At 39.1% G+C, this 576,716-nt stretch overlaps 3 protein-coding genes and 2 non-coding genes across 15 annotated transcripts; 1 reads left to right on the top strand and 4 right to left on the bottom strand.

Moving 5' to 3' along the window:
• Positions 1-360: 360 nt before the first annotated feature.
• On the bottom strand, positions 361-83,269 carry PGAP1 (post-GPI attachment to proteins inositol deacylase 1). Of its 2 annotated transcripts, XM_030326203.1 has the most exons (27): positions 83,035-83,269; positions 76,684-76,837; positions 75,097-75,272; positions 54,701-54,872; positions 51,051-51,208; positions 48,074-48,126; positions 47,208-47,274; positions 43,567-43,672; positions 42,833-42,888; positions 41,124-41,207; positions 37,190-37,236; positions 36,750-36,801; positions 32,091-32,168; positions 27,867-27,942; positions 24,967-25,040; positions 24,817-24,868; positions 24,265-24,331; positions 23,525-23,633; positions 21,544-21,582; positions 15,770-15,863; positions 13,866-13,956; positions 12,886-13,083; positions 11,678-11,813; positions 10,397-10,447; positions 9,734-9,921; positions 7,726-7,830; positions 361-6,468 (listed from the first exon to the last, which is right to left on the bottom strand). In XM_030326203.1, the coding sequence occupies exons 1-27, from the start codon at positions 83,179-83,181 to the stop codon at positions 6,330-6,332; spliced, it is 2,769 nt and encodes a 922-aa protein (XP_030182063.1). In that variant the 5' UTR covers positions 83,182-83,269; the 3' UTR covers positions 361-6,329. The 2 variants fall into 2 exon arrangements, with proteins under 2 accessions (XP_030182063.1, XP_030182064.1); XM_030326204.1 differs by lacking the exon at positions 32,091-32,168.
• A 16,772-nt stretch (positions 83,270-100,041) lies between these two features.
• Positions 100,042-100,202, bottom strand: LOC115522687. Its single transcript, XR_003971569.1, has one exon. It is a non-coding gene; the product is annotated as a U1 spliceosomal RNA (small nuclear RNA).
• Positions 100,203-133,478: 33,276 nt separating this feature from the next.
• On the bottom strand, positions 133,479-458,781 carry ANKRD44 (ankyrin repeat domain 44). Of its 4 annotated transcripts, none has more exons than XM_030326794.1 (28): positions 458,570-458,780; positions 340,556-340,639; positions 297,596-297,674; positions 285,758-285,828; positions 271,771-271,971; positions 271,361-271,448; positions 268,815-268,957; positions 267,532-267,744; positions 258,940-259,018; positions 250,999-251,113; positions 241,513-241,595; positions 240,308-240,371; positions 238,237-238,305; positions 236,456-236,596; positions 234,716-234,796; positions 230,548-230,659; positions 174,897-174,968; positions 164,454-164,655; positions 159,606-159,693; positions 158,454-158,571; positions 156,585-156,801; positions 152,924-153,011; positions 145,612-145,695; positions 143,968-144,113; positions 143,432-143,514; positions 141,227-141,309; positions 140,143-140,234; positions 133,479-137,821 (listed from the first exon to the last, which is right to left on the bottom strand). In XM_030326794.1, the coding sequence occupies exons 1-28, from the start codon at positions 458,594-458,596 to the stop codon at positions 137,574-137,576; spliced, it is 3,171 nt and encodes a 1,056-aa protein (XP_030182654.1). In that variant the 5' UTR covers positions 458,597-458,780; the 3' UTR covers positions 133,479-137,573. The 4 variants fall into 4 exon arrangements, with proteins under 4 accessions (XP_030182654.1, XP_030182653.1, XP_030182655.1 ...); XM_030326793.1 differs by having other exon boundaries at positions 234,716-234,799; XM_030326795.1 differs by lacking the exon at positions 133,479-137,821 and adding an exon at positions 138,053-139,345 and having other exon boundaries at positions 234,716-234,799; positions 458,570-458,781.
• On the top strand, positions 426,957-427,029 carry TRNAK-CUU. The gene has a single exon. It is a non-coding gene; the product is annotated as a tRNA-Lys (tRNA).
• Positions 458,782-521,716: 62,935 nt separating the features above from the next.
• SF3B1 (splicing factor 3b subunit 1) lies at positions 521,717-564,356 on the bottom strand. 7 transcript variants are annotated; one of them, XM_030327284.1, is made up of 26 exons: positions 564,351-564,356; positions 562,605-562,659; positions 549,959-550,125; positions 548,179-548,283; positions 547,672-547,786; positions 545,751-545,830; positions 544,242-544,412; positions 540,398-540,635; positions 538,241-538,453; positions 537,879-538,000; positions 536,048-536,245; positions 535,847-535,948; positions 535,116-535,295; positions 534,061-534,147; positions 533,667-533,937; positions 532,992-533,137; positions 532,732-532,878; positions 532,468-532,593; positions 531,528-531,749; positions 530,848-531,030; positions 530,646-530,757; positions 529,046-529,166; positions 528,624-528,755; positions 527,233-527,505; positions 524,375-524,591; positions 521,717-524,084 (listed from the first exon to the last, which is right to left on the bottom strand). In XM_030327284.1, the coding sequence occupies exons 2-26, from the start codon at positions 562,630-562,632 to the stop codon at positions 523,926-523,928; spliced, it is 3,915 nt and encodes a 1,304-aa protein (XP_030183144.1). In that variant the 5' UTR covers positions 562,633-562,659; positions 564,351-564,356; the 3' UTR covers positions 521,717-523,925. The 7 variants fall into 7 exon arrangements, 6 of the variants coding, with proteins under 6 accessions (XP_030183144.1, XP_032450349.1, XP_030183145.1 ...); XM_032594458.1 differs by lacking the exon at positions 564,351-564,356 and adding an exon at positions 546,138-546,193; XM_030327285.2 differs by lacking the exon at positions 564,351-564,356 and having other exon boundaries at positions 546,138-547,786; positions 562,605-562,661.
• Positions 564,357-576,716: the final 12,360 nt, after the last annotated feature.

Here is a 576,716-nt window from a genome sequence, read left to right on the forward strand (position 1 = left end):
ACTTTAACAATTTTACTTAACCAACTTCAAAGAAAAAAATTTGGTGCCAGGTTGAGAAGATGACCCATAATAAAATATAGTTATAAAACTGCAGGGCATTCTTTCATCATTTTAAGGCACAGTCTGTTTTACCCCAACCAACTAAAAGTTCAAGGTCACAGTGATAATACGCATCCAGTTTTGGTCTATTTTCTCGTGGGTACGTTGCTACATTTATGTAACCATTTATGTAAGCAAGTTAGTCACGTAAGTTTAAGAAACTGCAATACAACTACTTCAAAATAATACATTTAAAGTCATTTATATATTTTTAAAAATATAAATACACAATACAATTTCATAAATTATATACGCTAAAAATTGAAAGTTTGTTTCCCCCTCTATAGTGGAGGAAGAGTTTATTTCTACCAATATTCCAACAAACACATATTTAATTCTGTAGACAGCATAGTTATATTAAAATACAGGTATTTCCTACTTAGGATAAAATTATTTAACACAGAGGAAAAATTCATTCCAAAAAACAATGTTAACTGAAATTTTAGGTCTTGTACATCATCTTTTTACTAATATCCAGTCACTACCAGATAATTGGATAAACCGTCACCACAGTCAAACATTTTAATATTTGGTTTTCTCTTGCCTCTTTACTTCCAAGGCTACTTTTGCAAACTGCATCAGCATTACTGGGCAGAGAAACAATAAATGATTAAATCAATTACATGATTCAATGGGAAAAACTATAATATGAAGGAATGAAATTCCTTTTGAGAATTTCCAGAGGGAAGAAATTAAAGAATTCGAATCAGATAAAAATGTTTTTGAGTCTATCATTTTTCTACTTTTCTCTCATGAATATAACACCCATCAATGTTAACACTTCAGCATTAACACCATTGATTGTTTATATTTTCTGTTAAAATACGTGTTTTGAAATGTTTATCTCATTGGATTAAGTTAGGATCTAGTAGATAATTTTCCCCTTTGAAACATGTGATTTAAAAAGGGAATGGAAATACACAGAAGACAAAACAAATTTCACAGTAAGCACTGTTACATAAATAAGAGACACCTGTACCAAAAAAATGATCTGTACAACAAAACTTGAAGTTTTACAACACAGAATGAATCTGTGATAAATAAAGCAAGATTACTTCAAATGCTTACTTCAATTAATTAATAAAAGATCATTATTGGGTAAACTAACTTTTAAACCCACTAAAACCAGAGAACATTATCCCAGAAATCAGACAAAATAGAATATACTATGGTACATTACATGTTTTCAAAGAAACATTAGAGTATGGAATATAAATTTTGAAGATTTACATATTTAATATAAGTCCTAGATGTAAAATACTGAGAATAATATTTCTGCTTTAATCCCAATATGTTAAGAAAAATTCATTGGCACAAATATCTGGAGGTATTTTACAGTTTCATTTAGCCTTTGGTGGCAAAGCATGTTTTGCTAACCATACGAATATAGTTATATTTTTCAATGTAGTGTTTTACGCTCAAAAAAATTCAAATGTGTTTTTTTCCTGTAAAAGGGATGCAAAAAGTCCAATATGAAACAAGTACAACATGAAATACAAAATATGCCTACAATTTAGGCTTTTGAATAGTTAATAGTTCTATGCTTTGTCTATAAATCTTTTACTAGTGCTAGTAATATTACCACTATACAAATACTAAAAGCAAAAATAACATTAAAAAATAGCACACGAACTTTACAAAAATGGCTAATTTTTAGACTTCCTAAATTAAGATTAAATTCAAATATGCAAACAAATTTACACTAACTGTTTTTTACGAGTGTTCAAAGTTACAAGGTACAGAATCATTACAGAATAATTCTGACTCATACATTTCAAGTTCTATACAAAATCGTCAGAAATTGGCTACTTGGCATTTCAAACCATAGTCATTTTTGACAGCATAACATGCCAAAACAAACACTTTTAGAAAGTCCTGTATTTGACTCAGAATCTTCAACTACAGACAATGTAATCAAGATGTACGTTAGAATATCGTCTAACTTTTGAAAGACATTATTGATTCAGGTGTACTGTTACATTTATACTATTAATATAACAAGTTAGTCTATTCTCACTATTTCCAAACTTCATTCTGTTCGAAAACTGTTATTAATATACAAAATCCAGTCTTCTATATTCATAATATAACTTATCACAAAAATGTGAATTCTTGAGCATTTACAGTACACATATTCAGATTTGGATTACTGGCCTGACTTTTCTTTCCTATCATCATTATTAAACGTAAAGGACACAAATAGCCTCCCAGACTTCCTATTTCCTCAGGCTGTTGAAACTTACTGTGAAAAAATGAATGAGTAATATGTAAAAAAAAGAAGTCCATTACAGACTTGGTAATGTTGTCCCCTCTGTTCAACAAGAGTGAGATGAAATTTCAGCTCCCAATCATCTGTTTTATAAAAGTACCCTCTACATTTACGTTGGGAGGCAAGGAAGCTTTCTGTCAGGGTCTAATTTAGTAATATAAAGATATCCTTTTTTTTTTTAAAGATTTTATTTTTAAGTAATCTCCACACCCAATGTGGGGCTCAAACTCACAACCCTGAGATCAAGAGTTGCACGCTCCACTATCTGAGACCGCGAGGCGCCCTGCATAACACAAAGATACTTTTATTACTTCCTGGAAGTGTGTCATGCTCTCCGAATTGACTTCCCCCTGAAAAACTGCACAAGGTATCTAGTTTCCTATGATAGTAACACTGAAAAAAAAATGATGAAAAATAATCAACAGATGCCTCATCATAAAAAGTTGCAACACACTAAAAATTTTTTTCCCAACTGATTTTAATACTAGGTTACTAAAATTGCAAATGCAGCAATGTAAAGGTTTGCACTAAACCTCCTAATAAGCAAGCTGTTACACTCAGACCTAATGCCCAAGATGAAAATACAGGTCAAATTAATTATCCTGGGATTCAGGAATCAATTCCTCCCATTTTCCCTACAGCTGTCTAGAACTAAACTGAAAATCAGTTTTATCTCCTTTTATTTCCCCTGGCCACTAGTGTAAGAGGTGCTAATGAGCAGTGAGGTGATATAAATATACTGTGTTATGAATGACAAGTCTGAAGCATTAAGAAAAGTGTAAAACTAGAGAATGAACAAATTAGATAATCTGCCTTTATTAAGTATGAGTGTGTGTGTGTGTGTGTGTGTGTGTGTGTGTGTGGTGGAAACGTGTACCATCTGTACAACTGATAGGAAAATCAACAACAAACAAATTTACTGGGCCTACTATATAGCTCTTTATTTTTCTTTACTGTATAATCATGTAGATTGTAGTGTAGTTCAATCAAGAAAAGGTATTCCATTATATACATGTGAATTTATCTGACCGAAATATGAAAAAAAAAAATTAACGACTAATCAATACATGATCTATATATACTGAAGAGACTCAAAATCAATGTGAACGAGGCACACATGGTTTTTTAGGACCACTGTTCTAAATATTTTCATTCTGGTGACAACCAAGAAGAGTTAGCAGAACCTGTTTAATTTCTGGCAAAAGATCCAGAAAAAAGAGGTTAATGTTTTCTATTGTATTATCAGTTCCAAGTTATAACAGTAACTCCAACTGAGGCTTTAGAAACACTGAAATTACTCAGTATTTTTACTATTCGGTCTATATGTTTGATGCAGTTATCAATGATAGGGTCCAAGAGTAATTTTTGTAAGCACAAAACTTACTCAAAACTCAAATTCTAAATAAAAATGTTATAGTACTAGAGCTCAGAAGTTTGCCGAATTGGACACACTGTAACTGCCAATAAACAACTTCATTTTTAGTAACAGTGCTAATAAAGCTGTGCTGTTTTACTAGCTAATAAAATTAGCTGCAAGCATGATAGGAGCAATGTATAATTGAGAGGCAAAAGGACCTTCATTTTCTCAAGTGACAGAAACATCAATTTCCCTAATCTTCAGACAGAGCCTACCTTCTCATCTCTGGTAGTTACTTGGGTTTAAAGTGCATCAGGATTTGATAAAGACTCTGTCAAAATGTGTGTGTGTGTGTGTGCGTGCGCGCGCGCGCGCGCATGCGTGTATCTGTATATATATGTACCCATAATGGCTGAAGACCCAACCTGTTGTTTATAAAATGTTTAATTAGAATCCTTTTTATAGCCCTAAAATGAAATATTCTGTTAGAATAAATAAGACTTTAGGACTTGATAACTACACTTACATGGAAATTGTCTAGTGAGATACAATATGCCTAGTCTGCTGCTTTAAAAAGCTAATCTCCTACTCACAAATGAGAAATTTAAGCTTGTTATATTTTAGTCATGAACGGTCCTGACTGAACAAGACTTTATATCATGTAAACACCATGATTATGGCTGTCAATAGAAGATCCAAATTAATGAATTTTCTAAAGTTCTTTCTGTATATAAATATGTTTAAATTCAGAAATAGTTAAATGACACAATTAACCTATAACTTGAAATACATCAGTGAAAAAAACAAAGATACAATGTACATAAACTTATGGGTATATGAATAGATAAACATAGGCACATGTGTCCTTATTTAAATATACATGTGGTATGCCATGGGACATCTTTCCTTTCAGGTACTGAACAAACAAGCATTTTGCATTTTATCCCTTTGCTACCTCTCTCAAATCAACAAGAACCTGAAATATTTGCCATGTCTTACTATGAGATTATCACTTCCCTTTAATGATCTTCGTAAGTGAAAATATAAATACTGAACAACAGGCATGAGGCTGGGAGAAACAACGGAATCAAACAAATTTATAAACCCTCACAGACGACACTGAAACCCTCAAATGATGCCAAAACAGCAAGGACCTGAGGAATAACTGAGACGAGAAGTGAGGTAACCCTCCACAGGCAGTAACAGCTGAGAGACTGTAATGGAATCCAGATGCAACAGCCGATAAAAAGAATCTGGTACTCTAGGACATTCCTGGGTACTAACAAAGACACAAGTTCGCAGGTACTACTGGGAGTTAAGGGCTTTACTTAAAAAGGTTTTGGGTATGTAGAGCATATACATCTAAAGGAAAGGCTCCATGAGCCAAGTACACCTCAGCCTGAGTTTATTCTATCTTAAGGCAAAATACTTAGCTCTATTACCTACTCTTTTGTAGTTAAAAGTGAGCTGAAGTCTGAAATGAAAGAAATATTACTTTCTTTTCTGTGAAACAGTAATCATCTTGGCAAATTAAGATTCCGTTGTTAAAACTAGTGGCTAAAACCTCCAATCTATTTAAGTATATTGTTTATACATTACGCTATTAATGGAGTAGTGGTTATTCCGTTAATAGTATAATTTTATTTATCAAATGTGGTACAGCACTTAATCGTGCTTTTTCTCTACAGTAGACAAAACTTGTGCAAACCTGGAGTTTTTTCTGACCACTGGAATTTAGTTATGTTAACAATCCACCATGATCTGAGGCACTTTTGGCAACCATGGGGTCAATGAATTAAATAAAATGGCATATGCTGGACAACTGTACTGCTCCAATGCTAGTAAGTAAATATTTGGGAGAATTCTCTTTAAATTTAACAACAGATTTCTTTAATAGTCTCCTGATGTTTACCAAGAGTACAAAATAAGATCTGCATTTGAAAAGCAGCAAGAAAATTTCATTGAATTTTGAGTTTAAATTATGTTAATTAATCTTGCATTGGTTACCAAGAAAACATGTCTCCTTAAAATTAAAAGTTGTATTTTCATAGATGTAAGAAAACAAAAGATAGGCCTTGATCACTGTGGCTGCCAAAAACTGACCAAAGACTTTTTGTGGTTATTTCATTTTTGGGAAACCAAACAGTTATGAATTTCATCAATCTTTTAAGACTGATTTCTCAATATGCATACTGTAGCAAATACAAAGCAATCTACTTTTCAGAAGAAAGTTTGATGAAATGAGCAGAATGCTTGAGTTGAGATTACAAGCAATGCTACATTTACTCAGTGTTTAGAAGATCCCCAGTATGGCCAATCAAGCAGAATAGCTGTTATGCAGAGAAGTCCTCAAAAACAGTGGCCACCATATCCTTTTACTAATTTTTCAAAAATGACTAGTACTTAGATGCCATACCACAAAACTAAACCATGCTTCAACTATTTTCCTCAAGCATTATAAAACTAATTTCCTATTTTCAATATTGTAAAAATAGACCTGTCTTCTCCAAAGGATCTTGTCATCCACATTCATGGATGTGTGCATTCCCTCTTAACACTGACTCTAATGATATAAATTATTTTTATCATTCCTTAAATCCAGTCTTACATAAAGTTACATAACGCATGGAGTAAAAGAGGAATGAAAACAAAGCATGGAACCCTGTATAAGTGTGCTGACCCAAAAGCAATTACACCAACAGCCAGAGGAAGGGGAAATTGTGAAGTAGTCTTCAACAATTTACTGTAAAGAGACAGAGAAATATATATTATGCAAACAACATTGTAGGCAAAACCAGAATATGCTGATATTTTATACAGTTCTGAGAAAGTATTCTAAATGGTGTTAGATGGAGTAATTTTTCATATAATGAATTTAACCATACGTAATTTTTAAAAAGATCAATACAAGCTATATTTTAGCCAGAGAAAAATACTAGCCGAACTTTTATTCACCAATTCTACCTCAAAAAATTTACCCTTGCAAAAATAATATTTACTAAGACATACCTATAGAAATGTTTATTTTAACCCTACTTGTAATAGCAAACAAAACAAAAAGCCTCAACCAAATAAAAAGGGAATGATCCTTAATTACTAACAGGAACAGTATCAAAATGACACCAAATCTTATTAAAAGAAAAATACAGAAAAGACTATTACTTTTTTATTCTGAAAACAAAAAACTGGGATAGGAGGGGTTAAAGAAATTTGTCTAAGGACATAGGGCTATTAAATGGCAGGGCAAGATTTAAACCCCAGGTCTGCCTTATTCTACAATGTCTACAAACATCTGCCAGAATCAACTGAAAACAGGCTCGTAGAGCAAACAACCAGGCAATGAAAACTCAAATTTTATTATGGAGAACTTTAAACATATGTATTAGTGAACTACTAATAGTATAATGAACCTCATGTACCCATCATCCAACTTCAAAAAGTATCAAGTGATGGCCAATCTTACTTCACCTATAATCCTATCCACTTCACTCCTTCTGTACTTTTTAAAAGTTTGTTTGTTTGTTTGTTTATTTATTTATTTATTTTAAGAGAGAGAGTGAGCATAGGAGGAGTAAAGAGAGAAGGAACAAGGGAGAATCCCAAGCAGTCTCCATGACGTCAGTGCGGAGCCTGACGTGGGGCTTGAACCGGTGAGATCCTGATTGTGCCAAAATCAAGACTAAGTCACTCAACTGACTGAGCCACCCAGGTGGCCCTCCTTCTGTACTTTTTGGAAACAAATCTTATTAGACATCATATATTTTAAGGGCTAAATTAAAAAAAAAATCATTATATCCTAACAAACCCGATAATTAAGAAAACAAATAAGTACTTGCATATAAACTACATCTGCATACAAACCATAATTACTCTACAGTTATAGCTTTAACTTTAGGAACAGTCAAAATAATTAGAAATAAAGAACATGTTTCAGGCATCAAAGAAAGAGTGATAAAGACTAAGAAGAGATGTAAGAAAAAGAAAGATTGAACTACTATACCTGGATTTTATTGAAACGGTGTGAGTATTTCCAAGAATTGCCATAGTTGGAATAAGGATAAATGCCAAAGGTTTACACGGATCAGGACTAAGTTTAAAGTAATACCTACATCAAAGACAAAAAACAAAAACAAATCAACAAAGTATACTCAATCATTTTAAATTATCAGAATCAAACAAATTAATTAAATTTCAGAATACTGCATTGATATGAGAGCTCTAAACAGCTCATGAAATTTTTGATAAATAATTTTTGCTATAAATCATCTTTATACCTAAGGCTTTATATTGAGAATTATGTTCAGAAACTACTAAGGGAAATGAAAATATCCAATATGGGAGCACTTCCTTTTATTTTATTTTTATAAAGTTTATTTATTTTGAGAGTGTGTACACGTGAGGGGGAGGGGCAGAGAGAGAGAGAGAGAGAGAGAGAGACAGACAGACAGACAGAGTCCGTCCCAAGCAGGCTCTACACTGGCAGCATGGAGCCCAATACAGGGCTTGATCCCATGAGCAATGAGATCATGACCTGAGCTGAAATCAACAGACTGAGCCACCCACGCACCTCAGCACTTTTCTAATAATAGGTATGGGGCACCTGGGTGATTCAGTAGGTTGGGCGTTGACTCGGTTTCAGTCAGATCATGATCTCGCAGTTCCTAAGTTTGAGCCCCACTCTGGGCTCTGCACTGACAGTGTGAAGCCTGCTTGGGATCTCTCTCTCCCTCTCTCTCTGCCCCTCCCCTGCTCACTCACTCCATCTCTCTCAAAATAAATGAACTTAAAAAAATTTAATAATAGGTACATGTATGTCTGAAAGGTCATACAGAAATAATGTTTTTATAAAACAAGTTATTCAAAATATATTAAGGCTGCTCTAGTTTATAAAAAAGATGAAAAAAATGAAGATTTATATAAATTGTCTCTTATTTTCTTTTAAATCTAAATTCTCATCTCTGGCATTTACTGACAGTGAGACATCTACAGCCTTTTAGAATCATAAATTTATGCTCCTCAAATAATTTTCTCCCCAAACCTTTGAACAAAAAACTCTGGATCGTGACTAAAATTAGGGACAAAGGAAGAATATTAACATCTGGTAACCTGTTGATTTATCAAACTTTGACTTTTCAAAAAATATACTTTCAGGGGCGCCTGGGTGGCGCAGTCGGTTAAGCGTCCGACATCAGCCAGGTCACGATCTCGCGGTCCGTGAGTTCGAGCCCCGCGTCAGGCTCTGGGCTGATGGCTCGGAGCCTGGAGCCTGTTTCCGATTCTGTGTCTCCCTCTCTCTCTGCCTCTCCCCTGTTCATGCTCTGTCTCTCTCTGTCCCCAAAATAAATAAAAAACGTTGAAAAAAAAATTAAAAAAAAATATACTTTCAGTATTTAGATAATTTGAAATTTTTATATTGTTTCTAAAAACTATATTGAGGAGTTCAATTATTGGATGATGTGGCCTATTCAAAAACAAATTATAACTAAATATTTTAGAAACAATCTTAGAGGGCATCTCAGACTCTGATTTAACCTAGAATAGTTACCATGTGGCAAGGCAAACGATGGTCATTTATTTTAATGTTTGGTGCTCATTAGAAAAGTACACTTTTTTTTCATTATTTCCAATATTTTTAAATGTAAGCATTTTCTTCTTCCCCAATTTAAGGAAACATAAAACTGATCATGAATTGAAAAATACTTAAAGCACTAGCATTATGAATACCTTGGGTCAGCAAAACAAAGCACATTTTCACATATGTCTAGACTCACAGAAGGTTAAAGGTAAAATAAATAAAACACAATTCCCTCTTTTGGGCAGATTTTGAGGAAGTTTATATTCTCACAGTAAGGGAAAAAAATGTGATTGTATTGAAAATAAATTTCAGGTGATATATAGCTTCCTGTTCTTGAGGATGTTTGATGGATCGTTAGGAATCTGGCAAGTCTCTACTTACAGACATTTATTGTTTTAGCCACATAAATTATAATTATATAAATAAAACGCACCTGAGATTCTTTAACCAGTAAATTAAAGATGGCATGCTGAGTAATACAATCCATGTTAATAAGTTAATCACAGTATTGTGCATACGAAGACTATCTTCAGCATCATTGGCAGATAAATGAAGATAGTGTACTGTAGAGTCTTTATGGTGATTTGATTTTTTTTCATTTCTTCTAGAGTGTTTGAGATTCTACAAAGCAATAAAGTAAAAATACTAAGGTATTGCATAAAATTTAAGTTTATTATTTTACTTAGAATCACTCCATTATTTAACAGCTAAATAAACACATCTATTACCAAACTGATATAAAATACTTTGCTCAAAGTATAAATTACCTTGCTCAAAAGTAATCTAAAGTGGTTATCATTATAAAACTTTTGTTCCTTTGACTTGCTATTTCCACTGCTGAGAATGTATCTTCTAAGTAATTACTTAAAATTTAAAAGATAATTTGTAACAATAAAAATGACATTTACTGACAAAGATCAATTTTAAATTAGACAATCTAATTTCTAGGTTCACTTATCTTAAAATTATTTAAATTCATGACATCTTTTTTTAAACACTGTAAAATCCTAACTTAAAAAAAAACACAAAACAATTTTTTTATTCCCTCATGTTCTTTTATATTAAAGTGATGTAGAGCTTTGAAAATAAAACTTACCACAGTCTGGCTATTTTTAAAAGTTGCTAGGCTGGCTTGCAGATGAACAATCTAAGAAAAAGAAAAAACTGTTTAATTTCACTTTTATTTTGAAACAAAAAACAATCATTTTTATTACAATTGAGAAGTATTATAATCTGAAATTTAAAGAAATCTAGAAAACTAAAAACACACTTAAACATTTACAAACAGTCTTTCAGAAAAGGTAAATAATAACTATACATACTTGCTATCATGGATTAAAAAAGAGAAAAAAAAATAAGAACAAACTTTCAGAGTATGATAGGGCCAGGATATATTGTTATACCTCCTATATTCTGTGAGACTATATTTGAATAATGCTAGAAGCTTCATGTCCTGTGAGTAAAATATTTGATTATCTTCATTATAGCATAAGGAATTTAACATGTTTCACACATTCCACATCACTGAAAATCTGAACTTGGTGAAATGTTTGTAAGAACCTGAGAAAATCTTTTAATTTGCTATGTTTGCTTAAGCTAAGTATTTGAGAAAATTTTGCTTACTGGATCAATTATTTGAAACATCCAATTTGAAAAGCTAAAAATATCATATTTATAAATCAAAGTAGTAAACAGATTTTTCTGATAGACAAAATTCCTTTGGAAAACTGAAAATAATGTGTATGTATTAGTGTTAAAAACAGACATAAGTCAACTTTGTTTAAAAAAAGAAAAAAAAACATGATCCATTCTGTTATCAACCGTCTCTACATAAGCCTCATGTGGAGAGTATGCAGTTGTATAACCTAGATTTTCCTGCAAAGCTGTCAGCCTTCTTGGAAGTGTTTTTTGGTTTCCCAGTAAAATTATCAGACTATTTTATCCTTGCCTTCTGATTCTCCAGCAACATCTGTTAACATTCTACATTATCTCAGTACATTTGATAGCTTGATCCCACTGACATAATTTTTTGTTTACTACCCATGTTTAAAGAGGTGTGAATAAAAACAGCTCTAGTAAAATATTTTTTAAAAAGCTAACATTACTTGTAAGAGCAAGAAGCAATGTGAAACAGGTTATATCTTCTTCCCCCTTTTTTTAAATACACTAACCAAACTCAGATTAATAATTTCAGCTTTACAGTGAACTACGTATTTTAAATAATTAAGATGTTTAAAAAAGCCTTTTACACTTAAGCCTGTTAGAGAATAGAAGGTTACTACAGCTGTAATTAAAATTTTTGTTAACAACAGCAAAGGAAATTTTATGCCTGCCTGACCCAAAGCCCAGCCATTCTGACTTCAGTGATGTGACATACCTTAAACACATAATAAAGATAAGTAAGAAGTATGGCAAACGCTCCACAAGTTGTCCAACTAACTATGATCAAAACAATGGTCAAAAAGGGCAAGTCTAGTGATATCATCTTGATATCTTTAGGAAGTTCAGGGGGCCTGGAAAAAATAAGAATAAAGCTTTTACAAGTATATTAACAGTTACTTACATGGTCACATATAAGAAGAAAACAATTCAGTACTCTGCCAGGCTCTCCTGCTTATTAATATGCAAATACCATAAGGTAAGCAGTAAAATGTTTTTTCATAAAGGCAAGGGATGACACATATTTGATTGTAAATTCTGTAATACACTGTGATAGCTCCTCTTTCACGTAGATACACTATGGCTGATACTAAGAAAAAAACGTTGCTACAAATAATCATTAATAATAGGCTCTGTGCCATGTATTTCTGATCTTGATTAAGAGGAAAAACAGTTTTCTATTTCTTAAAGTCTTGAGATCACTCAGACAACGTGATGCTAGTAGTGTCTGAAGCATTTCAGAAGGGTGAAGGAAGAAGGCAGACCATAATCCCCTCTGTGACAGTAAATCATATAATATGTCTGGTGAGGAGCAGTGGCAATGGAAACTAGGTCAGTGGTTTATCAGAAAAGCCTACCAGTAACTTCAAACTTTGTCTATGGGCCTGTAATAAAACTCTAGGCAATGTTTTTGGAATTTTTATGCATTTCACCTAATCTGATCTTAAGTATCTTGACTGGAATCTATTGCCCCCAGGTTTGACTGAAAGTTAGCATATAAAAGCATTGCCAGAGAAACACTTCTTCTTGGAAAGATTTACAGCCATAAACATTAAAACTACTTCTGTAATCTGTCAGTATTTTTTTTTAAGTAATGTCAACCCACAATATGTGGCTCTAACTCGTGACCCCAAGCTGAAGAGTTACACACTCTACCAATTGAGCCAGCACAACATCCCTCTGTCAAACTTTTTTGATTAACTCCTGGCATTAAGGTCTAACTCAAATATAGCATTTATCTTGCGATAATATATTTTTAACAAAAGTTTTATTTAGATATAGCTTTGAACATTAATCCATGTTTTTCTAGTCATACATCTTTCCTTAGAAATTACAGTTTAGTGAAAGCAAATTAATATTGAGGATCCTTATCAAAATATAATTTTTTCCTTAAGAGCAATGAGAAAACTTTTGGTCATTCTTTACCTTTTCAAAGCTAGCCACAATGAAGAAAGGAGTCTCACAGATGTAGAAGAAAGTAGACCACCCCAGTAGGCAGTACATGTTCCAAACAGAAAGAGAATCAAGGATACAAGGGGGAAACACATACTCTGACTAGTTAAAACGATGGCATCTAATTCTGGCAACAATAACACATCCCATAATTCCTTAAACCATTTATATCTGTGGATAAAAGAAAACATACAATAAAAGCAAAAAAAAAAAAAAATCAACAACTTTCAAATATTTAATGTCTGAGGTGTTTGACCATTTACTACAGTCCCCAAAGTTCAATGATACTCAACTCATAATTATACTGAAAAACACATTTCAATTCCTTGTAGAGAAAAAGTCATTTATCTTCCAAGTAAGTCTACTGATCTTCAAGGATCTGAATCCTGAGTCTCAATATAACTCCACTGCTCTCTACTGATCATTGTAATGAAGTAACAAGTGATCTTTTTTTTAGGTTAGAAAACCAACAATTGTTGACAGAAGAAAAGAGATCTAAGTATATTGGTTCTTAACCAAAAAACCCACAAAATGTGAATAAATTAAAAAAGGAATGTTACGTGTGGTAGAGAGATCCAAAATATACTTGTATGGGAAGAGAAAGTGATCTGAGACATGATTTCATCAATACTCTATAATGGTTTGTGTTCATGAATCTGGGATACTCAGAGATCATGGACCATGTACATCCATTTGCAAATGTTAAAAGTCTGGTACATTTACAGACTAAGTTTCTACAATTGATATATATATATATATACATAAAATTTTAAAACCTTTGAATTGGTTATAGTATTAAAGTAAATGTTGATATACCAATTAGGCCTCTGCCTAAGAGAAAAACCTCATTTAATAAAACATATTTTTATGAAAATTTATATTATGTTATGGGGCCAAACATGTTTTTTATATATAAAACAATTAAAATCATTTTCACAGATAATAAAACTTACCCCAACAGAAACTTAATCATAAGTACAAAAGGATCAACTTTATATGGCTTGGCTTGTTTATCCAACATAGTAGCATATTCTAAGCAATGACCTGGTGATTAAAAAAAAAATTATACGTAGTAAAGAATTCATAGTGATTAAGTATAGACTTATCATACACTGACTGCATTACCTGTAAGAGCAATATATTTCTTGTTACAAAGCAAGGGTCATTACTATCAAAGACACTATCTTCAAAAGATTAAAAATCACTGTAATTCAACAGATCTCATACAAGAGGACACAATCACTTGTGAAACAGCTTCAGGAAGCCAAAGCTGGGGTTTCACCATTTGTATTTTCACAAAGCTCCAAAGGTGATTTAAAAAAAACAACAACTCTATAGAGATGTGATTCTTATACTACACAATTCATTCAAAATATATGCAATTCAGTGGTTTTAAGCATTCACAGATATGCCTTCCTCACCACAATCAGTCTTAGAATATTTTCATTACTCCCAAAACAAACTTTGTTCCCTTAACTGTCACTTCCAATGTCTCCTTATTCCCAGGCAACAACTAATATCTTTTCTGTCTTTATAGACTGGCCTATTCTGAACATTTCATATAAATGAAACCATGTAATATGTGGTCCTTTATGATGGGATTTCACTTGGCATGTTTCCAAGATTCATCCATGTTGTAGCACCTATCAGCACATTTTATTTATCCATTTATCAGCTGATAGATATTTGGGTTGTTTCCACTTTTTGGATATTATTAACAGTGCTCCTGTGAACATGTATGTACAAGTTTAGTATGGGTGTATGTTTACATTTTTCATGTAACTAGGAGTACAGTTCCTGAGTCATACTGTAACCGCCAGACTACTCTCCAAAACACCTATACCATTTTATATTCCCAACAACAGTGCATGAAGGTTAAAATGAATACTAAAAGTAGACTTGAAATTGTAAGTTATTGAAAGGGAATGAGTAGCTGGAGAAGGATTTGGCAAGATGGAAATGGTAAAGGTTATTTCTGGACAGCTTTTATGTATTTTGGTCCTACTCTCTTCCTATCTCTTACTATCCAAGCCCAACAAGTGTGTGAGGGCCTTACAAAGTAGGCTCCTGGGAAACTATTCTAATTGCAACAGACTAGAGAAGGATTTGTGCAATGTAGTGTCTATTCTGTATTTGCCTCTCCAGATCCATTCCATCGCCACCCTTTACTTTGCTCTGAATTCTGGGAGGCTGACTTCGGTTCAGTGAATGATAGGCACTGGAAGATAAGAGGAAATAAGGTTAGTGTATTTACTTCCCCATCTTTCTCCCTGCTGACAGTGGCTGGAGCTGCAGTAATGCTGCCCTCTCATATAGCTCTCTCTAGGCTTGCTCCCTCTCTTGCCCTAGTCCTGAGGAGTATCAGATGGATCTGTTGCTAATCTGGCATTTTATCATTTCTTGTTGGTTTCCCCTAACCCATCACATACCTTTCAAATAGTCCCTTTATTAAGATTAACTCTCAATTATTCCATTCAGTGTGCCAGAACCTGATACAGCTGAAAACAGCCCAAATAATATGCTGAATGCCTACTATGTGCTTGACACTATGTTAGGCACCAGGAATGGAATGAAGAACAAAATCCCCATCAGTGAGACTCCACCTGTTAAGACATCCTCAGAAGAGAGGGAAAAACTTCAGACCCAAAAGTATCTTTTCCTTACTGGAAAAGCCCAGTAAGGAATCTTCTTGGGTATTTCCTAAAACTAGAGGATCTCAAACCCTTGTAAACTTAAGAGATAGGTCATAAATTTTCAAGAAATTGAGGTATTCCTTAACCACATGACAGATAAAGAAGTAGAAATGAAGCACTAAAGAAGAAAGGGAGAGAGAGAGGAGGAATAGAAACATTCTTACCTGTTGAGAAAAGAGAGTACAACTGTCCTCCATAAGCAAGAAGGATACTAGATGTAACATAAGCAGGAAGAGCTCCACCATGAAATCTAACTACCTAGAAAACAGGCAAATCAAAAGGCAACTTTTGAATATTTGTGTTAATGAAATAAATGTACTTCCACATGAAATAAAAATGTCTTTCTTCGTTTTATCTTTCCTGACATTGCCACAGCGGTATACTTCCAGTAATGGATACCAAAACTCTAAGTAAAATAAATGTGAAGAATATACAGCATGCTAGAAACATGTTATCAGATTTTTTCATAAAGGTGTAACAAAAAATATATATAATTAAGCAGCATATGTATGTTACAAAGTTTTCTTACAAGGTACATTTGGTGAGCATGTATTTAATATGTTTCAGGTTTGATACTAAACATTTTATATGCATTATCTCATGTTCTCCTCCTAAAAATCCTTTGAGGTAATTCTTATCCCTGTTTTACAAATGACGAAATTCAGGCACAGGGAGCCCAAGTAACTTGCACAATTAAAAACATAAAAGACAAGCAAATTACTTGTTAACTCAATGTTCTCATCAGTAAAATGGAGGCAACAGCAGTACTTACCTTATAGGTGTTTTCAGGTTTAAAGATGTTCATTTGTGTAAAGCATTTAGAATATTAACTTAAACATGAAAAGCTATCAAAAAATATTAGCTATTATAGGCATACCTCATTTTATTGTTTTGCTTCATTGTACTTTGCAGATAATTGTGTTTGTGTTTTGTTTTTTTTCTTACAAATTGGAGGTTTGTGGCAACTGACACTGAGGAAGTTTACTGGTACCATTTTTGCAACAGAATTTGCTCACTTGGTGTCTGTCACTTTTGATAATTCTCACAATATCTCAAACTTTTTCATTATTATGTTTGTTATAATGATCTATGATGATTAATGACGACTCATGGAAAGCTCAAATAATGGTTAACGTTTTTTAGCAGCAATAAAGATTTAAAAATTAAGGTATGCATGGTTTTTTTAGACATAATACCATTACACACTTAATGGACTGCAGTATAGTGTAAACATAACTTTTATATGTACTTTTATGTCATTTGACTTGCTTTATTATAATATTTGCATTATTGTGGTGGAACTGAACTCACAACTCCAAGTATAACCCTGTTAATATTTCTTAAATAGGGAGCTGTTTAAGGGGGGAAGGGAGGGATGAGCTGTTTTTATGTAAATGGAACTAAAGTAAAAAATTATTCATAGATAAATGACTATGAAAATCTAATTTATTTGGTCTTTCCCAATTTAGAAAGTGTTCCATCTATGTACTGCGCTCAATGTGCTTGGCACTGGGAATATAAGGGTGAGCACTAAGGAGTTTACAATGTAGTGACTTTGCTGTAATCTCATTAACAATTTAACACTTCAGTATCATTAGGTGCTTTAACTTCAAAGTCCTGGAGTTTTAAGGACAGATGAGGCAATGGAATTCCAGGGTATTCATTTACTCACTTAGCCACTGACATTTAAACAAATCCAAGTCTCACCCTCAGAACAGTGACAACACCTTCCCTTCACTCTACTCCCCTTCTCTCTCTAGTTACTGCCTTTTTCTTCCCTCTCGTTGCTAAACTTCTCAAGAGCTTGATGTACTATCTCTCCTCTTTATCTACTCCTAATCTTTTGCTTGCATCTACCAAAATAACACTAATGCTCCATGGACCCTTTTTCTGAGGTATGCCTGTATAAGGCTTTTAGGTCCTTTAGTGTCTTTGGAAATTGTGTGGAATGGGATTTAACTCAGAGACTAAATTCATAACCATTATGTTAGTGCCTCAAGACATTCTATCAGCTAATCTAATTTCTATAAAAATATATAAATACAACAAAAAGAAAGTGTTAAATTCTTTTAATGTTAAAGTTTTATTTTTCAGCATAAAAAAGATTTATTCTTCTCTGTAAGCACCTTTTAATGTTGAAGTTTTAAAAGAAATTTACCTTAAAGCATGTTCTCCAACCACCGTATTAAAAAAAAAATGTATAGACTCTCCTGGCAATCTGATGAAAGCCATGGAAATGCATGTTTACACAAAATGGCATGTAAAATTTCAAGAAGCTCAAGGTCTCCCTGAATCTCCTTCATGGATTTCCAGGTTAAGATTAGAAAGACTCAAAAAGAAAACCCCACTTACTGCCTATACTCATAATTTACAATTATAGCTTTGAGTGGAAGGAGAAGAGTTGAGCAAAGGGGAAAAGGTCATTTTTCTATTACTAAGTGATACTCAATGCCTGCTAATGACATGCTAGGAAATATATAGCATTCTTTAATTATCAATAGCATAGAAGGAAAGTTAAGCAGCATTCAGCCTTAGAGTCAGACTCCTGGGTTTAGACTACAGCTCTGCCTCTCACTAGCGCTGTGTCCTTGGGCAAGTTACTTTACCCCTCTTTTTTTCTGTCTTTATTAGTAAAATGGAGATAAACAGCACTTATCTCACAGGGAGTTTGAGGCTTAAATGTGTTCCTCTGTATAAAGTATTTGGAATAGTAACTGGCACACATAGGTGGATCAGAAAATATTAGCTGTTATTATTAACCTTTAATGTTCTTCACTATCTTTGGAAATCTTCTAAGACTTCTTATATAGTATTCTGAATATAAGTTCTTTGTAGTGACTGTCATTGTTGAGTATTAAGTATTATACTGGGCCACAGATATAGCTCATATAAAATAGAATCCAACAATCTTAAATTGGCTTTCATGGATCATATTTAAATTGTAGACATGGTTCATTTGGTTTAGTATTTGGCACAGTATTTCTTTACATTTCAAATTAGAGGCCCACATTAAAAAATTTTTTAAAAAGGGGCACCGTGGGTGGCTCAGTCGGTTAAGCATCTGACTTCTGCTAGGTCATGATCTCTCTGCTTGTGAGTTCAAGCCCCATGTTGGGCTCTGTGCTGACAGCTCAGAGTTTGAAGTCTCCTTTGGATTCTGTGTCTCCCTCTCTCTCTCTGTTCCTCCCCCACTTGCACTCTGTCTCTCTCTCTCTCAAAAATAAATAAAGATTATGGGGCACCTGGGTGGCTCAGTCAGTTAAGAGTCCGACTTCAGCCCGGGTCATGATCTCACGGTCCGTGAGCTCAAGCCCCGTGTCAGATTCTGTGCTGACAGCTCAGAGCCTGGAGCCTGCTTCAGATTCTATGTCTCCCACTCTCTCTGCCCCTCCCCTGCTCATGCTCTCTTTCAGTCTCAAAAATGAATAAATGCTAAAAAAATAAATAAATAAAGATTAAAAAAATCAAAAAAATTTTTAATCTAAAAATCCAGACTTCCAGCTTCTCTTAAGACCTAAAGATTTGGCAACATTAGACTTCATTCCTACACCAAAATGATTTACTAATTTATATAATTCTGTTGAGAAAGTAACTTCTGGTTTATTTTTTGTCCTCTCTTTCATTAGAGAAGACTAAAGAGTATGTAAATAATTTTCTCTTTCCTTTCTCTGGAAAAAAATTAATTTTATGGAAAACTGTCTAATCAGAAGCTAAAGATTCTCTCAAGCAAGCTTTCTCTTTATTCTTCTTCTCAGTCTTCTTTGAATCAGCAACACTGAAAATATGTATGAATGATATATACAACTTCAATTCATTCTCCTGTTCTCAAGCTAAATTTTTAAACAAACATGAAGAAAGAGCATCTGGTATCTTTCCAGTAATCTGAGAACTTAATTACCAAAAATTCTTTGATATTCTAAAAAAGTATCCACCATTGATTCTGTAACACCTACATATCTTGTTTTTTTAGATAAATTTCCATGCCTAAGCAAGAATACTAGCATATCCTTCTTTGGTGGACAGATAATTATGCTTTGCTATCAAGTATCAAGCTAACTTGACTTTTTTGGTCACTAATCTGAATTATGAGCCACAGGGATGACATGGGTAAGAGAGTATGTTATATCCTCAGCCTATATCACTGTATACACTAACATGCCTTCTGGACATACTAAATATACAACAGCATCAATTCTTCCCCTATATTCCAAGGCATAATTTTTCTTAATAAAGGTCCCTTAACAATCTAGAATATTTCTTAGAACTATCATCCATGATGCTATTTTCCAATTTATACCAACATTTAATCTTCTCTTCCTAATGTAGCACATTTGACACATTAACTTAAAATTTCCAATGATCACAAATTTAAAAATAGTTACAATCTAGCTCTCACCAGGTTGCTGTGAGAATCAGATGAGATAATGCATGTAAAAAAATTTTGAATTTAATTTTGGTTTGTAAATTTTATAAATATAGAATGAGTTAAGTCTTAAAAATTCTGCTCTGGGGGCGCCTGGGTGGCGCAGTCGGTTAAGCGTCCGACTTCAGCCAGGTCACGATCTCGCGGTCCGGGAGTTCGAGCCCCGCGTCAGGCTCTGGGCTGATGGCTCGGAGCCTGGAGCCTGTTTCCGATTCTGTGTCTCCCTCTCTCTCTGCCCCTCCCCCGTTCATGCTCTGTCTCTCTCTGTCCCAAAAATAAATAAACGTTGAAAAAAAAAATTTTTTTTTAAAAAATTCTGCTCTGCCCGAATTACAAAACACAACAGACCAAAAAATAAAGTAAAATTAATAGAAGGCACAAAAAAATTTTAGTCAATTTTAAAACCACTATATAATTTTTCTGACTAATTAATACTATTATTTATGTTATACATAAATATAACAGGTTATACAATTCTGCAAATTATAATGATGCTGAATAATTTAGTAGCTCTGTTACTTGATAAGTTATTTTTGTAACACTATTTGCTTATGAATTATACTCACCAAAAGAATTTAAAATATTTCAACATGTTTTTATTTATTTATTTATTAAAGTTTATTTATTTTGAGAGAGTGAGCACATGTGTGAGTCGGGGAGGAGCACAGAATGAGGGAGAGAATCCCAAGCAGGCTGTGCACTGTCAGTGCAGAGCCTGACATGAAGTTCGCTCTCACAAACCAGGAGATCAAGACTTGAGCTGAAATCAAGAGCTGTGGGGGCGCCTGGGTGGCGCAGTCGGTTAAGCGTCCGACTTCAGCCAGGTCACGATCTCGCGGTCCGAGTTCGAGCCCCGCGTCGGGCTCTGGGCTGATGGCTCAGAGCCTGGAGCCTGTTTCCGATTCTGTGTCTCCCTCTCTCTCTGCCCCTCCCCCATTCATGCTCTGTCTCTCTCTGTCCCAAAAATAAATAAACGTTAAAAAGAGCTGTGCACAACCCGACTGAGCCACCCAGGCACTCCAACATATTTATTTTTAATATAATTTACTTTTTATTTTTTACAAACTAAGCACACACAACATAAAAAGTCATTTGAAAATGTTTGTTTATATGAGAGTCTAAAATTTTATTGGATTATGACTTATAGCACAGTATGAGCAACATAAAATCTTTATAAGACATTCATTTAGCCAAAAATATTAGTTTGTTTGCAAATCAAGAATCAGCTCTTAATTCTTAGGAATGAAACCATCACCTTAAAGCCAGGGGTGGCCAACTATGACTTATCTGTGAAGAATGGTTTTTGGATTTTATTAAAGCAGGAGAAAGAAGGAAACGGAAAAAGATTGGGGGGGGGGGCGGGGAAGAAGCAACTGTAGCAGTAGCAGCAGCAAGAGACCATATTTGGTATGTTAAAATATTTCATTATCTGGCCCTTTTATAGAAAAAGTTTGTAACCTATGCCTTATAGTATCTATTTACAAGGCAATCAATAATCAACCAGGAATCTCTTACCTGTCCAAGAATTTGTGAAAAGGAAGTCTTAACTGTCACCTAGTTTAAAATAATCATAAAAAAAGAGGTTATTTCTCCTAAACTCTTCTAGTTCACATTTTACTAAATTGAACACTTCTGCACATCACTAAACACAATCGTTAATTTTTTTATAATAACCAACCTAAAGGCACTTACAGTCTTAAAAGGATCCTCTGAACCAGAAATTTTAACTTGCAATAAGTAAGTTTATTATAAATAAATATAAATATAAATAATAATAAGTATAGTTTTATTATTCAATATATTTTCCTTCTAATTCTTTGATAATTGGATGAATGCTATGGTACATGTGATAGGTAACCCTTTACTAACTAGAATTTTTGATTAACCAGAATCTTAGTATTGGGTCATATAATCTAAAGGAATTTACTGATTGAGTCCAGAAGCTATACATATGTCTGAACAATTAGGCACAAATTAACCTACTACATAACTGATATTTTAAAAACCTCAAACCTACAACTGTACAGCACTAAGTATAGTTAAGCTAAGCCAATTCTGAGTAAATTTCATAAAAACAAGTTTCACATGATATAAGACCAGGAACAAATGGAGTGTATTTGGTAAAATTTAAGCCAAAACAATGTATTAAAAAGAAATTCATCGGGGCGCCTGGGTGGCGCAGTCGGTTGAGCGTCCGACTTCAGCCAGGTCACGATCTCGCGGTCCGTGAGTTCGAGCCCCGCGTCGGGCTCTGGGCTGATGGCTCAGAGCCTGGAGCCTGTTTCCGATTCTGTGTCTCCCTCTCTCTCTGCCCCTCCCCCGTTCATGCTCTGTCTCTCTCTGTCCCAAAAATAAATAAACATTGAAAAAAAAAAAAATTAAAAAAAAAAAAAAAAGAAATTCATCATTAATTATCTCTAATATATATAAATATACCCTTTTTGATATTAGCAAGTCTGGGAAAAGGAAATATGTATTTCATAAGGAAATTATAAAATGGCTATTTATAATACTGACTTTTTAAAAATGTAAAGTAGTTAAAAAATATTGACATTTTCAGAGTGTGCAGTACATGGAGCCAAATTATTATGCAATTCTCACTATCACTATTAGAACTATGAAGACATGTTAAAAACCATTACAGCCCTACAAAATCCTTCAATGTTAGAAACAATGAAGATACCAAACCAATAATAAATTCCATGAAATCTAAAATAACTCATAATTTAGGTTCAACTGAAACTTGTTGCACGAACAGATTCTATTCATGTAACCTACCAATTCTAGTTTACTCCAAGAAAGTCAATTCTAATGAAGAATCCAAATAAGGTTGATTGAAAGGAATTGCATGGAAAGAAGTTATTTCACATAAACCAGAAACCACCATTAAATGTATATATACTTCAATCCCTTAAACCTGGAATCCTTAGAACCTGGCATATTTGGATACATAGGGACTCTTGTAGTCCATGAATCCATAAGGGTAAATGTTGCTCAAGTCTATTTCCCTTCTCTTATAGCAGAGATCTGTTGGTTGTTAAAACAAACACAATAGGCACTACATTGCACATTAATGACTAACAGATTTAAAAAGCTAATGAAAAGGAAAGAAAATTCTTAAGCTTATCCAATAGAGCTGGAAACCAATACACATCATGTCAATTATTGCAGAAAAGCCGTGTCAGCTGATTTCATGATATTCTTCAATTTACAGAGGATTTTGGACTTTGGGTTTCTAAATTTAGAAGGTTAGTCTACAGTCTCAATTTTTTGCTTATTTTCTACTATTTATTAAGATGTATATTTTTAATAGTCCACCTAGGAAAATACTAGGGTGGTGCTAACAGGCAAAATGCAGAATATTTAAAGCATCATAAATGTCTATTTTGTGTATTTATTGGCTTCCACATTGCCATATATCTGAGACTAATATAAAAATATATTTCCTATTTATTCTATAACTAAATCTTAAAAATTAAGCAAACATACAACTTACTTCATACTGACAGTCTGAAGATGTGTACATTTTTAATAATGCTACCTGGCTCTCGTTTTCTGGTTGAGCAATATGGAGTTTCAGAGAAATTTCTGTGGAAGATGGTACCCTGAAAAGATAATTCAAGTATCATTTCTCAAATACAAAATACTGTTAAATAACCATGGCTAACTCAATCCTTGCACAACACAATGACAGAATGGAGAGGAAGACACATGTCAGACATGTTATTAAAAATGGGACACTTTTCCAATCCTATCACAGTCATTTGCTCATTCAACTAGGAGAGAAGTTGGAGGATGGTTTAGGAAGGGGTTGATGTTCCAAGCAAGTAAGGTTTAAATTTTTTTTTTTTAAGGTTTATTTTTATTTTTGAGACAGAGAGAGACAGAGCATGACCCGGGGAGGGTCAGAGAGAGGGAGACACAGAATCGGAAACAGGTTCCAGGCTCCGAGCTGTCAGCATAGAGCCCGACGCGGGGCTTCCCGCGAGATCGTGACCTGAGCCGAAGTCGGCCGCTCAACCAACTGAGCCACCCAGGCGCCCCTAGTAAGGTTTAAATTCTAGATCATTTAGGTAAGAATACTACATTATCTTATGAGCACAATGCTACATAAAGGATAGTTACATTTTATTAAGAGGCACTTAGTTTCATTAAAATTTCACTATGATTTAAATAAACAGAATATGTATTATTCAAAAACACCAAAGTTTAAGATAAATTCTTTAATATACTTACTGTGCAATAGTTAGTGAATCCTCATAAGACCAAGGAATATGAAGTTTATAGATACTAGTTATTTCTTCTGTGAAAACATAAAGGAAATACATGTTACTAACCTTATGTTACATTAAATGTTACATAAACTACTATAATACCTAACTAACTACAGTTACCCATTTCATAAAAAATAACCAGTAAGAATTATATCACATAAGAAATTATGGAGAATTATTAACTAATAATGTTTAATTAGACTAACAAGAGATATTAAAGCATATGGGAAATACTAAGAAACTGAAAAAAAGCTAAACCTGAATTACTATAGTGAGACAGAAAGATATATAGTATTTTTTAAAAATGTGGATATTTAAACTGATACAGTTGAAGATGCTTAGTGTTAAGAAAGGGTCTGTGTTAAATCTGTTGGAAACAAACAGTTTTTCTACTATCATTTATTTAATTTTAATTCACATAAATACACAAAATAATAAGCACTACAGAAAATTCAAGTAAAGACCTACTGATTCTTCAAATGACAATACTATTCTTCTCAGAAAATACACTTACCTTTTACTCCTGAGCACTTGCTCACTACGTTGATTTTAAAAGCTTGGTATATCTAATAAGCAAAACAAAAACAAAAAAATAAAAGTTTATTTGTTTGCTTAATTACATAGTAAAGTAAAATCAAATCCTTGTTATAATCAGGATAATTACCTGTCCAAAGTTTAGAAGTTCTATATTATAAAACAGGCCACTTGTATTTAATAACACTTTCCTTGAAGAGAGTCCTGTTGAATTGAAAGCATTGTATTACTTAGAACACCAAAGAATTTTTTTAAAAAGTACTGATTGCTTAATAATGCTAGCACATTTTTAATCTTAAAAAAGAGTTTAAAGATTTTCATTTCTGGTATGGAAGAGTGAACTAAAAATCTTATCCTCCTTCAATAAACTCTAGATAACATTTATAATGTATGTATTTTAAAAAGTCAAGTATAAATTTCCAATTTCAAAAAGGTATGCTTTCTTGGTAGATCTCTTAGAAGTTTGTTATCTTTAATGAGATGAGTGATTCAGAGTTTCCTTTTTACCAAAAATAAACAAACAAATAAATAAGGTGGGTGAGGGATAAAAATCTAAAGGAAAAGGAAGTTTCCTCTCTCAAGTAACAGATTCTTTAAACAAATGGAATACTAAAAAAATATATTTTAAGAATGGGTCATGCCAAAAGGGTAAGGAGCCAATCTAAAATGAGCTCTTAATATCCAATACTGGAACAACTTAAAAAAAAAATGTAATGATAGTATTAAATTATAATCCAATGAGCCTGGGTGGCTCAGTCGGTTAAGCAGCCGACTTCAGGTCATGACCTTGTGGTTCACGATTTCTAGTGCCATGTCTGAGGCCTGCTTTGGATTCTGTGTCTCCCTCTCTCTCTCTGCCCCTCCCCCGCTTGTGCTCTTTCTCTCTCTCAAAAATAAATAAAAACATTTAAATATAATAGAATGAATAAAGTAAATATCCATGAGTCATACGGACATAAATAAAAACTGAGTAAGTAAATAAATAGAGAAGGGACAACTTTACTTTCACAAAAATTATAATACAGAATACCAGTAATAATTGCCTTAGACTAGAAGAACCAGGGGTGCCTGATGGCTCAGTCGGTTAAGCATCTGACTTCGGCTCAGGTCATGATCTCGTGGTTCCTGAGTTTGAGCCCCACATGGGACTCTCTGCTGACAATGCGAAGCCTGCTTGGGATTCTCCCTCTCCCTCTCTTTCTGCCCTTCTCTCTCTCAAAATAAATAAACTTAAAAAAAAAAAAAGGATGCTAAAATTAGTGGGTTATTTTGAAGATAAACAGGGTACTTAAATATTCTCAAAGTAGTCCCCCCAAGATATTTATTAAGTACAAAAAGGAAATGAGTAAATTTGCAGTGGAGAAACCTGGCAGACACTACCTTAACCAAGTAATCAAGGTTAACGTTGCTAGTTATGTGTGCAATGATATGATACACTGAGATGTATGCATCGCTTTGGTGATGTGCTTGTTAAAAAAAGCACAATCTTAATCTAATCATAAGAAAGCATCAGACAAATCCAAATATTTGATATTCGATATTCTATAAAACAACTGACAAGTACTCTTCAAAAGGTGTCAAAGTTATGAAAGACAAGGAAAACCTGAGGCACTATCAAGACTAGAAGAGATGATGAGGTGCCTGGGTGGCTCAGTCAGTTGAGCATCTGACTTTGGCTCAGGTCATTATGTCATGATTTGTGAGTTTAAGCCCCACATTGGGCTCTCCGCTTTGGACCCTCTGTCTCCCTCTCTGTCTCTGTACCTCTCCTGTTCACGCTCTCCCCCTTAAAAATAAATAAACATTAAAAAAAACCAACAAAGACTAGGGGTGCCTGGGTGGCTCAGTCAGTTAAGCATCTGACTCTTGGTTTCAGTTCAGGTCATGATCTCATGGTTCATCGTTTAGAGCCCTGTGTCAGGCTCTGTGCGGACAGCTCAGAGCCTGGAGCCTGCTTCAGATCCTGTGTCTCCCTCTCTCTCTCTGCCCCTCTCCCTTTCACACTCTCTTTCTCTCTCTCAAAAATGGATAAACATTAAAAACAAAAAAAGACTAGAGAAGATGAATAGGACATGACAACTGAATGCAGTGTGGGAACCTAGAGAACAGTGGTGGAAAAACTGATGAAAACCAAATAAAGCCTGTAATTGGTCAATACTATTGTACTAATTTCTTAGTTTTGAAAATCGTATTATTTATGTTAAGGTGAATGAAGGATATATAAAAATTTTGTGCTCTTTCTATAACTGTCCTGAGTGTTCAAAATTATTTCAAAATAAAATTAAAAAAAAAATTTAGTTATGTGTATTTTACCACAGTAAAAAAAAAAAAAAAAAAAGAAAAGAAAAGAAAAGAAAAGAAAAAGAAACCATAGAAGAATTAGAGAAATCTTAAAACTTCCATACGGCAGGCAGCTATTTATACCTTACAATAAACATTAAAATTTTTTTTTAATTTACTTTGAGAGAGAAAGAGCATGCGCACAAGGGAGAGGCAGAGAGAGAGAATCCCAAGCAGGTCCACGCTGTCAGGTGCAGAGCCCATCATGGCGCTTGAACCCATGAACCATGAAATAATGACCTGAGCTAAAACCAAGAGTTGGGGGCTTAACCAACTGAGCCACCCAGATGCCCCTAACTTATAAATAAACATTTTATTAAAAAGGCCAATATGTAGTATTTTATTAAAAAGGCCAATATGTAGTATAAATTCATGGAAGAACACACATACATACATACACATACATACACACACACACACACATACACACACACACACACACAATTACCAACAAATGTACATGATTAGGGAGAAAATTAAACTTTCTATTTTCAAAAGATGCCTGCTGGCCCAGTATTAAATAAGAATCAGAACACTGAACCACATCATATATTTATTCTAAGAACTATACTTCAAACACACAACATTTAATGTTACAGTCTCTCCATTACTGCAACTGACTGGCATAAAATAAATCACTCTGTTAAAAATAAAAGCAATTCTTAAGATTTCCAAAATCAAAGTACTTACCAAAGGAAAAAAGATGAGTTACAGGAAGCTGAATGGTTCTCGTCTCTTTTTTAAAGAATTCACAATCCACAACAAACTAAAATATAAAATATTGATTTATTAGAAAAAATAGAATTAAATTTATAGTAAAATATCTTCACTTGATGTTTGAGTAGAAAATAAAAGTCTATAAACTAGCTTTGCGGAAGTTATTACCTATCACATTCTAACTCTGGCTATACTTAGATGGCCAAAAATTACTCAAGGAGGGATACTAAACTAACAAAATCTGATGCACTATCTTAATTTCATAGACAAATTATTGGAGGATCATTTGTGTAACAGCTGATGTATAGCAGTTTTCTTCAGGTTACTTTTAGGTGTTCGTAGAAGAAAGACTTTAAAAGATGGATCAAAGCATTAAGAACCAAGGTTAACTCAAGATTAATTAGAGATTTAAATAAAAATCTCTGAATACTTTCAAAGTCAAAAAGAAATGATTTTGTTACATTTACTTTTGTAAAAATCCCATATTTATTATGTATCTACAACACTTTAATTAGAGAAAAGTCTTACAAAAGACTTGGAGGAAGACATACTACCATTCATCTACCAATCGTTAACGCTATATGTATGATTATTTCAGGTTAAACAGTGATTGGAATAAATGGAAAAAAAGGTTTAGTATGTATAAAGCAAGAAAAAGAAATACTATCTTGGGGCACCTGGGTGGTTCAGTTGGTTAAAAGTGTCTGGCTCTTGATTTCAGCTCTGGTATGTCCCATGGTTCAGTTCATGGGATGGAGCCCCGTGTAGGGCTGTGCACTGACAGCATGGTGCCTGCTTGGGATTCTCTCTCCCTCTCTCTGCCCCTCCCCTGCTTGTACACTCTCTCTGTCTCAAAATAAATAAACTTCTTTTTTTAAGTTTAAAAACTTGAGAGAATCCCAAGTAGGCTCTGTGTGCTATTAGCAAAAAGCCCAATGTGGGGTTCGAGCCCATGAACCATGCATGAGATTATGATCCAAGTCAAAATCAAGAGTCAGACACTCAACCAACTGAGCCAGAGGTGCCCCTAAATATACCAAAAAAGATGCCATCTCAAAAAAAGTAAAATTAAAATGTTACATTGGCATGATTACAAATTTTTGTAATGGCATTTCTTTTGTAAAAACATTTCTACAACAGCATAAAGGAACTTTGCCCTAAGCTGTCTGCAATTAGAATGTTATCATTAAAATAATTTCCAAAAGGAAACCAAATTTCTTTGGTCTATAGGAGCCAAAGAAAAAAATTAATCTGATGCTTAATTGTAGTGAGCAAGTAGTTTGCTGTTGATAGGAAGTAGAAAGCCAGTGAGGTTTATCCTAGGGTTTTCCAATAAGTGCACCTTGGATTGTGCTTGAAGCTCAATAGATTGTTATTTTGTTTGCCTCTTAGGTGGATTTTTTGTTTCTGAAAGTGAAAAGCAGATGTGGGAAAATGCTATTTGACTACAGTGCACACAAGGGAATAAAAGGAAATACTTGTCAAGGGGCTTTGCTTTATTCCCTGCTTCTATACTTACATGGCCAAGAATACCATCAGACACTTTCCTTATAGAAAACCACCGTTACAAGGTTAGGGCAATCATTTACTGAATAGGATTATTCATCTTATTTTTAACAAAGCATTTTTAGTGAGACATTGCCTCAGAGAACCATTTTAACTTTATTATTTTTTTAAGTTTATTTATTTTGAGCGAGAGCGCATACGAGAGAGGGAGGGGCAGAGACAAATGGAGAGGGAGAGAATCCCAAACAGGCTCTGAGCTGACAGTCCAGAGCCTGATGTGGGGCTTGATCTCACTAACTGTGAGATTATGACCTGAGTCAAAATCAAGAATCTGACATTCAACCAACTGAGCCACCCAGGGACTCCAACAGAGAATTTTAAATCACTTTGTATAGGTATTTAAAATAATATAATTTTTATTGTTGCTTTAAAAATTTGGCTATGCCCTTTAAAATGGAATAAACCCATACCCAAGAAAAGAATTCAAGGTTCTCTTTCTAATGAACTTAATTATTTGTTTTCTATCATCAAAAAAATGTAATTCCATATTTGTATATCGAAAATTGTATTATCAGTTGACTGAAAAATAAATTCAAACTATTTAAATATATGTATCCTTCTGATGATGGGTTATAACAGATATAGAGAAATTATGAAAGGCCTAAATTAACATTTTATAAGACTGGGTGTGTAACAGTACAGTCAGCAAGTGGTACTTTCCAAAGAGCATTAAGACATATTAAATATTCATTAGGCTGCTAAGGCTGCCTATTTGTGAAAGGCTCATTCATTTCTTGGAATAACCAGAGACGGCCTTTCCAAGTTTGGGAAAGATGTTTAATTCATTCAAAACCAACTTACCTGACAGAAAACCCCCTAAAGAGAGCTTTTAGAATTGAAGATGTTGAATTATCTCTCACTTGAGCTAAGCAAAACAAAACAATCAATCTATTATAAGGTACTTCTAGATTCAGTCTTTGAGTTAATCTCTGACTACATCCCCTTTTTCCTTTATCTTTAAAATTTTCCTAATGATTTTGGCCTCAAATTTCTACAATTTTCTCATTCAAAAAACATTTTTTGAGCATTTATATGGTAGTGAGTTGGTAAAGGTTGAGGATGCTGAGTAGAATAAAATCTATCTGGTCTTAGTCTCAAAGAATTCACAATATGGTGGTGGGAATAGAGACATAAATTATAATTCAGTGTAATAAATCCCTCAAAGTTAAAGTGTCATGGAAGCAAGAGGTTGCCTAAAGGAGTCATGAAATGGAAAACAGGGGACACTTAAGCTAGATTTTGAAGGATAAATTTGTTGGGTGAAATATGGAAAGGGGAATAGAGGGTCTTTTACCTCCATTTTCTTGCTTCTCCCTCCCCCAACTTCTCTTAAAAATCACCATCTCTACCAAGTGGGAGTATTTCTATTCCCACTTCCATATTTCAAGTCCTCATAACCCCTTATGAAGTATCTTGTCTGTTTCTAATCCATGCACACTATAGATTCATCTTCCAAAACGGCTGATTCCATTTCTGAAAATCTTTCAGCTGTCTACTAACTTGTGAATTCTATAAAGTCCCGAATCTTCCAATCAAAGTCCTCTATAATATGGCCATGGACTACTTTCCCAGACTTTTCTTCCACCACTATTCTACCCATGGTGGCCATCTTTTTAAAATTACTGTTTACTTATTCATTGTTTTCCAAAAATATCCTACACTTTCACACTTGCATACTTGGATCTATTTCTTTGACCCAGCAGTGCTGTTCATTATAACTTTCTGCAATGATGTTACTATTGAGCACCTGGAATGTGGCTAGTACAACCAAGGAAATTAATTTTTTATTTTATTTAGTTTTGTTTTTGAATTAAATAGCCACATGTGCTCATAACACTCATATTGGATAGCACAGGTCTACAATGTTCATTCTACCCATAAAAATCTTAACTATCCTTTAAGGCATTTTACTTTATTATTTAAAAATCTTTTTTTCATTTTTATTTATTTGAGGGGGGGAAGAGAGAGAGAGAGAGAGTGAGCGGACGCAAGCAGGGGAGAGGTGCAGAGGAAGAGAGAGAAAGAAAATCCCAAGCAGGCTCCATATTCAGCCCAGAGCCTAAGGCAGTGCTCAATCCCACCACCTGAGACAAAATCAAGAGTCGGATGGTCAACTGACTGAGACACCCAGGCACCCCAAGGCAATTTTAAATATCACTTCATAATAAAGCGTTTCTTCATTCCATCATTCAGAGATAGCTCCCCTTCTTATACTTATTTATTTACTATATTCTGATTTGTATTATATTTTTGGGTATCTCACTCTTCCCTCGGCTTCCAAATGTTTCTCTCCCCTACCCAACAGTACGTAGCTTTTTGAGAATAAGATTGATTTGTGGGCCTCCTATAATTCCTGGTAGAGTCTTAACATAAAAGGGTACTCAATAATGAATAGATTTTGAAAGAATAATATATAAATTAAGTTCCCACTGTGAACACAGAGACTTAGGTTTATTCTACTTAGTTCATGTTAGAATAGATGATCCTATGATTTAACAGTCTTAGGTGGATCACTGAACTAGCCACTGTTTTAGATAAGCATTATACTAATGAAGTCATCAAAAAATAACTTAAATATTTAGCATGAGTATCCATAAAACATTCTGATAATAACCTTAATCCATTTGTTACCTTACTTCCATGAATAGATGGTACATAAACCACAAGATGAGACAAAGAAGGATAGTCTTGAAGTCTTAATGTGAGAGACTAAAAAAAAAACAAAAAAAAACCCCACAATATAAACAGCTGATTTCTGATGGTACACAGAGCTTTAAGCATGTTAAAAGATAAATTACAAACAGTAATTTCTTATTATTTTGTTATTAAAGAAACTGATTTCAAACTTCACATTTAGGACTTCGTAAAATTCCCATATTTACATTTTCAGGTTAATAATCCTGCTGAAGTCAAATTCCTGATAATTTTGTAAGTACAGACTACCAAAAATATTCCTTGAACTATATCCCTTCTTGTAAAACAAATGACACTTAATACTAAATTTAGTGGTTTTACATAATCATTTCCAGATATGGTATCTTTTATAACTTGTCCATTTGTTTTTTTATAACATACTATGATTTCTACATTTATTTTGGTGGTATATGACAAAGAGCATTCAATGAATGAATAAATGAATACTAAAAATAATGGAAGAGTTGCAACTTAACCTCCAATGATTTTGATCTAGCCCAAGCAGTAAAGACTTGCCATCTAACGATGTATATAAACATCACCTCCTGGAAATTATTCAGCAAATGACATGAAGACACAATATGACTAATAATGTACCTTATCAAATGAACATCTCTATTTTCAAAATTAAGACCAGATCCTTTAGTCCATATTTTGAGGAATGATTAGATAGGAGACTGGTCGATTTAATGAAAAACGAAGCCACCATATACAGGGATTTTTTTTTTTAAGTTTATTTATTTTGAGAGAGACCATGAGCAGGAGAGGAGCAGAGAGAAAAGAAGAGAGAATCCCAAGCAGGCTCCACGCTGTCAGTGCAGAGATCACTGGGGAGCTCAATCCTATGAACCATGAGATCATGAGCAAAAATCAAGAGTTGGACGCTTGATCGACTGAGCCACCCAGGTGCCCCCAAATATAGTTTTTAAATCCAATTTTTTTTTCCTGGAAGTAGGAGTGGGGATGGAAGTAGTTATATGTGATAACAATTTGTATGCATTAAGAAATTTCTGCAGACAGTTAACTTTCTCCAGTGTTTTTCAGAAGCACATATGTGGGCAAGTTGAACAAAGGTGCTGAAGCTACAGAACTGTTAACGAGTGGCCCTCTAACAACCTGAGCAGATTCACCTGTGAGTGTTTTTAAACTCCTAGGCTTCACCTCTACTTGGCAGTCTCAACAAGACTTAATACATTCTACTGTAAATGAAAAGGCCTTAAAGAGGTCTCAAAAATCACAGTGACAGGCAATTGAGACTACCCAGACAAATGGTAGATTAATTATGAAATATTAATTAGAAAGAACCATGGTTACTTTGTGTAGTTATCCAAATAGCTTTTGTTATTTATTTGCAAGAATAATTTTTTCTCAAGAATTATTTTTAGGATCAGAATACTCTGAAAAGGTAACAGTGCCAAAAAATTTCCTTATAAAATTCTCATATAGTTATAATGTTAGTAGGTATGAACAATATAATAATTCATGCAATTGTTATATTGACAAATAAGATTAATATGAAGTTTGGAAATTTTTCAGTGTTTTAAGGGATTTTAAAATGCCCTTAATGCTGGGACAATACACACTGGAAATCAAACACCAAGTTTTGGGGAGCCTGGGCAGCTTAGTCAGTGAAGTGTCCAATTCCTGATCTCAGCTCAGGTCTTGATCTCAGGGTCATGAGTTCAAGTCCCACGTTGGGCTCCAGGTTTTGATGTCAGAAACCCTCTAAGTTCTGCTGCTGTTTGCAGAGCAAGGCTATGATGCTAAAGTATGATTAAGGCAAAATGGTGACAAGATAGTTTTCTCATATAAGGTAGGTATCTTTAGAAAGTTAATTTTTGTGTTTGTTTTCAACAATAAATCCATTTTGGCTTACCAAATTCTTGGCCTGCTGTGTTGTGTTTTGAAGAAACTTCTTCATTGTACCCATGGAAGAAAAATTCCATGGGATTGGCATTTAAAAACTGAATTTACAAGTGCTATGCTGGACTCTTCTATTTATTACAGTTCAGTCAGCAGCAATGCTAAAAGTGGTATGATTCTATGAACCTAACATTGCTTTCATTGAGATGATATAAATAAAATCCACAAAATCTTATTAATCTTTTCCCTTCAACTTGATGACAAAATAATTTTGTGTTCTTTTTACAAATGGCTAACACATATATAATTTTGATTTTCATGAAAATGGAAAAATTTATGTTTAATAATTATAATCCTCTTCAGATGAGAACACCAAAGATTGAAGAATATTATAATCCTTGTTTTCTAAACTTCCTTCTTCCATTTTCCCCCTTCTAAATTTCAGTAGGCTTTTAACATTGTCTGACAACCTCTTTCAGCATTCACTATAAAAAACAGCTGGAATAGCTTGTTCTCCTGCTGTTCAGCCAGCTATTTCTTACATTTAGAAGAAACACATAGGGGTCCAGAACTAGATGAATACATTGTTTAATCTTTGAGATCAAACATATATTATAAGGATATTATTATTTAAGAACTAACTTTTTAAAAATAGGAGCAAAGTAATATCCTATCAGGGTTTTCTTTTTTTTTAAGTTTACTTAGAGAGAGAGCCATGAGTGGGGCAGGTGTGGAGAGAGAGAATCCCAAGCAGGCTCTGCGGTGACAGTGGGCTTGAAGTCATGAACTGTGAAATCATGACCTGAGCCAAAAATCAAGAGTCAGACGCTTAACTGAGTTACCCAGGTGCTCCTCTATCAGATTTTAATCATTTATTTCCTCCGAACTCTAAAATAACAGATTGGTTAGGATATCCAAATTGGAAATTCAAGGAAAGATGTATGAATGATTATGAGTTATGCCCTAATACTTTTGTTTGTTTTGCTCCTGCCTACATTAAAGTAGAATCCGTGAGAGACATTAAAAATGTTCATGTGAATGTAATCACTTTCCTATACTTGTGTCTTAAATACTTGTCTCTTAAATACAAAGCCACATGACTGAATATGCACAAAGTAAGGATGACCAAGATGACAGAAAAAATTGCAACCATTTCAAAGTCAAGTGTGAAGTAACTAGCAATTATTCATTCTGTCATTCCTCTCTGTTAGTAAAGTTGACTATACATAAAAATATAAACATTCATGAACACAAATTAACTAACTAAACTGGAGTGGGAGATGACTGGGACCAACCAGATGGCTTCACTTTCTTTTTTAAAATTTATTTATTATTTTTAAAAATTTATTTATTTATTTTGAGAGAGAGAGAGAGAGAGAGCAGAGGAGGGGCAGAGAGGGAAGGAGAGAAATTCCAAGCAGCCTCCACACCATCAGCCCAGAGCCTGTTGTCAGGCTTGAACTCAAGAACCATGAGACCATGATGTGAGCTGAAATCAAGAATCAGAAGCCTAACCAAATGAGCCACCCAGGTGCCCCAGATGGCTTCACTTTCAAGTTTATGAGGCTAGGATTCATTATGAAAATACATTTAAAAAAATTTTTTTTTGATGTTTATTTTTGACAGAGAGCTCAAGGAGGGGAGGGACAGAGAGAGAGGGAAACACGAATCCAAAGCAGGCTCTAGGTTCTGAGCTGTCAGCACAGGGCCTGACGTGGGGTTGGGACCCAAGAACTGTGAGATCATGACCTGAGCCAAAGTCAGAAGCTTAACAGACTGAGCCACCCAGGAGCCCCTGAAAATACATTTTTAAAGTATAAATTTACTTGAAGACTAAAAATTACCAATCCTGATATAATATTATGGGTTATAATAAATACAATTTGGAAATTACAATGGATATTTTCATCAAATTTTAGAACTGTTTTATTTTCCCAACAATATTAACCTTTTGTAAAAAGACTTGCTGACCTGTCAGAGTTAAGGAAATCACTAACAATTAAATAAATCCCATGGAGTACTAGATAAAGTAGAGTTATCCAAGTGCTTGACCACAAAGTGATGTTGAAGTTGATCTGGAAAATTACTTTGCACCTCTTTAAGATGCTCACTTCCCTACTGTAAGTCCTCTCCAAAACTCAAACTACTTCTCAGCTTCTATTTTAAGATAGACCGTTCCAAACATACTCTCAAATTCAATTTTAAAAATTTATCTAGCTCTTGGTATGATGCTATAATATACAGATTTAATTTTATTAAATTTTTTTAATTATTTATTTTTGAGGGGGAGAGAGAGAGAGAGACAGAGTGCAAGTGGGGGAGGGGCAGACACAGAATCTGAAGCAGGCTCCAGGCTCTGAGCTGTCAGCACAGAGCCAGGCGAGGGGCTAAAACCCACAAACCGTGAGATCATGACCTAAGCCGAAGTCAGATGCTTAACCCAGACGCTTAACCGACTGAGCAACCCAGGCATCCCTAAATTTTATTTAGAAAAGTGTTAACTTACAGTTTTTACCTCTGAAAGTAAAAAAAAAAAAAAAAAAAAAAAATTCATGTTATTCTCCATTAAATATATTACCAGAGAAAATATTTCTAAAATTTATGTTAGCAAATCTCAAGTTTACTTAATACTTAGATGAATTCATAGAAGACCATACTCTAAAATGCCTATAGACGCAAGTCTTTTTAGTATTTTTTTCCACTGGATATTAAAATTCTAAAGCCATAATTTACCTTAATTGTTGGCAGCAGTTCAGCTTTCCATGATAAATCAATCCCTTGCCGGCTTTGAAATGAATATGAAAATATAATTAAAGAACAAATATATTAAAATACTATAATTTATAAATAAGCTTCAGAGGAAAAAGAAACCAGCTACAGACCTATCAGTGAAAGTTCTAATGAAGTTAAGTCCAGTAAATCTAATCCAATATACTCTTATCTACAAAGACTTTAGGGTACAAAAAAAAATGTTTTTCCTAGCAACAAACTATTTCAATGTTTGCAAATATTATTGGTGTTAATTTCCCTTCTTTTTCATTTTAAAATCAATACTACAATTTAGTATAGCAGCAAAATGAGTTTAATAATGTATGAAGCTATTCTAAAACGTGCAGTGTGATTTGTATTATTTATATTGAGAAAAATGAACAATCAAGGTTCAAAAGACTTACCACATAGAAGTGCTGTTTATGCAGCCAAATATCCAACTATTTGTATCCTGTTGATTAATAACACAAAGCACATAAAATATTATAGAAAATAATTATATAAAATAGTCAGCTTTAACATTTTACTGTTATGTTACAGGGTTAGTAGGCACAATGGAAACATAAAATAGCAACTTGTTATTGAGAAACATTTCCAAGCAGTTGTCAAAAGTCATATAATATGGGTCAAGGGTAGGCAAAGACGTCTGATGTCAACATAGATAGGTAAGCAAATAACCTAGAACAGCAGTAAGAGAAAGAGTGACCTCTGAACAGCATATTGCCTAAGTAATTCTAATTTTTGAACCAACACTTCCAGAGTTCAGAAATGTCCATACTTTAATTAGTTACATAGTAAGTAACCTACATTTTAAGTAAAAACAGAAGAATGATCACCTAGAGGTGGACTTTTTTTTTTTTTAATTTTTTTTAATGTTTATTTATTTTTGAGAGAGACAGTGACAGAATGCAAGTGGGATAGGGACAGAGAGAGAGGGACACAGAATCCGAAGCAGGCTCCAGGCTCTGAGCTGTCAGCACAGAGCCCAACACGGGGCTTGAACTCACGAGCTGTGAGATCATGATCTGAGCCGAAATCGGATGCTCAACCGACTGAGCCACCCAGGCGCCCAGAGGTGGACTTTTATAAAAATAGAAAAAAAAAAAAATCCAGAGCCAAGTAATTAAAAATAGCAATTATTCTAAGTATAGCTTGTTAGTTTATTGTTGGGTACTTATTTGATTATCATGCAAAACTTCTATGTAATTGAGAATGTGTTTGGGTTGCAGCAAAACTGCAAGGGCTCAAAACAAAAGCTAGTTATTACTTTATCCGGGTAGCAGGGGAATGCTGCAGAGATGGTAGTGATAGTTTAACAATATTACGTTATTTATCTTCAGTAGTTTAAAAGCAGTAGGACTAAAAGACCAAAGGAAGTAGTAAGAGCAATGTTCCAAGATGTGATGATCCAACTACTGAAATCCTACACCAAGGTGTAAGAGGATAAAAAACACTGCTCAGATAGCTACATAAAATTTGCTTTAGTAAACAGAGAGGACAATGAAAAAGAAATTAATCCCTTCATTCAACCAGTATTTACAAAGTCCATTCTAGAACCATGGAATCATGCTAAGCCTCCAAGGAAAATGATAAATGAGACAGACACCATCTCTGCCCTCATGGGGCTTAAATACAATTTCAAGACATTTTCCAAGAATACAGAAAAGAAAGCTGAAAGGAAACAAAAAACAATGTGGTATTTGTCTGCTCTCCACTGCAGGCAAAATACTTACCGAACTTCTGTATCAGGTGCCTGTGTTTCCCAGAATAACGTAATATTAAAAAGGCAAAAAAAAAAAAAAAATCTGCATAGCTTAGACAAGAAAAGTCCAGCAAGTTCTAAAGATCCAACCCACTTTTGTAATGGGTTTTTGCAGGGAGCCTATCCTAAGATAACCCTTAATATGAAAGTTGCTAATATTCCACACTATTTACACTTCAGTGTATAGTGAATTCTGACTTATTTATTAACAAATTGAAAAAGTATTATTCAAGCCCATCCTAAAACACCATGTTGATATAATCTATAAGGTGTCAAAAGAACAATTTCAGGTCATCTAGTAAGCATCCCTAACTCAACTAATTATAAAAATTATATTAAAAATCTTAGAAAAAGTCACTCAAAAAATGCCAACTAATTCCTAAGGTATACAGAAAATGCTACTTGATCATAAAATTTATAGATCTAAAAAGAAATACATCTACAGTAAAAAACAATGCTCTCAATGGCTGCTAAAACTGTTAGGTAAAAAATTGATTAGGAACTTTATAAAAGATATATCATGCTGATACCACCCTAGTCCACTGATAAGTCTTTAGGTCACTAAAGCGGGACAACCAGATATTATAGATCTTCTAATAAGTACACAGTTCTACTTATAAAATATTCTTGCCACAAAAAATGATAATTAATCAAAAATCAAAGTTCTCACCCAGAGCCTGCTTTGGATCCTCTGTCTCCCTCTCTCTACCATGCTCACGCTCTCTCTCTCAAAAATAAATACACATTGAAAAAAAAATGATACCATAAGAATACAGTCAGCTAGGGGTACCTGGGTGGCTTAGTCGGTTGAGTGTCAGACTCTTGATTTCAGCTCATGATCTCATGGTTCTGGAGACTGAGCCCTTGAGTTGGGGGGGTGGGTAGAGTCTCTCTCTTTCCCTCTCTCTCTGCCCCACCCCCACTTGGCTCTCTCAAAATAAATAAATAAACTTAAAAAAAGAATACAATCAGCTAAACCCAGATTATGGGAATTCTGTAGAACATATAACCCACTTTCTTAAATAAATGGCGGGGGTGGGGGGAGTAAAGAGGGGCTGTTATAAAAGACTTAGGATCCATGAATCAAATGCAACATGTGTACTTTTTAGATTCTGATTCAAATAAACCAATGTAGAATTAATTGAATGAGAGGAAAATTCAACATGGACTGGGTATCACATGATATTAAGGCATTAATAATTAATTTTATTGGATGAAATAATGGTATTATAGTAACATGCACAATTCTTATCTGTTAGAAAAACATATTGAAGTATTTAACGATGAAATGATAAAATGCCTAGAATTTGCTTTAAACATGGTTCAGTCAAAAAAAAACTGAGGAAAGTATAAACAAGAATGGCAGTGTTGTTATAGCTATATGATGATTATGTGAGATTTCATTATCATATTCTACTTTTATATGATTGAAAGAAAACTTCTATAATACAAATTGAAAATATTTTAAAAATTCACTACATGACTTTATCCTAATTAATACCCATGGACCTTAATTACAGAAAAGAAATCCTCCAATAAGTCAAATGGATAATTTGAACTTTGGCAAGGATTTTTCTCAATATAATACTAAAACTATAATTTGGAATTTAGTATTAAGTGAGTTTGGATATTTTAAGACAGCAGTCTAAGGGCTAGATTCTCCTAAGATAAATTGCCCATACAGATTTTAGGCTAAGAGATGCTAGTCTCTGTGAGAGACACAAAACTCTGGTCATCCCACTAAAATTAGTTTTCATTAGCATCTAGCCTGCAATGCTTGCCTATAATCTTTTCTAAAGATTTTACAAAATATCAAATGGCAGTATTTACCAAGAAAGTGACACATGAGATTCTAGTTCTAAAGAATACAAACAATCCAACAAAAGGGAGAAGAGGAAATAAATTATGAAAAATGCATAGACAAAGTGAAGAATCCTGGGAAATGAAAAAAAAAAACTTTTTTCAAAAAAAGAGGGAAAAGAACCCAAATTGGGAAACAAGTTCCCGAAAGTATGCTGATAAATTATTACTTAAATATTCCTAATATAACAAAGGCATGCTATAGCATTTAACATATTTTTTACAATGTCTAACATAGTAGGTACTCATTAAAAAGAAATAAGAAAAATAATCATTTGTTAACTCTTTGTCTAGGTAACACTGTAACAAAGTTATTATTTTAGAAAATGTTTGGTATAAAAAAACCTGCAATTTTAGTGTGGTAGCCAATGGAAAACAGTATTTACTTCATACAGAACAGTTTTGCTTAAATAGATCTGTGAATTTTAAAATTAAAGGAGATTGAACTGAATTCCTTCATCCTAAATACAGTGAAAGTAAGGCAGAAAAACAATGTGAAAGACCTAAACTAGAACCAAGAGTATAATTTCGTAGTAAATTATCAGTCAAAGGAACAATGATTAATATTTTTTAATCAAAACTCCGTTCCAGACAAATATTTTTCAACTTATTAGATTTGATTAATAGCTCATAGCTAGAGGATATCTATTAGATATTAGTCAAATCTTTAAAAACCTAACCTTTTAAGTTTACATAAAATGTGCCAATCATCTTACCAGCATGGTGCTCTGACAATATACATGAGTGTAGATTTTTCTATGATTTGCAAGAGGAAACGTAAAATATATCTTATCAGATTCCTAAAAAACAAAAAAGGGAAAACATAATAAAACTATTAAGAGAGTAGATAAATTCATCATTCAAATATCCAGATAAAGCAATGAGTAATTATTCTAATTTTATCATTCTTGGTATTGTTAAGAACCAACATTCTAGGAGTGGGAAGATGTAAGACAGATATAAGACAGGGGTATCAAGTACCCTGTAGTCCCGAATTTGTCCTGGAAATATTGTTTGGGTTGAGGTTTTGGCCTTATGATCAAGATAAAATACATTTCTTAACTCTGTCTACTGAAAAGGCCTAGAAATGCTAACCCACTAGCCATAAACATCTCTAGTGACCAAATTATGGTTTTTAGACACCAAATAATATTAAGAGCTCCTTAGAGAAAAAGCTGATTCAAAGTATGCACCAGGAAATGTGCAAAATGAGCTCAAATATCTTCTCATACTAGATAGGGAATAAACTATCAAAGACAACTAAAGAAAAGCTTTATCAAAAAGATTCAGAAGCCTAACTTGAAATGCCTTCCACTGGTCAAAGACAGAACGACTTTAATAGTTTAGATGGAAGTGCAAACATGTTTGAAGTATGAGTTCATAATAATACTAGAAGAAAAAGTCCCCCAAACCATTTATGATTACTGATGGAGGAGGCTTGTGAGCCAACTAGCTATTCTGAAAACCAGAAATATAAGACCCAAAGATACAGGCAATTTTAATTTTTTCCTTTTGTGATTATGTTCCACTTCTGATAAATTTAGATGAGAAATTTCCCAATACAGTGCTCTACTTAATAAAGAAAAAGTAATCAAATTAGAGTGCCACCATTTTTGCATCCCCCTAAATGAATTAATGACTCTAGGCATTCTTCATCAATAGCTGCTAACATCACAAAAAAAAGAGTAGCCAAAACAAAAGCTGACTCTGATCAAGCAATTGAATCTGATCCACAAACTAAGTCACCAGAAGAGTAGACAAAGGAATATATAAATGGCATGCAATGGGGAATATAAGGGAATGCATATAAGGGAATGCAATCAGCAAAATCAAGACTGTGAAACTCCAGAGGACGAATGACTTGTTTTTTCAACAAATAAGCTGCAAGGAAAGAATGGGATAGAGGAAGTATGAGAGGTTAAAAGAGGAATAAGAGACATATCAACAAATGACAATATGTGGACACTTGTACTCTCATTTAAACAAACTGAGAAACAAAAAATTTGACAATTATGATAAAAGTGGATAACTGAACACTAACTAGATATTATTAAGGAATTTTCATTAAATTGTTTTAATGTGGGAAAATGATATATAGTTATCTTTTTAAAAGAGTCTTTAGGGGCGCCTGGGTGGCGCAGTCGGTTAAGCGTCCGACTTCAGCCAGGTCACGATCTCGCGGTCCGGGAGTTCGAGCCCCGCGTCGGGCTCTGGGCTGATGGCTCAGAGCCTGGAGCCTGTTTCCGATTCTGTGTCTCCCTCTCTCTCTGCCCCTCCCCCGTTCATGCTCTGTCTCTCTCTGTCCCAAAAATAAATAAACGTTGAAAAAAAAAATTAAAAAAAAAAAGGGTCTTTAACTTTTAAAGATAAATAGTAAAATGTTTTTGAAAAAAAAGTAAAAAAAATCCATTGATGGTATACTTACATTATAAGCCACATAGGTCCATTTGGACACTTTTACTGGAACCCACATAGATGTCCCTAAGGTAAAGGAAATTAATTTTGAAACATTAAACAATTTCTTTTACTGAATGCTCATGAAATATACTTCTTTTTTTGAACTACTTCTCAATTACAGCAGGATTTGAAAAACAGGGTTTCCTGAACAATGGCTATTTTAAAATAAAAAATCCAGTAAGATGTTATCTATATGCTCATTAGCAACTAGCATTCACATCAAGGAAAACATCTTAAATCTATCTGGTGTCTTTAACTCTAAGAAAGTATCAATAAAAAGGAAATAAATTATTTCATTTTCCAAACTGAGTATGACAGGTAATATGTTAACAGCAAAAGATACGCTGTTACACTAAAAGAAGACTGAAAAATGACTGATACTGAAAACCTAAGTAAAGATTAATTATTTTATGGGACTGTCAGGAGAATAGAGACATTTAATTCTATCTTTAAGTTTTTTCTACTTGTCACGTTATTTTCAGGACAAAATTTTTATCAGCCACATCTTATAAATTGTTTTTTCTACTCTTTCCCTTCCTTAACCAAGAACCTCATCAGAAACTATCACAGAAAAATTAATAAGATATAACAGAATTATAATACCTGAAATACCAAAGTTTCAAAGACTTTGCTAATAATAAATTTACCTAAAAATAATAATCAAAACTTAATTTAAAATAAAAACATGTTATTACCACCAACCTGTTAAATCAGAAATTATTGCTGGATTTTCCTCAAAGTGTTTTGCTGGATGTCTTATAAAGTGGTGATTCAAAACTGACAATTTCTTCTTGGGATTTTGAGTTATCTAGAAAGAAGGATACATTCTGCATCTTTTTGTATCCATTGTGATAGTTCAATAAAAATTTGCTTCAAATAATAACAATAAGAACCAAGAGTTATTTACTCTGGGTCAGGCACTGTTCTAAGTACTTAATATGTTAATAACTCATTTAAGCATCGCAAGAGCTCTAGGAGATAATAACCTTTACATTTGCATTTTTACAAAGAAACCAAAAGCAGACAGAAATTAAGGAACTTGCCCAAGGTCACATTCCTATTCAGAGTCTGGGTCAGGATTCAAACCCAGGCAGTCTGGCTCCAGAACCCATGACATTAATCATTACGCAACTGTACCTCTTAAGTAACAGTTAAGAATAAAATATACAAAGGTGTATAGAGTCAGATGAGAACTTAAGAGATCCACCCGACTAGTGATTCCAACACACTGATTCCAAACTCAGGCCAGTGCCAATCCCACAACAAATAATTCACTGGTCATTAGAGAAAATATGAGTTGCCAACTGTACTTCCTTAGAAACTACTTTCCTCTACTTTGTCCTACTTACTTTCATTGTGTCTAAATGTCCTTTCTTTCATGAAATGAAAATGAGAGCAGAAAATAGGATTTTTTTATTGCCTGTTTTAAAATACCATAGCACAATAAATATCTACAACTTTATACCAGTTTCTCCCTTAAAGAAAAAAAAAGTACTGGGTATAAAATCCATTTAGAATCTACCACTATTTAATTCTCTAATTTAAGCACTGAGGCTCTGACAGGTAAGCGATTTTCTCAGTAACATAGTGAGAGGATGAAAAAGAAACGACAGTGAGGACCCATGTCTAATAAATCTTTTCAATCCCTTAGGAAGTCACCTTTTGCTTGAACATTTATTTCTAACTTGCTCTTGTGGAAGCTAGTACAACCCGATTTCAACAATTCTTATGGAGAATGGTCTGCCAAATCTGACTCCTTGTTACTTTGCTATATGAAGTTAGAGGCCAGCCCTTCAAGAAACTGAAGACCAATGAAACATTTCTTTACAGATTAAACAATTTCAAAAAAAAAAAAACAAAAAAAAAAAACCAAACACATCAACTGTTTTTCACAGAATTATTTCAAACCCTCACCACCCTGACTGCCTTCCCTGGATAAACTCAAGTTTGTTAATGTCCTCCTTATGATACAATATATAAAATAGAATATAGTTCTTCAGATATCATATAACTACAGTAGAGGAGACTGAAATTTTATCTTCATTGATGCAAACTCAAGACTTTAATCAACTCAATCTAATATAAAACTAATTCTGACTTTTTTTTTTTTAAGCAGCCACATCTGTTTGCAAACATTAAAAGTAATAGGTCTTTTTGACAAAAATTTTAGTTAAGACAGGACTCTCCCATCCTTACTTACTCTGGGGAATCCATCCATTCATAAGTTTTTAGCTATGTCTTTTATTTTTTTAAATTTTTTTAATGTTTATTTATTTTTGAGAGAGAGAAAGAGAGAGAGAGAGAGAGAGACAGGGCGTGAGTTGGGGAGGGGCAGAGACAGAGGGAGACACAGAATACAAAGCAGGCTCCAGGCTCTGAGCTGTCAGCACAGAGCCCAACATGGGGCTCGAATTCCCAGACTGTGAGATCATGGCTTGAGCTGAATTACGATGCTTAACCGACTGGCCCACTGAAGCGCACCTGAGCTAGGTCTTTTATGATAACCATCAGAAATTATTCTCTAATTCTGATTTCTTCGTACCACATGTTTGGGACTAAAGAAAGGTAGCAATCATATCCTAACTTTTTAATTGTCTAATATTTAGTCCAGTCTATTATATATAGTGAGTTTGTGAAATAGAACTCAGTTTCAAATTTTGATTCTTAGCAATATTAGTTATCAAAAATTTCTCATTTGTCTCTTAAAAATGTGTCTGTAAAATACTTATCTATCCAGAATTATAACATATTACATACTAGTATTAATATGTTCTCATCTCAGGACTTAATGGAAAACAAGATTTATTAAACTTAGTTTTATGCAGTGTCAACTATACTTCAATTAAAAAATAGATCTATGCACAATTTTTAAGGATTAAACCTGTCTATTATTGTTCTTCATGGGCTGAAATGGTTTCTTCCCTAAGACTACCAAATGTCATTCCAAATACAACCTGGTCTTGCAATTTCAAGGGATTCTATTATTATATCTAGTTGCACTCTCTCAAACAAACTCATAGTTTGACCATAGTTAAGACTCACAATTAAAACAAGGTTGAAAACTAAAAAATGTTTACGTTCCATGACCAATTCAGTGTTAATACTATAAAGCTGATTTACTTTAATAAATATACTAACTTGAATATGGTATTTTGTGGCTTAAAATGTAGTAAAACACAACAATCTGGGTCTCCCTTTTTGGGGGAGTCCCTCTTTTATTGCATTCTTCAGGAGAGAGGTAAGCATCTCATCTACTAGTAGTTCTGCAGCTTTCTGAAGGGTTAAGGAAAAAACACAAACACTACCCCCCACTTCCCCCAACAGAGAAAGCAAAAGAGCAAAGTTCTAAACACAATAAGGAAAGCATTACCTAGAGATCTATTGATAAACAGCCACACATACTAGTCTCTCAAAGAATTGGAGCCTTCAAGAGAAAAAATCCAAAAATATCTGAGCTGAATACTTTGTCATAATGAAGAAAACTACCTAATACACAAGGAACTTCTTCTCCAAAAGGAGAAGCCACAACCATAGTTCTCAAAACATGTTTCTATAAAACAGTGAAAGACTCCAAGATGACCTGAGGTTAAAAAAAGAGCTGCTTAAGATGAAAAACAGCAGTATGTTCCCAATTCACAGAAAAATATGTAAGTTCATTCCCTGAATTTTGCTGGAATCCTTGGTGCCCACTACTATATATCTGCTGGCAGACAAGAAAGAGATGAAAGAGCAATACTATAAAGGGCACTAGGACTTCCAGGTGTCCTGCTAATTGAACAACTTGGTAAATCACTGGCCTAGAGAGTTTATAAGTGAAATCTCATTACAGAAAAGATTCAACTTCTAGAAGTACATAATTTAAGTTTTGGCCAGAGTGGGTTATTCAATGAATTCAATGATAGGAATGACTTTTCTTATCAGAAAGGTAAAGATGCTTTTTAAAAAAAATTTAAACAAAAAAAAATTAAAACAAAAATGTCTAGTAAGATAGATCATGAAGTCTACAACATATTACTAAGAAAAAAAAAGATAACCTTGTAGTAAGTATTTTCCTTAAAGTTAAAAGGATATATATCAAATTTTAAATGAGTAAAGGTGAAGAATTAGGGGGAAGATTTAAAGTATCCTTTCACTTCTTCATTTTCACTGCATTCAATTAATTATTCATAGTGATCAAAGTATTATCGGATACAAATAAAGAGATTTCTATTTTGAAACTAATTAGTTATATAACATAAGGCATCTACTTTTATGAAAGTAAAAAAAAAATGTATTAAATCCTTCCCTGCTGTAACAAAAGCTTTTACTTTACTGAAGTAATATTTAATTTTAAAAATACATACTTGTTTAGTATCAGCATCAATAAGATCAAAGAATGCTCGAATTGTAGTCAACTGCAATTGCTTACACCTAAAGAATAAAGTTACAAATGAAACGTTCTTTAAAAGTATACTTTTGATACAAACATGCACAATTCTATTATTTAATGGAATATCTGGGTTTCCTTTACTGCTCTAAACTCTAAAAGTATTTAACAAATCATTATTATCAAGTATATATCTTAAAGTTGAAACATAAAAATAAAGCAAATTAAATCTTCCTGGATGTTTGACAGTGGAACTATCAGGGTCCTTCTGTTTTCCCTAAGTCTCCTTGTCTACCCCAGCTATAGACAATATCTGCCCCATCTTTCTATGCCTAAACTGTTGTGCTTCTTTCAGACACCATAGACTACACAGCCAGAGGAAAGTGAAAAAAGAAACTTTAAGCCAAATCATATAGAGAGAAGATAACTAGGGTCTACATATTTCTTACTCGTAATCTATTTTTATAAAGGATAAATCTAACTCCTACTTGGCTTTCCATGTACTATTCTAGAATAGTCAATGCTACATTAATCAAGTTCCTGAGTTTGGTGACTGGCCAAGAGCTCAGTGGTCTTATCGCAAATACCTTCAATTTTGCTAAACTATGACAAACTCGAAAATTTTGATATTTGAGTCTAGCTTGAGACTGATGCTATTGGTTCTTCAAGAAATGATTTTACAGGCTGCCAAAGGAACCTTGGTCATACTGAGACAAAAACCAAGGTTAGAGTTCTAGGTACTTTAGTCAATCTTTCTCCCATATCATTATTTGTGGATAAATCAATGCACTGATGAGAAAAAAGGAGCACCACAAATCACCAAAATAAGTTATATTAACTTACCACACAATGGAGAGGTGGTCTGTTGAGACCCAGGTCTTAGGCACTGCTGAACTCTAAAAGGACAGGAAAAAAAAATCCAACTTAAGAAAAGCACATTTGTTATTCTCCAAAAGGTTTGAAATTCCCAGAAGCTAATATTTAGAAACATGTAACATTAGTTTCACTACTTTATGATGCATAGACATATTTAAATGATGATTATAAAAGGTGATCCAAAAATATTAAGGTAGTCCCTGCATAAAATCACTGTCATTACTCCTTAGTCAAGCTTAAATTACCCTTTAAAAAATTATTTAAGTATCCACAGATTCCTTACTGAAGTTTAATGTCTAACTCTATTACTCTATTAAGAGGCTGTTTATGATTCTTTAATAAATCACAACTATTTTAGTAGTTTTAGTTCTGACTATTCTTTGATAAAGTCTAAGATGTTACTTTTTAATCAGGTGTGCTTGAGAAATACCCAGACCTGGGGAGATTTTTCAAAATTAACATGCCTGACCACAATTCCAAAACTATTAAATCAGACTCTTACAAGTAGGGCCCAAGGTTACCTATTTTGAAAAAAATCCCTAGATTAGGATATGTATTACTAGTTAGAGACAGAATAGGAAAAGGCTCCTAAAAAATATAACTATTTGAAGAAAACTTCCTGACAATGGCACAGTACCCCCTTCAAGAACTAGACTCCTTTTCATACCAGGTAATGACTTCCTTCCCTGTGAACAGCATCTTACATACAATGGGGAAACATTAAGTAAATCTGATTATTATTTTTCACAGTGTCTCTCTTTGCATTCAAGAAAGGATTGTTTACTGTCAGCCTGGGTCCCTTAATGGGACTCCTTCAAAAACCATCCACCAACTTAAATACATATTTAGGGCAGTTATAGGAGTAAAATGTAAACTTGTATAGTGTTTAAGTGCCAGTTCTGTGTGAGTGTGTATCACAGCATTTCAGCCTACTTTACTAATACAATCGAGGTCTCTAACTTAATTTTTCTAGTTCCAATGGATGTAAATGTCAATTAACTATTCTTGAGATAATCATTAAAAAATTGTTACTTCTTAATAATTGTTTTTTAAAGTAAACATACATGCAGATATATAAAAGACTATAAACTATTTAGGGGCTAAAATACTAAATAAAATTCTGACAATAACCAGCTTTGAGAAAATTCCATTAAGAGATAAAATATTTTCATCAGAGATACAGAATTACAAGCTCCTCAAACAACAAATTATCAAACGCATCAGAAAAGAGGGACACGGACACACACACACACACACACACACACACACACACACCCCTTAAAGAAACCAAAGTTCTTTAAAAGATAAGCTGGAGGAAAGGACACCAATAGAGCATCATGCCCCAACCAAGTCTAGGAAATAAGACATCCAATTATATATATATTTGTGTTTTACTAAAGAGTTGATATTTCATGTTTTGAGGACTTCAAGCAAATATCTGCCCAAAATATTCAACACCAAATAACAAGATTCATACTAATAATGAGGTCTGAGAGATTTTCCAATTTAGTTGCAAAGCTATTATATGGTTATATCACAACTCCTCCAGTAATAAGAAAATGGTGGGTAACTACAAAATGGCTTAATAATTTTTGTTTTATGTGTGGCAAGTATTCAGTAATACTTGTTCAATAAACGAACAGTAACCTAAGGTGGGGCAATAGATGAACTGAGCAAGGGAGTTATGTACGAAGAGAACAACCATGAAACAAAGCGCGATCTCTTAAAAAGCAAAAAGAACTCTATGGATTTTTTTAGAAATTAAGTTATATGGGGCACCTAGGTGGCTCAGTCGATTAGGTGTCTGACTCTTGATTTTAGCTCAGATCATGAATTCAAGGTTCATGAGTTTGAGCCCTGCATTGGGCTCTACACTAACAGCACTGAGGCTACTTGGGATTCTCTCTCCCTCTCTCTGCCCCAGCCCTGAGTGCACTCTCTCACTCTCTCAAAATAAATAAACTTAAAAAAATTATTTAAAAAAAGAAATTAAGTTATATTTGGAAATGATGTGTAGTATACACATGTATACATACTACATACAATATCTACACACTGTGTAGAGTTAAAAAGTTAAGATGATAACTGAAGATTTCAAGGTAAAATATATAAGAAATAATATAAATCCTAAAAGAAAACTTGAACTCACTTTACAGAGGCTATGTATCCCAGTTAAAGACCAAATACTTGATGTCCTAGCAGGGGAGAATAATTAGCAAATTAATCAATCAGGGTTCTGTTATACTATCAAAGCTACTTTTTTAATTTTAAAATTGGTAAACCTTAGAGCGCCTGAGTGGCTCAGTCAGTTATGCATCTGACTTCAGCTCAGGTCATGATCTCACAGTTCATGGGTTCAGGCCCCGCATAAGGCTCTGTGCTGACAGCTGAGAGCCTGGATTCTGTTTCAGATTCTGTGTTTCCCTCTCTCTCTGCCCCTCCCCTACTCACACTCTCTCTCTCTCAAAAATAAACGTTAAAAAAAATAATAAAATTGGTAAACCTTTATTCAAGTTCAACACTCATAAGTATGTGATATGCTTGATATTCGACTTCCATTATAAATAGCATACCACTCAGATGTAACAAGGGGCCCTTGGACTTCAGTCCACAAATTCTTATGGTTAAAACTCATCAATGAGTAGATACTTATTTTGAACAAGAAACAATTATTCTTACGAGTCACCTTCATAAATAAGTAATTTTCACAAGCTTTCTAAGATCCTTTTCACTTTCTGTGGACATAAGCACTATGCCTCTGCCTTCCCAGCATATTCATTCTTTCATATTCTGTCTCTCACACACAAACGTGCACACACACACCCACACACACATAGCACTACACCAACTCAGTAGTCATTTTCAAGCAAGTATATATTTTTCCTTTCATACCCCATTGTATCCATCCTGTTACTATTTCAGTAGAATCTTAAAAAAAGATTACCACAACAGATAAGGCACTGGTATGATGGCTTAATTTTGGAAGAAAAGTCAGTCCTGAACGAACTTGGTAATCCCGGAATCCTCCAGCTACAGAAAGTGTGGTTAAATTTATGTGTCTAGCATTTAGAATCCAATAGTTGTTTACAGTCATATAAAAATCTGGTAGGAAATAAAGACACATATTAAAAATTAGTAGTCATTCCCTGCAACAATAAAGTATCTATGATACTAATACTAAACTGAATTTCTGTTTAAGCCATACTGAATTGCCTACAAACAATGTTATTCACATTTCTCATTTTTGAGTAGTCAGTATCTTTATACATGGTCTATTTTCCCATTAAATCAGAGTACAAATACTAAGAGTTACTTAAGGTCTCAGTAAAGAAAAAAGATATTCAAACTTCATTAGTTTTGTCAAGTCCATACACAAAACAGGTCTCTACATCCCACAAAGATGCTGCTAGACCATAAGCCACACAGTGTAATAAGGAGAAACCCCTAAAATTCTACCAAAGATAAAGTTCACTATGCTAAAAAAATGGTAGATCTTCCTAATCATGGCAGTATGAGAGCTTAGCAGCTCTCTACTGTGGCCAGTTACCACTATACAAAGTACTATTTAAGTGATTAAAATACAATCAGGACAACAACAATCATTTTAGTCTTGAGACTCGATGCTGCTATGGAAAACTCTAAGGGTTAAGAAGGTTCTACTCAGGGTGCTCCTGGGTGGCTCAGTTGGTTGAGTGTGTGACTCTTAATTTTGGCTCAGGTCATGATCTCACGGTTTGTGAGATTGAGGCTCACATTGGGGTCCGTGCTGACAAGGTAGAGCCTGCTTGGGATTCTCTCTCTGTCTCTCTCTCTCTCTCTCTGCCCCTCCCCTACTCCCTACTTGTGTGTCCTCTTTCCCTCTCCTTTCTCTCAAAATAAATAAATAAACTTAAAACAAACAAAAAAAAAACCTCATTTAGTGTAAGTAACAAGTAGCTCAAAGGGAAGAATCTGCAATTTTTCCACTTTATCTATGGAAGATGAAAACAATACAGTGTCAAAGATTTGAGGCCAGGGCAGGGGAGTTCTCCTTTCCTTTCTGATTATCAGAACTTAATGTGTTTTTACCCTGGCATTTGATCCTATTGAGGGCTTCAAACATTTTGGAACAGCAAACTTCTCCCATTAAAGATCTCAGCAATATTTAATTAGAATATGACTAAGCAGACCCATTCCTAACATCTGCAGGTCCTAGGACAAGAGGACCAAGGAACACATGCTATATGTCTAAATATATGTCTAAATATTTAACAGTAAAAATTTCAGCTAACAAACTGTTAAATCAATTATCTCTGCCTATCTTGACAAATATACATCTTCCAAATAACCTGGAAGACCAAGTTCAAATAACAAGTTCTAGGACATCTCAGAGATGGAGACTAGATGATGACAGCACAGGAAGAGCAGATCTCTAATCCATCACTGTACTATCCTCTCTTCCCATCTCAATTTCATCCTGCATTACAAGGATGAAGGATACCCAAGCTCTATTTGTACCTCATGCAGAGCCATCCCTTAGCCACAACTCAAGTTTATATACCTGCCCTCAGAACAGATCCAGGTAAGAGGCCCACACAGGCCATGGAAAAGCCTGGAGGTGGGGTTACCTGGATCATGGTCCAAAAGTAAAGGCACAGCTGCAAATATAGGCCAAGCTGCTTGGCCTATATACTCCTCGCCTTGTGGTGAATGGCAGTGCCAGGGCAGGGACCCCTAAAGTGCAGAGCCCAGTGCACAGCTTCCATTCCCCTATTGAAGGGCAGTATTTCCATCAAGTATAAACAGGGAATGCACTTCTGGAGGTCATATGGGTCTCCTAAAAACCTCCTAAAAAAATCCACCACCCCTAGAACTTTTGTTTTTTCATTCCAATTTTGGCTTAATGAAATATGAAATAAATACAGAATAAATAAGAAAGAGGGTTGCTAATTACTGGAAAGGCACCTAACATTAAGAATTACTTTCAGCCTGGGGCGCCTGGGTGGCGCAGTTGGTTAAGCGTCCGACTTCAGCCAGGTCACGATCTCGCGGTCCGTGAGTTCAAGCCCCGCGTCGGGCTCTGGGCTGATGGCTCAGAGCCTGGAGCCTGTTTCTGATTCTGTGTCTCCCTCTCTCTCTGCCCCTCCCCCATTCATGCTCTGTCTCTCTCTGTCCCAAAAATAAATAAACGTTGAAAAAAAAAAAAAATTTAAGAATTACTTTCAGCCTGAACCTTTCAGAGACAGATCATCAGTAGCCTTCAAAAACAGTAAAATTGGACTCTTTTGAAAGCTCTTTCCTCAAAGAGTTTTTTAAGATGTATTCTGAGTAATTCTAACTTAACATACATGGCTCATCGACATAAAATGTAATAAAAAAGTTCTCAATTGTGATGACAAGTATTATGACTAGTCTATGCCTTTGAATTTTTTTCTAAACCTATAGGTCATTTGTAATTATTAGAATTAATAAAGCAAATTTAAGCAACTTCATCAAAACTAAAAATTTATACTGAAAGATTTCTACAAGCAAAGTTTTAAATGTAATAAGGGAAAAAATTAAACTTCACTGTAGGTACTGTTGCACCAGATATTCCAGCAAATAAATTACCCCTTGGCAATGTTATGTTAAAATGGGTACTTTGGTTTGGAGTCACTAAGGTGTATTTCTCATTTTTATCACAATTAAGATAATGCAAATTTTGATAAGGTAAGAAGTGGCATAAATTTACTGCTCAGAAAAAAGAATTCTTTTTCAAAGACTTTCTTCTGTCATATAACATTTCAATAAACAGTGAAGATAACACATCTTTTAAAAATATTTATTTATTTACCTTGAGAGAGAAAGCATGAGTGGGGGAGAGGTAGAGAAAGGGAGACAGAGAATCCTAAGCAGGCTCCATGCCCAGCACAGAGCTGGACACAGGGCTCAATCTCCTGACTGTGAGATCATGACCTTAGCCGAAATCAAGAGTCAGATTCTCAACCAACTGAGCCACCCAGGCACCCCAATACTAGACTTTTCTTTGAACATGCAGATAGTAATGGTACCTATCTCACAGGACTGCTCTAAGTCTCAAGTGAAATAATAATACATCATGTAAAGTCCTTAATACAACACCCAAAATATAGCAAAGTATAGTAATAAGTATTAGGAATTCTATCGCAAATTCTAAATGTTTAAAAATTTATTTAAAATTTACATGGTGACCTATTTATTTTAAAACAAGGCATTTCTACTGTTTTACTTAAAATATAAGCTTATTTTGAATAGAATACTGTAAGAGTTAACAAAACACAGGAAGTTTAACAAACATACTTTAAGAGACAGAGTCATCTCTAAGAGTAACTAAACTGAAGCCCAAGTGTCTAGGGATTATAAGATACATGTTCTCCACAGTAAGATGCTACTGACAGAGAAAACAAAAATTCCAATTATTAGCCTAAGCTGAAAGTCACAAAGAAAGATGCTCAGAAATGGAGGTGTTAATTTGAAACTGAGCTGCTTCACACATGGATAAATCTACAGCACACTCTAAAGAAAGCAGGAGCAAGGATTTGTTTAATCCTAAACAATAATGAGGAGGTCAGTTAGTGTTTATCTAATAGTACTTACCTGTTATGAAACGATCCAATGGCAACACAGGAGCAACATGAGGTGTAGCTTGTGTAATAAGAAGATTTATCAGATCTTGTTTAAAATTTTTCAATGTAAGCAATGCTCTTGCAACAAGGCCACCCATAGAGTGACCAATTATTGCCACACTTTTTGGAGCAAATTCTTGACCCTATAAAAAAAAAAATCACCAAGGCATAATGAAGGCTTATCATAACAAAAATTCCAAATACTTACCTCTCTATATGAGCAATTTTATAGAAAAAAGAAAATTAAACTACTTACATAAACTTGCATAAGATACAGAAATATATTTTCATTTACTTATAATTGGTATATGCTACCATTTTGTATCCTGCCTAATATTTTTAATGGCTATGCTTTGGTTTTCTGAACCAAAATCAGAACTCTTTGTCTACCATATCATGTCTTACCATATGTTACATTGGATGTAAAAGGTGTAATTATATTTGGTTTATTCCAAAATATTAGATTTTATAGCATAGAAGTCAGATCATTTATTTGAAACTGAAAACATCACAAAAATTCAGAACAATTATGGTTGCCATAACAACATGATACCTCATCATATTGATATATCTTATCAAGTTACTTCTCTATTGTGCACCTGGGTTGAAAAAGAAACCAGCATTCCAAAATATTTATTCACTGACAATTACATATTTTATTTTTAAAATAAGTATTGCTTTTACAAAAATCTTTTGTCTCCATATAGTATCCTTAGTTTCACTGCCAAACTTTTGCTTATCACTCTCCACACTAATCCTTCATCTATGCCTTCTCTCATAACTATGAATAAATTGGGCTTTTTACAGAAAAGAATTAACACAGTAAGCCTGAGACTGTTATCCTTATAATGGACTGCATATAAGTTGGCTCTGGGATACAGTCTGGAACCTTAGATTCCTGGATTTTCCCATAATTTCCTAAATGGAAGAATGGCTCACTATGCTGAAACTGTTTTGCAAATAATACAGTTTATACTGCATACCTGCTGTCCTTCTGGTTGGGATTTTAGTACACGCTAGGCACAGGGTCTCTACATGACCAGCCCCCAGTAAATACTATGGACACTGAACTTCTCATGAGCTTCTCTCACAGACAACACTTCACACATCACAATTCATTGCTGTATGAATTAAATGGATCCAGTGCAACTCCCCTTTAAGGACATTTGGAGGCTTGTACCTGGCTTCCTCTGGACTTCACCCCATGCACCTTTTCTTTATTGATTTTGCTTTGTATTCTTTCATTGTAATAAATCATAACCATGAGTACAAGTACATGCTGAATCCTATGAATCCTTCTGGACAATTATCAAGCCTGGGGATGGTCTTGGTGATTCCCAACGCAGAGCTGATCTTAAAAAAAAGCCAAACTCTCCATTTGTGCTCTGAAACCCATCCCCTTCTGCCTTCTCAAGTACATCACTCCAGCAATTCTACTCACTTTTTTCTTGCATTGTTGTTTCTCACTCTCTACCAGATTATTCTTGCTAGTATAAAAATATATTATTATCCCTTAAAAAATAAAAACTACTCTTTTGACACCAACTTTACCCTTAGTGAGCACATCTTTCTCTACATTTCTATAGTGTAACTCACTAAAATCAACTGCCTATACAGTACTTGCTGTCTCCAATTTCTCAACTTCCATACACTCTTACACCTACTCCAATCACACTTTCACTTCAACACTCCTCCAAAATTATCAAGTCACCAAGGAATCTAATGGCCAATTCTCAATCCTCATCTTATATGAACTATCAACAGGATTTGACATAGATCACTTCTTCCTCTTTGAAATGATTTGTTCGGATTCCTTGACAACGTATTATCCTGGTTCTCCTCTTACCTCACTGGCTTCTTTTTAGTCTCCTGCTGTTTCCTTCTCATCTCCCCCATGTCTTTTTTTTTTTTTAATGTTTACTTTATTTTTGAGAGAGAGACAGAGACAGAGTGTGAGCAGGAAAGGGGCAGAGAGAGGGAGACACAGAATCCAAAGCAGGCTCCAGGCTCCTAGCTGTCAGCACAGAGCCCAGCACAGGACTTGAACTCATGAGCAGATCATTACCTGAGCTAAAGTCAGATGCTTAAACAACCCAGGCACCCCACCCCCCATCTCAATAAGGTAGTGACTCAGGCCTCAGTCCTTAGGTCTCTTCTTTCATATCTTGACTCCATAGTGATCTCATCCAATCTCATGGCTTTAAATACATCCATATACTGGCAAACCTCAAGTTATTATCTCCAGACTGGACCTCTTTCTCTTGAACTCTAAACTTAAAATCCAATCGCATCCTAACTATACTTGGGATATCTAACATGCATCTTAAATCAAACCTGTCTAAAACTAAATTATTAATCTCCTCCAAATATATTCTTCTTACCTTTTCCCCCATCTTAGATAACGGCATTTGAATCCTTCTAGTTGTTCAGCCAAAAACTCTGGGTCATTCTCAACTCTTTTTGTTTCACACTGCCCCTCCATATCTGATCTGCCAGCAAATCTTGTTTCCTTTAAGATTTATACCAATCTATTTCTTATCACCTCCAATGTTACCAACTTGATTTAAGCCACCATTATTCATGCCTGAATTACTGCAATGAGCTCCTAACTGGTCTCTTTACTTCTCTCACATCCCTTCATTTATCCTTGAAACCATCCACAGAATAATATCATTAAAACCTAAATCAGGACATGTCACTCCTTTGCTCAAAAATCTCAGCAATGTCTTTCCCTATCATTTCAAATAAAAGGTAATATTCTTAAAATTGCCTACAAGGCTCTATCATTTGTCTCCCCCTGCCAAATTTTCCTTTATTAACTTATTCTATCTACTCCAGCCATACCAGTCTCCCTGTTTTTCTTCTAATACAGCTCACATGTGCTGGCCTCAAATATTTTACTTGTTTCCTCTATCTGAAATACTTTCCTCCTAAATACCCTCATGCCCTCTAATTTATAATAAACTGTCTGCTTCTCAATAGAGACCTTTGCTGGGGACCCTTATTTGTAATTGTAGTCTTCTACCCTTTGCTCCCTATGTCCCTTTCCTGTTTTATTTTACTTCTTGGCATTTATCACTCTGTAAGATAGTATATATTTTTATTATTTATATTTATTATCTGCCTCTCCTGACTAGAACATAAGGTCCATGAGGGCTTGGATTTCTGTTTTATTCACTGCTATAACTGCATGTAGATTCAGGTGCTGAATAAATGAGGTTTCTTCCATGTGTAATGTCCTCTCACTTTCTCACACTCAAATCCTGTCCATTCAACAAAATTCAGCTGTCTCGAACTCCTACAGCACCTGGTTGTAAAACGAATCTTATGTTCTAAAAGCCTCAATTTAAAAGCGAGTTTATTAGCTCTATTATAAATTTAATATGTAGTCATTAGGGAAAATATGAAAACAAAAATACAGAAGGGAAAAACTACCTAGCATAACACATTAAATATACACTTATTTATTGTGAATGACATTTATGGAGATAAATCTCATTCTGTAAAAACATATTTATCTTACCCAATATATATCAAATACTTAAAAGGTCCTGCACCTAATTTTGCTTGTCTCCTCCTATATTATCCAGTACAGATTTAAGTTTAAAAAACACTTGCTATTGAAGTAACTTTAAAATGCTGGCTAACGCAAAGAACCATGAAGTCTAAATTTCATTCTTAAGATGCATAAGAATATCATACTGCTTGAATTTTACTATAGCTATATAGTTAAGTCTTCAAATTAGGCAGTGCAAGTTCTCCAACATTATTCTTTTTCAAGACGGTTTGGCTTTTTTGGGTACCTTGCATTTCCACATAAGTTTGTAAATTTTTACAAAAACACCTCCTGGTATTTTCATTTGTATTGCATTAACTCTACTGCTTAATTTGGAGAGAATTTATCTCTTAATTTTAAGTCTTCTAATCCTTAAAGTTGGTTCATTTATTTGGATTCCTTTCCCTCAGCAAGTTTTACAGGTTGCAGTGTACAGATACTGTATATCTCTCATTAAATTTATCCATAAGAATTGTATTTTTATATTATTGAAAATGCACTTTAAAATTTCCCCTTCCATTTGTTCAGTGATTTTTGAAGACTGACCATTTGCCCCGAGAAATTGTTAAATTCACTCATGAATTATAATTCTCTGTAAATTCCTTTAAATGTTTCTGTATATTTGTATCATCTTTAAATGTTTCTGTATATTTCTATCATCTTGTGATCACATCTTATTTATCTCATCCAATAAACACCTTTATCACATACAGAAATAGTTCTTAACCTAATAGCTTGTTTCCTCCTGTAATGCATAATACTTAATTTCCTTGGGTTGAGAAAGTTTGCATCTGTTCCTAATGCACTGAATTTTGTGGGTTTTCCTTAAATCATGAATGGGTACTGAATGTAACCAAATGATTTTCTTCATCTATTAAGATGATCCTACGATGAATTACACTGATTGATACTTAAATATTAAACCAACTTTGCATTCTTGGGATAAATCCTATCTAGTCATACTGTACTTTAAAATATTGCTGGATTTGATAGCCTAATTTTTTGTTGAGAATATTACATCTATGTTCATGAGGAATACTCTCTATTTTTTTCCAAACAATATTAATGTCTGATTTTGATAAGGTTTGCATGTTTCTTAAAATGAACTATAAGTATTGTCTCTTCCTCTATTTTCTCAGCTTGTATGAGATGGGATTATTTCTTTCTTAAATGTGTCATGGATTTTACCACTGAAGTCATTTAACTCTAGGGTTTTCTTGGCAGTAAGATTTTTAGCTACAAATGTAAAAAATGTTAAACATATAGGGCTAGTCAGAGATTCTTTCTCTTGTGTCTGTTTTGTAATTTGTTTCAAGAGATTTGAGAATTTCAACCAAGTTGTCAAATTTATTGGTGTAATGTTGTTCATAATAATCCTTTAATAGCTTCTTACTACCTGTAGGCTCTGTAGAGATGTCCCTTCTTTCATTCCCAATATTGTTAATTTGTATTTTTTTTCATCAGTCTAGATAAGGGTTTATCAATTCTTAGATCTCTTAGAAGAATGAGCCATTGGTATAATTTTTCCCCCTTTGTCTATTTTCTGTTTCCTTGATTTCTATTCCTTATTGTTTCCTTCCTTTTACTTTGAGTTTTACTTTGTTCTTTCTATAGTTTAAGTTGAAAGTTGGATCACTGTTTTTAAACCTTGTTCTTTTCTAACATAAGCATTTAAGACTACAGTATGTCTTCTAACCACTACTTTAATTTTATAAATTCTGATGTGTTTTCATTTTAATTAGGTTCAAAACATCTTCAAATTTCACCTGTTTCTTTTTGACCTGAGTTGTCTAGAAGTAATCTCTAAATATTTGCTGATTTTCCAGATATGTTTTTGTTAATTTTAATTTTAATTCTGCTATGTTCAGAAAATATACCCTGTATGATTTGAATCCTTTGAAATTTACGTTGACTTATTTCATGGCCTAGCATATGAAATTTTTTGTAAATGTTCCTTTTGCATTTAAAGAGAACATAGCTAGTGGGGGAGCTAAGATGACAGCATAGTAGGAGGACCTTAAGCTTGTCTCGTCCCTCGAATACAACTAGATAACTATCAAATCATTCTGAATACCCAAGAAATCGACCTGAGGACTGACAGAACACACTGCACAATAGAGGGAGAAATGAGGCCACATCGAGGAAGGAAGAAAGATAGGAAGTACAGAAACATGGTTTGGGGGAGAAAGCAATCGCTGGTGCTACAGAGAGAAGGGAGCCCTGGTCCTGGAGCAAGGCAAGAGAGGGTGGAGCATACAGGGATACACACAAGGAGAACACTGGAGCCATTGGCTGAGAAAACGAGAGGGGCTGATTTTCATGAGTTTTGCAAGTTAGCAGGGCTCAAAGACCAGAGTTTTAAAGGTCTGCAGGCTTGGCTGGGAGAGACCCCTGAATGCACTGCCATAAACCTGGAAAGAAGGCAAACAACCCCAGGGTAGAAGACACGATCTACAGATCACTTAAGGCACAGGGGGAGAAACTATTTGTTCTTCTAGGAGGGCATCTGTGGGAGGGGGCATTCAGAGAGATGCCTCTGGGGACAAAACAGCTGGCAGGTGCCATTTCCTTCCCCTGCCCCTCATATAGGCACAGAGACACCTGCTAAGGGCAGCTAAATCGGACACTGGCTGTTCAGCCTGCTTTGCTCCTAATCCCATATCCCTGTGCTCTGTGCACAACTGCCCTTCTAAGTCAAACCTGTACCTATCCCAGCACAGTGAAACTCTACCTCAAAAGACCAGCACAGGCCCCTGCCACAGCACATCCCTAAAATCTGATGTTTCAAAAGTCAGCAGGCTTGGCTGGGATAGAGCCCAAAGTGCACTGCACTTGTCTAGGCAGGCAAGCAACCCGAGGCAGACAGCATGAAAAACACCTGGGAAAAACAAGGGGAAATTGTTTGTCCTTGAGAGTGCTTCCCTGAAAGCATAGCAAGCGCAGGAGAGGGGTCTCCAGGGACAAAGGAGCTGGCTGGTACCATTTCCCTTTCCCTCCCCCCACTTAGCATAAGCACAGAACCACCTATAGTAAACAGCACAGCACCAACACTGGCTGCCTAACCTGCTTACACCAACACCCGCCCGGTACCAGCAGAGTGGGCCCATTCCCCAAAGATCAGCACAAACCCGACACATATGAGGTCTACCAACCAGAGAGTTCTGCAAGGCTTCAGTACTTGTGGAAGTAGTATCAGGTCTGATTCAATAAACAGATCAGAACACACTTAGTTAAAACTTACCACACTCTGGCCAAAGTCCAAAAACTGCCCACTGCAAGCAAGGAGAGCCTCTGTAGACCACTGGCCTGAAGGATAGAGCAGCCAAAACACAGCAGCAGTATGCAGGCAGCACACACCAGAAACATTCCCGGAAGCACCAGGCCCTGGACACTAAATGACCTCTCCCCCATAAAGCCATTACTCTCACGAGCAGGAAAAACAACAGGCTTTTCCAACACAGAGAAGAAGACCGAGACTTAGACAAAATGCCAAGATGGAGGAAATCATACCAAAGGAAAGAACAAGAAAAGATCGCATGGTCAGAGATCTAATCAAAACAGACATAAGTAGTATGCCTGATGGAGACCTTAAAGTAATGATCATAAGGACATTCACTGACTTGAGAAAAGCATAGAAGACATCAGAGTGACCCTGGCTGCTAAGATAAAAGAATTAAAAAAACAATCAGAAGTGAAAACAGCAATAACTGAAATTCGAAACAGACTGGATAATACTAATCCACAAGAATAGAAGCAGAGGAATGAATAAGTGATATAGAAGACAGAATAACGGAAAATAATGAAGCTGAACAAAAGAGAGAAAGAATTATGGATCACAAGAATAGACTTCGGGAACTCCATTACTCCATTAAATGTAGTAACATTTGTATCATAAGAGTTCCAGAAGGAGAGAGAGACAGAGAGAGAGAGAGACAGAGAGAGAGAGAGAGAGAGAGAGAGAGAGAGAAAGAAGAAGATTTATTTGAGGAAATATAGCTGAAAACTTCCTTAATCTGAGGAAGGAAACACACATCCAAATCCAGGAGGCACAGGGAACTCCCATTAAAATCAGGCAAACATCAAGACAAATTGTAGTTAAATTTGCAAAAATAGTGATAAAGAAAAAGTCCTAAAAGCAGCAAGACAGAAGTCCCTAACTTTACAAGGGAAAACCCATAAAGCTAGCTGCAGACCTCTCCACAGAAACTTGGCAGGCCAGATGGGAGTGGTATAATTTTTTTTTTCAACGTTTTATTTTTATTTTTATTTATTTATTTATTTTTATTTATTTATTTTTTTTAATTTTTGGGACAGAGAGAGACAGAGCATGAACGGGGGAGGGGCAGAGAGAGAGGGAGACACAGAATCGGAAACAGGCTCCAGGCTCTGAGCCATCAGCCCAGAGCCTGACGCGGGGCTCGAACTCACGGACCGCAAGATCGTGACCTGGCTGAAGTCGGACGCTTAACCGACTGCGCCACCCAGGCGCCCCGGGAGTGGTATAATTTATTCAATGTGCTGAATGGGAATAATCTGTAGCCAAGAATACTCTACCCAGCGAGGCTATCATTCACAACAGGAGGAGACAAAGGATTGCCCAAATAAAAACTAAAGGAGTCCATGACCACTAACTCAGCGCTGCAAGAAATTTTAAAAGGGATTCTCTGAGTGGGAAGGAAAGACCAAGAGTGACAAAGAAGGAAGAGAAAATCTCCAGAAGTCACAACAAGTAATAAAATGGCACTAAATACATATCTATCAATAGTTACTCTGAATGTAAGTGGATTGAACACTTCAATCAAAAGATAGAGGGTGTCAGAATGGATAAAAACCTAAGACCCAGCTATATGCTGCCTATAAGAGGCTCATTTTAGACCAAAAGACACCCACAGATTGAAAGTGAGGGGATGTAGAAATATTTATCATGCAAAGCAAGTCAAAAGAAAGACACTGTAGCAATACTTACATCAGACAAGCTAGATTTTATTTTATTGTATTTTTAATTTAAATTTTAGTTAACATACAGTACAATATTGGATTCAGGAGTAGAATTCAGTGATTCATCACTTATATACAACACTCAGTCCTCATCAAAACAAGTGACCTCCTTAGTACCCATCACTCATCTAGCCCATCTCCCACCGACCTCCCTCCACCAACCCAGTTTGTTCTTTATCATTAAGAGTCTCTCGTAGTTTGTTACCCTTTCTTCTCCTTTTCCACCCCCCTACCCATATGTTCATCTGTTTTGTTTCTTAAATTCCACATATGAATGAAATCATATGGAATTTGTCTTTCTCTGACTGACTTATTTCACTCAGCATAATACATTCTAACTCCACCCACGTCACTGCAAATGGCAAGATTTCATTCTTGTTGATGGCTTAGTAATATTCCAGGGTGTGTGTATGTGTGTCTGTGTGTATACACCATATCTTCTTTATCCATTTATCAGTTGATGGACATTTAGGCTCTCTCCATAGTTTGGCCATTGCTGATAATGCTTCTATAAACATTGGGGTGAACGTACCCCTTCAAATCTGTATTTTTGTATCCTTTGGGTAAATACCTAACAGTGCAATTGCTGGATCATATGGTAGTTCTATTTTTACTTGTTTTGAGGAACTTCCATACTGTTCCCCAGAGTGGCTGCACAGTTTCACACAAGGTAGATTTTAAACCAAAGACTGTAATAAGAGATGAAGAAGGATACTATATCATAATAAAGGAGATTATCCAACAAAAAGATCTAATAACTATAAATATTTATGCCTTCAATACTGGAGTACCCAAATACATAAAACAATCAATAACAAACATATAAGAACTCAAGATAATAATACAATAATACTAGGGGACTTTAACACCCCACTTACATCAATGGACAGATCATCTAGGCAGAAAAGCAACAAGGAAACAATGATTTTGAATGACACACTGATATAAAGAACTCCCCAAACTCCACATCCGAAAAACAAATAATCCAATGAAGAAATGGGCAGAAGACATGAATAGACAGTTTTCTAAAGAAGACATCCAGATGGCCAACAGGCACATGAAAAGATGCTCAACATCACTCATCATCCAGGAAATACAAATCAAAGCCACACTGAGATACCACCTCACACTGGTCAGAGTGGCTAAAATGAACAAATCAGGAGACTATAGATGCTGGAGAGGATGTGGAGAGATGGGAACCCTCTTGCACCATTGGTGGGAATGCAAACTGGTGCAGCCACTCTGGAAAACAGTGTGGATGTTCCTCAAAAAATTAAAAATAGATCTGCCCTATGACCCAGCAATAGCACTGCTAAGAATTTACCCAAGGGATAAAGAAGTGCTGATGCATAGGGGCACTTGTACCCCAATGTTTATAGCAGCACTTTCAACAATAGCCAAATTATGGAAAGAGCCTAAATGTCCATCAACTGACGAATGAATAAAGAAGATGTGGTTTATATATACAGTGGAATACTACTTGGCAATGAGAAAGAATGAAATCTGGCCATTTGTAGCAATGTGGATGGAAATGGAGAGTATGATGCTAAGTGAAATAAGTCAGGCAGAAAAAGACAGATATCATATGTTTTCACTCATATGTGGATCCTGAGAAACTTAACAGAAGTCCATGGGGGAGGGGAAGGGGGCAAGCCATAAGAGACTCTTAAATACTGAGAACAAACAGGGTTGATGGGGGGTGGGGGACAGGGGAAAGTGGGTGATGGGCATTGAGGAGGGCATCTGTTGGGATGAGCCCTGGGTGTTGTATGGAAACCAATTTGACAATAAATTATATTTAATATAAAAAAGGGCAAAAAATAAAATATTTACTGAGTCAAAAAAATAAAATAAAATTAGGTTTAGTCAACATAAAAAAAAAATGAATGACACACTGAACCAGATGAACTTAACAGATATATTCAGAATATTTCATCCTAACACAGCAGAATAAACATTCTTTTCAAGTGCACATGGGACACTCTCCAGAATAGATCATATATTAGGTCACTAATCAGGCCTCAACAAGCACAAAAACACAAATCATACCATGCATATTTTCTGACCACAATGCTATGAAACTGGAAGTAAACCACAACAAAAAATTTGGAAAGACCACAAATACATGGAGGTTAAACAACATGCTACTAAAGAATGAATGGGTCAAACAGGAAATCAAAGAAGAAATTTTAAAAATAGATAGAAACAAATGAAAATGAGAACATAACGGTCTGAAACCTTTGTGATGAAGCAAAAGCATCACAAAGAAGAAAGTATATATCAACACAGGCCTACCTCAAGTTGCAAGAAAAATCTCAATTAAACAACCTAACTTTATACCTAAAGGAGGCTGAAAGAGATAAACAAACGAAGGCTAAAGAGAGAAGGGAAATAGTAAAGATGAGAGCAGAAATAAATGACACAGGAACTAAAAAATGGTAGAACAGATTAATGAAACTGGGAGCTGGTTCTGTGGAAAAAATTAATAAAATTGATAAATCTCTAGCAGACTTATCAAAAAGAAAAGAAAAAGGACACCAATAAATAAAATCACGACTGAGAGAGATCACAAACAACACTACAAAAATACAACAATTATAAGAGAATATTATGGAAAAGTATATCCTAACAAATTGGACAACCTAGAAGAAATGGATAAACTCCTAGAAAATATAAATTACCAAAACTGAAAAAGGAATAAAAAACTTGAACAGACCGATAACCAGTAAAGAAAGTGAATCAGTAATCAAAAAACTCCCAACAAACAAAAGTTCAGGAATAGATGGCTTCACAGGCAAATTCTATCAAACATTTAAAGAAGAGGTAATACCTACTTTTCTCAAACAGTTCCAAAAAAAAAAAAAGGAAATGGAAGGAAATCTTCCAAACTCATTCCAAAACCAGAAAGACTCCACTAAAAAAGAGAAAACTACAGGCCAATATCCCTGATGAACATGGATGCAAAAATTCTCAACAAAATACTAGGAAATTGAATCCAACAGTACATTAAAAGAATCATTCACCATGATCAAGTAGGATTTATTCCTGGGCTGCAAGGGTGGTTCAATATTCACAAATCAGTAAATATGAAACACCACATAATAAAATGGGACAAACCATATGATCCTTTCACTAGATTCAGAAAAAGCATTTGACAAAGTACAACATCCATTCATGTAAAACCCTTCAACATAATAAAAGCCATATACAAAAAACCCACAACTAGTATCACCCTCAATGGGGGAAAACTGAGAGCTTTTTCTCTTCAGTCAGAAACAAGACAGGGATGTCCACACTCACCATTGTTATTTAACATAGTACTGGAAGTCCTAGCCTCAGCATTCAGACAACAAAAAGAAATAAAAGGCATCCAAATCAGCAAGAAAGAAGTCAAATTTTCACTATTTGCAGACAACATGATACTTTATGTAGAAAACCCAAAGATTCCAGCAAAAAACTGCTAGAGCTGACACACAAATTCAGTAAAGTTGCAGGATACAAAATCAACATACAGAAATCTGTTGCATTTCTATACATCAATAATGACGCAGCAGAAAGAAAAATCAAGGAATCAGTCCCATTTACAACTGCACCAAAAACCATAAGATAACCAGGAATAAACCTAACTAAAGAAGGATAATGTACTCTGAAAACTATAAAACACTGATGAAAAGAATTGAAGATGAGCAAAAAAACATAAAATATTCCATGCTCATGGATTGGAAGAACAAATATTGTTAAAATGTCTATACTACCCAAAGCAATATACACATTTAATACAATCCCTATCAACATACCCCCAGCATTTTTGACAGCTAGAACAATCCTAAAATTTGTATGGAACCACAAAACACTTGAAGAGCCAAAGCAAACTTGAAAAAGAAAAGAAAAGCTGGGGGCATCATAATTCCAGACTTCAAGCTATATCACAAACTGTAGTCATTAAGACAGTACTGGCACAAAAACAGACACATAGATCAAAGCAACAGAATAGAAAACCCAGAAATGGACCTACAACTATATGGCCAACTAATCTTCAAGAAGGCAGAAAAAGGGGCGCCTGGGTGGCTCAGTTGGTTAAGCGTCTGACTTCAGCTCAGGTCATGATGTCACAGTTCGTGAGTTCGAGCCCCGTGTCGGGTTCTGTGCTGACAGCTCAGAGCCTGGAGCCTGCTTCAGTTTCTGTGTCTCCCTCTCTCTCTGCCCCTCCCCTGCTTGTGCTCTGTCTCTCTCTCTCTCTCTCTCTCTCTCTCTCTCTCTCAAAAATAAATAAACATTAAAAAAAAATTTTTTTTTAAGGCAGAGAAAGTATCTAATGTAAAAAAGGCAGTCTCTTCAACAAATAGTGTTCGGAAAACTGGATAGCAACATGCAAAAGAGTGATACTGGACCCCTTCCTTCCTTCCTTCCTTCCTTCCTTCCTTCCTTCCTCCCTCCCTCCCTCCCTCCTTCCTTCCTTCCTTTCTTTCTTTTTAAATTTTTTCAATGTTTATTTACTTCTGAGAGAGAGAGACAGACAGAATGTGAGCAGGGGAGGTACAGAGAGAGAGGGAGACAGAGAATCTGAAGCAGGCTCCAGGTTCTGAGCTGTCAGCACAGAGCCTGATGCAGGGCTTGAACTCACAGACTCCGAGTCATGACCTGAGCCAAAGTCAAACAACTGAGCCACCCAGGTGCCCCTGGACCACTGTTTTATACCATACACAAAAATAAATTCAACATGGATAAAAGACCTAACATAAGACAGGAAGCCATCAAAATCCTAGAGGAAAACATAGATAGTAACCTCTTGGACATCAGCCATAACAACTTCATACTAGATACATCTCCTGAGGCAAGGGAACAAAAGCAAAAATAAACTAGGTATCACTTCACAGCAGTCAGAATGGCTAAAACTAACAACACAGGAAACAGTAAGTGTTAGCGAGGATGTGGAGAAAGGGGAATCCATTTCCACTGTTGCTGGGAATGCAAACTGGTGCAAGCCACTCTGGAAAACAGTATGGAGGCTCCTCAAAAAGTTAAAAATATGGCCGCAGCAACTTCTTACTCAACACATCTCCAGAGGCAAGGGAAACAAAAGCAAAAATGAACTATTGGGACCTCATCAAAATAAAAAGCTTTTGCACGGCAAAGGAAACAATCAGCAAAACTAAAAGGCAACTGACGGAATGGGAGAAGATATTTGCAAACGACATATCAGATTAAGGGTTAGTATCCAAAATCTATAAAGAACTTATCAAACTCAACACCCAAAAAACAAATAATCCACTGAAGAAGTGGGCAAAAGACATGAATAGACACTTGTCTAAAGAAGACATCCAGATGGCCAACCGACACATGAAAACATGGTCAACATCACTCATCATCAGGGAAATAACAAATCAAAACCACAATGAGATACCACCTTACACCTGTCAGAATGGCTAACATTAACAACTCAGGCAACAACAGATGTTGGCAAGGATGCGGAGAAAGAGGATCTCTTTTGCATTGTTGGTGGGAATGCAAGCTGGTGCGAATGCAAGCTGGTTCAGCCACTCTGGGAAACAGTATGGAGGTTCCTTAAAAAATTAAAAATAGAACTACCCTATGACCCAGCAATTGCACTACTAGGTATTTATCCAAGGGATACAGGTGTGCCGTTTCGAAGGGACACGTGCACCCCAACATTTATAGCAGCACTATCAACAATAGCCAAAGTATGGAAAGAGCCCAAATGTCCATCGATGGATGAATGGATAAAGAAGACGTGGTATATATATATATATATATATATATATATATATATATATACAATGGAGTATTACTCGACAATCAAAAAGAATGAAATCTTGCTATTTGCAACTATGTGGATGGAACTAGAGGGTATTATGCTAAGCAAAATTAGTCAGAGAAAGACAAATATCATATGATTTCCTTCACTCATGTGCAGATTTTAAGACACAGAACAGATGAACACAAGGGAAGGGAAGCAAAAATAATATAAAAACAGGGAGGGGGACAAAACATAAGAGACCCTTAAATAAGGAGAACAGAGGGTTACTGGAGGGGTTGTGGGAGGGGGATGGGCTAAATGAGTAAAAAAGGTGTCAATGAATCTATCCCTGAAATCACTGTTGCACTATATGCTAACTAACTTGGATGTAAATTAAAAAAATAAAATTAAAAAAAAAAATTTTTTTTTTGGCATTTTTTTTTTTTTCAACGTTTATTTATTTTTGGGACAGAGAGAGACAGAGCATGAGCGGGGGAGGGGCAGAGAGAGAGGGAGACACAGAATCGGAAACAGGCTCCAGGCTCCGAGCCATCAGCCCAGAGCCCGACGCGGGGCTCGAACTCACGGACCGCGAGATCGTGACCTGGCTGAAGTCGGACGCTTAACCGACTGCGCCACCCAGGCGCCCCCCAAAAAAAAAAAAAATTTTTAAATAGACATATTATGGTGGATATCCAGGTAGTTGAAGACTGTGTAGTAATCAACTCCAAATTCCACCTCCCTCAAATGATATGAAATAAATTCACAACTACAGTGGACTGTTTAAATGGAAAAAAAAAAAGTTAAAAATAGAACTACCCTACAATATAACAATTGCACTACTAGGTATTTACCCAAAGGATAAAAAATACTGACTCTAAGGGGCACATGCACCCCAATGTTTATAGCAGCATTATAAATAACAAAATTATTGAAAGAGCCCAAATGTCCACTGACTGATAAATGAATAGAGAACATGTGGTGTATATATGTGTGTATGTACACACACGCGCGCGTGCGCGCGCGCACACACACACACCCCACAGTGGAGTATTATTTAGCCATTAAAAAAGAACAAAATCTTTCCATTTTGGGGCACCTGGTGGCTCAGTCGGGCATCCAACTTCAGCTCAGGTCATGATATCGCGGTCCATGGGTTCAAGCTCCATGTCTGGCTCTGTGCTGCTTTGGATTCTGTGTCTCCCTCTCTCTCTGCCTCTCCCCTGCTTGCACTGTCTCTTTCTCTCAAAAATAAATAAATGTTAAAAAAAATTAAAAAAAAAACTTTCCATTTGAAACAACATGGATGGAGCTAGAGAGTTATTATGCTAAGTGAAATAAGTCAGAGAAAGACTAATGCCATATGATTTCACTCATACATGGAATTTAAGAAACAAAACAAATGGGGGTGCTTGTGTGGCTCAATCGGTTAAACATCGGCTTGATTTTTGGCCGTAGTCATGATCTCGCAGTTCTGTGAGACTGAACCTCAAGTCGGACTCTGCACCGTCAGCTTGGGATTCTCTCTCTCCCTTCCACTGCTCACATGAACATGAGCTTTCTTTCTCAAAATAAATAAACATTAAAAAAAAAAAAAGAAAAAACAAATAAACGTAAGGGAGGTGAATAGGTCAAATAGGTGATGGGTACTAAGGAAGGCACTTGCTGTGGATGAGAACTCGTGTTGTATGTAAGTGATGAATTGTCAAATTCTACACTTGAAATTACTATTACACTGTATGTTAACTAACTTGAATTGTTTTTTTAGTTTTTTTTTTTAACGTTTATTTATTTTTGAGACAGAGAGAGACAGAGCATGAACAGGGGAGGGGCAGAGAGAGAGGGAGGCACAGAATCGGAAGCAGGCTCCAGGCTCTGAGCCATCAGCCCAGAGCCCGACGCGGGGCTCGAACTCGCGGACCGCGAGATCGTGACCTGAGCTGAAGTCGGACACTTAACTGACTGAGCCACCCAGGCGCCCCAACTAACTTGAATTTAAATACAAATGCGAGGAAGAAAATTTTAAAAGCAAAAAAACAAATTAAAAAAATAAAGGTAACAAAAGTTTCTACAGTTGTTGGATGTAGTATACTATAAATTTCAACAGGTTAAGCTGGTTAATACTGTTCAAATCTTCCATACCTTACTGATTTTGTCTATTTTACGAATTATGGAGATAAGATTGCTGAAATTACCAAATCTAATCATGGATTTACCTATTTCTTTCTCTGTGTTGTTAGTTTCTGCTTCATGAATTTAGAAACTTTGTTATTAGGTACATACTCACTTGAGATTGTTTTGCCTTCTTGATGAACTCTATCATTGTAAAATGTCCTTTAACTCTAATATCTTTTGTTCTAGAATCTATTTAATTGATATTAAGACAGCCATGCCAGCTTTCCAATGATCTGTGTACGTATATTTTTTCCCGTTCTTTTAAAAGTAATCTAACAGGATCTTTCCATTTAAAGTGGCTTTTACTTTCTAGTAGATAGATTAGCATATAATTGGGTTGGTCTTGCCTTTCTTATACAGTCTGACAATGTCTTCCTTTTAACTGGAGTGATTAATCCATCTGTAATTAATGTAATTATTGATATAGTTGGGTTTAACTCTATCATTTTGTCATTCGTTTCTTGTCTCCTATTTGTCCCAGCTTATTTCTTTCTTCTTTCCTTCTATTTCTTCTCCATTTACTCTTTTTATTCTCCATTTACTCTTTACTCTTTTGCTATATCTCCCTTTTGTTGCTGGTATTCTAGAAATTACAATATGCAACCATATTGGTCTACTCTGAATTAATATTATACCACTTACTTAATGCAAAGGATTAATTCTATACATTCCTCTCCCCATCCTTTTCACCATTATTATATACTTTTCTTCTAAATAAGTTATAAACCTCATACTATGGGGTTTTTTTTTTTTGCTGTAAACAAACTGTTAACCTTTTTATTTTGAACAAATTAAAGAAATGTTGCAAAAATAGCACAAGAGAGTTCTCCTATGCCTCTCATCCAACTTCATTTATTATTAACATTTACATAGCCATAGGACAATTATCAAAACAAAGAAATTAATGTCGGTGGGGTGCCTGGATGGCTCAGTCAGGTAAGCGTCCTACTCTTGGTTTCAGCTCAGGTTTTGATGTCACAATTAATGAGTTCTATCCTCACATCAGGCTCTGCACTGATGGTGTGGAGCCTGCTTGAAATTGTCTCTCTTGTCTCTGACCCTCCCCTGCCATGCATGCTTTCTCTCTCTCTCTCTCTCACAATAAATAAAACTTAAAAAAATTAACATTTTAACTTCAGCTCAACTGTTATTAACTAAACTGTAGACCTAATATAAATTTCATCCATTTTCTCACAAATGTACTTTTTTCTATTTCAGGATTTCATCCAACATCCTACCTCGCATTGTTATTTCTCCTTAGTTTCCTCTAACCTGTGACAGTTCTTCAGTGTTCATTTTTTTATGATCGTGATACTTTTAAACAGTACTGATTATTTTGTAGTATGACTCTCAATTTGGGTTTTCCTGCCATTTTCTCATGATTAACGTGAGGTTGACAATGCCACAGAAATTATGCTGCAACCTTCTCAATGCATCACGTCAAGGAGATTTATATCAATATGTCTTATTACACATGTCAAGGAGGTTTCTATCAATATGTGTTATTACTGGTGATGTTAATCTTGGTTAAGATGGTATCTGCCAGGTTTCTCCACTGTAAAGTTATTCTTCCCCTTTGTTGTTAATGAATATTTCAGAAAAGATTCTTTGAGATCACGTAAATATCCTTTTTCTCCTCAAACTTTCACCCATTAATTAGCATTCATCTTGTCTACAGCAAGTATTACTGTACTGTTCACCTAATGCTAATCTTTTATTTCCCTTTGTCTACTAATGACAAACTGCCAGTTTTTGTAACTCTGAAAATATCTTTATTTTGCCCTCACTTTTGAATGATATTTTTGCTGGGTATGCAATTTTAGGTTGAAGAGTACCCTTCCTAACCTCATCTCCAAGATCTTTAAGATGTTATCCTGTTGTTTTTTGGCTTTCACTATTTCTTATGTAAAAGCACTGGTAATTTTTACTCTGTATGTTTACTCTGTATGTTAGGTAAAGGATCTTTTTCTTTTGGCTGCTTTTAAGATTTTTCTCTTTACTTTAGTTTTCAACAATTTGACTATGATACATATAAGTGTGATTTTGTATTTCTCCTGCTTAACACTCACTGATCTTCTTGGACCTGTGGGTTGAAAATTTTTAATCAAAATTGACCAACTGGGGACCATTAGTTCTTTAAATATTTTTTCCTTTCCAATTTCTTTCTCTTCTAGAGTTCCAATTATATCAATCTTAGATTACTTAGTATTGTCCCACAGGTTCCTGAGGCTCTTTCTTTTTCATTCTTTTGTCCGGTGTTTCATTTTGGGATAGTTTCTATTGTCGTACCTTCAAATTCAATGATCTCTTATTCTGTAGTATTCAATCGGCTTAAAGCCTATGTACTGAAATTTTCATTTCTGGTATGTATTGCTTCAGTTCTATATTTTCCTTTTTGTTCTTCTTTTTTAATAGTTTCCATGTCTTTGCTGAGACTCCTCATCTGTTCTCGTTATACATACTTACCTTACCTTACTTAACCCCTTACCCTTGAGTATTTTTGAGGCTTCTATTTAAGCATTAAGGTGGATCCTAGAATAGCTCTTACTTTAGACCTAGAATATAGAATAGTCTTATGCCTAAATAGCATCCTTTCTGGGATCTCAACAATGCCCAGAGTGTTCAAATAGGTCTTCCTGCTCCAGCTGATCAGAACTCCTATTTCCTAGCACCATGTGACCTCTGGAATCTCAATTCAGGTCATAATTCCTTCAGTAGTTTTTGTTTTTTGTTTTTTGTTTTTTTTTTTGGCCAGGAGTTTCATTGTGGCATACTATGGGAGGCAGTGGCTCCACCTCAGTAGGCAGTAGTATTTTATCCCTGACATTGTTTAGAAGTGTTGGCACAGAATGATTTTTAGACTGTTTTACCACTCTTCCAAATTTCTCTAAAGATATATCTTGCTACTTATTCCTTGAACTTGAGATAGATACATCCCATCACTTCCTCCTCGGTATACCATTGCCCTGTAGCTTCTTGCCCTGTGCATATTCAGCACTGCATTCGAAGTTGAAAAATGCAAATTTCTAGAGCTTCTATTTCTGCCTGACTCTCTTCTTTCTAATACCATGCCCACAGATTTAACCACTCCAGTAGCCCCAAATTCCAATCTCTGCCTTCTTCAGTTCAATTATATAAATGTGCTCTGCTTGATCTTTACCCACTTGTCCCATGGTCTGGGAAATGCTTTCAGGCAGAAAAACAGGGCAATCATGAAGCTCACCTCACATGTTTTCCTTCTTTCAGGGATCAAGGTCCTTGGCCAACACTTAAAAACATGTATTTCAATATTTTGGCTAGCTTTATAGTTGCTTACATACGGAAGTGGTCTACCCTAGTACAAGTTATTCATAACTAGAAGCAGAAATCCATACTAATGATCTTTAGGAAACTCAATGCACTTCTGATTTATAAAGTTAAAAAAAAATTTTTTTTCCCTTAAATTCACAAGAGACATTTCTTATAAATTCAATTTATTTTTTTTCTCTTATTTTTTTTTAAGTTTATTTATTTATTTTGAGAGAGCCAGAGAGCCCAAGCGGGGAAGGGACAGAGAGAGAGAGGGGGACAGAGGATCCAAAGCTGGCTCTATGCTAACAGCAGAGAACCTGATGTGGGGCTCGAACTCAAAGACCGTGAGATCATGACCTGAGCCAAAGTCGGACGCTCAACTGACTGAGCCACCCAGGCGCCCCTTATAAATCCAATTCAAATTTCAAAACCACGGAGTGCAAAATAAGACTCCCACCAAAACAAAAAACAAACCTTTGTGCCATCTGTAACTTCCATATAAACAAATACATGATTTAAAATATGCTGAATGTCTTAAAAAAAAGATGTTAATAGGTGATCACTATTAATTTGCATGCTTATCTCCTACCTTATAGAGTTTGAGAATTGTTTTAATGCATTCATGTACAAACTTGGTCTGTTTCTGAAGACTTCCACCATACAGTGCCACCAGTTCTTCATTGAAATTCACACTAAAGAAGTCAAAGTGGTATTTGAAGTCAATGTCTTCTGCTTTTCTAAGTGCAATAGAGCCAACAGAACGGACTGCAGAGGAAAATACAATGTGCACATTAAACAAAATTTTTAATGTTTTATTTATTTCTGAGAGAGACAGCACGAGTGGGGGAAGGACAGAGAGAGAGGGAGACACAGAATCTGAAGCAGGCTCCAGGCTCTGAGTTGTCAGCACAGAGCCCAACGTGAAGCTTGAACCAATGAACCATGAGATCATGACCTGAGCCAAAGTTGGACACTTAGCTGACTGAGCTACCCAGGTGCCCCCAACAAAATTTTCAAAAGTTGCTTCAAAGTCTCTTAACAAATAACTTTATCCCACACTCCCAAGTATAAACAACCTACTTCAAGGTGACATCCTTCAACAGTATCAATTCAGAAGAACAAACCATTGTTTGTGCCCTGTATGTCTTGTGCCCTAAATGTTTTTTAAATTTAAGTTAAATAGAAAGTAAACAGGTCATTCATTCTTTACCTGCTTCCACTTCAATAGGGACAACAGCTAAAAGGGAGGGGAAGATTTCTTTGAAGAGTAAGAAATGTTAGTCATCTGTATGAGTCATGCTTGAGGATTTTAAGAATGAGAAAATCCCTACAAGAAATAATATGCTCCTCACTTGGTTCAGATACCTATGCTTGATTTGTCTTTTTCTTACACATGACATCCAATCCATCAGTAAATCTTATCATACTCTACTTTCCAAACATATCCCCCAATCAACAATTCTCATCATTTCCACTACTGTCTTCCTAATGTAAGCACCATCATCTCTTGCCTTAACTACTCTAATAGTTTCCTCATTGGTGTATCTGCTTCCATCACTGTTTCAGGTTTTGTTCTGTTAACTCCACAGAATTTGTGAACTGATTGCCTTAACTGGCATTAAAAATTGCAGTGTATGGTTTAGCAAACAAAATACCTATGTGCCATTCCATTTTTTTAACATACGTAATTCACATATTATTCAACTCACTATGTAAAGTGTACAATTCAATCACTTTTAGTATATTCATCGAGTTCTAAAATCATTTCTCTAATCTAATGTTAGACATTTTTAATTACCCCAAAAAGAAAACCCTGTACTCATTAGTAGTCACTTCTCATTCCTCGTCTCCTTCCAATTTCTGGAAACTACTAATTTACTTTCTGTCCCATGGACTTGCTTATTCTGGACATTTCTATAAATGGGATCACATACGTGTTTTTTTATGACTGGCTTCTTTCACTTATGTTTTTAAGATTTATCCACATTGCACCATGTAATTCATGTTATCAGTTAATTCATTCCTTTTTTATTATATAAGCTTTAGGTGTACAGTTTTATAATTCAACATCTGTATATACTACAAAGTGATCATCACCACAAACTTATTTACTATCCATCAACATACAGCTGGCTCCCTTCACTCATTTGACTCACTCCCAAACCCCAAGACTTACCTTGCTTATAACTTCCAGCATTACCAGGAAGAAAGAGAACTGGAATACCCGTCAAAGGGAGAATTTTGTGTTCTTCAGCATAGGATCCTTCTCCATAAAGATATAATTCATATGCAGGATAGCGTTTTGCCAGTTTCTTTGGAAGTTCTATTTTCTACAGCAAAAAGAAAAAAAAAGCAATTTCACTTTAATTAGTTGTATTAATACAATTCAGCCTACTGTGTCCATTTCTGTATTACACACATTTGAAACAGCATAGCATAAAAATACTACTAATGATAAAACTGCACTTAATGTTCCAAACAAATTTTACTTTTAGCCTATTCATACGTAGAATGCAGAATTAGTCTTGAATTATGTGAGTTTTGAACCATGCAGTTTTCAAGAACGCATAAAATGGAACCACCTGAAATTCTAATGAATGCAAATTACTCAAAGTAGCCACTGACTAAAGAAAAACACTGAGGTATGTCAGCAAGTTACATGTTAATATAATTGGAAATGCTCTTAATATAGTATCAGTATCAATTATACTTAGAAATGATAAAGGCTTTCCATTATCAAATCAATTCTTTTTTGCTATTTTAAACTATTTCGTAATGTCTCTTTTTTTCAGGCCCAACTATATATTCCAGCTGTTATACCATTCAAAACAAAGTAAGCTTGTTTTGTAATACAGCTTTCTGACCTCTCAACTTAATATGCTTTGATCTGCAATGTGCTTAACACATTAATCTGAACCTTACAGCCATGTCTTGGTCAAGACATGTACACTTTTCTCACCATAAACATGCCAATGAATTAGCATCTGTTTCAGTTTTCATGGACCAGGTGTATGGTTTGTCAGCAAGCCTTAAACTACTCTGCAATTCATACTTTGTATAACAAATGAGCCAGTAATTCACGCAATTTTTTTTTCCAACAAAACAGAAGTTAGGTCTTAATGTCATCCCCAAAACATAAGCATCTATGAATGTGATGGTAAAGTATAAGCTCTTCTTCTCTTCTTCTGCCCCTTTTTTGAGTATAGAACCATTAAAAATGAAATCAGTTACATTGAATAGATTTTAAGTAGACATCAATAGATTTAATGATCTAGCAGTGCTGTACATGTGCTTGATAAAAATTTTAACTACTGAATGAATTTTAAAGCCTATAAATGGTAATGACACTGAAAAACCTCACTGTTCTAAGAAGCAGAATTCTGATTATTCATGCACATTCAAGATTCTTTTAAAAATATTACCATAAACAATCTGTGTTAATAACACCTGAAAACATCTTTAGAGACTGTGCACTTACTGCTTAAAATATTAGCAATTTTATCTCCTCCAATACCCAAAATGCAGAAATACTAATCCCGCAATTCACTTTATATATATATGGGCTTCAACTCAAATTAGCCCCAATACTGACTATGCACAATGTATAATAAACTAAAATGATGCAATATTTTGATTAAGTATACATTAAGCAAAAAGGAAACATGAGAGAACAAGAAAATGTTAATCTAAACTTCTCCCAATTTAGTACATCTTTTGATATGACAGTACTTGAATATGACAGTACTAATGAATATTAGATCATTCTTTTTATTTTTACTTTCTTTTTTCTTTTTTTTTTTTAATTTTTTTTAACGTTTATTTATTTTTGAGACAGAGAGAGACAGAGCATGAACGGGGGAGGGTCAGAGAGAGAGAGAGAGAGAGAGAGACAGAATCTGAAACAGGCTCCAGACTCTGAGCTGTCAGCACAGAGCCCGACGTGGGGCTCGAACTCACGGACCGCGAGATCATGACCTGAGCTGAAGTCGGATGCTTAACCGACCGAGCCACCCAGGCGCCCCTAGATCATTCTTTTTAGTACATTAAGTTTTGAACTAGCTGAAACTTAACTCAGAAGAATAGGAAACTATCAATATATTGAAAAATATTTAATTCTCTAGAGATAGAAAAACAAGTTCAAGTTGGGAGTGGCAGGAAGAGAAAGAAAGGGTTCTGACCAGATTAAAGACAGAAAATTATAGGTCTATGAAAAGGATGCTGATGAAGAAAAAGATGAGGGTCAAGGGATTTAAAAGAAAACTTTTATAGTAACAAGACCCATATATTTTAAATTATTTTGCATATATTATTTTAAATGAGCACACCTTCCCAAAAACAGACCTTCAATCAAAACAAATTACACTTATACTTAAATAACATGTCCACAATCCTGCCCCTGCTGTCCATCCCTTCTTGACTCTGCCTTAGTACAGGTCCTTCTAATCTCTAAACCCCAAACTCTTTCAAAAGACAAAAATTCTAATAAGTTCCCAAGTACTAGAAAAATACCAATTCAAGAAACAAATGTCTTTTTTTATGACACGTATCTTTTACTTGTAAATCAAAACTGGAAAATTCCAATTTGAGCTCCATAATTAAGAAAAAAAGGAGAAAAAAGAGATTTTGATCACAATGCAGTTTAGAAGATCTTACAAAGAGCTCTTGGCTCTTTGTTCATCCCACCCCTAAAAACTCCAGCTTAATAAAAACACCTAGGGACAACTGAATCTTTTAGACTGGTTGGTCTTTCTCCCTGTCATAACCTCCCTGCTACAATCCAGAGTCCATAGTGGTGTCAAGAAATACCTTGTTAAAACATACAACTTCTGTGTTTCCTGACTGCATTTATAAAGGCTTAAGACAGTGGTCCTCTAATATTTGGCTCTAATTATTCTTACCTTTCTTACAACTTACATATGCCATGTTTTAAAATTTATTTTTAATATGCTTCAAAATTCAAGATTCAATAGAATGTACATTGAAAGGCTCTCTTCCACCACTAGTCCTTTAGCCACCTAGTAGTTTGCACCCAGAAGGCAATCAGTGTTAGCAGTTTATATATATACATACTGCTTATACAATGTGTCCTGGTGCCTTCCCACCTTCACAAATGCTATTCTTTATTCCTGCAATTTTCTTTAAAAAAATTTTTTTAACATTTATTCATTTTTTGAGAGACAGAGTACAAGCAGAGGAAGGACAGAGAGAGAGGGAGACACAGAATACAAGAGCCCAACATGGGGCTCAAACTCACAAACAGTGAGATCATGACCTGAGCCAAAGTTGGATGCTTAACCAACTGAGCTACCCAGGCACCCCTATTCCTGCAATGTGAACTATATATATATACACACACACACACACACACACACACACACACACACACATATATCCTCTAATTCACTACAACTTGGCTACAGCCTTTGACTACTGAAGATGAACTTGGACACTGTCTTCTGTGAAGAACCTCATATGCGCTCTTACAGTGAAACTATAACATTTAGTACATTTTAACTATCCATTACATTCTTGTCTCCCCCACTGTACTATAAAGACATAAAGGCAAAGTCTGATTCATCTCTAATTCCTTCTTACCCATACCTTGTATCTAGAATATACTGGACACAGAGTAGTTATTCAATAAATTATTTGCCAAATGAACATCAGATTAATAACAAAATGCTATCATTTGTATTTTCCAATATCAACATTTTCTTCAGATAGCAACTGCTAGGTCACTTATCTGAAGACGGTTAAATAAATTACTATATGGGAGAAAAACAACACAGATGTTTCTTCTTGAATTCTACAATTTGCCTAAAACTGTTTGCTACCAAATAAAAGCTGTGCCTTGCTATCATAATAAAGCAAGAAGCTTTAAGGGATAATGTGTATTTTGCCTGGTAGGTCTGTGAGATGTCCAGTTAACTCTGAGTAAGTGAATCTACGAAAACCAAAGGTAGAAAATGAATACTCAATTTTAAATTCAAAACTTCATTCTTACAAATAGGTTCAAATTCCTGTCCCACCTTTTATTTTTTAAATGAAGAATAAAATAGAGTGTGTTTCAACTATCATTTTTTCTAAAATTCAGCTAACAAATATGCAAACTAACAGTAAAAAAGAAGAAAAGTGTCAAGAAGCTGAAAAGCCAACGAATATGTCAACTTATATGCAGGTATCAACCTGTGAACAATTAGAAAGCTTACTACGAGATATAACTAGAAGTAAACAATACATATGATGGACGTATTTAGAATACTTTTATTCATTAAAAAACCACTGGTTGTTCATAGAACGATCTCAGTTATCCAGAAATCTCACTATATTCAAGATGACTCAATTCTATAGACAGGCTTTAACTATATTTCTAAAATAACATGACCTGGTGTACACAATGTAAGATACAAGAATCGAATATAATACTGTAGTGAATTAACACAGCCTCTTTTTACATCATAAAAATAAATATCTACTGAAAATGTGAATCAGAAACTCCTGCCACTGTAATTATTACTGTACTGACAAATAATATTAACAGTAACGGAACAGTAAAACCACAAAAAAGTAATTTGAATCAAAATAGCTAAACAGACTACTCAACAACAAAAAAACCCAAACAGCTCTTTTGCATTAGCTAATTTGCTGTCTTGCCAGTTAATTTTATGAGGCAAGAAATGCATCTGTGAGGTCCATATGCTTTGTTCCCAACACTAAGCAATTTCCACTACTGCAGATATTAAAGTAGCTTCAATAATTGTGGGCAATCTCAAAATAAATGGGAATTAGTTCTGTATTGTTACAGATAATTTTGTTTTAATCAAACTCTTCAATGAAGTAGAAAACTAAAGTGACTATTGAGTTTCTCAATTATTACACCATAGAAAAATGAAAGATTATAAGGGCTCTACTTTCGGTTTAAAAAAAACCTTAAAAGCCCACGTATTTAACTATGTATAGACTCTGATAAACATAAACCGGCATATGTGCTTAGAAACTGAGACAACAGTAACACATTAGTATCTTCTCCTTCAATAGCATCTGGTAACAAGTTCTTCCACTCCTTTATAAGCACTGATGCAAAACCAAGATAAGGATCTCAAAGCAAATGAAATCTAAATTAGAATTTTGCCCACGGGAAAAGATGTTCTTCAACAATTTAAACCTTAGGTATTTTTACGATCTAAATAATAGCAGCATTAATCAAATAATATGCTAATCCACAATGCCCTGGGCAGAGGCAATCACGATCTGCATTCTACACCTTTAAAAAAAAAAAAATCTGCTATGGTTTTAAAAATATACGAAGAATGCGTTTTATCAGTAATGTATTATAGTACACATACTTCCTATGATGGGTTACCATTATAACATGTATTCCATAATTAGGAGATGCGTTTAGAAAAAAACAATCATTCGAGAGAAATTTTTTTGGACAGTTGTGTAATTTGTCACCACAGCTGGTCATGAATGAAATTCCAAATTCTCCTAAGCTGAACTGATGAAGCAGTTGTGATAGAAAAATCTCAAAATGGAACGGAAGAGGTGGGGGACGGCGCGCACGCTCTCGAGACAGAAGGGCCGGGTCTCTCCTAAATTGCAAACACAGCGAGAAAACAAAAACAACACTATGAAATAGATTTTGTCTACAACTGCTAAGAGGCGACAAGCATAAACACAGGCTTGCATGCACACCCACGGGCCGGTAACCTACAAAACCGGAGGTTCCGCAAAACTTTACAGGACGGAACCTCAACAGTTTTCCATTTAATTCCTCCCCAGGTTAGCCTTTCACACAGAGGTAAGACCCTGGAGTCTCAAAGGCAGTCTTGGGATCTAGCCAACACAAACTCTGCGGAAGCTCAGTCCCTTTCCAGAAAAGCGAAAGCTGACGTGCAAATCACTGCGCGGGATGGGGAAGAATTAGGTGCATGGAAAGCCAAGGAGGGTCCAGGGGCACCTGTTAAGGCAGGAACGCAGGGAAAATGGGGTTTAGGTTTAGGGAGAGGCGCTGAGTTTGCGTCTCTGGGAATGAGGCGGGGTGGGCCCGGGCAGTCAAAACAACCAGTGCCTGGGATTTGGGACCGGGAAGGGGGCGGGAGACAGGGGAGCAACTATGGGGGGCGGGGAGGATGCTCAAGGAACCGTCTACCTAACACCCCACTTTAAGGGAGGACACAAAGGCGGGGTGCCCGGCTGGCTCGTGGGAGGAGCATAGATTCTTGATGTTGGGGTTATAAGTCCCAGACCCATATCGTGTGTAGAGATCCCCCAAAAGTAAAAATCTTAAAAAAAAAAAAAAAAAAAGAAAGAAAGAAAGAAAGAAAAAAAGAGAGGACACAAAGGGTAGGTGAGGTGAGCAGGGAGGGCGGGTGGTCGGAAGTCTTCTGGGAGGAAAAAAAAAAAACCAAAAACAGACGAGGTTGGCATACGGGTGCCACAGAGGCGCGGGGAGCCAAAGCAGGAGAAACCCAGAGGAGGGGCCCGAGTCTCAGAGCGCCCAGGTGAGGAGAGAGCCGAACCTCACCTGATACTCCGGGTACTCAAACATATAGCTCATACTGCACTTGTTCTCCTCGAAGCCGAAGAAGACGTCCCACAGCCCCAGGGTCGCCATGAAGACCATAAGGGCATAAAACGCCAGGTTCCAGAGATTGACTAAATGAAGAAACATGCTGCCGCCGCCGGCGCGCGGCCCCAAACCCCGACCAAGAGACGCGAAGAACGCCTAGCAGCCAGCGCCTGAGCGAAGCCCGGACAGCGAGCGCCTGCGCGGACGCCCAGCCTGCCCGTACGCCCGCCCCACAGTGCGCCTGCGCGAAGTCGGCCTGCTGCGTCTCCCGCCGGGCTGCTTCTGGTAGAGAGAGGAGGCGGCGTTTGCGGCGCGAGCGCGAATCCAAGGGGAAAAAAGAAGGGATGAAAGCGGGGTGGGCAGGGCGAGAGACCGAAGGGAAAAAAGGGAGGGAACAATGAGAGGGAAAAGGAGGAAGGGGGCGCGAAAGGCTATGAGAGGCTGGCTGAGGGAATGAAGAGGAGGGGGCGGGAACCTAGGAGGCGAGGAGGGGGAAGGGCTGGCGGGGGGAGGGGGGTGGGGGGGCGTGGGTGTGTGGTGAGTTAACCTGGAGAGGGAGAGACGCTTACTGGTAGGGAGCTGACCCCGCGGGGGGAAGGGGACCGTCAGCTGTCACGTCGCAAACCTCTCTAGCCCTGCGCAGTTTGAAAGCCACATTCGCTTTTGAAATGCTTCAGGCCTCCGCAATTTCGGTTCTCCCAGTGATGGTGGGGCACGTTCACAGCTCTCAGGACCAGTTAGCTTGAGAAGGGAACAAATGGTTTTTTCCCGCTCTTTGACCAGAGACCTTGGCCCAGTGGGGAACAGCACTTAAAAGCACCAGCACATAAATAACAGCCAGCAGGTCGACAAGACTCAGTTCTTGGTGTAAGATGAAAGCCTGAATTACAAAAAGCATTGCGAGTCTTTAGGAAACGGTATTAAAATTTCCATGAACACTGAGCTTCCAACAGTTGTCAGCGTGACCAGTTGGACGCTGTCTTGCTTTGCTCCCCAGGATCTTCACCTCTTCGGAATTCGGTTACAAATTAATGTGAAGAGACAATTTCGCTCGAGCTTCCACTCAGACTCTCAAGTGACTTACTTCAAATTTAGAAGAATTTCAGTTTGGTTTTGCACAAAGAAGGGGGTGAAAAGCAGTTCAAAAACCATTCGTACTCATGAATAGTGACTTCATTACGCTGGAATGTTATGCGAAGACACAGTATCACTCTTTAAAGTTGAACGAAGAACAGATGCGTGTGTGTGGCTAATTGCAAATTTTTCCCTAGAATTAATTTTGACACTAAATTTCATTTCACTTCATTTCAGTTTTGTGGGATGGAATTAGGGAGGAGTTAGTGTACAGGATGACAAATCATTTGGAAAACGATTTAAGTTATACATAAAATAGGTAATAAGTACAAAATACAATATAAATAATGAATACAAAATAGGTAATAAAGTGTGGGAGCTCAAGAGCATCACAGAATGTCTGCCCCTTGTTTCTTCTAGCATATCATGAGCAGCACATACAAACCGAGGGTGAATCTACACTCTCTACCCCAGTGCCTCTTAAATTTAATGTGGTATGAATCACTTGGAGATTCTGTTAAGCAGATTCTGCTTCAGTATTTCTGGAGTGGGGCTTAAGATTCTGCATTTCTTTCCTTTTTTTTTTTAATGTTTATTTTTGAAAGCGAGAGTGAGTGGGGGAAGGGGCAGAGACAGGGAGACAGAGGATCCTGTGCTGACAGCACAGAACCCGATGCATGTGGGGCTCAAACTCACTGTGAGATGACGACCTGAGCTGAAGTCAGACACTTAACCAACTGAGCCCCCCCAGGTGCCCCAAGATTCTGCATTTCTAACAAGCTCCTTGGTGATGCCAGTAACGCTGGTCAGTGGACTATAATGCTACATGGAGAAAACCCTGAACTTGAAGATGACATAGCATACTCTTCTGGTGGCCTTCACGGCTTGTGGCAACCTGATGCCTGAGAAAGGAGTCGTCGGATAGAGAGTTAATGGACTTTTTACGTTTGTAATCTTTCTGTTTCAACTCTTTTACTTTCTTTTTTCCTATCCATTATTATCCCCCTCCTGGCCTCACCTCCTTTCATATCTAACCTAACCCCAGTGAGCCTCAATTAACCACCCTCTGCCTGTGCTGTCAACTTCCTGAACTCTGTCTCGCCATCCTAGGCTGCTTACAGACTTCCAGCCATGGGTCATTACAGTCTGTGTCTGAGCTCTTACACTAGTATATCTGAGCACTATAGGAGAAAGTGACACAATCATTTGCATTACTATTCTGAAATACTTTTATGTTTCTGGTCAACTTCCTCTCCTGTTCATCAAACCACCACTTTTTAAGCTCCCTTCACCATCTCTTCTTCCTTCTCTTTTAGAAATTATTACTACACAGTTTTATCTTCGTATTTCTAAAGATCATTTTGATTTTCGGGGCGCCTGGGTGGCTCAGTCGGTTAAGCGTCCGACTTCAGCTCAGGTCATGATCTCGCGGTTCGTGAGTTCAAGCCCTGCGTCAGGCTCTGTGCTGATGGCTCAGAGCCTGGAGCCTGTTTCAGATTCTGTGTCTCCCTCTCTCTGACCCTCCCCCGTTCATGCTCTGTCTCTCTCTGTCTCAAAAATAAATAAACGTTAAAAAAAATTTTAAAAAAAAGATCATTTTGATTTTCAGATAAACATTCATTTTTCACTCTCAAGTTCATCATTTCCATCCAGTTCAGTTAATATATCTAAAATGCTTGGAACAATACCTGGCATGAAGTAAGCATTATTATGGTACTTTGCTGTTCCTCAGAGGACATCAAAAGCAAATCCCTTTAGTTGTGTTTTAGTTCCATCCCCTCCTCCTTTCTCTTTGGGAAATTAGTTCTATCAAGTTAAAGTCTCTGTCAATCACTTGCCGTCTATCTTCCCTCCCCCAAAGCATATTAATATGCTTAAATCTTATTCATTTCAAAAGAGAATAATCCTCCCTGCAATTATCACCTGTAGCTCTTGCCTTCTTATTTCAGTCAAGGTTCCTAAAGGTGTGCCAATACTTATCTCCAATTCCTCACCTCCCATCCGTGCCTCAACACACCATAATTTTTGTCTCCCCCACTATCACTCCAAGGAACCTGTTCTGGCAAAGGTACCCACTGACCAAATTACCAAATCCAAATGACACTTTTCAGTCAAACTTGATCTTTCTGCCACTTCCTTAAAACATTGTCCTCTGTTGTCTTAATACCATTTTCCACTGGGTTTTCTCCTACTCCTTTGGCTTCTCAGTCTTTATCCCATGTGATCTAGTTCACCCAATTCATGGTCTTAAATGTTTATTATTTATCCTATATGCTGAGAAGTTGTCCTATTTCAATGACTATTTTTTTATGTCTGAAATTTCTCTTTTTTTATTCAAATTCATCTGTCCTTGGTCTCTCATAAGATTCTACTCTTACCTTATGGAGTTCATTGGTATTTTAAAAATCTCTTTGGGGCCCTTGTGTGGCTCAGTCGGTTAAGTGCCCCACTCTTGATTTCAGCTCAGGTCATGATCTCACAGTTTGTGGGTTCAAGACCTGCATCGGGCTCTGTACTGATGGTGTGGAGCCTGCTTGGGATTCTGTCTCCTTCTCTCTCTGCCTCTCCCCTGCTTGCTCTCTATCTCTTTCTCTCAAAATAAATAAAAAACAACCATTAAAAATTTCTTTTTAAATCTCTTTAAAAATATTTTAAACACCTTCATTCTAAAGATCATTTATGTGTTATCTAGAATTCCTCATTGTTATCTCTCCCATACCTATCTCTCATGATGCTATCCATGATATCTCTCATGATGTCAGATTTCCTCAACTGCTTTGTAATTTTGGTTTGTAAACTCATCTTCAAGATGAATTACATACGTCAGGGTCCTGCACCTCTCCTAGGTTGTAGAGATTTTCTTTGGCTGGGCCCACTTATATTAATTTCTTGGCTTTTTTTTTTTTTTTTTTTTTTTTTTTTTTTTTTTTAGTTTCTGCATAATGAAAGCAGTATGCATAATTGGGATCACCTCCACAAATTATGTGGTCTGGGATGCTGTTTTTTTATTTTCAATCCTAGTCAATGATCACTATGAGCAAGAGATTCCATACTGTTATGGAATTCTCTCTATGGAACTTAAAGATTTTTATTTCTTTCTATAGCATTCAGTAATGAAGTAAAAAAAAAGTCTAGAAGTTCTGTGTGTTTAGAAAGAACAGATAAAGGATGTATGTGACAAGTTTCTTTTAAGTTAGTTGTTTTTTTTTTATTTATTTTTTATTTTTTTTTTACGTTTATTTTTGAGACAGAGAGAGACAGAGCATGAACAGGGGAGGGGCAGACAGAGAGGGAGACACAGAATCGGAAACAGGCTCCAGGCTCCGAGCCATCAGCCCAGAGCCCGACGCGGGGCTCGAACTCACGGTCTGTGAGATCATGACCTGAGCTGAAGTCGGACGCTCAACCGACCAAGCCACCCAGGCGCCCTAAGTTAGTTTTTTGAGGGGAGGGGCTGGCTGGCTCAGTCAGTTGAGCATCTGACTCTTGATTTCAGCTCAGGTTGTGATCTCACAGTTTGTGCCTTCAAGCCCCACATTGGAGGGGCTTGAGGTTCTGCCCCTCTCTGCCCATCCCCCCTCTCAAAAATTAATAAATAACATTTAAAAAATAAATTAGTTCTTTTGGTAGTATCTAGCACTTCTTGCACAAATTTTAAATCATAAAGGAAAAGTCGCTTCAAGGATGTTATTTCAGGGGCACCTGTGTGGCTCCGTTGGTTGAGCCTCTGACTTTTGATTTTGGCTCAGGTAATGATCCCGCATCATAGGACTGAGCCCTGTGTTGGGGTCTGCTCTGAGCGGGGAGCCTGGTTAAGATTCTCTTTCTCTCTCCCTAATAGGTACCTCTCCCCCTTTGGCCACACTCTCTCTAAAATAATAATAATAATAATAATAATAATAATAATAATAATAAAGAATGTTATTTCATTTGAGCAGTGAGGAGAAAATGCAGATTACAGTGTTTTAAGAAACAAATAAGTATAAGAAAATGGAAGCTGTAAATATAAGCAGTTCTACCCTCCTTTTCATGAATATATGAAAGCAGTTTAAGTAGTAGGTTCACTAAACTTTTTCTAGGCTAAAAGTTCACCAAAATACATTTTTAAGCAGATAAATAGGAGCTAGTAAAGAACGATCTTAAATGAAAAGGAGAAGGAGGAGAAATCTATCTTTTTCAGAAACCTGAGAAGAAAGAAAATATTGAGATGGAGAAGATTAAGATGAGGAAAATTTCACTGGATAAACTTAATGTTTATGTAGGAATAAAATCCATTGGGTGGAAATAAGGGATTGAAGGAAGGGTTAATGCTTAAAGAGAGTGGAAATACTTGGGAATTACCATTTTAAGAAATGAACTTGGCAGTCAGCCAGAGGTGATCAATAGTGAGGACCTAGTCAACAGTATTCCATACTCTTGCTCTGCAATTTTCCTGGTCTTCTCAGCTAACATAGATCTCTTGCTTTCCTGTAGCTCTCTCATCAAGGGAAAACCAAAAATAGATATTATGTAGTGATGAGACATTTAATTGACTATTATGTGCCAAGCTCCATAACAGAGATTAGGAAAAAGAGAAATGAGACCACTGAGTCTGATTTATAAGAGATAAATGAGTCATTGATGTCAAGGAATCTAAGGTAAGTACATAACATAACTGCACTATAGTATGGTAAGTGTTAGAATAGAGATATGAACAAGGGGTATTGGAGCACAAGAGAGGAAGTATTTAACTGGGAAAGGGATCCCAGAGAAAAATGATTTATATACATAATGTAACAGGGGTTCAAAGAGTGCTCCTTGAATTACTGAGTGACTGAGTTGATAGATAGATGCTACTATTGGAAGAATTAAGAAGGTGAACTTCCCACAATTCACAGTAATGAGAGGCTTTTTGATCATTCTGATGTTTACTTCTGACACTTTCTGAAAAGCATACAGCTTCATAGTTCACTCAGAACTTAAATGTGCCTATTAAAGCTACATTTGTTGGTTCTTTCATTTGGATACACGTTCATAAAGTACTTTTATTTCTTATTGTATCTTGTTTTTAAACAATAGAAGAGTTGCTAAGAATTGTGTAAAATTAAAATATTTGCAAAATGAAACCTCAATGAACTTTATTACTAATAGAGCACTAAAGAACACTGGTAATCAAGAAATCTCAGTTTTAGCACTTCTAGTTCTGCCACCCAGGTATCATTTAGGGCGAGTGTCTCCATTTCCTTAGGCCTCAGTTTTTTCGTAGGTAAAATGAAGATATTTGACAAATGATTTCTGAAACTTTATGATATTTTAATTGAATTAAGTCTCTTAAAACTTAAATGAATGCAAGTTTTCATAAAGGAAAAGATTATATTATAATCATTTGACAGTAACCCCTCAACTGAAATATTTAGCAAATTCATTAATATATCAGTTTCTCAGAAAACATTTTAGGTTTAAACTATTTAAGCTCGCTTTAGTTTTTGTTTTATTTCTTGGAAGCAAAAACTGTTTCCTCAACACATAGTAACGACCCACATATTCCCCAGTTTTTGCATACAGGAAGATGGAATCATGCTGTCTTGTGTAGGAATCTAGTTGTTTTCTAAAATTAATTTCACTAAGTCATACAGAGAAAGACAGATACCATATGTTTTCACTCTTATGTGGATCCTGAGAAACTTAACAGAAGACCATGGGGGAGGGGAAGGAAAAAAAAAAGAGGTTAGAGAGGGAGACAGCCAAAGCATAAGAGACTCTTAAAAACTGAGAACAGAGGGTTGATGGGGGGTGGGAGGGAGGGGGGGGGGGGATGGGTATTGAGGAGGGCACCTGTTGGGATGAGCACTGGGTGTTGTATGCAAACCAATTTGACCATAAATTTCATATTTAAAAATAAATAAATTAAATTAAATTAATTTCACTAAACTACACTAGTTTCCATGTACTATGCTCACACTATAGGTTTTTTTTTTTAGATAAAGCCTATTTCCTCTCTCCTTTTCTTAACAAAACAAAACCCAAAAAATATAATAGATTGGCTCTTAGAAACTAAAATTTATTCCACTTAGTTGGTTTAAAGCCCTCTCTCATACTTGTTAATTTTACCTCATAGTACCTTATATGTAATAGGCATTCAATAAATACTTGTTTTTAATTTGTTTGAAAATAAGTCAGAGTCTACAGATTATAGCCATAAAACCTTGCCTTCACTTGGGTGCTTTAAAGCTTAAAAAGAAAAGAAAACATAATGCCAGCAATTCTGTGGCTGTCAGTTCTGTTTCCAAGGAAACTGAGAGTAGATCATCAAAAACAAAATATGGATTTTCAGCCTGATTATCCTTTTTTTCACCACTTCATTCTCCGTTACTGCAAAATGAAAGACAACAGAACCTCAGCCTTGCAATCCATATTTTTAATTACATTTGTGCTGTCTCTCACCATTAAAATCAGGCAAAAAATTTTAACATTTTGGGTTATATTGGTTTTCTTATAGAGAAAATTTAAAAAGTTCATTCAGAAGAATAAAGAAAATGTTTTGAATATAAAGCACTATGTACATTTGCTGAATACTCTAGTATGTTATTGACCTACTAGGTCAAGTGTTTAAATTACTGAATCTCAGATTTAACATTTCTTGGGAATAATATAATAATGGGATATTATAATAAAAAGACTTCTAGAATGAAATGTTTTAGGGGCACCTGGGTGTCTCAGTCGGTTAAGCATCCAACTTTGGCTCCACTCATGATCTCACAGTTGATGAGTTTGAGCCCTGTGTCAGGCTCTGTGCTGACAGCTCAGAGTCTGGATCCTGCTTCAGATCCTGTATTTCCCTCTCTCTCTGCTCCTCCCCCACTCATGCTCTTTCTCTCTGAAAAATAAATAAACATTTTTTTTTAATTTTTAAAAATTTTAGAAGGAAATGTTTTATTTAAAGAAATAAGGAGAGAGGGGACAGGATGAAAAAATAGAAGTCAAGGAGAAAATAATTGGATTTCTTTCTATTCAATAGAGAAAAATGTCATTTTTAATATAGTTGTTTTTTCCTACAGATTGTTGTCTAAAATAAATAAAATCATGATCCTGATAATAACTACAGATAACAAAAGCTTGCTTTAGCATTATTATATTACTTAGTGATACTATGTGTTTTAAAAATTTTTTTTTTTAACGTTTATTTATTTTTGAGACAGAGAGAGACAGAGCGTGAACGGGCGAGGGGCAGAGAGAGAGGGAGACACAGAATCGGAAACAGGCTCCAGGCTCTGAGCCATCAGCCCAGAGCCCGACGCGGGGCTCGAACTCACGGACCGCGAGATCGCGACCTGGCTGAAGTCGGACGCTTAACCGACTGCGCCACCCAGGCGCCCCATACTATGTGTTTTATAAAAGCAGTATTTCTCTCAAATCAACACACTGTATACCATAAACTTACAAAATGTTATGGGTCAATTATATTTCAATAAAGCTGGAAAAAAAACCAGTATTCCTGTATTTTAAAAATGTAGTTAAAGCCAGAGGATCCTCTTCAGGGTGAAGTGTGCAATAGAAATTTGCTTTAATGGAAGTACAGTTTAAGAAGCTTTAGATGGCATATTAATATGTTCAGTTAATGAATACTGAAACTCAGATAACACTAATGGGAAGAATGATCAAGGTAATCATTATTTGGGATCTTCCTTATATCAGTTTTTCTGCTTGTATGTCTATTTTCCTCCAAAGGACTTTAGCTTTTCAAAGGCATGAGCTGTAAGAGGGTCTCGGTCATTTTTAATACCTGGGCTCAGTACAGGACCTTGTAATTAGAGGTATTTGAAAAGTGTTTTTGAATAATGTTTTTTATTTATTTAATACTGGCATACATGTTTTATTATGCTTCACTTTATCTCACTTCACATACACTCTGTTCTTTGCAAATTCAAGGTTTGTGGCAACCCTGCATCACGCATGACTATTACTACCATTTTTCCAAATATTTGCTAACTTCATGTCTCTGTGTCACATTTTGGTAATTCTCGCAGTATTTCAAACTTTTCCATTATTATATTTGTTATAGTGATCTGTGATTAGTGATCTTTGATGTTACTATTGTAATTGTTTTGGGGCACCACAAACCACACCCATATGAGATGGCAAACCTAACTGATAAATGTGCATGTTCTGACTGCTTTACAAATCAGCCATTCCTGTGCATTTCCCCCTCAGGGCTTCCTATTCCCTGAGACACAACAATATTTAAATTAGGCCTGTTAATAACCCTAAAATGGCCTCTAAGTGTTCAACTGAAAGGAAGAGTCACATGTCTTTTGTCTTTCACTTTAGGTCAAAAGTTAGAAATGATTAAGCTTCCTAAAGAAGGCATGTCAAAAGTGAGGTAGGCTAAAAGTTAAACCTCTTGCACTGGTTAACCAAATTGTGAACCCAAAGGAAAAGTTCTTGAAGGAAATGAAAAGTACTACTCCAGTGAACATACAAATGATAAGAAAGAAAAATAGACCTACTGCTGATATAGACAAAGTTTTAGTGGTCTGGGCAGAAGATCAAACCAGCTACAAACTAATCTAGAACAAGGTTTAAGCCAAAGCCTAATCTAGAACAAAACCCTAACTCTCTTCAATGCTATGAAGTCTGAGAGAGGTAAGGAAGCTGAACAAGAAGTTTGAAGCTAGCAGAGTTTACTTCATGAGGTTTTAGGGAAAAAGCCATCTATAGTACATAAAAATGCAAGGTGAAGGAGCAGGAGCTAATATAGAAAGTGTGCAAATTTTCCAGATCTAGCTAAGATAATTGATCAAGGTGGCTACACTAAACAACAGATTTTCCATGTAGACCAAACAGCACGCTATAGAAAGAAGATACCATTTGGGACTTTCGTAGCTATATAGTAGAAGTCAATGCCTGGCTTTAAATCTTTGGAGGACAGGCTAACTCTCTTGTTAGAGGCTAATGCAACTGGTGACTTTAAGTTGAAGTCAAAGCTCATTGAACATTTTGAAAATCTGAGGATCTTTAAGAATTAATCAGATATACTCTGCCTGTGCTCTATAAATGGAACAAAAAGGCCTGGATGACAGTACATCTGTTCACAACATGGCTTACTGAATATTTTAAGCCCACTGTTGAAATCTGCTCAGAAAAAAATACTCCTTTCAAAATATTACTGCTCATTGACAATGCACCTCGTCACCCAAGAGCTCTGGTAGAGACATACAATAAGATTAATGTTGTTTTCATGCCTGCTAACACATCCATTCTGCAGCCCACAGGTCAAGGAAATACATTTCATAAGGCTATAGCTGCCATAGATAGTGTTTTCTCTGATGCAGCTGGACAAAGTAAATTGAAAACCTTCTGGAAAGGATGCACCATTCGAGATGCCATTAAGAATATTTGTGATTCATGGGAACAGGTCAAAATATCATCATTCACAGGAAGTTGGAAGAAGTTGATTCCATCCCTCATGGATGACATTGAGGAGTTCAAGACTTCAGTAGAGGAAGTTACTGCCAATGTGGTAGATATAGCAAGAGAACTAGAATTAGAAGTAGAGTCTGAAGATGTGACTGAGTTGCTGCAATCTCATGATAAAACTTGAGAAGTGGGTAAAATGCTATCAAATAGCATCACATGCTGTAGAGAAGTCGTTCATGAATGGAAAAGTCAATTGATGTGATAAAGTTCATTTCTGTCTTATTTTAAGAAACTGCAACAGCCACCAAACCTGCAACTACCACCCTGATCAGTCAGCAGCCATCAACATCAGGGCAAGGCCTTCCACCAGCAAAAACATTATGACTCGCTGAAAGCTCAGATGATGCTTAGCATTTTTTAGCAATATTTTAAAATTAGGGTATGCATATATTTAGATGTAATGCTATTGCACACTTAATATACCACAGTATGGTGTAAACATAACTTTTATATGCACCAGGAAGCCAAAAAATTCATGTGACTTGCTTAACTGCAATATTTGCTTTATTGTGGTGGTCTGGAACCGTTAAAAAAGAATACAACAATATGTGACACAAATATGTACTTGTCTTGAGAATGGTAAGACATGTAGGAAAAGATAGTGAGTTTTGGCTAAAGAACATGTTCATATATTTAGGCAGAGCATGATGTTTATTGAGATCTATGAAAATATTACCAAAGGATCTAGATATATGTCCTTATCTACATATTGGGAAGATTGAACTAAATGAGGAGTTAGCAAACTTTCTGTAAAGGACCAGATAATAAATATTTCAGCTTTGTGGGGCATACGGTCTCTGTTACAACTACTCAACTCTGCTGTTGTAATGTGAAAGGCACTATAGACAATAGGTAAACAAGGTAAACAATAAAACATTATTTATGAAAATAGACAACAGGCCAGATTCGACCTGTTATCTATTGTTTGCTTACCCCTGGAATAGGAAATCCTTTATTCAATATTCCACATTCAAATTCTGTACCTATGAATGGTAACATTAGCCAACATGGATTCTCTGATTTTCCAAACTCATTAGACATTGGTCAAGAAGTATGATTAATGGTGAGATAGCAGAAAACTTGGGCTTTTAGTGTAATGCAAACTTTAGCTAAATGTGTGTCACTTTAACTAGAATTCTGTCACTGTACATACATATGAAATATTGTGACACCGTCTGATGTAGTATTATGGCTAATTTTATTAACAGATCCATTTTAAATAACTAATATATTTTATTAAGCATATTCAAACATATAGAGATATAGGAAATATCTCTAAGAACTTTAAGGCAAAATAAATTTCATTAATTTTTGTTTGATGTTTGGGGGAATTTTGTTAATTTTTAAGAATCTTTAGTTTCCTCTTAAAGGGCTACAGGACCAAAGTAATAGTTACTCATATGTTAGGACATTTATAGACAGGTACCAGAAGGCCAAGTCTGCACAACATTCCACAGTTGCCTTTATTATCATATGAGTGTCTCATCTACAAAATTATCAATGTATATCTTCCCTAATCCTGGTGCTAGGCCACTAAAGAAAAACACATTAGGTTTAAACTTTTTTAATGCTAAAAATAGGGTTAGCAGAAGGTTTCTATCATAATTGAGGGACAAATGTCTATTTGAGACACAATCTCAGTAAAAGAGGGATGATGGTAGAAGGAAATTGACATATCTAGAAAGAATTGTAGACATCTTATTTCCATTGATTAACTTTTTAATGTTGAATTATTTATGACTTGGTGAAAAGCAGAGTGAGTTTCCAAGGAGTTCCAACTCCAAACTGAACTTTTCTCAACTAATAGTATAATATAAGAAGACCTGTTTCAGTTTTACCTTTATTTTTATGATTTGGGGAATTATTTAATTTCTTTGAGTCTCTGTTTCCTTAACTTCAAAATAGGAAGAATAATTCTACCCTGGCGATTGCTGGGAAGATTACAGATATCTGTGTAAAGTGCCTAGTATGTAATAGGCACTCAAGAAAAAAAAAAGCTATTATTACTATGAGCTTGGCTATTTAGAAAAACTAGTACTTGCCCCCAGTTAAGTTAAAGGGGATTTTCTGGTACCAGAAGGAAAAGAAAAATGAAAGACTAACAGTTTATTGAACGAAAAGACCATCATCTTTCTGTCAGAGGGTAACATGATTTATGACACAAAGTTGACATTCAGAAAAACTGACTTAATGAAAGAAGGTGGGAAGTTCTTAAAGGAGAAATTAGTGCACTCATAGCCAGCAGAACGATGGTGGATTTTTTTTTGTTTGTTTTTGTTTTTTAGGGGCTAGGAATTCCTCCAAGGAAAGCCCATTTCAGTGAAGGCAGAGAGTTTCTGTGGACAGCTGATTTTCAATCCCTGTCACACCTATGGTCTGATGCAGCTGGTTCAGCATGTTCAGTGGCTCTTCCAAAAGCTGTGTGACCCTTTTTTCCCTCTGCTGCTACAGGAGCTACTGCAAACCTACACTTGCTGTCAGGTGTCTCCAGGCCTCTCTTCTGGACAATCACCTGCTGCCAAAGCCCTGCTCCAAAGCCCCTAAGAAATGAAACACATGGGAAGATTTCAGGCTCCTTTACTGGACTGCAGAGGCCAATGCCGAGAGGGGTACACTGAAAAGTCCCCGGCTCTGTCTCAAAACCCTCAGTCCGATGAGTCACATTATAAAGGCTCTAAAGACTCTCCAGTGAGAGTATCCCCATGACAATACTCATTTGTTCTTTGAGAAGAAGTTCTTTGAGAGAAACAGAGCCAGCAGAGTCTGTCAGGAGGTGTTAGCCTGATTTTCAAGCTGTTATTTTTTTTCCAGTGTCTTGTGGGTGGGTCACATGTCATGGGTATATGCTGGTGCCAGGTCCATTTAGTCTAACCCAATAGCTCCCACTCCAGTGCACCTGACTTACTCTGATGCCTAGCGGGACGGAGGATGATGGATCTTCCTTCTTTCTGATAACTGGTGCTGAGATGGGTCTCCTCAAACAATCAGTGAAAAGAATCCAAAATGTAGTTGCTAGATTGAGGTCAGAAACTGAGGAGATGACAAGTTGCCAAAGGTTAGTCAATAAAAGCAGAGTGAGGAGAATAAAAGTAGGAACTAAGACAACAACCAGAGACTCTAAGTCTAGACAGAAGAAAAAGAGAACAAAAGTCCAAGGAACAAAATGAAAATGATTGTTGGCGGGTGCTGGCAGAGAGATAAGAACAAGGAAACTGAAATATGCTTGTAGTTAAATCTGCTATAGAGCATTCCACTTTGTTAGATGCCAGCATATCTCAGAGGCCCTAGATACGCTCCTACAGGCCCACCTGTTACTCTTCCTCCTCCACATATACCTCTCTATCCTAAACATAGGAAGCACTTATGGGTTAATAGTGCTGCTACGTGTAAAAGTGGGTGATGGTCCTCAGATATGTGTACACCCATGTTCATAGCGGCATTATTCACTACAGCCAAAAGGCAGAAACAACCCATGTGTTGAATATCATTTAGACTTCAAAAGGAAGGAAATTCCGACACATGCTATAGTACAGGTAAAACTTAGGGACATTGAGTGAAACAACCCAGCCACAAAAAGATAAATGCTGTATGATTCCATGTATATGAGGTACCTAGAGTAGTCAAATTCACAGAGACAGAAAGTAGAATGGTGGTTGCCTGGGGCTGAGTACTGAGTTTCAGTTTTGCAAGGTAAAGAATTCTGGAGATGGACGGTCATGATGATTGCACAACAATATGAATGTACTGAGTACCACTGAACTCTACACCAAAATAAATGGTTAAAATGGTAAATTTTATGTTACATATTTTACCACAATTTTTTTTCTATTACGTATTTTTACCAAAATTGTAGGGGCACCTGGGTGGCTCAGTCAGTTGGGTGTCCGACTTCAGCTCAGGTCACGGTTTCACGGTTCGTGGGTTCAAGCCCAGCCTTGGGCTCTGTGCTGACAGCTCAGAACCTGGAGCCTGCTTTGGATTCTGTGTCTCCCTCTCTCTCTGCCCCTCCCCCACTCACAGTTTGTCTCTCTTTCTCTCTCAAATAAACATAAAAAAAAAAAAGGAGGTGATTACCTTGGAGGACTGTTCTCTTTCATGGCACAAGTCCTGTCCTTAAAACATTTTCAGCTTAGTGAGAAATCAAATGATTCTTCTCAGGAAAGAGAAAGTACACAAAGATATTTTTTAGGGAATTGCCTACAAATAGAAGTGTTTTCCTTTTGGCACCACCAAGAAGCCAGTACTCTTGTGCCAAAATCACAGTTTCCTGAAGCGTAATTAATAGTCCATCCTGCTATGAGAGAAAAAGGAGGTAGGTTAGGACAGTGTGTCACACAGAGCACAGTATACTCAGGAAAAATCTGGAGAGAAAAATAGACAAAAGGAGGACATGGAGATAACAGGAGGGAAAAGTAGAAAGCAACATAAAACCAGAGGAAAAAGAAGAAAATGTAGCAACAGTTCTCTGCAAAGATCTGCAATCCCCCAGCAGTAAGCATAGCAGTGAGGACTATGAGACTTTTAAGACACAATAATCTGTCAGCTAAAGAGCTCAGTGAAGACATAGTAGAACAATGCAGGACAAGAGAGAAAAACTGAGCATGGATCTCAGTCACCCTTGACCTATGAGCTTAGGCAACCCTCTGTAGGAGAAAGGAAGCCTAACCAACATGTATCCATTCTTCCCAGAACAGTACTCCTTCAGCTTGAGTATGCATCAGAATCTGGAAAGGTTGTTAGTATGTGCCCACACACCAGAGATTCTTCCTCAGCAGATCTCCACTGGAGACTGAACATTTGCATTTCTTTTCTTTTTTTTCTTTAATGCTTTTAATGTTTATTTTTGAGAGAGAGAGTGAGACAGAGACAGAGTGCGAGCCGGGAAGGGTCAGAGATAGAGGGAGACACAGAATCTGAAGCAAGCTCCAGGCTCTGAGCTGTCAGCACAGAGCCCGACACGGGGCTCAAACTCATGGACTGAGAGATCATGACCTGAGCCGAAGTCATTCGCTTAACCGACTGAGCCACCCAGGCGTCCCTGAACATTTGCATTTCTAACAAGTTCACAGGTGATGCCAGATGCTATTGGTTTGGGGACCACACTATGAGAATCAGAGCTCTAGAATTAAAGAGGTATAGGATATTAGTGATTGGTTGCATTTTTTTTTTTAATTGCTTAAAAAGGAAGGTCTAAATCAAGTACTGTGGTAAGGGACTGTATTGAAAATATTTAAATCCAGGTAGACCTGTCTACCATTTGGTCCCTCAGTGCAGTGGTTAACAGCATGAACTCTTGACTCCGACAGACATGACTACACTCTCTAGTAGTATGCCTTTGGGTAAGTTACTTGACCTTTCCATACCCTATTTTCTTCATCTGTAAAACTAGGATAATATAGCACCAACCTAATGGGGTTGTGAGAAGATTAAATGATTGATGCATGTACAATGACTTAGCACAATACCACGACACACACTAAATGTAGCAGCAACATTCATCTCTGCTACTTTTGTACCAGTCCCAATTATCTTTCCACCAATGTTAATAGTCCTTTGAAACCTGAATCTTAGGAACAAAGCCAAGATAATAATCTGCTGAACTGATCCTCTCAATTTACCATGGAAACCACTTCATCCTGTGGCAGGTAATTTACAGGCAAAAGAATAAAAATATATATTGCCTTCACAGAAATGTTTAATCCTGGAATATTCCCTTCTGTGGTTGCTAGAGAGGGAGATAGTTTCAGAGGTTTCCTAGGTAAATTAATTAGTTTGCAACTGTAATGTTATTCAGCATCTTGTATTCATAGGCCTGTGCAAAAAAATGTTGCAAGGGAAACAAAGGGTTTGTGTCCTTAAATTTGTGATGAAAATCTGGAGGTAGCTGCTAGGATGAAATGCAATTTTTTGTTATCTGTAAACTAAAAAAAAATTATTATTTGGGAAGAGAATTTTAATTTCAATAAAACAAATAAAACCAATTTCACTTCTCTTCCATTAGAAGATGTACTTACAGTAGTTGAGGAATGATTGGATTAATCATTTCTCTTAGGGGCGCCTGGGTGGCGCAGTCGGTTAAGCGTCCGACTTCAGCCAGGTCACGATCTCGCGGTCCGTGAGTTCGAGCCCCGCGTCGGGCTCTGGGCTGATGGCTCGGAGCCTGGAGCCTGTTTCCGATTCTGTGTCTCCCTCTCTCTCTGCCCCTCCCCCGTTCATGCTCTGTCTCTCTCTGTCCCAAAAATAAATAAACGTTGAAAAAAAAAAATCATTTCTCTTAAATCTATCACAAAGGAACATTCTGGGCCATAGCTTCAAGACTAGTTTCTATGCTATAACCTCTTAGGGGGATACTGCATCTGCCCCTTAATCCAAGAAGATAAGCTCTTATATGGCACCCCTCAATCTAAGAAGATAAGCTCTTATATGTTTATAGGGGAGAGCGAGAATTCAGACTCCCACTACTGCAAATTATCAGTCGAGTTTCCCACATCTGGGGAAATCACAGGGGTCAGCATATCCGGAGTGCAATGGATAAGCCTCTCTCTGAGAAAACCACCTTCATGATCATGGTATCTTCCCTGCCAGGTAAGTATGGAATTTGTTGTTTTTTAAATGGCTTTTTTTTATTGTGTCTTTTGGATAGTTTCATAGAGCAAGCACCTTTAACTGCTATCTGTAATCCTTTCCTTTTTTCTTGTGAACTGTCCTTTCTTTTGCACATAGCCATATGTGTCAGGGAGGCCAGTCCAGTTCTAGCTCTGTGAAGCAAGGGGCGGGGGCAGTATTTATCCTAGACTGGCATATGACAAGAGCTTATGACAAAATTCTGGCTATGATGAAGTGAGGGGGAAGTCTACTGGGGACATACAGGAAACCCTTCCTCACATACAAGAGGGGTGCCTAGGTGGCTCAGTTGGTTAAGCCTCCAACTCTTGGTTTTGGCTCAGGTCACAATCTTATGGCTATGTGGGTTGGGCCTTGCATGGGGCTCTGCTCCCACAGTGCTGGGCCTGCTTGGGATTCTCTCTCTCCCTCTCTCTTCCCCCATTTCTGTCTCTCTCAAAATAAATAAACTTTAAAAAAAATGGCACACAAGAATGAGGTGAGCTCATTTATGTCTGCATCTTGTTTATGTCTGCATCTGATCTGGGATAAGGGGCAGCCATTTTGTAACTAGGAAGGGAACTATCCTAAAAGATGGCAGGATAGAAGGTGGAAGGGTAAAAATCCTGAGAGCTTGGTGATATCACTGAGCTGCTGAATTCAGTAACCCTAGAGGCACCCTTCCTCTAGGATAGTAAATAAGGTAGTAAAATTTTTTAAATAAGATAGTAAATTTTCCCTATTGTTTTACATATTTTAAGTTAGATTTTCTGTTACTTGCCAACAACATTATCCTAGCAGTCATTTATATGAAACCAGTCCTTGACCTGGTACTCAAAGAGACTGGTGTTCTCAGACCCAGCGGTTGGGCATCTTTGCTCCAGTCAGTGCTACAACTGAAGTCTGTTGAAATGCACCGTAAAGCTTTGAGTGAAGCTCTTCCGGGGGACAACAGTGGACTTCAATGTCAAGAATGTGTCTGTCAAAGATGTTTGTGGCTGCAATGTGGCTGACAGCAAAAATGACCCACCAAAGGAAGCAGCTGGCTTCATGGCTCAGGTGGTTATCCTGGCCAGGCCAAATCAGTGTGAGATATGCACCTGTTGTGGACTGTCACACAGCTCATATTGCATGCAAGTTTGCTGAGCTGAAGGAGAAAATTAATTGTCATTCTGGGAACCAGCTGGAAGATAGCCCCCAAATTCTTGAAATCTGGTGATTCTGCCATCATTGATATGACTCCTGGCAAGCCATGTGTGTTAGAAGCTTTTCTGATAATTCTCTTCTGGGTCATTTTGCTGCTTGTGACATGAGACAAAGGGTTGTTGTGGGTGTCATCCAGAAGGTGGACAAGAAGTCTGCTGAAGCTGGCAAGGTCGTCAAGTCTACCCAGAAGGCTAAATGAATAGTATTTGCCACTCTTAATCAGTGGTGGAAGAATGGTCTCAGAACTGTTTGTCTCCATTGGGCATTTAAGCTTACTGGTAAAAGACTGGTTTGATGATACAATGCACTGTAAAACCTTCAGAAGGAAAGGAGAACATTTTGTGGACCATTTGTTTTTGTGTATGTGTGGCAATTTAAAAAAATCAGTACATTTTAATGGAAACATTTTTTATTTTTATTATTATTTTTAGCTATCTCTACACCCAATGTGAGGCTCAAATGCACAACCCCGAGATCAAGAATGGCACACTCTTCTGACTGAGCCAGCCAGGCACCCCTTTAGTGGAAACAACTTGACTAAAAATCTTTTACAGAATTTTGCAATTCATTAAAACAAAGTTTAATAAGAAAAAAATTCTGTTATTCAGCCTGATCTATTTGAAGCCTGCTCAAAGAGACTATGAATGAACATCAGGAATCTTCTAGTGATAGATAAATTAATTATCTTGATTGTGGTAATGGTGTCATGGGTACTTACATATGCTACAACTTGCCAAATTGTACACTTTATTTTTTAAAAAAAAATTTTTTTTTTCAACGTTTATTTATTTTTGGGACAGAGAGAGACAGAGCATGAACGGGGGAGGGGCAGAGAGAGAGGGAGACACAGAATCGGAAACAGGCTCCAGGCTCTGAGCCATCAGCCCAGAGCCTGACGCGGGGCTCAAACTCACGGACCGCGAGATCGTGACCTGGCTGAAGTCGGACGCCCAACCGACTGCGCCACCCAGGCGCCCCCACTTTATTTTTTAATAAAGTTTATTTATTTATTTTGAGAAAGAGAAAGCACACACACACCTGAGGAGGGGAAGGGCAGAGAGAGAGGGAGAGAGAGAGAAGAGAATACCAGTGCAGAACCTGATGTGGGGCTTGAACCCACAAACAGATCTGCATCACACAAGCGCCCCTTAAATTATGCACTTTACATATGTACAGCATATTGCCTAACAACTATATCTCACAGATAAATTTCTCTGACTACAATGCAATTAAGTTAGAAATTAACAAAAAAGGAAAAATCCATTAAAACACTTTTAAAAATTCATCAAAGAATAAAATGATAGATTTATAAAATTCTTTAGAATTGAACAATGAAAACAGCGTAGAAAAAACTTTGAGATGCAGCTAAAGTGTTACCAAGTTGTAGATGTGTCTTCAGTGCTTACAAAAAAGCCCAAGGACTTGATATTATAATCTAAGTTAGACAAAACAGAATGAAGAAGTGGAAGAAAATGTAAATAAGAATTGAATGAAATTGAAAATAAGTATACGAAAGGAACAATCAGGAAGCAAGAGTTGTTTCCTTAAAATGACTAATTAGACAAACCTCTGGCAAATTTAATCCAGGAGAAAAAGAAGAGAAATAAAAGAACTGAAAAAGGAAACAAGATACTGTAGATACTAAAAACATAAAGGATATTATGATCCACTTTTGGCCAAGACGGAGTAACAGAGACCAGATTTATCATCCTTCCTAAAACAAGCGAAAAAAACACACAAAACGTAAGAAAAGATAGTTTTCAAGAGACCGGACATCAGAGAACAAAGAGCAATGGTTCCCAAGAGACAGAAAACAGGAGAGAGGCAAAAGAGATGACAAACGACAGAAATGAGAGTCCTGTGATAGCCCCAACTTACCATCCTTAGAGTTTCCAGGCTGGGGTTCAGGGAAGGGAAGTCAAGGTGGAGTCCAGCAGATTCCCCAAGGTGCTGAGGAGTGGATTGTTCAAGAATACGGAGCTGAGAGTCCAGGGAGCTCAAAGAAGCTAGGGTTTGCAGGACAGAGTGTCTGCGTTGAGATAGAGCTTCACATGAAGAGAACCTAGGACATCTGCACATGCGTGGGATGAAACCACCTGAGGTCAGAGAAAGGAACACCTGAAGGCATTTAAGGAAAGAATGCCTGGAACTCACAAAGGAGTGGTGTCTACTACCACTAGCCAGTTGGGAAATAATCTCATAAATCACAGGCATTGGGGGGAGTACTCTGAAAGGATTACAAAGGGCAGGAGAAAACTTTTTGGGGATGAGGGATAATGTTCACTATTTTGATTGTGCTAATGGTCTCTGGGATGTTTGCAAATGTTAAAACTTACCAAACTGAAAACAAAAAAAAAGCTTATCAAATCATATACTTTTATATGCACAGTTTATTGTCTATAACTATATCTCAAAAAGGCTGTTAAAAAACTTTAAAAAATAGACTCTAGAACACAAAAGTACAGTACGTATAATAGTGCATAAGACATCCTCAATAGATACTTATTAGTTTTCTCATATAAATAACTTTATCCAATAGAGTTGAAACTTACATGAGGTAGATGAATTCCTAGAGAAATGTAAATTACAAAATTGACTCAAGAAAAAAGGAGGAAAACTGAATTATCTATATCCTTTAAAGAAATTAAAACAATTTAAGAACTACCTCAAAAAAAAAGCACTGTGCCGCCCAAATTTTTATAGGCATATTTTAGCAAATAGTAAAGTGGAATAAATAAAAAAACACAATATAACAAGAGTAGAGACACATGTTCAATACTCACTATATATATAAAGCACATTCAACTCAACAATTGAGAAAAAAATCCAATCTTAGTGAAAGAGTATCATAATTACCTCAACAAGTGATAGATAAAGCAGAAAAAAATCAAGAAGGATAATGCTGACTTAGAATAATTTCAATCCTTAGATAACTATTTCCAGAGAATAGAAATAAAACTTCTTAGCTTATTTTATGATGTTAAAATACCTTGATATGAAATCCAGCACAATCTTAATCTTGAACAATAATCACAAACCTATCACTGTATAAAAAGATATTAGGTTTTTTTTTCAGAAATAAAATATTGATTTAACATCACGTTATATGTATAATAATATATTGTTTAGAGATACGTACATATGCTATAATTAATGCCAAAATATTGAACACATTCCCTGTAAGATCAGGAACAAGGATATCCAGTATCACAACTTTTATTATATTTTTCCATTTTATGAAAAATATATTTACTATCATGACTATTCAATATTGAACCAGAGATCTTAGCCAGTGTGGTAAGATTTAAAAAAAAAAAAAAAAAAAAAAAAAGATATTTGCAACAACATGGTTGGAGCTAGGGAGTATCATGCAAAGCAAAATAAGTCAGTCAGAGAAAGACAGATACCATAGGATTTCACTCACATGTGGAATTTAAGAAATAAAACAAATGAACATAGTGGGGGGATAAAGAGAGGAAAACCAAGAGACTCTTAACTATAGAGAACAAACAGGTGATTACTAGAGAGGAGGTGGGTGGGATGGATTGGCTAAATAGGTGATGGGGATTAAGGAGGGCACTTGTGTGTATATAAGTGTTGATTCACTCAATTCTACACCTGAAACTAGCATTACACCGTATGTTAATAACTGGAATTTAAATAAAAACTTGGGTAGGGGCGCCTGGGTGGCGCAGTCGGTTAAGCGTCCGACTTCAGCCAGGTCACGATCTCGCGGTCCGTGAGTTCGAGCCCCTCGTCAGGCTCTGGGCTGATGGCTCGGAGCCTGGAGCCTGTTTCCGATTCTGTGTCTCCCTCTCTCTCTGCCCCTCCCCCGTTCATGCTCTGTCTCTCTCTGTCCCAAAAATAAATAAAAGCGTTGAAAAAAAAATTAAAAAAAAAAAACTTGGGGGCACCTGGGTGGTTCAGTTAGTTAAGTGTCCAACTTAAGTTTCTGCTCAGGTCACAATCTCGAGGTTCATGGGATGGAGCCCGCATTGGGCTCTGCCCTGACAGTGCAGAGACTGCTTGGGATTCTCTGTCTCCCTTTCTTGCTATCTGCTCCTCCCCTGCTTGTGCACGCATGCTCTCTCAAAATAAATAAATAAACATTTAAGAAATAAATAAAGACTTGGAGGAAAACACACACACACACACACACACACACACACACCTGAAAAAGAAGCAAATGGAAAAAAGAGAGAAATGGCACAAGAGTCAAAAAGGAACAAAACAAAACTCTCATTTGTAGATAATAAAATTTCCTGTATGGAAAAACTTAAAAGATTTTTAGATAAACAATTGGACTTAATTAATTTAATAAGTTTTCTGGATTAAAAAATCAACAAATGAGAGTGAATTGCAATTCTAAATAACAGAAACAAATTAGAAAAAAAATTACTTTTAAAGTACTATTTATAATAGCAACAAGACAAAATGCCTAAATACCCAGGAGTAAGTCTTGACAACAGATGTGCAAGTCCTTTATGGGAAAATTAAGAAATTTTATCAAAAGACCTTAAATAACATCTAAATAAAATGGAATGATATATATGATTCTCATGGATTAAAAAATAAAAAACCTCAATATGAAAAGTGAGCACACAAATAGAATGCAAATATATCTAAAAATACTCAACTTTTTAGTAATCTAGGAAATGTAAAATAAAATCACAATGAAATACCATTAAACCTCTACCACATTGACAAACATATGGCTTACTTATGTCTGCGAGCAATATTGAACTCCAGAATTAGGCTGACACACCCACTTGGGCATGGACCACCACTGGTAGCCTACGTGACAATTAGTTATGCCCTGTGGCTTGGAGATATGGGTGCTTCCTCTGTGGCCAGCTAGCCCTTAAGAGGAAGAAAGGAGGAAGGTGGGGCTCTTATTGCCCATTTCTGCTCCTAAAATCATGCTCAGGTCCTTCCTAGGGTAGAGTATGGGGATAGAGAGGAGTTAGGAGGATTATGTTAATTGACCTCCCTTCAACTAGAAGGAAACTCCAGGAGAGGGAATCAATGTTCCTACTAAAGATAGTTATTTTGTAGTTAAGGCAAAACAAGTTACTCCCACAATGGTATAGTTATTTTTACAGGGATGGGTAGCCAGCATGTAGAGTAATTTTACAGCAATGGTAGCTTACTTGAGGTCTTACTTGAGGTTTATCAGCACCATAACAAACCACCACCAAGTTCAATAGAACAAAGGCACCAGACTTTAAAGAAACAGTGTATATTCACTTGCACTTTAGAGAAATGTTCTAAATATATAATTTGGCAGTTACTTTTAACAATTTTTAAGTTTAAAAAAAATCTTACTGGGGGAATAATTATCACAATACATGTGGTACAAAATTCAGAGGGAATAAAGTATTTAAGGTGAAGTCTTTCCTCTGCCTTGGCAATTATTTTTTAAGAGTTGTTTTTCTAATTATATATCATCAGAAATGTGTTTTGTTTCAATTGCTCTTCCTCTTGATTTGATGAACACAATTTATTTTTGTAGCACAATTAGCAGCAAATTTTTGAGCATAATTTGCTTTTAAGGCTTTTGGAATTCAGACTACATAGTAAATTTCTGTTTCTAGTTTCTTTAAGGAGGCTCACCAGCTTATAATTACACCTCAAAAATACACATGAAATAGTCTAACACCTAATGCATTCAATCACATAGTTTCTATACTAAATTGTATTCCAAGTTCTAACTGAGACTATCAGAAATATATCTAATTATCTGCCATTTTACTTCAAAATCCCAGCAGAAACCATCCCTCTTCTCCTCCAATATCTATACTGGAACTTTCAAGCTAATTCTCAGGGAAGAGGGAAGTAAAACATGTGTCTATGGTGGTAGACAGGGTAGTAATGGAACTTCTGGGAGAGTAACAACATTTACTATGGGAACCCCCTGCCAGTTGGGGATTGAGTAATTGGACCACAGTGTCACTGAGAGCACCCCAAGCACTGGAAGACACAGCACTCATGAATCCCACAAGCTGTAATTTTGCTCTGGAGTATATAGTCAGAAGTGGCAATGACTGATACACATATAAGTATCTTTAACTTGTAGAGACCATAGAAGATATTGACAACCAGTTAATCATATACAAATGGTTTATTTCCTACCTCTTAATTTTAATGGACACAACTCGAAAAGGAAGTATTTTTCATAGTCACTTTTTTTACTTTACTTCAAAGAAGTATGAACATTTCTTTTAGACATTTGCTCTTTGAAATAGTGTTGCTCTTCCGTTATTTCTTCTATCTGCTTATTATTTGTTTACATGAAGCTATTGACTTACTTATATTCATTTTATATGCTACTTCTTTACTAAGTTCTCTTATAATTTCTATTAATTTTTCCATTCATTTTTTTTGTCTACCAGATATATAATCAAGTTATCTATAAAGAGAGGTAGATTTTTTGTCTTCTTTCTAACTCTTGTATTGATTAAATCCTTTCTCTTGTCTAACTGTATCGGCTAATACCTGTTTCCAATGATAAGTAGTAATGGATGTGATGGTCATCTATGTCTTCGTTCTACTTTCAGTAATGTTTTCCCATTAAGTAAGAAGCTGGCTTATGGGCTGAAGTATCCCTCAATTCCTATTTAATTAAATATCTTTAACATGAATGAATGTTAAATTTTATTAAATGCCTTTTTTGGCATTTATGAAGGCAATGAGCTGATTTTTCTCCCTAGCTGTATTAACACGACGAGTCATATTAACTGATGACCTACTATGGAAAAACTCCTATATCCTTGGAAATAGACTTTGTAAACATACATTATTTTTTATATTTTAAATATAATTAAATACATTATTATATTTTACATATGTTGTTGGTTCTCTTTGTGAACATTTAAGATTTTTTTTATCTTTCACAAGTGGGATTAGTTTTCTTTCTTTTCCTGTGCTCTGGATTGGATTAAATAGCATTGGGATGATCTTATCTATATGGTTTGATAGAATTCAAACCATCTTTTTTTTTTTTAATCAGATTCTTCAGCTCTACCCTAGTTCCACAGCATGTGGGACCCAGAAAAAAAAATTTCAAGCCCTCCTCTCCTATACCTACTGCCAGTGATACTCACCCATGGATTTTGCATTTTGGAACCACCATAGGATATGGGGATGCTAAATCTTCTAAGAAAGGAGTATAATATTAATACCAAACCTGACAAAGATCACACACACAAAAAATTATAGACCAATCTGACTTATTCTGTGAATATACTAAAAAAAACACCACGTTGCACACTTTAAATAGATGAATTTTATGTTATGTGAATTATATCTCAATAAAGCTTTTTTGTTTGTTTGTTTTTAAGAAAAAAGATTACTATAGCATGATTCCTAGATATCTGACTTAGGGGACTGAGTGGTTAGTGGTGCCAGATACTAATACTAGGAGTAGAGAAAGACGAGTAGGCTTGGAAGGAAAGCTACTGAAGTCAGCTTCAGACAGGCTGTAAATTGTAAATGAAGCTATAGAAAGGGATAGAGATGGAGACAAGCCCATAAAATTGTAGAATCAAGGACATATTCACTCTCTTGCATATAATCCTGAAATTCTATATGAAAATAAATTGAGTTTCCAAGTTGTTTAAAACTAGCTGAAATTCCCCTTTGCTTTCCATTTTATTGTTAAAAAGATACATGGTTTATCACAAGCCATATTTGATGGAATGTTAATTTGAACTCAGTATAATAGTCATTACCAGATACTAAGAGAATGACAAAGTTTAACTATTTCTAACCTTTACCTGGAAATTAATATTAAAAGAGTCACCTTCTGACATCAGTGAGAGAAAAAAACATCTCTATGAATGGCTTCCCTCTGAAGGCTTATGAAGGTTTGACCTATTTGTAGAAGAATGGTTGTGATTGAATAAGGTGTACATTAATTAAGATGAATGAGTTTAAAATTAAGTCAGTTTAAAATTTCAACTCACAATGAGTCTGGCAAACAATGGAGTATAACTTGTTTCATAGAGATGAAGGTTTTGTTGTTTTTGTTGGCTAAGACTTTAAATTGACTTCTCACAAGGAGGCTGCAAACAGATTCTCTAGCAAATTGGCATCCTGGGGAGAGCCAGGTACTTTGAATGTTTCCAATTAGGAGAAGTTAAAGGTTATATAAGCCCAGCTGCCAAATTGACTGCCTAACCTTAACAGCCAGACAGATTTACCTTTGTTTCCTTCCTTCTCCTTATTTGAAACCTGGTCTGGAAATAAAACTCAAAATGCAAACACAAAGTTCTGTGATAGATCAGGTCTGAGAACTAGAAGGGAGCTTGTTATAGTTTAACAGAGGCTGTGGCTCATCCGAGACTTTATATCTAAGCACTCATAATCACAGGTAGTCCCGCATTTGGCTTTGGTGTGAACTAATCCAGAGAGAGGGCAAAACCACGTAGTATGCTATACTGTGTCCACAGAACTTTTGTCCGTTATGCTTATTTACATTTCTGAAATTTCAGTCTGGAGTTACAGACCCTATTGCCTGTATAAAATCTAATCAGGACCACTGCCATAGATACCGACCAATTTTAGAAATGATGTTATTCCTGGGGGGGAAAAAGCCCATAATCATCTATTTAATAAGAGTTATTTCTGGGGCACTTGGGTGGGTCAGTCGGTTAAGCGTCCCACTGGCTCAGGTCGTGATCACACGGTACGTGGGTTTGAGCCGCGCGTCAGGCTCTGTGCTGACAGCCCAGAGCCTGGAGCCTGCTTCAGATTCTGTGTCTCACTCTCTCCCGCCCCTCCCCCACTCAGGCTCACTCTCTCTCTCCCTCTCTCAAACACAAATAAACATTAAGAAAAAAAAGAGTTATTTCAGCATTTGGGTTCAGAAAATATTCCTAATTCAATTTTCACCTATCTTTACCAGCCTGTTGATCATACTACAGCTATTCATAAATTACAATAGATCCAAATTGTATCCTTTTTAAACAGGAGCTATTTTTTCCAAAAATGATCCTGGTTATTTCTAGGAATCCCCAAACAAGTTTCTTCCCCATATTTATGAACAAATATTTCAGCATTCATCACTATATGGCACTCTCCATTCATTCATTCACTCATTCATTTGGTTAATCTGTACTGAGTGCTTACTGTGTGAGGGGATAGTGCAGAGTCTTAAAGACATCTCCATCCTGGCCCTCTTGGGCATCCAAAGTATTTTTCCTGGAAAGCTCCAGTTATCATTTGTCAACATTCATTGCTGGCAAGCAGCTGGATGAAATTTTTATCGCTGTCTCTGCTGAGGAAGTCCACTGTGTAACACTTGAATCAGAATATACCAAGAATGCTGTCTCTCAGTGTTCCCAAAGCCTCCAATCTTATATGCCAGAACAATGCTGGATTCCATGAGGAGATGGCCCTTCTCAATTCTGTGATACTCTTTGACACCTGGACTCTAAATCAGAGCTGCTTCTTGAAAAAAAATTTCCATAACTCTTGGGGCTCAAAACCAGTCCTAGAGGCTGGAGGTCATGTTTTCATCTTCATGGTCTTCATCATCCCTCTTGCCCACCCCAAACCTAGTTACTGAACTGACGCGCACCCACGCATGTCAAATGACAGCAAATACTTCCTAGGTGTTGGTGGTTGTGTTTATATGAGAAGTGCCTGGATCCCAGCTGAAATGGCTTGTTACATTATGTAGCATAATTCAAATGCTTGGCCAGCAATCTAGCAACCACTTAAAGATTTTGCCCAGAGCTACAGCAAAAAAAGAACATGGCAGTTTAGTGAGCTTAGTCCATTCTTCAGCATGCCCAAAGTGCAGGAGGATATGGCCAGATGCTGGTATGGATTGCTTTAATTATTTGGAGGTAGATATGAATAGTAGGGACCTACTAGTCTAAAGCTGGGTGTCTAGAGCTAGATGTGTCACTAGGTTGAGAGTGGCAACCAATTCTTGTGGAAATTGATAAAAGTTTGGTACTGTTACCGCTAGAAGATCCCAAGCAAAGTGGGAAATGTGGTCAGAAAAAGAATTCAGTCCTGAAATATCGAGAAATCATGTTGTCAGGGAGAATGCATGCATGGCAACCTATAAGGACAACAAAAGCAAAATAAATAAAACCAACCAACCAAAAAACAGACACCAGTCAGAACTGTTACTGAGGGATTTGCTCTGGGAACCTAAGAATAAATCAAATAAAATTCAATCCACACCAAGTCTGACCTGTTTCGTGGGCCAGTATCCACTGTCACCTTGCATGTTTTATGAATGGTCTTATTCACAAGTTTCTAAACTGAAAAAGAATCCAACACAGGGCTATGATGTAGCATGTATAACACCTGACACCAGATATTATTTATTACTTGAGTGTGGATCAGGTTGCTCAGATTTTGAGATTTCTAGTATTTTTCGGTGTTGTTCCTTCCACCATTTAATTACCACAGAGGGAAATATTTAAAATTATTAAAGTTTTCTACAACTCAAGAACAGGTAAATTTTCAGCCTAGGACTTGAAAAAGCAGCAATCAATTATTGTTTTTACTTTGGGGCACCTGGGTGGCTCAGTCAGTTGAGCGTCCAGCTTTGGTCAGGTCATAATCTCATGGTTCGTGGGTTTGAGCCCTGCATCGGGCTCTCTGCTGTCTCTCAAAAATGAATCAATGTTTAAAAAAAACTTCCACGTACCAGAGGTAGGTCATTTCCACTTACCAGAGGTAGGCATTGATAAATTTGCCCTGTATCCTTCTTGTCTTTCCCCATGCACGTACATCTTCTTTCTAGACTATGGAATCATACTACATAAACTGTTTCACAGTTTGTCTTTCATCACTAAATAATTTAAATTGGATATCTCTGCATGTCAGTAAATAAAGGGCTGTATCCATTTTTAAAGGATAAAAATATATCATATTCCACTATTTTGATGTAACATTATTTATCCAATCCCCATTGATGGACATTTGGATTATTTCCAATCTTTGATTATTACAAATAGTGCTACAGTTAACATCCTTATACATTCTATGTACTTATACAAGCTTTTTAGGAGATAAATTCCTAGAAATGGAATTTCTTGGTCAGATGGTATATGCATTTACATTTTTGATAAATATCTCCCAAATTACCTCTAAAATGTTTACATCAATTTACACTCCCACCAATGATGACTAAGAGTGCCTGTTTCCCTGCCTGCTCTCCAAACTGTGTATTCATGCATTGCCTGGTGAAACTAGAGAATGTGTCTCTTGCTTCCAAGATACATGGTGATAAAGGCCTTTCCTTGTGCTCTTATTTTCTTTTCTCTTTACTTTTCATAACTGAGGTTTAGTCCTAAGATAGGAAAAAAAGAATATGCCTATTTGGTTTTCAGGATGTTCCTCAAAGATCCATGAATTCTCCAAGTTGTGAACACCTACCTTATAAGCATTTACATCTTACAGATACATGAACCCTGTGGAGATGGGGGGGTATAGGAAGCCAGGAGGGTGAGAGTCAGTCAGCTCTAGAATGAACAGTAATCCCATTTTATGGTATTTATCTTAATTAGGTATGACCTTTATCATAGGTCAGAGGTGTGGACAAATACACTTATTGATAATTTATAAGAACCAAACTTGGAAACAACCTAAATGTCCACACACAGGAGATACATGATGGTAAGTCCATGAAATGGAATGAGACAGGGCCATTACTGTATTAAATCATAATGTATCATCTTGCATTAAAATCTTAGTTCCAAAAACTATCTGGTAAGGTGGGAAAATATTTATAATAATGTATTAAGTCAAAAAAGGAACATACAAAATAGAGTAACATACAAAATACAGAGTAAACCCACCTTCATAGTGACAATGAATTTTATATATTGTGTATGTTTTTCTATTTGTGCCCACACACACATACATACAGTTGCATTTACATAATACACACAGATATGTGTTTATCTTTTCTATCAGTCAGGGTAAGCTAATTTATGTTTCATTAACAACATGAATATCTCCAGAGCTTACAATAACAAAGTTTATTTCTTCTGATGCTGCCTGTCCATCCCAGGTCACCAAGAAACCCATAAAGATGACAGAGGCTCCATCTTGAGACAAGCTTCTATGATTGCAAAAGCATGAGTGGACTTTTAAAACTTCTGCCCAGAAGTGACTCACATCATTTCTATTCCTGTTTCATTGGCTGAAGGAATATGGCCTCATTGGACTTCAACTAGACAGGGAAGGGCACCAAGTATTTTTGAATAATATTATAGCATACCACATCCATATATCTAAGCATTAAGAGAATGGGGTAGGGATGGGAAAGAAATTCACTTAAACAAATGGTTATCACAGTGTGATGAGAATATAATTTAAAATAGTCTCCATATGCTTTTCAGTATTTCCTAATTTTGTAAACGAACACATATTACTTCTACTTTTTGTTTTCTTTATTTACCTAGGTATACATTACCATATTTTGTAAATAATTGAAACACTATGGAAGTATAGAGTCAGTGAAACTCCACCATCATATCACCTCACTCTAATCCCCAGCCCTTCCAGATGTAATTATTCCCAGAAGTAATCACTGTTTATGGTTTGGTGTATATGCTCCAGACTGTCTTTGTACATGCATTCACAAACATGAATATAAATACACATGATTTGATTTTATGAGAGAAAAAAATTAAAACAGCATGTAAACTGAGCAATACGCATACTATTGTAATAAACCACTTTCTTAAAGAAAATGCATAATTCAACCATACCAGTTCAGGGTCCTTAATAGCTCCATCCCAACTCATGAATTCATCTATAGGCAATCCATGCTCTGCACTTCTCTGTATTTCTTACCTTCTGGTGGTTTTTTCAGTTGCCTCTGTCTTCCACTGCTGACTTCACTTTGGAACTTCTGTGCTTTCCACATTTTACTTCCTTACTTCCTAACCCTGACTAAGGGCACAGTTCTCATTGTGCCTATTTTCTTGTGATCCTACTGCTGCTAACCAGCACTGCCTGCTCACAGCCCAGGCTCCAGCATCACCAGCCCAGCTGCTCCCCTACTGGGAGAAGTATGTGGGGGGATGTGGGTCTTAATTGCTAAGATCATGAATCTCAGCGAGCTATGCTCAAGAAAATGTGGAATAATGACTCTCATGGTGGGGTGTTGGAGTTTGGTGGTTTGGAAAAGCCACCATCATGATTTTAATTTGGAAAATAATATGGAAACCTATTGTTTTTACACTAGAAACTTTAAAACTAAAGCTTGCAGTTGAGAGTACTAGAGTAATGTCAACAATAAGGAACAATAGTCAACAATAGTCAACAACAGGGAAAATTGGGTATATGGTATATAGGAACACTCTGTAACTCTTGGAATTTCCTGTCAATTTAAATTTAAATTAAATTCTGTGAATTTAAAACTATTCTAAAACTAAAAGTTTTTTAAAACAAAAAACTAAAGCTTACAAAATCTTGTTGACTGGTGGAGAGACTCAGAAGTCACAGAGACTCCCAATCAGGGATAGTCTCTGAAATTCTGTAGGAAATCCAGATGTATAACCTCAATGCAAATATTACATAGACTAAAAATTCAGAAATAATCAGAAAAGTAATCTATCCTGAAATACACCCCCAAAGACAGAAATTCCAGTTGTGAACTAGCAAAGGAGTGGAATTTAGATTTAGATGATAGGTTTTATAATTTATTATTTATATCCACTTACTTCCAAAAGATGTATAAAAATTGCCTGTAACAAAACCTCATATCAGCGGAACAGTTAAAATAAAAATATCAGAGAAAGGCAGAACAGCATTTTTCAAAGTGTGTTTTATAGAATGGGAATAGGTATCACGTGAAAAATAAAGTTCATGTTCAAATAAGCTTGAGACATGTTTTAACAAAATGAAACAATAGTTCCTCTTTTCAGAACTTTGCAGAGCCTTTTATGCTAACGAACATGGTGAATGAACAAAAGGAGTAAGGTATATGCAAGGCTCCCTGATTAGAGCATGCTTTCTGCAATGATGAAAATGTTCTATAATCTGCTAGCCACATTTGACTGTTGAGTACTTAAAAGGTAGCTAGTACAGCTGAGGAACTGAATTTTTTATTTTATTTAATGTAAATTTAAGTAAGCACAAGTGTCTACTAGCTACCATATTGGCTAGCACAGTTAGAGCATCCCAAAGTCAACCTTCCAAATAATGCACTCTGGGAAGCATATATAAAGAGCAACCATTTTCAAACTTCTTTTGGTCTCAGGATCTTGACACTCTTTTTTTTTTTTTTTAAGATTTAATTTTAAGTAATCTCTACACTCAACGTGGAGCTCGAATTTACAACCCCGAGATCAAGAATCACAGTCCCCAACCAGGTGCTCCAGGATGTCTTTTAACACTCTTAAAAATCAATGAGGACCCCAAGGAGCTTTTGTTCATGGAAATTAACACTGAAAGATTTAAAAAATATATACGCACTAATTCACTGAAAAATAGCATCAGTTGTTTTCCTTGAAGTGACATTCATCTTCAAGAAAATCACTGCCAAATACCCAAGTCTGAGTAATCACAGTCATCTCATCAGCTGTATATTTGAGTAAAAATGGTTTTCCATGAAAAAGTCGCTGATTCAGCTAGCAGCTCAATGCAACAGTGCTCTGACCATACTTGAACATGCAGCACAAGTGCTCTCAGCCTATTTTCATACCTTTAAGGACTGAAGTTCAATAAAATTGATAACTTTTACTTCATCATTTTTTTTTTAGTGCCAGTATATGTATAGCGACAGCCAGTATAGTTCCAGCACACTGACATTGGTGCTAAGACAATGGCAGTTTTACCTGCTATAAAACTTGTTTTGCACCATTAGTGAAATAGGCAGGTAATCTTAGAATTATTATGAAAAACTTTTTAACTCATGAAGTCCTTCAAAGGGTCACTGGGATGTCAAGGGTCTGCAAACCATGTTTTGAGAAAAGCTGGTATAGAAAAAGAATAAGGTGGGGAAGGATGGGCAGGAGAGGATATAATCCAGGAAACTAGGTCTTTCGTTGAGATTGATGATGATATGGAAATGTTGCAGTTCAGAGCAAACAGTCAAGAAAGGATTCTTGAGATACCTTAGATGCAAAAAAAGTGGTTTTATTAAATGATGGGGACAGGACCCGTGGGCAGAAAGAGTTGCACTGAGGTTGTGATGGGTGACTGATAATGTACTTTAAGTTGGGAGGGGGCTAGGCCTAGTGTAAGTCTCTAGGAATTTGGAAGCAAGGTTTCCAGGACCTTGAGGGGCTAGCTGTTGTTAGGAAAAAGTCATTTATTACTGTTTAGTAAACTTTAATCATGAGACCCTTCAGATGTATATCAGGGGGCCCTATGCTTGGAGGCTGATTGTTAACATATATCTTCGGGGTTAGAAATAAGGGAAGTTTCTAACAGAATTTTTATATGTTAAAAGAGACTTAAAGATTCAGGAGGTCAGGATCATGTTAGGCTAAGATTGCCTTTTGCCCTTAGCAAAGTATTAACATGGAGGCAGTTGAGTTCCTAGAGTTCCTCTGCCTGTCTCAAGGACTTGTCAGTGGGATGTACGTTGTAAGGAAGTTTAATTTAATTTTTTCTTTTGTCTTTGTTCTCCACATCAATGAGAAAATTGGTGAGTGTCCAAACTGTTTATTATGCACGCTTAGGTTAGAGGGACACGGAGACATCCAAATAGAATCCATCTTTGGAAGCAGGTAGTTGTAGCAAATAAAAGGAGGTACCAATCATTATATCCCCACAACTGGATTGTCATTAGCTATTCATTTAAGAATAACTAAATAGTATAAATTAGTCAACATAGGGTTCCTAGAGCTAATTCTTCACAGATGACATAAACTGGACAATGAAACAAGTTAGAACACTATTTCCTTAGTGTTGGTCTGCAAAGCAGGGTACTTTAATTTTGTATAGCCCAGAGCTCATTTCAAAATATGACCAAATTCTTTTCACATTCATTCCCAAGTTTCCACTTCTTTACTTCCTCTTTGTCTTATAACTCAGAACAGGATTTATTTTTCCTTCCCACATTAGTAGACTTCCCTTCCATCAGGAATGTCTCTTTGTCTCCACACCACACATGGTTTCTCCCTTCCCTTTCAATGAGAACTTTGGGGCTTACATTTTGAATTATTTCTCCTACTTTTACATCCACCCTCTCCCCTCTCACTTTTGTCCAACAGGCAGACCATAACATGTGATGGGAAATGGGGGACAGAGGTAATTTATTCAGAGGCTGATTTTGCATGCTTCTGACTCTTCCTTCTTTGCACAGCAAAGTTCTCTTGTTACTTAGTGATTCACAGCATTGTTACTTTCAATTAAAAAAAAAAAAGCTCCCCTTGGAGAGTTATTGATGATAGGAACTTAATTTAACAATAAAAGAAATAATTTGTGTTCTTACAACATTTTTCCTGAAAGAATTCCAAAGAGCTCTGGAAATACTACCTAGTTCTAATTCCCACAGAAAACACCCTTGTTTTCTGTTTTTAGGTGGAAGGGGAGTTTCCAATACCTTGCTCCCAGTATGAAGATAGAGTGTAATTCCCAAGGCGGGAGGGCGAAGAAAACCTCTCCCATCCCCCACCACAGGCCTTGCAGCTTCCAGGGGAGTAAACCCCTTTGCACTGGGTGGCTGGTGTAAGGCACCTTCCGATTCCTAACTGCTCCTTCAGGGCTTCTGTTATGCAGCTGACCCATGGATCTTGAAGTGTTAACAGCCTGGGTTGCTGTTTAAAAAAAGAGAAAGAAAAGACAAAGAAAATGTGCAATTCTGTTAATTTTTTCAAAGTGGGGACTGGAGAGTGTTCAAGAATAAAAAATATTTGCTGAAACAAGATACTAGTGCCTGCTTTAAATCATCAAAAATTAGATCTTTAAAAAACTACGCAAATATGCAATAAACAACATAGGACTCAATTTTATACAATGGCAATAAAAGCTGATCCTACAAACAGAATTATCTATATTAAAAAAATTAATAGATAAAAAGTGTTGAGATTAAGAATCTGGAAAATAATTCTCACAGTCTTATGTTGTTTCCTAGATTAAGTCAACGGCAACTTAAAAGACTTATCCCAAGAGGAAAAGTAACTACGAAAGGATAGAAAAGACCAAATGTGGAAATGGAGCTCATTGACTGAGAACACTGAATTTTCTTCAAGGTTCCTACTGAAATTGTCCCAGGAATTGGCTCCACAGAAGGCCATTGGCTGTGTCATAAACATGCCATAAAGACGCACAAATGAATTGTGTCTTTTCACAACATCAGCTTTATCCAGTCATAAAGCAAAGTTGACCACCATTATAAAGCAGGTTCAGGATTCCAAACTCCATGACATTTCACCATGTGATTAAACTTGGCTTCTTACACAGCACACAGAGCAGACCATAAGACAAACCACATAACAAACAAGATAACACAAGGGTGTGGGAAGTAATGAACCAAAACCAAAATCAGTCTGTGGGCGTGCAGTTGAGATAAGGACTCAGTCTGGTCCAGGTCAGCTCTTGGCACCTACTGCTTATTAAGTGCAAGCAGTGGAGGATCTCAATTCTATTCGGGAATCCATTGGGCAGAGCCTTTGGTCGTGTCTGAAGAGTCTGACAGTTTGCTGCAAAAATCCTCCCCTTTTTAAAGGGATTTCATTGGTCTTGGGCCCCTGCAGACCTCCACTGCTTCTGCTTGTTATCAGTTCTGGGTACCAGCTGATGCTGGTCCTGGTCATATCTCTCACCTTTAACTACTTGTGTCATTGCTTGACACAGGCTCCTGCTTGACATGAGAGACTCCATTTTGCTCCCTACAGGCTGGAAAAGTGGGAAACCAGGGAGATTGTGTCTTACTTCAGAGATAACTTTTACTGCATCATTATTTTTCCCTGCAAGTATGTGACAGTGTAGAGTACTGTGACTACCAGTACAGCACCAGGATATAAACATGATTTATGGTAGGGCACCAGCAGTTTTTGCCACTATAAAGCTTGCCTTGGGTACTCTGGACTGGTCTGTTCAGTGGGAGAGGAGTATGAAAGAGGGGATACACAGGGTGTTGCAGTGTCTTTAAATAGCTGCACCTGCCCCATTCAAAGACACATTCTGAAGAATATCCCTTTCTCAGATCTCTGAACATATTTCCTTCATTTGGCACCTTGAACTGGGACATCATCTTTGGATGTCTCCTGGCCACTGATCTCACAGCTTGTGTTCATCTTAAGCCTTTGGCTTGCCTTTCTCTTGGCATCGCATTAATAACTATTCTCTCATTGCCACACTTGTCTCACTTCGATTTGGCCTTCCATCCAGAGCACAGGCCCCTCTGCTTATGTTCCAGCCTGTGGGCACTCCTCTCAGCTGTTGGCCTGGCCTTGAGGACCTCTAGTGTTTGAGCATAAGCAAAGTGACACCATCTGGAAATGTTCATTAATGCTAATTTGGAAAACTGGGACATTTTGTTGGAAGGAGACAAATACGACATACTCATGCACATTCATACATTCACTTATTAAGTAATTCAGGCACTGTCTTAGGTACTGGAGAAATAGACATGACCTAGAAAAGGAAGCAACAGATACATGCATGACCTAAATAATCCCAGGGCTCAATGTGGCTTATCTCTGTGTGACAGGCACAATATTCCAATATTTATTTATGTTTCTCAAAGAATATTAAAGGAGTCCTGATTCAATTCCCCATATTTAGAGATTTTGATTACCCAGAGGCTCTCATATGCTAATCCTCCCAAGCCCTTTCCATGCCTGTTTTTAAAGCACCAGAAAAGACCCAGAATTAGGCCAACCCAAACTGTTCTTTGGCATGTGGCAGGGAGGAGATGGGGAGTGAGGAGCATTGACACAAGAATATTTCATCATCATACGTATAATCACATCATTACAATGGTAAGTGATATGATCAACCACTGCTACTGGCGTATGCACAGTGCCTCAGAAACAGGAAAAGAAACAATTATTTCTGCCTTTTGTCTTTCAGGTAAAACTTTAGGAGACATTTGAGAAGTGACATTTGACCCAGGTTTGGAAAGTTGAATCCAACAGGCATAAAAGGGGAGGTACGTTCTAGGTAGGAGGACTAACACATATGAAGGCAGCAATATATGCGAAGGGGAGGACTTCAGTCCTTTCCAAAATGCCTATAGAGTAGGGTGGCTGAGCTGTACGAGTGATGGAAAATGAAGGTGAAGAGATGGGCAGGTGGTTCAGGCTAAAGAGCTTGACTTTTAAAAAGGATAGATTTTGGCAGCAATTTTGAAAAAAGGTTGAAGAAGGGCAAGACTGCAGGCAAGGAGCTTATTAGGATGTTATTTCAGTAATCTAAGTGTCCTTTGATGAGGGTCTGAAACAGGAGTACTGGATAAGGAAATGAGGTAATTGGTCCAAAAGACATTTAAAAGGCACAGAAGTATTAAAAAAAAAATTTTTTTTTAATTTTTAGAAGGCACAGAAGGAACAGAACTTCATAACCCATTGTATAATTATAGCAAAGGAGAGGGAAGAGTCAAGGATGTCTGTCTGGTTTTCAGCCTGGGGACGCAGGATGAATTTTGATGCTATTGAATATCATAGCTACAATAGATTGTTCAAGGGTGAGAGGAAATAAATGTGTTTGAGCACCCATGAAACAACAAGCTGGTGGAGATGGCTGTACATGTAGTGCTTGAAAGACTTCTGAGCTATGGAGCATATTGGCCAACTGACATCTCTCTAACACTATCCTGTCATGATGAGTGACAGCCTTAATTCTGAAAGTCTCCAGTAAAGGGACTTTACAATTGGTTCTGTATCCACCACTTCTTTATTAGCTCTACATTTTCCCCAGTCATTCTTCATGACCCTAAATTTGTCATGCAGCAGTTAAAACCCATGTATTTTCTTGCTCAGAAGAGGAAGAGCACATCTTAATCTCTTCTGTCTGGAAGAAATTCTTTCGGTGCAACGACTAATGGCACAGTCAGCCTCCAATCATGTTTATTTCCCAGTGTATGCAAATTCCTAGTTTTCTGCTTCAGATGTTACAGGCAGTTGGCAGTTACTCTGTTGACCAACAGACCTAGTCTAAAAACAAAAAATTGTTAGAACTGAAAGGATATGAGAAATTACTGACTCAAATCTCCATATTTTACAGTTCAAGGTAACCTTAAACTATTTAGGTTGTCTTTAACTCTTACAAAAAGGATGTGTTCCTCAATTCTTAACATATCTGTGGTTTTACTGGAACATCTCCAAGTTTTCTTCATTCCTCTCTAACTTTGAAACTTGGAGCTTGTGCTAATGAACGGTATTAACCTATCATAAAATAGAATGACTAAAATTTACCTCCTAGTTCCTGTTGTGCATTCAAGCATCTTTTCTTTTTAAAAACTTTATTGCAAAAACAATAAACATAAATGTAAACATAAATTCAGAACAGAAGTCGCCCACAATTCTGGCACATAGTTAAATCAATGTTTTAATTTGTCTATATTATATTTCAGTCCTTTTTCATATATATGTTAAATTTTTATCTATTTTTGTGATATAAAACAATTTTATATTCTACATTTTATATTTTCACTTAACATTATGCCATGCACATCTTCCCATTTAATTGCAATTTCACCACTATCTTATACCCTCCTCCTCTAACATTATAGGGTAAGTCCTGCCATCATACAGCAGATAGATGCCAATAAACATATATATGGATTTTTTGTTGATGTTGGGATTATAGCTATAAACATTTCACTGAAACTTGCTTGTTTTAAACCACACTTAGTACTGCTTAACCACACTTACTATTTTTAATAGCTTAATATCATTCCATAGTAGGGATATAGTAGAATGAATTCAAATTGTCTCCCGTTTTTTCTTTCCCACTAACAATAAATGCAACAGACAGGGGTGCCTGGCTGGCTCAGTTGGTAGAGCATGGGACTCTTGATCTCTGGATTGTAAGTTTGAGTCCCACATTGGGTGTAGTGATTACTTAAAAATAAAAGCTTTAAAAAATGCAATAAATATTTTGGCATATATTTCACTGCTTTTCTGAGGGACTAATAGTCAACTTGTAGTTGCTAGAAAAGTATACTGGCCAGCAGTATTGGCTTTAGACTGGTGTCCCATACTAGAAGGCAATGCTCTGGTCCTTCTCCAGTTGTGTTCCTCCCTGTGTGGCAAGGAGTCTGTGGCTGAAAGATGTGCCCGATTGTAATCTTTGACCTTCTATTAGACTATTTTGATATCTAAGATGCTGCAATTCCCTACCCAAAAGTATTAATTCTAATAACAGAGCTACATGGCTCATTTTCCTGTGTCCATCCACTTGAGGGTAACGTGCCACCATTGCAAACACCCATAGGCCTGAGGGGTAACCAAGGGGCTGAAGGTATAAACAGAGCTTGGTTGTGCCAGCAAGGTATCCATATACGTATGTAAGACTCCTCTTGGTGAAGGATCAGGCTGTAGGTAGGAAGAAAATGGAGTGAGTCACGAGCCACAGGTTGAAGGTGGGAGGCTACCTTCCCTATGCTACAGTGGTCTGACTTAGAACTCCAACGAAGGCAACATTTTTACATCTAAACCGGTTCTTCTAGGTTGTCATGAAGGCATATTTGTCAAAGTATGGTGAGAGAACATATTTTATTTAATGATCTTTTTAGCTTGTTTTTTTTTTTTTTCACTTTTAAGTATTTCAACATCTGGTATAAAAGCTTCCACTTATACTGTTTTGCTCAGGACCTGAGAATGTTAGAGGCAGGCCTATTGGTGTCTGTTTTGATTGTTGTCTTGTTCTGATTGGTAGGCATTTGTACCATATTGGCTGTTAAATATTTTAAATATCACCCTTGCTTAGCTGCAAGTTTATTTCTGCAGCATAGATTCCACAGGGTAGGACTGATTGGTAAAAGGATTTGTTTAATTCTAATTTTAATTAGTATTATCATATGCCATATTTTATCATTCACATTTAATGTCTTTAAGATCAGGATGCATCTAATAATCAAAGAGAAGAAAGTATTGTATCATTGTTCAATTGGCAGTATTCTCTTCCTTTGATAAAATAATGGTACATCTTTGCTATAGACTGAATGTTTGTGTCCATTCAAAATTCATATGTTGAAATATAATTTCCATAATGATAGTATTAGGAAGTGGTGCCTTTGGGAGGTTATTAGGTCATGAGGCTGGAGCCTTCATGAATGGGACTTGTGCCCTTGTAAAGAGACCCCAGAGAGTTTTCCTATCCCTCCTATGATGTGAGGGTACAGAAACAGGGAACAGGCTCTTACCAGACACCTCATCTACAGCACCTAGTCTTGGAATTCCCAGTTCCCAAGCAGAGAAATGAATGTTGTTCAAGCCACCCAGTCTATGGGATTTTTGTTATAGCAGCCTAAATTGACTAGACAGTCTTACAATTGCTATCTTAGATTTGATGAAATACAGTATTGTCCTACTGTAGCAGTTCCCATACCCACTATCACTGTAGGAGAGTTCCTGTCTTTTGGCCTGCAGCAGGTGGTATCACTCTTTTTAAAACTTTTTGTCAATCTTTTGAGTAAAAAATAATATAACTCTTGCTTTAACTTGGATTTCCCTACTTACTAGTGATGTTGAGATTTTTAAAAACATACTTATTAAATATTTATCTTTTTGTAAATTAGTTATATACTTTTTCTATTTTTAAATTGTGTTTTCTCTGTTTGTTACCAATATATAGATATTATATTATAGACATTAAACTTTGATCTATCATTCTACTGTAAACAGAAATTATATAGGGGAGAAATGCGATGCAAGGGAATGGTTGGTGAGTCACCCCACAGTGTTGGGGGCCTTGATGTTCAAACCAGTCATTCTTTGACATCTTCCCTCCTGGATTCCCATGGAAAATCGGGAATTCTACATGAACTGTGGGAGGTGTGATCCAGTGACTAATGAAATCAGAGGCCTTGGTTCCCCGACCCCTGCTAAGGTTAGATGGGGAGAAACAGAATCCAACAATGTATAAAACATATTATACACCCTTACTAGATGGGATTTATCCCATGTATCCAAGTTGATTCAATATAAAAAATTAATGTAATACTCACATTAATAAAGGACAAAGGATGAAACCACATGATCAATCATCTCAAAAGCTTCAGTGAAGCATTTGGCAAAATCCAACCCCCTTTAATAATTTAAAAAACTCAACAAACTAGAAATAGAAGGAAACTTCCACAAACTGTTAAGGGGCATCTGTAAAAACCCACAACTAACCTCATATGTAATAGTGAAAGGCAGGATTCTTTCCCCCCAAGATCAAGAACAAAATAATGATGTCCATTCTCACCAGTTCTATTCAACATCATACCTGAGCTTCTCATTAGGGCAATTCAGCAAGAAAAAGTAATAAAAAGTATCCAGATTGAAAATGAGGAAGTGAAACTATCTCCATTTTCAGATGACATGATGTTATATATAGAAAATCCTAAGGAAACCACTAAAAAACTATTAGAAATAATAAACAAGTTTAGCAAGTTTGCAAGATACAAGATAAATTTTTATAAATCAATTGTATTTCTATACATTAGCAATGAAAAATCTGAAAGTGAAATTAAGAAAACCATTCCTTTAACAGTTGCATCAAAAGGAATAAAATACTTAGGAATAAATTGAACAAAAGAAATGTAAAACTTGCACAGTAAAAACTACCAAACACTGTCAAAAGAAAGACCTAAATAAATAGAAAGACATTCCATGTTCATGGACCAGAAAACTTAATATAGTAAATTGGGCAATACTCCTCAAGTTGACTTACGGATTCTAAATGTAAGAGCTATACCTATAAAACCCTTAAAACAAAACATAAGAGTAAATCTTTATAACTTTGAATTAGGCAGTTGTTTTTTTTTACATATGATACTAAAAGTACAATTTTTGTGCCTCAAAGGACACAATCAAGAAAAAAAAATAGAATGGGAGAAAAAATGTGCAAATCCTATATTGATAAGGGACTTGTACCTAGGATATAGAACAAGTTTTTACAACTCAACAATATAAAAGTAAATAACTCTACTTTAAAATGGGCAAAGGATTGAGGGGGGCCTGGGTGGGTCAGCCAGTTAAGCCTTAGACTTTTGATTTTGGTTCAGGTCGTGATCTCACAATTCGTGAGATCAAGCTCTGCATTGGGCTCTGTGCTAACAGTGAAGAGTCTGCTTGGGATTCTTTCTCTCCCTCTCTCTTTCTCTGCCCCTCCCCCACTCGTGCTTGCGAGCTCTCTTTCTCTCAAATAAACTCTAAAAGAGAACATTAAAAAAATAAATAAAATGGGCAAAGGACTGAATACACATTTCTTCAAAGAAGATTTAAGAATAACCAATAAGCACACAAAGCAATGCTCAACATCATTAGTCATGAACCAGAAATGCAAATCAAAACCACAATAAGATATCACTTCACACCCACTAGGGTGGCTGTAATAAAAATAAATGGGAAGTAAGATAAGGGTGTGGAGAAATTGAAACTCATATATTGCTGATGGAATGTTTGGCAGTTCCTCAAAAAATAAATCTAGAGTTACCCAGAAATTTCAGCAATTCCACTTGTACGTATAAACATAAGAAAACTGAAACACAAGTCCATACAAATATCTGTATACAGTGTTCATAGCAGCATTATTCATAACAGCTCAAAAGTAGAAACAACTCAAATGTCATCAACTGATGAATGGATAAACAAAATGTGGTATATCCATACAATCAAGTTGTTATTTGGCTATAAAAAGGAATGAAGTAATGATACATGAAAAAACATGGAAAAACCTTGAACACTTTATGCTGAGAAGCCTGTCACAAAGGACATACATTGAATTATTTCATTTATACGGAATGTCCAAAATAGATAAACTCATGATGATAGGAAGTAGGTAAGTGGTTGCCAGGGAAGGTGAGAAGGAGCGGATGGAGAATGACTGTTGTGTATGGGGTTTCTTGTTCGGGTGATGCAAATTTACCAGAATTAGATAGTGGTGCTTGTTACAGAACTTTTTGAAATCACTAACAATGATTGAATTTTATACCTTAAAAGAGTGAATTTTATGGTATATCAATTATATTTCAATAGATCTGTTATTGAAAACAAAGTGGCTGCTTGTTTTGGACCACAGACCATAGTTTACCAACCCCCTGTTGCATACAAATATTTACTGTCATAGAAGAAATTACCATGCTATGGTAATTAAGATTATGAACTCTAGAGTCACCTGAGTTTGAATCCCAGATCTGCCACTAGTTATTGTGTATTGCTGGGGGGTTATAATAACATCTATCTTCTAGGTAGGGTGAAATGGGTTGATGCATGGAAAGCACTCACAGCAGTGCCTGGCACAGAAGAAGTATTCAGTGGTTATCGGCTATTTTTATTATTCACTCTGATTGAAAAAGTAGCTCGACTAATTCGATAAGATGATTTTTATTTGGTGCTCTGGTCAGAACCAGCAGCTTAATAAGAATGTCCTCTGTTCCCCATCCAAGTCACTAGCAGATCATGAGGCTGGCAGCCGGAAAAATGAGGATGAATCATTAATATACACTAGAAAATATGTTCTTATCTCTAGGAAATATTGTTAGCACCCTGAAGGGCTTTTCTTTTTCTATATCTAAAATATATTGTGGGAAATTAATTAGTTTTCTCAATCTAATTTCTAGTGTCAGCTGTGACATCACAAAGCAAACTCCCAGATGGTACCAACTGAACCCTTTATCAGCTTTGTTAGCACTGATGCCAAAATGAAACTGGCCCAGCAGCCCCATCAAAATTTACATGCTAATGGGTAGACCCTTGTGAATGAAGTTAAGCAGAAAATGAATCATTAGGTAACATTCCTCTAGCAAAATCATCCTAGATTTTAAGTAATAATGAAACAGCAAGGAGTAAACTCAAGACTGAAAAAGAATGTAAAATAGAAACATGGCATGCACTTAGAAATGGAGAAATCATTTCTTTTTTTTTTTTAATTTTTTTTTTTCAACGTTTATTTATTTTTGGGACAGAGAGAGACAGAGCATGAACGGGGGAGGGCCAGAGAGAGAGGGAGACACAGAATCGGAAACAGGCTCCAGGCTCTGAGCCATCAGCCCAGAGCCCGATGCGGGGCTCGAACTCACAGACCGCGAGATCGTGACCTGGCTGAAGTCGGACGCTTAACCGACTGCGCCACCCAGGCGCCCCTGGAGAAATCATTTCTAAAAAAACAAGAAGTTCAAAGGGAAATTATAAACACAAATTAGCTTTCTTTCCTTTTAGTTGAAAATTGAGATTTTCAGGAAAAGTTAACATTTTAAGGCAAATTTAGTTTTCACTTAAAGAGCAAGACAGAATTCCAGTGGTTTTAGTCTTCTGTCTTCTGTGGAAAGCCTACTGCTAAGTATTCAGTTTGTCATTGTTATTGCTAACATGTTTGATCCATACACTCCTTTTGTTCATTCTGTGGCTCTTAACCATCTGTCATGTTTTCTGGAGAGCATCATAAACATACATTTAGGTTAAACCATATGGTCATGAAACCTGTCATCCTATTATAATTAAAGTCTGGTTGGTTCTTTTTCTTGTGTTTGTTTGTTTTTAACAGAAATGCACTTGACCATTCTTCTTTAAAAGCATCATCCTAATCCTGGAACCAAACTTCAGTCTGATAATAAATCAACTCTGAGTCTACAGCAACTTAAAGTAAACAACCTGAATAACAGATGTTTTGAAATGGCCAAATTTTCTCATCAATTTTACTCAAATACTATGTGAAATGGCTTTGGGGCCTTCATTATATTGGCCTCCTCAGTTTTACTTCCGCACCTCCAATGCTTTTTCCTTCAATCATCCTAAACTACCCACTCTTTAGGTTTGTCATCATCAAAACTGTGCCACCTCTGAAAGCCTTACCTCAGGGATCCCATGTTTAGCTCATCACCTCTGATGCTACAACTCAGCAATTCTTCCATCTTGCCAAGACCTTCAGTTCAGTGACTCTACCCCTTGTTCATTCTCCATAACCTCCCTCATGACTTCACTTCCTTCCTTACCCAGTTTAGAATCCATGATCCATATAACCATATCTATTGAAATCACCATAGTTCCATAGCTCCCTTGACTCGCCTCGCAAAGCTCTATCCCTTTTTAAATCCTACTATGTACTTATTCTATGCCTGTACCCAGACATCTGATGAAAAACCCATCAGGATGACTGGTATCATTTAAATTAATGGTCATAAATCTCAAATGTACTAAGCCCTAATCAGCAATCTTCCTTTGCTGCTCCAAAATGTTCCTTCCAAAATTACTTCCCATTGCTTCCCAGACCTTTTTCCTGCTCTCTTCCAGACACTCCCTCAGCATCAATATGATAAAACATGTCCTATCTTAAAAAAACAATACCCTCTGCGGTCTCCAGAGCTTCCTTCAACTACTGCCTTGCTTTTCTTTTTCCCTTCAGCTTCTCTGCTTTCTTTATCTCCTCATCCTATCCTCTGGATTGTTGCCCCCACCACTCTGATGCATCTGCTCTTACAAAGATCACTAATAAATTTTATGTTGCAAAACCCAACGTCACTCTGTCATGTCTTATTTGAGTTTCCAGAAGTGATTGAGACCATAGATACAACTGAAGCTCCTTTTTCCATGACATTCTTTTCCAGGTTTTAGAGATACCTTGTTCTCTTGCATTTCCTCCTTCCTCACTGGCCATTCCTTTTTGATGTTCTCTGCTAGGTCCTCTCCTCTTTCTGACCTCTAAATGTTGGTGTGCCCATGGTTCAGTGTCCTTCTCTCTCCCTATTACTCCCAAGGCAATCTCCCATGGTCATCTATAATTTCACATGACCCAAGCCCCAGCCTCTCTGCCAAACTCTAGACTATTTACTTGACATCAAACCATCAGTAAGGTCAGCCAACTCTACTTTCAAGAATACTCCAAAATTTCCTCATTCTCTCCATTTCCCTTGTTGCCACACCATTCCAAGCCACCATGTTTACTTGTCTATTCTATTGCAGTGGCCACTGAACTGATCACTAGGGTTCCTCTCTTTCTTCCTTACAGCAGCTAGAATGATCTTTTAAAAACAAAATAGGACCACAGCCATTTTTCTCCTTAAATTTCTTCAGTGGATTTTTATCACATTCAGAATAAAATAGAAACTACTTCTTCTGGCTCATAAAATTTAATAAGATCTGGCTCCAGATTGCTGTTGAGCTCATCTCCTACCCTACAAGTCTGTAGCCACACTGGCCCCATTTCTGTTCCTGGAACATACCACATTCACTCCTGCCTTTGGGTGTTGGCACTGACTGTTCTCTTTCCTCTGGTCTTTATAGGGTTGGCAACTTGTCATTAAGATCTGAGCTTAGATGTTTGTAAATCTTAGGAATCCCGACTATAAGAAATATGAGTTATTCAAGTTCTCAAACTTGCTGGGTGCTTTCAACTGAATATAAACATGGGTAAATTTTTTTTACTCCAAGTACCACTTCACTTCACTATTTTTTCCTTGAAAATTATAAAATCCTTCTAGAATTTAAGTTTGCTTCATTAAATCGTCATTTACCTTTGTGGTGGTAGCCACAAAGATTTAAAAAAAAAGTATCCTAGAAATTGTGTCTACCAATGCCTAGAGAACATGAGAGAACATGAGACAATAGTGCTTTGTTGCCAGATCTTGCTATGTGACTGTGGGCCAAGAGCCCCATGGTTGTGAACAGGATTCCCCCACCTGGATGTAGATACGATCATACCCTGCTGAAGACAAGGAATGTATATCTGCATACATGCATTCGTGTATTTAATAACAAAAGAATTGGGGCGCCTGGGTGGCTCAGTCCGTTAAGCGTCCGACTTCGGCTTGGGTCATGATCTCGCGGTCCGTGAGTTCCAGCCCCGCGTCAGGCTCTGTGCTGACTGCTCAGAGCCTGGAGCCTGTTTCGGATTCTGTGTCTCCCTCTCTCTCTGACCCTCCCCTGTTCATGCTCTGTCTCTCTCTGTCTCAAAAGTAAATAAACGTTAAAAAAAAAATTAAAAAAAATAACAAAAGAATTAAGTGTCTCAATTCTGCGCAGTACCTTTCTCCTCTCCACTCACTTGCATGTGCTCTTTTCTGGAAAAACACACAATCAGGGACCATGTTGTCAACATTGCTTCTGAAATTCTTTTTTTTTTACAATTTATTTTAATAGTTTATTTTTGAGAGAGAGAGAGAAAGGGCATGAGAGAGGACAGGGGAGAGGCAGAGAGAGAGGGAGACACAGAATCCGAAGCAGGCTCCAGGCTCTGAGTGGTCAGCACAGAGCTCGACATGGGGCTTGAACTCTTGAGCCATGACATGAGGTCATGACCTGAGCCAAAGTTGGTTGCTTAACTGACTGAGCCACCCAGGCACCCCTGAAATTCTTTTTCTTAAACTTGTAAGTGCTCTTTAACAGGTATACATATTTGAGCCTGTTTATGCAATTCCTGTGAAAAAATAGTTAAAAATATGGCTGGCTTCACAAATAACAAATCGATGAAGAAATGATTCAGCAAAAATGGTGAGGAGGCAGATGAGTTGTGAGGTGGCAGAGCACCAGCACTGAGGACAGGGTGGTTGCACGCTGGGCTTGGTGGGACATTTGGTGGTACCCCTGGCCTAGTAAATGCTAATACAGTAAATGCTAGTAGCAGTTTACTCCCACCCACAGTTACTGTGCCAGTCCCAGAGCTCATGTTTCCAATCACCCCCTTGGAGTGCTTGAAAATTAATGAATGGCACAGCCATTATCTTTGCTGCTTTATATTTTACAGCAAATGTATCTTCAGTATGAAATTTGCCAGAGACAATTCATAAAGCACTTTGACCCACAACATTTTTTATGTTACGTTAATAGCTTTTTAGTTGAATGCCTTTGTGCCTTGCAAGCTAATTCTGGAACACAAGGGGCGGATGTACCAGGATCTAAACCTGCTGAATGGAATTAGAAGGATCCTTTGACAAGCGGTTTGGAGACAAAGTGCACCAGCAACGTTCAACAATACAGCTACTGTAGCAGAAGCCATCGGCTCCTTTCTGCTTGCTTATGACAGCACAGGTGAAATTAGGGGATCCCTATGTTTTTCTTGAATTTAGGAAGTCAAGTAAACAATTTCCTTAGCAAGACTGGGAAGAAGTTATTCTAGGAGGATGCTATGCTCTGGAAGGACATTGTGATAGATCCAGTGAGATATATAGCTTCCCAAATAGTTCCCAGTGATTACTGCCTCTTGGTAGTCAGACCCTTTGGTCCCTTGAACATGGAACAAACTTAGTGATTTGCTTCTTATGAATAAAATATTATGGAAAAAATAACGAAATTTCACTTCAATATTCAGTTTAAAAGCTGTCACTTCTGGGGCACCTGGGTGGCTCAGTCGTTAAGTGTCTGACTGTTGATTTAGGCTCAGGTCATGATCCCACGGGTTCGTGAGTGCCGACAGTGCAGAGCCTGCTTGGGATTCTCTCTCTCTCTCTCTCTCTCTCTCTCTCTCTCCTTCTCTCCCTGTCCCTCCCCATCTTGTTCTCTCTCCCTCTCAAAAAAGAAAAAAATAAATAAAACTTAAAAAAGCCATCACTTCTGTCTTATACTTTCTCTTTCTGGCTTTTTTCAGCTTGCTAGCTCTAGTGAGGTAAGCTACCAGGTTGGGACCTGGCCCTGTTGGGAATGGAAAAATTTGGCATGGAATTGAAGGCAGTGAACAGCCATCAAGAAACAAAAGCCCTCAGTCCAACAACCCATGAGGAATCTACCAACAACCATATGAGTGAGTTAGAAATGAGTCTTTCCCTGGCTAACACCAAGATTACAACCCATGAGGGGCCCTGCGTCAGAAGACCCAACTAAACCGTGCCTGGACTCCTGACTCTCAGACACTGTGAGATAATACACATTTGTTGTTTTAAGTCACTAAGTTTTGGGGTAATTTGTTTCACGGCATTAGGTAACTAATATAGACACTCAGCTCTCAACTACATGAAGTACCTACCTGTGGTATGACTCACGCTTCACAGTCGTCCAGAATGAAAAGCACCAACATTTGTATATTTGAATAAGGAGTGAGACATTGCAAAGTACAAAACCTCCTTAAACATCTCTAAGCAGGAACAACTCCAACAATCACAAAGCATTATTGCCAGGATGGCATAAAAGAAAGAACATCTATAGGCACAGGTTGTACATTCAGATCATCAATTATACAAATTTGAGCAAATTATATAATTTCTCTGGAATTCAGTTTCTTCATGATGGGATTGGGCTAGACCGTAAGAACTGCTAGCACTCTAGAACACTGTGCTTTGAGGAACTCCAGAGGGCCCCACCCCAGAGTCTCTTTCTCTTTAGCTGGAAACGGCGTCCCTGGGAATTTGTTCCTTAATGCTTCTAAGGACTGTCCCTGAAATTATTACTTAATGGGAGGAATTCTGAATGTGAGAAAGAGAGAAAATTCCATTGACACCTCTGAGATAGTGCAGCGAGGTGGGGCCTTATATTGCAATGAAGCAGTTGAAGGGTAATGGTGGCAGCCACAAAGATAAGTGTGGTTGATTTCACAATTTTGAGGACCTAGTAGACTTCCCCCTTTCTGAAATATTTGATTTACACAGTCACATTGCCCCTCTCACCGTGAGTGCCTTAGGAATCTAGAGCAAGCTCCCATTCAGTCAGAGCCACTGTATTAAATCTTATGGTTCCCATATTTGTGCTCTTTTTCTGTCCTAATTTTTCTACTTCCCGTTTATCACGTGTCCTTTGTTGCAGGCCAGCTCAGATCCTTTGCCAAAAAAATTGGAAGCACAAATAAATATAATAAACACGATTATACATATTTAACTTTTCCCCCTCTAACTGAGTTGGTATAAACAGACATAGCAAATCTGGAAATACACTTCTATCTTGATTGTTAATTTTCAAAATTTAAGGACAATTTGGCTTCGGTAGTGACCAAGATTTAAGTTAGCGGAATAATTGGTAAAGTGAGCATAAACTGGAAAAATTAAAGACAAACACAAATTGTAACAATATTTGTACCGTTTTTATTTGTAAAAATAACCATCTGAATGCATTTCCATAGTATATTACAGTTAAGTACTTCATTACATTATTAGCATTCAGTAGTTGAAAAAGTATTAAACTGTGCTTGAAAAGATTCAGATTGGTTCAAAGTCATTCACTGAACTAAAAGTCATTGTCTTCATTTTTACAGTCATGACATTTACCAGAGTCATTCAACTCCAATTTACATAAGAAAACATTACAGACAAAATCCCACTGAAATCATCAAACAGTATTTTATGCGATTACAAATATGTTATGCAAAATATAACACTGGCACCAGATTTGTATCATCGTGCTTTGCAAAGATATATTGCACATGCTAAAGCATAAAATATGTAGACAAAACTACCAAACAAAAGATATTTGCATTGAATTTTTAGATCACTGCATAAGAAACGCATAAAATTACATTTTTACACACACTCAGATTGTCACTATCTTAAAACGCTTTTCCCCTAGAACATTGACCTATGGTTTACAGTTTTGTAAGAAGAAAGCATTTTAGCACTGCAAAATTCAACATAATTCCCATAGAAAACTTCGGCATTTTCATTTCAAAGCAGGTAAAGGGGAAATAGGAAAAAAAGACACTTTATACATTCAAAGAAAGGCTGAAATGAAAACTCACTGGTATTATATTGCTCCGATAACACTCAAACGAAAAAAATACAAAACATTTCACAGAACATTTTCAGAATATACAAATATAAAAAGGCACTCTAACTTCATATTACAAGACAAAAAAGGGGGTGAGTTCTTCAACCAATGCAACAGATAAGCAAACCAAGTTGCTCAACAGTACAAAGAATAACGAGTGCAGCAAATCCATTTGATGTTCTTATTCTAATCTTATAATAAAATAAAAAATCAAGCAGCTGTTTACTGCCTAAAGTACCAAAACATACTATGGTGCCCTTTTAGTAGTGATAAATAGAAATCCCCTGAGCTTTTTACTGTAGAATCATAGCAGATTTTAGGCAATTTGGAGATAGTAATGTATTTACCAAGGATAGGCAGACACGGCGAATAGGTTAAGTGCAATGAAACATGATCCCTGTGGCTGTGGTTAAAATACAGTCCAAAAACAACACATTTAGGTAAAAGCGCTAAACAGCTAAGACTCAGTTAAAAGCATAATTTTTTTTTTCTTAGAAAGCTATGCTGCAAATCTAGTTTTATTTCTACGAGATGTCCTTGAAACACACAGAACTCAGAGTTTTAAAAGTCATTTCCTAAAGAAAAAAATTTGGTCTTGGGGAATGGAGAAACTGAGAGAGTGTGGGAGAGAGATCTGATTCAATGAACAATTCAGAGCGAGCATGATTTCATTTTGTTCCTTTGTCCTCCCTCTATCAGTGAGAGAGGGGAGAAGTCAAAATGCAGCTACATGGAGAGAAATGTCCATGGCCGCCACCGCTTTGCTGCAACCTTCCTTGTATCTCTAGGCTACTCTGCAGGAAAAATGTGAACGCTGCTTCACCCACTAAAAGCAGGCATTTCCTTTCCTGCTTTAAATGCCAATGGAGCAAGATTTCCATTCACTTCTAGAAAAGACACCACAGTATATCGTGCTTTTTTTTTTTTTTTTAGCATTGGATCTCCCTTACTTTCAGTGTTTTGGTAAAGACAAGGTCATTATTGCTCATTAGCAATTTATCTACTTTTTAAAAATTCATCTTCCCTAAACAAACAAAAAGGACAGAGGAAGGAGGGGAGCACAACACCAAGAATTTAAAAAACAATGTTGGTGGTGTCAAAAATCGTCAGTGGAATTAATATCAATTCTAGAAGTCCTTTGAACAAGTTCTCATCTGTGAAGAACCCAACGTGAGTTTTTAATTAAATCCAGAATATTAAAAGAGTAAGAGTAAAGTCTTTTACAGTTAGATGAAAAATATAATACGGTATGTGTATTTGATCCAGATATGCTAGAACACTGTTTTAAAAATATCTCACACACGCTATAAAAGAGAAATTTCCAGGGTGAAAATGGAACTGATTATAAAACGTCAGAGTCCCGCCCAAATGCAACACGTTTCTCTCCGGTTTCTTCCTCAAGCGGAAAATAGCACTTGAGCTGGTGATTTGTATTTCTTCTCTTGGTACATGGACTCACACACTGATATCATTTCCCATTCCGTTTGGGGGACCACGTGAGATTTTCAGCGTGTTCAGAATAGTTCCTGCATCTTTCTTTGGGCCACCTTTGTGCATATGATCCACCACCCACCTGAGTTTTCATCTCGCAGAAGAGCTTTAAGGACGGCAGTGTCTCCTAGGCTCTCAAGGCTGGCTACAGACTGGGGCTGAGCCCTGGATGTCGCACCCCTCTCCAACCGACGCAGAAGAACCTGAGGGTCGGCTGGCAACCTTAGCAGGGGAAATGCTGGGCTTGGCCCAGGACTGCTGGCTAGCCCAGAGAGGGTCCGGAGGGTTTTTCTGCTTTTTTGTTACTCCAAGTCACGCACACAGCAATTAACACAGAGAACAAACAACGGATGTTCCTCGACATTTGTTTCATTTCAAATAAATACAAACACATTTACATCAAAAGTATATGAACATTTTCTCTAGTTTGGCAAAAAAAAAAAAAAAAAGCCTTGGTCAACACATCCTCAGTTACAAATGTTAAGCCATCAACTAGAAATCTGTGTCATAAGAAATATAAAATACAACAAAGACTGTTACACAAAAAGATTACAGTTGAACTCCATAGAAAAGCTACTTCAGTTCTCATTTCCATTTTGAAGGAAAACAATTAAATTCTTCCATTTTAGACTGAAGCATTTTGGTCCTCACGTATAGCTGGTTGATGAACTACAGACATATATATATATATATATATATATATATACACACACACATATACATCTATGTGTGCGTGTGTAGGTGCATAATGTTTAAAGAGTTTCATTCTTCTTTTTGTACAGCTATTCCAGGTGCAGAACGGGGTCCATTTGACCTAGAAGCTTTGGCAGAGGGAGCAGACGCAGTATTCACTATGTTGATTTGATCATCAAGTAACTATCAGTTGGCTTTAATTTCCACATCACCCATTTCTACTTTCTGCTTTCACCTCCTTTGCTTCCTTCTGTAGTCACACTTCCACTCACTTGGCATGACCTTGACTGAGAAGCTCATTTAACGTTTTACTACTGATAAACAAGGTCGATGGTTCTGATGTTTTTTAAAAAGTTAGCATTCTGACTTAAGGATGAATTAACAAATAAATAAAGGGTAGTTTCATATTAAATTTGCATATGTCTCAAAGTTTTGGTGCAATACAACTTTTCACCTGAACTTTTATTACATAGATTTGGATTCAATCAGTCAGGTGAAAACTACTCACAGACTTGTTACAGGGAGTATTCGGTGCCATATTTGTGTTAAATGAAAAAAGCAACTTCAATTTTCAGTGAATTTTTCCATTCATCTGGCAACTTTGACAAAATCCTTGGAAAGAAGTTCTGGATATTTAAGTGCGTATTATAGAGAAGATATATGAATAATTGGACTCCCTCAAAAAGATTATTACAGGCATCATTTCTGAAGATGAACACCTTTACCTTTGGCTTCTAGTAAGGAAGTAAACATCAAAGTGAGAAGAGATTTGAGGCAATTCCTATCCATACCTTCCATCCCCTCCCAGGGGACATGAATGTCATACTGATATGCTTCTTAGAACTCACAACTGGGTGAGTATATGAAAAAAAAATTCTTTATAGAGAACCGCTCCCTCTCAATTGCATTATGCCAAAAGAAAAAGAATTAAATGCATTTCTTACTTCTTACTTAAAATGAGAGGTAGACTTTCACAGAAGTATCTTAGATCTAAGGAAAACATAAAGACAAATAAAAATTGGCGCCCATCTGTGTGAGTGCTTTGTCCTACAGCCTAGCTGCCCTCTCTGGGTTTGATTAATTCCTTCTCTACAGGCTTCTGGAAGCCCAGGCCCATGATAACACTTGAACACAACATAAACCTGGAAGTCAAATTTCTTTCCCTTCTTCCATTATGGGTGATGAGGGAAAAGCTTCTACAGTCCAAAGTCAAAACGTTTCCGAATCAGAATCATTTTCATTGTACCCGTCCTCTGAGCCTACGTTGTTACTGCACAGGCTAACCATACTACCCAGATTGGAGAGGGTCGTCCTGCTCAAATTGTCTTTTTTAAAACAAACGAAGTTGACAGCCGTCATTGTACTGGGAGGAGAAAAAGGCATCATGGTAGCCAAAATGAGGGCCAGGCAGTCAGCCACGTCTTTGTTAGGAGCACAAGCCAGGGCCGGGGTATGACCTGGGCGTAAATGCAGACAAGGCAGTGGTTAGTCCAGGAAATCCAAAGGCGCCGTGAGCATTCCACAGTACATCTCAAACGACCTCACACGTGGAGATGTATGTTGAGTTAGAAATCATGCCAGGCAAAAAGAGGAGTTACTTCCCATGAGTCATGCTAGGGGTGAGGCTAGAGGGAACTGGGAGGGGGAGACACTTCATGAAGGGTTTTGGGGTTTGTTTTTGTTTTTTCAGTTTACATGACAACAAGCACTATGTTATCCGAAGTTAGGCAGAATTCTAGTCTTCATCTAGTGAACAGAAACACAAGGGGGCAGGGATGGGACACAATTCCACACAAAAAAACCAGCAACAGGACAACCACAAAGGTGTTTCCACTTGAGAGCACACGCACACCATGCGCCTCAGGCCTGGGCCAGAGCACTCTCATTCTGAGAACAATGACTTTCCATCGTAGGTAATCGTGTGTCAGGTTAGGAGAGATACTGAAAATCAGATGTCCGTAAAAGTGACTAATGCAGATTTGTTGCTCTGTATATATTTATATAAAGTCTATACCAATTAACTAGTTCTAGGAAAATGGAATCATTTGAGCAGATCAGACACAGGAAAGCACTGGTTGTTTGTGATTTGAAATTTACTATCAATTAGTGAAAATTTAATAGAATTAAAAAAAATACCAATACCACCAATCAAAGTCCCAAATCCCAACTGTGGAAAAATGACTGTCGAGTCATGTCATTCTCTACCATTTAGACTTGATGTGTCCTATCCAGAAGAGAAAACTATCTCAATATGTGTAACAGGTGCACGGGGAGGTAGATAAATTCTTTGATTTAATTACTATCCCTACCCAGCCTTTATTCTACTGACCTGAAAGGGTTAGCCTATCTTCTCTGTTGGCAAAGTTCCTACCACCTCTCCCTCATTCATTCAGAGGAACTGGCTTCATAAAACCCAACCTTTTGTTGTTTTATCAACGCTTGACCTAATTTCTGCTCCTGCCCTGCTTCCCCCAACAGATTATTCCTCTCTCTAGTACGAAAACCAATAAAAATAGACAGGTATGATTTATGATTGTGCTGCTGTACAAAACTGCCCCAAATTGTTCCCAGACCTTTGGGATAGAGCTAAGCTCTGAGAAAGGCCTCAGTTCCACTAACCCAGGCCTCCCATTCCCGAGGTTACTATTGGCAGGACAAGCCTCAAATGCAGCAGGCTTACCCTGGAGAAAGACAAAACTAATTTATTTTGATCTCTTTTGGTCACTTTGGAGAAAAACTGCATGCCAACCCTAAGATACATAATAGGGATAAGAAGGTGAGGGGGAAGGGGGGTGGGACAACCAAGGAGATGGAGAAATAGAGAACTTTCTGTGCCTCCTAGATGAGTCAGGTTGGGGAAAGAGCGGGGGGTACATGCTAGGATAAATGGGGCTGCAAAACAAAAACTAATAGGAATTAGCTAATGTCATATGGCTAATGCTTACTTCTGAGAAATAGGCATGGGCTGCTAGTTCCAATACCTGTAATAAGCAGTTAATTGAGTTACATTAATTATAATACTTTATAAATAATAACGCCACAATTAATGCCACATTAAAAATTACATCGTTCATAAATATCCAGAAGTTCGTCTTTTGTTCCCCGCGGTTTATAGGCCTTGTGCTTAAAATGGTAGTTTAACACAATTCTGGTATTCATTAGCTTTCCAAATTTCTTAGGAAGCAGAGTAGAAAGCTTCTGCTAAGAGTTAAGAGTTAGTTCATTTAGAAAAGGAATGTTACGTAGATCAGGAGAAGCTTTCAAGCCTAGAAATTAATTAAACAATATACTCATGTTCCCCAAATATCCATACTGAGAATATGAGTTTTGATCTGTTCTTTAAAAAAAAAAGAAAAAAAAAAGTTTGATCTCAGAATGAACTGAAATACAAAGACCTGGGTTTTTCTTTGAGCCCCTGAGCATGCACTAATGACATGGATAGTCTCTAACTCTTCAGCGTATGCAGTTAGAAGTTTGAAAGCCTATTTGAAAGCTTTTCAGTGTGTCTAAAACAGTTTAACCACCACGCTGAGGAGTCAGAGACCAGCTGCTGGCATTACATGCAAAATGGAAGGCACTGGTGGGCTACAGGTAGACTACGTATTTTACAAAGACAGACAGGACAAATTATCCTTGTTTGATTTCTCACACACAGAAACTTCCAAGGGTAGAGAATTCTCACTGCCTTTTTAATGAGCTTCTATCTTTCTCATCTTCCTCTAGCTTCACAGCATAGGTAAGGTACCTATGGTGGTGATTGCTTACTTTTTCCACTTACCATTTTCATCTATAGCAAGTACACAGGCCCCTTTGGCCAACAACTCCTCAACTACCACCTTCAAGCCATTTCGTGCAGCCACGTGGAGGGGTCTGAAACAAGACAACACCTAACGTCACCTGTGATGCATATTTGTATGAGAATGTGTCGTTTTGGGTAGCTGAATTGCTAAAAGGAAAAAAAAATACTTAAGAATCTATAAATAGTACACGAATATTTTTATTTTGTAAAATAAAAATATTTGCCAACTAAATCTTTTCCAGGTGCTAATGATCCAACTGTTCTTCCATGTTGGTCCAGATTTCTCTGCAGATACTACAAATACTCTGCATCTTAAACAACCCTAATAACAGTATGTAGGGAGTCAGAAAAAGAACGCAAGCTCTGGCACGTTTTCTAGAAGGTTCTTTACCCCTTGCTTTCTACTCTAGCATTTGAATGACTGTTTCACACTGTCCATCAACATGATTGGTATTAATATCACTCATATATATTTATCTCAAACCTCCTTATTATTACTAGATGCACTAAACAATATTTTGTTGAATTTCGAATACCTTAAAGAATAATGTCAAACCCAGTATACTCATCTCTGCTATATACTTCTTAAGAAACTTAATGGAAAAAAAATCCTAATACTCCTTTGCCCTAAAATGCATAAGGAATTTCCTAAAATGGAAAACAAATCAGCCTTTAGGTCTTCCATGCTGAGGAGTACACTGAATTGTATTAAAATGTAATTAAGCCAAATTGCTTAGAAACCCTTCAAATGTATTCGAGGAACCTGATTTATAAAACTGTCACTTTCCAGTAAGAATACATAATGGTAGTGTATTATATTATATAATTCTCTGAAGGCATATCAAAATAAAGATTCTAACTAAAAATGTCTAGCTTGGTCAGCATTTGTCAGTATGTGACTGTCAACTTCCTGAAGGAGAAGCCAGGACTATGTCTTTCACCACTGTGTTCCTCAGTGCTAGACTGGCACACAGCACACTCTTAATATCTGTTGAATAAACGACTATGAAATGAGTATGAATAAACAACTATGTCCAAATCCAACTGTAGTAGTCACACTTACGTCTGCAGTGCGTTATTTCTTGCATTAATAAGGCTCTCGTCCTGTATCTTGTCAAGTATTAACAAGGCACATTTTTCATGACCCTAATCAAGAAAAAAAAAAATAAGAAACACAAGACAGAAACACAGAAAAGTTCCTGCAAAATTACTTGATTTTGCTTTAAATTGAAAACGAACATTCTTTGCTTAAAAACATTTTATTAAGGCTATTTTCTGAGTAATTCCTTTTTTTTCTAAAAAGCAAATGGTTAAAGGATGCTAGATTCTCAAAGATTCTGGATAAGATCTATTAGGACTTGATTAATGGAACTCTAATCTAAAATATTAATATTTCTAAGGTAACAGCAGAATTAATGTTCAGAGAACTGAAGGAGATGCTAGTTCAGCAAGGTCAGCTGGTAAACATATAAGTCTGTCAACGTTACTTTTGAAACATATGTCAAGTCCCATCTCCTTCCTCAAGCCCTCAATGACACTCAGTGACCTATCTACTCCTGAAATTTCCATCACATCTATTATCAGTATCACTTATCATTATGTTGCGAAGGAACTCTTTCAGGAAAGTTCATTCTTCCTCAACCAGGGGAAGATATCTTTATATCTTATAAGAGATGGTTGATAATTTTAAAAAATTAATTTGTAAGTCAGAGACACTTTCATGACTTCAGGCCTATGCCCTGTTAAGGGGTCATAGTTTCTTAAACGCTTGCTATTCAAAGTGCATCCCACAGACAAGCAACATCAGCTTAACTTGGGAGTTAGAAATGTTGAATCTCAGGCCTCACTTCAGACCTGCATTGTTTTAAACACTTATTTATTTATTTTTTTTTGGGGGGGGAGGGAGAGAGAATGAGCTGGGGAGGGGTAGAGAGAGAGAGAGGGAGCCCAATGCAGGGCTTGATCTCATGAACTGTGACCTGCATTTTAACAAGATCCTCTAGTGATTCATTTGCACAATAAAGGTTGAAGATCATTGTACTTCTATTCATGAAAACATTACACTTTGAAACAAACTTTACGAAACTGAGTTTTTTTGTGGTTTCCATGGGCTTCCCAGAGCATGAAGTGAGAAAATGCAACCACTGAAATGAAAAACCAAGACTTCTGGTACCAATGGGTATAAACAACACCTTTAACTGTCACTATATTCAAATCAACCACCATCACCGGTGTCCATTGGCATCACATTATAATGCCTTATAAGGGAGCCCCTGAAATGTAATTTCAGAAGTGTCCCTGGAGTTTTCATTCTAATGCACTCTGATAGAGTGTAAATAGTTGTGATCTTATTAGAGGCCCATCTGGGCTTAAAAATATTCATAGCCGTAGGCTTAGTAAGTTCACATTTGGAATTTATCTTAAAGGAATGAGTAAGAATTCTTTAAAAAAATATTTCTCTACAATGACAACATCTATAGTAGCACATATTTTAAAACACGCAAACGTCTAACAGTTGGGGATGGGTTGAATAAAGGATGGCACATTTCTAAGGTAGAATACCATGCATCTTCTAAAACACTATAAAAATTTGATATCTAAAAGAAAGATATTCATAAGAGATGATTCAGTAACAAAAGCAGGGTTTAAAATAGTATGATCTCCCTTTTGTAAAATTATATATATATTTATATATCATTTATCTTTTACAGAACCAGGAATCTTGGGCTACATGCGAACATCATACTATTAAAAAAAAAAAAAACAAAAAAACTCAAACACATTCCTTGTGGTGAACTACGTATGCATCAGAAAACAGGACAGAAGGTAGAAATGCACATGAATGCACTAATTTGCCTCCTAGGAGAGTAATTTTTGGCTGTGTTATTACAATGTTTTCAAATGGAACAAGATGAAAACAAGTGGACCTTTTTATACTTTAGAAGCCATGTAACTACAGCCCCAGCCTGTGTTTCAAACCAAAATGATATAGTAATGCAACCATGGAGACAGACACAGTGGCAGCATGAAGATAGACCACACAAGAATGCAAGTGTCACATGCCATGAAAGTCATGTCCTCATCAACCCCTGCGTGGGTCTGCCTTTTGCCTCTTCCCCTTCCATTATGCTTAGAGTTGACAACACCTTGGGGAAATGTACATCTTAATTAAGAGACATGATACACGCTTCTGAGATAGCATTCAAGTGGTATTATTATTCCTATTATTACAACACTAAGTAACAGTGTTTCAAATTCATTTACATACTTTGCTACTAGCCAAATGTAAGGATGTGTTCAAGTCTTTATCCTTTACAGTCAGATCAGCCTGGGCACTGTTCACCAAGATATCTATAGAAAAAGCCAAGAGACAATTACTCAGACTACATGCCAATTATAATCACACATTCAAATCAGTATGGTCACGTAATCATATTTAATCCTTTTAAAGAAAAAAAAGAGGAAAACTTTATTGCCACATTTTTTCCATCCAAATCCAAGGTCTACAGGCATCAAGTTTAATTCTCTGTACACAGTTCTGTTATTTCCAGGTCAAATAAATCTGTTGCTATATTTGGTCTCTAAATGTTGAGATGTTTCACTGCAGAGACGAGTTCACTTTGAAAAGGTCCACCAATAATCAAATAACAGGGGACTGAGGATGATTAGCAAGTAGAGTCAAGTGGCTTAAATAAAATGCTGGCCTTTTTTACATGCATATACCAAGAGAATAACTGATTCTCGGTTTTATGCTACTCTGGTTTTGGTTGGGCGTGGATGTGAAGCCCACCAGTCAGCACATACCCACAGCGCCTGCCTGCCCATTCTCAGCAGCCATCATCAGTGCTGTTTTCCCTGAATTGTCTGCTGCGTTCACTTCGGCACTGTGTCTCAGAAGAAGCTGCAAGCACTCCACGTGATCAGCAAATGCTGCCGCGTGAAGCGGTGTCCTAATGATTTAAAACAAACAGGATGTTAGTTTCCTTTATTTATTTTTGACATTTATTCAGTTTTGAGTGAGAGAGAGAGAGAGAGAGACAGAGAGAGAAAGAGAACGGGCAGGGGAGGGGAGAGAGAGAGGTAGACAGAGAATCCGAAGCAGACTCCAGGCTCCAAGCTGTCAGCACAGAGCCCGATGCGGGGCTTGAACCCACGAACCACGAGATCATGACCTGAGCAAAACTTGGATGCTCAACCGACTGAGCCTCCCAGGTGCCCCAATTTTAGTTTCCTTTAAACTCAACACACTCTTTCTGTATATGCCTAAGAAACATGTGCACAGTGTCATCTTAGGGATTTAAACCTTCTCAGTTTACAGAGATGACAATCAGGCCCTCTCCAAGGTCCATTCAGTCACCTATGTGAATGGCACCCCCTAGATTTGGAGGGTGTAAGTGGTGGCCTTGATAATAAAATGAGCATCTTCACTGACCCTTTGATGTTGAGTTCCAGTGACTTCTTTCTTATCTTTGATAAAGATACTTTCAAAATTAGGCCTTAATTTTATAGATAATTGGCTATTTAAATAATAAAAAAAGCCCACATTATCTACTGCGGACAGTTGATTTCTCTAGGAGTACAATTTGGTATTATTTACCAAAAATAAAAACCACTGACCTTCTAACCAAGTAAATCCATGTTTAAAGCTTTATTTCCTAGATGTACTTGGTCATGTGAACACACACATATACTAGACTGCTCACTGCACCACTCTGTGAAACAGCAAAATACTGGAAACAACTTAAATGTTCTTCACTAGACGGCAGGCTGATTAAATGAGTATAGCGATTCAGTGAAGTAATATGCAGATTCAAAAATAATCTAGTAAATCTACATGTTCTGGTATGAAAAGATTTCCAAGATACCCTAAGAGCAGAGCATTGCAACAGAATTCTCCCATTTGCATAAGAGCATAAGTATATATTTTTTTACATATGTTTGTGGTTATTGTGTAGAAATTACTTGGTAGAATATAAAAATGTGAAAAGATCAATTTAAGGTGATGGAAGAGGCTGGGGCTTCTGGGATAAGAGAGTAATTTCTCCTAATTACATATTCATTATATTTAATTTTTAAAAGCCATGCTTTTATATTAGTTTTTGTGACTTTTATTGTTTGTTCTTTTTTTTTTTTTTTGAGAGAGAGAGCGAGAGAGAGAAAGAGTATGAGTGGGGCAGAGGGGTAGAGGAAGAGAGAGAGACAGAGAGAGAGAATCCCAAGCAGGTTCCACACTCAGCACAGAGTCTGATGTGGGGCTCAATCCCAAGACCCTGGGATCATGACCTAAGCCAAAGTCAAGAATCATATGCTCAACTGACTGAGCCACCAAGGTGCCCCTATATTACTTTTTAAACTAAACAAAAAAATAAATGTTTGGCTACTTTACAACCACAAAGCAGAGACTAAGATTGATCCAGACAAGAGGCATGCCATCTCAGTATCACTTACCTGCCTTTGTCATCTCTGCAATTGACAATGCTGGAATCTATGGCCCCAAGTAGCAATGACGCACAATTCTCATGATCGTTTATTCTAAAATGAAAATAAGTTTTACATTTTAAGGTATCACTCTTTAAAAAATTACATGTTTCCTCCTACTCCATCTTCCTATGCACTATATATTTTAACAGTCTGACACATTAAAAAAATATGATTCAAATATCTGTGGTTTATGATCTGTTCACATGACTGCAGAAGACAATTTAGATCACACGAACAAACTTCATTTAATGCTTCATGAAGCAGGCAGTCTCCATTCTCAAGAGTTTGGAGAACTGCTTGCTTCAGGAAGTGTTAAATAAGATGTATATCACCTAAATTGTCTTCTTTAATCAGTTTAACAGGTGACGAGGGTGGGATTCTAAGCTGACTACTAACAGCCTGCAAGAGGAAAAGACAAGCAAGGCACCTGCCTAACCCTGAGTTCACTCTCCTCTGGTTACCAAGGGCCGGGGGTGAGTCACTTTTGGATGTGAGGTCTGCTCCCTTGTCTGAAACGGTCCAGGCCAAACGCACTTTATCCAAAACTTTTTAAGGGAAAAGTGTTCATTAAAGTTCCCAGAGAGGTTCTATGATTCAGAAAAGGCTCAGGGACAGTTAGGTGACAGCAGCTGTGGGACTAACAGGGACCATGATGTAAGTCTACAGCATAAACCACTGGGAGACTTGGGGAAATAAATTAAAAGTCTGCAAAAATGCAGACTGTTTTGACCAACGGCACATCAAAATCTAAGTAGGCACAAGTTGGACTATTAGAAGCCCTTAGGGCATCCACCATTATAAAGAATGCTTGTGACGAGTAATAGATCTTTTGTTAATGAGAATCTCAGAAATCAAAGCCACAAAATTGATGGGCATAGGTTGGGCACTTTAAAGCTGTTACAGTGCTCACCACATACTTCTGTGATAAGTTGGTCATGGAATAGATTAGATTCATACTAGGTCACCCAACAACTTCAAGAAAATTTCATGCAACAAGGTACACTGTAAAACACCACACAAATCCCAAACTCAATGGTACATCTCTCTCAGGTATTAATTTGGTTCCAAGAGACTCTAGGCTTAGCTAAAGAAATGAGATCCTCAAGTTTCAAAGAATTGAGCACTCTGCCTTCCAGCACAGTTGCTTATTTTATGTCTAAGAACTGTGATCCCAGATGCAACGGATACCTACAAAAATGGCAAACTCCTACTAAGACAACCTAGAATTACAATGGCCATCATGGGGAATGTTCCAATTAGGTAAGATTGTTCCTTTGAGAAGAAGAGTTGAAAGCAAGGGTTCCCAAATCAACAAAGAGAATGGGATGCCTATTTTAATTGGTCTGCAGAAGCTTCCAAAAGGTTTCAAGATTCCAAGGTAGCTTCATTGAAAGATTCATTGCAAAAGGTTAATGAAAAATTAAAGACACAAGAGGTACCTAAAATAAAGACTGTAAGACTGATATGACTCCTACTACTGCCCTCTATCCTCCCTTACCTGAGTACTTACAGTCTACTAATTCACTTCTGAATTGCCTTTCCACTGTAAAGAGGCTACAAGAGTGTAAACAAGTCTTTTCAGAGTTACTGGCCCTATAGCTACAACTGCTCCAAGGCCAGAAACTTAAAACAACACCTCAGTGCACCATCATCAAAACACTGGCTCAGAAATTGGTGTCTCATTTGCAATCCACCAGGACACTGGAGGAAAGATTGTCCTAGAAGGTTTTGTGCAAATCCTCTGATACCAACTCAAATGTCCCCATATATACCCTCAAAGGAGGGCCCCTATTATATGGCCCCCCTCCAGTGTTGATAAGATGCCAAGGAATTCTCCGGTAAACTGCTATAAGTTATTCCTTTTAACAGCCAAGTCGAAATAAAATTAAAATTAATGGAAAAATCTTGCAAAATTCCAGTAGACACATACCAGAGCAATATTCTCTACTTTGAACTCCACTTACTCTGGAGCCTGCAGATGGGATCCTGGGAAAACTGGCAAGAGTGGGCAAAGAATGAGAATTCTTACCAGATTCAGCTTTTCTGGTCTCTGTGGTGCCTGGTCAAGAGGGGAAGGTATAATTTTGTGTTTTCCCTTCCTTTCCAAATTCACTCTTACGAATTTGGTTTTGAGGTAGCCATTGATTATTGATCTTTTTCTCTTCCAGGGACTGCTATTGCCTTCTTGCTTGTCCTAAATCCTTCTTTCTTTTGGCAATCTTTAGGAGGTAGCTGTGGATCTTGGGAGAGTAGTATCTTTTGCACCATCTTTGGGGGCACCTCTTGCATTCCATGGGTTGTTCAGTATTGCCAGGGATATTTACTGTTTGCCCAGGCTGACAAGATATTGGAAATGCCTTTTTCTTTCTTTCTCTTTCTTTCTTTCTTTCTTTCTTTCTTTCTTTCTTTCTTTCTTTCCCTCTTTCTCTTTCTTTCTTTTTTTCCCTTCCTTCCTTCCTTCCTTCCTTCCTTCCTTCCTTCCTTCCTTCCTTCCTTCCTTCCTTCCTTCCTTCCTTCCTTCCTTCCTTCCTTCCTTCTTTTAAAGTTGCTTCATGGTCAGAAGTTGGCCAAATAGGAAGTTGGTATTCAGAGCCTGATAGCAACTTTTTTTTTAGGCCTTCCCACTAAGTTAAATGAAACTATGTACCTGGTGTTGGGAGTGGGGGACCAGGGGCATTCCAAAGACAAACAGCTCTAAATCTAGAACAAAGGAAGCCTTTGATTTCTATCTTAGTTGAAGGAAGATTTTCTCCTTGATATAAAAAAGCAAATTAAAGATAATGTAGTTGGATGAGTGGGTCAGCCCCCTTTTTGGGGGGAATTAAAACCAACCTTCCTTGCCTTACAAATTCGGTTTTTAAAGAACAGAAAAAGCTCACCTATCCTTTTGATCAATCCCCAAATATCCTCTATTCATCTCAAAAGGCTTGTAGGTATTGTAAAATCCTAGATTTAGGAAACAGAAGTCCTTCTTGGAAGAAAGAATTACTGCATTCTTTCCCTGTGCCTTTGAGATGTAAATGTTATAAAGGTCTTCTCTAGGAACTTGTTTGTAAGTCAACTGTTTGAAATGCACATTTCAGGGAAATAATTCTTGTCAGAAAAAAGAAGAAAAAAAGAAAGGCTATTTGGAAACTAGGAAATAAAAAATCCTAAGTGTTGATGAGCACTGGGTGATGTACGGAATCTCTAAATCTCTATATTGTACACCTGAAACTAATATAACGCTGTATATTAACTATACTGGAATTAAAAAAAATGTTTAGGGGTGCCTAGGTGGCTGAGTCAGTTAAGTCTCAGACTCTTGATTTCAGCTCAGTTCATGATCTCACGGTTGGTGAGTTTGAGCCGTACGTGCATTGGGCTCTGCACTGAGAGCACAGAGCCTACTTGGGATTCTCTGTTCCTCTCTCTCTGCCCCTACCCCATTTGTGCTCTTTCTCTCTCAAGATAAATAAATAACTTAAAAAAAATTTTTTTTAAATCTTAAGTTTTCTTCTCAAATATTAGTAAAGAGGTTTAAGCCATCTGAGCAGATAACCTTAACTAATTCCATTTGTCAAAAACAAAATTTAGATCTATGTATTTGTTTTGTTAAAAAATTTTTTTCAAATGTTTATTTATTTTTGAGAGAGAGAGAGAGAGTGTGTGAGTGGAAGAGTAAGTATGATGTTTCATCTCCAATTTTGGAAGAATTTTGTTACTGATTTGTAAATTGGTTTCCTTGTTTCATTTCTTTTTAAAAATACATATGACCTGAGATCATGACCTGAGCCAAAGTTGGATGGTTAACCAACTGAGCCATCCAGGCACCCCACCCACAAATAAAATTCTAAATGAAGTCTTTTTGACCTTGAACGAAGTTGGGTATTTTTCAAAGGTACCTGAAACATCTCAAAAGATTCTTTCTCTTTCCTTATGAAAGGATAAATATTAAACTAATCAGGCTTATTTGGTATGTTAAATTATATAGGAAGCATTGTCAGATAAGAAATGATGTTTTCAGGTTATATGGTGAGCATACATACGTTATCATAAGTGTTCCAGAAATTGTATAAAATTCCTAAAATTCTGATGCATTCTGGTATAATTTTATCTGTCCATAATTCCACTTATCATGTTAAATGTTATGTGTAACAAAAATTAACAAATTTCCTTGTCAATTCCTTGCAATTACTTGTTATCGGATCTTCCACAATAGACCTATTTAAATCCTTTGTCATTTGCAGGCAGTTATTCTTTTACTCTGATGCTTTTGCAAAATGAAATTCCTGGAAAGGACCCTACGAAGTACCTTGATCACTGACACTGCTGCCAAATTACAAGGTGTACAAATCTCATGACTGTAGAAGGCTCATCTGACATCTGGTCCTGGGCCAATGCCAGAGACTTCAAAATCAAATTGACTGTGAAGATTAGTAGCTGACACTGAAGTACACCGTTTCCTCCTAAGATGTTGGATCAAGAACATTTCTCTCCATTCCTCTTTCCCTCTCTGGCCATTTTTTCCCTAATTATTATACCATGAAGGTCTTTATGATTCGTTTGTCCACCTCTCACCTTGAGCTGGCCTAGAAAGAGAATGCCGTCACTCACATATGTCAGGCCACTGCAAAGGAGGGTAATCAAACTCTCAACTTACTGTTGGATTTGCTATAATACTGGTGACTCTGTGGTTCTGTCCATCAAAAACTTTCTCCTGATTTCTAATGTCTAGGTTTCTCTAGAACAAGCTTGCTGGAAAACACTTCTAGGGAAGTGGAAACACGGTTATACAAGATACATTAACAGGCCAACTGGCTTAAAGAAGTATCCCCTCTTTGGGACCATTTCTTGGTTTGATTCTAGTTGGTTTGGTTCATGGGGACCCTGTTTCAGGAATGTCCTGCAAATCTTAGGAATACTTTTTCCTTATTTTTATTTTTAATTTAATTTTTTATTTTTTAAAATTTACATCCAAATTAGTTAGCATATAGTGCAACAATGATTTCAGGAGTAGATTCCTTAGTGCCCCTTACCCATTTAGCCCATCCCCCCCCACAACCCTCCAGTAACCCTCAGTTTGTTCTTCATATTTATGAGTCTCTTATGCTTTGTCCCCCTCCCTGTTTTTATATTATTTTTGTTTCCCTTCCCTTATGTTCATTTGTCTCTTAAAGTCCTCATATGAGTGAAGTCATATGATATTTGTCTTTCTCTGACTGACTAATTTCACTTAGCATAATACCCTCCAGTTTCATCCACGTAGTTGCAAATGGCCAGATTTCATTCTTTTAGATTGCCGAGCAATACTCCGTTGTATATATATACCACATCTTCTTTATCCATTCATCCATCAATGGCCATTTGGGCTCTTTCCATACTTTGGGTATTGTTGATAGTGCTGCTATAAACATGGGGGTGCATGTGTCCCTTCAAAACAGCACACCTGTATCTCTTGGATAAATGCCTAGTAGTGCAATTGCTGGGTCGTAGGGTAGTTCTATTTTTAATTTTTTGAGGAACCTCCATACTGTGTTCCAGAGTGGCTGCACCAGCTTGCATTCCCAAGGAATACTTTTACTATTAATAATTATCTTCCTGGTCTATTGCTCCTGGTATGTTGTTCTCTCAAGGTTTTTAGATGCGTGTGTGCAACTATAAACTAACAAATAGTCTCCCTCCAACTAGAATGCAAGCCTGACATCATCTCCTCCTGTGAAATATATACTGACACCCAAAGAGACAATGGTAACTGAGAATAGCTTTCAACATCACCTTTGCTCAAACCTCTTGGTTGGCCAGAGGTTGATCAAAGGGAGGAGGAAGAACTGTCAAATTGATCTCACATTAACCTTTCCTTGGTAGACGAGGCACCACTGGTCCTGGGAAACAACATCAGCAAAACAAAACTTTACATTTCATGTTCTTATAAATGTTCCATCTTCCCAGAGATAAGACCATCTAGTTAACCAATTAATAATCACCAAGGTATATGGGTGATTGCTCCATTCCTATGATACCTCAGATTTGTAACCCTAGGTAATCAGGTTTTTTTTTAAATGTTTATTTATTTTTGAGGGGGGGGGGCATGAATGGTGGAGGGGCAGAGAGACCGAGAGACAGAGGATCACTGTGCTGATAGCAGTGAGCCCTATGTGGAGCTCAAACCCACAAACTGTGAGATCACAACCTGAGCCAAAGTTGGATGCTCAACTGACTGAGCCACCCAGGTGCCCCACTAATCAGGCATTTTTATTCCTTCTCTTCCTTGTTCCCGATTTTTTATTCTGTAAAAGCTTCCTATTTTCCGCCCCATTTTGCAGTTCTCTGAACTCTTCAAAGTGCAGACAGTCTGCTTCATGAAGTGCAAAATAAAGATTGTTTGTATCACTTCAAATGTCTTCTTTAATCATTTTAACCATTTTAATGGCACACGCTCTGTATTCCCAGCACGTCTTCAGAACCCCTACATCCAGGAAGGTGTTTACTGCATATCACTTATACAAGGCATCATGTTAGGTTTTGGGGGGATACCAAAGTGACAAAGAAATGCTTCCTTCAAATTAAAAATCACCCCTACTCTTTATTCCTTACCCTTTCTTTATGGAGCCATTTTATGCCTCCAATATCTTTCAATCAAATGACCCAGCTGCATGTGAAGCACACAGAAATGCATAGACAAAGCACTCCCAAGTCTTGGGTCTCTAGGCTGACCATCATTTCCCAGGTGAATATGAACCCCTGGGTAAACACAGGCCCCAGGTGACCATGTTCCTCCAGGCTGACTGTGGAAGTTGGACTTACCGTCACCGTATTCTCTAAACATTCATACTATGACATGGCAGAAAAAATTACATTCATCAAAAAAGAATTTACAACCTATGAAGAATGGAGAATTACAATATATAAAAAGTCTTCCTGCTATAAAATGTCTTTCCAATCATCCATAGGTACATTGTTTCTAACCCCAACTTATTTTTAGAGTTTGGTACATCTAAAGAGCTCTTCACCTGGTGTGTAACGTGCCTGTTAGCAGTCACCCATTACCCTTCAGGTAGTTTCCCTCTGGTGATATGTGAGCCCCCTGGAAACCTGGGCACTCTACAAAAAGCTCCTGGAAAATCATTAACACTAGGGACCACACTTTGCTATCAGACCTATTTGCCATTAGCAGCAAAATGGAATATATTGGTCTTATCTCTAGTCTAAAAGCCCATCTCTTCCCTAAAAGGCAATTTCTTTGCATGTAGTTAAAAGGATTAAAGGAACACCATTAACTTCCAGCATTTCTACTTACATTGCACAGTGCAGTGGAGTAAAGGGATTACCGATAAATGTTCGAAAACATTTTTGCTCCAAAAGTACCTCTATACAGTTTTCATTACCTGCAAGGAATCAAAAGAATTTAGGGAGTTTCCCAGAAAGAAATTTTGTTCAACGCAATCTATTTTCTTTTTCATTAAGTATTGAATTCGACTGAATTCTCCTGAATTGGCTGCATGTTCATTCTCCATGGAATAAAATTCACAAAATGCCAAAATGTTATGAACTATGCTCACAGGTGTTCTGAGACATAATGAAACAGTGAAGGCCATATGTTCTGGTGGAGAGAAAGAGATAAAGAAGAGACCTCATTTGCAAGATTCTATATCATCCTCAGCTCTTGCCAGATGCTTGACATAGATATGCCTGTTTGACCATATTTACCATAGCAAATTCTCCTTTCACCCTCACGAATAGGTTCACTTACAATTATGCAACCTAATTCACGAAAGAAGATGTGATTGATAGAATTTAGTATTTGAGATAATGCAGGTGAAAAAGGGCTTTGACTATAAAATACTACACATGTGTTTAATACAGCACCAAGATCAGTTCCCAGCAAATAGTATGTACCCAATAAGTATTTTTTTTAATAAGTAGAGGAATGAATATGAGGAATTATTTTCAGCAAAATGACAAGTAGTTTCTAAATCAACTGAATTTGAGTTGAGTAAGGCCCTAGTTCTGTCAGCTTACTTGTTACCTGACTTAGGCAACTCACTTGGGATTTGTGAGCCTCAGTTTCCCATATATAAAATATCAGACTAGTAATGCCCGTCCTACCTAGGTCACAGGATGATGGAGTTTTCAGCTGATAAAGGACATATATGTGTTTTGTGAGACGAGGTACAATTGTTGAAGGCAAAGTTATTTGGCTTTGGAATATAGATTGTTCTCCTGAACCTCTTCTTGGTTAAATTTAGTGCTAAATTAGAGTTCTTTTATGGTCCACCTCAGAATTATGTAGATGTGTCTAATTTTAAGTGTTAAAATTCAAGCCAAACCTTTCTTGTACTTCTAGAGAGAAAAGGTGAAACAGTTTTTAGGATGAAGAAGCACATGAAGTGATGAATATAAAATCGTCTAACTTTATTCAAGTTATACTGTTTAGCTTTCCAACTATATCCAACCCTCACTCAAACCACCCTAGATACTGTTGAAGTGTTGGGAAGAGGGGCTTCCCTCTATTAGTATGACTCCCCCCAAAGGACTTAGCTTCATGCAGCATCTACATCTACCATTCCTTGAAGACTATGTGAATCCCAATTTCAGATCTGTGTGGGGAGGACTGAGGACCCCTGTACAACTTTCAATATTCTAAGTGCTCAGTGGAGGGGATTCTAGGAAAATGAGAGCTTGAACCTCAGATTTGAAAGGCTGCACTGGCAAGGTGATTGCTCAGGAGAGGGTCTCCCCCTTCCCTCCTTGCACCTGGATGGGCCCAAGAACAGAGGCACCTGCCATTCCCACACTATCCCACTCCAGTCTAAATTATGCGGTCTATAATCAGCACTCTTATGTCTTCCCCCTTCCTGTAGGTTTTCCAGTGCCAGAGAGATCTCACAGCTTGATTCAGATGGGGGTAGGGAGCTCTCATCCATTAGTAGAGAGAAAAAAATCACAATCCACCAATGGCAGGGAGGGAGCAAAATCAAGTCGAACAAGCAGCAAAATGTGGCTCTCACCAAAGTCGGAACACTGAAAAAAGGAGGACTCTAACGAAACCATAATGAAAGGTCTTACGTTGATATATCAGGGCACCCAAAAACCTTTCTGGACCTAATAATCATAGTTTTTGAGTGAAAAATTTAATAGAAGAATTAAAAATGGAAAAATAAAATTATAGGAGTTGAGTAAGAAACACATGGGGAAATATCCACATACACTTAGGGGTGAAAGACCTGCTTAAGCAAGACTGGAAACTTAGATGCAATAAAAGAAAAAAAATTGATAGATTCAACCATTTAAAGTTCAAAATCTCTGCATCAAAAAGATATCATAAACAAGGAACAAAGACAAATGCAACACACATAACAAATGGAGAATTCATATTTCTAACACAAGGTACTTCTGCAAACACTATGAGAAATGATAAACAACTCAGTAGGGAAAAATGAGCAACAGATGAAAAAGGTAATGTCCAGAAGAGGACACTTTCCTCGTCTGGAAAAGGAAATACAAATACATAAATAAATACACTATCAGAGAAACACAAATTGAAAAATATCTGTTTCTTGCCCTTCAAACTGACAAAAATTAAAAAAAAGACATACTATCTTGGGCTGGCAGAGGCTTAAGAAGATAGTAAGTTTTATATACACGTTTGATGGAGTAATAAATCTTTATACTCTTTTTGCCAAGTAATATGGTATAATTTACTAAAATTAAAAAATTTTAGGGCATGTATGCCCTCTTATCAACAATTTCACTTTTGGGGACATCTGAAAGAACTCGAGTTACCATAATATGAACATACACACTGCAGCATTGTTTGTAATAGGAAAAAACCTGAAAACAATTTGAATGTTCGTCAACAAGGATATGGTATGAATAAATAATAGATTCTGGTATACACACTCACACATGCCTGTATCTATCCAGCTATGTGCTACAAAATATACAACTATTAAAAAGATCAATGTATAGTGATACATATTGACTTGTCAGAGTATCTGCAATGGAAAGTTAAGTAAATAGTGACAAAAAAGTTATATAATATTTGCTCTATGATTCTAGTTTTTAAAAATAGGTGCGTATATAATAGGTGCATATTTATTTATTATTCTCAAGGGAAAATTATGAAATATATATACACCAAATTACATCAGAAAGTAAATTTGGAAATGGAGACAATTTTACTTTAGGCACTTCAGTATTTTTGATATGTTATAGTTAGTATGCATTTTCCTTTTTTACTCAAATAAGTGAAATAAAATTTTAAAAATCTCCCAAATAACAAGTGCTACTAAATAATTAGGGGATATAAGACATAAAAAGAAATGCCAAAAAAATAAATCACGCATCTACTAGTGGTCAATTGTGACAGATTATTACATCATATTTTTTTGTTTGCTTTTTTAGCTTTATTATTTTAATTCCTTGTAGGATCTCTGGTTATCTCATGTAAACCAGAAACCCTGATTAAAACTAGTTCTTTCAGTTCATCCAAAGCTCTGAATAGGAGTTACATGTTAGAGGTTAACAAAAAGGAGGAAAGTGGAGGTGCCTGGGTGGTTCAGTTGGTTAAATACCCGACTTTGGCTCAGGGCACAATCTCACAGTTCGTGAGTTCAAGTCCTGCATTGGTCTCTGGGCTGACAGCTTGGAGCCTGGAGCCTGCTTCAGATTCTGTGTCTCCCTCTCTCTCTAACCCTCACCACTTGTGCTCTCTCTCTTTCTCAAAAATAAATAATAAACATTAAGAAAAATTTTTTAATTAAAAAAAAGAGGAAAGTGAATTTTTACTGCATTAGGGCATCATGGTAGTCATGAAGGGGGAAAAGGGTATCTTAGATATAGAAAGATTGGAAACCATGGTTTACAATGTTACACTATGTTCTCACTTCCACTGAGACCACAGTGGTACCGGGCAGGCAGAAAGTCTACTGGAAACAGTCCAACGACAATCAACTCACCATTGTAACAAGCCCAGTGCAGTGGCGTGTAGCCTTGGTTATCTTTGAAAGAACAGTCCTCCTCGGAAAGTGCCATCTGGAGCAGCTCGCTCAGCCATGTGGCATGGCCACGAGCCGCCGCGTAGTGCAGGGGTGTCCTCCCTCTGGAATCTTTACAGAGAATCGACACTTCTTGTTCCAGCAGCATTTGCACACATTCCTCGTGGCCTGTCATAATCTGAGGCATTGCAATTAAAAACACAAAACACATCTCAGAAGGGCAGAGATGCAGGAAGCAAAGCAGGGCTAGGTGAGGCTAGGCTCAGAGTAAGTGGACATACACTTGGGCCTTAAGGCAAGCAGACTCTGCCCTACTGCGGAGGGAAGAGGCAGCACAACCCCAGCAGGATTCCTAACGGAGAAGTCTGTGAACACCAGCGCCTCAGAAACATCTCTTGACTCTCCAAACATAAACTTGAAAGGTAGCGTGATATAGTGGAAAATACCAGCTTCAGATTCAGGAAGGTGCAAGTTAAATCCTGGCTCCCACTTATGACACTTGGACAAATCAATCTGCCTTTCTGTGCCTCACTTTACCCACCTATAAGCAGGAATAGTCATAATGACTCGGAGGTTGTTGTGAGGCCTTGTGAGGTATGCACAGGCTCCCAGCCTGTGACACGGACCACAGGAAGTATTCAAAAAATAAGAACTACGATTATGATATTAACCACTTAGAGTTCTTATTCTTTTCATTTATCATAGTGTTTAGCACCATCCCCAAATAGCAATTTCATAATTTGTTTTTGTTTCATTTAGTTTGACGCGCATTAAAAAAAATTTCAGCAGATATGTATGAAGAATCATCCAAGGATACATATTTCAGCAGGATATGTACTTCAGGTGGGAAATTGTCACAGGATACATATTTTAGGTGGCGAATGGGCCCACATTTGTAAAAAAGAACAATTAGAAATAGCATGGCTACTGAAAACTAGGTAATCACTACAATAAATTATACCTCCTAAGCAAAATGGAGGATTAAAATAATGTGGCAGAAAAATACTTAGTGACATGGAGGGGTGCCTGGATGGCTTAGTCAGTTAAGCGTCTGACTCTTGATTTCAGCTCAAGTCATGATCTCATGGTAAGTGAGTTCAAGCCCCGTGTCTCTCAGCATGAAGCCTGCTTAGGAGTCTGTCTCTCCCTCTCTGTCCCTCTCCCTAAATAAAAACATTTAAACAAAGAAAAAGAAAAAATATTTAGTGACATGGAAAAAAAGTCCTTGATCTACTTAGAGAGAAAAAAAAAGCAGGTTCCAAATAACATCATCAGTATTCTCTCTTTTTAAAATTCAAAACAAATGCACATTACAGCAAAAAAGAATGGGGATATATTTACTAAAAAGTGGTTATCTCCAGGAGGTAGAATTGCTGGTGATTGTGATTTTCTTCCTTAAGCTTTACTTTTTTTTTTTTTTTTTGCAAATTTTGTATGATTTGCATATAATCATAAAACAGAATCAATTCTATCAACAGCAGGTGTTCATGTATCTATTATCATAATCTAACATGAAATCTGAAGAGCAGGATCTAAGAGTACCTGCCATTATTTTACCTTTGCAAAAGATTTTGTAATTTCTTCTCTCTCTTTTTTTTTTTTTTTTGTAATCTCTACACTCGATGTGGGGCTCCAATTCATGACCCTGAGATCAAGAGTCACATGGTTTACTGACTGAGCCAGCCAGGCACCCCTGTAATTTCCTTTTCACTGACCTTTATTAGTTATCTTAGAAAATAATGTTTTTACTAAAAATTCATATGGGGGCAAAAAAGAGGAAACAAGCTCACTACAAAATTGCTTTACTAAAGCTGAGGAAGATGTGCATACCCCTCTGTGTAAAGCTGTGCAGCCCATGATGTCAACAGCATCTACATTTGCTTCCTTTTCAAGCAACAATGAAACAGCATCAATGTGGCCATATGCTACTGCAAGCATCAGTGGGGTTCTAGGGAGAGAAATAAATTAGGCTTTTAAAAAGAAGATTGGGGGAAAAAAAAACCCAAACCACATCATTTCCTGAGGGAAAACACCTCTCTCTTCCTTCTCTTTCTCCCCCTCCCCTCTCCCCTTAACAACTGCTTAATATTTTCTGAGGGTCCCCAGTTTGCCGTAGGTCCATGGAACAAGCTATATGCTCTACCTCTGGTCTCTAAAGGCCATGTGGAATGGTGTCAGTGGAATGATCAATAGAGGGGGACAGGGTTGCTTCTCACAAGGTTCATGTTAATCCCATCATTTTCAAAACCATGTAGCATTCACCAAATACTGAGGAGGGAGTGTGTCTATGGAGGAGACCCTCTTACTTCTAGCATTGCAGTTCTACTTTCACAGTTTCCTATGTTGGACATCTGCTCAAGATTTTATTTGATCAAAACTTTCATTGCCTTAAAGAAAATTCTGACGAATCTAGAGTTAAAAACAAAGTGTTGGGGCCCAGGAAGTGAGGTTCTGGTTTGAACTCTGACACTAATTCATTGGTCTGGAGTGAGTCACTAGCGCTTTGTTTTTGGCTTTGCATTTCCTATCTGTAAGAGAAGATTAGGTGGGGGAATAGGCTAACAGACGGAAAATACTTTGGAAAAACAAACTCAGAAAGGACAAAATTATGAAGGATTTTTTTTAATGATAGCGATAACCTCTTGAGGTCTGTCCTGTTCTCATTATTAATTAAAAAAATGGGAATGCAGCAGCTTCAGACGAGGGTAAAAATGGATACAAAGAAGAAACAAATTAAAGAAAGCCCAGGACACATGGCCCCAAAAGTTGGCTCTTTTTCATCAAGATACACAGCCCCCACCCCATACTTTTCTTGGATATATACTTTAGCACAAAGGCCCTTCATTATTCTTGGGCTTTCAACTATTAATTTCACCCAAATATATACCTCAAACTACAACTCCCTCCTAACTGTTTAAAGAATTAACCAGTTACCTATTGTGATTGAAATGTCAACCCCAGGCCGGATTTAAAAAGACTTACTGTCCTTTGGCATCTTTCACGTCAATTGCTTCTGGGTTGTCTGCAATTTCTAGTAATAGCCGCAAACACAGTGTATGACCATTAATTACTGAAAAGGAAAATAAGGGACATGTTTTTAACAGACCAGCACTACACGTATCCTTCCAAAGTGAAATTTATTTACACTTCAAATCAGTGGTTTTCAACTGCTGCTGACAGATACCCCAGGTTTCCAGCTGGTGCTAGCTGCTGGGCACATCAGGCTCCAATGTTTGTTACTAGTCGATTCAGCTTCCCTTTCTTTCCATTAGGGCACGTTGGTCCTCACCTACCATTTTCCTGGTCCTGCATTGAGAGTGTGTTCCTTAAAAATGATGTCCTTTCTTCCCTCCTTGTATGGGACTGATATCCTCTCCTCAATTTTCAGCTAGCTATCTTTTGTGTTCCTTGAAGAGAGTTACCCAATTCTATATAATCCCATGTCCAGCCTGCCTCTAGCGCTTTTTAAAAAGAAGGAAGAAGGGAGAGGATGGAAAACAGGAGAGTAGAACAGGATGGGAGGGGAGGAGGGCAAAGGGGAGCAGAGGAAGGGAGGAAAGGAGATGCAAACAGGTCCTGCCTGTTTTCTCCTAGACTTCACATTTATAGGTAGACAAGAACAATCATTCAGTTGATTTGTGGTGACTTAAAGCCTCAAACCGGAAAGGTACCCAGCCCTGGGGTCACTGCTCCTTGATTGACTAGAGGCTCCCAGGGGATTCAGGGATGCGCCCTCTGTGGCTGGAAGACAGCTCTGTCCCAGAGTTCCTCAAACTTCTGCCCTAGGTTTATCAGTCTTCCAGGGTCTCTTGCACTGGCTTCCATGGCTGCCACCTACCTGTCCCCTTGGCCCCTCAGTTCCTTCCCTGGCTGAGCTGTGACTGTAGCAACCGCCTTGCCCCTTCTTCTTCTTGCCCAGCCGACCAAAGGTGGGCTGTCCACTGGGCCTTGACCCGCTGGGGCCAAATAACAAGATCTCACCCCTGTGTGCACCGGGCAAGATTCTACTCTGGGGAGTGGTGGTGCCCCCCTGGGGCTGGGAAGTAAGCCTCCTGGAAGGATAATCTACTGGGCTAAGGTACTTTCCTCCAGGTTGTTGAGTGGAACCCACAGCCTTACAAAAGACATGGGTTTCCACTGAGGGAGTATGATGAGAACAAATATGTTTAAAATTCTAAATGTGACATCCTCTCTTCTCTGAACAATGAGAACACTATAAGACACATTGCATTTACCGCATTATGGCTGTGGAGAGAGAAGGGAATAGATGCAGCTATGTTAGGTTGATAAAGGCTCTTCTAAGAGCTGCATTTTACAGTTCTTTTTATTGCATGCCAGTCGTGAGAGAATGCTAACTTAACGACATATTTTTCAGGGACAATGCATATTAGAATTAGCTTCCATTCATTGACACAACACAAATTAACTACAGGAATAATGCCCACATTTTGTAGACCACTGCATTCAGCTCATTCAGCAATGTTCCATTTATGTATCTCAGGAGGAAATTTTGGGGACTGGATGTACAGGCAATCTACTGCTGTTGCTGTTGTTTTGTTTTTTGTTTTAAAAATTACATTAAACCTATTACCATTGGCAAAATAGGCAAGAATTTAATGTATGCTTAAAAGGAAATGATCAGCAGAGAAATGATTGCTACACACTATAGACAATGGGTTCATGAAGGTACAGGTATATTTTGATGGATTCCTCTTTCTATATCAATTTGCTACTCATTAAATACTCATAATCATAATAGTTCCAAAGACATCTGATTTTTGGCCAAACAGAAAAAGACAATAAAATTATCTAAGTTCACATCACTCGCCCAGTATGCTGGAGAACAAACCAATTTCTACAGTGGTGCTTTTATGTTTTTGGAAGGGGGTAGGGTGGTGTACTTTTGAACTTAGCTAATAGCCCTCAGGTAATTATAATTCCCCTTTAGTGTAAAAGTGTTGCCAAACCAGAATTCTTACCGGCTTCCCATACACTATGTTTTCCCCAGTTGCCTTCTAGCAAAAAGATGCTAACATCTCCTTCAGTTGTGCCTGCCAACTCCAGCTTTGTCCCAGACTAGCTCAGCCTCTCCCTGGCTGTGAGTGACAGCCATTTTTCATACTGCTCAAAGGCCACAACTGTCAATGCAACGATCTGTGCCAAAACCTCTAATATCCATCCTGGCTCCCGCCTCTCACAGTACTCCCAGGATTTGAAACAAAAAACAATTGGCCTCTCAAATGAGTTGGAAAAGATTCTGGAAGCACAAGCAAAACCTTCTGCACATCAGACATTTTGTGGAGAATAGAGTCAAATGACGGCCTGTATCTTTTTAATGAATGACCTGAGGGAAATCCAAAAGGATTGAGTGGTCTCGACCACGAGGGGGCTCCATTGGACCACAACCTATATCACAGTGGCAAATGAGTGAAAATGATTATCCTTCACTGTTTACCTGTTAACAAGGACAATTTTCCACAATAAAAATAGGCCTTTTGTAATTGTCAGGAAGTACTGTACATGGTAACTAAAAGCATGATGTTTGCCGTGAATAATAGACAACTAATCTTTAAAAAGGAGAGCTACCATTTGCAACTATGTGGGTGGAACTAGAGGGTATTCTTCTACGTGAAATTAGTCAGAGAAAGACAAATATCATATGACTTCACTCATATGAGGACTTTAAGATACAAAACAGATGAGCATAGGGGAAGGGAAGCAAAAATAATATAAAAACAGGGAGGGGGACAAAACAGAAGAGACTCTTAAATATGGAGAACAAACAGAGAGTTACTGGAGGGGTTGTAGGAGGGAGGATGGGCTAAATGGATAGGGGCATTAAGGAATCTACTCCTGAAATCATTGTTGCACTATATGCTAACTTGGATATAAATTTAAAAATACAAAATTAAACTAAAAAAAAGAGATCTAAATATGAACTTTGTAATAATACCAAGAATGCCTAGAATACCAAACTTTGCAATGACACTTTACAATATTACCAAAAATACCAAAAAGACTAAATGTGATGGGAAATTAGTACTTATAATTTATAACCATACCATCCATTACTGACGTCATGGCTAAAAATTCTTCCAGGCGCAATCATTTCCAGATAATTAGGTAACACCATGATTTTTCAATCTCCATATTGATTTTCTTCAGTGGTTTGGAAATTCAAGGATATATATAGAAACAGTGTCACAAGATCTACCATTTTTCCAAATAACAAGAATTATAAAGTCTTTTGAAAAACTGTCTTTACTCTTATTTTTCAATCCACCCATTATTTCATGGTCTGAGTACGATAGTTATTTCTCTTCATAAGACAATATCGGGGTGCCTGGTGGCTCAGTTGGTTAAGCATCCAACTCTTGATTTCGGCTCAGGTCATGATCTCATGGTTTGTGAAGTCAAGCCCCGCATCAGTCTCTGTGCTGACAGTGCGAAGCCTGCTTGGGATTCTCTCTCTCCCTTTCTCTCTCTCTCTGTCCCCCCACTGCTTGCTCATGTGTGCATGCATGTGGACATATGTAGACTCTCTCTCTCTCAAAATAAATAAATGAATTAAAAAAAAGACAATATCTACTATTCTGATCAAAGGCTGATATCCTTGAATTCCTGACTTCAAAGGAATTTATGTCTTAGCTGAGCTAGAGATTCTTCCACATTACCTTTCTATCTGTGTATGTAGCCAGAAATGTCTTGGCAGAGTTTTATTTTATGTATATTGGAGAAAAATCTCCAATAGAAGGAAAATTACTTACTTTTTTATACATATGCATATACTTTTTAAGAGTCTTTATTTTTACCTGATGTAAAGTCTTTATTTATTTTACCTGATGCATCAAGAATTAGAGCAGAAGCTAAGAAGCATCGTTTAGACTGGCAGACTGATGCTGTCTGATGACACCTTTTATGAAACAGCCCAGAAATATCATTAATTTTATGCTTTAAAATGCTGTGTGATTTTGTCTATGTAACTCATTTGAAGATCACATTACACCTTGCCTCCTGTTCAGAAATTTTTGTGATAGCCATTGGCCAAGGTTCTGAACTCTCTTCTGAGTTAAGAAGGCCAAAAAGAGTGCAGAGGGTTTTTAGGGCAGTATTTACAATATCATACTTTATATGATACTCTAATGCTGGATGCATGCCATCATACATTTGTCCAAATTCATAGAATGTATAACGAGTGGACCCTAATGTAAACTATGGACTTTGGATGATTATGACGGGTCAATGTAGGTTTATCAACTGTAATAAGTGTATGACTCTGGTAAGGGATACTGACAATGGGGAAGGCTATGTGGGGGGAGACAGGAAGTGCATAGACAATCTCTGTAGCTTCCTCTCAATTTTGCTGTGAACCTAAAACTGTTCTCTAAAAGAAGAAGGCCAGAGCCTACCTGGCCATAAAACACTAATCATCTCCAAGTGGGTAGTAGACCAAAAGCGTTTTGGAAGACTGGAGGCATATTTGATGTAGAAAGAAAACTGATACTTTAAAAGTTGGGATGCTGGGGCGCCTGGGTGGCGCAGTCGGTTAAGCGGCCGACTTCAGCCAGGTCACGATCTCGCGGTCCGTGAGTTCGAGCCCCGCGTCGGGCTCTGGGCTGATGGCTCAGAGCCTGGAGCCTGTTTCCGATTCTGTGTCTCCCTCTCTCTCTGCCCCTCCCCCGTTCATGCTCTGTCTCTCTCTGTCCCAAAAATAAATAAACGTTGAAAAAAAAAAAATTAAAAGTTGGGATGCAAGATGCTGCCATCCTTTTACTTGGACTTATAAGTGGGCCGTAAAACTACAGTCACCAGACTCTTGGCAAGACCCACCTGAGGCATGAAGTGGGGTTCTTTTGGTTACATTGTCTTTCACAAAGATGGATGCGCCCTGATTGATAAGTGCTTCCACGCATTCTGTGTGTCCCTTAAAGGCAGCCAGGTCCAGAGCGGTGCGGCCTTTCTCATCCCTGATGTCCAGGTCCACCAGCGACTGCAGAAGGACTTCCAAGGCTTGGTGGTGCCCGTTGTAGGCCTGCAAAGAAGAGACCAACGACACAAATGCTCACTCACTTCCAATCCCATAACAACCCACATGAGGGGCTAAGCCTCCAAGGTCACAGTTGGAGACCCCTCCAAAGAGCACATCTGAAAGATGCTTGGGATAATTATTGAAACAGGCAAACCAGAGAGACTGAAAAATGATAATGCACAAGCCTCACTGGTACATATGAATTTCTTCATGTTCTTTCTTGTTTGTCAAATAATTTGTTCCAAACGTACTAAATGTATTAATGTATTCTTACATTTATATCTATCAATCTAATAATGTAATATAGACAAGCAGCTGAATGAATGAATACATTAATTCTAGCAGTTCAGTCCTAAACATAATGACACAATTAGAATATTTTTTCAGGATACTTTTCTGTTAAACCTGGGGGAAAAAAAATCACTGAAAACAATGCAGACTTGGTAATTCAACAGAAGCATACTGACCTGTTGCAGTCCAACATTTTAACTTCTTTTTTGTTAATGTTTATTTTTGAGAGAGAGAGAGAGAGAGAGAGTGCAAGATGGAGGGAGGGGAAGAAAGAGAGTGAGACACAGAATCTGAAGCAAGCTCCAGGCTCTGAGTTGTCAGCAGAGTCTGATGAGGGGCTCAAACTCCTGAGCTGTGTGATCATGACCTGAGCTGAAGGTGGACGCTTAACCGACTCAGTCACCCAGGCACCCCAGTGACATTTTAATTTCTAAGCAGGGGAACCTTGGCAAGTTTCTGAATTTCACTTAGGGTTTGTTTTCTCATTTATAAAAATGAGAGCAATAAAAGTCACCTCCCATGGAAGATAGAAAGAATAAAATCACACAGGCTTCCCCATCCTATCTTGTACCCAGTCGATGCTTCCTCCTTTCTCCTTTACTTCTCCCATTGATTATAATGAAAACACAGACACAATTATGGAAATGTATTTCATGTACCAGCACCAAGTTCAGACCTATTTATGAGGTCCTATGCCATGTTAGGTTAAGAAGCTTCACATTACTAAAACACAAAATTAAAAGACTGAGGGATAATTTTCATTAAGTCTACAAGGTAAAAAATTGTATATGCACACACAAGGCTGAGGACATTGGAAATAAAAGAGAGAAGAGGGATAAGGACAGGAAGGGGAAAGATGGGGGACAAGGAAGTAAAGAAGGAGATACAGGAATAATCTGCCTCCAGGGGTTTTCAGCAGCCAGAGTCCCCTCTTATGTCAGCAGCACTTTTTGTTTTCCCACTGCAGCAATTGCTCAAGGCACAATGAATTTGAAAAAAGGCTTAGCACATACAAAAGATCAGTATCTCTAATACATAAAAAGCTCTTACAAACATTAACAATTTTTTTTTGCATTTATTTATTTTTGAGAGACGAAGATGAGCAGAGGAGGCGCAGAGATAGAATGAGACAGAATCCGAAGCAGGCTCCAGGCTCTGAGCTGTCAACACAGAGCCTGACGTGGGGCTCGAACCCACAAACTGGGAGATCATGACCTGAGCCGAAGTCACACGCTCAACCAACTGAGCCACCCAGGCGCCCCTCTTACAAACCATTTTAAAACTTAGGAAAATGTACAAAGGGCATGAAAAGACAGCTCCCAGAAAAAGAAATATGAAAGGCCAGTGAACATATGGAGAAAATATATAAATTTTTTTAAGGTATTTTTTTTCAACTACCAGCTTGACAATGATTAAGTTTGGTCATGTCCAGGGGCACCTGGGTGGCTCAGTCGGTTAAGCATCAGACTCTTGATTTTGGCTCAGGTTATAATCTCACAAACCGTGAGATCAAGCCCCATGCTAGCTCTGTGCTGACGGTGCGGCGGCTTGGAATTCGCTCTCTCCCTCTCTCTCTCTGCTCCTCCCTTGCTTTCTCTCTCTCTCTCTCTCAAAATAAATAAACTCGAAAAAAAAAAAAAGGTTGGTTATGTCCAGTATTTGTTAAGACCTGGTGAAAAAAGCAATCTATGCTCTGTTGCTGGGAGTATATATAGTACGACATTTGAGGAGACTTGACAAAATCTATCAAAAACTTTTTTAAAAACTGTAAGCTGCAGATAGCACATATAACATGACCTCATTCATATAAAAAGCAAACATATCCAAATATACACATATCTATGTCTATGTATATTTCTATATTCATAGAAAATCTTAGAAAAATACAAAAGTAACTGTTAATGCTGGCTACCTCTAGAAAAGGGAGGTAAAGCAAGGATTTACCTCATCTTACCTTTTTAAAAGTCACTTGAGTTGTTTTCCTAAGTATATGTTCATAACAACAATACCAAAAACTCAACATAAAAGGACCCACAGAATTTGAGTACTTACTTTTTAAGTTTTAATACTTTTTCTTTATATTACTTTTGTGAATGATTGTGGCTATTATATGTTATGTATTAAACATATCTTACCTATAATATGCAGTATAATAATTCATATGCTAATGAATTTCAAATTTACATCCATTTCTAACTTCTTTTACTTCCAAACTTGTGTTTTAAGTTTATGTATGCATTTTTGTGAGAGAGAGAGAGAGAGAGAGAGAGAGAGAGCGAGCATGAGTAGGAGAAAAGTAGAGAGGAAGAAAGAGAAAATCCCAAGCAGGCTCTGCACGATGGACACAGAGCCCCACGCGGGGTTTGAACTTATGAACCGTGAGATCATGACCTGAGCCTAAATCAAGATCAGAGGCCAAATGAGCCACTCAGGCACCCCTCACTTCTAAACTTATATATTCAACTGCCTATTGATCTTTCCACTTGAATATATGCCTCTCATGCTCCTCTATTGCAGCAAATGGCAACTCTATACTTCTAATTGCTCAGGCCCAAAACTTTGGGGTCATCTTTGTCTTCCCTCTTAAGACCAGGGTTGTAGCCCTATACAGGGGCCCTGGGATTCTGGCACAAGTGTGTGTTGAAGGATAGCCTCTCCCTCCTGATCCCAGCTTTGCCATGCCCGGGAACGGGGATGCGTCTGCTGAGAGGAAGGGACACCTTTTGCTCAACACACAGAGTTCTCCTCAGGTTCTCAGGCACCTGGCAGGAAAACATCTATCTCCAACCCCCTACACCTCTGTTCTAATTCACAAACAGGTGTCATGTGGCAACCCTCAATCAACGATCATCTCTAAAATTATATCCAGAATTAACCCAGTTCTCACCATAGGGCCATTCTCTTTGGCCAGGATTATGGCAAACACTTTCTTTCCATCTTTGCCCCACTGCAATCTATTCTTGAGATGGTATCCAGATGAAATCTCTTAAAACCCAAGTTGGACATATCACTCCTTGATGAAAACTAGTCAATGGCTTCTTTCCTCCTTGATAATAAAATCCAAAACTTTCCATGACCATTCAGGCCCCTTAGGATTAGTCCACCTTCTTCTTCTTTTTTTTTTTTTTTAAGTAACAACCAGTCTTTTTTGTTTTTAAATATTTACTTTTGAGAGAGAGAGCACATGTGCATGTGAATGCACACAGGTGGGGCAGGGGCAGAGACAGAGAGGGAAACATAGAATCCGAAGCAGGCTCCAGGCTCTGAGCTGTCAGCACAGAGCCCAATGTGGGGCTCAAACCCACTAATGGTGAGATCATGAGCTGAAGCTGAAGTCTGACACTTAATCGACTGAGCTACCCAGGCACCCCAGGATTAGGGCTCCTTCTACCCTGATCATCAGCATGCCCCCTCACTCTGTTCAACCACACTAACCCCACCTCCTACCCCATGGTTAAATACATGCATTTCCTCCTCTGGGCTATTGCATTTGTACTCTTAAAATTTTTTTAAATTCATGTATTTATTATTTTTTAAGTTTATTTATTTATTTTGAGAGAGAGAGAGAGCACATCCATAAATGGGGGACAGGTAGAGAGAGGGAGAGAGAGGATCCCATGCAGGCTTTGGGCTGACAGCAGCGGGGCCTGATGCAGGGCTTGAACCCACAAAATGTGAGATCATGACTTGAGCTGAAACCGAGAGTCAGACGTTCAACCCACTGAGAGACCCAGGTGCCCCTGTACTTTTTTTTTTTTTAAGTTTTTTTTTTTCCTCTAGTAATCTCTTCACACAACGTGGGGCTTGAACTCACGACCCGGAGATCAAGAGTTGCATGCTCCTCTGACTGAGCCAGCCAGGCACCCCTGCATCTGTACTTTCTATTTCCTCTATCTGGAAAGCTCTTCCTCCAGAGGGCCACATGGTTCTCCTGGTACTTCTCCTTCAAATATCACCTTACCTGGATGCTTTCCAGAGCCAAAACACAGCCCTCCACCCTCCACCTCAGCATACTACCGGACATTCTCCATCCCACTTATCCTGCTTTATTTTATCTTTATAGCACTTATTACCATTTGATATCTGTTACTTATCCATTGGTTTATTACCTGTGATTGAAGGCACTTCATGCGTATTGCTCACTGCTGTATCCTAAATCATGCCTAGTGCATAGTACACACTCCACAATTATTTGATGAATAAATGAATTAATTTAATGGATGTTATTTTCATTTATTGGTATTAGTGGTAGGAATATATTTTTAAAATAGCAGCTATTTGCCTATGCAAACATTCTTTTTATTGATGAAAAAACAAAACAACGTAAATTAATTCATCCAAGGTCACTTAGCTATTAAGTGACAAAGCTAGAATTTGAAACCCAGAGCTGTGACCACTAAAATCTATGCTGTTCAGCAATGTCTTATAATTTTTCCCAGTAATTCCACTGAATTGGCTTTTAAACAAAATACTTTTGTCTCTACATGTAACGGCACAAAGAGGTGAAGGACAAATATTGGATCAGAAACCTTGACCCCTTCTCTAGAAGGCTTAACACAGAGGTAAAGTGACTTGCACAGACTATGAGGCAAGAAGGCACACCCTGGGGCTAACTTCTAGACTATTGTTCTTTTACTACACATACTGCCTTTCTTGAGACAGGGAAATAATTTCCTATATGTCCATGTTTGTGATCTGTGCTTGCTGTGCAAACCATAACTGCATAGGATTGTAAGCCGTTTAGTCTAATCTAAATTGTGAAGCAATAGCTAACTTCTACTGAGCCCTTGCTGTGTGTCAGACCGTGCTGGACATGTAGCACCTCATTTAATTGTCAAAACAACTGCCGATTTGGATACTACTGTTATCCCCATTTTACTGACAGGGCACAGAAGGGCAGAAGGTAACAATCTAGCCTTTCCATGGTCACTCAGCCTTACATGGGAGAGCTGAGATTCAAAGAGAGGCCAATTAGACCCCAGAGCCTGAGCTGTGGGCTTTTCATGAGCTCCTATGGAAAGGGTGCAACAAGGCCAAAAGGTGTATGTTTCTTTACTTCTTTATTATAGGAAGTTTGAAACTTAGACAAAGAGAGGATAGCTTATCCACAACCCAGTTTCAACTCACCCATTATCGACTCAGGCCACGGGTGATTTTAAGCCAACTTGGGAAGACCTATCCTGTTAAATCTGTGGTACTAGCAACATCTACATCAGGGTATAAATCAGTCTATCTCATTTTACTCTAGACTTACCTGTGACTTATTTGAAAACAAATTTTGCATAACACTTCTCATTTTAAGCTGTAATAGTAGCAACTGATTCAGCTTACGTGGAAATCCTGACTTCACACCAAAGGGAAATGAATCCCTGTAGATAACAGCAGGGCCTAGATGTCATTTGCAAATGTTGGTCCCTTCAGTGCCAGTTATTATTATGACAAAGACAGTAAACATTTTAATTTCCATCAACATGACTTAGCCTAGGAAATCGAATTGGCAACTTATAAATTGTAGGCGTATCTGCAAAACATGATGGCTAACGTATTTCGATTTAATAAAGAGAAGACATAGGGGAAAGAGAAAAGTAGTAGGAAGGAAGCCAGTGTGAAGGAATCGATGCTGTTCAGTACAGTAGAGTCACCCTGCAAGGCGCTTGGGTTAGTGCTAAACTTATCCCCACGCTTTCTTCTTTAATCCTCACAACAAAAAATAAATCCAACAGTCTGTGTTAAATTTAGAGGCTTAATATTTTTAAAAAAAGATGAAGTGGCCCTGTTGGTAATTAGGAAAGCTTCAGAATCCCAGCCCATACTTTGTTCTGTATCAGGCATTTCAAATTCTCTTACGGAATGGTTGAAAGGCCAGATTTACCTATAAAATTCCTTTCATTTCTTCACCTAGTCTAGCTAGCAGCTTTTGAATTTTAGCATGCAAAAACATTACTCCACAGAACTGAAGACATAAAACTATGTATACTAAACTTAAATGGCAATTTAAAAGGAATAATAAAGTGAGTTTGATTATACAAGAACTTTCACTTACTTCCACACTCTAGAGTTTAACCCTAGAAACAAACTACCATGTAACATGGAATTCTGTTTTATGGTTAAATGCATGATTATGTCTTTGGGTAGGTATATGGTTCTTGGAGTACACACACACAAAAGTATATAATAAAGCTTTAAACTCTTTTAAGGAGGCTCAAGTAGGCAGGAAAGGAAACCTTTCTCATGTCAGCAGTACATGATGAGAATTGCCCTCTTTCTTTCTATTTCCATCCTAATCCAGGTATTTAGTAGGCAGTTTCACCAATAATTTCTGAATTAACTAAATGAGGAAGGAATCACATAAAAGAACAAATATGTTGGTTCAAAAAGCATGTAATAATTTGGTTTTCAATAGATAACTCAGTTAAAGTCTTCACTAGAGGTAGCAATCAAACATTTTAAATTTGTTTGATGAAATGTCTTTATTAAAAAATACATTAGGTAACTTTAAATATGTCTTAAACATGATTAATTTCTTTGAACTTTTTAGATAGGAACTGAGGGCAATGAGGAGAAAGAATCTGGCATCTCAACAGAATCCACGAAACAATGGGTCCATCTGGAAATCTTGACAGCTGGAGGCTTTCATTTGCATAGCCTTGTTTCTTGATTTAATTTTTTCAAGTGGATGAAATGTTTATGAAATTCACTGGGTTGATAACCCTGGAGACTTGAGTCATTCAGCCAGGAAATAGTAACTCAAGGCAGGTCAGGTTTCTTGTGACAGTCAAGGTTTGGGGGCATCTGCTGTGATTTCATTGCTAGAATGCATCCCCAGAAGAAATAATGTGCCTTGGGTTTTTATCAAGTTAATTGCCACCGAGGACCCTGGAGAGGGTGATGGGCATACTTATAGGGTTCTTGAAGCATATAATAATTTTTAAAAAGGTGTTAGCAGGCAAGAATAACAGAGTTTCAGAATTAATCCACTGCTATCACCCTGGTCAAAGACATCATCACCATCATTACGTCATGGTTGTCTAGCTTCTGTTTTTCTTCCCTTACAATGTATACCCCACACAGAAGCTGAAATAATCCTTTTCAAACAAAAATCGTATCATATCATCTGTCTCTTCAAATCCCTCCAAATGGTTTTCTAACTTGCTCAGAGTAACAGTTGAAGTTCTTACCGGGGAGTACAAGGCCCTCCCCTGACTCACCTCCTCCACGACATGTTGGACACCATCGCCTACGCCACTCCCTTTCTACTCTGCTCCAGCCATGTCGCCTCCCTGCTGTTCTGGGACCATGCCGAGCATGCTCTTACCCCAAGGACTCTGCACTTCTGCCCAGAACACTCTTCTGTCACATGATATCAACATGGGTAGCTCTTAAGGTCTCTTGTCCAAATGTGAGATTCTATGCTATGCAAAGTAGAGCCTCGCCTGTCGCCTCAGTGTTGTTTCACTGATCCCATTGGTAGCACTTCACACCATGTGTCATGTTAAATATTTACTTGCCTATTTCTCTCCTAGACTAGAAACTCTACAGAGGCTGGGCTTTGTTTATTGCAACCTCCCCAGCTCCCAGAACAGGTGCTTAGCATACACACAGTGAGTGTATGTCAAATGAAATAATGATATGTTAGCATTAGTGAGGATGAAGCTTAGCTGAAAGCACATATGTTCCAGGCACTGTTCTAACCACTGTAATGCATTAACACACGTCATCCCCACAATGGCCTTACAACAGAGGTGCTGCTATTGTCCGCTTATTTATTTTATTTTTTTTAATGTTTATTTTTGAGAGAGAGAGAGCAGGAAAGAGGCAGAGAGAGAGGGCAACACAGAATCTGAAACAGGCTCCAGGTTCCGAGCTGTCAGCACAGAGCCCGACACGGGGCTCGAACTCACGGACCATGAGATCATGACCTGAGCCAAAGTCGGACGCTTAACCGAATGAGCCAGTCAGGCGCCCCTGTTATTGTCGCGTACTATGGGTGAGGAAATTGAGACACAGGAAGTTCAGTTCTTGGCCAAGATCATACAACAAACAATTAAATAAATCTACAAATTAGAAAGGGTGTGGGGGTCCTTAACTTACTCCTTTGAATTTACAGGTGGGAAAACCATGACCAGGCGAATTGCTAAAGGGAAGACTGGTGGCTGGGACCTCCTCTCTGAGTGTACTTCCGAGGCCCCTCCAAGTACAGAGCTGCCAGATGCCCCGTTCTCTCCAGGGATAACACAGCACCCTGACTTTACAGGACCCAGAAACTCACAGACCTTAGCAGAGCAACTGGCACACTGTAAGCACTCAACAATAATTCTTTGGGGGGAGAAAAAGAGAATGACAGCTGGCAGAATTTGGGAGAGCTAAGAAAGTCTCTTCTCAGATTACTGGCAGGTGTGGCAGTGCAACCAGCCCCACTTACAAAGGGCATGAGAATTCTATCTGAGATAACCTCAGATAGTCCTCTCTAGGGTCAGCTAATTCTGCTGTGAACCCTCAGCTTTGGGGTAACTTCTCCAGGTGCACCAGGTGGTTGGGCAGAGATTCTAGGGAGCAACCTTTAGGGCAACGTATACTAAGAGCCACATGGCATAAAGTTTTATACATACAAATATCCCACTGTCCATCCAACTTTTCTGCTCTAAGTCCACCTCCAGAACAAAGATTGATGCATATTTTAGCCTAATTTCAGGACTCAAAACGTGTGTGTGTGTGTGTGTGTGTGTGTGTGCAGTGGATGTGTTGGTGGGTGTGACAGAGGGTGGTGAGTGGGATCAATAGATGTGCTGGTGGATACGTGGGGAGACTAGCAAGGAAGTGGGGGCTCCATGCAGTGTGATCAGTTCATCCCAATCCTTATGGGATGGTCTCATCCCCTCACCTTGCCTGATTACTTATGCATGCCCATCAACAAAGCCACTCTCCTTTGCTCTCCAAAACCTCCCTCTCAATTTTTCATCAGAATGACATCGAGAAAGTGCTTGTACATAGATGGTACTAAGTGAATGTCATAACAGTTAAACTCAGAGACCCAACTCCTTCCCAACCTTCTCAGCGTTCAGCCTCCAGGTGCCTCCAACCATCATCATTGTGGCCATGGACTGAGGGCTCACAATGTGGTGACACCTTCTGTAGCTGAGCCTCTATTGCTGGGTGTGGCTGCCGGTTGGAGAGAGGCTCCTAAGGAATAGCTGTTGATTACCAACTGCTGGCAGGACCATGGTAGGATGGTGGGTGAGTTTCCTGGCTCGGTCATCCCTATGGAGAATCTGGGGATCCTCACTCTGGGCTGCTGCATTTCCCTTCAATTGTTGGGATGTGGAGAGGAAGGTTTATGGGTGACAGAATAACTCTTCCTCCCTGCTCACAGATCTTAGCCAGTACAAGAATCAGAGCTCATACCTCCTCTGAGACCCTGACTTCGAGCCCAGGCAGAAAGAGCAGAGCTGCAATAATGCACGTGCTTACCTTGCTCTCATGTTTGTGTTTAAATATCTCACACGTTTTTAATTGGGGTATTTGGTTTATTTTTTGGTAGGCTGTATGCATTGTCGGCTATAATCAAATCTTTAAGCCACAATGTTTTCAAATTTCCTCAATGTTTTAAAATTTAACTACTAGATAGCAATAATTTTAAAGATTTAAAAAATGTATAACAATCATTTATTAAGTATACTGTGGTAGAGGCTTTATGAATATTATCTCTTTTCCTTTGTCTTCATTTTACAGATGGGGAAACTGAGGCCCAGTAATGTGTCTGAAGTCACCAGTGAGTGAAGCTGGGACTGGAATTTGAGGCAGTCTTTCTCTCTGCAGCCTGTGCCTTTACCCATGTACTGTTTTCATTATTTGTTATTATTGCGTTATTATGCTCTCATTTTAAGAGAAGCCTAGTTCTAGGACACTTAGGTTCTTTTTGTAACAGTGGAAGCCACTCACAGCATCTCACTTACAGCTAAGTGGAGCGGACTCTTGGTAGCACCGGAATCTGATTCTTCAAAACCATTGTTGGTTCTTTCCAAAAGCTGTGGAGACAAAAAGAAAACAATAGTACATGAGTGAACTTTGCAGGAGGAATCCTCCTTTATGGATACCAACGTTGACATAAATGCAAAAGAGGTTTCAGAAATGTAAAAAAATCACACAACTTAGCAATATAAGAAACCTGGTGCAGCATATCTGAAACAAGTAAGAAATCAGATGTAGCATATCTAACACAGATAGTCTAAATATTTCAACTTCTAGATCATCTTAGCATTTGCTAATGAAAAAAGGCTTTCATACTTGAAAGATGCTCAGTCTCATGAATCCAGGAAAATAATTCATGTTTAATCCTCTTTTCACCCCGCAGATGGTAATAATGAAAAATTATAATAGCCGGTGTTCAACTATCAAACACACATTTACCGGAGATAAATGTTAGAAAACACGGATAAAGTTCCCGTTCTCATGAAGCTTACATTCTAGAGAGGGGAAACATAGACAAACAAATAAATATAGAAATAAATATCTGGTAATGACATATGCTATACTGAAAATAAAATAGGGTGATGTGATACGGAATGACTGGGAAGTTACTTGACAGCTGATGATCAGGGAAGTCCTCTCTAAGGAGGTGACAATTAAAGTAAGGCCTGAATAATAAGGAGAATTAAACCAAGTAAAGGTGTGGCAGGAGAGTATTCTGGAGGAGGAAGTCATGGAGGAGGGAATCTAAATGTGTCAAGGGGAGACGGACATGGTGAGTTGAAGGAACAGAAAGGATAGTGTGACCAGGGAATCAGGAAAAAGACATTCTCAGGGATTCATGGTGGGAACAAATTGTTAAAACATTTCTGGGCAATTTGTGTATACTTTTAACCCAAGGAATTAATTCCCAATAAATAATTAGACAAGTGCATAATGATGCATTTATAAAGAAAATTATTCAACAAATATTTGATGAATGATTACCAATGTGCCTAGACACTGAAGATTCAAAAATAAAATTAATAATGTATTAAAATATTCACTTCCCCAGGGCAGGGGGTAGGGTGGATAACAATAGAAAAAAGTTACGCAGTTAATTAGAAAATGGTATGTGCTATGGAGATAAATCAAACAGAGAGGGAGGGTTCAGAGAGCTGGAGGGGAGATCAGTTTGCAGCTTAAATAGGGTGATCAGAGAACGTCGTACTGGCTGAGCAAAGTCTTAAGGGTGATGAGACAGCCTTGTGGATATCTAGGGGAGGAGAGTTCCACTCAGAGGAGCCAGCAACTGCCAAGTCCCTCAGGGTTAAGTGTGCTTAAGAATATCCAGGATGTTGGAGCAGAGTGACCAAGGGTGAAAATGACAGGAAAGGAAATCAGAGAGATAGTGGCAGTGGGGGTGGGAGTGTCATCAAGAACCTTCCGGGTTGTTGTAAGAATTTTGACTTTTCATCCTGAGATGGAATTTCACTGGAGTGTTTTGAGCAGAGTGATGACATGTTCTAACTTTTAGACTCTAGGGAGGGCACAGAGAGAGAGTGGGGCAATAGTTCAAGAGAGAAATAACAGTGGCTTAAACTAGTGGAGAGCAGTGGTGATGGAGACAAATAGTTGGATTGTGGATATTTTTGGAGGTAGAATCAACAGGATTTCCTGATGGGATGACTGAATGGGAATGTAAAAGAAAAAGAGAAGTTAAAGATGACCCCCAGGATTTTGTCCTATTAAAATGGAAGGATGGCAGTTCCATGAACTAAGATGGAAAAGACATTGGTGGAATATATGTAGTGGGAAAGAACAGAAGTTTGGTTTCATAACAGAAATGTTATGTTTGAGATGTTCTTAAAGCATCCAAAAGTTCATGCTAACAAAGCAGCTGTTGGGTACATGGGTGTGGAGTTCAGGTATTTAAAGACATTAGACTGGATGAGATGAGAAAGACAGTAAAGTAAACAGAGATGACAGATAAGGAGAGAGTTGGAGAGATGGGGGGGAGCCAGCAGGGTGACAGACTGAGCAGATGAACTAGAAGGAACACGAGGAGGTCTGGAAACTGAGTGAAGAAAAAGTTTCAACAAGAGAGTGAGTAACCGTGCCAGAAGTCCTGATAGGTCAAATAAAATGAGTTGTGAGAATTGACCACTGGGTTTGGCAACACAAGGCTATTAGTGACTCTGTGAAGAGCAGTTTAGCAAAACACTGTTTATATGAAAAAACTAGAAAAACAGATAGCAGTAGAGATGGGTTAAATAAATTAAAGTGTTACAGGGACTTCTGGGGAAAATGTCAGAATAGGAAATTTCAAAGCTCACCTCATTCCATGAATACAACTAGAGAATATGTACATCAATGTAAAAAACCCAGAAAACGACCCAAAGATTGGCAGAACACACTCTCTCCCAAGCTAAAGGTAGACAAGAGGCCACGTCAAAGAGGGTAGGAAGGTCAGAGATGTGGTTGGGAGCTAAATAGACCCATGCGACTTTCTAAGGAGGGACACCTAGGGCACAGAGAGGGGAGGGAAACAGACCCTCAGACCAAGCACCCCAGGCATGGGGAACTCACACAGGTTAGACAAATTCCCATAACATTTGGCTTTGAAAATTGGAGGGGCTTAATTTTGTGAGTTCTTACAATCAGTACGGCTTAATACCTGGAAGTTTATTATTGTTTTTAATTTTTTTTTTTTTTTATTTTGAGACAGAGAGAGAGAGAGAGAGAGAGAGAGCGAGCGAGCATGTGCATGTGAGCAGGGAGGGGGCAGAGAGACAGAGAATCCCATCCCAAGCAGGCTCTGTGTTGTCAGCACAGAGACTGAAGTGGGGTTTGATCTCACAAATTGCGAGATCATGACCTGAGTCAAAATCAGGAGTCAGATGCTCAAACGACCACGCCACTCCAGTGCCCTCCGATGCCTGGAACTTTAAAAATCAGTGTGCTCAGTTCTGGGAAAGCCAGGAGAGTGATAGAAACTGAGTCTCTGCCCTTAAAGAGACAGTACAAGAAACAGCCCAGCAGAGATACAGCATAGAAACAGCAGTTTGAAAAATGCCTGGGGTATATAGGAAGAAGATCAAAGTGTGCACTGGAGAGGCAGGGAGTCTTAGGAGACTTTTCCAAGAACAAAAGAGTTGGCAGGTACCGTTTTCCCTCCCCTGTCCCATAGTTTAGACACATTGACCAACACTGCACCAACAGTTTCCACCTAACTTTCTAACAGTGCTCTGCCCCGCATTCCTCTGTGGACTTGCCCCCTTGAATACATCCTAGGCCAGAGTCCATCCAAAGTGGTGCCACAAGCCTGGCAGCATGCAAGGATTCCTGATAGGAGGCAGCACCACCCCAAAGTGACTCCTGTCCTGGAGAAAGGGGAGGATAACCACCCACACCAGTCTGACTATGGCTCCAGCAATGGGACAGGAGCAGATATCGGGTTTGGCTGCCTTACTCACCAACAAAAGGTAGCTTCTCAGGGCACCAAAAAGAGAAAGTACCCTGCAGTTTGGTGCTATTGTATCTCTGACAAATGCCTGTTCTGACTCAACTCAAGCCTAAGGCAGCCCCAGACTGGCCCACTAACAACACAAAGACCAAACCGTGCCCCAAACAGGCAAATAGAGCCATTGGAGATGACTGGACAGGAGGCAAAAGTGGCCCAACCACAACAGTTGGGTGCATATAACATACCCAGGAGATACCCCAAGGCACTAGGTTCTGGTGAACAGGGGACATTGCACTGCAGGGCACTATAGGACCTGTTCTTCATAAGGCCACTACTTTCAAGAGCAGAAGATGTAGCTGACTTTTTTTAAACACGTAGAAACATAAACAGAGAGCTAGACAAAATGAGGAGATAGAAGAGTATGTCCTAAATGAAGGAACAGGACCAAATCAGAGTAAGAGAGCTAAATGAAACGGAGATAAGTAATATGCCTGATAGAGAATTTAAAATAATAGTTTAAAAATTCTCACTGGACTTGAGAAAAGAGTGGAGGACCTCAGTAAGGCCCTCAACAAAGAGAAATAAAACATAAAAAAAGAATGAATCAGAGATAAACTTAATAACTGAAATAAAAAATACATTAGATGAAATAAAAACCAGACAAGAGGAAGCAGAAGAATGAATCAGTGACCTGGAGGACAGAGTAATGGTAAGCAATCAAGATGAATAGGAGAGAGAAAAAATAATAAAAAATGAAAACAGGGGCGCCTGGGTGGCACAGTCGGTTAAGCGTCCGACTTCGGCTCAGGTCATGATCTCGCGGTCCGTGAGTTTGAGCCCCGCGTCAGGCTCTGTGCTGACCGCTCAGAGCCTGGAGCCTGTTTCAGATTCTGTGTCTCCGTCTCTCTCTGACCCTCCCCCGTTCATGCTCTGTCGCTCTCTGTCTCAAAAATAAATAAAAATGTTAAAAAATTTAAAAAAAAATGAAAACAGACTTAGGGAATTCAGTGACATCATGAATGAAGCATAACAGCATTTACATCATATGGATCCCAGAAGAAAAGACAGGAAAGGGGGAAGAAAATTTATCTGAAGAAAGAGTAGCTGAAAACTTCCCTATTCTGGGGGAAGAAACAAAAATCTAGATGCAGGAGGCACAGGGATTCCCCCAACAAAATATACCCAAGAAGGCCCATGGCAAAACACATAAAACCGTAAAGGGACACCTGGGTGGCTCAGTCAGTTAAGCGTCTGATTTCATCAGGTTATGATTTCACAGTTTGTGAGTTCGAGCCCCATGTTGGGCTCTGTTCTGACAGCTCAGAGCCTGAAGCCTGCTTGTGATTCTGTGTCTTTCTCTCTCTCTGCCCTTCCCCTGCTCTCACTCTGTCTCTCAAAAATAAAAAAACATTAAAAACTTTTTTTAAAAAAACCAGTAAAAAGCAGTGACAAAGAGAGAATTTTAAAAGCAACAAGAGAAACGAAAACAGCTACATAAAAGGGAAGTCCCATTAGGCTATCAGCAGATTTTTCAGTCGAAACTTTGTAGGCCAGAAGGGAATGGCATGATATATTCAAAGTGCTGAAAAAACCTACAACCAAGAATCTGTCCAGCAAGGCTATCATTCAGAATAGAAGGACAAATAAAGAATTTCCCAGACAAACAAAAGTTAAAGAAATTCATCACCACTAAACTGGTCCTGCAAGAAATGTTAAAGGGGACTTTCTCAATGGAAAGGAAAGACCATAAATAGAAGTAAGAAAAGTAGGAAAGCACAAAAGCAGTAAAATTAGCTATATTTATAAAAATAAGTCCAGGGATTCACAAAATAAAAGGATGTAAAGTATGATGCCATATACCTAAAACATGGGGTTGGGAAGAGGAATAAAGAATGCGTCCAAGGGGCGCCTGGGTGGCACAGTCGGTTAAGCGTCCGACTTCAGCCAGGTCACGATCTCGCGCTCCGTGAGTTCGAGCCCCGCGTCGGGCTCTGGGCTGATGGCTCAGAGCCTGGAGCCTGTTTCCGATTCTGTGTCTCCCTCTCTCTCTGCCCCTCCCCCGTTCATGCTCTGTCTCTCTCTGTCCCAAAAATAAATAAACGTTGAAAAAAAAAAATTAAAAAAAAAAAAAAAAAAAAAAAAAGAATGCGTCCAAACTTAAGCAACCATCAACCTAATATAGAATGCTATATGCAGAAGGTTTTATATATAAAAACCACAAATCAAAAACCAGTAATAGATATGCAAAAAAATAAAGAGAAAGGAATCTGAGTATGTCACTAAAGAAATCCAGTAAACCGTGAGAGAAAAAAGCAAGAGAATAAAGGCACAGAGAAGAATTACAAAAACAACCATAAAACAAGTAACAAAATGGCAATAAGTGCATACCTATCAATAACCACTTTAAATGTAGATGGACTAAATGCTCCAATCAAACAACACAGGGTGACATAGTGGATAAAGAAGCAAGACCCACCTATATGCTGCTTAAAATACTCATTTCAGATCTAAAGACAGATGCAGATTGAAAGTGAAGGGATAGAAAGCCATTTATCATGCAAATGGAAGTGAAAAGAAAACCAGGGTAGCAATACTTATATCAAACAAAATAGACTTTAAAACAAAGACTATAACAAAAGACAAAGAAAGAAACTACATAATCATACAGGGAATGATCCAACAGGAAGATATAACAACTATAAATAATTATGCACCCAACATGGAAGAACCCAAATACATAAAGCAGCTAGTAACAAACATAAAGGAAGCAATAGATAGTAACACAATAACAGTAGGGGACTTTAACACCCCACTTACATTAATGGATAGAATATCCAACAGAAAATCAACAAGGAAACAGCGGCTTTGACACATTGGAGCAGATGGATCTAACAGACATATTCAGAACATCCCATCCTAAAACAAAAGGATATATATTCTTTTCAAGTGCATATAGAACATTCTCCAGAACAGATCACATATTAGGCCACAAAACAAGTCTCAACAAATTAAAAAAGATTGAAGTCACATTATGCATCTTTTCTGACCACAAAGTTATGAAATGAGAAAACAACCATAAGAAAAAATTTCTGGAAAGAACACAAATACATGGAAGTTAAATAACATGCTACTAAACAATGAATGGGTCAACCATGAAATCAAAGAGGAAATAAAAAAATACATGGAGGCAAACGAAAATGAAAATGGTCCAAAACCTTTGGGATGCAGCAAAAGCTGTCCTAAGAGGGAAGGTTACAGCAATATAGGTCTACTTCAAGATGCAAGAAAAATCTCAAATAAACAACCTAACTTTACACCTAAAGGAGTAAGGAAAAGAAGAATAAACTAAGCCCAAAACCAGTAGAAAGAAGGAAATTATAAAGATTAGAGCAGAAATAAATGAAATAGAAACAAAACAAAACAAAACCACTATAGAACAGATTAATGAAACCTGGAGCTGGTTCTTTGAAAAGGTCAACAAAAAAACCTTTAACAAGAACCGCCCCCCCCCAAAAAAAAGGTAGAGAGAGAGAGAGAGAATCAGAAATGAAGGAGTAGAAATAATAACTGACACCACAGATACAATGAATTCTAAGAGAATATTATGAAAAATTATATGGTAACAAACTAGACAACCTAGAAAAAATGGATAAATTTCTAGAAACATAGAACTTTCTAAAAACTGAATCAGGAAGAAATAGAAAATTTGAACAGACCAATTATCAGCAATGAAAATGAAGTGGTAATCAAAAAACTCCCAACAAACAGAAGTCCAGGACCAGATGGTTTAACAAGTGAATTCTAACAAACATTTAAAGAAGAGTTAATACCTATTCTTCTCAAATTATCCTAAAGAACAAAAGAGGAAGAAAAGCTTCCAAATTCATTCTATGGGGCCAGCATTACCCTGATACAAAAACTAGACAAAGACAATACAAAAAAAAAAAAAAAAAAAAAGAAGAAGAAGAAGAACTACAAGCCAATATCTCTGATGAACATAGATGCAAAACTCAACAAAACATTAGTAACTGAATCCAACAATACATTTAAAAAAATCATTCAGTGCAATCAAGTGGGATTTATTCCTGGGGTGCAAATGTGCTTCAATATTCACAAATCAATCAATGAGATACATCACATCAACAAGAGAAAGGATAAACCAATATGATCATTTCAATGGATGCAAAAAAAGCACTTGAAAAGTACAGCATCTCTTCATGATAAAACCCTCAAAAAAGTAGGTTCAGAGGGAATATACCTCAATATAATAAAGACCACAAATAAGTTATAGTTAATATCATACTCAATGGTGAAAAACTGAGAGATTTTCCCCTCAGATCAGGAACAAGGCAAGGATGTCCACACTCAACCACTTTTATTCAACATAGTACTGGAAGTCCTAGCCACAGCAATCAGGAAAGAAAAAGAAATAAAAGACATCCAAACTGGTAAGGAAGAAATAAAACTTTAAGCATTTGCAGATGACATGACACTATATGTAGAAAACCTTAAAGACTCCACCAAAAAACTGCTAGAACTGATAAATGAATTCAATAAGGTTGAAGGATAAAAATCAATACACAGAAATCCACTGCATTTCTTTACACTAATAATAAGGTAGCAGAAACAGAAATTAAGAGAAGAATCCCATTTACAATTGTACCAAAAAGGATATAACACCTAGGAATAAACTTAGCCAAGTAGGTAAAAGACCTATACTATGAAAACTATAAAACACTGATGAAAGAAATTGATGACAACACAGGGGTGTTTCGGTGACTTGGTTGAGCATTTGACTCTTGATTTTGGCTGAGGTCATGATCCCAGGTGTGGGATGGAGCCCTGTGTCAGGCTCTGCACTGAACATTGAGTCTACTTAAGATTCTTTCTCTCTCCCTCTGCCCCTCTCCCCTGCTTTCTCGCTCTCTCCCCAAAACAAAAATTAAAAAAGAAATTGAAGATGACACAAACAAATGGAAAGATATTCCGTGCTCATGGACTGGAAGAACAAATATTGTTAAAATGTCCATACCACCCAAAGCAATCTACACATTTCATGCAATCTCTATCATTAAACCAATAGCATTTTTCACATAACTAGAACAAATAATCCTAAACTTTGTGTGGAACCATGAAAGACTCCAAATAACCAAAGCGATCTTGAAAAAGAACAAAACTGGAAGTATCACAATCCCAGATTTCAAGATATACTATGAAGTTGTAGTTATCAAAATGGTATGATGCTGACACAAAAACAGACACATAGATCAATGGAACAGAATGGACATCCGAGAAGGAAACCCATGATTCTATGGTCAATTAATCTCCAACAAAGGAGGCAAGAATATGCAATGGGAAAAAGACAGTCTCCAACAAACAGTATTGGTAAAACTGGACAGCTACATGAGAAAGAATGAAACTGGACCACTTTCTTACACCATACACAAAATATAAACTCAAAATGGATTAAGGACCTACATGAGAGACCTGAAACCATAAAAATCCTAGAAGACAGCACAGGCAGGAATTGCTCTGACATTAGTCGTAGAAACAATTTCCTAAATATGTCTCCTGAGATAAGAGAAACAAAAGCAAAAAATACACTGTTGGGACAATATCAAAATAAATGGCTTCTGGGGCACCTGGGTGGCTTAGTTGGTTAAGTGTCTGATTCTAGATTTTGGCTCAGGTCATGATCTCATGGTTTGTGAGTTCAAGCCCCGTATCTGGCTCCCCATTGCCAGTGTGGGATTTTCTCTCTCTCTCCCTTTCTGCCTTCCCCCCCACCCCGCTCTAAGTAAATAAATAATCTTTAAAAAGCCTCTGCACAGCAAAGGAAACAACCAATAAAACAAAAAGACAACCTACTGAATGGGAGAAAATATTTGCAAATGACATATCCTATAAAGGGTTAGTTTCCAAAATACGTAAAGAACTTATATAACTCAACACCAAAAAAACAAATAATCCAACTGAGAAATAGGCAGAAGACATGAACAGGCATTTCATCAAAGAGGACATTCAGATGGCCAACACATGAAACAATGCTCAACATCACTCATCATCAGTGAAATGCAAATCAAAGCTCCAATAAGATACCACTTCACACTTGTTAGAATGGCTAAAATTGAAAACACAAGAAAAAAGAAGTGTTTTTCTGGAAAACAATATGGAGGCTCCTCAAAGAATTAAAAACAGAATTACCATATGATCCAGTAATTTCACTACTGGATATTTACTCAAAGGATAGGAAAAACACTATTTTAGTACATGTGCTGCCGAAGCGAGCACAGAAAAACACTATTTTAAAAGGTTTGTGCACCACTGTGTTCACTGTAACATTATTTACAATAGATAAGATACGGAAACAGCCCAAGTGTCCATTGATAGATGAAGGGATAAAGAAGATGTGGTGTATATATACAATAGAATATTACTCAGTCATAAACAAGAATGAAATCTTGGGATTTGCAACAACATGGATCTAGAGAGTATTATGCGAAGTGAAATAACTTAGAGAAAGACAAATACCATATGATTTCACTCATATGTGGAATTTAAAAAACAAAACAAATGAGCAAAAGGGAAAAAAAAGAGGGAGGCAAACCAAGAAACAGACTCTTAACTATAGGCAACAAACTGATGGTAACCAGAGGGGAGGTGGGAGCAGGGGAATGAATGAAACTGGTGAAGAGAATTAAGAGTACACCTATCTTGATGAATACTGAGTAATGTATAGAATTATTGTACACCTGAAACTAATATAACACTATATGTTAACTATGCTGGAATTAAATTTTTAAAAGAATAAATAAATAAATAAATAAATAAATAAACAAACAAATCAAGTAAGCAAGTAAATAGAGTGGCATAATCACCCCTCAAGACAAATTATTCCTCTTTATGTTGCCTTTAAGTTCTTCTTCGTATAGTGATACATCCAAAAGGAAAAAAATCCAACACCCAAAGCAGTGATGTGTGGTGAATATGGTGGTACAGAACATCCACTCCAGCCTCCTAACTGATGGGCTTGGGCTGTGTAAGCTAGACAGTTAAAAACTATGTCCCTAGACTCCCTTGAACTAGGATTCCAGATATGATGTAAGTTCTGCCAATTAGATGCACTAACCTGAAATACTGAAGACAGAAATGAGCTGAGAACATTTCTGATGACAGGCACAGTTGTGGAGACTTTGTCTTTCAGCTTCCTGTGTACAGGCTCCTAGCTTAGTGAGGATGGAGTAGCCAGACAGGGATACAGGACATCCACTTTTTAGCAGTGTGGATCAAGCGGGTGCTGTGGGGGCTCTAGGGCCAACAGTGGTACCACTAACAAGTGTGCCCCTGTATGTCGCCTAGGGTGACGTGTCTGGGAGCAGCCATTCTGGTGGCTACTTTCCAATTCCCTGTCACCCTGATCATGGGGAAGAAGCAGCCACCGCAGTCCAAGTTCATAGTTCAGGCTCATTTCTCCTCTTCTAGACAGCCCCACAGTCTTGTAAATACCTATTTTTAAAAGTCAAATCCTTCTCTGTTTAAAATAGCTAGCATTGTTTCTGTTTCTTTCAAATGAACCCTGATCGATTCAAAGACTAATAGAGTTTATGACAGAAGTTGTCTTAATGATAGAAATTATAGCACTCAATATACCAGAAAGCACAGCTTCCTAAAATCCACTATATCCATTTTTCTCCCTAACAGTCACAAACTTGTTAAGTGGAAAATCACATTTTAAAGCCATGTATGTGGAATAGTACTATTTCATTTACAAAAAATCTGTATTGACATGATGATATATGCAGGCAAAAAGCCTAGAAATACATACTCTATTTATACAATAAGCTAAAAGTGGGATTTTGGATGATTTTTATTTTCGTCTTTCCAGATTTTTTGGGCAATAACTATGTATTGTTTTTGTAATCATCAAAACACAGAAACTATTTCCTACTTGGGAAAAAAGCTATTAACCTTCTTTTTCATTCAATAGAATGATGTCCACAGACTCCCCCCCAGATAGGTCCTAAATTCCTTTCTGGCCAATGCACATGGCACAAAATGTTTGTATTCATTGGTAGATCAAATAGCAGCATAAAATTTATCATCTAAGAGCACACAGTTTTAAGTTTGTGAAGACTACAATATAAATAATGATATAAGAAGTAAGGTATTTTATGTTTGTTTTTATTAGTATAAGAATAGAGTTTGGAACTTAATCTAGGATACATTAGACTAATGAGACTAAATTTAATTTGAACTTCAAAGCAAATCACTTTAAAACCAATCTGCCTTGCATAGTTGAAATACAAGTAGCCTTAACTGCTTGCAAAGGCTAGAAAACAGCTGTTCTTTGCTTTGTTTTGCAACATTATCACCTGCAAGACTTCCTGGAATTGACAGTGTGTACCAATGCCAAATCCTGTCCTAGAATGAACTTTTAATCAAAGGAACACAGAATCATTTCCACCATTACCACAAACATGATGAACAGAGACAAGAAGACAATATACTGTTTATAGCCACAAAGTAGGCATGTTCCCAGATTTATCACGGAGTAAGATTTTTCCACACACATTCTTTGGTCATTCTAATAGCATGTGCTATTTTACTTCTATCATTTACCAAATATTAGTGGAGTGTTATCTCTGTGCCGGACCCAGGGTAAGGCACCAGGATTCAACTTTGCAGAGAGCAGATGTTGCTGGTGACCTGAATGAGCATGGACGCTAGTGGGGAACCCACAGAAATTAACGGTATTGAAAACGATGAGAGCTAGGCTGCAAGATGCCATGGGAACATGAAGAGGTACCTGACATAACCTGGGGGGGGGGGGGGGCAGAGAAGACTTCTCTATAAAGGAAGGTCTAGCCTGAGACCTGGATGGTAGGAGTCAGCCAGGCACAGAGAGAGGAATTTCCAGGCAGAAGGAAGAGCCTGAGAGAGCAGTGAGTACAACAAATTTGAAAAACTTTCAGTTCAATAAGGCTAGAGTAGTAGGTAGGGGTGAGGAAAGGATTAGGAGCAGAATGGGAGGCTGGAAACACAAGCAGGAAACAGATTAGATGCATAGTGATTATATCATTATTGTCCAATCCAGGACACTTTTGAGAATGAAAATAGTGCCAGGACAATAACTGTAAACCAGGACATTTAATCAGGGTGATTATTCTGGGTCACTGAAGTGCCAATCAGAGAAGAGGCACAATCATGGTTAAGATTCTTGGGGATCACTCTGGCTGCAGTGTGGAGAATGAGCTGCTGTGGTGTTGGGGTGGGGATTACAATCCTAGAAGCAGGGACATCAGTTAGAATAGTTCACCTCTGGGATTTCTAAATTGTGAATTATTAAGCTGGTGAGACCTAATGGTGGCCTGAACCGCAGAAATGGAAGGAAGCAGGTGCATTCAGGAGTTTCGTTCACTACTGTATTCATTCATTCCACAATTATTTTTCTGGTGCTGTCCCTACCCACATGAAACTGATAGTTTAGAAGGCGTAGTGGACACCATTCGTTGATTGAACAGTAGAGGAAGAGGAAAGGGTGGAGTCAAGGGTGATTCCCAGTTTTCTAGCTTTGGTGATGCTTTCTTTAAGAAATACAGAGAATTGGGGCGCCTGGGTGGCGCAGTCGGTTAAGCGTCTGACTTCAGCCAGGTCACGATCTCGCGGTCCGTGAGTTCGAGCCCCGCGTCGGGCTCTGGGCTGATGGCTCGGAGCCTGGAGCCTGTTTCCGATTCTGTGTCTCCCTCTCTCTCTGCCCCTCCCCCGTTCATGCTCTGTCTCTCTCTGTCCCAAAAATAAATAAACGTTGAAAAAAAAAATTAAAAAAAAAAAAAAAGAAATACAGAGAATATGCAAGATCTGGGGAGAGAAAGGTATGTTGAGTTTTGGTTTGAAGAGCTGCTGGGACATTCAAGGGGAGATATCTGGAGGACAGATGGATATCATGTCTGAAGCTTAGAAGAAAGATCTGGGCCAGATCAATGGATCTGTGAATCATCATAAGCAAAGGCTAAGACATAAAGCCCCCTGTGGATGAAATTGCCCAGGGAGAGCGTGTAATGAGAGAAGGGAAAAGAGCATAGGGCATAAGCCTCAGGAACCCCAGGGTTTAAAGGTTTGGAAGAGGAACAGAGTCTGCAATGGAAGCTAAGGAATGGACAGAGGTAGAAAAGAAAAAAACCCAGGAGTGTGAGATGATGATGATGATGGTGGTGGTGGTAGTGATGGCAATGATTACCAGGACATGAAAGTGGTCGTGGTGATAAATGATGATGAAGATTCTCACGGACAACAGCCAAAAGTTGTAAAGCATTTACTATGAGCCAAGTATTCTACTAAGGGCCTTACATGGATCATCTCAATCTATCCTCAAGTAATCCCTTATGGCCTTCTCAAGTTCACACAGCCTGTAAAGGATAGATCACAGGACTAAATCTTGGTCTAACTCAAGATTTACCATGTTATTTACCCAACACAACAATGCCTTCCCCATCAACTTAAAAGCTGAAACTCTCCCGTGATATCTCACAAAGGAAAAAAAAAAGCAGCAGGGATGAGTGGAGGAGACAAGGAAAGGTTGTTTTGTGTGTGTGTGTGTGTTTTTTTCAAGTACGTGAGTCTTCTGAGGTGTCTAACTTCATATATAGACTTAACTTTCTTTTAATTTAGAATTTGGTCCTAAGTATATCAAGTCCAAGGGATGAGGCGGGTACACAGCTCTGCTCATACTGTCTCCTGAGCATAAATGTCTCAGGGGAGGGACACGGCAGCCAGAGAGAGACAGAGAGCTCATACCATGACTCATTATACAAACTTATAAGTCAGTCCCTGGTCTGCAATATTCCTGGAAGATAACATTGCTCTGCAGAGATCAACCTCTACATACTCTGTCAAAATCAGAAATGGAATAGCTCTTTTGAAACATAGTTATAGCTAAGAATGCATACCAAAGAAGCGGCATCATAAAAAGCAATGAGTTCTGCACATAAAGCTTGTAGTTATAAATCAATCTTAGAATACAATCTTACATGTATAATATAAAAGCAAACTAGTTATAACTTTCTCTCTTTTAAGGCCATTTCCAATTAATATAACCTCATGCTTGTCATCAACATTTACACAACCTATGCATTTATGTGCTAGTTTTCCCACTGAATCACCTGCATAAATTCAGCATACACACGCAATATATTGCCATAGGCTTCTGTTGGAAAAATAAACATTTTGCACACATTCCAAGGATCCACTTGGTTCTCTGTTTAAATAATATTAAAATGGCTGCTTTAATAAAGCCTTATCTGGGCTACTTAATTTTATTCTTGTCATCTCCAAAATCCCAGAAATACTTCTTTTCTCAATTAGTCATTTATGAAGCCTGTAGGTACAGTCTCACACTATTTGATCTCACTTCTTCCCCCAGTCTCCTCCAGTCACCTTGCATTTGCTAAGACTCTCTTGGCTAAAAACAAAACAAAACAAAAAACCAAACAAACAAAAAACAGAAGGTTTGAGATTAAAGCTACTTCTAATTCCCACTGACAAGTAAAGACAGGTGTCTAAGGTGGGAATTGAGAGAAAGAACCAAGGAGTGAGAGCAAGCAAACTTTTCAACTGTCTAATCTGTAAAGAAAAACTCCCTGTTTCAAGTGGAAAGCAAGTAGGATGCTCTATGATTTTGTGGGCCCCAAGAAGATTACTGTATTTAACATTATAGCAACTTATAGGACATTTTTTTGAATCTGGATGGTGTTTGCACAGGATTGGAAGGCTCACTTAAAAAGCAGCTTCATGTCTTGGATTTAAAAGCAGCAAAGGTAATAGAAGGCCAAGTTTAAGCCTCTTTCTCTACAAAGTGAATCTATGATAACAAAACCAAGAATAAATATGAACTTAATGGTAAGCCAACTGGCCGCTGGGTTAACAAAACAGTAATCTTATCATTCAAAATTGTGAGGACACACATAAATATTACACTTGAGCTGGAAACCCATGCTTTATAAATAGTTTAGGTTATCACTGGCTATTTGAAAGCATGGCAGGGAAAACTTCAGGGATCCCAAGAGACCTCAAGCTGATCTAAACCAGTTTTTAAATGTGCTTTTTAAGAAAGCAGAAATATGCGAGGCAAATATGGCTCAGACTGTAAAAACAGAAATGTGTGGCCAGGGGGTCTGTGGGGTAACCCTTTCTCTTGTTGGTTCTGGTTAGATTCTGACTACACAACTAGTTTCCAAAAGTTAGGAGGGATAGGAGGAGCTAGAAAACCAATCAGAAAATATCCGTGGAGGGTGGCGCCTGGGTGGCTCACTTGGTTAAGTGTCAATTCTTGATTTTGGCTCAGGTCATGGTCTCGTGGTTCATGGGTTTGAGCTCCACACTGGATTCTTCTGCACACACAGCACAAAGCCTGCTTGAGATTCTCCCTTTCTTCTCTCTCTGCCCCTCTCCTGCTCGCTCTCTCTCACTCAAAACAAACAAACAAACAAACAAACAAACTTAAAAAAAAAAAAAGGAAATATCCATGGGGACCATGTAAAGGAGGTGCTCTGAGGAAAAGCTTAAAAATGGATCTATTTATCTTTCAGCAGTGAGGGCTGAGAGGACATTATGAGTCTTCGAGTCTGTGAAGGGTTGGAAGCAGGCCAAGAGCCCAGGAAAGTTGGCACCTCTGTCAGAAATTCTATTTCACATTCCACTCGTCTGTGCTTGAGAATGAAGTGCTTTTTGGGCAACCTCAGGGCTACTCCTGAGTTAACTGTGGTGGGACTGGCTCTGGCTCAGTCCAGAATGGGGGTTGGGTTTGCAGAAGTTCCAGACCACCCAGCCTATGTCAATACACTCTATTCAGAGGATCCCAGGGGCCCAGGACAGAGCTCAGGGATACCATAGGTCTTTAAGCCTCAGAATAAATATGATATTTCAGGCCACAATGGACCTCAGTGAACCCCAGGTCTTTGGGCCTAGCCCCAAATAAACTAGCTCCCCATGATGGCACATCAGTAACGGCTGTGACTATCTATTTCTCATGATTCTGCTCACACCCCTTCACAGCTATTAGAAAGAGCTGTGTTGCTTGAAATTATTATTTGCAACAATTATCAGAAAGTCAGTGGTTTCTAGAAATGTATGAATCTAATCTAATTTCTGCCTCCCCCAATTCCACAAGTGAGGAACCATTAACCTTCTACACTTGTGTAAGCCAAGGTCTATGCAACTTTAAAAGGAGATAACACGAATTAAGGAGGGTGCTACTGTAAGCTTAGCTAGATTAAGTTTCCATTTTTTCTTTGGAGCCGATTTTGATAACTCTGCTTATCTCCTCCCTCCAGTGTGTATTCAGTTCCTGGTGATTTCCTTGCCAATTAAAAGGCCGAAGAGTCTGGAGTATGTGTAAGGAAGGCTAATGAAACCCACTGTGAAGATAAAGTCAAATGCAAGATGTAAAAGGTATGGTGTTCAAAGTCATCTTGCAAGAGCCTTAAAAATGTTCACATATGTTGACCCATAAATCTACTTCAGAGATTTTATTCTGAGAAAGTTTTAAGCCCAAAGCCATTCAATAGTGAATAGTGTAAGCAACCTAAATAGTTGAAGAATGTCAAAGTTATGGTTTATCCAATAATTGAATATTATTTAGATTAAAACATGTTTACTGAATTTTTAATAGTATTGAGAAAGGTTTATATCATAGTTATTTTACAAAAAAGAAATCAATGTACAAAGTTGTATATTTAATGTTATCTCATATGTAAAAGTAAAATGTGAAGAGACAAATGAAATACAAGTGATCCTTGAACAACATGGGTTTGAGCCACATGGGTCCACTTATGAGCGGATCTTTTACAATATTGTAAATATGTTTTCCTTATGACTCTCTTCATAACCTTTTCTTTTCTCTTACTTTATTGTAAGAATACAGTATCTATTTCATATAACACACAAAATATGTATTGATTGACTATGTTACTGGTAAGTCTTCTGATCAACAGTGGTAGTCAAGTTTTGGGGGAGTCAAAAGTTATACTCAGATTTTCACAAAACAACGAGCAAAGGGAAAAAAAAAGAGAGAATGACACAAATGAAGAAACAGACTCTCAGCTATAGAGAACAAACTGATGGTTACCAGAGGGGAGGTGGGTGGGGGGATGGGTGAAATAGGTGATGGGGATTAAGCAATGCACTTGTGATGAGCATCAGGTAATATATGTTGAATTACTATATTTTACACTTGAAACTAATATAACACTCTATGTTAACTAACTGGAGTTAAAATTAAAACTTAAAAAAAAAAGTTATACTCAGATTTTCAACTGTGCAGAGGGTTGGTGTCCCTAATCCTCACATAGTTCAAGGGTCAACTATGTACCAAAAGGTTAGTAATGATTGTTGTGGGGTGACGGAACTTTGGGTATTTTGATTTCTTGTTTCCACTTTTCTACATATTCTAAAATTTCTACAACAAACATATATTACTCTAATAAATAAAAAGATAATTTTTTATTCACAAGTAAGATGGTTCAGTGTGATGATTTCCAAAGTCCCTTCAGCTATCCTCTGCATGGTATCTGGTCAAAATTTAAGGAGTTAATGTTTTCATGACCATAACAATATATCTTCATGTTAAAGAAATAGTACCAGTCTGGCCAGTATCAATGTTGGTTGAGTGCATTCCTTTGTGGCCATTAAATTGCAAATTCCTTAGGGGCAGGGGCCATCAATACCATGTTAGGCATTAAACAAATGTTTGCTGAATTTAATTTAAATCTGATAAGTGAGTGAAAGCATTTGTGGAATTAATTACAGGGTGATAACACATTTCCTTGCCTGTTTGGAAACTGCAGAACCATCAAAAATGATACTGGTATCTGAAATTTTGGGTGGATTTTTGCCTTTATAGAAACAAGTTAAATAACATTCATTGCTACATTTATAAAACCAATGAACTGATCAGCAAAACAAAGAAACAAATTTGACCTTTCACAGAATATGGTTTTGTAAATGAAAAATGCTCCAGGATAAGTGTATCTTTCTATACCATAGTCACAGTTTACTGTTACCAGGTGGTGGTATAATTCATCATGAGGTGACCCTCTGTTCTTCTGTCATAAGGAACTAAAGAAAATTAGTAGCAAATGAAATTTTGATATGATGGATGGACCAATAGTATGAAGAAGATGAGATAAAAGAGAAAGAATTCCAAACACATTTTCTGGTTGTAAATATCTAAATCAGTCCAGAAAAAGCCAATTAGTATGTTTTCGAAGTAGCAAAACAGTATGATTCTTTTAATCTTGCCATAGGCATTCCAGATGAAGAAGAGTATTGAGATTAACTCATAAAAAAAAAAAAAAAAGTCAGTATCTTTAGGGATAAGGCATCCTGGTTACTGAAACAACAAGGACTGATCCAAGGCTAGAAGGAGCCAAAACTGATAACGGATGGGACAAGGGTTTAACTAACTGAAGGAGTTGCAAAGAATCATGGCAGAAGCCATCCCAAAGGTAAAAAAAAAAATCATCAAAGTGCTCCAGTATTATTTTGAAGTTCCATGGCAGCTTTGTTTTTAAATTGTTTACCTAAATCTCAGAACTCTTACATTCAATTTTTCCCCAGCAGAATAAAAAATATATAATTACTATATCTGGGTTAAACAGAATCAGAAGACCTAATTCAGCTTAATAAGGAAATCATTCTCTTTGGCGCCATAGTTTCCTATAACTGAATTTGGTTTGATTCTTTGTGTGTGTGTGAGCAAAAGAAGGAAGGAATGTTTATGTCTTGGAGACAGAAAAGAGAACTGAAAATGGTCTCTATGAAAACCTCTGAGGGAACACAAAGAAGCTGCAGGCACCAGCCAATTTCAGAAACATTAACCTCAGATACAAACTCAATGCCTTGGTTGTGGCTGCCTTGGGAGCACCCTTAATATATCTAGAAGGGCTGTGGTTGTAAGTCCTGAAAGTCCTCTTGGATCTAGCAATAGTTGTTGCAAGGAAACTTCTGTACAACAATAACTTTGGCTCTTCCCTTGGTATTCATGATAAAGGAAAATCTAGACCACACCTGTTCACCTCCTGAGTTTTGTAAAGTAATTCAAAAGTTAAGTTCACCCTTCTATATTAGCAATGTGTGCAACACACTGGTATATTCTATCAGTGGAAGAAATCAACTGATTCTCTTTTGTTCTCTTTTCCTTTTTGGATCCCTGTATCACACGTGTGTGCTGTAGCGATGATGGTGTGTTGGGGGGGGTGGGTAAGAGAGAGAAGACAAAAGCAAAAGGTCTGTGTTAATCAAACATGGATGTTGTCATATGTTAGTAACAGGAGTTTAGGCAAAAGAGTAAGATGGGTAAATATCAAGAGGTACTTGATAGATCCCCTATTGTTAAGAAAAATGATCCAAAACTTATAAACAAGGCAAAGAGGCTAATTCCATGTCCTTTTAAAATCATACTGAGGCACTGTTTTAACAAGCCAACACAACGATTAATTTTTTAGTATAATGTTAGTTAAGAGCCCAGTCTTTATGAAGTCACATGTTAACTCATAGATCAGTTTCCAGCAGAAATATACATTATCTCTGTGTGGTAGAAAAGGTAACTCCAGAGGTTATAACTTATTGCCCTTTATGACATTAACCAGTTTTGTATCTAACCTAGTAATCTTATTCTAATATTATTTTATTAAACTGCCTATAAATGCTTTGTTCTTCAAATGATCCTTGAATAAACTTTAGCATCTTTACTTAATGAGATTTAAAAAATCTTTAACACATATTCCTCCTCCTTTTTTATGAGAGTCTTGTTTTAAGTTTATTAAGAAGTAGACTTTGACACCACTCATCAGCTCCAATCTTAATGCAAGACCTCAAAAGTATTAATACCCTTTGGAAATGCCTGTAACATTCTCCTCCCCTCAATGCTGTTCCACAACAGACTATTCAGGCGAACCCTGAGAGAATATGAGAAGGTGCCTTCCTCTCTTTCTAAAGGAACCTGTGGGCAGACAGAGCTATGTTGTTCCAGGATCAGAAAATCAATTCTAGTGGATTTCCAATGAACTCTTTTCAGGCTTTGAGACTGAGGAATCACGTGCTCCTTTCCCCGCTTCAAGTGTCTACTGTATCCAGAGAATCGTGGTAATGGCCAAGCACTTTTCACATGGGCTGAAGGCCTTATGGCCTACACTTGCCCATTTTCCTCCTAGGAACCAACAAGAGTTGCCAGAGACCAACACAGCCCTTCTTCTTGCTCCCATTCTAAGAGAGGAGGTCTACCTTAGTGTACTAAGCTCATTTGGCACACTTCGGGGGAGTGGTAGGGGGACTCACAGTGCACCACCTTTTCTCTTCCTGGCCTCCTTCCCTGCTTAGACTCCTCAGCAGAACTGCACAGAACCTCACCATGGTTCCCTCCTCCACCTCACCTCTCTTCAGAAATAAATCTCACTGCAGAAGAAAATTAAATGCAAAAGAATGCATAGAGCATCTATGACTAAAAGCAAGAGCACGCTCATTTCACGTTAAGCTAAATAAGATAATTCAAAGAAGTGTTTCTCTCAAAGCTCAGTTTCATTTCATAAAACCGTCTTTTCATTTATGTAAAATGAATTTATGCCATAGTTATCTTGGTGGTATAAAAATTAAGAAAATATGGCTGTAGATTTATATAAGATAAAACATACATAAAAATCATAACAGAGTTCTTTTCTCGTTAGTATAATGAAACTATGATGCTCCAAAGCTTGATTTATTTGTGTCAGTTTAAAAAATGGTTTCTTCTATGGGTTTTTCTACTGTGGACCCACCTTAGTCTCACACCCTATCCTGGATACTTAGCCTCTCCTACCTACTCCTATTACTACCTCGTCCGTACTAAATGAAGAAAACTATCATGGATACTTAGCCTCTCCTTAAGTGAAGGGCTTGTTGGGAGCCAGCTTGCAGGGTGTCATTTTGGCAAATATAACCCTCCTAGACTCTCTTTCTGTGGGATGCTAGGCCATCCACCCACCCGAGTCTGACTCCTGCTATCTTGTCCTTTGGCAATTAGTGACCACAAAATATGGCCCCCATTTCCCCCCGGGCCACCAGTATTCTGGGGAGAGAAGGAAGGTCACTGTCTGTAGGATCTAATTAACTCCTGTTCCTTCCAACCTCATCCTCCCACTCCAAGGCTTCCTGCTCCATCACCAAATTCAAACTGAAACCCAAAACCCTTGCCAGCCCCCAGGACATATATGTAAATAACTACCAGTCTCTTGGGGAAAATGTGCACCTTGTTTCCTACTCACCACCGCAATATAAAATATAATCTGCTGTCACAAACCCAGACAGTCCATGGATAATTCATGAATTTTAATGAGTTCTGAATTCAGCTCCTAAACTATTTTATCTCCCATTAAGGCTCACAAAACCAACAATTCTAAAAGTTAGTTATGTTCAACCAATGGCAAGAATGAAGCATCTTCAGCAAATGGTGTCCATCATTTAATGGGGCGCCTGGGTGGTTCAGTTGGTTGAGCATCCAACTTTGGCTCAGGTCATGATCTCACAGCTTGTGAGTTTGAGTCCTGCATTGGGCTCTGTGCTGACAGCTCAGAGCCTGGAGCCTGTCTTGGAGTCTGTGTCTCCCTATCTCTCTGCCCCTCCCCCGTTCTCTCTCTCTTTCTCTCTCTCTCTCAAAAATAAACATTAAAAAAAATTTAAGACACATTAAAGGGGACCTGGGTGGCTCAGTTGGTTGAGTGTCCAGCTCTTGATTTCAGCTTAGGTCATGGTCTCATGTTTCGTGAGGTCAAGCCCTACATCAGGCTCTGCACTGACAATGCGGAGCCTGCTTGGGATTCTCCCTCTCTCTCTGACCCTCCCTCCCTCTCTCTCTCAAAATAAATAAATAAACTTAAAAAAACCCTACATTATAATGTACGAATTTGGGCCACCAAATAGGATGCAAATGGAGCGATTTCACTCATGGAATTCAGAGACTCTTTTACCAAGTTGGGAATGTCCATGCTTCCTTTCCCATCTGTTATCTTTTCTTTTTAGCTGTTAATTAGCTCTTTGAACAGAAGGTGCGAGAGTATTTAATGTGGTAAAGTAGATCACAAAGGTTCCCCCAATTCTCAGAGTGACCACTCTCACTGCTTGCTAATGCCTTCAATAAAAAATTTAAGAAGACATATGAAATTATTGACCAAAATTGGGCTTTTGCATTACCCATGCACTTATCCTACTACCTCATCCCTACTAAATGAAGAAAACCTTAAAAAGGTATGTAACTTTATGTCACTCATAACAGCAACTTAAAAGAAATCTATACTCTTGTAAAGTTCTTTTCCTTGTTGCTCTTGACTATTGATCAGAATGACTTTACTCTGATTTTAACAAGGCTTTATTCAAAAAGAGTCACATTTATTTTTTCTATATATTTTTAATGTTTATTTTATTTTGAGAGAGAGAGAGAGAGAGCAGGGGAGGGGCAGAAAGAGGGAGACAGAGGATCCAAAGTGGGCTCTGTGCGCTGACTGCTGAGTGCCTGATGTGGGGCTCGAACTCATGAACCGTGAGATCATGACCTGAGCTGAAGTTGGACGTTTAACCGAGCCACCCAGGAGCCCCCAAAAGAGTCACATTTAAAAGGTACTTTATATGCATTCTCTGAAAAGTATGGAAAACTGTAATTTGGATGCAGCCCTGTTTTAATATTGTAATTACTTTGTATGGTGACAGATGGTAACTAGACTTATCATGGCGATCATTTTGTAATGTATATAAATGTTGAATTACTATGTTGTGTACTTGAAACTAATACAATATTGTACACTAACTATACTTCAATTTAAAAAATTGAAAAATAAGATAAAATGTTGAACATCAAACATGTCAGTATGCAGATGAAAGGGACCTGAAAAAATTCAGAGCTCCATTTAAAAAATGGGTACGAACTGATGCTTTTAGCTCGACACATTTGAAACTAAGCCACCTTCATTTGTTGTACGAGAGTGCAGTTGTCAAATTTGGACCCTGTATTTTTCCCCTTGAGGACACACATGATACCATGAATTCTTTAACTTAGAGTGTGGATTAATTAGGAACACATTTGAAAATAAAAGCACTAACTTCACTTCTAGTTAGAAGTTCACAAATTCATAAATTTCAGTTCCAATTTCAGTTTCCAAGTTCAGGTCCAAGCTCATAAATTAGATTGCTGAAATTTAGATAACAATGATCCATTTATAAAGTCTAGTGCCAAAAATAAAAGAAATTGTAATATTAATGTGATTTCAGTGTTTAACAGTAGAGATAGGTGATCAAAAGATAAAAATCATGAAAACATCTTAAAAGAAACAAATCACAACTTACAGCGTATTTTTCTTTTTTGTTCACCCACTGTATCTCTTGGAATTTTACTTATCAACTAACAAAAATGGCAATGAACATAATTGCATAAAAACTCTTGGGAGACTTCTCTGTATGTTATCACAGTAGAAAGATGTTTTTTCCCCCCAAATTTCTCTTAACTACCAAGTTATTCTGAAATTGCCTGAATGGTTAATAAACACTGGAAGTGCTAAATTGCATACCAACTCCTGCAGCTTCCAGTTGCATATTCCAGTTTTAAAGTCAGGCCCATTATGAATGTTTTCCTCAGGAGGGTGCTTTGCGTTTATTTATGATCAATTTTTAAGTATATGCCTGAAAAGTGACATGATCTTGAGAAATGCCCAAACATACCAAAGCACAGTCTGTGATTTCACCTGGTTCTAAAATATTAAATTAAGCCATCAATCCATAAATAGTTTATACAAATTCCTAGCTATGCCATAAAGGAGGTATAAAAAGGGAGTTTTACGTCTAATTAAAAAAAATTAAATATAGCTTAATTTCAGCATTTATTTGCTGAAACAGCTTTTGAAGAAAGTTTCCAAGTTTGTGCTCAGGGAGAATGTTGGATTAGAAAGACTACCTCAAAGTTATTAAAATTAAATATTAATGGTGAATCTTATTAAAATGCCAAAAGAATTGTCAAAGGTTCTGATAATTTCATAAATAGTCACACAGCTTGAACCATAACTTGGGTTTTTCTTTTTCTTTCCTGCTTTTCCATGTAGGCAGTAGGAAGGCTGAGCCACCTTGTCAGTGGGCTGTACAAATTTGTCTTATGTTGCTTGCACACTAATCTCTTAGCGGAAGAGACAGGAGCGCTTCTTTTTTTTTCCTTTTTAAATGCTGATAATTCTGTCTTCATTTTACTTTCCTTCCTCAGTTTCAGTAAAGAAGTTGTTTGTTCTTTTTCTGCTATCATAATGAGGTCAGGTTACTGCAATCTAAACTACTTTGAAGGCATTTTATTTTTTTTTTTTAATTTTTTTTTTTTCAACGTTTATTTATTTTTGGGACAGAGAGAGACAGAGCATGAACGGGGGAGGGGCAGAGAGAGAGGGAGACACAGAATCGGAAACAGGCTCCAGGCTCCGAGCCATCAGCCCAGAGCCTGACGCGGGGCTCGAACTCACGGACCGCGAGATCGTGACCTGGCTGAAGTCGGACGCTTAACCGACTGCGCCACCCAGGCGCCCCGAAGGCATTTTATTTTTAACAGGATGGAACCACTAACAGAGACTTTAAGGCCCTCCTCCATCACTCTGAGCTACCGCCCGCCTGCAGCGCTGTGTTGATCCCCACCCGAGTCGGTTTTCCCTGGCAAGCAGTCTAAAAGCATCATCAGTAGGAGGAAGTAGAACTGGAACTTCAGGTCCTTGTCTTCCTCCTCTAACAACAGGCTTGGAAAGTCACTCTTCTTTTTTTTCTTTTTAATGTTTATTTATTTTTGCGACAGAGAGGACAGAGCATGAGCAGAGAAGGGGCAGAGAGAGAGGGAGACACAGAATGTGAAGCAGGCTCCAGGCTCTGAGCTGTCAGCACAGAGCCCAATGTGGGGCTTGAACTCACGAACTGTGAGATCATGACCTGAGCTGAAGTTGGACGCTTAACCGACTGAGCCACTCAGGCGCCCCGGAAACTCACTCTTCTAAACACTGCTGGTCACTCTGAGAAGCTTAATTTTCCTTTAAAACAAACTTTGATGACTTTTCTTCCCATTGACTTTTAAAATTATATTTTTAAATTTTTATTTATTTTAATATAGTTTATTGTCAAATTGGCTTACATACAACACCCAGTGCTCCAGTACTCATCCCAACAAGTGCCCTCCTCAATGTCCATCACCTATTTTCCCCTCTCCCCCACCCCCCATCCACCCTCAGTTTGTTCTCTGTATTGAAGAGTCTCTTGTGGTTTGCTTCCCTCCTTCTCTGTTTGTAACTATTTTCCCCCTTTTCTTCCCCTGTGGACTTCTGTTAAGTTTCTCAAGATCCACTTATGGGTGAAAACATATGATATCTTTCTTTCTCTGACTGACTTATTTCACTCAGCATAATACCTTCCAGTTCCATCCACGTTGCTGTAAATGGCGTGATTTCATTCTTTCTCATTGCTGAATAGTATTCCATTGTATACATAAACCACATCTTCTTTATCCATTCATCAGTTGATGGACATTTAGGCTCTTTCCATAATTTGACTATTGTTGAAAGCATTGCTATAAACATTTGGGTACATGTGCCCCTTTGCATCAGCATTCCTATATCCCTTAGGTAAATTTCTAGTAGTGCTATTGCTGGGTCATTGGGTAGTTCTATTTTTGATTTTTTGAGGAACCTCCACACTGTTTTCCAGAGCGGCTATAATAGTTTACATTTCCAATAACAGCGCAAGGGGGTTCCCATTTCTCCACATACTCACCAACATCTGTTGTTTCCTGAGTTGTTCATTTTAGCCACTCTGACCAGCGTAAGTTGGTATCTCAGTGTGGTTGTGATTTGTATTTCCCTGACGAGGAGTGTCGTTGACCATCTTTTCATGTGTCTGTTGGCCATCTGGATGTCTTCTTTGGAAAAGTGTCTATTCGTGTCTTCTGCCCATTTCTTCACTGGATTATTTGTTTTTCAGGTGTTGAGTTTGGTGAGTTCTTTATAGATTTTGGATACTAGCCCTTTATCCGATATGTCATTTGCAAATATCTTTTCCCATTCTGTTGGTTGCCTTTTAGTTTTGTTGATTGTTTCCTTTGCAGTGCAGAAGTTTTATCTTGATGAGGCCCCAATAGTTGCTTTTAATTCCCTTGCCTTGGGAGATGTGTTGAGTCAAAGAGGTTGTTGCCTGCTTTCTCCTCTTGGGTTTTGATGGTTTCCTGTCTCACATTTAGGTCTTTCATCCATTTTGAGTTCATCTTTTGTGTATGGTGCAAAATTATATTTCTTTTAAAAATCGAAGGATATTTGACATCCACTGACTTTAAAGTATGATTTTTAAATAAGATACACCTAGGCAAACACACATTATCTACCATGGTGCCTGACTCTAGGGCAGTATCTAGCCCAGAGAAGATATTCAATATATTTGCTTTAATCCATGAGTTAAAAAAAAAAAAAAAGAAAATGAAAGAACTGTAAACTAATCTTTAAACCAGGCCACAAAAAAAAAAAAAGAAAAAAGAAAAAGAAAAAGGAAAAAATTAAAGAAAAAAAGAAAGAACATAATAATGTGGTCCCTAATCCATAATGGCAATGATAGAGGTAACCAGTGAACATTTTACTATGTGCCCTCCCAGTTATATAACAGCCCATAGCACACATAAATCATGATGTATGCATTATTTCTTAACTTTTCTTTTTGTGCTATTTAATATGTGGTGAATATTTTCACATACATTAAATATTCTTCTACAATGTCATTTTAATGGCTCTACTGCATTCCAATAATCAGTGTAATAATATCTCAATAATTTAACTTTCTCCCCTATTGTTAAACTTTTAGGTTGTTCCCTTCTTGGCTTTATTATTATTGATATTAACAGCTATGGACACTTGTGTGGCTAAATCTTTATGAATATTCATGAGGATTTCTTGATGATAAATTGTAAAAAGCATAATACTAATATTTTGATTTGCAATTGGCAAAATATTTTTGGTAATTTATTATTTAAAAAAAAATTTTAATGTTTATTTTTGAAAGAGAGAGACAGAGCACAAGTGAGGGAGGGGCAGAGAGAGAGGGAGACACAGAATCTGAAGCAGGGTGAAGTCGGATACTTAACTAACTGAGCCACCCAGGTGCCCCTTTGGTATTTTAAATCCATTTCGGGGGTAGCTTGAGGAATAGTACCTGCAGATATAGTGTCTGGATCTTTTTCTTTTTTAACAAATTCTTTTAAAAAATTTTTTTTAAGTTTATTTTTGAGAGAAAGAGAGAGAGAGAGACAGAGACAGAGACAGAGACAGAGAGACAGAACACTAGCGGGGAGGGCCAGAGAGAGCCAGAGGAGACACAGAATTTGAAGCAGGCTCCAGGTTCTGAGCTGTTAGCACAGAGCCCAACGCAGGGTTAGAACTCACAGATGACAAGATCATGACCTGACCTGAAGTTGGATGCCTAACCACTGAGCCACCTAGGCACCCCAGTGCCTGAATCTTAGTTCATCATTTCCAACTCTATTCACCCTTATCTCTGACTTTTTATTTTCAAGGCTCAACAAAGCAGTTATTCTCCAAGGAGCTGGTGACTGAACCCTGAAAGAGAGCAGGAAACTTGTTTCTCCTTTATTAAAAATAGCTCCATGGGTATTGCCAGCTGTTCTTTCATGCCCAGCTGGAGTAGTCTACATATCTTTTGATTCTTTTGCTAGTAGCAAGCACATTTTCTAAAATGAATCTTGTACTCTTACAACTTCTCAAATCTTTATGTGTTCATTCTTAATAAGTGAAGTGAAATATGAATTGATTCATATTTAAACTAAAAGAAACAAAACCTAATCTTTTCCACTAGTTAAAAAAAAGGAATTTCAAGTTGCAAGAAAGAAATGAATAAAAAGATAGTCTTTATTTATGATTTTAAAAAGGGCTTATAGCTATCTATGAATAACTATCTCTAGAAGACTTAAAATTTTCTTTAAATATTTATCTCCAGTTGGTAAATAAAATATCTAGAATTGCTATTTTAAGATGATAACCAAAATGCAATCCTTTAAAAATGTGAGTGGACACAAAATAATATAGCATTTATCTACTTGGATTTTAAAATTTATCTTTAGAAAACATACACATTGAACTCTGAGTGGTGACTTGAGTAATTAAATGGTTTGTTCATTTTACTTATAATCACCACTACAAATTAATGAAGAAAAAATTTCTCTTCTTATAGGACTAGGGCCACAGTGTTTCTAGTAATGACAGAGATACTCAGCATGTTTTATAGGAATTTAGCAGAGAAGGATTTACAACCTTTTCCAAAAGGGTCCCTGAGGATGGGGTAAGAGGATAAGAGGTAAAAATCTGAGCATGACTTCAGTGAATTTTTTGAATGCTTATAACAAATGCCCTCTGGAACTAAAAAATACCCAATTCTAAGAGAAAACACACACACACACACACACACACACACACACACACACACAATTTCTTTGTTAAAATGCTTTTTGCTATTCCTTTAAAAACTCAAATCTTAAATCTTACTTGTCGCTGTATGAATAAATATTTTATATGGATTTACTGCAAATTATGAAATAATTTATTCTGTATATTGTACTTTTCTAAACACACCTATTCTCGTGTATCCAATCATTAAAGACTTTTCATCTTCTAAAAATTTATGTGCAAAGGATTTTTCCATAACCTTCACAAGTTCACAGGATACCACTATGGAGGGTAACTGAGGACTTCTAAATATGTGCATGATTACAAGAAACCCTTGTTTTACCCCCCTTTAATAGCCACACAACCACATGCTAATATTTAAGTTCTATGCTATTAAGGGAACATTCTCATTGTTTATTTAACTTTTTAATTTTTTTTCAAATATGCCTTAAATTTTCATGCTTTATATACACCTTAGGATAACCAGATGCTTTTCTGAATTCTCACCTTAATATTTCACCTTAACAGTGATTTTAATCAAAGAAAGAAAGAAGATTCTTGGGGTGCTTTTTCTATTATAACATAAACTACTCTTCCTCCTAATCTAATCCAGAAGCCTCTTTCTGTATCTTGGCCAGGACACTCCTTGACCACCAATAATAAAGCATTATACTTCTCCCTCATTCCAAATTCACAATATTATTTATTGCAATTAAAACCTTTCTCCCCAGAACTTTAGGCTAATTAAATTTGAGCCTTTTTCTGCTGGTAAGCCACCAGGTTAGTTTTTGAAATTTCTTGCCTACTGAAAGTCGTACAAATAAGCTTTGGTTATTCCTAGCTGTGTTTGGGCTCTGTGAGAACACAGCACTCTCAGAGGCAGAGCTGAGCCTGGGGAGGAGCCCCTCCATGTGTGAACTTATTCAAATGCCTCCCTTTCTTATCTTTGAAGTATTGATAACTCATAAACAGTAGGACTCAACCTTTTCAAAACCATGCGCTTCTACCAAATCAAGCTACTAGGAGGTACCAGTTTGGTTAAATCAGATTATCTGGTCAAATTATTATGCCCCATATGTGTCTTCTGAATTATTTACTAGTAACTTTGTTGAAGAGAAGAATTAACAGTACGAGCTTGGACTCCCAGCTAAATCTCACCAATAAATAATTACCTACTTTATCTTACTGTCACCACTGAGATGTGAATACTATTCTGTAGGCCAGAGGTTCTTGACAAGGATGACTGTAACCTCCAGGGGACATTTGGAAAGGATTGGAGATATATTTGATTGTCAAAACTTAGAGGGGATGTTGGTTGCTATTGGCACCTAATAAGTAGAGGCCCAAGGATGCTACTAAACACCCTACAATGCACAGGACAGCCCCCCACAACAAAAAATTATCTTGTTCAAAATGGTAATAGTGCTGAGGTTGAGGAATCCTGCTTTAAGAAAATGAAATACGGGAATGCAAGCTGGTGCAGCCACTCTGGAACACAGTTTGGAGGTTCCTCAAAAAACTAAAAATCGAACTACCCTATGACCCAGCAATTGCACTACTAGGCATTTATCCAAGGGATACAGGTGTGCTGTTTCGAAGGGACATATGCACCCCCATGTTTACAGCAGCACTATCAACAATAGCCAAAGTATGGAAAGAGCCCAAATGTCCATCGATGGATGAATGGATAAAGAAGATGTGGTATATATATACAATGGGGTATTACTCGGCAATCAAAAAGAATGAAATCTTGCCATTTGCAACTATGTGGATGGAACTGGAGGGTATTATGCTAAGTGAAATTAGTCAGAGAAAGTCAAAAATCATACGACTTTGCTCATATGAGGACTTTAAGAGACAAAACAGATGAACATAAGGGAAGGGAAATAAAAATAATATAAAAACAAGGAGGGTGACAAAACAGAAGAGACTCATAAATATGGAGAACAAACTGAGGGTTATGGGAGGGGTTGTGGGAGGGGGGATGGGCTAAATGGGTAGGGGGCATTAAGGAATCTACTCCTGAAATCATTGTTGCACTATATGCTAACTAATTTGGATGTAAATTTAAAAAAATTAAAAAGAAAATTAAAAAAAAATAATAAAATGAAATAAAAGTAGATAAAAGAAAAGTATTCCCTTTGAACCTTTGGAAAGGGTTACCACCCTGAACCTTTGAAAGGGTTACCACCCAGGTAGTATAGAGCTCCTGGAGCTTAATGATAGGAAGACAAATTGCCTAACAGAAGTCCTAGGATGGCAGCACCCCAGTACATTCTTAAAAAGGAGTTTAGTAAATGTGAATCCATGGTACAAAGACCAAATTCCAGAAAAAATATAATCATCAACTTGATAGTGTTCATAGCTAGTGAGAAACCCATCCTTCACATTTAATTTGACTGCATAGAAAATTTATGGAGTGAATGAAGAATAAAATAGAAAATAGATGTTAACCAAGCCATCCTAATTAGGTATAGCCTTTTTGATCCATTTAAAATCTTCTCTTGTTTGGAGAAGCGTGGCGCTTGGGGGATGGGGTACAAATAAATATCTGTAGTGTTCTGTCAGTGTTGTGACACATGAGCAAACCTCCAGCCATTTTCAGATTTTAATCATCTTACCCACATTACAGATGCAGGCTATTTGGCAGATGCTCAGAGGAAAAGAGCCTTATCAGTCCTCAGCATCTAATTACTTATCTTAGAGAAAATTAGGCAAGATTCCAAGTCTACAGAAGACTCATGTTCTGTTGGGAGTTATTAATTACAAGCAGACTTAAGAAGCATTAATTTGTTTTAGTAATCATGCCAGGGTGTGTACAACTCTGCCAAAAAGCACAGGAAGTAGAGATTGGGGAGAAGGTGAGCTACTTGGCTTAGCTGGTAAAGGGGGATTAAAACCAGACGGCCCCAATTTGTCTCTTTTAGCCAAGTTCCAAATAAAATATTCCTTGTGAAGTTTAAATTAAATTGATGCCTGATTGTCTCACTCCTAAGAACCTAAGTTAATTCCTTCTTTGTGATTTCCAGTTTCATTGTTATGGTTGAAGACCTTAAGATAGTTAAAACTTAGTCTGACATACAAACACACATCCACATACATTTGCATACATGTGGGAAGAAAGACTGGAAGAAAACAGACCAAAATTTAAACAATTATTATATCTGGATGGTGGAATTATACAAGATTTCAATTTTCTTTCCTTTTAAAAAAAATTTTATTTTAGAGAGAGCGTGTGAGCAGGGGAGTGGGGCAGAGGGAGAGAGAATCCCAAGCAGGTTCCACGCTCAGTGCAGAGCCCAATGTGGGGCTGGATCCCATGGCCCTGGGATCATGACCTGAGGTGAAATCAAGAGTCAGCCGCTCAGGGGTGCCGGGGTGGTTCAGTGGGGTAAGCGTCCAACTTCAACTCAGGTCATGATCTCATGGTTCATGAGTTCGAGCCCCGCATCAGGCTCTGTGCTGACAGCCCAGAGCCTGTAGCCTGCTTCAGATTCTGTGTCTCCCTCTCCCTCCGCCCCTCTCCTGATCACGCTCTGCCTCTGTCTCTCAAAAATAAATAAACATTAAAAAAAATTTTTAAAAAGTCAGCTGCTCAACCAACTGAACCACCCAGGTGCCCCTCGATTTTCTTTTTATATATCTATGATGTTTCCAAAATTTCTACGATGAAGCACATATTATTTTTATAATCAGAAAACCTGTAATAGATTTGTTAATTATACTCCTCTCAGCTTTCCATTCCATTCCCTAATTATGATCTAGTTCTACTGATAGTGTTATACTTTAAAGGTTGACATGAGTACTTATGCTGAAAAGGGGTGAATAACCAGTCATAGATGCTAATCAGATCAAAATCTCACCCAGTACTACCTACTTACATAGCCGTCTGTATAACATATTGCTAATGGGTAACATGTTACTCAAGAAATAATTTAGCAAGGACTTCTCAAATTCTATCTTTCACTATTTACACATCTTTATATTCCAGCAATGTATAGTTAGAGGGAAAGAAAAAAAGGTGGAGAATGGATATATCAGGTCACAACCAGGCCAGTTGTGGGACATATTGAAAAGATAAGGCTCAAACCTTGAAACGAATTTGAAATGAATTATGTTTAAGCTCAATGTCTAAAGTTACATGCAATCTATATATTTAGTGAAATCCCTTGACAAGCTGGTAATATAAGGTACCTGATGTTGGCCTAAGTGAAACACAAAAAAATTCCTACAATACATGAAGTAACACAGGTTTACCTCAATTTCATGGTCAACGAAGAATTAAGACAAAGTGTTTGTCCTGCTGTGATGCTAAGAAAACTCAAATGATGGGGGCGCCTGGGTGGCTCAGTCGATTAAGCATCTGACTTCGGCTCAGGTCACGATCTCATGGTTCATGGGTTTGAGCCCCGCATCAGGCTCTGTGCTGACAGCTCAGAGCCTGGAGCCTGTTTCGGATTCTGTGTCTCCCTCTCTCTCTGCCCCTCCCCCACTCGTGCTCTGTCTCCCTCTGTCTCAAAAATAAATAAACGTTAAAAAAAATTAAAAAAAAAGAAAACTCAAATGATGAACTTAGGTATATCAAAGCAAGTGCTGACAACTCTACCTCAAAAAAAAAAATCACCGGGGCGCCTGGGTGGCGCAGTCGGTTAAGCGTCCGACTTCAGCCAGGTCACGATCTCGCGGTCTGTGAGTTCGAGCCCCGCGTCGGGCTCTGGGCTGATGGCTCAGAGCCTGGAGCCTGTTTCTGATTCTGTGTCTCCCTCTCTCTCTGCCCCTCGCCCGTTCATGCTCTGTCTCTCTCTGTCCCAAAAATAAATAAACGTTGAAAAAAAAAATTTAAAAAAAAAAATCATCAACATCAAACATTAATAGCTATTATCATTGAAAAGAAACATACCCTTTCTTTGCAAGACAGAGAGAGAGAGAGCAAGTGAGTGAGGGGAAGAGAGAGAGAGAGAATCCTAGGAAGGGCAGAGGGAGAGAGAGAGAGAAGCAGGGCTCACCCAACGTGGGGCTCGTGTTTTACCCAAAGTGGGGCTCGTGCTCACCCAAAGTGAAGGCTCAAGCTCACTCATGAACCGTGAGATTATGACCTGAGCTAAAGTCAGATGCCTAACAACTGAGTGACTCAGGTACCTGAAACACATCCTTTAAAATTAAAGTCTAGATAGTTAGGCAAAAAAGATAATGAAAGTCTTATATAAGTACAAAATGAAGAAAATCCTTGTACCTACCACTCAGGTAATAAGACTGTCTTGATAGAAGTCAATAAGTGAGAAATTAATTATGCCTATAGTGATCCTGGAAGCAGGTAAGTGATCTCTCGTCCACTAGCTATTTCCAGTTCCTCAATGTTAAGCACTGGGGAATTTCTCTTTGACTCATGACAGTTTCCTGATGAGTACAGGACCATATAGATATTCTCAAGGCTCTTTTAAAATAATACTTCTAGTAACTCTATGGTTAAAGCCACACATACAGAATACCTTCTGTATGGATGCTATAGTGATAGATGTTTTGAGGCCACAGAATATGGAAAAGATACAGTCCCAGGAGGCAGCAGCCTGGGGTAGACCTGGGAAAACAGAAAGTTATTTGGACCAAGAATCCTTCATCCACTCAATAGTCTTATGATGGCCCTAGGCAGCTCAAGTCTCTCTCACAAAGAATTTATCAGTCCTATATCTCATTCTTTCAAGTTTTTGCTCTTTCTGAGCTAAGATGCCAGCAGATGTGTTTCCTTCTAGGAAAGTAATTTTCAGTTTAACAGAAACATAATACCTTGACTCAGAGGAATCACCTAGCCGAAAGAATTTTATGTGACCAGCACACAAGTCAAGAAATACAACATCAGGGGCACCTGGGTGGCTCAGTTAAATGTCTGATTTCAGCTCAGGTCATGATCTCACAGTCTGTGAGTTCGAGCCCCACATCGGGTTCTGTGCTGGCAGCTAAGAGCCTACAGCCTGCTTTGGATTCTGTGTCTCCCTCTCTCTCTGCCCCTCCCCCTACTCTCTCTCTCTCTCTCAAAAAAAGTTAAAATTAAAAAAAAAAGACGAAATACATTACTAGGAATTAAAAAGTCCTTCTCATGCCCCCTAAACATTAACCCCTTCCAAGAGTAACCACTATTCCGACTTCTAACACCAGAGGTTAATTCTGCTCACTTTTGAGCTCTTTTGAAGTGGTATCATAAAGAATGTATTCTTTTGTATCTGGTTCTTGTGATCAACATTATGCACGTGAGATTAACCCATGTTCGTATGTGTAGTGTAAACTATGTGTTCGTATGTGTAGTTGTATGGGCTACTCATTTCCAGCTACAAATATTATTTACTTCAGTCTTCACTGTTTTTCCACACATAACTCCAATTATTCATTCCAAAATTATGAGAGACATAAAAAAAGCAAGAAAAAAACCCACAACCTACTTTTAAGAGATAAAGCAATATAGTATAGGATTCTAAGATGAATGATCCAGATAGTGGAACTAGAGTCATAAACTATAAAACACCTAAGAATAACATGTGAAAGGATTCAGTAAAGAAAGTACAAAAATAAGTATGAACAAATGGGGAAAGCAGCAGAGAGATAAAAACTATACAAAGAGTTAAATGGAAATATGAGGGAAAAATCATATCAGAGATGAAGAATTCCTTTGAAGGATTCACCCTCAGACTAAAACCATGGAAGCAAAAACCAGTGGACTTGAAAATAGGTCAACAGAAGTGATCCAAATGGAAACACAGAGGATAAAAGAAGTAGTGAAAGAAAAAATAATAAAGTATCAAGAACTACAGGACTATATCAAACAGTATAATATATATGTATTTGGAGTCCCAGAAGATGAAGAAAGAGCTAGCAAAAATCTGAATTTTCCAAAATTAAGAAGGTATCAAATCACACGTCCAAGAAATCCAGCGAACTTCAAGCAGGATAAATGCCAAAGGGGAGGAAATACACCTACATACATGTTAGCCAAACAGCTGAAGCCCATAGATAAAGAGAAAATCTTTAAGATAGCCAGAGAAAAAACTGAAATATTACATTCAGAGAAACAAAGAATTACAGCAGATTTCTCATTAGAAATTATATAAATCAGAAGACCATGGAATGACATTAAAGTACTGAAATAAAAAAGTTGTCAATACAATATCATATAACCAGTGAAAAATCTTTCAAAATGAAGGCCAAAATAATAGTAATAATGATAATAATAATAATAATAATAATAATAAGCAGGAGGAGAAGAAGAAGAGGAAGAAGACAATGACGAAGGCAACAATGACAAAGTGGTTCTACTTTCAGCAGCAGTGTAGGGGAGTTATACTTGTTCCACATCCTTACCAATACTTGGTATTTTCTTTTTCACTGGCAATTTTGGTGGCTGTGAAGTTGAGGCATAATGTGGTAGACAGAATAGCTCCCCAAAACATCTACGTTTTAATTCCTAGAACCTGTGAATATATTACCTTATATGGCAAAAGAGAATTTACTGATGTGACCTTAAGATGGGGGAATTTAAAAAAAGCGGGGGGGGGGGGCGCCTGAGTGGCTCAGTGGATTGAGCGTCTGACTTCAGCTCAGAGCATGATCTCATAATCCATGAGTTCAAGCCCCGCATCTGGCTCTATGCTGACAGCTTGTAGCCTGGAGCCTGCTTCAGATTCTGTGTCTCCCTCTCTCTCTGCCCCTCCCCTGCTTGCACTCTCTGTCAAAAATAAATAAACATAAAAAAAAAAAAAGATGGGGGAATTACCATGGATTATTTGGGTAGAAGTAATCTAATCACACAAGTCATAAAAGTGGAGAATCTTTCCCAGTGGCGGTCCCAGATACACACAGTGGAAGAAGTGTCAGAGAGATGCAATATTGCTGGCTTTGAAAACAGAGAAGAGGAGAAAACCAAAGAATGAGGGTGGTGCATAGAAGCTAAAAAGAAAGGGAAATAGATTCTTTCCTAGAGTGTCCAGAAAGTAATGAATGCTATCAACATCTTCATTTCAGGGCAATGAGACCTTTGTTAGACTTCTAAACCTATAGAACTGTAAAATAATAAATTTGCATTGCTTTAAGCCACCAAATTTGTGGTAATTTGTTATAGCAGCAATAGAACATGAATACATACATTGTGGTTCTAATCTTCATTTCCTTGATGGCTAATAGGGTTGAACTACTTTTCATGTTTATTGGATATCCTTTTTTATGAAGTGCCTGTTCAGATTTTTTATCCATTTTTCTATTGATTGCTTATCTTCTTCTTACTGGTTTTTAAAGTTTCTTTGTATATTCTTTAAGAGTTTTTTATATATTCTGTTTTTTCATATGAATATATTGCATGCTGAAGCTTGCCTTTACACTCTTTTTTAAACATTTAATTTAATTTATTTTATTTTTTATTTGAGAAAAAGAGAGAGCATGAGCAGGGGAGAGGGGCAGAGGGAAATAGAGAATCCCAAGCAGGCTCCACACTCAGCACAGAGCCCAAAGCAGGGCTCGATCCCACAACCCTGCGATCATGACCTGAGCTGAAATCAAGTGTCAGCCGCTCAATCGACAGAGCCACTCAGGTGTACCTCATCCCCATACATTCTCTTAATGGTGTCTTTTAATGAAGAAAACTTTTAAAGTGAATATATTCCAGTATATCCAATATTTTTCTTTTTGGTTTATTATTTTTACATCTTATTTAAGAAATCTTTTCCTCTAAGTCATGAAGATGTTCTCCGATGCTTTTTCTAAAAGCTTTATTGTTGTAACTTTCATGTATACATCTACATGTATAGATTTAATCCATCTTGAATTAAATCTTGTATATAAAGAAAAGGTTTATTTTTACCATGTGCACATTCAATTAACTGTTAGTGAAAAGACTCTCCCTCCCCCCACTGAACTGCTCTGCCACCTTTATCGTGAGCCAGGATACCATACATGTGTGGATATTTTTTCCAACTCCCCATTCTGTTACATTGGCTCGTTCATCTGCCTTTGCTCTAATATCATATTGTTTTCGTTACTAAGATTTTGATATATGGAAGTGTAAGACCCCAAGTTGTTCTTTTTCAAGATTGCCTTGTATACTCTTTGCCCTTTGTATTTCCATATAAAACTGTAAATCAGCTTTCCAGTTTACACACATATACAAAGCCCCACAGGGATTTGGATGAGTTGGAGAGAGTTATTATTTTTACAGTATTGAGTCTTTTTAACTAGTGGAAATAATATGTTTTTCTGTGTATGGAATCAGAGTTAATTGTTCTCCATAATATATTGTAGCTTTAAGGTAAGGACACTTAATATTTTTTATTTTATTGAAAATTATAATTTTTTAAGTGGTATCTCTTTAAAATTTCATTTCCTAGTTGTGGTTAATGAGATATAGAAAAACAACTGATTTTTAACATATTATCCTTGTATATGGTAAAAATAAGGGCGTTTACTAGGTCATCTCTAATTTTTCTCAATACTCTTGTAGTTTTTATGGAAAGAACATTTTATATAATATTTTAGATGCTAATAGAAATAAACCTATCTTTTATAAATGGTATGTTTAAAAATTTTTATTTCTTATTTGTTTTTGTTAGTGATATATAGAAATATAATTGCCTTTTGTATGTTGACCTTATACTCTTACCAATCCATCTTGAATTGAACTTTGTATATGGTATGAGGTAGAAAAAAGTTCATTTCTCCCTATATGCATATTCAATTAACCCGCCACTGATCTTATTGTCTGTAGCTTATCAGCACCTGCAAAGTGTCATTTGCCATATAAGGAAACATATTCACAGGTTCCAGGAATTAGGGTGTGAACATCTTTGGAGGGCCATTTGTCTACTACACTTTTATTTCCTTTTTTCCCCTTATTTTACCAACTAGAACTCCCTGTCCAATGTTGTACAAAAGGGGAGATAGCAGGTATATTTGTCTTGTTCTTACTGTAAGGAAAAAAGCTGTCAATATTTCACTATTAAGTATGATGTTTGCCATAGATATTTTGCAGATAATCTTTATCAGATTAATGGAGTTGTTGTCTATTCCTATGCTGCTAGGATTTTTTTTGTTTTTACAAATGAGCATTGAGTTTTACCACATACTTTTACTATATCGATGGAGACGTTTATCTGATGTTTTTCTGCTTTTTCTGTTAATGTGGTAAATTACCCTTGTTAATTTTCTAGTGTTAAACTATTCTGTATTTCTAGAATACTCCCATTCATTTGTGATATATTATCTTTTTTAGCATATTGTTACACTTAATATGCCAATATTTTGTTTAGAATTATCACATTTTGGATGGACACTTTCAGTCTAAAAACTATTTTTTTTGTTCTACCTTGAGCAAAAGAAAAACTGTAGATAATATTGAAATAAGATTAAATCCTTATTCTCAAGCATTTTATAATCTTCTGTAACTTGTCCACATTGGTCCGACCACATAACAGTTCTTTTTGCTCCTGTCAAATTTTTTTTGTGATTTCTCTAAATGAAATGAAACATGTCTGGGAATTGGGATCAGAAAAAGAATCTTATGGGAACCACATATTTCCAACAGAGCAGTCCATTCATTTATTTTCAGCATTTTTGCCAGTTGGCAATATATGCCGAATCCATCAAGATGAAGCTGGGTCCACTTTATAGAGTGGACACCTGGCACATTATATGTTCTTAATAAATATGCAGTGACATTAACAGTGAAACCACCAGATGGTGCCGCTGTAGGTAACAGCCTGCTTTTTCATTCCAACAGTAAAGAATTCTTTCTAAGTACTATCTGGAAAAATCTCTTGGGACTGCAGTTACTGCACATACTAGTAATTATCTACTCCTTCATCCCACCCCTGACATTGCAGGTCCCCAAAGTCACCAAATATTTAAATCGGTTTTGGCTCAAAGTTATGAGGAAAAAAAGCACTAGAGTTGAATTGGGGGATTCAGAGGGTGTTCTCTCTACACTTAGCCTGTGAATCTTTATAGCATTTTTCAGCATTGAATTGTTATTGTGCTGTGTTGTGCAAATTAAAGCCTTGTAAACAGAGAAAGGATGCCATAGAAGATGAGAAGAAATCATGACTAATTTTAATGAAGGTCAGAAGCCTAGATTTGATGTCAGTTGTTTAATTTTTCACTTCCTGGGGTAATATTAATTCATTGATAAAATGTGAATGATATCAACAAAGACTTTTATTATAAGAGAGTATTCGTAAGTATGAGGCCTAATCACCACTCTAAGTGGATATCTAAGACAAAAAGGCAGCAGGTGTCCTGGATCTCATACTATGTAAAATGCATTCAAGCCCCCTGTCCATTATCCACATATCTATCAACAAAAGTACTCAACTGAGAGCTAATTCAGCTGAAGTTCTGCACTGCAAAACACTTGATTGCATTAAGTGACAGACATATTGAAATGGTGACAAGTAGTCAACCCTGTAAAATATTCAGGGTCATGGGTATTATATTTGCTCAATTCCACTTGCTAAGCATATACAGTTCTTTGTGTATTACCAGGAAAAACAATAATACTAGCCTCATGTTTCCATGGTGACTTCTGAGAGCAATTCTTAAATTTAAAAGTTACCTCTTTTAATCAATGATAATTTTCATCTAGATGATATTCCCAGGTTACCCTGACTTATATTACCGTGTTAATTTACTTTCTGCCTCAGTGCAAAGTGAAATTTATTTGCCTAGGGCAAGAGAGGTTTTATTTAGGGGGTAGATAGTTTGGAGAGGGATGTGGAAGCTGAGGGACATGGTAATCATATGGTAATATGATTAAAAACTGCAGAAAAAGAGAACAAAGAACATAATAGATTTGAATACAAAAATTATTAATTTTTTAATAATTAAAAATTGTGCAATGGAAAAGGTATTCTGTTTCAGAAAGGCATTTTGCTTACCTCAAGGCTGTGCAAACCAATGTAATGTCCCTTTGTACACCATATTTATGTTAAGTTACAGTACAAATTTCCCACTCTAAGCATTGATGAACATTTTAGTGATTCTAGCCCAGTCAATAAAATATACAGCTTTACAGAAAATTTCTGATGATTCAATTAAAGCTCATCTTGGTAGGATTCTGAAACACTAGCTAACCACCACAGACTACTTCTACCTAATGAACATTAAAAGAATTAGCAGAGTCAAGTAAGTGGGTAAAGAAAGCTGTTATTATTTTAAGCAAAATTAAAACAGATGGGAGAGACTGACACACATGTATTCAGATATGTGCCTGCCTCGCATTTAATCTTTTATGAATGGCTGATCCCAGATGGTGGTGGGATTCAGGAGCATAATTTGAGACCCAGCATCCATTTTCCTACTCCAAGGTATATGTCATTTATATCTTTTCTATCTAGTGGATGATGCAAATACCATCAAAAGCAAAGAAACTTTTTGCAAGCAGGTTCTCTGATATTTTGAAAATGAGGTATTGGTCAATTTATCAACCAAGTCCAAACATCTACCCGCATTCTCCATCATTCAATTCATTTCAGGTTTGGTCTGCTATTCCACATTCACACAAACGGTGGGGTGATGAAACAAGAAATCTAGAGACAAACTCAGCAAACACATTATGCTGACAAGTGTCAGTGAATCTCTCATTAACCACTGAACCCAGAAAGAGATGTGCCCTCCTCTGAACTCTCACAGCATGTCACCAGTACTTCTTCTGGGACATCATATTTTATCTTGGATGATGGTAAGAATATCAGAAACACAGAATTCTAAAAGAGCAATTATAGTACTTTACCACATTGATTTACATGCTGATTCCCATTACTGGACAATAAACTCCCAGATACAGTGGCTTCTTCATCTTTTAGACCTGGCAACACAGCCCAGTGCCTAGCAGACGGGGGAATTAGGATACACTAAACAAAGATACAATGATAGCTGCTACTGATACCCATCACATGGCAGGCACAGTGCTGGGCACTTTGCTTACATTATTCCATTAAATCCTCAGAGCAACCTAACCCCTATTTGACAGATTAGGCAAGATACAGCGACTCACAGAAGTGAAGTAAAATGCTTAAAGACCTTGCAGGTAGGTAACGACACAGCTGGCATTTCAACTCAGGCCTGTGTGATGCAGACGTCCTTAAACTTGCAATGATAACAACGCCCCTGCCTCTGGCACAGCTCCCATAGGCGCAGGCACAAGTCGTAGAGTGGGAGGTCTAAGGAAATGATCAGTGGCACCACAGGAAGTGGTTGAGTGAAGACCCCACACGTTGGGCACAGCACTGGCAGCCTCTGCATTGACACCGGTGGACAGCAATGGGAGCAGTGTCTTTCCTGCACATCGGCGACCAAATGGCTTTTTGGATGTTAATGGCAGATACCACCTTAGCAGGCATGGACAGGAGAGAAGGAAAATAGTGGGTGTTCTGTAGTAGCCAAGAGAAATGCATAGAGCACATGGGAAACATGCCAAAAGCTTTTCAGAATGAATTGGAGCCAAAGCTTAGGCAGAATGAGAGGGGACAGGGCCAGAGAAATAATTTGGGGATAGTTATTTTAGTCCTATTATTACCATATGGGGAGCTAGGAAATGTGAGTGACATTTTGAGCCAATATCTATATAGTATATATCTTACCTCCCATATTCCATACTCCCATAGATTACAATCTCCTTGAAAGTAATATTCATGCCTAATATATATCAGCCATGGTTCCTAGCATATTGCCTTGTAATTTACTCTATACCTCCAGAAAGCAACCATCCTAAAGGTTGCTAATGTAAAAGAAGCCACCTCTTGGAAGTTGTCCCAGGGGACTGCTAGATCCGTTTTCCTGCAATCTGGGAAAAGTAGTACCAGTGGTAAGGGCTTCTTTAACTCCTGGATAGGTTACCAAGGATATTCTGATTGACAAGGCACTGGGTCTCAAGTACAGGAGAATACATGAGGTTACCAGAGTTTGAGCTCATTGACTTGTACTCAACTCCTTGATTTTAATGTTATAGACAGGAAGAAGACTTCTGATCTTTATTCAGTTTATAAAATTGAACCCCCTCTTTGGAAGGGAGCGTAGCTATAGCAAATGACATGAATACTTCGGTCCTCTTAGCAGTTGGACTTTTCACTGTAAGTTAATAAAGAATGGTCTTGCTTATCAGTCTCATATGACTAATAAGGAGGACTAATAACATTTATGAACTTGTAAAAGCTGATATGTTGACCCTGATCTCCAACTGCACCAACTGCTGGTAGTAATAGAGCCTTAAAAAGACCAGTACACAGGAAATCCTGACTAATTATGTACCATCTTTACTGTAATATTCCTTACACTTTCAACAATATTTTTAGAGACAGAATGACACTGAAAATATGCTGCTTGTCTGAAAGGATTGCTTCGGATTATTTCTTTTTTATATGCTGCTGAAGCAAGCACTGCATTATTTCTTACACAGTTTGTCTCACATCATTGTGGGAATGTGAGATGCAAAGAAGATTGCTATTAACTGAAAATCTTTATGGAATAAGAGGAATTTTTGTGTGAAATAAATCATGTGTTTGGAAAACTACAAATTTTTCCTAGAAAAAAATTCTATGAAGTCCCGACTGTATTAAATTGCCTTCCCAGTGACCCAGTGAATTTTATCATTTAACGTTAATAAAACTACTTTCCAAGTCTGAATGGCACAGAATTTAAATCCCATGATGTTACCACTTAGCTTATAGGTATCTGCTCATACGAGAAAATAAATGTTATTACTCAGTGATTTGGTTTTTCCAAATATCCTTTTCAGCTGTTACAGATGGCTGAGCCTCTACCCTCCTTTGGAATCTTAGAAAGGCTCTTTGTTCTTTGTGACTATCATAACCCCATGACCTGAAGGCACAGGTGTCTATGTCAGCTCTTATTCTGATAATGCTCAAGCTTCTATATCTTCTGTTACTGAATAAGGATCAAGGGAAGATGTGATTATTATAGGGACCTGATCTAGGCTTCAAAAATGTCAAGTCCTTGGCAGCTGTTAAGGATAAGCCATCTTTGGAGAAACAATCTTGCTGGGAAGTCACTCTTCCTCCGGCCCTTCCCTACCCCCCCCTCCCCCCCCCCGGCTGGAAGGGGTCATCCCTGGCAGCTGTTCTTATAAGGAGAGTGAGGCCAGGCTGACAGCAGCTGTTACAAAGATACTGAACAGAGATTCCAGGAGAAGGGCTAGGTCCAAGTAAGAGTACTTTTATGAAAATATGTACCACAGTACAGGGCTCAGGGCTGCAGTGGGATGTACTTGGGAGCTGTATCGGGGGTCATTTTACTTCTCACTCGGTGGATAACGCTGTAAGGTAGTTCTGCTCTCCTGACTGAAAAAAGAAAATGCAGACCTCTAGACAAGGTGTCCAAAGATGACACAGACATAACCGTTATTGATATTATCCGTCAATTTCCGTTATTGATATTTCCTTTGACAAAGCCTAATGACTGCACATCTCGGCACTATCTTGGTTGGATGTCACCGTCTTGGTTGATGTGGAATTTAGATGTTCTGAGACAGCTTTATCTTTCAGAGTGTGGAATTTGCCAGTCTTCCAGGCAGTACCACATAATGGTTAAAAGCCTGAAATACCAAATCCGATAAACATGGGTTTGAGTCCTGGTTCTACATCACACCAGCTGTATGACCCAGAACAAATTAATTTTTCTTTGTACGTTAGGGTACTCACATGTGAAACACAGATAAAAATAGGAGCTCCTTCAGTGTTGTTGTGAGAATTAAATGAGACGATGCAGGCACAGAGCCCAGCCCAACATGCCTGCAATAAATGCTCATTATTGTGACTTTACTAAAAATAGGCAGAGCTGTTAAACTTCTCTACGAGAAAAGACTTTCAAAGAGAAGGAGGGTTTTGTTTTGTTTGAGGGATTGATTCTTTCAGGAAATGAAGGTCTGATGACTTTTTATCATTGATCAAAGCTCCATGAACTCTGGTGCCATAAAGTTCAAAACGTCTCCCCGTTTTTAGATCTTCCTTGATTTCTTTCATCAGCATTTAGTACTTTTCAGCATACAAGTCCCATATTTCATTTTTTGTGGCAGTCATAAATGACACTGTATTTTTGATATCTACATGTTCATTCTTAGTATGTAACAGTGCAACTAATTTCTGTATGTTTATTTTGTATCCTGTAACCCTGCTACACTTGCCTACGAGTTTTTTTTGTTGTTGTTGATTCCCTGGGATTCCCTCTGTAGACAATCATGTTATTCACAAACAGGGGGTTTTACTTTTCCCTTTCTGTTCTTTATACCTTTTATTTCCTTTTCTGACTTTTTTGCTCTGGCTGGAGCTTCCAGCACAATGTTAGAGAAGAGTTGTGAAAGCAGACATCTTTGCCTCGTTCCAGATCTTAGGGGGAAGTGTTCAGTCCTTCGCATGATGTTACTTGTTCTTTATGAAGTCGTTAGGTGCTTTTTTATCAAATTGAGAAACTTCCTCTCTATTCCTATCTTTTCCGAGAGTTTTTAAAAAATCTATTCAAGATGTTGAATCTATTCAAGGTGTTGAGTTCTGCCACAATTTTTTTCTGCGTTGTTTGACGTAATCATGTGATGTTTCTTCTTTAGCCTATTCATATGGTGAATTGCATTGATTTTCAATTATTAAAATAGGCTTTCCCTATACTAATCTCACTTGGTCATGATATATAATTTCTTGTATATGTTACTGAATTCTATTTTTTAATATTCTAAGGATGTTTTCTTCTATATTCTTGAGATATATTGGTCTATATTTCTGTTTTTGCTTGGTTTTGGTGTCAGGGTATTAGCTTCATAAATGAATCAGATGGTGTTCCTTCCTATTCCATTTTTTCAGAAGATATTGTACAGAATTGTTAACTCTTTAAATATTTGGCATAATTCTCCGGTGAAATCATCTCGATCTGGATATTTCTTTGGGGAGAATTTTAAAATCCAATTTTCTAAATAGTTATAGGGCTATTCAAATGATCCACTTCACATTGGGTAAGTTGCAGTAATTTGTGTTTCATTTTTTAATTTTTTTACTGTTTATTTATTTCTGAGACAGAGAGAGACAGAGCACGAGTGGGGGAGGGGCAGAGAGAGAGGGAGACACTCTCTCTGAGAATCTGAAACAGGCTCCAGGCTCTGAGCTGTCAGCACAGAGCCCGATGCGGGGCTCGAACCCACGAACCGTGAAATCATGACCTGAGCCGAAGTTGGACGCTTAACTGACTGAGCCACCCAGGTGCCCCCCCCTTTTTTTTTTAAATTTTTTTCCTAATGTTTGTCATTTGTGTTTTATGATTAATTGATCCATTTCACCTAAATTGTCAAATGTATGTGTGTAGAGCAATTCACAATATTATCCTTCCGATGTCTGAAAGGTTTGTAGTAATATTTCATTTCATTCCTGATACTGGGAATTTCTATCTTCTCTCTCTCTCTCTCTCTCTCTCTCTCTCTCTCTCTCTCTCCTCTCTTTGGGTCACAGTCTCAGTAGAGGTTTGCCAACTTATTAATCTTTTCAAAGAATCCAATTTTTAAAAATTAATTTTCTCCATTATTTTCTATTATTTCCTTTTTATGTTTATTTGGGGCTTACTCTGCTCTCTTTTTTTTTTTTTTTTTTTGAGGTAGAAACTTAGATTATTGACTTGAGACTTTTTCTCTTTTCTAATGTAAGCATTCAATGCCATAATTTTTTTCTGCATTAATTTAACTGTGTCCCCAAATTCTGATTTTTTATATTTTCCTTTTCATTCAATCCAATGTATTTTTTTGGTATTCCCTTGAGGTGACTTTCTTTGATCCATGGATTATTTAGATGTCTGTTATTTGATTACCAAGCCCTGGAATTCTTCCTGGTAACTTTCTGTTACTGATTTCCAGTTTCATTCCATTGTAGTAGGAGAATATCCTCTATGATTTCAATTCTTTTACATTTGTTGAGGTTTGTTCTATGGTTCAGGATATCCTGGTGAATGTTTCATGGGCACTTAAAAAATATGCATTGTTTTTGTTGGGTGGAGTGTTGTATAAACGTCAATTAGATCCTCCTGTTGATGGTATTATTGAAGCTTTTCTATATGCGTGATGATTTTCTGGCTAGTTGTTCTATCAATTATCGAGAGAGAAGTGTTAAAGTCTACAGCCGTAATTGTGGATTTCTTGATCTTTTCAGTTCAATTGGTTTTGGTTTCGTATACATTGCAGTTCTACTGATTGATGCATACACATTAAAAAAAAAATAGGACACTTTCCTTCAGTGGGTTCTAATCTTTTCTGGGCTGCCTTCTGGCATCTCCTCCTTGGGCTCCAGCCCAAACTGGACTACTCTCCTGCCCTACAGGTTTTTAAATGAGTAGGAAGGAAGGAAAGGGGAGGAAAGAAGGAAGGAAAAAAAGAGGGAGGGAAGAAAGGCCAGATGATTATTATTATTATTATTATTATTATTATTACGGCTTTTAAACTATATTCTCTTGGGGTACCTGGGTGGCTCAGTCAGTTAAGTGTCTGACTTCAGCTCAGGTCATGATCTCACGGTTTGTGAGTTTGAGCCCCATGTTGGACTCTGTGCTGACAGCTCAGAGCCTGGAGCCTGCTTTGGATTCTGTGCCTCCCCCTCTCTCTCTGCTCCTCCCCAACTGTGCTCTGTCTCTACTCTCTCAAAAATAAATAAACACTTAAAAAAACAAGCTATATTCTCTTTGAGAAATCTTCCTTTCTCCTACATCACTGAGTCCTTAGAAGCTCCCATACCAGGAGCAATAATCCCCCTTCTTTGAGTCCCTTAGTGCTCATGATCTATCTGGAAGAAACGACAGAAAATGTGTATGTGGGCATGTGTGCATGTGAGTGTGGGTGTGTGTAATTTTAACTTGGTGGATGTCTTCATATCGGTTTGATACATTAGTATAGGTTTTCAGATCTTGAGGAAGAAAAAAGTGGAGGGGATATTGCAATAAAATGAGTTGGTGCTAGGAAGTAATCAAATCTAAAGAAAAGGCCAAACCACAGAAAAGTAAATTTTCATTTCTTCTCTCACCTGTGTCTCTTCTATGAAATACCTTCCTAACTAACAGGACAGTTATCATAATAGTTATAAAATAGCATTTAAGTCAAGCACTAAGTCAAGTTAAGCACTAAGTCAAGCTTAATCATTCATAAGTGTTTTTAATTTGTTCCACAATTTTGGGCACCTGATAAGTGTGTGGGATTACTAAAACCTCTGTCTTACCCAGTTGGTATTTAAATCCACATACATTTAAAGGATAATTGTTTATTCTACCTTACAGCTGGGCAATCATCTTTCCTAAAACAATGATTCTAAGTGTGTGACTTTGTACTGAACCAGTGAGCCATGGGGTATAATCAAACACGAACTTAATTCTCCTTCTCCCCACACCAGGTCTAATCTCCTTTATGGAGCTACTTCTTTTCCTGCTACCTTTTCCTGCTACCAGATAAAATCTCTAGCCAATAACAAAAAGTTCCTCAGGCACTTTAGTTACAAGTGTAAGTTCGTATCAGTAAGTAGTACACCTACTCTAGTGTAGTAATCACAAACTGAATGCTGTTTAATGTTGAAGCTTCTCTATGCCTCCCGCATAGGCTGCAGTGGGGAAGGAAGGAGACAAGACTGACTTCTCTGTTCCCCAGCCTCAGGCTCCTCCTCCTCCTTTACCCTCATTGTCTGCCTCTGCCTCCTCCAGGACTAGAAGAGTTGGGGAAAGGAGGACACAGAAGGGGACACGGACCATGGTCTGACCGACTGGCACCCTTCTGGCAGTGACATTCTCTGTCCAGGTCAGGTGTTTAAAATTGTCTCTCTGGGATGCTTATGTAGGTTCTCCAGCAACACCCCCATCCCTGGGACCTCTCACCTGCAGTTCCCTCTCCCCCATATGAATGCACCTCTCTGCTGATAGCTCACGTTCCTCTCCAGGCAGCCTGGGTCTCCTCACTCTTGAATAGGATCTAGGAGAATGCCAACCCGGCTGTGGCCCATGGCTCACATTTGGACACTAGGAAATATACACTTCTGACCCATCATTGGTGGGGATGGAGTATTTCTCAAACACAGACCTCTTTTTATTTAATTTCTGGCAAGCAAGCTCTGGTCAGAACTATTTAGTCTTCAGATTTATCATATGCCAGTCTACCGGCCCCTAAATTTCATGGAACACATATCAGGGATCCAAGCAATCTCCTTGAAGCTTCTGTGACTGGGCTTGGGGTCAGGTGAAATCATCCTTAGCCTCTGCTATGGTGGGAGGGGAGCAGCAGTGGGATTCATAGCAGACCTGTCTCCAAAGAAATCTGTTCTCGGATCTCCAACTTCTTAAATGGGGAAGGAGGCCATGGGTTGGAACACTTGTATTTCACTCTGAAATGTGAAATGTCATGTGCCCCATGAAATGAAATGAAATGCCCCACTTTCCTGGGGCATACACCTGGTTGAATGATTCCTTCATCGATTGCCAAATTCATTCACAGTAAAGACACACAAAAAAATTCTGCTGTATTACAAAGAAATAAATGAAACATTGTGTCATAAAATACTGTCTATTCCACTCTTCTGAATACAGATTCATGTCACATTCTGATTCAAATTTTGTGAGTTTTTACATTTATATTGCTAGCCCAGGAGGCTGCCAGTGGCATCAAAAGATCTGTGCCCACCCCTCCATTCCCTCCCTGAGAGTTCCTCATAAGATTTTATGTTTCTCTTCAACTAAATTAGGAGAAAAAAACAAGACCAGCATTGTTGAGGTCTCCTCTGCCCATTGGAAGTCTTCTTGCTGGGAGGTCATATACACCTCCAGGCACATCTCTGACATGCACCTCTGGGGGCAGAAAAACACCATCAGGGACTTGTTTGGGGCTGGGGTTCATGTTTGCTGGTTTTTCATCTTCTCATATTTAGATGACTGCTTGTAACCCTCCTCTTTTTCACTGCTTTCTCAGCCTTCAGAAGCTTAATTAGACATTGCCAATGTAAGTACATCTTATACAGAGCCATGTAGTAATGGTTTCTTAAGGTCCTGTGATAAACGCAAGAACCAACCAAAACATTAAGTAGTTTATCTCAAAGCAGCATAATTTCAGAGTTCAGTTGCCCAAGATATACTTATCTTCAGAGAATCCCAGAAACTCCTTGGAGAGACATGTAGGGGCGTCTGTCACCCCCACAGACTCTCACAGTTGAAGTTCAAGTTAGCTTGTAACAGTGAAAGGAGGCGAAGGTCCCAGGGAAGGAGCCAAATTCCAAGTAATTTGGCATGGTATAATCTCGGACTGAATTTAATCACAGGCTTGGAGTTTTCAAACAATCTTTCTAAATTTCTGCAGGCAATTTACGTAATTATATTGGCACATACATTTTTCCATTTCAATAACAAAGCCACAAAGATCTTTATGTTCGCAGACAAATCTTTAATACTATAAAAGAAAAGCAGCACGCCAATATAAACTCACAAATTCCAAATAGGGGCATGATTCTGAAATTTTTCCCTTCAGAGCTAGTAAGATGCATTCCAAGAAAGGGGAGGCACAGGGCTCTCCTTTGCCAACTCCCTTCCTCCGCTCAGACATAAGTTGTATTCAGACATGAGATGCTTTATTAGCCAAGTCTCTTCCATTCTGCTTTGATATTTTGAGCTCAATTGGTTATGACTTATCACAGCTCTCAGCATGTGTTTGTGGGGAGATTTTTGCTTGTACCCATAGTACATACGTTTTTTATCACAACCAGCTGAGAACACTGGCCTAAGTAGGCAAACTTGGCAGAATCCTGAGCCTTGGCTATTCTACCAAGGCTAAGGAGTTCATACTACTTTCTAGAAGTTGTTTGCTCAAGGAATGAATTCCATATAACTTTATATGAGGGAAGTAGAATGAAAATGACTAAAATAATTTCTGTTCCCTTTTGATTACAGCAAAATAGGCTGAACACAAAGTATGGTTTATAAATTTTAAGCTTATGATCACAGACAGGAGCCATGAACCATGAATGCCAAGTAAGCCCATACCAAGTTAAATGTCAGAGTCAAGTAAAATCTGCATCAAAATTAATGATACATATTTAATGATATGCATAATCACAATAATTGCTCAACTAGATGAGAAGAGAGGTGAAAGACAAATGTTACCAACCTTACTAATCAGCTGGCTCCGAAGGCCACCCACCCTCCTCAATGCTACACCGGCTCCCAAAGGACTAAGGCCCTGGTCTCACAGGAGAGGTTCAGGGGCTATGAATACTGATTTGCTCCACTTCTTCCACAGGCCAGAAACATAGGCTAGGCAATGAGACATAAAGAAATGATTCCCTGCATACTTCCTGCTGTGAGGCTCAAGTAAGCCATTCAGGGCTACTAGAAACATGCCTTTCACTGGCGTAATTCTAGCACCTGGCACAGAGTCAGGATCGATTTGTTAAAAGAATCCCCCACCCCGCTGAAGGACAGGGGTGTTTGTGTGGTGAGATGAGGGAGCAGACTGGCACGGCAGTGGTGAGTCTGAGGAATGTACCTTACCTAGCATACTGGTGAGGTGGTTTACTTTCCTAATATCTAGCACCCAAAGAAATGGGGCTTTTAAGGAATTTGAGGGTATTGTAGTCCTAGAGAGAGAGACAGGGAGTATAAGTTAGAAAAGGCGCCCTTCAAAAACCCTACTTCTTGTATCAAGAACAAGCCTGGGGTGCCTGGGTGGCTCAGTTGGTTGAGCATCCGACTTTGGCTCAGGTCATGATCTCACGGTTTGTGAGTTCGAGCCCTTCATCAGGCTTACTGCTGTCAGTGCACAGCCTGCTTTGGATCTTCCGTGCCCCCTTTCTCTGACCCTCCCCCACTCTCTCTTTCAAAAATAAATAAACATTAAAAAAAATTTTTTTTAAAGAACAAGCCTTATTCTCATCACAAGGGAAAAAAACACTTCCTTTTCTTCTTCTTTTCTTTTCTTTTGTGTGTGTGTGTGTGTGTGTGTGTGTGTGTATCTATATGAGGTAATGGATGTTAACTAAACTTATTGTGGTAATTATTTCACGATACATGTAAGTCAAGTCATTATGCTGTATACCTTAACCTAATATGTTGTTGTCAAATATATCTCAATAAAACTGAAAGAAAAAATAATTAAATGGCATTCCTGGCATGTGACGAACATGTAGTAAATGCCATTAATGGTGGTCTCAGCCACTCCCAAATCTGTTCACAGTGCTGCAAGCCAGCAGTATGGCTAAGATGCCTGCAGTGGTCTGGCTCTATGATGCTGGTCCTAGGGGAGAGCTCAGGACTGTGTGTTGAGTGGGAGGGAGCAGGTACAAGAATGTTGATAGCTTGCTTAGGATCTCTGCTTAGTTGAACCACACCCCAAGAGGAATTGGAGGATGCATTCCAAAATGGAAATATACAGAACGTTCCATACAACCACAATCATTCAGGGTTATGAGGAGAATTTTCATCCTGTCTGTGTTATAAATAACCCACTGAGGTCCTTTCCTGAAAGCAAACAATGATGACCTTTCTACCAATTTATATTGATAGTCTGGCTTTCTCAGCTGACAGTACAAATTAAGACCACTGAATACTTTCCCTACCCACTTTTGAATGTCTTAAAATTGCCAAGAATAATCATTTCTTTGTAAATCACATAGGGCAAGTTTCGATATAATCAAGGGGTAATTTCATTATTAGACAGAACTTGCAAAACCTTCTTAGGGACAGAAAATGTTTTTGTTGGATAACAGAAATAGTGGCCCTGAAATGGCTTTCCTGAAAAATGAAAATAATATGCAATATATTATTTACATAGAAAGAAAATGTTACAGAACAATCATTCTCAGAGTTACTCATGCTATGGGATTAAACATAACTCCTCCAAGTACTTTAAAACAGCAAAGTTATTAAGACTATAATAACTTTGTAATAAAAGTTTGTATGTCCAGTTATGACATGTGGTTTTCATAGAGAAGACCAATTAAAGACAGCTGTGTCTTAAGTACATTTTGGAATGCAGGCTTATGACGGGTAGTAACAATAGTAAGCCTTCACTCTCTGCCACTGATTACTAAACACACAGACACACACACGTACAAACTTTGGGAGGAGCCTTTCTTATATGGGACCTAAACATAGAGTCCTATATGGTGATAGGTCTAGATCAACTTCCACAGCAATGCTGGTGTTGGGAGGCAGAAGTGACCCTGTCTTACATCTTAACCAGTTCCTTCCAAGCTTTTGCTCTATGCTGAAAAGGCTTGAGTGGTGGTAGAGCTTTGCCCTGCAACGGAAAGCAGCATGGTATAGAAAATATTTTTTGTTTTTTAAATCAGGAATCCTGATTCATGAGACTGCTTCTTCCACTGACCAGGGCTATGTCTTTGGCACAAACCAGTTAATGCCCTGTGGTTTGGTTTGCCCATCTATAAGATAAAGGATTGCCCCTTGGCCACTTGTGGTTCTCCATTAAAGTCCATCTTACAGAAGGCTATGAAATCATTGGCTTTCTACATCTTCCTAGGAAACTGGATGGTTTTAAAATATGTCTATAAATCCTTTGACACTCTTCCCTTTGAAAGGTGGAGTCTACTTCTCCTCTCTAGGGTAACCCTGTGTGACCTTCAAGGCTAGATCATTAAGACTGATACTGTCTTTCTCTCATTCATTCTCACACTGGCTCTCTCCCACTCTCTTCTGGATCCCTGAAGTGATCTTCTGGATCACTCCTTTTGATCCCTGAGCTACCACGTAAGATATCCAGCTATTCTGAAACCACCATGCTAGAGAAAACCACAGAAAGAAGCCCCCCAGAAGCTATTTAAATCTTACAAGCCAGGTAACTGACATGAGTGAAGAAGCGTTTGAGATTATCCCAGCCTCAGACATTGTCTGTAATCTCATAGGATATCTTTAACAATAACTACTCAGCTCAGCCACTCCTGAATTCCTGATCAATAAGAGATATTAAATAATTGCTGTTGTTTTAAGCCACTAATTTTGGGGTAATTCGTTTGCAGCCTCTGTAACTGGAAGGGGAACTATAACAGAATCAGGAGTAGGGGGAAAATGACACCTTCAAGGTCAAACAAGGAAGTCTTCAGCAACCACAAGAACCTCAGGAAAGGAGACTTAGAAGTCTTCAAGAATGATGATGGTAGATATAATTCACCAATAAATGCCACACCTAGCAACACCAGAATAATCACCTCTCTATTTTCAAATGTTTATGAACATTTCCCCACATTCACGGTTAAGAGAAATATAGTAGAGAAGAATGACCCTAAGTGGAACCACTTAAATCTGGCAGCAAGGTCAAAGGTAAAGGAACCAGCTAGAACATCATTCAGTCATTTCTATGGAGGCACTGACACAACTGCTTGCTGGCTTTCCGCCTCAGGCCTTCCTTAATAGATTGTGCAGTTGATAAAGTGCAAGTGTTTTCTCAAACATATCTCCCCAATAACTCTGAAAAGTAGGACTACTCCATTTATTTATGTATTTATTTAATTAAAAAATGTTTATTTGTTTTTGAAGGAGAGAGAGAGACAGAACATGAGCAGGGAGGGGCAGAGAGAGGGAGGAAGACACAGAATCCAAAGCAGGCTTCAGGTTCCAAGCTGTCAGCCCAGAGCCCGATGTAGGGCTCGAACTCACAAACTGGGAGATCATGACCTGAGCTGAAGTTGGTTGCTTAACCGACTGAGCCACCCAGTCTCCCCAGGACTATTCCTTTTAAAAAGACAAGGAAAAGAGATGGAGTCCACTGAGGAAGGTGGCACCTACCAATGGACCAAAGATAGTGAGTTTGCGATGCCCCATGCGTCCTAGTGAAGCTGACCCATGGGCGATGCTCAGGAGATGACAAATGGTGGCCAGCAGCCAGGATTTAACCACAAATCTGTAGTTTTTCTTCCCGATCCACCCAGTGTTTTTGAAATAGGAAATTTCACATAAAAAGTCTACATTTCTAGCTTTCCTTGAAACACTGGAGTTCATCCCTAAGTATGAATTACCACCTGATCTCACTCACTGGAGCTGACTGGCTGTTTCTCCCTTTAGACATAACATGTCCTACTGGCCACAGTCCCCACTGCTCCCTATTGCTCTACACCTGGGCTCACTTCACTGGCTTACTTTCCATTTCTGTCCCTGTGGTCATTTAAGTTTGTGTCTGATGACCTATACCAGTAGAAGAATTTCTGACTCCAAAACCCCAGGTGTTTTTCGATAGCTGCAGGCTTGAAATTTGGGGCAGTTTGGAAATTCCAATAAATTTTGCTGTTGAGCCCTTGTCAATTTCTCTCTCTAGACTACAAATGTGGGACCATGACAAACCCATATGCCTAGCAGCTATGTAAGTCATCTTACAACACATAGGGTGATAAGTGTGACTGGAAATATATACTGAACCTATTTGATACATCCAAATTATCTTTAAAATACAAACTGTCCATACAGAGGTCTAACATTCCTAGTCCAAGTTAATATGGAAAAGCAGTAGCTGTGAGATTAGGATGCACAGAAATGAAACAATGAGATCTACCTGTTGTAAAGTAAACATATAATCATTTACCACAGAATATCTTCAAGGTGATTTCTAGTGGGGACTTAATTAGGCAGTGAGGGCATTTGTGAGAGATTAAGACCGGCATTTTCAGGGTTGGGTCTGTGTGTGGTGTGGTGTGTGTGTGTGTGTTAGAGGAAACAAAACAAGACAGAACAGCTTACCAATTCCAGACATTGTCTGTGGCCATAGGCAGCAGCATAATGTATGCTATTGTAACCTTCTTTGTCCCGGATAGATGGGTTTGCATCATTTTGAAGCAGAAACTCTAGACATCTGCAAGTATAAAAATGGGGTGTTATTTTAGAAAACATCTCTAGACTAAAAGTTATAATTAATGTAAATATTCTCCTATTATAAATGTTCCACAAAGCACTTTGTGAATTTAAGTGTTTCTTTAAAAGTCCTACAGCAATGGGTGCCTGGGTGGCTCAGTCGGTTATGCTTCTAACTCTTGATCTTGACTCAGGCCATGATCTCACAGTTCATGAGTTTGAGCCCTGCACTGTCAGTGCAGAGCCTGCTTGGGATTCCGTCTCTCCCCCTCTCTGTTCCCCCCCCCTCTCTCAAAATAAATAAACTTTTAAAAATATCCTACAGCAATGAAGGTTTATGTATTAAAAGTTTTACTTGTTTGTGTTTTCTGTATCCATCTTTACTTCAGCTTAAAATAGCCATTCTAGAATTCAGGAAAAGCTTTAGGAACAAGAGGGTAGTTAAGTACTGTCCCCCACCTCAATTTATTGAAAGTACTATTTCCTCCTCACTGAGTTGTTTTAATGTCATTATCAATTATTGCATATTTATCCATACATGGGCTCATTCCTGGACTCTGTTCTGTTACAATAATCCATTTGTCTCTTCCTGCATTGATTGGTTTTGTTTTTATCGTTTGCATACAATTTTATATTAGTTCCAGGTGTACAACATTGTGATTCAGCAATTCTATACATTATGCTGTGCTCACCACAGCAAGTGTAGCTGCCGTCTGTCACCAATGTTACTACAACATTATTGATTCCCTGTGCTGCACTTTTCATCTCCATGACTTATTTATTTTACAACTGGAAATTTGTATCTCTAATCCCCTTTACCTATTTTGCCCATTCTTCTGCCCCTATCCTCTGGCAACCACCAGTTTGTTCTCTGTACTTATGAGTCTGTGTCTGGTTATGTTTGTTTGTTCACCTGTTTTGTTGTTTCGATTCCACACATAAGTGAAATTATATGATATTTGTCTTTATCTGACTTACTTCACTTAGCATAATAAAGAATAATTAAGTCTCTTTTTCCTTTTCACCTTAAAGTACAGAACCTGTCTGTCGTCAGGATTACTGAGTAATGAGTTTTTGAGTTCCACGTTCAAAAGATGAGCTCTCAAATGTAACAAAGAAGTGGTCAGGCCATTACAGCAAGAGAGAGGGATCTACTTTTAACCTTGCTATTGGAGACTACCATCAATCCAAAGGTTAGAAAATGAAAATTAGGAAGAATAAGAAAATAACAACAGCAAAAGAACTTAAGAATAGCCCAAATAATAAAAAGATTAAAGGAGCAGGCAAACACTTAAAAAATATAAAAGATTAATTCAGTAACCACATCTGAAGAAAGACGCTTACATTGCATCATTATGTATAGACTAGAACAAAATAATTAATAATAAACTTAGAAAGCCTTTTTGGAAAGAATTATAATTTTTCTAAAAGAGCCACAATCTTTACAATGGGTTGGAGGTAGGGATGTGATGTGGCTCCGACTTGGCTGAAATGCCCCAAAGCCCAGGACACAAGTGCCGGGGGATGTAGGAATTCTGTTCAAGGTCTTCTGGTCAAAGAGGGAATAAGTAGTCAGGAAGCACCACTCCATAATTTCAGTTTTATATCCATGGCAGTGGGACAAATGTGTCCTCTACAAGGTCAAGCTGATTCAATTTCATACTCAAATCAAGATTCTCAAATGCTCAAATTATACTTACATCAAAATATGCAATGGAAGCATGTACATTAAATAAGACCATCCAAGGGAAAATGCCTATTGTTTCCTCAAACACTTTATTTTTGGTTCTAATTTTTTTAAAGTTTTTATTTTAATTCCAGTTAGTTCACATACCATGTTATATTAATTTCAGGTGTACAATACAATAATTCAACACTTCCATACATCATCCTGTGACTCAAACACTTACCTATCTTTTGGCATAAGGCAAAAGGAGTAAATAAGTCACACACAGAGACGACTAACACAGATATTTTAATTTCTAGAAAAACTGATAAAAGACACAAATTTTTTACACCAAATATCTACAAGTTACCTGATTTATCCATCAAATGCTCCATAATAAATCAAACTATTATTGGAGTTCTGATATCATTCTGTCTTTGGTGATTTGTACCTTAAAAGGAAGTCTTTTTTTATTTTGGCAATTAAATGTCCATGGACAGGATCCCAGGTATGACTCATTTTAAATAGAATTTGGCTCTTGAAATAAAATCATTCAATAGGAAAAGGGTTCTAGTGGATTCACAACCCCCAGCTCCTGAAAGAGTCACATTGTAAAAAACCAGTTGGCGGATTTAATACGTAATTCGGAAAACACTTGGAATTGCTCCCAAAGTGTCATTTACCCCAGGATATAGCTGAACTATACTACCAGCAGTGTGATTTGAAAAGACAACAGCACTGTAGAATTTGAATATTCTCCATATCGTTTCCAAGGGAAAATACATTCCACTTTTTTTTTTTAATTTTTTTTAACGTTTATTTATTTTTGAGACAGAGACAGAGCATGAACGGGGGAGGGTCAGAGAGAGAGGGAGACACAGAATCGGAAGCAGGCTCCAGGCTCTGAGCCATCAGCCCAGAGCCTGACGCGGGGCTCGAACTCACAGACTGTGAGATCGTGACCTGAGCCGAAGTCGGACGCTCAACCGACTGAGCCACCCAGGCGCCCCAATACATTCCAGTTTTAACTGGGGATGCTTATCTCTTCTCCTCCCAGGGCTGTGGCTACCACTTTGGGCACCTGCGCTGCAAAATCAAGACCTGCACGTTAAGTCAGAGATGTATCTGGATGAGAGATGTAGCCTCTCTGCTCCGAAGAGCTCTCAGGAAGCCTGGTTCCCTGCCTCCCCTGCCTGTCCTGCTTTTTCCGTCTCCATCAGCCATAAGAGGGTAAGAGGGCTGCTCTTGGCACGATTTCACTGGAGAAGGGGGCGCTGGCTGATGTGGCTTAAAATTCTACAGTCTTTGAATATCATTAAGTTTGGAATATTAGGGCAAAACCTTGGTCATTCTGCTTTACTCATGGCTATGTTTCCTGTCCCCACCCCAGTAACAGCCCAAGTTACGTCCCACAACCTGTATCAGGGCCAAACTTTCTAACTTCTCTTCCACAATGGTCTGGACCTGGGAGGACAGCCCAGTGGACAGTGGGAAGACCCTAGAGGGGACACAAGCCTTCAGGTCACAAAGAAATTGGTTCTTCTGACAACTGGAGAAGAGAATAAACAAGTTAGGAACTGTGTGGGTGCAGACTCTTAAGAGAACTGTATCCACTAGTTTCAAGGAGGCGGGACACAAAGTGTGGGCAACAATCATTCCTTTGTTCATTTGTTTAACAAACAGTCACTGAACACCAGCGACACGCTAGCTACTGCACTGAGCAGAGCACAACCTTCACACTCTGCTTTGTTGCACAAGGACTCTCAGAGGATGAGGCATTACAGCTTCCTGTGCATCAACCCCCCTGGGTGATGGCAGGGACTCTGGCCCTTGTCACAGTACTAGCTAAGTCTCTGTCAGAAGCCAGAGAGAGAGAGGTGGGATGAGGTGGGGTGGGAGAAGTTGTGGGAAAGAGTGAAGGACTATTTGTGAGCTGATGTTTGTGGGTTGGGGAGGGGAGGGAGAACACAACCACAGTATTGCACGCTGAAATTTCAAAACATTTATTTATAGAACCTGGTAAATAGTTACCCCCAGGTCATTAAAAGAGAGCCGATGGCCTGAGAGGAGGCTTAATGTGTCCCCTGAGGCATATGATGCATGGCAGTCAAAAATGATATTTAAGACACCTGTTCCTAAAAACTGCTGACCAATCACAGTGATGGTCTTGGCAAAGGGTTCAATTTTAGGAAGAGTTCCTTGTGTAAAAATAGCATAATTAAGGGATATATTAAAAGAACCATTTCCTCTTCACTAAAGGCAAGCCCATATCGCTTCCTCAATATCCCAAATCAAACCCTAGAATAGCAAGGGCTGCCCTACGTGACAACCCAGAAAAGCAGACAAGCATCAGTAATTACAACTTGTGCTTTAAGCTGAGAAGAAACTTACAATGCGGCTTCCTTTTCCTTCAGCTCTCTGGCTCTTTCAAGTTCTTCTGAATTTTCATGGGCATTTCCTAAGATAGTCTTACTTCTCAACATAAGGGAAAGAAAAAAATTACAATTATTTGTTTTAATGGCAAGGCTGCTAGTGATTTTGGTACAACTTCTATCTCAACATCTTTTCCCCCAACCCAAAAGAAATAAGCACAACTGATTTTCATTGAGGATCTACGTGGTTCTCTTAAAGGCCATCCAGTAAATCTATTCTCTCCCAAGAAACCCAACTGAGAACATGACTTTCCTAGAATTTCCACCCTGGTTTCAGTAAGTAAGAAAACAATCAAGTCGTCCTCCCCTCTATAAATATCCTAAACTCCCCAAGTAAATAGGAGGCAATTTAGCTTAGACCTCCCTGACTCCTACCACATTCCTTGTTGCCTCCTTGTCAGTTCAGCATCTCACTTATCCAGGAATGGGGTTCTAGTCACTCTTCAACTGACAGAGAAATTCTTCATCACATAGGATTCCTTTCTCAGCTTTAACATTGAAGTGTACTTGCTCCCACATTCTTTTCTAAGTGAGCAGCATAGAGCCTGCTATGTAGTAGGGTCTCAATAAATGTTTGTCGAATTAATAACCTATGGGTCTACGGGATCCAGAGTGTAGGGACATCAGATTTGCCAATATTATGTAAACATAAAAAGAAAAATAGTGTTTCCCAAACTGGAAATATGGATTATAATCCATTATGGAATTATGAAATTAATTTAGTAGATTGCAGTAATTAGGGTTTTTTTAACAAGATAAAAGAGAAAATATCAGAATCATCACACAGAGTAAAAGTAAATATGGTTTTATGAAATTCTGCCTCCTTTTTACACACACACACACGTCTATATAGACATATAGGTATTTAAAACCTATATATTTGAGTACATATACTGGGTCATGACATCAAATGTATTTCTTACCGTGGGTCACTGTGTAAAATATTTAAAAGCCACTGCTGCATACGAATAGAATTTAGCACTGACCCAGAATCAATTCCGTAACACAGAGTGGCAAGTAAGTCAATAGTTCTCCAAACAGGGTCACCAAAAAGCATTCCTCTGAAGGAGGCCCTGGTCCTCAAGTCTTTGAGAACAATCTCATAAGCTGTGGGCACCTCTCACACCATTTCCACCTGACCTGGTTCACTTCTGCTTTTCATCCCTGGACACCTAGGATCCAAACATGTCCAGGGCATCCAGCTTCCTCTCTCCAGCTCCTGATAGAGCATTCTTGCCCAGGTTTGGAAAGAGTGCCAATTTTACACATACCAACGCTGCATTTGAAGGCTATTGGGATTATACACGGATGGATATTTTCGACACGTGACGTATTTATTAGCGAATGTAAGTTTGAGAGCCAATGAAGCATTTAAGTGGTGATGATGGCAACTGCAGTATATGACAAAATAAATCACAGCTGATCTCGAATGAACTGAAAACATGGGCTTGACAGCTCCACTTGGCATTCAACCCAAAGACGAGAGAAGAGAAATAATTGGGCAGTGACACGTAATAATCAAACATAAAGAGAGCAGAATGGGAAAACTGGGGTTAGGGAAGAGGCATTTCTAACTCCTCTGGCCCTGGATGAGAGAGATTCTTCACTCAAGTTTCCATGAGGCAGTATGAAGAAAACTGAGTAAACCCTCCTCCTGTAGCCATACCCCCAAAGTAAATTTGAGCAAGGCTGTTTTTACTTTCTATCCATGTCTGATGCAGCAGCATAGTGTAAAGCTGTCCGTCCCCAGTCATCTGTTTCATTAACGTTGGCCCCTGTGGTCACTAATGTCTCAATACAATGGAAATGACAATTTGCAGCTGCATAGTGCAAAGGCGTCCTGAAAAACAAAGAGCAATTTCTTACTTCATTCAGTCTGAAAAACAGACCTCCCCCCCCCCCGCCCCAATCATCAGCATTAGCACTGACAGCCTTATTCCTGGGAGTGGGGAAAGCTCTTCAGCTCTCAGAGTGTGGATGCCAAGGGACATGCCTTCATTTGAATTTATACATTGGAGCTGAGGATACAAAGACAGTGGCTTCAGACACGGCCACCTACCTGAGGATCTATCCTTTCTTTCCATTCCTAGTGCCTATCCTGGTTCAGACCTACATTACTGCTCTTTTAGACTATTGCAATACCATCCCTATTGGCCTCCTTAGCTCTAATCAAATTTCTATCTATTTCTAATTGGTATGAATGAAGAACTGGATTTTCTAAGGTCCAATACCCACATACGACATCCTGTTCTAAAGCCATCGGTCCTCTCCACTGAGCAAAGCCTTGATTCCTTAGTCTGGAATGGAAGACCTCCCCAAGCTGGGCCCAAACTACCTTTATAAAGTATCTGTCTCTCCCCTGGATGCACCCATTACTACAAGCCCCTTGGGGGTAGGGATGTAGGTTAATGGGAAGAACAATGCCCATGAGCTATACCAAACCACATCCCCTCTCTGGGCCTGGGCTTGCTCACCCTTGCTTCAATAAGGACCTGTGAGCAGCTGTCCCCTAACATCTATGCTAGGTCTAAAATTCCTAGAATTTTACATGCACATGTAAATTTATTACATGTATAACTCATTTAGTTTCTCCAAGCCACTTTTATTCATCTACGAGAAAAGGATAATAAGCATCCCCATATATCTCATAGAGAGACCATGAAAAACCAAATGGGTAATATATAAGAAACACATGCACCTTATAAAGAGTAAGGCATTGCAGAAACATGAAGCAATTTATTTTATATTACTTATTTTTAGTCCCCAATTATTTAACAGTTTATCTGGTGCGCCTAGCCAATATTTAGGGTATAATAATCAAATGAATTACTTTATATCAAAGTGAATAACTACTTCAAGAACTATTGATTAATTTTCAAGTACCACTCTTTTATATTTTAAAGTCAATATATGGGCTCTTTTACTAGTTGACTTTCTCCTCTTTCATCCCCCCAAAAGTAAATTATAAGTATTTTACAAGATCCAGTCCTGTTCCTCAGGAGAGCCATGGACAGGTAAGAGGAGAGACAAAACAGAGAGTCCACTAGAACAGTGTGATATGTGCTTCAGTTGTGAAGTATGGAGGGTACCAGGGGAAGGGGAGGGAGGTGTTACTTAACCTAAGTCTGGAAGGGTGGGTAGGAGTACCATAGATTGGTTGGTAAGAGAAGAAATCTGTAGCAACTCCAAGAGCCAGGGTGCATGTGGAGAGGAGGGGTAGAGAGATGCATGGAAAAAAAAAAACAAAAAACTGGAAGAAGACACAACTGACATTTCTAAACAGAGCTGCGAGAGGAGATGCCTTCCTTGGGGCTTGTGCCTGCTTTGTTGTGTTTCACTACAAAAAGGGATTTCCTTCTGAGGACAGAATCTCCCCAGCTAGCTTCCCTGTTTACCATTTCAGTATAACATGATTTCCAGATGGATTGCTCCCCACTCCTTTTACTTAGGCACTTGAAGCAGAGTTCCCTGTTTACATACCTCCCACACTTGTCCTTTTTATGGAAATCTGCTCCGCTGCTCTGCAAGAGTTTTATACATTCCACGTTACTAGAAAGACAGGGAAAACATTATTAAGATGGTAGACGTCAATTGCTGGGCTACCTTCAGAAAGAGCTGTTTTTGGTGAAGTATGGGCCAAGATGAAATGATAGTTCCAGCTTTAAATTCTGCTAACACAAAAACAACGTGAACATATGAGGAAGGTAATATTGCAAGGATCTAAAGTTCCTGGAATTCCTTTTTCCATAAATCAATGCATGAAAGAGCCTGATGGAACATTTTCAATTCCATGACCAAGGTATTTAATTTTTACATGGTTATTATTACATGATTAAACCTTTAAGTGATGGTTTCATCATTTATCCTAAAATTCTCTTTCAAAAGCATCAAGGGTTTGGGAAATAACCCCTTAAACATATGATGATTTTGCATCACCTTTAAACAATGAGCCAGAATGGAGAAGCATTACCTTTTATCACAGCAGAATGAATTCACTGTGATAACTGTTTTCAACCCAGACTCTCCATAATGGAAAATAAAACAGCTGCATTTCCCTGTCTTTGTAATATAGGTAAATAAATGTGCAAAAAATAAAAGGCCAAAAGTGATGTAATGGAGCATAGTGATCTTCCAAAGCTTCTTTGTCATTTGCAGAAGCAATAAATCATATTTAGTAAAGAAAAAAGGACCCACTGAAGTGAATTTTCCTATTGAAGGGCATGTAGCTGAATATTAATTCTACTAGGAATTTCAGATATGAATCCAGAATGGTGTGTTTCCACTTTCCGTGTAGGTCTGATATTTTTTTCAAATGTCGGCATAAAAAGAGACAATCATCCATTATTGTTTTAAACTTGGAATGCTGAGTAGTCGTCTCAGATTTACTATTTTATTATCATTTAAGTATGAAAAATGATCTCATTAATGATGAACCTGAGCAGGGTGCCCCCCCATCCACCCTTTGTAGTCACCTCTCTCAGAGAACTAGCTGTTTCTGTCATCAAATATGAGAACTTTCTGAGACCATTATGTGTCTGTGTAGCGTGCCCGTTGATAGGAGGCACCTGTCTCTTACTGAATGAACCCAAAGGATCAAGGGCAGAGGCAGATCTAGTTGTGTGGCTCATGAGACTCATTTGGGGAGAGGGGTTGGGTAGAGGGAGATTCATTTAAAAAATAATACATAACTATGAATATAAAACTAAATACAAGATTTTGGAAGGGACCCATGCAAATAAAGGCCCTGAAGTTTCACAGTCAACCCACCTCTGATAAAGAGGTAATGCCTTTGATAATGTACAGATGACAAATGGGGAGGTATTGCTTCTCCTTAAGGACAAGAAACTTGATTAAGAACTAACACATTACCCAAACAAGGTCATCTGAGAGAGGCCATGTTTGGTCAATATATGGTCATATATCAATAACATATTGATCAGAGGCTTAATTTCACCACTGATATGAAGAAGAGTACCTGATTAAAACATGCTTTCTACAACTTAAAAAAAAAAAAAAGGCAAGGATTAAATCATTTCTTGCCTATCCTTTGGGTTTTCTTGACCTTTGTTCACATTTAACCATTTAAGTACTTAAAAATCAGCTTTGAAATAAGGACAAAAATATCTGCAAATAAACATGAACTAATTCAATCTTGGATTCCCTTGCGCATCATCCATCTACTAGCAACAACAAAAAAAGAAAAACTTAGGAACAAATCTCAAATTATTTTCTTTTGGTAGAGTATCAGCTAGATACACATTCTATAAGGCTTGAAGACATACAATTTACAAAAATAAGGAAAAGGAAGAGAACGGAAAACACAAGAAAAATGATTTTCTATATGAGATGGGCCAACAATTTTTCTTTAGAAGAACAAACGTACAATTAATCTGCAAGTGCAATAGTGATAGTGATATTTGGTGTTGGTAGAAATGATTCTTTACCCATCTTACTACAGAAATTGACTTTGATTCACAGACAACTTGAGTCAATGAAGATAAATTAGAGGAGTTAAGTCATGAAATAACAACTGAAATTGCTAACTACTCACCCTCCTGCAGCGGCAGCATGAAGGCACGTTCTTCCAAATTTATCTGGGGTGTCTATTTCAAAGCCTGCAGACAGCACGTGCTCATTACTAAACAAGGATACTATGCTATACTTTTGTCCTAGTTAAACCACAAGAAACATTGCAGAGACAGAAAAATCAGTTAGTAGAAAAACCAGAATGCAAGCAATTGTAGTCAGAAAGAGGTTGTCATGGAAACGAATGGTAACTGCTCAAGCTTGGCAATTTTATAGGAAGAACCGTGAAGTCTAGAAGAATTTATTTTCACATTCAGCCCTGGGTGAACCACAGCCCCATATTTCAATCCCAGGGTAGAAATTTATGAAACCAATTTGAGATAAGTAGGGCAATAGGCAGACAGAACACATGGAGAAAACATGGACAGCAAAGGAGTAATCTTAACATGCTGGAGTAGATATTTTCTTATGTGTATTATTAGCTTTCAGTTGGTTTAAGATCTGGGAAACATGCTTTCATGCAGGGATTATTTTTAAACATGCCAAAAGCAGCGAAAGCAGAATCAACCATAGGTAAAGCACTTAAAAGGAAAAAAAATGCCTCTGGGATGTCTGTTGAATTAATTCATAAACAATCTTTGCCTTGCAGACCTCTATCACCTTTGAAAGCCAGGAACTTCTTAATACATGGAGGTTGGCAGAAGCAGTGATAAGAAAGATTAGCAAAGCTCCAAACCAGAAAGAATTTCTTGGTTCTAAACAGTCCCATATTTAAAAAAATAAAAATTAAACATAGGTGGAAGGGATCGAACTGTAGTGATTTTTCAGAGGCCACAGAATGGGGAGGTAACATGACATTTCTACTGTCAAAATGTGGGGAATTGCCCTATTTCCTTTGTTGAAAAGCTTAACTGTTAAATCCGCCATTTTCAGCCTCGAAGGTGTTTTTTCTGATTACAACAAACTTCCGGTAAGCTACGGCCATCCCTTCCTGCCTCTCACTCTGGATCACCCAAGCTTTAACTTGAAAAACAGACAAGGCTCTCATTCTGGGGCAGGAATACGGACACTCAAACAGTAACAACACCAAGTATTGCTGGGAGCTGTCCCCAGACCAGGTCAGGAATATCAAGAAGTGCAGGCAGCCACTTACTCTAATCAGACACCTAGAGCCGTCTGGCTCATTTACAGGACACATTAAGCCTCATCTGTGGTAATGGGGTTACTTACCCGATGATAGCAGCTTTCTGCAGCAGTCAGAGTGAGCATTTAGGGCAGCTAAATGTAAGGGGAACATGCTATGGATTCCACACCTGAGGAGGAAAAGAATGGAGCAGCTCAACGGTAACAGATCTCAAGATACATGCAGAAGAACAACAACCTTTCTAGAAGTTCTCTGATGAAAATGAAATCCACAACACCTCGCTTAGGGACTCTTGCCTGAAATAATTTTATAATTCTTTCACTCAGACAGGAATTGTGCAATCATTTTCTTAAAATAATAAAATCCTAAACCCAGAACAGAATTAAAAACCCCTAACAACACGGAATGTATAACTTCTTTTCTTTTTAATTAAAAAAAATTTTTTTAATGTTTATTTATTTTTGAGAGCAAGAGAGACAGAGCATGAGGGGTGGAGGGGCAGAGACAGAGAGAGGGAGACACAGAATCTGAAGCAGCTCCAGGCTCTGAGCTGTCAGGACAGAGCCCAAAGCAGAGCTTGAACACACGAACCGTGAGATCATGATCTACTGAGCCACGCAGGTGCCCCGAGGAATGTATATCTTCAAGAAAATATTCCCTATAAATGGTGACTCTACACTGAGAATTAATTTACCTTTTTTTTTCAGCTTAGCAATTTTATGTCAGCAACCTGTTTTACTCAGCAACCTGTTTTATTCCTTGAATTGATGAATAAATACTATTGACTCATTATGTGCTAAGCACTTTGCTAAGAATTAATAATGACTGTATTATTGAAAATAAAACTTTGGATGAGAATAAAAGCTAATGTTTACCTTTTGCAGGTGCAATGTCATCTTCCTAATAAACTTTTATATTGCACATTAACCCACATCAGGACACGAGTCATGAAAATGTGCTGAAGCAGTAAACATTATCTTGCATACATTTCATCAATCTAGCATATTTTCCCTAACAGTATTACAGAAAGAATCTAGAAAAGGACTTTTTGGACGGATACCCCACCATAAAACAGTCCCCAGGATGATCCCTTAAGGGATTGGCAGCCTTCTGATGGCAGTGCTTTTTGCTTTCAGAATCAAATCCTCCTCTTGCCCATCACCTCTCCTCGAACAAGGACCCAAAGCCGTGTGCGGAACTGTAGTTCCTAACAAACAGCATCATCAGGAGTTTCCTGTGTACTTATAAGCATTTATAATGTTAGTGTTCATTTCTCAGAGCATCTTGTTATATTCAAATACTGTATTTCAGATTTTGTAAATCCTCTGCATAACACTAGTATATATACTTACACCTGCAGTATTAATGACCTAAGTTTCTTCTCTGCCACAGTTGCCGTTTTCAGATTCTACACTGCATTAAAAACCACATACAGTTTGAATTTGTTAGGTTTCAGATACATGAATTTTATTTGCTATCCTAAAAGCTATTATGATGTGTGTGAATGTGTGAAAGTATCTACATATTCACAGATATTTCATGGTATGCAGTGTTTTGCCAAATCTGAGTTTGCCAGCAATTAACCACCTCTCTCTTTCCGTCAAAACTTTTCTCTGCGTATCGGTGTTTTTGTTCAGTCTTCCCTCTGTTCGTTTCTCTTTCCCTATATGGAGATTTCCAACCCAGTGTATATAATAGCTGGCATCCATCAAGAGATGCAATTTGCTTGTCTTCTGGGCAGTGTCATGTGGAGGAGAACTGCTTGTAATTGCCTCTCTCATCATTTACAAAAAAAATTCTGAAAAGCAATTGCACCAGTGACAACCTTGATGCTCATGGAAAGGAAGAGTGAGTTGGGGGATGGGAGGGAAGCCTTTCTATCTATGCTGCTATTTAAATTGTTCCCTCTTGATTCCAGTGAAACATAGTAATTTTGTAAAATGTCTAACATGCTTTAAAAACACCTTACTAAATGGAATTTTAAGCCAACGAGACTTTACCTAACCATTTTTGTTTGTTTAGGGCAAGTAAGGCAAAAATATATGATTATATGAATATCTCTGGATATTTTCAAGAGAACAACAATATTTTCTAGGATGGTTTCAAGTTCCTGAAAGAATGTGCCTGAAATTAGATTGGATCTCTCAAGATTTCTTTGATCCTTTCCTCATTCGTTAAAAATAATTTTAAGAGGCACCTGGGTGGCTCAGTTGGTTAAACATCTGACTTCTGCTCAGGTCATGATCTCACAGTTCGTGAGTTCAAGCCCCATGTCGGGCTCTATGCTGACAGCTCAGAGCCTGGAGCCTGCTTCAGATTCTGTGCCTCCCTCTCTCTCCGTCCCTCCCCTGCTCACAGTCTGTCTCTCTCTCTCTCAAAAATAAATAAACATTAAAAAATAATTTTAATAAAAATATATAAACATGTGTACAAATATATGTAAAATATAAATATATTAAAATTTTATATATTAAACACATATATATACATACATATGCACACACATATGTATATATATGCAATAAAATATATATTTTTAAGGATACAAAAAGTATATATCTTTATATACAATAATACAAGCAAATGAACTGGAGAAAATAGCATCAAAATCTATAAGAAACCAATTAGGAAAAACATAAAAAGTGTAAATGATAGTATAACAGCAATAGTATTGTAACATATTCCATACACTTCATCATTGTTTTCAGATAATTCATCATACTCTACATTAGCTAATTCTTTTTTTCCTGCTACTTGTAAACTTGAGAAGATAAAGGAGGTAGAACCATTCTAAAAGATCTAGCAAAAATTCTATTTGGTATATGTTTTTTATTCCATAGTTAATAAAAAATCACCACCTCAATTAAGTTTTGAAAACATATTAATTTAGACTCAAGTATTATTGGCAAATATTAGGCCAAGATTGGAAAGAGAATAAAAATTAAATTCAGAATCTCTGAATCACTTTAGAAATGATTCATGCATTTCAAAATAAAATTATTCCTTTACTGTTATAAAGTAAGACTACTTATAAGGAAAGGCCATAAAACCTTTGGCAGGAAAATTAGGGTTTGTCTGCCTTAGTCAAATAAGAAGCATCATCTTACTTCATCAGGTATACATCAAAGAAGATCAAGAAATAAAGATGTCAGATAACCGTAAACTTAACAATGCATAAATTGCAGGAGAGAGGAGACCAATTCTACCTAAAATGCTACATTTATTTGACCAGTCATAAAATTAATGAGATAACATTTGTATTAGCTATTTCTTTTTTTTTCTTTTTTTTTTTCATGTTTTTATTTATTTTTGAGAGAGAGAGAGAGCAGGGGAGGGACAGAGAGAGAGCAGGGGTAGGGACAGAGAGAGAGAGAGAAGGAGACAAAGAATCCAAAGCAAGCAGCAGGCTCTGAGCTGTCAGCACAACGCCCAATGCGGGGCTCGAACTTGTGAACTGTGAGATTGTGCTCTGAGCTGAAATCAGATACTTAACCAACTGAGCCACCCAGGTACCCCTGTATTAGCTATTTCTAATTTAGCTGTTACCTGTGTCTCCTACCCAGTTACTTCAGAACAAATAAGGTCAGCATAAACTGTAGGGACCTATCAGAAGTAAGGAGAGGGTTCGTGCAGGATTAGAATAAAAGTTCTTTTAAGCTTTTCCCTTGGCATCAGAGAGCTACGGCGGTCACTTTCCACCTCCAGTGCTTTCTAGAACTTTCCCTTTGGCTGTATGCTAAAAAAAAAACACTGCGGTTAAGGTGATGGGATCAGAAACCTTGGGTTTGAGTCCTAGTTTTGACATTTGCTAGCTATTGGATCTTTGGGAAGTACACAATGGTTTCCTCATCCAGAAAATAAATAAGATTCCTCCATCCAGAAAATAAATATAATAATAGTGTCAATCTCACAGAACAATTGTAAGGGCTAATTAATAATGCACACCAAGTGCTAAATAAGGGGTCTGGCCATGATAAGCCTTTACCATACAAGTATTGTATTATTGCCCTTGAAATTATTATTAGCTTAGTTGGAAAATTGGCAGTCTATGAGTTTTAAAGTTGTAATCAGGCAATGATTCCTTAAAATCAGGTTTGTGATTCTTTCTTTCTTAAAATCAGGTTTGTGATTCATTCTTTCTCTTTCTTTCTTTCTTTCTTTCTTTCTTTCTTTCTTTCTTTCTTTCTTTCTTTCTTTCTTTCTTTCGGTTTGTAATTCTTTAAAAGCCAAGAATAACTTGTGATCTGCTAGCATTTCTGCTATCTTCCTACATTTCAAAATTCTTTACGATAATTATCTCACAAGTCCCCTAGGGAAGGTGGATTGATTTAGTTTTGCCCACTGAGCAGGTGAGATAAAAACATGTGATGGTTTTTGATCCTCAAATGATTTTATGATTCTTACTCAGCTGATCAACCCAAATCAAAAAATCAGTTTCCTATTAATTTTATCTATGTCATTCCAAGTATTACCATGCACCCCTAAGCTATAGGCATTTGGGTATAACTGGCAACAGTGAGGCCTGGTTCTTGCTGTTTGCAACCTACTGACACTTTTAGTGGTTTCTTTGGAATCAAGACCAAACACTCTAATGTGGCTTACAAGGTCCCTTCAGGGTCAAGGTGTTGCTTAACCAGCCAGTATTCTAGAATCTCAGTGGACTTCTATCCCTTTGTCCTGGAGGAACCAAGGCTCATTTCTGCCCAGGCTTTGTTTGGTACATGCAGGTCCCCTCTTGAAATTCATCCTTCTGCCTGGCTTCTCGTAGCCTTTCTCAAACTAGTTAGTGCATCTCTGGAGGCCACTGGAAATACCTTTGGGCTTTCAAGAGTTCTCTGTGGGAATTGTTAACTCTCTTTTCCTTTTGATGATAACCTAAAGCAAGTGGTATAAAAGCATATTTTGGCTTCCCTCAACAACCACCTTCTTACTACAGACCTCCGCCAGATGTCAGCGCCCGAGTCTGTATTTAGGGTCACAGTGCTGCCATGTGGAACTACTGTGATTGGCAGGGGCCAATAAGAACAGAAGAAAGGTGGACTTAATAGACAAATGATGTCTGGACGTGGGAAGGGCCAGTGATAATGCAGTGTGCTGAGCCTTCTATATGTACAGAATTTGGCAGTAGTTGGCCTTTGTGTTGTGTGACGAGTCCACGGTCCCTCTATTGCGTTTGAAGCCACTGCAAAACCTCTACTCCCACAGCATGTACTGACCTCTAAAGAGTCAGCACCTTGGCCACCAGGACAACTCCATGGAAATGGTGATTGAATTTTGGCAAATTGTGCACTATCACATCGTCCACTACATAGAGGGGCAGCAAGCTTCTTGCTGAGGAGCCTCACCTCCCGATCCAGATGGACAGAGTCTCATTTCCAGCCCCTCACAAGCTCTGTGACCGTGGGCAAGTACCTGAACCTCTCTGTGCCTGATTCACTTCACCTATAAGATGGCAATAATCATATCACTTACTCCATGGAGTTGTTGTGGTAATTGAAGGTAATTCCTCCTCAGAGTGGAACTTAGCATGAGTAAGCACTCATGAATGTTTGCTACTACTGTAAGCCTGTTAAAGTTGAGTGCTGTTTGCATGTGTTTTGTAATTTTTTTTTGGATTTATTGATAAAATAGAGTCAAAAGCTTAAGGAGTTTCTATCTGGTCTTACGTTTATACATATTCAAGTAACACTATAATAAAAACAATTTGTCTACACTTAAGATCTGCAGACTCCCATGACCTAACTCATCGCTATACACCTTGCAATCTTCAGTAACCATTGCTCCTTCCGGAAACCCCACCCCCAGCCCTGCCATGTTCCACATATGTTCTGTATCCAGTAGCACCCAGCAATTATTCTGGCATCACACTTTGCATGCATGATTGTAACTGCTTGTTTATTTCTTGCCCCCAGTGGAATTATAAATTCCTTGAGGGCAGGGAATTCTGTAACCCCAGAAACGGACACAGGGGGTTATACTTCACAGACCTTCAACAAACATTTAGTGAGTGAACAGATGTTGGAATCAGTTACCTGTGTAACTGTAATACCCCTAATTTTGCTGCGGTTGAGGCAGAAAAACACGTGAGAGCATAATCAGTAAGGTGGAAGACAAATTAAAATCCCAGAGAAAAGTGCCCCAAACCTAAAAAACTTAAAGAAGAAAAACCAAAGGGCTTTGACACCACATAAAGTTGCGTGAGCACTGAGTCAAGTTGCAGAAGTGCTCTGACTTGAAGTTCAGACAAGGAAAAAGAATACCAAAAACATTAATTTGGCCCTAGAATGAGGTTCAAATAAATTCGTAAGAAAGTAAGGACCATAGCATTTGTCATATGGAGATCTTTTAAAATACATTTGGTCATATTGTTTGTGAGTGAGGATAGGTTAATTTTCATAAATACGATTTGTTTGTTTTCTTATTTATAGAAGCAAAGTCCTACTTTCCTCCTCTTTAATAAGCTACTCTACATAGATCTACAAGGAGCCCAGAGATCACGCAATGATTTTCCGGAGGCCTTTAGCAAAGTTAATCTTCTCCAACACTACCCCCACATCACACCTCATTTTGATATTCCCCCTCAAGTGATTTCTCTCCCCATGCACTACACACACACACACACACACACACACACACACACACACACACACACAAACACACACACCACAACACACATGATTGCAGCCTAATGAACCACAGTTTGCTGCAGGAGGCCTTCTGGTTTGTTTTGTTTTTTTTTTTAAGTTTATTTCTTTTGAGAGAGGCAGAGACAGCCCAAGCGGGGCTGGGGCAGACAGAGAGGGAAAGAGAGAGAATCTCAAGCAGGCTCTGCACTGTTAGCACAGAGCCCGATGCAGCGCTCGAACTTAGGAACCGTGAGATCATGACCTGAGCTGAAGCCAAGAGTCAGACGCTTAACCAGCTGAGCCACCCAGGCCCCCCCACTGCAGGGAGCGTTCTTATCCCCAGATATCCCCTGTGACAAAAGCAGATGTGGCTCTTTGAAGCTGGGACAATGTTTGCCTCAGTGGCATCCCCAGGACACAGCACAGTCAATGGAAGGAAAGTCTACTTGAACAACAATGCCATCTCTAAGGCACTTGAGCCACATGGTGTGTGTTTGCATAAAGTGAAGGCAAAATCATTACCCAGAAATGAACTTTGGGCTTATTGAGTAAATGTATTTTGGGAAATTTTAAATAAGTAGTGGGCCCCATTTATCCCTCATGTGGATCCAAATCTGAAAGAAAATCAGAAAATCATGGTTGTTTGGTTAAAACTCCCCAAGTAACCCTAAGTTGAAACAAAAGTACCACTGAAAATATTAACATATCACAGGTGAAGTGCATGTGTCTAGATAGTCTACTTCTGCTTAATGAACACTGAGCATTTACAGTCTCTGGCTTTGGGGAGCCATGATCTGGTTCAGGACTCAGAATCTGGTAAGAGCACTCTTTCCACAAGACTGAACTGTTTCTTTCAGCTTGCAATATCCCAGTCAAAAAGGTCCTTTATTCTGAAAGGAGACAGCCCACTGCTCTTACTATTTGTCAGCATGTCCCTCTCTTTCCACCCCCCGCAGCCTCGCCCTGAGCCCATGCCCTCGTCTTTTCCTCCCTGGACATTTGCAAGAGACTGCCACGTGTTTCTGGTCTGGACCACCTCTTGCACGTCCGGGCTATTGTCAGAGTGATCTTTCTCACATACAAATGGGATCATTAGACACAAATGTCCCTACATCCACTCAGACTTCTTTAACAGTTTCCGAATGCCTCAGAACAGAATCCAACTCCTTAGTGGGACATGCAAGGTCCTTCAAGATGTGGCTCTTCCTGCCTTTGCACCTAATTTCTTTCCATTCCTCCACACACCTCAGGTAAGCCAAGCATGGAATCTGCTTCAACACATGCACATGCTTGTGCTTTTGTAAATACTGTTCCCTCGCCCTGGAATGGCCTTTCTTGCTTTCCCTCTATCTTTTAACCTCACACAGTTTTGTTCCCCTGGCAAACACCTATCCATCCGTCCTTTTGCTGAAATGCCCCCTCTTTTGTGAAACCCACAGAGTCAGCGTCTCCCTGCCTATTCCCATAGCATGGTGCAAACCTCATAATACCGTAGTCATCTGCTCTGGATCTTATTCCCACCACTGGACTGGGGTCCCAGAAGGTCTCTGGAACCCACTGATGCCTTCCATGGACTATTTAAATTTCAGCTCATCCTCAAGCAAGATTTTCAATTCTGTTGCACAACACTTGGCAGATAAAATGGAATTCCTTACGTTACACTGTCCTTATATCGTTTTCCTGAACATCTAGTTTTTCTTTCCCACAGTCTCTGTGATCAAAGCTATACTCTTCATTCAGTCATTTAAAACTCTCTTTAATTTGGTTCTACTACATATCATTAAGTAATAAAACAAAAAACAGTTACTGATAGCTTCCTATGTGCTAGGCACTCTTCAAAGAGCTTTTAACATGGATTATCTTGTTTGATAATGTTAGCAGATATATTTATGTAACTCATACAGATATTAACCTATAGCAGAGAGATTTACTAATAATTATGTCCTTTAATCCTCATAACAAGCCCATGGGCAAGTACTATTATTACTTCCATTTTTGAAATGAGGAAACCAAAGCACAGAGACTTAAGACATTGCCTTAAGCAATGGCTCAAGGTCACACAGTTCATACGCAAGGTAGCTTGGATTGGAGCCAGGTAGTGCCCGTGAAAACCTGGGCTCCCTTGCAACATGATTACAACTTCAGGGCAGAGAATCGTGGAACTGTACTCTTGTGACTCTCGTTCCTGCTTTCCTCCCTGCTCAGGATGTCTGCTGCCTTCTGCTCTACCCAAATCATTGTCATCCTTCAAAGCCTACCTAAAACTCACCTTCTGCTTAAAGGCTTTTCTGAAAACTTTGGCCACCTTTGAACTCTCTCCTTCATGGCTACACTCTATGGTATATATTGTCTGCACCAAACATTTTGCCACTTAAGTCCTGCTTCATATAACTTTATTATATACTATCTTGCATGGTTCTTTGTCTTAAGAGGCCCTTGGGCCTCCAACAAAATTATGAGCTCCTTGAAGGTACCAACCAGGTGACTTATTTCTGAAATTTCCCATTGCACCCCACATTGTGACAGACTTATACAGCTGCTTTGTATATTCTTCTTGAATTGAAATGTAAAATGAAGTCAGGTCCCCCTTCCCAATGTAGCAGATTGACTCAACTGTACCCCATAATTATATCATTAAAACCAAGCAATCACCCTGAATAAAATTTGAATTTGTCCAATTATGTTTTAGCTTTCTGCTTAACTAACAATAAACATTGGGAAGAACAGAATATTAGAAAGTAGAGTTAGGAATAGAGTTCAAGTCCTCTTGGTTAAAACCACTGATGTAGCTGAAAATAAAATTGGCTCTTCCTTGCATCCATCATTTAAAGTCCCTTAATTTAGTTTAAATTTAATTTGTATTTAGCACAATGGTACAGATCCACCTTAACCTAGATAAATGGAAATGATCTACTGCATGGCAGAATCCCTTTTGCAGTAACCTACTTGGCTGTGTCAGCTCCGCTGGTTATTAAGGTGTTAATCAAAAGCTCATGACCGTATCTTGCAGCCACATGGAGAGGAGTGTTGCCATCCTTATCCACACAGTCAATTTCACCTCCTGAAAGAGATGTTTTAAAACAGGATAACATAAGGATTCAGGTTGATTCAGACACTACATTCTGTGCTAGTCACTCCTGTTGTCCAAATGTTGATTTCTTTTCCCCTCTGTATACATCTCTATTCTGAAGTACAAGAATGTCTTTACAGGGATCAGGTCACCATCTAAAGTAGTAGTGTTATTAAATCTACGTAGAGGGAAGTCTATTAGAAATGCTATGGAAGGGGCGCCTGGGTGGCTCAGTCGGTTAAGCGTCCGACTTCAGCTCAGGTCACGATCTCACGGTCGTGAGTTCGAGCCCCGCGTCGGGCTCTGGGCTGATGGCTCAGAGCCTGGAGCCTGCTTCTGATTCTGTGTCTCCCTCTCTCTCAGCCCCTCCCCCGTTCATGCTCTGTCTCTCTCTGTCTCAAAAGTAAATAAATGTTAAAAAAAAAAATTTAAAAAAAAAAAAAAAGAAAGAAATGCTATGGAAGAGTCTTTCCATATTGTCTTATTTAAAGATCTAAAATCCAGGGGCACCTGGGTGGCTCAGTCAGTTGAGCATCCGACTTCGGCTCAGGTCATGATCTCACAGTTCATGGGTTCAAACCCTGTGTCGGGCTCTGTGCTGACAGCTTGGAGCCTGGAGCTTGCTTTACATTCTGTGTCTCCCTCTTTCTCTGTTCCTCCCCCACTCATGCTCTGTCTCTCTGACTTTCAAAAATAAATAAACAGAAAAAAAATTTAAAGATCTAAAAACTTAACAACTGAATTCCTGCTTTGAAGGAACAGTGTAATCAAATTCCATAAAATGTAATTCTGAAGATACATTCCACTTTACTTTTACCTGCTGGATTAAAAACTTTACATTAAAACTTTATAAAACTTTTATAAAAAATGGGGCGCCTGGGTGGCGCAGTCGGTTAAGCATCCGACTTCAGCCAGGTCACGATCTCACAGTCCATGAGTTCGAGCCCCGCGTCAGGCTCTGGGCTGATGGCTCGGAGCCTGGAGCCTGTTTCCGATTCTGTGTCTCCCTCTCTCTCTGCCCCTCCCCCGTTCATGCTCTGTCTCTCTCTGTCCCAAAAATAAAATAAACGTTGAAAAAAAAAATAAAAAAAAACAAAACAAAACTTTATATTAAAGCATATGAACCAAAGAGAATAGAAAGTTCAGGAAAATATTTTACGTAGTTTGAGTATTTGGTTTAAAACATGATGAGTAAAATGAATAAATGCATAAACTATGGAATGAAAATGTCTACATTTATAAAAACTATCACATTAATCACCAATAGTCCCTTTAATAATACAGTATTTTCATTTATTTTATTTTGTCTTCTTTTCCCCCAGCTTTTTGTTTTACTACATTTCTTTCTTTCTCTCCCCTTTCCGTAAATATATATGTAAATACAGTCAGTCTATCTATTCATTTATTTGAGGAACCATTTTTTTTTTTTTTAATTTTTTTTTCAACGTTTATTTATTTTTGGGACAGAGAGAGACAGAGCATGAACGGGGGAGGGGCAGAGAGAGAGGGAGACACAGAATCGGAAACAGGCTCCAGGCTCTGAGCCATCAGCCCAGAGCCTGACGCGGGGCTCGAACTCCCGGACCGCGAGATCGTGACCTGGCTGAAGTCGGATGCTTAACCGACTGCGCCACCCAGGTGCCCCTGAGGAACCATTTTAAAATAAGTTAGACATCGTAACATTTCACTCCTGAGAACAAAGACATTCTCCTACACAACTACAATTCTATTAGTATACTCAAGAAATTTAATGTTGATGTCACAATCTTATGTAACATACAACATATTCCAATCTCTCCAGTTATCCTCAAAATGCGTATTATAGCTGTTATTTTTTTTAAGTCCAGGATCCAATAAAAGATTCTGCTACCATTTGGTCGTCATGTCCCTCTAGTTTCCTTTAATCGAAAACAGTCCTCCTGCCATTCATTCATTCATTCATCTCCTATGTCATTGATATCTTTGGACGCCAAGCCAGGAATTGTGTGGAATATCCTGCATTCTGGAGTTGTCTGATTATTTCCTCGATTAGATTCAGGCTGAATTTTTGGCAAGAACACCCCAGAGTTGATGTGCCCTTCCCATTGCATCTCCACAGCACACATATACGGTCAGGATATTCAACTAGATGATGCAAATTTTGATTATGCGATGCGCACAAGTTTCAGTTTGGAAAGATGAAAAAGTTCTAGAAATGGACAGTGGTGTTGGTTACACAAAATGTGAATGTAGTTAGCACCACTGAACTGTACAGTTAAAAATAGTTAAAATGGTAGATTTTTATGTTATATATATTTTAACACAATAAAAAAAAGGGGGGCTTGATTACTTGGTTAAGGTGACACCCACCAGAACTCTCCACCGCAAAATGTCTTTTCCCCTTTGTAATTAACAAGCAATTTGTGGGTGGTACTTCAAGACTGTGCAAATATCCTATTTCCCAACAAAGTTTCCTGCGAGGATTTTAACATAAACAGGGAGTATTTTGTTCAAAAGTTACCTGAATTTTTTATTGTGGATGATTATATTATCAACTTGATACATAGTTCATTGGATTCTGTCTGTTTTCGAAAATTTTACCAGCTTTTGATTTAATTTTACCAACATGTAAAACATTCAAAGGTCAAAATTATATTCTTTAAAAGAGCCTCACTCTGATTTCCATCCCTTCCACTTCATTCTCAACCACATCCTGCACTAATCATTTCCATTAGTTTTGGTTTATGCTTTCTTTGTTTCTCTTGGCAAAAATAAACACACAGACTCTTTATACCTTGCTTTTTTAAAACTTAACAATATACCCTGAAAACCTCCTAAATATACTTTTACAAATCACTTCTTGAAGGTCTTCCTCATTTTTATACAGCCTTATTGTTTTCCATTGCATGGATATACTACTTATCCTGGTAGGGTGGGCATTCAGGTAGTAAATATCATTTTGCTATTATCAGGAATGCTGCAGTGAATAAACTCATGCATATGTTGTTTCCTATTTGTGGGGTGAATCTTCAGGGTAAATTCCTAGAAAGGGAGTTTCTTGGTCAAAGAAAGAACTGTGTAGTTTTGTTCAATTTTGCCATATTTCTTCCTTCAGGTGCTGTGCCATTTTACTGTTCACACGAACCATGTATGAGAGTGCCTTTTCCCCACAGCCTAATCAAGCCTTTGAATACCTGCCATGTGATGGAGGGAAGTACTATCTCAGTGTAGTCTTCATTTGCATTTCTCATAATAAGAAAGTTGAGCATCTTTTCCTATACTGAAGGATTATTTATCTTTTTCCATGAACTATTTATTCATGGCTTTTGACCATTTTTCTAAGTGTGTGTGTGTACGTGTATAGTTTTTTTATTCCTTGATTTTCAAGGACTCTTAAAATATGTAGGAGATTCACCATTTACCAGTAATACGTATTACAAATATTTTCACCCTAGATTTTCATTTTTCTTTGTTTTTTACTCTGAATTTTTGGAATTCATGTCTTTTCTATTATACTATTTAGATTTTGCATTAAGGTTAGAAAGGTTTTCCCCATATCCTGACAATAAACTGACACACGTGAAACTATTTGCAATACTGTCTCCACAGATACCTCAGAGCAATCCAGGGCCCATGTATCTAAGAACTGCCTGCAGTGGTTGCCTGAAAGTTCCCCCCACCCCCGCCCCCGACCAGCCCCTAGAGCTGATCCAGGGAGATGAGAGAGGCAGATTCCCAGACTCCAGAGAAACCTTTGCTCTGGACAAATACTGCATCACTCCATGTCCTTCCCAGCCAAGAGGCACCAAACCTTTCTTAAGAAGTGTTACAGCCTCTGTGTTTATAGCCCCAAATATGTCCAATATTGGGTAGGGAAAGAAAAGAGTGAAAAATATTGGAAAAGGTAAGGGGCTGAGTTGATAAATTTCTTCCTGTTGTTACTACCATTTTATAAGTCAATTTAAAACTATAAACATATATTTAATTACTTTCCACATATGCATTTGTTGTCATTTAAAATATATTTCAGAAAAACATCTTAACTAGTGGAAAAATAAAGATTGTATTTGTTATTCAGAAATATGTTTTATATTAAAGTAGGACCTCTAGATGAATCAATTTCTATTTTATAGTTATTCCCCAAACCTTTCCATTTTCACCTGAAAATCTTTAAGATTTGCCTGGATTGTAAATTAAATACCTTTACAATTCATTTGATGGTTGCAAGTTAAATGTCGGTAATTGATTACTGATAATTAGTGAGGAAAATAAACATCCATGAATTTAGAAGTATGCGAAGCATGTCAGAAAGGATAATTTATGCAGCATTATCTAAACATTCCTCTGAAGTTAGTTTTTCCTGCATAAATAAAAAGAATGGTCATCTTATTAAATTGCCTCAAAAGTATTGTGAGCCAAAAGGTCAAAAATCTCACAATGAATCATCCTAACCTATCACTTGACTCTTCCTTTTTAAACTCTATTTTTAAAGCTTCCATGAAGCAAACATCACATTTGAACTCTTGTAACCTGCTGCACAGCATCTGAGGCAGCTGCCTAGTGCAAATGGCTGGATCACATGCCTCCCGGTATCACACAGTGTCACACAGTGGCTGGGGCAACATACCTTCAGACAACAAACAACGTGATTGAACCTCAGAGGTAGTCCGCTACCACCTATAAAAATAAAAGAGGGGTGTGTGTGTGTGTGTGTGTGTGTGTGTGTTTTCTGTTTGTTTCTCTTTTTGTTCTTTTTTCACAACTGTCTCACCAATGCTGAATGATCCTGGAAAAACAAAGTTATGAAGAACTAATAACTCTTGACTAGAGAATAGTCAGGGAAGTAGAGAAATGCCGTACAAAGTCCAAACACCAGGGTGATGTAACAAAACAAATAAATAAACACAAAGAATGTTCCTCAGGAGTATGCTCAGTTGGTTTAGGGAGCCAACTGATGTCCCCACGTGGGACCAGCATTCCGAGTCCGGTTGTGCAGTGACCCATTCTGGAGGACAGACACCAGGTCCGGGGGTGTGAGCCTCTGGATTTTTCCCAGAAGGAAGCCAGCAAACAGAAGGAAAGAAAAGAGCTTCCTATTCTTCTCCCTAAGGGCATTTTTGAAAATGTCAGATGGAAGAACTCACAGTTCTCAGATGTGTAATGAATGCAAAGAATTGTCAGCTGACAGAAGAGAATGGCAAATCATCCTTCCACAGGGACGACTCTACTCCAGATATGTGACTCTTAGAGTAAATAATTCAAGTTAAAAAAAATTTTTTTTAAATATGCCACTGTGCAGGGCACCTGGGTGGCTCAGTCGGTTAAGTGACCAACTTCAGCTCAGGTCATGATCTCATGGTTTGTGAGTTCGAGCCCTGCGTTGGGCTCTGCCGCTGACAGCTCAAAGCCTGGAGCCCATTTCAGATTCTGTGTCTCCCTCTCTCTCTGCCCCTCCCCCACTCACGCTCTGTCTCTCTTTCCTTCAAAAATAAATAAACATTAAAAAATTTAAAAACATATATGCCACCGTGCATCCAGAGATGCATTTGTAAGTGTAGTGCTTGAGAGTTCGGTCTCTGATGTTAGACTGGCTGTGTTCCAATCCCTGTTCCTCAACAAACCTGCCATGTATCCTGACAGAAGTGACAACCTCCATGCCTCAGTTTCCCCATCGTTGAAATGCAGATGACAACAGCACCTCTTTCTCATGGGGTGGTTGAAAGGATTTATGTGGAGTGCTTACTCAAGCACCTGGCAGTGTGAACACTTAATAAACATTAGCTGTATCATTATATATAATGGGCTATGTATTATTGCCACCATATCTTCATCATTTCAGGCCCCTGGACCCCACCCAACTCACAAGTAAGATTCCAGGCCAGCCAAGAATGAGGCTCTGAACAAGCTCCTTGATCATAGAGGACAAGAGACGGGTTCTCTTTCAGGTCTCATCGCAACTCAAAAATCTAGCAACAATGTCTGGAGAGGGCATGGAAGTCTTTCAAGTCCACTGGAATGGCTTTTGGAGGGGTCAAAACAGCCAGCAACACCCCCAGACTGCTGTCAGCACACTAACGTTACACAGGGAGATGAGTCATGGGCTTGATATAAAGGAGATGGTCAGTATGGTCTGGCCACAGGGAAGGACCTGTAGGAAGGCAGTATGCACAAAGAGAAAACTTACTCTCTCTTTGATCTGATCACTGGTTCTTGAATATGCTTTAACAGGAAGCAAAGCTTTTTATACCAAAGAAGTAAGGCCTATTGATCAAATTCAGAGTAAATTTTATTTTTTAAGTTTATTTATTTATTTTGAGAGGTGGGATCAGAAACAGAGAGAGGGAGAAAGAGAATCCCAAGCAGTCTCTGTACTGTCAGCACAGAGCTCAATGTGGGCTCAATCTCATGAACTGCAGGATCATGACCTGAGCCAAAATCACGAGTTGGACGCTTAACCGATTGAGCCACCCAGGCACCCCAAATTCACACTAAATTTTAAAAAATGGATCCAAAAATCACCCTGGTTTTATTTATTTTTAAGGCAGTGGACACTATTTCTGAAAAAACAGTTGAGAAACATGTGTGATGAGGAAAGTGTGAGAAAGAGAGTTTCGAGGGTCACTCCCCACCTCCCCTTGTTTACTTCAAGCAAAACAAAACAACTAATGTGGCCCTTTCAATAAACTGAATGTCAAAGACATACCTCATATTTCAAATTAGAATTAATGGGTCTTATGCAACTAATTTTCATTTTATCTTCCTTTGTTCACTGGAAACCTGTCAGGGTTTATTTTTCCCTATAGTTACACTGAAATGCTTATAAATTTCCTTCGCTCTGCTGCAGATATTTTGCTTCCTAAGCGTAATTTTCCTGGCTGATCTTCCATCCAAATGTCAAATGACTTTTTGGTTTTATGACTTCAGTATCTAAGATATAACAGTACCACTAACAATTCATCCAAAATTCTTAAAGATGAGAAAAAGACAGGTCCAAGAAATTGACTAATGCCAAAACTTTAAAAAGTACAAATGTGGGTCAACTAAAGATAGTTTAGGAACTGCTGAACTTACCTGGAATGTCAGCATAAATTTTGCACTAAACCTGTTTTTTTTTTTTTTTTTTTATTGTGTCTAAGATTTGCTAAGAAAGCAGTAGTTCTACTGTGGTCAAGGTCAATCCACTCACAGATGCTGGCCACAACCCATAATAGTATTATAAACCATAATGTGAAGTGATACTCCCTAGTACTTTGGCTACAGAGACAACCCAGTGGTTCAAGTACACCTTTCCAAGTGAGCCTGGAAAACTACTAGGTTATGTGACTTTCCAAGGTTTCTATCAAGCCTGTGACTTTATCATCCTTTATATCAGGCACTTAATTGCTTTTCCTCTGAGTCATCTCATTTTTCCTACCTTTGTCCAAGTAATTAAAGAGGTTTAACTTAGCAAACTATGGTGAATTCTAAAACTTAAAAATAGTATGATTTGCTGCTAGAAAATGTATGATAGTTATTTGTATTAGATTCTGAGTGAAGAATGCAGGACCTTGAGCCCATACAAGGACATCATTTCCAGTTTCGAAACTCCTATGTTCTTTGACTGACTGGGAATTAACTGAGAAATAGTGGCTTTATGTTCTTGCTCCTAAGCTGGATGGTGATGATATGTCTGATAAAGAGCTTTTAGCAAAGTGCATCAAAGGACGGTGTAAATCTAAGTTTCATAAAATAGACCATTATCTAAAACAGAGCATCATCTTTCATGTCCAGATAACTGACAGACAAGCTCAGATCAGGACACTGTTCAAAAAACAACACTGCGGAAGAATCTCTCTTACCATTCTGAATGAGAGTTTGTGACCGTGTGAACCTTCCATGGACAGCTGTCATGTGCAGTGGACTTTTGCCATCTTTACTCTAAAAAATGAGGGAGAGAGGAACAGTTGATCAGTGACACCAATCTGAAACATCCCTATGAATACTACTGCCAATGCCTTGAAAAAACCAATTTAATTTTTTTAAATATGATAAAAAATTATAAGAAGCCAATGATAATTTTGAAAGCAAAAGGTAAAATATATATGAAGCCTCAAGTGACTGCATAACAGTGCATTTTATTTATTTTCTTAAAGTTTTATTTATTTTTTTTGAGAGAGAGAGAGAGAGAGAGAGAGAGAGAGCGTGAGCACGTGCCTACAAGTGGGGGAGGGACCTAGAGGGAGGGAGGGGACAGAGGATCTGAAGTAGGCTCTGCACGTACAGCCCAATGTGGGGCTTGCACTCACAAACTGTGAGATCGTGACCTGAGCTGAAGGCAGATGGTTAATGGACTGAGCCACCCAGGTGCCCCAAGAAGTGAAAATTATTTTAGAGAGGAAATGTGAAATGTCTAGTTACACTGATAATTTTTAAACTATCCTGTTTCAAACCGAAACAATCATCCAAAATGTTTTTTTCCTCTCCTGTGATTTACTGATGAAGACGGTTTCCTCAAAGGTGGTTTTTTTTTTTCCAACTTTTGTCAAAAGTACATGAGAAAAGACAAATGATGTGTTAACTGGCTTGGCCCTGTTTGACCTAACGTTGACTATGCTGCTATAAATGACTGTAACTCTCAAAACAGACTTGGAACCCTCCACCATTTCCTATACTCGAATTCCATAGCACAACTTTTTATTGTTCCAAAATAGAAATGCATGCTTCATTTAACTCATTAGAAATCACAGGATTACAACATGCAATGGTTTAACAAATTGCCATTTTAATGATCACCTGGAAAGGTGCTGAATTTACACGTCTTTATTATTCAAGATATAAATGATAGAACTCCTGGACGGAGATTAAGCAAAAAACATGAAAAATGTACAAAAATCTATATAGTGATCATTATTATGCCAAATACCAAAGTCCTACATATTTATTAAGAAATAGCCATTTATAGGAATTCATCTGAAAATAATAATACCAAAAAGAAAATATTAAGTATCCCCAAAGGACAGAATGTATCCTTTCATTCAGGTATTGTTAACAAAAAAAAAAAAAAAAAGAAGAAGAGAAAGAAATACATGTACTTTATTTTTCTAAGTCTCAGGAGGAACATTTTCCAAAGTCTGAGGTTAAATATGAGATGTCAAAAATGCAAATTCATTTTTGAAATGAAACCCATATACCTGTGCTTTAAAATGCACTGTTGGTAGGAATGCAAATTGGTGCAGCCACTGTGGAAAACAGTATGGAGGTTCCTCAAAAACTTAAAAACAGAAATACCACATGATCTAGTAATTCCACTACGGGGTATCTACCTAAAGAAAATGAAAACACTAATTTAAAAAGATATATGCACCCCTACTTTTACTACAGCATTATTTACAATAGCCAAGATATGGAGACAACATAATTGTCCACCAACAGATGAATGGATAAGGAAAATGTGGTACATAAACACACACACACACACACACACACACACACACACACACACACACACAGAGGAATATTATGCAGCCATAAAAAGGCTTTAGACTGTGGGCTGGAATAGCTTATAAAAACCACAAGGGTTTAACAGAAGAATTTTTATTATATCCTAAAAGTCCATCCCTTAGGAAGTAAGAAAGGAGTTATGCACACTCTGTGCCAAGGAAAGAGTTAATCAGAGCAGTAAGTGCATCAGTTGAAAAATAATCTTTATAGTGAAAAGTCAACAGGAAGATGGGAGAAAAATAGGATCCTTATATGATTATAAGCTGAGTCAGAAAAGATTAAGAAAGGAAGATGGAAGTAAGCTTGAGGCTTTACTGAAATGATATTTTTAGAGGAAAAGGATCAGCAACCAAGAGAATGACGATACAATTGCAGAAATTGCAGAGTTGACATTAACTTGTCCCTAGGTGGTGCTATTTCTTTAAATTTTGCTCCAATATTTTCTCTTAAATTTAATTGAAAACATAACTAACTAGCATTTAGTTAAATATATATAAAACCATAAATATTTCAGTGTTTAGATAATATCTTTATAAATATTTAGCTAAGAACTTTTCTGCATCTAGAAAATAGCTTAAAGGCTGCTAACTACCTAAACTGCAGCCAGAGAACCAAAGCAGAAGTAACTGGTTTCTGTATCTTGCCATTGACAATGCTGGTTCAATTTCAGGGACAGAAAACACTGCACCCTTTTCTCCCATGGAGTGGTTGTGCATTTGGTAAGGGGACAAATAAATAGGACAACCGAATTTTCATAAAATACAAACGACAGCTATATCAGATCAATCTTTGCCTGGGTTCATCAACCACTGAGTCCAGTCCTTAGCTGATTTTTCCCCCTTAGGGATATGGTGGCCGGAGGTGGGGCCAGGAAGCACTGAGAGAATCATGGCAGCCATTTGGGAACAATTATGTTTATATGGCATGGATGTAAAGGGAACTTGCTATTTCAAAAAGCCATTGGAAACTAATGAAGGTCCAATCGATAATACTTTTTATTTAGTCTTTACAAGTTAGAACTCAGGATACTCAGGTTGAGACTAGGGATCCTACTGAGTTTCATTATCTGCCTGAGAAATCTGTCACACTGGGTGTTTGTTGTTACTGCTGCTGTTTTAACAACTTCAGAGAAGGATAAAACATTCTTTGCATTCTCAAAAGAGAGGATATGTTCAATTCTTATTTATTCAAATCTCTGCTTTTATAAGATTTTTTTCTTAATTCCTAGTCTCTTTCCTATTTCTAGACTCATTTCCCCATTGTAGTTAGTGCTTGGAAAATTCTGTTATTTTGAGAATTTTTTTTTTAATTTTTTTTTCAACGTTTATTTATTTTTGGGACAGAGAGAGACAGAGCATGAACGGGGGAGGGGCAGAGAGAAAGGGAGACACAGAATCCAAAACAGGCTCCTGGCTCTGAGCCATCAGCCCAGAGCCTGACGCGGGGCTCGAACTCACGGACCGCGAGATCGTGACCTGGCTGAAGTCGGACGCTTAACCGACTGTGCCACCCAGGCGCCCCGAGAATTTTTTTAATTTAAGCCAGAAGCCCTTCTATTGATGTAGGCATGGTTCAGCCACGCTCACGAAGAAAAACTAATAAAGATGAAGAATATTTTATAAACATTAGTACTCTTCCAGGACAGAATGAAATATCCTTCACTAAATGGGGTATCTCAATTTCCTTGACCACCATTCTCCTGAGAAATCCTTTCATTTCTTCCACTTTGAATGCCTTCTTTCCTCATCCTCCAACATCCCCCAAACCCTCCCTAAACCCAGACATTCTTACTACCCAGGAACTTGAAGGCATTGTGTTGTCTGTGGCACATGTCTCCTGGAGTCACACAGCTCAATGGTCCTACTGGAAGGCAATAGAGCATCTAGAAGATAACATTAAGGTCAGCCTGCAAGGGTTAGGGGGAATGTGTCAGAAGCGCAAAAGGGCTTCCTAATTCAATGGAAGAGCAATATAAAACCCTAATTTGCAAAAAGCCGTACGTAGTCCAATTTTTTAAATTGTTCTAAAAGCCAGAGATGGTACATGGTTAGTCCTCATCCATTTCTCTCTTTTTTCCTCACATCCTCTCCAAAGTCGTCATGTCCTTATCACTGCTTTCTTTCTCTCGCCTGTCCCATTTCACCTTTAACCTCTGCTGTGCAACTCATTCTATAATTCAGACCTGGTACATATACAGAAGGGAGCTGGTTCACTTCAAAAGATGTGTGATGGGCTTCAGCTCCAGTGTCTGAGGGCTAAAAAGACTAAGGGCCCACGGATGGAAAAGAATTCAGACCATGGCAGGCTGAATACTAGTCATCTGGAGGCAGGAAACTTGGCAATGGTAATTTCTGAATCTATCTGAGTAGTATTTGGAATAGCTATGTATTTAGTGCCTTCTTTAACATTTTGAATGCTTCCAAAAAGAGCTTTGAGATGCCACAGAATTACAATGTAATGTGTAATGGAGAAGAAAAATTATTTTGTATCTTCTCGGGCTCTTCCTATTTGCAAAATACAAGTGAACCTTCAATGGATTATTGTATAAAGTATTGTGTCTTTATTATTTTATCATAATTAAACCAACACTACAAAGTCAGAGGTAGGGCCATGGTCAATCGAAGCAAAATGAGGGATTGTAAAATGTGTGTAGGACACACGTTCTCCGTCCCCTCTCCATCATCTTGTAATTGCTCATGAAGACATCACTCTTAGTACTTTGTAATGATAGAGGAAAACAACGTGAACATGTGCCTGGGTATTGGCCACATTTCAATATGCTATTTCTGTCAAACTCTGGAAGATCTAAACAAATACAAATTGTCTTGGAATCTACAAACACTTTCAAAATCCAAGGAGCACTGTGGTACACAGAGATAACAACTTCAATTAGAAAGCTACCTCCAGAGTCAGACAGAATGGCTCTACGGAAATGGGAGACAGATTATGGCTCCAGGATGAATCCGGAATCACGAAGGAGGATTCAAGAGAAGGAAATCCAATGTAAACAGAGTAGATTGAAGGAGACTGAAGGAGAAGGCTAGATTTGAACCAAAGTCCCACTTACACAGATCAGCTATTACATAAACCTAAGTCTCAGATTAAAAAATAAAAAAAAGGTATTTCCATATTGTATTGATGATTAGCAGTGTACAGGAAAAATTAATTCTTTAAATTAAGTGGTCATGCTTTCCAGGCACATTTTATGAGAGAGAAGGCTTCCATAAACTGAGACAGCATAGTTAACTGGGAGAAGTAGGGAGGTGTGCCAGAAAGTGGCCTTCTAGCCTTGTTCTCAGGCACACTGAGAGCACCAGTTGGCATGGTTTGAAGAGGGAATAGAGAACATCAGACAGCTCTTTGAATTAATTAACTGAAGGTTGGTGAAGCGAGCTATTTTATTTAACTTCAATAATTTTCCTTTCTTTGGAGAATTCAAGGATTTCCTTCAGATACCAGTATGGCAATACAAGTGTCACAAGTTTTGGGGACAAGAAGTTTGGCCACCTGTAAACCTCCTGCCTTCTCACCACTGTCCTCTGTGACTTCAACGCCATATGATGACTCTTCCCACCTTGGGTTACAGGTCCTCAGTCTCTTTGATGCCCCTTCGTCTCTTACCCCCGCCTAGCACCCTGGATTGACTCCACTCAACACTCTCTTCTTCATTTCTGCCTGTTTTCCACCTTCATGAAGACATTATACTCCCCATCCACTTCCTTTCTATCTTCTCCAACTCTTCTTTTTTCATCCCTTTCTCTGGCTCTTCCTCCTCTTCCTGATCCTAACACCAAAGGGTTACTGGCATCCTTCATCCTTCCTCTCCTCATGCTGTGATGCACTCTCTCCTTGGGTGACCTCAACCTTTTCTCTGAGCCTCCACTATTGATCACTTCTGTGTGAATGAGGCAGCCTAATTTTTTTTCTTCTATTTTCTACTGCTCTCCCATGCTGGAGGATCACATTTTCCATTGTTGGTTTTCTCAGACTGTACCAAAGGCTCAAAATCACCTTCTCAAAAACTAAACTTACCAGTTTTACCTCCTAAGCCTACTCTTTCTCCTAACATCCCCCTTAATAACAATAATTGTTTATTGAGTGCTTGCCATGTGGAAGACACTGTTCTAAGTAATTTATGTGAGGTAACTTGTTTGGTCCTCACAGCAGTTCCATGAAGAAGATGCTACTGTTTCCCCAACTTTACAGATAAACGGACACACAGAGAGGTTGTTTATGATTACATAATTACTGAAAGTCAAGGCTAGGATTGGAATATAGGCAGTCCAGCCTCAGAACTGAACACTTAACTACTATTCTGTATTACCTCTTAACCAGATTTCATTTCTTACATTTGTCTTCAATTCCTCTATCTCCTATCCATCCAAATTTCATTGATTTTCTTTCTGCGAAGGCTCTCTCTTCTGTTGGTTGTCCCAACTCCCCTGGGCTCATTACTTCTTATCTAGACCAGTTTTATTGACTTTCATTTATTCTCTAATTGTCCTCTCTCTAGGTCCACTACACCTGAATTTTCTTTTTATAAAAATGAAAATAGTTTTTTCTCACCTGGATATAAAAATAACACATGCTCATGTATCACAATCAGAAGATTAAAACAAGTATATAAAAAAGAAACTAAAAACCCAAATCATAATTTTGCCTCTCTGCAATATATTTGGTATATATTCCAAGTATTTTTCTCTTTTTATTCATATACACAGACACATACTTTCTTAAATTAAAAAATTAGATATTTAGTTACTGCATATTAATTTTTTCACTGATAACACTAGGTATTACAAGTCTTGTTCACATTTGCCAATCTTTTTTCTTTTACTTTTTTCCTTTTTTTTTCATATTTGCCAATCTTAAAGGCAAATATACCTGCGTGTTAGTTTGCATTTTTCTAGTTACTAATGATACTGAATATTTTTCATAGGTTTAATGGATATGGATATTGTTTTATCAGTCTTGTGATCGGCCTTTGCCCAGATTTTATAGAAGATTTTCAGACTTTTTTTTTTTAATGTTTATTTTTGAGGGAGAGACAGAGCGCAAGCAGGTAAGGGGCAGAGAGAGAGGGAGACACAGAATCTTAAGCAGGCTCCAATCTCTGAGCTGTCAGCACAGAGCCTGATGTGGGGCTCGAAACCACAAACTGTGTGATCGTGACCTGAGCCAAAGTCAGATGCTTACCCAACTGAGCCACCCAGGCACCCCATCAGACTTTTTCTTATTGATTTTTATGAGCTCTTTATATATTAAATGTATTAACATTTTGTTTATTATGTGTATTGCAGAAAAAATTCTTTTGAGTTGTTCCTCTTTCAATTTAGTTTATGTCTGCGTTTTGTTTTGTTTTGTTTTGTTTTTTTGGGGTTTGTTTTGTTTTGCCATATAAACATTAAAAAAATTTATGTAGTCATATATACAATTTTTTCTCTGGTGTTCTGTGGCCAGATTACTATTTCTAATTGTCAGTTTAGATCACATGACCTCTATAATGAGTATTGGTCCCCACAGCTTATAGAAGCCCAAACTCCTCAGCTAGTTGATAAGCCCTTTCATTGGTCAGGTCACATCTCAGCTTGCTCCTGGGTACTTTCTTTCATACATTTCATTCAAGCACAATAAATCACCATTCTGAAAATTCGTCTCATATTTCCTCACTATTAAAAATTGTAACAAAAAAAGTAAAAAGATTTTAATAGTGAATGGGAAAGGTCATTAAAATAGATTGATCCACGGGCACCTGGCCGGTTCAGTTGGTAGAGCATATGACACTTGATCTTGGGGTTGTGAGTTTGAACTCCAAGTTGGGTAGAGAGATAACTTAAGTAAATAAATCTTAAAAAAATAAAACAGATTGATCCAATATTCTTAAAATTAAATTTCAGGAATGGTAATTTTTCAAAAGCAGAGGCAGAACACATTGGGACCTTGCTTTAAGATTCCTGTGTGCTTGGGATAAGGGAAGCTGAGGATGAGTACAAGGTCACTTGGTACAGGTTAGGATATTCTGCTACAACCTAAATGCATTCAAATGATGGAACCTGGATGGTGAGGGCTGCAAGCATAAGTTCCTCTTGGTTACCTGTTATAGTGAGCTAACTACTAACCTAGAGTCTACCCAGAGGTTTTCCTATCCAGAATTCCCAAACCCTTTCATGTGGTTCTCTTTACCTGGAGTGCTCACTCTCAGATTCTCTCTATCCCTCCTCGTATCAACTGACATCAATCTTCCGAGTCTCAGCTCAAAAGCAGGTTCCATTTTTGATCCTCGAGAAATAAGCACTGCTTCTTACAGTTTGCAGCATTCTATTATTGTCTCATGCCACTCAGCACATTCCTCTCTTGCCTCATGAACACTTGAGCACACTATCTCCTTACCGTACTGTAAATTCCTTGAAGGCAGAGCTCATATCTCATCTTGGAGTACTCCTTCCGAACTAAACAGAGGGCACGAGATGATCTTCAGTAAGTGTGCTGAATAAAGACTATCAGGTCCAGGTCAATGTTACATTACTAAAGCCACTATCTAGGGTTTACTATTGGACAGTGCCTGAGAAACTTTTTAGAGGGCCATGCCAGGGTTAGGAGCAGACCTGAGATCATTGGCTTAGGCTTTCCTTTTGATTCTCAAGCAGTTCTGCCATGTTAGCTCAACATTCACCTCAGTGTTAGAAACCAAGCCAAGTCAACATCCCTGAGACCAGTATTTGCTCTAGAACATTCACTAAGCTACCAAAAGCATGTGGCTAGACCCTCAGTGTCTTCCAGCTGGTCCTACCATTTCTGTGGTAACAACACAGCTAAGTTTCTGTAACACACCCCCACAGGGCAAGGCTGTTGTTTACTAAAACAGGGCATAATTTACAACAGTTGATTTTGCTCACACAGAGGCTCAACGCAAAGGTATTTAGCCCAGAGAGAGACTGAGAATGTCGTACCTGGATGTTAACATCCGCCCCGTTGTTTACCAATAGTTCAAGACACAAAGCACCGTGTGTGGAGGCAGCAGCGAAATGCAAAGGGGTGAACCCGCTGTTGTTGGGCTGGTTCACGTTAGCACCGTAGTCAGTCAGCTCATTAACTACAGCATCCTGCCCGTTGTAGCAGGCCAGGTGAAGGGCCGTGTTTCCATAGATGTTGATTTCATCAATCTGCAAATGAGTCCAACACAGGATGGGTAAAATCACCAGAGCCACTTTATTGCATTTTCCACACGAAAGCCTAATGGCTACACTAAGGGAAGTAAACTTCCATCTGCCAACATAATTATTCAGAGCTTTCTCTTGTCCCGGTGTGGTCATCCTGGGAATACCTGTCATCCCAAGATAAAGACAGCAAAAAGTGAATGTGACAAAAAGTGAACTGGGAGGAAGAGTTGGAGGTTTCAAGTCGTGGGGAGAGATTTTTCAGCAAGGGAAGGGATAAAGAGTGAAAGGCAAAACTGCCTCAAAATGGCAGAGGAGAACTGAATCAGGGAAGAAAAGAGCCAAAACTCAACAGAGAACGGGAAGCGAAGGGTTGGGAGATATGCAGGGAGGTGCTGCAGATTCTAAACTAGGAGTTGGGCTCAGAAGCCACTTGGTTTGGCTCTGCCGTCCGACACCTCCCACGGCCACGTCCCAGCTGCAGAGCCAAGAGCTGTCTTAGGGATTTAGCTCAGGGCTCTCTCCTGCTGTCCCAGAACTGCTGCACTGCTGTGTTTCACCATCTCAGTCTCAGCATTGCAACTTGGTTTTCCTTTCCTCCAGGGACAGGGATGTTCCAAAGCCCCACACTGCCCCTGTTCTGCTAGTTGAGGGAGGCTGGGATGGGGCTGACTTTCCAGCTCAGCATTGGACATTTCTGCTGTTTGTCCCTGCCACTCACTCCTTTATTTCTGCGTGTACACCACAACTTAGAAGGCTGAATTCTGAAGGTGGGATGGAGAACCGTAGCCTATTTAAAAAAACAACAGGTTAATAATATGTACTACAGGCAACATATATGTTTATAATTCTCTATGTTGATACAGAAAGTTAGCCTGTTTCTGGTTTTTCATTACTTGCTATATGCCCCCATTGCCCTTCATTGATTGCCCCTGTAAACTCAAAAAGACAGGACGCTAGAAAAGAAGGTGGGGTTTTTTTTTACCCTCTGGAATTAAAAATCAAACAGGATTCAATTTCAGAACAACAGAAAACCCACAAATACACCATGGGTTGATGCATTAAACATAGCTCACCTCCACCCCTAGATTCAGGAGATGTTTGACAACGTTGATCTGTCCGTTGGAGGCTGCAGCGTGCAGGGGGGTATAACCCTTCTTATCCTTACAAGTCACTTCTGCGCCGTGGTTAATGAGCAATGCCACAACGTCCAGGTGGCCTTTACAAACAAAACAACAGAAGACATGGTGAACCTTTTTAGGATAATTTGACAATTTATTCCACCTAAAACATCACTATTAGCTTCTACTGTCACCAATATTGCAAATCCTGCTAAGTATGTTAGTACCACAACCTAAAATATGTTAAAATAAAAGCAATGCTTTTTGAAAGCAATTGCCATTCCTCACTGAAAAGTCCAACAATGACAATTTGGTTTGGAAAAACTAATGGAAGAAAAAAAATCAATCGGAATAACTCCAGATTATTGTTAAATTATATTGCTGCTGCTTGACCATAGTTGTGGATCACAGAAATGGCAATTCATATGGTTCAACTTAAAAGTATTCTTGTGAATTACTGGCTAAATAGAAACCCTTCTAGTTTCAACTCCTGTTGACATATTTTCTAGAATATTTTCCTTTATACCCTATCTCCCTATATAAATAGTATGATAAATGTGTTTGGCCTTTATATTGTGACTGAAGATTATTTGATACTCTGGGTCATTGCTCTAAACATGGTTCATAATTGAAGGGTAGAAGGTAAGTACTGACTCCAAGGGTCTAAGATGCATGTGGGATTGTGTGTGCATATGTGTGAGAAAGAGAGAGATGGAGGGAGGGGTGTATTGGGGGGGGAGGGAGAGAAGTGTGTGTGTGTGTGTGTGTGTGTGTGTGTGTGTGTGTGTATGAGACACAGAGAGAGCATTTGGCCATGGCTTGTTGTATTAAAATTTGACTCTTTTCCCCCAAGACTTGTATATGGAAAAATTACTTTCAGTTACTAGTGGTGCTATCTTAAGCTTAAGTGGTGTTATCTTTTGTCCTGGTTTTGTCCTTTATTCCCTAAAGATAGTCATCTATATATTTTTTTCCTATTTGTATCCTGATGACACACAAAAAGCAATTCCATACAAATGCTGAAAGCAATTCTACACGAATGTTTTAACTATATGTTAGCAAAGAACAAACTTGAAACCCCAGGTTCTTTGAGTCCCATCTCACACTAGTCTAGTGTGTGCTCTACACAAACACCAGTCTGGCAAATGTCCTCTTGACTCCAGTCCTGCAGGTACCATGCAGACATCCAATCTGCTTCAATCGGCACAAAAGTCCCTGCTGTCTTTAAAAAAAAATGATAATGCTTGCAAGATCTTAAGATTCTGATGTTTTAAGCGCAAATGTCCATGCAGACTCATCTACAGCCACATAATTTATTTCATCCCTACCCAATCCACTCTTTTTTCTCCCCACAATTAATGTTATTATTTTTATGATAATAAAAGACCTGTATGCCTACTAAAAAGATTTTGGAAAAGGCAAAACGGTGTTAAAAGGAAACCAAAATCATCCATAATTGCCAATCCCTTGAGATGATCAGCCAACATTTCAGTGTGTAACACTGAACAGACATTTCAGTGTATACTGAATAGACAGCCGAATAGATAGTTTAGATTGCATGGATTTTTTTTTTTACAAAAATGAGGATCATAATATCCATACTGTGTATTGCTTTGTTTTTACTTAACATATCACAGAATCTTTGTATGTTAATAAATACTAATGACATCATCACTATAGTTACAGGATAGTGTCCCATTGTGCTTATCTTTATAATTCACCAACACAATCTCCTGTGGATGGGCATTCGGGTTGTTTATAACTTGGGGCTGACAGAATCCTATCAGCTTTTCAAATTGCAGGACGTTCTCCAGTTAGAAACACAAAGGAAGGATCTTAGCTCTTCATTTCCCACAAGTCTACACTGAGAATAAATTCCATGAGGTCTGTCATTTGTGAGTGGTATTTGTGCCAACAGAAGTGAACAGGAAAAACACGGAAATGTCACGGCTCCCTTCATCTCTCCCCAGCGAGCTGGCAGAAGCGGGAGTGGCAAGCCCCAGCCTCGCGGTGGTACAGAAGCAGGATACTCCATGGTTACTCTCGTCACTTCAACCTCCATAACAGCCAGGGGGCTGCCCTTCCTTCCTTTTTGTTTATTTCAAAAATATTTATAAATAAAAGGACAAATGGAATTTATGTCCTTGCTTTGCTAGCCAGCCCTCTTTCTTTTTGAACACTTCATTTTGCTGCCATGACAAGCTCAAAAGAAGCTCAATTCACGCCACTCTCCAGTCCCGACTGAAACCCATTCAATGAGGTCTGGGCCATGATTCATCCCTCTTCCTCTCTGTGGGGTAAATGAATCCCTGAGAAAGCAACTGTGTAACTAGAGTGCTCTATGCATGCCAGTAAAATGGACCAAATCTTAACTCGGGTGAATTCCAACCTTGGAAAGAAGTCAGGCCTGCCCAAGAGAAGGCCTACATCATTAATGGCAGGGCTGTGGCTTCTTTAGGTACAAGTATCTGCACTTTGCCTTCCATTCATGGAATCCTTACCCATATATGCTGCCCAGTGCAGAGCACGCCGGTCCTTTTTGTCAAATGCGTTGATGTTTGCTCCTTTGGCCAAGAGTAAGTTGACCATCTGGAAGAAAACCAACATGCAGATACTCTGAGTCAAATTAACATCAAATCCCAAGGCGGGTCAGAAACCTGGAGTTCACACAAAGTATGAAGATGATGTCACAGACAACCGTGAGGCATGTGTGTCAGAGGAAAAGACTGAGGTGATGGCTACTTTTTTAACCCACTGGCTGTGAATTTAAAAATTGCTATGGTTGCCTAAGGTTTGGTGTACAGATGTAAGCATCACACTCTCTAAAACCCTCAGCACTAAGATTAGGTCCCACCTGGGGCTAAGGGAGTCTATAGTAAGAATTGTTGCTCCCAGTGATGAGGACACTCACCTCCACATGGCCATTCAGGGCAGCATGGTGCAAGGCTGTGCGCCCCCCTCGATCGGAGACGTTGACGCTGCTCAGCAGGGGAATGATCACTTCTGCACACTTGACAGCCTTATTGGCAGCTGCCACGTGGAGGGGGGTCTGCCAGTTCTTGTCCCTCGCATTGACGTCAGCTGAGTGCTTAATCAATACTTGTACTGCTTCCTGCAACCAAAGCGGAGTTTGCAGGGGTCACTGACAAATGCTCAGTCAATACTTATTGAATAGAAGACGCTTTACCAGACCCCAGAACTACAGGAAGGAAAGGCTCCATGCCCTCAGAGCCTGGCTCATGATGTATATTCTTCTGAGAAAAACTAGGTAATATATGATAAAGATCAAAAGAGTGGCACAGGTGAAAACAGATCCACTTTATCTTTATTTGCTAGACCAGGAGTCTTGGCACATCTTCAAAACCAAATAAACCTTCTAAACGTAAGGTTTCTTTTTAAAAAAATTTTTAAATGTTTATTTATTTTTGAGACAGAGAGAGACAGAGCATGAACAGGGGAGGGTCAGAGAGAGAGGGAGACACAGAATCTGAAACAGGCTCCAGGCTCTGAGCAGTCAGCACAGAGCCTGACGCAGGGCTCGAACTCACGGACCACGAGATCATGACCTGAGCTGAAGTCGGCCGCTCAACCGACTGAGCCACCCAGGCACCCCTAAACGTAAGGTTTCTTAATGAGGTATAAGCAGCCTTAGGTTAAATGTGAGCACTCATGCGTAGGTATGCATGCCAGGGTAAAAATATCCATAGGTCAAAAAGCCCCCAAAGATAATGTAAAGTTGGAAGGGTTTGTCCATAAGCCTCCATCATCCAAAGCCAAAGACCTCAAAGTCCTTCAGACATTCTTGGATCAATTCATAAATCTTTGGTTTTCTCTGCCAACATCTTAACTTTCACTGTGTGATCCATAGCAATCAAGGGAAGATGTCTATTACTACCTCAACGTGAAGCTACAAAAGTGTTCCATCTTTTCCCAACTTTTTTCCATGTTATGGTGAGGTAACTTTTTTTCTACTGTTGAGTTCCTTCACCTTTATTGAGACTTACACTTTTAATTTTCCTTCTATTGATCTAATCCGCTTATTAGACTCTTGAAACCTCAACCTTGGCTGTGCAATGGAATCACCTGGGGAACTCTTAAAAATACAGATGGCTGGTCCCACACCAGAGATTCTAACTGGCCTCAGAATTTCTGTAAAGCCATCTGGAGATTTTGTTATACAGCTAAGATTTAGGACACTCTTCTGTTACAGCAAGAAAATGATATAGCTTCTCTCAAGATGGGAATGACTGTTGACTGTTTCTCTACTTCTAGAGACAACCCTAGAGCCAATGAGTGGGATGCCTTTATGAACATCTTGTCAGTGTGGCATCAATAAACCAATGAAACGCAAGAAAGGTACCACACTCCTGCCACCCTTCATAGACCAAGAACTTACCCTGTCCACCTTATTCCTCACAGGCCTGGACTGTCTGATCTACTTTATTGTGCAGGTACATAAAAGTGCCCAGAGAGTAAATTATTTGAACTCTTGAAATTAACATTTTTATCAGGGACATAAATAATGAAGAAGAATGTTCTAGGAATCAGTAGCAGCAACACATTAAGATGAATGGCTAACCTGGACAGTAGAATGAGAGCAAAAACATTTAATTTTGCAAATTAGAGAATACAGTTTAAATATGCGGTGTGACTCCATTTAGATGCTATAAACAATAAACGGAGAGGGCCCAAGCAAGTAATTTGTTAAAATTACCAAAAAGGAAAAAAAAAAAGGATATATGCCACACCTCCTCAGCAAGGCAATAAAGTCCATGAAACATTCCTGGAGCTCATGTTAGAGTGAAACATGTCTACGTGTATTCTTCTCTCTCTCTTTTTTTTTAAGTTTACTCATTTTAAAGAGAGAGAGAGAGAGAGAGAGAGAGAGAGAGAAAGTGGGGGGAGGGGCAGAGAGAGAGAGGGAGAAAGAGAAAGAATCCTAAGCAGGCCCCACACTGTCAGTGCAGAGCTTGATGTGGGGCTTGAACTCAAACCAGGAGATCATGACCTGAGCTGAAGTTGTCCACTTAACCGACTGAGCCACCCAGGGGCCCTTGTATATGTGTATTCTTAATGCTCAACCATGATATGTGAAACACTGCAGAAGATTGAAAGAAATATTAGTCACATTCTTTTTTTTTAGAAAGAGAGCGAGACAGACAGAGAGACTGCATGTGCAAGGGGGGGGGAGGGTGCAGAAGGAGACAGAGAGGGAGAGGGAGAGAGAGAAAGTTTTCCCAAGCAGGCTCCACACTGTCAGCGCAGAGCTCCACATGGGGCTTGATCCCACCAACCTGAGATTATGACCTGAGCTGAAATCAAGAGTCAAATGCTCAACCAAGTGAGCCACCCAGATGCCTCCAGACTCTGTTTTAAAAGCTAGCTGGGTGAAAAAAAAATAAACAAAAGAAGAGCTAAGCCACAATATAAGGATGAAGATTTACATAAGAAAAAGATGGTATTTTTTATCAACTTTGGTCTCAAAAGTTGTGAGATTTATGCAGATGCACATACAATCTATTGTGATGTGGAAAGAAAATATTGGAACTTCCATTCATGTTTGTTTTCTTTAAAAAGGAAAGCATTTTAGCCGGTATTTAACTTCTGGGTTGGCATTGTGCCCTCAGTCAGCTCCACAGAAGATCTTGCCTCACAGGAAATGAGATGCCCTCCAGGAACAGTGGGGCCTCCAGGCACAGAGGGGGTGAGCCTTGCCCTCTCCATTCATTTGTTCCGAATGCACTGAAATGCACAGTGATGGGCTTGCCAAATCAATCTACAGATTGTAATATGTACCCTTAAACTAAAAAGATGTATGCAAGGAACCTGCAGATTAAAGATGATAATACAAATGCAAGTGTAAATAATGTGCAGTCACAGAGCTGACAGTTCTACTCTGAGTAAAAGGTTTCTATCATCCACATTACAGGGTAAAAATAATGACAAATTTAATCAGATCTGACAAGAGCTTGGCCAAAACAGAAGAAAATCATCAGAAGTCTATTAGCTACATGGTTATGTAAGACTATGATAAATGAAAAGCCTCACCCTAAGCATATTGTGATATACTTGAAATATTAGCTAATAATAGTCATTCCTATATATAATTCATAAGTAAATAAGATGCATATCTTGAAGATGCATGCTGAAAAAGTTTTGCAGAGATACAGCCAAAAAGGTTGGAGATAACCATCATAAAGCAATAATATAAAAGTGGTATTGTACATATTCACAGCAAATAAGAATATACACTATATTTTTAATTCCTTTGTCTTGTGTCTTATTTTACTGTATTTATACAGATTATTGCTTTGCACTAAATATTATTTAAATTCAGAATAGACTAACAAAATAGAAACTATACATGAACATTTTACAAATTTATACTGTTCGGACATAAGACCAATGAATTCATGAAAAAATTTTAATTAATTAATTAATATATTTATTTTTTTATTTTATTTTGAGAGAGAGGGGTGGGGCAGAGCAAGAGAGAGAGAATCCCAAGAAGACTCCCAAGAAGACTCCACGCTTGGTGCAGAGGTCAACACAGGGCTCAACTCCATGACCTTGTGATCATGACCTTAGCTGAAATCAAGAGTCGGATGTTCAACCAACTGAGCTACCTTGGTGCCCCAAAAACCTTTTTTTTAAGATAACAAAATATGATTACTTTGAGAGTAACTCAGACTAGGTGAATAAGATGTTACCTAGGAGAGGCCCTACTTTTAAATGATTAAGAATGATTTACATTTCATTCAAAGTAACAGGTTAAGCCAAGAAAATATATATTTACATACCAGTTATAGTTTATATATAAATAAGTAGTATTAGAGCTTGTCGGGAAGAAAATCTGTATTGTTAAATAGGCAATACTTCTAAAAATAGTTTAAACAGAAAAATTTTGGTCTGTTTTTGTAAATAAAGCTTTCTTAAAACACAGAGTCATTCATTTCTTTACATATTATCTATGGCTTGGTTGAATTGTAATAGAGTATGCAGCCATCAAAACTCAACATATTTACTATCTGGCTTTTGCTGGAAAAAGTTTGCAGATGCCCTGGTCCATCTTGCTCCTTGTTTGAATTACCACAAATTGCAAATGATCAAATCTGGTTAAAATAAAATTTTGTTATTTACCAACACGAAAAAATACTGTTTTGAGTCCAAACAGTCTTCTAAGGAGGGCAGAAGCCTCTGTGTTCAGTCCTTGCTATGCAGTGGTGGGTCTATAGTGAATTTGGGAGGGGGATGTACCAAGCTGCATTTTGGGGCATAATACAACAAGCAGCATTTGGAGCTTGGTAGGAAGGAAGGGGTGAGGACAGAGAGAAAGGAGAGAGGACTTGGGCCCTGTACCCCAGGGCAGAGGTGTACGTCTGGGCAGGAACAGAGTCAGCAGGCTATGAAGAAGAGAAAGCTGATACATAAACCAAACAAACATCAGGAGCAGGTTGGTGGAGCCAGGCAACCAAACGCTCAGATCTCCAGGAATTCTTTGGGATCACTGGAAGAATGCTAGACTTTGCACAAGATATGGCACATCGTTTCCAGCCAGTTATATCCATTTAGAAGGCAAGGTGCCCCAACCAGCATCGGAGTTACACCCCCAAAATTAGACAAGTTAAAGGTTCAAGTTCATTGACTGGATGGGGAAAAAAATAGAACCAGGTAGGCTTTCTAATAAGTCTCCTTTCATGTGAACTTTAAGCAAGTACCATGTGAGTGCCAACTTCGTCACATTTGTCTCTCATACCAACACTCAACTGCCATAGCTCAAGGATGCCTAGAATAACCATTACTTTTATTTATCTACTTTTATAAAATGTTTTAGCTTTGCCATTCTTCATTTTTATTTCTCTATCTGCTTATGCAATGGATTGCACTGTTTTCATCTTACTTGACAAGAAAGGACTCTATCTAGAAATACTTAGTATACAAAGGAGGGTATCTTACTTATTTTCCAAAAATTAACACTTTTTTTAATGTTTATTTACTTATTTTGAGAGAGAGTGAGCAGGGGAGGGGCAGAGAGAGAGGGAGAGAGAGAATCCCAAACAGGCTCCATGCTGTCAGTGCAGAGCCTGTCACGGGGCTCGATCCTACAACCCATGAGATCGTGGCCTAAGCCGAAATCAAGAGTCAGGTGCTTAACTGATTGAGCCACCCAGGGGCCCCCCAAAGTTAACTATTTTTTCTTAATGAAAATACAAGTATTCTAAAATTATTATGGAATTAACTTCATAGACATGGGATATTAGAAGTAGAGAAGGCTGGAGCCCCTCGGTGGCTCAGTCGGTTGAGCCACCTCGGTGGCTCAGTCGGTTGAGCATCTGACTTCGGCTCAGGTCCTCATCTCACCGTTCGTGATTTCGAGCCCCACATGGGGCTCTGTGCTGACAGCTCAGAGCCTGGAGCCTGCTTCAGAATCTGTGTCTCTCTCTTTCTCTCAGTCCCTCCCCTGCTCACACACTCTCTCTCTCTCAAAAATAAATAAACATAAAAAAAAAAAAAAAGAAGTAGTAGTAGAAGGCTTCAGGGGTCATCTGGCCTGACCTCTTCATTTGAATAGGCAGCTTCATGTGATAGGCAGGGTGACTGAGTCAAGGGGAATGATCTGTCAGCCTGGCTGATTAAGAGCCTGGCTTATGCATTTTCTACCAGGCCAGAGCTTACTCACTGGACGGTTTCAGCCAAACATGCTGACATAAGTACTTTTAAATGTTAATTCTCCTTAGTTATTTAAAATTTTTAACACTGTTTTAGCCGGCCAAATCTGCTTAAACATTAATAGAAATTTGATATAATACTTCAGTAAAAAACAAAGCTTTGATTTAGAAAAACAGTAATTTCCTTCTTTAAAATTGCATTTCTCTTTCAAAAATTTTAATCTTGGAAGCACAATTTGGTTTTAAGAGAGAGTAATTTTATAGCTATTTAGGAAGTTAATAATTTTTGTAATCAAAAGAAGCCTTTCTCTCCTAGTATCACCCACTAGCTAAAATCTAGGAGTCCGCCCTGACAGAAATTTACAAGATAAAAGAAAACTAGGGGCAGCCGGGTAGCTCAGTCAGTTCAGTGGCCAACTTCGCTCAGATAATGATTTCATGGTTCGTGAGTTTGAGCCCCACGGTCGAACTCTCTGCTGTCAGCACACAGCCCACTTTGGATCCTCTGTCCCCCCTCTTGCTCTGCCCCTCCCCTGCTCACGTGCGTGTGCTCTCTCTCTCAAAAAAATAAATAAATCAGCATTAAGAAAAGAAGAAAACTAATGTGGGGCAAGGGACACTGAACACTTTCTGAATCAAGAAAAGATATTTAGGGGCGCCTGGGTGGCTCAGTTAAGCCTCCAACTTCAGCTCAGGTCATGATCTCACAATTTGTGGGTTTGAGCCTAGCGTTGGGCTCTGTGCTGACAGCTCAGAACCTGGAGCCTGCTTTCAGTTCTGTGTCTCTCTCTCTGCCCCTTCCCCGCTCATGCTCTGTCTCTCTCTGTCTCTCAAAAATAAGCATTAAAAAAAAAATACCTAAACAGTGTTTCTCAAACTATCTGTGGTGAAGGACCAGTTTTTAAAAAAATATTACTTCAAATCAATCATGAGTCAATGCTTTTGTGAAATACAATAAAAAGTATTTAGTAGGATAATAAAATTTAAAAAGACAAAGACAAATTTTGAACTTGATTCTTTTATTATTAAATTTAGTAGGCGTGAAATGAAAAACTGCTCTAAAAAAAACTGCTCCATCAAATTGCTCTAAAAGTTTCTGAATGCTTACTCTTATCATTTTGTCTTAAGACAAAAGCTCACGGGCTTAGATGGGTATACAACGCACACTGTGAGTAGGGCTCCCGCAAAGACTTTCTTTATAATGAACAAGCACATGTGAGGAGTCCGGCATTTCTCCTGAATGGAGGCATCAGCCCAGTTAGCATTCAGTGTTAGGACTGTAGACCTAGTTGGATTACACTCCACAGTAGGCTGCTCTGTATCAATCATGGAAATAATAGAGTGAGCAACTGTCATGGGATGCCATGCAGAAGGGAATTGGAGACGGCATTTGCAGTCACTTTATTGCTACTTTTTACGACTTTCTCTTTTTACAAAAGGCCACCCGAACCCTGTAATAAGAAGTAGAAACATACACAGCGGCACATGGAAAAGATGAAAAGAAATAGGAAGCATGTGTCTTAAAAACTGTCACCCTTAATGTTTGTTTTTTCACTTCCAAATGTGCATTGCATTTAAGTGGTCATAAATTACTCATGGAAAAGTAATTGTTTGTGACTATAGAGAGTCCATGCAGGCATAAGCAATGTCAAATGTTATAAACTGTAAGTTGGTTTAGACCGGGGTCTGAGTCTCACCCAGTTTTCTGTAGAAACTCTCCCCAAAGCCTGGCAGGTGCCTTGTGCATACTGTATATACTCAGTATATTTGGGTAGAATAAATGCATTGGTATAATCATTAGAAACTCTCTAAGTAAAAATATGCCAGTATTAACAAGACATTTCCCGCAGTCCTGACGGCATTTACTCTATTACTGAAATCATTTGGGGCTTTCACCCTCTATTGATTACAGCAATTTCATATTCTGAAAGAATTGCATAAATCGGTGCCCAACTAATTTGTTCAATTAATTGAATATTTTTCCAAAAGCCCTCCTTATTAAATCAAACTTGCCCTTCATTATTATAATTATTATTGGAGTTCAATTATTCCAAGAACTAGCAGTACAAAGGGGGCTCCCTGGAGACTCTGGGGTATGGAGGAACTCAAAGGCAACTGTTGAAGAAGTGCTGCCTTTCGACACAGGGAAGGCCAGATACTAAAATATTCCCGGTGTTAGACCTCAGCTCTCAGAGTGTGGTGTGGAGACCACATGCGTCACAATCTTCTTTTTAAAATGCAGATTTCTGGGCGCGACCACAGGCTATATCAGAATCTCTGGAGATGAGGTTCTAGAACAGGTACTTGTGACAAGCACCCCAGATAATATGAATGCACAGTAAATCTGAGTATCACTCACCTACATTCTAAGTAATAGGTCATAGAGTGCTTACTTTCTTTCATTCCCGGTACTACGTCCTCTACGTGATCATCTTTTTATAATCATGGAATAACTTAAGGAAAGCAATAACATTCCCGTCTCCCATATAATTCTTCCAATCCTCTTGTCTACTAGCATTTAGCTCACAGTAATGACAATGCTTTTTAGAGGAAGGGGGAAAGCATGAGTATTAAAATTTGAGCTATATGATAAAATGCTTATCCTGCTCGGCTCTGGGAAACATTTTTATACTTGTCAGGACTTCTGTCTACGCAGACACAAAAGCAGACCCATTTTATGGGTAGGAGCAGTATCCATCAGGGGGCTCAGTTGATCTGAGGGAAGCAGCAGATCATGGTGGTTAAGAGAGCAGATTCGCGAGTTACACGCTCCTCCACTTACTGGCTGCAGCATGTTAGGCTCGTTACCTAACTTCACTGAGATTACCTTTCCTAAATTAGGATTAATAGCATTATCAGTCTCAAAGAGTGGCCCGGAGGTTAAAATGGGATCGTGCACAGAAAGTGCCTACTAGCATTCTAGCACACACATGCCTAGCACACACTAAGGTTTCAATAAACGTTCACTGTGACAATATATATTGGGACTCAACATCCTCACTTCTACAGCCTAAAGACAGTACACAATCATTTTTAGCACTGTTAACCAAAAGACAGCCGCTAGAACAGGAAAGTGAAAAGTTCAGCCATTCTCCTTTGGTGCTACCTTCAGTTCATTCTAGAAGAAAAGGCATGTGTGAAAAGCCGGCTGCATCTGGACACAGGCCACAGTAGGCTGGGTGCCTGGGTGTCTGCCCTAAATACCATGTCCTGGAAGACACACTCTGTGACCCTTCAAGGCCCCTGTAGCACACTTAACAGTGTCCTCCACTGGGTGACTTCTAATAAACAAGGTATTAAACTGTCCAGGTTCATATGCATTTAATTCCTGTCCCCTATGGCTGCTCTTTTCTAAGACAGAAAAACAAAAAAGCAATAAGAATAAGTTAAACAGGGGGGCGCCTGGGTGGCTCAGTTGGTTAAGCGGCCGACTTCGGCTCAGGTCATGATCTCACGGTCCGTGAGTTCGAGCCTCGCGTCGGGCTCTGTGCTGACAGCTCAGAGCCAGGAGCCTGTTTTGGATTCTGTGTCTCCCTCTCTCTCTGACCCTCCCCTGTTCATGCTCTGTCTCTCTCTGTCTCAAAAATAAATAAATGTTAAAAAAATTTAAAAAAAGAATAAGTTAAACAGGAGGAACAATCAGAAATAATTCACACTTCAGAAAACTCTTCCTGGAAGCCCCAAATGTTGCTCATCTGTGTTATCTAGAATCTCAAAATATGTTTCCCTAACACTTTGGCAAGAGATATCTTCATTTCTTCTCAGCAGTGGGAGTAGTCAGAGAAAGGGGAGGTGGTGGTGAAAGAAGCCTTTGGGGGGTCGCGCAGAAGACAGTGCTATGGCTCCAAATATTGGTTTGGCTGTCTCCTCCCTGGGAATCCCAGGTGTGAGGAGGTGGGGAGGAAGGAGGGGGACGCGGGGAAGCATCAGAAGGAAGCACACAACACAGCCTGGTCAGTAGCAAGAAAGTCTTGAAGGTTTATCTACAGATCCCAGTCTATGCTGGACAGTCTTTGGAGGGTATGACCACGTCTTGATCTACTTTCCTGTGTGTGTAGGAGCTTTTCTGTCAGGCATGGGTTGATGTTTAAGCAATATTATAATCTGATACTCCTATTGCTATTACAGGCTCAGGAAATACATTTAGCAACAAATATGATTTTTCCAGGCATAGAAACCTGAACATAAAACTTGCCTGGATGGAAAGAAAGCTCAGAAAATTTGACTGATATCGATATCTTTGACTTCTACTGATATCTGTGCTGTATACAATTTTGAAACTCATCCTGATCTCGCGGGTTCCAGTAGCTTAAACAGCTTCCTGTGCCACACTTCCATAAACAAGCTTCGAGTCAGTTTACCTTGCATGCACGAAGGATGATTACCATCGGCATTCTCTGTGGTGCACACTAGTTCTATGTTAGCAGTTGTACAGAGAATCACATGAACATAGCTTAAGTTAGAAATCTAGTCTTTAATGAATCACTCAAAAAACAGTTGTTTACTGAGCAGGCTAGATGCTGGAAACACAGTGACAAGCAACAGGCATGACACTCATTTCAAGGAACTTACTATCCAGAATGTCATTTAAAAATTTTTTAAAAAATATTTATTTACTTTTGAGAGAGAGAGACAGAGAGACAGAGGCATGAGCGGGGGAGGGGCAGAGAAAGAGAGAGACACAGACTCTGAAGCAGGCTCCAGGCTCTGAGGTGTTAGCACAGAGCCTGACGCGGGGCTCGAACTCATGGACTACAAGATCATGACCTGAGCTGAAGTCGGGCACTTAACCAACTGAGACACCCAGGTGCCCTGAGAATGTCTTTTTAATTAGAATAGAATAATAACTTCAGTGATAGTTTTATGTTGTGTCAACATAGCCAAGCTGAACTATATTTCCCAGAATCCCCTCCCCAGCCCTGTTTGCCACAAGGAAAATCTGCCTGGATTTTGGGAGGCATAGATGACACCACAGCCTGATTGGTGTATTGGGTGCCAGGTGCCGCTGCGGCTTGCACACACTGTCACTGACCAGCTGGACCCTGTGTTGGCACAGGACATGGTTGGTGCTTCTTCAGAACTTACAGTATCTCCCTCGGGTTCTCCTGTTCTTGGGTCAGGTGCCCACAAGCTCTAAGGTGAAGCACACAGCTCCTTCTGCAAGTCTCCCAAGTCTGCAATGTTGAGGCAGTGAGAGTCAGGGGTTCCAGTTTGTTCTTGTTCTCCCCCATTTCACGTCCAGCTTTTCTTTGCAACTGCAGACCCTGCCCACCAGCAGTGACTTCAGAACCACACAGAAACCAAGGTGATGGCCTTACACAAACTTCTCCAGCAGCTCACACAATTGTGTGAGGCTTAATTACTACAATAAATATCTTATTCTGTATCTCTCATGGTGGTTCTGGGTCCCTGACTGAACCCTGAGCCCTGAGACATCAATTGCCTACATTTCAGAGGCAAAGGGCTTTGAGGACAGAAGAGAGTTCATAAGCCTTTCAATGCAGAAACGGTTTTTAATTCACATTCGCGTAAGTCATACACCAGTGTTTGCCAATCTAAGCAACAGACAGATGTGCCAACTCTCAAGCTGAGCACACACATCTCCTTTGGCAAATGCTAACAGACAAGTTCCAAAACACAATCCAAACCTTCTCTGTTGTTTTCTCCTCAAGCCTGCTTCTCTTTTCTCAGCTATTATTTAGGGGAGATATAATGGAATGTAATAATCACATAATAAGATCAAATTCAGAGGAAGAAGAAAATCTGAATTTAGGACTTCCACAGCCAAGTGCTGTGTTGGAGTTCAGATGTCCACAGTCTGTTCCAACAACAGTCACAGAGACTTCGATTTTCATAAGAATCTTTTTGACTTGTTGTGACAGATATTAATATGAAGATATGACCCTGACTACAACTCAGGGTCGGCTTGCATTTAATTCCTTCCTAACAAGAGACACCTGCAAGGGATATTTTTCCCTCAGCAAACCTGTAGAGGGAGCTGGTTCCTCAGGGAAGCAACAAACGCCTGTCTCAGACATAAAGGTTGAATCATCATTGGGTTGACTGAACTCAATCAAATACACTAAAGACATGTAAGGAAGGCAAGCTGATGGTTGCTGGCAAATGGGTGTTTTGAAGATTTAAAGCAAGTAGCTGAGCTCACAAAGGGGGAGATCACTTGGGAAAGATCACATAATACTGAAATCATCTGGTTTTACATCTTTCTGTGCCACTAGACTACAAGCCTCCTAAGCACAGTTCCTGGCATGTTGGAAGTGCTTGGTGAATTTTTTTTTTTTTAACTAAAAAGACCTGGTTCATGTTAAAAGAGGTATAAAACTCATAGTTTTTGAAGAATACTTAAAAAAAGAAATTTACTGAAGATCAAACAGTCTTCAAAGACCAAGGAATACTCTGTGAAGGAGCTAGTCTCATGACACATGACACTGGTCATACAAACTCAAGCAGCCCACTGTACCTGCTTTCCCAGGTAAAACAGAAATGAAACGTGAGACCATAAGGAGATTCTGGATTCCCCAGGATCTGAGTCAGGCAACTTAGTATCATTTGTTTCCCTCATTCCATGTGGGCTATTGGGAAAGAGAACAGACCGCATCTTATAAAAACTACTCAAATCACACAGCACAGCAAGGAAGATTATGAGCACTAAGTTAACTGTCATCTACGAAGCATATTGTGAAATGTCCAGATAGTTTGCCAAAGAGGAAAAGCTGACGCTGATGATAGCCATCAACACGTCAGCAACACCACTTGCTCCTAGCTGTACCTGGAGAACAGCACCTTCTCCAGCAGCAGAGAAGCCTCATTTGGTAAAAAATCAGCTACAAAAACTAGTCATCCAATGACAAGTGCCCCCTAGGTGACAGCCTCTTGTATCCCTGGATGGTGGGCATCCCCTCTGACTAGGTTGCAAGGTTCATATTCACCAGCATTCCTGGCCACCCCTCCCCCACACTGGTTCTCTCTTCGCATCTGTTATACTTTCCCTGAACCAGCTGGGCCATTTGCTGTAGTTTCTTTTTAAAATTTTTTTAAAAATGTTTATTTATTTTGAGAAAGAGACAGAGAGTGAGCAGTGGAGGGACAGAGAGAAAGGGAGACACAGAATCCAAAGCAGGCTGCAGGCTCTGAGCTGTTAGCACAGAGCTCAACGTGGGGCTCGAACCCATGAACTGTGAGATCATGACCTGAGCCGAAGTCGGAAGCTTAACTGACTGAGCCACCCAGGCGCCCCTCCCCCCCCTTTTTTTTAAGATTTGCTATAGCTTCAATGACCATCCTCTCAGTTCCTCAGTGCTAGACGTGTATAAAAAATGATCATCTATTAACCATCTTCACCTGCATTTTTGGAATTTAAAATAAATTCTTTCTTAAGCACCTACAATGTCCCAGGCTTGGGACATCATCAAGGAACAAAACAACAACAACAACAATAACAACAACAACAAAAAACAGGTCTGTGCCCATATGGAGCTTACATTCTGGTAATATGTTTGCCAAATGTGACATGTTCATACAGAACTGATTAACTTCCCTTCCCTGCTCCTCTGCCTCTGCCTTCTCAATCAATGGCATCACCATTCACCCAGTGACCTCTCTTCTACCTCACCCTCACAAGGTCCCAAGTCCTGTCAGGTTCATTCTTATCTTGCCGTGACTGTACCCTACTGCTCAGAGGACCCCCAGCCTCTGCCATCAGACTTATCTTCCACCACATCCCTTGTTCCATCTATAGCCATCTGAACCTGCCATTCATTCATGTCCGTGGCCCTTGTCCTCTAGCACGTCTACTGTCCTGCCTCCACCCTCCCCCCTCCTTCTGGCCTGGTAAGTCCCTACTCATCCTCTAAGCACCAGCTCAACCGACCTCTCTTCTTGGAAGACTTCTCTACTCAGGCAGTTATCTTCTTCCTCCTCCAATTAAGTTATGATATTGTACTGATCTGCTTACATGTTTAGCACCCCCTTCAGACTGAGAACTCACTGAAGTCAAGTATCACACTGTCTACCTGGGACTACTCCAGTCACCACCCCCAGCACCATGCCTGGCATGAAGGAGGTGCTCAAAAGAACAAACTGTTTTTTGGTAACCCTCTTGTATTAGAAGTAAAAGCCTTTTGTTCACAAGCAACAATACCGAATTCAGCAGAAAGCATTTTTCTCTTTCTGTGGACTGGAGGTGCTAGATTATATAAGATAATCACTCACTTCACTTCTGGAGGCAACAGCCCGGTGCAGTGGGGTCAGCCACATGTTGTCCTTGGCATTTACACGAGCTCCTGGAACCAAAAGCACAAGTTAGAGGCATAATGCAGTCAGGGAAATTCTATTGATGTTAAATCAAATGTGATATCTTGTGCTCTCATTTGCCTGGTACAACCACCATATTTTGTTTTGTTTTCTCTTTGTACCGGTCATGCATTTGCTAGCCACCAGCCAGGAGGAGAGACCTAGGACAGTAGAAAAAGTGAAACCAGGAGCTGAAAATGTCACCAGAATTGCATAAAGACTGTGTGAGAAGTGCAGTGCCTCATTGGATAGGAAACACAGATGTAAGAAGGTGGAGATTCTCCAGGAGCAGGGAAATGTCGATTCTGAAGAATGAAGAACTTCGCAGGTATGTGTGTATGTATATAAACATATATGTATATAAAATGTATAAATATAAAATGTTTTATAGACAATACACAATATATAATCACATATGTTAGTTTTAGTCTTCAAGTATACTTACCACGCAGGACACACAATACCCTTCTTGGCAAACTGCTTAGGATGAGCAGCCTTCCAATAAAAGTATACTAGAGGCCAGTGGGATTTCAAACAAGTCTTGTAAGGTTGACTTCTCATGAGACTTGATCTGGGCTGAGGGGGTTAGCAGAAATCTGTTCTATCCAGGAATCCCAATTATTTCTCTGAGACTAGCCAGGTACCTCGGTAGGAAGAAGCCAGCTTCCAAAGCATTTGGACAGACACAACATGAGGTCTATACAGGTTGATCACGGCCCTCCCTCCCCCGCCACTACGGGGTGGGCAGACAGGCTCACACATAGGCCAGAACAAGCGCACACTCAGGGATGTGCCACCCATGCTCAACTTTCTGGGAGCCACGTCGCCATCATGGAACAGAAGCTCTATGTGAATGGATTTCCAGAGAGTAGAGCATGCCCTCCTTCCACGATACCCTCACCATATCTATGAGTGCAAGTTCACTGAGTCTACAACTGAACTGTGGAAACACCCAATATGAGCTTCCCTTTTTTGGGTCCAGGGTTTTGATCAGTGTTTTGCCCAGATGGAAAATTTCTTTAAAGGGCTATAAAAGAGGAGGATAAGATAAATATGTGTGATATCTTTGTAGCTGCAACCTGAGGAGCCTATGTTAGCCTCAGGACAAGAAGGAAGGAAGCTTGTGAGGACGAAGAGTGGAGACATGAATCAAAGAAACTAGAAAGTAAGGCAGAGGAGGGGAAGTGTGGAGGGGGTGCCTCTGGGACAAGGGCCGAGAAAGTGAGTCAAGTGGAATCAGGGAGTGACTAATCTCAGTGAGGCCAAGGCCAGCTGAGAGCTGAAAAATAGAAACCTTGTTTTAAAAAGAAAAGAAAAAAAAAGGCGACAGGAGACTTTCATGGGTAAAAGTGAGCTAGCCATTTAGTTTAAGCCACCAGCTAAAAGGAAATAACAAATCATAGAACTTACCCTATTTTTTCTCCTTAACTGAAGAACAAATACCATCAACAATATTAATTACAGACAGCAAGAACATAATAATCCCTAAAACAAGAGAGAGAGAGGTCTCTCCTCCCCTCCCCTCCTTCTGACTTCATTGGCTTGAGATAGAGCCAAGTGCAGGTATTTTTTAAAAGCTCCCCAAGACCCAAGGTTATTTTAATATGCTGTCAAGGTTGAAAGCCACTGATAAATTGTTGCTTAGTTCATCAAGCTTAAAATTACTTGAATCCTAATTCTACTAACTCTGTCCAGGCAGTTTACCCGAAAAGGCTGAAGCCCCTTACATCAATAAGGATGAAATAAAATCAGTTTGGGCATGCTAAGAATCAACAGCAGCAGGTTATCTCCTTGTCCTGTAGCAAGAAGTCCTGAGCTAAACGCTCTGGAGTGAACGTCCCATAGGGGTGGATGCCTGGTGGGGATGCCTGCATCAGGGTATCCCGTTCGCTTGCCCTGTCCAGTTTTAACTTCATGTCACAAAGTCAAACCAGTCGTCTGAGAGGGACAACACCTGGTCGCATCACACCCTGTGTCTGAGTCTGAGGTGTCACTGAACTGTCTGCACGCTGTCCCATTAACCACTGTAGTCACCCCCTCCTTTAGTACGTTCGTAGGAAGAAACGCTATGTGTGTCAGATGTGGTACCTGCTGTGGGTACCGCATCCCTTCAGACTCGGAGCCTCAGAGTCAGTGCAGTCCAGTTGGAATGTCATGGGAGCCAAGGATGCAATTTAAAATTTTCTGGTAGCCACATTAAAAAGGGGGATAAAAAAAAGAAGCAAAATTAATTTTAGTAATATATCTTATTTAACTCAATATACCCAAACTATTATCATGTAATTGAGTTTAAAAATTATTCAGGTAATTTATTCTTTTCCTCATGCAAAAGCCTCAAAATCCAGAGTGTATTTTACCCTTACAGCACATCCGCACTGGAACTGGCCACACTTCAAGGGCTCAGTAGCCACCGCAGGTTTGTGACTACCGTGTTGGACAGTGCAGTTCTAAATGCTAAGTGGTAAAGCCCAACTTGTCTACTCATTTGCTTAAAAGCTCCCTTTAGTTCGGAAGAGCTAAAATTCTATTATTACAGCTGTGCAATTGCTAACAGCCTTGTTAGAAACTGCTAATATAATCTGAGCTCTTGCTTGGTATACTAACAAATGTGTAGTCCATTTAATAGGGAGATGCTATTAAGATGCTAATTTTGTAGATGAAGGAACTAAGGCCACAAGAAGTAATAAGCTCCAGGTACCCAGCTAGGAAATGGTAGATTTGAACCCAGGCAGTCTGACTTCAAAGCCCAAGCTCTTAGGCAGTGTGCCTCACTTCACAACTAACCTTTCCACTAAATTTCCCTTCTACTTTCTCCAATCTTTCTCTGCCTTCCTTAGATTCATTCCTCTCTCCCTCTATCTTTCCATCTTTCTCTATCTTTTTCCATTTTCATATATATATATGTATATATATATATATGTATATATATATATATATTGCAAGTATTTATACATGTACATTCCCCCTTGATTTCATTTCCTTTTCCCCTACATTTCTCCTTTTAGCTCCAAACACTGGTTATAATAATATGAAACAAAAATACATACTTCATTATTCATAGTCTTTGACAGAGCAAATTTTGCATTGCCTGTGTGTAAGCTTAAAAAGCTAATGCAAGAAGAATCCCAAATGGCAAGATACATATGAAAATATACTTCTCAAAATTTATCAGGGAGAAGCAAATGAAAGCAACATTAACATATGATTTCACACCCATCAAATTGGTGAAAATCCTAAAGTATGACAATCCCAAGAGTTAGTAAGGGTAGGGAGTAATATTAACACTTAAATTGGGGCGCCTGGGTGGCTCCGTCGGTTAAGCGTCCGACTTTGGCTCAGGTCATGATCTCGCGGTTTGTGAGTTCGAGCCCCGTGTCGGGCTCTGGGCTGACAGCTCAGAGCCTGGAGCCTGCTTCAGATTCTGTGTCCCCCTCTCTCTCCGCCCCACCCCTTCTCATGCTCTGTCTCTCTCTGTCTCTCAATAATAAATGTTAAAAAAAAAAAAAAAGATTTACATACAGCTGGTGGGAGTATGAACTGGTACAACCACCTCTGGGAAGCAATTTGTTGCTACCCAGTAAAACTGACGTTGCATGTGCCCTCCTACCCAGCGACCCATCCCAAACATATACCCTGGACAAACTTTCGCACATGTGGAAAAATGCTTACTGCAGCATGTTTGTAACAGCAAGAAATTGAAATCCTAAATGCTGGTCAAAAGGAAAATGGATAAATACATTGTGGTATATGTGTACAATGGAATGTCATACTGTCATGGAAATGAACGGACTGAAGTTTTTGATATATATATATAAACAGATGCACTTCAGACGAATAACGTGAATGAACAAATGAAGTTACAAATAATACCTATTACATAATGTCAGTTATATAAAGTTTTTAAATTTACAAAAACAATTCTACATGATGTTTGTGGATGCATAGGTGTGAAACAAAAGTAACAGATATGGCTAAAGAAAACAAATAGCAATTCTAGACAGTGGTTGCTTCTAGGAAGGGATGGTAGAGAAAAAAGGATGAAGTATGCCAAATGAGCTGGAAGTGTATCTTCAATATTTTCTTTAGAAAACAGATATGATACAAACATGGAAAACGTTAGGATATCTTAAAGCTTGCTGTACATGGGTATTACTTACATTTTTCTCCATATTTTCTGTATGTTTGAAATATTTACTATTAAACATTTCTAAGAAAGCAGTGCATTTGGAGTTTTATGTTTCTTAATAAAAATAGGGAAGTTTGGGACACTTGGGTGGTTCAGACTCTTGATTTTGGCTCAGGTCATGATCTCGTGGTTTGTGAGTTTACGCCCCAACTCAGGCTCCATGCTGATTGTGCAGAGCCTGCTTGGGACTCTCTCTCTCTCTCTCTCTCTCTCTCTCTCTCTCTCTCTCTCTCTCTCTGCCCCTCCCCAGCTCGTGCTCTCTCTCGCTCTCTTTTTAAATAAATAAGTAAGCTTTAAAAAATGGGGAGGATTATGATGCTTTTTCTTATGCTATTTTTTCTTGGTCAGTGGCCCTTCTCACGGATAAAAAAAAAAAAATGACATTTTCATAAAAAGTGGCCCAGGCACAGTCTCTTCCAGGATTTTCCGAAGGCTCACTCCAGGTATATAATTGATTAGGAACCACAACTGCTGTTGGATTTGTAGATAACCTCAGTGGCACAGTCCAATTTGAAAAGACATTTTCAAGTTAACAATGTGTTCTCATGCTCTCTTCCCTCCTCAATCACTGTAGCTGATCCCACAGATAGATCCCCAGCTGTAGAACAGAAGCAAGGTCAGCACACCCAGAAAAGGTGGGACCACAGAAGTTCATGACTACCCAGAGGTGAGAGAGCTTGAGAATCTCAGGGAATCTTTTGCTGTCTTCCCAAATTTTATCACGACATTTTGAATCTAAACATCTCACCCCAGTAGCTCCTCACCAGGCAGATCACCAGGATACCAACGAGGGGCAGAGGGCACGTGCATGGTACCTGTGTTCACCAGCTTTGGCCATGGCATGTCCAAATCTTACCTTCAGTCTCCCTCGGTGTTCTAACTCCCCCTTTTTCCTCCCTCTCTCTCCCCTTCTCTCTTCTCCCTTTCTCTCTCTCTCTTACCCACAACCTATTTCTGTCTTTGTGTAAGTGTATTAGAATGCTCTATAACATGTTTCTTTTTTTTTTTTAATTTTTTTTTTCAACGTTTATTTATTTTTGGGACAGAGAGAGACAGAGCATGAACGGGGGAGGGGCAGAGAGAGAGGGAGACACAGAATCGGAAACAGGCTCCAGGCTCTGAGCCATCAGCCCAGAGCCTGACGCGGGGCTCGAACTCACGGACCGCGAGATTGTGACCTGATGAAGTCGGACGCTTAACCGACTGCGCCACCCAGGCGCCCCTCTATAACATGTTTCTAAAGGAAATAACTATGGGCTAATGTTAAGACTAATCTTCAAGAATGTGTTAAAAAAAGGTTAGCCAAAAAAGTAATATACAGGAAACAATCTTGGTGTTAGAGAAGAGTTGGTAAAATAAATTAGCATATAGCCATATGCGGTGGCTGTGGTGCTTTATAAGAATTCTTAATGTGGAGGGATGTTCACAAACCATTGTTATGTGGAAAAAGTAAGTACCAAAATATTATATGAGCCTGCTTTTGTAAAAATATTGAACAGTCTAGAAGGATAAACCACAAAAGACCTGAGATCACTTTCTGACACATGGTAAGCACTACATAATTGCTTGTTAACTATTATCAGAGCAGAATCAGGGACTAAGGAATAGAAACTGGGGGCATCTGTCTTTGGCACGATGTGCCAATTTAGGTCCAAGCCCAGGGCAGTCCTAAATTAACAGTTGCTAATTGAAGGAAGCTTTCTGGTTAAAAGAGAGATTCCTCAACGTCTCCTTCACTGAGCTAGTTTATACAGCAGCTATGAAAATCTGCCTAACGTAATGAAAATCAGCAGACCTATTTTACTTCATGGTTTCATCATACAAATAATGCATTCTTCTTTAAAACATGAATTTTTTTTTAATGTTTTTATTTATTTTTGAGACAGAGAGAGACAGAGCATGAGCAGCGGAGGGGCAGAGAGAGGGGGACACACAGAATCGGAAGCAGGCTCCAGGTTCTGGGCTGTCAGCACAGAGCCCAATGCGGGGCTCAAACTCACGGACTGTGAGATCATGACCTGAGCTGAAGTCGGACATTCAACCGACTGAGCCACCCAGACGTCCCTAAAACATGAATTATTAAAGATTTGAGTAAAGTCCTCTGGAGAATCATTCTCAATGCTGGACTCTCCCCACTTACTGAAGGAAAAAAAAAAAAAATCACTGCCCTGAGCCTGGTACATAAGCCTCCAGTTTCTTTTACCCCTACGCAGGCCAATATGTGTACCAAGGAAAACTGAGAGAATTAAGCTGAGTGGTCAGTACAATATTCTTTTTTGCATATTTAAAACATTACACAGTAATTTTTAAAAATCTATAGTGTTTTATAAGTATGCTTTTACATAGATTATATCATATTGTAATAACCCTCTGAATATTGTATCCTACTATAACACTCTGAGTTTCTGAATTGTTTCTGAATTGACATTCTGCATTGTTTCACACGATATATTTTTCATACCTATCTCTGTTGATATTTACGACGCCATTCTTTTTAATTACCACATGTATTCCAACATATAAACACAGTACATTTTTTAGACATTCTGTCCATTGATGGGTATTTCAGTTGTTTCCAGTATTTCATTATTCAAAAAATGCTGCTGTGAACACCCATAAAATGATTCCTCCTACAAATGTGCAAGTATTTGTCTAGGATAGATAATTAGAAATGGACTTTCTGTGTCATGGGTCACACACACTTTCGGTTTTAATCCTTAGTCTCAATCCTCCAAAGAGTGCTAACGTGTGAGATTGCCTAGTTCCCCACATCCTCATCAATACTTGATATTATCAGCCAATAAAATATTGTAAATCTGATTGGAAGGAAGCAGTATCACATTTTTCTGTTTTCCTGTTTAATAGTGAGGCTGGGCATCTTCTTTTAAAATTTTTTTTTTTTCTTCAACGTTTTTATTTATTTTTGGGACAGAGAGAGACAGAGCATGAACGGGGGAGGGGCAGAGAGAGAGGGAGACACAGAATCGGGAACAGGCTCCAGGCTCCGAGCCATCAGCCCAGAGCCTGACGCGGGGCTCGAACTCACGGACCGTGAGATAGTGACCTGGCTGAAGTCGGACGCTCAACCGACTGCTCTACCCAGGCGCCCCGAGGTTGGGCATCTTCTAATATGTTTGTTTACTGGACATTTGCAATTTATTCTCTGAGAACTGCGTGTTCATATTTTTTGCCTGTTTCCTCTATTTTTCTATGACTGTTTTTTCTTGTTATTTATATTTATACATTTACATTATATAGTTATTACTATTATTATTTATATAGTCTGCAAACTTTCAGTTTTATGTAGCGCTCAATGTGGCTTTTAATATTAACATTCTTTCAAGGAGAAAGATGACCCCGAGCTTGCTGATATCAGAAAACAACCCACACCCGGCGTGTAACAACCAACCAATGCCAGCATTGTTTCCTTGCAGCTTTAGTGTCACTTGAGGAATTGAAAAATAATTAGAAATCTAGGAAGTAGCTTCCTTCAGTTTCTATCCCTCCACTTCTCCTCCTCCAGAAGGTTAAACGGGCAGCTGCCAGGAAAATCTCCTCTCCCTGAACAACAAAATTATTATGACAAAAGCAGAGTTATCTGAATGGGGACCAAGCAGTATTTCATCAGTGTCATCCCCTGCCACTGGTTTCCTCATCCTCTTCCGCTGAACACGTCCAAGAGTCTTGTTTACATGTCAGAGGGAGACGTCAGATGGTTTTGAGTTGAATATTTATAACTGATTTTTCTAAAGGAAGCTTCATGTTATTTACCTGCCTGTCAGGCGCCATTGTGCACTGAAGGACACAGAGTCTGCATGTCTAATGATTTAAAGGCAAATGCTTTTTACCCAAGGACATTTTCAACCTTAAACATAAAAAAAAAAAAAAAAAAAAAAGGTGCTAGGCTATACTGATTCTTCAGAAACAAAGACCCAACTAAAAGTTGTCAGGCATAAACTCTAATTATAAATTAAGTATGTTTTCATCTTATCCCTATTAGTGCTTGATTTTTTTTTTTTTTTTTATGGAGATCAAGAGTAAAGGAAACTAAGTATCTTTCCCAGAGGCAATATTCCTGTTCTCTCAGCCTTGTCATCTAGGAAGAAGTAAAACAAAAGAAAAAGGTAGACTAAGTGACTGAAAAACCTTACAGGCCCAGAAAGGATAATTGATTCTTAAGTCTGGTTTATCCAAAGTTTGACTTTTAATTGTAGAAATAAATACATACGAAAGATCATATGAAATATGACTTCTATGTAATGAGATCAGCTTGCTATTGATTTTGCTTTTAAGCAAACAGACCAAATGTTATTACAGCCCAGGAGCACTGTCCTTCAAAGCAATAACCTTGGAAGAGTGTATGATAATTCAGTGCATGTGACAATTGCTTAAAACCTTTTTCAGACTCCCTTTGGACCTGCCTTTAGAACCAGTTTACACACCCACCAGAAAATGGCTCATTACTTTGTAATCACACCACACTGAGGGTGCCTGGTTTAATCACCCCTCTCTCACCAGAACAAACAAACAAACAAACACCAATCAAATCCAACCTCAAAGGATGAATAATGAATATTTGTTATGCATAAAAGAATCAAAAGAATGACCTGCCCCTGGCACTGGTGGCAATTTGCATTGACCGTGGTAATCACATTTTGACAAATCACGGGAAATGATTTTACAAGAATACACTTGTTTGGTGGCCTATGTCTAATAAACATATCATTTTTAGTTAGCAGTTGCACCTCACAAACACTCCCACGTTAGCAGGTGGGTACCTCCAGTTTTCTTCCTTCAGCCCAGGACCTGAACCTCGAGCATCCCAGTTTCTCTACAGGGTATTGTGACAGTGCTCGGTTTCCTGTGTGCTCTGCTTCCTCTAGCTCAACCCCAATCTCTTAACTCTTAGCCACAGATCCACTGATTGGTTCACGCTGATCTCATTCATGCATCTCCAGCAAATGATTTAGCGTGCTCTTCACCTTCTCTTTGCCTTAAATCCTGACTCGGCTAGTTCCCAAACAGAAGCCAGAGGCCAGACTGGGGATGGGGTGGGGAGAATAGAGCCAGAATCTGAACTGGCAGTTATAAGAAGAGGAAAGTTTCAAGGCCTGAATTCCTCCCTTTCTACTCAGAGGCATTCAGGGTTCCATCCGCCTGGCTAATAGGAGATAATGTCAGTGGGAATTTAGTGGGCTTGGGTTACACTATGCTCTGTAAGTTAATACAACAATGGAGTACACAGCTGTAATGGGCTATTCTGGCAAGGCCAAATCATTTGTCCAACATGGGAATCATTAGCACCTCATCCATTATTAAACTGGAAAGCAGTTTGGTTGGATTCCCTAAAGGGTCAGCTGCCAGATGTAAGCTCAGAAATGAAATCATCGTGCTCTTACAAGGATATTTCTTTAGGAATTTAATATACAAATTGAATAAAGGACCTTTCAAGGAAATTAAAGCCATGTGAATTCCAAGAGTTTGTCTAAGCTTCCACAGTTGAGTAAAATTTCGAAAGAACTTTCCCAATGCTCTCCTGTATCCTACGTCTTCCTAATTGGATATGAGGAGGAGGAAAAATTCCATTGCATGTGCCATCCAAAATTATACCAGAGACTAAACAGGTGTGCAGATCAGGATCTATGGAAAAATTTCTCCAGGCTCTAGTAGATGAGCCCCATGTAAGTGAGGTTGATGGACTCCATCCCACGTGAAGGTGATACGAAACCAAGTTTCTCAAACAGTCACCAGCCCACAGATGCCTGAGGAACATAGAGGGGTCAACTTCATGCTGCAGAATTAAAATCTTCCTTCGGATGTGGAAAAACAAACAAACAAAAAACCAAAGTTGGGGGTCTAAGACAAAGTTTTGAATTTGCACCTTCATGAACTAAACATTCCTCTGAGACGTTGAGATGTCTCTTAATACAACACTTGGTTGGTTGGGACCCCTTAGCTGTCGTGCCACAACATTCTTATTTTACACCCCCACTGGTTTTGCCTACAATTTTCCATGGCCCAAGTTTCTACAGCTATAGGGCAACCAGCCAGGTATGTACTGGCTCTCAGCCATAGTCTGTGTCACACCAAACAATACATGTTTGTTTGGAACACGGCCCTGGAACATCTTTAAAACTGTCAGAAGGAAGGCCTGTTCTTTATTTTTTATTTTTTTTTTTCAGTAAATATTACCTTTAATCCAGCAGAAAAAAAAAAATCAGTCTATCAAATGGAAAGTGAAAAAATGGAGGAAACAATGTACATTAAACATAAAATAAGAAATGACTTGCAAAAATAAATCTCAATATATTAGCAGTTAGGCCTGTTCTTTAAAGCACAAGGAATGTCACACAGAATCTAACCTAAGCTCCGTGCAATTGTCAGGAGCACAGAGCACACACACGTCGTAAGGCACTGAATACTTGCTTCCTGGGAAAATCCACCTCAAGAACACGAACACAACAAAAGTAAGGGCAATGTGAACCTTCCTGGTGTATCACAGCACAATTCTTGTTAGTTTCTTCTACAGTGTTCCCCACGTCTGTTTGAATACATGCATTAGCTCCTACCTTTGCATAGCGTACTTTGGATTTCTACAGTTTCCCTTTACTATCGCAAACAAAGGCAAAATCTTAATATAGGCCTTTTGCATAGTCTGCGGGCAGAGGTATTTCTTCCAGATTTTAATCTTCCCAAACAAAAAGGAGGAGGGGAAAAAGCCAGCCGATCTGCAATCCACACCGAGACACGTGCATGTGCTCAGATTCATTCTAGGGATTTGTCTAGCAAATACTCAAGGGAGAAAGCACATATTGGTTTTGGAAACCAGTTTGGTGAGATGTACCAAGCATACAGGTTTCCAAAAATGAAAGCATTGGTATTTCTAGATCCAATGAGATCTTTAAAATTCATAAAATATAAAATATAAAGAGAATAATAGCCCCCAAACCACGTTTGCCATGTTTGCTTCCAATTTTTTTTAAACAAAATATTTTACAGAGTTGTAGTCTCTTCTTTACCCTTCCCTGAAAATATCTCTCACTCAACCAGCCTCTTCCGAGGTAACCACCATCTGGAAATTGGTATATTTCCTTTCCTTCCATTTTTTATTACATAGTCATAGTCATGTATCCATAAACAAAACATAGTATTATTTTGCCACACAATTTAAATGTATGTAAATACACAGATACATTTGTGTTTTTCATGCAGGCTTTAAGGAGTCAGTTTTGTTTGTTCATTTTTTTAATGACAAAAAAATGAAAAGATATCCAAATCTACTGAATTCATCTATAATACTGGGCCTGATTAGTCAAATCAGACTTTCAAAGTAATAAAATGTTTTAATGGCTACGCCATTTTTCATATAAGAATAACTTCTTGCATTGTTGTTTTTTTGTTTTGTTTTGTTTTCTTTTTTTGTTTTTGTCTACTGATAAAATCACTGATCAAATAAACTTCCATGAGCACAATAAAGAAATTTCGTTTGGGTTCACTGTCATAGTCAATCTAGTGAGTTGGTCATTTAAATTTTTATCTGCAATTGACTTTTAAGTAGATCTGGTATTTACCTGACAGAATCAGGAGTTCAATGATCTCTGCATCTCCCAGAAACGCAGCCACATGAAGCGGGGTTCGCTTCTCAGAATCCTGAAACAGCGGCAAAGATAAACAAGTCAGTGGAGGCCGGAGGTGCCTTTTGTAGACACAGTCAGACATGTCACTTACTCTGAGGTTAATGTTTGTGGGGAGAATGAAGGCCAAAACCTACTCAGGTGAGCTCTGGTTCCACATTTCTCTCAGCGTCTCCCGCAGTCACACGTACAAAAGATCCCGTTCGGGGTCTGTGTGTTGCATTTGTGTCCCTGCTCCTTTTATTGGAGCCCAGCTCAGGTCAGGGATGGACTATCATGCAATGGATGATGACATTCAATTTATTTTCAGACCTTCGTTATGGCAAAAGAGAAAAAACTCAAACCCTTCTACCTACTGTAATAGTGTTCAAAGCATACAATGATTTCTTTCAAAGCGAACACAGAATTGTTCTCAAGGACATTAAATATAAGTACAGTCACTTTCTCCTTTCCATCTCCATTAACTGTTGCCTGGTTCGCTGCCCATTCATGTAACACATAATGAGAGCCTACTGTGTGCCAGGAACCAGATTTTGGGTTCAGTCCCTGTCCTTGTGAAATTAACATTCAAATGGGGAGGCTGCCAATAGTCCTGGAAACCAGTTACAAGACAACACTTCAGATGGTGATAAAGGCTGTAACAAAACTAAAACAGGGTGGGGCGCCTGGGTGGCGCAGTCGGTTAAGCGTCCGACTTCAGCCAGGTCACGATCTCGCGGTCCGTGAGTTCGAGCCCCACGTCAGGCTCTGTGCTGACAGCTCGGAGCCTGGAGCCTGTTTCCGATTCTGTGTCTCCCTCTCTCTCTGCCCCTCCCCCGTTCATGCTCTGTCTCTCTCTGTCCCAAAAATAAATAAAACGTTGAAAAAAAATTTTTTTAAAAAAAACTAAAACAGGGTAATGGGATCCCATGACTGGCGTGATGGGAACAAGATTCCTCAGAATGATGGAATAAGGCCTTTCTGAAAATATTGACATTGAAGCCGAGAGCTGAGGTAGATACCATTATCTCTGTTTTACAGATGAGAAAACTGTGGCTCCAATAAATTAAGAAATTTTCTCCAGACCCCACAGGTATATAGCAGAGCCAAGGCTGGACTTTTGCCTGTCAGACTCCATTCTAAGTCCATGGCAAAGCATTTAACATATTGTGTTGTTAAGATGATAAAATGCAGCAGAAAAAAATATTGCTTCTCCATCTGTAAACTGGAGGATGTGATGAGAGAATTCAAGACAATGTAAGTAAATAGAGCCCTAGGCAGGCACGAAGCTTGGCCTGTGCATGCCATGAGTTCCAGGCAAAGCTGTCTTCGTCATGAGCATAGATGGTTGTGTGATATCTCCCCTCCAAGACCAAGAATTCCACAAGGTAAAGAACTTGCTCCCTTTATCCCCACAGTAGCGGCCAACTAGACGCTCAGCGTAAATTGGCCAAATTGAACCAGTCTACATGCGTTGCGTCTTCTACAAACTTCCATTGATTGCTCCACGACAGTAATCATAGTTTGTATGCTGTGTATTGGAGGTTTCCCCTAAAACCAGCATGCATTTTAGTTTCAAGATTTGTGAAGTTGCTGTTGGTTTTAATCATCGTTCCTATTATCACTTGATGATACAACCTACCCAACCACCCTTGGATTTGCCCAAGGACACGATTCTGTTTTCTGACAATTCAGACCCTCTGCTCCTTCTCAGTCTCTTTCAGACTACTGCTTTTAGGCATTTTGTGACTCACTAATATCTAAAACAGATGGCAGGCAGGGGACATGACAAGAACTGATGTTCAAACCAGTCTATATGTTAGGAGGTTTGGGAAATAGGTTTTATAAAGGGTTGGACTAACTCTTAAGTGGGTAAAAAGAGGGGTCTGAATTAGCTGGGAATTTATGTTTCCTATGTATGTTGCAGGCAATTATTACTGATAAGTGGAAATAGGACAGTCACGTAACTATTCCATATAAAGTAAGGGTATGCTGTAGAAAATTCAGAAAGCTATATAACCATGGTTAACCCTCTTAGTTATACCATCCTTTCCATGAAAATAGAGATTCAGTATTTGAAACCTGAAAAATATCTCAAGTGTATTAATTTGTGCAAAGAGCTACACTAAGAACTGAGACTAGACTTTCACAAATGCTTTCCATTTCTTTTTCTTCTACTGTTATCTCTACAAGCATTTTCCATCTTAGCCTCACCTCTTTGAATCCCTGCTGTGACTATAAAACATTTTTCTTGAGTCTTGTGACAAAAGTTACATAATTATATGTTCTTCTGTGAACTGAACGGGTTCCAGGGTTTGGTTCAACAAATTAAACCTTACCTAAGTGACTTAAAGAAGGACTAACCCGGTCTAAAGTATGACTTCATTTGACCTGAAGCAAAGTCAATGCTCTGTGTGAGAGCTTGGCCTCAAATAAAAAATCAAGAAAACCCCAATATCTAAAACTGTTTGGCCTGTCATTATAAGACTGGCTTTGCTGATTCTGTGGCCCCTTTTATGACATGGCTTGTTCAAACTGAAGTTTTTAGAATATAAAATAGATGTGTTACATGAGATCATATTGTAAAAATGCTGGGTTGCAAATACCAGTGTTCCTGTTGAAATGTATTTAAAGGTTTTCTGTAGCTTCCAGAACAACTATACCGATTGATACTCTCCTTCAGTGACATGCCACAGACAGGTAACTGCAGAGAAGACCTGTATTCCGGCAGCAGGTCTTTGGTTCTCTAAAGCATCAGAACTAGATAAACAATTTCATGTGCTATTAAGATCTTAACTAAAATAACAAATCATGTCCACTATTGACCAAGGGTCACCAACACCAGCTCTCTGGCGGGAACCTGAATGATATACAGGGTCCTGAGCTGAGAGGTAAATAAGAGAGCCACAGTACTCACCAAACTCAATCAGGTAAAATCAGCTCAGAGGCTGCAGTTCATCCTCTGCCTAAGTATAAGGCTGCTCTACTTTGCCACAAGCTAGACAATTGGACAAGAAGATGTGATGGTAGGAGAAGGAAGGAAAAGGGTCTGGGGAAAACAGTAGACTAGCAATAATACTAGAAAAACATGTTCTAGGCCAATGATACTCCTAGAGTATCTAAAAACAAAACCTAATTACAGAGTGCTTTAATTTTTTTTTTTTTTCAAAATGCCTTTTAATCTATTCTACTACTTGAATCTCATAACATCCCTATCAGGGAGACATGCCTTTCAGAATCATGTTGTTAAGCCTTATTATCGTCATTTGAAAGTTATGATGTTTTAGATTGAAAAGCTAGGGACTCTGAGCATTCTGTATGACTTGCCCAACACTCAGGGATGGGAGATGAGGTGAAGAATTAGAACTGACCCTCACAGAGAGAGAAACCCTTGCAGTGGTCTTGAAGAAAGATTCTTGAAATAAGTTGATGTTGAAAAAAGGCCAAACATGCTCACAGGTAAATGGAAGAGCAATGCCTTGGCCTAGACTCTTGGTGGGGGAATAAAAGTATCTCCTCTGAGCATTCCCACAATTTACCCTGATGTGGTTTGGAGTTTTGAATTCACAATACTTGTGTATTCCAGGAAATTTCAAGCTGAAAAACAGGCATAAAATTGGTTCTAGGCTTAGGACATCCTTAGGGTGACAAGAAGAAACAAGACCTCTCTGGAGGGATGTGTCCTCAATAAAAGCAACAACAGACACCCACAGTTGAGCCACCCCCGAAGATGAGCTCACAAGCCTAAGCCACAAGACCCATGTGGAAGCAATTAAATATAACCAAGAATCAGCAGGCACAACAACCAGAGAGAACTTGAGATAACAGAAGAATCAGATAAACATATGAGTAGTGTTTAAAATAATTTAAGATGTAAAAGGCAAGGCCCAAGAAGAAAAAAAAAAAAACAAAACATTATTTTTTTTTAATGAACAAAATTTGGGGGAGAAGTGTGCAGGAAGAGTTTCAGGAAGTAGTATAAACACATGATGCTGCCAATCATCTAAAGCTCTGGACTAAGACAGATGAAAACAAGAAGGGTAAACAAGAAGGAAAGGAGAAGAAAAAATAAGGACAGTGACTTTGGGGTATGTTTTACAATCATTTTTCAGCCATATTTTCTAGACATAGACCTTTAGTTGAGAAGTTATTATACCCCAGATATTGTGGTGGATGTTAAGAATGCAAATGAGGGGCGCCTGGGTGGCGCAGTCGGTTAAGCGTCCGACTTCAGCCAGGTCACGATCTCGCGGTCCGTGAGTTCGAGCCCCGCGTCAGGCTCTGGGCTGATGGCTCGGAGCCTGGAGCCTGTTTCCGATTCTGTGTCTCCCTCTCTCTCTGCCCCTCCCCCGTTCATGCTCTGTCTCTCTCTGTCCCAAAAATAAATAAACGTTGAAAAAAAAAATTTAAAAAAAAAAAAAAAAAGAATGCAAATGAAAAACATCCAGGCCTTGCCCTAAAGAAACTTACAACCCAGTTACCAGTTTCCGTATCTAGGACATTAGAATAAAAATAAGAAGCAAGTGGCAATTAGTGACACTTGTGATGTTCAATGATTTGTGAAAATTACCATAAGTGATGAGACTAATGTCTTAGTGAATACTGCCCTGAAACCCACCCCATTCTGAACTGCCCTGGGCAGCAAATCTAAACTGACAAGAGAAAAATCACTTCTGAATTGGGAAATAAGCACATTTTGCCCAGGGCTCTCTAGAAACCGTACTGGCTCCAGTTTACCTAGGAACTTCAGAAACCCAGGGAGAGACTTTCACTTTAGCCACAGAGCCCAGCCTATATCTTACAGGGCTGACTTAGGGATCTTTTCTGGATCAAAGTTAGAATCGAGGACCAGGTCAGGACCAGAGAGGAACGTTCAGATATAGTGGCTGAGCTGTGTTCTGCTTCATTTGCATTCACTGACACCTGATCCTCAAGTGGATGTTCCACAATGACCAAGAGTTGATGGATGGTCATTGTGGTCTTTCCAACACTAATCATACAAAAGGAGAAAATAATGCAAAAGCAACCACAGTAAATTCAACACACATTGGAAATGACTCATCGGTGACTTATCCACACTGACAGCACAGAGCCCGATGTGAGCTCAAACTCACGAACAGTGAGCTTGCAACCTGAGCCAAACTTGGACACTTAACTGACTGAGCCACCCAGGTGCCCCACATCAGTGTATTTTTTAAAAGATTGTTCAAGTATCACAAAAAAAAAAAGACCTTTTCCCATTAACCAGTAGCTCCGATTCCAAATAGCCTTTTGAAAACAGATTCATAGCCATGAAAAGACGGTTTCTCCAGAAGGAAGGAAGGTAAACCCTTCCTTTCTATGAATAGCCAGAGACACACACAGCCAGCTGGCGTCTGAGCTAAATTTGCAGTATGTCATAGAGAGATCAGGCAGAGGAAGTTTCTGTCGTCTGTTTACCAAAGAGGCAGATGAAAGAAAATAGGGAACTTGAAGTATATACACATAAAGTGAGTTTGACATGGGCAGAGAAGCCATTGTGGCAGCCAAAAATACGGTGTAGGCAGGCAGACTGAGGGGGCACCCCAAGCCTCTGCTCTTAAGATTAAGAATTGTTTATTATATGCTTTAGAAATTCTCAGCTAGAAGTGCATGATCTAATCTTCATTATAAGTATCTATCATACACTAAAACAAATATCCCTCCCTACATATAAATATCTTACGTACCAAGACAGGCGGATGGAGCAGTATTAAGAAAAGAAGCCCTGCAAAGCCTTGCTGTCATGAAACACAGCAGTTAAGTTTCGATTGTCAATCCAAACTCCTATGAAGAGCAAAGAAGCAAGGAAATAACGGACAACTTAGGCCCAATAAGTTTAATGCGATATTGAACAGAGATCGCTAGAAGGAAGGAGATGTCTAAAAAAAACTCTGAACACAAAACAGTTACCTTGGAGATACTTCAAATCATGTGAAGAAAACAGCTCAAGACATGTTATGTTATAGGTTGACATCAAACAAGACGCAAAATGGGAAAGATGGGTCTTAAGGTGAGGAATTAAAAGAAATTTGTAAAGAATTAAAGCAGAGAAACAAACGTCATGTTTCTTTTTAAAATTTTCATGTTTACTTTCAAGTTTTAACATCTCACAAATACGAGAGGTACAGAAAATAACAGATTTGTATGTTGCCACCAGCAAAATCAAACATGTTGACATTTTTCTCTATCTGCCTGAGAACTCTGTTTTAAAAAATAGCTTTAGGGGTAAAGTGCCAGGAGTATTGTGACTTGCAATGGTTTTGAAAATAACTTGAAGTGTGTGGCAGGGAGGAAAGAGAGAAAGAGAGAAACAGGAGGTTGGGGGAAGGGACTGTTTTGAATTCTTCACTATTACAAATGGCGTTGCAATGCACATTTTTGTGCATGTCCCTCTGCACATACGGGTGAAAATTTCCCTACAGCAGATACCAAGAAAAAGAAGTGCTGGATCTCAGTGTTTATACATTCTCAACTTTATTAGGTATTTTCCATAGCTTTCAAAAGTAGTTTTACAATTTATACAATTTATACTCTCTAGCCATAAATTTGCTCCTTTCTCCAACATCCTTGCCAATATTTGATGCTACTGACCATATTACTTTTTGCCAATATGATGTGCCTGACACGATATTTCATTGTTGCTTTGATTTACATTTCACTACGTACAAGTGAAATTAAGATTTTTTCATATGTTGTTTTCTTTTTAAGTTTTGGCTTCTTCAACTGCATATTGCCTGTACATATCCTTTACTCACTTCTAAGTTCAGTTGTCAGTCTTCTTATGATATGTAGAGTTTTTATGTAGTTCAACTTTCAATGGAAACTCAAGTTATGCCTTCAGCTAGACACAGCAGAGATGAATTGATGTCTACCCCAAGTTATCATAGGAGAAAAATTTAGATTGATAGTCAGTATTCATCTATCCTATGGAGCTGGATTTTCCTCAGCTGGAATTTTCTACATCTCAAATGTGACAGCAAATCTCTGCCCCTACATACCTCCAGCATCAAACAACTTTATTCAGTCATCATTCTGTTGGTATTTTAACCCATCCATTTGAATTTAAATGAGTGTATGAGAAACACCAGTACATTTTGTGATATCTAAACATGTTCAAATGACAAGTCCAAACCTCAAAATGATACCCAATTCTTAAAATGAAACAAGAATCATTCAAAAATCACTTGAAACGAAGGTAAAATAAGGGAAATAAGAATGCCAAAAGTGTTCTGATTGTATCTGCCTTAGGTAACTAAATATTGGATATTTTTACATTACGCTAATTTTTTAAACTAAGATGCGTACTAAATAAAAATTGCATCAGAGATTATATATTTCCTAATTTGATCCGTGAAACACTGTGGTAAGGTACATATTGTCATTCCCATTTTGCAGTAGAAAAGCATGAGATTTTGAGATGATGAGTAATGTGGCCAGAGTCACACAGCTAGTCATGGCAGAACCAGGACTCCGAACCAGATCCGAGTCCATTGTTCATGCTCTTGCTGACTCTCTGAATAGTTAACAAGCCTGGGTAAACAAAATGCAAGTTATTTTTCATTACAATTAACACTCTTGACCTAGTACTCTAGACCTGAGGACAAAATTCTCATAAGTAAAAAGTGCAAGCAGGCAAGTAGAATAGAGTTGGAGAATTAACATTACCTGACTTTTAATGCTTATCATAAAGCTACAGTACTCAAGACAATTGGGTACTGGTGCAAAGACACATATATGCACAACTTACTGGATTTTCAAAAAAGGGAAAATGGCAATTCACTGGTGAAAGGATAGCATTGTCAACAAACAGCATTGACACAATTAGATATTCATATGCAAATAAAATGAACTTTGATCTGTACCTTGCACCCTAGACAAAAATTAAATCAAGATCACAGAACTAAATGTAAAATGTAAAACTATAAAATATCTGAAGGAAACACAAGAGAAATCCCTTGCGACCTTGGGTTGGACACAAATTTCTTAGATGTAACTCCAAAGCATAACCCAGAAAAGAACAAACTGATAAACTGTATTCCATCAACATTAGTAACGTCTGCTCTTTGAAATACACCGTTAGGTGAATACAAAGATGAGCCACAGACTGGAAGAAAATATTTTTAAAGCATATCTATTGAATAGAAGATTTCTATCTAGACTATACAAAAACTCAAAATTCACTAACATGAAAGCAAACAATCCATTTAAAAACTAGAGAAAATATCTGAACAGATATTTCACCAAGGAAAGTATACAGATAGCAAATAAGCACATAAAATGAAGCTCAATATCATTAACCATTAGGGAAATGTAAATCAAAATTATATACTCATTAAATTAGCTAACATTAAAAGGACTGGTGATATCAGGTGTTGAGGATGTGGAGAAACCGGAACATGCAGACATGCCGGTAGGAACATAAAATGGTACAACCACTTGAGAAAACAGTTTGACAATTTTTTAAAAAGTCAAACACAGATGTGCTTTACGATCCAGAATCCTAGGAATTTTACTAGAGAAATGAAAGTATATGTCCATACAAGGATTTGCACATAAACGTTCACAAGTTTTATGTGTAATAGCCAAAAACTGGAAACAATCCAAAATCTCCATCAGCAGATGAATGGTGTTATTTCCACACAATGGAACACTATTCAGTAATTAAAAGGAATGAACTATTGCTGTGTGTCACAACATGGACGAATCAAAATAATTACGTTGAGTGAAAGAAGCTAGCATAAAAAAAGAGTACACACTGTATGAATTCATTTACATAACATTCTAGGAAATGCAAACTAATGTACAACAATGGAAAGCAGATCAGTGGTTCCCTGAGGTGGCTGGAGCAGAGACTGGAAGGGGCGGGGGTTAAGGATTACCAAGGGGCACAAGGAAGCTTTTGGGAATGATAGATAGGTTCATTATCTCGATTGTGGTAATGGTTTCATGGATATAAATATGTCAAAACTTTGCAAATTGTACACTTTAGGCATGTCTGGTATATCATATGCCAATTATATCTCAATTAAGCTGTTGTGAAAATACACAAGTGGGCAAATAAAACTTTCTGTCACTTGTGTAACATAAAGAAGGGGATATTTATGAGTTAAAAAATACACCTAGGCAATAATATAAATTCAGTTAATAGGAGAAAAGAAATAGAATCTGATCAACCAATAATGTATTAATTTTAGAGGCAACTCATGTTATGTCCCACTCATGTAGAGACATAAAAGTGAAGCCCTTGCAGAAGAATAGGGTGTTGGATTTACGTCTACATGCTTTAAACAGAGGCACAAGAAAGAGTTCTCTTCAAAATCCCTTGGAACACTTACATTTCCTAAAAGAAACCTGTGACAAGTGTGTATTGAGTAAGGATGTAGAAAATAAATCCAGAAAATCAAGTACGAGTGGGAAGATGGATGGTCTATGCCTAACCTGTGGGTACATTGCAGCATGTCAGCGGATTACCAAGGGACTTATGGGATCTTACCACAGTACCCCGAGATTCCCAAATGACAGAAGCCCTTTTACATCGATTTCTGCCTAGGAAAGTTGATGGAGTGCCAACTATTTGTTCTGTTGCTCTGATATCATTTGGCCAGCAAAATTTCTTGACAGTGCAAACAGGATATAGAAAAGGATTCTACTCCTCAACTGCTACAGAATGGAAAACTGGCCAAGATGCTTGTGCTTTGTTGCCAGTGAAACAGTAATATACATCCAGCCACTGCAAAGACATCATCAGGAGTGTCTGATGAAAACCAAAGCAGGTCTTCAAAGCACTACCTCCCCTCGCATCCTACAAACTAATAAAGTTCACAGTTGTTCTGTGCAGTATCTCAAGCATATTAAGGAGCAGTACCTTTTAATGCATTTGTTAAATAGTTTTTATGAAGAAACCCTAATTCTTGTACAAGTGGGAATGTTTTACTACTAAGGGTATTTAAGGAAACTCATAGATTGGAACTGCTCTTGGTTCCAGTGAACTAACCAATGAGGTGAGAAATCTAGTTTCAGTTGGGGCCCCACCCCCGGCTCACTGTCTCTTTTAATTACTTCATTAACCAGCTTATTCAAGAAAACATTGGTGCCTAATAGGAAAGGCACATAACTAAGAAAATAAATTAATTGGAAAATTATCTTCTATTGATGAAAGAGTAAAAAGAAAGCAGTTGCTAGCTTTTCACACCTATCAGGGGCTAGCAAGCATGAAAATTTGACATCAGGTAAATGGCCACACAGTGTCAGAATCAAAATCTCAGAAGAGGAAACCTAAATTTATAAAATATTAGAACTGGAAAGCATTAGAGACATCCAGAGAGTTTAATTGATTGGCCCAAGGTCACATGGCTATTAATGGCAGTGGTAGAATCCTTCACTAATGCAAATGACAAAATATTTACTAGGGTCTTCTATGTGCCAGACAGCATGCTCAGTTCTAGAATGCAGCTGCGTTCAAGATACAAGTCCCTCCCCTCACAGGAGCCTCAAAGGATCTTGCTCTCTTGACTATGGTGATGGGCTCTTTACTACAGTAGACTAATATTAGATTAATCACACCAGTCAGCAAAGAGCAAACACACATAACACAGTGTAGAAAATGCCAAAGAGAGAAAGAAAGAGTGTGGTATAAAAGGAGACAATGCTCAAAGGCGTCCAGTCTGGATACAACAATAACTTAGTTCTTGGGTCTGTTTTTGTCTCTCACGTGTGCATTTGGTTGGGGGGAGGGGAATTAAAACTAAATCTTAGAAAAACTGTTTCTGCAGTCATAGAAAATCCTCCTAACTGAAAAGATTTAGTAGCTCTTCACAAGTTTTTTTTCCAGCCTCCAGGTGGATATTTTAGAAACAGTTTGTATGTAATACTAATAATAAAAACCACCAATGCAGTTGTGGACATATCAGATCGGCTCAATGTACTAAGATGGTTACAGTGATTACCTCTGGGTGAACAATTTTATGAGTGTTCTTTACTTTCTTCTTTCTTTGCCTGTCTTTCAAGACTTTGTACATAATGCAGTTTAGAAACAAGAAAACACAATTCCTTTTGTAAATAAGAAAAGACTTTCCTATAAAAAAATAACAAGAGTCAGTTTTAACTAACTGCATATAAATGTAATGCACTGGACATTATTTATTGTCCAAAGCCTTAATCATCTTGTAGTAGGTTATAATATGCAAATGTGTTTCTGTGCAAATGACAAAACATTATGTTTATGACTAAACATGGGAGGATTCTAATGCTCCATAGCCTTGCCAGAGCACTGTCCTACACAGTGCATCATCTAATTCTTGAGAAAACTCAAGGGAACTAATCAAGTGGTATTGTTGTCTCCATTTTGCAAGACAGGAATCAAGGCTGATTGGGAGAGTTAAATGACTTGTCCAGAGTCCTCTGTGTTCTCTCTCAATACCATATAAAGCCTTACTAATCAGTAACATTCCTCTCCAAAGAAAAACCTGTTTCTACCCTTTTCACGGCCTTTGGAGGCCTTTGGTCCTAATGGGACCTTTTCTGTCAAGTGTCCTTCAGGATAGGGACACACACACACACACACACACACACACACACTTTCATTAGAGGCATCTTCTTGTGGCTAAAAGAGCATATACTCTGGAGTAAGAGTGACATAACTTTGGACCCCTCCTCTGCCACTTACGAGCTGTGTGACCTTGAGCAAATAAATCAACCTCTGAGACTCATTTTCCTTTTCTGTAAAATGAAAATGGACTATCTCTCCAACAGGTACAAAGTGGATGTTAGATAAATATTAGCCATCCTATTATCATTATTACTACAGACATCTTTGCAGCTTATCCTGATTTTTTTCAGTTCCTCTTGGGCTTAGAGAAAACAAGAAGGAGATTCAGAGCAACAATTTTACTGGAGAAACAATTTTACTGTCAAGTAATGATATTTGTTGGGGCACCTAGGTGGCTCAGTGAGTAGAGCATGTGACTCTTGATCTTGGGGTTGTAAGCTGGGCCCCTCATTGGGTGTAGAGATTACTTAAAAAATAAAATCTTAAAAAGAAGTAAAGACATGATATTTGTTTACCAGTAGAAGGGCTGAGGCTGCCTACTCAAAGCTGGCCAATAGCAGTGTTTTGCCTGTCTCCTTTCCTGCCTGAAGCAGTCACCCCCCAAAGGTTTGGCCATTGTATCCTGTCCAACCTCAACCAAAGGTAACCAAAGCCTTTCCCAGACTCTAGAGTTGGGCCTTGCATGATTCATCCTTTATCTCATGTAACTCACAGTGGAGTCTTTTCCTCTCACAGAATGACCTAAAAGACCCACACCTCAGCAGTTCTAAATCCTTGTTCAGAAAATATCCCTACTGTCCTGAAGGCCTTTTTTGTCACTTATTCTTGGTAGCTCAGCAGAGTCAGATCTGGTTGCAACCTGGACAGATGGGAGCTGCCCCAAGGGTTTGGATGCTGTGCTTTCTTTCCTCCCCCAAAGCTGAAAACCTTTGAACCAGGCATCCCCAAGCTAGAACACCCTTGCCAAACCTTTCTAACACTTAATAAGACGGTTTTGACACTCACGACACCTATGCTATCAATGATAGTTCCCCTCATTAACTTATTAGAAATCCACCACAGAATTGTTAAAGGTCCTCAGGAAGATAACCTGGGGGTCACCTTCCAAATCAACAAGGAAGGAAATATTCATTTATGCCCTTACCAAATTCAAACAATCGGGTAGAAAGCTAACCACACTGCAAAGATTCCATATAGAAGAGTCAGCTTAGAGAAGGTAGATTGCAAAATGGCAGGCTTAGCAAGCCCCTCAATTACAGACTGATAGTAGCGGTCCCAGAACCTGAAGAAGGTTATATAACATGCTTCTTGGAGACAAGGGATATGGGAGATGTACCTCTCCACCTCCAGGCAACCTCTAATAAACCTATAGCACTTGAGAACAACCATCAGAGAAAATGGTCACTGAGATGCACTTGGCCTTCATAAACTTGGGCTGTAAGGGAAATTTTTTTCCCCATATCAACTTTAAATTACTGTATTTCCCAACTAACTAGACTTTTTCATGTGGGTTAAGACCCCCTTAAGATCCTCATTCAACAATCTGGCTTCTGGCAGCATAGAGAAAACAAGAATGGGTCTTCTTTTAGAAGACATCAAATACCCATGTACTCAACACCAGAGAAGACACAGGGATATGGCATTTCATTGATGGATAAAATGCTAATGCATATTTGGATGCTTTGCTTGCTTGTAATTATCATCCTTTCTCTATTGAACTTATGTATTCATGGGAGGGAATGATCTTCAATTTAAATGTATCTTGTTCTGCATACCATATGTATTTATGAAAGTGGTTTAAACATTAAGTTGTGAAGAACTGATTAGTTTACCTGAATTATAAAATAATGACTAGAATATAAAAGAAGACATGACGTTCAATCAGATGAGTGTCCTGGGGTATTACTTTTGGCTGCTCTAGACTTGAAGTCTTTGTGCCCTCTCTGGGCAATTTGACCTCAAGATGGAATAGAGCCAGACATATCTTATTAGCACATCAGCCTTCTATTTCCTATAGACATGGAAACTTTTACCAGCTCACACATTGCCATGATCTTACAACTTGGAGGGACTACTCCATTACCCACCTCCTATCTATTAGTTCCATACTCATAGATGTGCTTCATGCTCAGCCTTGAAATCCCCCATAAGACCCCATCATCGTTAGTGATCCACCTGGCCAAATGGCTTAGCCCACAGTATGTTCTGGTATGTGATACTTTCCTCCTTATCGTCCCTAGATCAATGCTAATCTTAGATCACTCCCCAACTTCAACCTTAAGAAGATATGCTTGGGTTTTCAGTATAACTATCCCGATATGTTCTCTTCCCATCCTAAATGCGACAAGATGTTTAGGTTTCCACTCTCTGAACACCACTGGAGAAAGCACAGAGCTCTATGACCACTGGCCTACTTGTCAGAATTGTCTACTCTTCTTTTCTCCATGCCTCCCACTAACCAGGTTGAGGGCTCAGAGGGCAGAAATAGTTTTATTCATCTCTGTATCAACCCAGCACTACATCTGGCATACAGTAGGTGCTCAACATATGTGTCTTGAAGGAATAAAAAGGAGTAATGTCTTGATTTATCTTAGATTCTTTATCAAAACATACACCCCCCAATAAGAACAGGGTCTATATAAAGATGGCCTGAAGGTTTCTGTGGTGAGACAGAGGAGTGGTTGTCTACAAGGGGTTAGGGATGCCATAGAGTCTGGGTGGGTGGGTGTCATGGTTGTGTGTGGTTCTCATCCACCTCTAACCTTGACTGAAGATAGCAACCCCCTCAGTCCATTACAGGTAGGCTTGGCCTTGTTTCAAAGCTGTTTGTGATGAAAAGTACAGCCCCCAAGTAGTCAATGATATTTTAATAATGTTGTATGGTAACAGATGACAACTACACTTAACCGTGGTGAGCACTGTGTAATGTACAGAATTGTTGAACCACTATGTTGTGCACCTGAAGCTAATATAACATGTATGCCAATCTTACTTCAATAATAAAAACAAAATTTTTAAGCTGTTTGACCATCCTAGAACCTTCAGCCCTTCAGACTTCCTATCGATTCTGTTGCTCTCAACTGGGGCCTTGGTCTTGCACCTTACTTACCCAGTATGTAGGAAGGCTTGCTAAGAAGCTTGTAACAAGCAACTATGAGGGTCAGCTAACATCTCTTCTCAGTTGAGCTCACTCACCTGTGCTCTCTCTTAACGAGGGCTGCCTGCTGCAGGGATATGGTTTGTGAGACCTCGCCTACAAGAAGTATTAATGTCTGTGGCCAGGCCACAAATACCAGTTCCCAGAAACCTAGTGACTTGTGGAACTAGGGAAAAAACACTGAAAAAATTTTTTTTAATTGTGGCACATTTATTTCCTTGTCTCTGCTAGCCCAAACCTGTGTATGAAATGATCAGAGGCTCCTATTAAAATCAAACTGCTGGTATGAAATAGTTCCAGGCAGGGGAAATCTGGATGTTGGAACAGAGTCATGGAAAGTAAAAGGCGTGGGTTTGTAACTATTAACAGGCTGGTGCAGGCCCAGTGCTGAGGAAGGGTGCTGAGGATAAAAGGAGAGGGTTGATGAGATTACAGGGGAGTGGTTCCACCAACGTGCTTTATAAAGGACAAGAAATAGGGGCACCTGGGTGGCTCAGTCGGTTAAGCAAGCATCCGACTTCGGCTCAAGTCATGATCTCACAGTTCGTGGGTTTGAGCCCCGCATTGGGCTCTGTGCTGACAGCTCAGAGCCTGGAGCCTGTTTCAGATTCTGTGTCTCCCTCTCTTTCTGCCCCTCCCCCGCTCATACTCTGTCTCTGTCTCTCTCAAAAATAAATTAAAAAACATATAAAGGACAAGAAATAGAAGCAGGGTCACAGGTGGTGTCTTTTTTATTTTTAAAAAAAAATTTTTTAATGTTTGTTTTTGAGAGAGACAGAGCCTGAGTTGGGGAGGGGCAGAGAGAGAGAGAGAGAGAGAGAGAGAGAGAGAGAGAAATCTGAAGCAGGCTCCAGGTTCTGAGCTGTCAGCACAGAGCCTGATGTGGGGCTTGAACTCACAAACTATGAGATCATGACCTGAGCCAAAGTCCAATGCTTAACCAACTAAACCACCTAGGTGCCCCACCTAACTCTTTTAAATTTTTAAGAATTTCCCAGAAGGATGAATTTCCCAGAGGCTGAGGTGCGCTGGGAGACCCACAAGCCAGACCAGCCATGTCATTTGGCTAGGACCAGAGTTACTGGAGAAATTTTATTCAGAGGGTGAGAAAGAACTTTATTTCCAACCTGCTTGAGTGAGGGCTTTGTACATTCCTCAGGTCCCTGGAGGTCTGGCCTCAGACACTACCAGCTGTGCCTGGGTAGCAGGACCCTCTCTCGCAGCACAAGGTCAAGAGTGTGGGGAAGACGGGGCTGAAGGAGGAGGGAGGGAAGTGCAGCTGCGTGTTCCTGGAGTTCCCAGAAGGGGCTGACACAGGAAGCCTTTTTCCTCTGTTCTCCAGGGCCACACTGTGGGGTCAGGCAGGTCATGCACTGCCCCCAGCTGAAGAGCAGCTCTCAGGAGAGCCCTTTCCCACAGCACTGTCTGTGGAAGAAGGGCGGGCTTTGCCTCCACACTGAGCATGTGCAATGTTGAAGCCCATCCTCCCACACACACACACACACACACGCACGCACGCACGCGCACACACACACACAGTCTATTTTCTATGGGAGGAGAGGGTTATCCTGCAATGGGATTCTCACACCTCCCATGGCTCCCCTCCCTGCAGCTGCCCCCACCCCAATGTCTCTCATCCCCACCACTGCCAAAGGCCCCCTTGGAGCCACAGAGCACTGGCTTTCCTGGCCCCAGACCTCTGCTCAATAGACCTGCCTCTTCCTCATTTTCTCCACCCCTAAGATTTCTTACTTTGGCATTACATGCCATGTAATGCCAGCCCTCAACCTCCCCCAGGGCCTCCTAGCAATGCTTTCCAAGCAGTATCTCTCAGAAGTAGTAGTCCCTCCCTCTGTGGTCCCCAGGCTTTGTTTACACTTAGTTGATTCTGCCTTGGATTTTAGCAACCTCTGAGGATGGCAGTACAACCTAGTGGGTTCTGGAGGCAGAATGACCATGTTCAAGGACTGACCCTGCTTTGTAGACCTATATGACCTCAGGTAACTTACTGGACCCTCCTCTGAGCCTCCACTTCTTTGTCTGTAAAGTGGGAATAAGATTAGACCTGCGTCCTGGGGATTTGTGAGATGGAACAAAATGATGCTAATGAAGCCCTTGCCACAGTTCCTAGTATATAGTTAGCAATGAACAAATGTTACCCAGTGTTATTTAATCCGTGTGTTCACTCTTTCCCCAGCATGCCTTTCTGGCTGGCTGATGGAAGGAGGAAGAGAAGGCAGGGTAGGGACGGAGGTGGGGAGGTTAAGGTGTCCAACCCATTCTCAACTGAATTCCAGAGTAATCAAGATGGCATTATCCAAAAGGAGGAGGGAAAATATGTCCAAGGGCCAGATAAACATCCTCTCTAGCAGGTCTCGTGGCTAGAGATGCATAAGATTAGATGAACAAAATCAAAACATGCTCAGTATCGTGGGAGGGAAAACCCGACAGAAGAGCTGACCAGACAAGCCTTTCATCTTCATCTTTGGTGAACAAATTCTAATTGCTGTCACAGTCATTTATAATTATTGTGGTGACAGAAAGGTGGAGTGAGCACCAACCATAGTGAGTGGTTCACGCGCTATGTCTCATTTCCTGTGGGCAAGCCCCTGTGAGCAGCCAGGACTAGAGATTGTACGAAGAGTCTCTGAACACCAGAGAAGCTCAGAAAATGCAGTTCTGTGTCTAAAAGACAATGGACAAATTAGCCAAATGCTTGCGTTTTCCCAGGAGTAAGCCACCATTAAATACAATTTGTGGAAGCATTACTGATGAGAAAAGGTGCTGGCATCAGGAAACATCCACCCTAAAACTTACCCAATGAAGGAAATGCTTAGTAGTAACTATGAGCACTTATTTATATGTAATGGCATTTAAACTTGGACTTATTTTAGATAATGCACTTGATATGACATATTGACTATATAAATGATCTGACTCATTTTAGGAAATGAGAAGGATTTTCTAATAATTTTTACACTGGGCCAGGAGAGAGGGGTTTCAAGCAAAAAGAAATGGCACTGTGCTAGCCCTTAAATTCATACTTTAGTAGAGGCAACAAAACATATGTTTGTAAGGTTTTTATTTTTTTTTAATTTTTTTTTTAAAGACCTTTATTTTTTTTTAATTTTTTTAACGTTTTATTTATTTTTGAGACAGGGAGAGACAGAGCATGAACAGGGGAGGGTCAGAGAGAGGGAGACACAGAATCTGAAACAGGCTCCAGGCTCTGAGCTGTCAGCACAGAGCCCGACGCGGGGCTCGAACTCATGGACCGCGAGATCATGACCTGAGCCGAAGTCGGCCGCTTAACTGACTGAGCCACCCAGGCGCCCCTGTAAGGTTTTATCTATACCTATTTTAATCTATACCAGAGCTCAAAACCCAGACCCTAAATCTACCCGCATATCTTGTCTGGCCAGCACAGAGGTTTTTAAAATCTAAATTTGAATGTCTTTATTGGGGTACAAATGTTTCTAGTTCAGCACAGTTCTCCCCCCACCACCACCGCCTTCCTCACACACTGGACCTGCAACTAGACTCTGAAAGCTTTTAAGGGGCAACCGGGTTCTATACCTTTCTTTCTAAGTATGCCCATGCCTTTGGCTTAAAGCAATACAATTTGGACCCAATGAACTGCAATCCAAAGACACAGTAATGCCATGTAATGCCATGTAATGGCACATGTAATGCCATAAACTGTTAAGGACAGTTTTTCAGAGCTAGGCACTGGGATAGGTTCTGGGGATACCCAAAGAATCCCTGTACCATAAGGGATTAAGATACTGAAATAACCAAGGCACCAAATGAAATTGAAGAATACTGAAAAGAGGATGTTATGTGATAAGAACATGCCTAGAGAGGTGGGAGTTGCTGATTCCGGACAAAAATTAAATTCTTTAGAAAGAAACATGCTTAGAATAGAGAAGAAGCACTAACGTTGATTGGGTTCTTAACATATGTCAGGCCCTGATCTAAGCATTTTCCATGGATGTAGCTCAGAGTGAGTAGGAACTACGGGTATCCCCATTTTACAGATGGGGAAACAGGCACAGAGAGGTTAGTTACTTAGCCAAGGTCACATTGCAGCTGGTAGGCAGCAGATTCACAGTTGGAACATAGGCAGTCTGGCCACTAGAGTGCTCACTCTTAGCCACCATTCTATGCTGCATCCCGAGAATAACCCACTGTTATGCTGCATCGGTTTCTTGCAAATATCCTTTAGGAATCCGAAGTTTCTTTCTAGTTTAAGGTTCATCAAGCCTCTTGTCTGATATTTTGGAGTTTTTAAATTATTATTTTGAGAGAGACAGAGAGAGCATGAGTGGGGGAAGGGCAGAAAGAGGGAGACCTCCAGCAGGCTGTGTGCTGTCCGTGCAGAGCCCGATGTGGGGCTTGAACTCATGAAACTGTGAGATCATGACCTGAGCCAAAATCAAGAGTTGGATGCTCAACAGACCGAGCCACCCAGGAGGCCCTGATATTTCATATTCTGAGAGAAATTACTCTGTCAAAGAAAGATAGTATAACATGTATAAATGATAAGCCTAGTTTTCAAGCTATCAGAAAATGATAAATTTGGCATTTTGGTTTATAAGTCAGTCTCTCATAGCTTAGATAGTGTGAATCAATTCATCAAATTCTAATCACTCTTGCACTGAGCTGAGAAAAATCAAGCTTCTCCAGGTAATTTGTATGCATAAAATTTCAAAACCATTAGCTATAAGGTGTAAATGCCCCATCAATGAAAAAAGCAACTTTTTAAGCAGAAACAAAGTTAGTTATTTACTTAACTAGTCATTTATAAATTTCATAAACTCATTACTATATTATCATATTTAATATTCTAAGATGCACACAAAAATATATATTAAAATAATTTCCAAGGAATAGAAGTAGGTACTCCACTGCCCGCAGTGAATCATCTTGCATGCTTCTTGGCATATTTATACTTCCCTTTTTGGAATCTGATGCCTTAGATCAAGGATCTTATCTTATAGCTAGAGCATCAAACTTAGACTAGTGTTAAAAATCCTTGAAGGCTACTCAAAACCCAAATTAAGAATAATTTCTAAACTTGAAGCATTGTGCATTGCTACTTGAGGTGAAACCCACCAGAATGGATCTTAGAGGTCTTGGCAAATCTGTGTCTCTGTAATGTTTAAATAATTCCAACCTGTTCTTAGATGTCCTAGTTTATAAACATCCTTTTATTATCTGGTAAGTATAAAATATGCTTGGTTGCTTCACCTCTCAGGGCTGGGCAAGTGGAAGAGAATGGAAAAATACTTGTTTACCACATGACTGGCTCACAGCCAACGTAAGAATATCCTTGTCATCTGGTTTAATGCAAAACATCCAGTTCCTCCCTTTTACCAGACTCTTCTTCCCCGAGTCAGGTTATCCCCAAGACAGCACGCTGAGCATGTTGCAATCCCTTTCTTATCTAGCATTCTATTAGGCAGAACATGAATTCAGCTACCTGTCCTGTAGAATTTAGAGATTCAAGATCTTTGCAGTGATGACCCGCCCTTGGAGCCCAGAGCTGCCATGTCAGAAGTTCAAGTGCCCTGTAGGCGCCCTGCTGTGAGGAAGCCTGGGCCCCGAGGAGAGGCCATGTGTAGGTGTTCAGGCTGACAGCCAGCATCACCTGCCAGGCATGTAAGTGAAGACATCTCCAGATGACTCCAGCCCCCATCTGTCAAGTCCCCCCAGCTGACAAGTCTCTCCAGCTGAGCCCAGACATCATGGAACACAGAAGAGCTATCCTGCTATGCCCTGTCTTAGTTCCTAACCCACAAAATCCATGAGCACAATAAAATGGCTGTTTTCGCCACTAAATCGTGGTGTGGTTTGTTACACAGCAACAGTAAAGGTCTCTGTGAGATTCTGAAGTGCTCTCTGAATTATTACAGAAAGACAACATTATGTTCAGTGTTAAATGGCCTTATTTGTTTTCTAATTCAGGGCAACCGGGCAGCCATTGATTTGTGATATATAGGGCAACTCTCTAATAAGAATGTTTATTAAACCCCAACATCATTTCTTTTGTGTACCAGCATAAAGCCAATTACTATATTTGCAGAATAACTGTGGCTATGGTCACTTCACTGTCCCCTGAAAAGTAACTCTTTTGTTCTGTCCCCTCTCTCAGAAACGAATTGGCACCCCCTCCTTCTCCTCCAGCTCTTCCTCTTTTCTTCTCTCCTCTGTTGCTCAAGCCAGGAGCCCAGGAATCGTTCTTGGCACCTCTCTCTTTTGTTGAGCCCCACATTTAATCCATCGTCAAATCCTGTTATGATCCACTTCCATAATATGCCTGGAAGCAATCCAGGTTTCTCCACCTCCAGTAGATACAAGCAATCCATGTGAGTGGTGCCCCCTAGAGTTCATGGGTACACAGCAACCCTGACCAGAGCTGCAGCCCCACTGCAGGTTTATCATTTCTACCCTGACTCTAGCCTCCCGGTCTTCCTGCTGTTCTCTCACAGTGTCTGCTCTTCTCCTCACACTCCTTTCTTCACACAACACAACTTTAAACCACCACTAGAGCCTTTTGCACTTAGAATGAAACCCACACTCCTTCACTGAGCTCTGATGACCCGGCCCTTCCTTGTCTCCTCTCCAACCTCCTTTTCTTCCATTTTCTCTCTTGCTGACTGGCTTCCAGCCACGCTGGCCTTCTTTCTGTTCCCAGAATTTGCCACTCTCCCTTAACCCATCAGGGCCTTCACACATGTCTTTATCCCAACTAAAAGATTAAGCTTGGGGCACCTGAGTGGCTCAGTTGGTCAAGTGTCCAACTTGGGCTCAGGTCATGATGTCGCAGTTGGAGCCCCACATCAGGCTCTGCGACGACAGTGCAGAGTCTGCTTAGGCTTCTCTCTCTCTCTCTCTCTCTCTCTCTCTCTCTCTCTCTCTTCCCCCCTCTCTCTCTCTCTGCCCCTGCCCCACTGGCATGTGTGCATGCTCTCTCTCTTTCTCTCAAAATAAATAAACTTTAAAAAAAAACCCATTAACCTCATATTCTCAGGACCTCCAGTTTTTCACGGCCTATCTCAGCTTGAATGTCACTGCCACCTCCCAGAGATCTTTCCAGATCACCTTTTGTTTAGGATCATAGCACACTGTGGGCTTCCTTCACCGGGCCTTCCCAATTTGTATGGACCAACTGACTCATTTCTTGTGCCTGTTTACTGCCTGCCTTTCCATGACACTGTAAGCTCCTGAAGGCAAAGACCAGGCCTGCATCCACCACCCACGTATGCAACCCCAGTGCCCAGCATAGTGCCTGGAATACAGCAGGCTCAATCTGTATACTCGAAGTGAGTACATTAACTTGCACACTGTAGAGAGGCACACCTGTGGTACCACCACTACCCCCTGGAACTTTTGTTTTCCTTCCAGTTGGACCACAGACTAGTGGTTCTCAAAGTGTGGTCCCAACCAGCAATCAGCATCACCTGGGAATTTATGAGAAATGTAGATTCTCAGCCCACCCTGGACCTCTCAAATCAGAAACTCTGGGGGTCAGGCCCAGCAACCTATATTTTAACAAACCTCCTGGGATTCTGATGCATACTCAAGTTCAAGAACCACTGCCCTAGACGATTCCAGAGACTCTCATTCTACAACAAAGTAAAGCATGTTCTACTGGCTCTGAGGGTCAGTTCTAGGTGATAGGTTAAAATTAAGAGAAAAAACAAAAGAAGTCAGAATTTGAAGCCAAATGACTTTGGAAAACACTGTGTTCAAGAAAGTTAAACACATTTCCTCACGGCAGAAATTCTCATAGCCTTTAATATGGCAATATGCACTGTAAATCAATAACACAAGGAATTTTGCAGGAGTACTTCCCAATTTTATTTAGCCACAAAACCTCTTTCTTCCCCTTCAAAACACATGTCAGATTTGTTTGAGACTCTGAGAAACACACTCTGGAAAATGGTATCCAATGTATTCTTCCCCCCTGCCCAAATCTTTCCACCATCATTCCAATTCACCGTGCCTACAACAATATTAATAATGTCTGAGTCATTGGCAACAACTGTTTTCAGCTTTGTGCAGCTTTATCTCTTTTGCTCTCACTCAGGTTTGAAAATAAATGCTTAATATTAAGTACATATTCATACACATATGTTTAATGTCAATAAGAAGAAATCCGATCTTTGTTAAAGCCAAAAATGTCTATAAAGACAAGTGTGGAAGAATGGAAAATGGTGGCAATTTCAAGTTGAATTAGAAAAAGAGGCAGAGTTTAGGCTCTTGCTCTGTATTGGAGCAGGCAGTAATGAGATTCACTTTTTAGACTGTGAGAGAAGAGTCCTCTAAAGAGCATTAGAGGACCAACTTCATGCCTGGGGCTCTGGGAAAGCCTTGGTTTTCTTCCTCCGTTGAATGGGGATGGGGAGGGCATTCCCCAATGACAGAGCGGGGGGGGGGGGCGGTAAACTGCACAGGTGAATGAAGAATTATCGGTCCCAGCTGACAATCAGTAACCTCGAGAAGGCCGAGCCAGCTTGGAAATAGGAAGTTAAAATATTCATGCCAAACATCCAGTGTTTACTTAATCAGGGCTAATGATTAGCTTCTTAATGAAATTTTACAAGCTCAGTTGAACACAGAAAACATTGGCTTCTCTAAAAGCAAATAGGTCTGTTTTATTGTAATCAAACATCTGGAGCACAGAAACCCCCTAACCCTCAGTAGTACAGAGGTGGCTCCATCTGGGGACTTCCAACCTTTCTGAAAAGATGAATGCGGTCAACCTGTGAGGACGGAGGGAGAATGGTGACCAACAAGTCGGCCATGAGCACATCCACCACATTCCTTGGTTTTAAAACTGCAGGATTTAGCGCCACAGATCCTGACATAAACTTTGGGCCTTTGTGCAGCTGTTAGGTAGAGGCCTGGATGGCCAAAGGAGCTAACACAGTCAGCGCTAATTCCAGAATGTGTTTGGAGGGCTTTGCAGAAGCAATCTGACTGGAGTTGTTTCTGCACTTCCGGCAAATTCTTCCTTCTTAAATTATAGGTAAAATTCAGTAAAACAGGGGAGGGAGGGATGAACAGGCAGAACACAGTGGTGAAACTATTCTGTGTGATACCATAATGGTGGTTACATGTCCTTGTACATTTGCCAAAACCCACACAGTGTACAACACCAAGAGTAAATCCTAATGTAAACTATGGACTTCGGGTGGAAATAACATGTAGATGTGAAAATGTAGGTTTATGGAGTGTAACAAATGTACCCTTCTGTTGGGGTATGTTGACAATGGGGGAGGCTAGGCATGTGCGGGGACAGGGGATATAAGGGTACCTTCCTTCCTCTCAATTTTGCTGTGAACCTAAAACTGCTCTAAAAAATAAAGTCTATTTTTTAATTCAATAAAATTAAAAGTTTCTAGGGGTGCCTGGGTGGCTCCATTGGTTGAGTGTCTGACTTTGGCTCAGGTCATGATCTCACAGGTTGTGGGTTCGAGCCCCGTGTCAGGCTCTGTGCAGACAGCTCAGAGCCTGGACCCTGCTTTGGATTCTGAGTCTCCTTCTCTCTCTGCCCCTCCCCAACTTGCATTCTATCTCTCTCTGTCTCTCTCTCTTTCTCAAAATAAATAAACATTAAAAAATTTTTGGAAAAAAAATTAAATTTCTAAACATCTTTTTATTCATACTTTATATAAGATTGAGAGAACATCATTCACCCAAATAATAAATCACCATCATTACTTGGAGAAGGAAGTTAATAAAGATGGTAGGTGGGCTTAAAAGTTCTACCACCACCCCCACCCCAACACCTACCTAGGCCCTTCCTGACACTGTTGCTGAGGGAGGAGACTGCTGCACTAAGAGTCCTGGCCACACAGGGAGTGTGCAGGGACAGAGCATTTCTACTTCTACTGTGGAACTGACCATCTCCTTTGACAAACTTGATTAAATATCTGTCTCAACCACCTGATTATATAACCCAGGAGGACAAGAACCCTGCCCTGTTCATCTTAAATTCCCAGCCCCTGGCACAATGCCAGGAATGTGGTAGGTGATGCTCGATGTCTGCTGATTGAATAGAAGTGAAAACACCACGCTCAAATAGTTCTTTAACTGTCACTTGTGTGTTAAATATTTTCTTTAAATATTCAAGTTTAATACGGCCCAAGGAAATTACCAATCAAATTTAGGAAATACATAACAAGACCCATTTTGAAATTGCTAAATAGCTAACTGAAGTTTGACTACATCTCTAGAAACAAGATATCCATTCATAGCCCCCATGGATTTTTATGAGCAAAATGCAAAACAGGGCCAATCATGTGATCTTTCTAGAACAATTTCACATTGACCCAAGGACTACTGAGTCATTATTCAAAATTAAAGATGGTAAAATCTTCCTTAACTTTTCAATTATACCTACAAAATTTACAAAATGCTTTTAAAATAAAACCTTGTTCTCTAAACAAGTATTCTTTCAATAGGAAGCTCAGAAGAAGGATATTTAAATGTGTACTAAAGAAAACCCAGGCACTGGAGTTATTCTGTACCTATGTCTGAAGTCAAATTGTCATATTATAGCAAAAACAGACTTCTCTGACATTTACAATCTTATCAAAAACCAAGAATTCTAAATATTACTATAAAGCACCTCAACATATTTGTCCCTAGTTTTTCCCTTCTTGAAGGAAAAGCCATTAAAGCTTTACTAATATGGGGGAACTATATATTGAAATATGTGATTTACCTCTGGAAGAATTCTATTTTCTTTTCTCCTCCAGCTTTATTGAGGTATAATTGACAAATTGTTAAGATATTTAGAGTGTATAACATGATGATTTGATAGATACATACATTATAAAAAGATTCCCCGCATGGACTTAACACATCTCTCACCTCGCATACTTAACCTTCATTCATTCATTCATTCATTCATTCATTTTTAGATTCCAAACACAAGTGATACCATGCAGAGTTCGTCTATTTTTTTTTTTTTCATTTAGAATAATATCCTGCAGGCTCATCCATGTTGTTGCAAATAACAGGGCTTTCCTCTTTTTTAACTGAATAATATTTAGCTGAACAATACTCCAGTGTGTGTGTGTGTGTGTGTGTGTGTGTGTGTGTGTGTGTGACGTTTTCTTTATCCATTCATCCATCCACAGGTACCTAGTTTGTTTCCACACCTTGGCTACTGTTAATAATGCATATGCTATGAACACAGGAATGAAGATATTTCTTTTTTTTAAATTTTTTAATGTTTATTCTTGAGAGAGAGACAGAGAGCAGAAGGCAGGGGAGGGACAGAGAGAGGGAGACACAGAATCATAAGCAGGCTCCAGGCTCTGAGCTGTCAGCGCAGAGCCCAATACGGAGCTCAAATTCACAAGCCATGAGATGGTGACCTGAGCTGAAGTCGGACACTTAACCAACTGAGCCACCCAGGCGCCCCTGAATGCAGATATTTCTTCAAGATAATGATTTCATTTCTTTTAGAAATATACCCAAAAGTGGAATTGATGGATCGTAGGGTAGTTCTATATTTAACTTTTTGAGGAGTCTCCATACTTTTTCCAGAGTGGCTGCACCAGTTTGCATTCCCACCAATAGTGCATGAGGGTTCCTTTTCTCCACATCCTCACTAACATTTGTTGTTCCTTGTGTAAAAATTTTAACCATTCTGACAGGTGCGAGGTAGTTAGTATCTCATTGTGGTTTTGATTTGCATTTTCCTGATGATTAGTGATGTTGAGCACTTTTTCATGTACCTGTTGGCTATCTATACGTCTTCTTTGAGGGAAATCTATTCTTGCAGTACCAAGAACAAAATCACAATTCCTTGAAAAAGAGAATTTTATAAATAAATGTGTTCAGTGGTGCTGCGTAAAAATCGCTGTCTAAAAATACCATTTATAATGATTTTATTTTTTCAAAGAGGATAATTGTTATTGAAGAAACTTACGTGGTTCCCCTTCTAACTTATTTTTTTCCAAGTACACAATTCGGTAAGTTTTTAAATATTTTAATTGTGGTAAAATACACATAACAAAATTTACCGCATTAACTTTTTTTTTTTTTTTTTTTTTTGGAGAGAGAGAGAGAGAATGAGCAGGGGAGGGGCAGGAAGAGAATCTTTTTTTTTTTAAGTTTACTTATTTATTTTGAGAGACAGTGAGCATGAGCAGGGGAGGCACAGAGAGAGAGGGAGAGACAGAATCCCAAACAGGCCCTGTGCTGCCAGCCCAGAGCCCAACGCCAGGCTTGAACCCAAGAACCCTGAGATCATGATCTGAGTTGAGGTCAAGAGTCAGACGCTCAACCCACTGAGCCACACAGGTGCCCCAAAAGAGAGAGAATCTTAAGCAGGCTTTACACTCAGCATGGAGCCCAACAAGGGGCTTGATCCCACAAGCCTGGGATCATGACCTGAGCTGAAATCAAGAGTTGGATGCTCAACCGACTGAGCCACCAACAGTTTCACAAATGTGAAACCCCATTAACTGTTTTCTAACCCATTTCTAGAATTGGTACAATCATTACCACAGGTTAAACTCAGAGAGTCCCTCACAAAAGAAAGGTAACATATAGCTGATATTAAAAAGCTACGGCCAAAAATAGATCCACTGGGATAAAATTTTAGAAGGAATACTGTAGGAATATGAAATATATGAAGTAAATGTTTCTGTATTCACATAGATAAATCTCAAGCACATAATGTTTGAAGAAGTAAGTTACAGAGAATATATATATAGTTTGCATATGAAATTTTTTTTAGAGAGAGCGTGAGCACACATGTGCATGTGGAGAAGGGAGAGGCAGAGGGAGAGGAAGAGAGAGAGACTCTTAAGCAGGCTCCACACTCAGCTCAGAGCCTGACGCGGGGCTCCATCTCACAACCGGGAAATCAAGACCTGAGCAGAAATCAAGAGTCAGATGCTTAAATGGCTGAACCACCCAAGCACCCCTCTAATATTTTTTGCCCCCCACTGTCATATTTCTAAAGATACACACCACCATCTATTGTTCTAGAGTATGTGTACACAATGCTCACACAGAGATATAAAGGTATAAATAAAATTAGATTGCATAAAGACAAGGATGGGGAAGATATATAAAACTTCAGGACAGTGGTTCCCCCTGAGAAGAGAAGCAGGGAGAGAGGTGATGCGTGAGGAAGTCTAAAAGAGGCTTCAGCTCTGTTCACCAGTTCCTAGCTGGTGCCAGCCCCACTGAAGGAGAAAGGGATTCATCAGGAACAAAGCCACATCCAGCTCTCACAGAGCTGACATGCTAGTGGAAGGAGATGGACAGAAGACAAGCAAATAAATACACTATGTATGTCAGGTGGTGAAAACTGCTAGCAAGAAAAGGTTAGAGGGGAGGTTTTACATGGAAGATTGGGGACAGTGTCCCAGATACGGTAGTATTTATGCAAAGACATGAATGACCCAAGAACCACGTATTTATATGGGAGAAAACCTCGACATCTATAAAATTTCGTTTTGTATTTTTTCTTAAATATGGCAAAGTGTTAACATTTTTTTCCATCTCAGTCATGAGCTTGTGGTTGTTTTCTGTTTGAACGTTTTCATAATAAAACGAGATTTAAAAAAAAAGAAAGCGCACTACCATCAATTCCTGAAAGATTAGGATGAAGGACATTAGACATCTCTGAATTCCTTCCAAATGGAGTATCTTAAGCCTGTGACTGTAGATCCTATTTCCTAAAGGGTCCTGCAAGTATTCAGGCCCCGGTTAAAAACAGCCAGTAATTGACAATGCTGCCTGATGATTAGGTTATGCTTGCTTGCTTATGTATACTTATCCATCCATCCATCCATCCATCCATCCATCCATCCATCCATCCAACCACCCACCTACCCACTGATTGATCGATTGATCTATTTTTCTATCTATCTATCTATCTATCTATCTATCTATCTATCTAATCTAATCTATCTTTGCTTCCTAAGTAAATTGCGTGTCTATTCAAACACAGTGTTCCCTATTCAAAGGAAGAGGAAAGAAGATGAAAAGTCAATCCTGCGCATGTGCTTTAAATAGGGAAAAGGGCATATATCCAAATAAGTGAGGATGCAAGACGTAAATCAACATGAGGAACTGATGACAAAAGACAGGACCTCTGTGAGCGGGAGGGAAAAACATGCACAGTCTGTACTGATGAGCTAGAGAGCTGTCATTTTTTACATGCTCCAATGTCACCCTTCCCCTTCCCTCCTTCCAAAGAAAGGGATTAGTATCTTAGTGATGTTCTATGCCCACATGCACAGCAAAGTAGGGGAGAATCACAGCTATGTGAATCCCTCAACCCTTTTTCTTGGAGATAACATAAATTGACTAAGAAATATATGAGGAAGTATACGGGCACAAGTTCTAGTGCTACACCCCCAGTAAGTACTTAATAAACACTTGGTGAATGGATGAATGTACATCAGGTTGCTTCTGGCAATATTACATAAATACTTTTCGTACTAGAAGCATTTCCTAGGTCACAAAAGTCTTTCATGAACTGTGGCAAAGACTGCCGGTCTGCCCCCACATCTTTCTTTCATCATCAATGTAATAAACATAATAAATAATAAGCTGCCTTTTAACTGAGTACACAGCCACCTGATGGGGTTCTGTACAATATGTGAGCAATCCTTAGTGGAAGTATCCTTAAAGAGAATGGGTACACCCTTTTTCACCTTCCTCCTTTCTCTTAGCTGGAATTTGGATATAATGATTGGAACTCAAGTGCTCATTCTGGGCTATGAGATTGAAGCCACCTGCTAAGAACAGCAGTGCAAAAGGAAACAAAGACTGGGTCCCACACCATAAAGTATCATGCTAGTCCTGGGCAGCCTGGCTCTAGACTCATATACAGGAAACAAACAAAACTTCTATTTCCTATGAAAATAAAGTTCTATTTTATTAAAAGCTACTATTTTACTATTATCGCTGGTTTTTGTTTTTTTTTTTTTGTTTTTTGTTTTTTGGTTTTTTTTTTTTTGGTCAAAAGCAGTCAAATCTAACCCTAACAGATACACATTTCATCTCCCTAGCCATAACCTTATAAAAAGTTTGTTATAGTGTCCATTTTATAGACAGGGAAGTGAGGCCAGAGTATATCAAGAGGCTTCTGCCTCTGAGGTTAGCCCAGTACTCTTCTCCCTCCATCATAGTTGCATTTTGGTGGGACTGATATAGATTATGTAGCCAACCAATAAAACATATCAAGCATGGATATACCAGGTTTGTTGTGAAGGGGCTATACCAGAAAGTGAATGTGTGCATGTGTGGGTAGGGAAAGCCAGGGAGGAGCTCAGGAAGGGACTAGAGGAGAAGGAGAAGGTAGCCTGTATTACTTCAGGATGACTTTAGAAAGTACACAGCAAGTACCCATAACTGTCCTGTACTAACTGCCAGGAATGGCCTTTTAAGCAGAAAGTTGGCAAGTGATGTGACTATAACCAGCTATGCAACCTCCTGGAGAAAAATCCCACCCCTCCCCCAGGCTTCTACCCTAATTGAATAACATATCCACTTAGCCCTTTGTATTCCTTTCTTTTCTTTTAAAGTCAGTGGCAATAATAATATGTCTATAAAACTACAATTGGAAAGTCCTCTGGCTGCCATAATGATACAGTTATTTAACATTTGAAACAGAAAGTAATATATCCTTGGTAAAAATCAGGGCCAGCACAACTAATCAAACTAAAATATACCTTATATCCTTTTAATTTAAGCATGTCTTTTAAGAATAATCTGAATGTGATCATATCTGCCTAATTCATTTTTAAAATATGAGTTATCTCTTTTCCACAAAGATTTAAAATTCTTTTCTTTTTTTTCAACGTTTTTTTTTTTTTTTTATTTATTTTTGGGACAGAGAGAGACAGAGCATGAACAGGGGAGGGGCAGAGAGAGAGGGAGACACAGAATCGGAAACAGGCTCCAGGCTCTGAGACATCAGCCCAGAGCCCGACGCGGGGCTCGAACTCACGGACCGCGAGATCGTGACCTGGCTGAAGTCGGACGCTTAACCGACTGCGCCATCCAGGCGCCCCTAAAATTCTTTTCTGATTACAAGTATATTCTCGATGTAAAAGAAATTGCAGAATGAAGGAAACCATGAAGTGTCTGGAAACTTGTACTAAATTTATCCTAATTGAAACTAACGATCAAAACCTGAATAGCCAAAGCAATCTTGAGAAAGAAGACCAAAGCTGGAAGTTTCACACTCCCTGATTTCAAACTACAGAGCTATAGTATTTAAAACAGGACAATAATGGGGCACCTGGGTGGCGCAGTCGGTTAAGCGTCCGACTTCAGCCAGGTCACGATCTCGCGGTCCGTGAGTTCGAGCCCCGCGTCAGGCTCTGGGCTGATGGCTCAGAGCCTGGAGCCTGTTTCCGATTCTGTGTCTCCCTCTCTCTCTGCCCCTCCCCCGTTCATGCTCTGTCTCTCTCTGTCCCAAAAATAAATAAACGTTGAAAAAAAAATTTTTTTTAAATAAAAAATAAGTTGAAAAAAAAATTTTTTAAATAAAAAATAAAACAGGACAATATTGGTATAAAACAGGCAGAAAGATCAATGGAACAGAACAGAGAGCCCAGAAATAAACCTACATGTATATGGTCAATTAATTTACAACAAAGAAGCCAAGCACATACAGTGGGGAAAGGACAGTCTCTTCAATAAATGTGTCGGGAAACCTGGACAGGCACATGTAAAAGAATGAAACTAGACCACTACTTGCATCATACACAAAAATTAACTCAAAACACTTAAATGTTAGACCTGAGTCACACAGATCCTAGAAGGAAAAATAAGAAGTGGTAAGCTCCTTGACATTGGTCCTTGGCAATGATGTTTTGAACCTGACACCAAAGGCAAAGGCAACAAAAGCAAAAATAAACAAGTGGGTCTACATCAAAGTAAAGAGCTTCTACACGACAAATTATCATCAAAAAACAAACAAACAAAGAATCTAATTCAAAAAAGAGGTATTTTTCCAAAAGACTACATATGGCCAACAGGCACTTGAAAAGATGTTCAAAATCACTAATCAGGGAAATGCAAACCAAAACCACATTGAGATATCACCTCACACCTGTCAGAATGGCTATTATTGAAAAGATAAGAAATAACAAGAGTTGTCGAGGATGCCGAGAAAGGAAACCCTTGTGATTGCTGGTGAGAATGTAAACTGGTGCAGCCACTATGGAAAACAATTGGTAGGTTCCTCAAAAAAACAAAAAACAAAAATAGAACTACCATATGATTCAGCGATTTTACTTCTGGTATTTATCAAAAAAAAAAAAAAAACCAAAAACTTGAACTCAAAGAGATATATGCACCCCATGTTCACTGCAGTATTGCTTACAATAGCCAAGATATGGAAACAACCTAAGTGTCCACTGATGTATGAGTGAATATAGAAAATGTGGTGTGTGTGTGTGTGTGTGTGTGTGTGTCACACACACAATGGGAAATTATTCATCCATAAAAAATGAAAACCTGTCATTTGCAACAACATGGGTGGCCCTTAAAAGCATTATGCTAAGTGAAATAAGTCAGAGAAAGACAAATACTGTTTGATCTCACTTATGTGTGGAATCAAAAACAAAACAAAACCAGGCTCATAGATAAAGAGAACACATTGGTGGTTGCGAGGTAGAAGATGGGGCGGGGGGGTAGGCAAAATATGTGAAGGGGGTCATAGGATACAAATTTCCAGTTATAAAATAAATAAATCATGGAGATATACAGCATGGTGACTATAATTAATCATACTGTATTGCATACTTGAAAGTTGCTAAGAGAGTAGATCTTAAAAGTTCTCCTTAGGGGGAAAAATATTTTGTTACTACGTATGGTAACAGATCTTTACCAGACTTATTGTGGCAATCATTTTGCAATGTATACAAATATTGAATCATTATGTTGTACACTTTAAACTATACAATGTTACATGTCAATTATATTTAAATTTTTAAAATTATCTTTCCATAATTTATGACATGAAATGTTCATATAGCTAAATAAAAAGAAATGCAATTTTATGATATTGCCATCTAGAATCTTATACATTTTCAGTCTTCAATATCAAAAAAGGGAGTCCTCTCTGAAATTCCTGTAAAAGGGGAAACATGATGGTAGAAAAAAAGAACTCTACTGAGGTGACAACAGCTCCCAACACCATTCCTCAGGCTCCTGCTAATACCGTAGAAAAGACCCTAGTGACGTAATACAAAATGGGAATACCTCCCTGCCTGTCATTGTAGGTAATAAGCACCATGTCACTGAAGTATGCTCTACACTTATTCAAACAGACAAATACAACAAGTGTATTTTAAAAGTCATGGGGCGCCTGGGTGGCTCAGTCAGTTAAGCATCTGACTTCGGCTCAGGTCATGATCTCAAGGTTCGTGAGTTCCCCCTGCATCCAGCTCTGGGCTGACAGCTCGTATTCTGTGTCTCCCTCTCTCTCTGCTCCTCCCCAGCTCGCACTGTTTGTCTCTCTCTCTTTCTCTCTCTCTCAAAAATCAATATAGAACATTAAAAACAATTTTAAAAAATAAACAAATAAATAATAAAAGTCATATCCTGGGGTGCCAGGGTGGCTTAGTTGGTTAAGCATCCAACTCTTGATTTCAGCTCAAGTCATGACCTCACAGTTTGATTCGTGAGATTGAGCCCTGTGTCGGGCTCCCCACTGTGGAGCCTGCTTGGGATTCTCTCTCTCCCCCTCTCTCTGTCTCTCTGTCTCTCTCTCCCTCCCTCCCTCAAAAATAAAAAAAAAATTTAAAGTCATATCCTTATACTAAATATGAAGAACTCTGGAAGCTAGTTTGTTGTTACCTCTTACCAACATAATACATGGTGAGTGCAAAAAATACTAATAATATATAAAGGAACAAACAAAAAAGCAAAATTCCACAAACCAATTTCAACTATAATTAAACTTTTGAAGAATATTCTCTTAGACCTCTTCTTCTATTTGTATATATACATGATATACTTTAACAACTGATTGTTTCATTCATAAACATATCTTGAAGAACTTATCTATCAATAAATATATGACATAAATAAAAACTGACATAAGCTATCCTTTTTTTTTTAAATTTTTTTTTTTCAACGTTTATTTATTTTTGGGACAGAGAGAGACAGAGCATGAACGGGGGAGGGGCAGAGAGAGAGGGAGACACAGAATCGGAAACAGGCTCCAGGCTCCGAGCCATCAGCCCAGAGCCCGACGCGGGGCTCGAACTCACGGACCGCGAGATCGTGACCTGGCTGAAGTCGGACGCTTAACCGACTGCGCCACCCAGGCGCCCCAAGCTATCCTTTTTAAAGCTAGTATGATGGGGCACCTGGGTGGCTCAGTCAGGTGAGCATCCAACTCTTGATTTTAGCTCAGATCATGATCTCACAGTTCAAAGCCCCACATCAGTGTGCAGCCTGCTTGGGATTCATTCTCTCTCTCTCTCTCTCTCTCTCTCTCTCTCTCTCTCTCTCAAAATAAATAAATAAGCCACATATGATAGTATGATATTACCACATATATATGTACTGTAATATATTTAAGAAACAAAGTACTGGTAATTCCCAGTTTCTTGTTATTATAAACCACCCAGAAACAGATACATTTATACAAATTGCTGTCTGGTGATTTCCTTTAGGGGATTTTCCCAGGAGTTGTGTTGCTGTGTCAATGCGTGTACACAACTGAATGTTGACACAGACTGCCAAACCCTTCAAAGGTGAGCACAAATTAAACTTTCCCCAAAAAGGCATCAGAGTGTCCCTTCAACTACACCATCCCTGAGACCTTATTTTCACCTCTGCTGATCCGACTGGCAAAGCGTGGCTGCTTTATATGAACTCTTTGATTTCAGGTGAAGTTGAGCCTGGGCACCCTTTCGTATGTTTTGGTTACCTGCATTTTTTTCTTTGGTGAGTGCCCTCTGTATGTCCTCTGCCCATTTCTCTATTTGGAGGTTTATCTTTTTCTAAATAATCTGCAAGAGTTTTTTATGTATTAGGAATCTCAATGCTTTTTCACATAGAGCATACATATCTTTATCTTTTAATCTTGCTTTTGGTAATGATTTAATATACAGAAGTGCATAGTTTTTATATATTCAAAAGTATCCACATTTTCCATCTTGGTTTTTATCTTTGTTATTATGCTTAGGAAGTTCCTTCCCACACCAAGACTGAAAAAAATATTTCCCCCTTCTTATATTTCACTACTTTATCTTTTTATTTTCTACCTCTAGATTTATCTTCGTATAGGAACTTGGTGTGGGGGGGGGGAAGGAAATTAGGGAAGAGTTCAGCTTTTTACTAGCCAGTTGTCTCAACATTCTTTATTGATTAACCCATCTCATCCCAGTGGTTTGAAACACGTTCTTTATTTTATACCAAATGTCCATATACACTTGGGTCTAATTCTGGATTCCTTGTTCCACTAATTTGGTTGCCTATTCCTGTGCCAATAACACACTGTTTTATTTTTTTTGTCATCTGTTTTAATAGATTTTATGAAACTCCCCCTTTGTTGATTTTCTTTTAAGTTTTATTTATTTTGGAAGAGAGAAACAGAGCAGGGGGAGAGTGGGAGGGAGAGAGAGAATCCCAAACAGGCTCCAGGCTCAGCACAGAGCCTGATGCAGGGTTCAATCCCAAAACTGACTCCAAGATCACTACCTGAGCCAGTATCAAAAGTCAGACAGATGCTCAATCGACTGGGCCGCCCAAGCACCCCTGATATTCTTTTTTAAGAGTCTTCTCACATGTTTATTCCTCTAAATACTAAAGTTTAGAATGATCTTGACAACTTTCCCCACCCGAAGTCCTGTCCCCAAATTCAACTGTATTTATATATGTATATATACATATGTATGTATAACTGAATTTATACATTCAGTTCAAACAATTGAGTTTTATCAATATAAGAAAAATATAGCTCATTTATTCATATTTGCATCCTCCCCTCAAACATAATATGTAATGTGAAAAAAAGAGCCATAACTTTTTATCTAGAGATGTCCATATTCTCATGCTATTTACAATATACATCTTTTAATTGAAAGATTTTTCTTTGTGCTATAAAAATGCCTAGCAATTGCAAAGTAATACTAATGCCATTACATTTGGAGTGTTTCCATAGTTCCAAACAATGATCTCTATTATTTGGAGGGTGCACAGTGTATATACCCTTGTAAGATTTCTCATTCACAGAGGGCGGCTCTTCTACCTCCAAGGTCAGTGCTGGAGAAATGGGGCCACGAGCTGCTGGGCATCCCCTAGAGGATCATTAGGAATGATGCTAATCAGACCTGCCTTCACACATTTTAAATGGCCAAGAAGCCACATCACTGCAGCCTGCCCAGTGCCGTCTGAAGGTTATGAATCATTCTCTACAAGACACAGGTCATGGCTTCCAAACCACAGCCCCACATCCTGGGCACTGGTCCAACAAGGAGCAGGAGATGGGACAGTATTGCCAGGCACATGCTGAGAGACAGGCACCTACCCTCAGCACAAAAACCATCCCTCTCAGAGCTATGAAGGGACCACCAGCCTCCCTACAGGCTAACGAGCCAGAAGTGCTGTCAACGTTTGAAGAACACAGGCCACCGCTCTCTCCAGAACACTGAGCCACTGGCTTCACACTTTAGATTTCCAGATACAGGTGGCCAGAGAAACCTTTACTGCTGAATATTTGCTGATCTCATCCACGGTTAGTAAAACGGTGGCCTGCAGGCCAGATTTGGCCCACAGACATGTTTTCTTTGGCCTCAACAATGTTGGATCGCTTTTTGGAACCAATATTTAACAATTTAGAGATTTCCTGTATTTTCTCTTAAAAACGTAGGAAGTCTGGGCCACACTGGGCCCGCGTTCCTGCATACCAACACTCAGAGCTGAGTGGGTCAGCGTGCTTCTATTAGTTATGAGACTGGAGTTTGCCATCCCAGCCTCCTTGTTCCCAGCAGTTTCTGATTTAGGTCTAATTTAGAAAGTGCTCAGATCTCTAAGCCAACAAAACATCTCAGGTTTTTATCCCCATATCAATTCTTCATTAAAAAAAAGAAAAAAGAAAAAAGTCAAGCAACATATATGTAAGTGACGGAAAACACACAAAAATCTAGAAGCTTAAAAGGCTGGGCTATATAGTCTGTATTCCTAATGTTCTAGGGAATCTGACATGATAGAATCAAGCTGAGGAAAACTTAAGGTATTAAATTTATCACTCAAGGCTCTTTACACTTTTTTTAATGTTTATTTTTTGAGAGACAGAGACAGAGCATGACTGGGAGAGTAGCAGAGAGAGAGGGAGACACAGAATCAGAAGCAGGCTGCAGGCTCTGAGCTGTCAGCACAGAGCGTGACACGGGGCTCAAACTTACAGACCGTGAAATCACGACCTGAGCCGAAGTCGGATACTTAACCAACTGAGCCACCCAGGTACCCCTGACTCAAGGCTCTTTAGGTAGAGCCATATTGCACCCTTCTGGGTGGATGCAAAACATATGTTCTATTTTTAAAAGAAATAGTGCAAACTTCCAGTTATAAAACAAATAAGTCATGGGGATGTAACTATAGTTAATAACACTGTATTGCATATTTGAAAGTTGCTAAGACAACAGATCTTAAAAATTCTTACGACAAGAAAAAAAACATTGTAACTATGTGAGGTGATGGATGTTAACTAGACTTACAGTGATCATTTTAACAGAAAGAAACATTGCAGGGAGCCTGGGTGTCTCAGTGGGTTGAGCGTCTGACTCTGTCATGATCCCAGGGTCGTGCGATGGAGCCCGGCTTAAGATTCTCTCTCTCTCTCTCTCTCTCTCTCTCTCTCCCTCTGCACCCCTGCCCCAGCTTGCACTCACTTGTGTACTCTCTAATAAAAAATAAAGAAATAGTGCAACACCCCTAAACAAATGGACACTGAATGCATATTACAAGCTTACTATTGGTAATTCGTCTTATTTCTTTTTACAAAATTCATCATACGTTGTTGGTACAGTTCTTTTTTCTCACTTGGATCTTGAGACTAGCAGGCCACCTCACCCAAGTTAACGCTTATAGTTAAAAACAAAAGCTTTAATGGTTGTCTCCCCTTTTTTCACTGTAAGTCCCCTACCAACGTAAGCTTAACGTTCACCTCGCGATTTATTCTATTATATTCACATATCATCCCTTTCTATGTTGGAATTGGAGAGGACAAGCAAAACATGCCAATATTCTTGGGCTAAATCCTATTAGAGGAAATAATAAACATTAATAGCTTGACAAAACCATTTTGTTGTAGAAAATAGATGGATTAAAATAATCAACTTGGGAACAACCCAACTATAAAAAAAAACATTTTTGAAACTAGTGGAACAAAATAAAATTGAAAATGCACTGGGTATTAGAAGATAAGGAATTATTGTTGATTTTGTTTGGTATGATCATGGTTGTGTGTGCATGAGTGCACATGTGTGTATTCATAACTGTTACTGATACTTTAAAAAAGAAATAAACACCATGGGTTTGCTATCATGTGGGACTTAAAAATCTTGGAATTGTAGTCCTTCACAGTTGTAAGAGACTTTAAACATCACCTAGTCCAGGAGGTGAAGGAGGTTTCATTTTAAAGGCTAACTCCAACTTAATAGTGCTGTCCTGAGAAGAAATTTTGGTCTTTAAGACTCAAAGAAAAAGAAATGCCACAAACCATTAGCAAGGTCAGCTCAGGGCACATGAGAGGAGACTGGGGCCATGTGCTACAATTAGTCTCCTTTAGAACCACTTAGAACCACCAGTCTAGTGGTCTTTCAGGGAGCTTACTACTTATTATTAAGTCAGCTCATTATTTCTTTAGACAGCTCTGTCCATTAAGTTATTTCTTCTATTTCGAGCTGTATATCCATTCGGTAGCTTACAACCACCGACATAATGGTAAGTCTAGTTCCATTTTAACTTGACAGCATTTGAACTATTTGAGACCTCAAATTCTCCTGTTCTTCCCAGATCTAAAACATCACCAGCTTCTTCAGCCCCTCCTCGCGTGGCATGGTTCCCTCCTGGTCTTTACCACTCACCAATGACAGGCACTAATTATCTCTGTACCCATTCCAGCATGGCACAGTGGAACGGTCTGTTGGTGTCACGTTGTCATAGCATAATCCTAAAAATGACTGTATTACATTCAAATTTGGTTTTCAGGCTCTATGCATTCATTTTGAATTCAGATGCTCTACTTTGAATTCTAGCTCAATTTGTTAGTCTGATAAAGCCTTCTAAAATCTTTCTAGTTGTCAACTACATGTGGGTCAATTTAAATGAATTTCTCAGAGTGTACAACTTGCCTTCCCACATTTCCTGACCCTGGCAGGCCACCAGCCAGAGAATCCACAAAAAGGACTTCCTGGTCCTTCAGTGGCTCCTCAAATCCACCTACAGATTTGCAATCTAACAAAGAAAACTTTTAATCTTACAACTGAGACCTGAGGGACACTAACCAAGCCAGACACTATTTGACAATGTACCCCCTCATTGGCAGATAGGAAAAACAGGCCACCACAAATTGGCTTAACATAACTAATAAAGCAAGGTTTAGTCATTCATTCAACATGTGCTCCAAGGACTGAAGTAGGAAATTGAGGAAAAGTGAATGAATGACATAGCAACCATGTCATCAAGCTCATAGTCTCTCAAAACTAAATAGCTCAAGTAAAGTGATCAGTGAGAGACAAGGAGCTATGGGAGGTGAGAGAAGAGGTAGGTTTCTTTGACTGGGTTGGGAGGTGGCAGAAAAGGCAGCAAAAAGGAAACGAGAATTAGGACAACTCAATGGAAGAAGCAATAGGTCTGGAAAGGCAGATGGGATGGGAACAGTGGAGAAATGAGAAAATAAATACCAATGGGTTGAATAACTTTGTTCAGTTCACACATAGGGTCCATGAATACTGCCAGTGGGAAATCAAGATAAGAAAAACACAGAGAGGCAAAGCTGAATGAGACTGCTTCCCATATCAGGAGCCCCTAATCAAGGGATATTCATACCAAAGAACAGGTGACCAATCAAAAGACACAGGAAGGTGGGAAAGAAAAGAGAAGGCAAAAAAAAAAAAAAAATCAGAACCTAGGACAAAAAAGAAAACTTAAGTGAATTAATACGGTAAAGAGAGAAAAGCAAAGGGTGAGAAGAGAAGAAGACAAATATTGTCCTCCCACTAACAGGAGGCTCCTCCGTTATTTATTTCCCTTCCTTGCCATTTAAATGTACTGGTTAGTGGCCTCTCTTCCCTCCTGAAGTAAAGCTGCAGACTTAGATCCCTAATCCTTATTTGTCTTCCATCTCCATATGCCCTTCATTAACAATCACTCTCCCTAAACTGCCTAATCCACCCCTAGCAAAACAGTCAACACGACTGATCCCCAAGCAGTGTTGGCCAAAGAAAAGCATGGCATTACGAGAACAACTCACTGTCTCCAACGTACCTGATAAGAGAGCAGGGAATCAAGTGAGGTTCTTTACACTCACCCGAGGGAAGGGAAAGGGGGATATGAAGAGAGGGTCTACAGAAGTGACAATGGAGGAAAGGGACCAGGACCCAAGGAGCCACACCATCACTGGAAGGAGGTCAGGCATTCATTCATTTATTGCTCTTCCTCCCTCTACCCCACCCTTCCCTGATGCAGGGCATCCAAAAGCCCACACACACAACCTCTGCAACAGCATCCCTTCGGTGTCAATTTGCCACATCACTTCATCAGTCCCTCATGATTAACCCAGACCCCTAACAGTGTCCTGCATTTTCCCTTTCAAAATATATGTCAATAAGATTCCACATTTGTTGGCTTCTCTGCCATGTCACAAGCCCATGAGGGAGAGAGCAATCTCACTGCTATATCCCTAGCACTCAGCACTGGGTCCGAACTCAGTCAGTTACTGTTGAATGAGTAAGGCACCGCAAAGACAAGTAAGTGTTATCCCTTGAGTTCCCTAAAATTCTGTAGTACCAAAAACTGATGTGGCCAAGATTGCTAACTATTCATGTTCTCCAACCTTTTGGGACACAGCTATACTAATTTCCCAACCTCCCTTGTGGTTCAGTGTGGCATGGGACTGAGTTCTGGTCAATGGGCTGTGTGCTCAAGTGATTATGCCACTTCCAAGATCACCCATAAGAATCGTCCTGTGCTTTGCCTCCATGCTCTTTTTTCCCTTCTGACTGCCTGGACTGAAGATGAATCCCTTGGGTGACCTTGGAAGCTATGTGTTGATACCTAGGACCCTCTGTGGAAAAGAGCCACCTCTCTGATCTGTTCATAAGAGAACTAAACTTGTCTCATATCTGAGCAATTATATATTTAGAAGTCTATGTGTTACAGCAGTTAACCTATCTAATTCAGTAACACAATTAGGTTACAACTGAAGTTAAGCCTTCTTAACCTTTAACAGCCAGCAAGTGTTTGCCACTTTCCGAAGGAGAAATAAAGGCCATTCAGAGGGCAGTGCAACCTTTCTTGATATGAACAGAAGCTTGGTTTGCTCATAATCATCAGGAAAAGATAGTAACTAACCTTACCTTGGGCTTGCCTGGGCTTGGGCCAGAGCCACAAAATAAGCTAGGCAAATTCCGGTGATGTCAGAACACTGGACAGTCAGCTTGCTGGCCTCGGCTCCTCTCAGAAGGATGGGTCACGCCCCATAGGCTCTGGACAAATGCCTGACTGCCTTCTCAAGTAGTTTGGCCCTGGCCTCATCGGTGCTTACCTTGCAAAATGTCATAAAACATTGCCCTGTTGTTTTCAGTGCCAGCTGGGGAGAAGCTGCCAGCAGCTTTTTCAGAAAGCCACACCAATCTGCACTGCCACAGAACAAGGGCTGTACCAAATGACTCTCCCAAATGAAGCATTCAGCCGACTGGACAGAGATTCGACCTCAGACATAATTCATTTCCCTGTAGCAAAGCTCTTCTTCTGCAGATGTGTTTGACTCTTTCTGTCGTTTCCACCTAACGCTAGAGACTTCAAAGAGAGCCCCTCTCCCTGATGGACTACAGCACTGAGGTAATTGACTTACATTAAGAGAATTAGTGGCATGGACTGCATGTAATTGCTTGTTCAATCTAGGTCTAGGAAACTATTACAAGGGTAAATCATTGACTAACTCTTTTCACTTTTCTTCATTGAAGCTTTGTTTATTTCAGGAACTTCCAGATCCAACCGTTCTGAATCTTCTGGGGGCCACAGACCCCTTTACAAATACTATGAAATGTCTTTACTCTTTCACAGAAAAAAATACACGTCCATAAGCGCACACATGTATTACATATGATTTCAGGGTACCCGATTTACCCACTGGTCCCAGGTTCATGGACCCTCTAGTGCAGAGGTCAGCATACTTCCCCTCTGAACAGCCAGATAGTAAATATCTTTGACCTTCTGGGCCACGTACAGTCTCTGTCATCAATTACTACCCAACTCTGCTGCTACAGTGTGAAAGCCGTCATGGCTGTGCCCCAAGAGAACTTGATTTATAGACATGGAAATCTGAATATCATATAATCTTCGTGTGTCACAAATAATTGTTCTTCTTTTCATTTCTTCCCCCAGCCATTTAAAAAATGAAAACCATTCTTAGCTGGTAGCCTGTACAAAAATAGGTGATGAACCATAGTTTGTCAATCCCTGTGGCAGAGCATGGGTTCTGGATGTAAAAATATGTCTTTATTTTTACTAACTTCCGATGGAAACTTCACATTTCCTTCCATTGTGAATGTAGGAAGCAATTCTCAGTAGTGTCAACAGTAACTGTGACTTGGTCACCAGCAGAAACCACAGGTATGTTCCTACCACATTAGAGTGGTCACAGACAACACAAAATATTGAGCACGCTCCTCACTATTCTTCAGTTATGCTCATTATTAGATCTTCCATTGTATCTTGCTATTTAAATGTACTGACAGAGAAGCACATATATTATTCTATCACAGATTTGATATTGAATATTTTGATAACTGTATTTGCATATGACCGACTTCCATTCTAACCATATATATTTTATTTTGTGGACTTAAAAAGAGAATTCTGAGCAGCAGCCCAGAGCTCTCACCAGATACCAAAGAGGTCCATAGCACAGAAAGGTTAAGAGGGCCTGAGCAGGCGAAACCATAGCATCTCTTACCAGAGCATTCACGTCTTCGGTTTTGTGGATGAGCATCCGTATCTCCTCTGGATCACCACTGAAGATTGCTTGGACCAGGGGTGGCTGTAAACACAGGAGAATTTGAATTAGAACTATACTTAAACACATTTAACTGCATTCAGATGCAGATGGCTATAAGAGGCGTTCCCCAAAAGTTGATTCAACAATAATCAATTGGCAGACAAAGATGAATATGGCTCAGACTCACCCACACTAGAAGTCTGGTGGGGGAGATAGCTGCATAGAGAAATAACTATAATGCAATTTGAAAGCCGTAACAGATAGTCACATCCAACCTGGGGCTATGAGTATGACATGAAAATCACCCATAATTGAAGACGTCCTTGAAACACACTTAAATTTCCCAGCAAGGAAATTACCAAATCTGCAGTTTTGAGCATACAGTCCCCTATAGTTCCCGACCTCTCATTAGACAATGTACCCTGGTTACCCTCAGACAATTCCATTTCTAGAGGATGTTAATGGCCATGTTTCTGGCCTCGTGAACACTTCTTTTCAATGTTTGGAAAGCCTTTGAAATCATTCTCAAACGCTTCCCAGAGCTTAGCCAACACTAAAGGTACTGAGTGTTTCAGATGTGATTATATCCCTACTACCTGTTCAAAGTAAGTGGTATAATGGTGGGGTGGGGATCATGAAGGGGGATATTACCAAGCACTTATTATTGAACTCACCCACATTAAACAAGACCTGACACAGAGAAAAGGGATTTATAAAGAGTGATGAAAACAGAACTGAAAGAGAAACTTGCTCTGCTTGGAGGGCAGGTAGGGTGAAGAGAAGAGTATATCTAGAAAAGCCTCATGGAAGGCACTATAATGAACGAGCATGAGTTTGCAAACCGGGAAGGAAAGACATTCCAGGCACAGGGATCAGGGTGTGCAAAGGTGTGCACATGCAAAGAACCTGATATCTCAGAAATGCTGCCATCAATCTGGTGACCAGAGAGTGGGTAAAAGAAGAAAAGTGGTGTGCTCTGGGGTTGATGCTGGGCTCGCCCCACGTGAAAAAGAATCCTGTTCAAAGCCAGCTCCACCACTTGCCAGCCATGTGCTGAGCCCACATCCCGTGTGTAACCTGGGGGTGAGCATGATCTTTGCTGTCCAAGCCCTCATAGGATTGCTATTAGGAACAAATGAGATAATACATGGAAAACCCTCTGTAACCATACTACCCTACACGAATAACAGATGTTCTTACTAATAAATGCTTGGGGCACCTGGGTAGCTCAGTTGGTTAAGCATGTGACTCTTGATGTAGGCTCAGTGATGATCTCACGGTTCGTGAGATGGAGCCTCTCATTGGATCCTGCGATGACAGCATGAAGCCTGCTTGAGATTCTCTCTCTCTCTCTCTCTCTCTCTCTCTCTCTGCTTCTCCCTTTCTCTCTCTCAAAATAAATAAATATTTTTAAACAAGAAATGCTTAACAACGCTACTGTAGAATATCTGACCATTATTTTTAAACTTTAAAAACTTTGGCAATTACATATTCTCTCTCTCTCTCTCTCTCTCTCTCTGTCTCTCTCTCTCTCTCTCTCTCTCACACACACACACACACACACACACACACACACACACACACACCTTTCGGAAATACTTTACAGTAGTTCATGTCAGCAATAAGATGACAGCAGTTCCCCAGATGTGTCTGACCATAAGAGTTATCTGAGATGCTTGTTAAAACAATATTCCAAGATCCCTTCCTTGGAGATTCTGACTTAGTCTATCTGGGGTGGAAACATGTGAATCTACTTTTAATAAAATGCTCACTTAACTCTTAGAACACTGGCCTAAGGTAAAATCATCAGCATCATCTGCCTCAACGTCTCCCTGTGCTATCTAAATGAGAATCCCAGTCCTCATTACCCCTATAAATTTTCTTTTCTCTTTTGCTACCCTCCTGTTGCCTTTCTTACAGGTTCCGGTGGTGTTTTGTGTTATTGGGGGGAGGCAATAATATAAGTATTATCAGTAGAATATAGTAAGACTCCTTGAGGAAACACTATATTTAAAAACATTTTTTAATGTTTATTTTTTGAGAGAGACAGAGACAGAGTGTGAGCGGGGGAGGGGCAGACAGAGAGGGAGACACAGAATCTGAAGCAGGCTTCAAGCGCTGAGCTGTCAGCACAAAGCCCAATGCAGGACTCTAACCCACGAACCTTAAAGTCATGACCTGAGCCAAAGTCTGATGCTTAACTAACTGAGCCACCCAGGCTCCCCAAAAGAAACACTATATTTAAAATGTCAAGTTACAGATAAGTATTTCAATATGCCAGGAATTTTTCCACAGTTTTTCCCCTGCTATAAAAGTTTCCAGCAAGTGGACAGATAGATGTATCCTTCTTTTGTCCCAAATACCCTCAATTCCACCTTCTTGCTAAGGTAAATGATTCAAAGATAGTTTCTTAAATTGCCGACAATTAAGTAACTGGAAAGAAGTCTTGAAAAGAAAGCAAGTTTTCTACCAGTTTGGTGTTAGCTGGTTGATCTGCCCAAAGACAAGGAGATCCATCCACTTGCTTGCTGACCACTGCTAACCAAGTCTCCAGCTCAGTTGCCCCACGGCAAGGACCCTATTTCATATAAAACAGTCAGACACAAACTCAGGATTTCAACAACAATGCTAAATCTTGTTTATCTGTTCTATAATTCTCTGCTGTGCTCATAGTCAAATGCTTGTGTGCACTTTTCTGTCTTTTTGAACCTGAAGAGAAAACAAATAAGAAACCTAACAGCCATATGACTTAGATGACAAGCAGGGGCAGAGTCTGACAAGACTTTAGTGTTAAATCAACAGTGATAAATTAACAGGTTAGAACCAACCCATCCCCATAAACTATCTATCACTGGTCACTTCAAGGAAACAGCTAGTTAAGCAAAGCCTCAGGTCACTCATGAGAGCCAGGAATGCACATAGGTTTTGTGTTGTTTCAGTGCTCACACTTCTCAAGAAAGACAAGAGCTCCAAGCTAGGGCAGGAATCCCAAGGAAAGTCTCCCTGACAAAGCTGCCAGACAAGGATGCCAGCACAGTCCTTCAGCAGGGAGCTCCCCAAACACCTCCAGGACCAGTCACTGAGGCTGTTTTGAAGGGTGTCATCAATGCACAGAATTCCCAGCAGAGAATGGCGTGTACACCCGCCCTACACCTCTGGGCCTGGCTCTGCTAAAAGCTGCTTTACAGAGTATTGTCAATGCACAGAATTTCTAGCATCCATTTGAAAGAAGCAACTCTTCCAGTGCTGCAGTCACATGTATACATACATATACACACATGTACATGCATACATTCGCACATATCCATACATAGCATATCTACACTGATGCATGTATATACAGAGATACGTGTTGATTCACATACAAATCCCTCACACTGCCTGTGGAAGGGAAAAGTTCCTGTTCCCCAAAGCCCAGAGTCTTGCTGGATGGACATCTCTAGCCCCAGTGGGGCCATATCCACTGTGACATCACTGTCTTCACAACTGGGAATCTGAGCATCATGTGATTCCAAATCAGAACTTCATAGGTACATGCTGTGTTAGTCAGAAGCTGTGTGTTTGCTTAGATGTAATTCTTGAACTAAATTACTGTGGTTCTTGAGCAAATAGCATTGAAAAAAACAAAAACATTATGAGCGTGTGTGTGTGTGTGTGTGTGTGTGTGTGTGTGTGTGTGTGTGTGTGTTTCTCCAGCCTCTCAAATAAGGCATGCCCGGAGAGCACTCTGGCATTCCTTTTTGTTGGGATTTTTAATCCAATCCTGCTGTTTTATTTTTCCCTAGGTAAACACTTACCCTGAGAATATTTGGAAAAAATACACATCTAAATACTATCTCCATTACATGATCTTAAGAAAGGGGGAATACCCTAAATATTTTTGCTCATAAGTATCAAGTATTTATACTCTATTGACCAGTAATTTGGCAATCACTATATCTGTTGTAGTGTTACCCTTGACCTTGATAAGACTTAAGCAAAGTCTCACCTGCAAAAGGACAGAGTCCTAAGCCTTGGTATGTATTAGTATTTCTTTCGGACAATTCATACACTTCAACACTAGCATATACAAAATATTAGTGCTCTGTGTGCATTAGGGTGTGAAGTTGAATAAATATAAACTCATAACAAGGGTCAAACTTGGGAAAAACAAATAGTGGCAGGAAAAAAGGGGATTCTGATGCCATGAAACCATTAGCTATCATAACCTAAAAAAAATTAAATGCTTTTTTAAAAAATATTTATTTGTTTTGAAAGGGAACGTGTGAGCGGGGGAGGGGCAGAGAGAGAGACGGAGACAGAGAATCCCAAGCAGTCTCCATGCTGTCAGCACAGAGCCCAATGCTGGGCTCGATCCCATGACCCATGAGATCATGACCTAAGCTGAAATCAAGAGTCAGACACTTAACCAACTGAACTACACAGGTGCCCCCAAAAAACAAAATTCTTGAGAGGTATGCAATAAGTTCAGTGTCAATTACTAAAATTTCCTCAGCATGTGTAGGAAGTGTATACTGATGGTGATTTGTCATGTGCTGTGGATACTGGCACAGTACCACACATAGATTCAGAAGGCAGAAGCGTACCTCCTGGGCCTACTTTACCAATGGCGCAAGTGGGATTCAATATTCAGATGGGACCTGTCCTTGTCTTCTAACATCCCCAACTATCAGCACCCTACCACTACGACCAGAAGCGTAGACAGCTGCCATCTAGAAATGACCATCTGCCAGGCTGATGACATTGGACCCCTCTAAGACAGAAGTCAGAGCAGAAAGATCCCTTGGATTTAGCAGCCATTTAAAATCATGCAGCTTACCTTGCCAACACTAGGAACTGAAAATTCATCATAAAAAGCTACTATCTCTACCCACATCCCCTATCAGCCCATCCAATGCAATATTTTTTATTTTATTGTCAGCCTTCAAAAATAAATTGGGAAAATATTTGATTTCCAAAAATAAGACGCTACATCAAAAGTGTATTGATAACAGTATTTCCAAACTTTGAAGTAGAGTTACAATTCCACTAGGGGGAGCAAGATGGTAATTTGTTACCTGGGAGATAACAGTAACTGTTCAGGTTGTGCAATTAAGACAAGGTAGCTGGAAGATCCACTTTGTCAAGACCTAAGAGAACTCAAGCTTCCGAGAGACAGAGAGAGAGAGAGAGAGAGAGAGAGAGAGAGAGAGAGAGAGAGAGAGCGAGCTCAGTAAAGAGTAAACACATATGCTACACACATACCAAAACAAAAAACAAAAAAAGCTTTCCTACTGATCCCTGAGGGTCCAGGTTTAGGAAATCATAATGCAATCTAAAACTCAGGAGTTAAAGTATCATTTTCATCACTTAAAAACTCAATTCAACTATTCTTCAATTCCACTTTTAAAAAGTACTACTAGAAGTATCAGACAAGCAATTAAAGAGTAAAGCCCATCGTGGGTTTTATGAAGAGAGTGTAGCTGCTTTAGAGTACCTGCTCCGTCTTGTAACGAGATTGTAGGTCCCCCCTCCCAAATCCCTAATGAAACCACCAATTGGATTTTTGCTAAAACCCTGTATAGTGTACTTCACATTCCCTTTGTTGGAGCCGCATGTTCTTTACTAATGAATTGGCTTTGGAAGATATGCAGGGTGATAGAAGCTGTCACGTAGCATCTGTGTAACTACTGTCAATGGTAAGAAGTCTAAGAAGATGCTCCAGCACTTTGATACAAATTCCTGGCATACTGCTTGTCTTTTTTTGGTTAGACTGGGTAATGAACGATTCCACATCTGAAAGAAAACATCTTACATTCTAATCAGGAGTGGATGTGGGGAATTAATCAATAGCCAAGAAGAAAAACAATGATATTCTTAAACATCTGTCCATACTTGAGTATTCTGAGTACAGTATGTCATTAAAGCAAGATAGGAGCATGTTATTAGTGGCTATTAGCTGATGCAGCAATAATCTAGCCATATGAAACCATCAACTTATATGAACATGCTGAAACACTTCATTAGGTAACAACTGGTTTTTCTATGAGGCAGTGCTTGCATTTTTACAAAAGGATAATAAAAATTTGTTCGAGTCACTAGATTTAATGGACAAAACTTGTTAGCTCTATTCATGTGGGTCCTGCTGTGTGATCTGCTGAAAGGATGCCATTAAGTGCTTCCTGAATATAGATCACTCCTTATTTGGGAAGAAGTTCACTCTATCACAGAAAAATAATGATGATCATAAAGTCAAAATCTGTTTCCCTTAAGAACTGTACAAAACATACTGAGTCCCCATAAACATTTTTTTAAAAGCAGGACTTCATATCTGAAAACGTCTCCTACAGGCTATGCTACAGAGTAAATGCCTATAATATTTCCAATTACCTATAATTATTATTAAAAACAAAAAGGACAAAATTCTAAGTATCAGTAATACCCTCTATGTAGCTATTTATTTACTCTATACTTACCAGAGAAGAACAATTACATTTAGTCAGAAAATGAAGAAATTATCTAACCTCTTCCAAAGTGAAAACAGTAATAGGTATGGACTATGGGGTAGCTATTCAAGGGCCAATTACTCAGTCTTTAAAACATTCATCCTTTGTTGTACCTTCCTTTCCTGACATCCTCCATGGCTATTTCTCTACCCTTTAATACTGCTGATTAGCACCTTCACCAGAGGATAGTTCACCCAAGGAAAAAAGAAACCCAGGCATGTGAACTTTGCTACCAGTTAGTCGCAAAAGATTAAGTAAAAGGAAGTGATGAAACAACGTACCAGTTAAATTGAAATCTGGAGGCGATGTTGATTTTACAGACCTGAGATCTCACTCTCTTTTTCTTCCACAGTAGGGAGATTAACATATGATATCATATTGACTTGGAATTAAATCCTAGCCATAATTTCCTCATTAATAAAATGGGGTTACCATAGCCATTTCATAAGACGTGTTTGAGAAATGGCCTAATGTATGTAGACACGTAGTGTGCAGTCAGTTAAAATAGTGATTAGTGTTGCCATTGAATTGACAAGCTCAAAAACATTCATAGACAAGTATATTTATGTTCATCCTACAAAAGGAAAAATAAGGGATCTAAAGAGATTTCCCAAAAAATACAGAGCAAGTAAATCAAGTTAGGATCATAAGCCATTCATACTACCTCTAGAGTAGATAGGCCCATCATACCGGGAGAGAAGCTTTTACAAGCCGGAGAGCAAAAATCAAGCTGAGCCTGACTTGGTCTTTGTTACACTGGGCAACCTCAAAAAATGTTGCACAACTTCTCTGTACTCCAAGGTCTGATCTATTGTGCCAAAATAATAGCAACTCACCTTAAAAAAACATCATCCCCCTTTGACTAATCAAAGGGTGCCACATGTTCATACCCATTGGATGGGACATGAAATCATAATTTCACTATTTAAGGTTACCATTAATGTGTACAGTTATACTTTTCCTTTACGATCTCCTGATGGTCATAAAGAGACTGATTCCCTGGTTGGAGCTCTCGGCGGGGGGCGGGGGGTGGAATGATTTACCTGGTAGTCGCAAAGTTGAGACTAGAATTTAGTTTTCCTGATTCTCCAGGATCATCACTTTCTCTCACATGTCATTTTAATAGAATACAATAGAATACAATATAGTATAATGAATATACAATAAATATATGTAATTCAGGATTCAAAATTCAGCCTTAGTTTCAGGGTACTTCCCATGGAGAATTATTATATACTTCATGGCTCACTAAGGAAAGATGTCACTATATATATACATATATATATATACATATACACACACACACACATATCGTTTCTATATATGTGTGTATATCTATACTCTGTATGCATGTACATAGTGACTATATATGTGTATATATTTCTAGATATAGTTACTCTCAACAAACTAACAATAAAACAATCTTGCCAAAAGATGCAAAACAAAGAGGTACAATATATTTTAAAGCAGGGGCTCAGTGCGAGTTTGAGTTAGGAACACAGAGAAGGTAGGTGTTAACCTAGATTTTGAAGAATTAACAAAGGAGTAATCCTTCTTCATGTTGAGGAATAGCCAATGAAGAGGTTAGAAAAGTAAATAACTGGGGTGCCTGGGTGGCTCAGTCGGTTGGGTGTCCGACTTCAGCTCAGGTCATAATCTCACAGCTAGTGAGTTTGAGCCCCGTGTCGGGCTCTGTGCTGACAGCTCAGAGCCCAGAGCCTGCTTCAGATTCTGTGTCTCCCTCTCTCTCTCTCTCTAACCTCCTCCACTCATGCTCTGTCTCTCTCTGTCTCAAAAATAAATAAACATTTAAAAAAATGTTTAAAAAGTTAAGTAAATTGGGGCGCCTGGGTGGCTCAGTCGGTTGAGCATCCGACTTCAGCTCAGGTCACGATCTCGCGATCTCGCGGTCCGTGAGTTCGAGCCCCGCGTCGGGCTCTGGGCTGATGGCTCAGAGCCTGGAGCCTGCTTCTGATTCTGTGTCTCCCTCTCTCTCTGCCCCTCCCCCGTTCATGCTCTGTCTCTCTCTGTCTCAAAAATAAATAAACGTTAAAAAAAAATGTTTTTTAAGTTAAGTAAATAACTGGGTGGGGGGAGCGTCGTGCCAGCAGAAGGAGTTTTAACCCAACCTTGAGGGGAAACAGGAACTAGGGTCTTGAGCAAGAGAACAGCACAGAGTTTTTGCAAACATTTAATCTATCCATTACATGCACCAGGCATGGGAGAAAAGAAGGGAGCCAGAGAACACAGTCAGAAGACTATTGCCACAATCTAAGGCATCACAGGAAAGAACTTTCCAATCTTCCTATGTCTCCCTCTCTGCTACTTACAGGGCCGTAGTGGAAACAACAGATACTGTTGTCAGTTCTTTGATGCCGCTCTATTCCTGGATGCAGGTTTGGCTCAGCATCTTGGCCACTTTCCTTCACTCTTTATATATAGCCCAAATCTGCTGCCCCTGAGACACTAATGTTTCCAGGTGAAATTGAGGTTACTTCCTTCAGTTCCTGGAACACTTCCATTTTTCCCCACAGAACCTCTGCTGAAGTCAGTTCTGTTTTGTCAGACTTGTCACTTGATCCCTGAATTTAAATCACAGCATTTCAAAAATAGGCCACTTCCATAAAGAGAAAAGCAAAACAAAACAAGGCAGGCATATTTTGCCAAATGCCATATTTTTATTGGGATTTGCTGCCAACCACCCACATCTTTTTTCAGTCTGTCTAACTTTCAAACAACTTGAGATCAAATCAAAACTTTAGCTAAGTTAATTTAATTAGTGTTCGGGAGTTAACTTTTAAAGAAAGTTAATTTAAACAAGAGCACAATGGATCCGAGAGGTTAGTTAATAGAAAATACTTAGATGAGTGTAATTTTAGTAAAATGAAAAGAACAGCAATATCTTTCTACAACAGTTTCCTGTTTTGAAAAATTGTTACAGAGGTTTTGTTTCCTATCTTAGTTTTGGTTACATTCTTTGTATAACTCTATTTTCTAGCATATTGAATTCAGATGGTTTCAAAAAAGAAGGGTGATTTGATAACGTTAATCAGTATAAGCTGTTTTAGTGATCTCTGTGGAAAAAAATTATACAGCCAGATGATTTTCAGGGTAATAAGTGTATTGAGTGTAATTTCTTTGTTCAGATACAGAAAGTGGCTCTCTGTTTAGAATGGATCATACAACATTACTTTTTATTAATATCTGGTATGCATCTCCCTTATCATAATTAGGGCAATGATAAAATAGGATTCCCAAAGAAAAAATATGATAGAAGATGATTTATAACTACAGTAATATTTTCTCATGATCTAGAGTAATAATTTTTGAGGAATATTAGAAATTGGGAAGCTAAGCAAAGCAACTTAAAAGTAACAACGACAAGCAGTGCCTGGGTGGCTCCGCTGGTTATGTGTCAGCCTCTTGAACTCTGCTCAGGTTGTGATCTCGTGGTTCGTGAGATCAAGCCCCGTGTCAGGCTCTGCATTGAGTGTGGAGCCTGCTTGGGATTCTCTCTCTCTGCCCCTTCCCCCTCTCATGCTCTCTCTCTCTCAAAATAAATAAATAAAGGCTTAAAAAAAATAACAGCAAAATCAATGCATAGAAATAAAAGGCACTCACCAGGAAGGTGGCAATTTCTTGAGAAATTAAGAGGGATAGAATGACCATATATGAGGTATAGAGATTAACTCAATCACATGAAGTCATTCATGATTCGGGCAAACTCCAAATTGGGTTTGTCTAAAATTTGTTAGAACCGGGATTCTTTCAAAGGCCACTTTTTGCCCAGTTAAGTCATTCTAAAGTTCATAAGAACTTCCCCTTAAGGATTCCCCTTAAACTTTCTCCTTCCTCTCCTTAGTTTTTTGTCTTTGAATTCCTTATGCGTTCCTTAGAAAGGGAGAAAACTGTCATACTCCACTGCCTCACCCCAGGGAGCCAGGTGAGAAATTAGGGAAATGTGTGAAACTGGGTCACCTTCCTGGCCCTGCCTATTCAAACCACTTGCAAATCTAAGGCAAGGTGTTGACCAGCACCTCTATTAGTCTCTGCCTGAGATGACTGGAGGGTTCCCTTCTGCCCACAAGACCAGGAAAGTCTCACAAGGAATGCAAATCTATTAGGTATTCTGCCCATTTCCCCATCCAATGTCCTGGCAAGGGAAGGGCATTCAGTAACAGATATCAAAGGGAAATGATAAGGCAGCAGGAAGAGAGGAGTCCAAAAGGCTGAAAAACATTAGATAATATAAAATGGGAAATTTTGCAAAAAAAAAAAAAAAAAAAAAAAAGGACAGTCACATCACACTTCCTTGCAAAAACACCAACCCAGTTCATTTTCCCTTTATTTCTCTACACAGCACCCTGCCATCAAGACATAAAAGTTATGGTTTTTTTTTTAATTAATCTGGTATATTTCAGGCAACAACCACATTCAACTCAATCCAATAAATATAGATTAAACCAGGGGCCTGCATGGCTAAGTCAGTTAAGTGTCTGACTCTTGGTTTCGGCTCAGGTCATGATCTCATGATCTGTGGGATCAAGTCCCATATGGGGCTCTGCACTGGCAGTGCATAGCCTGCTTGGGATTCTTTCCCTCCCTCCCTCTCTGTCTCCCACCCCCACTTATGCTATCTCTGTCTCTCTCAGAATAAAGTTTTTAAATTTGTTTTAATGTTTTGATTTATTTTTGAGACAGAGAGAGACAGAGCATGAGCAGGGGAGGGGCAGAGACAGAGGGATACACAGAATCCGAAGCAAGCTCCAGGCTCTGAGCTGTCAGCACAGAGACCAACGTGGGGCTTGAACTCATGGACTGTGAGATCATGACCTAAGCCGAAGTCAGATGCTTAACTGACTGAACCACCCAGGAGCCCCATAAATAAACTTTTTAAAAAAAAGATTGATTAAACCTCAGAAATCTACTGAGCTTAAGAAATTCAGACACTGAGATGTTATAGTCAGTCTTCCCTTGAAAGAGTTACCGAGATGTAGAATGAAATATATGAGTATATAACTTGGATGTAAGGGAAACAGCATAGAAGTACATGAAGAAGGGAGAGTGATCACATCTGGTGTCCTGAAAGATGCAGCCTTTGAAATGAATATTGAACCTTATAAAGGATTTAAATAGGAAGAAATAGAACAGGAAGTGAGTGCTCCTACCTCAGAGGAATGTGAGCAGATGCGGGAAGACCAAACATGCACAGGGACAGTTTCATTTGGCTGCAGCATGAGAGAAGGGAGGTGAACTGAGCAGTAGACAATGATCATATTACAGAAGGCTTTGAATGCCAGGCTAAGAAATTGAGACTCTCTTCTCTAGCACTGGGGAGCCATGCATGGTTTTTGAGCAGGAGAGTGACCTAAATGGTACGCTTCAGAACAATCTGTGGAAATAATGGCCTGCGTGATGAACTGGAATTAAAAACTAGAGTGATACAATAAGTTAGGTGACTTTAACAACAGTCTAGATGGGAGGTCCTGGGGATGGAGTGCCCCTCCATTGTGAGAGAAGCATTCTGCTGGTGGCCAAGATGCGGATCTAGAAAGTCAGTGAACTATGCCCACCCTGAATGCAGCAAGAGCTAGCCCACTCAGGCATGGCTGTCTACATTCAGAAAGACTCTCACCAGCTTCCTCTGTGGGAGGCAGGGAGCCGCCCCAACCATCAGCCAAGGAGCACCGGAAGTTCTGCAGCATTTACTTTTTTTTTTACTTTTCCACTTGTGCAAGGCCCTCCCATTGCTTACTCGGTTCAGTTCTGCCCTGGGACAGGAAGCTCCCAGGGAGCAAACGTCAGTTAGCATCCTGCATCTGAACAACCTGCTACTTCTCTCCCCACCCCACCACAGAAACCATAACATCAGGGCTTTCGGTTTGGGTGCCACCTTTATAGTCTAGGTTTTGGTAAAAAGAAAACTTATCTTCATGTCATGAGCTGAAAACAGACAAAACTTAATCCACGTTATCTTTATTTCCCAACTCTAAAATTTAGTCAAGAAGATAAAACTCTTTTCTTTTTTCAATCATACAAAGTTTGAAAAACAGAAAGAAGTATTAGGGAAAGGGACTTTCTAATGCACGAAAACCTCTACCCATTTTCTCTTTCTCTTATGTTTGCAGGGTTTTAATCTTAGAAGTTGTCCCATTGCAACAATACAAAAACAAGGTAAAGAAAAAACTTAGTAACCTCTCCTAATGTTAGCAGCCTAATGTGTATCCTTCCACATCTTATGTTCCTGCTGATATATAAAAATACAAGTATAGATGTAGGAGGTTACAATGTTATCACAAAAGTACGATTTACTCTTTCTTGCTATTTGTAAAATAATAATATATTGAGGCCATCCCCCAGGTCAGTAGTTATAGGATTAACACATTTCTTTCAATAGCTATATCATATTCCATATCATGGATATGTCACAATGTATTTTATTATTCCCCTTTGGATGAACATTCAGGTTGTTTCTAGTTTGTGCTGCAACAAACTAGCTTCTGTCAGTGTCTATCCTTACCAGTGCATTTCACAGAAAAGTGCTACCAGAGCTGAAGGCGTTTTCTGAATACCTACTATATGCTGTTTTTATAAAATATACAATAGAAATGTGTGACATAGTCCCTTCCTCAGAGCATGCCAAATATAGCTGGGGACATAAGCCTAACCCACACAAAACAATTAAACTGTGCAAGACAGGACCGAACCGTGTTCCATACACTTTACGCAAACGGATGCCAAGTTTTCCTTCCACATGGTGACAGACTGGAGAGATAGTTCGGAGGTCCTTTTAGCCTTAACATTCTAGGGGCTTTCTTGGATTCAGGAAAGGGGGAAACAAGAAGAGCTAAGAAGTCAGTGGTCTGTGTGTGTTCAAGCCTGGCAGGACTTGCACAAGGCCAGAAAATGGTTTAGATCCATGGAGAAAAAAAAATTGTATTTTGGAGTGACAAATGAGCCATCTTTATGACTTTAGACACATATATGCTTGGAGAATGACAATAAGCAGTTCCTTCTCCAAGTCATTGCAATTCCAAACAGCCTCTCTGATATTCTTCCCACCCCCACCCAGCCTCCACTTAAAGACATAGAAGAATCCAAAGCTTAACTGCCACAAAGCATTATACTAATGCAGATTTAAAATGCATTACTTCCAGCCAGCAAAAACTTAAAAATACTCCCCAAATTTCTTCCCCCCCCCCCGTCCTTCCCATGCCCAACCTACCCCTGCTAACACACACACACACACACACACACACACACACACACACACACCCCACACTTTTTCTGTGCCCTTTAAACAACAGCAGTCATTTATAGTGTTCCTGTCCATCTGGAAAATAACACGAATAACATGGAATAAAGTAATAATAAAGTCTGAGTGATTTAATTCAACCAAAACCTGAGCTTTTTGGAGAATCAAAAACTCTGTTAAAAAGGTTGGTATTGATAAACTAGCCACTACAGCATTGGTCTTTCACTCTACCTTGCAATGCTATGTTTGCAACTTACCAAGTCCATTTAAATATAAACCATGTTTAATGACATGTTTTACATTTCATCATACTGGAAACAGGATTTGAGAGCTCACTGTTTATGCCAGATATGTGTTATGCCTCAATAATGTATATAAGTAGCTCTATGAGAAAGTTCTGAAAATGAATTACACGTAAGAAATTAGGCATGTGTTTTTTATCTCAAAGATTTGAGATTTAAAAGTTGTATGTAATTTTTAGGGGCGCCTGGGTGGCTCAGTCAGTTGAGCATTGGGCTCCTGATTTCGGCTCAGGTCATGATTTCACAGTCCAGGCTGGAGCTTGCTTGAGATTCTCTCTGTCTGTTTGTCTCTGTCTCTGTCTCTGTCTCTCTCTTCCTCTGCTCCTTCCTGCTCATGCTCACTCGCACGCTGCCTCAAAAGAAAAAATTATTTTAAAAAAAGTTGTAGGTAATTTTCAATCAAAGTTGGCACCACAAGGAAGTCTATGATTCTCTTTTTTTTCCCACCAAACTTTATTCGGAAAAAAGCCACTGATGGGTCCAGGTGATGGTAAGCTCACTCGGAGAGAAAAGCAAGGCCATCAAGCATGGTTCATGTCTAAAATTAGCTTTCAGTGTATTTTCTAAACTTTAGGAAAACAAGATTTATTCCCAGGATGTTAACTTGAATGCCAAGTTCAAACACATAATCTTGATAGTCTTATTGCAGAAAATAAGGGCTTTTAATAAGGAGAAGGAATAACTGACTTTCAGTAAAACCTAATTTACTATGTGTTTTTATTTAGCAGTAGGAAAAAAAAAAAAAAAAAAGATAAAAGCCCTTGACCTCTGCTGTACCATTCCAACCACAAAGGTGACTGAGGTCTGCGATCGGGTCCAGAGTCGTGAGGCCTCCTTGTGACCTGACTGAGCATAACTGATGTGCCTCCTTTCTTGGTGTCTCCACGCTCCATTCTCCGCACCAGCCTCCTCGCGACATCAGCTCTAAATGGTATGGAGACTCCACTAGTGTCTTTGCAGGTCAAGTCTAGATTTGGGAATCGGCAACATGCACCGAACATCAAAGCACTTAGCAACTGTTACCCAGTCAACACACAACATTCCAGCAGTTTAAAATGCACAATAAGATCATGGTTCCTTTGAGATCATAGTCCCATTGTCCTAAGTAAGGGGGATTTTTGGCTGCCTTTCCTCCTCCCAGGGCTAGAATTGGGGGCTCGGCCAAAGGCAGTAAAACCAGGGTCTCGTGGGACAGAAGCAGCCTGCCTGGACGTGTTGAGACCTGTTCTCTCTTCTAGAGTGCTCTAAATACAGTTGGCATGTGCAACCACATTTCTCCTCTTGAATCATGAACAATCTAAAATGTCAAAAGGAGGCCAATGGGGGAAGTGGAGAGAAATTATCTGAGGAGTCAAGAGACCTGGGTTTACACTAGCCTTGGTGAGTTGGTATTAGATAGCTATGGCAAATAACAAAGTTAGCAGAAACCTGTTGCCTCACCAGAAAAGATGAGTTCAAAACTACCAACTCCCTGAGGACGAGAAGGGGAAGACCAGATTTTTTGAGGAAAAAAGCCCACCGATGATTTTGACGCAGTAAGTTAGAGATGGCAATCCCAGCACACAAGCACTTGAAAAGGCTTTCCAGGCAACTGAGTATGCTCCTCAAACATGCCATACCGAATGTGGTCCTGCATATCAACACTAGAAACATTACACTTTGACCCTATAATCTCACTTCAAGGAAGCTATCCTACAGAAATAACTAGGTATACAGACAACTCTTATAGAGAGGTATTCATAGCAACAATATTTATGACAGTACAAATCAGAAAGGAACCAATGTCAAAGTTAAGTACATTATTAAATAAGTTATAATACATGAATCCACAAAAGCTATAAAAGGGCCAACAGGTACATGAAAGATGCTCAATGTCATTAGTCATTAGAGAAATGCAAATCAAAACCATGAAGATATTTCATGTTCATGGATTAGAAGTCATACTGTCAAAATGTCCACATTACAAAGCAGTCTATAGTTTCGATGCAACCCCTATCAAAATACCAAAACCACAATGAGATGCCGCTTCAGACACACTAGGATGGCTAACATGAAACAAAACAAAGACTAAGTGTTGGCGAGAACACGGAGAAATTAGAACATTACTGATGACAGCGTCAAGCGGTGTAGCCACTGCGGAAATGGTTTGGCATTTCCTCCCTTAGTCAAACGTGGAATGACCCAAGATTCCAGTCCTAGGTGAACACGCAGAAGAATCGAAAATGAGTGTTCAAACGTAGAACACAAATCTTCATAGCAGCATTATTCCAGCAGCCAAAAGGTACAAGTAACCCAAATGTCCATCAGCTGATGGATAAATAAATGTGGCATAAACATGTAAGGAACACTATTCAGCCAAGAAAAGGACTGACGTCTAGTGGCACACGTGACAACACAGATGAAACTTAAAAACATTATGCTACATGAAAGGAGCCACCGAAGTCACAAAGAGGCCATGCATCATATGGCTCCATTTATGTGCAATATTCAGGTTAAGCAAATTCATCAAGACAGTAAAGAGATTAGTGGTTACCGGGGATTGAAAGGGGGGGGGATGGGGAGTGAGTGGGGTTTCCCTTTGGGGTGATGAAAATGTTCTGGAAGTTAGGTTGTGGTGACGGCTGCACAACCTCATAAATGTACTAAACGCCACCAAACTATGCACTTTACAATGGTTAAAATGGTAAATTTCATGTTGATTATTTTACCAAAATTTTTTAAAGTTACAATCATAAAGCGGAATATTTTAGTTATTAAAATTGATCTTTTAAGGGAGTTTAATAAGATGTAGAAAATGTGGAAAGAGTGTGTGAAACTACTTATAGTGTGACCCCAGCTTCATAGTATATAAATACACACAGAAAAACAAGGAGTGAAAAGGAAATTTCTAAAAATGCTGAACAGGGTTATCAATAGATACGCTTTTCGTCTTATATTTTTCTGAATTTTCCCAAATTTTCTATATTATTTTTATTGTTAAAATATTAAATTATAATTCAATATTGTTTTATAATTATAAAAATAAAGAATTCTTTTTAAAGGTGAGACCAGGGCAGGGGGTGGGGGGGACCTTGGTGGCTCAGTCGGTTAAGCATCCGACTCTTGGTTTCAGCTCAGGTCACGATCTCACGGTTTTGTGGGTTCAAGCCCGGCATCCAGTTCTTTGCTGGCAGCTCAGAACCTGCTTGGGATTCTCTCTCTCTCCCTGCCCCTCCCCCACTCACGCGCTCGCTCTCTCTCTCTCTCTCTCTCTCTCAAAATAAATAAATAAACTTAAAACAATAAATAATACAAAAATAAAAGATGAGATCAGATGACACTTTGGGACACAGATGGGAAAAAGATAACAAGAATAATGGAAGGTCTAAAAAACATATGATGTCATGATGTAAACAGCAGGAGCTAGACAGCATTATGGAATGGTTAAGACTGCAACACTGGGGAGAATTTATGTCCCATCCAAAGCTGGAATTGTGGCTCCAGATTCTTTGGAGTTTTCAAGAAATGCCGCAGCTCCGGACGGTTCAGTGAAATGCCCTGGGTTTTAAACCTTGGCAACTTATTCAATACTTTTCAAACCACAGGCCAAACAAAACACATCTGTGGACTGGATGTAGCCCACAGGCGCCAGTTAGCAAACTCAAGTTTATAGGAACAGGAATGTTTAGCCTGGAAAAGAAAAACCTTTGAACAGAGATAGTAACTTCAAATATCTACAGAAAGGTTATGTGCAAGATGGTGTGGACTTAATCCATTTGTCTCTAGAAGGCAGAACCAACCTAAAGGCTAGGTGTGGGCGAGAAGCAGAATAATGCCTAGTAAATAAGGGAGTGGTTTCTATTAGAGCAGCCGTCAAATAAACAGGGACTTCAAAAATGCATGGAGGTGCCCATCCTTGAGGTGTTCCAGCGAAGACTACAGAGACTTCTGCTTAAGTCAGAAGTTGGACTAGGTCAAAGGCTCCCCATCATGGGGGAGTATCAGAAACTTGAAAAACAAAACCCACAGATTTTTGGACCCTATCCCAGAACCATGGGGTGAGGCCTAGGAGTATGTATTTTTCAGAAGAGTCTCAGCTGCCTGGCAGGTGGCTCAGAAACACTGCACTGAACCTCTGAATCTGTACTGGAATTCTATTATTCTAATCCACGGTTCTACCTAGCTGGCAGACAAGGGAAGGAAAGACTGAAGAAAGAAAGAACAATTTACTGGAACTCATTGTGGCTCTGTGCTAAATGCCTTCTTTATGTCATCTCCCTGAATTTTCACAACAACCACATGAGGTCAGAAGCAATGTCCTCCATCCCACTTCCCAGAAAGAGAAACTGAGGCTTGTAGATTTGAGTATGGCCCAAGGTCATTGCCACCACTGAGAAGATCTTTCTGGCTCCAAATCACACACTAGTTCAACTATTCTGCATCGCCCTCCTCTGACCCATTTGACAAATATCTCAAGTGGCCCTGATGAGCCAGGCACTACACTAGGTGGAGGGGATTCAACAATGATTAAGATACAGTCCCTGGCCTTGAGAGGCTTTGGAATCTAGTGAGGAGAGCAGAAAAGTAAGCAATTACATTACAGTGAAAACTAGGAGGTCACACAGGAGGAGCATCCAATCTAGCCTTGCGTTATCAGGGAAGGTTTCTGGGAGGAGAGAACGTCAAAGCCAGGGCTCTAAGGTGACAAGGGAAAAGGGACTTCAGGCTGAGGGTGCAACATCTACAGGCCCGGAGGCCAGAGGGAGCCTAATGTGTAAGGAAATGTGAGAAATTCAGGGTGGCTGGAGAATGGGAAGCAAGACATGGGCCTGGCAAGGTAGGCAGGACAGAGCCCCAAGCACTCATGTGCCACACTAAGACTGCCATTTATCCTAAGAGAAACAGGAAGAGTTGAGGCTTAACCCAAAGGAGTAACTCTTCAGAATCACATTTTATGAGGATCAGACTGGCTATAGTGTGGAAATGGATTGGCAAGGCAGGGTCCACGTGGAAGGTTGGGGCAGAGAATTTCAGTGAAAAGGTGATGGTCACCCACACAAAAATGGTGGCAGGGAAGATGCTGTGAAGCAAAGATGATGTTTCTTCCATCCTCCCTTCCTTCGTTTCTCCCTCCCTCCCTCCCTTCCTTACTTCTCATGGTAAATAATACTACAGAGCCCTGGCTATCTACTGGCCATTCTGCTTGGGCAAAAAGAAACCTAGTCCTTGCCATCATGGAGTCTGTCCTCTGCTAGGCAATAGATGTTTGTGGAAAGTACTTTCAAAAGTATTAAATAATAGACAAAAAGCACACTGGTTGGTTAGATTGCCAAGAATAACACAGATGGTAAAGGATGTTAGGGGGCTGGCTTCTCCCTCCTCCAGCATCAATTCTCAAAGAATCATTAAGTATAAGAGCCCATAAAATAAATCTGAAAAGTTACATCCTAACAAAGCAAGTACTCCTCAGAGTTGTATTCTTAATATTCATATATGAGAAGGTAAACCAGACTGTCTGCTTTTGGTGTATTTCATTCATGGAAAGTAAGAAGAATTTACCTACATTTTAATTCCTCATTCCTCAAACAGAAATGACTGCCTGACTAAAAAAGAAATGGAGATGGAGTACTAAATCAATAAACTAGAAGAATTATTAAAACCTTACTAAATGTGGCCTCACACTAAATTAAATGAAAACCCTTCTTGCTGTACTCGGGATATTTGCTAGGTGCACTGGCAACGAGTTTGGATTCACCCAAAAACTGACCACAGAACAAGCAACAAGAGACTTGGAGGGAAGGCAGCAGGTGTCTGAAGGGGCTTCCTGCTCAGAGCCTTACCAGACGTCAGGAGGGGGCTTCCGGTGCTCTGACCTTCCCCAAGTCTGCACTATTCCATTTCCTGAATTACTCCAACCAGTCCCTGGTCACCAGTGAGGCCAGGACATTCTTACCAGAGGCCTACTTGTTTAAGTCCTGGTCACAACATTCTTCTCACTCCTCGATCCCAGCATAAGAATCACCCTCAGTTAAGCAGCTGTGCCTGTGGATGGCACATTAAGATGCTTCTCTTCTACAGGTGATTTTCATGATTTTTTTTATTTGTTTTAATGTTTTATTTATTCTTGAGAGAGAGAGAGACAGAGCACAGGCAGGGGAGGGGCAGAGTGAGAGAGGGACACAGGATTGGAAGCAGGCTCCAGCCTCTGAGCTGTCAGCACAGAACCCAGTGTGGGGCTCGAACTCACAAGCTGTGAGATCACGACCTGAGCCGAAGTTGGACACTTTACCCACTTAGCCACCCAGGTGCCCTGAGGTGGTTTTTATTTTTTGCGACCTCTCAGATGACTTCTGATCTTTGTCATTCCAGCATCTCAATGGCCAGCAAGGAGAAAAAGTACATTAGAAAACGAACTTGTTGGGGTGCGTGGGTGGCTCAGTCAGTTAAGCATCCAACTTTGGGTCAGGTCATGATCTCGTAGTTTGTGAGTTCAAGCCCCACATCGAGCTCTGTGCTGACAGCTCAGAGCCTGGAGCCTGCTCCGGATTCTGTGCCTCTCTTTCTCTCTGCCCCTCCCCTGCTCATGCTCTGTCTCTGTGTCAAAAATAAGTAAACATTAAAAAAAAAATTTTTTTAATGAACTTGCTCCTGCTCCTTTCCATTTTTCAGTGGGCTCTTACAACACTAGCTCAAGTAATCACACCGCTGATCACTGATTGTGATCTTTCATGGGTGTGTTATATAGCTTTCCCTGGTCTACCAGCAAAGGGGGAGCATACCCCATTGGTTGGTAGTATGGAGTCAAAATCTGCTTCCCCAGAAATGTTCTAGATGGAAAGAAATTGGATCCCACACAGTCAAATAATCCTAACCTTGGTAGATTATAGAAGAACAAATGACTTAGAGGCATACATCCCCTGGCTCCTTTGAGCCAGCTTCCAAACAGGATCAACTTACAAAAAAATGTATTAGATTCCTAAAAGTAAAGTTTGAAGACACCCCTTCCCACCTTTATAAATTGTACCACAAGGAAAGAAGAGAAGATGCCAAATGGTGATGGGCGCTTTTGTTGCCATTATTAGCTTACGGTTTTATGGTATTCTTGGGACAGTATTGAAAAACTCTAAAAAACTGATTTTCTCAGACTTTCTAAATATCTATTTTCCTCTGGATAATCAAAGAGACGCTTAAGATCTGTTAAGCATTTTAGATATTTTCTCTCCAGCTCCAAACCAAAGTGTGATCTAAAGCTGTCTACAGCGGCCCTCATGGAGAACGCTCGGTGCTGATAACCACCCCCATACATGCCAACAGTGCCAGGACCAAAGGGAGGTCAGAGAGAGCGCTGGCGGTCTTTCTTTGGCTCTAGGCAAAACTCATCTGATTATCGACTCCACTTCCCCTTCCCTGTCTCCCCAGGGGAAGAGTGCAGGGAAGCAAATCTTCAGGAAAAGAGCTATCAGTTCCTTCAACTTTCCCAGGGAGAGGCCCCGTAGGCCAAGCCACGTCATGCCACACCCCGGTTGATTGTGTCAACAATCGCTTTCATTTTAATGCTTTCAGATGGGTTCTAATGTAACCTTGGAGAAGAATAACCCCAAACCCCGTATAAACGACCCATTTTCTCCAGGCTGTTTGTGCCCCTCTCTCAGAATATAGTATGATTCATCCATTAGGCTATCTGAAAAACAAGCATGGACCATAAAGGCAAAGTGGGTACAGCAGCCAGTACTATCGGAGGAAGCTCTTTGCTTTGTCGCTCAAGTGATTCATGAACGTAATTCATTTCCTTGCCTACGGTTCACATGATCACAGCTCTTCAGAGATGAAAAGGCAAGACGTTCGGAGCAGTTTCTCCAAATGAACCAAATCTTGATGCTGTTTATGGACCTCAGGATCCCAAACCCTGACTTCATAACCACTCTTAACTATTCATGTGAATGGACACCAATAATAGGATAAATATGAAATCTATAGAAAACTGAAGAAAACAAGTTTTAGTTGGCATCATGCTTTCAACCTGTTAAATCATTTACCAGAGTAAACCTGAAACCACATTCTTTGATCCCCAACTGCTCTCAAGTGGGAAAGCAAACGAAGAGAGAAATGATGGAATGGGTAGTGGCTGGGTAGTTGGAGAAAGGCATGACAAAGACACAGAGGGGCCCTGGGTGGCTCCGTCGGTTAAGTATCCAACCTCGGCTCAGGTCAGGATCTCACGGTTTGTGGGTTCGAGCCCCGCGTTGGGCTTTGTGCTGACAGCTCAGAGCCTGGAGCTTGCTTCGGATTCTGTGTCTCCCTCTCTCTCTGCCCCTCCCCTGCTCGTGCTCTGTCTGTATCAAAAAATGAATAAACATTAAAAAAAAATACGCAGTCAGAGCTGCTACTTCCATTCCCGTGTCTCTAGCAGACATCACTAATCAAGCATGACACTCTTTTCGGTCTCACAGATACAACCTCAGAAGCTTTCTCAACACATCTCAATCCATCGGTTGCATACAAATGATAAAAAGTTGACCGGTCTTTTATTTAACAATTTTATTTTATTTTCCTCTAAGAACAGGAATCACTTATGTAAATCACGATGAAAGGCTCGAAAGGGTGAAGTGCTAAAACAACAGCTTCTGATTTCTGTAAGATGGACAGATAAGGGAGCTGCCTCAGCACACAGCACAAGGTTGCCTTATGAGCCAGGAGAACAAAGAATCAGAGCACGGGTCTGGTCTCAGAGGCAGTAAGAACAGGACTGCAGCTAGGTGAGGGCTGCCAGGGAGAGAGGGTACTTTGGGGCCTCTCTTGAAGGCACAGGGACAAAGCACAAGCTGCTCAGAAACCATGGGAACTGACTCCCACCACCTAAAAGACTTAGTAACAAAAACTCCTTTGAGTTAAAGTTCCCCTTTTAAGGCTTTAGTCACATGAGTGAATTAGAAGATTATCATTCAGTCACATCATACTGAGAAGTCGTTTATTTAATAAATGAGGTTTTTTTTAATTTTTTTTTTTTATTGACTCCTCAATAGAGATCAGCAGGAAGGGGGAGGATAGTGTTTTCACCTGGGCTCAGGGATGCAGAACAGCCATGAGGAGCATTTATTGAGTTGTTACTACACGCCAAGCACTTCTCTTACATTATTTTGCATCCTCTTCACTACTAACAGTGAGTTCTTAATATCATCCTCTTACAGATGAGGAAAAGGAGGCTTGGTAATGTAAGTAACCCAACCAACGTTATAATGCTAGTGAAGGACCAGGGTTGGATCCAAATTAAGACCCATCTGATTTGGGATGCCTGGGTGGCTCATTTAGTTAAGCGTCCTGACTCTTGATCTCAGTTCAGGTCATAATCTCACAGTTTGTGATATCGAACCCTGAGTCGGGCTCCGCACTGATAGCATGGAGCCTGCTTGGGATTCTCTCTCCCCCTCTCTCTCTGCTGCTACCCTGCCCATGCATGCTTGCATGTGCACACACACACACTCTCTCTCAAAATAATTAAAGAAATATGAAAAAAAAAAGATCTGTCTGGTCCTAAAGCTTGTGCCTCTCCCATTCCACTGAGCTGGCTCTGCTGGGAAGGCATCAAAGACACACTTGGCATACTCAGAAATTTTCCATAAGGCAGATGCCTCTCTTATTCTGTAGCCTTCTTCCAGAGATTAGGAAGGAAGCAAATTCTCCTCTTACAAGGGAGGCCTTAAAAGAGAAGGATCACCCCACCTGTTGGAACTTCTTGCCTTGGACAGATTAGGGGGTCAGGGGCTATGAACTGGAATGACAAGCGTCAGCTTCCTTGGACTCAGATACCATTCCTCCTTTATGGAGAGATGCAACTTCAAAGGAGGTCAGAAACAGAAGCTGAGCATGGCCTCAACTCCACACAGAGGAAAGTGAAAGTTTAGAAGGACAAATGTCCTTACAGCCTTTGATGGGGTTTGATGGAGCAGAAAGTGTCCAGGGCAAACTCTGTTCTGGTCAGTGTTAGAGCCGATAAGCTAATCCTGTCCTGCTTCCTCAGTAGGGTTTACCTAGGGACTATAGACACCCTCTCATGTTATGTAGCCTCCATTGTGCACCTGTGTGCCAAGGGAGGGTAATGGGCCAGGTGGCCCCTGTGTCCATTCTCTAAGTACACGTCTCTCACTCTGATGTCCTGAAGCCAGGCTGCTGCCATTCCACTCACTGCTTGGTCCTGCGCTATTTACCTTCAATACTGAGGAACCACAGGGTCTATCCTTTGAGCAGGTTCAGGGAAACCCAGGAGCAATGTCAGCAGCATTTGTGGAACAGGCAGGCATACAGAAGGGTGATGCGCAGAGCTGAGCACATTCAGTGTGAGCGATAACACAGGGAATAACTTAGGGAAGTGGGAAGCATGGAGGGAAAGCAACCAGTATACCTTGATTGCTTCCTACATATCTCAGATAAACGAACCAAGGAGCCATGACCCAATCAGGCCTGTTCAAACTCTTCCTCCAAAGCACTTGTGACAGGAGACAAGAGGGAATGTACTCCTTGGATGTCTGACTCAAAAATAATCTTTTAACTTAAAATTCATGTAAATTTTATGGTTTATGCCTTAAGATAACCACGTTTGTTTCAGTGTAAGAATAATGTTTTTTAGTTGACAAATGAAAAAAAACCTAACCATCTGGAAGATAAACTGTGTTAATCCTGTGAATTCGGCAGACCCTGCCATACCTCCGATGCACCATCTTGAAGGGCACAAGATTCTGGGACCAAGTCAGGGTCATTCAGTCCTGCTGCCCCATCCTACCAGGAGGTTCTCCTTCTTTTACCACTTGGGAGGTTGTAAGTGTTCATTAAGAAAGGCAGATTATAAACCATAGCTCAGATAAGGGGTAGAAGCACAAGGAGACCCCATGAAAGGTCAATAGATCAAGACCAAAATAGCCAAAGGAACATATGCAACTGGGGACCCAATCACCTTGGCCTCTTCTCTAGTTTTGTGACCAGCGCTCTAGTGATGAAGGATTAGTAATCAAAAGAAAACTCTCCCGCACAGGAATTTACTCTGTTGAAACTCTGTCTCTCTCATACACACACACACACCCTGCCACCACTACTTCAGGGGAAGGAGGGGAGCGAGGGCAGGCATACAGATCCCAAGAACGAGGAAACGGAGCGAGGAGGTGCTGATGATGGTGGATACAGAAGATGCCAGACATGAGGCAGTACTAGGGCCAAGAGTTTGGAAACAGGTAGATAGTGATATGGTGAGAGTATGCTGACATGAGATAGGAAGGTCATCTGGCCTCTGAGGCTGGGTTTTATATGCTGGTAGGTATGTGAGTTTAGATAATGGGTAGTTCTCAAAGAAACGATTTTCACCATACAGTTCCAAGTCACAAACCCAAAATAAGCATTTTCTGCACCAAACATTTGAATGTCTATAGATTTAATGACTATCTGGTCAGTCCATCATTGCCTAGGCAACAGCACATTCTCAGGAACCTACCAAGACCATAATCTCCAGAAGGGCAGGTATTGAGTCTACAGAGTCACCATTGTGTCCCTAACTCCTAGCACACGGTAGGTCCTCAACAAATCTATGCTCACTGAATGTAGAGAAGGGAACACTATAATATTATTAGAGGATAATTTCAAAATAACACATTCATTCACCCAGCCTCATCCACTCTGTTTTTATAATGTGTGTTAACCAATGAGGTCACTGTAGGGTCTCACAGACGAACTTCAACATGGGTAAAAATCCTGCATCACAGCAACTGCTGTGGTGTCACATAACAACACCTGCTTTCACTCAAAAGAATCCAATAACAGCCACTACAGAGGAGGGAGGCAGGGAAATACATCTACGCATGCATACCAGCAATCCCACTAGGTGACCTCATGCCCTAGAATGAAAGAGAGAGAAGAGAAAGAAACTATTCCAGAACTCCCTTGGACTCCTTCCGGAGAGCTTCTCACAGTGTGAACACCTCACAGAGGTGAGCAGGACTCTGGTGTTTAAAGAGACATATTTTTCATACACGTTGGCCCCTAAACACAAGCCAACTGCTTATCTGCTGCTCAGAGAAACAGCAATCCGTTACAGCTTTGTAGGCAAAACTGGCTGTCAGACTCCATCCAGGACATCGTGTTGGACTCTAAGGTGGAGCCTTCCAAAGGTATACTAAAGGATCATTTTGACTCTACAGACCTTTACTTCAAATACAGACTTAAAACTAGTCACTCAGAAAGCTGTACCCCCTGGAACATAGTCTGTACATCACCCCAAACAAGATGAAGTTGAATAAGGAGTATCTTCCAAAGGAGAACACTGTACATCTACTTCCACAAGTGGTCTATAAAAGAAGTATATATAACATAGATATTATTTTTGGCAGTGTATCTTCTAGCCAGCTTTCTGGTTTTTCTAAGATGAACCCAAACAATATCTTCATGGTGATTATTCCACAGAAAGCCTGCTTGAAATTTTTCTGCATTTTGTCTTCATTGATTTCAACACGTTATTTCAAGACCTCTATGAAATATATTAAACACATTTAACCTCAGCTAGAATAAATCCAGCTAATTAAATGATATAAAGAACAGCTCATTAGCAGAGCACGGGTAAATATTTCTCTATTCCAGCTAATAAGCAAGGTTTATTATACCCTTGAGCACTGTGCAGTCTCATCATGCCTCAATTATCAGCCTTATAAGCTAAGCCTAAGCAGAAAGTTGTTATTGAGCAAATAATGGCATTGGACATGTGCATTGCCAAGCTCTTGGCAACTGATTCATACGATCTTTAAACAGCCAATTTAAACCAACGGCAAGTTTTCATAAACAAGATGATTCTAACACTTTTAATGATCTGGTTTATCAGATTTCTTGAGTAAACAAACTTAGAACTCTTCTGTTCATTGTTAGAAAGATAATATCTCAACCACAGTTACCTTAAGCGATCAAACGTTGGTATCTTTAGGAGTATAGAATCTTTTCTAAAATACAATTTGGGTTTCTTTATTGCTATGTAAATTTTAGGATCATTTTAAGGCGATCAAGTCACTTTAAAGGATAAAGAATCAAAGAATAAGATGGAGTCTGCAGCTAAAGGTACATTCAGATGAGCTACACCTATATTCACATTCTTTTTGTTTGTTTGTTTTTTTGAGAAAATGCACAAGCACACTTGAGCACAAGCAGGGGAGAGACAGAGACAGAGAGAATCTCAAGCAGGCTCCACGCCCAGCACAAAGCCTGACTCAGGGCTCAATCTCACCTCCCTGAGATCATGACCTGAGCCGAAATCAAGAGTCGGATGCTTAACCAACTAAGCCACCCAGGCACCCTTATATTACCATTCTTTACCTCTATAAGTGTTGTGGGAAGTTACCCTAAGGAAACAACCAGGGATGAGCACAAAGATTCATGTTTAAGATGTTTATTAGGATGTTATTTATAGAAAATATTGCAAACTTCCTAATTATCTAATCTTAGGGATATAATGAAATAAAATACAGCACATCCATATGGTAGAATATTATGCAGCTGTTAAGAAATGATATTTCAAAGAAGTTTTAAGGACTTGGAGAAATACTTTTTTGTAACATAGTAGGAAAACAAGTAAACAAAAGCATATCCAAGATCGCCAAGGCTGGCATACAAACAGACATGCAAACATGCAAAAAGAATTCGGTTGCATAAAGACAAATATACAAGCTAGCAAGTCTATATTTTGAAGCACATATACACATACATTAAATAAGGAAGTGTTGAGAAAAAAATGGGAGGAAAAATATCAACAAGTCAGTAGTATTTATCTCTTAGTGATTACATCACAGGTGAGTTGCTTTCTCATTTTTTTATTTTTTTCATGCACATATTCCAAATTTTGGATCTCTGATATCGTTGGGAAAGAAAAAGAAACATTATAAAAACGAAATGCGAAAACATGTGTCTAAATGAAATACAAACTAGAACACAGAAGGCAGATGGTATCAATGGCTATAGCAGAAGCAAAGCCTCAGAGACCAGAAGGTCACGAATGTTCCTTCCCAGACGGATGCTCAAAGTTAGGCCAAACCAGAGCTCAGGCACTAGAACAACCAATAGCTGCACGCATGCGACTGCATCTACTTATTGGTTATTTTTCATAGCTGCATTTAAAAAGCAAGTGTGCAGGGCGCCTGGGTGGCTCAGTCGGTTGAGCGGCCGACTTCGTCTCGGGTCATGATCTCGAGGTCTGTGAGTTCGAGCCCCGCGTCAGGTTCTATGCTGACAGCTCAGAGCCTGGAGCCTGTTTCAGATTCTGTGTCTCCCTCTCTGACCCTCCCCCATTCATGCTCTGTCTCTCTCTGTCTCAAAAAATAAATAAACGTTAAAAAATTTAAAAAAAAATTAAATAAAAAAATAAAAATAAATAAAAAGCAAGTGTGTAGTTCATCTAAAGTTCCCCATCAGAATTTTCCATGTTGGGTTGATACAGTAAATCTAAGCAAAATGTGCTAGTATATTTTACTCTGTTTGCTGAAAAACACTAAGAAGTAACTAGCCAGCCCCAATTTTTCACCTGAAGCTCTTTCTTGTTTCTGGTTTAAAAAAAAAAAAAAAAAAAGCCTATTTTGTGAGGTACTGACTGGGATACAGAAACCCAAGAGTTTGGCAGCATGAGTTTCTCTCAGTGTAGGGGGTCAGCCGGTATGGCGAGTCAGTGTAACACTCAAAATGCGAAAGTGTGAAGCAGTAAATCCATAGCCTCCAGCCTTCTCCATCCCTAAAACCATGAATGAGAGAACAATCTCCAATTTTTAATAGCTTCAATTAACTGAAATAAACATCTCTATGTATTGTTAGTAAGGAAGATACGCATTCTTGGTTGACCAAGTATCTGGTACTTTAAAAGATCTATGTTAAGCCTGTCACTAAGTAGCCATTTAATTAAAGTAAATGTCTCCACATAAATCCTACTGGCACAGGGACATGCAGTTTTGGAAATCAACCTGCAATTAAGACTCTGGGCCTAATTGTGTGGCACCAACTGAGAGATCCTAAGAGCCATGACATATTGAAGGCCTTTAAGAGACTTAAACTTTTGTGTCAGGATTTATGATGCTGTTTCCTCCTCATTTCCTTCTCAATTTGTATTCAACGTCACAACCTCGATCAACAGCACATCCGCCAGCTGTCTCCTAAGCAGCTGGGGCATCGAAGAAAGAACACAAAAATCACACAGACCTGGGTTCGAGGATTTGCTCTGCCTTTCACTGGCTCTGAAACTTTGCCCCATGGTTTCTGTCCTCTCATCTGTAAAATGGAAAGGAAATTGCCTACCTCTTCTGGCTGCTGGGAAGATTTAAGAGAGGAACTCATGTGAAGGTTCAGAGTACAAAACTGTCATTTAAAATACAGCATATGCAGTATGGTTTTCAAAAATTTTTGTCCCAATCTGTAAGTAATATACAAGAATGATACTTTTATTCAAACGAGGAAATGAATGGATATTTCACCCTAAAAATCTCTCACTTAGGAAGAATATTTCCTCCAGGGCTTCTCCTATCAGTGATCCAGCAAATCTCTTTGGAGCACCTACTGTGAACTAACCCATGTACTCCAAAGGATCAATGTTGCTGGAGGAAAAATCTTAGCTTTTTAGTTGGTCCTACCTCTCTCCATTTTAGGAACTCACTCTCTTAAATCCCGTGATTCAGAAGAAACTATTAATTAGAAAACTTCCTGCAGCTTTGCTCACCACCAAGGCAGGCACATGACCCAGGCTGACCAGTCAGAGTTCTCTTGTAGGAACTGATTTGGCTCTTGGGAGGGGAGCAAGGGTGACCTCTCTCCAAGACCCTGAGTAAAGTTGAATTCACCATCTTCCTCTTTGTGGCCTATGACTGGAAAAGACTAGACTTTCCATTCTGCACTAACATCATACCATACATAACTACCTTTTCTGCAGCAGAAAAACATTTTTGTCCTCACAAGCATCAACTTCCGGGAAACACTATCTTACCGCCCTGAAATAGCATGAAACCGAAGGCAGCCAGTGGCTGGCTTCTAAGCAAGCACACGAATAGAAAAACAAACAACCAAAATCACTCCTTTGGCAAAAAAAAAAAAAAAAAAAAAAAAAAAAAAAAAAAAAGGGCTCAACCACCATCACAAATAAGAAGGCAGAGCCAGCTGGTCTATAAAATCACCAGCCCATAAAAGGAGCGGGAAGATGAAGAAGGAGTTTTAACTATTCTTCTCATCACTGTTTGCCAAGTGAGCTTGGTGTTGCTGATGAGCAGAAATCATTTCATTTACTTTTCACTTTTTTCATGACCCAATTATCTTCCATGTTACTAGGTTATCTAAATAGCCACAATTACCTCCTGTTTCCTGACTGATTCATGCGTTTTTCAGTCAGTCAGAACCCATAAAGAAACAAAGAAAGATCCAGGGTGTCAGATATGATGTAAACACCATGAGGGTTTTTATCAAAGGCTCTAAAACCATCCAGAGAATCAGACTCTCAGTAAGGCTGGAATGCTCCCAAAATGGATTTCAATGGCGGAACATATTAGTGTTCGTCACCAGAGAAAATGTTGGTGTCATCATAGCCCACCAAAACCCAAGTGACTCAACCAGAGTAAGACTAGTATGTGCTTGAAAGACATAATAGATTCTCTTGGAGGGAGACAGCAAAAATAGCATACTCTACTCTGTATCTGAAAGACACTTAAAATTGTTGTGTAAAACAATTGAGAAATTAAGCAACAGGAAAATGGCTGGGTAACAAATCCAGAAGAGGCTATTTTCCACTTCTGAGCAAAGAGATAATGGTTCTGAATCACTCGTTTGCTCTTCCTCAAGGTGCACCCTTGAGATTTTTATCCTTCAAGGTAATAAAGTATGATAGGGTTATATTGCAACTGTGGGATCTAGTTTTCTCATCTGTTAAATGAGTGGGTTGAATGGCATGTTTTTTGTTGGTTTTTATTTATTTATTTTTTTTAGGTCCTTTCCAGATCTAAAAAGTCTGCAGTTCCGCTCAGAATACACAACTCCCACAGAATTTCCAGAAAAACATTTGTGTAATTGGCCCCAGAGGAAAAGATATTTAGCAACAAAGCCTTTCACTCCTGGATGAAAACATTCCCTCTGCTTCCTATTGACAGAATAAGTTTGGCAATAGCATGAGGGCTTAGGTTATAAATAAGAAAATTCACAGGCAGCATTAAAACACTAGAATGAGATAGAAGAAAAGAATAATTCTTGAGATCAAGACACCAGAAGGGAATGGATTCTTATTTGCTTGGGATACTTTAGAGGAGGACCTGTAACAAGACAGAAAGGATAAAAAGACATTCGAACAGAAGGAGTGGAAAATGTTTACTGAGATGATCCTTCTCCAACACTCCTTCTACATTGGACTCCCCAGAGCAGGAGCCTCTGCCTTCTTTATGAGGTGCCGCTGTCCTCACGTACCCACTTCAGTCTCCAGGGATGTATAAAACACCCGTGGAACTCCCACTGTTCCCAACCACCTTTGTTGAACTTAGCTATGCCATTCTGCTTGCTGTGCACACATCATACAGGGCGTTCGAGAGCCAAAGTCAACTATTTACCTGGGTTTTCCCATCTTCACACCTCTGCTCAAGCCGATCACTTTATTTTGACGGCTCTTTTTGCAACTGCTCCCAAGCCAATAACCATAGTTCAAGGGCCAGCTTCTCCATGAAGCCACCTGTGACCCATGCCACAGTCCACTCCCTGCCTCCCACATTTCTCTGTCACATACTGAAGGCAAGGGATGATGAGTCAAATATCGGATCTCTAAGAGACAGTGAAGAAAACAGAGTTTCCTGAAGCCCTTTTATACTTCTCAGAATTGGGGGTAGGGGTGGGGTTCATAAAGTCACTTTTTTTAAGTGTACATTTCTGTGGCATGAAGGCCATCCACATTGTTGTGTGACCAGCACTACCATCCATCTCCAGAATGTAATGTCACTTTTGCTTAAACTAGTTTGAGTGGGATTTCCATCACTTGGATCCAATAACATCCTGACTAATAAATAAATGTATAGTTAGACAGGTAATTACAAGAAATTCAAGAAGGATCTGAGGGCTGTTTTAAAAACAGTGAATAAAGTAAATTTTTATGATACTATGAAAACAAATGAGACCTTGATTTGAGGATCTTGAGAATAATCAAGGTCTGAGAAACCCAGACGAGAATTAACCAAATGGACTGTGTAGTGCAAATCACTGGAAAAGGATTCTTTGCTTTTATATTTGTAAAAGGAGAAAGCTCTAATACACAAGAGAAGCTTGCGTCTCATCTCCCAAGGGAAGAAGACATCCTACTGAGGAAATTAAAATCAGGCTAAACAGACAAATCTCCTAAGGCTGGGAGAGGCCTCAGAGAATACAGAAGGAAGTAATGAAAGAGAGTAAAAGCCTTAGCAGAAAAGATGCCCTTTGTTTTATCAAGATTCAGAAAGCTGCTCTTCATATTTTCCTTACATATGCAAATAATTTATTGAAGTGTAGTAGAGGAATATTCTAGGATCACCTTTTTTGGGGTCAGAAAAGTCTGTGTAATATAAATTACCTTGAAATCAATCTAGAAAAGTTACATAAGAATGAAAGTATACTATACTAAATGTAGAAAAAAATAAAGAAACAAAATAGTCACAACGTAATCCTTTTTTATAGCAGGCCTTCATTATGCGACAGCTTTTGTTTCTTCTTTACCATATATTTATATTTAAATTTGAAGAACATTTATTCCCATTTTCCCCAGAAACAAAATTTGCCGTCATTAATATGCCTGAAGATTTTATTATAAATCCTACAGGGTTATGATCCAACAAGGAATTAGATGAGGCACTACGATATTCTTGGTATCATGTTTGTTAGCCTAGAAAATGGGTTGTCTGTATAATGGGTTTTTCTTATTTCTCTGCCTTTTTCTCCACTCATTAAGTACCGTCAGCAAGTATTTTGAGACAAGGAATATGCCCTAGAGAAAGAAATGTGATGAAGAATTATTATGGGTGGACACTGGCAATTTGCTTGGTGGCCAGACTCAATCACAAATACCCTTCACTTTGGCGGAGAGGCTCCGCAGCTGGAAGATGGATGCTGCCTCAATTCACTGCTGTGTGAAGCTGATATTTCTGGGGGGACAAGTAAAAAAGGATTACAAGTACAGCTCCCAGCTGAAGCAGTTAGTTTGCCCCCAGCAACCAGTCTCAGAGAATCTTGCCTTAGAAATTTACCTGTTAATATAAATCAGTGTTAAAACCTCTGAGACATTTAAAAGCCCTCATTAAATGGACGTTCAGGAGCCTACTTCATTTAGATTCACAGGTAGGCTTACAATTGATCGTTTGCTTTTGAGATATATTATGTGATGTGAAAATTACTTTTACAGAAAACAGCTGGGAGAATGTATCCATCTCCTAAATTTATATACTTTGAATTATTTTAAAACATAACTGCTAGATAAGGAAGGAAACCTTTTTAATGTCATAGTTTGGTTGTTCTTTGACTAGCAGCCCTGACCTTAAACTCCTGCTTTAACCTTGACTATAAAGGAAAGTCATTCCTAAGGAGGAAAGCATAGCTCAGAGTGGCTCAACCTCTCATCTCTTTCAGGGGGGGAAAAAATTCCCTAAGGATCTGAAGCACAGTGTGAGGGGCTCAGGATTAATGCATTTATCTTCACCTCCCTCGGTGTCCTCTTTCACTCCTTTTGAAACTCGTTGGCAAAAGGACAACATAATATGTCTCTTTTCACTGGAGATAACCCGGAAAGGTCTTGGAATTAGAGATGGAACACAGGGGAAATGTTCAGATAGTTCAGCCAAAGGTAAGAACTGGAAACAAGATGGGCTCTGAAGAGATGGCCGGCGGAGCAGGAAGCCCCTCACGTGAGGGCAGGAATGGCGGCTCCAATCTGGCTCTCCCACCTCTTGGGTCAGGCTACTTACATATACTGGAATCTTACTCTTGCTATCTGTAAAATGAGAACACTGTACTGAATGTCGAGGATCCCTTCCTCTACTACAATCCCAGTATTAAAACAACTTCCCGGACTCAAATCTTTTATTTTATGGTTCTGCTCTGGCTATGAATGGCACACAGAGGAAGACAGAATAAAGGTTTCTAGAATATGAGATCGTCTTCTAAGGTGGACAATGTTAGGCTGGCAATCCTAATACCGTGTGCTGCAACTGCCTACTAGAATCTGCTTGGTACTTTCCTTTCTCTTTATTCCCGGAAAGCACCGGCCACTGCCCTGAGAGCAGACACAGGAAGAAGAGGAAGATGGTAGGAAATCAGCCTCCTGAACTTCTGCCGTAGCTGAAAGCTCTAAAACGGGAGACAAAACACCCTACCAAGAATGGTGAGGAATAAGAACTAAATATTTGCATTAGGATCAGAAACATTCATGAAGATGAAGTTTTATTTAAGCCTTGAGATGCCCAGCACCTGTGGGTTGTGTGTGTCTCTTCAAAAGGCACTTCATGGTCCTATTCTGAAAGACTTAGATCCCTCTTCTGGACCAAGGACACATCCTCTTCCCTTCACTTTCTCCTCCTTGGTCTTTTACTGGGCTAGGGACATCTTGAAATAAGGGGTCAGGAGAAGTTTGAGGAAAGGTCATCATCCCTCCGATCTAGTGTTTCTAGTGCTGTGTTCATTTTGTCTGTGCTTTCAACAAGTTTCCTTAAGCAAAGCAGTCATTTCATGTTACTTCATCAGATTTCCTTCCCTTCTTCCTGATTCTATTTGGTGTTGTTATTTTGATAAAATTACAATGGGGTTTCAAGACAGTTGCATTCTTTTCTAGTACTGAACTGTGAAATACTGGAAACATATACACAGCAGCTCAGACAAGAGTAGAGACATGCATGTACCTACCATCCAGTTTAAGAAATGAAACATTACAGACGTAAGGAAAGCCCCAGATCTATTGTTCATCCTTCTGCTCCACAGTAAACCACCATCCTGAGACCAGTAGTTATCAATCCCATGCATGTTTTTAGATATTTCCTAAGTATGTTTATAACCATAAACAATGTAGTGTTTTAAAGGCTTGTATAAATGGAATCATGGTATATAAAGCTCCTTCTGGAACTTGCCTTTCTCATTCAACATTATGTTTTGGGGATTTCTTTATGTTGGTGCATGTAACTGTAGTTCATTCATTTTCATATCTATATAATATTCCATCACATGAAAAAGACCGCTCTGTATTTCTCCGTTTCAGTTACATTTGCTTCCAGTTTGTCTGTTTTTTCATTATTGACATGTTGCAATGAACCCTCTTGTACTTGTTTTCTTACACTCTGACACAAGAGCTTGCCAAGGGTGCAAACCCACTGGGTTGTGGGGGGTGCACAGCTTCAACCTCACTCTCTCCAAATTACCCTCCAGATAACTGTAATAATTTACGCTCCCAGGAGCAGTGTGGGAGAGTTCCTGGGTACCTACATTTTCTCCACCATTTGTTACTTACAGATTTGAATTCTTATAAATCCGATGGTTATATCTACTTGTGTACTTTCACTTATTACTTGTGCAACAAATAAATTCTTAAATGGCAAAAAGAAAAAAAGAAAAAATTAAAGAAAAAGGTTTGACGAATGAATAAAATACAAGATTCCACCAATGTGTGAGCCAGCATGTGTAACAGAATGCATTTAGGAAAATAATTTTCTATCTGCATATATGAAATGTTGGCTTCTAAGGTGTTAATTACAACCAGAGAAGGATCTTGGTCCCTTAAACTGTTCCCTGAAGTCATCCTCCATTCTAGAAGGCAAATCAAGTCCTAGGCCTCATCTGACAAGGTACAAGATGCATTACCACCATTATCATTGCTCTGATGAAAGCAGCACTCCATGGTTTAGATCTTGACCATATTTTGAAGATCCTCAGAAAGAAAAAAAATTAAATAATTGAAAAATAAAGAAGAGCAAGCAGGGAAATCAATTTCAAACTGTAGCCACAATTGGCACTTTCCACCCTGTAAACATAATGTTAATCTAATACAACATGTGAAATTGCATAATCTTTCAGGTATTGTTAAACCAAATTCTGCTTTTCTGAGCTGATCCCAAGGGGTAGGTCTGAATAAGAAGATGGTCTTCAGAAGTGTTCTTCAACAACCTAAGATGATAGTTTTGGGTTTCCACAGCAAACTAATTTACTTAGCAAGAGTAGTTATAACTTTCTATAGTTTAACTCCCAAGAATTCTGTAATAAGTGGCGTAAGAAATGGTTTATGAGCTGGGCTTTGGAAGCCAGGCTGTCTGAGTTCAAATCCCAGCTGTCCTGCATATTAACCATGACCGTAGGCAAATAAATCACTTAGCATCTTTTCTCATCTGCAAAGTGAGGACAATAATAATCTACTTTATAATAGTTGCTGGAGGATTAAAAGTTAGAACAGGAATTGTCACATAATAAGGGGCCAAAATATAGTTATTATATTCTAGTCTCATTTTATTTTTTTCAATATTTTTTAATGTTTACTTTATTTTTGAGAGAGAGAGAGAGAAAGTGGGGGAGGGGCAGAGAGAGAGGGAGACACAGCCTGCCAAAGCAGGCTCCAGGATCCGATGTGGGCATAGAGCCTGACGCAGAGCTTGAACTCACAAAACATGAGATCATGACCTGAGCCGAAGTTGGACGCTTAACCGACTGAGCCACCCAGGCACCCCACCTCATTTTAGAAATTAAAAAAAAAAAAGTTCTGTATTAAAAACAGATATTTAGGGAGTAGTTCTTCTGTGTCCTTTTTTGCACATGTGAGTTTCGGAGGCTTACTGGATTACCTAGGTGATGAATTTGGGTCATTTTTGTTTTCTTCACCATGCTTTTCTGTACTTAAAAACTAACACCCAGTATTTTTTTAAAGCCTCATAGAATTTTTGAATACAAACTCCATTTTCTTTCCCTTTTCAGGAAAAAGAGTCAGTAGAAACATTGTTTCAAAAACACCTCTTATCTAATTATACACCCTCCTACCGGCTGCAGCGTGAGCTCATTTGCAGTCCACTCTCCTGGTACATAATTGTTATAGAGCATAGGATCTCAATTCAAAATAAATGTGAAGTTTATCATAGAAATGGAGGGTGGCTTCCTGTATGGAAGAAACAGCAGTTCAGAATCTTGGAGAGATTCTTCAGACACAAAAGGAGATTACATAGTGAAAGCTTTTTATGTTTGTGGTAGGGAGGGAGGGAGGGATGGGGGATGACCTTGGGCTTTGGATTTACTCTGACCTGCTTATGTGTTGGATGATAACCATCTCTGGGGATCCAATGAACCTCAGACATGAACAGGAAGTACTTGTGAGGAAAGCTTTGCTACCAAATTTTATGTCACACATCTCGATTTTTCTTCTGATACCCAAGTAAAAACTATTTAAAAAATTCAGCCCAATTCTTATATGGTTAATAATTTGAAACTAAATAAATGAAAAGAACATTTGATTAATCTTATGTTTTCTAGTGTATTACATTTAAAGACAAATCTGGTTTGGAGAAATCTGATTCTCAAGGAAGAGTAATTTGCTTTAATGAGGACTGGTTTGACTCAAAAACAGACTTAATAATTTGGCCTTTAAAAAAATATTGTTTTATCCCTTTGGACTTAAATATTAGTATGAGCTAAAAAGGGGGTACCTGGGTGGGTTAGTTGGTTGAGTGTCTGACTCTTGATTTCGGCTTAGGTCATGATCCCAGTGTTGTGGGACTGAGTCCTGCGTCGGGCTCCATGCTGAGCATGGAGACTGCTTGAGATTCTCTCTCTCTCTCTCTCTCTCTCTCTCTCTCTCTCCCCCTTTCTGTCTCTCTTTCTCTGCCCCTCCCCCCACTTGCACACATTCTCGCTCTCTCTAAAATAAGAATTAAAAAAAAAAAGCTGTGTGGTCTAAAAATTACTGTGCTTACCTTTAAAATAGTTTGCAACCCAAACATTCTCTTCTAGGACTATGAACATATTTTTCTAGCATAAACTTCTAAGGAAAAAAAGCTTTCTGTAACCCAAAAATGAACAATTCTTCCTTCCTGGCTGTATTAAACTCTGTGACTCTCTCCCATGTTCAATGTCTCATAGAAGAAATCTACAGATTCCTCTAGAGAATTATCTTACAAATCAATAACATAGCTTCTATAACTCTTCGATAACTTTTCTGTATTTTCCAAGACAAAAATAATCCAGTGTTCATTACAGTAAGCACATTTCTAAGCTGTTGTGTGGTTCAGAAATCCTTTGGTAAGAGACCAACCAGATAATAGACTCTTAGAGCTAGAGGGGATTATTTTTTTAATGTTTGTTTGTTTGTTTGTTTGTTTGTTTTGGGAAAGAGTGTGAACAGGGGAGGGGCAGAGAGAGGGGGAGACAGAGACAGAATCTCAAGACGGCTCAGTGCTGTTAGCACAGAGCCCGATATGGGGCTCAAACCCACGAACCATGAGATCATGACCTGAAACAAAATCAAGAGATGCTCAACTGACTGAGCCACACAGGCACCCCTAGAGCCTAGGGGATTTTAGAGTCTATTTAACCAGGCTACACATCTGAATCCCCTAGAGAGCCTTTAAAAATACTGACATTGGGTACACCCCACACCAATTAAATCAGAATCTCTATGTATGGGGCCCAGGCACCTGTATTTTTTAGAAGTTCCCCTTGGTGATTCTGATACACAGTGAGGGTCAGATCCCACAGATCTGGTCCACCACTTCTTTCTACGGTAAGGAAGCAAAGGCCCAGAGCTGTTAAGGGACATTCCTAAAGTCACATAGGTAATTATGTCACATGGCCAGGCCTAGAACCCATGCCTTCCAGATTCTTTCTTCTCTATAATATTACCTTCTCTCACAACTCCATTTCTCATAACAAAATTAGATCTCAGAATCTGAGTCCAAAAGGGACCACAATTTGGACCTTCCAGGGACCAGCCACACAATAAACAGCCTTTCTGCTGTCTTTCCACCCAGCAGTTTGCTGCTGTTATGACAACCATGTCACCCTGTAACATGGAAAACACCCCTCCTTGCCATCTCCACCAGAAAGCAGCATCTAATTCTCAATCTGTATTAATGGTTTCCTTTATTGCTTCCACTAACTCCTGTCTTCTGATATTTCTCTTTAAAAGGAAAAAATAACTTCTTCTAAAAAAAAAAAAAAGCCTCATTTGGTGATAAAAATTGAGTATCTAGCATAGGGACGAACTAAAAGCTTTCACATAAAGAAATGGCTTCGGGGCAACTTTTTAAAAAAGGAATCATTTGTAGACGGGTGGTCTTTGCTTTCAGGGAGAGCTAAACACGGGACTGAAGAAACAGTGCACGGGCTGGCAAGGGGCCAAGCTCCTCAAGTACTGGGTGTCCCACTGCATCACTGGCCCTTTTCCAAGACTCTGCAGGGGTGAGCACAATTACCCCACCCGGGGGTTAGCGAACACCTCCTGATGCACACGACTCAAGGTATGAAAACTCCTGGTGGACCGTGTTCTCTGCTTGTCCCGCCTGATCCCATATGCACGTCCTAATCCTGCTAACCTATTAAAACTAACCAAGAAATTGTTTTTGTTCTAACAAAAAGCAGTCCTGTTGGAGCAGGAAGAAGAAGATGGCTAACCTGTGAGAAAGAGGTGTCAGAACCAAGCAGAGATGAACAAGAACTGGACCGGCAGCCAGAAGATCTCAGGGCCAGCCCCACTCCTGTCACTTACTGGGTGCATACATTGAAGTAAGTCCATTTTTCGGGGTTCCATTTTCCTCATAGGCAAAGCTGAGATAACACCTGTCCTGACTGCCCCATGGGTTGGTTATGAAGACCAAAAAAAGGATAATTAATACAGATAAATCTAGATTAAAACATCTGTATAAAAATATACATAAATGTGGGGTACCTGGGTGGCTCAGTCGGTTAAGTGTCCGACTTCGGCTCAGGTCATGATCTCACAGTCCGTGAGTTCCAGCCCCACGTCAGGCTCTGTGCTGATGGCTCAGAGCCTGGAGCCTGCTTCGGATTCTGTGTCTCCCTCTCTCTCTGCCCCTCCCCCGTTCATGCTCTGTCTCTCTCTGTCTCAAAAATAAATAAACATTAAAAATAAATAAAGTTTACTTAAAAATACATTTAAGTGTAAGTATTATTAGGAAGAAAAAGGAGATGAAAAGAAATTTATTATCACCAGATTAAACACTTAAGACATTCGGAAGTGCTAAAATCCTGAAAAAAGATTTGACCATAGAACAATTTAGCAATATAATGTCATGGTGAACTGTGCCTGTGGAGTCACACAGACTTAGAGTCAAACTTAGCCTTGTCAAGTAACCTCTCCGAGCCTCACTGTTCTCATCTATGCAGTGGGGATCACAGCGACAAGTCCCCTTGGAGGTTTGACGATGTTGACTGATAATCATGTAAAGAGCTTAGCTTGGTGGCGGGCACATGGCAAGTGCTTCACAAACGTTAGCTCTTGGTTACTATTGTCAAGGAATTATTGTTATTGTCACCGTCTCCCCTACCCCTCAGGATTGTGGCGATTAGTAAGGATCATATGTGTCAAGTAGGAAGCTGTCAATAGATGGTCACCATGATTCTACTTGAGTCATCAGCTCCCCTCTCTCAACAGAACAAAGGGTATTGCTAAGGACCACATTTTCCCTTTCCCACCAGGAGATTTCTTTTTTTACCCAGTCCAATTCTTTATGGGCTTTGTGTAAGAGCAGGTGGACTGTGAGGGATCTGGTCAACCCCCTTCCCATTTCAGACACTGGTATGGTCACATTCATCTCTAGGGGTTGGATCATGAGTACATTTTTTCAAGGTAAAAGCAGAAGCAGTCCCCTTAGTATGAGCTCCATGTCCTATAGCTATTTGACCCATACCTGAATCAGGGTGGCTGGCAGGAACCCAGCTAATTACCAGGACTATCAGACATGAGGCGCGAAAGAAACAAAGGAGGAAAAGCTACTTATAGAGAAGTTACATAGAATGTGCAACTATGTTCTAGAAGTCTTTGTGAGTGGCAATTTGCGTCACTGATCTTACCAATGCTTTTATTAGAATGGAGAAAACATAGGGGGAAATCACAAAAAGTTAAGGCAAAAAATATTCACTTCATGTGAAATTTCATATAAATCACATGTAAATACAGTACAAATAACATTCTCTTTGGAAATGTCAAAATTATGAAGTTCTTTGGCCTGCTAAAACAAAATTCTATAAGCAATATAGGCAAATATGGAAAGACATGGAAAACGGAAATGAGAAAGTTTTAAATGAGTTAAGATCATCCATATTCAAACCTCCCAAAGATGATGCTATTAACACTTTGATATATATTATTTCATACTTTTTTCTATTTTTGTACATATAAAAATAGAAAATTTCCCCCAAAACAAGTTTTAAAACTCTAGCTAATTAAGTCCTTAAAAAGCACAGAGGGGACTTAAAGATCTAATGAATTAAATAATGATAGCTACTTTCTCCTTTTGATCCCCATGTAATTAAAGCCTATGAAAACACAGAGCTTGGCATTCAGTGAATATTGATGGGTAATATTTATGAAGTACTTACATCATGCCAAGCATGCACCTAAGGTCCATAGGCAAATTAACCCCTCTGGCTCACAATGATTCTATGAAGTGGGAAAAATTATTGTTTCTGAAAACAAGGCACAGTGAAGTGAAGTAACTTGCCCCAAGTCACACAACAGGCAAAATGCTAACCTGGTGTTAGAACTCAGGCAGTAGGGTTCCAGAGGCCAAGATCTTGACTACCTTGCTATGCTGCCTCCCAAACAGAGATGCAAGATTATCACTAGAAAAGGAAAAGAGAAAATCCCTTCTGCTTACCCATAACTTGGCAGCAAAAGTTATATAGTACAGTGATTGCTGAGCTAACCATAAAACTGCCTAATATGCTGAAAAATCACAACACACCCAAAAAATCTAGGAAACAGATACTGATTAAAATAAACAGAACCTGGGGCGCCTGGGTGGCGCAGTCGGTTAAGCGTCCGACTTCAGCCAGGTCACGATCTCGCGGTCCACGTGAGTTCAAGCCCCGCGTCGGGCTCTGGGCTGATGGCTCAGAGCCTGGAGCCTGTTTCCAATTCTGTGTCTCCCTCTCTCTCTGCCCCTCCCCCATTCATGCTTTGTCTCTCTGTGTCCCAAAAATAAATAAAAAAATGTTGAAAAAATAAATAAATAAATAAACAGAACTTGCATTTCACAAACAAAGTTGGAAGGGACAGTTTTGGAAGGTGGGATATCGGTGTCAAATGTAGCCAGCCAACAAGCTTTTTTCGAGGATGCGCTGTCTGTGTTTAGGTTTATGACTTAAAGGTTAGACTGCCAAGAATTTTTTAAAAGGTTGATACATCTGTGGCTGCATTTCCCCAGAGCACCATAACCCGCAGTCTTGCCAAAATTAAATAAAAGGATTGACTGTCCTCTTTCTTCCTCTGCCTTAAGAAATGTCACCATTTGAACTCTGTGGGGAATAAAGCTACTATGAACTCAGCATTCAGGAGGAATTTTCTGCTTGGATTGCAATCAAAACTCCTTATGCCATGACTGGTTCCTAGTAGTCTCAAAGGATAGTTAGAGGAGGATCTACACACTCATCCCTCCCAAAGAAGATTTTGAAAAGGAAAACCGTGTGAGCTAGAAAGGTATATAATTAATTGTAACATTGGTACCGCAAAGAGAGGGGTACATCCTAGGTTATGACATGTGCAAGTCACTGGAGTAACCAAAGAGAAGAGGTAACATTAAGTAAAGACAGGTGAGAGGTTTCCAATAGAGGAGAGAGTATATTAATCAGGGAAGGGAACTACTAGACCAAACATTCCCTACATCTTGGTGGAATTGCACAGGGAGAGTATTTCTTGCTCATGTTACAGTCCAGAACAGATCAGGAGAGGGCTGGACTCCACGCAGCTATTCAGGGTCTTGGGCCTCTTCCTCCAGTGGCTTCATCATCTTCCAGGGCCTCAGGGCCCTCTTCCAAATCCTGTGCTTATAGTCAACAAACCAGGAGAGAGGACAGGCTACTTTCTGGTCTCATCCCGATAAAACCCCACACATAATCCTTTACTTTGTGTCTCCTCATTTGTTAACTCTAAGCACAGGATCCAGAAGAGGATGTCAGGGCCCCAGAAGATGTCTCCAGCCAACTGAAAGAAAGGCTGGAAAATAAGCCCAAAAGAAAAAGAATACATAGTTTGATAACATATAGCATTCTGTCTGCCATGAGGAGGAAGGAAATCAATCCAGATTTTGACAAAAAATTGATATGCCTTTACCTAAGTCATTGGCAGCATTCTTCTTGGGAATGAATTTATCTGAGCCTGAATTATCAATTTGGTTCTCAAGTCTTCCCATTATGAAAACCAAACGAAACAACAAGAAGTGATGATAATCCAGTCTGTCCTTAAGAAACCCAATGCTCAAAGGAGCACATGACCTTACAGGCCAGTAATGAAGCATAAAGCCTTGCCTTTATAACCTCTTCCGGATCCAAAGATATAGGATGGGGTACCCTTGTGGCAGCCGCACGGTGAATTCCATTTGATCTGAGCCCCCAAAAGCACCTATTGTCCCAGCTCCAATGATATGGTGCAGGGGCTGAGCACAATCCTAAAAAATGTCACTCAAAATCTGTCCACACAGGAGAACAGGAGCCCCTTGGCGTCTGTAGTAGGCCCACCTCCTCTTTGAAAGAAGCTTCTCTTAATGGCAACAAGTCCATTTGATCCAAATGGAGGTCAGTTCATGAGATTCCTTTCCTGGCTCTGTTCCCTTCTCACCTCTCCCCTTCCTCCGCATCAGCTTTCCCATCTAAATGAGAGCAGAGTGCCCAGGCACTTCTCAAAGCATACCAAGGAGAGATGGAGTGTGTTGTTACACCAGTGACAACCAAAACACTACATCACATTTGTAAAATGTCTTTCGAGGAAGTTCTTTCGTATTTGTTATTTTATTTGACCCTCATCTTTTCCCTTCAAGCCAAATACTCTTTCACAACACTTTGCAATGGTTTGAGGCTTTACTGACACAAAACACGGTCCCAGTACATTCTACCCCGAGCAACTCTGCTACAGTGCACACCCTCCTGCTGGGAAGAAAGAGAACAAAATCTGAAATTGAACAGCCTGGCTCCATCCAAGTCTGGACCCTGTCACTTGCTACACCGTGACTCGATTTATGTCACTCATTTTCTCTGAGACTGTTTCCTCCTGTGTTAAGCAGATCCAGCGCTGCCTGACTTCAGCCATTGCTCTTAACGGGATCCAACAGGATAAAATATGCAAGAGCATTTTGTAAATGTGGTGTCATAGCTTCCTTCTGGAAATTAGCACTATGCCTCTCACGCACGGAATGCCTCTAACCGAGATAGAATTGTTAGAAAATATAAGTTTGATTACATAAATGATATTATTAAACTAATTGTTGCACGTTATTGCTCAACCAATATCCGATGACTTTTAAATTGACTCAACAAAGGGAATAAAAAGAAACTGCTTATATGCTATTTCATATCACAGTTTCTCATTGTTTAGCAATACTCAAGTTGAACCACACTCATCTTTGGCCAAAAATAATAATAATAATGCAATTAATTCAAAACTACACACTGTTCAATTGTTCTTCCAGTTTTCTCTCATAGGACACCACAAAGGGGAAACCACAGGGGACTATCTATGGACCACTGGCTGTATGTTTTTCTTTCTACGTTTTCATAACCAAATAAGATATAAATATGTTCTCAATTTAAAAGTTTCAAACAATACAAAAATATACAGAGTAAACTAGAAAATCCCACCTGTCTTTACTTCCCAGAGGTAATCACCCATTAATCTGTCTGCTCTCAATCCTGCCAGACTTCTTTCTGCAAATTGACTTTATGTGCCTATATGCAAAAATCTCTTGTTATGTTTTGTTATGTAATTGGGATCATACTTTACAAATTGCTCTATAACTTGCTTTTTTGACTTTTCGTAGATTATTCCCATGTTGTGCATGCCTATCAACTTCATTCTTTTTAACAGCATCTGGTTTCTGTTAGGTAAATACCCCAAACTTTACTTGACCCTATTGATAGAAATTTGGTGGTTCCCAATTTTCAAAATTACAAAGCTTTGCTAAACTTTTAAGGTTAAATTGCTCATGGACTCCGTTTTATTGCCTCTCTCCAAATTTCACTTGAAACCCGTGTGCAGTAAAGTTCCTCTTAACACCCTCTTCCTCCCAGGGATAAGTAGAAGGCTCTTTATGGAAAACAGAGTGAACTCTACTCTGAGCCCTTTAAAGAAAAGGCTAACGAGAGTGTTAGCACTTCAGACTCAAGACTCTATCTTTCACACTGCATTCCTTATTCATTGTGGAGAGCATTTGGTCAATCCGTCCTGTGTTTTACCTGCAGAGAGAATGGACTTCTACCTATGGGCTTTCTGTGTGAAGCATTACAAACTTCAACCTCAGCACACACACATGTGCACACACACTCTCACTAACAATGCTAAGACCAAAGAAAGAGGCACGTGTGTAAATATCTTAGCACACTCTAAGGAATTATCTACTCAGGTAAACATGGTCTTGGGTTCTATAAAAGAACTAAATAAAATGATATTGCCAGAATCTTCTACAAGAGCAAAACTATCTTCACTTGAAACTTCCAGATTTTAATATTTGTTGATTGCCTACTGTGTGCTAAGAGGGGATCAAAAGTAGTATAAGATCCCGAAGCTATAAACCAGTTGGGGGGATGAGGATTGTACACAGAAAACAATTAGCTAACAATGTAAAGTGGACGGGCAATGCAAAATGATGGCTGAGCAAATGAATGGTACAGGCAGTAAGTGCTCTAGGAGGGGTCCTCAGGGGCCAGAAAAGCAAACAAGTCGTTCTGAACAGGGGCCTCAGCACTGCAGTGTGGGCTCAAAACACAGAGTCAACTATGGGGCTATTTATCCTATGACCATAAAATGATAAATTCTGTCTGTAAGAGAAATCTGAGTGTAATGGCACACTTGATGTCCAGAGGATATAATGCTCCAGGAGGTAAACACCTGACAGATGCCACAAAGAGGCTCAATACAGACCCTAAACGATGTCCAGAATCCCCCAACCTTTGTCCCTTCTGCAGGCTCTCTTGGAAGGATTAGAATTTAAGTTTTAGGCACTTTTCCCTCTCCTGATGACTGACTGTGTCAATACATTAAAAAGCCATCAGTGGGGCACCTGGGTGGCTCAGTGGGTTAAGCGTCTGACTTTGGCTCAGGTCATGATCTCATGGTTAGCGAGTTCGAGCCCTGCATCGAGCTCTGCACTGACAGTGTGGAACCTGCTTGGGATTCTCTCTCTCTCTCTCTCTCTCTCTCTCTCTCTCTCTCTCTCTATCAAAAAAAAAAAAAAGCCATCATTAAGCATCTACTGTGTGCCCATTGCCTAAATTAAGACAAGATTAAGAAGATGTGTGATCTTATCTGGAAAGCATTCACAAGTGTCTGAACTATCTACTCTACCTCAACAGTGTCCTGAACCCACCTCCCTGGCTAGTCAATGGTAGAGCCTGAACTCATAAAAAAAGAAGCAACAGGAGACCACATGAAAGGTATGTTTCTTTGGGCCAATAAAACAGAGGATATCATAAAAACATTTCTCGTTTTAACTTCTTCCTAAAATGTCGAGGCTTGGTTTGGTCTACAGAGCCTAGCAGTTTCTCTTACCTCCATGGTTAGAGGTGTTACCCATGTATTCCTTTTATGGAGCTTCTAAAAAAGTTTCCCTTTTCTTTCTCCATTTATCCCAAAGAGACTCTCAACCCAAGCCCCAAACTGCCAATCTCTCCCCTCAACAAACTACTGAAAAAAGAAAGGAGGGAAGGAAGGAGGATTGGAAGGGGAAGACAGAAAGAAACTTTACAGTAGCTACTGAGAAAAAGAGAGTCACTGTACCACACCAGGTCCAAGTTGGTACAGAGTACACAGTGAAGGGGAAGACCTGAATACTATGCTGCCTTTGACTCTCCCAGAAGTAGCAAAGGCACATCAGCATTCAGAAATATTAGAGGGGAAATGGGGAGAAGCAAGACATTGCTGTCTGTCTCTCACCAGAAGGCAAGAAAATGGATGGAACAAAGCGTTCTTTGAAGCCTGGGCAGCAGCAGGGATGGCAATAGTGTAAGAGGCAGCATAGACTCGTCTTTAGAGCAAACGCGACTCCTTAAAGTCGCTTGCCATCGATTGTGGGTCTTGAATAATAGCTGACTGTATTATTTTTTTTCCCCAAGAATAGACCTTTGTTCTCCTACAGTACTGCACTCTTGAATGTTTCAGTACTAGTTACTATGCTTAAAAGAAAGGCACAAAATACCGTATTTGTTCAAAACAAAGAAGGAATCAATTATTAAATCATCTTTTCTAAGAACTCACCAATCTATAAATAAAACACGTTTGGAAAATAAATATTTTCCTGCCTCTGCTGTTTTTCCTTTCACTAGCATTAACTTAAAAGGTGCCATTTCAGCAATACCTTTCTCAAAAAAGGAGACTCACTAACTCACGTGTGTTCAAGCTACTCTGCTAAAATCATTTTCTTTTAGGAATGGGGCTCTACTCAAGGAAACGTGCTCATTAAAAACATTTCACGGCACTAGCGTTCTCACTAGGAGCTTCAGTTTGTGTGATGTCTTTAATGCTGGTTCCATTTGTGCCCACTGTCCACCTGCACAAATGCGCAAATGACAGCTGATACACAAGAATTGCACGAAAAGGAACCTGGAGCTTAGTTACACATCCTAGAGCATCATTCCCAAGGATATTAAAGGTCTGATTGTGTTATCTATTGTGTGACAGATTAGGAATTAAGCGCTCAGATTCTTGGGCCACCTGGGTGGCTTGGTCAGTTAAGACTCTCTGACTCTTGATTTTGGCTCAGGTCATGATCTCACGGTTCTTGAGTTCAAGCCCCGCAATGGATGGACTCTGTGGAGCTGACAGTGTGGAGCCTGCTTGAGATTCTCTCTCTCCCTTTCCTTCTGACCCTCCTGCACGTGCTCTCTCTCTCAGAAATAAACTAAAAATAAATATAAAATGAACAATCGGACTCTAAAATAATTTCATAATAAAAGGTAATGCTTATTTCCTGAAAAATGCCATCCTAGCCAAGGAAGTGCAGTTTACTTACACTGCTCTCCCTTGTTCACTGTGCACCAGTAACACAACAGTGACCTTTCCACTCCTAGATGCACCAGCTCTCTCCCTCCTCAGAGCTTCTGCACAGACCATGCCCTCTCTCTAAAACATCATACACACCCTTCCTCATGTAAGTAAATCGAATCCGCCTTTCAGATCTCAATTCAAAAGCCCCTTGTCCAGGAGAGCCTCCCCACCTAGCCCTCCTCTACTCCCTCGCCTACATGAGATTTCTCTGTTAATATAGGTTCTTATAGCTTCCTGTGCTTTTCCACAGAGCACTTATCACAGTCTGTAGACTAATTACCTAACTATGGTCCTTTGATTAATATCCATCTTCCATACCAGACTACAAGCTCTGTCAGGGCAGGGACTATGGCTGTTTTGCTCTCACTGGATTCTTGGAGTCTAATACAGTTCCTGGCACATAATAGGCACTCAATTATTAGCTGAATGGATTAGCATGTCCTGACACCCTGCCCTAGTAAAGGGTGAAGACAAAGAATCCATCCTGAGAATTGCCTTGTCAAATGCCTCAATATAGTGCTAGTAAGTTGACTCTTCTCAGTGAATGTGGTTTACTGTGGTCTGTGCTATGATCATGGCCCTGACAAAGAACTGGTTCAGCCCTAAAGATAGCAGAATATGATAGAAGATGAGGTTCCTCAGAATAGTACAGAAAACTCCAAACAACAATGGCTTAAACAAGGTAGATGCCTATTTTCCCTCATAAACAAGGGTCTGTCTAAAGGAAGTTACCCAGGACTGTATAGTGCTCTACAGTAATAAAGACCCAGGTTCCATTTACCTTCCTGCAAAGCTCTCCTCAGCATCTGCTTCATGCTTCTACTTGATCCATAATGGTTGCTCGAGTACAGCCATCTCATCCAATTCCAGGCATCAGGAAAAAAGAATGGATTAAAGAAGGGGGGATGTATCCCCTTTCTGAAAATTTCATGCTTAAGTCCTTTAGCCAGAATGTAGTCACACAGCCATACCTAGTGGCAAGGGAAGTTTAGAAAGATAGTCCTTACTCCAGGAAAAGCTTATATTACTTTTAAAGAAAGGAAGACTGGATACTGGAATGCAAAAATACTTGAGGGGACCCAGTTTGCTGTTCCCAGTAATAGCAAGTCTCTCCCCAAGTGGACATTACCTAAGCAGTCAAGGCTGACCAAAAGGGAAGAGGAAACCTGTCTGTTCAATAACAACAAGTAATTCCAGCCTTGATGTGAGGAAACAAGTTAGTATCCATGTAAGATAACGAAGCGATCAATCTCACGTGAGCTGTGAAATGCTTTTCATTCTGCTTTGACTTTATTTTCTAACTTCATAAAAACTTTTGCAACATTTACACTATCCCAGAAAGCAAAGTTTCACATTTTATATACCTACCAATTCTACTTCATACCTTCCTTGAAGTCAGTAACCTGTCTTTGGAAGTTTTAATATCTAGATGGATTTCAGACCCTGAACAAGAGGGCAAAATGTGACCAGGTGAACACTTGTATAAAAACCAAATGCAACCAGTCTAATTTTTCTCAAATGGTTTCAATGTGAGTTTTCAGTCAGATGAAGGGCTTTTCATTTTTCTGTGAATCTCTCAAACATACCCCCTTATATGCATCTTTGGTTATATGATTTCTACACTTCCTAAAATACCAATGGTTGAATTGTTGGTTATAAAATAAAATTCACATAGAAATATACATTCAAGAGGTAGGTCAAACCAGGTTGATACCTTCTTTTTTAAAAAGGTTGTTCAGGGTCACCTGGGTGGCTCAGTCATTTAAGCATCCAACTCTTGGTTTTGGCTGAGGTCATGATTTCATGGTTCATGAGTTTGAGCCCCGTGTCAGGCTCTGTGCTGACAGTGTACAGCCTGCTTGGGATTCTCTCTCTCTCTCTCCCTCTCTCCCTCTCCCTCTCCCCCACTCATGCTCTCTCTTTCTCTCAAAATAAATAAATATTAAAAAGAGTTGTTCAGGGGTGCCTGGGTGGCTCAGTCAGTTAGGCGTCCAACTTCACTCAGGTTATGATCTCGCAGTCTGTGAGTTCAAGCCCCATGTGGGGCTCTGTGCTGACAAGCTTGGAACCTGGAGCCTGCTTCGGATTCTGTGTCTCCCTCTCTCTGCCCCTCCCCTGCTCACGCTTCTCTCTCTCTCTCTCTCCTCTCTCTCAAAAGTAAATAAACTTTCAAAAAATTTTAAAAGAAAGAGTTGTTCAAACTGCAACCACTAAGTTGGCATTTTAGGAATCAAGAGGAAAAGCTGGGTAAGAAGCAAGGTGGAAATCCCTAACACTGCTCTATACACAGCAATCTAGTGACACTAATGACAGTTGATAGAAGCCCAAAGGAAACCTCCACAAAACTGCTGGAGATGCTACCTCACTTGTTTCTAGCAACACTTTATCTGAAGGTGACAGTGCTTTATGCCCAGTTTAGATTTAGTGTGGCTACAGCAGTCCTGAAGTAAGTTTTTTGATTAACCACAGCAGCATGTGGTAATGTTTTATTGTGGGTAGGAGTCATCTCAGAAAGACAGATCCAAGGACATGGTATACTATATAATAACCATATCTCACAATTTTATGGTCTGTGCCCCACCCACCCTACCCCCACTGGAACACACCCATCCTCTCTTAAAAGTAAGTGTCTGCTCTTTGGAGACAGGAAATTCTACAACAAGCTAAACTGTGATCAAAGGCCTCCCCATCAGCTTCCCCAGATACACAATCCACAGCTGGCAAAAACTCAGAAGCATCCTATTAATCATGAATACATTTAATTTTTGGACTGGCGGTACATAAAATCGTGCTATGCAGCCCACAATGATCAGGCATTTGAAGATTATTCCTACTTTCCAGGGCAAATTTTCTCCTTCTGAATCTTGGTCCTCTTTCTGAAGTCTACCAAGAGATCAGGCCTAGAAAATTAAAAGGGAATTTTCCATAGCAAGAGCAGACATTCAGAAAAGCTTACATCTTCAAAGAAGAAACGGAAAAAGAAATAAATTTGTCAAAGTAAGAGGATGCTAATAGGCATTACACACACACATACAGGCACACACATACACACACACACAGGGCTTAGTAGTCAAATAAGTTTGGGAAACACGGATTAAAAAATGAAAAAGATCTCTTTCTTGCAAACCTTCTCAGAGCCTTTATTATTGTCAATATGCATTATTGATGTACAAGAGAGCCACAGGAGACAGGTTTTCTACTTGAACTCTTGTTTATCAGAGCATTTTCTATGGCAAGTCCTCTGTAGAGTACACATAACAAAATGCTGGGCTGGAAAGAAATATATCAAAATTAAATAGAGCTATCTCTGGGTACTGAAGTTTACAAGTAATTTTAATTCTCTGTATTTCCAAATTCTCTGTAATAAATTTATATTGCTTTTATAATTTGAAAAACTTACAGATGATAAGAGAAAAATAATATTTGGATCTATATTATTTTAATATTTTTAAGAATCAGAAGCAACGAAGGTGAGAATTTTCTTTCTCACAAAAAATAGAGGTATTCATTGTTTTTTAATAATTTTTTAAAGATTTTATTATTTTTTTATTTTATTTTAGAGGTATTCATTGTTTTTTAATAATTTTTTAAAGATTTTATTATTTTTTTATTTTATTTTAGAGGTATTCATTGTTTCTTAATAATTTTTTTAAGATTTTATTATTTTTTTATTTTATTTTAGAGAGAGAGAGAAAATCTTTTTTTTTTTTAACGTTTATTTATTTATTTTGGGAGAGAGAGAGAGACAGAGAGACAGAGAGGGAAAGAAAGAATCCCAAGCAGGCTGCATGCTGTCAACAGCACAGAGCCTGATACAGGGATCACGACCTGAGCTGAAATCAAGAGTCAGACGCTCAACCAACTGAGCCACCCAGGCACCCTTGTTTTTTTGCTTCTTTTTTTTTTAAGATTTTATTTTTTTTAAAAAAAAATTTTTTTTTTCAACGTTTATTTATTTTTGGGACAGAGAGAGACAGAGCATGAACGGGGGAGGGGCAGAGAGAGAGGGAGACACAGAATCGGAAGCAGGCTCCAGGCTCTGAGCCATCAGCCCAGAGCCCGACGTGGGGCTCGAACTCACGGACCGCGAGATCGTGACCTGGCTGAAGTCGGACGCTTAACCGACTGCGCCACCCAGGCGCCCCTTAAGATTTTATTTTTAAATAATCTTTACATCCAACATGGGGCTTGAACTCACAACCCCAAGATCAAGAGTCACACACTCCACCTACTGAGCCAGCCAGGCACCCTGAGGTGTTTATTGTTTTTAAAGATTTATTGTATGCCTCCAGTATGCCAGGTTCTGGTATTAATGTGAGTAACAAAAAGGAAGATTTTGATGATTTACCACAAAGTGCCGGTGACCCAAAAGAGGAAAAAGAAACTCTTTAGACTACTAATATATAAACTAAAGCCTGCAAACATTATAAAAATACTTGTACAGTATTAATCTCAAAAAAATATATTTATTTTGTGTTTTTCCCCTTAATCATTTAAAATGTCTCTTTTTCGGTTTAACTTCTTGATTTATCTTTTAATAGTGCCCTATATATAAAAACTTGCTGGGGTGCATTGCAAACAAAACTTATGAATAGATCTTTAAACTCCATCATTCATTCTTCTACCAATTTATTGCATGCCTATTATACTCCAGGAAATGTGTGATTATTCTTGGAGAATTCCATAAAAGCAGATCTTTCTTCATGACCGGTTATTTTAGTAGCTAATTACCTAACTATGTTTAATACTCTTTATAAAATAATAAAGAAAACAATCAGCATAGAAAAACAAAAGTTGTAACTGATCTATGTAGCCAATATTTTATGATATGATGGGTTGCTTTGTCTTACTGGATTTCAGTTTGATTATCATCCTAACTTGGACTCTCTAGAGAAGTAAAAGCAATTTAATTCTGGCCAAAAGAAAAAAATGTTCAGTGATGCTTGATCCTGAGGCGTCCTACGTTTCCAGTTACACCAGGTTTCTCAAAGGAGACAGGAGAATCCAGGCATCAAAGCCTATCTTTAGCAATCCTATAAACCACTTTCTTGCTTAGGTGTTTGTGTCCCCACTTAGAACCACAGTGATGAGACTGAACTGGCAAGGCCACCTCTCCGGATTCACCATGAACAAAAGAACTCTTCTTCTCACCCTATCAGGCCGTTCTCCCCACTGAATATGCTCCCATGCTTCTGGGAATGGCCCCCTTCCTTTTGGCTTGGAGAGAAGGTCAAGAATGGTCAACAGGATACACTAATTCAGGCAGAGTTTGGGATTTGATTCCCTTATCAAGAGAGGCAAAGGAAGCTTCTATTTGCCTCATTGCCCAAGATGAGACCAGAATATCTCAGAGTACTCTCTGCAACTCAAAGGGGAGAAACCCAGGGAAATTACATCAGCCCAAAGCCCCCTCTGTCAGACTTCTCAACCCACCAGGCTAACAGCCAGATGTAAGGGCCACAAATAGGTACAAGTTCCTTTGCTTCCAGACCTGAGTAAAGAGTCCTAAATTCTGTGACTAGCCAAATAAGCAGCAAACGTATTTGGTTAGGAAATTACATTGCCCTGCTCTAATTACAGCTCTACTAGGACTGAGTTTCTAGAAGGTGTTGAGATTTCCATTGGTTTCATTGAGCTAGTGTTCTAATGACTAAAGTGGACCCACAAAACTGTATTAGAAAAGTTCTTCATTTAGAGGAATAAATTTCCACAGATCAAACCAAAACAAAACAAAAATAAACTAAGTCTACTGGTTTTTTTAGTATTTACTCTACACATATGTTCACCAAATATACAATATGTTTCTAGTTCACACTGCTGAATTTGTCTTAAGATGTCACTGTTCCAGCCAATAGGAGAAAGGAAGATTGTAAGCCTATCTCAAAAGAACTCCTAGAGAGCCTAAGAAACAAGAAATCCAGCCCCACAGAAGTACAGCTTCAAGATAAAAATAGTAATGTTTTATAAGTAAGAGAAATTTGGGCCTAAACTCTAAGCTTCGTGTTAACTGAATCAGTGTTAGTAAGTTCAAGTTAGTTGGGCCTCCCTAAAACTAACATATTGAAACATAAGTGAAGGCCAAGGAAACACACAAAGGAAATACAGGAGAAAGTTGTGGGTCCAAAACAAGGGAGTTAAGAAATCAACAGCATTACTAATAAACACAGAACTGTTACGTCGCCCATGAACACGGACATGAAATGACCTAGGTATAAAAGTTAGCAAATGTCATTGTCATCATATTCCAGGACAGAAATGCCAAAACAGCCAAATACTCCTCACACATGGACCACACCTCAAAAGTGCAAAGAAATTCAAAACAACTTAGTTGGCTATAAATGACAGAGGAAGTAACTACTGTTAAATGTTCAAGTTTCCTAATAGCTCATGTCAGCAGCCATACAACAAGGAGAATAACTTTTGAAATGCTTGGACAAGACTCTCTTAAGCAACTACCCATGGTGTGATCGGAAAACAGATAAATGTATACATCACAGAATACAATGGCATTAGAGGAAAATTGCTTCCGACTCTCTCATCAACCTAGCAAATAGGAAGACTATCAGCTGCAAGATTGGTCACCACCTAAGCAGCAGGCAGTAGTTTTTGTTTATTCTCCTGTTTTTCGGAAGGATCTAGGAATGTCTCTAATGTCTTTTTGCTGGTAATCATCTCCTTCTTTTTTTTTTTAATGTTTTATTTATTTTTGAGAAAGAGAGAGCTTGCAAGCAAGGGAGGGGCAGAAAGAGAGGGAGAGAGATAATCCCAGGCAGGTTCCGCAATGTCAGCACAGAGCCCCACATGGGGCTAGAACTCAGGAACCATGAGATCATGACCTGAGCCCAAGTCAGACACTTAACCAACTGAGCCACCCAGGCGACCCTGCTAGTAATCATTTCTATTCACTGTCACCAAGTATATGTAAAGACAGAGTTGGGACAGAATACTACATGTACCTCATATGTCAGTTGAAACTGTTGCTGGAGAGAGAAGGAAATGCAAGATGGGGAAAAGTACAACATTTACAAAAATGATTTATTATTCACTTTCTACCCTCAACAAATCTAACTAATGCCAAGCTTTGACTTGATGATTTTTTTAATCTTAAAAAATTTTTTTTTTAATTCCAATTCAAGTTAGTTAACATACAGTACAGCCTTGGCTTCAGGAGTAGAACCCAATGATTCATCTCTTACATATAACACCCAGTACCCATCCCACCCCCAAAGCATTTTTTTAACATATTTAAAAAATTTTTTTAATCTTTATTTATTTTTGAGAGAGAGACAGAGACAGAGATAGAGCATGAGTGGGGGAGGGACAGAGAGAGAAGGAGACACAGACTCCAAAGCAGGCTCCAGGCTCTGAGCTGTCAGCACAGAGCTCGACGTAGGGCTCGAACTCATGAACTGTGAGATCATGACCTGAGCTGAAGTCAGATGCTTAACCAACTAAGCCACCCCAGCTCCCCTTTAATATTTTTTAACTTTATTTTAGAGAGAGAGAGAGTGCACAAGCAGGGGAGAGGGGCAGAGAGAGGGAAACACATGGCTCAATCCCACAACCCTGGAATCATGACCTGAGCCGAAATCAAGAGTCAGGTGCTCAACCAACTGAGACACACAGGCACCCCTGATTTGATGATTTTTTAAAAGAGAGCCAACTATAGATCTCAAGCAGTGATGCTAATCATCTCTTTAGCTATCCCCTTGCTCCATCAAGATGATCTACCACTCCATTCATGGTAGAAATACGTGGATAAATGGATGGCTCTGTGGGCAGCCAATCTTGCGGGTATACATACACTGCTTGTTTTAAGAAAATACATGAAAATTTCAATTTACAAATCAGATTAACTTGAGGGTGCTTATTTACCTAATAAAATAAAAAGGTCATTGGGTATAGTTTGTCTCAGGTCAAGGGGAAGGGGGGATCTTGAGGGTAAAGTTGTTTGTGGGTTATTTTTCCCCAAAGTGGTAGAAACTGCCAGAGAGTCACATGAGAATCACCCTGAGACTGCAACTCCTTATCTGTATGGATCACTCCAGGTGAGCCAGCAGCCGGAGCCACCACAGGTGACGCCATTCCACACCACTGGAATACCTTTACATTCTGGGAAACTGAATACGGGGGAAGCAAATCAAAGTTGGACCTACATTCCTCCTGAAACACTTCAAAAACAAAGAAGGCAAGTGAAATAAAATATATTCTCTAATACAGTACCCAGATATCATGTAACCTCTTTCATCTCACTAAAATGAAAGGAGAGGGGAGCCTGGGTGGCTCAGTCGGTTAAGTGTCTGACTTCTACTCAGGTCGTGATCTCGCGGTCCTCATTCGAGCCCCACATCAGGCTCTGTACTGACAGCTCAGAGCCTGGAGCCTGCTTCAGATTCTGTGTCTCCCTCGCTCTCTGCCCCTCCCCCGCTCACACTCTATCTCTCTGTCTCTCAAAAATGAATAAATGTTAAAAAAAATTTAAATGAGAGTAGAAAACAGATAAGGAAGAAAGTGGGGGAAAGTAAGGGTGAGTAGTTTGGATTTCCCTGCCATGTTCCATTCCTAATGTTCCATTCTGTCCCAAACCACAAAATGACATCAGGAACACGGGCACAGTATGGCCACATGAGCTCTGATAAGGCCAGGCTTTAATGAAGGAGCTGGAAGAGATGGGGCAAAAGATGAGAGTCCATCTATAATCTCACAAATAACTATGCCCTGCCACACAAAACCCCTACATTTGCAAACTATTCCGCCCAGCCATCCCTACAAAGCAGGCTTCAATTCCCAGGCCCCGGGTGCCGCCAACAACCATGCTTATACTGCAACAGTGTCCCCAACCACCACCCTTTCAGCCCTCTCCCGTTGTACCACCTCACTCTCATATCCCTGCCAGATCCGTTTCCTGACCTGCATGTGTTCTACAGCTCAAACATCTACAGCAGCTTGCCAGGGTCAGGTCTTACTCTAAGTGATGTTCATGCATTCTCCCATTTCATCCTGACCACCATGTTATAACTTATATGCAATATTGTCATTCTTTCCATTTCACAGATGAAGAAGCAGAGGCACCGAGTTGTCTAGTAATTTACCCAAGATTGCACAGCTAGGAAGTAGTGGGACCAGAATTGGAACCTAGGCGGTCCAACTCCAAACCCAATGCTTGCAATCCCCATGCTTTACATCAAAAGAATGAAATCCAAACTCTCCAGCCCAGCCATCGGGTATCTCTGCATCTTTTCGGTCTTCTTTCCCTCTCTCCCCCTTTGCTCCTTCCTTACTGCCTGCCCAGCACCGTTCACGATGTGGTCCCCGTGATGAATATGCGTTGATTGAATGAGTGTCCAAGCTAATGAACAAATAGTTTTTATTCCATTCAAGCATGGTCCTTATTTTCAGTGCCATGGAGGGAAAAATGGTTTCAGCTTCTGCTCAGGAAGTCTCATCTCTGAAGATGACACCAGGCAACAAAGAAATCATAAAAGAACTTGTTAGGTTAATTATTCATCTCACTGTCAGCAAGGGCTTCCAACCAAGGCAGCAGGGACATGCCTGTATCCTGGATGTGTTACAAGTTACGTGGCTGAGGAAGGGGGGGGTGGTGGGTGTGCAGGGTGCTGAAATACAGCTCCCCAATCCAGGAAACAAATTCCCTACAATACACCATTTTGTACCTTGAGAGAAAATTTGGCAAATCTATCAGAGGGCAATCATATTGGCAAAATTCCTGCATACCTAGAGTAAAATTAATTTCCTTATATAAATTAGGTTTTATCTGGTGGTAACAAGTGACACAAAGTAAAAACCCTAACTAGATTCATTAGTACATTGTACGGTACCAATCACTTACACACAACCTCTGACAGAATCCCCACAGCAATGTTCTGAGATCTTATTACTATCCCCATTTGGCTGATGAGGAAACTGACACACAAAGATGACGACTAACTTACCTAAAACCACACAAAAGAGTGAAGACAAGAACCCAGGATTCCTCTCAAGTCCGGTGCAAGGGTCCTAGCTGTGAAGAGCAATTATTTTCTCTCAAACACAGCCTCTTCCATGGTAAAGAAAGTTCTGCCTGACTCAGTCCAAAAGTCCCAGCTGAGGAATGGAGGTGCCCAAGGAAAACTGGAAAGTGGCTAGCCACAGAGCCCCATGTTGCAGTTTCTGTGAGCTTAAGACATTCACTTTGTCAACTGTGCACAATAAATAATGGTTCTGGTGCTTATCATCCTCCTTCCCACTTCCCTGCTCCCCAATTACTGGAACAACCCAGAAGTAGAGGAGAAAAAAAGTAGTTGTATCCATACTTGTCCCTCTTGACTTCCCGCCCAATGATGCCAGAGGGACAGAAAGCAGAGCTCAATTACCTTGAATCTGGAGGGAACTAGAAGGATTAATTTCAAGTGTCAACTTGTAGGGTGTTTTTGGTGTGACTAACATTTAAATGGGTGAACTTTGGGGTAAGGCAGTATCCCCCATAACATGGGTGGACCTCGTCCAGTCAAAGGCCTGAATAGAACCAAAAGGCCAGGCTCCAGAGCAAAGAGGAATTCTCCAGCAGACTACCTTGGGACTGGAACTGTACCTGTTTCAGTGAGAGCTGCATCCGCTCTCCTGGGTCTCCAGTCTGTCAGATTTTGGACTGCAGATTTTGGACTTCCCAGCTTCTAACATCATGTGAACCGATTCTGTATAATAATTATTTTATGTATGTATGTATGTATGTATGTATGTATGTATGTATGTATGTATATCTCCTACTGGTTCTGTTTTTCTGGAGAACGCTGACTAATAATACAAAGACCAATTTGCAATGGTGCAAGACTGTGGGAGAAAGTCTTTTCCTACAGATGAAGAAGGATCTCTGGGAAGATGAAAAGAAGGGATTCGGAGCAGAGGTAGCCTGCGGTGTCCATGTGGAGGGATGCACTGAAGTATATGTACTTTGAGGAGTGATGGCAAGGCTGCTGCAGACAAGTGAAAATTTTGCTTAGGGAGAACTAACATTTTTAGCTAGACCAAGAAGAAGAGTTTCCTGTTCTTGAAAATTCTGTAATATGTAAGAAAAATGTGCTATACAGCTTGCTTTGACTATGAAAATCCCACTAGAAAATACATCTTTATGTAAGCCAATTTGACAATAAATTGTACTTAAAAAAAAAGAAAATACATTTAACAAGTACCTCTATCAATTTAACCTTGAGATAGGGCAAGATTCACATAAAGAACAAGAACTTCCCAATTTTGCTCTGTGTGTGGGAGAATCTGATGACCACCAGCATGCTTTTATTGAAACAGTACTTGGGGGAAGAAAAAGTTTCTATGAAAATGCAAAGAAAAATAACAACTTCCTGCTTATTTTAGATATGCAATTTCAGCAAACACATCCACTAAAACACATAATCTCTTCATCAGCTGTGCTAAAGTTTATTTTTTTTAATTTTTTTAATGTTTATTTATTGTTGAGACAGAGAGAGAGAGAGAGAGAGAGAGAGAGAGAGAGAGAGAGAGAGAGAGCGTGAATGGGGGAGGGGCAGAGAGAGAGGGAGACACAAAATCTGAAGCAGGCTCCAGGCCCTGAGCTATCAGCACAGAGCCCAAAACGGTGCTCGAACCCATGAACCGTGAGATCATGACCTGAGTCACCCAGGCGCCCCATTAAAATTTATTTTTAAACAGATATTCAAAACATTAAGCCATAATCCTACCACAGCTGCAGCTAGAGCATCAATTGTAGAGTTACAAGTTTATATTCACTCTCACCAAAATGTCTACATCGTTACAGTATTTATTTGGGGAATATTTTTCATATTGATAATTAAAAACATACAAGTCCATCTACATTTCACTTTTATGATCAATATACTTTTAACGTTTTATTTATTTATTTTTGAAAGAGAGCATGAGCAGGGGAGGGGCAGAAAGAGAGGGAAACAGAGAATCCCAAGAAGGCTCCATGCTGCCAGCGCAGAGCCCAATGCAGGGCTTGAACTCATGAACCCTGAGATCATGACCTGAACCAAAATAGTCAGACACCTAACCGACTGAGCCACCCAGGCACCCTTGATCAAAGCATTTTTCAAAGACATTTCTGGGCTCAAAATATACAAGACAGTTATTAACTAAGGTTAAATTTTAAAAGTATTATTTCTATAATGAAAATCTTATATCTAAGGTGAAAGACTATAGGAGAATGCTTATTCCAGAAATTTTAATCAGGGGCACCTGGATGGCTCAGTTGGTTGAGCGTCCGACTTCAGTTCAGGTCATGATCTCATGGTTTGTGAGTTTGAGCCCCACTTCAGGCTCTGTGCCGACAGCTCGGAGCCTGGAGCTTGCTTCAGATTCTATGTCTCCCTTTCTCTGCCTCTCCCCCACTCGCACTCGCTCACTCTCTCTCTCTCAAAAATAAATAAACATTTAAAAATTTTTTTAAATGGGGCACCTGGGTGGCTCAGTTGGTTAGGCGACTGACTTCGGCTCAGGTCATGATCTCGCAGTTTGTGAGTTTGGGCCCCACGTTGGGCTCTGTGCTGACAGCTGGGAGCCTGGAGCCTGCTTCGGATTCTGTGTCTCCCCCTCTCTCTGCCCCTCCCCTGCTCATGCTCTGTGTTTCTCTGTCTCTCAATAATAAATAAACACTAAAATTTTATTTTTTTTTAAAGAAATTTTAATCCACTCATGAGAAACAGTATCTTTGGGTGACATAATTTTAAAATCAGCACATCAGACAATGACAATTAACCTGACTTTATCTATCAGTTTGGATGTTTTCAGCTGCAAATATCAGAATATACAATTACGATTTGTCTACGCAATTTGGACATTTTCTCTCTTAAAATCTCGTGAGGTAGGTGATTCTAGGCTGAGTTGTTAAGCAACTAGGTCGTTTAGTGGCTCATTGCTGTCATTCAGAACCAGGCTCTTTCCATCGTTTTGCTCTGTCACCCTGATTACTGGCAACCACCCCATTATGGTTGCAAAATGGCCACACCGGTTCTTAAGAACATATCATCACACAAGAATGTCCAAAGCAAGAAAGGTAGAGCAAGGAGACGGTGAGGTGTACATATTTCTCTGTGCCTCTCTTTTTTTTATAAAGGAAGAATAAGGAAGAATATCTTTACCAGAAGCCCCTTTCTGACTTTCCAACAAGTCTCATGCACCAGAACCAAGTCACATGACCACTTCTAGACCAATTTGTGCCAAATGGGAATAAGATTTTCCTGATTAGCAAAGAAGTCTTCCTTCACTCCCTAAGGCTGAGCATATTGCACCTGGATGCCTGAACAAAATTGGGTTCTGTTAACAAGAAAGATATTCGGGTGGGCAATCATGAGTGCCTCCCAAATATGGGTAAAGAATAATAGCTTATACTGTTGAGTACTTTTAGTATCAGGCACCTCATTATGCACTTCAAGAATTTGTTCTTATTTGACTCTTAGTTTCAGGTGTACAACATAGTGACTCAACCATTTTAAACGTTATGCTATGCTCACCACAAGTGTAGCTGAGATGGCAAGTGACCATCTGTCACCATACAACACTACTCCATTATCATTGACTATATTTCTTATACATTGCCTTTTATTCCCACGACTTATTCACTCCATACTGGAAGCCTGTATCTCCCACTCCCCTTCACCCGTTTTGCCTGCCCCCACCCCTACTCCTCTACCCTCTGGCAACCATCAGTTCTTTCTCTGTGTTTACCAGTCCAATTCTGCTTTTTGTTTGTTTATTCATTTGGGTTTTTTTAAGATTCCACTTATAAGTGAAATCATACGGTATTAGTCTTTCTCAGTCTGACTTCACTTAGCATAATACTCTCTAGGTCCATCCATATTGTTGCAACATGGCATGATCTCATCCCTTTTTATGGCTATGTAATATTCCATTTTATACATGCAGACACACACACACACACACACACACACACACACACACACACCTATCTTCCTTATCCATTCATCTATCAATGTACTCTTAGGTTGCTTCCATATCATGGATATTGTAAATAATGTTGCCATAAACATAGGGGTGCACAGATCCTTTCAAATTAATGTTTTCATTTTCTTTGGGTAAATAAATGGAATTACTGGATCATATGGTATTTTTAAGTTTTTGAGGAACCTCCATACTGTTTGTCACATGCATTATATCATTTAGTTCACATCAGATACAGGCCATTATCATCTCCATTTTCCAAGTTAGGAAACTGAAACCCAGAGTGGTCAGATAGTTTCTCCAGGATCTACACCTGGTTAGTGGTAGAAATAGGATTTAAATCCAGTTTGACCCCAAAGTCAGCAAAGACTTGGTTTGGATGTCTATAAAATTTTAAAAGCAGAAAAGACAAATAAGGTGGCTAGAAAATTCATTTTGGGAAGTAAGCTAGTAAAAGGAGAAAAGTTGTAAAGCCCTTCAAATTTCAAATGAAAAACATTTTATTTCACTCAGTATTATTCTAAGAAGGAAGGAAATTTATTCCAGGTATAACAAACTTTATAATGCTCCTTTTAAAATATCTCTTATTTATTTATTGCTAAAATGTTTTTAATGTTTTAAAATATACATATATTGCCAGCACCATAATAAAATCATTTATTGATGATATTTTCACATATTTCATTATAATATATGTATAAACATTTCACTATGCTTTCTTCCAAACCTTTTTCTTTGTTTCTGCAGACTTCCTGAGTATCATTTGAGATATCTAAAAAATATTCCAACTGTATTTGGTCCTTGTTGGCCAACTACATTCTTTCTAATTTTTCACTGTCAGAAATAACAACATGGGCACCTGGGTGGCTCAGTCAGTTAAGCTTCCAACCCTTGATTTTGGCTCAAGTCATGATCTCAGTTTGTGAAATGAAGCCCCAGGTTGGGCTCTCTACTGACAGCATGGAGGCTGCTTGGGATTCTCTCTCTCCCTCTCTGCTCTCCCACCCTAAAAATAAATAAATAAACGTAGAAAGAAAGAAAGAAAGAAAGAAAGAAAGAAAGAAAGAAAGAAAGAAAGAAAGAACGAACAACACAATAAATGCCTTTTTTTCTTATAGCCCTTATTCTTTCTTCAGAAGAAATTCCACGGAGCTGGGTGCCTGGGTCAAAGGGTGTGATTTTCGGCACTCACTGCCAATGTGCTTTCCAAAGAACTGAGCTATTAATGTTGCTGCCAGAAATGTAAGAATATACCCATTTTCTGAGGTCACATCAGCTCTGGTTTGCTTATATTTATATCAATTTAATATCCATAAAATGATTTCTCATTATTTTTTTGAACTCCATTTCTTTGATTTGGAGCAAAATGTCTCTCTACTGGCATGTTTGCAAGTATATCCTCCTGTGAAAAATCTGTTCCTATTCTTTGCCCATTAATCTTTCTGGGTCTTAGTGCTCTTGTGATTCACATATTTCAAAACAAAGTTGGCTTAATTTCATTTCTGAAAACTGTGTGCAAACTAAATGACTGGTCCGTCTAGACTTACACTTGGGTGGACCCAAATTCCAGCTCGTTTCCCAAACCTCCTAGATTTCAACAACTGGGGCATAAATGTCAATGTTAGCTATAAAAATGTGAACAAGAATGTTCTCACTGCTTAATTTTTTCCCCAAAATACACCTTATGATCACTATACTCCACATTCTAAGAGTAATATTAACATTTACACATCAGTCCTTGTTTTCACAGTCAACTACACTCTGAAGACAAAGGATTATCCTTTCACTATGGGATAATAGCTATTATAAGATCTCTTTTTTGTTTTTATCCTGAAATTGCTAGGTAGGTACAAAATCAGAGGGGAAAAAAAGTAATTCTTTAGATTTTGTTTTCCTTAAGTTCTACTTAAGAAAGCTCCTCAAAACACTATGCACAATAAAACTCTTCAATCTTTCAGCGAAAAAGAAAAGGCATTAGATACATTGTTATACACACTTTTTTTAGATTTCTGCCACTCTGCCTCTCATCTCCTCTATTACCCAAATGTTTAGTCACAAACCAGAATCCCTACGAGGGCCTTTTTAAAATATAGACCCTTGCTGCCCTCCACTCCAGGTCCAGCAAATCAAAATCTTTAGGGTTACAGCCTGATATCTATGCTTTTAAAATAGTCCCCAAATTTTCAAGTATTTTAGCTGCAAAATACTCATTTTAAACTAAATCTTAACAAGAGGCTTAAGGTTTTATATTGATTTTTTAACCCTGATTAGCAAAAGATCTGTATTTACTACCATAGTGGTTTGAAAAGAGTTGTTCTAAAAGACAACACCAGAGCCAAGTCACGTGACCACTTCACTCTTACTGAATCTTTTACCTAAGAAAGAGCAGAGGCCAGAGACAAACAGTTTTGACTTTTAGCTCTTTGCAGAGGTGAGGTAAGACATGATCATGGGCATCCACGATCAATGTCCACATCTCTCTCTTATCCTCTGGGTGCTCCCTGAAGGGGAGGATTCGGGACTCCTCAGTCCTATTACAAAGAGGTTTTTTTGTATTGTTCTTGTTCCCTTGCTCAGAAATGACCAAAAGCCTTTGTATGAGGGTGGCGTAACCATGAGTAATTTCATTTTTTCAAACTGCTGCTTAATGTTCTGGAGAAGTTATTTTTATCTTTCAGGAAACACTGAAAGGGGATTCGTAAAAAGCCCAGGTAGCATTCCCAATTTATACACTGGTTGCTTTTAAATTCTCATTAGTGTCAGGCATGATAAGAATCCTATTCTAAGATGCCAATAAGCACAATGAAGAGTTTATTTAACGTATCCAATAATGTCGATACACACAGTATTCTATTGCTATCTATTATCTACATACACATCCACACACATTCTATACATGTCAATAGACACAGTGAGTAGTGTAATAATATCTTCAATAATGCTGATTTTTGCATTATTCTATTAATGAGTTATTCTATATAAATATATATAGATAGATATTTATCCCACACATGTGGAATATTGATTTATTTATTAATTCATTCATTCATTCATTCCACACATGTGTGGAATATATATATATATATGTGTATATATATATATATATATATACACATATATATATATATATATATATAAAGACACCTGGATAACCTTGAAAATCAGAAGGATATTAACAGAAGTCCCTATAAAGCAATTCTTTACTATCTCTCCAGGTATTTCCATGTAGGCATTTAAATCACAGAAAAGCACTTTAGCTGCGGCCTCAGCTCGGTGGAGAGAAGGCCCTGTGGTTAGAGTTTTACCTTCTCTCTGTAGCCCAGAAACACAAAGTCATGCTATGTGAAGTGGGCTATGAGGAGACATGGGTGGCTCTGTGTGGTCTCACAGTCAACAAGAAAAAGAGTTAAGTGTTTTACAAGCACACCGTGGCCTCCAGAATTAGCTAAATCTTGTTATTCGGCCTCATTCTAGAAACAACATCAATAATCAGTCCAAGGTTCCTTGAAAGAGTACATTAATGTTTCTTAGCTCAGCCACCACCAGTGGGAGTATTCCGTGCCCAATTCTACCATATGCAGACAGCGAATCTTCTGGCCTCATTGAAATGAAATAGGAGAAAGCACTCGCTAGCTTACTAGATGGTTTCATGTTAATCTTCCAACTCCAGCCTGCAATTGGCCAGACATGTTGGTGTTTCCTCAACTACCCGACCAAAGTATTTCAACAGCAGAGGAGTATGTCCCAAATACAAAATTTAACTATTTTCCCCTCATGGTTATCTTAAAAATTCTTACCTATATTCCACCTCGGTTCCTATTTCAACTATGCACTTGCTTTAATATCAAAATAATGTTTCTCCTAAAACTACAGGACAAATGGGATACTCCAGGAGGAGGTATTAAGTGTATTATAATATTTAATGTACCCAATAGGGTGCACTCCTATCAGATTGACTGCCTTATTAAAAATGCTCCCCTGCCCAAATGCAAAACACATCCACAAAGCAAGTTCCTAAGAGCCGTTTGTGCAATGTTCTGCCCCCAGGCCCTCACCATCCAGGGAAGGCCCTGGCCACTTCAGGGGGACTAAAGAGATTCTCTCTCCAGGGAATGTGAGGAGATGAAGGGTGAAATGTAATCTCTCTCTTTGGATGGACCTATAGCTACTACGTATGTGGTCCAAGGAGTCAAGAAAGGTGGTCTTCAGAAAGGGAAGGAATGAGCAAGAACCTCAGAGAGAAGCAGATGCAAGAGGTAGAATGCAATGCTGCCTGGGTCCCTGCAAGACATCCAGTCTGGAGGCTGTCCTCCCCGGGCTGGGCTCCAGCATTCTGGAGGCTCAGCTCCTCAAGTAGTCCACCCAGGCGTGCCACAGAGAACTCCAATTTGAGAACCATGAGCAAAATGATGCAAAGCCATAATACAGCAATGCAGGGTCCCATTCTTCGTAAGGTAAATCACTTTTGCTGTGGGCACGAGAACTCTGAGATTAAAAAAAAAAAAGATACAAGGGACAGCAAAATCAAATTAACAACTGTGCAGGCTCCTACTTGGATATAAACTAAGTATTACTTCTTACATAGCAAGAAGGACCCATTCTAACTTGCCTTCCCTTAAACCGACAGAGTTCTAGAATAGAGAATCTGTGAATTATGTTATGCCCGCTTCCCCCAAGAGAAGAACTGTAAGGCCTGTCTTCAGTAGGACTGTGAACTTTCTTTTTCTCCAGGTTGTCACATGCTTTGCTGTTATCACCACTTCCAGTGTGGGAAGAGGCAGCACCCCCGAGTTTGCCCAGGCGGCTGTCCCACCACAGGCAACCACACATTGACCAGGACAAGAAAGCCAGAGAAAGTAGTGCTGGAATCCTGACAAAAGGTAACAACACACCTCTGTCACATAATGAAAACCAGAGCAGAACACTGTGCTTACTATAAGGATTTCCACCAAATAAAGAAACGTTTCATAATCGTGCATCTGTGCTATACTTTGCACCAGATCTTTTAAAAGGTAATTACTGAGTGCAGTTTAAAAATAATAAGGAATCTTGATTGATCTGATCTAAATCTAGAAAAATGATTGAGGGGACTCAGATAATATTCTGAATGTATATTTTCCTAAGGGAAGCTGTCTTTTGTATAGGAGGTTTGAAAGAAAATGTATGGATGACCTATAATTTGAACCCATTTTCAAAGCTAAGATATTATATCATTGAATTCATACCATTTTCACTTATTGCTCTGGATGGCAGAAAGTAAGACAAATGGGGAAAGAAATTTTAAAAGGGAGAGACTTCAGATGAAGAATGAGTTTCTAGCAAATATCCAACAATAGACCAGGCTGGCTTCTAAATCACTAGCCGTATGAACTTGACAACAGTCAGGGATAGACCCCCAACTGTCAGAAGCAGTGGTAAAAAAGATTCCTGCCTTTCTATTATGTGTCTTTGACTCAGTGCCTTTAAAAGATCTTTTTTTTAAGGCTCCAAAATTTAGATATTCTCCATATACTGACACATGAACAGCTTTACAAAAAGCACCTGTAGGCCAGTAGAGCAAAAAGATATGACAATTTGAACACAAATATCTACATCAAAGTAACAAAACCAAAGGGAATTATAGTCATCACATTAGGAAATCAATCAACCTGGGGAAGATGAAGAGGAAATATATAAGTATATATTCTGAAGTTAAATATCTATTTTCAGGCTCAAGTTTTTAAAAAAAATACACTTTAAGATCCCTTCTGGAGAAGACATCACATATATATATATGCAACTACATTAATCTCCTGTAGAAAAGACCTAAAACAAAGGCATAGGTGTTTCAGAAAATGGCACAGGAGAAGAAGCAGGTGTAAGGGTCGATATACATAATGCAAGTCAAGAAGCCTGTATTCTAAGCAATTACCTCCTATGAAATTTGAACCAGACACATGACCCTAGTCCAAGGCGTTCCATGTATCCCCAATAAACAGTAAACTGTGCTGTAAGTGGCTTCAACTTTCTCATAGATCACAGGTTGAAGACAGTCTGTACAAAGGAAGGAAGGAGGAAACACTAGATTCATGCTGTGGGTGCCTCAGTAGATTCGCCAAACCTCTCAAAGCAACCCATCTTCGTAAAAATGGAGGAATCGATGAAAACACGAATTCAGCCTCTAAGAAGAGAGCAGACTGTTGGCACAGGTTTGGGATTTAAAATGCAGGTGCCTGAGCTTAAACAGATTCTAGGACTCCGAGGCCGCCACCATAACTGTAAGGGTTTTCTTTACAGTCCAAGTGATTAGCTCTCTTTTAGGTTGTTTTGCAAAGGAAGTCAAATGGGGCTGAATGTGCTTACGAAAGCAGTATGTTTGCCAGTTCAGTACGATTTGACCATAGTTTTAAGAAGTAGTCTTTAAAAACAAATTAGAGGGGTGCCTGAGTGGCTCAGTCAGTTGAGCGTCTGACTTTGGCTCAGGTCATGATCTCGCGGTTCACAAGTTCGAGCCCCGCATCGGGCTCTGTGCTGACAGCTCGGAGCCTGGAGACTGTTTCACATTCTGTGTCTCCCTTGCTCTCTGCCCCTCCTCCGCTCATGTTCTGTCTGTCTGTCTGTCTGTCTCTCTCTTTCAAAAATAAACATTCAAAAATAATTTTTTTTAATAAAAAAAATAAAAAAAATAAAAACAAATTAGGAGTACCTAGGAGGTTCAGTCAGCTGAGCATCTGACTCTTAATTTTGGCTCAGGTCATGATCCCAGGGAGTATGGAGCCTACTGGGGTTCTCTCTCTCTCTCTCTCTCTTTCTCTCTGCCCCCTTCCCTGGCTCATGCTCTCTCTCTCTCTAAAAAAAATAATAATAATAATTTAAAAATACATAAAGAATAAATTGAAGGCACACAGAGACTTTTTACTTGATAAAACTTAGAATCCACACACAATACTGGTCAGCTTTTTACTAATCGTTATAAATCTTTGGGAAAAAAACAGCCCTGACTTTCTTCAGTTCCATTTCCCTTCTTTTTTTTTTTTTAGTATACAATATTTTTTGCACAGATTTTTTTTATTGTGGTAAAATATTCATAATATAAAATTTGCCATTTTAACCATTTTCAAGTGTATGATTTAGTGGCATCAAATACATTCGCATTATTATGCAAACATCACCACTGTCAATCTCCAGAACTTTTTCACCATCTTATATGGAAAAGCTGTACATGTTAAAGAATAACTCTCTCTTGCCTCCTCTCCCTCGCCCCTAGTAACCACCATTTTACTTTCTGTTTCTATTAATTTGACTACCCCCAGTACCTCATATAAGCGGGACCTCACAATATTTGTCCTTTTGTGTCTGGCTTATTTCACTTAACAATATCTTCAAGATTCTTCCGTGTTGTGGCATGTATCAGAAATTCATTCCTTTTTAAGGCTGAATAATAGTCCATAGTATGCATGTGCCACGTTTTGTTAATCCATTCATCTGAACTATTTCCATCTTTGGCTACTGTGAATAATACTGCCACACTTGTTGGTTGGCAACTACCTGTTCAAGTCTCTGCCTGCAGTTTCTTTGGATACATACCCAGAAGTGGAACTGTTGCATCAAATAATAATTTTATGTCTGATTTCTGAGGAACTGCCACACTGTTTTCCACAGAAGCTGCACCATTTTACTTTTCCACCATAAATTTCTAAACTCCTGCAAATAATCTCTCTTGACCTTTTCCATCTAAGCTAACCAATCCTCCTTAGGCTGCCTGAGGAAATTTTGCTTTCAAATCTTGTCCTTTTTCTTTGTTCAACTGTCCTCCAATTCATCATTATTAATTCAAGAGGTAACAAGCATATGCAGCAGACCCCTTTGTGCCGGGAGCTGAGCCTGGTGCTGGAGACACCACAATGTCATTGGGAAGGACTCACCATGGATGAAGTCTGCCTTCTCTGAGTTCTTACTTTATCTAAAGTCCTGAACTATCTCCTGAGGTTTATAACTATGCTTTGCTCATCTATAAGCAGAGGGTCACATGCTATAATTCATTAAAAATAATGTGGTGCTGGGGCGCCTGGGTGGCTGAGTCAGTTAAGCGTCCAACTTCAGCTCTGGTCATGATCTTACGGTTTGTGGGTTTGAGGCCCGCATCGGGCTCTGCAGACAGCTCAGAGCCTGGAGCCTGCTTCGGATTCTGTGTCTCCATCTCTCTCTCTCCCCCTCCCCGACTTGTGCTCTGTCTCTCTGTCCCTCTCCAGAATAAATAAACATTAAAAAAATTTAATAAAGGGAAACCCAAATGAGGTTTTCTTGATAAAAACAACAGCAAAATTGACAATCTCTTCTAAAAACTTTCACCCCAAGTCTCTATGCCAAAGGCAAAGCTTTGACTACAGTTGACCCCTATGTCTTCTATACCAGCTGTCAGCACTGCTGCGTCTCCTGAAGAATGTTTCAGATGGAGTGACAGACCACTCCAGAGAATCTGAGACTTTTCGTTGCCAAGAAAAGGACCAGAACAATGCTGGAGATACCACTAAGTCAACAAGAATGCTGCCTCATACTACATGAGAGATAGGGCCTCCTTAACTCTTCAGAGATGGTCAGAAAAGAGCCTGTAAATCTAGTTCACCTTTTGAGGAAAAGAGGATCTGAAAAGGCTCAAATGTCAAAATCACCTTTGCCATGTGTAATGAAATAAGAGGAGAACTGAGGGTGAAATGTAAACACACTAATTAGATATCTCAACCCAAATTCCACAATGTCTGGCATGCGCTAGTCTTTACAACAAGAATCTGAGTATCAGGGGCAGCTCACTTCCTACCAATCAGAACAGAATAGCCACATACTTTGATACAAACAAACCTTCTGGGCTATACAGTAGTTCCCTCTGATAGAGCGCTCTGGGAAGAGGGCAATAAACAAAATCCAGACAGGAAGCAGTCAGAAAGAATAAATGGCAGAGCTTTCTGGCACTATCTCCTTGTAGGGAAACACGAGACACTGCTCTATTTTAATGAAATTATTGTAGAGCCCAGACCCTGAAATTACTTATTAATATAGTTACTCATACGGGGTAAGGAGAGTTCTAAATGGGTTTGTAATGTTTGGCTCCATTCCTAGAATCAACATCATAAAGTCAACCCTAATTACCAACCACTGACAACTCCAGAATCAAATTCCCATCCAGAATGACATATTTTTACCTACTCCCTGGAGGTTGCCCCTTCTGAATCCCTTTCTCCTTTCAATGCATATGGATTTGTGCTTATGGAAATTCTGTGTGAAAATTCCAACTTGCCAAAACAAGTCCCTTCTTCCCACAAAAGAATATTTAAAAGTACAATCACTTTTAACTATAGAATGACAATACATTCAAAATGAACTTCCCTCATCCGAGCAATACACTAAGTGTAAGACATATACATTGCGTGTTATGTTCTGGTCCTGCTCGTGAATTGTAACTATGCCTCATTACGAGGGGTAGTGTCAGGTCTGAATTTGCCTCCAACCCACAGTGGTACAGCAACACTGAGGAACATATTCTTGCTCCTTTTTTGTGTCGCAGAGGCAGTGCCCATTCTCCCTTACCTCCCTTACCTCTGTGAAAATAGAAGGCTTAGCTGGGCACATGGCTGCCTACCTAAAGATTACATTCCCTAACTTCCCTTGCAGGTAAGTTGTCATGTGATTGGTTCTGGGCAATGGAGATAAACCACATGATATTTTTTTTTTTTTAATTTTTTTTTCAACGTTTATTTTTATTTTTGGGACAGAGAGAGACAGAGCATGAACGGGGGAGGGTCAGAGAGAGAGGGAGACACAGAATCGGAAACAGGCTCCAGGCTCCGAGCCATCAGCCCAGAGCCCGACGCGGGGCTCGAACTCACGGACCGCGAGATCGCGACCTGGCTGAAGTCGGACGCCTAACCGACTGCGCCACCCAGGCGCCCCTTTAGTGTTTATTTCTTTTGAGAGAGAGAGACAGAGAGAGAGCGCATGTGCAGGGGAGGGGCAGAGAGGGAGGGGGAGAGAGAATCACAAGCAGGCTCCACGAGTCAGCACAGAGCCTGATACAGGGTTTGATCCCACAAACTGTGAAATCATGACCTGAGCTGAAATCAAGAGTCAGACGCCCAACCAACTGAGCCACCCAGGCGTCCCTAGGTCATGCTTTTAAAAGGAAAGGAGGTTGCCCTCCCTTTTCTAACTCCCACAATGGTAGAAAGTAGAGCAACCATGTTAGCTGGAAGATGGAAGATGTGTGGTAGGAGAGGGCACAGTAATGAGAGAGGAAGAAACTTTATCCCCAACATCACGGAACTATCTTCTCAGCCTGGGTCTGCTTATGCTCAAGCCAGTATAGATGAGAGTAAAATAAACTTCTGTGTTGTTATTTTGACCAAAGCAGGATCCTTATTAATACATCTCTTGAAGTACTTTGAATTCAACAACTATCTTTTTTTTTTTTTTAATTTTTTTTTCAACGTTTTTTATTTATTTTTGGGACAGAGAGAGACAGAGCATGAACGGGGGAGGGGCAGAGAGAGAGGGAGACACAGAATCGGAAACAGGCTCCAGGCTCCGAGCCATCAGCCCAGAGCCCGACGCGGGGCTCGAACTCACGGACCGCGAGATCGTGACCTGGCTGAAGTCAGACGCTTTACCGACTGCGCCACCCAGGCGCCCCAACAACTATCTTTTGATATGTGCTCCTTATTAAACAGAAAGCACCCTGTATCTCTTGAAGGAAATTTCCCTCCATGTTTTTTGCATCCTTTGTGTTTAATGTTACTTTGATGTTAAAATCAGTCTTTTTGTATTGTTAGTATCACTCTTCATAATCCCCCAAATCAAGATAAGTAACCCAGAACAAGAAGTGGCTTTCCTACCCATTACTTGGGCATCTTTCAGAAGAGGAAAGTCTTTTCTTCTGGCCTAGCATCCACCTCACCCGCCTAACAAAGATCTCATTCTGCCCTTATCGTGCCTCCATCAAAAGGCAGGACATATCTGGGCAGTGGAATACTTCACATCATCTGTAAAATGGGAACCTTATCTTAACCTCTTGCAGACCCCTGAGAGTAAAGAGAAAAATCACATCTTTACAGCTCAGGAAACTGAAATCTGTGACTGCAGGTAACTGGACAAAATACTTAGGATAAAGTTACTAGGTCAGATTTCATAGATTCTTTAAAAAAAAATTACAACATAACGTGTCAATGTCAGAGCATCTGGCTGGTTCAGTCAGGAGAGCATGCAACTCTTGATCTTGGGGTCATGAGTTCGAGCTTCATGTTGGGTGTAGAAATTACTTAAATAAATAAAACTTAAAAGAAAATAATGTGTCAGTGTGGATTCATCAACTGCAACAAATGTACAAGCCCATCAGGGATGCTGATAATGGGGGAGGCTATGCCCATGTGGGAACAGGTGGTATATGGGAAATCTCTGTATCTTCCTCTTAATTTTTGCTGTGAATTTACAACTGCTCTTTAAAAAAGAAAGTATTTTTAAAAATAGAATTATACAATATGTTTAAAAGATACGAGGGGTGCCTGGGTGGCTCAGTTGGTTAAGCGTCCAACTTCAGCTCAGGTCATGATCTCACAGTCCGTGAGTTCAAGCCCCGCATCGGGCTCTGTGCAGACAGCTCAGAGCCTGGAGCCTGCTTTGGATTCTGTGTCTCCCTCTCTCTCTCTGCCCCTCCCCTGCTCATGCTCTGTCTCCATCTGTCTCAAAAATAAATAAAAACATTAAAAAAAATTTTTTTTAAAGATACAAAACTTTCCCAATTTTTTAATAGTCATTACCGCTTACAGAACGAAAATGATGGTTGGCTAGAGGACAAAAATGGTTCAAGAGTCAGCAGCCAAAAACACTGAGAAAATCCAGGGAGCCTCCTGCAGAGCAGAGTCCTCACAGAGCTACTCTGGCCAATATCAACCCCAAGCTTCACTCTAGCCAAAACCCCAAGTAAGAGTAAACACATCATTAACCCATTCCACATGCCAGGTAGCTTTTCCTTATTTTAGTCACAGAAACACTAATGCACTTCCTTAAGTAAAAGCTGTCTTAAAATGAAAGCTTGGGCGCTCTCTCTCTCTCCCTCTCTCTCTCTTCTTTACTGCCTCTGCTTTATCTAATGAAAAATGACTGAGTGTTCTGTTTTGTGATTCAACTCCTGAGTGCAGATTTCTCATATGCAGAAAGTGTTATAATTGAGACCATTTATGAACAGAGTATATTAAATTCTGCCATGAGGATACTGCAAACCAATGAATGTCACTTTCCTTTAATACTTGAAGGAGTACTTAATTCTGTGATATTAAAAACAGGAACAAAAGAAAAAAATTTTTTTTTAATTTTTTTTTTCAACGTTTATTTATTTTTGGGACAGAGAGAGACAGAGCATGAACGGGCAAGGGGCAGAGAGAGAGGGAGACACAGAATCGGAAACAGGCTCCAGGCTCTGAGCCATCAGCCCAGAGCCTGACGTGGGGCTCGAACTCATGGAACGCGAGATCGTGACCTGGCTGAAGTCGGACGCTTAACCGACTGCGCCACCCAGGCGCCCCCCAAAAGAAAAATTTTTGATAATAGTTCAACCTTGTGGCTTTATTAGCAGTATAACCTAAGAGTTCTAATCCAAACCACCTATGTTTTCACAACCTGAACTCCAGTAGCAAAAGTATTTTATCACATCTTCCAAAGGCTAACATTTAAAGCATATTTGACTTGAGAGAATTAAAAATCAGTCCAGAATGCCAAGCATATGACATATCCCCTCACAAAAATTACCTTCGGTAAAAAATAATAAATCAAATGCTCACTCTCCAAGCAGAAAGTCAGAAGCTGGATACAGGCAAGGGGAAAGCTGTATGTAAGTAAGACTTTGTGCTTGGATGGCAAAGTGACTGCTTGGGTGAGTAGAACCCATCTGAGGGATGGTAGCTCTTGGCCGATGAACTCACAGTCTTTCAGAGGACCAACCAGAGGTTAGTCTAAAGAATTCTCCACCATGGGGTGCCTGGGTGGCTCCGTGGGTTGAGTGTCTGGCTCTTGGTTTCAGCTCAGGTCACGATCTCACAGTTTGTGGGATCAAGCCCCGTGTCAAGCTCTGCACTGACAGTGCAGGACCTGCTTGGAATATTCCCTCTCTTTCTCTCTCTCCCTCCCCCCCCCCTTCTCTCTCTCTGTCAAATAAATAAATAAGCCTAAAAAAATAAAGAATTCTCCACCAAACACCACTATTTTCAGTCTTTTCTGATTAGGGACCAAAATAAAAGCTGCAGTAGCTGTTTCATTTTGATAATTTAGAAAGCCTCAGATAACAGCTACGAGCATTCTATAAGCATGCTGGAGAGAAGGCGGGGGGGGGGGAGAAAATTACAGTTGAAATTACATCTTTAAGAGAGACAGTTAAGCCACTAATATACAAGGAAGTCTCAAGTCTGCTACCTGACCCAGAGGCCATGGGTGAAGAATTCATTTTAGGACTGATTACACAAACAAATCACTCCATTTTTTTCATCTTTCATATTTAAAATGTGGACTTTCTCTTTATGCAAACTGAATGATGGCTCCAACTCCGGGACTTGAACTTGGGAGTGGGAAATCTTCCACTACAGGAAATGAAGTGTGCCACTAACCTCTGTACAACCTCAGGCAAGTCTACACTTCTCCATTCTACCATTTCCCCACCTGCAGAAAAACAAGCCACACCTCTTACTTCCTGTTGTGATGAAAAATGAAATAACTAGGGTAAGTCAAGCTGCAAAGAAATTTTCTTTTTTTTTTTATTTTTTTTCCATTTATTTATTTTTGCACAAGTGGGGGAGGGGCAGAGAGAGAATGAGACACAGAATCTGAAGTAGGCTCCAGGCTCTGAGCTGTCAGCACAGAGCCCAACATGGGGCTGGAACTCACAAACTGTGAGTTCATGACCTGAGTCGAAGTTGGCATGCTTAACCAACTGAGCCACCCAGGAGCCCCTGCAAAGAGATTTTCAGTGTGGTATGTGACATTCATAGAGCCAATTTTGAAAGTCCTAGAAATAATCTCTTCCATTTAATCTATTCACAACATAGAAAAACTGCCTACATATAATCTATTAAAAATAGTAAAAAGAAAAAAAAAAAACTTTGACCCTCTCAGGTCATGGAGAATTACTTGCTCTGGATAGCCTAGTCTTCTAGATTAGTCTTTGAGAGGGCAGGGATTTTGCATTTTGCTTTGTAATACAGCTTCAGCACCTAGAAGAGTACCTGGGACATAATAGGTGCTCAATAAATATTAGATGCAGGAAAGAATACAGATTTAGCCCTCATAAATGTGGGAATGCTTCTTATTTTAGCCATTTCAGGTGGAGATTTTCTTAAAATGTATAGTAGTATCATTTCTTACCTTCTTGAGAAGATTATAAGGGCTATAATAGCATATTTTGCCAATAGCAAAGCGTACTACTATGTATAGCCTGTATTTCAAAGATGTTCTTAGTATGCTTTAAAATACTAAATCACTCCAGAATATTTTACATAATTTTTCAGCTCTTTCATACTTTTGTCCTTTTTCCTACCCTTCTCTTTCTGTTGCACTGTCATTTCTCTCTATTATTAACACCTATAATTGGCTATTTCTAATTTACTGTGTGCTTAAAAGCCAGAGAACCACAGCAGTTTGTCTAAGATACGAGTATAAAACTCTGAGGGTCTGAGGTCTTCTCCTAGGAGTAAAGAATGTAATCCTTAGATCTTGTGACATCTAAGACTGGCTGATTACAAGCTCTGTTTTTCAGACTTCTTCCTGATTCTCCACCTAGTTCTGGATAGGTAATAGGTCAGACAGCCAAGATCCAAACAAGAGGTACTAAAGGAACTCACACTATCTCAGTGTGGCATCTCCAGTGGCTAACAGACAATCGTTCCATTAGGCAGGGTAGTTGAAATTATGGCCCCGGATAACTGGTGGCTGTCTAAGTAAGCAGCTGGTCTAGGGCTAGAGTAGGGATGTCTAAAACAAAACACCAGGAGTATGGAGAAGTCTGTAGGGAGTGCAAACCCTATTCTCAACACTGGGGTTCCAAGGGAGGAAGCCATTCTAGAGGAGCTATAGTAAAGTCACCAGGGGAGGAAGTGAGAAAGAGTCAACAGATTAGGTACAAGGTAGAAATTATAACTTAGGAACAAAAAACCAAAGCCCCATTTTCCAACATGGAACACAAAGGCAGAATCAGACTTGACTTCACACAGAGTCCCAGAGTTAAAAGTAGAGCCCCTCGAATCCTCAAAACCAAAATGGTACAGGACCTCCAGGTGTCATATATCTCAAGTTGAAATAAGGCTCAGAAACCCAGCAGATCATGACAGGAAAAGAGGGGCTCAGGGCTGCCAACTGTCTCCTTCTCTATGGCCCAAGGGCATTACCTTCTCCATGGCCAAAGGGCAAAGTGTGTCTGAAATGCCCAAACTGCTGATCAATGAGGACATTGCCACTGGTTGAGTGCAGTGGAAAGAAACCCTAAGGCTCACCAAAGAGACAAGAGACTGGGCTGGAGAAAGCTATGTATGTCTCTCAAACACTTCTCTACACGTGTTACAGTGTGGTCAACACACTCATTCCCTGAAGTAACACGGTTCTCCAGGTGGCAGTTATAGGTGATAAGCCAGAGGCTCTGGAGACCACTTCTGAAGTCCTCCTACCCCAGGTTTTAACATACATGCCTTGAAAATCTATTTGTCTTTTTGAGAAAGGAATAGTAAATATAGCAATAATGGTTCAGGAAGACAGACCTGGAGAGACAAGCATTGGAGATAAATTGGGTCAGGGGAAGGAGGAGGCAACTAGATCATGGAGTGATAACAGTTATCCAGGAAGGCTCTGACAATTTTCAACCTTGGGTAAGAAAAGAGAAGAAACTATCATGCATTGACTTTCTGTGAACCAAGCACAGAAATGCTGGTATTTCTCACATTCATTATCTCATTTATTCCTCAATTTAATCCTGCAAAAGAAATATATTATCTCTATTTTACAGGTGAGGAAATTGAGACCCCGAAGGGTAAAAGCAATACATAGTTGCACAGCATGGATGACAGACGGGATTCACTTTGGAATGATCTGACTCCAAAATCCCACTTGCACCAACTTACACACAAGGTACTATGATCTTAAATTTAAAAAAAATTTTTTTTTAATTAAAAATTTAAAAATGGGAAAATGCATGAGGAGAAGCATCTATATGGCAGATCTTAGATTAAGATTGGTTTGGGAAAGAAATGCGATTCTTAATTAAAATAAGAAATGCACATTAGAAAAAATATTCAACATTTCCACGAAAAACCACTAAATGTGGGGTGCTGTTTCTTGACCTGGGTACTATTTACATGGGTGTGTTCACAGAGATGCGTACTTATTATATATGCTCTCTCCTACATGTATAGTATGCTTCAATAAAAAGTTTCAGAATTGCCAGAGCAGAGTAATATCTTGCCCTGCTCAATTCTCCATGTAAACTGGCCTTTGATGAGCAATAAAGCAGGGAGAGTTTGCATACGGAGATACAAGCCCTAAAATTCCTCTCTGCTAATGCAGATCCACTAAGAAAAGCACTCTACTCATAACCAGAAGGCTGTTGCCTTGGAAACAGGAGCTGTGACTCCTGCCATCACACCTCCAGAGCAAAGATGGCCAAGATCTATTTCAATTCTTAGATGCCTCGAGGAACCACAGATGACTGTAACTATGGAAGATAGCCAATCTGTAGTAATGAAGAAGCGCATGCCAGAGTTAGAAAGGCTGCAATTGAGAAAGGGGGGGAAAAAAGGAGAAGTGGGGGAGGAAGGAGAAGACAGAATTCAAGTGTAACAAGTAAAGCCCAATCCAAGAACTGTGTGGCTGCAAAGCTATGGTTTCATTTACCTCAGCCGTTCCACTCTCTTTACCTAATTGCACACCCACTACCTGCTGGCATCATGCTAGCTGCAGAGAGTACAAAGTGGAAGAAGACCAGCCCTTCTGCAAGGAAAGACACACTCAAAGAAGTGCTCCACTGGAGGTCCAAGCACCCTGGAACAAAGTGTGGGGACTGATTAACTTCGGTGTGAAAAGGGGCACAGGAGGCTTCAGAAAGTAGGTGGCATGATTCAACTGGAACTCAAAAACTATGCAGGAGTTCTGCAGGCAGAGGTCGAAGAGGAGCATCTCAGGCCAAGGGAATGGCAGGTACAAAGGGCTGAAGCATGAAACAGTACCATTCTGTTTCTCAACAGGGTGGCCTCCCGCAGTTCTGGGTGGGACAATTTCCCATTTCAGAGACTGCCTCACACACTGCAGGGTATTTGCCATCTCTGACCTCACCCACTAATTGCTGGTAGCAACCTCCAATCATCATGATAACTAATGTAATGCCCCACACATTTCCAAATGTACCAGGGAATGAAGGGTGTGCTGTTGCTCACGAAGCCCAAGAACTTAGGGGAACAGATCTGTGGCTAGAGCAGGGATTGTTGGGGTAGGGTAAGAGCTGAGGATGGAATGCAGATGAGGACCAAGGTGAAGGGCCTTGTATGCCCTGCCCAGGAGTCAGACTCTCTGCCAGACTTGGAGAAGAGAAAACAGACTCAAAGCATTTATGTAGGAGGCCAAGCTGACAAGACTTGGCAGCTGATGGATATGAGGAGGTGGAAAACAAGGAAGAATGGAAGAATGAAGAATAACCTCTACAGTTTTAAGTTTGGCCAACTGAGTAAACAGTAGTGACACTAACCAAAGCCATGAATAAAAAAGTCAGAGCAGGTCTGGAGGTAGATGGAAAGGTGAAGTGGAAAATGAGTCGGAAGGACATAAGGGACATCCAGGTATAATTTCTAAGAAGTAATAAATAGACTAACACTGAGAAGAGACATCTGGGCTGGAAGTAAGAGAAACCTTAGTATTTCGTTGTAGGCAGTGTCCAAGCCATTCCCCCAGGGGCCCACGGGAAGGGTGTTTCCCCAGACTTGCTACACAATGCAGGGGGACAGACAACTAAAGATGACCAAGCTGAGATCCGGGAGCCAGACATAATCAGCTGGGCACCAACACAGCAGAAACTGGGCCCACGGAGGCAGGAACAAAGAAAGCTGCAAGGTGGAGGTGAGCAGATGAGAGGAGTGCCTGAACACAAACAGCTGGAACCAGCTACTCCACACTTGGAGTCCATAGAGACCCTTTTTTTTTTTTTAATTTTTTTTTTTATTAACGTTTATTTATTTTTGAGAGAGAGAGAGAGACAGAGCATGAACAGGGGAGGGGCAGAGAGAGAGGGAGACACAGAATCTGAAACGGGCTCCAGGCTCTGAGCTGTCAGCACAGAGCCCGACGTGGGGCTCGAACTCACGGACTGTGAGATCATGACCTGAGCCGAAGTCGGACGCTTAACCGACTGAGCCACCCGGGCGCCCCCATGGAGACCCTTTTGCATGAATCTTGGCACACATTAGAACCAGTGGCTTTCAAACTTATATTTGCCTGTGACCCATAGTAAGAAAATAATTTACCTTTGAACCTAGTTCATAAACACCATGGCTTCATGGGTGTGCAGCTGCACTGGGTCCCATGCTCAGAATGGCCCCACTTATGGTGAAGGTCTCTGTGGTCGCCATCTTGAAATTCCTAATTTTTTTTTTTTACAAGGCTCAGTTATGAGACCAGTCCTGACACACACAAATACACATTGTTAACAAAAATTTCACAAAATAATATCTTACTACATATGATATAAAATTATATTTTCAGTTCTATTTTATTTCCTAGAAACGCAATCACAGCTCCTTACATTCACAACCTAGTAATGAACTGCAAATCACAGTTTTCAAGTACTCTCTTGGGTTAAGGCAATATCTTTTAAGGTTTGCTTTGTTTAGTTTGTGGTGGTGGGAGGGATGTGCAGATTCTTTTGAAAATTTATATTCTTTTTTCTCTACAAAGGATTAGAAGCAGTGTGCAGCAAATAGGGTAGTTGAAGACAAAGGAATTGCTGAAATTAGCCAAGGAAAAGAGTCAGGTAAGGGTCTGTAAGGAACCAACATTGAGTTGGTGAAGGACTGAGGAGAAAAGATCAGAAAAGTACAAGGAAAACTATGAGAAAATGGGCAAAATCAAGGAAGTAGATGCACTTAGATGGCTCAGTCAGTTAAGCGGTGACTCTTGATTTTGGCTCAGACCATTATCTCACGGTTAGTGAGATCAAGCCCCAAGTAGGGCTGGTGGCACAGAGCCTGATTGTATTCTCTCTCTCTCTCTTTCTCTGCCCCCTCCCTGCTTGCGTGTACCCGCTCGCTCTCGCTCTCTCAAAATAAATAAACATTAAAAAAAAAAAAAATCAAGAAAGCCAAAGAGCTTCCAAAAGGGAGTAATCAGCAAGGTCAACAGCCCAAAAGAATTCCAAACTAAGGTGAGAACTAGGTCATGGGGCCATCAGAGACTGAGCTAGATCAGTCCAGTGGCAGGGTGGGAAGGCGCAGAACCCGAGTGAAGACTTCCAAGTGACCAGGAGGTAATAACACAGAGAAACTAAAGACAGAACAAGAAAAGGAGAAATCAAGGAACCTGAGAGATAAGTACAAGAAAGAATGCTGTCTTTTTAAGAATTCTGGGAGATATGAGGGTGGCTTAAATCTCTGAAGCCACAGACCATTTTTTCATTTAGAAGTCCTATCCCACACCATATTAAAAATGTAAAAATATACCCACCTCCCACACCCAGTATACATTACTTTTATTTGAGTTATGAATAACTATATATTGAGTTGAGTTGTGGCTGGTTGACATGTTATATGTTTTATAGGCATTTGTTTAAATATATACCACCTTCATTTTACAGTTTTCTTTTAGATTTCAAGAAGCCAATAAACTGATTTTTTCTTGATTTGCAGACATGTTTTTAGGTCTCTGAAAAGCCTTAGGTTCATAATCCCTAGGGATTAACAAGGACTGAATCTCTCTGATGTTGAAGGAAAAGAAGTCTCAGAAGCAGTAAGATGAAGAGGAAATAACTCAGGACACACGAGGCTCTGGTAAATCAAGAGCATCTACACACTGGTCAGAAGAGGCTAGATAACCCAATTTCTTTTAATGGCAAAGTCACTGAATAAGCAATGAAGAAGTCAATGAATAAGCAATCGAAGGAAGAGAAAGGTGAAAAGGTCAATGAACACAGAAAAAGCTGTCTAACTTTTAGCACTTAGGGAAATGTCCATTTTTCATGTGTAGGATGGCAAAATTTTGAAAAACTAATAGCACCTAAAGCTGAGGAAGGTGCAGGGAAACTGGCCTGTGATGTACTGCTGGGTGGAGTGTGAACCGCTACAACGGTTGCATAAGGTTGTCTGGCAAACTGCATTGATAAGTGACCAGAGCACAAGAAAATAACCTCCCTTACCTGGAGCACTCTTACTGCAGGTGTCCAAAGAGCTGTATCTTCGATCCCATGGTCTCAGCTTCAACCTACCTCCTGAAAGGCACCCTTCTTCTAATAAAGCATCTTACTTTATTTTTCTCGGAGCCCTTACTTCTAAATGCTATTTCCTATTTTATGCATTGCTTTACCTGTTTATACACAGCTTCCCCCTACTACAAACCTCTAGAAAGCAGGGAGCGTCTCTGTCTTGTTCATCTCCCTATTCCCAGCTTCACAGTGCCTGCAGAAGCACTATTAAAACTGATGATGTTCAGGGACGCCTGGGTGGCTCAGTCGGTTAAGCGTCCAACTCTTGATCCCAGTTCAGGTCATGATCTCATCGTTCGTGAGTTTGAGCCCTGCATCAGGCTCCACACTGCCGGAGCAGAACCTGCTTGGGATTCTCTCTCTCTCCCTCTCTTTCCACCCCTGCTGTGTGTGCGCTCTCTCTCGCTAAATAAATACATAAAATAAACTTTACAAAATTATAAAAAACTGAAAATTTTAAAAATTTAAAAAACCAATGGTGTTCATTGCAGCATTGTTTTTAATAATGAAAACTGAAAACAACCTGAATGTCCATTAATAGAGAAAACGGTTGAATAAATCACGACACATCGACTCAATGAAATATTATGAAACTACGTACTGACCTGGGGAAGGGGTGTCCATAATATACTGTTTTGTGGATAAAGACATTTATGAAATGTTTAGAATATTTTTATTGAAAAAGAAGGGGAGAATATGTGGGTGAATATATTGGTACATATTTGAATAAGCACAGGGAAAGGTAAGGAAGGAAATGCCTACAACCGTTGATACTGATGTCCTTAACGGTATGACAGCAATGGAGGGGACAGGAGATTTCACTGTTACAATGGGTATATCTTTTGTAATTTTCCTTTAATTTTTTTTAAATCTTTATTTATTTTTGAGAGAGACAGAGTGTGAGTGGGGGAGCGGCAGAGAGAGAGGAAGACACAGAATCCAAAGCAGGCTCCAGGCTCCAAGCTGGCGGCAAAGAGCCTGACACGGGGCTTGAATTCACCAACCAGTGAGATCACGACCTGAGCTGAAGTTGGACACTTAACCGAGCGAGCCACCCAGGCACCCCTACCTTTTGTGATTTTTAAAAATTAAATTTTTTTAAAAGAACTCTAGCCTCAAAAACATTAAACTATCCTACTAACAGCTGTGCTCCTGTTGTGTTTATTTCATGTGTTGGAGTTAATAATGCTTATGATCCACTGGACTTGCCTATGACCGACCTCAAACCTAGCAGTCATCTTCATTTGATTTGTTAAAAAGCCAGTTATTCCAACACACAGTAGCAGAAATGGCTTGCCTTTGATTAAAGACAGTAGTTCTCCCTGGGAGACCTGGAAATTATTTGAAAGCCTTTCCAATGGGTCACTGAGAGCCCAGGGCTAAAGCTGCCTGGCAAGAGAGAGGAAGAGGGAGTGGGGCGGGAACCAGGCCTGTGTGCCTGGAGGGCCCGGGCTTCCTGGAGTACACCTCAGATTCCTAGGCACCTGCCTGGCAGAGAGAGGTTCACCCGCTAACTCCAGTTGGCTGGGGCCTGGGAAGTGATATCTTGAAGGCCCAAGGCACTCTTTTTCAAAAGCCCCTAAATCAAATGTCCTTATCTATGCCAGAAACAACCTGGAAGGAAAATCTTATCACAAAACAAGCAGCAATCAGGCATGTCAAGGATTTTTTTTTAATTAATTCCTTAAGCTGATCAAGTGATAAAATCTGGGAATTTAAAAGAACTCAGATATTTCTACCTCACTGTGCCAATCAACCTGTAAGCTATTCATCCAACCACAAAAAAAAAAAAACAAAAAAAAAAACAAACAAAAAAAACCAAAACACATGAATGAGACAGGCTTTAGCAGTTCAGGTGTCCTACTCCAGCAAGGACCACAGCACTTCACACCAGCCACAGAAAAGGGGAGGGAGGGAGGGAAAACTGTCAACCCCATGTGAACTCACTGAGGGAAGCTGGCATTTGGAAGGCCCGGAATTCAGTCCTCACTGAGACACCAGTTAGGTACTTACACCAGGAAAGTGAGTGAAAATTCCCCAAGCTTCAGTTTCCTCATCTATGAAGTGGGAATGATAACGGTGTCTATCTCCTAGGGTTACTGTGAGGCACAGTGAGGATGTACACAAACCCTGTAGTAGCCCGGAGGTGACCGCCCACATCCCTCTTTGTCTGCGGACTGCCACCCAAAGCCACTGGGGGTGCAGGCAGTGCACCACCTCCGGCTACCAGCTCCCTCAGGGTCTGCCTCAGCTGCCAAGAGCAGCTTTCCCCAGGCCACCCCTTCCTGCCTTTCTGCATGTGAGGATCCCTGTCTGGTGACAGAGGCCTGCAATTCTGGCACAAAGCAGGGCACCGAGACTGCAAATAGTCACCGCAGGGCTTCCCACCAGGTTGGCTGAGACCTTTACAACCTCTTCTTCTACCCAGTCGTGCTTCCTTCCCTTCTTAGATGTTGCTCCCCAGTGAGCATCTCACACCCCAAATTCCACGTCAGAAGCTGCTTCCAGAGAACCAAACATGCAACAGAGCTTTTTAAAGTACCCCAGGGTTTCTATAATGTGACTAAGAGCAGAGGCCAATTCTGGTTTAGAAAAAAGAAACTTTACACCCATAAATTTTGTTGTTGTTGGTTTTTTTTTTTTTTTTTTTTTTTGCTTTTGCTGGGTTTGTTGTTGTTGTTGTTTTGCATACATGCCATTTATTTCAGGTATTCAAAGTCTGGTGACTCATTCATATTCACGAAATACGTACAGAACACAATGTCCTGTGGGCAACCTGCTGGAGGTCACAGGACTCCCGTGCACTGATCATAGTTTAGGTTCTTCTATCGCTGTAGCTGTGATTCTACATGGTGGCACTGCTGCTCGGGGCTTTGGAACTGGGTGAGGAGCTTTTGATTTTTACAGTGGTTGCAGGGCTCTGTTGAAATCTGGGGAGGGGAGAGTAGGAATGCTAGACTCCTACAATGCTCTAGAAGGTCCCTCTTGATCATGTCCCATACAACTTTCATAAAGGTGAAGAAACAAAGTTTATATAATTGAGTGTAGATCTTAACTATGCACTTCATAGAAAATGTTGTCCAGTTCTAAATATACTAAATTTGTTAGGAATTTGATTACCCTATAAATCAAGAGAGGATGTATTTATTCTATTCAGAACTTTACCAAGAATTTTTTGTCATCTCCAAAAATGATGACAGTTTCAGGAATGTCACTCATGATTATTGAGTCACCTCTGTAACAAACCTATATTGGTCTACATTTATAGTTGTCTTATTCTTAGTGATAAACATAAAAAGATTTATTTAGCCCTTATTTCTAAGACTTTATACATAAAATTATTGATAATACCCAGTTGAATATTTCTTAAACGTAATTTATCTGATTATTTCATTATGTCTTCTAATGTAGCTGTATACATATTAAAATATAAGCTATAAATTATTTTCATTTTTTCCTCCTTTATATACAGTTGGAGTCTTGTGATTTTTTTTTTAATATTGCGTGTAAGTGAGGTCTATTATCTATGAGTTTCATTTCAGGAAGTAAAGAGGATGTTGCAAAACATATACAAGGAGATGTTGAATGTGACAGAGTTGGAAACTACTGCCTCACAGAATTGGTTCTAAAACTGGGGTCTGAGGCCCACCTGCCACAGAAACATCTGTGGCAATCATTAAAAAATCTAGGTTCTTACGGGGAGCCTGATTGGCTCAGTCAGTAGAGCATGTGACTCTTGATCTCAGGGTTGTGAGTTCAAGCCCCACATTGGGCAAAGAGATTACTTAAAATATAAATATACTGCGTTTTTTAAAAATCTATGTTCCTAAATTCCAACTCACCAAAATGTTCTCTGAGGCTAGAACCCAGGAATCTGGATTTTTTCCAAAGCTCCCCAGGTGAATGTGATGCTCACCCAGGCTTGGTAGCCACAGCTACAGAGGAGAGAAGGTGCACCAAGCCATCACCTAGCCTGGGGTGCTCACGGTCTAAAAGGGAAGGACAAAATTTTAAGTATAACATCAGGAGTATAATTGTCAAGTGCCAGGAAAAGAAACCAACTAAGTGCCTATTCTCACCCTAGAGAATTCAAGAAAGGGAGACACTAGCCTACAAGGGGTGTCTAGAAGAAGGTTTACTGGAGTGAGGGTCTGAGAAACAGTAAGAGAGGGAGCCTCATCTCTGGGGAGCATTACTGCAGAAGCCCTTTGCATATATTATCTCCATCAAAACACCAAGCTACCCCCTCTGGAGTAAATACCCTTCCTGCCCAGGTCTTTCAACAGAAAATACTGATGCCTAGAGAAGTCAAGTAACTTAACTCAAGGTTTCAAACTCAGGCCGCACAGCCCAAAGGACAGGGCTTAACCATCCAGCTAATAATACTCAGGACCTGGTCCAAAGGAAGGGAGAGGAGGTGAGTATGGGAAAAGGCCCAAGGAGTTTCAACAAGTATGATTTCTATCCAAAAGCTGCATTTTCATCTTGCTTTTTACCTGTCACCAGCATTCAGGACAACAACAAGAAACTATCATTATTAGGGACTCCTAATATTATTACTGTATTATTCACACACGGCTGGAAAGGCTCTAGGAGGAAAATGGGCATGCAGGAGTCACCAATGCTAATAAGCCACGAATCACAGAAAAGCAACCTAATTGAGGCAATAGCAAAATGGAAGGCGGCTTAGAAGGAGACCTTTCTCGTTGCTTCCACTGACCTAGCAACAGAATAAAGCAGCTTCTGCTTAATCAATTCCCACCTAATCAGAGAGCCACCTTAACACTGTCTCCAGAGCAGCAAATTAGCCTAATAGTGAGTGACTGCACAAATCAGGAGGGTATTGGTGGGAAGGTGGGGATGGAAACAGGCTTGGAGGAAAAGCAATTGGCTAGTGCTAAGGGGTTAAGTGGTGTTTAACTAGCTGTTAAATTGCAAAGTGCTAAGCTTCCCCATTCTAATATAGAAAATGTCAACAATGAATAGAATGAAGATGAAATGCATCAGATTCTGTTTTTATTCTACAACTTGGATGTACATCCAGGTAGATACAAAACTTATTTTTATCACTGAAAAGGGAAAGATCAAGGCTCTTCATAAGCCATTGGTTGTTAACTGTTTTTTAAACACCTAGAATGTAGGGGTGCCTGGGTGGCTCAGTTGGTTAAGCGTCCGACTTTGGCTCAGGTCAGGTCTGATCTCACTGCTCATGAGTTTGAGCCCAGCATTGGGCTCTGTGCTGATAGCTCAGAGCCTGGAGCCCACTTCAGATTCTGTGTCTCCCTCTCTCTCTGACCCTCTCCCACTCAGCTCACTCTCTCTCTCTCTCTCTCTCTCTCTCTCTTTCTCTCTCTCTCTCTCTCTCTCAAGAATAAACATTAAAAAGAAACTTTAAAAAAACACACACACCTAAAATGTTGTCTGCGTCACAATCACCTAAGAGGCTTGTTAAAACACCGAAGGCTGGGCCTGCCCCCAGAGTTTCCAAAGCCCGTAGATTCTGGGTAGGGCCCTAAAATTTACATTTCAAACAATTTGCAGTGGTGCTGTTTCCGCTGACCTGGGGACCACACCACCTAGAATATCTCCAGAGCCTTTTGGAAAGACGGGGTAGGAGGGGTGGGAAGATGAGAGCAGCTGAGGGTGACCTGGGAGTAGGGCAATCACAGTAAGCAGTGGAGGGGCCCCCAATAACACAGGGTAAGTTCCATGTATGCTTTAAATCAGTGATTTGTCATATCACTTAAGAATAAAGAGTCTATATGGGGCGCCTGGGTGGTTCAGTCGGTTAAGCGTCCAACTTCGGCCCAGGTCACTATCTTACGGTTCATGAGTTCGAGCCCCACATCAGGCTCTGTGCCGACAGCTCAGAGCGTGGAGCCTGCTTCGGATTCTGTGTCTCCCTCTCTCTCTCTGTCCCTCCCCTGCTCATGTGCTCTTGCTCTCTCTCTCAAAAATAAACATATATATATATATATATATATATATATATATAAGAATAAAGAGTCTATAACTATAAGCCAACGTGTAATGGCTACTACATTATCCATGGAAAAAGAGACTGAAATGAAAACAGAGAAGACTTTCACTTTTCATGAGTGTGAAATGAGATTGGTGAACCAAAGGGGAAGTCAGAATATGTCACAGGAGATACGAGGTCCCAGGTCACAGACAGATGAATGGCTACTCCTCTGTCTGCAGGACCCTAAGGAAAATTCACTGGCTCCACATTGCTCCTTCCCTCTGTTGATTTATGGTCTTGCCATGATGAAAACCCCAGATCCACAGTCTGAAGAAGACCTGGCTTCTGCAATGAATAAAACTGTGGTTTGACCAGCCACATTCAGCAGGGTTACCCAGTGGTAACCAGTCAAAATCAGACTTCAGGCTTCTTTTGGATCAGCCTTACGCTGACCTGGCAAAGATAATGCAGGTAAGGTAGGACCAAACTACTTTGTGCATTATTGTGGGCAATGCGAATTTCTTCTGCTAAGCTGGAGCAAGACTAACACCAACGTATTATACCTTTTTCCCATGGCCCCTCCAACTTCCAGGTACATTGCCAGGAGATCAGACGTTTCTGGATGAAGATTTCCAATCAAGGCACTGCTTTGTGGCCCTAACTTTTATTAACCAAAAAGACTAAAAGTCCCTTCTGCCCATCTTCTCTTCATCCTTTTCCCTTCCCTCAGGGATGAAATGCGGGTCAGCAGCAAGCAAGTGCCTCAAATCTCTGAGCAGAGACCTTTGGCCTTGGAAACATTTGGAGCAGAAACAGGTGGTGTGGTCTGGAGCAAACATTCAAGAGAAGAAAATACCAAAAACTCGGAGAGGAGAATGTCTCCACATGGAATTCTCATTTGCATTTCATGCAGTCTCCAGTTTTTCCATGTCCCTTCAAAGGTTAGGTTCTCATATGGTGTGCTGTGAGCAGGTCAGGCTGCTCAAGGGTTTTTTCTTCTGGTTTCAGGCTGGGTAATATTTCATAACCACATGATTGCAGGGCTGAGCTTAGCAGTGCTGTATTTAAGAGACGATTGCATATCCATCATTCAGACCACATTTCAAAGACTGATAAAATATTGCTTCTGTGGATTTAAGAGAAGGTGATAAAGCATTTCCCTCTCCTAACTAACAAGACTGTGAGGGTCACTTCCTAATACAATGCCAGGGGCCCTGCCTGTACACAATGAAAATGCATTTCTAACTGGAAGATGGCTGAGAAACTGTATCGCACAGTCTAGGCAGTAGATAAGTCATTGCTTCTCTACTGTATATCATGGTTAGATTATTTGTCCTAAAACACAACTTTGCACAACCCACACAGCTGATCAAGTCTTCCGTGGCTCTGCTCAGAATCCACACCTCCTAGACGTCTTCCAGGGGGCCTGCACACCGCAGTCCATTCTCTCCAATCCACCTCCCGCAGCTCCTGTGCAAACCCTCTGCTCCAGTCAAACCAGTCCTGGAAATCCTGCACAGAGACCCCCCCACCTCTTCTCTCTTGCATTGCTGAGCTCCACCCCAAATGCCCCCACCCTCTTTCTTCCCAGTTTGTCAATCTTCTACCATGAGGCATTTAAAAACCAGGTCGGGACACCTGGTGGCTCAGTCGGTTAAGCGTCTGACTTCGGCTGAGGCCACGATCCCATGGTTTGTGGGTTCAAGCCCCGCATCGGGCTCCATGCTGACAGCTAAGAGCCTGGCGCCTGCTTCAGATTCTCTCTCTCTCTCTCTCTCTCTCTCTCTCTCTCTCTCTCTCTTAAAAATAAATAAACACTGAGAAAATTTAAAAAACAACAACAACAACAACAGCTCAAATCACATATCCTCCACAAAGCTGCTCTTCAGGAAACATCCCTCCCTGGACACTCTCCTCACCCCCATCTCCCGACTGCCATGAGAGTGACAGGCCCGCCCTGTACACGGGCTGTCCTGCACTGTGGCTTCTCTGCTTCTACATGCTCCCACCTTGCCGCAGCTGGACTGTGAACCCCGGGAACGCTGCCTCCTCCCCAGCATCTCCCCTGCTCCCCTCTCATGGTGCCATGAGGTTTGTTGCTGTCACTTCAGCAATCACCACCCTAAGAATTTGGTCCTCCCTAGGACTTAGGGTTTATGCTATACTTCTGTCTCTAAACCATCTTATTTCTCTTCCTTGGTGTCCAATCACTGCCCTCTCTTTTAACCCTGGGCATGTGACAGGTCTGCCAATTCACTCTGTCCCTAGGGCTGTTGAACAGCTTAATGAGTGTTTAACAGAAGAATCATAAGAGGCGATTGCTAGGTTGGAAAAAATCACCCTGGGTCCCAGGAGGCTATGTGCAGTTTACAGACAGGAAACCGGCAACAGGGAAAAAAAAGATTAGTGTGAAGAATAAGGGGGCTAGGCTCCCCTCCACCTCAGCAGCAGTGCCTCCAAGAAACAAAAAGGAAAGCATCTGGCTAGAATGTGGACCGAGACTGCTGAGATGGGAAAACTGCACACACAACAAAAGCACAAAGGTTTGCAAAAGGCACAGTTCGCTCCCCATCCCCCATCACCAAGAGCTCAACAGGAACGCTAGCTGTTTGCACTCAGCACATCTGTTTTCAGTTACCTGTGCCTGAACCACAAACTCAACAGAGAAATGGAGAGATTTCGAGCTGACTCCACGGTTTAAGGTCGGTTGGGGCAGATTATGCAGAGGCAGAGACGGAGTGTGGAAGCCTTCAGCCACTGCTGTGCCATGTTCACGGTCTTGACAGGCCACACCAATGACATTTCAGTGGGCCAGGAACTGTTCTTTCATTGCCTTGACTGCTGAAAAAGTTAAGAGCTGCCAAGGAGTATCACTATCGCTTGATAAACACAGCTACCCATGTTAGTCAACCACTAATTAACAGGTTAACTTACAATTAACAGTTGCATGTTACCAATCCATTCCCAACGTATTTATCCTTTCTGCTTCCATTATTCTATCTTGCTACTATCTTCCTAAACCTCTCCAGGTAAGATTATGTTTTTCCTTATTGAAAAAGTCTTTGACTACTAGAATCTTCTCTACATTAATTCCTAAGCCCTGGTTCTGTTCACAACATGGGCTCTCCAGGCTCATAAAAATACTTCCAGGAATAACATTCCTTTCCTTTCAATGAATTGGGGATACAGCATATTGTCCACAGATAGATGCGGCCGAGTGGGAAAGACAGTCATTAACAGTGTTTTTCCTTCCATAAAACCCACCACATTTGGTGCTGGAGTTAAGTAAATACAATCTTGATATCACTGAGCTACTTTTTGGAATAGCACAATATTGGAAATCTCTCCATACCAAGATCCACACCCCTCCCTTTTCAGACATTGCCCTGGCCTACATAAGCCTGGTACAGTTGCCAAGCTTTACCTTCCCCCGACCCTTACTGCCCCTTTATTGCTGTAAACACAGCTGCAAGAGAGAAATGTAATTTTAAATATCCACTTTGGTAATAGGGATCCCAATGACTTCATTGCTACTTGAAGCGTTTTTTGAGAAATTGTTACCAATTATTAAAATATATATTTTCTTGACAACTATTGTCATCCAAGTACTTAATTTGTTGGGCTTTCAATAGTTGAGTTTCCATTATGAACACAATTCTTTTGTAGGGAAACATTAAATATTTACTATAATTAAAAAGGCACATCATGCTAGTCATTGTTTCACTATTAGTTCTTATTTGAATTGCTTTATATGGAAACACAAAGATTAATACTGAAATGTCAATACAGACTATATCTAGGGGCTCTGCCCAGAGATGTCATGAAATATACTGGACTCAAGAAATATTTATTGAGTGGAAAAATGAATTGTATGCCATTCTGTTTGTTCCTAAGGGAATTCATCATAATGGGCTTTTTAAATTGATTAGGTCTTACTGTAAGGAAATTTAAACAGTATAGTTTGGTGTCACCTGGGCTGTGTCAGAGAAGGGTAACCAAGTTCTGAGACAGGGGTCGCCAAACTCTCCCACCAGTCTCCACGTGGGAGAAACAAACCTGGGTGAGGGGGAATCTGAGTGACACTTAGAAACTTACACAGAAGATACTCTTCCATAGAAGTATTCCAATGATGTTTCCCTCTCTTAAAAAAAAAAAAAAAAAAAAACCTACCAAGAGAATTATAAGAATAATTCAGATATAAAACAGATATAGAGCACCACTAGTTAACTTGCCAAGTAATCATCTGAAAGCTGCTATGTTTTTAATTCATAAAAGCAGAGGCCCTAGTGTGTTCTCTGCATAGAAAAGTAGGGGCTTCTCTCACTGATCATCCATCTGGCTTCTCCTCTTGCTCAGAGAACTTACCCACTTCCACCATTTTACCCACCATCTATTTTAATTACTGCTCATTCCACTCCAACTGTTTCATCTTCATTCTCCCCAGATGTAAAAGGAAAACTCTCCCTGGATGTAAAAGGAAAACTCTCCCTGGATGTAAAAGGAAAGTAAAAAGGTGGGTTCAATCCCTCTCCTGCAAACCTGCTAAAATTCCCAATGTCATGCCTTTTGTCTTCCCGGGGTGGTCCTTGGATCTGCCCCACACACCCAGGATTCATCGTGCTCCGTCAAAACCACTCCATCATCCCCGCCTGGAACTCTCTGAACTGAACTACCTTTATCCAATCTTCATATATGACTGAGCTCAGTTTAGCATTCAAAATACACACACACACACACACACACACACACACACACACGAGCAGTAACAGTCCCTCCCCATGCCCCTTCAGCCTTTCTCCAATGCCTCCAAGTAAAAACATTCCACTGGAAAACATGGTAGACGTTTTAGTGTCTACAATTGTATCAGAATCATTTTATACGGTGTTAGACAGAACACTGATTTAGAATTAACACTGACCAACAAGTATCATGCTGTAGAAAGTTTACCACAAATTGAAACAAGATTTAAACTTTCCTTCCACTGCTGGGAACAAAATGAGGGAAAGTTATAAGCAAGCAAGTAGCAGTTTCAAATTCCCAGGAGGCTTTTAGAGTAATATATACATTTTAAATTCCAAGGAAAAACTTTGCCTGCATTTCTTTAAAAGAGGAAATACCAGTCAAACTACACCCCATCACATTATCCCTCAAAATACAGTTAGCAAGTTAGCAACATCATTTCCTCACTTTCCAAACACATCTGCTGCTAGATTCAGCAAAAGACTTACTTTACATCCTATTGCTGGCTTTGAAAATTACCAGCCTCAAAAAAATTTGATGTGAACTACCTAGGGGTTGGTGCCTTATACAAGGGCTGACAATGGTTTTCCGGTTTTAATTAAGCAAAGTAACTCCCATTTCGCCAAGAGGAAGAAAATGAATTGACTGCAAGACAGTTATCTCCAAAAAAAAATGTCCAGGATGTTGTCTCCTTGCTGGATTGAGGGGTACAGGCAAACTAAAGCTAAGATGCTTTCATATAATTTATACTATTGAAATATCTACATTTCTCTGGAGAAAATAAAGTAACCTCACATGAACAAATGTGTAACATGTTCATTTCATATAAGATCAATTCCCAAAGTACCTCCAAACATGGACAGACATTAAGAGATGCAACTCACTTTAGTGAAATGCATTTACAAACAACATCAAAGAACTGCATGAAGAGAATGAATGAAAGTCCCTTGGGCCTCTGGGAGGCTATCAGGATTTCTCTGAGCTTTCCCTGCAATTTGTTCTAGAGGTTTCCAACTATCATTCCCCCAGAATATCCATATCCTACGACCAGGTCCGAATTGCCTTACCACGAAAACTGAACAATGGAGTCCTTTTCCTAATTCTAAAAATAAAAAAATAATAATAATATCATCATCATCATAAAATGATATATGGCATTTACTCTTTTGTATTTTGTAACTTTCCCATTAATTTCTCTACAACCTTAGCAACCTACCACCACAAGATCTCACAAGAAATTAAGGCAACGTGTGGTCAAAAACTACATGTGTATTTAAATGAAATCCTAGAAATGATTCCTTACACAATTTTAAGTTGTTAAATTTTAAGATATAAAGACCAGCAACACCCACAATAGAAATCTATTTTCTGCTAGTGAAGCAGGGCCTTTTTCATAAGACAGAAGTGGTGAAATTTCAGTTTTGTGGCACTCCAAGAAATGTGCATCTCAAAGCCCACCCAGGAACTTCACATCCTGAGTGAGTTTGAGTATCACCCACCAGCCTCTAGCCAAATCCCTCAATCCTTCTACAACACATTCTGCAGGAAGTGATGAAAAGTTAAGAGTTTGAGTTACATAAGGCCTATGGCCCCTGGTGAGTCACATTGCAAAATGTCCACCAACAAGTTTCACAAACCCTCCTCCTGTGAGAATGTGGCTGGGACCATGGAGGCTAAGAGTTAATCAATGGAGCAGGTCCAATGCCATAAAATGCTACCTGCGGCATGGAGCTCCAACCTATTCCTCTTCTGGGTCATGATCCATACACAGCAGCCCTGCCTGTGATAGAGCAACTGGAGAAAACGGTGCAAAGTGTGGGAAGCCATGGGTTAAAGTGATTTGCTAAACTATGGGAAATAGTCTAGCTGGATGTTGGAGCTTTAATGCTTGCTTGGCTCTAATGGAGCAATGACTCCCGCTCCTCTCTCATAAACATGCTAAGTAGATTTTTACTTTCACAAGAACCTACACCCTTCTGTGGCTTTATGACTTACTTCCACCACCAAGAGTCTCTTACGCTATTAACAGCCTAGTGTCACAGCCCTAAAGACTTGGACTGTTTGTTAGTCTCGGGCATGCCCCCTTCACAAGTTCCTGCAAAATAAACCCTGGTTAAATGGATTATAGAAAAACAAAAAGGAGAGAACACAAAAACCCATGTATGGCTGATAGAGAACCTGTACAGAGCTTTTAAAAAATCAATAAAATGATGGGGCGCCTTGGTGGCTCAGTCAGTTAAGCGCCGGCTCAGCTCAGGTCACTATCTCATGGTTTGGTTCGTGGATTCAAGCCCCGCATCGGGCTCTGTGCTGACAGCTCAGAGCCTGGAACCTGCTTCAGATGCTGTGTCTCCCTCTCTCTCTCTGAGCCTCCCCTGCTCATGTTCTGCTCCTCTCTGTCTCTCAAAATTAAATAAGCGTTAAAAAAATGTTTTCAGTCAATAAAATGACATAGTATCAGATTCTGATAAAAAGAAGAGATTTTAGTGTAGTCACTTCTGGGAACCCTCTGCCAGCTTCATCACTGAGTACCAGTGCAAGCAATTCAACCATTCCATCTCCCACATGAAAAGCCTGACCCACAGCTAGCTCTGGGAGAGTCTGAGAGTACTAACCCCTTAATTTACAAAGTAAAATGGTAAGCTGACCCGTTCTGCACAAGGGAGAGAACACTTCCATTTGACCACTGCACCTGGTCTATATTTGCTGCTCTACAAGAGTTCCCCAATGGCACCATTAAAGCACATTATCCTTTCTAAGCATCTTTGCCTCAATAGATTCCAGTTCCACCTTCCACCTGAGCCTGTTTCTATTTAATACCAGTTCTCTCAATTTGAAAGCAATCCCTTTTTATTTAATCCAGGATCTCCCAAAATGCTATCAAAATGGCAACCAAAGTTGACTTAAAGAATTCTTTAAGGAATTTCTAAGGACAGAAAAAAATGTCCTTCTACTTCCTCCACCTTGAATTTTTTTTTAATGCTTCTCTTTGCTTCTCCCAGAAATATCTAAGCTGACTTTAAACAATGCAAAGTACTTTTTTGCTTGTGAAGCTGAACAAGTTGGTTCCCATTCAAACTGTTGGAAAATACCAAATTTTGATAAGCATGAAAAGGCCACATAATAGAAACTCTCTGAGATTCATTGAAGTTCCCAAATTTTCTTATCCTATTATATCCTTTTTAAAAAGAATCTATCCAACTACATGACTTTGTGGAAAAAGCAAAACTATGGAGACAATGGAAAGATCAGTGGCTGCCAGGACCTAGGTGGTACAGAGGGTGAACAGGCAGAGCACAAAGGATTTTCAGGGCAGTGGAATTACTCTGTATGATACGATAATGGCAGATATATGTCATTAAATATTTGTCAAAACCCACAGAATGTACGAGACCAAGAGGGAACCCTAACGTATACTATGGACTTTGGGTAATAATGATGTGTCAGCGCAGGTGCGTGGATGTAACAAACGCACCCCTCTGGCACTGGGTGTAAATAGTGGGGGATGGAAGGGGTGAGGTGGGGCAGCGAGTATAAGGGAACTCTGCACCTTCTGCTCAATTTTGCTGTGAACCTAAAACTGCTCTAAAAATAAAATCTATTTTTTTAAAAAGGATTTTATACTACTGGATGCCCTATATACTCTAATAGCTACCCCTTAACTGAAAAAAGGAGGCAGAAGAGTCAAGAAAGAGGTTAAATCTCCCGCAGCCCAAAAAGGAAAAGTGTAAGAAAAAGCCACGGTGCTGTAGGGCCTGCCTTGTGACGTCACAGAATACTTGGCGGAGGATGCATGTTTCTGTTTGGTCTGGAGCTGAGCAAGAGAGGAACCAGCAATGCTAGTCATCAGATCCCAGCATTCTCTTCGCAGAACCATTTTCAACGCTGGTGAAGCACTGCAGCATTGCACAGAAAAGCCAGACAGATCCATTCAACATACACGTGCAAACGTACATCACTCTGAATTTTTTTTTTCCACGTTTTTTTTTTTTTATTTATTTTTGGGACAGAGAGAGACAGAGCATGAACGGGGTAGGGGCACAGAGAGAGGGAGACACAGAATCGGAAACAGGCTCCAGGCTCTGAGCCATCAGCCCAGAGCCTGATGCGGGGCTCGAACTCACGGACCGCGAGATCGTGACCTGGCTGAAGTCGGACGCTTAACCGACTGCGCCACCCAGGCGCCCCTCACTCTGAATTTTATATCCAGATACTTCACCTCGTTTTTTGTAAAGTAACTGCCCAGTAGAATATAAATTCTCAATTTACAAAATCAGGGGACGTGTTAGCCAATTCAGGAATTAAACAAACCAAAGTTGCTGTCAGATGTACTCCTGCAAGCAACTGGTTTGTCAAAGATCAGGTATAAAGCAGGATCTGGGTCTTCAAATATAAGAAATTAGCTTTCTGAGGCGCCTGGGTGGCTCAGTAGGTTAAGCATCCGACTTCGGCTCAGGTCATGATCTCGCGGTCTGTGAGTTTTGGAGCCCTGCGTCAGGCTCTGTGGTGACAGCTTGGAGCCTAGACCCTGCTTCAGATTCTGTCTCCCTCTCTCTTTCTGTCCCTCCCCTGCTCACGCTCTCTCTCTCAAAAATAAAAACAATAAACATTAAAAATTTTTTTAAAAAAGAAGAAATTAGCTTTCCAATACATCAAATTCTAATTAAATTTTAAAATCTAATGAGGAACACCATTACTGACATCCTGCTATTACTCAATCAGTTGCACAGAGTGAAACATAAGGAGGGCACGTAGAGACCTGATTCAACATGCCCAAGAGGAAGTCTTCATGAACACCAAATAAAGCTTCAAAAGTTGCAGAGATAAGCTGCCCAAATATTCAAACACACAAAACCAACTTATCATCAAGTATTGACATATTATAATTGTCCTGAAGAAACACAGAGACCATGATGGGGCTCCTGGGTGGCTCAGTCAGTTAAGCATCCGACTTCGGCTCAGGTCATGATCTCGTGGTTCATGGGTTCAAGTCCTGTGTCAGGCTCTGTGCTGACAGCTCAGAGCCTGGAGCCTCCTTCGGATTCTGTGTCTCCCTCTCTCTCTGCCCCTCCCCAACTCATGCTCTGTCTCTGTCTCTCTCTCTCTCTCAAAAATAAGCATAAAAAAAAAAAGAAACACAGAGATCATGAAAGAAATGTTAATGAATTAGTTAATTAAAGGCTAGTTAATTTACAACATGTTTAACTGAGAACATATATAAAGACCTCTACATATCCCTCCACCTTACCTTCAAAAGTTAAAGTTTTAACACATATTAGTCTAGTTTTTCAAAAATGCAAGCACAGCCTTCAAAAGCAATCTGTATTGCCTATGACACTTGACTACTGTGTCTGTCATTCACACTTGAGGTGACCCAGTGACCCATATTTGGCCAACTGATGGGGCTACAGGGGCAGGGGAATGCAGGCCACCAGCTGTGATGACATCAGCCCATCCAACGTTGCCTCTCTAGAGTAGTGAGCTTTACCCAGGCGGCCTTGGACCCCTGGAGCCCATGAAGACTTTGCAAGAGGTTTGCAGGCACGGGTTATTTTGTGGGTATCACGTTCCAGACCTCCACTTCCATATGTCCACATTGCTAAAAGTCATGTGTTTGTGGCTGAGGAATCACTCTGCTGTTGTTTCCCATTTTTCTCTTCACCATCTTCCCTCAAAAAGTAGACTTACTTCTCACCCATTCTGATTCGGACCAAGGGAATTGTCCCTAAGGTGTAAAAATGTCTGGTAGAGAAAGGGCACGTTCAAGATATGTGAGTCAGGAGAACTTCCTTTAATTCACACCTCCTTTCCTTCCATTAACTTCCTTTATCATGAACTAATTTAAACCAGGAAACAAAGCCTCATCAAACAATCAAGAAACACACCTCAAATAAGAATGTCTAACTTGTGCATGTTTTACTAATAATTTATCAATCTTTGGGATATATTTATGTTTTGATAAATAGTAGTATAATAATTATTACAAAGAGAAACTCAATCCAGGAATTTATATAACTCTAAGCACCTTAGGATCATATTTTTATTGCAAAGTACCAGAGGATAATTGGGGCTTTTTAAATGTACTATATTTGGATAAAATTCTGTGTGAGGAAGTGGAATGGAAGTATTGAATTCAAGGAGAAAAGGGAACAATGTAAAATTTCCACCTATTAAGGAAGAGCTTGCTCGTGTGTTTTGTAAGTGATGATGGGGCATATCATCAAATCACAACAGCGTTTAAATTCCATTCAATACAATCCAAACAGTGATATCACCTTTTCATTTTAAAAGTCAATATTTACGTTATGCCAGGAGTGATATATATCCTTTGTACCTTTCTAACTTTATGATGGAAAACTTCAGATGTCAACCTAAAAAATGTGCAAGGGGATACATTGTTTGCAAAAACCTTTTGGGAGTGGAAATTGGGGGTAAAAACATTGCAGAGGTGCTCATAAGCATCACTAGATGGCCTGGGGTAGCCCTCCCTTCTGTCTACCCAGGATCAGTGGTGGGAAGCATATTCTGCTTCCCTTGGGCTCAACTAAACTAGAGACTTAAACCAAGAACCCACATTAACAGTCACTTCCTGGAGCACCTGGGTGGCTCTGTAGGTTAAGCATCTGACTCTTGATTTCAGCTAAGCTCATGATATCGCAGTTTGTGAGTTTGAGCCCTGCATTGCGCTCCATGCTGACAATGCAGAGCCTGCTTGCGATTTTCTCTCTCCCTCTCTCTCTGCCTGTCTCTCTCTCTCAAAATAAATAAACTTAAAAAAAAAAAAGTCACTTCCTATGTAAGTGACTGTCCCAGTTAAAGCCAGTCTAACCTCTTGCAATTACAAAAAAATAAGATAAAATAATAAGCAAACATTTCTTTCTATTTTCTTGACTGGAGAGGGAGGGAGCTGTTTCAGGTCTGTTCATGTCATGACACACTGAACTATTAGTCATACAATTCTTTCATTTTTTTTTAAGTTTATTTATTTATTTTGAGAGAGAAAGTGCAAGTGTGGTAGGGCCAGAGAGAGAGAGAGGGAGAGAGAGAATCCCAAGCAGGCTTCGTGCTGTCAGCGTGGAGCCCAATGTGGGACTTGAACCCACAAACAGTGAGATCATGACCTGAGCCGAAATCAAGAGTCAGACACTTAACCAACTGAACCACCCAGGTACTGCTCAGCCACATAATTCTTGATTGTATACATTTAACAAGGTACTAAGAAAAAAATCCACCAAAAACTCAGCAATATTTCCTACCTTCAATCCTTACATTCAGGCTATTTACATAACAAAAAATTAATCGTGTTCTATCCTTCCTGTCTTTGTGGTAAAGTTTGCAGGATGAGGAAAGAAGGTAAAACAGTAAGGAACTGAGAGTGAAGGCAGGGAAGAAGGAAACACAGCAGCAGAAACTGGCCCTAGATCATTCATTCATTCAATAGTCCTTGCTAACCTAAACTCGAGTGAACCACAGCCTTGCATACTAAAAAGTAGGGGTGCAAACATTTTCCCCCAGAAGTGAACAGCAAATAAATGGCTTAGCTCCAGCCTTCCCAAGCCACACATTAATCAAGGAGCTAAAAACGGATTAAAACCAGAAGTGAGAGGCTCCACGGAGAAACTTGCCTCCTTCCATGTAAGAAGGAAAATGAAAGTGCTCTTTAGATACATCTGCATTTAGACACATCTAAAGATTAGGCAGTTCTGTGACAAACATTCCCTTCAGACGGCAATTTCACATACTTCTCATAAAATTCTAAATAAGAAAACAGAGTACATCGTAGAGGTACTTTGGGGGTGAGAGTGTGGGAAAGCCTTAGTGTTTCAACACAACTACCAGCTACAAGTGTTTTCAAACAAGAACGAAGTTCCATGGCCTTCTGCATATCAAAAAGTTTTTCACCCAGAGGGCAACCATGAAGCAAAACCCTTTTGGCCCTGTACACAATGGGCTCTCTCTTCTAGACCAACTTTGAAGTGTGTGATACATTCTCATCTAGATAATGGAAATGATATGATACTAGACCCACATAATAATTACCTAGGCAGCAGACTTCAGTATTCTATCACAGGGTGTTTATGCAGTGTTTCAGGCTACATCCTAAATATAACTATAGAAATGACATGTGATTTTACAAGTGCTGTTTAAGAAGAGGATAGGCAAATGAAATGCATCTCAGACTGAGCAGAGAAAAACAAGATCTCTACCCCCACTAATAGTCGGGCAAACCAAATAATAACCACTCATCTCAGTTTTTCCCTCTGAAAAATGGGAATTTTACCATTCTGTTCACCTCCTGTCTCCTCCAGATTTTTATGATATTGTTCAGAAAACATTGGAGGTCTTCAGCCGGCTTAGGTACTGAGTCACTGTCAATGTTTTCTGAAGTTATACACTACATGAATTTCTTCACAAATCTTCTTTATCAACAAGTATCTCCATTAATTCCTTCTCTCTGGAGAATCAAAAGAGAAAAATGAAGCTAACTTTTAGATGAAATATCACATGTGCTGACTGACCTCCCTTCTGCCCTTTACTAACCAGTTCAAGGTGCCCGTCTTCTTCTAAGTTCAAAAGAATCTCCAGGCCTAGAAGGAGTTTTAGAATAACTCAAATCACTTTGGAAGTATAAGAGTGGGAGACAAATTCTCTTCTAAATTATAATGATGTGAACACTGGACACCACACACACACACACATACACACACACACAGACACACACACACACACTCACTCACTCAAACCCATAACTCACACAGAAATTAGCAGACTTAGCTTCAAAGAGAACTTTCTAGAATAGTGGGAAATGTTAGATAAGTGGATATTATTGATATTTATTTTTTAATTTTATAATTTCCATTTGTAGTAATTGAGTGTATCTTCAAAATGCATTCATTCAGTTGCTATAGTTGGCTCTCCATGAGATTAAAGCCATTTCCATCCCCACAGTGATCTAGAGTGTCTACTCAAAGAAACTAAAAATAGTATTTTTAGCATATAATGGGAAATCGAAAATATTAAGATTTGTTTCACTCTCAAATATAAGAAGTAAAGTTCTCCTCCCCCATCATGGCTCTTTGAGAACATCAAAAGTACATTTTAACTGTTCCTGAATCCACATCTGGAGTTTAAAAATCCAGTTTAAAAGGCAAATGATTTAAAATACAAACATATGGCTTCTTTCTCTACAGTGATTCCTAAAGGGAGAAAAAAAAGTCTGAGTACAAACAAACTATTGTTTTAAAGGGGATTTTTCCTTTTAATTAAAAACATACCAAGTAAGCTAACTAAGCCTCTACTTTCTCCTGGATAAAATAATAAAAGCAAGAATTATATTAATCTAATTAAATCTAGATCAAAGTACAGTATAGGAAATACGAAGATAACAAGAGTGTAGTATTTGATATCTGAAGAGTGTGGTCCCAAATCTGTGTTGGGGTACAGCAGGGGTTGGCAAATTTTTTCTGTAAAGGGCCAGACAGTAAAGTTTTCGGTTTTGCCAGCCATGCAATCTCTGTGGCAACTACCTAATTCCACTCTCGGGGTCCCAAAGCAACCACAGACAATACATAAACAAATGAGGGAGGATTTGCTCCGATACAATTTTATTATGGACACTGAAATTTGAGTTTCAAATAATTTTCATGTGTCTCAAAATATTATTCTTTTGATCTTTTTCAACCATTTAAAAACATAAAAACTATTCTTAGCTAACAGTCTGTAAGACAGGCCTCGAGCTGGATTCAGCCTGTAGGCAGTAGTTTGCCAGCCTCTGGGTGAGAGCCATCAAAGACTGGAACAGCTGTCAGCTCCTCTAACCAACATCCTCATTCCTTAGAGGAAACTGAGGCCCAGAGAGAGTGTAATGACTGCCAGCGTCTCACAGCCAGTTCTGGCAGAATCGGAGGTAAGAATTAGATCTCTGGAAAAGCTCACCGAAATGATAAAGCAGTGATAAGGAAATGTCCTTCTTGAGTTCCGTTCACAAAGACAAGCAGGAGGCACTTAAAACCAGAGATGTCACAGGAACCTCATTACTAGTCCCAGGAGCCCCCAATACCTGCCTTCCCACTGTGTAAAATAATTTCGTATCTGCCAGTCACTACACTGATTCAGAAGGTTCGGTATCAGCAGCAAGAACCCACAGAATGGGTCAAATAACCATCAGCCTGATTCTTTCCAGGCTTCTGGGTACATAGCTCTGGTCATTTCTTTTGTAGCTTAAATAACAACCTCCACTTTGGTTATTCCAACCCTAGAATTCCAAGAAATAAGTGTCAGTGTTGCTGAAGAGCAATGTTAAAAACTAGTTTAGAAGCAGAGTATAACAGGTGATGACTACTTTAGCTTAAAGCTTAAGAGCATCTCTAACATTCACCTTGGAAAGTAACATGGTCAGCCATGGTCAGCCTCCCTCCATTCTCAGTTCCCCCCACCCCCCTTTTTTTTTATAAAGAGAGAGAGAAAGCAAGGGAGAGGGCAGAGGAGAAGAGACAGAATTTCCAGGAGGCTCCACACTGAGTGTGGAGCCCCACTCAGGCCAATCCCATGACCCTGAGGATCACAACCTGAGCTGAAATCAAGAATTGGATGCTCAATCTACTGAGCCACCCAGGCAACTCCTCCCCTTTTTTTAAAATATATTTCTCTCTGGGGCACCTGGGTGGCTCAGTAGGTTAAGCAGTCAACTCTTGATTTCAGCTCAGGTCATGATCTCACATTTTGTTGGTTCCAGTCCCATGTTGGACTCCGTGCTGACACCTAGGAGCCTGCTTAGGATTTTCTCTCCCTCTCCCTCTGCCCCTCCTCTGCTTCCGTGCTCGCTCGCTCGCTCTCCCGTTCCCCCCACCTCTCTTGAAATAAATAAATAAACTTTAAAAAAATACATGGGGCACGTGGCTGGCTCAGTTAGTAAAGCATGAGACTCTTGATCTCAGGGTTGTGAGTTCAAGCCCCACATTGGGTATAGAGATTACTTTAAAAAAATGAATCTAAAAAAAAAAAAAAGAATTAAAACATACGCATGTATCCAATGATGTTTCACTTACCATCTTTTCAAATAGCATTCTACGGTTTTAAAAGGAAAAAAGACTCCAAATTAAAGTGACTTTTTACAAGGAATCCTTTTTCTGACTTTTTTAATCACACTTGTTTTCAGAGAAATGTATGGCTTTCTATCCTGTTGTACATTCATTCTAAACTTGAAATTTTACACCAATGTTTCTCAGAAATTCTCCCATGATGATTTTTAAAAAATTTTTTTTTTCAACGTTTATTTATTTTTGGGACAGAGAGAGACAGAGCATGAATGGGGGAGGGGCAGAGAGAGAGGGACACAGAATCGGAAACAGGCTCCAGGCTCTGAGCCATCAGCCCAGAGCCTGACGCGGGGCTCGAACTCCCAGACCGCGAGATCGTGACCTGGCTGAAGTCGGACGCTTAACCGACTGCGCCACCCAGGCGCCCCATCCCATGATGATTTTTTATGAAGACTGCTCTATCAACTATCAACGATTCTGTTCTTACACACTTCCTCAAAAAGACATGGTTTTATACTTCTGTGAAGAGGAAGTGGCATTCTTAAAAGTAATTTTCAGTTCTTTTTGACGACTTAAATCAAGAATGATTGCAAACTCCTCAGAATTTTTCAACACACATTTATTCTCCTAGATCTATCTTAAACATAAAATTCTTCTATCAAATAAACTAAATCAGTTCATTCATTAAAACCAAAAGGAAAGAAAAATGCACTTCCTAAAGTTGTAGGAACGAAAATGCTACAACTCAAATCTAAGTATGGAGATTTCACACAAGAATAAAACAAACAAAAAATTTTCTACATTTTCAATGTTGTTTAAGTTACTGATAAAAAAAAAAAAGACCAGATAAATGGTCACAAACTTAAAACAAAAAAAATAATAAAATCAGATTCCCATTGAGCTGAAATTGACCCTAGAGAACTAATCTTTAATTTGGCAAATGAACCAACCAGAAATTCAAGGACTATGTACTGAGTGTCTATAGACCAGTTGCTATACAAAGACTTTTCCCGCTGGATTGTCATAACTTCCGTGTAAAGTAAGTATTATTATACCCATTTTACATTCAAGAAAAGTTTTGTCACAATTGTGTATGAGACACTGTCAGGAGAAGAGATGTGCCTATAGCCTAGATCTGCAGACAGCAACTTAGGTATTCTCTGAACTGTGCCACTCCCATGTAATATTTTTTGGAAATTGTTCAGTGAGATGACATAACATTTTAAAGCATTGTATACACAGTAATAGAGTGCCGTGGGACTTTGATATAAGACTCTTTGCTAAAGAGCAAAGCCCCTCAAAATAAAATGGTTTCTTCTTGGCTGCTAAGAAAAGTAGCATTAGCAACTAAATGTTACACTCACCTCCTGGTCCCCAAGACTTAATTATAATGAGGCTCCAGAGCATCCCAAACTCAAGTCATCTGGCTTCTAAATTACACATGACAATATCATTTACTCAAGTTGCAACTGGCCATTTCTCAAGCCTCCGGTCTATTCTTAAATCTGCGCTCCATCAAGAAGGCTAGGGAAGGGTTTTCACACTTGTAGAAATAAACACAGATATCTCAGCATGCCTAAAGCAACACTGAAATCCTTGGGGGCCATAACCAACATTCACTTCCTGTTCAGGTAAGAAAAGGGGCGTGGCAACTCAGTCATTAAGACTGAGACCTTATAACTGCTTGCTGTTTTTTAAACCTACTCAGTTTAAATGGAAACATGGTTTTAAAGTAATGTAACATCGTGATAAGCACCAGGTGACCTACAGAAATGTTAAATCACTATATTGTATACCTGCAATTAATATATTACTGTATGTTAACTGGAATTTAAAAAGGAAAAAGTAACATAACAAAGTGATTTGGGACAACTCTAATAACTAAATTCCCCTGGACATACCTCACACTGAAATAACTGTACAAGGATAGTCAAATCTAGATCTTCAAAAAGGCACCAGAGATGTGATTTTAAGGCAGATACTCAAATATCTAACATGAGTTATGAAGGCCACTTAAACTAAGTCAATAGATGGGTAAGTTTCACAACTAATTCAGAGTTAGTTGCCTATTTAGGCAACAAAACTGGCAGAACTGTGTGCTTTCTAACAATCAAGGATTCTAACAACTCTACTGAAGACATTCTCTGAGGTGAGAGGAGAAAGCTTAGAAGGGACACAAAGAGAACAGGAAGAAGTAAACTGAAAGAAAAAAAAAAAGCTTCCCAAAAGAGTGAGTCACTAAAATATTTAGGTGCCCTGGACAAATGCTAAGGTTTTGTGGTTTTGTTTTCTTGTTTTGTAAGATAAAGACTTTCTTTTTAAACATAACCACAATACCGTATTCACACTTTAAATCTTCAAATAACCAGGCAGTATTCAAATTTCCCCAATTGTCTAACAGAAATGTGTTTTTTAGGTTTGTCTGAATCAGAATCTAAATCTATTCACTGCAGTTAGTTTATACGGGACTTAATTCTCAGTGATGTATATATTTCCCCCATCCCCTCCCTCTTTTTCTTTTTTTCTCACAATTGATTTTTTTTAAGAAATGAAATCATTTTTTTTCTATAGATTCCCAATAGTCTGGATTTTTAAAGTAATTTTTAATAAAAACTTAAAGGTTAAAAACAGGCCTTCTCCACACCTACTACATTAATCTGTCAGTGTCTTGTACCATGAAGACCATCCATCCAGCCTCTTTCAATGAAGTTCAATACTCCAGGATACATGTTTATCCACAAAATGTTGCCATAACAAGAATGTGTACAATATTCCCTTCAAGTAGGAGGTATGGTAGAGACAGAAAGACCCATAAGGTAACACCTCACCTTATGCATCAATACTTTTTAGCACAAGATAGCAATATAAATTCATTGTTCAAATATCATGCCTACACAACACATGGAAATAATGAGTTTTGCCCAGACACAATTTATGCCTCCAGGAGAGGACACGTAGTACCTATCAGAAGCCAAGTAAGAAAGATTTGTTAATACACAAATACCATTTCTATCCAGGATGCATGTTGACTATTTCCTTCCTTTCCTCTTATGCTTTCCTAGTATGAACCCCCTGCTTCAGTAAAGCCAGTCTTCAGGTTACCTGACAGGTACATGGCACATCACTCACCTGGGATGCCTTTCACCCTCATACGCTGTCTAAAATCGTTCCCTTCCTCAAGGATCACTGGACTCCCTCCAGCTCCCTGATGCCTTTCTTAGTAACTATGCCCATCTCTGGACTTCTGTAGTTCCTAAGAAGTACCCCCACAATGTAGTCTAAACCTGCACTATACCTACTTTGAGAGCTGTTTCATATGCCACGTTGTATTCAGTAAATATCTGATGTGGGCCTTCCATGCACAAGGCATGCAATACCATCTGTAACCACCACAAGCTCCATGAAGAAAAGGGCCTCCTGTGATACTACACCTGTCTCAAGAGGCCAGAAGCGTGACAGCTAAGAATGTGCACTGTGGAGACAAGCTTGCCCAGGTGTGAACCCCAGAGTCATGAGGCCCTAAAGAGACTACTTCAAATCTCAGTTCTCGTGTTCCCCATCTCTAAAGTGGAATGGTAATAGCCACTCTTTTGTAGAGACGTTGTCGGGATTAAATAACATGAAGCACGATTATTGTCTTATCTCCTTCCCAATTTGCTGTCTGGTTTCTAACTCTTCTGTTGTACCTGTTCTTATCCTTTATGGAAAGAGGGAGAGCAGAGGACTCTATCAGAGTCACTACCTTGGAGATGGGGTTCATTAAACTGACCTTGATTGCTGGAATACATAAAAGAGGTCCACTTAGCAATGGGTCTGAGCATCCTTTCCCATGATATTTAGGGTCCACATTTCCCTTTTCCTAGTGTCACTCTGATACCTTCCCTAAAAAGAAACGGAACCCCTGAGAACCAAGTACAGTGCTAACCCATCCCCACCACTGAAAGTTCAATTTAGAAAGAGGAGACATATAACCAGAAAAGAAGACAATATGAGATCTTTTATCTTTCGATGGGGAAGAAAAATTTCTCTGAATGTTGTCTGAATGGAAATCCAATACCCCAGTGTACAGATGGGAGCTCTGTTTACAATAGTATTTTTGTTTGTTTATTTGAGCACCTTATGAGTAAAAACATTTGAACGTGTAGATATACACACAGACACACATACATATTTATATCAGCCATTTAACAAATATTCATTGAACATTTACTTATGCGCCTTATACTGTTTGTAAGTGCCAAAGTTACACTAGTGAATGAACCAAGCTAACAAAACAACAAAAAGCTTTGCCCTGTTATTTTTATCTCCTCTACACATAAGTTTTTTTTTTTTATTTATTTTTTTTAACATTTATTTATTTTTGAGACAGAGAGAGACAGAGCACGAATGGGGGAGGGTCAGAGAGAGGGAGACACAGAATCCGAAACAGGCTCCAGGCTCTGAGCTGTCAGCACAGAGTCCGACGCGGGGCTCGAACTCACGGACCGCGAGATCATGACCTGAGCCAAAGTCGGCCGCTTAACCGACTGAGCCACCCAGGCGCCCCAAGTTTTTATTTTTATAAAAAGATAAAATATATGGTATAAGGGATATGTACCATGGAGAGGAAATAAAGAAAGGAGACCAGAAATATGGCATAGGCAGTTTATACAGCATGGTCAGGAAAGGACTCACTGAAAAGGTAACATTTGAGTAAAGATCTGAAAGGGGTGGGCATGTGGATCTCTAGGGGAGATGCTCACAGGCAGCAGGAACGTCAAGGGAGGACACGAGGAGACGTGGCCGGATAGGTGAGTGGAGGAGACCTGGAGGATGCCACTCTGTGACTTCAGCTTTTCCTTGGTGTCACGTGGGAGGGTTTGAGAAGAGAAATGACACGATCTGAGCATCAGAATTCCCTCACTCTGATGGCTATGTTGAGAGTCAGGTGTCAAGGCTGGATGCATTCGTCCAGTCAGAAGGCTGCTGGAATAGTCTACGTGGTGGTTTGGCCAGGTGGTAAAAAGTAGGAGACAGAGCTAAGAGGATTTTTATTGTACTGGAGTATAATATAGATTTTAAAAACACAAAAATAAAAATTTTAAAGGGTTTTCAAAGAAATACGAATTCTGACATTTTCTTTCCCAAACTCAATAAGCCATCTTGCTCAGCCCTGGGGCAAAAGCACACCTGGCTTTGGGAGGCTACTGTTTAACAATAACGGGTTAGTTGACAGGTCCCAGTTTACCTGAATCTCTACCTGGCTTTCTGTTATGACACTTCTCCTGTGCTCACTTCCTATCTTTCTCTTCATCTTGCCAGGCTTACATCGCAAAACAAGCTTCCTCCATCGACTGGGTACATCTACACATACAGAGTTGTTGACTGCACGTAGGAATTCCCTCCCTGAGAAATTCTGTGGTCACTGTGTCAACCGAATCCATTATCTGGGTCCAACAGTTGGGAAATGGACTTGTTAGACCCAAATGTTATTATGGAGTTCAATAAAACAGGATTACGGGAGAACCCAGGCCATCTGCTAAAGCAAATGAGAAAGGCTAAAGTAGGCATGAGCTCAGCACAGCTCACAATAGACAAACACAGGGTTCTGCGCCCCTCCCTGAAACCTTATACTACTTCTAGAAGTATGCTAGAAGATGCCATTCTTGGGGAAAGGACCCCTGACCTGTAGGCAGAACATGGGGTATATTTCTCAGACCTGGTCAACTCTACTGGCCACCACCACCCTGGGAGGGTAAGGGGAAAGGTAAGGGAGAGAACAGAAGTTGATGGAAGGCAGATACTTTTCAAACCAGATTCCCAAAGTTGAGAAGAGGTATCTGGGGCATTCTCTTAGAATGTTAGAGCTTGAAAGAATGCAGAGGATTCTTCACCCATGAAATCCCATGTTACAAAGAAACTAAGGCCAGGATTTGCCCAAAGCCATATAAGTATTAGAAAAAGAACCATGAGGAGGTGCCAGGGTGGCTCAGTCAGTTAAGCGTCAGACTTCAGCTCAGGTCATGATCTCACGGTTGGTGAGTTTGAGCCCCACGTCAGGCTCTGTGCTGACAGCTCAGAGCCTGGAGCCTGCTTCAGATTCTGTGTCTCCCTCTCTCTCTCTGCCCCTCCTCTGCTCACGCTGTCTCTCTCTTTCTCAAAAATAAATAAACATAAAAAAAAAAAGAAAAGAACCATGAGGAAAATCCAGGTCTTCTGATTCCCAATCTAGTGTTAAATAAACAAAAGCAATTTAATACAAAACCCTTTTTTCTTTTTTAACATTGCAACCTTTGAGACAGATTGAAACTGTGAGGAAATTTTGTATATCTAGGCCTCAGATGTTCCTACAAATCTCTTTAGTTTTACCAAGAGCTCTGGAGGCTCCCCTGGGGTAAAATGGTCTCCTGGTATTAAAGATCTCTTAGAAAGTTCCACTGGGGTGCTTATGACTCACAAGGGTGAGAGTGGGGGAATTACAGGTACATGAAGACCAAGAAATACAAGCAAGCATTGACTTAGCAAAGCCTGAAATAACCCAAAAGTGGACTATACACTTCTTACTTCTTGGTCCAATCAGCAGGGCGCTAGATAAATTTTCAGTTTCAAAAGGAGAGACAATAAAAAGATTCTTAAAAATTATGAGTATCATAATGAAAGACTAGAGTTTTGATCATTAATTTCAACCTCTTGGGCTACCAACTCTTTTACAGACTTGAACACTGATGAGAGAAAATACCTCTGAAATCAAGTAGAAGGTAAATATGTTGGTAAGAGGGTGCTAATGGAGTAATCAATAAAAGTGATGCTCTAGAAAATAAACAATCTTGGATTATCTATCAAATAGGGGGAAGGGGGAAGGTGGAAGGTGGTCACAGGGCAGGAATCAGTTCCTAAACCACTGACATCGGTTACAACCTTCTTTTGGAATCTAACTTAACTTTCTGACTTTATTGCCTGGAAAGCTAAATTGGAGCTCATCTGCGAATACACCCTCCATGGCCACATCTGTGAAGAAGACTACAGCACAAACTGTGCGCAACAAAGGGACTGAGTCACAGAGAGAGAGGGAGGAGCCAAGACACCTGAAAGACATCCAGTCCAACCTCTTCATTTTACAAATAAGAACTGGAGGCCCACAGAGGTTAATCTGACCTGCCATGGTTTGGCTAACAACATAGGCCACCTCTCCCTTATCTTATACTCATAGCAAACACTGACAGTCAGTTGTTACATTTCCCCCCATCCCTTGCTGCAAGAGCCAGAGCGCTTCTGCAACCCCTCAACCAACTGGTCAGAACTGATGTATGAAATGGAAGCCATTTTCCAATTCTGGACTTGCATAAGGTTAAAAAACAATGTTTGTAATACCTGCTCCAGTGTAAACGCGACTCGAAAGAGAGTGACTGGTCTACTAGTCACTAATTCACCTACTGTCAAGCCTAAGGTGAACAAACACAGTCTATGTGGTGTGACCATGTGTCCAGATTTACTTGGGACAGTCCTGGTTCACACCTATTTTCCCAGCTTAATATTTAATAATACACCCATCATTCTCAAAGCTGCCTCAGAATGAATAAAAATGACATGATCATCCAAATTCTACGTAACACTTAATCATCTACAATAATTATAAACATTTGTTTTCTGAGAACATGATGTCAGGAAAAGAACACTGAATCAGTTACCAGTAGGTTTCTCATACAAAAAGGCTTTCAAATAATATTAAATGCAAATAATCTTTGAAAGGGCTTCAGGGATCGCTACTGCCACCAATCTCTTATATATTAAGTTTCAGTATGGAATCTTCTTTGAGGAAAACAAAAAGGAGAGCCAGAGGGAGCGCCTGGCTGGCTCAGTCGGTAGAGCATGTGACTCTTGATCTCAGGGTAGGGAGTTCAAAGAGTTTACTTTAGTATTTTTAATTAAAAAAAATTTTTTTTTAATCTTTATTCATTTTTGAGAGAGAGACAGAGTGTGAGCAGGGGAGGGGCAGAGAGAGAGGGAGACACAGAATCCGAAGCAGGCTCCAGGCCCTGAGCTGTCAGCACAGAGCCCAATGTGTGGCTCGAACCCACGAACCGTGAGATCATGACCTGAGCCGAAGTCGGATGCTCAACCGACTGAGCCAGCCAGGCACCCCTTTTTAATTTTTTTTTAATGTTTATTTATTTTTGAGACAGAAAGAGAGAAACAGAGTGCAGGCGGGGGACGGGCTGAGAGAGAGGAAGACCGAATCCTAAGCAGGCTCCAGGCTGTGAGCTTTCAGCACAGAGCCTGATTGAGGGCTCAGACTCAAACTGTGAGATCATGACCTGAGCTGAAGTCGATGCTTAACCAACCAAGACACCCAGGCACCCTGAAAGAGCTTACTTAAAAAAAAAAAAAAAAAAAAAAAAAAAGAGAGCCATAGCTTTACAAAGTTTTAAAACCACAGGACTATCAGATCTCTCTAGCTCCTCCCTATTTTTTAAAAATTATTTCATGTTGTACTTCAACCAAAAAAAAAAATCATATTATATTGTTGAAATAGAAGTCTTTTTAAAGAATAGCTCAGTCCTGTTTCTGGCACAAACAATTGTGCTTTTTGGAGTTTATATTTACTCTCTGTTTAGAGAAAAAGAGGAAGTAAAAGCTGAAATCTTTAAAAAAAAAAAAAAAAGTACGTGCTGCTGGGTTTACACTAGAGCAGCCAGTCATTTATTTAAGAGAAGCATAAATTCAGTTTATTTGGAAAAGTCACTGGTCTAGAGAGCAGAATTGTTAGCTTTGTGGTCAAGAGAAAGATACTGATATTATCATGCAGAAAGTTAAAATTTTTATCTGGCTACTTAGAAGACTAGAAGTTTCCTTCTATATCAAGATGTCAGGAGGACTTCTGAGTACAGAGACTGACGATGGTTTTAACTGTTTCTTTTTGCTAATCTAGCTTTCTGATTTTCCTACAATGATCATAGTTTATTTATTAATGACCAAGAAAAAATTCCCCAAGCTACCAATCAACAGGTCATTCGCCAGGGTGGAGAGGTGGAGAAGCTAACAGGGTAAGCCAGGTCCAAGGCTGCTGGGAGGAGAGGCCTCAGAGGAGCTCCTAACTCTGACAGAAGTAGGTCTGGCCCCAAGAGCTAGGTGGAGTGCAGGGAGTAGGGCTAGCCCAGTGGCTTCCTCCTAAATAAGAGCAGGCATCCAGAAGTCCTACTACCGCATAGACCTTCTGACTATTAAAAGTATAGCCTTGTGGTTAAAGCCCCACCTGGGCAATCAGTGTGCCAGGGTAGGACACAGTGCTCAATCACTTAGTGGGTGTATGACCTTGAACAAGTCAATTAGCCTATTTCTGTTTTCTCATCTATAAAATAGGAATCACACTGCCACCTACCTCCTAGCATGGCATGAGGATTAAGAGGCGTGATTCATGGCAGGGCTCAGCATACAAGAAGATCACAATAAATGTAAGCCATTATTAGGTCTCTGCCAGGAAACACCAGTCCTCGAGTGCTCTCCCCAAATCATGTGACTGGATCCCAAAACAACTAAAGAAGGGCCCAAAGAATAAAGCCTTTCTTTTCCTTTCATCTTTGCTGAGGGCAGGGCTGCAGCATAGTGCCTGCTATAGACCCAGTGCCCTAGGGAGCGACAGAAGGATGGGAGCAGCCTATAAAATACACGTGTCCCAAGGCCCCACACTACGAGCTAGAAATCAAAGTTACAGGATTTCTAGTTTCTTGCCACTGCCACGGCTGCCAGCCACTGCCTTTGGCAAGGACATGGGTGACTCAAGTGTGAGCTAGGACTTGGCAAGGGGACATCTAGCCAGAAGGCCTCCAGGCAGGAAGCTCCATAAAGGGCCACCTGCTGAAACAGTTTGTCTACAGGCAGCCCTCGAGATGGAGGTGACATTCTGCTGTCACTAGCAAATTCAGGTAAGAATAGTGAACATTTCAAAGGTCCAAAACAGCTCACCATTCTGGCTTCATAACTTTGAAAAACGTTGGGTTTTTTTTTTTTGGGGGGGGGGGGGGCGGGGTGGTGAGGAGGGAATCGGAGGCAGGCTGAAGATATGACCAGACACTTAAAATCACGAGAGTACCTTAACTAGACATAAAGAGCAGCCCCCAAAAGTTCAATAGCAAATAAAATTTCAAGGAGTTTCATGGCTATCTTGAGCTAAAAGGCACTACATTTGTATGAAATAGAACTTTCTCTCCCAAACTTAAAATTACCTCACTTTATCAAAGATATAAAGAAACCTTCTAATGTCCTTCTAGGAGGAAACAATTACATTAGTATATTAATTACATAGGTGAGTGTGTTCTATGTTGCTGATCCTGGTTTGCCTAGAATTTTCCCAGTGTTAGCACTGAAAGTCCTACACCCTGGGAAACCCCTCTGTTGGCAAACCAGGATCCTTGGTCCCCCGAACACTGCAAGAAAAACGGTATGCGTTGTGTGAAGAGGAAAACAGAAGAGACACGGTTACAAATGCAGAAGTGCTAAATGTTAAGCTTGTTTGTAGCAACAGCTCTCAGTTCCTTCTCATAGTAAAAAAAAAAAAAGAAAAAGAAAAAAAGTAATTTAAATTAAAAAAACAAAAACAAAACTAAAAATCACACTTGCCTGTCCCCTTTTAAAACTCTCCCAAAACAGAGTTCAGAAAAGATGTCTCCTCCTGGTGCATGACTGAGGTGCCAGTGTGGGCTGACTGTAGAGGTGGGGACTCCCATCAACCCAATAAGCTCCTCCACCCCACTCCAGCAGGACAGGAAATGTCATCTTCTTACATTCTTTCTTTTTGGCACATTTGAAAACAAACCAAGACAACTTGTAATTCAGGTTATCAACAACAAGAATGTGTCAGGGAAATCAGGATATCAAGCTAAAAATCCAAAAGTCATGGCAAAAATCAAGAATCACCTCACAAATAGGGCATTAAAAGGTGAGGGAGGGGGGCACCTAGGTGGCTCAGTCGGTTAAGCATCCGACTTCGGCTCAGGTCATGATCTCGCGGTCCGTGAGTTCAAGCCCCACGTCAGGCTCTGTGCTGACAGCTCGGAGCCTGGAGCCTGTTTCAGATTCTGTGTCTCCCTCTCTCTCTGACCCTCTCCCGTTCATGCTGTCTCTCCCTGTCTCAAAAATAAATAAATGTTAAAAAAAAAAAAAAAAGGTGAGGGAGGAATTGAGAAGTGATTGTTTTACCAGCAGCAAAATGGAGAGTTAGGTGCTCCTCTACAAACTCTAAGGCAGAGACTCAGAGCAGGCAGCCCCCTACCCAAAGGATGGAGCAAAACTCTTGCTAAGTATGGATTTAAGCAAAGGGTTTTTAAGCCTTGATGAGGTTAGGAACCAGCGTCTAAGAATTTAGTTTCAAACTGAAAGGTAAGACTATATAAGGCAAGAAAGATCACACACTTCCTGGACTTGAAGCCACACAGAAACCTTTATTGCTCACGACTCCACCCAGCCCAGACCACCTCCTCACCCGGCCTTCTTCTGGCCTTGTCCCAAGATGGGCTGGCAATTCTTAGATGCTCCTGAGTCTTAAAACTCCTTAGACCACTTTGATGCATTTGGAGATGGAATCAAATGCAGGTTACATGACTTTTTTTCTCCATAACGATACTAGTTTCTTTGGGGAAGGGAGGAGATGTATTCCAAAACATTTTAAAAGACAAACATCTTTGAAAGTCCTACTCTGATAAATCCTGAAGAATAACTTTCTTTCTAAGACCAAGAAATACACTTTCCCCTACTGTTGATCTTGATTTAGGAGCGGATAACTTCTTGTAACCCTTTTAACACACCCAATGAAAAGACAGAGGTGTCTTACAACCACTAGCAAAAAGCACAGAAGCCTGGAAGGCAGGAGACAGGAGTTAGTTTCAGCAATACAGGCCAACAGCTGTGGTCCTTCAAGATCCCACGCTTCACTTCTTCAGATCTCAGTTTCTTCATTTAAAAAAATGAAGGACTGTCTTTAGCATCTCTTCCAACTCTAAAGTTCTCTGTGAAATTCTGTTGCGTATGTGATAATAATAATGTCCATTAGATTCATTTTTTGTACTTGAAGACTTAGGAATTAAGAGACAAGTATAGTAACTTGGACCAGCAAAGATGACATGACCAAAACAGACTAAAACTGGAAGATTGAAAAAAAGCAAATGTCTAACAGTTGTCAAAGTATGTGACTAAAAGGTGGAGAGAATCCTAATATCAACTTACACTTTTAAATGCTCTGGAACCAAAGGGAACAAGTAGATTCATCACAATTGCCAGCTGTTCTTCCTGCTAAATTTAAGGCTAACATGAGTTTTAACTCAGTGATCTCTCCTCCACAGAAAGAAAAAAAAAATGCCTGTAAATACTTAAGGAAAACAAACCAGAAATGTGACTCTCAAAGATATGAAAGCAAATCATTCTGGTGATTGATTGCATCTAAATGTCCTGGCTGGATTCTAACTGGGGACAGCAAAGCAACAAATGCAACCCCTTCAAGATGTATGAGATGTTAAATATCAAGAAATGGCATGTTTGATAGGGTGTCAAAGTCAAGACTGACTCTGTGCCAACCAGGACAGTGTTCATTTCACTATCCATAAATAAATGGCAGAAGGGAAAAAAACAAGCTGTCTCCTTTTTTCGTGAAAGAAGCTGCAGAGTTCTATCATGCAACTTGGCTGTGCGCCTATGAGTGTCAATATCCTAAGAGCAGCAAAGTCTGCAAAGGTGGGGTGTTTCCATTCCCCAGACCTGCAGCAAGGACTGTCAGCCGAGTCAGCAAATAACCCCACTTCTCCAAACCAGCACTCCAGAGCTGCCCTGTGCGGTGTCTGAGCCAGGAAAGCAACAAAACTGACACACACAGGCACAGAGAGGGTGGTTCACCGCTGTGAGTGGAGCCCCGGGACTTCTCCTCCTGGGACAGACCGGCCAGAACCAAAAGCGCCGTCTCCAAGGGACCCCATCGCGCACCACGCACACACAACCTCTGGTCTACTAAAGAGGAAGTCAGGCTGTCATGTCAAACGGATAAAGACAGCTCGACCACACAAGAGCCGCGGTCTGGGCCGGTCTCTGGCTTGGCTCGGGGAGGGTCCCAGGCTGCGATCCTTTCTCCCTCTCCATACACCTCCCTCCTTCCCGCTGCGCGGACGAGCCTCCCGGCCGCCGGCACCGGCTGCCGGAGCCCACGCTGCGCAGCACGGTAGGAGCCGGAGGAGCACCTCGAGCCTCCCCTCCCCCTGCCCAGCCCGGGCCCGCGGACAGCGCACACCCGCGCTCATCTACGCACACCAGTGCACACCCGCAGAGCAGCACCCCGGCTGCGCCTGGCGCCCGCCGGCCCCTTCCCCAGCCCCCCGGCGCGCCGCGGGCACCGAGCGGGGCGCGCAGTTCCGACGGCCCAGGGCGGGGACGGCGCAGGGCAGGAGAGCCGCAGCCGCCGGCTTTCGGAGCAGCCGGCGGCCGCACACACTCCTCCCCTTCGCCGCGAGTAAACAGCTCGCGGGCGCGCTCCGCGCCGCGCCCCCATCCCCCCGCCGGGGCTCCGCGCCGCCCCGCGCCCGCGCGTCCCGCCCGCCCGCGCCGCCGCCCCCTACCTGGTCGGTGAGTTTGAGCACTGCCATTCTTCCGCTCCTTCGCGCGCACACACATACAGGTCCCGGGTCCGCAGATGTCACGCCAGGAGCCGGGGAAGCGGAAGGGATTGCCAGGGGAAGGGAAAAAAATCTGGCTCCCGAATTTGACAGCCCTCCCCCTGCTCCTCCTCCGCCGCCTCCTCCTCCCGCCGAGAGGCTGACACTGGCTAGTGGGGTTTGCAGCCGAGCCCGCCCGCCTTTATACAGGAAGTACCGGCTACTGCCAGCCGGGCCGCCACTGACATCACCGCGCGCTGCCTCGCCGCCTGGGCCGACGCTGCCTCCTGCCGCCCGCAGCCGGGCCTCGCAGCCCGCGGCCCCCAGAGCTCGCCTGAGCCAGCGCCCGGCGCGCCGTGGGGCCAGACTGCCGCCTGCTTTCCGCGCCTGCACACTGCGCCCCGGCGTGCCGGCCCCACTGCCCTGCGGCGCCAAGGGCGTGCGCGGTTACAGAAGCCCCCCCCTCCCGCCCTGGGGCTGAGCGTGGCCCTGCCTAGCCGCATCTCATACCCACGTACATTCACGGACACAACCTGATGAGCGAGCCCGGTGGACACACCCGGAGGCGCAAGAAAGGCTGCTACTCACAGGCCACCAACTTTAGCTTGAGAGACTGGGGCAGTCTCACTTCTCCTAAACCTCTCCCTCTAATTCGGAACCAGATTACCCAGCACTCCAAATTATCCCACCTCGGTCCGGGGTTGTGGTTCTGGGGCTTTCTTTGTTTAATGGGGGGAGGCCTTGGTCACATTGTCATTCCTTAGCGAGTGTTCGTCACTTAGGAGGTGGGGGACAGGGTCTCTAGCCCTTCCACCTTGTTCTCCAGTTACCTTCCAGCTGGACACACACAAAACCCACACGGTTAAGTTCAAACACTGGGTTTTGACTTGGGGAGATGGAGGGTAGAGCAGAGTTACTGGAAAAGAAAAGAAAATTAATGGAGCTTTTGAGTGTTTTCACCAGTCCTGACTCATTCATTTCTACAAAATCCAGTTACCATGCTCTTCCACAAATAGAAGATTCGGCTGTCAAAAGCATGGGATACAAATACAATGGTAATATACATAAATCATGGTAAGTGTTGATACTTCTGGAATTTGTAGCAAATATTTTTTCATTCAACAACTATGTACTGAGTGTCTACTTTGTACCACATGCCAGCTAGGCACAATATGAAAGGCAGGGAGCATAAACAGGGAAGATACTTAGTCTTAGTAGGTGTCCTACATAAACCACATAGTCACAGCTAAGGAGTCTAATCATAAACTGATAAGGGATCACGGGGGGGGGGGGGGGGGGGGGGCAATGAAGGAATTGTCCTGAAGGAATTGTCAGGAAGGAATGTCCTGAAGGAATCCAGGACAAAGGAATCAGACCAGACTGGTGGGTGAGGGCAAGCTTCCCTGAGAAAGTGACAAGAGTTGAGATTCTGAAGGAGGGAGGTAAGTAGGCAAGTGGGTGGGGTACTGCTCCCAGGTGGCCCTATGTGCCCCTGGCATACCATAGAGCAAACCTGCATTGAACAGCAAACCAGTGCTAGAGTTCTGGGTTAAGACCAAATAACCACCCTTCATTCATTCATAAAGCAAATACAGATTCTTCCTCCTACTTTTAGAGCCTCTCCAAAGATTCCATGTGGGAGAGGAGAGAAGGGAGGGGTAGCATTTGCTTAGCATCCTCATCTAACCATGAAGTTGTGACTCAGATCATACAGGCTGAGGAACTAAGAAAACATGCCCCTGGCTCCCCCTCCTCCATCCTCAGGAATGCTCAGAGACAGAATGTTTTTCTCAAGTCCTCCTTCAAACACAAAATAAATTGCATTTGTTATATCTGTGAGGCAGTTCTTCACCACTGTTGTTGGTATTTGTATTTCCTAATATCATCCTGCATGGCTTTGTAAGTAAACTGATTAGGACACAGAATTCTCTACTTAAAAACATAGGGTGCCTGGGTGGCTCAGTTGGTTAAGCGTCCAACTCTTGGTTTCAGCTCAGGTCATGATCTCCCGGTTTCATGAGTTTGAGCCTTGCATGGAGCCTGCTTGGGATTCTCTCTCCCTCTCTCTCCTCCCCTCACCCTGCTTATACTGTCTCTGTCCCTCTCAAAACTAAATTTAAAAAAAAAAATTAAAAAAAAAAACATAGCCATCTTTCAGAAAAGGGATAACAAATGATTTTATTTAGCAAATACACACAATATCCACTTTGGTTCATCATGGCCATGCCTATACATAATTTCTTTGGACCCAATTTGAAAGGAGAAGGGAGCTTTTCTCAACCCTATCAGACCCATCACCTCCTTTTGCAACTATTATTTTTAGTACTCCCTTTACTATCCTGAAATGAAATTCATAGACACTATTCACTGCCTGTGCACATTTCCCAAGAAGTCAATATAATGCTCTAATTATATAGTAGAGGAAAAATAAAAAGAATTTATAATTAATTTTGTATTAGAAGACAAAAAATATTAAGATGCTTATACTTGTACGTATAACCATTGTGAATGAGAAAACTGCAAGTGCAGACCAATATGAATGTGTTGTAGTAGCAACTCAAATATTAACATCGATGTTATCAGAAGTGACATGATTTTGTGAAAGGCTGAACAGTTTTGGGTCAAGTTCCAAACAAAATAAAGAGAAAAGGGTTGGTTAAAGTTATTGATATGGGTGCATTTACCATAAAGCCTGGATTTGATGTGTTAGTTCATACACTGAAAGTGACTCTAACGATTTAATTGGTTAGCTAAAAGTTAGACCCATTGGTGGTCTATATTCAATGAGATTGAGATGCCAAAATGTCCCTGGTATAATGTAGAGGAAAAAATCCAAAGGTTCATGGAGATGGCAATGTTGGAGTGATTTTATGTGTAATGTATATACCCAACCCTCAACTATATACCCCTAGAGACCCAGATGATGGTGTTTATAGTAAGGCACTGAAAAATATATTAGAAAGGGGAGCACCAGCAAAGCTCTGCAGTACTGGATTTGATGGTGGAAGATGCTTCTATTGAAATCGCTCCCTGATTTCCAGGACAGTGGGATCCTGGGATTGCAATAACCAGGTGACAGCACTTAACTGGCAGGGACAGGGTGGACATATTTACCGCAATGGGCAGCAGGGGCAACATCAAAGGTCAAAGGTCGTGACCTACAGGGATATTTACTAATGCCCTGGATGGCCCTAGGAATGAAATAGATGGAGAGACTTCTGAAATATTCCTTGATCTCTGTACCAGGCAAAACTAGGTCTGCTGCCTGAAACCTGACTTGAGCCATCAAAATGAAAAGTCATCCTTTTCAACCAGTTTTCATACCTCAGTCAGTTCACAGAGCCCCTTGATTGAAAGGGAGGCTGATTTCCTTAAGGAGGACCTTGCAGCATTGCCAGAAATATATATGACAAATCTTCATCCAGGCCTTTCCCAAAGGAACCTGATGTCATTTGTCAGAGTGAGTGTGCACTGGGAAAAAGGAAATACCCAGATATTTCAGGGACTACTTGATACTGTTTCTGAATAAATGCTAATTCTTGAGGATCTAAAATATCACTGGGTCCCCCAACTATTGTGGAGATTTATGGTAATCGGGTGATAAATGGAGTTTTCACCCAAGCACAAATCACCATGGATCCAGTAGGTTTGCAGACCCGGCCTGTGGTTGTTGCCTCAGTTCTTGAATATATAATTAGAATAGATATACTAAATAAGCGGCAGAATCCTATTACTTGTCTGACCCACAGAGCGAAGGCTATTGTGGTAGCAAGGGCTAAGTGGAAGCCTCTGGAAATTCCTCTTGCTATCAGGATAGGAAACCAAATCCCTGGAGAGCTGTAGAAATTAGTACCAGCATAAAAGATAGGGATGATGCAGCAGTAGTGATACTATCACTTCCCTCATTCAATTCGCCTGTTTGCCCTGCAGAGGCAGATGAATCTTAGAGAATTCCTATGAATTGCTGTGAACTTAATCATATGGTAAAGGCAGTTGCAACTGCATTCTATCCGTGCTATCTTTACTGCAGCAAATCAACATAATCCCGGGGACCTGGTATACATCTATGGATATGGCAAATGCTTTTTTATCTATTCCAATTTGCACCAAAAGCTGTTTTCTTTTCTGTGACAAGGCCAACGGTCCACAGTCTTTATGGGATGGAAACTTCTGCTGACATGATCTAGTCTGCAGAGAATTTGATCACTATAGTAAGACATCAAGGGGTGATCCTGAGAACCGCTGTTACTGCAGTGATAATAGCCTATGATTTCAATAAATCTGCCCAATTTACTATATCACATTTCACAGGGTTTTAATTACTTCTTCCTTTTGAATTTTCATAAGTATAAATACACACAAAATGTGTATGTATGTCTATATATTTATGGGTGTGTGTATATAAATATATGAATACATATGCATATATACATATGTGTCTATATGTACATTAACATGTAAACATATGATGCTGTGGTGTCCCACCCAGTTTCCACCTTGGGGACCAAAGCCCATATCCCCCAGCTGCTGGGAGTGTTGTCTGCTGACAGCTTAACGTTAAGCCTTCCCCAAGGCATTGACCTCAGCCAAAAATAACTGCCTCAACAAAGGCTACAACCCCTCCCTGGAGGCTATACACATCAAATGACTGCAAGAATGTAAAGCCAAGGCTCCCTTGCCTCAATTCAGGACATCTCTGAAAGGACATCTTAGCTCCAGAGCGCCCCTGCCCAGGGATCAGCTGAGGCCTATGCTGCAACAGCATTGCAGATCAACTCCTTCTGACCAGTCCAGCGCCCCTCAGTTCCCACAGGTGGTGTTGCTAATAGCATTGCAAATCTCCACTTCAGACACCGTTTCCTGAGGAACCCCACCCAATATAATCATGTATTTTGACTTTACTCTGGTGGTTTAGATAGTTCATCTCATTTGTAAATAAATCAGAACCACCTTCCTGGCCCAGCTGAAAACCACAAGCAGAGCTATGTAAATGATTGCTGAATGAGATTAAATTTTGGATGAGGTTACCTCACTATCTCAACATGCAGACTCTTCTGTCTTTTGCAGCCTTTGACCAAATTGTTAAGATATAGGGGGTCCAAGGGTATCTTGGAGCTAGCAAGTGATCCTCACAAGGCATAACCAAAGGCCTGGCAATCTAGGCTAAGGAGATAAGAACATTTCATCAATGTAATATATATATATATATATATATATGCGCATATATATATATGCACTATTTACCTGCACACATACCATACTTCTTGGACCCTAAATAGCCATGGAATTTCAGTTTGTACCAATTGTTTAGTAGAGCCTAGTGGGGAGAAGATGAAATATTTCTACCCTATCAAATGATCCATATTTAACATGTCAACATATTTAAAGCACTTTATAACAGTACCTCATACAAAGTGCAAGATGAAGGTTAGCTATTCTATCTGTTGTATTCAAATGTGAAAAGATGCCACCTTAGAAACAAAGAAATACGGTAGGTTTTAAAAAAATAAATATCATAGGGGCACCTGGATGGCTCAGGTGGTTAAGTATCCAGGTTCGGCTCAGGTCATGATCTCACAGTTCATGAGTTTTAGCCCCACATCGGGCTGTCTGCTGTCAGCACAGGGCCCATTTTGGTTCCTCTGTCTCCCTGTCTCTCTGCCCCTCCCCCGCTTGTGCACGCTCTCTCTGTTTCACAAAAATAAGCATTTGAAAGGAAAGCTTTAAAAAAATAAAATAAATATTATTAAGTTATTTTTGGTGGTGATTTGTTGAAAGTTATGTTCTTTATTTAAAACAGAAAATGCCTTCTTTGACTGTTGGTCTTCACTGTCCTTGACCACACATATATAATCAATAGCATTCAGTTAAGGATTTCATACTTTATTTGCTATTATTTGTTTACTGTATTTAAATGTCTTATGAGTATTAGTCTTCTATAATCTATTATATTTTATTCTGCATATGTGTTGTTTCCCTCATCATATTAGAAACTCCTAGTGGTCACTAGGCATGCCTTATACTTCTTTGGTGTCCCATATAGTGCTGGATGTTAAGTATAAATTCAATAAGTAATGGCAAACTCTCTGACTTTAAGAGCATGCAAGTGGAGGAAGTATTAGCTGGGAACATAGTAATTCTCCTCAATATATACTGATTTTTTTTCTTTAACTACCTACTGAAAATCCCACTTTCCTACCCAAAGTGTAAAATTCAACAACACAAAATAATTCCAGAAGTAGAACAGAGCCAAGTAGAAAGAGCTAAGTTACTACAATAATGTGGCAATAAAGTATTTAAATTTTGCCTGTGAGTGATTGCTAAAATGAATATGGAATTTGCTCTGGGTTAAACCTTCCATTGTTTACTGTGTTTTTTTAAATTCTATCTCATTCGCTTTCAACTTAAAAAAAATTTTTTTTTAATGTTTATTTATTTTTGAGAGAGAGGGAGAGACAGAGTGTGAGCAGGGGAGGGGCAGAGAGAGAGGGAGACACAGAATCCGAAGCAGGCTCCAGGCTCTGAGCTGTCAGCACAGAGCCCAATGCGGGGCTCAAATTCATGGACTGTGAGATCATGACCTGAGCCAAAGTCGGTCACTCAACTGACTGAGCCACCCAGGTGCCCCTGCTTTCAACTTTTTAAGACAGCTTTCTAGGAAAAACAAATCAAAAACAGTAGAGGGTGAGAAAGTAATATTCCTGTTAGAAGATGAAGTGAGGAGGGATAACGTAGAGAAAAGAACTGAAGAGGTGAAGTCAATGGAAGCCTGAGGCTCCAAGAAGAGAGGAAAAACCCCAGCAGGCACACTTTGATATGCAATGGTGGTCCTTCAACCTCATTGGGACACTAGAATCTGAGGCACTCTCAACCTTCTGCTAGAAAAATGATCATGCTTAGTCACAAAATTTGCTAACTCTTCTGCTTCACTTGTCAAAAAAATATATATGGCTTTTCTTTATTTCCACTTTATGACCCCCTCCGCCCTAACTCCTCTGAGCCCACTCCCCTGAAAACACAGCCACTTGGAGCAACTCCATTCCGGTACGACGTGACAACGTTCTAGTTTTGGCCCAAAATGCATTTCTGTGTCTTAGCCCAACCCTATATCTCCTGATCTCCAGACTCACCCAACTGACCATTTCTCATTCAAATGCTTCAAAATCACCTCACACCCAGCATGTCCAAAAAGGAATTAATAATATTCTCCTAGGGGCACGTGGGTGGCTCTGTCATTAAGCATCTGACTTCAGCTCGGGTCAAGCTGAAGCTCTGACTCAGGTAAGCATGAACCCCACTTTGGGTGAGCCCCGCTTCTCTCTCTCTTTCTCCCTCCCTCTCTCTCTCTCCCTTTGCCCATCCTGGGATGATTCTTTCTCTCTCTGTCCCTCACTCATTTGTGCCCTCTCTCTCTCTCTCTCTCTCTCTCAATAATAATAATAATCTTCCCCTAAACTCAGTCCTCCTCTTGTATTCCCCATTTCAGTAAATGACATGCCGTGGACCTAGTTTGGTCTAAGAACAAAAGCTGCAGCTTATCCAAGTCTGATCAATTCTGATTTCATCATCTCTCAAATCTATTGCTTATTCTGATCCCAATTTCCAGGACTTCATTTCAGACTGTTTTTAATATTCGCCTGCCTTATTGGAACCAGCCTCCTAGCTGGTTTCTCTGGATCCATTCCCCACCCCAGTGGCTGTATAGTCTTTCTAAAATGCAAGTCTGGTCAAGTCACTCCCCTGCAATGGTTTTCCATTGCCTTCAGGCTATTTACAAACATTTTAGCATACAGTAAAACCTTGGATTGCAAGTAACGTGTTCTGTGAGTGTTCTGCAAGATGAGCAAACATTTCTAATAAATTTTAACTTAATAAACAAGCAATGTCTTGCCATAGGAGTAGTACATGACACTGAACATCACATGATCACAACTGAGCAAACGGTTCTTGAAATTTACTTTGATATACAAGTGCTTTGGATTACAAGCACGTTTCCAGAATGAATTATGCTCACAAACCAAGGTTTTACTGTACTCGGTTTTCAAGATCCTTCTCTCTCCCCACCCATCATTTTTCTTACAGGGAAGCCACATTGCTCAACTCTGGAAGGTGCCATTTATCCTAGCCTATGTGAGTGGTGACTGCTGGGTAGTGCAGAACACAACCTGTGAGATTAAACATGGCAGCTTTGCCTCTTTCTCACACTTTATACACAGCTAACAACAGCTTTTCTGATGCATCATATTTCTTCTCACTCTGAGCATTTGCTTATTTCTGTTTTCTGCCTATAATTTACATCCACACCAATCTTCATCTAGCTAATCCTACCTGTCCTTCAGATCTCAGGTTAGATATCACTTATCCCATGAAGCCTGTCCTTACTCTACCTCCTAGGTTTGGGTAAAGAGTTTCCCTAAAGTTTATGTTTGGTGCCCTGTACTTAACCTCAATTATTGTACTTATCCCTTGATCCTATAATTGCCTGTTTACTTTCCTGACTCCTCCTTTAGACTGTTGTTTTAATCACCCTTGTGTATCTAGTTCTGGTGCATGGTAGATGCAAAGTGACTACTTTTCAATGAATGCAACTTCAAGGAAATCATTTAACCTGGCTAAGTTTTAGTTATCACTAGTCAAATAAGGCTAAGGATTTGTGGGACTGGCCTCAGTAATTTACGGAATGATATGACAAAATGTATATACAAATGCACTGAGGGGCAACTGGCTGGCTCAGTCAGTAAAGCATGCAACTCTTGATCTCAAGTTTGTGAGTTCACACCCCATGTTGGGCATGGAGCCTATTAAAGAAATAAGTGAATGAATATGCATTAAAAAGTGGGAAAAAATAAAAGATGAGAAAGAGAACAATTGGTATGGCGTTATCATAAAGAAAAAGTCACAAGTAATGGGAGGATTCTAAGGAAAGGCATGAGAGATACCTTTCTACTCTGTCATGTATAAGGTCTTAATGCTTGTGCTGTTGAAGTGAGCACAGATTCCATGGTTCTTTTGTGAATGAGCAACTAGGACAAGTTAGAAATGATAAATGTAGTAATGAACCATGTTTTCAATTCATTAACTGGCCATACAATCTATGATTTAAGATATATATATTATATATAGATAGATACATATAATTTCTTTCTTGGAGACCAGGTTCTTCAAAATGGTGTAGCAAGGGCTCAGGAATTCACAGGATAAACAGCTTTTCTTCCTGGAGCATCAATTTCACTTGGTGATTGAGGGAGTTAAATCATTTAACTTGATAAGCAACTTGAAGCAGTATTTTCATAATTACATAAACAGATATAGTTTGACTGTAGCATTTGCATTCAAACATTTTGTGGTTGCCATGCACTACTCCACACTATCTCCCTCCACAACGCCTACCAAACCTTCACACTCCCAAGCCCTAGGAGTAAGTTTTTACCCACCTGTGCTCTTGGGGTGCCTAGCAAAAGTTGAATAAGTACTACTTTTAGAAGTCTGATAGGATTCCATGCTGATGAAATGAAACAAAGACAGAAGAACCTTCAGCAAATGTGGCTGATACCCTTACATCAGGGGCCAAGCTGAGTATTGATTTGTCGGTCTGTTCTTTGTTCTTAGCTTGCCCACTGCATTGGTATGCACAGCATTCTTTTCAATAATATATTAACTAATCTATGAAATATATATTAAAAATGAATCACTAAGTGTAAATGTCCCCATTTCAGTGGCTTTAACAGGTGACAAAAAAAGAGGACCAAAGTCACACTGCTCAAAGAGGGTTAAATATGCATTCTGAATTTCCAAGTCTGTAGTCTCAGGATTGTTTTCCTTCCTTCCTCACATGCAATGTAATCAAAATATAGAAATTTCTAGGGCACCTGGGTGGCTCAGTCGGTTAAACATCCAACTCTTGATTTTGGCTCAGGCCATGATCTCACAGTTCATGAGATTGAGCCCCATGTCAGCCTCTGAACTGATAGCAGGGAGCCTGCTTGGGATCCTCTCTCTCCCTCGCTCTGCCCCTCCCTACCCTCTCTCTCTCAAAATAAATTTTTAAAAATATATAGAAATTTCTTCTTTTCACTTTAAAATGCATACAAAGCTGGGGCACCTGGGTGTCTCAGTTGGTTAAGCATCTGACTTCAGCTCAGGTCATGATGTCATGGTTCATGGGTTTCAAGCCCCACATCGGGCTCTGTGCTGACAGCTCAGGGCCTGGAGCCTGCTTCGGATTCTATGTCTCCCTCTCTCTCTGCCTCTTCCCTGCTCACACTCTGTCTCTCTCTCACTCAAAAATAACTAAACATTAAAAAAATGTTTTAATAAAATAAAATAAAATGCATACAAAGTAGGTGCTGTACAAACACACACACACACACACACACACACACACACACACACACGTGTGTGCTCACACATGCATTAAAGAGGAAAAATAGATACTAGGGGACTCACCAATGCCCTGATTTAGAACCAGCTCAAATATATGAATTCAAAAGTTTTAAACCTAATTAAACTTTTCTCAAGTTCAAATTCACTCGACATTTATTATATTGTGACTTCCTGTTTTTGTAGAAGAGCAGTTTCAAAAATGGTTCAATGAGCTCTTTGGGCAACATCTAACTCCCACAATGCAAGCTTTGGAACATTTAGTGGTAAATGGATAAAGAACATATGCAATACATTTCTTAAGATGTGAATATTTTCAAAAACTCAGGGGAAAAAGTGGTTGGCTAAGTCTATCTGTGGTTTCATTGAATACTTGAAAATTAGTTAATTACATTCAGAGACACAAAGATACAGTTGGGTTTTCCCGTTCAGTCTGCAGAACACATAGCTGTTAACCAGTGATGATAGAACCCATAGGAAAGTACTCTCAATTTTTGTAGAAACAGGAAAGAATTAAGATTTTGTTCTGGAACAGTGGTGGTTGGATGCATCATTAACAAGAAAATAAAGAACAAAGCAAAAGAATCTAAAAATACGCTTGTGTGTTTTACATTGGCTATTTCTTTGCTGTGTAATTGCTAGTGCGTGGCCTATGGTGGAAAAATATGCTGGCAAATATCAAATCCACCAAATAGTTCACTGGCAAGTCTTTTTTAAAAATTTGTTTGTTGTTTGTTTGTTTGTTTGTTTGTTTTGACAGAGAGAGAGAGAGAGAGAGAATGAATGGGGGACAGGCAGAGAGAGAGGGAGAGAGAAAATCCCAAGCAGGCGCAACACTGTCAGTACAGAGCCTGATGTGGGGCTTGACCTCAGACCATGAGACCATGACCTGAGCCAAAATCAAGAGTTGGATGCTTAACCGACTAGCCACCCAGGTGTCCCAAAATTTATTTATTTTTTAAGTAAGCTCTGTGTCCAGTGTGGGGTTTGAACTCCTGAACCTGAGGTCAACAGTTACATGCTCTACCAACTGAGCCAGCCAGGTACCCCTCACTGGTAAGTATGTACCAGCCTTGGTGAAAATCTACAGTAGCTCTATTGACATACAAAAAATTTTATCCTTTACTTCCACTCCAGACCCTAAGTGACTCTGGGAAGTCACCGGGGTGTCTCAGAAGTGTTCAGGAGTAAATCAACACACTATTCTCTCTTGGGGGTGCTGGGTACCTACTAAATCTGCCTAGCTTCTACAATTTTCTGCCAGCCTTATGGCTTTGCTAATGTTCTGCTGAAGCTCAGACAGAAAATATCCTGCCCAATTCTACCCTCTTTTCCTATAAACCTTTGATGTGCCAAATGCCATTGCTTCCTCTTCAGGCCACACTGTGCCAAGCACCATGCTCCTTGCCATGCAGAAATGCAGATACCATGCCTCTCTCCGGAAAGTTCACATTTACTGCATAGGCTGGGCGGGAAGAAGGAGTGGAGGACAAGCAGTGTGCTGTCCTCTCCCTCCCCTTACCATTACCTTCCTATCCAGCTTTGGAAACCACTAACAGAATTTCCTGCAGTGGAATGTGAATTGACACCCACATTCACTCAATCTCAGCTCAGATACAGCCAGACTCATCCACTATGGTTGTTGCTAAGAGGTTCTTTTTAATTTTATAACTTTGTGTGGTTGAACAGAATCGAGGTCTTATTGTGGAAGAATATAAGGAAAATAAAATTAGAAAAATACCAATAAATTGTATCTGTTCTAATGATTCCTCATACTATACTACACAATGGTCAAATAATCAAAAGAAAAGCACACAATCAATAGGTACTCAATAGATATAGAAAAAGCTTTTGATAAGCTTAGCACTCATTGATGATTACAAAACAACTCTTAATGCTAAAAATAGAAAAGTAGAAAAGAACTTCCTTAATGTGATATTTGGTATTTACCAAAAAATTGAAAGCAAACCTGTTAATGGTAAAAGATTATAAGCATCTTCGTTAGAGTCAGGAACAAAGCCAGGAGGCCAGCTATCACTGGTTCTATTCAACATTTTTCAAAAGAACCTAAAGGAGGGGCACCTGGCTGGCTCAGCTGAGGCACCTGGGTGGCTCAGTCAGTTGAGCATTGGACTCTTGATTTCAGCGGAGGTCATGATCCTAAGGCCATGGAATCAAGCCCTGATTGGGCTCCATGCTGAGTGTGGAGCCTGCTTAAGATTCTCTCTCTTTCTCCCTCTGCCCCTCTACCCCACTTGCATGCTCTCTCTCTAAAAATAAAAAAATAAAAAGAACTTAAAAAATAAAAAAATGTATTGTAACAGTAACTAAGGCAAGATAGTATTGGTAAAGAGACAGATAAATTAATAAAAAGAATAAAATAGGGACCCCAGACACAGACCCACTCATATATGGAACATGGTATTTGACAGAGACAGCATTGCAGATCAGAGAATATTGAGCATCCAATAAATGGTGCTGTAATAAACATTTATTGCATGGTAAAAACCTGAAGTTATATCCTAACCTCACATTATACACAAAAATCAATTCCAGGTTGATAAAATATCTAAGTAGAAGTCATCAGAGTCATTGATCTCAGTAGTCATCAGAGAAATGAACTTTAATCCCAATGAGTCAGTCATCAGATGTACAAATAATTTAAAAGTCTGACAATGCCTCCCAAAGTAGACAAATGGATAAGGAAGATATGATACACATACACACACACACACACACACACACACACACACACGAATATTACACAGTCATAAAAAAGGATGCAATCATACCATGTGAACAATATGGATGGACCTAGAGGGTATTATACCAAGTGAAATAAAGTCAGATTGAGAAAGACAAATACCATATAATGCACTCATAAAAAAATGAAGAAACAAAAAGCAGAATCAGACCTATAAATATAGAAAATAAACTGGTGGTTGCCAGAGGGCAGGGAGCTTAGGGATGGGCAAAATGGGTGAAAGGGAGAGGGAGATACAGGCTTCCACTTATGAAATAAAGTCATGGGAATAAAAGGCACAGTACAAGGAATATAGTCAATGATACTGTATCCAAACAGATGTTCATTTGTGCCATTGCTTCTTGGCCTTTTGGCTAAGATCAAGTGCAGATGTTCATTTGTGGTAAATGTAGCATAATGTATAAACTTGTCAGATCACTAAGTTGTACACCTGAAACATACTGTAACATTGTATGTCAACCATAGTCAAATATAAATATAAATAAACAAACAAATAAATAAAGTCTGACAATGTCTAATGTTGGTAAGCATGTAAAGCAACAAGAATTGTCCTATTTGCGCCTGGGATTATAAGCATTATAATTTGGTAACATTTAGAAAAGTCACCAGCAATTCCACTTCCACACGTGAACAAGGAGAAATATTCATTGCAGCATGTTTATAATAGTGAAAACAAATGAATACAATCTAAATGTTCACCAAGAAGAGAGCGGATTAATAAACAACAATTAAATACTATACAACAGGGGTGCCTGGCTTAGTCAGAAGAGCATACAACTCTTGATCTTGGGATTGTGAGCTTAAGCCCCACATTAGGTTTAGAGGTTACACACATACATACATACATACATACATACATAAATACTTTAAAAAAAACCTTTAAAAAACTTTAAATACTGTACAAAGTGACAATGAACTAGTCTTATCCATCAACATGGATAAAAGGATACAACAATATATTTCATATGAAGTTTGAAATAGTTAAAAGAATACTTCATAGTAGAAATATAAATATATTCATTAGAATGGTAAATATCAAATTGAGGGCAATGATTGCCTTTGGGAAAGGAAGGGAGAGTGATGGAGTCATGGAGGGTATACAGAATCTTGAATTTATCTCTAAAAACTTCTTAAGCTGCGTGGTTGGCACACATATCATTATTCATTCTTTAATCTTTTTTTTTCTTGTGTGCTTGAAATAGTTCATTAATTAAAAAAGACGAATTATCCAACAAGAGATCTTTGAGAGTTAATTCTATGCTGACACTGTGCTAGGCAATGAGACATAGAATTCCAAGATAATAGAATGCCCAGTGACAGGCACTCAAGAAACATTCAATTCATTCATTAAGTGAATGAGTATAAGACACAGTCAATCCCTAATTGCAGAACTAGAATAATAGGCATGAGCCAAACAGGGAAATGTGCATGATTCTCAGTGGTCTCTAAGAGAGGGGTTTGTCAAAAGAGGCAGGTTTTGAGAATAGAGATGATGAACTTAGTTGAGACTGGGTGACTCAGTCCACTAAGTATCAGACTTCAGCTCAGGTGATGATATCACAGTCCATGAGTTGGAGCCCCACATCAGACTCTGCTGTCAGCACAGAGCCTGCTCTGGATCCTCTGTCTCCCTGTCTCTCTGTCCCTCCCCCACTGGCACTCTCCCTCTCTCTCAAAAATAAATAAACATTTTAAAACTTTTGAATAAATAAGCTATAATTTTAAAGTCCAGTTGAAACAAGTCAGGACAATAAAGAGGTCACCCCCATATTCCCTGGAGAGCCATTTTTTTGGAAGATGTTTGAGTGGTATGGCCAACTCATTTTTGAGCTGAAATTGGAACTCAGACTGTGGTTGTGCAGAGCACCATCTTGCATTAAATCAAAAGCTTTAATTTTGTTAGACTATCATAAAAGATCCAGAAGTTCTGTAGGATAACTCATACCACTACAGTTATTTCTTCTGACAAATTAAGGACCATTCATTAAACCCTTCTTTAAAGAACAGAAGAGACTGGCTTTTGAGGTATTCCTTTTATACTGACAGGTTTCCTGAGGGTTTATGTCTCCTAAATGAAGCAACCACAAATCAATTTGACTTTAATGTAGACAGTTGTCCTCAGTAAAAACCACTAGCCTAACAATAAACTCAGAATCATTTTGAATTATTCACTAAAACTGTGAATAGGGGGCGCCTGGGTGGCTCACTCAGTTAAACATCAGACTTCAGCTCAGGACATGATCTCTAGGTCGGCAGGTTCAAGCCTTGTGTCAGGCTCTGTGCTGACAGCTCAGAGCCTGGAGCCTGATTCAGATTCTGTGTATCCCTCTCTCTCTGCTCCTCATGTTCGCTCTCTCTCTCTCTCTCTCTCTCTGTCTCTCAAAAATAAATAAACATTAAAACTGTGGATAGTAATCCAGCTCCACATAGTAGTTCTTAACACCCACTTGATAGTTTTGGATATTAAGGCAACAATGGAATTTTACTTTTAGTATTTTGTAGGTTTTTTTTAAAGATGCTTAAACATATGTTCACTTTAGCAAGTTTCCATGAATCCTTAGAAATGCTTACCACACAACTACCATGGGGTTCCTTACTGATTCTGAATTCTGGTTTTCCATATAAGAAGTCAGTATCTTTGAAATTCTTATTGTTTACAATTGAATTTCTGAGGCTTCTGGGTGGCTCAGTAGGTTAAGTGTCCAACTCTTAATTTCAGCTTAGGTCATGATCTCACAGTTCATGAGTCCTCGCTTGATAGCACAGAGCCTGCTTGTATTCTCTCTCTCCCTCTCTCTCTGTGCTTCCCTCACTCATTCTCTCTCTCTCTCTCTCTAAAAAATAAATAAACTTAAAAAAATTTTTAAAAATAAAATAAAAAATAAACTTAAAATAATTTTTTTAATTAAAAAAAACCTGAGTTTCTATGTAACGCACTGTTTTGGTAATAAATTATGAACTTTTTCTTCTTGTGACTGTGAGAGTTTTCAGTGATGCTACACTGAACCCATTTCACCTTCTCATCCATGGAGCTGCTCTGTGTTTGTAATGGTATCTAAACTGAGACAATACAACAGAGTGGTCAGTCTTCGTGCAGGGCCCTGGCAACTTGCACAGTGGTAACTGATGAGCAGAAGACATCACCTAGAGACTGGAGCTGAAGAATATGTGGGGCTTTGTGAGGCACTGACACCCCCTATACATGAGGCACTGAGAAAAAAACACTGAGAGGCCCTGAGGTGGGGACACAGATGGAGCCAAGGTCCTACGATTATGAGAAGGGTGTAATAAGCTATCAGTACCCAAAGGTACTGCACCTTGAATTTACAGGTGCTCTAGTGATCAGAACTTCCCTGGTTGCAAGCCCAAGTGACAAGAACCAAACTCAAAATGGCCTAAGCAGAAAGAAAAGGAAATCATTAGGTCACTTGATGGAAAAGTCCAGGGGCTCAAACAGTGTCATCAGGCCTGTTTTCTCTCTCTCTCTCTCTCTCTCTCTCTCCATTTCCTGTTCGGTATTTTTCTGTTTTGATTGACTTCTCCTTAGCCCAACTTTCTACAGGCCCCAGAAGCTCCAGCCTCACATCAGCCTGACTTTGGCAATATCAGCAAAAAGCATAAATTTCTTTCCACTTCGTTAAAATAAAGGCCCCAAGATTGGAGCTCATTGACTCAAACTGTATCCCTGTTCGTGTATGCACCGATGATGGTTAGAAAAAATGGAAGAGCAGCAGGGCCAGGAACACAAAGGATGGCATCTACCCTATTCAAATGCATGAACTGAACGTAAAGGAGAGGCAGATCCTCCTAGGAAATCAAGTCACATCTGCCAGGAAGAGGGGAGGGTAAACAATGAGTGGACAAAACAACACAGGTACACAATAGCCAAGATGTGTAAAATTTGTGATGATTTTAAGCTCTTGACAAAGAGTAGGGTATAGAGTGAGGTAGGGTATAGAATGAGAGTGTAAGCCGGTATCTCCCCAGGAGCAGATGAGGCTGGTGTAATTATGGTTCCTCATGTAACAGGGAGGGTTTGTATGGAGAAGGAGGAATGTACAGGAGAGCAGAGAGCTGGAAATGGTGAGATCTGGAGGTATTAACTAGGCTGCCCGGACATTCTAACTGGAAGGATTGTCAACTAGAAATGGGATGCATGACACTGGGCTGAAAGAGGTGAAGGCAGATTCAGAAAATGTATCCGTTAATATGCTTTTGTTTACACGTGCCAGGATACACAAGTGAAAACATTCCATTATTCCATTAGATGATTCCGGAGTTGGTTGGTGCAGTGGCATGACGATGTCCAGGTCTCTGGATGGCTTTTGTGGGATTCTCCTGGCTTTACCCTCAAGGTTGCAAGATGACCGCCACAGCTCCAAGCACCACATTCTCACACATCAGCGTTCAAGGACAGGAAGAAAGTGAGGCCATAGGCTCTCTTCTTGCTTGTCTCTCTTTCAACAAACACACACACACAAATCTTTTCTAGCTACTCAGCAGGTTTCCTTTTATATTTTAATAGCTAGTTTGAGAAGTATGTCTAGGTTCTTATGGCAAGGAAGGCTGAAAAGTAAAATAGTACTTAGCCTTTTTGGTGGGAAGGAAGGCTCTGCCAACAAGGAGATCAACTGAACAAAAATGGGGGTCAGGGCCCAGGGATCAGCTGGGAACATGCTGCTCAGTACAGGAGGCGGGACTCCATCGGACCAGGAAATGTTGCCACAACTGCTCTTTACCTCCTTCCATCTTCCATGGTCCTCACATCCTGGATCATTCATGCGGGCAACAAGTTCTGTTGTTCTAAGTTGCCACGTAATTGCTTGTAACTGGTATATACATTCTCACAAACTATGAAACACCTTGGAATAGGACTATCTTTATTAAAATTTTATATGGTATAATTTTTGAAAATTTTTTAATGTTTATTTTTGAGAGAGACAGAGACAGAGACAGAGACAGAAACAGAGCGCAAGCGGGGGAGGGGCAGAGAGGAAGAGACAGAATCCGAAACAGACTCCAGGCTCTGAGCTGTCATCACAGAGCTTAACACGGGGCTCCAACTCACAAACCGTGAGATCATGACCTGAGCTGAAATCGCAAGCTTTTCAGGAGCTACCCAGGAGCCCTGCATGGTATAATTTTTAATGCAAATCCAAGTTAAAGAGATACATCTATTTGCATAATTGCAGAAACATATTAAATTTAAACATTTTTAAATTTAATGCAGAAACATTTTTAGATTTAAAAACGAACACTGTAGATATGTCTCCTAAGGCAAGGGAAATTAAAGCAAAAATAAACTGTTGAGACTACATCAAAATAAAAAGCTTCTGGGGTGCCTGGGTGGTTCAGTCGGTTAAGCGGCCGACTTCGGCTCAGGTCATGATCTCGTGGTCCGTGAGTTCAAGCCCTGTGTCGGGCTCTGTGCTGACAGCTCAGAGCCTGGAGCCTGTTTCACATTCTGTGTCTCCCTCTCTCTGACCCTCCCCTGTTCATGCTCTGTCTCTCCCTGTCTCAAAAATAAATAAAACATTAAGAATATTTTTTTTTTAAATAAAAAGCTTCTGCACAGCAAAGAAACGACCAACAAAACTAAAAGACAATTCTGAATGGGAGAAGATATTTGCAAATGACATATCCAATAAAGGGTTAGCATCCAAAATATATAAAGAACTTCTACAACTCAACACCAAAAAACCCCCAAATAATCCAATTTAAAAATGAGCAGAAGACATGAATAGACATTTCTTCAAAGAATCCATACAGATGGCCAACAGACACATGAAGAGATGCCATCATCACTCATCATCAGAGAAAAAAATGAAAACCACAATGAGATATCACCTTACACCTGTCAGAATGGCTATAAACAAAAACTGAAGGGGTTCCTGGGTCGCTCAGTTGGTTAAGCATCTGACTCTTGATTTCAGCTCAGGTCATGATCTCATGGTTGTGGGATCAAGGCCTGCATCAGGCTCAGGGCTGAGCGTGGTATGTGCTTGGAATTATCTCTCTCCCTGTCTCTCTGCCCCTCCCCCACTTGTGTGTGTGCTGTCTCTCTCTCTTTCAAAACAAACAAACAAAAACTCAAGAAACAACAAGTGCTGGTGAGGATGTGGAGATAAAGGACCCCTCATGCACTGTTGGTGGGAATGCAAACTGGTACAGCTACCGTGGAAGACAGTATGTAGGTTCCTCAAAAAATTAAAATTAGAATTGTGCTATGATCCAGTAATCTCACTACTAGGTACTTATACAAACAAAAAAACCCATTAATTCAAAAATATATATGCACCCCTATGTTTATTGCAGCATTATTTACAATAGCCGAACTATGGAAGTAGCCTAAGTGTCTATCGATAGATGAATGGATAAAGAAGATGTGGTATACATATACAATGGAATATTATTCAGCCATAAAAAAATAAAACCTTACCATTTGCAACAACATGATAAACCTAGAGAATATAATTCTAAGCAAAATAAACCAGTCAGAGAAAGACAGTTACCATATGATTTTACTCATATATGGAATTTAAGAAAGAAAACCAGTGAACAAAGGAAGAAAATGAGGAAGAGACAAACCAAAAAAAGGACTCTTAATTATAGAGAACAAACTGATGGTTACCAGAGGGGAGGTGGGTGGGGGGATGGGTGAAATAGGTGATGGGGATTAAGGAGTACAGTTGTCATGATGAGCACTGAGTCACGTGCGGGACTATTGGATCACTATATGGTACACGTGAAACTGATAAAGCACTGTATTGAAAAAAATAAAAATGAATAGTGTATGGACATCAATTTACCACAAATTTACAGGGTTAACATATTTCCATTTTTTAAAGCTCATGGAACTTTTGAGGGGATAATGACAGGAGTCACAGGGGCACCTGGGTGGCTCAGTCAGTTAAGTGTCCAACTTTGGCTCAGGTCATGATCTTACAGCTCGTGGGTTTGAGCCCCGCGTCGGCCTCTGTGCTGACAGCTCAGAGCCTGGAGCCTGCTTCAGATTCTGTGTCTCCCTCTCTTTCTCTGCCCCCCCCCCACCCCCACTCACACTCTGTCTCTCTCTGTCTCTCAAAAGTGAATAAACATTAAAACAAAATTTTTTAATTCATCTAGAAAAATGAAAATGTCAAAGAAAATTCACTAAGTAATTTTTCAAAAACTTTTAAATCTTAGAGTAGCCTACTAGAAACCTTTGGTGGTTAAGACATTTTTTATGTGGTTCAGAAATCTCTTGGGTTTCACTAAATCATTTCCTTTTGATCAATTCAGGCAAAATTAAACTCAATATTAGTTTTGTTTAATGGGAAAATATATACTTCCATCCCATTTTTAGGAAACTATTTGATTTGTCCATTCATTAAACAAGCGTCAGTGCCCTGCTATGTGCTGGACACTGTTCTAGATGTGGAGATAAGCAATGAACAGAACAAACGTAAATCCCGGCCCCATCTCTCTGTCCAGCCAGCTACTCCACTATTTTATGTCTACTTATGTCGTAATGGATGTGTTCAAATGGTACAACTTAATTTTGATTTGTTCTTTTCCCTGTTGCATCACTGAACTGGTTTATTATTTAATAATAATTGTCATCTGTGTCCTCCAGGAAGCAGATGTCAAAATGAAGATTTTTGTGGCTAATGCCTGTGAAAAGCAAAGGGGAGAGGGAGCAGGAATAGGCAGGGAAACACTTCAGACCTCAACGTCAGTCTGACACTTGCGTGTCAGACAAAAAACAAACAGAATTGAAATGTTTTCAACATCACCGGTAACTAGAAATAAGTAATTTACACAAGGTTTTTTTAACCTGAGAAATTAACAAGTGTTCAAAAAATTGTATTACTCAGTAATACCTATTAAAAAATATTTCTCTTAAGTACAAAAAAATCTTTAGACACACACAAAGATGTTATTTTAGTGAGGACTCTTGTGAGAAACTCAAGTTTTCTAAGCCAAAAAGAGGAAATTACATGTTAATATAAACAAGCCATGGAAAGCAGGTTTAGAACAGGCCTCAGAGTAGACTAGAAACAGGGATTCCACAGCATTAAGTCATTCCCTTTCTAATTCACACACACATACACACCACACCCCTTGTTCCCGAAGCTCTGAGAGAAAAACAAAATGCAAACAACCGTGTATGTTAACTGCAAGGTATTGAAAGACTGTCTTTCCCAGCAATAATCAAAGTGTTTAAAGGAGCCCATGTACGGTTTCTCCACATGGCGGGGAATAAGGTAGGCACTGGCTCTGGGAATACATCTTAACAGCTTCTGGTCACAGAGAATGAGACTCTGCTCTACTCAGCCTGGATCACAAGCCAGTTCATGGCCACGTTTCTTTGTTCCATTTCTCTTTCAATAACCCCTGCTTGCCATAGTCTCTTTTACATCTTCATATTCTCTCACCTAGACTGTCTGAATGATCTCCTAAGAGGTCTCACAATTTCTGTAACAATTTCCATAACAACCACCACCCTCCTCCTCATATGCTACACACACCCCATTAATCCACCCTGTGCACTATGACTCGTGTTGTTTGCTTTTTTCCTTAAACACAAATCTCATTGGGTCACTCTTGCATTAGCTTTTCACTGGCTCCCTGTTGCTTTCAAGATGAAGTCTGTAAGCCTGCACAATCTCAATCAACATTCTCTTCTCCATCTGTTCTCCTTGACGTACACAATTCAGGCAGACACACTGCCATTTCTCAAGAGTCTCTGCTCTTCTACATGCTGCTTCACATGCCACTGTTAGGACAACCTGTTCCGAGCAAGTACAGCCCAAGGCCATCTTGTTTCTGTTCCGCACCGAGAGCCTTTTGCTTTATGCCTTGTGGCCTCTCTAACCTCACGAGACAGGATGTCCATGAGAACCTGCTGTTAAGTTAATTAAACAAGGAGGCCATTAGACTGAGATGGCTCTAAGGCCATGGCAGCCTGGTAAGCAAACCAAAATCTAAACCTATAAATGCTCAAGGTTAAGAAATGGAAACCTAAGGGCAACCAATCACAGCCAAGTAGGTTTTAAGCTATATTCAAACAAATAATTTTCTTGCTTTGCCTCCACATCTTCTCTATACACATCATTCCCCTAGCTCCAAATGGCAGAATGTTCCTAACCACTTCTGGTTTGGTGCTGCCTAACTGGAATCAATTTTTGCCAAAATAAACTCTTAGGAGTTTTTTTTTTTTTAATTTTTAAATGATTATTTATTTTTGAAAGAGAGAGAGAGACAAAGAATTCAAACTAGGCTCCAGGCTCTGAGCCATCAGCACAGAGCTTGATGCAGGGCTTGAACTCACAAACCATGAGATCATGCCCTGACCCTGAGGCTTAACCAACTGAGCCACCCAGGCACTCCAAATTCTTACAACTTTTAATATCACTTGGGGTGCTTGGGTGGCTTAGTTGGTTAAGTGTCCAGCTCTTGGTTTCGGCTCAGGTCATGATCTCACCGTTTGTGGGTTCAAGCCTGTGTTGTGCTCCATGCTGGCAGTATGGAGCCTACTTGAGATTCTCTCTCTCTCCCCTTCTCTCTCTGTCCCTCCCCTGCTCATGCTCTCTCTCTCTCTCTCTCTCTCTCTCTCTCTCTCTCTCTCAAAATAAATGAACTTTAAGAAAAGCTTTAATATGCCTCAGTTTATCTTTTAACACTGGTCAACTGTCAGGAGAGCACAAGCCAAAAGCTCAGATCAATGAAAGCCTATGAGGCTACCCTTGACCATTAGAAGATTGGAGCCAATGAATAAATGCTTTTCCTTTTTTGTTCCCTAAGAGGACAATTCTGAGAAACATTTCATAAAGCTCTTCAGAAGCTCCCATAGGATCGAACATCAGTTACCCATACCAGTGCCAGCCTCAGTGGTCACATGCATGTACTGGCTAATTCTTCCCTGTTTTATGGAATCACATTCCCAAATAGTCTACCTGAACTCAAATCTTTGCCTCAGGATCTGCTTTGGGAGAAATTCAGGCTAACACACAAAGCTACTTCCTGCCCAACAACTTCCTAGAAGGTCATAATCTGACCAAATCAGGATGGAAGCTCCCCCGCCTGAGGAAAGAAGAAAGACTATTCAATGGAGGAGACAACTGCCTTGTTCCAATATTAGACTCAAAGTAAGAACTGGGGTGCCAAGAAGCCCAATCTCAGAGCAGTCTGGCACTCAAACTAAACAGTTCAGCAACCAAACTGATGTAAATAAAAGCATTACTATCATCTCTTGGAAAGCATCAAGGATATGAGAGTATATGTCTGATACAAAACAAAACACTGTTTTTAAAAAAATCTTTCTATGGGGCGCCTGGGTGGCTTAGTCGGTTGAGCGTCAGACTTCGGCTCAGGTCATGATCTCACAGCTCATGAGTTCAAGCCCCGTGTTGGGCTCTGTGCTGACAGCTCAGAGCCTGGAGCCTGCTTCGGATTCTGTGTCTCCCTCTCTCTCTGCCCCTAACCCACTAGCATTCTGTCTCTGTCTCTCTCAAAAATAAATAAACATTAAAAAAAAAATCTTCTCTCACTGCTGCACTTTCAGTGGCGTTCACATGGAAAAGATCTGCCCCTCCAGTCCATATTCTTTCTCCCGACCTTCAATTCTCAGTTACAAAACTCTTTTAGGAGAAACAACATAGACCTGGACTTTCCTTTCTCCTCCTGCCTCCTTTATCCCCCCCCCCCCTTTCTTCTCTCCAATAAATAAATCTTGGGCTTTTTCTGTGAAAATACCCCACCCTATCTCTTCTTCCATGTTCCATCTATTTTCTACCATTGTCCCAATTCTGCATCCAATGACCCAGAAAACAACCTAGCAAAGACAAAATCTTCCTCAGTGCTCAGGGTAAAAGGGAAGATGGAGGTTGCCAGGCTCAGAATTCTCCTTTGTGGGCAAAAGAGGCTGTGAACACTCAACTTTAATACATGTGTTCCTAGTTACCTGAAACATTCGCTAAACACAGAGAAAAGTGTATCTCAAGGCTTCTCCTTCCGCTACAAGGAAAAGAATAAAAGATGGTGAAGCCAACAGCCTGTAAAGATTGAAGGTAACCCAGGAATTATCAGGGTCCATGTGCCATCTACCTACCTATACTTTTGGATTTTATATTAAATACTTTTTATATTCATTATATCCCTTAACATATCTTTGTGACTGAAAAATTGTCTGGTAATTCAGATATTCCCAGAGTTGCTGGAGTTAGGGACTATCTTATGCCGCAATATTCCGATAGCACTAAATGGGATGTAGGGGGGACCTGGATCACCTTGTGGCCAACATTGGAAGTCAGATGGTAATCCCATGCTGTCTGGAGAACTCAAATCCAGGGCTATGTGAGCATCATGGAGCTATGATCACTGGACACTTTCAACTCATCTCTAGGGCTTGACCTGCCATATAGGTGAGCTGGGTGTCCCAGGTCAAGGTGTTTGCTGTGCAAGAGAGAATTTGCCAGGGTCTACCTCCCCATTCCCCTTTTTCCAAGGCTAGCAAATCTCTTTCTACTTGGCTCTTTCTTTGGATACATGAATATCTTTAGTCAGGCCTTGTCCTGTTGGGGGTTGGGGGACCCAGGATGGGATGTGGCTTAGGCATTGCTTTCACAAAGGGCTTCAAGTGGAAGAGGCTACTCAGACAGCCAAGAAATACTGGGGCTGAAGAAAGACATGTATTATATGCCTTTATGCTTGAACCACAGTATCATTCCACCCTGCCTGAGTGTACCATGAGAGAATAATTTAATAAATCCTATAATTATCTTGTGAGCAGCAAATTATATTGTATTATGTGTGAAAGTGTTAATTGTCTCAATGTAAACATTTAAAGTAGCACATTTTTTCTGTTTTGCATCTCTTTGTTTCTTTTAATGAGTGGGAGTCACTTAGGCCTCTCAAATTCTAAGCAGTCCTGGGTCAAGTAGCTCTTGTCTGGACATTATATCTTGACAGATGGACTTTGTATATCTCCACACTGTTCAGCTATATGTTAACTCATGAGCAAATGAGAGAAATTACCTGAGCGCCTACTCTTTGTAAGATGGTGGGCAAAAATGAAAAAATAATAGTCATAGTTCCTGCCCTTGAAAAGTTTACATTCCAGGGAGAGAGAGAGATAGACACTAATCATGGAATCACATAATTAATGTAAAATTATATTCATGGTAAGTTAAAATAAGGGAATTTGACCTTTGGTGGGAATCAGAAAATTATTCATGAAAAAAGGACAGATACCTGAGAGGAGAATAGTAGGAAACAGTGGCAAGGACAGAGAAGAGCATCCCGGGCAAAGGGAAGAATATGTTCAAAGGCCCTGTGGTAAGAAGCAGCAGCACAGATTTGAGACTTTGAAAGATGGTTTGAGCCACTAGAGCAGAGAGAACAGGGTCTAGATGAGGCTAGTATAAAGGTATTACTTTGAATCTCCAGGTTTTGGGTTGGGGTGAGTCATCTCACTATTTCCACACACATCACCTTCAAGCTCTACCCAGAAAACCACTGTTCCCCACCCCATATCCAAATCCTAATTATCTTTCAGAGCTCAACTTGAGCCCGAGCTTTCCAGAATAAACCAAACTAATAACTTATTGCCCTTGAAGTAGGACTTTATCCCTGTGCTTCAGGTTTTGAACAGCATTAAAATGGAGAAGTAATGTAATTGGGAAAGTATTATCCAAAGGAAGGGAATTCAAGCAACAATATTAAAACGAGTTTATAGAAGCAGACAGAAAATAAGGAAATACACCCACACAGGAAATTTTTTAAAGTTTTTCCAGATACAGGGACTTTTCATTCATTCAGAGCAACAGTTTTGAGTTATGAGGGGAGTTTTCACATACAAATATTGCAATGCATGCCAAGGCATGTGGTGTAAAGATGGATTATAAAAAAGCTAATGTAGAGAACCAACAAAGCCAAAATGTGGATCTTTTAGAAGACATTTTTAAAAATAGACAAAACTCAGGGTACCTGGTTGGCTCAGTTGAGTATCTGACTTCAGGTCAGGTCATGATCTCACAGTTCGTGAGTTCAAACCCCACATCAGTTTCTCTGCTGCCAGCCTGTCAGCACAGAACCCACTTTGGATCCTCTGTCCCTCACTCTCTGCCCATCCCCTGCTTGTGCTCTCCCAAAAATAAATAAATATTTTTTTAAAGAATAAAATAAAAAAATAAAAATAGACAAAACTTCGACAAGTTGGTAAAGAAATAAAGAAAGCATAAAGAAGCAATATTAGGAGTAAAAAGGGAACATTACCATAATTTTTTTATGTTTATTTTTATTTTTGAGAGGGAGACAAAGCATGAGCAGGGGAGTGACAGAGAGAGAGAGAGAGAGAGAGAGGAGACACAGAAGCCAAAGCAGGCTGCAGGCTCTGAGCCATCAGCACAGAGCCCAATGCAGAGCTCGAACTCACGAACCGCAAGATCATGACCTGAGCCAAAGTCGACACTTAACCTACTGAGCCACTCAGGTGCCCCAGAACATTACTATAAATACAAGGAGTTTTTAATCCAGTGAAGAAATGGGCAGAAAACATGAGTAGACACTTCTTTTTTTTTTTTTTTAATTTTTTTTTTTCAACGTTTATTTATTTTTTTTTTGGGACAGAGAGAGACAGAGCATGAACGGGGGAGGGGCAGAGAGAGAGGGAGACACAGAATCAGAAGCAGGCTCCAGGCTCTGAGCCCTCAGCCCAGAGCCCCATGCGGGGCTCGAACCCACGGACCGCGAGATCGTGACCTGGCTGAAGTCGGACGCTTAACCGACTGCGCCACCCAGGCGCCCCTAGACACTTCTTTAAAGAAGACATCCAGGTGGCCAACAGGCACATGAAAAGATGCTCAACGTCGCTCCTCATCAGGGCAATACAAATCAAAACCACACTGAGATATTACCTCACACTGGTCAGAGTGGCTAAAATTAACAACTCAGGAAACAATAGATGTTGGTGAAGATGTGGAGAAACGGGAATCCTCTTGCACTGTTGGTAGGAATGCAAACTGGTACAGCCACTCTGGAAAACAGTGTGGAGGTTCCTCAAAAAATTAAAAATAGATCTACCCTATGACCCAGCAATAGCACTGCTAGGAATTTGCCCAAGGGATACAGAGGTGCCGATGCATAGGGGCACTTGTACCCCAATGTTTATAGCAGCACTCTCAACAATAGCCAAATTATGGAAAGAGCCTAAATATCCATAAATTGATGAATGGATAAAGAAATTGCGGTTTATATACACAATGGAATACTATGTGGCAATGAGAAAGAATGAAATATGGCCTTTGTAGCAACATGTTTGTAACTGAAGAATGTTATGCTGAGTGAAATAAGTCATACAGAGAAAGACAGATAACATATGTTTTCACTCCTATGTGGATCCTGAGAAACTTAACAGGAACCCATGGGGGAGGGGAAGGAAAAAACAAAAAAGGTTAGAGAGGGAGGGAGCCAAAACAAGAGACTCTTAAAAACTGAGAACAAACTGAGGGTTGATGGGGGTGGGAGGGAGGGGAAGGTGGGTGATGGGTATTGAGGAGGGCACCTGTTGGGATGAGCACTGGGTGCTGTATGGAAACCAATTTGACAACAAATTTCATATTTAAAAAAAAAAGAAACAAAAAAAATTTTTTAAGTGAATTAAAACTTCCCTGCTTGTAAAAAATACATACATACATACATACATACATACATACATACATACATACAAGGATTTTTAAAGAGAACAGAATACTAAGAATATATTTTGGGCAAAAAACCTGAGAATAGATTAAGTGGATAACTGACTACAAAAAATATAATTCACCAAAACTAATTCAGTTAAAAAAATTAAGTAAAGCAGAGAATATATAACTGAAATTAGGTAGAGAAAGTAGACTTGACCTCAAATAATATAGTGCAGGTTAGCGCAAATGACAGAAAAGGCATTCAGGAATTCCCTTAAGTACAAAATGGGTGTTTCCCCCCCCCGCCCCATGCCTATACCCTAATGTATGAAGAAAAGACTTAGTAACTAGGATTATCAGTGACTGAGGCAGATTTTTTTCTCACATTAATATCTTGTTGGCCTGTGAAGTTCCCAGAAATTTCCACTAATAACATTACCTTTAAGGCCCTCTATTTTAAGCAGGTGTGTGCATTGTCATTGGCCCAAAGCATTATGGTGGCATCCTGAAACTTTCTGGTCTACAGGACAGTTTTGAATACCAGTGACACACTTGAAAGGAGTCTCAGACAACACTAGACAAATTAGGAAAAATTACACCACAATCACGCTATTAGAGTAACAATTTCACTGTGGTTGTCAAACCAGCCACAGTTATAATTGTCACCCTTCAGCACCATGTTACTATTTGAACAAATCCTTTTACTCCCTAACCATGCTCCTTTCTATATTTTTAAGGCAATGACCTTATGCCTCACATCTAAGCAACAGAAGAGCATTCTCTGGCACTGGCTTGGGCTTTTCCTTACACCTCTTATATCCTACCCACAGCAAGTTCTGTGCCATTATGTATCATACAACCCCCTCAACCCTTTCCAGTTGACAGAGGTCATATAAACATATGTATACTGAATCCCTGGAAGAATTACTGTTACGTATTAGTCAAAGTTTGATAATGCCCCCTACCCTTTTGTGACAATACCTTACACCTTGTACACTCGCTGTGAACTACTAAGATCTAACTAGCAAGTCAACCACCAACAGAGACTTGTTTCCCAAAGCATGGAATACACCTTACTGAGGGTCAGTGAGATGACTGTGGACAGAATTTTTCCCATTGCAATAGTTACACATTTATCTTTAATATGTATTAGGAAGAAATGTAACTAGCACCTCAAATTTGGATTTTCACAGATATTAATTCAATAGAAACAGTGCAGCAGAAAATAGAAACAATAGAAGAATGTGAATTTGGTATTAAAGATGCAAACATGCCTCTTACGGGGAATGGTGACATTAACATATTTTTAGCAAAGCAACAAACCAAGCATAGCCTTTAAAGAACCTAGGAAAGGAAGATACATACTCACAAGCAAACACATCTCTGTTACATTTTGTTACAGAGAAATGCACAGAAGGGTTGCCTATCATGGCAACCAAAGGCAGAAGAAATTGCCAAATCCTCCAGAAGAGCTGAAAGAAATTTCAAAGCAACAAGAGGCTGATGCAACTGATCAAAAATAACACAGAACTATCAGGTGTCACAGGTTTTTCCTGCTTTCTGGTACATAAAATAATGGTGAACCTCACAGTATTGTTGTCTTAGATTTGACAATGCCACAGTCATGCTTGGCTGTGCCCTGGAGCTGATTAGCACTGAGCAAGGTGGGAGGAAATGTTGCCACCGGGAAAGAGACAATACAGAAAGGCCGACCTCACGTACCTGGCCCTGGGTGGCAGCAGAGACAGAACATTGGAATTGGTTTATGACTGATGTGAAGGAAACCTCTAATGTATAAAATAGAGTAGCTAGAGATGGAATATAACAAAGCTGTAAACTCTAGAGCTGGCCGCCCTGCCTTAGTCCTATGATCACTAGGTGTTTCTTCTCTGGAGTGATATACGGAGAATTAATAATCCCCACACCGAATGCAAACTGGTGCAGCCACTCTGGAAAACAGTATGGAGGTTCCTCAAAAAATTAAAAATAGAACTACCCTACAACCCAGAAATTGGTATTTATCCAAGGGATACAGGTATGCTGTTTCGAAGGGGCACAGGCACCCCAATGTTTATAGCAGCACTATCAACAATAGCCAAAGTATGGAAAGAGCCCAAATGTCCATCAATGGATGAATGGATAAAGAAGATGTGGTATATATATACAATGGAGTATTACCCAGCAATCAAAAAGAATGAAATCTTGCCTTTTGCAACTACATGGATGGAACTGGAGGGTATTATGCTAGGTGAAATTAGTCAGCCAGAGAAAGACAAATATCATATGACTTCACTCATATGAGGACTTTAAGACACAGAACAGATGAACACAAGGGAAGGAAAGCAAAAATAATATAAAAACAGGGAGGGAGACAAAACAGAAGAGACTTATAAATATGGAGAACAAACTGAGGGTTATGGGAGGGGTTGTGGGAGGGGGGATGGGATAAATGGGTAAGGGGCATTAAGGAATCTACTCCTGAAATCATTGTTGCACCATATGCTAACTTGGATGTGAATTTTAAAAAATTAAATTAAAAAAAATAATAATAACCCCTACACTGCCCAAACAGAAGGCCCTGGAAGGGCTTCTGAGGGGCCCTGCTGAGGGGCCCACCAAATGTGGCCTCTCTAGTTGCCACATGGGGGATCCCGGGTCCTGGAGAAGGGCAGTAGAAGAGCACAGGGGAGGAGGGGAGAGACTAGGGGCAACACTATTTACCAGTTAGTGTGGAAATATTTTAATATTTAGAAAATCACTGTGGCCACATTGTGTGTTTACCAGTTGAATATACCCCTGCTAATATCCTTTCTTTTACATCTCTCCTTTCCTAGGTAACATGCAGAGACTGTACTACAACATGGAAAGTAACAGCCAGGCTGTGGATACTACCCTGGGCCCAAATCCCTGCCGGTTGACCTTCAGCAATCCATTAACTTCTCATAGTCTCAACTTTTCCATTTATGTAATGGAGAAAGCACTTGATGCTATAGGTTTCTTAGCATTAAATGAGATAAGGTGATGCCCACCACATAGTAAATTCTCCACAAACAGGAGTTACTGGCACAGTTACCTGTTTCTCATGCTCAAAGGAATGAGCTACCTTGCCCAGGCATTAGTGGATGACTCACATTAGCTGGGCCACACTGAGGATGTGGGTTTTAGGGTTTGACTGCTGATAGCCATTAAATATAATCACAATGAGAACATCTGGTTTCAATTGAAATTCTAGTCCCTGTGTTCTGTGAATCAGTTTAGGGTTTCTTTCCCCCCAACCCTCCAAAACAATTGAAAGCTTTGTACTAAATTTACCATTTCTAAGTGGGTTTAAATATGTTCTTTATTTAAAAACAAACAGGCCCCAGGACAATGTGGGAGAGAGCTATCTATTGGCAAGTTGCCTTTCCATTAAGTGCATATTACACAGTCAACTCACCATGGTAAAGCAGTTGAGACATTTCTCACTGACCTTTCTAGCCCCGATTATCTAATGCACAGCAAAGCTTTTATGGAAAATATCATTGCAATTTATAGCTAATGGGTGAGCTGGGCTTGTCTGTGTCTTTAAAATATGCCTCTTTATCCTATATTAATGCTCAGTACTATTTTTTACTATTATACATACTATTATAGTGAACATGCTTGTAGTTATGTCTTTCTCCCTTTATCTAATTATTTCCTTAGAAATTCTTAGAAATAGGATGCCTGGGATAAATGGTCAACAGATTTTTTTTTAACTGAGCATATACTGCCTTCCATAAAGTTTTTTACCAATTGACACTTTTAGCAGTAGCATATTAGAGTCTATTTCCTCATGCTTTCATCGACATTTAAATCTTTACCAAACTTGGGGCACCTAAGTGGCTCAGTCGGTTAAGTGTCCGACTTCGGCTCAGGTCATGATCTCTGGTTCATGGTTTCAAGCCCTGCACTGGGCTCTGTGCTGACAGATCAGAGCCTGGAGCCTCCTTCAGATTCTGTGTCTCCCTCTCTCTCTGTTCCTCTTCCGCTCACACTCTCTCTCTCTCTCTCAAAAATAAAGAAAAGCTTTAAAAAAGTCTTTTAAATAAATAAATCTTTACCAAAGGTGAAAATATCATCTTACTATTTCAATTTGCATTTCTTCAGTTACTCATTAGTAACTGAAGCATCTTTATGCTTGCTTATTAACCACATGGATTACTTGCTCTGTTTGGGTCTTTGCCTTATTTTTCTATAGACACTGGCATTTTTATTGTTATAAACATTTAAAAGATATATATATATATATATATATATATATAATGTAAATAAATATTTATACAGATATAAATACAAATGAACTCATAATTATATAGAAAGAGTATTTAAGGTTTCAACTATTATAATCTTGCCTTGTAGAAAGAAATTAGAGTCATTCTTCCATTTTAGTTTCAAATATATTGTTTATAGTAAAAAATATATATATACATATAATTTATAGTAAGCTCAAGATAATTTTGTACTAGTCAACAAGACCTAGCCACAATGTATTAGTTAGTACTTTAGGAATCAAGACAAGCCAATGAGCTATTAGTGGTTAATCTTCGTTCCTCTGATTAGGTCAAAGAGTAAATAAAGCCCTGCCTTGATGTAACTACTTCAGGGAAGGGAGAAGGGAACAGACCTGCAAAGGTCAGACCTTGCTGGTATTTCTCTGCTCTTAATTGATCAGGATATAAAATTAGCAACTATTATCCCATGTCATGAGATCCTTCAGTACTTGTTACTGGGGGGAGAGGGAGGCATAGTGGCACTCATCCAGCACCTGGTTTTACCTTGAGTGAGAATGAGCAGGTAAGGCTGGGAGGAGAGATATGACAATTAGGATCCTCTTTGGGGAGACAGGAGGCAGAGAGCTGGAAGAGCAGTGGAGGGAGGATGCTCCTACACAACTGGCAGCTTCCTCCAGCTGTGTGGTATCCAGGCAGTGAGACTGTGAGATGGCCATCTTCCACAGAACCTCAAAGCTTTGGGCCGTCTGGTGGGGTAGAAAATGTGTCTCATTCCCCATTGATTAAGTCGCCTGAGAAGTAAATCTGTGTATGTGCTAAGGTCACGGGTCTTTCTCTGGTCTTGTTTCTATGTAGTGATGAAATTATAATTTGGGGTTTCTTTTTATCGCTCACCATGTCATTCATCAATTTATATGTGAATCTCCATTCCTTTCCAGCCGGATTATAAACTCCTTCATGGTGGAATTCCTTTGCAGAATTCTTACTATTTAGCAAAGTTGTTAAGTACACAATAGCTAATCAAATATTTATATCTACCTATCACACAGCCCACTAATATAAAAGAAGTTTTAAAATTAAATAATACTATGTAAGTTAAATATTTTATTAATGAACTATCATTTATATACCAGGTGCATAAAATGCTAAGAAAGAAGAGAGACCACATAGGAAGCCAAATGGAAAACAAGGCATTCTTGCTAGGCCACAGAATTTTACACAGAAGGAGTTGTAAAAATTAATAAAAAGAGACGGTGCCTGCTGGCTCAATTGTGAGCTTGTAACTCTTGATCTCAGGGTTATTCTAGCCCCATACTGGGTGTAAAGATTACTTAAAAATAAAAAATAGGGGCACCTAGGTGGCTCATTTAGTAAAGCAACTGACTGGTCTTCAGCTCAAGTCATGATATCACGTTTGTGGGTTCAAGTCCCACATCCGGCTCCCTGCTGACAGTGTGGGGCCTGCTTAGGATTCCCCCCCACCCTCTCTCCCTCTGCCCCTCCCCCACTTGCGCTTGCACGTGCGTGCACACACACACACACACACACACACTCTCAAAATAAATAAACTTTAAAAATAAATAAATAGGGGTACCTGGGTGCTCAGTCCGTTAGGCGTCCAACTTCAGCTCAGGTCATGATCTCACACTCCGTGAGTTTGAGCCCCACGTTGGACTCTGTACTGATAGCTCAGAGCCTGGAGCCTGCTTCAGATTCTGTGTCTCCCTCTCTCTCTGCCCCTCCCCTGCTCATGCTCTGTCTCTCTGTCTCAAAAATAAATAAAACATTAAAAAAATAAAAATAAAAATAAATAAATAAATAAAATTTAAAAATAAAATTAATAAAAGGAAACCTCATTTAGAATGGAGTCAGGAGGTTGGAAGGGAGATCTCTCCCCTCCCCTCCACTCATTGTCAATTGCAAATCTAACAGGAAGAGAAAGATCTTGCACAGGGGTCTTACTTTATACTACCACAGCAGGAGAAAGGAAGGCTTTCCTTCTCCCCTAGCAACAGCCTAGCCAATGAAAGACTGTCACAACTCAGCCAATTAAAAGCCACTATACTCCAAACTCCCAGTTTACTCCAATGGACTTTGTGTTTATAGGCCTTCCCAACTTCCCCCTCTCCTCCATGAAAGAGTGTTTCTCTCTTTTGTTCTGAAGACTTCCCTGTGGTGCTACTGGAGCTTGCCTGTTCTGGATTGTAGTTCTCTGCTATTCCCAATAAACTCATCGTTTGCTGATAAAATAACTGGTAGTTTTGCTTTTGAGGTTAACGAGTCTTTGACATTATTAAGCTAATACCTTTATTTATTTGTATGGAATCTGGATTATGTTGGCTTTCTTTAAAAGTGTTGAGTTTTTTCTGGCAAGTGGTTAAATTACTGCCAATTCCTTTTGGTCAGGTCAGATTTAATTTTAGGCGTTGTTAGGGTTGGATTAGTTTTGTCCTGAATCTACTGTGATTGTTATTCCTATGGTGTGGCATTTCCGGGGTCTTAACTGAATCCCTGAGGTTTTCGGAGACATCTCTCCACTCTGCCTTAGCTAGAGCTCCAGGAACTCCAAGCCCTGCCCTGCCTGTGTCCAGTCAGTTCCATTTTCTCCACCCTCATCCCCAGACTTCTTTCTCTCTCCCCCAGGCACTGTGGAGTCTGGCCTGTGAGTGAACAGCCAGCATTAGCTAAAAATCCGAGCAGAACGCTCTCACAGATCTCAGATGCCCTCCCCTGTGTCCAGTTTTCTGCTGCACAAAGTCTCCCTCAGCAGCTCTGGACACTGATCTCTGCCTTCTCAACTCACTAAACAGATGCTCAGTGAGACAACAACTCTGGGCTCCACCTCTGCACCACAGTCCAGAACATGTTCCCACACAGAAAGCTGGGCTGAATGGGGAGTCATCTTTTGTGTTTCTCTTAAGGGTCACAGTCCTGCACTGTCTGAAGTGTAACCCAATGACTGAAAACAGTTGCCTCATACTATTTTATCCAGTTTTATCAACATTTATGGCAGGGGAGTAAGCCCATTATCATTTTTTTTTAAATATATGTAGGCTTCACACCCAGTGCAAAGCCCAATGTGGGGCTTGAACTCATGACCCTGAGATCAAGACTTGAGCTGAGATCAAGTCTCAGATGCTCAACCAACTAAGCCACCCAAACACCCCTCTAATACTTTTATTTTATTGAAGAAGAAAATGAAACTCAGAAAAAAGTGCTAATCCTTTTGTTTTTCTTTTAAGATCATAGGAGCGACTGGGTGCCTCAGTTGGTTAAGCGTCTGACTTCGGCTCAGGTCATGATCTCGCGGTCCGTGAGTTCAAGCCCCACGTCGGGCTCTGTGCTGACAGCTCAGAGCCTGGAGCCTGTTTCTGATTCTGTGTCTCCCTCTCTCTTTGACCCTCCCCCATTCATGCTCTGTCTCTCTCTGTCTCAAAAATAAATAAACATTAAAAAAAATAAGATCGTAGATATCAATGTTTATAGCAGCGCTTTCAAGAATAGCAAAATTATGGAAAGAGCCTAAGTGTCCATCAACTGATGAATGGATAGAGATGTGGTTTATATATACAAGGAATACTACTTGGCAATGAAAAAGAATGAAATCCTGCCATTTGCAACAATGTGGATGGAACTGGAGGGTATTATGCTGAGTGAAATAAGTCAGCAGAGAAAGACAGATATCATATGTTTTCACTCATATGTGGAACATGAGAAACTTAACAGAAGACCATAAGGGAAGGGAAGGGGAAAAATAGTTTCAAACAGAGAGGGAGGGAAACAGTAAGAGACTCTAAAATACAGAGGACAAACTGAGGGTTGATAGGGGGTGGGGGAAAGAGGAGAATGGGTGACGGGCATTGAAGAGGACACTTGTTGGGATGAGCACTGGTGTTGTATATATGTGATGAGCCATGGGAATCTACCCCCCAAAACCAAGAGCACACTGTATATACTGTATTTTAGCTAAGTTGACAATAAAGTATATTTAAAAACAAAAACAAAAACCTAGGTCCACCAGTGTTTCCTAGCAGAGGCCATGGGAATTGTTCTTTTACAGCAGATAATCAGATTGTAGGAAATGATTATCTGTGTATAAAAGAAAACCATGGGTTCCCCCAGTTTTGTTTTGCCTTCTCTCAGTCTCTCCATACCTCATTCCGTCCTGCAGCTTGATTTGCCCCCAAAAAATTACCCTAAAAAATAACAGTGAATACTCATTTGCTACTATTGGTATCATGTAAGTTCTTTCTTCACCTGGCTGGGCCCACCTCTCACCCACACCTGTCCCCTCACCTACCTTCTAGAATCCTGCACTCTAGCTCCTATGACCTTCTTAACACCCCCAGTTATTCACCAGGTCACTTGGTGCATGCTGATCATTTTGCTAGCAAGCCCATTCCCCAAGCCTTACATGCCTGTATTCAAAACTCAGTTCACATATTCCTTTGGCTGAAGGCCTTCTGTGGCATCACACCAACCCCTGACCTGGAGCGGAGCCAACCACACCCACCCTTTTCTGCACTATGTGCAGCCACTGCTTTCTCTCCACAACTTAGCAAATGGAATTATGATGTTTCCATGTCCTTCTCACCCATTTAATTGTAAGTCCTTCTGGGGACTGGGGTCCTCAGCATCTTACGCATGGCTGGTGTGAAGTGTTCAGTCAAGGTTTAGTGGATGAACTAGCAACCGCCAGTTCTTTTCAATTTCTCACATCTTTCCATTTTTAGCTACTTACTGCACTGAGTGCAAATATCCTGGTCTGGTTTTCAGTGTCACAGTGGGTCCATCCAATAATCGTATTCTCCTCCACCCTTGGCATGCACCCTCTCTTACCTGAACAATCTGCTTGTCATCCCTGATCCCCACCCACCTCATTCCCACCTCAGCTGCCCTCCAGCCTAGTTTGTTCTCTGCATAGCCAACATTCAAGGGCAAACTCAAGATCTACCTCCTGTGTAAAATTGTCCATGATGATTCTTTTCGATTTGTTTAATGATATGCAGACTTTCTTTTTCTAAAGCAGTCTGGATTCAAATACTTGGGTTAGTAATCTTTGATTTGTATTCTGATATTGTATTTGTAAACCATGCTTTCACTAAATTCATTTGGCTCCCCTTTTACTCTTATTGAGTTTTCCTGACAATTAGCACATTATTTTTTAATTTCACTCTATTTTGTAAATACCTAAGATACAAATAAACATAACTTCTGGTTCACTTATTGCCTCATGGGTTTATCAGATTTTCCCATATAAACTTTGACTACTCCTGGGGGAATATATTTTCCTTCTACATTCCCTTCTTCCAATTTATGATTGTGAAATGTCTTCCATTTATTTGCATCTTTTTCAATTTCTTTTATTGATTTCTTATAGTTTTAAGTGTACAGGTATTTAATTTCCTTGGTTAAATTTATACCTAGGCATTTTATTCTTTTTGATGCATCTACACTCTGTTACTGCTCCATAAAACTTCTAGAATAGTGCTATACACATAATGAACAGTAAATTAACTTATTAATTAATTTTAGGTAGTTAAAACTAAAGTACTGCTAAAATGTTTTAGAAAATTCTATAAAATAATAATATTATATTATAAAATGTTATAAAGGAATTCATCCTACCCCACTAATAGGATTTATACTCATTCTAAACCAATTAAGGCCAAAATAATGGGGTTATATATATACGTATATATGTATATACGTATATATATATACATATATATATAATTTTAAATATAAATATATAAAATATATATACACATATGTATACATATACATATACATATATACACACATATATACATATATACATATGTACATATATATGTATATGTATATATATGTATATGTATGTACATATATATGTATATGTATACATATACATGTACATATACATTTATATATAATTTTAAATATATATAAATATATAAAAATTATATTTAAAAAAATCTAGAGAGAAAGAAAGAGAGTGTGCATGCAAATAGGGGAGGGGGCAGAGGAAGAGAGAATCCTAAGCAGGTTCCATGCTCAGTGCAGAGCCCAACATGGGGGTCAATCCCATGACCCTGGGATCATGACCTGATCACGACCCTGGGATCAAGAGTTGGATGCTTAATTGACTGAGCCACCCAGGTGCTCCAATACAGTTATATTTTATTTCACAAAATCAGAGTCTTACAGTAGGAAGGGAACTTCAAAACGACTTAATCCAACACACTCATTCAACAGTTAGGTCTCCTCCCACAGACCCTCCAGGAAGTTTTGCAGCAAAACATCCAGTGACAGGGTGAGTCCCGCTTTCCCAAGACAGCTCAGTTAGAAAGAGCTTCCTTTTTTTTCTTTAAAGTAGGCTCCACACCTAACATGGGGCTCAAACTCACAACCCCAAGATCAACAGTCACATGCTCTGCTAACTAAGCCAGCCACGTGCTCCAGAAAGGGCTTCTTTATGCTGCTACAAATTTCCCTGCAACTTCCTCTCTCTTGTCCTGGTACTACTCTTTTGGGACCAGACAAATCTAATTCTTCCACATGGCAGCATTTCCAGTATTTGGAGACAGTTAGGACAGGCTCTCATCCTTCCTCTGCCCCATCTTCTCTAGTCTAAATCTCCAAACTCCTCATATGGTGGCTGTTGTTTCTCTTCCTTTGCTCTCTGTGTTGTTTTTTTCCTGAATATGATCCAGTTTGTCCACAAATGGTGGGCCCACAATACTCTTGAGTAGGGGTTGCAAATTCAGACACTTCCAGAAGCCAGATCCCAATGAAAGGTAAATGTGTGGGACAGCGTAAAGATAGGAGTAGTAAGAGCTGGACTTAAAGCCCCAACTTCAGGGTTTCATATTCAAAACTTTAAACAAATGTGCTGGCCAAATAATACTGAGGCCTGTGAGCCATAGCTGCTCTCATTTATCTGTCACCTCCCTGAGGCTAAAGAGGCAGATGACATTACACTATACTAGCTATTATATGTATGTGTGCATATAACATATATGTATACCTTATATATATATATTTTATATATAATGGCTGTATATTATAAAATTTGTATACTATGCATTATATAATTTATATAAATTTATATAACTATAAATGTTGAATTTTACCTGAGCCCCTATGATCCTGGAGAACAATGAAGGTTAAGTAGCCTCCCTCTTTGTGTTCTGGAGAATGAATGGTTTACTACAAAGAACCACCTTTTCCCATGTGAGTTTGATAAGACTCATGAATGCCCCCTTGTTTACAAGGCCAAACACAGACCCTCAAAATTCCCTTTGCCTCATAAATGGTTAGCTGAATTGCTCTTCCCAACTAAACTTTGGTTCTCTCCTTCCTCCAGGCCCCTGAACTTTGGCCCATCTCTGCCTAAGCCAGCATATAGCCCCTCCTGAGGACGGACTGGCCTCAGGGTAAAATTTTCTGCTCCACTACCCACCATATCACCCCTTCTTTCATCCTACTTCCCCACATCTGGTTCTTTATTTAGTTCTCTCTATGAAAGAAAACTCTTTTCACAACTCTGGAGAGCTTGTGGATCTTATGGTCAAAGCATTCTCCCTATGGCAGCAAAGGTCTCCCTCCCCTTACTGCAACTGTCTCTTTCACCCCCTTGCAATAATCCTTTCAAATAGTGTCCCCTTACTAAGTTTGGACTTGTTTTTTATTTGGCCATAGTCATGAAAATATATTAGCTATTAATAATATAGCAATATTATTAGATTAGCCCTTCTAAGTTTACTTTCAACTTAGTGATAAACATGGGATACCAATGAGTCACAGTGACTGTAATCCTAAATGTTTCCAAATATGTTACCAATAAACCTAAGTTCCCCTTTCGGAGCATGTTCTCTTACCAAATGATTTTTTCTTACCAAATGATATTTTAGGATCCTGATTCTGTGATATCACTGTGTTAAGTGGTTCCCTATCATTTACTAAATTGGTCAAAGAGCTTCCTATAGCTTCATTCATGTCATCAATAAACATGTTCCTGAAACAGAGCCAAAAACCGGGTCCTAAGGAATATTTAGAAATCTCTCTCCTGGTCCCGTTTATTAATAGTTAATGTAGAGTTAACTCTATAGGGAAATATAGCTATAACACATTAAATATGAAAAATCATTGACACTTCCTTAGGGAAGGGCACTTTATAAATATTTGTTAAATAAATAGTTTAAGAAAGGACCACATTTCAATGTAAAATTGTTTGACTTACTTGAGAATTTTTATTAAGCTTTATATGTATAAGTTAAATAAAGTACCAGTATACTCATGAAAAAAAAACTAAAAACAAAACAACTGCCCAACTCGCTGTGATTTACTTATTAGTCTTCTGAATAGATTATAATTGAATCAGTTTTTTGAAACTCTTGTTCATTCATCCAACAAATATTTATTAATATTTATTGTATTACTACTGATACCAGACACCATTCTGGACACTAAGGATAAAGAAGTGAACAAAAACTTTGAAAGAATCAACAAAATTGATAAGCCCCTAGCCAAATTGATCAAAAAGAAAAAGGAAAGGTCCCAAAAAAATAAAATAAGGAATGAAAGAGATCACAACCAACACCACAGAAATACAAACAATAATAAGAGACTATTATGAGAAATCATATGCCAACAAATTGGGCAATCTGGAAGAAATGGACAAATTCCTAGAAACATATAAACTACCAAAACTGAAACAGGAAGAAGTAGAAAATTTGAACAGACCCATAACCAATAAAGAAATTGAATCAGTAATAAAAAATTTCCCAACAAATTAGCTGACAACTTCCAAGGGGAATTCTACCAAACATTTAAAAAAGAGTTAATACCTATTCTTTTGAACGTGTTCCAAAGAATAGAAACGAAAGTATAGCTTCCAAACTCATTCTATGAGGCCAACATTACCTTGATTCCAAAATCAGACAAAGACCCCACTAAAAAGGAGAATGACAAACCAATCTCCCTGATGAATACAGATGCAAAAACTCTCAGCAAGTTGCATCCAGCAACTCTGGATACAAGATACTAGCAAACCAAATCCAACAATACATTAAAAGAATTATTCACCACGATCAAGTGGGATTTATTCCTGGGCTGCTGGGGTGGTTTAATATCCTCAAATCAATCAATATGATACATCACATCAATAAAAGAATCATCACATGATACTCTCAATAGATGCAGAAAAAGCATTTAACAAAAATACAGCATCCTTTCTTGATAAAAACCCTCAAGAAAGTAAGGATAGAAGGAACATACCTAACGATTATAAAGGCCATATACAAAAGAACCACCACTAATATCATCCTTAATGGGGGAAAACTGAGAGCTTTTCCCCTAAGGTCAGGAACATGACAGGGACGTCCACTGTCACTACTATTGTTCAACACAATGTTGGAAGTCCTACCCTCAGCAATTAGCCAACAAAATGAAATAAAAGGCATCCAAATCAGCAAGGAAGAAGACAAACTTTCACTCTTTGCAGACAACATGATTCTCTACATGGAAAATCTGAAAGAGTTCACCAAAAAACTGCTAGAACTGATACATGAATTCAGCAAAGTCACAGGACATAAAATCAATGTACAGAAATCAGTTGTGTTTTATACACCAATAATGAATCAGCAGAAAGAGAAATCAAGCTGGGAATGCAAGCTGGTTCAGCCTCTCTGTAAAACAGTATGGAGGTTCCTCAAAAAACTAAAAATAGAACTAGCCTACGACCCAGCAATTGCACTACTAGGTATTTATCCAAGGGATACAGGTGTGCTGTTTCGAAGGGGCACACGCACCCCAATGTTTATAGCAGCGCTATCAACAATAGCCAAAGTATGGAAAGAGCCCAAACGTCCATCAATGGATGAATGGATAAAGAAGATGTGGTGTATATATACAACGGAGTATTACGCGGTAATCAAAAAGAATGAAATGAACTTGCCATTTGCTACTACGTGGATGGAACTGGAGGGTATTATGCTAAGTGAAATTAGTCAGAGAAAGACAAATGTCATATGACTTCACTCATATGAGGACTTTAAGAGACAAAACAGGGGCGCCTGGGTGGCTCAGTCGGTTGAGCCGCGGACTTCGGCTCAGGTCATGATCTCGCAGTCCGTGAGTTCAAGCCCCGCGTCGGGCTCTGTGCTGACAGCTCAGAGCCTGGAGCCTGTTTCAGATTCTGTGTCTCCCTCTCTCTGACCCTCCCCCGTTCATGCTCTGTCTCTCTCTGTCTCAAAAATAAATAAACGTTAAAAAAAAAAAAAAGAGACAAAACAGATGAACATAAGGGAAGGGAAACAAAAATAATATAAAAACAGGGAGGGGGACAAAACAGAAGAGACTCATAAATATGGAGAACAAACAGAGGGTTACTGGAGGGGTTGTGCGGGGGGTGGGCTAAATTTGGGTAAGGGGCACTAAGGAATCTACTCCTGAAATCATTGTTGCACTATATGCTAATTGGATGTAAATTAAAAATAAATAAATAAATAAATAAATACCTTCAACAAGTTGAAAAAAATTGAATGAAAAAATAAATATAAAATGGATCACAGAGGACTCTGATACTGGTAAAAAAGAAAAAGAAAAAGAAAAGAAAAAAAGAAAGAGAAATCAAGGAATCGATCCCATTTACAATTGCACCAAAAACCACAAAATACCTAGGAATAAACTAACCAAAAAGGTAAAAGATCTGTACACTGAAAACTATAGAAATCTTATGAAAAAAATTGAAGAAGACACAAAGAAATGGAAAAACATTCCATGCTCATGGATCAGAAGAATAAATATTGTTAAAATGTTGATACCACCCAAAGCAATCTACACTTTCAATGCAATTCCTATCCAAATAACACCAACATTCTTCACAGAGCTAGAACAAACAATTCTAAAATTTGTCTAGAACAAGAAAAGACCCCAAATAACCAAAGCAATACTGAAAAAGAAAACCAAAGCTGGAGGCATCACAATCCCAGACTTTAGCTTGTACTACAAAGCTGTAATCATCAAGACAGTATGGTACTGGCACAAAAACAGACATATAGATCAAGAGAACAGAACAGAGAACCCAGAAATAGGCCCAAAAATGTATGGCCAGCTAATCTTCGACAAAGCAGAAAAGAGTATCCAATGGAAAAAAGTCTCTTCAGCAAAAGGTGTTGGGAAAACTGGACAGTGACATGCAGAAGAATGAACCTGGGCCACTTTCTTACCCCATACACAAAAAACTCAAAATGGATGAAAGACTTAAATGTAAGACAGGAAACCACCAAAAGCCTAGAGGAGAAAACAGGCAACAACCTCTTTGACCTCAGCTGCAGCAACTTCTCACTCAACACGTCTCTGGAGGCAAGGGAAACAAAAGCAAAAATGAACTATTAGGACTTCATCAAAATAAAAAGCTTCTGCAGAGCAAGGGAAACAATCAACAAAACTAAAAGGCAAACTAGGAAATAGGAGAAGATATTTGCAAATGACATATTGGATAAAGGGTCAGTAACTAAAATCTATACAGAACTTATCAAACTCAACACCCAAAAAAACAATCCAGTTAAGAAATAGGCACAAGACATGAATAGATACTTTTCCAAAGAAGACATCCAGGTGGCTAACAGACACATGAAAAGATATTCAATATCACTCATTATCAGGGAAATAGCAATCAAATCCACAATGAGATACCACCTGTCAGAATGGCTAAATTTAACAACTTGTGAAACAACAGGTGTTGGTGAAGATGTGGAGAAAGGGGAACACTTCTACACTGCTGGTGGGTGTGCAAACTGGTGCAGTCACTCTGGAGAACAGTATGGACGTTCCTCAAAAATTAAAAATAGAACTACCCTACATCCCAGTAATTGCACTACTAGGTATTTGTTCAAAGGATACCAAAATGCTGATTTGAAAGGGTATATGAACCCCAATGTTTATAACAGCACTATTGACAATAGCCAAATTATGGAAAAAGCCCAAATGTCCATTGACTGGAGAAGGGATATTGATGTGGGGTATATACACAATGGAATACTACTCTATGATCAAAAAGAATGAAATCTTGCCATTTACAACAATGTGGATGGAACTACAGTGTATTATGCTAAGGGAAATAAGTCAGAGAAATAAATATATGATTTCATTCATATGTGTAATTTAAGAAACAAAATAGATGAACATAGGGGAAAGGAAGGAAAAATAAGATAAAAAACAGAGGGAGGCAAACCATAAGAGACTCTTAAACACAGAGAACAAACTGAGGGTTGCTGGAGAGGTGTTGGGTGGGGATATGGACTAAACAGTTGGGCATTAAAGAAGGCACTTGTTGGGATGAGCACTGGGGGTTATATGTAAGTGATGAATCACCAAATTCTACTCCTGAAACCATTATTACACTATATATTAACTAACTTGGATTTAAATATAATTAAAAAAAATAAGAAAATAAAATAAACACATAAATAATAAATTAATAAATAAAAAAAGAGAAGTGAACAAAACCAATATGCTGAGCTCATATTCTAGGAGGGAACATGTAATAAACAAGTCAACCAATAACTATATAACATAATGTCAGCTTTAAAAAAGGGTCTTATAGAAAAATGAAGCAGATTAGAGGACAGAGAATGATGGTGGGGGGGGCCAGGTGCAAGGGTGATACTTTCTTTACACAGGGTGGTCAGGGAAAAACTCTTTGAAGACCCAGTAAAAAAAGAGAACTATAGGCCAATATCCCTGATGAATATGGATGCAAAAATTCTCAACAGGATACTAGCAAATCAAATTTAACAGCATATAAAAAGAATTATTCACCATGATCAAGTGGGATTCATTCCTGGGCTGCAGGGCTGGTTCAACATTCGCAAATGTATCAATGTGATACATCACATTAATAAAAGAAAAGATAAGAACCATATGATCCTGTCAATCGATGCAGAAAAATCATTTGACAGAATCAGGATCCTTTCTTGATAAAAACCCTTGAGAAGGTCGGGATAGAAGGAACATACTTAAACATCATAAAAGCCATTTATGAAAAGCCCACAGCTAATATCATCCTCAATGGGGAAAAACTGAGAGCTTTCCCCTTGAGATCAGGAACACGACAGGGATGTCCACTCTCACCGCTGTTGTTTAACATAGTGTTGGAAGTTCTAGAATCAGCAATCAGACAACAAAAGGAAATCAAAGGCATCAAAATTGGCAAAGATGAAGTCAAGCTTTCACTTTTTACAGATGACATGATATTATACATGGAAAACCTGATAGACCCCACCAAAAGTCTGCTAGGAAAAAATTCTTTGAGAAGGTGACATGTAAGCAGAGACCTGAATAAAGATAGGAGCAAGCTAGAACACCTGGGTGGCTCAGTCGGTTAAGCATCTGACTTAGGTTCAGGTCGCGATCTTGCAGTTGGTGAGTTTGAGCCCAACATTGGGCTCTACACCGCCAGTGCTTAGGATTCTCTCTCTCTCTCTCGCTCCTTCTCTGTCTCTGCCTCTCCACTATTTGCACACACTCTCTCTCTCAAAATAAATAAATAAACTTGAAAAAAAAATAGGAGCAAGCCATGTAAATATCTGAGAATAGAGAATCCCAGGCCAAAAGAAAGGCGAGGGCAAAGGGCAAAGGCCTGAGATGGAAACATGGTTGGATCATTTGAGGGACAAAAAAGAAAGCCAGGGTGGTCACAGCAGAGTAAGGAGGGGTAGAAAAATGTGAGAGACAGGCAGGGCCAAGGTCATGTAGGGCCCTGAAAGCCATCATAAAGAAGATGACTAGAAGCCACTGGAAGACTGAGCACAGAAGCATGACATAATCTCCTTTTTGTTTTGAAGAATCACTTTAGCTGTTGCATAGAGAATAGACAGAATATATGGAGAAGGACAAGAGAAGAAATGATTTTTGTCTTTGTGCCTTTCTTCTATCTCTTTTACAACTCTAGTAACAACCCTTTTAGAATTTTTAAATATTTAGAAACCAATGAAATGGATGGGATCAGTCAAGTGTCCAATCAAAGATGCATGAGCTTTCAGAATAGTTGCTTGAAAAGTGATTGTAAAGTTCACCCATCCATGAAATGTGAAATGCTTAGGTTGAAAATTACTTCCAGCTGTTCATGAAGATATATGTACCAGGAAACTAATGACATGTGCATGTCAGAACCCTCAAGGCAAACAGCTGGGGTTGATCTTTACCATGCTTTCTCCCTCTTTTTTTTTTTTAAGTAAGCTCTATGCCCAATGTGGGGCTTGAACTCACAACCCTGAGATCAAGAGTCATATGCTGTACCAACTGAGCCAGCCAGGGCCTCATTAACAATACTCCTTTTAAGAAAGTAGGTGCCAATGACCATTTCAAAGAAAACTGTACAGAAACTATAAGGCTAAGACAGAGGTAAAGCAGCAGCAAAGGGAATCTCTGCATTTTAAATATGCAGTACTGGGGCGCCTGAGTGGCTCAGTGGGCTAAGTGTCCAACTCTTGGTTTCGGTTCAGATCATGATCTCTCAGTCTGTGAGTCTGAGTCCGAAATCAGTCTCTGTCCTGACAGCATGGAGCCTATTTGGGATTGTCTCCCTCTCTCTCTGCCCCTTCCTACTTGTGTTCTCTCTCTCTCAAAAATAAATAAACATTGGGAATGCAAGCTGGTGCAGCCACTCTAGAAAATAGTATGGAGTTTCCTCAAAAAACTAAAAATAGAACTAGCCTACGACCCAGCAATTGCACTAGTAGGCATTTATCCAAGGGATACAGGTGTGCTGTTTTGAAGGGACACATGCACCCCCATGTTTATAGCAGCACTATCAACAATACCCAAAGTATGGAAAGAGTCCAAACGTCCATCGATGGATAAATGGATAAAGAAGATGTGGTATATATATACAATGGGGTATTACTCAGCAATTAAAAAGAATGAAATCTTGCCATTTGCAACTACATGGATGGAACTGGAGGGTATTATGCTAAGTGAAATTAGTCAGAGAAAGACAAATGTCATATGACTTCACTCATATGAGGACTTTAAGAGACAAAACAGATGAACATAAGGGAAGGGAAACAAAAATAATATAAAAACAGGGAGGGGGACAAAACAGAAGAGACTCATAAATATGGAGAACAAACTGAGGGTTGCTGGAGGGGTTGTGGGAGGGGGATGGGCTAAATTTGGGTAAGGGGCACTAAGGAATCTACTCCTGAAATCATTGTTGCTATATATGCTAACTAATTTGGATGTAAATTTTAAAAATTTTTTTAAAAATTTAAAAATCAAGTTTGTTAAAAAGCTAACTAAAGTTGAAAGTAAGAACAAAAGAGGAACCCCAAGGAAAGTAAAAAATAAATAAATAAAAGGAATAAATAAATAAATAAATAAATAAACACTGAAAAAATAAGTATGCAGTGCTAACAGTAACAATCACACTTGTAAATGTACTAAATTGGAACTCCATTGCATGATATACAGTGCTAGTGATTACTCAAAATCCACCTCTATCCTCTACCTTCTACCTTGTTGACAGAACCCTGATTTGGTTTAGAGAAGAAATGTTCCCGGTCTCAGGTGGATCAACATTGGTCTAAAGGAATCATGATAATCTTTCCTTGCTTTCCCACCTTCCTATGTAGGTGGAGGTGGTCATATGACCCACCTCTGGCCAAAGAGGCATAAGCAGAAATCTTCTGGGAAATGTGGTCTGAGAAAGCTTTAGCTTTCTGAATAAAAAGGGTTGGTCACAGCTGGCCTCCCCTTACCCTACCCTTCTTCCTGCCTTCTATTTGGGCATGCTGGTTACTGTTTGATGTAGTGCAAATACAAGGGAAAGGCCAAGAGATTTACCAGGTCACTGGCCACCATCTTTAGCTACTAAACCACCACCATCAAATACCTACTTCAGACTTCTGGTTACATTAAGAAATTGAAACTCATGTGTTTCTATAAACTGGGTTTTCTGTTACTTGTGGCCAACAGATTTTTAATTTTTTTTAATGTTTATTTTATTTTTGAGAGAGAGAGGGAGAGCATGAGCAGGAGAGGAGCAGAGAGAGAGAGAGGATTCACAGCAGGCTCCTTGCTGACAGCAGTGAGTCTGATGTGGGGGTCGAACTCAAGAACCATGAGATCATGACCCAAGCCAAAATTGGATGCTCAACCGACTGAGCCACCTAGGAGCCCTGGCCAAATAGATTTATAATTGACATGCTTTAAATCGCTCTAGGGAAATAAAATATCCATCATTATCACTTGTAATCTAAAATGAACAAAATATACCTGCCCATATTCAGCAGTAATTGAGAAATCTCATTCATACTAACTAAATCTCTTCAGAATATCATCAAAGAGCATCTATTCTGATCTTCCAGGCTTCTCTTAGATTTATTCTGGCTTATTTTTTTGTTTTAAATGCCCGGTGGGAAAGGTAGCTAACTATAGGAAGAATTTACTGCCAGGCTGAACAGCGCGGGCGTACCTGGTGTAAAGAGACAAATCCAAGAGTGGACTTTCATCTGCTTTGACTAGCTTGGCAAGTTCAAGTCTTAATCCTTTGACAGCAACTAGTCACATTCCAACCCCTCTCTATGCTGAGGATTCTGAGTCTGATTCTAGATTTGTGAAGAAAGAACCTACAGGACAAGAACATGCACTCTTGATTAGCTAAGAACTAGGATACTAGGATGAAAAAGTACAGGAATCTTCTGAATACAATGTATACGTCATGTATACTCCACTGTCACTTGTAAGTGAATACAGACTCAAGGATTCTAGTGGACATGTTATTTATTAGCATTTGGTTTCTTTTACCTGGTTGATGTGGAAGGTAGAAAGGTGTACCCTGATTTAAGATTGCCTTTTCCTATTTTGTTTCTTTGTTCCTTCCTTCCTTCCTTCCTTCCTTCCTTCCTTCCTTCCTTCCTTCCTTCCTTCCTTTCTCTCTCTCTCTTTCTCTTTCTCTTTCTTTCTTTCTTTCTTTCTTTCTTTCTTTCTTTCTTTCTTTCTTCTTGTGGCATCTGTAAAGCATTTCACTTTCTAATTGTGGATCACACAGTGTTTTCATGGGTCATGTTACAGTCTTTCAACTTGCAGTCTCTCTTTCCACCCCCACTCTTAAATGAGAAATAAAATGAAAAAGGAGGCCAGATGGAATTTATTCTCCTCCCTCTGTTGCAGATGTTAAATGAAAACTTTTTAAATGAGGGAATATTAAAAGAGCCTTCTTTTTATCCCAGAGCAAATTGCCCCTGCATCCAGAGTTCCAGTCTCAGGAGGAAACCTCACTGATCTTTTTATCCAGGTCGCAGACAAAGGACCCTGGACCTCAGTTCTGGCTCAGACCCCTTCCCATCGAGGGCCTTGGGCTAGACTTTGACTCTCTCTGGGTCTCAGTTTACTCACTGGAGCGGGGTTGGATGAAAGAATCTTTGAAGTTATTCCAGCTCCTAAGAGCCAATGAATTGCCTCCAAAATTCAAATGTAAAACTGCTGACCATTTTTATGAGAAAAATCACTTTCTCTTCTTTTTTTCCAGTTCCTTCTCTCAATAACCAGAGATCATCTCATTCATTAATTTGGCTTTATGAGGTATTTGTTGTTAATCTCAGTCACTTGGGGTGAAGACTCGCTATTAAAGTGGATGTTTGAGAAGCTGCCTCTTTAATTCAGATATGTGGTTTTAATCTGTTGAGAGCTTCACATGACAAATAGCAATACATTTCTGCTCTGTTTGAATACTTTTGGTGTGAGAGCTTTTATTGTTCATACTTGACCATACATAACTTGACTGTATGTTATTAAATTCTCCCCCCTCTCTCACCCCCCCCCATATACACCAACACATTTGTTATGATACTTCTAGCTAATTCAGTTTTCCAAATTGAGGTCAAGAATCTTTTGATTTCCTTCCTGCCTCACTGCTCCATCTGATCCACAAGCGTCTGTCCTGTTTTCTTTATTCACAATCTCTGATAAATACCATTACCTTCCAACCCTCAGACTACAGATCCTTATGGATGGAACTTCTGGAGTGTGCCTTTCTAGACACCCTAGCGGTATCCTTCCTGAGATGGTGCGTTAGAGAGAAAATGAAAGGTTAAAGAACTTTCTTTGCTCTTGCTCTTTAACGATTAGACTTGTAAGTGTGAGCACTTTTGCATATGGTCATGGCCACCATAATAGAAGACAGTAAGAAAAAGCAAGATCCTAGTTCCTGCAATTCGTTCTAATCCAGAAAATGCCTGAGGCCAATTCACTTAAGACTTATTTAAATTTTATAGCTCATTTTTACCACAGCATCCTGAGGCTCTGACTCTGCCCAAATTTGTCACATTTCAACAAATGAAATGTGATTTTGCAGTTAAGCTGCCTGAAGAACAGGACCGTTTGCTCAAGAGAAGTACAAGAAGTCAAGAAACACAAGCTTGGCTCATATTTTTCATCATCTTCACCCAAGAACACCTAGCACACTTTTTTTCTTCGTCCTTGTGGGGAAACTTAAAGCTTCAAGACCCAACTCGGAGCCACATGGTTTTCATTTCCTGGCCTCCTCCTTCAGCCCCTGCGGCACCCACAACACACACAAAGGCCTCATCCTCTATCTGCAGATTCAAGATACCGTCCCTTGTACATTTTTCACAGAAGCAAATGAAGCATAAAAAGTCAGTACTCTGCATACATACCAGACCAAATAATAAATAGCTGCCTGCTGGCTCCATTTGTTCCCTTGATTTGTACTAACCCTTGTGTTTGCTCAGAGCTTCGCGCCTACAAAGCACTTTTACGTTCATTAATCTCACGGTCTTCACCCTAAGCCCGAGAGAAGGGTACACCCTTCTCTTCACATTATAGACAAGCAGATGGCTGTGTGAAGGTCTGTGCAAAGTCACACAAATTAAGGGCAGACCCAGGACTCAAACCTCAGCCTCTGACTCTAGGTTCAGTGCTCATTTTTCTGCCCCCACCATAACCTGTGCAATGCTCTTTCTTGTTGGATATAAGACATACATGAACAGGGCCTGACTGGGCAATGTTAGGTTCTAGAAAAGTTGTCTTGAGAAATGTAGTATGCAGGGGTGCTAAGAACCTGGGCCGTGAAGCCAAGCAGCCTAGGTGTGAATCTGGACTCTGCTTCATGAGAGCTGTGTGCCACTGCATCATTCTCGGGGGCTTCACTCACAGGGTGCATCACGTGCATGGTGTCCTAAGAGGTTTTCAATTCAGCTAGCCTAGAAATTACTCGATTGTCCTGTGACTCGGGACAATAAGAAATGGGCATAAAGATACCTACTTTCAAGGCTGTTGTGGCAACTTAATAATATAAAGCACATAAATCCCTGCCCGGGAAAAGACACCCCAAAGTGTTCTGTGCTCCTGGAAGACCATCTGCCTGAGCTTCACCTTCTTGGTTATGCCTCCACCCAAATTCCTTTCTGTGAGTATCCTCCATGATCTCTACTAATCCCATGGCTGGGACACCTCATAATCCCCACGACAGCATTGTGCCACATATTGAATACAGCACTGAGCCAGGCACTGTACTAAGCCCAAACGCGCATACTTCCCTTGATCCCGTATTTCAGGATCTCCCCATCCTACTGCTAAACCGGGCCCCGCTGAGGAGTGAGCATCAAGGACTGCTCCACAGGAGTCTGGATAAAGGGATTCTCATCCTAGTCCTACCAAACAGTCTAGGTGACAAACAGGTCCAGAACATCCCCTCTCTGAGTCTCATGTAACTCATCTGCTAGGAGAGACTCCTTAATACGTGTCTTGTCCATTAAGAGAATCCCTGTCTCTACAAACAGGATGAATCACGTAAAGCTGCTATGCAAAAAAAAAAAAAAAAAAAAAAAAAAAGGTGAAGTCAGTGTAAGAGGCTCTGAGCTATTATTAAAAGAAACGGTCAGGGGCGCCTGGGTGGCTCAGTCGGTTGGGCATCCGACTTCAGCTCAGGTCATGATCTCGCAGTCCATGAGTTCGAGCCCTGCGTCGGGCTCTGTGCTGACAGCTCGGAGCCTGGAGCCTGCTTCACATTCTGTGTCTCCCTCTCTTTCTGCCCCTTCCCTGCTCGTGCTCTGTCTCTCTCTGTCTCAAAAATAAATACATATTAAAAAAATAAATATAAAAATAAAAGAAACGGTCAGGGATGCCTGGGTGGTTCAATCAGTTAAGCATCTGACTCTTGGTTTCAGCTCAGGTCATGATCTCACAGTTCATGGGATGAGTTGAGTCCTGTGTTGGACTCCAGCGTCGAGCCTGCTTAGGATTCTCCCTCTCTCCCTCTCTCTTTCTGCCCCTCCCCTGCTCTCTCTCTCTCAAAATAAATAAATAAACTTAAGAAAAAAGAAAGAAAGAAATGGTCAGTGTCTTACTAATTAATCGGCAAGAACCCAGTTTTGAAATCTGCCTCTGAGAATTATGAAGAGAACTAACAGACAGGAAAGGGGGACAAAGGTCTAACCATCAATGCAATAAAAAGATGGAAAATGGAAAGCCCAGTGTTGAAGATACTGCAGCACTGCTAGAAAGAGAGACAAGAGAAAATTAGAGCTGAACCACTATAGGATTTCTAGACTAGAGAGATTTCTAGAGGGAGAAGGGCATCAGAGGACTTTAGGATGCCCTGCCAACTTCTTCTGTATTCCTGGTTTCAAGCAGTCTATGCGGCTGTGGGACAAATTTCTGCCAACCAGACCCAGCTCACCTGCATGTTTCTTACCTGTGCAAACCCACCAGGCAACCACATGGAATCTTGCCCCTTTTCTTTCCACTGCTCTTCTTTGCATCATTTTAAATAATGACACATTGGGGCGCCTGGCTGGCTCAGTCTGTAAAGCATGTGACTCTTGATCTCAGGGTTGTAAGTTGAGCCCCATGTTGGACACAAATTATTGAAAATGAATTAATTGACTGTTAATAATAAAAAACAAGAAAGAAAGGGGTGCCTGCGTAGCTCAGTAGGTTAAATGTCCAACTCTTGATTTTGGCTCAGGTCATGATCTCACAGTTCACGAGATCAAGCCCTGAGTGGGGCTTCTGTGCAGACAGTGCGAAGCCTCTCTCCTTCTCTCTCTGCCCCTTTCCCATTTGCATGCATGCTCTCTCTCTCTCTTTCAAAATAAATAAATAAACTTTAAAAAAAATAAGGAAGGAAGGAAGGAAGGAAGGAAGGAAGGAAGGAAGGAAGGAAGGAAGACACATTAACAGAGTCCCTAAAGTTAGACCTGGGATAGTACATGCCCATGGTGATCATGTTTTGGAGTGAAATTCCTCACCCCTATGTATCTCTGGGACAACTAAATGTGATATACAACTCAGGAACTCCGGTGGAGAAGTTACATATGATAAGCCCAGAGTGTTTGTTTAATACCACACAAGTTTGCTGAGTGCCTGCCTGCCACATGCCAGGCCATGCAATGGTTACTAGACAGAAAGGTGTAAGAGGCATGGGACCGGCACCCAAGGACTCATGCCATGATGAGTAGGGGAGGGACAATTTTGGTTCCGACCATTTGCTGTATTTATTATCTCAGTTGCTTTCATTATTTTGTGTTTTTTCTTATTTACTTTATGTCTTTATTTCCCCAAGTTGGGGTAAGGGAAGGGTAGCCCCAGCATCTGGTAATAATTTACAAATCTTGACATTCTCCCTAATACCAAGTGGAAAGGTCTCATGCCTTAGAATCATTTTATAAGTCACTGGCAAAAAATAAGCATCCACCATTTTTAAGATCTTGTAATTGTGAAATAATCAAAAAAAAAATATATATATATATATAGGCCTTTGCCCCTTGTTCCTGGCACAGAACTCCTAAAACTCTAGTAGTTTCCTAAGTGATAAAAGCACTAGGAACATCTTTTGCTGTAATATTTGGTCTTTGACTCTAGTTCCTGACACACAGTTCTTTTATCCCTTGGCATTTCCTGGGTGATAGGAACATCTTTTGTTCTAATGATGCAATGTTTGTTGGGCTCCTAAATAGGGATTGGTCATTAGAAAGACCAAGCCATGATTGGATATGTAATTTCAGCCCCATTCCCTATCCTCCAGGAAGGGGAGAGGGGCCAGAAATGGAGTTAATGATTGATCATGGCCCCATGGATGATGAAACCTCCATGAAAATCCCAAAGGCATGGGGCCTGGGGAGCTTCCAGGTTGGTGAACACGTGGAGGTGCCGGGAGAGTGATGCTCTGGGAGCGGGTACAGAAGCTTCATGCCCCTTCCCACATATCTTGCCCCATGCATCTCTTCCATCTGGATGTTCATCTGTATCCTTTATCACACCCTTTTATAATAAATCAGTAGATGGGGGCACCTGAGTGGCTCAGTCGGCTAAGCATCTAACTTCGGCTCAGGTCACGATCCCACGGTCTGTGAGTTCAAGCCCGACATCAGGCTCTCTGCTGACAGCTCAGAGCCTGGAGCCTGCTTCAGATTCTGTGTCTCCCTCTCTGTCTGTCCCTCCCTCGCTTACATGCTGTCTCTCTCTCTCTCAAAAATAAAAATAAAAACATTAAAAAATATAAATACATAAACCAGTAGATGTATTTCCCTGAGTTCTGTAAGCCACATTAGCAAATTATTGAACCCAAGGAGGGGTTTGTGGGAACCTTGATTTATAGCCAATAGGTCAGAAATACAGTAACAATGTGGGACTTGAATCTGGCATCTAAAGAGGGGTATGTCTAGGGGCGCCTGGGTGGCTCAGTCGGTTGAGCGTCCGACTTCGGCTCAGGTCATGATCCCATGGTCTGTGAGTTCAAGCCCCGCATCAGGCTCTCTGCTGAAGCTCAGAGCCTGGAGCCTGCTTTGGATTCTGTGTCTCCCTCTCTCTCTGCCCCTCCCCTGCTCATGCTCTCTCTCTCTGTCTCTCAAAAGTAAATAAACATTGAAAAAAAATTTTTTTAATAAAATAAAATAAAATAAAATAAAATAAAATAAAATAAAATAATAAAGAGGGGCATGTCTTGTGGGACTGAATCCTTAACCTGTGGGATCTATGCTAATTCATGGTAGGTAGTGTCAGAAATGAACTGAATTATAGGACATCTAGCTGGTGTCACAGAGAATTGCTTGGTGGTGGAAAAACCCATACACATTTGGTGATCGGAGGTGTCTGAAGTAAAGTGTTCTATGTAAGTAGTAAAGGAGAAACACACAGGAAGAAGAGTGAATTTTTCCTACTCAGTAATAAAGTGAGGGATATGGTTATTTGCATTAAAAAATAATCAACAGTTTTCCCTTAAAAAAAAACCAGTAAATACTTTGTAGTGCCTTCAAAGCATACTGAATTAATAAAAGCTAGCCTTTACCTTAAAGTCTTAATTCAACAGCGAGGTTTATCAAATATTAAGCGCTGGTTTTTGCTGAATATTGTTAAAGGTCTGGCTCCAAAGTTTTGCAAACCACCAGGTAAAAGCAGCCAACTTTTGTTTTCATGGGCTCTGCTGCCCCCTGTCAGAAGCTGAGAATGTTACAGGAAATAGAATTTTTTTAAACAAAGCTTTTCATAGAATAGCGATGATTTCCTCAATTACATGACACAGGATATTCTCACATCTTGTGAATTAATACCAAAGAATTATTTGTTTAGAAATGTGCCTGCCTTCATACAACTGTCTGAAATAATTCAAGAGGGCTGTCACTCACTGAGTTCCTCGGCACGCGTGCACTGAGCAGCAGAGAAGTGTTGGGCCCCATCCATGGGCTCACGCCTTTCACAGACCACTGGGGAAGACACATGAGCAAACGGACAACTTTCACACAGAGCGAGAAGGGGCATGTGGGCATCAGGTGCTGGGGAGCACATCAATGCAGCACCTTAACCCGTGGGTTCCAAATGAAGTAAAAGGGGCCCATTCCCAAAGAGCAGGATCCAGCCGAATGAAGAAGGAAGTAAAGGCCTTTACCAGATAGCAGCAACCGTATGTGCCAGGGCAGGGAGGCCCAGAAGAGAGTGGCAAGTTCAGGCCCCAGCAAGAGGGGAACTGAACTGTGTGCCGAGCTTAATCTCAGCAGCCCAGTTGCCGCCTCCTGTGCTGAACAACAGCTGGCTGGGAGTCGCTTCATCTCACTGCCTGAGAGTGTAGCTGGGCCAGAGGTCAAGACAAAGGAGGGCAAATGGAATTCCTGAGGTGGCCATTTGAGCAGGAAATCCTACTAAGATGCCAGCCACTGCCCTGTGTTCTGCATGCATTCCATTCACAAAAGATAAAATATTTTGCTAGCTAACTTAGGACTCAACTTAGCTATCTTAAGACCCAAATGGAGAAAGGGAGCCATTAATTAGTCCATAAAGATTTGCACGTCATCAGAGCTGCTGTTCACAAGACAATAGAAAGAAATACCAAGTGAAAAGAAACCCAGTGATCATCCATGGCATTTGAAAATTCAACCTGTGGGAGATCCTTAAAACTTAGTGCTCATTTCCCCTACTTTCCCTTAGTGCTGGGCATATTGCTTCACTTCACGAAGGCCTTTTTTGTCTTTGTCGGAATACACACGCACCAAGGCATTAATCATTTACAGACCTCCATTATTTAGCTCATTTCCATGTAGTGCTTCATCTTTCAATGAGTCATATGTTTTCCCTTTGGACAGCCTTTTGGCAAAGTTTTCCATTATTTTTTTCTTTCCTTTCAGTTCATCCTCTATCAAACATTAAATATGCATTTAGTTCTATACTCTATAATACAGTTTTCCATTCTCCTGATCTCCTAGTGACTTCTTGGACTTTATCAGTCCTAAAGGATTTTGGTAAGAAAATGACACCCCTCCAAAAACAAAAAAATTATGACATACTATATTTCTCGTTAGTGCTGAACAACAAGATCAAAACTTACTTCAATAGTTAAAAATAACACTGAACAGATGCATCAGTAGAAAGAGCATCAGCTTGGAGTCAGACCAGCCATGATTCACATAATGACACTGCCACTTAACCTCACTGAGCCTAAATTTTCTCCTCTGTACAATGGGCACAATAAATCTACCTCATAAGTTTGTTGTGAGGAACAAACGAGCAAATAGATGCTAAAGTGTTTTGGAAATTATAAAGCACTAATCAAATGTAAGGCATTGTTAAGTGGCTCATTGAAGAATATAGGCTTCATAATTTTTCTTTTTGAACACCAAGGTTCTAATCATGACAACATTCTTTATTTGCCCATACCTCACAGTTTTAGGATCTTGCCAAAGTCAGGAATGATTCCAATTGTCTTCTCTCTGCTAGGCCCCTGTTAATCAAGTGATTTTTGTTAAAACTAGCAAGACAAAAATTTCAGCACACAAGAAAACAGCACTGCATTCAAAGAGGGTTTGTCTTCGTGCCCTTTTATGTATGTATGTATGTATTTTTATTTTAGAGAAGGAGAGAGAGTGTGAGCAGGGGAAAGGGGCAGAGGGGGAGGAAGAGAAGGGGAGAGAGAGAGAGAGAGAGGGAGGGAGGAAGGAAAAGAGAGAGAGAGAGAGAGAGAGAGAGAGAGAATATCTTAAGCAGGCTCTACGCTCAGCACAGAGCCCAATGTGGGGCTAAATTCCACGACCCTGGGATCATGACCTGAGCTGAAATCAACAGTCAGATGGTCAACTGACTGAGCCACCCAGGTGCCCCTGTGCCCTTTTAGTTTTTATACAAGGTAATATTAAGTAATAGCTAGCATCCATCCCTTTTCAGGCCACTGTTTTTTCCCCTAGAAGTCCCAGTTGCTTGAAACCCTTGAGTGGACAGAGAGAATTCAGGTATGCCATGGTAAATCGCTGAGGACTGAACTCAATAACTGCATCTAAAGGACTAAAATAACTTGACCTCCATTAGTAACACTTCTTGAACAGAGATGAATGATATAATTAGCATCTAATTACAAACTTCTTTTCCTTATTAGAGCAAAAAGAGGATTTTTTTTCCTCTAAGAAATATTAAAAGTAGGATCCATGTATAATTTCAGATGGAGACAGAGAAATATCATTGACATTTGCAGAGCATTAACCACTTCTGTTTCCTTACCTTGTTATGACATGTACACATGATCTTGTGGGGTGGCTGGCCAGAGAGCTGTAGTGCCACACTCCATGAACAACACTGACAGCTCATCCATCCCAACACTTCGTGTGGAAAATGTCCAGGAAGACTCTCGGTCTGCAAGTCAAATTAGCCATGATCTTTGGAAGGTTTGCTATTTACCATTTCCCCCGGAAATATTCAGAATATTCTAGATCTCTTTGTGACATAAAATAATCATTTTTCTAACACCCTCCAGAGCCCCTAAAGTATTAGACTTCTAGGGAAAGAAGCTAACAAGCAAGTAATTTGAAGAACACAAAGCCAGCTTGGTATTGATTCCTTCCACAATTGGCCCATATTCTGCAGTGGTGGGCTAGTGTTGAGGCAATGACCAAAAACCACAGTGTCACAGCAAAGGAGGGAAAAGAAGTGTGTTGGGTGGGGGGAATGATTTAATCAGCCTAAGGGTCTTCTTTGAACTAATTCTGCCCTGAGAACACTTGCTGGATAAACTCCTTATATAAATCTATGCTTTGGATCAAGGAAATGAACCTAGGGATATTAACCTCCCCATACCATGATTCAATTCATGACATTTCCCTACTTTAAAAACTTCAATAAATATTTATGGAATAAATGAATGCTGAAATATTAGTGATTACTCAATGCCTATAAAGTTTAAAGAATGGCCTTGGAAGCTTTCCATAAACTGAAGCCAATATATATTTCATTCATTCATTTGTTCAATAAAGGTGTATTGGGTTCCACGTAAGGGTGGAACTTTTCTTAGTGGTGGAGATTCCGATATGAACAGACACACCATGTACTTGGACCTCTTTTCTTGAGGCTACATCCAATCTTCCACCATTTATTATCATTAGGGCTGCCCACCCACCCACACGTTCTTAGACACAACCTAAGCTTCCGCTACTTTGTCAATGTTCTTCATCCTTCCCTTGCAACACCATTGAACTCTAACTTTTCCTCAAAAATTAAATTCAAATGCGCCTTCCTCAAGCTCCCTCCTAACTACACACTCTCCTCCTTCTCCAACATGAAGGAAACTCTGTCCTCTGAACTCACTGGGAACTTGACCTGCAGCTTTCTTTTGGCATTATCTCCTCTATTAATGCTACTTAGACATTTTCTCCACTATCTTTCAGGGAAAGACCTTTTCAACTGTACTTATAGCAGCTGGTTTAGTAATAGTTGGAACTTAGTAAATAGATAAATGTCAAACAAACGAATCAACTACTAAAGTCCTTGTGACTTAAGTTGCAGATACTCTGTTTATACACTTGAGAATACATTTCTCAAATCCCCTTAAAGGTATGATTTCATAAACTCAAAAGCCAAATAGGCCATTTGTTCAAGATTATTCAATGTGACAAAAATGTAAAACTGCCCATAAGAAAATAAAAATATGTTGGGCTGCATATCTCATGAAAGTAGTTGAGGCAGAATCATGCACCTATCTCCAGAGAAATAAAATTTGAAGAGTGTTCTTCTAACTGCTGAGTGATACCACTTCTTTCTCAAATAATTTGTAGATTTGAACAGCAAATCTGTACTTTCAAGACTTCAACTGCAGTCAGGCCAACCTCCTAATCCTCTCACTTCTGCTACACCTGCAGACCAATCCAACCCAGTACCTTCTCCATCTACCTGGGCTGTTAAGCAATACTAGAGAATACCCTGCAATACTATCAGGCACTCTTATATCCTTGATGAGTTTCTTCTCTTATGTCCTCAAGAGTTTGTTTCCAAAGTATTTCTTCTCAAGCCACCTACCAATCTCTCTGATTTCAGCAATCATAACCAAGCTCTCTTCCCTCATGATAATAAAAACAATGTATCAACAGCATTTATTAAGCACTATGCTTAAGCATTTTGCCTTAGAGGCATTATCTCAGTTAATCTTCACAAGGACCACCAATTATTAAAATAGGTGCCATTATCCCTCTTCTACAAATTAGGAAACTGAAGCAGACAGAGGTCAAATAACTTGCCCAAGGTCACAAAGTCACTAAGTGTGAATCCAGGACTTGGATTTATAACTTGGGTATGACAAACTCCAGAGCCAACTAGTAAGCCTATACTTTGTTGACTCCTTGTTCTCTTCCTCCCTTGGGACATGGTAAAGGCAGGGAGAGGATTCTTTTTTTTTTTTATTTACTTATTTTGAGAGGGAGAAAGAGTGCGAGCAGGGGGAGGGGCACAGAGAGAGGGAGAGAGAAATCCCAAGCAGGCTCCACACTGTCAGCGCAGAGCCTGACATGGGGCTCAAACCCACACCCTGTGAGATCATGACCCAAGCCGAAATCGAGAGTTGGACGCTCAACAAACTGAGCCACCCAGGTGCCCCCAGGGAGAAGATTATTAATAAGCCCTATGGCTCTGGCCTAGCTCATACTGGCCGCTAGAGAATGACCTCCATCTCTTCGGTCCACAGTTCTCCAACCAGTGTCAACTAGTCAGTAGGAGGAGAAGCAATGTGGATATACATTTGTTAACTGCATTGACCTAACCAGCCTTAGTTCAGGTTGCTATAGCAGAATGTAACAGACACCCTAGACTGGGCGGCTTAAACAAACATTCCTCACAGTTCTGGAGCCTGAGAAGTCCAAGATCAAGGAGCCAGCAAGATCCAGTGTCTGGTGAGGGCAGGCCTGCCTGCTTCCTGGTTAAAGGTGGCCATCTTTTCCTGACAAGGCAGAGGGTAGAGAGAAAGCGTCAGCTCTCACATCTCTTATGAGGGCACCAATCCCATTCACAAGGGCTCCAACCCTAGGACCTAATCACTTCCCAAAGGTTCCATCTCCTAATACCATCCCATTAGGGATTAGTTTCAACATATGAGTCTTAGGGGACACAAGTTTTTAGTCCTCAGCACAGGCTTATTGTTTTAAAAAGCAATTGATTTTACACAAAAACAAAATTTCTTTTGTTCCTTCCCTTTTGATTTCACCTAGGTTTCAGTAATGTACCATCCTGAGAGTATCCTGACGACCTCTTGTGTGCCATAAGGCCCACTTACTTCCATACCTCAATGGGTATTTCCATCTCTTATTAACCATATCCTTACTACATTGGGAATGGAGTGGTCTCCTAGACGATCACTTCTCAAACTTAAATGAATGTATAAATCACCTGAGGATCTTACTAAAATGTAGATGCTCATTCAGTGGGTTTGTGGTGAAGCCTAAAGAAACTCCCAAGTGACACCATGCTGCTGATCTCCAAACTGCACTTTTGAATAGTGATGCCCTAGATATTTAAGCACATGAACAGTTCTTCCTTGGTGATCCTGTTAGTGCTGATTTTCTTCCCAAATGTGTAATCACATTTGGTGATCAAAATTATGCTGAGTATGCACTTGCATATTACATATGTAACCTACTATAGATACCAGTGGCTAAACGTCACCAGGTTTTCAAGTGTTTTGAATTTTTTATTCAAGTTTCATTTTCCTCATTTAGGTCTAATTGTGAAGTAGCAGTAAAACTGTTTAAATTTTGCTTTGATAGGCCCTGGGCAATTTTTCATGACTACATTCCACCACACTGTCTTCTTTATGGACTCAGGGAAAGATGTTCTCTTCCTGTCCAAGAAAATCCATCTGCGTCCTGACTTCCACCTCTTTCCACAAGAAACTCAGTTATCTGTTTTCTCTTGTTCATCAGCCCCCTTCTGTCTTATAGTTCCAAATTTTTCTATAGTAACATTGACAGAAAACTTTCCTAAAAATACACTATTTAAAAAAATAGAGTAATTTCGCAAAATTTTAATTGCTAGATTTCGGTGGAGGATACACTGACAGGTGTTCATTGTACCACTCTTCCAACTTTTCTCAATATTTGAAATTTTAAAGTTTAGAGCAGAGTTAGACACAGAAACAATGAACAATTTTTCCTATTTGTGAGTTTCTGGCCCAGGACAAACGTATTCCAGGGTAAGACTTCAGACTATAGATCTCCTTCAGTTTCTCATTCACTAACTTATTACAAATCTCCTTCCAAAAAAAAATGTATTAGGCCATTAAAAAAAAAAAAAAAGCTTATGTCCAACATGATACATAAGCATATTCTTTCATAGTCTTTTTAGATTATAAAATAAACTATTAAGAATTTTTAAGTTTTCCTAGAATGAACACTAGAAATGTCGCTGACCTACACTCCCTATAGTTTACTTACTCCCTCCTGCCTATAAACCTTGACTGCCTTGCAAATCTAAATTCTCTATCATATCACCTTAAAATCTATGGCTTCATATCCATATCTCTTTTAAAAAGGGGAAAGGCTCCATTCCCTGCCTGGCCTCTTTCTCCCAACAGGTGACAAGCTGGGCCTTGAACTGCATTCCAAGTAGAACACTGAGCCACTGGCACTCTTGCCCCTGCACTCCACACTTGGCTCCACCTGGACCACAAGCTGCTCTGAGGACCTGAGGTCAGTTGGCATCTTACATGCTTTCATCTTGCTTTCCCCAAGACCTGTGTGGCACTTAACCCAAGGTAGGTGTTTAAGTATTTGTGAAATAGTATTTCTAGTCACTTCCTAGGCAAATGCTGCCCAAAATGAAAATGCTTTATACATCATGCTTTAATTTTATCCTGTTTAAACAAGTCTGAATGGTTCTCAACCTAGGGAAATCTTGCCCTGCAAGGGACACGAGGCATGATCTGGAGGCATTTTTAGTTGTCACAACTGGGGTGGGTGCTACTGGCATCTGTCAGGACAGGATCCCTACAATGAAAAGGTTATCTAACCGAAAATGTCAGTATGCCAAAACTGAAAAATTGTAATAGCTGTAGTTTCTATTTCCTTTAACCTAAGGGATTTAAGAAGCACTAGAAACCAAAGAGTCAAGCAATTAAACCCATAGATAGGGCGGCACTATTGTTTTCAGTTTCTTAATTTAAAGAAAAAGTTCTTGATTTTTCATTATGAAGTTCCCTTTTCTGGAAAACCACCCAAAGAGCAATATTATTTAAATGGCACAACCACAACACTGTAGTGCAACAACGATAGTCAACTAAGATTAAAAACTGGTCTAAGACTTTAGATATAATAAGTTTTATTCATCTGGTGGTACTTGATGCTCACAGGGCACCGTACAACAAATTTTAAAAATACAATATGAAAAAATTGAACAGCCAAAGAGATCAATTCCATTAGAGGGCCCACAGAAAAACCAACAAAAGCCCACAGAAAAACCCACCCACTGTCATCCCTTAAGAACATTTTCTTCCTGCTTAAGTTTGGCTTTAAGAAACACCAAAAGAAAGTGAGAAAGTCTTTGAACGAGTTAAAACTTCACATAGCGTCTTTCACATGAGTGTATCACAAAATGCTTTCCTTATTCAATAAGCATATAAAATTATCCAAACACCTATGAGCCTCTATTTGGTCCCATCCTTTAAGGTCATAGCTGTATTTCCCTCACCTGCCTTCAAATGATTTGCATCAGTAAAAGTCATATAAAGCGGTCTCTTTTGCTCCATTTTGCCACTACAAAGCAGATATGTTTTCCATAAACAGGAAGGGCCCAAGAAAATTGAAGTTACCCAACTTCTTGAGGTGAAAATACAACTAAATTTTTCCAAGACCAGTTTAAAACCAAATTCTGGCTTCGAAACCATTTTCTGCAATTTTCATGATTAGAAATTACTGAAGGTCATTTGACATAAACTACAAGGAATAGTAAGATGTAAAGTTATAATGGGGGCTACTGTTACAAAAACTTCAAAGAATAAAAAGATGATCTGGAAAATTGTGTTCTAGGACACGCTGACATGTTGTCACAATGTTACACAAGGAACAATAAGGAGTTACAACTTCTGCCTGAAGAGTCCTTTACTGCTCAGTATTCATATTGTAAAAGTCAGGCAATTACAAACTGTCATGTGAGCCTCCAACACAGGAAGCACTAAGTGTTAACCGTTGGAGGCACAAACTCCTTAGTCACAGTGTAACAGTTTTACTTAAAGTAGCAGAGCCATCCCATGCATACTCTGCTGTAGAATCTCATTTCCCATTCGAGTTCACCAAAGTACTAAAATAAGGAGGCAAAACTGCTATGGGTAGTCAAAGTACTAAAATGAAGAAATTTTTGGTCGGATTTCTGGGAAAAGCTGAAAATATATTTAAAGTAGTTGCCAAAATATGGTAAGCACTACCTTAATGCTTAGTTCCTCTAAAATTAAATGGTGTTCCAACTTACGCTTAACATCTATAGATCTAAGCAAACCTAGACATTTTAGCTGCTGCAATTGTGTAATAACACAGTACGTAATACGCAACTAGATGTGTCTCCCCTTTTCCATTATACTGCATTTCTTAAGGGCAAGGGGCAGGTCAAAAGCACCTTTGCATCCCCTACACTAAGCACAGTGGCTGGTATACAGTTTAAGTGTTCAACAAGTATTTACTGAATACATTGTTGAGTACTGGCTTATGACATGGGAAAGAGCCCAAAGATTGTCTTATTCTATTAGCAATACTTAAGTAGAAAGCAGTTTCAAAGTAGATACCTTACCCACTTTCTAGACACAGACTCAAGAGTTAGATATGACTTAAATCATTTCTCCTAAACATGTTCATAAAGCATTTTGAGAAATCAAGAGATGAAAGGCGCTATGTAAGTGCAAAATATTATTACTCAATACAGGTTAGCAAAGATGCTATATTCTCTACGGTGATAGAACAGTTGTGCTAGTTTGAGGTGAACAACCCCCAAAGCTACTACTCTTCTTGATGTCATTATCAACAGAACAATGGAATTGGACAAAGATGCCATCACTTTATATAGTTTATATTCTGCTAACTACTTTCTATAAACCAGGTAACAGAAAATAAAATTAAGCCACTTACTCTACACAAACCAATACTTTATCAAAGTTCCGCATTTTACAAGTCATGTTCAAAAAACACACACAAGTTAGCATTTTGTACACAAATGTTTATTTCTCAATTAAACATTCCCTTTAAACACAAGGAATGAATTCTAAATTTTCATAAAGATGAATTAAAAATGAAATTCCTCCAGTATAGTGTGTGTAATCGCTGTGTTCTTGGTCACTACTGGCATTTACTGTTTAACATCAAAAACAAAGACAAGTTATTTAAAAATCATGCTACTGGATTTCTAGCTCTTCCTCTATGACCAGTTCTACACTGATCTGCAATGTTTAAAAGTTTACATCACCAAATCGAAGCAAGTTTAAGAGGTGAAACAGCTGTGCATTAAACACAAAATAAACAATAAAGTTATAAGATATAGTCAAGTTCATAACGAATATAGGTGTTCTTATCATCATTGTAGATTCTTGGGTAATGTGCTATGAGAGCATCCTGTGAACCAATGTAGATGGAGTTGTAAATTTTCCAATACACGTCTCTGACTTTCCGGGCCGGGTGAAACAAACCCTAGAGTAATTAGAAGGTTATATTATTTCAATTTTCAGTAACATATATAACCTTAGCACAACTAACCAACAAACCATAAAGACGGGATTCCAAACATTTCTCTTTAAGAGAAAAAAACCTGACAAAGGCACAAAATTGCAACAACCTAAGACAAAATCTAATCTCTTCTCCCCCCACAACTGTTTTCCCATATGGTACAAACTAGCCTACTCATAATTAAGAACAGTGACTTAATTCAACTAATTTTTTTTTTTTTTAATGGAGTAACCTTTTAAAAATCTTAACCTTACCTGTAAACAATACTGTAACATTCTACATGGTCCAATAGCAACTCTCAGGCCCTCCAGGGCTCCCATAACTGCTTGAATTACATGGGGCGATGTCTCAAACACATTGGGCCATACATAGTTCAACAAGTGATTCAGTGAATCTTCACAACCAAATCCATAAACCCCAAGTGACATGTGTTGCACCACTGCACTAGCCGTCTGTCTGTGTACAAGGTCCCTGTAGCAGGTGGAAAAAGAAAAACCCTCTTGTTAAAATGGTCTTAGTTTTACAGGAAACACTTACCTGTCCTAATTTGAAACTAAATTACAAATTCGGTGCAGGGAACAAATGCAAACATCTCATACTTTATGTACCTGATATAAAATGCCTTTAGAATATACAACATTCTGTATCAGATTCAGGATTCCCCTTGAGAATTTTTACTTTAATGACACAAACTTCACTGTGGCTCAAAAATAAATAATTCCCAATTAACCTTTGAAAGGAATATGAGCAAGAGAGCCCTGTGCAGTGCACTTTTACTATGCTACTAAAGAGGGGATACATGACTCTTAGATATGAATAACAGTAATCTCATTTTAAACTCTTATCAATTTAATAGACTTGAAAAGTGATTCAACACTGCTATATAAGAGACAACTAAATTAAAATTAAAACCCCTCCCTTGTAAATTTTAAGTTTCATTCAAAAATGCAATTTGGGGAGAAGGACCAAAAATTTTTTCAAACCAACAGAGTAAGAATTCTATCATCTCCCATGTTAACTGAATTTATGACAAATCATGGAGTTATTTATTCTACAGTGACTCAGCTGGGAAAAACATCAGATAAGTTGGTGATGAGTATAAACAACAAGTTCATACACTTTGCCCTCAAAGGTAACAACACCTTAAAGACAGAAGAAAAAACACTGAACTTGCTAGCATCCTGATTTCTTACTTACTATAAAAACACTTAATCAAGTACACTTTATAGTAAAGCAGCATTCCTCATTAATCAATTTCCCAAAGGTATTTGTTTCTTTTCATTTGGAAGTTTTTGACAAGTTACACCTCAACTTAATAGTACACAGAGGGGCGCGTGGGGGGCTCAGTCAGTTTAGTGGCCAACTTCGGATCAGGTCAGGATCTCCCAGTTCATGGGTTCGTGCCCCGTGTTGGGCTCCAGAGCCTGGAGCCTGCTTCAGCAGGCAGCCTCTCCTTGCCCCTCCCCCACTCATGCTTTGTCTCTCAAAAGTAAATAAACATTTAAAAAATTTAAGAAAAAAATAGTACATAGAATATAAATTTTATTTTATTTTATTTTTAATTTTTTTTTTCAACGTTTATTTATTTCTGGGACAGAGAGAGACAGAGCATGAACGGGGGAGGGGCAGAGAGAGAGGGAGACACAGAATCGGAAACAGGCTCCAGGCTCTGAGCCATCAGCCCAGAGCCTGACGCGGGGCTCGAACTCACGGACCGAGAGATCGTGACCTGGCTGAAGTCAGACGACCAACTGACTGCGCCACCCAGGCGCCCCCATAGAATATAAATTTTAACTGCAGGTCACATACTTTGATGGCTGCACTCTGATGGTCAGGCACACCTCACTGAGGAATATGGAACAATATGCTTCTGATTTACTGGGCCCCAGGTGGCTAGACTTTTACAGAACCTGATTGTTAGTCTGTCTCTATGTCTTGCATGCATTTATACCTTGTTGGTAACTTGTTGATCCTGTTAAGCCTCCCTTTTGGAACGTCATGAATAAGTAACTTTAATGTGTACACAAGACTAATTGAATTATTTCTAATTTGGATACCTTATCTTTCCTGAAAAATAAAGAGCTAAAACAGTCATTTCCCTTACAACTTGGGACTTTTTTGTTTATTTATTTTGAGAAGAGAGAGAAAGGGGAGGGGGAAGTAGAGAGAGAATCCCAAGCACGCTCTGAGCTGTCAGTACAGAGCCCGACATGGGGCTTGAACTCATGAACCGAGAGATCATGGACTGAGCCAAAGAACAAAAATCAGATGTTCAAGTGACTGAGCTACCCAAGCACCCCTTCCCTTACTACCTGGACCCTGAACCTTTCTTTACATGAATTACTTTGGTGTTTAAAGCTGTATGTCGGTCCAGATAGTTAAAGGTATCAGGAATCTATCAAATAACTCAAGCAGTCCTGTATCAGTGGTCAATGTCTGAATAACTGGGGGCCTAAAATGGGAATAATATAACTATGTTCAGTAGTTACAAAGCCTAATAATAATCTTTGCTTCGCATGCACTAATAAAAAGCTAAATAGATCAGGTCTCTTTGCCACACCAATAAGCTCATGCTCATCATTTCCTCCAACTATATTTGACTTTAATTAATTTCTTTCCTTGTCCTTTATTTTAGAGAGAGAGTACACACCTGGGGAAGAGGAGCAAGGGGAGAGAGAATCCCGAGCAGGCACCACGCTAAGCGTGGATTTGAAGTTTGATCATCACATGATCCTGGGATCATGACTTGAGCTGAAATCAAGAGTTGGATGCTCAACCAACTGAACTGCCCCTGCACCCCATGACTTCAATTAATTTTTAAAACAAAAGTTTACCAATCACTGCTTTTCAAAATGTATTTTAGTCTAAAGATATGAAAGGGGGGCTTAAAAGGGGAGGGAGCACCTAAAAAAGAAAATTTGGGGATCCACTATAGCATACATGTTATTTGGAGAGAATGGTCATATTCACTTCCATAAAAATTCAGTCTCATATTCCCCCTTCTTTAACTGCATCACTAACAAATAGGTCACATAATAATTATTTCAATAAGTTCTAAAATAAAGGAAGAATTATAACGATTTCTTTCTTGCATTTAATTCAGGTCACTTACCTATCCATTAAAGCATCTTCAAGTAATGGTGTTACAGCATAAATGTAGTCCTTTCCCATTTCACCAATATATTCAAACAAGAAGGAAAGTGATTTTAAGACTCCATTTTGGACATTCAGCTCAGGAACTCTGTATTCATTCATTAAGGCAGGTAGTACTGTGAAGGGTGAACACGTTTCGGCAACAATAGCTATTGCTACAGTGGTACAAACTCTGTTCTGCCTTTCCTGAACTTTGAGGTTGTTTAAGAGTGTAGCCAATACATCATGAGGACTGAAAAAAATAAATGTGTCAGCAATCTGTCAGATTGTAAATCAAATTTTGGAAAGAAAAAAAAGTAAAGGAATAAAACTTTATGGTAAATAATTATTGGCAACTTTGTAATTTTATGATTAAATACAATAATGTCACTTAGCACCGGTACTTATTTCTACTTAAAAACTTCATCAAATTAAAATATATGTTGAAGAAAAAAATTCAAATGGTTAGTAATTTTCAAATGTAATTTTTAGTCTTTAGTGAACTTCCTAAAATATAAAGAAGTTTTAGACTGAACAATTCTAGACTGGTCAAAACATGGCCACCAGAGCTAGGCAGTAGTATCCAAACTGTGGTCTCTCATGCCTCAATACATAATCTACTTTTCTTTTCTTGCCTTCCCGCCCACACACCTTTGTAACATCTATTCACTAAGCATTTATTTCACCACAGACACTGAAGCTAAAAAAGCACAAAAGCTATTCATTGCAAAAGTCTTAACTATACCACCGCTGAAATAAATTATTCTACTACTGCTACCAAAAGACAGGGAGGGGGTAAGGAGACTCTAATTAATCTGGGTTTTATTATGTTGTATTGCTTAAAAATATTTTGTTATTAAACCACATGTATGTGTGGTATCTCATTTTGTACAATGACTACTTCTTCTAGTTTGGTTCTGATGAGATGAGCAAATAACCACAAATTATCTACTAGTTATAATTTCAGTTGTCTGTGGATTCGCTTTAGAAAAATATTTTAAAAACACAAAGTATTAACATGAGACCTGAATTATGCTCATTGTTTTATTAAGAACTGCCCTTAATATTTTAAACAATACCTGAAAGGGACCAGCTAAAATCTGAAATTATTCTAAAGATGGTACTGTTTTCCTTTCTGAAAATACCTGAGGTGTGATTAAAATAAATTTTAAAACTCTCCATACATTTTAATTCAATTTAAAATTTAAGAAAACATTTCAAAAACTGGAGGTCAGTGTTAAACGATATGCTTTCTCACCTGCATTATTCACACCACACTTTTAGAGATTACTACAGAAATAAAAGCATTTTTCAACACAGTGGGTTTATTACAAAATTAAAAATACATACATAAAAGTAAGTAATACTCACCCAATGGCCTTTGCAATGTAACCAAATGTGTTGACTGTGGCTCTACGAATAGCTTTTTTGTGAGCTTTTAAGAGCTCCAGAAGCTCAAAACAAATCCTCATCCATTCTCTCGCAGACACATACTCAGCTCCCCTAATTTAAAAAGAAAAAAGTTAATTCTGATAATAAGAAATTTTAGAAGGTAAACTTGCAAATTCAGTTCTCAAAACATGACTATCTACTCAGTTTAAGCAGTAATCTTAAAAATTATATTGCCACCTCTAATCACCATCTCAAATTGAAATTTCACAGAACATTTCACTGGATAGTCTTACCATATATGTTTGTATTAGCAACATTAAACATATTTGCAAAGTGAATAAAAAAGGAGCTAAACGTAAAAACCGATACTGTTCATAAAAATGTTTAGGTAATCTGCTTACCTGTCAGCAATACGTCCAACAAGATCAATACAATTCTCTTGTACTTTTTCATGCCTGTTCTTTAAGATGGGGGTGAGTCTAGGCAGGAGATCTTTAATTGGTGGGGTCATCTTATGCATACCTATTTAATAGAAGTCAACACACTATCAATAAACATTTGAACTATAACTTGTTCATTTTACCTTTTACTTAGCAATGTAATATAGATGACTAGGCATAAATATAAACTTACAGCTGCCTATGGAAAGAAAAAGCCCCATATTCTGACCAGACTCAGAATTGTTTTTAACTTTTTATTAACAACTTCTGATTATGCATAGAAATGAAAAGAAATTAGTGAAGTGATTTAAAAAATGATGGATACTCAACAACAGAAGAGTTTTATTTGGTTCTGAAATGTATTTGTACACTCATATTTAAATATGGGGACAGTTTATGTTCCGGCCATACACAACAATATAAGCCAGAGGCAGACATGTAAATTAAAGCAAAATTTTCCAGAAAGGGCCCCCTTACCCTTTAACTGCAAAACAAACAGATCTCCAGTCTCCCTGCAATGCAGGGCATACTTGGATGGTATTTACACCTATGAAGAGAGAAAAAAGGAGGCAGCTGGCAGGGGCTCTTGCTCTAACTAGAACTGCTTGTTCTGATTCTCTCTCCATTGCTTTTCCCATGTTTCCCTGACCAACAATATGGTTTACAACTCCCTGCAAACCAGAGCCCCTTAAGTGGCCAAGTAACTGATTTTTGGCAAGTAGCTATCTTCAAGTATAGAAGACAGGGCTAAATTGGGGATTACATGTCAATGCAATGGTTCAAAGATCTCCTATACTGCATAAAAACCCCTTACTAAAATGAGAAAAACAGTGGCTATCAGTCAGCTATTCTGACCTCCTGCTAGGTTATTTTGGCTCTTCTTAACCATACAGAAGTTACTTTTGCAGAAGTCATGTTCAACTAAAGATTAAAGAGAAGAGACCATTTGTTTGCTACATCATAATTTTCTTAAATAATGAAAGCTTTGCTCTCCATACCCAAGGGGACATTTGTAATGTACTTGTGTTTTGCTTTGGGTTAGAAAACTGAATGGATAAAGAATTGGATATAAATAAAAATGAGACAACAACTTGATAAATCCACTTTTCTCTCTGGTTATGTTCCTGAAACATGACAGCAAACAGAAAAACCTGCCATAATCATTTATTAATTCAAGGGTAAAGAAATATACAATATTTCGTCTCCTAAAACTAAAACTTCAGCATTGTTTCCTCACACCTTTCAAATACGTTTCAGGTGAGACACTGTTTTTATTAGGATTCTCTATTCCATGACTTCAAAGTTTTTTGAGTTGGTAACTATTCTCACCTCTCTTTACAGGTCCTAAACTTGCCCTCTTTTCTGTTTAAAGTACAATATAAATGAGTTTTAGGAAACAACTTTCGTGACATCCTGACTTAACTATGATTTTGAAGTGCTTAAAACCATGTATCAGACATCATTACTCAATTCCTAAATGTGATTCTGTATCTTACTTTCAAAAAAACAAACTTAAAAAAACAAAATAAAAAAATTCTTTCATGACCAGCAAATTCCATACCTATTACATTTACAATGGCCTTCAACGCTCCAAGAATGCTGCCCAATACTTCAGGGTACTCTTCACCCAAATACTCATACAAAACAACACCCAAGTGCCCCATCAATTTTTCCTGTAATAATAATAAAAAAAAAAAGTTAAAATGTTACTATTCACATGGAACTATTTGGTGGGAAAATAAGAATCTGATAGAAAAGTTTACCTCTTGACAAGTCTTCATGACAACAGCAGTTCGAGAAATCAAGTCAGCTGCCTGTTGCCTAACTTTTGCTGATTTGTTATTTAAACGCCACAAAACTGTACCACAGATCTGAGGCAAGTAAGGTTTGACTCGTTTGCCAAGAGCATTGACCACTGTGCCAAAGCCATTCAACATTACAGAGTCCTAAAAAAAGAAAAGCTACGTTAAATTTAAAAACTACATTCATTGAAACTACAATTCAGTTTGTGCCCGAATAGTTTAAATATACTAATATTCAGAGGTGCCTGGGTGGCTCAGTCGGTTCAGCGTCCGACTTCGGTTCAGGTCGTGACCTCATGGTTCGTGGGATCAGGCCCTGTGTTGGGCTCTGTGCTGATAACTCAGAGCCTGGAGCCTGCTTCAGATTCTGTGTCTCCCTCTCTCTCTGCCCCTTCTCTACTTGTACTTTCTCTCTCTCTCTCAAAAAAATAAAACATTAAAACAAATTTTAAATATACTAAGATTAATTTAACAAAATCAAATCTAAAAAATTTAAATCATAGACAACTGAAATGAGAACATGAGCATTTTTAAAATTTCAAATTCAATTACTTTTCAGTGATAATTATTAGGTTGAAAAGTAATGTGTTTTACAAATATGAAGGTCAGCAGCAATTTGTTGTAATAATCTGTATCATTACCTCTGTAGTCTGTTCTTGGAAAGCATAAAGAATACCATCAATCAACTGTTCTTCAAGTTTATGATCAATATCTGCTGCTCCCAAGTTGCCCATAATTTTCTCAATTGTCTCCATCACCATTTTTCTGTACTGTTCAGCTTCATCCTTCAGATCATCCACAATCCTGGAAATAATTTCTGCTGCACCTACTTTGTTTGCCAATTCCACAGTAGTATCAACTAACTAAAGACAGGAGGAAAGAAACCTTTTAGGTATTATCCAAGCCAGCAAATAGGCTGAGAACAGTTAATTCCGGTTTCAAAAACTTTTAAGAAAAAGGTAACCCAAAAAACATAAATGTGAGAGTAAGTCAAAATGATTTAAGGTAAGATTGTACTCATGTTTCACCTAGCCCAGATTAAGTATTTCTTTTAACTAGACAAAGACATTAATTCATAGTTGAGTATTTATCCTAGAATGCAAAATCAAAATGGAAGTTAATTAGCTGACTAAATACATCTCCTTTTATAATCAAGTACATATTTTGAGACCAGGGCAAAAACAATGTTTAATATTCATTCAAATTAACTAAAGAATTAGTTGAAAAGATTATTTAAAAATATTTTCTTCAGTAGGTTCCATGACCAATACGAAGCTTCAACTCACAACCCTGAGATCAAGAGTCATATGCTCTACCAACTGAGCCAGCCAGGCACCCTTTGAAAATATGTTTTACGGGGGGCCTGAGTGGCTCAGTTAAGTGTCTGACTCTTGATTTTGGCTCAGGTCATGACCTCACGTTCCTGAGATAGAGCCCCTTAAACCCCATGGTGGGCTCTGCACTGGGTGTGGAACCTGCTTAAGATTCTCTCTTCCTTTTCCTTTGCCCCTCCCCAACTCATGCTCACTCTTAAAAAAAAAAAAAAAAAAGATAAAATATTTTTTACAATGAAAAGTTTACCTGTCGGTAATTTCTTCTATCCAAAGCCATTCTGTGTTGCCAGAAGTGTTTAAAAAAAGGAGGAAGAATCTCTGTTTTAATGTAGTTTGCTTCTACACCATCTGTTCCACAACACTGCTTTACCACCTAAAAGGTTAAAAAATAGTAGTAAATACAGTCTTGGTTTAACAATAGTTAAATAGTTTTGGGCTTTAACATTCTCTGAACCATGAAACACACCCAATTTACGTGAACCAATCCATGACAACAATTTGGAATACTTACCTTCAGCACAATTTTCTTCATTTCTTCATCAGGTGACTGAAATTCTCGAATAAGGATTAACATCACTTCTCTAGTATAGTAGTTGGCATATTCTGCATCCATAAGAGGAATAAGATAGCCAATAGCCTTTAAGAAAGCAGCCAGACCCTATTTTAAAGTAAAAAAAAATATGTATACTTAGTAAGTTAGATTTAATTGCCTTAACTTCAATGAGTGGAAATGAAAAGAAAAATAAAATCTATCTGGTGAACCAAACCTACCTTTCCTCTGTGTTGACGGATACCCTTCCATAGAGGCTTTAACACAGAATCAAAAGATTCGATACCATAAGGAGTTGCTGCTTCAGCCAAGGCAGCAATGGCCAAAGCACTAATGGTCCGAACTTTCTGTTGCTCATCCACAAGACCTAGAAAAAACCAAACACAGGTTGTAACTAAGTGACAACATTACTTAATTTTCACAAGCTCATTATTTAGTCAAAATGAAGAATCTGTTCATACTAGACAAAATTAGACAAAAGCCAATATGAACCAAAGCCTATTAGCAGATAACGTAATAAACCCCATCACAAATTACATGGGGTTTTTGTAGGTAGAACCCTTCCATTTATCTCTCCAAATCAGTAGCCCAAATTTCAGGACACCTATTTTACAAAAGATGAAGTAATGGGGCGCCTGGGTGGTTCAGTCGGTTAAGCATCTGACTTTGGCTCAGGTTATGACCTCACTGCTCATCTTGAGTTCAAGCCCTGCATCGGGCTCTATGCTGGCAGCTCAGAGTCTGGAACCTGTTTCAGATTCTGTCTCCGTCTCTCTGCCCCTCCCCTGCTCAAACTCAGTCTCTCTCTCTCTCGCTCTCAAAGATAAACATTAAAAAAAAACTTTTTTAATAAGTAAAAATAATTTTTAAAGAGACGAAGTTATATCACAACTTACCATGCTCAATGATTTCAACTAAACTTCTGAGATGTGGCAAGATGGCACAGCCCATAAGAATAGCTATCTGCTGTACAATCTTAATACCAGTGTGTCTCGCTTGCCAGGACTTCTTACTTTTACACACAGCTTTTAAGAAGGGCAACAATGAAGGAATGCCCAGGGCAGAGGCTACAACAGCAAAAGCTCTAGCTGTTGTGTTACGAACATACTCATCCATGTTATCTATATCAGGTCTCATGGTAGAGATCATAGTAGCCAGACCAGCAGCCTAAAAAGTCAAGAAGGACACTCATCAGCTGATAACATTAACCCTCAACGCTTTCCTTCTATAATCAAATAATCCCATCAATGGATACAAAACTTTCTTCTCTAGAAATATAATGTAAATTACCTTTGCCAAATTAGAAATAATCTCTCGACCTTCCACTCTAGCATAGTAATCTTCATCAATTAGCAATGGTTCAATGACCACAAGGATCTAAAAAAGAAAAAGAGCTACACTTTCACACCAATTACTAATGTCATACTCGTGTAAGAAAATTAAATACATATTGAAAAAACTTTATTATAGGTCATTTATGTAATTTATACACACAAGCATACAAAACATATTTTGCTAGGAAATTTATAATTACCAGGACTTTGTAACAAGGGACAATTAAAAATTTTAATTACACAATTTTAAACCCCATATAAAAACTGGGGAGAACTGTTCATCACAGAGTAACAAATATTCAATATTTAAAAAAATAACAACTTCTGGAGCGCCTGGGTGGCTCAGTCAGTTAAGGATCCGACTTTGGCTCAGGTCATGATCTCATGTCTCGTGGGTTCAAGCCCCACATCGGGCTCTGTGCTGACAGCTCAGGGCCTGGAACCTGCTTCATATTCTGTGTCTCCCTCTCTCTTTGCCCTCCCCCACTTACTCTTTCTCTCTCTCTCTCAAAACCAAACATTAAAAAATTAAAAAAAAAATTCATAAAAAAAAAAACTACACTGATCTTCATTTAACAATTCTAAGCCATTATTACCACCAGCAAAAAGATGGGTCCTTAACACCAAATGGCATGCTACAGACATGTATCTTTTCTTACCCTAACATAATACCAATAAAAGTAAATGAAAAAGTATGAATAATATGAAACCATTTTAATCAAGATGACAAAAAGTTCCTTCAATATCTACACACATACATTTGTATACGTGTGATATATACTTGTGCAAAGAAAAAGGTCTAAAAGGACATATAAATATAATATTGGTTAACTCTGTGGAGTGTCTTACAGGGGGGTGAAATTTCCCTTTTTTGTTGTGAATGCATGCATCAGCTATTACCTTTTAAGAATTTTTTAAATTTCACAAATAATAAGTGACTTAAGAAATCCATTAATTGTTTTTATATTAAAAATTATCCAACTATTAGAAACACTAATTAGAACAACACACCTTGTGCACATATGGTCGAACTAAGTCATCAAGTTTGTATAATATTCGATCAATAACTTTCACAAGTAAATGACGCTCTTGATCCTCAAGTGTAGGAGACATCAGTAGAGGAAGAATCTGATTAAACAAAGGACCAGCTCCAAATTCACGAGCTTTATCAGTAATCTGACGCAATGCAGCCTGGGGGGGAAAAAAAAGAGTAGAAGGTATATTCCCTTATAATTAAGCATTCTGAAAGAACTAATTACTCCATGATTTTCTTTACCTTAATATTTTTAGTATAAACTTCACAGACATCTTACACATTAGCATAAGTGCATTCCCATCAAATTACTCTGAAGTTAGAGGGGCGTCTGAGTGGCTCAGTCACATCTGACTCTTGATTTTGCTTCAGGTCATGATCTCACAGTTTCTAAGATGGAGCCTGCTTGAAATTCTCTCTCTCCCTTTCTCTCTGCCCCTCCCTGGCTAGCGCTCTTGCAGATCTCTGCATCTCTCAAAATAAATAAACTTAAAAAAAAAATTTATAAAAAGGCCCGGAGAACAAAAAGGAGAATCTCATTTTTCAGCATCTGTATTAGCATAAAGCTGTTTGATTAAAAAAATTAAATCCTTCATACTACACCTTTCTTTCCCTTACACTATGCCCATGGTAAAGATGAAGAGATTAATTATAAATTTCTAAACATAAAACTATAGTGAACATGACGATGTAATGAACTAGTACTTACCTTTCTCATTGGAGGTGTTCCATTCTTAATTTTTAAAAGGAGCTTCATTATTTTTCTCTCTTTTTGCTCTTCTGGACTAAGTGTTGATTCATCAACATCAACCTAACAGCAAAACAAAAAGAAAATGCAGTTAGATTAAGATACTGTGATTTGTAAGTCCTAAATAAAAAATGGTATTTCAGTTCTGCTATTATCACTTACCAAAAGTTTATCAAAGTACTGAATATCATCAGGTTTTAAAAATGGCAGATTCCCAGATGGTTGGTCATTAACACTTTTCATTGTTCTATCTTCAGTTTGCATGTGGAAACCAGTCATACCACCCAAAGGCGTTGGAGTTGCTGTCAGCTTTCGAGCTGGAGTTCGAATAGGAACATAACCAGCTGGAGGGGGAAGTACCTAATACAGTTAAAAGACAGTTTAGGATTTTCTTGACTTTATAAAATAACACAGTAATATTTGTATTTAAAATATCTTAACAGTTTATTAGCTAAGAAGCTTCCTGCTTGTTCTATCATTTAAAATCTGTATGACAGGGACACCTGGGTGGCTCAGTGGGTTAAGCATCCAACTTCAGTTCAGGTCACATGATCTCACAGTGCAGGAGTTTGAGCACCGCATCAGGGTCTGTACTGACCAACTCAGAGCCTGGAGCCTGCTTCAGATTCTGTGTCTCCCTCCCTCTTTACCCCTCCCCGCCTCATTCTTGTTCTCTCTTTATCTCAAAAGGAATAAACATTAAAAAATTTTTTTTAAATCTGTATGACAGACATTTCTCATTTGCTGATTAAAAAGCACATTAAGAATATTAGTAATGTGGGGAAATGAGGAGATACATGAAGCAGGCTTATAAAATTCTGATCACTCTCAAACATTAATCTATATAAACATGTTGGTGAGCCGACATGTCATAAATGGAAATAAGTTCACAAAGTACACATAATATATAAAGGGTTAATTTTAATAAAGTTAAAATTTAGATTCATACAAATCTCTGCACCATAAAAGCAAGAATCTTAGTATTTAAGTTGCTTGACAAAATGTATAAAAACTAAATCTGGGGTGCCTGAGTAGCTCAGTCAGTTGAGCGTCTCCTGATTTCAACTCAGGTCGTGATCTCGTCATGGGATCGAGCCCAGTGTTGGTCCACTCAGTGCAGAGCCTGCTTAAGAGTCTCTCTCTCCCTCTGCCCCTCTCCCCTGCTCGTGCTCTCTAAAATAAAAAAAACAAAAAACTAAAACCAAAATATTTACCAAGGTCCTATAAAATACACCATTTGATTAAACCAAGAAATTTACTTAAGATTCACTAAGAAAGATTTTTATCTCCTATGGATATTAAGGTAATCAATGACTGTAACTGAGAAGACATTCAGGAAGTCAACAGTAAGTTGCAGAAATGTCTATACCCACAGCATTATGTGGAGGCTACAAGAAGTTTAAAGCAGAAATTCATGCACACTTGAAACACTCTAATACAAAACTAACAAGGGGGAAAAACATACATATACAAACTCTTAAAAGCAATGGGCACCAGCAATATAAGGCTCTGTAGAGGCCATCGGAATCTAGTTCCAGCTATATGACCACAGACTACCTTTAGACCAGCAAATGGTCCCTGAATGCCAGGTACATTTTATAACTCAAAATTAACTTGATACAGTAAAAACAATATTCTTTGTGTTCATTTGCAATCTATGAATTTAAATACACAAAATCTTGTGAAACACAAAGTAAAATAACCATGATCTAATGTGAGCTTAATCCTGAGACTATGATGAACTGAGGCAACAAGCTATTCCATATCCCAAAGGCAGCAAGTTCTCAAAGTATGGTCCTAGAAGTCCTTGAAATTTCTCACTTTCCAAAAGCAATAAAAGCTTTGTATCATTCAGTTTTTTCAACTCTATTACTTTTTGGAAATAGCTAAAAGAATTAGCAGTAGTAAATTTGGGCAAAGCCAATGTAAACCTGACCAATTAATTTTTTCAAAGAACACTTAAAGAAAATTCACATTATAAATACCACATTACCTTATATCCTTCTGGAAACATGGCATCTAATTCTTCATCAGAAAGTGGACGGTTTCTCTCATCAATTTCTCTTTCCCACCTCCAAGCTTGAAGCTGTTCGGGAGTCATACTCATTATGTGACCTACCAAAAAAAGCAAATTTCTGTAACAATCTATAGCGTTAAGTCTTTATCATTACATAGGTCCTTGGGATATAAAACAGTTAACCTCATAATTGCTTTATATTATCAACTCAAATCAAGACTTCTTTTTATATCTGGTCATTCTTGCTAAAAATAAACATTAATAACATACAGAATACCTCAGAGAAAAACATTCAAAATATTTCCGGTAAAAAGTATTTCCAATGGGAAAGTTTCTACCTGGAGTAGGGGTAGCCATGTTCATGGCTGGTGTGCCAATTGGTGTCTTTCCAGGTGTCAGAACAGGAGTGCTTCCACCCATCTGACTAGCTGGTGTTTCATCCCAACGTGACTTTCTTTTACTGGCTCCAGGAGTTGGTGTTTCACCAATTGAATCTCCACCTCGATCTGTTCGAGGAGTCTCAGCCCATCCGCTTCCATGCCCAGGAGTATCTTTAAAGAAAAAAAGTAAATAAATATAAAATTTTAACCACTGTCAAAAAATTAGTGTATTCTCAAAGATCTAATATTGAAATGGATCAAGTTAAAAAAAAGGATATTCTTAAAATGCAGACCCACTTAAGAGTTTTAATTTTCATTTCGTCTTTATTCTCTTTCATTTTTTCTTTCCCAATGATTACAAAAGCATAGTAACCACTGAGGAGTAAGAAAACAAAAGTATTTTTTTTTTAATTTTTTTTTTAATGTTTATTTTTGAGACAGAGAGAGACAGAGCATGAACGGGGGAGGGTCAGAGAGAGGGAGACACAGAATCGGAAACAGGCTCCAGGCTCTGAGCTGTCAGCACAGAGCCTGACGCGGGGCTCGAACTCACGGACCGCGAGATCGTGACCTGAGCCGAAATCGGCCGCTTAACCGAATGAGCCACCCAGGCGCCCCACAAAAGTATTTTTTTAACCATGCATACTATCACAACCCAGAGACAACCACTTTATGCATCTTGAGCCACTTTTCATTTCTCCATACGGTTGATATTACTCTGTACATACAATTCTATACTGCTTCTTTCATCTACTATATGTTAAGCACTCTCCCCATCACTAAAAATTCTTTATAAAAATATAGCAGATGTACTATGAAGTCTTAACCTGCCACAGCTAATCTTATAAAGAACAAGACACATGGAAATGCAAACTGGTGTAGCCACTCTGGAAAACAGTATGGAGGTTCCTCAAAAAACTAAAAATAGTACTCTATGACCCAGCAATTGCACTACTAGGTATTCATCCAAGGGACACAGGAGTGCTGTTTCGAAGGGTCATTGCACCCCAACGTTTATAGCAGCACTATTGACAATAGCCAAAGTACAGAAAGAGCCCAAGTGTCCATCGATGGATGAATGGATAGAGATGTGATGTGTGTGTGTGTGTGTGTGTGTGTGTACACACACACAAATGGAGTATTACTTGGTAATCAAAAAGAAGGAAACCTCGCCATTAGCAACTACATGGATAGAACTAGAGAGTACTATGCTAAGCGAAATTAGAGAAAAACAAGTATCGTATGACTTCACTCATATGAGAAATTTAAGATACAAAACAGATTAACATAAGGGAAGGGAAGCAAAAATAATAGAAAAACAGGGGAACAAAACATAAGAGAAAATAATATAGAGAACAAACAGAGGGTTGCTGGAGGGGTGATGGGTTAAATGGGTAAGCAGCATTAAGAAATCTAGTCCTAGGGGCGCCTGGGTGGCGCAGTCGGTTAAGCGTCCGACTTCAGCCAGGTCACGATCTCGCGCTCCGCGAGTTTGAGCCCCGCGTCAGGTTCTGGGCTGATGGCTCAGAGCCTGGAGCCTGCTTCCGATTCTGTGTTTCCCTCTCTCTCTGCCCCTCCCCCATTCATGCTCTGTCTCTCTCTGTCCCAAAAATAAATAAACGTTGAAAAAAAAAAAAAAAAAAAAAAAAAAAAAAAAAAAAAGAAATCTAGTCCTAAAAAAAAAGAAAAAAAGAAAAAAAAAAAAAGAAATCTAGTCCTGAAATCACTGTTGCACTATATGCTAACTTGGATGTAAATTAAAAAGTAATTGGTTTTTTAAAAAAATGAATGCACTTAACACCAATGAATGGTACACGTAAAACAGTTAAAATGGTAAATTTTATGTTATGTATATTTTATCACAATAAAAAACTAAGTTATGGTCTACAATCTTTTCTTTCTCCTAATGTTCTTCCTAAAATAAGTATTAAACCTTTTCAAGAAGGGAAAAGAATTAGGCATATGATCTGCTTAGTCCTTTATCTGTCCCCAAAGCAGCTGATTATTTATCTGTCTAGCCAGGACTAGAGGTGTAAACAGATTTCCTCTTATAAATGTACCACTCATCAAATCAATACTTAACCCAAACACACACCCAGACTCCACTAGAAGTACCTCTTTCTGTTTTGGGGGTCTCATCCCATCTGTTTTTACGAGCACTGGAAGTTGCACCTCCGTGGCCTGGTGTTGCATGGCCTGGCGTATCGCCACGTCCAGGAGTAGCAGCTCCCGCTGGTGTGTGGCTAGGTGTAGGATCCCATATTTTTGAGCCTGGGGTTGCTCCAGGAGTCTCACTTCCCTTTGCACGACCTGGTGTCTCATCCCATCTTAAGGAAGGGGTATGTCCGGGGGTCTTAACAAAGCAAAAAAATACCTTTATTTCACACACCTACACATTCACATAAAAATAACTAGAAAATTTCTATTAGAAAGATAGTAAACAAATAAACGTTTTAGTCTTCTTCCGTATAAATGAGAGTAAACTACCCTGCTTAAAAGATACCTACTTCATAGCAAATATGTCTAAAGACAATGTAAAGTTTTAATTTTGAACAGTTTTGATTGAATAAAGCCCTAGCTTAAAAAAAATGTATTTTGGGTTATGAACCTTGGATATGCCATTAATATCTCTGTAGCTTTTAGAAAACCACTAAGCTTTCTCTGTCTGCCATCTGCAATCTAAACATTTCAGCTTTAATGATATCATTGCTACTTCCCAAACTAGGTTTAGAGACATATACCTAGAAGTTCTCACACTAAGGAAACACTATTTTTGTGTTTGTGTTCAATTTTGTGTGTGTTTTTAGTTAACATAAGTATGTTTTGGATCACCTGGGTCATAAGTAGATACTGCCACATAATTTTAATCCTTGAGATTTAAAATCACATTTGTAGCATAATTCTAACTGAAGTTGACAAGATTGTTAGTGAAAAAAGATTAGAAGTGGAGTGAAGTAACCAAAGGTTTCACTATAGTTTGAACAGAGACAAGTGGTGGGTGATTCAGGGCATCCGACAGCCCATGATAACAAAACAACCTGCACAGTGGAGACAATACAGTATCAAACTATCAGGTGGTTCAGTGTAAGCCACACAAAATTTGATTTAAGACTCAAGTATTCCATATAGGTTTTGTAATATACCTTTATGTATTTATTTTAAAGCTGGATGCTCTCTATCCAACACAAGAATTCTACCCAGCTTTACACCTGCAAATTTACATGAATACCATAATTAAGACTCAACAGTTTTTTTCTTTTAAAAAGATTTTATGTTATCACTCAGGGTTGAGAAATTTTCAATTAGGTGAATGAAGCACATGAATTGTTCAAAATCTCATCTTGGCAACTGCTCCTCCTGCTGAATCAGGGAAGAAATAAATTTTTTAAGTATTTATTCATTTATTTTGAGAGAGAGAAAGCATGTGCACACACACAAGCAGGCTAGGAGAGGGAAAAAGAGAATCCCAAGCAGCCTCCGTGCTGTCAGCACAGAACCAGACACGGGGCTCAATCTCATTAACCAAGAAATCAGGACCTGAGCTGAAATCAAGAGTTTGATACTTAACGGACTGAGCCACCCAGGCACCCTGGAAATAAATTCATTCTATTATCCATTATAATTCCCACAGTTTTGGGGTGCCTGGGTGGCTCAGTTGGTTAGGTGTCCAACTCTCAATTTCAGCTAAGATCACGATTCCAAGGTTGTGGAATCAAGTCTTAACGTCAGGCTCTGCGCTGAGCATGAAGTATGCTTAAGATTCTTTCTCTCTCCCCTTCTGCCCCTCTCCCATACTCATGCTCTATTAAAAAAAAAAAAAAATTAAATGCCTATTAAACATCCAAATAAGTGTTAGGTCCAAGGAACAGAGGACATGAATGGGATAGATTTGTAAATCTGGGAGTAGTCTCACGGAGATGGTATAGGAAGATAGAAATGAGAGGAAGGAGTGCTTTTAGATGGAAAAGAGGTCCAAGGACTGAGCACTAGAACACCCCCAAAGTTAAAGGAAGCCGAGGAAGATCTCACCAACAAGACAGGAGTCAGGAGAGTATTAGGAGAATCAAGAGAAACTCAAGTTCAGAATCTAAGAAAAGGGAATCAAGTGATAACAAATATCACTGATATGTGATAAATGAAATGATATGATATGTATAGGATATAAGGATTGAAACTTGATCTATGGATTTACCAAAAGGAGGTCAAATGACCTTGACAAGAGATGTTTTGGTGGAGTGGTACAAGCAAAACACCAGATAAGCAGAATGCAAGTATAGACAACTCATTCAAAGCATTTTGCAGTGAAAAGTCAGAAATGGCTAGAAGGGGATGTGAAGATCAAGGAATGGTTTCCTGTAGTTTTCTGGTTTTAAAAGGAAAACAGGTAAAATGTGTTTGCTGATAATAATCTAGAGAAAAAACTGATGTTACACAAAAGTCTCTGAGTAGTAAGAAGAGATGGGAAACAGTACATAAGCAGAAGTTGTTCAAGTTGCATCAACACCTCATTACAGAAAGAAAAAGTAGATGAAACCAGAAACAGGCATACTGGTAGATTTCATAGTGGGAACATGTTTAAGTTTTTCAATTATTTCTACTTTAAAAAGGAAAAATAGGAATTAATATCATCATATAAAGAGCTGTTAAGAAGGTATTAGAAGATTGAAATAACAAAGAAATTCTCTGGGAGTGAGAGAGACAGAGAATTACTGCTTAATAGAGTTTGCTCAAGGTGATGAAAAAATTTTGAAAATAGCGGTGACAGCTGTACAACATTGAGTGTAATTAATGCCACTAAATTGTACATTTAAACATGGTTAAAATGACAAATTTTACATTATTAATGTTTTATCACAAGTTTTAAACATTTTAAAACAGGGGTGCTTGGGTTGCTGAGTCTGTTGAATGTCCAACTTCGGCTCAGGTCATAATTTCACGGTTCATGAGTTCGAGCCCCACATGGGCTCACTGCTGTCAGCACAGAGCCTGCTTTGGATCCTCTGTCCCCCTCTGTCTCTGCCCCTCCCCCACTTGTGCTGTCTCTCAAAAATAATTAATTAACATTAAAAAAATTTTTGAGGGGTGCCTACGTGGCTCAATTGGTTGAATATCTGACTTCAGCTCAGGTCATGATCTCATGGCTCATGAGTGTGAGCCCCGTGTCAGGCTCTGTGCTGACAGCTAGAGCTTGGAGCCTGTTTCCAATTCTGTGTCTCCCTCTCTCTCTGCCCTTCCCCTATTCATGCTCTGCCTCTCTCCTTCAAAAATAAATGAGCGCTCAAGAAAAGTTTATTTTTATTTTTATTCTTTAGAATAAAAACAACCCCCAAAACGGTTCTCTAGGAAAATAAACTGACCAAGGAAATGCAGTAGCACTGCCAATGTGACACCTGTGGTCAGATGCTTAAATTATCCATCTAGAAAATAAGGAAGATCATTGTATTATACTTAACCTCCACAATGTGACGTACTGAAATATCTATTTTAATATTCCAAAAGGGACATTCCTTTATTCCAGGTTATGGACTTTACGGTGTCTTCCCCCCAAAACTTACGTTGAAGCCCTAACCACCTATGTGTATTTAAAGATTGGGCCTTTAGTGAGATAATTAGGTTAAATAAGGTCATAAGGTTAGGGCCCTAACCTGATAGTACCAATGTCATTAGAACAGACACCAGAGGTCCCTTGCTCCCTCCATGTGCACACAGAGAAAAGGCCATGTGAGGACACAGCAAGAAGGCAACCATCTGCAAGCCAAAAAGAGAACGCTCACCAGACATCAACCCTGCTGGCACCCTGAGGTTGACTTTAAGCCTCTAGAACTGTGAGAAAACAAACGACTACTGTTTAAGCCACCATTCTCTGTTCCCTTGTTAGGTCACCAAGAGTAGACTAATACAGTACATGACAGGGATAAACTAAAAATAATAACAATCATAAAAAACAAAAATAAATTACCTCTGCTTGATCCCAACTTGATAGTTTTTTAGGAGTGGCACCAGGAGTCTGATCGGCTGTTTGATCCCAACGCCGTTTTCGTTTTGAGGGAGGCTGGGACGCTGCTGCTCCATTGACAACTTTTAATTCTCCAGCTTTAGCTTTTTCTGCTAGTTGTTGCCTAATTTCTCTCTAAAAATATTTGAATCAGCACTAAGTATCTCTAAAATATTTTCAACATATTCCCATATAATCAGCATGGTCATTTCCATTTAATGTCATTTTCTTCATTGTCTGTTCTATGCTGCTACTGGTAGTCCCATTCTTTATATCTTTTTATTTTCTGTATTTCTAGTCTTTATACAATGCCCTTCTGCACAACAGATAAGTACAGAATTCATAACACAGAGCATCTTACTTTAAATACAGTTAAATGAAGTAAAATCTTCAATGGTGGAGAATCAAAATGCTTTAAAAAAATTTTATGTTTATTTGAAGGAGAGCGAGCAAGAGAGCAGCAGAGGGGCAGTGAGAATCTGAAGCAGGATCTGCACCACTGATGCAGAGCCTGACACAGGGCTCAAGTGAGATCACGACCTGAGGTGAAACCAAGAGTTGGATGCTTAACTGAGTTACCCAAGTGCCCCCAAAATGCTTTCATTGAAAAATAGAGTCTTATTTAAGTTTTATTTAAAACTCTGATGAACAGCAATTAACATCATGTAGTAAGATAGAAAAGTGGCAAAAAGTGAAAACTTAAAAATTTTCACTACATAGAGGTGCCTGGGTGGTTCAGTTAAGCGTCTGACTCTTGATTTCGGCTCAGGTCATGATCTCGTGGTTTGTGAGTTCAAGCCCTGTGTTGGACTTTGTGTTTGTATCATGGAGCCTACTTGGGATTCTCTCTCTGCCCCTCCCTCTGCTCATACTCATGCTCTCTAGCATTAAAACAACTGTAACTATGTAAATTATATACAATGTAATCATAACAAATCCATTTAATTTATCCTATGATTTTAAAGTTTAAACCCACTTAATCCATATAACAAATTATATAATTGTAATTAAGTTATAAAGGTTCACTATTAAATGAAGCAATCACCACAGGCCATTAGGAATCCTTCAGTCTTCTCCACCCATATCCAAACAGAATCTTATGGATGAATTGAAAAGGTTTTTCAAGGAATGCTTTAACTATCTGACTTTGCCTTTACACATCTATTTTGGACACACACCACCAATCCTCCCTACAAATATATCCACCAGGTCTGTGTATGTGTATATATACATACATGTGTACACACATATATATACAGCCAAAAGGCCAAGGGCTAGAAAAGGACATAGAAATATGAAAGTTTAATTTGGGAGGAGGCAGAATTTTGGGTAAGGTTTCCTTCTCAACTTAATTTTTATTAATACTATTAAGATATTACTCGTGTAGCAAATAAAAAGGAAACACAAAAGTATCAATTTGAACTTTCTTTACATTATGTCACAACCACTAAAATAAAAATCCGGTTCACATACCTCTTCTTTGGTTAAATGCTGTTCTCGCATTACATCCATGTAAGTCCTAGCATTCATTTTAGGATCAGGGGTCTTCCCTCCTGCAGAAAAGAACAGCAACAGGACAAGAGTACAATAAATAAAAGATAATTAGGTTCAACTGATTTATCTTCCCTGCTCTAATATTATGTTATTCCATAATCATTTAATTTATTTTTTGATGGAAAACTTTAATAATTATACATCTTACTTTTTATTGAGTTTGCTGATCAATTTAACCTGTTTGAACACAAACATATCTACAGCAGTTTAAAACAAATATTTTAATGCATATAAAAACAAAATGACAGCACAGTTTAGAGTCTTCAGTAGTGATGGGTTCCTGGGTTGCTAATCCGGAATACGTACACTTTCGTGCCTTTGTCTCCATCAGCAGTTCTGACTTCAAGCAGCAGAATAGAAGCCTAGAAAATTATCTCTTTACCATTAGTAACACTTTGGAAAGATATTTATATTCAAAACATTACCTGTTGCAAGCTGTTAAAATCCTGACTACAAATAACTATAACTAGATAAGTTCTCCATACAATGTTCTAAAACAGTTATAGTTTAGAAAATAGTTTAGACTTTTAAAAATACACCTATAATCTGATTCTGATCCCATGTTACTAAAAAGGGCTTCATTCTTTTTAAGTTTTGTTGACTCCAAAACATTTTTATTTTCTTAGAAAGTATAAATTACAACTGGAAACATATTACTTGAAATATATTACTTCTACCAGTTATGTTGCACACAGAAGAAAAGTGGTGTACAAAGAGATGTGTTAGTCTCTTGGTTAAAGTTTCAGTATTTGCTTTTCAAACTTCAAAATATCTTAAAGAAGCCCAAACAGTACATAATAAGATTCAGAGGCACACTGAGTTTTAGAAATGTGGTAATTTGCTATACAAGTAGTATAGCATCACAATTTAGGAAAAAATAATAAAATTCTAAGACATTTCCTATGCTGAAGATCATGCCCAATTGATAGTGTCATTCTTTCTGACACTAGCTCTGATAAGACTTCCTTTGGAATACTTTTTCACCATAATCTAGAGAGGATGTGTTGAACTGCACCCTTAAGAATGCAGACAGGACTGGCATATAGCAGTACTGCTGTAGGAAAGAAATTAAGGACAGTTAGTATGGGCCTGTGAATTCTGACATACATGTTTAAATCAATTACAATTATGCAAGTAAAAAAAGAATATCCCTACTAATTCATGCAGGCTGAAAGTCTAATTTGTAAACCTGCAGCAGAATCTAATTCTAAGAAACAGGCACCTAATTCTGCTTTTGAAACTCACTCACCTGAGGAAAGCTTCCATCAGGCTCACTATGCCCCTTGTGCTGACCTGCACACTAAAATTAGCAAAACAGACTCCAACTATTAAAAATACCAAAGTCTTTTTGTATATATACTTTTCTTTTAACTTTAAGTATGCTTAGAGCAAAGTAGGTGCATTTACTAAACTACATTTAGAGCAATACAGGGGGGAGCTCTAATGTGAGAAACAGTTTCTCAAAAGTAACAAGCCTAAAAGTCTAGGATTTGGAATGAAAACTTTCAATAGTTTGAAAGTATTTTGAGCAGAAAAACACATTTGTTCAAAGTATAGAAAGCGTACCCAAAACAAAAGTAAAAGAAAAACCTTTAACCCTTTGCGTTTCTATGGCATTGGCTCATTATTTTCTTGTCCTTCTACCTGGAAAGAAAACTTGCATTATAAAGATGAAGAAAATGGCATCTGTGACTTCAACCAAATCTATACAAATCTATAATAAGGGGGATTTTAAAAAAGAAAAGCAAATTCATAAGCATGCCAAAAAAAATCAAAGGGCTAAAGACAACTTAAGACAAATAAATTCCTGAAAACTTATAGAAAAGTGGGAAAGAATTACCATCTGCAAAAGGATCAAGACGCTCTGGGGATATTATCATGGTCCGCCTGTGCTTTTTGTATTCATCTTCCCGGTCAGCAATCTTTGGAGGTCGGTGCTCAGCAAATGGATCATACTGAAAAGAGGTATGTCTCATTTAATAACCACTTTATTAAATACCAAAAAGAGTATCATAAACAAAACCCAGAATGTTATATATAAAACATGTAAAAATGTTAAATAAATGCCTACTAATAAAAGAAATATATTTTATGGATGTTAACGTGAAAAAATGACATATGGAAATGAGACAATAAACATGTCCACATCTGCATAGTTCTTCATGAAATGATTACCTTCATAAAACAAGCTAGGTACTATTTCTAATCCTCCCAAATCAACTCAAGACATTCTAATAACTTGTTTCTAAAATACATGGGCTTCCATGGGAATTGAGACATTGTTTTCCTTATGAATAAACTCTGATTTTAATTTTAAACAGAGGAAGAAGAAAAAGAAAAGAATCACCTGTTCTGTTGATTGTGGTATATCATTAAGCAATGCCACAGGGGCATGATATCCTGGCTTCTTCTGACCAAGCAAACTTGTAGATGATGAGTAGTCATCATCATCCTGCAATGAAATGCCCCCCCGGAAAACCACAAAAATGTCAGAACTTAAAAATGAGAAAGAACATGCAAATTCAACATGGCATCGAAACACTTACTGACAGGGGCACCTGGGTGGCTCAATCAGTTGAGTGTCTGAATCTTGGTTTCGGCTTGGGTCACGGTCTCATGGTTCATGGCTTCAAGCCCTACATCTGACTATGCACTGAAGGCGAGGAGCCTGCTCAGGATTCTCCCTCTCTCTCTGCCCCTCCCCCTCTCCTTGCGAGTGTGAGCAGTCACTTTCTCTCAATGTTAAAAAACAAAACAAAAAAACAAAAAAACCCAACTTACTGATAAAGTGATGTCTAAACCTTTGTTCATAAAACTTGTAAATACTTAGGTCTTCTTTCAACTCTTAAACCTATTTTAAAGAAATTTTTTACTCTTTTAAAAATATTAAACCAGGAATGCTTTCTGTGGAAGTTAACTGAAATAAAGCAAGTGTGGAATTGAAAAACCTGAGCATTTTATTTTCTCACAGAAAGCATAATGAAATTTGTTTTTCAAATTTGGAAACTGCAAACAGCTTATTTAAAACTCTCCAGTTTCCTTGATTTTTTTTAAATGATTTTACTTTTAAGTAATCACTACACCCAACGTGGGGCTCAAACTTACCGCCCCAAGATCAAGAGCCGCATGTTCTACTTGAGCCAGCTAGGAGCCCCTCCTTGTTTTTTTTCACTCATTTTTTTTTAAACATGATTTAACACAAATAAAATGTAATTAATTTTAAATGTATTTGTTTCCTTAGTAGTATGTTTAAACAGACCAAAGTGATATTCTTACTTTACTACTGTAAGAAGTGCAACAGTGCATTAACTCCCAAGATCTTAACACCTCATTTATTTTAGTCAAAAATGAAATCACAATTTCCTCAGCTTCTGGGAACATATAGCCATCACTGTGTTTTACCATGAAGGTCTAATAATGCTAACAGAAGCCTGACTAGTCTCTGGAAATTGTACCTTTGGAACTTTTATTAAATTTTTCTTAAAAGAAAAAAGTGCCAACTAAAAATGTGGCTTGAATTTCACAAAAACAAGTTTGATAATCTATAACATAAAATGTTTGCTACTGAATCACACAAAAATGACTATTTCACCAAATATGGATGTTTGGCATGGCCTAACAAAATAAGCTCTGTGGAATATATAAAAACATTTTGAAGGACATATTTCAAAATGAGAAGTGGGTAGTCATCCTCCAGAGTAAATGAAAAAGTCCATTAGCATCATTCCATTCATATTAAGACACCAAAGGGAAAAAACACACAACATCAAGCATAAGTCTGAAGTCAAAAGTGGCAAGGACAGATGGCTATCTACAAGAAAGTTGACTCACACTGGCTACTCTAGAGCTCAATAGGTCACAATAGGGATTTATTTTACAATGGTTAATGATTTGCAGGTCCTTTACTAGATAAACTAGTTTTAACATAAAGATTGAGAACTGATCACTTCTAGAAGTTTCTGGATCTTACAGAGGAAGGACACCTAATAGTTTTATCCTTCAAAAGAAAGATTTCCCAATGCCCCAAATCTTCCCAGATTAAATGAGAGGATTAAAATAGAAAATTCCTTTATATTTCTTGCTCTTTGTTAAAAAAATACTTGACTCTTGTACACTTGGTAACTCACATCTTCAAGTTCAGTTGCAGCAATTGATGTCACATATCCAGCAAAGCGGCTGTCACTTCCACCATAAATTTCCTGGTCATAATAACCTGTAGAATCAAGGCCCACTCCTTGAGCTTCATCAAGAGCTGCCTTCTTGCCTTGAATTTCTCGAATCTGTGCTTCAATATCTGTAAGAAATTAAGATTTTCTTAATTTTCTAAACAGACCCAACACAATGCAGTTCTCTAGTAGAAATTATCAAAGTAGTCTTCTAAATACATAAACTTTAAAATAATTATAATACATAAGGAGTTAGTAGAACTATTCCTAGTACTGATTTTTAATACACTTAATACACCTCAACCTCAACAGATAATACTCGTATACAGAAGATATGCTTACCATTTCATCAACCACAAACCATTCTTACCTTAAGAATGGGTTACCAAAGTATAAGTTATTGTTGAATTCCAAACCTTTTCCCAAATGAAAAAATAATACTGTCAATGTTGTTTAGGGACTAAGAACAATATTCAAGATAATTTAAAGTCAACAATACCAGAAATGCAAACACAACAGTACTATGGAGTGTGGGTCTCAAACTACATAGAATGTGCAACAAATGGTCTCTAGATTTTGTCAAAATGCAGTAGGCCTGGATCAGACCCAAGTTTCTGCATTCCTAACAAGCTCCCAGGTGATGTCCTAAACATCTAGGATTACACTCCTGGGAGTAAAATAATAAAGGATAAAGTCTAAATTCTTTAGCCTAGAATTCAGAGCCCTACACAGTTTGACTGCAACTACCATGACATTAGTTTTATGATTAAGAGTCTGAGCTCTGGAACCAAAATGTCTGCCTTCAAATAAAGGCTTTCTCTGCTAATTAATGTTATTTCACCTCTGTGTCTCAGTTTCCTACAACTTGAAGGTTTTTTTTAAGGATTAAATGAGATAATGAACATGAAACACTTAAGCACTCCACCAATGAATTAACTCTTGCCACATCTCACCCTCCAGGCACTGTGTTCTTTCTATCCATTGGTCTGACATTTAGAAGATGGACATTTGATGAATGAAGTTCTCAACCGATTCCCAAACTTCCCTATTTTTAATTTTGACATTTTTCAAGACTAAAAAAAAATTAAAACATACAATGAACATCTACATAGTATTCACCTATTTTCATCAAGTGTTTACATATATATGAGATATAGCAAATATTATATATGTACATGACTTTTCTACACCATTTAAAACCCCTACTATTTCAGCATGTATTTACAGGTCTAAGACATTCTCCTATATAATCAAAATAGTATTAATAGGCTCAAGAAATCATCATACTAGTAACAACCTTTCTAGATGTTCTCTTCTTTGGTCCATGATTCCATCAAGAACCTGGCAAGGCACTGAGTTGTAGTAGTCTCTTTTATTTTTTATTTATTTATTTTTTTTTAACATTTATTTATTTTTGAGACAGAGAGAGACAGAGCATGAACGGGGGAGGGTCAGAGAGAGGGAGATGCAGAATCTGAAACAGGCTCCGGGCTCTGAGCTGTCAGCACAGAGCCCGACGCGGGGCTCGAACCCACGGACCGTGAGATCATGACCTGAGCCGAAGTCGGCCGCTTAACCGACTGAGCCACCCAGGTGCCCCGTAGTAGTCTCTTTTAAATAGACTAGCCTTCCAAACTTTTTTCTGGTCTTTCCTAATACCAGCTAACTTTAAATTCCAAACTAATGTTTCATTGTAATAATCTGAATACCTAGGTGTTTTAAGAAACAAAACTTTTTACAGCTACTGGTTTCTTTTGTGGCTTAACAAATAGACGTTTCCATTTTTGCAGGCTTATTACCTCCAACTGAATCAAAACCCTCTGACACCAGGCACTTTAAAAAAGCTCATTTACTAGTTTGCAAAGACCAAAAGAAAAAGATTCAAATGCCCAACTCCACACCCTCAGCAAAGGGAGAAAAACCTCCACTGTTCAAGAAGGGTATAGTTTAAAGCAGAAAATATAATAACATGATCTAGTCCAAAGTACAGCTGGGCCATGTAACTGTGGGACCAAGTCTCAGAAACTCAAAATAATGGAACAGGGTTTACCACTGAACTTAGCAGCTCCAGTTTGTAACCACATCTCAAAATTCTTATGGTGTATCCACAGCACTATCATCTCCACAGTTGCTACTTTTTCCTGCATCTCTCCCCTCAAAACCATTACAGCAGCCCAGGTGGCCAGAGGCCCCCACCATGAGTAATCACAAATAGAAACATTCTCATGTGAGCTGGGTGGTTTATTTTACTATTATTTTACTAATCTACTTCTGTTTCTATTTGAAGTAGTATATATTTTTTAGAAGTCTTAAATCCACATTTGCTCCCCTCACTACTCACCCCTGAAACTTTTTGTCCTGGAGCACAGAAGAAACCTCAGTGGATAAAAAGACTGGCTAAAGGGTGACTAGAGATTAAGCCTTTTCTTTTTTCTTTCCAAAAATTTCCATTCCTTAAACGTTTGAGAAGAACATTAAAAAAAAATATTTTTTTTTTAAACCGCTAGATGCATGGATCACCTTTAAGTAAACAAGTTCTTTTCATGGACCACAAATGCTACTGCCATCAGGATCCAGACAGGACACACAATGGTCAATCAGGCCAGCCAAATAATCTGCAATCTCCCCTCTACAGCATCAGTGTAGTCTACTAACAACCTACATTAAAGTCACCTGGGGCACCTGTTACAAGGACTGACTCCCATGCCTCAGACCCATTAAGTTGGAACCACCAATGTCAGAGCCCAGGTTTCTTCATCAATATATATTTTGTGAATAAACCCAATTTTATACTTCCATTTTTCTTTAAAAGAAAAAAAGGGAGAGAGAGAGAGAGAGAGAGCCCACGTTTCTATATCAGTAACAAACACTCCAGGAAACTTGTACATGGCCCTCGACTTCCAGCTCCAGCCTACCTTTACTTTAAAATTTCCAATTTGGGACATGTTATACTTTTTTCTAGCTCATACACAACAAAAAAGCAATAAAGAGGTGCTGTTTCATAAAAACCACATCACAGCATACATATTGGGCAGCTTACCCTCCCCCCCCTTCACACACACACATTATACATTACGGTTTTATTTTCCTTTGAAAGGATTCTTCTAGAAGTTTACAGCAGCTAGTACACTATTTGGATAATACATTTATTCAGGAACTACTTTCATCTATTCAATCTTACCCACTGATTTTATGTACTTAAGGATAAGCAACAGAGTTTTCTAATTACAAAAATACTCAAAATATTGAATTTGTGTTTGTATAAACTCTATGTATTTTATGACTGGATTCCTATTAAATAAAATGTGGTAACAAAATCACCTAGGGGCTAGGCAGCTCTCTGTAGTTAATTAATTCTGAAGGGAGTTCATTAGTAAACTTCTACAAGTTGTATATGCAAACCAGGTACTATATCTGCTTGAAATTACGGATAAAAATTCTATATACCTTGTAAGTTTTATTTATGCATTGTAAACTGCAGCATATTTACATAAGCATCACATCCACAAAATTAAGACAACAGATTCCCCAACATTCAGCAGTTATGCAAATAAATGACAGAATTAAAACTCAGTTATTATTTAGTAAACTATGTGCCAAAATATGAAATAGAACACACTCAATATTTATAAGCAAACAAATGTATCATTTCACTTATAAACATTTATAAAATGTATAATCAAGTTATTATGAGTATGATATTTTGTTTACAAAATAAATAAAATCTATGGCACAAATATGGCAAAATATTGAGAACTGGTAAATCTGAGCAATATTCATTATTTTTCCTGTACTTTTCTGTAATGTTACACTATTTCATAATTAAAAGGTAACTTTCAATCAGAAGTCATTAAAAATTTTTCCAAAATTTTATAAACATTTTGCACCTCTGGGAAAGACAAAATCGTCTCTTATTTTCAAAGTTGTCGCACACAAAATTATAGCTACTGGCATGCAGATATTCCTGTACTTTAATTGACTAAACGTAGGTAAATAGATCATTTCTGACAACAAATGCTAAGATTTGTTAGCAACAATGGGATTAAAAAAAATGAGGCAGCATACAAAAAAGAATAACCAGAGGGCCAAAATGTTAAATAAAAGACTTGAAGCAGAGAAAGGAGGAAATGTTTATGCTAATCTCTCCCTACTTCATTTAATTCCTTTCCAATTCAGACTCCCTGTAGTTGAGACATTCAGATGTGAAGATGAAGAAAAATGGATATGGTCTGCTAGTCACTGGACAAGAGACTAGGAGCTCCTCATGGGCACACATACAACTGCCAAGAGCTGGCACTCTAATCCATCTGAACCCTTAAATACTCCAGTCTTCAAGATATGTTAATCAGTATTTCTCATTATCAAGTAGTATTCCTATGTACTACAGCATTCAGGTTGCTTGCAGTCTGTAAAGATTACAAATAAGGCTGCTATAGAACATTCACATACAGGTTTTTATGTTAATACAGGATTTAATAGCACTTGGGTAAATACCTACTCTTTATAGATAAATATCTAGTCTGCTAGGTCTTAAAACAGTATGTGTTTAAAAGAAACTTACAGAGGTGTCTGGGTGGTTCAGGTGGTTAAGCATCTGACTCTTGGTTTTGGCTCAGATCGTAATTTCACAGTTCATGAGCTCAAGCCTATGTCTCTGCGCTGACAGTGCAGCCTGCTTATGATCTCCCTCTCCCTCTCTCTGCCCCTCCCTGGCTTGCGTGCTCGTGATCTCTCCCTCTCTCTCAAAAAATAAATAAAAGAAATTTACAAAGTCCTTTTGGTGGATTTACTTACACAAGTTTGAGCACAGAAGAGAACTGAACTATTCTGTATAACAGAGAAAGAATCATTTTGAGAGATGAAATGGAGGAAATTAACAAGTAAAATGAAGAAAAGCTAATTCCAGTTTAATGGTGTTAAAAAAGGGGAGGTTATCAGGAGGCAGATGTATCTAGTGTGGGTTCCTAAATTATCTGATTTTCCAGATTAAAGCTTCACTTCTGTTCCCCACCCAACCATTCTCCTATTTCAGTAAAATCTCTGAAGAAGTGAGAGGAGGGGGACCATATACAGTACAAATCTTCGTTACTGGTGCTGAAAACTTAAAAACAAAGCAGGAATTCCCCATCATGAGAGCATATTTGGAATCCTAAAACTGAAGTTATGGATTGTCCTTCAATCCATAGATGGCATAGTCTGATAGTGGTTTATAAAAAACTAAAAAGTCTTATTAGACAAGAAAACAAAGTACTAGTTAAGCATTAGACTTGTACACCACAGTCTGTAAAGAGCCTCACTAAATGAGGAGCCCTGAGGGTAAATAGTTGAGAATGAGGTTTTTCTTAAGCTGATGTTCCCTTTTAAGATACAAATATCACAGGGACTCATGCAAAACTACTTCAGGTAGAAGGTAAACCTGTTAGAAAAATTGTGAGAGTACTTTCATTGCCATTAGAATTATAGTGGGAGAGGCACCTGATTTTACAAATCCTTTGTAAGATTTCCTTGCCATGGCTAGTCCAACCTAACCCTGAAGTATGATTTCAGAACTGTGTTCATTCCTAAATCCAATAATTTTCTTGGCACCTCCCTTACTTGTGGGCCTCCCGACATCTTAACTGCAGCAGCAGTGAGGAGAGTCTTAGAGGCAGTCATGGGTGTTTTCACTGCCCTCTTTCCTTTTCCCTGCAGACTATGGGAAACTACAAAGTAAGGGCGCTGCAACAAATAAATTGCAAGGAAAAAGAAACATGGAGGAGGAACATAAAGATTTAAGACTAATCCCTGTATGGGATTTATTCGGAACTTAAACTGTAAAAAAAAGTTTTATAAGGCAATAAATAAAACAAAAATATATTTTGTTATATTAATTTTAGGGGCAAAAATGGTATTTTTTTTAAAGTCTTTACATTTTAAGGGTGCCTGGGTGGCTCAGTCAGGCGAGCATCAGACTTTTGATTTTGGCTCGGGTCATGATCTCACTGTTCATGGGATTGGGCCCCCTCCCAACTCGGGCTGTATGCTGCCAGCACTCAGGCACACACGCTCATTTGCACACTCTCAAAAAAATAAATAAGCATTAAAAATAAAGTTGTTAAATTTTATTTTTTTTAGTTTATTTTGAGAATGAGACAGCATGTGTGAGTGGGGGAGGGGCGGAGAGCGGGGGAGAGAGAATCTCAGGCAGGCTCCAAGCTGTCAGTGCAAAGTGAGGGGGGGGGGGGGGCTGGGCAGTGCTCAATCCCACAAACCAAACCGTGACATCCTGACCTGAACTGAAATCAAGAGTCAGGCGCTCAACCACCCAGGCGCCCCCAAAGTCCTTACATTTTAGAGACACACACTGAAAAATGTATGGATAAAATAATACGTCTGGGATTTGCCTCAAAATAATGGGAAGGGTGGTAGAGACGAGAATACAGGTTAAACAAAAGTGGACTCATGTTTGTAACTGTTGAAGCTAGGTGATGGGTGCAACGTGTGGATTCGTTTCATTGTTCTATTTCTGTATATGTTTGCAGTGTTCAATAAAAAGTTTAAAAATTTTAAGCGTGTTTTTCTGAAGTTTTTCTTTTTCCTCATTTTTGGTTCTTGCTAGCCCCTTGAAACCAAGGCTTGTGATCCCATGAAACAGAAAAATAAAAACTCTCTCTTCATTGAAATGGAATCCTTTGCTAGATGTAAACAGATTTTTTTTGTTTTTTTTAGCTTTTCTATGTAATATGTTCAACCTTAAAAGTCCAACTCTTCTCCACCTTGTCATTTCTTTTCTTTTCTGGCTTTATTTATTTTGCTGATGATAATGTAAAATCTTAACAAATGTTAAGATATAAACATACATTTCAAAAATAAATTTGTTCCAATGATCTACAGAAAATAAATATTATTCAAGTGAAACTCCCCTCTTTTTGGAGGGGATTTCTGGATCTTAAGCAGGCTTTCAACTATCAACGAACAAATCCTTCTCTAAAAGATAGATATAAATTAACTGTGTATTAATGAATAAATTTGTGAGCCAGCTCACTTGGTATCTCAATTCATTTTTTTTTTTTTAACGTTTATTTATTTTTGAGACAGAAAGAGACAGAGCATGAAGAGGGGAGGGGCAGAGAGAGAGGGAGACACAGAATCTGAAACTGGCTCCAGGCTCTGAGCTGTCAGCACAGAGCCCCATGCGGGGCTCAAACTCACGGACCGTGAGATCATGACCTGATCCAAAGTCGGATGCTTAACCGACTGAACCACCCAGGCGCCCCTCAATTCATTTAAAATTGATTTCCACTTTGCATTTTCTTAAAAATCACATTACTGTTATAATCAGAAAAAAAGTGATGTTAAAATTGCACACATTTTTGACATAAACACATCAAATGTTTTATCTGGGAGTTGACTTTGACTATTGTTCAAGGAGTAATGCAGAACTAGGGGTCTTTTTATTTAAAAAAAATTTTTTTAAATGTTTATTTTATTATTTTTGAGACAGAGAGAGACAGAGCATGAACGGGGGAGGGGCAGAGATAGAGGGAGACACAGAATCGGAAGCAGGCTCCAGGCTCTGAGCCATCAGCCCAGAGCCCGACGCGGGCTTGAACTCACGGACCGCGAGATCCTGACCTGAGCAAAGTCAGACGCTTAACCGACTGAGCCACCCAGGCGCCCCCTAGGGGTCTTAAGAGAGTCAACATCTAGCCCACTGTTTATAATCTAACCTAAACCCTAATTATCTAGCCTACTGTTTATAATCTAAACTAAAACCTAAATATCAAACTCGGAGATAAACCACCACTGGTCACATCTGATACAACTGTTTAACTGCTCCCCACCAATTCTTTCTACTGGTTTCCCCTTCTATGCCTTTTTTCCATGCCCCAGATTATTGCTAAATCTGGCACGTAGCACTTTCTACTGCTTGCGGTGTCTTTTTTTTTTTTTTAATAGTTATTTATTTATCGGGAGGTGGGGGCTAGGGCATAGAGATAGGGAGAAAGAGTGAATCTGTGCTGTCAGTGGAGAGCCTGACATGGGGCTTGATCTCACAAGCTGTGAGATCATGACCTAAGCAGAAATCAAGAGTTGGATGCTTAACCAACTAAGCCACACAGGTGCCCCAGATGTGTCTTTTTATTCCTCATTTTTAATTTGGATGATTTGCAATATTCTAGTCACTGTTCATTATGTTACAGGCATACAGCCTTTGGATGTTACTGACACGTTAGTCTGGTCCATAAATGTTACCTATTCTCCCAAAAAGTAGAGACAAGTAGTGAGCAAGGATTTATCACATGTGACGCCTCTAAAAGAGATCCAGAAAACACCAAGTATATTCTGTATCACAGCTTTCAGTCTTTTCCTTAAACAAACCCCAAACAAGAAAACGCATTATAGTGACAAATTATTTTACTGAACACTAGAGACACCAATTCCTAAATGACTAATTCCTAATTAGCATTACTTATATTAACTCTTAAATGATTATACAGGAAAAAAATATTTTTCAAAGTCTTTAAGCAATTTGTTTTCATTTTTATTTTTACTAGCAACATTCATACTGGAAGTCTACAAAACCAAAACTATTCTGAACACAGAAAAATAAAAATCTCAGTAAATGAAAAGTAAGATGACCATTCTGGACATTCTGAATACAAAAATTTAGGGGGGATAAAACTCACCTCTGAGATGTCCCCCAAAAATCCACTTAAGGGACAGTGACAAAACAAGCCAATATGTGAGATTTTAGGATAATCTACTTTCCCCTTTCTGAGAGAACAGATTGTGTTTGTTTGCCAAAGTTAATATAGGAACTGCTGGATAGCAACATTATGCACATTAATTAACTGTATACCCTTGACAAAACATGCAGGAAGGTCCAAAAGATTTTATTGATTTGAACAAGTCCAGCTCTTTTTCTTTTTTTTTTTTTTATTTATTTTTTTTGGGACAGAGAGAAACAGAGCATGAACGGGGGAGGGGCAGAGAGAGAGGGAGACACAGCATCGGAAACAGGCTCCAGGCTCCGAGCCATCAGCCCAGAGCCTGACGCGGGGCTCGAACTCACGGACCGCGAGATCGTGACCTGGCTGAAGTCGGACGCTTAACCGACTGCGCCACCCAGGCGCCCCAGTCCAGCTCTTTTTATAGAAAATGCAAGCCACCAGGATAAAAAACAATCAGGTTGCTTAAAAAGGATGTTAAGGGCTGACCCTGATAGAAATATTCAAAAGGAATACCACAGCAAGAAAAAAAAAAGTTACCAGTTTGGCTCAATGATGGGAGCTAATAGCTGTGTGAAAAGAACCACACAGGAAAGAACCTACTTCAGCTCGAATACAGTACCACTGAGCCCGGGTGGCTCAGTCGGTTAAGCGTCCACCGCTTGATTTCAGTTCAGGTAATGATTTTGTGGTTCGTGAGTTCAAGCCCAATGCTGGGCTCTGCGCAAGCAGTACGGGAGCCTGCTTGAGAGTCTCTCTCTCTGTCCCTCCCCTGATCAAGCTATCTCTCAAAATAAACTTTTTTTAAAAAATTTTTTTAACGTTTTATTTATTTTTGAGACAGGGAGAGACAGAGCATGAACAGGGGAGGGTCAGAGAGAGGGAGACACAGAATGTGAAACAGGCTCCAGGCTCTGAGCTGTCAGCACAGAGCCCAACGTGGGGCTTGAACTCACGGACCGCGAGATCATGACCTGAGCCGAAGTCGGCTGCTTAACCGACTGAGCCACCCAGGCGCCCCTCAAAATAAACTTTAAAAAGAAAAAAGAATACAATTTTATTTAACTCACCAAATTCAAGTAAAAAAACTGATGCAGCCATTACTTTAAAAATAAATTACAGGGGCACCTGGGTGGCTCAGTCAGTTAAGAGTCCCACTTCGGTTCCGGTCATTATCTCACAGTTCATAGGTTCGAGCCCTGCGTTGGGCTCTTTGCTGACCACTCAGAGCCTGGAGCCTGCTTCAAATTCTGTGTCTCCATCTCTGCCCCTCCCCTGCTCACACTCTGCCTCTCTCAAAAATAAACATTAAAAAAATCTTTTTTAATAAACAATAAATAAATTATAAAGTACAACAAAGTAAGGTTTTTACCAGCAACATTCAGGGATAAAAAGATTAGAGTATGTATTTAAAAAAGCAACATGATGATGGACAATTCTAAAACAAGTACTCTGCACATTTTTAAAAGTTACCCCACTCAGGCTCAAAGTCAAGTTCTTCAGACAACTACTTCACTAGCCTAAGAATTGTTGCTCTTACTGTCATTCCTCACACTGCAACCAATGACTTTCTTGAAGTGCAGAAGTAACTTGTTACCTGGGAGAAGGAGGAGGCTCTACTGTAGTCACTGGAAAGCCACGTCAAACCTAGATCAGTGTTTAAAGCCTTCTTGAATTTGATGCTTACCTGACATTTTTTCCTTTCAGCCCAGAAAATTTCTAATATGTTACTAAGTCTTCCCACCTACCTGAGCCAAACAGATGCATCCAAACCTACTCAATCAAAGGTCAGTTTAAGTAACCGCATTCTGTGAAACTTTTAATATTTCCAGCATAATCTCTCAATAAATGTTAATATTCAGTACCCATTAGGCACTAGATACGGGGATACGAAGGTACATTTCCTATACACAACAATCTCAAAGTAGAAGAAAAAAAATCTTAACCCAATATTCTAGTATTTATAAAGTGCTACAGTAGCATCAAAATGAAAACAAAAACAAAAGCCCCACCAAGAATTCTGCTCCAGATTATCAGAGATGACTTATCAAGGGAAAAGAGATGCACGATAAAGAACTACGGTTGTCAAGGTAAATGTCATAAGGGAGTAAGAAACTATGTAAATATTGTATTTCCAGTAAACATTTATCATCTTCAGTGTCATACAGTGATGGAAAATGTCTTGTACACAGTGCTCTCATGTTACCTGAACACTCCTATACTTTCTTTACAGCATCAGTTATTTCATATTCACAGTACAGTCCCAAATAAAATGACAAAAATTTGGCCAATGAATTTCAATCTTCTGCAGATCAAAGCTTTTAACTGGGTTTCAAACAATGCAGGAAAACTGATCAGAATTTTCATTTTCCTGTCTAAAAGTATCTTATGATAAGGATACCAAAAAACAAAGCCACAAAATGCCCCAAATGAACAACCTACTCCTGAAGGAACAAGAATAGTACCATCTTTACATTTTCTAATTATTTTGCAAAAAGTATGTCTGAGTTAGTTTAAAGAAAAGTGCCTAAAAACACTTCTGAGTTAAAACAGTGTATAAATCCTAAATACCTACCATCAATAAGAGGAATATTTAAAGTCATTGACAATTGATTAGCATGTTTTAGAAGTTGCAGAAAGCTGGACTTCGGTTCTGGTGGGTAACAACTATTTGATGTCATTCACGTTCTGGTCCCAACCAACCTTTCCAGATCCATGGACATTTTTCCCTCCTTGAACTCTCTTTCCCTGCCACAGTCCACTACTCAAACAAACTTTCATGACTCCCTGCCTCCTTACAAGATGTCTCTCAGACTCAAATGTCCTCCCCTAATTTAAAACGCACCTTTTTTTACACCAGGGACACGTCACCTCCTCTATGAAACAGTCCTAAGCATAAATTAATCACTCCGTTACCCAGGATCCCAGAACATGTTGCTTGTATTTCTATTTAAGCATTCAATAAAAGGATGAAAACGTACACACATCTGTTTCCCTACTAGACTGTAAAACTTTTGACGGCCTTAGTCTTGGTTACTCCACCATACTGAGCCAGGCACTTGGAAACGACGAGTGAAATAACCGATTCTCTTGGAAGCCTCGTGTTTGATAAACACTTCAGATTTCACGTCAGAAACCAAGGAATGCAGTCCCAAATTCCCACGCCTCATCTTTTCTGAAGTGACCCTATTACCTGCCATTTCTGGATATTCCCTAAAGGACTCCAGCCTATTCTCAACATTTTCCTAGCTTTACCTTCTCCATCTTTCATAAAATGATCACCTACCTCGAAAGCTTTGGCCATTAATATAAATGTGCCTTTCCCGCTTCCACCAATAATCCAGTCTCCAAAGAAAAAGACCAATATACCACAAATATTCCCAAATCACTTCGTACAAAAAACCCAAAGTATCTTTGACGCCTGAAGACACACAAATTAGCCAAAGTTAAGAGTAATGGTTAGGTTAAATTCGATTTGGGGGCCGCCCAAAAAGCGGCTGCCGTATTTCAGTGCTCTCCAGACTCATTTGCACAAACGGCCAATAGTTCTGAGAGGCGCGGGAGACTTTTTGCTTTCACGCCCGTTTCCCCGATCCCTTGCCCTGGACTACTCCTTAGCGATCCGTTTAAATGCGGCCTTCTGGTCAGAAAAGCGAAGCAACTCTGAAGGAGCAAGACCCAAACACGGAACAAAGCGCCTGCCGGCTGTGTTTAAGTAGGACGCCATTACGTGGGGCAGTGGCCTGCGCCGCTTGTGCAAAGAAGACGACCAAGGCCCCCAAGCGCGGGCTCGGCACCCTACAAAAGAAACCACACGACGAGACAAAGCCTACGAAAACTGACTCTTGGCTGGCTAGGCAGCAGAGAAGACACATAACTAGGGAAAGACAGCTTACCTTCGTGAGTCTTGGCGATCTTCGCCATTTTGTCCACTCGAACACACAGACGGAACTGGCGCTCCCAAGAACTTCCGCTCGCTGCCGCTGCCACGGAGAAAAATAGCTGGGAGATACTCTCTGCGCATGCGCCAAGCGGGAGCGCGCTCCGTTGGGCGACACGTGACAGAGTAGCCACCTAGAAGGAACAGAGAGATGCATTGTGGGGGTGGGGGAGGAGCTAATATTGGGCCGGAGGCGGTTTTCGTGGTGACCGAAAAAATGGCCTGGCGGCCCATAATGTCTTTAAGGGAGTAAGTTTGCCCTGGAGGAAGGTGGATTACGCGAGAACAGTGTACAGTAAGAAACACTACGGATTTCATGGCTGGGAGAAACCTCAGACCTCCAATTTATTTTCTCCAAATAGACCGGAAGGAGTCTTGGTGCAAGACAAAAGCTTTCCTTAGCATCTGTCTCTCAGCTGTTGCAGTGGCTAGCTGTAGAAACAGTCCTATAAGCAGTCACATCCTACGTGCTGCAATTCAAGATTTTCCTTCAAAAAAAAAAAATTACCATCTGGGTAGGAGTTTCATTTACAACATTGTATTTCCAAGCACTGTTTACCTTACAAACAACCTAGTAAAGTAGACAAGTTGTTGCTAATCCCATTAAAGAAATGAGAGAAAAACTAGGGCGGGGGTATATATAAATTGTGCAAGGTCACACGGTTGCTAAATTACACAGCAGGAACTTTGCCACCCTAAAAGCCTTTTAACTTTATAGGTTCTTAGAAAATTACTAATCATCAGCATTAACACTGATGAAATGCCTCTCTTAATCCTAAATGTCATTCTGAAATCAGGAACTTTTAAAAGATCAGAATATGGCTTTTTCTTTTTCTTTTTTTGACAGCTCATAAAGGTTCTATTGTTGGTATTATATTGGTTTTTCACTCTTTGTGTAAAGGGTGATTATCTTAATTTAAATCCAAGTTAGTTAACATATAGTATAATAATAATTTCAGGAACAGAATTTAGTAATTCATCACATATAACACCCAGTGCTCATCCCAACAAGTGTCCTCCTTAATGCCCCTCATCCCTTTAGCCCATCCCCCCCACCCAACACCCTGCCAGCAACCCTCAGTTTGTTCTCTGTATTTAAGAGTCTCTTACAGTTTGTTGACCTCTTTTTATATTATTTTTGATTCCCTTATGTTCTTCTGTTTTGTATCTTAAATTTCACATATGTGAAATGAAATGATGTATTTGTCTTTCTCTGACTTATTTCACTTAGCATAATACACTCTAGTTCCATCCACATTGTTGCAAATGGCAAGACTTCTTTTTGATTGCCGAGTAATATTCCATTGTGTGTGTGTGTGTGTGTGTGTGTCCCATATCTTCTTTATTCATTCATCAGTCAATGGCTATTTGGACTTTTCCCATACTTTGGCTATTGTCGATAGTGCTGCTATAAACATTGGGGGGCATGTGCCCCTTCAAATCAGCACTCCTATATCCTTTGGAAAAACACCTAGTAGTGCAATTGCTGGTCAAAGGGTAGTTCTATTTTTAATTTTTTGAGGAACTTCCATACTGTTTTCCAGAGTGGCTGTACCAGTTTGCATTCCCATGAACAATGTAAGAGGGTTCCCCTTTCTCCACATCCTCGCCAACATCTGTTGTTGCCTGAGTTGTTAATTTTATGGCTTTTTCTTTTTTTTTTTAATTTTTTTTTTTACGTTTATTCATTTTTGATAGGGACAGAGCACAAGTTGGGGAGGGGCAGAGAGAGAAGGAGACACAGAATCCGAAGCAGGCTCCAGGCTCCAAGCTGTCAGCACAGAGTCTGATGCAGGGCTCAAACCCACAAACCGTGAGATCACGGCCGGAGCCAAAGTCGGACGCTTAACCGACTGAGCCACCCAGCCACTCCTATGGCTGTCTTTTTCTATGCATCATTACACTAGCATAACTTTGAAGTGTCAATGCAAGCCTTGGACTTTAGAAATGAAAAGAACATAACTTAGGGAAGTTGGTACAGGAAGCAGCCTAAGAAAACAGGTAAGGATTAAGGTTAGAGCCTTCACAAAGAAAACAGTTTACCTGGCTGTGTGATAAGACTCACAACACAAATATTTAGTAGAAACTTCAGTAACAAATCAGTGAAAAAAAATCAATCTGATGAGATGAAATTTTCAATTTTTAATTGTTTTAATTTAGGTTATAGTTGGGGGAAGAAGGGGATGAGAGAAAACATGTAGATTATTATACAAATTATTAATAAACTCTAGTTCTTGGATTGGTTAGAGGGCCCACAGATATTACTTACATGGTTTATAACCTAAACATAGATTATACTTTTATATATACAAAATAACATGTTTTAAAATAATTAAAGGAGGGGTGCCTGGATGGCTCAGTCAGTTAAGCGTCCCACTTCAGCTTAGGTCGTGATCTTGTGGTTCGTGAGTTAGAGCCCTGCATGGGGCTCTGTGCTGATAGCTCAGAGCCTGGAGTCTGCTTCAGATTCTGTCTCCCTCTCTCTCTCTCTGCCCCTCTCCCGCTCATGCTCTGCCTCTCTCAAAAATAAAATTAAAAAAAGGTTTTTTTAATTTTAAATAATGAAAGGCAAAAAGAATGTGAAATAAGGAGTTACAGAAGGGTGTTATTATCCATCAAGAATCAACAATCTAAAAAACATCCATGTTGACAAAAAGAATCACAAAAACATTGCATTTCTTGGCTCTACTTTATAAAAAAAGATGAATATGTATACACAAGGAAATTACTGTCCCGTAAAAATATATGCAAAGGAAATTCACTATAGTGTTAATAGTGGATGTTTATGAATGATGAAATTATGAATTATAAAAATAATTTTTAGTATTTTCCAGATATTCTGCCAAAAACACATATTATTTTTATAAACACACACAAGAAATGTGTTAAAGAAATGAAAAGCATCTGCAAAGTAGGTATCACATGTCCTTTGTCTTTCCAAGATAGAAGCTGCACCTGCTGGCCAGTTTGCATTATATGCGTATTTCTCTAGGTTCCTAGGTATTCGGTTACTTTAAAAAAAAAATTTTTTTTTAATGTTTATTATCTCTGAGACAGACAGAGCATGAGTGGGGGAGGGGCAGAGAGAGAGGGAGACAGAATCCAAAGCAGTCTCCAGGCTCTGAGCTGTCAGCACAGAACCTGACGCGGGGCTCGAACTCACAGACCGTGAGATCATGACCTGAGCCTAAGTTGGATGCTCAACTGACTGAGCCACCCAGGCGCCCCGGTATTCAGTTACTTTTGTAGGGCAAAGGCATATATAGGATAGTGAGACATGAGAAAATTTGCCAAAGTATCAAGGGAGATTCCCTTCTTTTAGTCTTCTTCTAAGGACTAATTACTCTTTAATAAAACAATGACTTGGACATTCAGACAATAAGTAACAGAGATTTTTCAATAAGTACTTTTTACTTTCCGTTTTCAATATTAATACATAATACTCAGATATCACTTAAAATACATTTCCTGCCCTTTTCTGGTGAAGTTTTTTTTCCAAAAGTTAGAAAAGGGATCTAGCTTTTATAATCTAAACAACGGACAGTGATGACATCCAATTAAAAGGAAAATCGATTCCTTTTCTAAGTATTTAAACAAAATTTTAATGTTTATTTTTGAGAGAGAGAGCACACACGCATGCACATACATATGGGGTAGGAGAAAGAGGGAGAGGGAGACAGAATCCAAAGCAGGCTCCTCGCTGTCAGCACAAAGCTGAACATGGGGCTCGAACCCACAACTGTGAGATCATGACCTGAGCCAAAGTCAGTCAACCAACCGAGCCATCCAGGTGCCCCTATTCCTTTTCTTTTCAGGTAAGCTCTATACCCAATGTGGGGCTTGAACTTAAGACCCTGAGATCAAGAGTTGCATGCTTTACTGATTGAGCCAGCCATGCACCCTCATTCCTTTTCTTATCAGGAGCACTTGGAGGCTGGCTTTTCTGAGTCTCAAAAAAAATACCGCAAAGCAACAAGCATACATATTTTTTCTGGACAAAAAACAAGATGTAACAGTTTTGCAGAATGTTAAATGCTAGATGTAATTTTCTCAAATTACCTTTGGGATAAAACTGTAAAGGCCTTGAAGTTCTATGCTATAGGAAAACCACTGACAGTTTATCCAGCCCATTTTTTCTGAGGTAAAAGAAGGACTTTCATGGATAAATGGCCCACAATCTTGATGTGCAGTGCTTCCTAGAAGTCTCCTATATCAAAGGAATATCAGACTCTACCTACTCCAAGCCAAAAATCCAAAAACTTCTATCTCCCTTTCAGTTATGCCTAAAATCCCAAAACTACCGAGTCTTATTTCTGAAATTTTAATGCATTACTCAGTTAAAAAAAAGATAACCTTGAGACGATGTTCTAAATATGTCTGTCAATGTGCCTGTCATGTCTAGCTTCAACTTAACTGACCAAATTCTCTGCTCAGGGAAACAGCACTGGCTTGTTCTCCTGGAAGAGATAGGTACCTGGCCAGCTACCTAGAACCTGGCCTAGAATACAGGACATTCTACCCACAGAAAAAGAAGTTACTGGCTAGGCCAAGATTCCTTCTCTTGGAAATTTGAACTGGAAGTATGAAAGGAACTTGCTGGTTGCTATTGAAACAAAGAATCAAAGGAAAATGTCACCTGAATGACATAAGACTGAGGGATCATAAACTCCTGCTGCTCAAGTCCTCACAGCTACCCTAAATCCAGAACTATCTCCAGCTCCAACCTTCTAAAGGCCCATTCTTTAAATAATACTGATTTTCTTGAACTAGGGTAGATTTCTCTACCTTCCAGCCTCACTAGAATAGAAGAGCAGTATTTTTAGTGTGAATTCATTAATTAGTTTATTTTTCTAGTTAAAGGTCAACTGAGAGCTCTTTTTGATTCATAATGCTGAAATATCTAGTTACAGCACATATAAATCAAGTCTGAGGAGGTGTCCCAAACAGCTAAGGGATTGTGGCACAGAAGCATTAGGTGCCTGGAATGCTGTGATGTCTTCTAATATGTGAATTTGGCTAAGCTACAGTTCCTAATTATTCAAATAAATACCAATTTATTTGCTATGAAAGCTTTTATAGATATGCTGAAAGTCCACAATAATTGACTTTAAGGAGACTGTCTTAGATAAGCTGGGTAGATCTAATTCAATCAGTTGAAAGGCCTTAACAGCAGAACTTAGGCTTCCCTGATGCAGAAGAAAATCTACCTGTGGATAGCAACTTCAGCCTCTGCTAGAAAGTTCCAGACTGCCCTTACTGATGGTCTGCCTTTAGATTTTGGACTTGCTTAGCCAGTGTCCACAATTGCATAAACCCAATTCCCTGCAGTAAATCTCTTAATATGTATCCCCTACTGGTGTCTCTCCAGTTAAAACCTGATTGATATAAATGCCAAAGGTAAATTTTACCATTCATTCGTTCAAAAAATATTTATTGAGGACCTATCAATAAATATTTAATGAGGACCTAGTCTATACCAGCCATTATTTTATTTTATTTCATTTCATTTTTAATTACGGAGCACATTGTATCCACAAAGAGTATGTACAATTTCCCATGCAGCTGCTATTACTCAAGAATATTATCAGTCTCTTGTGTGTTGACTCCAGTGTTCCTTGCATCAATTATAGCTCCACCAGTCATACTTGAAAATCCATGTTTTGAATTTTGTGTTAGTTATTCCCTTGTACTTCTTTATACTTTTACTACATATGTATGTAATCAAGTATACTTGTTTTTTTTTTAACTTCTATGTAAATGGAATCATCCTAGTTATAGTCTTCTATAACTTGTGTGTAGCTATCACTTGTTCCTTTTTTTTTATTCCAGTATAACTAACATACAGTGTTATATGAGTCTTAGGTGCACAATACAGTGATTCAACAATCTATACGTTACTCAGTGCTCATCACCATAACTGTACTCTTAATCCCCTTCACCTATTTCACCCATCACCCACCCACCTTCCCTCTGGTAGCCAGTTTGTTCTCTATATTTAAGAGTCTGTTTTTTTGTCTCTTTTCTTTGTTGGTTTCTTAAATTACATATATGAATGAGCTCATATGGTATTTGTCTTTCTCTGATTTATTTCATTTAGCATTATACCCTTTACATCTATCCATGTTGAAAATGGCAATATTTCATTCTTTTTATGGCTCAGTAATATTCCATTGTATGTATGCACCATATCTTCTTTATCCATTCATCTATTGATAAGGGATGGACATTTGGGTTGCTTCCATATCTTGGCTATTGTAAATAATGCTGCAATGAACATAGGGATGCATATATCTTTTAGAATTGGTGTTTTCATATTCTTTGGGTAAATACCCAGTAATATAATTACCAGAGATTATTTTAGATGCTGGGAATACAATGTTGAACAAGACACTGTCCTCATGGAGCTTACATTATTTGAGGGACAGAGATTAAAAACTGTGTGTGTGTGTGTGTGTTTGTATAATTTCAGGTACTGCCAAACACTATGAAGAAAAAGCAGTATTAAGGGAGAGTGGGCAGGATGGAGGATAGGATGGGGGCACCTAGCTGGCTCAGTCAGTGGAACATGCTACTCTTGATCTCAGGGTCATAAGTTTGAGCCCCACACTGGGCATAGAGATTACTTAATAACAACAACAACAAAATGTTTTTAAGAAAGACTAGGATGAACAGAAAAGGCAAGATCTCTGAGAGGATGACATTTGAATAGATATTTAAATGAAATAATGGAATGAGATTGGGGAGAAGAGTATTCCAGACATAGTAAGTGCAAATATGCCAAGGTCGGAATGAGCTTGGGGTTTGTGTCCAGAGTGAAGTAAGGGGGAGGGAGTAAAGAATGGCATGAGATGAGATGGTACCACAGATGCCTGGCAGTATTACATTGTTGAATGAATGAATGAATGAATGAATGTTGAATGAAAATATCTTCCAAACTTTCCTGCTCTATACTGCCTCTGTTAGCTAATACAGAGACAGCAGGCACATAGTTTTTGCTACTGGATTCTTCATGATAGATGTACATAAGAGCAGAAAACATTGTCACTAATGATTCGCCTTAGGATGACTGTTGTCACTAACTAAACTAAGAAATTGGTAGGAGGAGAGGAAGGTGGTATATGAGGACCAGAGAAATAGGATTTGTGAAGGAGGGTTAGGAATTTTGGGCAGACTATGGCCCTTGGGTCAATGACAGGTGTTGTATAGTCAGCAGGTACCAGAGTCAACAAGTTGGCAATAGCAATAATAACAATAGCTACAGTACAAAGCCCACAGTTTTTAATGCCACCCAGAACTCAAAGAGACTTATTAAGCATAGTGCTTCCTTCTTAGTGGTAGGAGGTACAAGATGCAATAGTTGTCCTTTACTTTGGAGGGGATGTCCAGGCATGCCCCAGGCCACTATGTACCTAAAACAATGGTTCTCAGATAGGAGTGATTTTGTCTTCCAGGGATACTTGGCAATGTCTAGAGACATTTTGGTTGTCACAACTCTATCCTCTTCCTAGAGGATCCTCCTTCCTATTCCCACCCCCATATCCTCTACTCTCTGTCACATGGTAAGTCCTCATCCGGTAAGACTGGCCCAGTGCCACCCCAGCCAGGAACCTCACCCTAGGATTGAGATATAGATTGTATGCTTTGATATTTCTGTGCTGTATTCCTGAAATACCACAGACATCTCTAAGTTATTACTTTGTGTTATCGTTGTTTCTGTGTCTATCTCCCTGAATTGGACTGTAACACCTAGAGCAACTTAAAGGGAGAGATTACTGACATCTAGAGGTCAGGGATACTGCTCAACATCCTATGTTGCACAAGATGCTCCCCGAAACTAGAAATTTTCTGGCCTAGGATGTCAGTTGTGCCACAGTTGAGAAATCCTGCCCTAAAAATACCACCAATGGAGCAGACCCTTTCCTTTTTTTGGGTTTATCTTCCACCTTCTGGAGCATATATGTCTTTCAAGGCCTCCAAGTATTTACCACTTCCTGGTCATCTAGTCTTATTAACAGGATTAACATAATGCCATCAATATAGTGGGCCAATGTTTCACTGTATGTCCGATGTCCATGTTGCTTAAGACTGTATTATGATAGTTCTTATGACAGACTGCATTGGGGGGGAGTTAACATAATTCAGGGATAAAATTTAAAATGTATACTGTTGTCTACCCCAAGAGAATGCATACTGTTTAAATACTCCTTACTGTTAAGGATGGAAAACAACTCTTTCATCAGATCAATACTTGCCTACCATGTACTTGAGGTCATGTTAATCTCTTAATCTGCTCTAGAAACCACATCTGGCACAGCAACTGCAATTGAGGCTACTACCTGGTTGAATGTGATAATTCACTGTCATCCTCGGGATCTGTGTAGCCTTTGTAAGGGTCTGACGTCACTGTAAATATAATGTGGACCACCATCCTTGCATGCTTTAGGTCTTTAAGGCACTAATCTCTGCCATATTTCCTAGGATATAATAATGTTTTTTATTTCCTATCTTGGCAGGCTGTGGGGGGAGCTATTCAGTATCCTTCCCTGCTATGTTCTTATCCCATAGGCTCTGGAACCTATATGAGAGTTTGGCCAACTTCTAATTATGCTCATCACAATTATACTTTTGGCAACTTGGGAAATGACACTTGGCACTGTGAGCCAGACCTGGGCCAGGACATTTATGACCCTATATACCACCATTCTAAGAGAGGCCACTATGACACTTTGGGTATCAATGTCAACTTGGACATTTTGCCTACAGCCTTCAAAATATTTGGTTATTCCACTTTTCCCAATGTATAGTTTTGAGAGCAAATGATAGGTACCTTTGGAGAAGTTACTAGGGGATTCATTAACACATACTACGGTGTTACATGGTCCTTCCTGAGGACCTAGTTTCACTTTCAATCACATGGTCTGAAATCAAACCGTTCTAAGTTTAAAAACTAGCTCAGGTCTGAAAACTAAAGGAAAGGACCACTTTTTTTTTTTTTTTCTTTCCTAACTGGAATAGCTGCCTTCAACCTCCTAAACATCCATCCTTGATTTCTCTTGGTTGTAATAAATTGAACAATACTTCTGTACACTGCCCATCAATTTGCCTCTAAGGAAATCCTACTGAATCAACCATCTAAATATCATTCTGCAGGTCAGGACCCTCCAGGCAGCCATTCTAACCTTGTGCTAATCATAATTCTGCCCACCTTCCTTCTGATAGTTAAACCTCACCAGGTGGCCTCTATTTGGGGATCCCATCATCCCCATTGCTATCATGGAACTCAGCTCTGTAACTTTATCTGCCACTATCTCCAGAGGCCTGTAAAGAACAGCCACCATAACTAACAGTGCTTTGCTGGGCCATATTGAGTCTGGGGAAAACGAGAAAATCAGAAATATTGATCCTGTCTTTAAGATTTGGTATCTTGTTCATATGGATTTTTCTGCATTTTGATTTTTAATATTTTTTAATTTTAATATTTTTATATTATTTAATAATATATTTTAAATATTTTTGAGAGAGACAGAGAGAATGAGCAGGGGAGGGGCAAAAAGGAAGGGGGACAGAGGATCGAAGCAGGCTCTATGCTGACAGCACAAAGCCAAATGCAGGGCTTGAACTCAAAAACCACGAGATCATGACCTGAGCTTAAGTCAATTGCTTAACCAACTGAGCCACCCAGGTGCCCCTGCGTTAATTTTGATTTTTAAAAATGTATTAGAGGATTATTTATTTATATTGGTTACTGGACTTTTTGGTACTCTCTTAAATTTTGCACCTGAGGCAAGTACCTCATTCACTTCACCCTAGTCTCAGTCTTATTCAGTGATGCTGGTGCCTCTGTCACATTCCTTATTACTTTAGGAAACAGAGTATCCTCTGAGCCTTCCCATGGAACATAACTGCTGAGTTTTCCGGCCTTAGCATTGAATATCTACTCTAGCATAGCTACTTCTTTGAGTCTTTTGATCATCCCTTCATCCACCATATCCCACAGTAGTCCTGCCATTCCTGCCACTTAATGTGGGCCATTACTTTCTCTGAGTTTCTAAGAGCCATCCTACTAGAGTGTTAGCACTGCCTTTCCAGATTCTTGTCAGCGTATCATATCATGGGATGTCAGGGATTCATATCATGCTATCCAATGTTCTGCTATCTACCCCTGCCCCTTGATCTAGGACACTCAGAATTTAGTTCCTTATGCCGTCTTTCAGCTACGGATGGTACCTATTGGCTTGGTCATTTAGCTCCTTTGAGGTGTCCCTTTCCATCCTTAACAGGTCCAGAATTTTCTTGGCCAGGTAGAGTATGATTTAACTGCAGCTACTGGTCTGGGATCCAGGATGGAAAGTAAGGAAAGTTCCTGAACAGGGTACCTGTTGTCTTATAAGTCAGAGGTCTCTGTATATTCCTCAAGCAAAGACAGAGGACTAGTTTTTTTAACAGGGACTTGAATATATAAATGTTGATTCATTTTTGAGAGAGAGAAAGTTTGGGCAGGAGGAGGGGCAGAGAGAGAGGGGGGCAGAGGATCCAAAGCAGGCTCTGCAATGACAGCAGTAAACTGATGTGGGGCTCAAACTCATGAACCATGAATGAGATCATGACCTGAGCTGAAGTGGGACACTCAACCGACTCAGCCACCGAGGCACCCCTACCCAGAGATTCTTAAAGGGAAGACTGTGTAAGAAGTAAATGTTGGCAAAAATTACACACTATAAAAATCACAAATTATTCCAAAAAAGAAGGAAAGAGTTTAAGCATAAAGATGCTAATATGAATAAATACAACAAGTCCTGGTAAAGTTAGACTTTAACAAAAAGGAGAAAAGATGAAAGGAGGCCTACATAAAAAAATAAATCAGGAGCTTCTGGGTTGGTGAACACGTGGCCACTAGAGAGAGTGGCACACTCAGCATGGAAACCCTGATTCCCTTCCCACATACCTTGCCCTATGCAGTTCTTCCATCCAGCTGTTCCTGACATATCCTTTTATAACGAACTGGTACTCTAACAATGTACTGAGTAAAGATGCTGAGCAATGTGCAATATGCCTTGAAGAACTGCAGCAGGATGATATTATAGTGTGATTGCCTTATCTATACATAAGGGTCTTGTTTGTAGATCTTAAAGGCTGCACCAATGGTTTGAGATAAACAGATCTTGCCCTGGGCAACCTTTAGATTAAACATCAGATTTCTTTTTTATAGATTTTGTTGTCTTTTGAAGATGCTTGAAAAAGTGAAAGGATATGAAGATCCGTTACTAGAAAAACAAAAACAAAAATGAAGGCATACTCAGCCAGAAATCTGAGGTCTCTAAGATTCAGCAATAGAGAGATGGACAAACATACAGAACAGAGTAATATGTATACAAAGTACACATGGGGATTTAGAAAATTCTGCACATCCCTTGATAGTCATCTACAAAGGTAATATTGATAAACATTTTGTATTCAGATGCCAATATTAACTGATTTAAAATTTCATTTGTTATTAAGTTCCCTAAAGCTGTGCAACTTCCTAGGTTTTGATTTGTTTTTTAGTTCGGAGTCTGTTTTATTTCCCCAACATCAGGTTTCTGCACACCTCTTCTTAAATTGAAGACCACATAATTTACTTCTTATACCTTAATGTCTTACATGTGAACCCAATAAATGTAACCAAGCAGTAACACATTCTCTGAGTGTAGACCACAATCGCAAGTTTTTATTTTTTTTCCCCCATGAGTGGAAAATACACTTCTACATAAAAAAGTTAAAACGTTAATTTTTAAAATCACATATTTAACAATATCACAATGCAGTCCAAAGAGTAAATCAAGTGATATAATTACATTATAATTAATTAAATCTAAGATTATCTACTAAATTGCAACTTATTAAATATATTGTTTCCTCTTAAATGAAACTGCTAAACAGTTTGTCAGTAATGAATCATCTTGCAACTTTTTTTAAAGCTATGCAACTTTAAAAAAAATACAAATTACCAATTTTAAGTACTTCCAGCTACAGTAACTTTGTTTTGACTGGTTATTTTTGTTTTCTCTTTTCATACAATTGTTTTATTGTGCTTTGCAATCCCCAGGAAGTTTTCCCACATTTGGGTGGGGGGAAAAAGAAATTAAAAAAAATTTTATGTTTATTTTTTGATAGAGAGACAGAACATGAGCAGGAGGAGGGGAAGAGAGAGAGAGCAGGTACAGATACAGAATCTGAAGCAGGCTACGGGCTCTGAGCAGTCAGCACATAGCCTGACACGGGGCTGTAACTCACAAACAGTGAGATCATGACCTGAGCCAAAGTCGGAAGCTTAACCAACTGAGCCACCCAGACACCCCCCCACACACACAAAAAAGAAATTTTTAAGTGGCAGAAACATAAAAATAGTGTAAGGAAAGCTAAACACTCAATGAGCTGAGGCTTTTGGCAAAATGTTAAAGAAAATACAAAGGCCTTTGTTTGGAGCAAGAATAATGAAATGAGTTCTGTTACCTCAGGTAGATGGCTCAATATAACAGAAGACAAAGTGCACTCCCTGATTCATTTGTTTCTTTCTTTTTTGTTAAGAAAAATAATCCCAAAGGTAAAAGGAAAAAAATATAAGAGGGAAATAGGCTTAATTTAAATGAAATAAGGTGACGGTACTAAGAGAGTAACTGATGGCTTTAAGTAAAGGAAGGTGCCCTGGCCAAAACCAACCACATCCCAGGTGGCAAGAGAATTTGCTAATGTAACAAAAGCATCTTTAGGAGCAATCTCAACAAAATATACTACTTGTGGAGGACACAAGAGCTGAAAAATCTGAAACCCACATTCTACGCAAACTGACTAAAGAAATAATGTTTCAGGGGCACCTTGATGGCTCAGTTGGTTGAGTGTCCAACTTTGGCTCAGGTCATGATCTCACATTTCATGAGTTGCAGCCCCACGTCATGCTCACTGCTGTCAGACTGTCAGCACAAAGTTTCGATCCTCTGTTCCCCTCTCTGTGCCCCTTCCCCACTTGCGTTGTCCCAAAAATAAATATTTTTAAAAAGAAATAATGTTTCAAAAAAAAAGAAATAATGTTTAATACCAAAAAGAGAAGATAGGAGAATAGAAACTATGTCTCAGATTTTTAAAATGGTAATCCTAGTATATTTTGCCTATTGTTTTCATATATTATAGAAATACCACAGAAACCATAGTATTTCAGCTGCTTTATAGTCCAGGGCTGGGAGAAAGACTCATAGGAACAATTATAATACAAAGTGGTTAGAATAAATATATTTGTAGGATTTTAGAACTGTACAGAAATATCAAACCATGCTATATGTAGCTATATATAATTCCTAGGGTGTGACTTTCTGGATATGGTGACACTGGATCAGTTTCATAGGATGAAGAAAGAAAGAACCAGGTGAAAGGGAGTAGAGGAGATGGAAGTGGGAATAGGAAGGAAGAGTCTCCAGGAAAAGACAGCATAGGCAACAAACACCACGGGGTCTGTAGAATCTAGAGGCAGTTCTGTGACTAGATGCCACAGTGTGTGGCAGGGAGTTGCAAAAGGAGAATTATAGGGTTGGATAAGAGGCTGGTCATATAACTAGGATGATCCATTTTCTTGATAAATTCTGAGTGCCCTAACCTAAAAATCTCTGAATCTGGAAAGCTGAGAAGAGCCCCTAAACTATATTGTTACTTTTTGTGGCCCTTCCTGGGTATTCAATTATCTTCTTTTCTCTTGTTTACATTTCTGGTTTGAATAACTTGCTCAAGTTTCCAATTTTGACTCACTCTAATTGAGCTGTTTTAAAAATCAGTTCTAATATTTTGGTATTACAGAGTGGCTGCTTCATCTTTCAAGAAGTCATATAATACAAAGCAGCATTCCTTTAAAAAAATTTTTTTTTACATTTATTTATTTTTGAGAGACAGAGTGAGACAAAGTGAGAGTGGGGGAGGGGCAGAGAGAGAGGGAGACACAGGATCAGAAGCAGGCTCCAGGCTCTGAGCTGTCAGCACAGAGCCTGACGCGGGACTCGAACCCACAGACTGTGAGATCATGACCTGAGCCGAAGTCGGAGGC

This window comes from Lynx canadensis, chromosome C1, assembly GCF_007474595.2.
Source record: "Lynx canadensis isolate LIC74 chromosome C1, mLynCan4.pri.v2, whole genome shotgun sequence".
NCBI lineage: Eukaryota > Metazoa > Chordata > Mammalia > Carnivora > Felidae > Lynx > Lynx canadensis.

Coding starts and splice junctions, on each gene's coding strand:
- PGAP1 (XM_030326203.1), bottom strand. CDS start 83,181: ATGTTTCTTCATTTAGTCAATCTCTGGAACCTGGCGTTTTATGCCCTT. Junction 15,864..21,543: donor TTTCACAAATTCTTGGACAG/GTAAGAGATTCC, acceptor CCTGTTTTCTAG/GTAGTTAGATTTCATGGTGG. Junction 11,814..12,885: donor TTGTGGCTAGCTTTGAAAAG/GTAAAGAATGAC, acceptor TATTTTTTCCAG/GCCCCCTGAACTTCCTAAAG.
- ANKRD44 (XM_030326793.1), bottom strand. CDS start 458,596: ATGGCAGTGCTCAAACTCACCGACCAG. Junction 340,640..458,569: donor TGCTCAAACTCACCGACCAG/GTAGGGGGCGGC, acceptor CTGTGTTTACAG/CCACCCCTGGTCCAAGCAAT. Junction 143,515..143,967: donor TGGGCAGGCAGGCGCTGTGG/GTATGTGCTGAC, acceptor CTTTTTCTATAG/ATATCTTGGTGAACAGTGCC.
- SF3B1 (XM_030327284.1), bottom strand. CDS start 562,632: ATGGCGAAGATCGCCAAGACTCACGAAG. Junction 540,636..544,241: donor CAAGTTGGGATCAAGCAGAG/GTAATTTATTTT, acceptor TGCTTTGTTAAG/ACCCCCGGACATACCCCTTC. Junction 527,506..528,623: donor TACATTGCAAAGGCCATTGG/GTGAGTATTACT, acceptor TATTTTTTTCAG/TCCTCATGATGTATTGGCTA.